This window comes from Chiroxiphia lanceolata, chromosome 26, assembly GCF_009829145.1.
Source record: "Chiroxiphia lanceolata isolate bChiLan1 chromosome 26, bChiLan1.pri, whole genome shotgun sequence".
NCBI lineage: Eukaryota > Metazoa > Chordata > Aves > Passeriformes > Pipridae > Chiroxiphia > Chiroxiphia lanceolata.
In genome coordinates, this window is record NC_045662.1 from 3,606,200 (window position 1) to 4,107,032 (window position 500,833).

The following is a 500,833-nucleotide window of genomic DNA, read 5'->3' on the forward strand; positions in this document are numbered from 1 at the left end:
TCCATTGTCTCTGTGATCAAAAAGACAGTGCAGGGAACTGTGGCTGTGAGTGACAGGTATGTCTGAGGGGTTCTGTCAGATCTCTTCCACCTGCTGCTCTACCTTTCAATCACAGTAAATGTAATTTACTGTGATACAGGCATAGTGTCACCCAGGAGGCACAGCTTTCCTGGTATGTGTGATGCAACTGGGACATCTTGTCTGTGTCTACCTCTCTGTGCTTCTCAGTACTGCAGATACAGGTGAGGAAAACACAGAACAGAGGCAGAAGGAATCTTTCCCTTGAGTTGCCAACAAACCCAGACAGATAGATTGAGTTCAGCACTTTCTGGGGATGTGCAGAACCCTGCCACGCCTGGCAGCCAGACCCTGGCCCCCAGTGGGGTCTCAGGCAGCCTTACCATGTGAGGGAAGGCTTTTGTGGGCCTGGGCCTCTGGGATTCTACACTGAGAGAGCCCTGGGAGCAGGCACAGGTAGCTGCCTTCTGACCAGCAAACCGCTGCCAGGCGGGTTTTTTTGTATCTCCTGCCTGTTCATTGTTCCAATGTCCTTGAGAGCAGAGGAGAAAGACTGCTAGAGCCCTGTGTAGAAATAAAGGGAGGTGTAACAAAGGACCAGGCAGGGGAGCTGGCACTGCTCCAGCTGTGGCACATCCTCCTCAGCCTCTCTCAGGGGATGAGGGAGGGCAGCAGGAGGCTGGAAAGAGCAGGACAGCAGCTCAGAGGAGGACTGTGGTCCTGTCGTGCAACTGGACATGAGTCTCCTCCTTGTTCCCACTGCAGCCACCCTAACACGCATAAATCTGCCACACAGCAGAGCCAGACGATGTGCAGCCTGCCCCAGGCTCTGCCCTCCTGTCTGCTTTCCTGCCTTTGTGCTCTGCTTCCTGAGCAGCCCCAGCCGCCGGCATTCCCGGAGCCAGCCCAGCCCGGAGCGCGGCCCCGCAGGGCAGTTATAAATTGTAGAAGTAACTCGGGGAGATGATGCTCCAGTAAAACCGCCCTTTCAGCGTAGTCCCCAGGAAGGACGCAAGCGCCGTGTTTGCTCGGAAGGAATCATTTAGCGGCGAAAAAAAAAAAAAAAAGTGGAAAGAATAAAAAAAAAAAGACAAAAAAGGCGGCGCGGAGGACGGGCCGGGGGCGGCCTGGGGAGCGGGGCCGGGCTCGGGGGGCGGATCGGGACAGCCCCTCCCGCCGCCGCTCCGCGCCGCCCGCCCCGCCCCGCGACCGCGCCCCGGCTCTTCCCCGCCCGTCGCCGCCGCCGCCCGCAGCTGCTGTCGCCGCTCCGCTCCGCCATGTCCGCCGAGCCGGCCCCGGCCGCCGCCGCCCCCGAGCCCGAGCAGGCCCCCGGCCCCGAGCCGCCGGCGGGCGGCGGGGAGGCGGCCGAGCACCGGGCGCTGGTGCTGACGGGCTTCGGCGGCTACGAGAAGCTGAAGGTGCAGGCGCGGCGCGGCGCCGGCCCGCGGCCCGGGGAGGTCTCCGTGAGCGTCCGCGCCTGCGGCCTCAACTTCGCCGACCTGATGGCGCGGCAGGGCCTGTACGACCGGCTGCCGCCGCCGCCCGTCTGCCCCGGCATGGAGTGCGCCGGCACCGTCCGCGCCGTCGGCGAAGGCGTCCGCGACCGACAGGTGAGGGCGGCGCGGCCCCGCCGCGCTGCGGAGTCCCGTGTGCCCCCCGGCCGCTCCACTGGGGCCCGCCCCGGGGCCGGGGCTCCCCGTCGGGGCTCCGGCACTGCTCAGCCCGGTCCAAGGCCCGTCCGATGCCGCCCGCGGAGGCTCCGGCGGCGGACAAAGGCCCCGGACAAAGGCGAGGAATCCCCCGGACGGCCCTGCCCGTCCCGCTCGCTCCGGGACGGCGGAAGCGCCGCCGCCCGCCCGACGGGCCGGGCTGAGGGGCCGGAGCCACGGGGAGGAGCTGGGAGCGGCCGTGTTCCTTAGACCCAGGAGGTTTTCCTAGGGTTGGACGTGTTTTTCCACGGTTGATGCTATTAAGCGTTACCCCAAGGCTCCTGCCTGTTGGCAGGATGATCCTTACAAGGGGCAGCAATGTTCAGCTGTGTTCAGACTCCTGCTCCCAAATTGAGTAAGGAGGGCAAGACATGAACCTCATCCCTCTTGCCTTGTTAGGGGTCTGTTTGTTTGGGCAGCTGGCAGGCAGCACCCTGGGTACAAGCCAGAGCCTGGGGTGCCTGCAGTCCCTCTGAGGGTCGAAGGTTATGCCTCACCCTGTGGTGAGAGGTGCTGTGCTGCAGTCTCCCGATGAGCAGAGTGCATGCTGTGAGCTCCTGCCTGAGCCAGGGCTGCTGCAGTCCCTGCAGACCTCTGCACAGAGAACAGCGTGCATGCACTGGCTGTGGCATACCAAGGGCAGGGCTGTGACGGCTTCTGCTAGCCTCGAGCTTGTTTTAGACCCACTTGTCCTCCAAATTTAGGTTGGCGATAAGGTAATGGTCCTGGCTCGGTCAGGGCTCTGGCAAGAAGTCGTGAATGTGCCGGCCAACCAGACTTTTCCAATGCCTGAGGGGATGAGCTTCGAGGAAGCAGCTGCTCTTCTTGTCAACTACATCACTGCCTACATGATCCTGTTTGACTTTGGAAACCTGAGACCCAACCAGAGCGTCCTCATCCACATGGCTGCAGGTAAATAGTTCTTGACAGCCTGTGTTGAGACTCTTGGCCTCACCATGCAGTTTCCAAATGGGTGGTGTGGGTAAGGAAGTGATCGTAATGGGGCCGGATTGACAAAATGTCACCTGGCAGAGGTGCAGGCTTCATGCTGGCCCCATTTCCCAGCAGCTGAGGTTGGTCTCTCCCAGTGTGTCCCAGGCATCAGCCTCACCAGGCAGAGCCTTTGTTCTGCAGGCTGTCACCAGTGCACAATCAGTGCAAACAGGGGTAATTTACCTATTCAGAGGTTTTTCTGAATAGGTTCTGAGGCTTTCTCACTGCTGGTTTTCAGGTGGTGTGGGAACTGCTGCCATCCAGCTGTGCAAGACTGTAGAAAACGTCACCATTTTTGGCACAGCATCTGCCTCCAAGCACGATTCCCTCAAGGAGAGTGGAGTTGCTCACCCCATCGACTACCGAACGATGGATTATGCAGAGGAGGTGCGGAAAATCTCTCCCAAAGGTACTACGTGGTGGAGGGTTTCTGCAACTGTCCTGCATTTCCTTCAAGTGCAAAGAAACCTCTAGTTACTCCCAGTTCTCTCTCTCTAGGTGTTGACATTGTCCTGGACCCGCTGGGAGGATCCGACACAACCAAAGCGTTTAACCTGTTGAAGCCAATGGGCAAAGTCATCACTTACGGTGCGTGTGAGCCCCGTGCCCACACCCAGTGCTTGTGCAGGGGGGCCACGTGGTGGCAGGGTGGGATCCACACAGGAATGCTTTGTGTTGCTCCGTGCCTGTGCTGTCAGGGACCATCGCTATTCCTGGCTGCTCTGTGTGTTGTAGTTCTGTTGTTTCATGAATGTCCTCAGGATGCTTCCCCTGGGTGAGGCACTGAGGGGAGTGAGATTTGTGTCTTGTCCCCAGAGCTCTGGTTACAGGCTCCAAGGCTCTTCCCTCCCAGGGCAAGATCTCTCTTTGAGTACAAGCCAGTGCCTGCAGGGGAAGCTGGAATGTCCTCATGGAGGAACAGAGGCACAGCTGCTTTGTCTGGGCTGAGTTAATGCACAGCCTTGCTTTTCTTTTAGAGGATGTGTGGGTGATGAGGTTTGAGGCTACTGAATACTTATCTCTCCATTCCCCAGCTCTGGAACACTGTGATTTTGTCCCATACACAAAGCCTTCCCACAATCCCCAGTGGTATTCCAGACACTTGCACCAGTGTGCTGCTTCTGCTGTTGCAGCCGTTGCAGCGTGTGACTCCCCTGAAGAAGCAGGGCTGTAGGAGAAGGGGAGAGCTGTCCTGCCAGCCTGGCTGGGTGGCACTCATAACCCTTTCTTGTCTCTACCAGTACTCTAGACTAGCTGCTGCTGCCTTAGGAGGGATGAAGAAAGGAATTTTACGTTTTTGTGATATATACGAGTGCTGATAATCCAGATTCTGGATTATCTTGAGGCTGAGACAGGTGCCTGTTTCACTGATGGTCAGATGGGCAGAGCCTCATGTAATCCAGTTCTCAGCTCTGTCCATCACTGGACAGTGAGTTGCTGTTCCCCTGTGCATTGTTTGAGCTGTTCCATGAGATGCCTGTTGCCTCTCATATTGTGTTCCAGCTCATCTGTAGCTTGTCTTCTTTTTAGGGGTAGCAAACCTGATCACTGGGCAAAAGAAGAACCTCGTGGCTATGGCTAAAACCTGGTGGAACCAGTTCAGCATCAATGCCTTGCAGCTCCTACAACAAAACAAGGCAGTGTGTGGCTACCACCTGGGATATATGGATGAAGAAGTTGAGCTTCTCAGAAGCGTTGTAGCCAAGCTGGTTAACCTGTACAGTCAAGGAAAAATCAAGCCTAAAATAGACTCTGTATGGCCCTTTGATCAGGTGAGTCTGAGCTAACATACAGGCTGGCTGGCAGCAGTTCAGAGTGAGCACCTTTGTTCCTGGGGCTGAACTGCTGGAAGTGTTTGATAACCATCTGTTTGCAGACGTTTGGTGCCTTTTTCCTTTTAAGATACTGTGGGTGAGTAAAGTGGCTCTGCTCTTCTGCTCCAGTGCACAGAGCTGGGCAATGCCAGACAGTGTCCCTGTGGAGTAGGGCAGGTGCTCAGCTGTGCTCCATGGGCAGCAGCAACCAGGAAGGGGCTGCATTATGCATCAGGCTGGAGTCTGCCCTGAGCCTGCACCCTGTAATTAAGCAGGCCAGATGGGAAGGTTGTTGCTGCCCTTCCAAGAGTGAAAAAGAGCTCTGGCAGTGAAGCAGAATGAGGATGTTGGAAGGGAGCAGCAGGTTTTTCAGTAGCTCTGCTCAGTGTTGTTGCATGGATGTGTCCAGGCAAAGTCAGGCTCTTCCCTTGGAAATCCTGTGCTGGGGCAGGACTTGCTGCAGGGGAGCAAAGAACTTAGTGATGATCAGTCAGTATTCGTACCTGATACCTGTCCTATGGAGAGGCTTAAGGAACACTTGGATTCCAGGCCTGGCACTTGCTTGGACTGCAGAGAAGGTGCCTCTGGGTTATCCTTTAGACTGGTCTGGGTGGACTGAGGGGCCCAGAAAGGGCATGGATGCACCGTACAGGGTGGGTGGGGATCTCACCAGATTCCTTTTGCTTCCAGGTGGCAGAGGCCATGAGGCAGATGCAAGAAAAGAAGAATGTTGGAAAAGTCATCCTGGTTCCTGAAGCACCGAAGGAAGAATCCAAAAAAGCAGAGAACTAAAGAAAAGAGATGTATGCAGATTATGAATTCATGGTTTAACTCCCTGAACTCTTTGGGACCTGAAAATGGACAGATCAGTAGCTTCCATCTTCACCAGTACAAGAACATCATGGTTATCATTCAGATGAGGTTTGCATGCTCTTGTCGTGACTGACCCTTTGCCAGATATGCCTCCTGCTCTCTCTTTTGAAGGCTGTTTATTTTGTACGGTTTTCTAATCACTTGTTTCTCTACTGAATTTCCAAACTAACCTTATTTTTCTCACAGTGCAGCTGAAGCTTCCAGGCAGTTGGTGACTAACAACTGCACAGCCTGTCACTGTAAAGTCATGGCCAAATGTACTGTAGCAACTGCCAAGTATCTCTGCAGAAACTGAGCCCTGATGAAGTGTTCTCACTGTCACCTTTGTGAAGCCTGTTCAGCAGAGAATTGGCCAAATGTAGGGTGTTTCCTCCACAGCCAAAGGAAAGCACAGCTGGCCTCGTTTAATTCAAGCAGGGGTTTCTCTTCTGTTCACACTAGCCCTGCTCTTTCCCCTCTGCTTTTGTAGGCCACTAACACAGTCAGATAGTAGCAACTCCTGTTGTCTTTGCCTTGACCATCCTGGTTAATTTGGGGTCTGTGGCATACCGTGCTTGATTTGCAGTTACTTCTCTTTGCAGTCAGCAAATACCCTGACAGGCTGAGCTGGGCTGTGTCTCAATACAGAAGAAAAGTTTCAATTGGGTAACTTGATCTTGTCCATTTTCTGTTTCCAAACTGGATAGAGAGATCTGAACTGTGTCTGATTCTTGGAGACCATAAGGACTCAACTGTGTCAAACGACTGGAACAATTGATGTTGGCTCTGTGCTTTATTATGTTGGGCTTCAAGTTGGTATTGCTAAGGCTAAACTTCACCCTCCTGTTTGTGTTTCCAAGGGCTGCAGTGTTGAATTGGACTTCATTGAGATGGGAACACTCACACCAGCTTGGGGTTCAGTGCTGCAGTAGGGCTTGACTCTTCTTCCTGTGAATCTTTGACTCATGGGACCCTTGGGCTCTCTTCCAGCACTGAGGGTTTAGGAGCTGACTGTGGTGTTCCTCCTATAGCAGAACTTTGTTTCTCTTCTGCTTTTCTTCTGTGCATTTGAAAATGGAGCTGTGCAGAGATCCAAGCCCAGTTCTGTGAGCACCTTGAGTCCTGGGTGGTGCTGTGCTTCCCACTGGACCCTGCTTGTGGTCCCAGGCAACTCTGGTGCTGTTGGTACTTGCTTTTGAGGCTTTGTCATGGATTGTAGGTGCTGTGGGCTTTTGGGCTTCATTTTGGATTTTAAAAGGTAAACCCAAGGGCACCAAGAAGAGCTGCTCATCATGGAAGAACTCAGGCTTCAGGAGCAAAACCTTGCAACCAGAAGTCCTGCTTAACCAGCCCCCAGGCAGGGCCCAGGGCCCAAGGAGGGCGGGTGCAGGGCCCCACACACAGCCCCCCTGGCCCCTGAGAGAGCCCACGCAGGGCTGGGGGTCCTGTGCAGGGGAGGAGTGTGGCTTCTTCCTCAGCCTGCTCTGTCCTCCAGCAGGGCTCCTGTCTATCAGTGCAGCTTGTAGTTCAGGTGCTTGGGCTCAGTCCAAAGTTCTTTAGAAATGCATAGGCACAGCTTGCCTGGCTAACTTTAAATATTGAAACAACCCTGTTCCCTACAACTTCAGAGGAGTGCTGGAGCCTTCTCACAGATCCTTGTCAGTTCATCTCTTGAACTTCATAAATATGGGCTGATGGAACTCGCAAGCACAACTTCTTATCTTTCTGAATCCAAAATCTTGCTGCTTCTTTCAATCTGCCCTGTCCTGCTAATTTAGATTAAATCCAACAGTGTTTAATGCTGCTTTACTAGGTCTGACAACAGGACTGTCCAAATTGCTGAAATGGAAAGTCTGGACCTGTTCCTCTGAGAAACTGGACCTTACCTTGATGACAGAGCAGCGTGCTCAAATGGCACCCAACCCTGCACATCTTCAGGTTCTACTCACTGGTGAAAAGGAAAACTATCCCAGTGTGTTTCACAGTAACATCCTCTCCCTGCTTTACTCTTGGGTCAAGCACGTGCTCAGTGCCTTACTGATGGCCTTGGGTTGGGTGTTGTGGCCCAGGAGCCTCACAGCTTCCTGTCAGACCCCCCTGACCCACAGGAAACAGCATCTCAGTGCCTTCTGCTACATGACTAGGAAGTCACTGGAGCCTTTTCCATTCAGGCCAGGTATATTGCCAAAATCCTGTTTTGACTCTTGCTAGCTCTCTTTTGTGAACACTGGTGATGTCATTGGAATTTCTGTGAACAAGCTGTACTCTTCCCAGGTGTTGTAGCCTTTCCAGGGCTGTCTTGGTGGTTCTGTGCTCCCCAGTCCAGAAGACCTGTTGTAGAGCCCTTGTCTCCCCCAGGGTGGCTGTTTGGCTCCTGGCAGTCCTCGAGTGAGGCTTTATCTGCTGCCCCGGCCTTGGCTCTCTGGGAACAATCCCTATTCCTGTATCTGCTCACGTGTCTCCTGCATACAAATTCCTGAAGCCCTTATCGGGGCAGGAAGAATGCCAAGCAGTTACTGTGTGTTAGAATTCAGCACTGGCTGTTTTGTGTCCCTTGGTAGCAACAGTGTTTTCTATAGAAAGACCAAGATTAAGTGTAACCTTGCTCTCCTCTGCCCCTGCTCGATGCTCTGCTGTGGGTGGGTGCTGTTGGTTGTTTTTTGATTTTGGTTTTTTACTCTTTTTTTTATGGGACAATAGGTATAGAATCTACATAAAACAACTTCAAGGGTCTTAATCAAGTTAACCAGCAGGTTTGTATACAAGGACCAAAGTAAAAAACCAAAAACAAACACTAGTATAAAAATCATTCCACTCAACGTTGCTTGTTTAGGGCAAAGCTGTGCTAGTGAGGAAGTGGGAGATTCCTGTCCTTAATCACGTGTGCCATTCCAGCTATCAGAAGTGCAATTTAATGTTTATTTTACTGATTGTCTGACTCTAAGGTTCTCCCATGAGGAGTACAAGTGGAAAGTGTGAGTAAGGGGTTGATGAGCAGAGGAGGGGTCCCCGGCCCTGCCTGCCACAGGGGGCTCGGCATGGGGTGCCTGTGCAAGTGCCTCTCCTGTCATTGCTGCAGTGGCCTCCCAGGCATAAAGGGCAACTCCTTTGCTTCACCAGGCAGCTGTTGCCACATTTTTGACTCTTTGGTTTCTCTGAAGCTTCCTTACATTGCATGCTGACCACAGGAGGGGAAGGGAGCAGAGGTGGCCTCCACTCGGATGGAGGAACATGGCCCTTGTCAAGTACTGTGGGAAGGAGTTTGGCTGTACATTTTGTTTCAGACACCTGTGTTAAACTAGAATTGATTGACCAGAGACAAATAAGAAGCACTGTGGGTCTTAGGCTTCAGCTGGTGCAGAATTCTGGCCCACTGACAGCTGCTATCATAGGTGTTACACCACTGGTTGCCTGAAGTCTCTGGTGTGCTGAGCCCTCATGATGGCAAAGTGTGACTGGCAAGTAGTACCATGAGCATGATGTGAAACACATTAGACTCTGAGTGAGCCTCTTACAACATATAGTCTGGTCTGTACTGTCTGAGTCATGTTGATTTGCAGATATGTGATATGAGTGATGCTCATCCTACGGACATCCTATGGAAAATCTTTGTTTAAAAATATATATTCTGCTTTGTGCGTGTAACCAAGCTGGACAGAAAGGAAGTGTGCCCCTGATGTTTACATGATTATGTGTAATGCTCCTCTCTCAAATGTTACCATATGCCTTATGTGTTTCAAATGGTAATTAAAAGCATAACAAAACCGTCCATGGTACACTGCTCAGGTTTCTGTTGGCATGAACCCTCTGCCCTCAGCTCGGCCTCTGGACAGGTTCAGTTGATAAAGTGTAACTCTCCCAGCATGAGGAGGTGCCTCTGCTCTGGAAGACAACTATTAATTGTTGCTCCTAACACGCTGTTCTGGAAGGCAGCTATGGTGATTTTTTGTTTGTGAAGCCCTTAGCTGAGCTCTGCCCTTTGTGTCTGGGGTGTCCCAGGTGGGACTGAAGGAGGGTACCTGGGCTGAGGGTAAGACAAGCCATGAACAACCACTACTGAACGTGAGAATAAATCCTTTTTATTTATGTTTCTCCACTTAGAGACTGTCCTGGGAGGCAGCTGTTGCAGGTGCTGAAAGCTGTTAATGTTCTCTCCAAGAGAGCACCAGGTCACCTGCTGGCCCCAGAGCAGGTGCTGGAGAGGGGCTGAAGCATGAGCTGTCTGCTGAGGCATGAAGAGCTGACACTAATGACAGCTTATCTCTGGCCCTGGCTCTGGCGGCAGCTGAACTGGAATCTGCCTGTAGGAGGTGGAAGGTACTTCCAGAAGCTGAGGCTGGACTAGGCACAGGCTCCTGCTAAGGTTTGGGTCATGCTGCTGGAAGCCACACAGGGCTCAGCCTGAAATCAGCTGAAATCAGGTGTGTAACTGGCTGGCAGGACACACAGCCAGGAGGAGCTGGAGTTTCTAGGAAGTGCTGATCCACGCTGAGGCCTGTGTGGGGCAGGGACGGAGGTGCTGCTGTCGCTGATGTGCAGGTTTCTGGCTACCTATGGGGACACAGGAGCTCCTTGGATAAACACCTGCTTTTTCCTGAGCTGTCTCTGTTAAGCTGCAGTTTTGTCAGCAGGAAAGGAAGGCGAAGCAAAGCCACAGGCTGTGGCCACGGGAGTCTCATGCAATGCCCAGTTTCTTCAGAACCGTGCGGACCTCCCGGAGATACTGGGCGTCCGGGTAGCCGTTCCTGTGGGGCAGAGGGGGAAGTGCTGTAAATCCTGCTGATGTGCCAAAATCACAGAGCGGGGAGCAGCAGTTTGGTTATGCCCCAGCCCTTCAGCAGGGGCTGAGGGTGGAAGTCCTGCTCCTGGGAGCTGCTTCCACCTGCAGGCACAGCTCGCACCCAGTGCTGGCTCCAGAGCCCTGTCACGGGAAAGGCTGTAAGTGAACAGGGCCTGGAATTCCTGTCAGTGAGGAATTTACAGGTGTGGGATGGGCAAGGGCTTTTGCTCTAGCTGGAGGGTGCCAGGGGTGGTCTGCCACACCATAGCTGCCCTGCAAGCTGAAGCAAAGGGAGGCACCAACTGTGGGAGCATGGAAGAGCCACCCCTGCCAGGATTTACTGAGCCCATGGTTCTCCTCTAATTGCTAAAAAACCCACAACCATACCCAAAACTTAGGATGAGCTGGGCCATACCTGGCTTTGCCTCCACCAAAGGAGGTTTTGTGTGGGATAAGGCCCCATGTCACTCTTTCCTCTCCATTGCAGGACTTGATCTGGAATGTCAGTCCATGCTCAAATGCTTTCTTCAGCAGCATTGCTGTCTTCTGCCCTTCCTTGTTGTCAGGCAGGAAGGCACAGAAATGCCCCCCTTTGTAAGACTGTCCTGGGCGAGGGTCTCCAACCTTAGAAGAGGAATAAGATGTTTTAAACAGTGGCTGGAGTGCTGTGCTTCTGAGGGGACTTCTGAGGTTTGCACCAGCTTGAAAGGTACACCAACGACCATGGTCCCCAGGGGCTGATAGTCACTGTCATCTAAAAACAGATCATACTTGCTCCTCTTCAAAAGCAGCAAGCTGCTCCCAAACCTGGTGTGAAGCTTCTTGCCTTCCCCAGGTCAATACCTCTGCTGCTTTCCACATGAGGTGGGGAGCTGCACACACACACTTGCCCCCCAGCTGCACACACACACTTGCCCTCCCCCCAACCACCCTGACAGCCCCCCTGCTTGTGCTGTGGAGGGATGGGGAAGCCCCATGGTGGGTACCTACCCCCTGCACGCCGTCAGGGATACTGTAAGCAACTTGAAGCGTCAGGTCTCGATAGTAGCCGGGCAGGCTCTGAGATAGAGAGGAGATCTTGAATGTCCCCGGGATCCTGGGACTGGGGGCAGCTGAGGAGAAGCTGCAGCACGCTGGCCTCACACTGTCTGCTGCAAAACATGTCCTGCACAAGGCATGACCGCAGGGGCCCTGGCAGGTCACCCCTGAGCCCTGGCAAGCATCACACCGGCCCAGGGGAACGGTGCTGCTTTCCTGTCCAGGGCTGGAGTCTCTTCTCTGCTGTGATGGGAGGTCAGGCTCCTCCTGCTCACTGCTCCTGCGCTTTGGGAGCTGTGTCCTTCCCTGGCCCCTGGGCTCTGCTGCAGGTGCCTGTTGGGCCACAGCTGGTGGCAGCTCAGCAGCTGTGGCCCTGTACAGCCAGGTGGGCAGGGAGTGAGGAGCCCCCTCAGCCGCAGGGACTGGGGAGCGCAGCTGTCCCATCGCTTCATTGTGGCCTCCTCTGCTCTTGCCTTTGTCTCTTGCAAACTGGAATCTATCTGGCAAAACCTGTTTTAGCCGGGCGATGTCAGTCTCCCCCAGGGACAATTTTGTCTTCAGCTGTTCCTGGGACTCCCTCAGACCAGCAGGACTTGGCTTATCCCCCGCAGCAGGGTTCAGAAGGCTGCTTCCTCCTTGCCCAGTCCCAGAATCAGCATGGCCATTGGCCTCCTCCTGCCCCCTTGCCTGCTGGAACCTCCAAGGACTGGGGGACCTCTTTTCCTCGGTTTCTGGCACCCAGGAAGCCCTGAGCTTATCACTGGGGACTGCTTGATTGCTGATGTTCAGGTGCTGCAGGCCCATCTGGAGGGACTCCAGACTGCTGGGAAGGGCTGCATCCGGCACTGTGTCCTGGCTTCTACTTGGCTGGATGACACTTGATTGCCCTGTACTCTCTGGTCCTGGAGACATAGATGAAGACTTCAGGGCACGTAGCCTCCTGGAAGAAAACATGTGGAAGGCCTCAGTCACTCCTGGCAGCATTCCCTTGGGATAAGCAAGATATAGCTTGTACTTGTCTTTGTGGAGTCCAACCTGGAGGGATTTTCCTCGCAAGAGGCTGCACAGTTCACTCAGGGCACTGTCATCTGGACCATCTACAGCAAGCTCCGAGTAGCTCAGACTCTGACACACCAGGTCAGGGCACTTCTGCACAAGAGCTTCCACCTGCCATTTAGCCTGGAAGAGCCTGCTCCTGTCCTCTGCCTGCAGTGTCAGCACTGCACAGTCCCCAGCACGGCGCTCCGAGATCTGCACCTTCCCCCCCCTGCACAGCTTGTCAATAGTGACACGGCAGGTGTCTCTCAGGTAAGACCACTGCAGAAAGTCCAGGCTCATTTCCTCACTCACCCTGCTGCTGCCACTATCTCGGGACTTGTTGCTTTCCTCTGACCTCGGCAGGGAGAAGCTGTTGGACCGGCGCAGCAGAGGCCTGGATGCAGAGGGTTTGGAGTCTAAAGCAGAAGAGGTCCTTGTCACATCAAAGGTGCTGGAGGTGCCAGAGAGGGAATGGTGCCCAATGGGACCTGAGCCTTTAGAGTCCCCAGGATGCTGTGAAGTGCTGTTTTCTTTGCCCCCAAAGGACGACAGCACCTTGTGTCCTGGAAGCCTGACACCTCCTTCGACATGGTCCCGTTCTGTGGGGTCATTCTGCTGAGGCTCTGCTGCTGACCCCAGAACCTCACCTGCTGTAGGGACAGGAGGCTGATACTGCTGGGTCAGTGCTGTTGGGTCACTCAGACCAGGAGCATCTGATGAGTGTTTCCTGGAAAGCTGCACCTGTCCCACCGGCGGAGAGTCCTGATTCAGCAAGAGGCCCTGGCCAGCCTGAGACCTGTCAGCTTTCAGGGCACTGAAGTTGGCAGCTAGCTTAAGCTCGCCTTTCAGCTCTGGCCTGCCTGAGCTGAGCTTTGTCACTGAGGAGTCCACAGGCACTTTGGGCAGACGTAGTGGAGCCTCTGTGGTGCTGGAGGCTGTGGGTTGTGGGGGCTGGTTGCTGCTCAGCACCTCAACTGCGTGTGCAGCACTTCTCCTGGTGATGGAATGCTGAAGGTACTGCTTGGCCTGGGACACATCAACGAGGTTTCCAATAAGATAAATCTGCTTCACGTCCTCGTGGCAAAGCAACTGGGGATACAGCTTCTGCAGCTCGCGTGTCAGAGCCCTGAGTGCCTGGCTGTCCAGTCCCAGCCCTCTCTTGGCGATCTTCTCCTTGCGCAGGCTCACCTCCAGCTGCTGGTAGAGCTGCTGCAGGGCCAGGCGGGCCTCTCGCAAGGCCTCCATGTCCCCAGCCAGACCTCCAGATGGCTGGAGGTACAATATGGTGATGCCATCGCTGGTAACATCCACCACATCCACGCGATGCTGGTGTAGCACACTTTGGTACTTGGCAGCACAGAACCTCTGCATGTACAAGTAGATGTCCAAGTCCATCATTAGAGAAAATTCCTCCAGCTGTTCCACAGCTTCTCCATCCACTGGGCCCCGAGGTGATGGGATTTTAGCTGTCATTTCACACTCCTGGTCCCCATTTGGCAGCTTTGCTGTCTCTTCTGCTGACTCAGTGGAGTCAGGCACTTGCTGGTGATCGTGCATTCCCATCTCTTTGGCTCCACGGCTGGAACCTGGCAGGAGGATCTCCCCAGTGGCTTTGCTCCCGAGGTTCAGGCTGCCCAGCAGGTCTCTGCTGAAGGCCTGCAGCTCAGTGAATGGGCCCTGGACTATGCAGTGTGTGTTTTTAGAATCGAAGTTGAACTGCACATTGCTGTAGCCCTTGTGCAAGTCCCTCAGGAGGGTTTTGCCAGTAGGAAGCTTGCCATAGTCAATTATCATGCACGCACGTATGAAGATCTGCAAGTAGATAGCAAGGGAGTGAGAGAGCAAGGACCAAAAATAACCCCCCTCCAAGGCACAAGAGAAGGTAAGTGCACCTGGCCCCTGTATTATTATGACAGAAGAGACGACCAGTCCTCCATCTCTCTCCCTCAGCATCCAGCTTTCAAGAGAGATGGAGCCTGACACAGGCAGGACTGAAAGACCCACACTAAGCAACTCCTCAACCTTGTGCACTTGTCAAAAGCTTTCTGCAACCAAGGAATGAGAGGGGGAAGTCACACAGAGATGTGACTGCACTTCTACACACTGGGAGCTCTCCAAACAGCCGGTACCTCATCGGGGCTCAGCTCCTCAGTGTGCAGGGTCACCTCCAGTGGGTACTGCATCCCTCCGATCGCCAGCACGTGGTCCTTCAGCTTCAGGATCCTCTGGGCCACTGGTGGGGAAAGCCACCCGAACCTGCGTCAGCCCAGCTGAGGGGCAGCTGCGGGGCCCGGGGCCGGTGGGACAGGGGCACGGCGGGGCTGGGGATGGCGGGACAGGAGACGGCGGGACAGAGCCCCCGAGGGTCCCGCGGCCGTTACCTTCCGGCGCCTCGAAGGTGATGAGGCCGCAGGGCGGGGGCCCGGGCAGCATCCGGACCTCGGCGATGTCCCCGCCGCCGTTGCGGGAGCGCAGGAAGTGGATGGTCAGTTTGTCGGCCACCCTGTCCGGAGGCAGCTCTGCAGGGAGGCCCCGCACCCGCACCGTGCGCCCCGCCATGCCCGCGGGGAGCGGCCGCGCCCGCCGGGCCCTGCGCCACCGGGGAGCCTCCCGGGAGCCCCAGCGGCGGCTCCCCCGCTCCGCCGCACCGGGGCCGAGCCCGCCCCGTCACACCCCGGCCCTGCGGCCCCTGCCCGGCCCCGGCCGCGCTGCCGCAGGGAAACGAAAGCGAAAGCGGGGCCGCCCCGCCCCGGCCGGCACCTCCCCGGGCCCCGCGGGACGGCCCGGCCCCACGGAGCGCGGCCAGGGGGCCCGGCGCCGCCGCCCCCATCCCGGGAAGGGCCCAGCCCCCCGACGGCTCTTGCATGCAGCTCCCGGCCCGACCCCAGCACGACAGACACGGTGCTCTCGCCAGATGCTTTAATTCTCGCCGTGCCGGGGGGCCCACGGAGCCCCACGATCTCGGCTTGACGGGGATGACCAGGACTAGCCCTGGGATGGCCAGGACTAGCCCGTGTCCTCCACAAACACGGCCCTCCCCGTCCACCCTGCTGGGACGTAGGCGAGGGCATCCACCTCCCCGCCGCCGAGGCTGGGCTTCTGGAAGTGGATCTCCAGGGTGTCTCTCATGGACTCATCAAACAGCACATCGGGAATGCCAGAAAGCAGGACAGTCCTGGGACAGCAGGAGGGCTGGAGCTGGACAGAGACAGGGATGAGCTGTGTGGTGGAGTAGAGAGAGGGGCTTCAGGAGCCCCCCACCTGTGCTGCCTCGGCACAGGCTGGCAGGTGCTGCTTGTACAGGGTTCGTGCCTTTACCTGCAAGTTGGTGATGTCTCCATTCATGTATGGTGATATTTTGACTTTGTATTTTTCTCCCAAAATAGGAACCTGGATGTATCCTCTCTCAATTAGCAGCTCTGCGACTGAAGATGGAGAGGAAAGCCCTGAACTGCCCAGGCCCCAGATGAGCTTCAAGGGAGGTTATGTCCCTGGCATAGGCACCAAGGCTGACACTGCCCAACTCATTGTCAAGCTCATCTACACCAGCATAGTCTCAGGGGAGGCAGGACAACCTGGGCTCACTCTGCCTTCCCTGTTCCTCAGACACAGCTACATCTGCCCTCAGGAGATGACCCATTTCCCTCCAGAACAGGCTGGGCTGCTCCACCCTTGCCAGCCGCCCAAGCTCAGCACACCCCACACACCTCCATCCTCTCTGAAGGTCAGCACCACCTGGCCAGAGTCTTCCTGGAACTCCCTCCTCTCCACCTCGCTGCCCCCATTCTTTTTCTTGCTGAAGAAGAGCTCCAGCTTGTCCAGCAGTGCATCCTCAGTGATGTCCCCGTTGGGCAGGTCAGACACAATGATGCTCCTGCTGCTCTGAGTCAGCCTCATCTGTGAGTGGCACAGGCCATTCAGTGCCAGAGCAGGACCGGCCCCAGAGCTCAGGGGAGCAGCACTGAGTGGGGCTGGTAGCAGTGCCCTGGTGGTGGCAGTGCCCTGGTGGTGGCAGTGCCCTGGTAGTGGCAGTGCCCTGGTAGTGGCAGGCTCGAGCAGGGGGGAGCATTGTGCCCAGGGCAGCTCTGTGGTGTGGGATGCAGCAGGCTCTCAGGCCCTACCTCCAGGGCAGATGGCAGCAGTATCTCCACAGGTGCTGCCTGCACTCGCATTCTGCACTGGTCAAGGTCCTCCACTTCCTCCCAGCAGCTCAGCTCCACCACGTGCTCTTTCACCTCTATGATCCTCTGGGCCACTGCAAGCAGGGAGAACCCCCAGCACAGGGCAGTGACTGCCTGCTCCCAGTAGTCTGTGGGACAGGACAGAGCAGGGAGAGGCCCCAGCACAGGGCAGTGACTGCCTGCTCCCAGTGCTCTGCAGAACAGGGCACAGTGCCAGCAATGCTTCGGGGAGGACCCCCACACAACACAGGTGGAGAGGCAGCACCGAGCCCTGGAGGGAACACAGGGCAGGCCCCAAAGTGATTGAGCAGGACACCAGGCCAGGGCCGTGCTCTTCTCACACTTACCCTCTGCCTTCTCAAAGGTGATGAGAGCTGAGCCCCCTGGCAGAGGGTAACGGATTCGTGGGGTGAGCATCAGTTTGTTCATGTCCTCCTTGTTTGCTGCAAGTCCCTTAAACACCATTTTCTTCTCTGGCAAGCCAGACTGCATCTAGGTTCAAGTACAGACAGCACCTGGAGGAGACCAGACCCTGCACAGGCATGTCTCAAGCTCATGGCTCAAAATAAACAGCTGGAGAGCCTCAGCAGAGTCTCTCGTAGGGTCTGGCTGTGCCTGGAGTCCCAAAGCCATGACTGGAGCTCCTGGCTGTGGAAAGGAGCCACCTGTCAGCAGGAGCTGTGCCAGTCACCACACAGTGCCCAGCTGCATTTGCTCGCAGCCTCTCCAGTCAGGCTTGCACTCTTGCCAGCAGACCTGAGCACCCACACACACTCTATTACCATCACAAGATCACCCTGGGGGACCCTCTTCAATTCTTCCAGTTTATTTTTCAGGACCTGCTTCTCCTTCATCAATCTGGTGTTCTCCTCCTGTGCTGCAAAAAGCTCCATCTGGAAGGAAGGAAAGAGGGGGCAGTAAGGGAACACCAGGACATGAGGGGCTGCAGCACACTTCTCATTCTGAGCACAGCACTATTCTTGGACACAGCTTCACCCACACCATTTTCCTGCTCTTGACTGCCTGCAGCCCTGCCCTGGCTCCTTGCCCTTGAGGACAGCTCCCCCTTCACCACCATGGCAGTGCCTCACTTCCCAGCACAGGCCTGTTTCCTGTGAAACCTCCACCAGACCCAGAGCAAAGCGATCTCAGAGCAGTGAGCACCGTGATGCAGCCCCTCCACCACCCACACCTTTCCAAGCCAAAGACACATCCTCTCAACACCAACCTGGTGGGCCTTCTCTTCACCTCTGTTTAAAGACATTCGATGTTCAAGAATTTTGTGCAGTACTTTTCCCTCTTTCCTCAGCTCTTGTGTCCTTTGCTCTGTAGCTTCCTTGGCCATTTGTAGCTTTACACAGTCTTGCTCCAGAAGACTGTAAAGCTCCTGTGAGAAGCACCATCAGACAGTAAGACCCTGCAGACATTGTGCCACCCAACTGGCCACCCAGCCCCAGCACAGGCTGCTCCTTTGGGAATGAGCCCAGATCCCAGGACAGGCTCTCTTCTCCATGGGATTAGCCCTCTCTGCCACCTCTGGCTCATAGTCCAAGAAAAGACACTCGATCTCATGGCCAGGGCTGGCTGGGCAGATCCAGGGGCGATCCTGGGCGTTGGGATCCAGCCGATCAATCCCCTCTCCTGGACGCACCTTGAACTCCTCGATCTCCCGCCGGAGCTGCTCGGGGCTCTGCGGGCCGTCGGGATCCAGCCGATCAATCCCCTCTCCCGGACGCACCTTGGACTGCTCGATCTCCCTACAGAGCTGCTCGGGGCTCTCCGGGCCGTCGTGCAGCCGGACGAAGGAATCCTAACCAGAGGAGGGGTCTCAGCCTCTCTGCGCCCGCCCCTCCGCCCCCCGCCCCGCAGGTCCCCGCGGCTCAGCTCCTCCTCACCTCTTCCGAGTCCATCCCCGCGGCGCTGGGACAGCACGGACCGGAGCCCAGGGGAGCCCTCCCTGCCCGGTCTCCGCTGCCGGGGAGGCCCACGCCGGCTCCCTTTCGCTTTCGCTTTCGCTTCCGCGGCACCGCCCCGCCCCGCCCCTGCCGGAGGAAGGCACGGACCGCCCGGCCCCCCCACGGCCCCAAACCCCGTCAACCAACCCCATCTCCCTCCCATGGAACCCGCCTCCCCCAAGCACCCGACTGTCCTGCCCGAAACCAGGAAATAAACACCTAAATAAATACAAACACAACCTCTTCCTGCCCTCCTCTTGGGTTTAACAACCCGAGCCAGCCCCTGCTCCCCCCTCAGGTGGCCGCAGCCAGCATCACCCCGTTCAGGAACCAAAAATCCAACACCCTCAGGTTGGTCCCCACATGAATCACCCTGCACTCAGCAGACACTTGGAATCATCCATTCACCTTCCCTCTTCCACCCCTTTTATCTCACAGGAATCATCACAGTTTTGGGAATAAGAGATTTCCAGTGCAGCAGGAATGACATCAACCTAAAGGTGCAGGAGAGAAGAGCAGCCCTGGCCCCACCCAGTGCAGGAGGTGCCCCAAGGCAGTCCCAGAGGCTACATCTGCACCCTTGGCTCAGGTGCTGACACTCACCTGGACAGCCATAGCTTTCCAGCTCTTAGAGACACAGAGCAAGCACAACCATACCACAGAGACCACTGCTTTTTTTTTTTTCTGAATAACAAAACAACATGGTTTTTAATAAACATTTATTGATGCAACCTTGTTACACCCCTAGAATCGCAGCTTCTGGAAGAACCACTTGTTCTTGCCGGTTTTGTACCTGAAAGAGAACACAAAGGTTAGAGAAGGCTCTGTACCAGCAGGTAACAGAACCAAACCTGCACCTGAGCTGTCCCAGGCAGACAGGAAGCAGCAACCAGCTTACTCAGAGACAATTCACTTGGTCTCTCCAGCCTAGGCTGCAACTAGACCTGCTTTAAATATTGAAACTCTAAGGGAAGCAAGGGCCAGCTTCCAGATCCCTCATGAAGGACACCCACCACTCCCATGGACATGAGCACAGCACATGGCTGTCCTGCTGCACACCTTGTGTGGAAGGCAGTAACCAGGAGCTGCCCTCAGAGAACAGTGCAGGGGCTGCCTGAAACACCCTGGGTCTGAGGCTACACAGCTCCTTCCTCTGAAGGAGCTTCTGAACAGAAAACCAAAAGGGTCGGTAACCCAAGCACTCCTAGGCAAACATAAGCACTACCCCAGGCCACTCAGCCCAGTGACAGAGAGGGAATGGATGAAGTGGCAGTGGGATGCCAGAGCATCCATTGGCACCTGAAAGGCCTTGCTCACACCTGCACAATGCTGCACACACACAGTGCTGCACACACGGACAAGGGAGAAGGAACATGCTCACCAAACGTGCATGCAAGGAAGCTGGGGCACAAGTGCCAAACTGGGGACTCACAGGCTGTGGCACAGCCACCCAAGTCCTTGCCCTGGGGACGAGCACCAACACTACTGAAGAGACAAGATCCCAGCTCACCTTTCCTCAAATTTCACCTTGGCTTCGCGTCTCGCTTTGCGTTTCAGAGCAGGGTCCCTGAACACATCCTTATTGACCACTGTTTTGTCCAGGGGAATATCCACAGAATACCTAGGCAAAAGAACAGCATGGTTTGAAAGGGCCACAGTACCTGGCACAGGGCTGAAAACCGAGCAGGAAGCCAAGAGCAGTCTAACTAGTGCCAGGTCAAGGAGCTAGAGCTCTTAAAGCTTCCTCAGTTCAGGAATGACTGAACCACTAAAGGATCCCCAGTTCAACCTATAAAGAAAACAGCCAACTGCTTCCTGAGGGATGCACAGCTCTGTCCAACGTGCTGCCTGGGAGCTGCTCCGAGAGCTCCAGGGCACAGGGAGAAATGGCTCTGCCAGCCCCAGACAGAGTTGTTTCAAATGCTCCTCTGCTGACACTCCCTGAACAAGGGGAAGGCTCCTGTGGCTAAATTAAGAGCCAGTTGCCTCATTCCAGAAGTTAGTATTTCCCCTCAACCTCAGACCTTCAACTCCCTGTTTTTGCAGAGCCTGAACCTCATGTTCACTCAGCCACGGCATTAACAGCCTCGGTGACTCTGGGCGTTCACTAGAGCACACGAGAACCGCGATCCCCAGATGCAGCCGAGACTCCTCCAGCCGACACTGCCGGCAGCAGCGCTGTCGGGGCCGCACTCACCGGGTGGGCATCAGATGGTTGTAGTTGTAAACCTTCACGAAAGACTTGATCTTGGACCTCTTCGCGATCTTCTTCTTGCCCATGGCAGCCGTCACCTTGCGCGGGTAGCGGTCGATGCCGGCCACCAAAGCGTGGCTGTACGGGCGGTCCGAGGTGCCATCGTCGATGTTCTGAAACACACGGGCCGCAGCGGCGGTGGCACCGCGGGGACCCCGCCCGTGCCGCCCCCCCGGCACGACCGAGCGGAGCCGCGCCCGGAGCGGCCCCGCCGGATCATCCCCGCGCTCACCTTGACGATGACGGCCTTGCGCCCCGAGTAGCGGCCGGCCAGCACCAGCACCACCTTCCCCGGCTTCATGAACTTCCCCATCTCTGCGGACACAGCAGCCGGCTGTCAGGCCGAGCCCGCGCCGCGCCCCGCCCGCCGCACTCGCGGATGGCGGCGGATCCCGCGCCCGGCCCCCACTCACCGAGGCTCCGCCGCGATGGCGCCCAGGCCGGAAGAGGAAGCTGCGGCCGCGCCCCGCCCTTTCACGGCGCGATCGCGCGTCACTTCCGCCGCGACACCGGGAGCCGCTGCCGGCACCGGGCACGGCGGGGCCGGGTGTGTCTGCGCCCCCCATCCCCGGGCACGGCGGGGGCCGCGTAACGGAGCCGGTAACGGACACAGCACACGGCACGGTGGCGGGCTCGGCCCACACGCACTACAGCGGTATTTAATACACCCCGCGAGACACCGGGCCGTGCTGGCCCTTGCACAAAAGCCTGGAACAATTTGCTCGGACCGTTGGAGAAAGCAGCCTGGCAGCCCGAGAGACGCGGGTTGCGGAGCTGCTGGAGGAGACCCTGGAGCCCCAGGGCACCTGTGTATCTGCCTCTCTCTTCTACATCCACCTTGGAGAGGGCAAGTCCCGTGCGACTGGGCAGTCCCCGAGGTGCCTCAACACCTGCCAGCCTCGCTCCTCCATGAGGGGTCTTGTGGGTACATCATGTGGAGCACAGACGGTGAGAAATAACCACACAGGAGCTTAGCTGCAGGTCCCCTCTGCCCCCCACCCCAACACTCACTGGCACCTGGGCAAGGCAGTTTTGCCCCTGAGAGCAGCAGGGCTGGGGTAAGGAGGTGCTGCCCATCTCACAGCCTCCAGCAGCTCTGCAGGGACAACCTTGGACAACACACACTTCCAGCATCACGACACTCTTAAGATTTCCCTAAAAGCAAATATCAAAGAGACAAAGTTGGGTCTTACAAAAGCCAGGCTTCTTGAGCCCAACAGCTGCCTACTTGTGGAAAATGGATGATCTACAATAAAAACACATCAAAAAGCATCTTTGATGTTTTTCAGCTGCCGAACAGCCAGATCAACCGGGAGACTGAACTTCAAGTTGCTCAGGCGGCTGAGGAGGGTGAGTGCGCTCTCAAAACCCGTGTTGGCCATGTAGCTCCAGGGCTGGTAGTGGGACTGCACTAGAGCTCCAGACTTGCAGATGAGGTTGAGCCAGGAGACCAGGCGCTGCTCGTTCAGCGCCATGCACACCAGCGCCTTCAGCTCCGAGTCCGCGCTGCGCTTGAAGGGGCCGTGCTCCGTGAGCACCGTGTGGATGGCAGCCAGCAGGCTCTGCTTGGGGGTGGTGGCCACTGCTCCTGTCACAGGCAAGGCGAAGGACTGGGAGAGCTTGCGAGCCGGGGATTCCACGAAGGCTTGTCCGTTCTTAGCATTGTAATACTTGACAAAGAGCTCCCAGGGGTGCATGGTCCGCGGCGAGGGGGTGAATGCAGGGATCAAGCACGCAATGGGTGCCAACACCAGGCTCATGCCAGGGGAAGAGGCGTAGAGCCCGTGAGCCATCAAGTCCCGCAGAGCGACCGTCAGCTCCCTGCGCACAGCCAGAGTCAGCTCGTCTCTGCCTCCCAGGGGAACATCCTGCAGCTCAGAGCAGACAACCTGCTCTGCCTGTTGGTGTTTCAAGGCGAGCTGCCTCACCCGCTCCACCGACAACTCCAGTTTCTTAATTAAGGGGGAGAAGTCCTTGTTGTCTTGGTCCTTCTGCCAGAAGGTGCGAGGGATCTGACCTGTGGCACAGCCAAACTGGCTGACAGCAAAGATCTGCAGCACAGCCAGCACACGGCGCATGAGCTGCAGGCCCGTTTCTCTCATCCTTTTGGCATCTTCTGGGTTCACTGACCAGGTGAGAAAAGAGAAAAACATACTCTCGTTAGGGAGTCAACAACGCTGCTTGTTCATACACACAAAGGGAGTGTAAATGTCTGCAAACTCCATCAGGCCAACATTCTGACTAGCAGCACATCCCTCATGCTACACTACTTAGTTCCAGTAAGTTCGTGGGATAAGTAGGGAAGTCTCAAACCCTGAAGAACACTGGATCCCCCCAGCTCACAGTACCTGCTTACAGAGTTCAGAGCTTGAAGTGCATGAATTAGAGTGCATCAGACAGGGCTGCTCGGTCTGTCTGCGTTTTGCACTATCAGCAGTCCCTTCCTGACCCCTGCTGAGTACCAATCCCACCCTCTCTGCCACACATTCAGGCCCTCTGACTGCTATGAGGATCACATAAAGGGAGGGTAAAGGAACTGGACACAGGCCCTCAGCAGTGGGACTGGGGAAGTATAGAGACCAACTGCCAGGAAAAAGCAGAGTATGACTGGTTTGTGCCTGTCAAAGCTCCAGGGAGGGACAGACAGAACTGTGCTGGCAGTGCCAAGCCCAGTGGTGCCCACCTCTGTTCCCAGAAGGCTGGGTGCTGGGTTTGTAGGAGCCCCCGCAGTCACAGTGTCCATCTTCTGCCTTACCAGAGCTTCCAACTTCATCTACAACAAGGATTTCACACCATTATTTCACATTTATGAATTTCAGCTGTGCATACAGTATTAAGGTCAACATTCCTCAGACCTCTCTGGACCTCTTTTGCCACTCTATCCTTTTCCTCACCATCAGTTTAGAGAGATTTCTACTTTCCTGTGACACAGAAGCTGTTTCCAACATCTGTGACCTCCCTCCTCATGACTGTGTCAGGGAATTACACAGCAATTCAGTCTGCTCATCCAAAAACTCATCACTGACCCTGAATGAAGTTGATGAACATTTCGAGGTCCCTTATCTGGGTCTTCAGTTGTTCCACCAGCTGCTCTTTCACCCTGGCTGGATTTACAATCTGTGCTATGGCAGCATCCACCCGCTGCCGCAGTTCCTCTGGAGAGAGCGTTGCAATATCTTCACTCAAGTCCATGTCCAGCTTCTTTATCAACTCATTTATAATCATCTGCAAAATACAAGTGAGCAGCATGATTTCACTGTGTGGCACTGCTGCCCAGGATATCCCTTTCCCAGACACTCGCTTGGAAACAGGATGCCTCTGCTGCACAGAAATAACTGCAAAAGACACAGGTTCATATGTGTAGAAAAACTCCTGACGCTATTTCAGCTGCTAGCAAGAAATACAGATTAATAACCACCTACAGTCTGTAATCCCTCACAAGGGCTAGGAAATGCAGGAGGTTTTGTGAGCCTTACCCGTTGCCTTTCCATAACCACAGACTGTGGCAAAGAGTCATAGCTGCCCTCTTGGTAAGCAAAGGTCTCCAGGTCATCCAGCTGTGTCTTGAGCTGCAGGATCAGCTCTCTGTGCTTCTCCTTCTGGACCTCAATTTGTTCCTGCTTCTCTTGCTCACCCTGAAAAAAAGTTACCAGTAAATCAAATTGAAGGCTTATTGTCTTAGTCAGGCCCCAGAGAACAAGATCATGACATGAGGAATGTTTCCTGCAGCTCATGCACTTCACTAGCGAGCACTGCAAACCAGCCTGAGAAAGAAATGTGTCTAAGCACCAAGACGAGGTGCCAGCCACATCACCTCATCTGACAGGGGAAGGAAAGTGCTTCTCCAGGCCTCCTGCACCCACACCCCATCCCACAAGGCAGGGATCCAGGAAGAAAGTGGCCAAATAACGTGTATGTAAATAACGTGTTCATATCACAGATCCTCTGACTCACCTGTGCCGTAGGTGGGAGTGGAGCGGTGACACACCACTCAGGGCTTTAGGGCACGTCCCTGCGAGCTGGCACCGAGTCAGCAGGGCCCTGAGTGTGTCTGGCACCGATCTCTGTGCAAACACCAGCACTGCGGGCAGCGCAGCTGCTGAGCCCCCGCCGGCAGCGCTAACGGGCTTCAGCCGGGACACGCGCACTTAGAGATGCCGGGGCGGGCAGCGCGGGGCCAGGAGCCACGGGACGCCGGTACCCGCGGCGCCGGTGCTCTCTGTGCCCAACCAAGGCCCCGCTCCGCCCGGCCGCGGGCACTCACCGGGGCGGCGCCGAGCCCGTGGGGCAGCGGCGCGGGGCAGCCGCGGAAAGCGAAGTCCTCGAGGTCGCGGAGCAGGCGCTGCTGCTCGGCCGGGCCGGCCCGGGCCACCTGCCGCAGCCGGAACTGCACCTGAGCGAAGTGCGAGGCGAGCGCCAGCAGCGCTCCGTGCAGCCGGCGCCGCTCGGCCCGCAGCCGCGGCACCGACTGCGGCGACCCGCCGCCTGCCACCTCGTCCTCGTCCTCTTCCTCCTCTGCCTCCTCTTCCTCCTCCGCCGACACGGCGCCCACGGGCGCCCAGCGCTCGCCGGGGCCCAGCGGGCCGCCCTCCGCCTCCATGGCCGCGGCTACCGGCGCCGTGACACCGCCGCCATCTTGCCGGCGCGGGGCGGGGCAATGGGCGGGGCCAGCGCGCCCCCTCGCGGCCCGGTGGGGCGGTCGCGGGGGCCCCGGGGCGCGCACAGCGGGCGGTGACCGGGCCGCGGGTTGTCCGCGCTGTGCCCGCCCCGGGCCGGCCCCCGCTCCCGGCCCCCGCTCCCGGGCCCCGCCGGCAGCCGCGCCCCCTACCCGAAATAGCGCGGGGCGGAGTCGGCACGGCCATGGCGAGGTGAGCGCGGTCGGACGGGACAGGCAGCGCCTGCACGGCGCCCGGTCCCAGGACCCTGCGACCCGGGACCGGCAGGGGGGAGCGGGAACAGGGTCGGCCGGGCCCCGCCGCCAGCCGGTCGAGGGGCGTGCGGGGCGGGCGAGGGGAGCGCCGCGTGCCCACCGCCCACCTCCCGGCCGGAACCCGCCCGGCTCCCGCTGCCAGCCCCGGGGCTCGACCCAGGCACGACCCGCGTCCGGGGCCCCTTCCTCGCCCCTGTCCCCCGTGCCCCGTGCGGGCCCTGCAGAGCGCTGTTGGGCACCGGGGGAATGTCCGCTGGTGACACCCTCTGGTCTGCTCTTGCCCAAGGCAACCTGCAAAGACACTGTGGTACGATCGCCCGCGGTACGTGTACCTGGAGTTTTGTGTCGAGGACAGCAGAGACGTGAAGGTCGTCATCGAGGACCAGCGGCTGGTGTTCAGGTGAGCAGCCACTGCCCTGCTGACTGGCGACATGGCCTGAACTGAGGGTCGTTTGGAGGATAGGGAGGCCTCTGAGAGAGCAGCGCACGCGTGGCCGTCTCCTAAGCCAGGCTGTTACTGTGTTTTGGCAGTTGCAAAAATGCAGACGGTGTGGAGTTCTACAATGAGATCAACCTATATGCCAGAGTCAACTCCAAGGTGAGGCTTCCCCCCAACAAACTGTTCTCCACCAGCCTCTATAAGGCTCAGAGTCAGAGCCAGCCTGTGTGGTCTTGAGCAATGCTGCTTAGCGTTGAATCCTGCCTGTGTCCCGAGAGCTTCAGTGAGGTGAGCACACACCTGAGAGCCCTGCCCCTGCCCAGGGCTGGTACTTGGGGTGCTGGCTTGAGCCAGAAACAATGTGTCTCCGTGGTTCTTTATCTCCCTCAGTCTGTGTGGGGCTGAGCTTTATAACCCTGTCCAGCTCTGCAGAGAGGAGTCTGACAGACACTGAGGTGAGGCACCCCTGATCTCTTGGCAGGACTCACGGGAGAAGCGCTCTGACCGGTCCATCACATGCTTTATGAGGAAGTGGAAGGAGAAAGTGGCCTGGCCACGCATCACCAAGGAGAACATCAAGGTGTGTGTGGTGCCTGGCAGCCAGGACCAGCCTCAGCACGTGTCCTGTCCCCATGCAGCACCTCGTGGCTCCCAGGGACCAACCTACCCCTGGGACAGACACAGAGGGCCCCACAGGGGACCTCGAGACAGAGCTCCCAAAAAACCCAACCTGACAATCACTGCTAGTCCACAAATTAGTGCAATCCAGGAAGGATGCAGCACCTCTTTTCCTGATACAGGCAGGGTCAGGACCGATGCCTGCAGGCAAAGGCACACCCCTACTTTTTACCTCTTCCCAGGCCCTGTGCAGGAGCAGCCTGTGAGTCCCTGCAGTGCTGCTCCCCCCTTCAGGGGATGCTTTCTGTGCCCACAGCCAGCTTGGCTCTCTGTGGACTTTGACAACTGGCGAGACTGGGAAGGTGATGAGGAGGTGGAGAGGGCCATGGTGGAGCAGTATGCAGAGGTGAGCTGGGCTGCTGGCTTCAGGGTCCAGGGGCACATCAGGTGGGTGCTTGGGATGAGGGGGAGCCAGCTGTTTGTTTCCCATCCAGATGCTGGAGAAGGTGACAGACAAAGCCCCCCCGCCAGCCATGGATGACCTGGATGTAAGTACCACCTGCCAGCTACTTCCCACCACCCCGCTGAGCAGAGCCCGGGCTCTGACCTCTCCCAGCTCCAGGACACCGGCAGCAGCTCCTGCTGCTCCCCTCGGGCAGCCTGTCCTGGAGCCAGTGCAAACACACTCCCTGGGCTGCCAGGGGCTGCCAGCCGGTGCAGGGCTGGCCCGGTCCCTGGCATCTCCCACTTCTCCCACAGGACGACTGAAGTCCGGGCTCCCGGGGATGCCGCGGTTGCAGGAGCCTCCCGCCGCGCCGGTAGCACGCACCGATGGACAGGCAGCGCGGAGAGGGTTTTCCGAGAGAGCAGAGCTGCCTCAGCTTGTGCCCGCTTGTGCAGCGCACCCGACGCCGGGCGGCAGAAGCAGTCCGGTCTGCCGTGCCGGGTTACCCGCGCGGGGCATGGGGCAATAAACGTGTACTGCCGCAGTTGTCTGCTGTGCCCTCGGGCCGCCGCCGCGCCAGGCGCCCGGGAGCCGTCCGTCCCCACGGGAGACCGTCCTTCCCCGCATGGGAGCCGTCCGTCCCCACGGGAGAGCCGTCCTTCCTCCGTCCGGGAGCCGTCCGTCCCCACGGGAGACCGTCCTTCCCCGCCCGGGAGCCGTCCGTCCCCACGGGAGACCGTCCTTCCCCGCCCGGGAGCCGTCCGTCCCCACGGGAGACCGTCCTTCCCCGCCCGGGAGCCGTCCGTCCCCACGGGAGAGCCGTCCTTCCTCCGTCCGGGAGCCGTCCGTCCCCACGGGAGACCGTCCTTCCCCGCCCGGGAGCCGTCCGTCCCCACGGGAGAGCCGTCCTTCCCCGCCCGGGAGCCGTCCGTCCCCACGGGAGAGCCGTCCTTCCCCGCCCGGGAGCCGTCCGTCCCCACGGGAGAGCCGTCCTTCCCCGCCCGGTTGCGGTCCCTCCACAACCGGGAGCGGTCCTTCCCCACCGGCAGCGGGCGCGCGCCGCCGCCGGGAGCGCGCCCGCGCGTCACCCCGCAGGCCCCGCCCGCTCCCGGCGCAGCCGCTGCCGCCCCTTGTGCCGTGTCGGTCCCCGGGCGGTCGCGATGGTGTTCCGGTGCCAGCGGGACAGCTGGGCCCGGCAGGTACCGGCGCGGGGCGCGGGGCAGGCCCCTCACCCTTACCCTGACCCTTACGGTGCCGCCGTGTCTGTCGCAGTTCGCCACCAGGGTGGTGTCGTGCCAGGCGGCGGAGCTGCGGCCCGAGGGCGGCGGGGAGCCGGTGCGCGGGTTCCAGGTGGTGCTGGAGGACACCATCCTCTTCCCCGAGGGCGGCGGGCAGGTACGGGCCGGGCCGGGCCGAGCCGGGCCGGGCGGGGGCCGGGCCGGGGCCGGCGGAGCTGACGCCTCGTGTCCGCAGCCGGACGATCGCGGCCTCATCGGGGACGTGCCGGTGCTGCGCGTGACCCGGCGGGGACCCGAGGCCGTGCACTTCGTGCCGGCCGCGCTGGAGCCCGGCGCCGAGGTGCTGCTGTCGCTGGACTGGGAGCGCCGCTTCGACCACATGCAGCAGCATTCAGGTCCGTGCCGGTACCGGGGGGGGTGCCCGGTAACACCCCGGTTACCGCGGTGGTGGGGGCGGTCAGTGCCCAGCGTGTCCCCGCCCCGGTCAGGGCAGGGGGATGCTCGGCAGCTCTGCGTGCACAGTTTGTCGCCGGCGCCACTTGGGACAGCAGGTGCCCCCTGCGAGCTCTCCTTGGCTTGTAAACAAACCCACCGAAAACAGGTTTGGAAGGAAAAGTTCAACCCGTGAGGGCAGGGCTGTCTCCACTGCTCCTCTGGGCGCTGGTAGGAGCCCTGCAGCGCCCAGTGCTCGCCTGTTGTGGGGAATATCAGTGGGACATACACAGTGTGACTGAAAATACCAGTGGCACTCAGAGCTGGTGCTTACATGTCTCTTCCAGGACAGCATCTCATCACTGCCATTGCAGAACAGATGTTTGGATTCAAGACAACTTCATGGTGAGCAGGATGAAGGTTCCTTTTGACCCCAGTATTACCTTGTTTGGTACGTCCCACTGTGCTGGGCTCCACGGAGCCTGAACATTAATACACCAAAAGGAGTTTGGACATTTCACTCAAGTTCAGAGGTCCTGACTGGAAGAGGTGGCTGACCTGGAGAAAAGCTGTACAAAGTGTTTGCTCTGTCTTGTCCTCCTCAAGTGTTTGGTTTGCACCTGGTGCTCTGAACATAACAGGGAGAGACGTGTGTTTTGTTTCAGTCACCACATTCCTGGCAGTGGGATGCTGGTGCTGCACAAAGGGACCTCCTGGATGGTCTGAGCTACAGCAGCAGATGTTCTTCCCCGGTGCAGGGAGCTGGGCCGTCAGCGAAGCCTCATTGAGCTGGACACCCCCTCAATGACAGCAGAGCAGGTCAAGGCCCTGGAGAGGAGCGTGAATGAGAAAATCCGGGACAGGGTCCCTGTGACAGTGAGGGAACTGGCTGCAGATGACCCTGAAATTGAAAGAGTAAGTGATGGGAGAGAACTGATGGTATTCGTGGGAGCAGAATAACTGAGCATGGATGTCACCTTGTTTGGCACTGTTCTCCTCTGCCAGGTGAGGAGCCGGGGGCTGCCTGATGACCATGTGGGGCCAGTGCGTGTTGTGGACATCGAAGGCATCGACTCCAACATGTGCTGTGGGACTCATGTCTCCAACCTGAGTGACCTGCAGGTGGGTGGTCGCAGCCGAGCTGCCTCTGGGAGCCACGCTCCACACAGAGCAATGTGTGGATTAATCAATTAAAATTGATTTTAATCAATTTATTTTCACTGGCAGAGAGTCAATATTCACCACAAGGCATAGTCTGGTAGGAAATGACCAGCTGTGTGTATAACCAAAATGCTGTTCTGACCAGCGTGATTTTCTTTTTAAGGTTATTAAACTCCTTGGCGTGGAAAAAGGGAAAAAGAACAAAACCAACTTGATTTTCTTGGTGGGAAACAGAGTGCTGAAATCAATTGAACAAAGTCACAGTACTGAGAAGGCTCTAACCTCCCTGCTCAAGTAATAACCTTTCCACTTCTGTTATTTCATCTTTACTCTTTCTTCTGACAGATACCACATAAGCTTCAGGGTACAGCTCCTGGGGCTGTTTATGATCTGCTTTTGCTCCTTTAGGAAATCCTTTCTTTGTCCTTCATGATGATCCAGTGATCTAAATTCTCCCTTTTCTTTCAGAAATGGACCAGGTGAGCATGTAGAGGCTGTGAAAAGACTGCAGAGCTCTGTGAAACTGCTCCACAAGGTACGAGAATGGCTTGGAAAAGTGAATTGTGGCTGCTTCATGCAGACCTGAGCTTTAGTTGTGGTAACTGGGAATTGAATCGTAGGCCTCAGTTTTTGTGGATATTATGAAAAGTGCTCTAACCTCTAGGAACACAACTGTATTCACACTGACTTCTCCAGCTGCAGTACAGTTCATTTGCTTTTCTTTCAGAATAACCTGAACCTGCTTAGAGACATTGCTGTTTTGATAGCTCGGGACTTCAAGAGCAAACCTGCTCCAAGGCAGCTGTTTGTGTTACACAGGTATGGGGGAGCTCAGGGAAAAGGGGCCAACAGTATCTCACATGTATTATGGCAGTTGCCTTTCTCACACCTGTTCAGGCTTGTTTTGTGAAGGAAAAGGATAAACGAGGTGAGCAAAATATTAAACTGCCTCAGCCTGCTGCAAAGTTCTGTAATTGAAGGAATCTGTTGGTAATTCAGTCACTGACTTCTGGTTTTGTAGCTGAGAAATGACTGCATCCATCTAATTTCTCTCTGCCCTTGATATTTTCAAATAAAACTAGGGAGCTCTATTTCTTAAAGATAAACACTTAAGTAATTCCTAACATGCCCACAGGAATACCCTACAAGGATTTAGATATATGGACAAAACCTAATCTCTATACTAAGTGCAAGAGGCCAAAACCCCTGATCAGGCCACTGGTTTCTAATTGAGATTTTTTACTCTAGGGGGGGGGTTTCCTTCCTTTTGAAGTGTTTTTTTACCCATCCATACAGGAAGGAGGGTGATTCTGAATTTATGAACATCATCGCTAATGAGATTGGGACAGAGGTGAGTTGGTGATGAAGACTGACCCGACACCACTGGTTTTCCACCTGAGCTATACACAGACAGGGGCTGGTCAGGCTGCTGTTCCTGCTGCAGTCATGAGCTGCAGGTCTGGTTCCTTTTGACAGTTACCTGAGGTTACCTGTCCCCAGCAGCCTCAGTCTGCAGGGAAATCCTCAACAGTGAGAATTCAGGGGACTGGGGAAGAGCCTGACCCCCAAAGCTGCACAAACCCTCATTGGAAAGGATGGGATGGGATAGGATAGTAATAGAATAGAAAGAGTAGCCTGTTTTAGTTGGAAGGAGCCTACAACACTCATCTAGTCCAACTGCCAACTGTATCCTTTTAATTGAGGATACCCCAGTACCATGTTGTCCCAACAACATGTGACAGAACCAAAGGTTCAGAAGCCACTTTCCTTTTACTTTTTTCAAGAAGTCTCTGTCTCAGTAACACACATAAACTGCTGAATTGTCAGTGTGGTGTTTTGGTCCTGTGGCCAGTGTCTGTCCTTTCCCTGAACAAGGAAGGCAGTAGTTAATCTGCAGCAGCATCCATCTCTGTCCACAGGAAACCCTGCTATTCCTGACTGTGGGGGATGAAAAAGAAGCAGGACTCTTCCTTTTAGCTGGACCTGTTGAAGCAGTTGAGAATTTAGGTCCCAGGTAACGTGGTTTGTGGTTTGTTTAAAATGAATTCTGACGTTGCAGACTGAGCAGCTGCACAGTGTAATCCGGGCACGGATCCATGTTTGCTGCCTGGAGCAGGTTGGGCTGCAGCCTGTGGTGTTGTTGCTGCAGGGTGGCAGAGCTGCTGGGAGGGAAAGGAGCTGGAAAGCGCGACCGCTTCCAGGGCAAGGCAGCCAAGATGAGCCGTCGAGGAGAAGTGGAAGCTCTGCTCCAGGAATTCATCAGCCATCGAAGCCCTGAAGTGTAAGAAATAATTCTCAAAAGTAGGGCTTCCTTCCCTGTTTTGCACAGACCCCACTAACTTCTCTCCTGGAGAATAAAGACCTGAACCCAAAAGCTGGTGTGCACATGCTCTGTGCAGGCTGGTTTGGTGCTCACAGAAATGGAGAGGGGATCTACAATCTGTGCTTTGCTGCAAGGGCTCTTTCATTTCCCCAGCCAAATGGTACAGGGGTTAAAGTAGTCCTTAGTTTACCACTTTGTAAGGTTGCTAAAACCAAGAGGGGCCTCCAGCTGGCGGTACATTGTGGCCTTTTGCTTTGCACCAGTTGCTGAGGAGCAGTTGCTTTGGCAGTAACACTCAGCAAGAGGCCACTGGTCCTCCCTGACACCTTGGCCTGTGCAGGGACAGAGAGCACCCAGAAGGGAGAGTGGGTGGTCCACGGGCAGGAGGCTGTTCCCCACCATGTACCAGTCCTTTCCCTTGTTGAAATGCAGTTGTTATTGGTCCTTTTTTGAACATTGAGAGTTTCTTGGGCTGCTGCAGCTACAAACTCCCTTGGGATCAGGCAGCCCGGTTCCCAGTGTTCCCTAAGCTTGCCTTTCTAGCCTGGGCAGGCCCTGAAGCTGCTGCAGTCTCAGCTGGAGGAACTAAGTGGTGCTGTGGAGCCACAGTGGGGCACAACAGGTAATTTGGGGGTTTTTTCCCCTCCTTTTTGATAGAAGTGGCATGACAGGTTCACTTTAAATGTTGGTAATAAACAGAGAAATAGAATAAAAGAAACCTCCATCCTAAGGAAGTTTATCTGTCATGAACAAAGGGATGGTGAACCCCAGCACACGATGTTCCCACATGTGGCTGCTGTGGCTGCTGTAGGGCCACAGGCCATGGCCCATGGCTGAGCTGTTGGGACAGTGTCAGCACACAGGGAACACTGCAGAAGCTGGAGCTGGGTGTAGGGTCAGTGCTGCAGGCACTGATTGTTTGGGGGAGATTCTGCAAGTGCACACACAGAGTCTGGCAGGAAGAAAGTATCTGCACCTCCATATCTATTTTAGACTATCTCAGGCTGAGCGAGGATGTGTAGTGAAGGAGTTAATTGCCAGGCTGTACAGCCTGCATGGCTTGAAGCTGGAGGGCGGGATCACCACAGGGGGCCAGGATGCCAAGACCAGGGGTGTTGGGATGCCAGGGCTGGGAGAGCCGAGCTGCTGTGACCCCATGCTGATGCAGCCGCTTCCTGCACCTGGGCAGAGCTGGCACTGGGGCTCGTGGTGGCTGGGGGCTGTGCCAGCACTGACCACCTCCACCCCAACCCTGCAGCACAGCCAAACACCAGCTCTGTCCCCACACCCTGGGAGTTCAGCACAGCCCCAGCCGAGTCACTCAGTCCCAAAGCTGAGCTTGTTTCCATAAGCAGCAAGGTGTCACACGTTTGTCCCTGTTCCTGCCACAACGTGCACCCAGAAGCTTTGGATAAACAGCACAGAAAGCAGCTCATCCCTTGCCCCACCTGCTGTGCTCTCAGTGTCTGACTGCAACCAGGGGCGAATGGCAGAGACCCGGGACACCTGGCAGTGCCCTTCCCAGTGATTTGAACGTGTTTTGCAGGTGTTGGTGTTTCTCATCACTCAGGACAGACGTCCTTCCTCCACCACCCACAGTCCGTGCTACAGCCCTGCACCCAGGAGCTGATCCTGCATCCCACAGCACAGGCCAGCAGAACACACGAACTCACCAGCTAAACACACCTTCAGCTTTAATAAAATACCTCCTGTGCACAGCCACACCCCCACGTCATGTGTGTATAGATACATGTAACGTATGTACACACACAGGTGTACGCTCACCCCACACTGCATCACAGCAGCGAACACCGAACGCCCCAGGGCTGAAGGGTCCCTCGTGCTGGCACTTTATCTCCATGTCACAGTGTCTGCCCGTTCCTGTCACAGAGCTGCCTCGCCAGCAGACCCCAGGCACCCAGGGGAGAGCACCCTGCTCCCCGTGGTGCTGTCCCCAGCCCTGCAGTGCGGAGCTGACGTGTCCCCATGAGCTGCAGAGGGAGTGCAGGATCTCCCCACCGCTGCTGCTGGGTCCCAGGCAGATGATCTCCACCCGTGGGTGCAGGAGGGGCAGCAGGGGAGTCCTGGGAGTGCAAGGCTCGCTGTGCCATCAGCAAGGGCACGACTGTGGGTCTCTGTGGTGGGAGCCACCCAGCAGTGCCGCCAGCCCAGCCTCCACAGTCCACTCCCAGTGCAAAATCAGCAGGAAGCACACAGTGGCTGGGGTGCACCAGGGCTAGTGGGTGCCCCTGAGACCAAGGCTAGGGTGGCCACTTGCCTGGGCACAATTACCTGCAGGGATGCCCTAGGCAGCCTTCTTGTCCTGTGTGGCCATGAGGTGGGAGAGGCAGTAGGGGATGAGGCTGACAGTAGCCAGTGGCACAGCTGCACTCTTGCAGAAGGAGAGGGCGTAGAAGAGCAGCTGCATGTGGGAGGGTGGCTTGAAAGCATCAAAGATGTGGAGGATGAGGAGGGAGGCAGTGACACAGCCCAGGCGGAAGGGCAGCTGCTGGCCCTGCTTCCCCTGGCAGCTCTTCTTGTACATGTGGGAGTTGACAGCCAGCCCCAGCCCAAAGAGGATGCCCAGGTTACGGAGGAGGCTGGCAAAGGGGGTGGTGTCGATGTGGACCCACTCAGGGCGGCTGCACCACCTCTGTGCCTTCTCCAGTGTCCAGAGCAGGTCCACGCCAAGCACCCGCAGCAGCAGGTAGAAACCAATGGTGAAGCTGAAGAGGAATAAGGTGATGCCCGTGTAGCGATGGAGGCTGGCGTGGTAGATGCAGCGGACATGCTGAAAGGTCTTGGCCACAGCCATCCCTGCCAGTAACAAAGCAGGAGCACTGGTCAGTGCTCAGGGTACTGCAGTCCAGCATGGAAGAGCTGCAGGGAAGGGCATGGGGGATCTGATGCACTTACCTGAGAAAACGCCTGTGATGACTTGGTGGGGGAAGTGAGCGGCAATGAAGACTCGGGACAGGCAGACGCAGACCTGAACTGCCCAGAATCCCGTCCAAAGCACCATCCACAGCACCCTGTGAGGGGCAGGTGGCTATGTTGGTGCCAGGGCCAACTTGCACAGCTTGTGGCACTGCCATCCCACACCTTAAACAGTGCCTGGCTCTCTGCCAAGCCCATCCTCATGCAGACCCCACCTGGGGTGCCACAGCCTGTCTATCTGTCCACAGCCTTGTGCCTTGATGGGCTTGGCTGTGCCAGTCAGTGCTGGAGCTGCCTCTGCCCAGCACTCTGCCCAGGTTGTTCTGGTGCACAGCTTACCAGTATCCAAATGTCCTTGACTGCTTCTTCCCACGAGCAGCGGAGAGGAGGGCCGCCACCATGACGTAGTACACACCTGCTGCACCCATGGCATGGCCAGACGGGCTCCCTGGGCAAAAAGAGAGCCCCAGGTCAGACCTGGTGTGGGCCAGAGCTGAGCACAGGCAGGGTTTGTGCTGAGCCACCACATCAAGGGTCAAGGTCTGCTCTGTACAGGGACTTCCCTGCCTCCCCCCACTGCAGGCACAGATGGTGTGCCTGGGAGCACAGCAGTAATGGCCCTCTCTCAAGAGCTGACCAGGACCATGTGCCACTGGTGGGCTGCCAACCATGACCCTGCCCAGGCCAGCACCCCCCTCCCTGCATGTGCAGGTCACCCTGGGCAAGTGCCCGCTGCCCCAGCTGGGGCTGGGGGACCCTACCAGGGCTGCAGGACCCTACCAGGGCTGCAGGACCCTACCAGGGCTGCAGGACCCTACCGGGGCCAGTCTCGCAGGTGAGCGGGAACTGCTGGATCTCTGGGGCAGAGGTGTTGTTGTAATAGTCCGTGTCGTGGACCCACCAGTATGGTCTCTCTCCAAAGAGGATCCTGAAAAGAAAGGAGAATGGGGTCTGAGGAGGTTTTGGGCACAGCTGCAGCTTCAGCTCTGTCCTGGGAGCTGGAAGAAGCAAAGGACCCACAAGTGGTTGAGGGCATCCTGACAGACACAGCGTACATCTGGTCGCTTGGTTCTGACAGCTGACACTGCCTGTCCATGTCCCCATCCCCAGCCCTCAAGGGGAAGAGCAAGAACTTCCTGGGTGCAAGTCAATGCAACCTCCTGTGCTGAGGGGCTCTGTGCAGCCCCTGCTCAGCACCACAGCCCCGGCTGATAAGCAGTCTATTTGTAGAAGGCTCCATCTCTCTGCCTGGCTCTGAGAAGGGGGGAGCTGTTGCTGCATAGCTTGGGAAGGAGCGACTATTGTCACTGCCCAGCTGGGAGCTGAACTCTGTCCTTTGTTCCACTCCAGCATTGGGGCTGAGAGCACCCAGCTGGCCCGTGTTAGTCCAGCTGTGCCAACACACTCGGAGGGAGCTGTGGCTCAGGGCCACTCACCACTTGAAGACAAGGTTGAGCCAGTCTCCGATCACAGCCACCCAGATGAGTCTGATGCCCACTGCCTCACTGAAGTGGAACCAGATGGGGAAGAGGACAAAAAAAGCGTTCCTGAGGTCAGCAGCGTAGGAGATGAAGAGGAACCAGTCCTGGGAGCCCTGGAAGTGCTGCTGCAGCCAGTGCGTTGTCCGGATGCCCACGTCGTGCAGGAGGTTCATGTTGGCCTCCATCCTCCTCTGCTGCCCCTGCCCTCGGCTTGGCTCCGGCTGCCCCACGCGCCGCTGTGCCGCTGGGGTTTTATAGTCTGCTGAGTCTTGTTTGCTGTGGGCAGGTCACTGTCCCAGCACTGATCTTTGGACTCAAAACCACTTTTGCCAAAGGTGCATCACCGGGGGGGTTGTTACAAACATGTTTGGAATAACTTACATAAAAGGGAAAAACAGGCTCTGAGGGCACGTGGAGCACAGGGTGCTCCAGCAACAGCGCTGTCCCCTGCCCCACACTGTCCCCTCATGCGGGGGAATCCTGCAGCCCCAGCTCCTCTGGTCAGCCAATACAACAGCTCAGCTGCTCCAGCTGAACTGCAGCCTTTGCTCCATTATCTGTGTGACAGCCCTGCAGAGTTGCTGTGCCCAGGGTTGATACTGCTCCCACCTCTCTGCCATCTCCCTGTGAATCACCACCAGACCATGCCAGGGGCGCCCAGGAGTGTGGAGTGGGTGCATGGAGCAGAGGACAGGCTGCCTACCCCCTCTTCATTTGCCAGGCTAATTTAACCAGGACTTCACATAAAGGAAAACTTTCCAAGCCATTCCTGGAGTTCCCTGCAGCCACAGACAGCCAGGCTGGGGGTGCTCCTGGCTGCCAGCCATATTCTTCTGGTCTCTGCTGTGGGGCTAAAGAACCTTTGCAAATAGGGATGGCATTCCTCCTCCCAGCACCACTCTGCTGTGTTAATCCCTCCTGCACCATCAGACCCCAGCTGAGGGGATGGAGCCAAACATGCCACTCATCCTATGGTACTGGATACCAGCCCTTGGCTGTTCCCGCAACCCCAGCCACACCCTGTCATCACTGGCAGCACTGTGGGCACCACAACTTCATCATCCACAACTGCTGTTGCATGAGCATGCAGCTTTGTGGCAGCAGCACAGGGTGCTCAGCCATCACCTGCCACACCTGAACAGGTAGCTGCCCATGATGGGAGCAGGCAGCTGCCCATGATGGGAGTAGGCAGCAAGGTGTTAGTGATCAGCAGCCAGTGGAATGCATCACTTATTTCCCTCGTGAGCAGGCAGGTCAAGAGCCTTGAACCGTTGCCATAAACTGTTTGCTGCTGTGAGAGTCATGTCCTGAGCCAAGTCCTGCCCACAAACAGCGAGGTCTACAGGCAGCATCCTGTCCCCCCTACCTACGCAGAGCCCAGGGAGCCACGGAGTCTGACAGCCCAGCAAACCTTCCTCCCTGGGATATGGGCACAAATGGCCCGTGAGAGCAGCAGTGCAAATGCTGTGGGGTCAGCCCTGCCACAGGCACATCCTTGCCCAGGGCTGGTCCTCCCCATCCCTCCCAGCCCAGCCTCGCTGCATCCAAAGGGGATAGTCTGAGCTCCTGACCTACAGAACACCCCAACAAAACAGAAGCTTGCAAAGAAATGGAGTTACTCTTGCAAAACATATTCCCTAACTGCTCATTCCAGGGTCCTCAACTGAGAGTGGCTTTGGCCAGTGTGAAGGAATGCAGCCAACTTGGCTTCTGTGTCAAAAACATTTTGAAACCATCAGCAATAAATCCTCCACGGGAGATTTCACAGCAGAAAATGGGGCAAAATGCTCTGAGGGATGGGGACTAGCACTCCAGTCCACTTGGAAAGTCACTGCAGGAAACCTGGGGCTGCAGCAGTGAGAGACCAGGAAGCAGGACAGGAGCAATCACCTCCTCCCTCCCAGCATGGAGGACAGAGTGGCACAGCCCAGTACCCCCCTGTGCAGTGCCCAGGTGCACATGCCACAGGTCAGGTCTGTGCCAGAGCTGCCAGGATGCACGCAGTGGTTTCCCAGCACTGCTCTGTGCCCTGCACTGTAGATAAATCCCTGGTCCCAAAGTCACTGTGTGGAGCAGGGCCAGCTTGGGGCAGCAGGAGCTGCTGACCCCCTGGGCACCGCACGGTTCTGCATCCTGGCCCATCTGACACCAGCTTGAGGAGCACCATGCCAGGCTCCAGCTCACCCCCTGCACCAAGCAGCCACGCTGGCAGCACTGCTGGGATGCACATTGCAAACTGGCTGGGGAGGCTTTCTCAGGGAAGGAGTGGGGCCAGGCTGGGGGAACCTGATTTCTGCCCTGGGCCTGTGCCCACTGAGCTCAGGATCAGCTGGCAGCCCAGGAGGAGTGTGCCTGCAGTGGCAGCAGCTGGATCTGGGACACAGAGCTCCCGATGGAGCTACAGCAGGTGCGGCACAAGCGGGTGCTGTAACACAGTGTGCTGCATGCGCTGCCAATGTTTGGTCCAGAACGTTCCCAGATGGCTGCAAGGTCCGGGCCAGGCAGCAGCGGGTCACTGCCAGCACGGGACTGCGTCAGCAGGCAGAGTCCAGGCAGCACCGTGCACACGTGGGCACGCGGCAGAGGGCAGGATGCCAGCCAGACCAAGACCTCAGAGGACCTCTGAGTACAGTCCCTGCTGTCACCCCAGGGCAGCCAGGGACCACTGCAGCCTCCCACAGAGGCACAGCCTCAGCTGCTCACTCTGCACAACGCCCCTGGGTGCTGCTGGGAGCTGAGGTGGTTCCCAGGGGAAAGTGCAGCTGCCATTAGGGCTTCTCAAGCCCCTTGCAGCATGGTTCTGGGCAGACCCAGCCACTACACTGAGGGGTCAGAGAGGATGGACACCCACCATGCCCCCAGGGACACCTTGGCTGGTGCTCAGCATCTGCAGCCACATGCCAGGACTGCCACCACCCTCCCCAAGCTCCTTGGTGCCCCATCCCAGCCTGGCACAGTGGGAATGGGCTCTGGAGCCTGCAGGATCCCACAGGCCAGAACTGCACAAGCAGCTAGGGGTGCAGGAGAAGTCTTCACACCGGGGTGGGGCTAAGCAGGACGGGCAGCAGCCAAGGCCAGAACTGATTAATGCTGCTCAGAACAGCTGTTACACATTAACTCCCTTGTTTGTCCCATATGCCCCAGCAGGAGCCTCCTACCAGCACCCTGGGCCCAGGAGCAGGGCTGGGGCACCCTCACACAGCCATGCCAGGCACTGTGCTGGGTGCTGTGCCAGCCCTTGGACCCCTGCAGAGCTGAGCCAGGGCCACCCCTTACAGGACACCAGTCTCTACAGCATCAGCCTTACTGGGGTCTCGCCCCAGCCTTAGGAGCCACAGCAGCACCTGTGAGCTCAGGTTTGGTCAGGGAAAGCACCCCAGTGCCTGTCTACTGGGAAGGGCAGACGTGGCAGCCCAGCTCAGGCAGTGCCCCTCTGGGGTCCCAACCATGGGCTCCTCCCATGAGCTCCCAGGGAGCCCAGCACACTGTCCCTACCTGCAGAGTTGGCACTGCAGCAGCTGCCAGAGCCTGGCAGCACCTGGGCCCTGCAGTCGGGATGCTGCAGTGGCTGTGAGGCTGGGGAGGATCTTTTGGGCGTCCTGGAGCTGCCATCTCCCTGTGGATGGGAGTGCCATCACACCGCTCGCTCCTGCCACCCTGGGCAAAACCTCGGATGGATTGTGGCTCCAAGGGCAGCTGTGGCTTTGTGTCATGTGCAGCCCTGGCTGGCACTGTCACCCTGTGTGCGCTGGTGTACCTTGGGCAGGTGGCAGGAGTGTCTGAGTGGAGAGGGGCAGCCGTGGGCACTATATGGAACACAGGATGACACCAGATGGAGATCAAAAAATCACTCCTAGGGGTCGTTTTTCAGAGGTTTTGGTTGCACTCGGATGGATTGTGGCTCCAAGGGCAGCTGTGGCTTTGTGTCATGTGCAGCCCTGGCTGGCACTGTCACCCTGTGTGCGCTGGTGTACCTTGGGCAGGTGGCAGGAGTGTCTGAGTGGAGAGGGGCAGCCGTGGGCACTATATGGAACACAGGATGACACCAGATGGAGATCAAAAAATCACTCCTAGGGGTCGTTTTTCAGAGGTTTTGGTTGCACCTTTAGCAGCACTGCAGTGCTGAAACGACAGCTGAGCACCTTCAAAAACCAACCCTGAACACATGACACCCTGGGCAGGGGGAGGGCAGGTCCTGGGGTGGTGACAGAGCCCCTCCAAGCACCTGCCCAATGCCCACATGGGTGGGGAGGGGACAGTAGGCCCTGACCCGTCACACCCCGCCGAATGGCGGTGCCAGGCTGACGTTGAGGAAGCCCCCAAAGTGGAAGGGAGGAAGGTGGGGGGCACATGCAGCAGTGGTGGGCAGGCAGGCGAGGGGGTTGGCCCCACATGCCCTGGTGTCCTGCTCACTGCTGAAGTACACACTGCCAGGTGAGTCCACTGAGGGGTCCTCGTCGAAGTAGTTGTAGGGCCTCAGGAAAAAGCCAACACTGTTCCCCACGGCCACCGTGTTGGGGACGTCTTCAGCATGGGGGACATGCAGGAACCCCACGGAGATCCAGGCGACCAGGTCCTGGGCAGGAGAGCAAAGAGGCATTTATCAGGCTGAGCAGGACTCTTCCAGCCTGGCGGCTGCTCAGTTTGGCTCCGGGACATGTGAAGCCTCCATCCAGGGCAGGAGCCAGGATAGCACCCACAGGGCTCAGCTCCTCTCCCCCCAGAGCCCCCGGCTTACCTTGTTGGTGATGGTCTCGTTGTTGATGAAGTCAGCGAAGGTGACAGTGGGCGTCCAGGGGTCATTCTGGTTGTAGATGCTGGTGCTGGTGGGCTCCTCCTCCTTCCGCTGGGTGACAGCCAGCTGGTACCTGCCAGCACAGGGAGCAAAGGGCTTTTCCATGCTGGCACAGGGCAGGGCAGCCATGGCATTGCTGGCTGGATGCACTGGTGAACTGGGGCTGGATGCACCCCTGGTGCATGCCAGGGAACCTGGTCTGTCCTGGGGCAGGGAGGGAAAGGGCTGGCAGGGATAAGCATGGCAGTAATGGGCAGCAGCCCCAGCACCTTTGGGCTTGCAGGGAATGCCTTACTGCCTGTGGCTTTTCCAGCATGCCTGAGAAACACAAATTGATCCAGGTAAAGATGCTGCTGCTCAACGCCCAACACAGTCCCTTCAGCCACAGCTACTTCTCATCCATACAGATTCCCCCAGCATGAGCTCTGTTAGTTCACCCTGGCAGCAAGACTGGTCTGTGCTTATCCCAAGCATTTTCTAGAACACATTCTGTCCTCAGGGGAAGATATCACAACCTGGGGAAGCCAGTGCTTCCCTTGGGAATTAGTCCTGCAGCTTGGTTCTCCTTAAAGGGAAAAACACGTCGTTTCTCTAAATTAGTCTGATCCGGGGTCAGATTCCTGCCTGTGACCTACCATGAGCAGACGTTATTGAGCAACTTTTCAATGGAATTTCAGAGCCAAAACCCATGCACGTTCTCTGTTTAACCCTTCCCTGCAGCTTGGCACAGGGCTGCACAGAAGTGGCGGCTCCCCCACACCAGGAGCAGGAGGAGCCAGGGCTGCAGGGGTGAGTGGGGGAATAGGGAGTGGGAGCCAAGTGCTCCCCAGCCCTGGCACCCACCTGCCCCAGCTGACAGATCGCTCCATGGAGCTGTTGATGGGCAGGTGCTTCCCAGCAAAGCTGATGATCTGGATCCGGTAGCTGCGTGGGTGCCCCCACTTGTTGGGATTGGGGCTGGCAAAGGAGAGGTAGCGGGGCATGGGGGCATTGAGCGGGAATGCTGCCTCATCCTCCCTCTCCAGCCTTTTCCTGCGGAGGTACGGACGCTCGATGGTGTTCTGCGTGCTCCAGGGATCTTTGATAATCTCATACTCCATGTCCTGGGTCTCCAGGAAGTTCAGCTGCCCTGTGAAGCAGAAGGGGAAACACTCTCGACCTCCACACCCCAGGCGGAGCTGCAGGCCACAGTGAACCACAGCCATGAGCAAAGGTGACCAGACCTACCGTCGACATCGAGGTCCACCTTGTAGTGCATGTGGTGGAAGTGCATCGTTCCCAGCGTGTGGGGCCCAACCCTGTTGCCATAGTTAGTGCCTTGGCCATGGAGGAAGGAGGTGCTAATGTAGCCAGTAGCATGTACACGGACCTCCACGGCCCCACTGCCGTGGAACATGAAGTCCCAGATGTAGTCGTAGTTGACGAGTGTGGAGATGGTACGGATGACCAGCGTGTTTTTCCGCAGCCCACCATAGTAAAAGGACTGCGAGTCAGAGAAGTGGCGCCGCAGAGGGAGGGCAGAGTCGTGCTCAAAAATGCAGAGTGAGTTCTGGTTGGTCTTGGGAGTATCTGACTCTACCAGGTAGTGCTGGTCCACATAGGTCGCTGTGTAGGGGCAGTCGACGCCCCGGACCAGCTCGTAGGCAAACCTGCCGATGCCAAAGCTCCCGTCAAGATAGCGGGTGGACATGCCCCCAGGGCAGTTGGAGCCATACAGGGCTAAGGCTTCCTGGAGACTCAGCTCATAGACAATCCTCTCCCCCCGGTACCTGATGTCAAAGAGGCGTGGGCCAGAGTTGGGGTTCATGCCAAAGGTGACGCTCCAGCCCTGGTAGGTGACGCGATTGCCCCTGACGCTGTAGCGGGGACCCTGGGGCTCAAACTGCATCGGACCCAGGGAATCAGGTGGGTACCGGGGCCTCATTGACCCCAGCACTGCATCAGCCTGGGGCTTCTTGAGCCTGACGACCTCCAGCGTGCGAGCCAGAAACTCCTGCTCCAGATCCTCTGTGCTGGCAAAGTACCGGCCGTTGTAGAAGACTTTGCGCAGCTGCCAACGGGAGGCGTGGAGGTCCCTGTGCTCCACCAGCACCTCCAGCCCCACTGGTGACAGGTAGTAGCCGGTGCCAGCCACGTTGTGGAAAAGGACAAACCAGGTTGTGCGGTCTCCGGATTTGAAGCCCCGTGGGGCCGTGGTGAGGATGGCCAGGTCGGTCCCGTCAGACTCGCAGCATGTGGTGAGGAATTGCGGCGCCTTTTTCAACTCCCTCCGGATGAGGGTGTTGATATCCATATACTCCTTGCCAGTAACAGGTCTGCGGTGGTATGGCACCTTCCCCCCGTACTTCTGCACCGTCACGTCCCGGTGGTACGCCGGCGTTGGCAGAGGACCCACCACGTACTCGGTGACATTGGGCTCTGGCTGGTTCCCAAAGTACAGCACAGCCAGTGCCTCTCGGGCGGGACGAGCCCCCCCGCCGTCCAGGAACCGCAGCACCTCTGCCTTGGCAGGGACCTGCAGATCCACAGAGGCGATGCAGTTGTCCGAGGGTTTGGCACGCGAGGCATCGACCAGCTGCACCCCGAGGTTTCCCTGCAGGTACCGCACCACTTGCGCCATCTCCTCGGGTGTCAGGTCAGCAAACACCAGGCTCTGGCCATCCTCGGTGTCCTCCTGCTCCACGGGCAGGTGCTGGCAGGTGCTGGGGGCCCTTCCTCTGGTCAGCAACACGCAGACCAAAGCGAATATCGTGGCTAATGCCAGACCGAGGAGGACGAGCACAGTTTTCACGTTCATGCCTGCTGAGGCACTGAGTGCTCCTGCAGTCTGGCAGGATGCATTTCCAGTTGCAGAATCCTCCCAGTGACCCTCGGGAACAAGGGGCTGGGTTTGTTTTCCCCCCCTGTTTTCTCAGCAGGAAACAGCCTGGAGGAACTCGCAGGAAGGACGTGCAGAGATGTTCTCACACATTGCCAGGATTTGCTGGGAACCATAAAAGGCAACTTTGCACTGCTTCGCCAGCAGTTTACAATTTTAAGTAAACTTAATGCTTGTGCATCTGTCCTTCCCTCTGGTCCCAGATCATACACTGCAGAGCTTGAAGGGGATGGATCCAGTCATTCGAGGGAAATAAATGCATATCCCTGCTCCTCCTTCTTTTAACCTTGCAGATGCTGGGCAGGCAGCAGTAGCCACAGAGACAACCCTTCCCCATGCAGAGCAGCACTGGGCACAGCACCACGGCCTCATCCTGACACAGCCCCACCACCACCACCACCAGCATCACCCACTGCTGCCAAAATCCCCACAGTCCTGCAGCCGTGACGAAGGGGACAGACACTTGTCACCCCACAAATGTGCCCCTGATCCTGAGCTACATCCTAGCACAGATGGGGCTGTGAGGAGGGGGACGAGGGCTCCAGAGCCTGACCTGCATCCTGGCAAACGGGCAGTGGCACTGGCCATGCTGCACTGCCAGCAGCCATGAGACCTTGCAAAGGTCCCCTCTGCATCCCTCCCCTGTGCTCAGCACTGAGTGCCTGAGAGCTGCAGCCCATGGGGTCCTGGCCCTGAACCCAGCCTTCCCCCAACACCCACAGGGCTTGGTGCCAGTGCCCACCTCAGTTGTGGCCCCAGAGCCCTGGGACACCCCAGCCCATCTCTCCTGCCCTCCAGCTGGATGTCCCCATGCCCTGACAGGCACCCAGAGCCACACTGCTGGGCTGGTTTGTGGGCAGAGGGAACATGGCAGAGACCAGCATCACACCCCAGGAGACACTGCTGTGAGTTGTAAGAACGAGACACTCGAGAGCACTGGACCAGCACCATTTTCATTATTTTAACCTGAGATATGCACTACATAGCACTTATTTCTACAGCAGAGGAACAGGATTTTCTCCTCACTTTCCTCCTGAAACAGACTCAAACTCAGCAATTAACAGATAACATAGACTCCCATGTGGCATCATGCCAGGAAGATCACGCTTCCTTTTTCAAGAGCACTATTTCAAAAGCAATGGTAAAATGTGAAGTCATTACACAACTGGAAATTGAGACAACTTCACTAAAATGAGAAAATCTGAGACAGAACAGTCAGCCTGGTGTCTCTGACCGCATCTCCTCACACCATCCTGTAGCACTAAAGCCTGCTCATGTTTTGAAAACCATCATAGGTGAATGGGGGAAAGTTTGGCAAACAAGAGGCAGTTTTGGGCAGGCAGGCGAGAGGGTTGATTTCACATGCCATGAAGTCCTGCTCACTGGTGAAAAACACACCATCGTGGGAGTATATAGAGGGGTCCAGGTCGTAGTAGTTGTAGGGTCTCAGGAGAAAACCAACCGAGTTTCCCACAGTCACAGTGTTGGGAATATCCTCAGAGTGTGGGATGTGAAGGAATCCAGTGGTTATCCAGGCAACCAGGTCCTAGGCAGGGAAAAGCCACAAGCCCAGGGTTAGTTTAGAGGCTGCAGCAGCAGTGACCGAAATCCACATGGGGCCATGGGGACTGACAGGAGAGAAGGAGGGGAACCCATAGGCACCAGGCAGCTGCACTCCCACACACTGAGCTCCCCCCTCCTGGGAAAGATCCCCTCCCTTCCCCCAAGGCCTGCCTGCAGCCATGGCCACAATATCCATCCAGCGGAAGGGCCCTTGCCTTGACCTCTGTGGCCTCACTCCAACCTCACTGAGATTTTCCTGATGTTTTGCCAGCATTTCTCCACAGGGAGAAACAAGTTCCTGCTCTGCATGCTCTGATCTGCACACTCTCACCAAAGTACTGAGCAGGCTTATGGGGAAGGGGATGCTCAAACCCACTTTCCTGGTTGCCCAGGGCTGCTGCTCTCCCAGCTGAGCGTGCTGTCCCATGGGCAATACCAGGGTTGCTCAGTCCCTGGGGCTCTCGTCGAGCCTGGGGGTGGCTATTACAGCTCCAGCCCAGGGGACCCCAGCCCACCTCGTTGGTGATGGTCTCGTTGTTGATGAAGTCGGCGAAGGCAACAGTGGGTGTCCAGGGGTCATTCTGGTTGTAGATGCTGGTGCTGGTGGGCTCCTCCTCCTTCCGCCGGGTGACAGCCAGCTGGTACCTGAGGACAAGAAAAGAGACAGCCCCCTGAGTCATGGCAGAGCTAAGTCAGCTCCTGAAAGAGCCTGCACAGCACAGGCTTGCTACAATGGAGCAACCTCAGCTCAGAAGAGTGTTTCCCTGTGCTTCCCCCATCAAGGGACATCCATGTGATGCCTTCCCATCTAGCAGAGCTGGGGAGTGTCTGAGAACCTGCCACCCCAGCCAGAACAGCCTGACCTTGCCCAGCTGATGGCCCTCTCCATGGAGCTGGCTTCAGGGATGTGGTCCCCTGCAAAGCTGGTGATCTGGATCCTGTAACCACGCTGGTGGCCCCACTTGTTTTTGCTGTTGGCTGCAAAGTAGATGTATCTGGGCATCTTTGACTGGAGTCGGAAGGCAGCCTGGTCCTCTGTGTCCAGGACTTTCTTGGTGAGTCGTGGCCTCTCTATCTGCTGCTCTGGGCTCCAGGGAGCCCGTGTCATCTCAAATGCCATGTCATGGGCCACCAGGGAGTTTTTCAACCCTGAAAAGCAAAAACAAAGTCACTGAGGAGAGTCCCTACAGTCCCCTGTTCCCCAAGGACATCAATGCAGTCAGAGCTCACTCTCCCTGTCCTCCCTCCCTGCATCCTGAGCTCGGGGCACCAATTCTGCCCGAGAGCAGTTGCTGCTCCACAGCTCCTTGTGCCACAAGTGTACACCATGTGTGTTGATCTATGGCTGGACACTTGTCTGAGCCAGGCAAGACCACTCTGCAGCAGACTCTGCAAAAGACAAGAGGGGACAAAGGGCGAGCCTTGTCCCAGGGCAGAAAAACAGGTTTGCTTTCTGTACAAGCACAGCCTAATTAACCAGAGCACCCGCTGGCACAGGCTGTTACTGCTCATCAGCATGTCCTGTGTGATGGAGGCACCTGGAGCAGCCCAGGCTGAACACATTTGCACATCACAGACCAGATGCTGCATCATTCAGGTCCTGCCACAAAGAAGAGACGTAGGCCGGTCTCAGGGGGGATATGGGAGCAGGAAGGGTACAGGAGCAAATCGATCTGGGGACAAGATGGCAAAGGGCTGGCTGAGAGTGCTCGATGGCCAGTGTGGGTCTGGGTGATGGGCCAGTGCTCAGCACCACCTGCCCATCCCACCAAGATGCCCTCAGAGTTCTGCTCCTTTCAGCCCCACATGAGTTCCCAGCTTGCATAAAGACCACTTCAGAGCTGAATTTCTGGCCATCCACGAAGGTCCAAACCCCACAGTAGAAGACCCGTGCAGAGCCACCACCACTGTGATAATTTTCTTTCCTTTCCTCATGTGAACTAACCCCATACCTCCCCTGCCAGTGTTAGCAGTGACAGCCTGGTTTCATTCACCTTTTGCCTGTTTCTGCAGTTTTGCCATCCCCCCATTGTAAGCACACCACCCTGCCTCACAAGTGGAAAGGAAAATCTGTATAAGCACCAAAAAACTCAAGTTTTCCAAGACTAGAAGTACTTGGGGAGGGCAAAAAAGGAGAGACAAGATGCAAACCTACCTCCTACATCCAAATCCACCTTATAGTTGAAGGAATGAGTACGTATCATACCCAGAGTGTGTTCCCAAAGCCTATTGCCATATCTCAGGCCATCCCCATGAAGAAAGGATGAGCTTGGGTACCCTGTGGCCTGGACCTTGCCTTCAATGGCCCCGTTCTGGTAGAAGATGAAGTCCCACACATAGTCATAGTTGCCCACGGTGGCAATGGAGCGAACGACCAGAGCAGAGTTGACCAGCCCCCCGTAGTAGAGCGACTGCAAGTTGGAGTAGTGGCGCCTCAGAGGGGAGCCCAGGTTCTGTTCAAAGATGCAGAGAGAAGCCTTCCTCATGCTGGGCCTCAGGGTCTCAGACAGAGAGGGTGTGTCCACGTAGGTGGCTGAATATGGGCAGTCGACCCCTCGCACCAGGGGGGAGGTGTAGCGCCCGAGGCCAAAGCTCCCGTCCATGTACCTCGTGGACATCCCTCCCGGGCAGTTGGAGCCGTACACGGACAGCGCCTCTTGCACGCTCATTTCATAGGCAACCCTCTCCCCCTTGTGTCGGATGTCAAACAGGCGCAGGCCCGTGCTCACGCTCATCCCAAAGGCAAAGCTCCACGCCTGGAAGAGGACCAGGTTCTTCCTGACGCTGTAGCGAGGACCCTGGGGCTCATACTGCAGTGGGAACAGTGCAGCTGAAGGTGCTCGGGGCTTCATGGAAGAGAAGTCCCCATCCCGTGGTGCCTTCCTCACCTTCTCCACGCTGATACGGCCCTGCACGTAGGCACTCTCCAGCTGAACCATGTCCCTGTAGTACTGCCCATTGTAGAAGACCCTGCTCACCGCCCACCGGGAGACGTCCAGGCTGCTGTGATCCACCAGCACCTCCAGCCCCACTGGGTGCAAGAAGAATCCACTCACGTTCTGAAACAGGATGAACCAGGACTTACGGTCTCCAGACTGGAACCCGTGAGGGGCTGTGGTCTGAAATGCCACACTGGTGCTGTCATACTCCAAGACTTCTTGCAGGAAGCTTGGTGCTGCAGCAAATGCCACTGTCTCCAAGAATGCTGCCACCTGCTTGTACTCACTGCCCAGCATTGGTCTGCGGTGGTATGGCACCTTCCCCCCGTACTTCTGCACCGTCACGTCCCGGTGGTACGCCGGCGTTGGCAGAGGACCCACCACGTACTCGGTGACATTGGGCTCTGGCTGGTTCCCAAAGTACAGCACAGCCAGTGCCTCTCGGGCGGGACGAGCCCCCCCGCCGTCCAGGAACCGCAGCACCTCTGCCTTGGCAGGGACCTGCAGATCCACAGAGGCGATGCAGTTGTCCGAGGGTTTGGCACGCGAGGCATCGACCAGCTGCACCCCGAGGTTTCCCTGCAGGTACCGCACCACTTGCGCCATCTCCTCGGGTGTCAGGTCAGCAAACACCAGGCTCTGGCTCACGGATCCTGTCTTCTCCACGGTGCTGGGCTGGGATTCACAGCCAGGCGGTCGCCTGCCCCTGCTCAGCAGCATGCAGGAGAGAATGAAGATTATCACTGCAGCCCCAGCTAGGAGAACATAGGGAAGTTTGGGGTTCATCGCTCCGAGTGTGGCAGCAGGGCACACGGTTTGGCTGAAGCATCCAGAGTACGTTCCTCACCTACAGACCAGGCTCTTTATTCATTTGTGACTGTGGGCGTAACGGCGACGCTTGTGAGGTGGGGAGGGAGCCTGGAGCTCGCATGGGGCTCTGGGATCACAGGTCCCAGCCAGTTTGGCTTGTTTTCTCCCCACCCCAGACACACCGAAGGACCCAGCCAGGGAGCCGGTGACTGACTCACTCATCAAGCTGTTGCTGGGTTTCTCCCGCTGCAGGGTGACACCACAAAGAGCCCCAGTCTCGTCTGCCCTAAGGGCCTTTGCTTCTTCCAGCATCTCCCAGGATGCTCCCTCCCCATCTCCTGTGGGGATGTGTCTGTGCTGGTGGGGCTGGTTCAGCTGGCCTGGTCCTTTTGTGCCCAAGTGCTCCTGGACCAGTCCCACTCCCCTGTAGGGTCAGTCTACACTGGCACAGCCCAAGACCCGCTGGCTCCCCAGCACCTCCACATGCTAGTTATTCCTGTCGCCATTCTCTGTTGTCTCCGAGTCCCTCCCAGTCCTGAGGGAAGAGACCTGGCAGCTCCAGCCTGGCTCCAGCTGCAGGAAGACCAGAGGCAGCTCCCTGGTGAGAACAGGCGGCATTGCTGAACTCCTGGCAGCAAGGGACAGGCAGCACCTGGAGTGGCTGTCATCAGCCATCCCAGCCCCACTCTAGCAGACACAGTCTTTGCACAAGGGCTGTCTCGGACAGAAATGCTGCGAGGCAGCTGCTCCTGAGTTGCCATCAGCTCCTGCAAGGCTCCCCCAGCACCCAGCCCCACACAAGGCAGCAGTGACACGACCAACAGCAAGGATGACTTTACAGAGATCAGGGTCCACATCCACTAAACACCCTCTTGGTGGGGACACCCTGAGACACAGGCAGGAGGGGCTGGAACCATCACAGCACTGGAGCAATTTACCCCATTTGCAGCCGTGTTAATTTAGGAATTATGTGTTCATTCTCACTTCCCACTAGGGATTAATTGCCCTTTTTCCCTGCGAGTCCCACACAAGCCTCAGATCAGGATCCAAGAACCTGTGTGAGGGATGGCTCACTTTAGCTGTGACACAGCTATGCCTTCCCTGTGCTGGAAGGTGGGGATCCTGCAGGCACCTCTCATGCTCCCTGCATGGCCCCGAGCCCTCTTGCCTGGAACACAGCTCCCCTCTTGCTATGGGGAACAAGTCTGGGATATTACACAACTCTTCTCAAGAGAGTTTTGCAGCAGTCAGGGCTCAGGGTCTTTAAACAGTGCGAGGCATGGATGGGCACTACAGTCACAGAAAAGGACCTTGTCACCATGCAGGAACTGTATTTTAGCACGTTGTTGAGCTTTGCTTACAAGGGACCAGTATCAGCCCCGACTTTGACCATAACAAAAGCAGCAGCACCTTTCAAGGCCACACAAACCCCTGCATCACAGGTAGGTACATGGGAGAACACATGCTGGGACCGAATGCTTGCTCTAGAGTCAGCTGCAGCTTGACTGACGTAGCTCTGAGATTACTTCCCACAATCCAGAGGCAGCTTGGATCCCTGGGGCTGTGTTTCTCCTCGGGCTGGTTCAGATGCAGCTACTGCCTCACAGCGAGCTCTTTAGTCCTGGGCAGATGTAAAACATTTTCCCCCTACCTTTTACAGGAGAAGTGTTCAATAACAGACACTGAGTGTCCACCTGTGCTCTCACTGCCCCCAGACTGCAGCTACTGGAACAGCCTTTTGGAAGCAAAGCTGCCCCTGAGGCTGAGCACCCCTGCACTCCCAGGGTGGCTGCCAGCACTTGGCTGTGAGCAAGGGACTGCTCCTGGACTCAAACAACCCTGTGCAGGGATCTGCTGCCAGACCATGACCGCACAGGGAAGCGGGGGAACTTGCTGGGTCGCTGTAGCGGCTTTGCAGCCCCAGGCTTGAGATCCGGCTCTTGAGTGTTTCCTTACGAGAGGGGTGGGATACAGCTGCAGGAGCTCAGCCCCACGGAGCACCAGGACAGCTGCCCTGCTTTACCTGGCACAGTGAGGCAATAAAGGGACTTTCCCAAGGGACAAGGAGTGCCAGGACCAGCCCCAGGTGCCGCAAGAGTGGGCCCACAACGTCCGTTCTCAGACAGGGCCGACTCCCTGTCTGCCCAGCCATGCCTATGGCAACACACGCCGTGCCAGATGTGAGGCCTCAAGGAAACACAAACATTTTTCAGCTACCACCTTTCATACTTTCCCGAAGCTGAACACAGAGCTTCCAGAAATTCTCACTGCCTTCAACTCAACGACCTTGACAGACTACTTTATAAATAGAAAAATAATTTTGCAAAGAAAGAAGAGGTTAGGAGAGTAAAGAAGTAGAGTTCTGATGTCAGTTATTAGGGACTCTACGGAGAAGGAGGCAAACCCCAAAGCACTGGGGTTTATCAGTACAACTGAAGGCATTAAAAGAAGATCCAGACCTACCTCCTACATCCAAGTCCACCTTATAGTTGATGAAATGGGTGTGTATCGTACCCAGAGTGTGTTCCCAAAGCCTATTGCCGTATCTCAGGCCATCCCCATGAAGAAAGGATGAGCTCGGGTACCCTGTGGCCTGGACCTTGCCTTCAATGGCCCCGTTCTGGTAGAAGATGAAGTCCCACACATAGTCATAGTTGCCCACGGTGGCAATGGAGCGAACGACCAGAGCAGAGTTGACCAGCCCCCCGTAGTAGAGCGACTGCAAGTTGGAGTAGTGGCGCCTCAGAGGGGAGCCCAGGTTCTGCTCAAAGATGCAGAGAGCATTTTTAGTAATTCTAGGGACCTGGGAATTAGCAAGGTAGTGCACATCCAGGTATGTTGCTAAATACGGGCAGTCGACCCCTCGCACCAGGGGGGAGGTGTAGCGCCCGAGGCCAAAGCTCCCGTCCATGTACCTCGTGGACATCCCTCCCGGGCAGTTGGAGCCGTACACGGACAGCGCCTCTTGCACGCTCATTTCATAGGCAACCCTCTCCCCCTTGTGTCGGATGTCAAACAGGCGCAGGCCCGTGCTCACGCTCATCCCAAAGGCAAAGCTCCACGCCTGGAAGAGGACCAGGTTCTTCCTGACGCTGTAGCGAGGACCCTGGGGCTCATACTGCAGTGGGAACAGTGCAGCTGAAGGTGCTCGGGGCTTCATGGAAGAGAAGTCCCCATCCCGTGGTGCCTTCCTCACCTTCTCCACGCTGATACGGCCCTGCACGTAGGCACTCTCCAGCTGAACCATGTCCCTGTAGTACTGCCCATTGTAGAAGACCCTGCTCACCGCCCACCGGGAGACGTCCAGGCTGCTGTGATCCACCAGCACCTCCAGCCCCACTGGGTGCAAGAAGAATCCACTCACGTTCTGAAACAAAACAAACCAGGTGATCCGATCTCCAGACTGGAATCCACGGGGAGCAGCTGTCACGACTGCAAGACTGGCTCCATCATAGTCCATTACTTGTCGCATGAAAGCTGGAGCTGAGGGGAACACCTGGCCCTTTAAAAACCCTCCAAGCTGCCTGTATTCAACAGCCAGCGTCGGTCTGCGGTGGTATGGCACCTTCCCCCCGTACTTCTGCACCGTCACGTCCCGGTGGTACGCCGGCGTTGGCAGAGGACCCACCACGTACTCGGTGACATTGGGCTCTGGCTGGTTCCCAAAGTACAGCACAGCCAGTGCCTCTCGGGCGGGACGAGCCCCCCCGTCGTCCAGGAACCGCAGCACCTCTGCCTTGGCAGGGACCTGCAGATCCACGGAGGCGATGCAGTTGTCCGAGGGTTTGGCACGCGAGGCATCGACCAGCTGCACCCCGAGGTTTCCCTGCAGGTACCGCACCACTTGCGCCATCTCCTCGGGTGTCAGGTCAGCAAACACCAGGCTCTGGCCATCCTCGGTGTCCTCCTGCTCCACGGGCAGGTGCTGGCAGGTGCTGGGGGCCCTTCCTCTGGTCAGCAACATGCAGACCAAAGCGAATATCGTGGCTAACGCCAGACCGAGGAGGACGAGCACGGTTTTCACGTTCATGCCTGTGGCTGGTCCGGCAGTGTTCACAGCAGCCTTCAGAGTAGGCTTTCCAGCTCCTGCCTCTCTCAGTTTATGCTGCACTGGATGGATTAGCAAAGAAAGTACAAAAGACTGGGAGAGGCTAGGGGAGGAGATCTGAAATCCGTGGTGACCAGCTCTCTCAGCTGCAGCCTCCTCTGTCTTTCTCCACAGCAGTGCCCTGAAAGAACTTGTGGAGATGCAGGGTCAGTGACTCAGACAACTTCCACATAATTCCGTTACTTTTTCAGTCCAGCCTGGCTTCCTGAGGCTGCCTGTAAAAACGGAGATCATGCAGTCAGCCTGAGGTGGCTGCGATCACTGTGAAGCTCTGACAAGCTGGGAATTGTTGTTACACTGTACAATTTCACCTCTTTGCAACTCACCCATTTTTCTTGTTTATCAGGCTCCTTCCTTGTAAACATTCTCCCTGGCAGCACCATTCCAAGCTTCGAGTTACTTTTTATTTTATTTTTTTCAGTCTTCCACATGGTAGCCTTTGCTGAAAACACATCCTTCTGTGTGGCAGAAGAAAAACTTTGGCAGGCATGGAGGTGTAGCTCAGGATGAGAATCAGGCCCCAATGCACTGTGAACAACCAGCTCTTAGTTTGCACCTCAGAACAGCTCCGAACCAATTAATCCCCAGCATTTCACTGCCACAGGATCGTGCAGCCTTTATCTCTGCCTCCAATTCACAGATAAACCAAGGTGCAGCTTCCAAGAGGTTTCCTCAAGGACAGAACCATCATGAACCTGTGCCCAGCTGCAGCTGAGGGCAGTGCCCACTGTTGGTGCTGCCAGGCCACAGTGCCCAGGCTGAGCAGCCACAGCTGCCCTCTGCCACCCTGCTGACAGTCTCTGCTGGCCTCACGGAGCTGTTCAAAGGCATTGGCAGAATGAGGCAACCAGAAGGACTCGGTGCTCCATCCTGCCACGCAGCAGATGCTCGGGGCGGACCAGACACACCACACTGGCTACAGTCCCTGAGCTGGTGCTGAGTAAGACAAGGCATCCAAGAGAACCAGGGCTGGACATTCAACCCAACATTTCCACTCCTGCTGCCAGCCTGACCTCATCTCACCCTCATCTTCTCTTCCTCCTGTCAGAGTTTCCTGGTGGGGAACAGCCCCCACCAGCCTCCGGTTCTTCCTCTGCGGCAGATCCTGCCTGGGGCTCAGCCCCTCTCTGGTCCTCCAGCCATGTTTAGGCACCACGCTGGGAGGCAGAAGGCCATGTTGCTGTAGGACACGCTCCATTATCCTCACCTCCACTCGCAGCCTCAGCCTTCTTTGGCCTGGGACATGCTTGTCCCCGCTCTGCCAGCACACAAGGCTCTGCCTCACCAGCCATCATGCCAGGAGAGGCTCAGAGCCACAGCACTCACTCCACGTGGTCGCAGTGCCAGCAAAGGAGCTCACTAGCACAGGCACAAGCAACGGGGAGAGACAGGACAGATGAGAACAGAGCCTTGGCTGCACAGGATGCAGCAGCCACAGGTTTGGGAAGTACCTGCTCTCATCGGCTCACAGCAGCGGAATTGGATGCCTCTGAATAATCCCAAACTAGGCAAAGCAGCACTGACTCCCAAGTCAGTCTGTCAGTCCACATAGTCATTGAGGCTTGGGGGATTACCTGGGGTTAGGCTTGAAAGAAAAATTCCCTTTTGGTGTAGGCCTGGGACGTGGTGGAGTGCAGAGCAGTAGCACTGCTGTCCCGGTTCAGGTTTGGAGCACAGCCAGGACATACCTCCTGCCTCTCAGGAATGGAACAAGTGTTCTGCTGCCACACACACGGGCACAGCTGGGCCGAGACTACAGCGGAACCTCCATGGCTGCATGACAGAGCTCACATGGACCTTTCCTTAAAGAAGTGTACAAAGAGCAGATCATTCAGGTTTGACTTTGCCTCTTGGATTTGCATCCCGAGTCCCTCAAAGCCACAGCACAGGCTGCAATTACAGAAGGGCCTTTTCCAAGCAGCACAGCAGTAGTTTAAGGTTATTGGATAAACTCCACAGGCCTTCCTGCCCCACAAATCACAACTCAACCCTGCAGCTGGGCCGGGAGAGATCTGAAAATAGAGTGTGGGAACACTCCCCATTCTGTGCATGTCGGAGACTTGAAAGAGAAGCCCTAATCTGTACTGACATCCCCATGACAAACCAACCACAGCACGTACCCCAGAGCTGCGGGACACGGATGGTAGCTTTCTACACTGCCCCTGCCCCGCTGCAAGGCCTGTGCCATGGAGGCCATGACTGATACCAGGTTTTTTTAGTACCATCTGTTTCTGCTGGACTTTTCAAGCTCTGGTTTATAGATCTGCTTCAGAATAAACAAAACAGCCCTAAATCCACCTCTATCTTGCAGCAGGAACTTCAGGAAGGAGAGTAATTAACTGAGCCTGTGTCGATAACTGACTGATGAAAAACAATGATGGATCTTCAGGGGCCCCCCCCCACACTGGAATTGCTTGTGTACCTTCTCTAAAAGAAGCCTGAAGCAGCCTAAAGCTAACCTAGAATTAAAGAAATTGCACATCTCCCTAACAGCAGTGTAACTTGTTTATGACCTGCTCGGCGCACGTACTGCTTCCCACATCCCAGTTCCCCAGTGCAATCAGCCTGTCACTGCCCCACATCCCATATGGAGAATTCACATCCTACCCATGTTTTATTTTGGCTACACAGTCGCTTTTAGGCACTGCCCATTAGTACACCTTATATTTGCTAAATCGCCCACATTCCCCAAACAAAGTGACGAAGGAGGGAGTTTGCTGCATTTTCACTCACACAGAAAGGTAGAGGTGGCAAAAAATAGCATGTGAAATTTATAGAAACCCAAACCAGACAGACAGCTTTTGGCCCGGGGAAACTCTGAGTTGGTGACTGTGACAGCTGGGGAAAGGGCACAGCACAGAAAAACCCCTGCCAACACTCCCAACACCAGCAAGGCTTGAGCAAACCCCACACCAGAGCTCAGACTCCAAGAAGTTCCCACTCCCAAAGCCTCACCTCATGGGGCCAGCTGGTACAAAACACAACAGTGGGACTGCCTGACCCTTCCCCATGCTGGCTGTGCTGCTGGCAGCACCTGTGGCTGCACACAATGGCTGAGCCATTATTCTCTTCCCCTGCATGTAAGCCGGGACGTCTCAAGGACCAGTGAAGCTGAGCCCTGACCCCACACTGCCACTGCTCCCAGACTCACCGACATCACGGACAACAAACCCTCTCCCAACACCCCTGCCCCCGTGGATGAACCCTGCTCCCTGCCAGCACCTGCCCAGACAACAGTCCTGGGTGCTCCACCCTTCCACAGGACTACTGGCACCAGCTTTTTCTTTTGCTGTGGTGAGGAGGAGCCCCTCGTGCTGCACCACATCAAGTCCTGCCAGCAAGTCCTTCCCTTGGGCTCTGGCTCCAGCCACCTCGACCCCAGAGATCTGTGTGCAGCTCAGTGCCCCCTCCCTGCATGAGTCGGGCACCTGCAGGGCTTTCCCACACTGCAGGAGGAACCTTCCTCCACAAGCACCTGCTCCTGTTCCTGGGCAGCTGAAGGTGCCAGCTGGGAGCCCCAGTCTGTGGCGGCCACTCCCAGGGCCAGTCAGGCCCTGCAGCCCTGCAGCTGGGGTACAGGACACTCTGGGAGTCCTCAAGTGACCTTTGAGAGGCTTCTGGGCCCCAGTCACAGTGCATCAGGCATAGAGGGAGTACAAGAACGGGATGATCCCTAGGGAAAGCAGAGGGCACTGTGGCTGGGGACAGCAGGGCAGCCACCACTCCTTGGGCATCACACACATGGAGCAGCCAGGAATAATGGACTCTGTGCCCGAGGAATAACTGTGTGCCCAATGGACACATGGCACTGCATCCAGGTGCTGCAGGACAGCCCAGAGACACCTGCCCAGCAGAGCAGCCCCGGAGCAGCTGCACACTCAGAGAAACACAATGCAAAGTCCCTGTGTCTATCTGAACTGGGATGGCCTGAGTTCCACACTGGGCTGAGACGGGACAAATTCCATCAAACCCAAGCCCACGGGCCCATGTGAAGCATGCTGGAGGAACAGGAACAACCTACACAGCAGTGCAGAGCATTTACAACACAGCCAAAAAGAGGAATGAGGAGAATGCAGGAAGGAGCAACTGAATTCGAGAAAGGCAGGACCAGAACAGGACACTAACACTGCATGGCCTGAGAGCCCAGCATCACACACAAGGGGCTGCCTTGAAAGAATTCCAAGTACCTTATTTTAATTTCTTGACATGGTAAAAGTTTACATACGTTCATCTGGCAAAGAGAGCTGAACAAATTAAAAGGAATCAATACAAAGAAACACAAGGGGAAGTGCTGCTCCCAGACAGCAGCTCAACGCAGTTGGTTTGTTACTGAATATTTATTAGCGGGAAGACTAAGAGTTGACTTACTACAAACAACAACAGAAGAGTCTATAGCAAGGGCCAGCGACCTGCCACACTTCAGGCAAATCCCTGGGAAACCAGCAAGAGCCATGGCTCTTAGATGTGGAAGCAGAAAAAAAAAAAAAAACAAAAACAAAGTAAAAAAAAAAGAAGGGGAGAAAGTTCATTCCATTTGTCACTGTTGTTACAATGAGATTAACACAACTCTTAAGGCTACTGCACAGTAAGAATATACAGATGTAACAGCGAGACCTGGGAAACAGCGAGGTTCCTGAAACAAATGATTTAACATTCCCTGATTAGGGGACTTAAGTAGAAATACTATAAATAAGAAAAATTTGAAGCCTGCAGCGTTATGGGCCCACTTGCCACACACAAAAACTGATGCAACACAACCAGTCATTTCCAAAGGGGTTTGTAATGGACCATGAAACGTTCTGGCAGCTTAGAGGAGTCACCAGGCACAGGAACGTGCCCTTTGCAGGGGAAAGACTGCAAGGTCTGCAGGGTACCAGGTGGGTATTGGCCACCCTCACCCCCGAGCACCAGCTGTGGCAGCCAGCCTGCTCTGCCCAGGCACTGGGGAGCACTGCCAGGGACAGGGGGGCTCGGTCTGACCACATGCAAAGATATTGGGACTTTAGCATCAGACCTCTGGCCCCTCCCTTCCCTCAGCCTGGGCAAAAGCATCTTGTGCTGGAGGGGCACTGGGACATACGTGAAGAAGTTTTAGCCAAGGAAGTGGCTCTAGTCAAATGGCAGAGGAGCAGAAGCCACCTGAGCTCATGACAGCCAGGACAGCACTGGCCCTAGTTCGAAGCACCACCTCGTACTCTGCACTGATCCAGACAGAACTGACAAGGCAGAGACCCATAGGGCAAGCTCTGCTGAGCCAGGAGAGACAGAAATGGAGTGCAGATTGCTCAGTGGCACTGGAGTATGGCTGCTGCCACTGGCCCCAAGGGGCAGGGTCCCTGGTCAGTGCAGAGCTGGTGGCAGAGGGGCCCAGCCACAGCTGGCAGCAGGGAGGGAGCTCCCCCCCTCTGGAGTGCCACCCTCTGCCAGGCTGTCTACCCCATTCCCAGAGACCCCAGTGCAGCCACCAGCCAAAAGGTGGGACAGGACAAGAGCTTGGTCTCTAGTGTTGTTCCCAGTCAGGTAGGAAGCAAGGCGTGAAGGAATGTCCCTGCCTGGCTGCAGCAGCCTCTGGGGTGCCCAATGCAGCACAGCCTCTACTACCAGTGACTAGAGGGAGGGAGAGCTCCTGAGACCTGAACAAAACCAATCACAAAACTAGGCAAGAATTTCTTTAGAGTTTAACTAAGAATGCAATACTATTTCCAGCCAGTTTCCCATCTCGATAGTCACGTAACAAACCAAGGCAATGACGGTCTTTAGTTGACTGAACAGTTCTCAAGTTCAAACGTTGACACTTAATAGAGGGTCTCAGCATTGCTGCTCCGAGGCCTCTTGATCTTCTCAATGTTTTTAAGGATCATGTCATGCAAAGTGACCTGCAAAAAGGGAGAAGAGGACTCAGACAGGAAGGGTGAAGCCACGTTCACCATGAGCAGTGGTTACCACAGCAGCACCACTCCCCTTGACACCACCCTCAATCCCCGTGTGCAACTACACACTCAGCTTCCTTCAGCCAAACCTTACAGAAGCCATTGCACATAATATCAAAAACATTTATTCAGAGACCTCAGGATTAGCCTGTACTGTATGAAGAGCTTAGGATCACAGACTCCCGCAGAAGGGGAAGGAATATTTTATGCTAGAGCCTTGTGAACACTTGGAAACACCTGCATGTCTAGAGAATGGTGGAGAAGCAACAAGTCAGCTCCTGTGGCTGGGGCTGAAGTGGAGCAGGTAGGCTACCTGCCAGGAGCGGGCATGCTTGCAGGGAAAGGGGAGAGGAGCAGCAGCAGCAGGATCACAAAGGCTTTCCACTGCTGGGAGCCAGTGTGAGCTCTGTGTTTTCACTTACATATTGATTCCTCAGCTCTGAAATGATCAGGCGCAGACTAATGTACTCCTTCTCGTCGATCTCCGTCACGGTGCGGCGATAGTCCTCCTGCCGAGAGAGCGCCCGAGCTCAGCCAGGCCTCCCACACTTGAGGGGGGCTCCTGCCTTCCACAAAGGAGCCTCCCCCCTTCAGCTTATTGCCCTCCATCCCTGTATGATTCCCCTCTTCCCCCAAGACCCTCAGCTCAAAAAGTCCCAAGCAGCAGCAGCATGAACATGCAGATCTCCACGTCCCCAGTGACTTACCACATGAGGGTACTTGGCTATTTTGGAAACCAACTTTGCTCTTGTGATATAGTATCTGGTAGCAAAAGGGAAAGACTAAAGATCAGATAAACAGCACCAGGATGGCTTTTTTCTGGTCCCAGCTGCCCTGTAACAGCTACGAGACCTTTACAAAACATGCTCTTTTTCCAAGGGGATCCCAAAAAGAAGTCTGTTCTTGCATGCCTACCTAGAAATCTGGTCCAGGTAGGACGCTGCCTCACTCTCCACAGTCCGAAGCTCAGCGACTGTTTCCTCCTGACAGTAAGACAAGGAAGCCATTAGCTCCAGGAGGCTGCAACTGGCCTTCAGGGCTCAGAAGGCAACATCTCAGCAGCACCACATCAAGCTCAGGTTTGGATTTTAAGACCTAACCCACTCCCAAGACTGCAGCTGCTGGACACCATGAACCGATTCAGAGGAACCTCAGAGATCCAAGTCCCTGGAGCACAGAGCAGTGCCTTACCTGAATAGAAACACCAAAGTTGTTCCCATCCTCTATCCTGGGGATGAGAAGCTGCACCCACATTTTGACCTGCAGTGGAAAGATCACAACACTGACCAATGCCAACATCTCCACAAAGACCTCTCTCAGAAATGTTATCAAAAGCCTCCCAGGACCCTGCCTTTGCCACACAGCTCACAATAAACTGCTGCAGGTCCCACATGCACCTGCAACACTCCTGAGGAGATCACTTCCCACATGGCTGGGGTGCCACTCAAGCCAGCACAGGGGATTCCCCATAGGAAGTTCTCCTGACCATAGCACAGGAGCTCTTGGCAGGGCTCCTTTGCAAAAGGAGGGCAAAGCAAAGCCTCACAAGGCCTGGTAACGGATGTTCTCCTCCTTCAGGTAAACAACAGAGCTCCCCAAGGGCTTCACCTGCCTCCCAGCCCATCAGATAGGGCAGTAGGAGCCCTGCCTTTCCCCATCTCCAGCACAGAGGGGTCTGCTCTCTCCATAGCTTTGCCTCTCCAGAAGCAAAACCAGCCCGCTGCCTCCCCTTGCCCCAGGCCCACACCCACCGTATTGCACTTCTCAATGAGCAGCCTGATTTCTGGCTTCACTTTCTCGATGATGTCCACCAGCTGCTGGTTGCTTTTCAGCATCCCATTGGGCATCACGAACACTTTGGTACCTGCAGCAGAGACAAACCCCCGGCGTCAGCGACGCGCAGGAACCTCAGGGTCACCTGAGCCTCACCTCCCACACGGGCCAAAGAGGGACTGAGCCAGGCTATGGCCAACAGTGGAGAAGGGGAAATGGGATATGGGATAACAGCAGTGACCATAGGGAAGGAAAAGAGAAAACATGGAGCAGAGATGTGGCTGAAGAGCTTGAGGCTTCTGAGGCTGAGCACAAAGGGTTTCCCTGGGAATTTCAGCCTCAGCTTAATCCAAAGCCTGGAATCTTCCTCCAGACAAAGAGCACAAAGCCACCAGAAGATCAGCTGCCTCTGTCAGCAGGCCAAGCTCAAGCAAGTACTACTTATGTCTATCAGAGAAGTACTAATTATGCTTCTAGGAGCTGGAACCTGACTCTTCCACACCAGCACATCTGTGTGTCGGGCCCCAGCCCGCACGACCAGCAGCTGCTGTCAGGGCAGGGCAAGTGGGGCGCATGTGATTCACATCCCCAAGGCATGGTGCAGTGGTTCAGGGGGCAGGCAGCAACACAGGGGACTCAAGGACTCTTACCCTGAAAGGTCTCTTCATGGTCTTCCAGCTTCCTCTTTTTCATATTTGGCTAAAACATACAAAATGTTTTACTCACAAACTAGTCGTAAGGTTATAACAGTGCTGCAAAGGAAACAAGGAAAACTTTGGAGCCTCTGCCACACTCCTGCTCTTCTAAGCATCCTTCTTTAAAGCCAAAAGGGGACTGCAAAGCACAGTGTTACCTCCAGCAGACCTCCCCAAGCAGCTCCTCTGTTTGAGAGACAAACCCCTAAAAGCCTTTGGGAGAGCCAAGGCCTGTTATTAAATAAGAATATCCTACCTCAGCACAGAGCAAGCCATGCAGTTTTAATTAACAGAAACCAGGATTACAGCCAAGAGAGTAACCTTACCCCATCCAGTCCATCATGGCTGTTGGTGAGAAGAATTGGGTCAGGCACTGGGAGGTTCATATCCGAATGGATCTGAGTAAGATCATGAATATTCAGGATGGGCTCCTGGAAAATAAAGGAGATTTGTTATTTAATTACGAACTAACAAATTCTGCCACACGAAACACAAGGAGAAGACAAAAGATTCAGATCTCCTTATCCAGCTGTAAAATAAGAATGAATTAAAAGGAACAGCCCAACAACAGCCTGTGAGCAGAGCTCCCTCAGCCCAGGAGCAGTGAGCCAAGCTGGGCTGGACTCAGCCATCGGCATCCCTGGTGCTGCCAGGGACAGCCTTAGACAGATAAAAGTAAGAGATCACACAGAGCAAACTGGGAAAGGCAGCACCTCTCCAGAGCCACCAGCATCTCAGTGCACATGAGCCACCAGCTGCTGCCCTGTGTCTCTGCAACAAGGTGATATGCAGAGAACACAACTAGGATGAGACCTGCTACGTTGCTGGAAAACGGAAAAGGATGCAAAGCACAAGGCACACCCTACCTTAAGGAACCCATCGAGTTCTAACAGCTTCTTTGGGAAAAAGTTTGCTACGAGGTCTTCAGCCTGAGAGAGAAAGAACAGACAGCAGTGTGAAACAAGGCCACGAGGCAGAAACACCAGGGAAATCATCTGTCCACAGGCAAGAAATGGGAGAGAACACGAATCCTTCCTGCTGCCAAAACCACCCTCAGCCCAGGTGAGGAGATGCAGGGAGAGCCAGGAGGCTCAGGAACCTCCCTGTAGGGGGTGACTGATGCTCTGGATGCTGCTGAGCTTCCCGGGGAGCACCGACCCGCACTCAAGTCTGTCAGGAAGGAATAACCAAACAGCCCCTTTCCTGCTTTCGGTGGGACACTCACCTCACTCGTGATCCGCTCCCTGAAAGAGTCAACCTGCAGAGGGAAACAGCGACAGGTCAGGGCCGCTCCGGAACAGCGGGGCCCGGGAAGGCCGCGCACGGCGCCCCGCAGCCTCACCCGAGACCTCCCGGGGAACGCGGGGCAACGGGAAGAGCCTGCAAACACCGAGCGAGAGCTGCCCGTGCGGGCTGGGCTCCGGGCGCTGTGGGGAGACGGAAGATCCACTGGGCCGTCCCGGGCCAGTGGCCACGCTTCACCAGGGCTCGGCTCGGGGGCGGCCGCAGCGCAGCCCCGGCCGCGTCCCCGCCCTCCCGGCGCTCCCGCGGGGCAGCGGGCGGGGCGGGCGGGCCGCGCTCGGCGGCCGGGGGAGAACGGCCGGGTGGCACCGCGGGGCGGCACCGAGCCCGCCCCGCCCTGCGCCCCGGGCCGGCGCCAGCCCAGCTCGGCGCGGGCCGCGGGGCAGAGGCGGCGGGGCGGGCCGGACCGGGCGGGCGGGGCGGGCGCACCTTGAGCTTCACCTCCGGGTCCACCTTGAGCAGCGAGGCCATGGCGGGTCCGGTCTCGGGGCCGCTCCGCTCCCCCTGGCCCACACCGGAAGTGACCTCACGCCGCGCGCCCGCCAATGCCGCGCGCGCCCGCCGCCCGCGTGACCCCCGCCCTGCGCGCGCACGCGCCGCCGGGTCCTGGCCGCTCACACACGGCCCCGCCACCACCACCGCCGCCGCCGGGGAGGGGCTACGGGAAATGGCGCGGGCGGCCCCGCGCGCACACACACTCCTGCCAGGACCGCGCCCCGCGTGCGTCACGTCCGGCGCGCGGCGATGGCGGGGCGCGCGCGGGCGGCGCGATGGAGGCAGCGCGGGCGGGCGGCGGCACCGCGCACGTCAGCTTCGTGTGCCAGCGCTGCCTCCAGCCGCTCAAGCTCGACACCTCCTTCAAGGTCCTCGACCGCCTCACCATCCAGGAGCTCACCGGTACCGCCGGCGCGGCGCGGCGGGGCGGGGCGGGGGACTGGGGCCGGGGTGAGGCCCAGGCACGGGCCCGGCTGACGCCTCCTCTCCCATAGCCCCGCTGGTGACTGCCGCCCCTGCGCGGCCCGGGGACGCGCACGAAGAGGAGAGCGCCCTGACGGAGGTACGGCGGGGTCGGGTTTGGCGGGGAGCGGCGGCGGCTCCGCCGGGCCCCCCGGTGACGGTGCCCCCTTGCCCCCAGGAAGCCTTCACGGAGAATCGGCAGGATGGCGTGTCCAGGAGGTTCATCCCGCCAGCCAGGTACGGCTGCTGTCACCGCGCTCCCGCCGGGCCCGGCCCAGCTTGGAGCCCTCCTGCTCTTTCCGCCCAGCCCGAGCCGGTGCTACGGGAAAAGGTCCCCGCCGGACCTTAGAGCCTCCCCCGCGGGAGCCCCGTGGCCCTCGGGCTGCTCGGCAGTTCAGACACACAGAACTACTCAGCACTCGGGGGGCTGCTCCTCAGCTGTGGGTCAGACCCGGCAGAGCCCCCAAAACATGGGCTGCCCCCTGTGCTCCCCCACCCTGGCCCAGCCCCAAGTCCAGGTCTGGCACTGGAGCTGCCTCTCCGTGCCCCTCAGCACTCACCTCAATAACGTTCTTTCCAAGAATGATGTCAACAGAAAGTGCCAACAGTTTCACCCTGATCGGGGAGGCGTCGGATGGCGGCACCATGGAAAACCTCAGCCGGAGACTGAAGGCAAGTGGGACTTGAGCTGGTAAACTCGGGTACTTGTGAATGCAGTACCAGTTTTGCTTGATGCCCTGCAAAACTAAACTGCAAAGTTCTGTGAAGTACTGGCCTTCCAGGGGCTTAGTTGGTGAGTAGTTCAGTAAAGCTGGATTGTATCAATCGATATTTGACCCCCAAGGAGGACTTTGCCAACTGGAGCCACTGAAAGCCAGCAGGCAGCTGGCCTGTGGCTCCACTTGCACTAAGGTGAGCTCTTTCTGCAGGTCACCGGCGACCTCTTTGACATCATGTCTGGGCAGACAGACGTGGATCACCCCCTGTGTGAGGAGTGCACAGACACCCTGCTGGACCAGCTGGACACACAGCTCAACATCACGGAGAACGAGTGCCAGAACTACAAGTGAGTGATCCAGAGGTGACCCGAGACCAAGTTGTTGTAGCTTGAAGCAGGATCAGCACGGAGAGGTCGGGGTTGGCAAGAGGTGCAGGGGCTGCCACGGAAGCGAGGACTGGCAGTGGAGCACTTCCCAGGATCCCTGTTTTGGTAATCCTGTCTGCTCTCCTTTAGGAGATGTCTGGAGATACTGGAACAGATGAACGAGGATGATAAGGAGAAGCTACAGACAGAACTGAAAGAACTGGCGCTGGAGGAAGAGCAGCTGATTCAGGAGCTGGAGGACGTGGAGAAGAACCGCAAGATTGTGGCTGAGGACTTTGAGAGAGTCAGGGCAGAGGCCGAGCGGCTGGAGCAGGAAGAGGCTCAGTGAGTGAACTGTACCTGCAGCCTGTGGTGGGGGTTGGAGGCAACAAAGAAATGAGGTTTTAATGTGAGAAACCTGTAAATGTGCCCAATGGCTTGTTCTCTGCAGAAGGGAAGGTGGCCAGACCAAACTGACCCACAGAGGCATCCTTCTGATGTAAAAGGTGGCACTTAGCACTTCTTGTCTTGCTTTTGCTCAAAGGTATCAGAAGGAATACTGTGAGTTCAAGAGGCAGCAGCTGGAGCTGGATGATGAGCTGAAAAGCGTGGACAACCAAATGCGCTACGCCCAGATGCAGCTGGATAAATTAAAGAAAACCAATGTGTTCAATGCGACCTTTCATATCTGGTAATGTAGACACTGGAGTATCGTGTCCCTCTGCCTGGAAGCTGCAGTGTGGGGCTGTTTCAGTCACGCTGCATTCAACAGGAAAGGTGCAAGCCAGGTCACAGTCACCTCCCAGCCCCAGCTCCCAGCAGCGGCAGCTGAGCAAGGTGTGCCAGGCTGTGGGACTGGTAAATGGCTCCTTCACCAACCCCAGTAACACTGGGACTCTGTGCCAGCCAGCAGTGACACTGGCATCGGAAGTCACAGAGCAGGTGGTTCAGGGGGGCTGGTTGCATTTTTTTCAGTTGTGTTTTTATGAAAAAAAAGAAGACAAGTGGCTGGTATTTACATACACTTGTTGAGCAAAGTCCCAAACCCACCGTGTGTGTGGCTGGCACTGTGTGTGCCGTGCTGTTGGGACACAGCCCCTGTTTGGTTCTTGTGCCAGGAGCTGTTCCCAGCCCAGCACACTTACTTATAATTCCTCTTATCACAGGCACAGCGGGCAGTTTGGCACAATAAACAACTTCAGGCTTGGCCGCCTCCCCAGCGTTCCTGTGGAGTGGAATGAGATCAACGCTGCCTGGGGCCAGACAGTGCTGCTGCTGCACGCCCTGGCCAACAAAATGGGCCTGAAGTTTCAGAGGTACACACAGTGCCACACACAGGTCCCTTACAGCCCAGAGAAAGGCAGGGCAGACTGAGGTGCCTCTAAATCCTGTCTCCTTTCAGATACCGTCTTGTCCCCTATGGCAACCACTCGTATTTGGAGTCCCTCACGGATAAATCCAAGGTGAGAGATCCCACACGAATCGTGGGACATTGACCTTGAGTGCCAGAGCCCTGGTCATCCTGGGAATGCAGCAAACAAACTTGGACTTTATGAATGTGGGGTCCAGGAGAGCTGGCTGCCCCAGCTCCTCCAGCATGGTAACATCTCACTCCACATCCTGTATCAAGCCACTGGTTCTGCCAGCCCGTGGTGTTAAAAGTGACAGAACTGTTGAATACACCGTAGCTGGCTGGAGGCAGATGGCATGGTTTGGGGTGATTGGCAGGTGGATGGAGTGATTTGGGATTGGTGGAGGTCAGGAATGCATGGCAGGCACTGAGACAAAACCAGTCACACTCGCTCTGTGCCACCAACTGCTTCTGAGTGTCCTGTGAGGAATTCAAGGCTCACATGAAGTTAAAGAGCTGCAGTGACTGTATTTAAAACAAGTGCTTGGGGTGCCCAATACAAACCTCTTTTCCAGGAGCTCCCCTTGTACTGCTCTGGAGGCCTGAGGTTCTTCTGGGACAATAAGTTTGACCATGCCATGGTGGCATTCCTGGACTGTGTGCAGCAGTTTAAAGAGGAAGTGGAAAAAGGTGAAACTCGGTTTTGTTTGCCTTACAGGTGAGTGTTGCCACGTAACTGTCAAATTAACCCCTGTGTGCTGTCCCCAGCACTGCTTGGTGTTTCAGTCCTGGCTTTCTGGAGTCATCTGAGATTCTTTATCATGTGCACTTACTAGTTTAATTGAAATTTAAAGCCAGCCCCCCTGAGGCTTGTTAGGTTCCCTTTAAAAACAAAGTATTTTTATGGGATGGTATGAATGTCAGATTCAAAATCTAGTGCTTGATGTCATACTGAGATTAAATGTTTCCAGGAGGAATGCACTAATAAAACCTTGTGTGTGATACAGGATGGACGTGGAGAAAGGAAAGATTGAAGACACAGGTGGCAGTGGTGGCTCTTACTCAATTAAAACACAATTTAACTCTGAGGAGCAATGGACAAAAGCACTAAAATTCATGTTAACTAACCTGAAATGGGGCCTTGCCTGGGTCTCATCCCAATTCTATAACAAGTAACCATGGTCATAATTTGACCTGGCAGCTGTGGGTGTCTGCATTAACTTTGGAGAAAGGCAAGTTAAGATGTTTCTTAATATTAACCAGTACAAAATGTTTACAATACCAAAAATCCACAAGACACTTTATTTAAAATGCCATTATTACAAGTAGTTTATAGAAAAGCAATATGCAAAGTTGTATCATTGAGTTGAACAGAATAAACTCAGCTATTAAATGGACGCTAAACTGGTACTTTTGGGGTTTATGGTCAACGTTACAAACACAGGGAATAACACGGAAAAACTCTCACAACTCTGCCTGATCATTAAAGAGTAACTACAGTTTGAAATAAAGTATTTTCCCAGTCACATCAGCACTTCTTTGTACCACTGAGCTTAAACAAGGTTTGATGCCACTTAAAACAGTTTGTAATCCCTCCTGCAGCCTCTTCCTGCACTGAGGAAACACTAAAACTATTCCTTGCTCTGAGTGGTTTCCTTCAGCTCTGCCTGGCACAGCACAAACCCTGGCACTCACAGGGCACCTGCCTGGGCACCTGCTGTCATGACAGGATTCTGTCCTTGTCACAATGCTGGTCGTTACTGGCTGTGGTAGGGCAAGAGCAAAAGTGTTCCAAGTGCTGGCAGAGGGGAAATAGTCACAGGCAGCTGGAGACAGGGATTTTAGAAAAGCAGCAGGTGGAGGCAGCACAGCACCGTTTGTAACATGGGTGTCAGAGCTGCTCTCAGCAATCCTGGTCATGGCTGAGCACCAGGCACAGCAGCACCTTTCAGACATGACTACCGTGAGGAGTCTCTTCAGTCAAAGGGAACTTTGACCCAACTTAAAAGATGCACCTCTTACAATAAACCTCTGGATCCCAAAGAGGCATTTCTAAAAACTACTGTGCTGCTGGGCCTCCCTCCAAAGTGTGACTGTGATGCCTGGCAGGACGAGCTTTGCTAATTCACACGTGACTGCTGTTCCAGAACCCCTGATGCTCAGGACCAAAGGTAATCCTGAGCTTTGCTGGGAGCCCAGGTAGTGTCACAGAGGAGGAACTGTGGGTTCAGCAGTGTGACAGTTCCAGACAAGGTGGTTCTATTTCAGGGGCAGAATCCTGCCTTTGGGAGCTCTGGTCCCACAGCTCCCATGGTGCTGCCTGGGCACGGTGCTGCCCAGGATGCGCCTCAGCACCGCGTACGAGAACTCCTTGATGCTTTGTGGAGTAATGCCAGTGATACAGTTCAAATGCTCCACAACCTGAAAACAGAAAAGATAGGGTGCCTAAAGGCCGTGAGTTTACAGCCTAACAAGAGTAACTGCTCCATGGGCACATTTCACAGGGAGTTGTCCTCCATTTGCTTCTCTACCTGCCAGCAAAACGCTGCCTGTGGGGGTTTGTCCTGGCCGTGAAGCACTGAAGGCAAGGACACACACCAGTGCCAGCACATGCTGCACCACACCATGGCCTCCTGAGGCCCAGGAACTTCCTGCTAAAACCCCTGAGATGTTCCCTCCCTCATGCCACTGCCAGCACAGCCCCACCTATCTCCTGTGCTGAAACAGATAAACCACCCTGGCGTCGTGTTCCTATAGAGCCAACACGTTCAGCAGCAACTGTACCTGCTCCCAGTGCCCAGGGCTCAGGATGAACATGCCTGTGCTGATGATTCCAACAGCCAAGAGCATGAAATCTTCCTTCACTGTCAAAAACTTGGCTCTGCAGAAGGAGAAGCGTGTTCAGGTGTAAAACGCTGCTTCACAGCTCAAAAGCACCCACTGCTGCACTTGCCACGGCCCAGGACACAACCAAGGCCTGGGACACTGGGAGCTGGAACTGATAGTGCATGGCTAGACTTTCATGACCAAGTAAAACACTCTCCTTGCCCCTGAAGCAGCTGTGGAGGAGCACGCTGCTGTGAACTGCTGTATTAAGAAACAATGCTGAAAGCCCCCCAAATCAATTTTTTTTAAAAAAGATGCCCCAAAAATGGCATAATGGGAATTATGCTACTATTCATTAGCTTTTCTTAGGGTTTTAATTTCAAAGGGTTTTTAATTCATGGTCAAGTAAGACCCTTACACCTGCAGCTTGCTGGGTGTGGAGTTTTCGATGGCGATCTTCAGCAAAGTGTCGTAGATGGTCTCTCTGGACAGGTAGCAGAAGTCCAGCAGCTGCACACACATGTGGTGCAAGGGTTTAGCAGGAAGCAAGCACCCATTGTGTCCTGGCAGAGATCACACCATCAGCCCAACATTTTGGGTCAATAAATTGAATTAGAAATGTTAGGTACTGTAAGGGAGGGATGGAGGTTTCTGAGGAAAAGTGCCCTGTCTCTGAATGCCACATGCTCCCTCAGCCTCAGTATAATTCCACTCACTCTCACATTCAGGTTGTCACACCTGGGCCAAGAAAATGGTGAGTGATTGTAGAAAATGCAGCCTTACACCAGGTTTGGGGGGTTTAAACTGGCTGTCCAGCAACATTCATCATGCTGTACAAAGGACAAAGTTCTCATCTGAAAAGTGAAGCCCTGGACAATCTGAACAGTTCCATGTGCAAAAATCTCTAATATGAGACGTTTCGGTTCAGATCAGCACCAGCTCTATTACCCTTTTAAAAAACTTCCTTCCCATTCTCTTTGACTGATATTCTCACCTAGAACCTCCAGAAGCAATTCCACGTAGGCCAATGGAGTGGACACGTTGATGTGGAAGTGCAGAGTGTTTAAAACAGCAAGCTCTGACTCCAGCAACTCCTGTTTAGTGTAAGAGTATTTTAAGGATTGCAGAAATTTTAAAGCTGTGTCACTGGTCACTCTCTGAAGAGGAAAAAAGAGAAAAGACATCTTCCAGGCAATAAGGCCCTTGGTAGGAACAAAGTGCTCCCTCACCTCCCTCCTCCCGCTGAGCGCGAGGCTGCGACTCACCTGCCTGCCCTCTGAGCTGGCATGAGAAACTCAGCTCAGACCTTTCCCAGAGTTTTCCTCAACTCCATAAACCATCCCCAGGCAGGTGTGAACCCCTGTGGCCACACAGTTTTTGACAACCACAGGCTAAGTGTTTCCTGCCCTTTTTTCCCCAGCACTGGGAACATTTCCCCGCAAATCATCATGGGACAATTTGCCTGCCCTGAAGGGAATGTCATGTCTTTTGCATTTCATTATCACTATTGTCTTTCAGAGAGGAAATCTATTTTTAAGAGAGGTGAACACAGTGCAGATTGAACCCCACTGCTAAAGCAAGGACAGGCTGAGCTGGCTTACGCTATAGTGCAGGGAGAGTTTGCTCGCGAGCTGAATGCACGACACGAGTCGCAGGACAAAGGTGTTGACTATCTGATCCCTCACAGAGCTCCAGCTGCTCCCTTGTCCTTGGGCACCACCTTTAACACTCCCGCTGGAGGACTCCCACAGCTGTTCTACCTGCTTGATCATAAACCTGCAAAACTCACAGTTGCTCAGAGCACAGTTCTCTTTGCTGAGGAAGGAAGAAAGGCAATTCCACATATATTCAGAGTATACACAGAGCTGGTAATTTGGATTAAATGGATGAAGAGACAGAGCACTCAACACACAGAGAAGTTGTGTGTGGTTTGGGTGAGGGGACAGAGCAGGACAGGGCAGGACTGAGGATGGGCAGCACAGCCAGAGAACAGGAAACAAACTAAGTGTTCTGGGCTCTTGTTACCTTTCGAGTAACTCCACTGCTTGGTACCTCGTCGATTGGTCCAAGCGCCATTTTTCAGACAAAAGGAATATAAATTCTGCAAAGAGCACAGCAGTCACTGGTTCAGTCTTCTGAAGCTCACTGTACAGCTGTGACCCGCCCTGGGGGCTGCTGTAGCCAAGTCAGTCTCACCCACGATCCGCGTGTCCTTGAAGCTCCCGGCGTGCTCCGGCAGCTCGCTCAGGTACTGCTCATTCTCTGTGGCCAAGTGGATCAGCGTGTCTTCGATGATTTCAGGAGTGACCCCGCTGAACACGGGGCCTGAGTCACGGCCCCAGGGTTCCACGGGCACCGGGGACCCCATTTAATTTAGCGGGTTGGGGTCGAAGCCATAATGACGACAATGGTTCCACCAGCCCCGCAGGGACAGGGCAGGACCCCACCAGCCCCTCCGAGCGCCCGGAGACACACTGGGAGGGCACAGCCCCTCGGTGAGACTGCGTTCGGGCAGGGGCAGGGGCAGGGGCAGGTTCAGGCAGTGGGCCCGGTGGGGCTGGGGCAGGGGCAGGTGATGGTCCCGCTTGCTGCAGGCTCAGCCCGGCGCTCTCCGGGTCTCATGACGCCTCTCCGCCAATCAGCGTGTGCCGTGGCCGGCACGCGCTGGGCTTCAGCCAACCACTCGACGCCGCGCGCCGCTCGTGCCCTCCGATTGGTCAGCGCCCGCCAACCGGATGTAACGTCACTGCGCCGCGCGGAGGCTGCGGGGGAAGATGGCGGCGCCGGAGGAACCGGGCGCGGTGGCGGCGTTCGCGAAGCGCATCGACCCGGCCCGGGAGCCGGGGCTCAGCCCCGAGCAACGCCGCCTCATGGCGCAGGTGGAGTACGCCCAGCGCCAGCGCGTCCTGCGGCGCCGGCTCCGCGGCCGCAACAGTCTACTGGCGCTCGGTATCGCCGCGGTGACGCTCGGCATCTGTATCCTCCGGGGCTGGAGCGGGGCGGGGCCATTGGGCGCCGGGGCCACGCCCGCTGCTTTTCCTTAACCCCTCCCGCAGACGGGTACACCTTCTACTCGGTGTCTCAGGAGCGGTTCCTGGACGAGCTGGAGCAGGAGGCGGAGGCGGCGCGGGCGCGGGCCCGGGCGCGGGCCGAGGGCGCGGCGAGCTGAGCGCGGAACGCCCGGCCCGGTCCGGCCCGTGACTGAGCTGCCGCCCCCGCGGGGCTGGACGGGCCTCGAGCCCGGGGCAGCCGCCCCCCGGGGGTTCGGGCCTGCCCCGTGCTCAGCGCGAGCCTGGGGAAAGCCCCGGGGGCTCCCCGCGGGCAGCCCCCACCCCGGGGCCTTTGCCGGCACCGTGCCCATGGGAAGGACAGGGGTGCCCAGGTCCCACCACTCCTTACAATAAACCCTCTCACTGGAGACCGTGTCAGTCAGTGCCCGTGGAGCAGCTGCTGGGCAGAGCCCGGCTCAGGATCTCACCCCCTCGGGGGCTGCTGGGGCGGGATTTTCTGTTCTGCTCTTTATTGTGGCACAGCAAGGCCAGCAGCCACAGATCCTGCCCAGTAGACACACACACACACTCCATTCGTATTCAATCTGTGTTTATGAAAATGTCTTCTGCACACCAGTTCTTAGCAAAGTGCTCCTGGATCCTGTGGCTCCTGGTGCTCCAGCTCCATCCTGTGACAGGGCCATGGGGAGCTCATCCCACCCTGTAGGGTGAGCGGGGGGCTCAGGCCCGTGTGGGAAGGGGGATGGAGATCAGTGTGGTGCAGGGCTGGGGCGAGCAGGGGCTCCGGGGTGGGCTCAGCTCAGTAAAGCCACAAGAGGTGGGGACACCTGGCACATGTCCTCCAGCAAAGGGGCTGGGGACAGCAGGGAGGGCCCTGGGGGCACAGGGTTGGAGGTGGGACAGACTTGCCCCTGGCCAGCTGCACTGCCCCTGCAGAGCCCTCAGGGTCCCCACCACAGCTCTGGGTTGCCCGAGGCTGACACTGCCTTCCAGGGGGTGCGGGGGCTCTGCCCTGGGGCCACAGGCACTTGGATGAGGTAGTTCATGAAGTCACTGCTGGCCAGCCGGCTACTGTAGAGAGAGTTGGCCATGAGCTGGGAGCATGCCAGGATCAGCCCCCATCCCTAACCCTAACCCCTACCCTCACCCTAACCCTCGCCCCTGCCCTTACCATGCGGCCGAGGTCGTCGGCGAAGGTCACCCCCTTGCTGAGCCGCTGCTCCTGCGAGCCCGTGCTGCTGCCACTCAGCGAGTTACGGCGCATGATGCCTGCGGGGACAGCGGCCCTGAGCGGGGGCAGTGGCCCTGCAACACCCAGCCCGGAGGGATCCCACAGACCCCGCCCAGCTCGGGGCTCTGGGGGGAGTGGGAGCGGGGCTGTCACCTGCGGGCTGTGCCAACTCCAGGCGCTGCAGGCTGTTGCGGCGGGAGGGGTTGAAGCTGCCCTTGGAGAGGCGGCGCTGGCGGCTGGACAGCATCGCGGCAGGAGAGACGATGCCCAGTGGTGGCTGCTTCCCCATCCTCAGGTACAGCTCCTCAATCTCCTTCTTCTGGGCACTCTGGAGCAACTGCACCTCGGCCAAGTGCCTGCGGAGGACATGGGGTGTGGCAGCAGGGCCTTGGGGAAGGAGCATCGCCCTCCCACCTGGGGTGGTGGGAAGACCTGTCCCCTCCTGCAGGCCCTGCGTCACCTCTTGGGTGCAGCCCACCCTCCTGCTCACTTCTGGCGCAGGTTCTGCAGCTCCTCCCAGATCTCCTCGTCCTCGCTCTCGGTGTCGTCGCTGCTCACGTAGGACAGGTTGCGGGGGTAGCTCAGCCACACCTGGCTCAGCACGGCCTGGGGGGTGCTGTCTGTGCCCTCCTCCCCAGGGCCTTCCTGGTCGCTCTCCAGCGGCGCCACTGGCATCGTGCCCTCCTTGGCCAGCGCCTCTTCAGCCTTGGCTTCCTGCTCCGCTGCCTTCAGCACTGCATCCGAGTTGTTGCTTGAGCTGTGGCCGGTGTCGGGGACCGTGGGAGGTGGGGAGCCACTCGCTGGCCCCACTTGCTGCTCTCCCTCGCTGCTGCTCCCATTTTGCACAGGGGAGGGTGCAGGCAGGTCCTTGGTTGGTATCACGTGGAACCGGCCCAGCACCTGGGGCTTGGCTTCTGCTGGGGACAGGGGCAGCTGGTGGGGTTCAGGGCTCATGGGCTGGCGGGAACATCATGTGCCCAGCACGGGCACGGCTCCAGTGCAGCCCCAGCCCTGCCCCACCTCACCTTCGTTGATGGGTGAGAGCTGGGCCGTGCGCACGGCAGGGTCCGGCAACTCCGACACGATGAGTGAATGGCTGGGCTTGGGGACACCAGATGGCACCTGTGGGACCTGAGCACAATCAGCTGCCCCTTCCCACGTCCTCCCACATCTCCTGTTCCCCCACCACTGCTCCTGGAACACACTGCCCGCTCATTCCTCCCAGTATCCAAGTGGTTTCACAAGCCATGAGGCTTCCTGTTCCCCTGCAGCTACCACCCAGCCCCCCTGGCACTGAGCTTCACCTCAAGCAGCCTTGGGGAGCCTTTGCACCCCCATACTCACCATGCTGCCCTCTGGGCTCCCTGGCGTGGATGAGCTCAGCGGTGGCAGGGGACTACCCACGGCCTCACTGTCTGTGGGGCACATTGGGGCTGGTGCTGGGGGTGGGAAGGATATGGGCCCCCTGGCAGTGGGGACATCAGCCCCTGCTGACTCCAGGATCCCACTGCCAGCTGGGACTGGCTTGACTGTGCTGGTGGGGTCGGGGTAGACAAAGCGTGGGGCCCCCAGGACAAGACTCTCTGGCCGTGGCAGCAGTGGAGGGTAGAGGTGCCCACCCGAGCTGGCGATAGGAGAGACAGTGGGCAGCAGCGTTTGGGCCACGCTCATCACTGCCAAGGAGAAGACGTTGGCCAGGGTCAGGAGGGGGGTGGTGGGGGACCAGGATGTGCTGGTCACAGGGGGGCTCAGGGGGCTGCTGAGCTCAGAGGAGACAGGGGACGTGGGGAGAGGCTGTGGGGACAGGAGTGCTTGGGGCAGGGCTGGTGGGACAGGCCCCTCTGGGGTCCTTGTGGGGGTCTGTGGGAACACCGGTGATGACGTGAGCCAGGAGGGAGCCATTGAGATGAGTGGCCAGGTCTGCACGGAGCCTGTAGAGAGAGGAGCATCAGGAGTGGCGCCTGAGTGCCCCCTCCTCCCCCCCCACCCAGGCACCCCAGAGCCTCGATCCGGCGGCCCCGGTGCGATGGACACTGGCCCTGCCAGTGCCGGTACCTGCAGGGGCCTCCAGCGGTGCCGGGGCTGCCGGTGCCTCTGCAGGGCTGGCCAGGTCAGACTCTGACGGGGAGCGGCTCAGTGATGGCAGGACGGGGGACTGCACAGAGAGTCTGGGACTGGTGCAACTCAGGTCTGCAGCACAGGGGTGACAACCAGGCTCAGCCAGGGCAGGACATGCCCCATGAGACCCCACCAGGCTTGGCTGAGGCCATCCCCTGCCCTGCATGGGGCTTGGAGGGGATGAGAAGAGCCCACGCAGGGGCACAGACATACCACTGAGGGAGGACGAGGAGGAGATGGAGCGCGAGAGCCCCTGCAGCTGCAGGTCCACCTGCAAGGAGGATGAGCTAAGCCCAACACTGGGGCAGAGGCCCCGGCCAAGCTGTGCTAAGCCCCACCCTGGCCCCACTACCTGCAGAGACAGGAGCTGGTGGCTGTACCAGGCAAGGGACCACCACCACTTGTCACAGCAGTGGGCAAATGACCACAGGAGGACCCTGTACCCCAGCCCCCTTCCCCCCGGGCTCTCTGGGACCAGGCAGCACCCCCAGTCACACTGAGCATCAGCAGCTTTGCCAGCACTGGCAGGGCCGGGCTGGCACTCACAGGGCTGCCCACGCCACCCTCAGCCTCGGGGCTCCTGGGCAGCTCAGCGCCGCTGCGCCCGTCCTTGCGGAGCAGGGTCTCCACGCGGTGGATGATGTCCCGGATGCGGTTGATGAAGCCATCCCGCTCTGACTTGAGGATGAACTCGTTGTGGACCTGGGGGCAGAGGGGCTGGTCAGCACCTGGCACAGCCAGGTAGATCCTCGCCCTCACCCTCATCCGCACTCACCATGACAGCTGCAATTTCCTCCGGGTTGTCCCCATCCAGGTCAAACTTGAAGGTCACCATTTTGTTGTTGTAGGTCTGCAGCTGGCACTCCACCACCCGGTCACTCTTGTCGGAGATCTGTGGGTGGCAGAGCTGGCTCAGCCTGGGAGCGCCTGCCTGGCGCCCGCCTGGCACCCGTGGCACTCACGTTGGTTATGCGCAGCCTGGAGCGGGCTCGGCGCCGCAGCAGCTTCCCCGAGGCTCGCTTGGGCGGCAGCTTCATGCTCTGTTCGCTGGCCGAGAGCCCCTCGCAGCCATCGCTCATGCCCGATGCCACATCTGAGGTGTAGCTGCAAGAAGCCCCAGCACTGGAGCATCAGCGTGGCCATTCCCAGGTGCCACACTCTCCATCCAGCCCTCACCCAGCCCCCCAGCCTCACCTGTCCACCGGGGAGGAGAAGCCACTAGCAGGGGGCAAGCGCTCTGTGGGCAGCTGCACCGCGATGCTCTGAGGGGAGAGGACAGGGTGAGACGGTGCCACAGCCGCCCCGACCCCCCCCACCCACGGGGCCTTACTCACCGTGGGGAAGCAGCGCACGGGCCGGGTGGGAGGAGGGCTGGCAGGGCCCCCAGCCACAAAACTGCGGTGGGCCAGGTCTGGGGAGTCCAGGAAGCCGGAGGAGCTCAGGTATCCATCTGTCTCACAGTCGGCTGTGGAGGAGCACTGGCATGAACCAGAGCAAGTCCCCTCCCCAGCTGAGTGCCTGGGAAAGGGCTGTGGGGCTGGGAGAAGGAGAGGGATCCCCCATCCACCTCCCACCTCAGGTCCCCTGCTGCCCACCCAGCTGTCGCCCACCCAGTGCCTACGCACAGGTGGCCGAGGAGTAGCTGGTGTGCTGGTAGGCAAAGTGCTGGTGCTGGTCGGCCTCGGGCTCCTCAGGCTCTGGGGGGAAGGTGCTGCTGAAGACGGAGTCCCTGGAGCCAGGGATGGCTGGGGCAGGCACTGGGGCACCGGGTGGCCGTGGGGACTTGAGCTCCTCCAGCAGCTGCAGGACACCCGGCGGCTGCTCTGGCTCTGCAGGTGATGGCACATCCTGGACACGCTTCAGCTTCTCCCGCTTGCGCTTGATGGCAGCCACACGATCCCTCACTGCCTTGGCCACCAGTTTGTAATCGGCCTCACAGATGAAGCCCAGGACCACCTGCACGGAGGGGGCTTGTCACTTTGGGGTGCAGGGACCCCACAGCACCCAGGGCTCCCTTGTTCCCATCCCCACCATCTCCTGGGCCACTTCCTCTGCTACGTCCTTGTGGAGCTCAAAGAGGAACTCGATGGCGTTGTTGTCCTTGTATTTGCCATGCAGCTTCTTTGTGTCATCCATGCGCAGCCAGAGCTTGAGCCCAGACTTGACACCATCATCCTCCTCAGCCAGCTCCACATGCACCCCCGTGTCCTCCTGGAAGAAGGAGTGCTCCAGCAGGTCCTGGATGGTGTACCTGCAGGGGACACAGCTCAGCAAGGGCTGGGGGCCAAGGGGGACCGTACCACCCAGGCCCCCGCTCTGACCCCACCTCTCATTCTTGTCCATGCGGATGCAGCCTTCAATAATCTCCTTCAGCTCTGGCACCTTCACCTTGTAGAAGCTGCTGGGTTTCAGGCCCTGCGGGTGATGAATGTCAGCACCTTCTTCTGTGCCAACTCGCCGCAATGCCGGGCTCCCAGGGCCCGGAGAAGAACCAGCCCAGGGCTCCACTGGAACTGCAGCAGCTCCCATGGCCAAGCCACGTGTGCCTGCACGGGCCAGGATACCCTGGGGCTCTGGGTTTCCACCCCAGCAGGCAGGAGCTGGCAGGAACTGGCCGTAACCGGCCAGGGCAGATGCCATGCCTGATGTAGGGGGTGGCCAAGCAGACCTGCTCCTGTTCCACCCCATTAATGTGCTGGCAGTGCCTAGTGTCGGGTGAGGGACACAGGGTCTGGCCAAGCCGTGGCCCCAACCACCACCACCCGCATCTCCATGCCCCAGCACAGCAACCCCTCGCTGACCAGACTATCTTTAACCACTTGCACAACCTTCCCAGTGACACATTTTGGGCAGCAACAAGGCCTGACAGCTTCAGCTGACTGTCCCCCCTCCCCCATCCCTTTTCCTGGCTCCTGCAGCATCAGCCAGCAGCGTCACCCACGCCCGGGGCTGGGGCCTCACCGAGGTGACCTTGCGGTAGATCTGGGCAGCATTCTGGCACTCGGAATAGGGGTACTCTGAGGTGGCCATCTCCAGCATGCACATCCCGAAGGCGTAGACGTCCACCGCCTCGTCATACTTCTCCTCGTACATCTCTGGTGCCATGAACTCGGGGGTGCCTGGAGGTGGCAGTGGAGCTCAGTACCCCCGGGGAACCCACCCCCTGCAGCCCCCCCAGCCCCCGCGAGCCCAGCCATGCTGGGACCCCACCTATGACACTCTTGGCAAAGGAGGCTCGCTTAAGTGTGGCCAGGCCCAGGTCCCCAATCTTGACCGAACCCGTGGGGCCCGTGATGAAGATGTTGTCGCACTTGAGGTCACGGTGGATGATGGGAGGGGAGCGGGTGTGCAGGAAATGCAGCCCCTTGAGGATCTGCCGGCTCCAGCGCTGCAGCACCTTCAGCTTCATCTCCTTAAACCGCTTCAGGTACCTGCCAGGGACCAACAGGGCTCAGACCCCCAGGGCTCAGACCTGTGGGGCTCGGACCATGCCCCAGCCCTGGCCCAGCCCACTCTCCTCCTGCTGCCGTGCCAAGGCTATCCAGACTCAGGTGCCCACACTGGGCAAGCAACAAAGAGCACCTCAGCAGGGACCCTGCCCCCTCCCCTGCACACCCCAATCCAGCGGTCCCTGCTCACGTTTTCAGGGTGCCAGATGTCATGAGCTCTGTGACCAGCACAATGCAGATCTGCCCTTTGATGGTTGACTTCCAGGAGTCGTAGAAGCGAACGATGTTGGGATGCTGCAGCCCCTTCAGCATCTCCACCTCCTCGCTGAACCGCTGCCGCTCTGTCTTTGACAGCTTCCGCGTCTGTGGGAGCCATCGAGGGGGTGAGGGGGGCACACGGGGTCCTGCCGAGACCTGCTGTCCCCCGGCACAGCGGTGCACACAGGGCTGGGGCCGCCCCGGAACGTGGCCTCCCTCCACCCCTCTCCCCCTGCTCTGGGTGTGTGCACAACAGATGAGGCACTGAGAAGCGCTCGTGTGCTTCCCCGCTGTCCTGTGCTGGGGCCGCCCATCCCTCCCCTCGCTCAGCCCTCAGCCGGAGCCCACCCCCTCCCCACAGGACAGGGAAGCCCACCCTGCAGCCCTCCTGCCGAGGGGACACGCGGGGGCTCTGCAGCAGCGGTTGCCATCCTGCCCTGTGCAGACCCGATGGCCACGGCCCTTCTGCCCCTGCCGGGGCACCACCGGCACCAAGCTCTGCATGGCGGGGTGCCGGGACAGCCTCAATGAAGCCTTTGTTGGGGAAAGCGGGCGGGGGAGGCTCCAGCCCAGGTTTTTCCATGTTCCTCCTGCTCTAGTTAATTAAACTGGAAACCGAAGCCGAGGGTGCTGAGTGGAGCTGGGGTCGGGGCCAGCGGAGGGGACGGAACCCTCCATCCTGGAGGGACACAGCCTAAGAGTGCAGGGAAGGGTGGAGCTGACTGAACAGAGCTAGAGGAGCTGGATCCTGCCCTGAGCGGGGCAGCTGTGAGTGCCGAGCCCTGGGCAGAAGCAGGAGCAGGAGCACCGACAACTCCACCACAGCCTGGGGTCCTGATGAGCTCGGCTGCTGGGGGCCTTCCAGCTGGGACCCCTGCCCAGCCCATGCTCGGGGGGAAGGAAACCGGAGCTGCCATGGAGCTCCCACTGCCAGCGCTGCCAGAGCTGTGCTCAGCCCCTTGGCCCGTGGCTGCCATCCCTCAGCCCCAGCAGCTTTCGTAATATTTTCATTGCATCACAGGTGGCCCCATGGCCAGACTGGAGCCGCTTCATAATCCCCCCTGCATTTAACACACGCTCAGGGACCGGCTCAGCCCAGATGAGAACCTGAGCCTGCTGCAGTGGGATGAATGGGACCTTTCATACACGAGGAGGAAAACAGCCCCCGAACCCCTGCATGGCCAGCAGCAATCACCGGCTGCCCTGCCCAGTGCCACAGCCACCATCACGCCCTTTGGCTCCCCACTGCCCACAGAGGCATCCAGAGGCTTCACTGCACCCCACAAACCTGCAAGGGCACAAGGAAGCTGCCATGGGCTGTGAACAGGGGCAGAGAGGGAGTTGTGGGTGGCCATGGCTCTCCCAGCTCAGTGAGAACAGACCCCACCTGGATCAGTTGTGCCAGCACAGCCCCCACTGTGCCACCTCCAACCCCAGGTAGGACCCCAGCACAAGGCTTCCTCTCCCACTGTGCCTGGAGCAAAGTCTGGGGGAGCTGAGTGTGTCCTTTGAGCCTGTGCCAGGTCTGCTGGGCTCACCTGGCACCGTTCCTCATGCACGACCAAAGCAGCAGCCGCTCCCAGTCCCAGGCATCCTGATGCTCTCCCCATTGATTGTGGGGATCTGTGGCCAGAGGAGCACCAGGGAGGGCAGGGCAGGCAGGGCTGCCAGCACGGACATGCTGCACGGCACGGGCACACCACGTCCTCTCCTAAGAGCACCCGCACAGGGTGGGGGAGGACACTGGGGATGGTGGTGTGGGGACGGTGAGGAGCTGGTGGCAGTAGTCCAGCCCTATCCTGTGAGCCAGGAGCTGGCTGCCAGGGAGCCCGGCACAGCCAACACTGGGAGCTGAGGCCAGCAAGGGAGGAGGGAGGGCTGGGCATGGTGGCCGAGGATGGTTCTCGCCTCTGCAGCAGGACCTGTCCCCAGCACTTGGCAGTGTTGGTACTCAGCACACTCTGCAGCACTCCCAGGGCTCTCCTGTTCCCATAGCACTCACACTCTGGAGGAGCATTCACAGCAACACCATGGTGGGGCACAGAGCGGGTGCTGGAGAGTGCCCAGCCATGGCCACAGCACCTCCAGCCACAGGGAAGTCCCAAGCCCCCTGCACAGGAGCCAACTCTACAGCAGCAGTGGGTGCCATTGCCTCACTGCCCTGCCCACAGGTCTGCCCTGCTGAGCAGGGAGCTCCTGCGTGCTCACAGGCGTGTGAGCACACACACAAGGTGCCCCACAGCCCCAGGGCCGCTGGCTGAGGTTACCAGTCCAATCTGGGTGCTGGAGCCAGGGGAGGCACGACAGCACCCACTGCCCAGGATGCTCTTGCCCACTGAGGAGCCCCAAGGGGTTCCACAGGAAAATCACTCACAGACAGGTATTTACAGCCCAACCCCAATCTGGGCCTCCGGTTTCCTCCCTGCTTCCTCCTTCCCCATTGCCCGCAGCACCTACCACAGAAATAGTCCTGGGCTAAAGCTGGAAAGCACAAACAGTGGGGCTGTGGACACAGGCAGGAGGCACAGACAGACGCTGCGTTCAGGAGTAGGGGGCAGTGGTACGAGGGGATGGGGCTGGGCAGGTCCCCAGAGGGGTCTCACAGGAAGACTGGACAGGCAAAACCAACGTACAGTTTGCCAGACTCTGAGGAGGGAAGGGCAGGGTGAGGACAGTAGGGAGAGATGGGATTTGGGACTGGGATCCATCACAGCAGCTGGACAAGGCTCGCTGGTGCAGAACAGGTCAGGCCTGAGGTTAGGTATTCATTTGGAATTGAAAGGCAATAGAAGGAGAACTGTGAAATGCACAGGACAAAGCTATTTTTAAAGTGGCAGAACCACAACCACTTTTATTTGCGGTTCCAAATCCCATATTTGTGTCACAGTGTCCAGCTCTTTGCATGATTGCTGAAAAAAACAAACTTCTAAAAGTCTGCCTCTGTGCCCTCAGCCCCTTGTGGGACATGGATCTGGGGACAAGAGACACTGGATAAAGAGTGCTCAGTGGGACGAAGCCAAATAGTGGGTGGGGAGGGGAGAGGGCTGGGGCAGAGGGGTGGGGGGGAGGTGCAGGGGCAGCACTGGGGGGGAGTGGGGCTGGGGCTGCCCACAGGGATCTGGTTGTGCTCCCCTGGCAAGGTGTAGGGCAAGGAGAGCCAGGTCTGCCAGGTCTCCCAACACCATGGGATGCTCACAGGAGGGTCCCTGCCAAGAGCTCAGCTTAGACCCTGGCCTCTCTACACCCACCCCCTGCCAGCTCCCCTGGGACCAAGCAAGTGGCTCCTGCCACTCCTGCCTGGCTGACTCGCAGGACCAGCAGTGAGGCCAGCATGTGCCTGCTGGACTGAGGCACGGGAGCATTTTGCTTCCCAGCTTCCTTTCTCCCACCTGGATGGTGCAGCCTCAACTCCCCAGCAGCCTCACACAAATGACCAGCTCTGCCCACGTGCAGCTGCAGGGATGGGCAGGAGGGCAGGGAAGGAGATGTGCTGCCAGTCCCACTGCACACACCAGGTGCCAGCGCAGGGGAGCTGGGGCACAGCTGTGACATGGGGCTGAGACCCACAGGGAGGGACACGGAGCCAGCTGAGTGGGAAGCACTGGGCACGGCTGACTCATCCAGAGAAGGTCCTGGTCTCACCAAGGAGAGCCTATCCCCGGCAGCAGCTGCCACCTGAAGGGACTCAGCAGAGGTCAGGGACATTTGGATGGAGCCGTGGAGCTGCGTGAGGGTGGGAGAACTGAGTCGTCTCCGGACTGAACTCTCAGCAATTCTGTGCAACCCATGAGGGGGGGCCAATCCTCACCTTCCTCATTAAGAGGCTACAGTCAGCCCTCCAGAAATCACCCACCTCTCTCTCAGGATCTCTTCTTGCTCTGCTGGGCTGCAGCCACCCCAAGGACCCAGCCCAGGCAGACACCTGCCACTGCAGCGAGCTTTTAGGAACAATTCAACAAACTCGCAAGACATGTTTTTCTGTGTCAACAAGGACTTGGACCTTCCCACCACAGCAGCCATCCCAGGGCCAGGAGCCTGTGGGAGACTTTGGACTTCACCAAAGCCCTTCCCCAGGGGCTTCAAGGAGAAAAGGGAGCCCCATGGCACAGCTCTCCTTGTGCACCTCCATGGGCAAGATCACCCCCATCAAAAACAATAAGTGGGCGAAGGCATTGCACAAGCAACATCTTCACCACTGCCCTCAGCATCCCATTGTCTGCATCCTGCTGTCAGGCTGTAAGGCAGCAAAGGGGATGAAGGAGTATGTCAGCAGAGAGGAACACTCCTCAGAGACCTGCAAAACCACAGGTAGCTGCTCCCAGCAGAGAGCCCCTGGCAGCATCACAGAAACCACACACAGGTGCCCACAGCCTCTACTTCAGCAAAGGTCAAGCAGGCAGAGCACATCAAGGTCGTGTTGTACCCTGCTCCCAGCTGACTCCCAGCCCCCGTCTGCTGCAGGCACGTGCTCCAGAGCAAACCAAGGGCTGTCGGAGCAAACCTCGGAGCCGTTTCCAGCACTGGCACAGACACATGGGCAGGGAGGGCACTGCTGCCCTTGCTGCCCTCCCAGGGGAAAATCTGCAAGCTGGTGGGCACCAGAAAGGCAGGGGGTTGTTCAGCCCCAGCAGCTCATCCTGGATCCACCTGTAAAGCCCCAGAACAGGGACTGGTACCAAGAGGTTGGGTCCCCTGGCATGCTCCAAAGCACAGGCGGCAAAAAGGCAAACGGAAAACAGCACGTGATGGGCAGGAGGGCCAGGAGCGGCGGTGCTAAGCAGGAGTCTGGGCCCGGGCCAGGAGCCCCGCGAGGCACCAAGGCACTGGCAGTGATCGGCACAGTGCAGGGCAGCGAGGGGAGCCCGTGCCCAGCCACAGGTCTCTACCCTGCCCGGCTGCTGTTACCCGACTGGCTGGTAGTGCCTGGCAGAAGTGGGGGCTCGAGAGTCCCTGCCATTGCCAGAACAGGCTCCAGCCCGGGAAGGTGCCCTACGGGTCCCACACAGCTTTCAGGCAGGCAGCAGGGGTATGTGGGCTCAGGCCTGGGGGCCTGCACATGCCAGGGAAACTGGATGGAGAAGGGTCCAAGTACCCCTCTCGAGCCCCTTGCCCCGGTGCAGGGGTCTGCGGGCACGGGTAGAGCGCGAGTAGGCAGGGGCGGAGGCGCTGGCAGGGGCCGTACCTGCAGCTCGCACCAAGCCACCTCCACGGTGGTCTCCGTGTCCAGCCCCTTGTAGACGGTCTTGAAGGAGCCGCGGCCGATCTCGATGTCGAACTTGAGGAACCGGCCGTCGGGGGAGGTGGCGACCGCCCGCGTCTCCACCTCCTCGCTCTCCGTCTCCTCCGGCTCCCGGAGCCCGGCGACGCCCGACGGCGGCGGCGACCCCCCGAGCACTCCGTCCGGCGCCGGGTACCCCAGAAGCTCCAGCTCGGCCGAGCTCCGCCGGTTAAAGCGGAAGGAGGCGCGCCGGGAGTCGCGACCCGAGGGCCGTCGGCTGTGGTGAGGAGCCCGTCCGGGGAGCCCCGGTCCCGACTCCGGCTCCGGCTCCGGCTCCGGTGCGGAGCCGTCACCCGTCCGCTCCGCCTCGGGCTGGGACATGGTTCCGGCAGCGGCGGGCTCGGCCGCCAGCATCGGCTCAGCCCGGCCGGGGCCGCCGCTCCCGCGCAGCTTCGCACCCGTTGCCGCCGCGACCCCGCAGCCAGGAGGGACCGCCGAGACCCGGCCCGGGCACCGGCCCCAGCCCCGCCGCTGCCCCGCCCGGCGGCACCGCCCCCGCCCCGCCCGGGCCCGCCCCTGCGCGGCCACCGCCCCCTGCCCACTCTGCGCCACCGGCCCCGCACCGGGCAGGGGCCCCGCACCGGGTACCGACAGCGCACCGGGCAGCGGCCCCGGGACGGTGCCCAGCGCTGCGGCTGCGGACACAGGCTGCGCGCAGCGGGCGAGAGCCCCGGCATCGCACCCGGTTGCCCCGCCGGGAGCGGAACGGTGGGCATCCCCCCGGGATGCGGGGTGTCCCCTCCTGGCCGGGGGTCACTGCCTGGCGCCCACCCGGGGCCGCGCTGCCGTGGCTGCCCCGAGGACTCACGCCCTCCCCTCCCCGCAGAGCAGCCCCTCGCCCGCTGCCGCCCCTGCGGGGCTCCGAGGCCGCTGTGACCGACGCAGCCGGAGCCGGGACGTTAGGAACGCGCCTGGTTTAGACGTTTCCTCGGAGTTTCTGACTCCGGTCAGGGAGCAGTGTGTCCGGGAGCAGCCGCGTCCCGCTGCCTGGTCACGGGTCCCCCCCCCCGCCGCCCCAGACAGCCCTGCTCGGGTTCACTACAGTCTGAAATCCTGAAATTAGGGTCACGCAAATAGGAAGAGTCGAAGGTGTGTGTCAGCCCCGCGGGAGCCAACAGCCGGACAAGAGCGTGTTGTCTCTCCAGGCTGAAGGAGGAGGGTTGTTCTGCCGGTGAGGCTGTTTACATAAAACACAAAGCAATTGAGGCCACCGCTAATTTCTTTTCCCTGAGGTCAGATTGTTTCTACTCAACGATACAGGAAACATTAAGGAGTGGATCCATACTGGAGCACTGCCATTTCCTCCTAAACGCACCTGGCACCCACGGTGTGACGCCGGGCAATTGGGGCTGCTGACCCGAAGTTCGGCTGTGGCCGTGTCCGACACTGCTGTTCCCCACAAATCCCTGGCGGCAGGAGGAGGGAGAAGCATTTAATGAGATGTGCTTCCTACAGAAACCATGGCCAAGCTGTGTAACACCACCGATCTCCCCTCTGCTCCCCCCACATGACCAGCTCTTCCAGCTCGGCTCTCCAGCACTGGAGGAGACGGGTACCCCCTCCCAACAAGGGGTTTGACCGACGCCTGCCTGCCAAGAGCTGCTCATGCAGCACAGGCTGTTGAGTAGGGAGCAGTGACATCCCCAGCCAGCCCTGCACTCCTTGGAGTGTCTGAGGGGCATGGTCCTGGGGGAACAACCACTGCTGGCAGAACACTGTGTCCAGCACTGGCCCCTGCAGGGCATTACCTGCTGCCGGGGCACCGGGCTACCATGGCCACGGGAGCCCAAAGGCTGGGACCAACAGGCTGTGGGTGCAGCACTCATGCTGGCCCTGCCATGGGTGACTCTTGTGTTGTCAGGTGCAACACGGTTTGACGCAGTTCTATCAAATAACGCACTTTGTTCGGGTGAACCCAGCCCTTCTCGGCACTGCCAGAAAGGGGGGCATGCTGCCCGTGGCCCTGTGGGCTAGCTCTGCAGCTGCCCCCACCCAGGGTTCCCTGACAGGGACCCTGCACTGCCCGGGCACAGGAACATGGCCCAGGCTGGCAGGGAGCCCCATCTCTCCAGTGAGACATACAGAGACAGGCAAAGATCTCGGCTTGGTTGCTGGCAGGGACATGTCCCCTTATCGAGGTTTTTCATCATGAAATGAGATGCCTTGGAAGATCCCAGAGGCGCAGGGGAGTATTCCAGTCCAGTGAGGCCCCTGCAGACAGGAGAGGAAATCAGCAGCTCCGACTGCTGCCCTCCCACACATCCCTGATGAGTGGTCTGAGAAATTCCCTAGTCACCCCTGGCCAAATGCCACCCCACACCAGAGTTTGGCAGGGGGCAGGCAGCTCAGGCAGGGGCACAGTTCCCCTCCTGACCTGGCCAGGGACACCAAGCTGGAGACAACTTGGCCTGAAAACAGAGAGCTCCTGCTCCACAATCAGGTGCCCATTGCAGCTCCCCAGCGTTATCAGGGTGACATTTCTGGGTTGTGGATGCCAGTGCCAGCCCTCGCTTTGAGGAACCGCCGCAATCAGGGAACATAACCCATTTCTCACCTGCATTTGGCTGCCAGGAAGAGAACAGGGGACTGTGTAATCACTCTCCTTAGAATCAGATCATGAATCAAAGCCCTGCTCAGCTCTGGGCTCCAGCAAGCCCTGCCAGGAATTGTCTGTTCTGATTCCAGAGCTCAGGGCAGGATCATGGAAAGGCCAGGATGGGTCCAGACAAAGGTGTGTGTCCCCCTCCAGAGATGGGGATGCACAGCTGGGGCTGCGTGGCACAAGGTGCCCACCCCAGGAAGGGTCCAGGGCTCCAGGGACACCCAGAGCTTTTTTCACAGTTGGCTTCACCACCCCGTGCCCACAGGAGCTGCCTTGCCCCTTCTTGCTCTAACCCATGTGAGTTCAGGGAGAAGGAGGTGGCACCCAAACCTCAGCTCTGGCAGTAACCCTGGGCAGATCACTGCGGAGGATTTCCTCAGCCCAGAGGTACAGATGGGATCCGCCTGCAAGTTTATCCCAACATATAAATTTATCATACTGAAACAACTCTTGTTCCTAAGCAGCCACATTAAATAAAACCCCTCTTGGCACCTTACCTCCCTGACCAGTGGGATCTGAGTGTGCCTGGCCTGATAGTGCCTTATCTCAGCACCAGAGCCCCTGAGCAGTGCCTCGCCCCAGCCAGTGAGTCCTAATCACCCTGGCCAGATGCAGCAAGGGCCTCTGAGGGGCCATGGGCCAGAGGAGGGGGCTGCATCAGCCCCCCCAGAAACGCCACCTCCACAGGGCTGGGCTGGGCAGCACCTCCACAGAGGGACACCTGCTCCCTCCAGGGCGGCAGCACCAGCCAGCAGCACATCTGCCATTCCAAGGACCCATCCCACGGCCCTGGTAGTGACACCTCACTGCAGCAGCAACACCATGGTGCCCGGCATGGGCAGCTGGTCCCACAGGGTCTACGCAGGCATGGCTGGATGTGGCCTCCAATAACGAGCCCAGAGGGTGTGGAAAAGGAATTTTACACCGTGTCCATTCCGCAGAGGGGACATACTCTTCCTCCTCCTCCTCCCACTGAATAAGCAACTAAATAGGAAGCTGAAAAAGAGAAGGGAATTGCTGCCAGGAGTGCCTCGGAACGAAAAAGCTAGTTTTAGTCTTATCTAATATCACATCAGCCATTTCCTAAGAAGGGAGCGAATTTAATTAAGAACACAGACTCCCTCAAGGACAACCAGGTTACAGACAGCACTCCCAGCTCGGAACACAGTGCTGGGAGGTCCACATCATGCACACAGACAGCAAGGACAGACACCCTGAGCCTGACTGCTGGAGGCTCGCTGTTTGGGATCCAGTGCAGACACCTTCAGGCACAGCACTGCGGCCACAGAGGCAGGCAGAGCAAACAGGGAGGGTAGGGGCAATGTGAGTGGCATGGAGAGGGATGCAGAGGCAGGTCTCGGACGTCAAAACCAGTCCAGGGCAGACATTGGTAGCAGACAGATCCTACACAGAGACTTCGGTGGTTGCAGACACAAAGGGAGGCAGTGAGTCCCGGGCTGAGCAGAGCCTGAGCCAGTTGTGGGGACAGACGTGCTGTGGGGCTCCTGGCACACACTGTGGCACAGCCTTTGCTTCTGCTGGCCTTGCTCAGTGCTGTCAGTGCACGGCAGCACCATGGCAGAGCTCACAGGGACTGGAGACCACACCTGCCCAGTGTGTCAGTGATTCACCGTGAGTGCTGCCAGTGCCTTTCTCCAGCAGAGAAGTGCTGGCACTCAGGAATTCCTCCACAGCATTGCTGTCCCTGGGCACGGACAGGAAGCCTAAGCTTCAGCTGCAGCTCCAGAGAGACGTGCCCAGACCAGGGCAGCACATCCCACCAAGTTGAGGTCAACGGGCTCCTGCTACAAAATGGAAAGTTTTAAATTTTGCAGCCCCTGGACTCCAGCATCCCACCTACACCGAGGATTCCCTGACACTGACACCGGCTGTCAGCGGCAGTGACACCAGTGTTGGGTTGTCCCCAAGGGCAGGGCAGGCTGGACATGTTGGTCAGCACTGGCCAGGGCAGGTGCCGGACCCCCAGAACAACCACACTGGTCTGACCAAAGGTCACTCCAGCCCTGCCCCCAGCCTCCACCACGGAAAGGTGAGCATGATCCTGCCCCAGCACAGCCATCTGGCTTCCCCAGGACTCACGGGGTCAGCAACTGTACCTGGGCCACGGCTTCCAACAAGTTGGGGACTTTGTTGTCAGCACCAAGAGTCTAAAGCTGAGTCATCCCTTTACCAGCCACAGTGGTACAGAGCTTACCCTGTCACCTCTGCACAAACCCAGGGGCTTCCAGCAGGCTGCAAGCGCAAAATTAAAGTAAATGTCTCTGTCCTGAGATGGGCAGTGAGGGCTCCCAGGGGCCATGGCCCTGCCAAGTGGAGAAAAGCACTTGTGCTGCTGCTTCCCACCTGGGGGAGGCCCAGCCCTCGCCAGCACCGCTGCATTCCCCCAGGGCAGCGAGGAAACATGACTGGAGGGCAGGAATCTGGTACGCTTTGTTTCTGATGGAAAAATAAAGATAGATGAAAACACCCAGGCTGCTCTATAAATACATCTCATTTTAATCACCTGAAATTAGTTCCTTGGCATCCCCCAGCCCGTTTGGCAGTAAGTGCATTTCCTTCTGCCATTGAGGGACTCCACAGCACAGCAGCCACGGTCAGTCCCCTGCTCCTGCCTCACCCCTGGGCACTGCAGTGGGAATGGGGGGCCCAGGCATGTGGCTGGCAGAGGGATGGGGGGCCCTTTGAGGACAAGCTCAACCAGCCAGCTGGGACTGCTCCGAGGCTGTCACAGGAAGAGGGACCAGCAGCAGCCCCGGTGTTTCACTACTGGGCGGTCCCTCTCAGAACTGCTTGGAGCAGCTCTAGCCTCTCAAGCACATCAAGAGGAAGAACAGACAGACAGAGGATCTCGGGATATTTCTAAGTCATGTCTTCAGAAGGGTTCGCAGACTCTCCTTGCCCCAAGAAATCCTGAGGATGCAGCTACTTGCAGTCAGGGCGTGAAGCCAAGCCCAGGGAGCGACCCTTGTCAGCGAGACCGAAGACTGCAGCTGGGGAAGGGAAGGGAGCTCCTGTCAGAAGAACTTGACGCCTCGGCCGTCATCCAGCGTGATAATTTCAGCCTTGTGCTCCTGCTGCAAGGCTTGCAGGGCACGGAGCAGCATAGCCTCATCCAAGCCATGGAACTCTAGGGAAGGACCAAGATCCCCATCAATAGGAAAAAAAAAAATCACATCAGGAAATAAACAGGCTTGCAAAGTCCAGGGACTGGGGGCAGCAGAGGGCTCTGCAGAGCACTGTAACACTACAGCAAATCGAGAGTCACACGGCTACACTGACAGGCTCATCCCTACATCACTGCTTCAGGAACAGAGCCTGAAGGACACCAGACAGCAGGGATGAGTCACAGGAGCCTCTAAGGCAGTGCAGGAGCTCGGCATGAAAACAAAACACCCCTCACCTCACCAGAGAAAGCGCTGGGCACCGGGGAAGTGAAAATGCAATTACAGAGGGACATGTTCCTGCAAAGTGTTAAAAGCCTTCGCAGCAGCACGTGCCAGTGGTGTGGGGGGCGAGCTTTGCATGTGAGATTTCAAAATATTTAATCTACAAAACTATAATCTGACAATTAACTGTTTACATGCTCCAATCCAGTGTGCTCTGAAAACCTGCTCTAGACCATGGGCCCTGACAGTACCTTCGCTCTCGGTATCATCCCCGCTGGCCAGTTCGTACAGCGTGAACACAGAGTTGGTCAGGCCATTCTTCAACACCTGGAAACAGAAAGGCAACACAGCAAATCTCATCCATGTGGCTGAACATCCTCGTACACCCCAGAGCACGGGACATAAAGCGTGCACAGCACTCGAGGAGCAGCAGCAGCAGCAGCCTGGGGCAGCAGGGTCAGAAGTGCAGCCTGAGGGGATGAAGATGGTTCCTTCCCTGCCCCTCGGTTCTTCCTGCCCACATTTTGCAGTGAGGACTCGGACCACACACAGTGACACTGTCCTGTCCTCACCAGGGAACAGCCAGTGGCACTGGGGGCAGGCAGTGGCACCCGCCACTCACACTGCAGCTCACAGCAAGCAAGAAGCTGCTGATAACCCACCCCCTCCCTGCAACAGGGAGAAATGGAAGCAGAAAGGTAAAAGCAATGAGGAAGCAAGAGGAGAACACCGCAGTGGTCTTTCCCAAATAGCAGCAGGACCCCCTGTCCTCTCAGACACTGAGCCTGGTCTGGGTGTGCAGCTCTCTCACCCACTGATAGATGAGCTTTCCCCATTCTTCTGGTCTCCTCCACATGATCAGAAAGCTGGTTTTATTCTTATCCAACCATTCCAGATTCCCTAAAAACAACAGGGAACAGAGACTGAATCAGAGCACAAGTCAGCAGTAAGGATCAAATGTGCAGATTTCAGGACACATGCCAGACACTACACCCAAGGGCAGCCTCAGGGTCCAGCCTCCTCCCAACTGCTCACGCCAACTTCCTAAATATCGCTGTGTCTACAGAAATCGATTTCTCTTTTGAGACCCCTCTTCCTCCTCAGCTAAATCTGCCTGCAACGGCAGGATTGGGTCCCGTGGAGGCACGGGCAGGGATGGCCGAAGGAACCAGCCCGGGCTGCAGCATAGCCCAAACCTACGGGATGGGCAGTCCCTGCCCCGGCACGGAGCTGTCCTGTCGGGGAGCGGATGGACGGATGGACGGATGGACGCATGAGGCACCCACCGTTCTTGCGGAGCTCCTCCAGCACCACCTGGATGGATTCCAGCGGCAGCTTCCCTGGGCGCGGGTTAAGGAGGCGCTGACGGAGGCGGGGTCGGGGGGTGGGGGCGACGGGGGCGCGGGCACCGGGCCCAAAGGATACGCTGGAGGCGGCTGTTGGCGAAGAGCGGGATGTCCTGCGCCTCCCGCACCGTCATGGCGGGCAGGCGGTGCCGCCGGCTGTACGCCAGCGCCAGCGCGCACCAGGCCGACAGCTGCTTCTGCCTCGTCTCGCCGTTGGGCTGCAGCCTGCGGGGGGTCGCGTCAGCGCGGGGCCGCAGAGGCACCGGCAGCCCCCGGGCCCGGTGCCCCCGGTGCCCCGCGTCCCCCGCCCTGATCCCCCTGGCCCTGACCCAGCCCCACGCCCAGTCCCGCGCCGTGCCCGCCCGCGCTCACGTGAAGAAGGGCGGGAAGCTGTACTGCCAGGGCCACGCGAAGCTCATCGCCTCCGCTTCCGCCATCGGAACCGCCGCCGCCGCCTTCCGCCCCGGCCCGGCCCGGCCCAGCCCGCTTCCGGCGCGGCCGCGGCGCCCCGCCCACTCCAACGAGGCTCCGCCCCTCTTCACCGAGCCCCCACCCCTCCCCACCGAGGCCCCGCCCTCCCTGCAGGGTCCCGCCCCGCAGTCCCGCCCCCTCCGAGCCTCGCCCCTCCCGGACGGGGTGGCCCCGCCCAGTTCCCGATCCCGATGTTCCCGGTGTTCCCGGTCCCGGTGTTCCCGGTCCCGGTGTTTCCGGTCCCGGTATCCCACGAGGCACGTTTCCCACGGCAAGAAGCTGCCGGCGTGCCCACGCCGGGGCGGGGTTGGCGGCGGGAGTGGGCCCGCGGCGGGCCCGCGGCGGGATCGAACGACGGAAGAACCAGAGCCAGGCGTGGGGGGAGAAGCGTTTAATCCCGGGCCGCGGCGCGGGGGAAGGCAGGAACCAGCCGCCCCAGCAGCGCGGGGCGGTGGCCCCAGGAGCCCACGGGACGGCTCGGGTGGTCGGGGGTCCGTGCCCTGCCGCGGGACGGGGTGGCAGCGCTAGGCCTGTGCCTTGCCATCCTTGCTGCGCCAGATGACCAGGGTGACGAGGAAGGGGATGAGGCAGATGGGGGCGATGATCATGGCCAGCAACACGTCCTCGGGTGGGTCGAAGTACACCGGGTGCTCCAGGGTGCAGTTGTGGAAGTAGCGGTGGTGGCTCTGAAAGATGTACTGCTCCGCCAGTGCGTTGGGGTAGCTGTAGTTCAGGCGGTCGGCCCAGAGCTCCAGGCACAACTGCAGGTCGCTGTAGGGTCTGGGGAGACAGCCGGGGCACTGGCAGGGGACAGGGCACCAGGGCACGGACCCCCGGGCCATCCCCAGCCCAGCAGCACCCCTCTGGACTGCCCAGCCCCTGTACCCTGCTGCCAGAGGGGAAGATCCCACCGCCCCATACCTCCTGATGACTTTCCACTCGCACAACTCTGATGCTGTCACATTCCTCATCAGGTAGACGAAGTAATCCCAGCACTTCTGTGTGATGTCAGAGTAATTTCCCTCTGTGGGGAAAGGTGCTGAGCATGGGCAGCACGCCCTTCCATAGCACATTCCTGCCTGCCCCTGCTGCCAGGTGACACGCAGGCCAGCAGAAGAGACACTGGCAAGATGGGGGAGAGACCCTGCAGCAGCCCTGGGGTGCTGCCCAGACTCCACAGCAGTCCCAGGGCAATGCCACGAGCACAGTGGGAGGGCAGATTGCTGCTGGCTGGCACACGCCAGCTATTTTGGGGATAGCCAGGGGAAAGGGGGAGGATAACCCTACGGTGCAGAGCCAGCCCTGGCCAGGGCACCGTTGGGCCCAGGGGTCTGCACAGCCCTTGCTGAGCCCCAGCACTCACCCATGGGCTGGGCTGTCCCGTTGGACATGGCCATGGGTGAGCTTGTCCCGGCATCCTGGCCAAAGCCCTTTGTCTCGGCGTCCGTGTGGCAGAGCCCAGTCCCCAGGAGCACTGCAGAAGGGGGGACACAGGGTGAGGAACAACACAGGGTCAAGGGGAGCAGATGCTGGTAGGGCTCCATGCACAGGAGCTGCCTCAGCAGAGACTGGGTCTGCAGCAGGGAACTGATTCTGAGTGTCCCTTGGGGGCCACTGGAGCCAGCAGCTGGGGCACAGGACGGGGAGCTGCCCCAATCCTGGCACATGCTGGGGCCACAGTGTCCAGCCCCCCAGATGGGCAGAGGCTGTGCAGAGGGGTCCAGCCAGGCTGTGGGAAGCTGCTGAAGGGCTCAGAGGAGCTCTCTGGTGGCAGTGGGCCCTGGGCACAGGGGTGAGCCATGACCACTGCCCATGGGGAGCCAGCGCGGGCACCGCCCTATTGCCCTGGGTGGCTGCACTGCAGCTGGACAGGGCTGAGGCAGGAAGAGGAAGCGCTGGACACAGTACGGCACTGCCGGAGAGCCCCTCCGCCTGCCATCAGTCCCACGCCCAGCACAGCCTGCCAAGGGCGTGGGGCATGTCTCGCCTGCCCCACGGGGCCCCATGGCCCAAGGAAACCGCCCCATCCATCTTCCACCCCTGGCTGAGGGCCCATGGTGTGGGGCAGCAATGCTGGCGGGCCCCAGGGGGCCCTGCCTAGGCCGTTCATGGGGAGCTCTGGAACAGCCAGGCACTGGCCATGGGGTGCTCCTGGGCTGGTACAGTGGCTGAGGAAAGGGCAGCCCACCCTGTCCCAATCTCTATCCCCGATGGTCCCATCCAGCCCCTCTGCCTGGGCACGTGTGGTGCTGCGGCTCCTGTTGCAGCTCGGGGCTTTGCAGGGCTCCCTGCTAGATCGGGGATGAGCGTGGTGGAGGCTGCCCCCAGCACCCACCTGCCACTGACCCCTGGCCAGGCTGTCGATGGCTGTCCCAGCCACCCTCAGGCTGGTCCCATGCCGGGATAGGCGGTGGGTCGGGCTGAGCCGAGACCCCGACCCTGGGCCCCACGAGCGGGAGGGCGGCCACATGCGGGGTGGTGCGAGGTGCGGAGCCCCCGGGGCCGCCCCCCGCGCACTTACCCCAGAGCAGCAGGAGCCCTTGGGAGAGGTGGCCGGAGCTTGTGTGTGCGAGCGGTGCCATCCTGCCAAAGCCTGCCGGCTAACGACCGGGACAAGGATTTCAATGGAAATAACAGGAAGCAACTCCTTTCCTCTGACAGGGGCAGTTTGACTACAGGAGACGTGTGAAAAATGAGATTGCTCAGCGCTGCTCTGAAGCGGCTCTGCCGGCGGGACTCCGCCGTGCCGCGCGGTGCCGGCCCCCGCGGGCATTGCTCCGGCGCCCCAGCACCCGCGACACCCGTGCCTCACCCGCTGGCCCGGAGGCTCTGCTCCCCGCACAGCACGTCCAGCCTTACGAGGCTGCGATTTGTTTACTTGTGTATTTCTCTTTAATCCTGTCTGGGCTGGGTTGTGAAATCCCTCGTCTCCTGCGTGGAGGGCAGGCAGCCCAGCAGCGGGGGGAGTGGACGGGGAAGCACAATGTCCCCGGACGGGCGCTGCCGCCCAGGGATGGGGGAGGCAGCGGGACCAATGGCCCCAACATCTGCCCCATGGGCGGCACAGCTGGGGCAGCTCCAGCCCCTGCTCAGACCCGCGGCCGAGGAGGGAAGGGTGATGACGTGACCTGCCCACAGGCACGAGGCCGAGGAGGTGGGGAGAGGGCAGAGACTTGGCCGACCCTGACAGTCCTTGGCCCCAACGCCTTCCTCCCGCACCGCCCAGCCCAGTGCCTGCCCAGCTCTGCTGGAGCCCCCTATTCCTGGAGCAGATCCCACCCAGGGGCCCATGTCCCCCAACTGAGGGTGACCCCAGCCCATGGGTCTGCAGCATTCCCTCATAGGACCAAGCTGAGGCCAGGTGAGCTCATTTCACCCCTGCCTAGGGGCAGAGTGCAGCTCAAAGCCTCCCCTTTACCAGCCATCTGTAGACGTGCAGAGTGGGGACTGGATTGCAGTGAAGCACAGTTCAGAGGGACCCTGCCTGCTGTGGAAAGATGATTACTCCGGTCTTTAGCTCCCCAGCAGAGGTTCTGGCAGAGCTCTCTGATGCTCCCCAGGCCACAGTAGCCATCACTCCAGGGCACCACGGGACCTTCTGCAGATGAGTAGTCACATCTGGAAGCTATCCCTGGCACTCCAGTGGCCATAGGGCTGGAGCCCCCCAGTTCCACTCTCCGGTGGAGTCAGCAGAGCCTCCGGCTGGGTGGCAGGAGCCTCTGCCAGGGAGACACCCAATGATCTCAGCACGGCCCCGGGGCAAGGATGGCCACCTCCCTCCTGGGGCATCCGGAGGGGATGGGCAGGGACAGGACAGGCAGGGATGGGATGGTGGCTGCTAGCCAAAGGCCTGGGCCCCCCACCCAGCCTGGCATCCCCGGTGCTCCCGGCCAAGTCCCACCCAGAGTGCCAAATAAGGAGCTTGGCTCGTGCAGGGTCAGGCTCCTGGTGCCTGGGACTCTTCTCCCAGTGCTTCCCCTGCTCAGGGCAAAGGCAGGCATCCCCTAGTGCTATGGAACAAGCTCCAACCGCAGGGACTCCCCGCCCCGCCTGACTCAGCGGAGCTCCCAGATGCGGGCGGGATGCGGGGACTGCTCGTCCCTCCCCTCGGGGTCACCCCCCAGGGTCAGCGGGGAGAGGCGCCCCGGGGCAGCCGGCGCTCCGCACCGCGGCGGGGGGATGGACGGGGCCCCTGCCGGGGCAGGAGCCAGCACCGCCCGCTCCCCACCGCCGGGGCCACCGGGTCAGGAAGGGCCGCCGCCAGCAGCCGCTTCCTGCCCGGCGCCGCCACGGGGAGCCAGAGGGGCTCGGGACTGCCGGGGCGACTCGTCGAGGCCAAGCTGTCCCGGGGCGGGACCGGCGCTGTCCCGGCAAGCGCTTCCTGCGGGACCGAACCGGGCCCGCAACAGAGGCGGGGCCGGGCGCACCGAGCATGGGCGGGCACCGGGGCGGGATGGGCAGCGGGCTCAGACCCGCCGGGCTCGGCCCGTCCCCCGCATCCCGTGGGGGTGTTCGCCGGGCTGGCACGGGCCCGCTCCGCCGGGGGAGCCCCGCACGCCCCGAGCCCGCCGGAACCGCCGGGAACAGCGGGACCAGCGGCGGCAGCGAGGCGGGGGCGTGGCCGCGATGCGGGGGCGTGACCTGCGGCGGGACAGGGGCGTGGCCACAAAGCGGGGGGCGGGGGAATACGCGAGATCGGAGGCGGGGCCTGGAGCCAGGCGGGGCGGGGCCTGAAGCTGGTCTGGGCGGGGCCTGGGGCCAGGTGGGGCGGTGCCTGAGACTGGTCTGGGCGGTGCCTGAGACTGGTCTGGGCGGGGCCTGAGACTGGTCTGGGCGGGGCCTGGGGCGGGGCGGGGCCGGCGCGCGCGCAGTGCCGTGGGGGCGCGCGGCCTCCCCGTGTCGCGATGGCCGAGCAGTGAGTGCGGGCGGGGCCGGGGGGTCCCGGGAGGGGAGCGGGGTCCCGTAGTACCGGCCAGGACCCCGGGCGGCTTCGGGGCCCGGTCCCGCTCCCCGGCCCGCCGGCTCCACCGGTCCCGGCTCGCTCCGGTGCGTATTCTCGGAGCGCACGGGCCCGGCCGGAGCGGCGCGGGAGCGGCTGGAGCTGGACCTGCGGCTCTCCGGCGTCATGTCCCGGAGGGGGATCAGGGACCCCAGCAACGCCCCGGGGTCAGGCGCTGTTCCGGGGGCTCGCGGAGCGGGAGCGGCCGGTCCCGGTCAGCGCCGCCCCTCGCTGCTGTCCCGGGCCTGTTCGTGCGCCTCGGCCGCGGGTGTTCCGCAGGCAGGAGCACTGCAGACCGACCGGGCCGTCATTTTGCCTGGTTCAAGTCTATGATGCATTTAAAATCCACGGGGATGTTTTTCTAATATCACTTGTTTCCGGGATTGAGCTCTCCGTTATTTGATGTTTGTTCTTTCTGTCCTGTTATAGAAAAATGGAAATTGCCACTCCTCCGACATCGAAGTGCATCATGTACTGGAAGAGGAAGGTCAAGTCCGAGTACATGCGTCTGCGGCAGCTCAAGAGGTTCCAGGCGAACATGGGAGCCAAGGTACAGACATGGCAAGGGCTGGGGCGTCCCTGAACCACTTCCCTTCAGCTCAGAGAGTCCAGGCAGTGCCAGGGGGTGTCAGGCCGTGGATTGATAAGCTGTTCTTGACTTGCAGGCTAGATCAGTGGGAACAGATGCTGCTTCTCCCCGTGCTCTGTCCTTGGTCTCGGGCCATGCAGGCGATGGCTCTCGCACACAGAAGGCTGTTGGATGAGCCCAAAAGGGCTTTTTTCCACTTGGTTTTTACAGTATCTCCCTGCTGAACACTCTCAGTGCTGTGGGTTTCAGATGGCTTTCTCTTGGCAGCAGGATTTCAGAGGGGGTTGGCTGGGATCAGGAGTTACCCTAAGCTCCCTGGCTGTTGGGTGGATTCTCATCAGAGTTTCGTACCAATGCTGAGTTTAATTAGAATTCATTCTAATGAGTATCACCAGTCTGAAATGCTCAGCCTTGTTTGTGTTTTGATGCTCAAAACAGAATCTCAGGAAGAATTTTAGTGTTCTCAACGGGATTTCTTAAATTTTGAGAGCTCCTTTCTCTCCTTTCAGGCTCTTTTTGTGGCCAACTTTGCGAAGGTTCATGAAAAGACTCAAATCCTGAATGAAGACTGGAAGAAGCTGCGAGTGCAGCCCGTGCAGTTGATGAAGCCAGTCAGTGGGCACCCGTTCCTGAAACAGGTGTGCAGTGGAAAAGGAGCACAGGAGCATCAAGTGGGGACTGGAACCAGGGCTCTGCAGGGAGCTGTGGGGATATGGGATGGGGTTTTGCTGTCCTAGGTCAGTGTCAGGCTGTGCCTCGCACTTTTGGGATGCAGAAATGGGCAAAAAGTACTCCAAAGTGCAGGACTCACAGAGTGGATGTGGGGCTTCCATGTGTTTGTCCTGAATTCTGTTTTCTCTCAGGCTGTGGCAGCCTCCCAGGGTGGTTCCTCACTGCCCTTCTCTGTACTTGCATTCCAGTGCACTGTTGAGAGCATTTTCCCAGGATTTTCAAGCCAGACACTGTACATGAGGACCCTGAACACGGTGGCACTAGTTCCCATTATGTACTCCTGGTCCCCTCTTCAGCAGAATTTCATGGTATGTGGGAGGCTGTGGGGCGCAGGGTCCTGGTGTGGTTGGTGTGTGATTGTTACACAGCTGGGAAGTGGTTCTTCAACCCACTTGTTTCAGGCGATGTCTGCTCGAGAGATGATGGAAAGTGTTGTTTTAGATGCTTGTTTTGTGGAATCCCATAAGCCAGCCATGTCTCACCCAGGTAGCCTTTACACATGACTCTTCGGCAGGGTCAAGGAGTTGCTTCACAGGGTTCAAGGAATAAATATGTTTTAGAGGGTCTTGCTCTGTTTGGGTTTTTTCCTAGGATTTTTATGTCCTTTTAAACAAAGAATTTTATTTCTTAGGCAGGTCCTTTCCTTTGTGACTGGGTGACAGTGGGATAGCACTGACATGTCAGGGATGAGACATCTGAATTTCTGCTGGTCCCTGTGTTGTTGGCGGGTGTGAGGGACCGGAGCAGCCTCGGCCACAGCCTCGCTGGTATCAGCAAATGCTGCTTTTCTGATTTGTGTCTGATCTCTCTTCAGGTGGAGGATGAAACAGTTCTGTGCAATATCCCTTACATGGGGGATGAGGTGAAGGAAGAAGATGAAACCTTCATTGAAGAACTTATTAATAACTATGATGGGAAAGTTCACGGAGAGGAAGGTAACCTGGGAGCAGCCAGCCCTGTCCCTTCAAGGCCAGGTTGGATGGGATGTGGAGCAACCTGATCTAGTGCCCTGTTCATGGCAAGAGGTGGAATGAGATGAGCTTAAAAGGTCCTGTCCAGCCCAACCCATCCTGTGGTTTTATGGTTCAGTCTCTTGCAAATAACATATCTAAGTAATTCAGAAGTCAAAAGGTGGCAGCAGTAACCAGGTTTTCTGTGGGAGCTCTCAGAGCAGGGAAACAGGACTGTGCCTGCTGTTCTCCTTTGCAAGGACACAGTCCTGCCTTTGGATATCCCACTCCATTCTTGGACTGAGGTGCTCTGGAGCAGATACTTCTGTGCACAAGGATTCACAGGCTCCTCTGGGATGCTGAAAATATGCAAGGGGGTGGGAGGAACTCAACAACTCTGTTCTGCTTGTGACTTTAGCCAAGAGTTTAATCAATGAAAAGCCAGTATATTCCCCTGCAGCACTGTCTGCCCCATCATAAAACTGCCTGGGGGGAGAAAGGCAGGGAAAACTCTGATGTGGCCTGTCCCCACATTGCTGAAAATGATAAAACACTCCTGACAAAACTGAGAGAAGGGCTCGGCTGGTAGCAGTGATGTGGCTGGCCTGTGGTTTGCCATGGCAAGGAGTGAGAAGGATGGTGGCAGTCCCACATCTCTGTGTTTCAGAAATGATCTCAGGGTCAGTCCTCATCAGCGATGCCGTGTTCCTGGAGCTAGTGAACGCCCTGAATCAGTACTCGGATGAGGAAGAGGAAGGACACAATGATTCTGAGGTGAAACAGGAGGATGGGAAAGAGGAGCTGCCAGTCACAAGGAAAAGAAAGCGAATTGCAGCAGAAGGTGGGTTTGGCCACAGGAATAGGCATTATGGTGGTCACGTTTCCATCCTGCTCTGGGTTGTTCTCACTGTCCACTGTGGACAGGCCAAGAAATCACCAGCTTAAAGTGTGATGAGAAGTAATTTAGATGAGTCATCTGGAAACCCATTTCCTAGTGAGATTAGCAGAGCTGGGTGTTATCTGAGGAGGCTGTGGGAGCTCTGCATGTGGAGGTTTTCAAGTGCTGGTCTGGCAAGCACCTATCAGGGAGGTGTGGGTGGATCTATTTCTGTGGGAGGCAGGGAGATGGGACATTTCAAATCCCTTCCAGACCCGCTTTCCGTGTATTAGTGTGTTTCTCTTCCCTCTCCTGTGTCACCTGGAGCTCTTGTTGCCTAGAGGAAGCTCTGGTCTGGAGGATTTTCCTGTGTCCTCGATGACCTTAGGAATGCTGACATGTAGTTTTGTCTTTGTCCTTGATCTGATTTGGGTGGCACAGGTACCAGGACCTTTGTGGATATAGAAAAGCATTGTCTGAAAGTCCTACCCTGGGACAAATAAATAGTAATAATGCTTAAGAAATGTTGATTCTTCCAGCAGTACATCATGCTGTGCTGAAAGTGATTCTGAAAATGCCTTAGCCTGGTTACAGGACTTTAGGCTTATCCATTGTGTATGGGATTACATTTCTGTCTTAAAATACAAACCTGAACATCGCTGGAATTGCTCTGTGTGAGAAGGAAAGGCCCGTTCACATCAGCTTGGCTGAGGAATTCTGTCTCCTCTTCTTTGCAGGTAGCAAGAAGTGTTCCAAGAAGCGTTTCCCCAATGACATGATATTCACTGCCATTTCTTCCATGTTTCCTGAGTACGGCTTTCCAGAGGATATGAAAGAGAGGTAGAAGATCTCTGCTTGGGTTCTGTTACCTTTCTTAGCAAGAGTCGAAATCTCTGTTTCAGAGGCCAGCTCTGGCCAGGCCACAGAGCTTGGTGCCTGCAGGCTCCGTGGGCAGAGCACGTTTTGAACCTTACAAAACCTTACAAACTGCAGTTCGACCTCGAGGTACCTGGGCCGGAGTCCGACGGGCCCAGGTAGTGACGTAGCCGTGTAAAGTGTCCCAAATGGGAGAGCGTGCACATCCCTGGGTGTTTCTGTTTGCCAACAGGTACCGGGAGCTCACGGAGGTGTCGGACCCCAACGTGCTGCCGCCACAGTGCACTCCCAACATCGACGGGCCGTGTGCCAAGTCAGTGCAGCGGGAGCAGTCCCTGCATTCCTTCCACACCCTCTTCTGCCGCCGCTGCTTCAAGTACGACTGCTTTCTGCATCGTAAGTGCCGTCTCGGCCGGACGCTTCCCTAGAGCCCTCTCTCCTCAGTTTTCCTCTGCACACCTTGCTTAGTCCGTGCTGCAGTCTCTGGAGGGTGGTGCCTCCCGAGTTTGCAGTGGGGCCTTAGGAGCTGACAGGTGCCCAGAAGCCTTTTGTACAGACGGCTCCACTCTTTGCTCCCACGGACGGCAGACCGACCTGCGTGGCCGTCCCCTCTCCGCGCTCAGCACGCCTCATCCGAGCTCCCGGCAGTTTGTGCCGTAGTCCTGCCACCACCAGACTTTGCTCTTGCTTTGCAGAAGCTCGTCAGTGAAAGGCATGAATGTTTCACTGCCAAAGTCTGGACATGCCCCTGTGTTTTGTTGCCTCACTGGAACTTACAGCTTCATCTTAGTCCTGTTCCTGCGGTTGGTCCTGCCAAAGCCTTTTGGATACTGCTTAGCTGCTGGACCTGCTGTTCTCCAGGTCTAAGGGCTTCTTTGGGAAGTCACAGGACTTTTTCCAGTGAATTATTTATTAAAAGATATAATATTAAGATCACGTGGTCTTTTTGTTTCAGTCTGAAAGCAGATCCTTTTCCTATGGCCTCTCCTTTCCAAGCTGCCGAGTCCCCGTTGTGGGTTGGAGCAGGGCTGCCCCAGGGGTTCAGCTGCTGTGGGAGCCCTTGGACACGCAGGCTCCCGCTTCCTGTCCCTTGCAGAGTGGGGGGAGACTCTTGGAGAATGCTAATAGTAAAGATAACTGTTACTTTTTCAGCTTTTCATGCTACTCCTAATGTGTACAAACGAAAGAATAGAGAGACCAAGATTGAGCCAGATCCTTGCGGCGCAGACTGTTTCCTCTGGCTGGTACGTTTCTGCGTTGCTGCTTTAGAAACCACGAGAGAAGTGCCCTGGCCAGCCCTGCTCTGCAGAGCTCTGTGGACCTTTTTCACAACTTCCATAATTAGTTCTAGTCCTTGTTGGATTCAGGACGGCGTGAATGCAAATGCAGACCTTACCAGATGCATATTTTAGCAGATGTCCAACAAAGACTAATTCCAGAGCTAGCAGATGGGAAATTGTGTGACAAATGATTTCTCTGGACTCAGTGCAGTGTTAGAGAAATTAAACCCAGGTTAAAAAGGAGCAGAGCAAGAGTCCAGGAAGATCCAGAGGAGTGGGCTGGGGGGGGGCAGGGCCAGGAAGCCTCTGCTGACCAGGCAGGGTTTGGCACTTGCTGAAGAGACCACACGTGCCCGGCCTCTTCCACCTGTTCTTGGTGGTGGCAGGACAGGGTTTGTCCCAGGGCCTGTAGAAAAGCCTTCCTGCGTTCCCTGGTGATCTGCCACTCGTCTTGTCTTCTGCTCTGCTTGCAGGAAGGAGCCAAGGAGTTTGCTGCGCTGCACAACCCCCGGTCCAAGTGCTCAGGCCGGCGCCGCCGCCGGCACCACGTGGTGGGTGCGTCCTGCTCCAACACCCCAGCAGTCACCGAGACCAGGGAGGGTGACAGTGACCGGGACACGGGCAACGAGTGGGCCTCTAGCTCCTCGGGTACGGTGCCAGCCCTGGGACACCCGCTCACCTCTGGTGTGGGCAGTGAGGGCGGGTGGGTTCTCACAGCTGGAGTTCTCCTGGGGTCCTCTCTGCTTCCAGCACAGCTGGGAAGTTTGGAGTTAGCAAACAGTCAGTGTTCCCAGAAAACCTGAGGGACACCAACCCTGCCCTTCCTGTTACTGGATTCACTGTCCTCTCCCAGAAAGAAGGAAAGTTGGCAAGAAAAGCAAGAGCTTTCCTGGGACCTGCAAAGCTCAGAGCAAGCCCTTGGCTCTGAGCACTGTTCCTGGCCAGAGGCAGGAGTGTGTGGCCAGGAGTGCAGTGCAGGGTTGTGAGGCACCATGAGGGGACCACTGGCCCCCAGAACCACAACGGCCAGGTGCCTTCTTCCAGGGTGTGTTTGGCTTAACATCTGCCTTTCCTGCCAGAGGCCAACTCCCGCTGCCAAACCCCCACCAAGCAGAAGCTGAGCCCGGCCTCCTCCCAGCTGTTTGCAGTGGAGACGCCACAGGAGCCTGTGGAGTGGACAGGAGCTGAGGAGTCACTCTTCCGTGTCTTCCACGGGACCTACTTCAACAACTTCTGCTCCATTGCCAGGCTGCTGGGGACAAAGACCTGCAAGCAGGTGGGTGCCTGGAGCAGGCGATACAGCAGCAGGAGAGGGGCCAGGGCTGGGGCCAGAGCCACTGCCTGTTGGTTTTATTTCTCTGCCACAAACCTCCCTGAGGAAGGTGTCACATCAACACGTTTGGAGTCCAGGGTGTTACTGTGCAGCAGTGCTGCTGTTGACAGAGTGAGCCCTCTGTGCCAGTGCTGTGGGTTCCCTCCTGTGTGTTGCAGCCGGGCATGCAGGCGCTCGTTTCCCAGGCAGGAGGAGCACATGGGCAGGGAAACAGGGCAAAGCTGCTGCTCGCTGGGCCTGGGCCTGGGAGCCCCTCTGTGTGTGCTTGCTCACACTCTGATTATGCTTTTGATAAAACAACTGAAGTGCACTGAACCTGTTTCGTCTTTTTGCTTCTGTTCTCTGGTAGGTCTTTCAGTTTGCCGTGAAGGAATCACTTATAACAAAACTGCCAACAAATGAATTAATGAATCCATCCCAGAAGAAGAAAAGGAAGCACAGGCAAGTGTTGGACAAGCTTGTTTTGTTCTTTAAATGCAACCAGATCTGCTCCTTTTTGTGCCAACGCATTCCTGGTAATCCCCATCTGGCTCCCATCTGTGCACACATCCTGCTGTCACACGGGACTGCTGGTGCTGCCACTGGGCACTGGCCCTGGCCCAGCTCAAGGGCTGCTACCCTCACTGGGGGCTCAGTGGTTCTGGGGTCTCAGTGGCCCTGTGGCCCTGGGCTCAGCCCAAAGACAGGGCATTGCTGGCTGAAACCTCTGCTGCCACTGCCCTAACAGCAGCCTCATCCTCAGCTCCCCAACCCGTGACCCACTTTCTGTGCTGATCCCAGTGTGTCCAGTATTATTCTGGCTCTGGTGTTTGCCTTAAAAAGCTTCTGCTGCAGCTGCATTGCTCTCATCTTTCTCCATTTTATGGCGGCTGCTGATCACTAATGCATGAAGCTGCCAAGCCTGTCCCTGCTGTGCTGGCTGCCGGTGCAGAGCAGTCCTGGCCGGCTCTCCCTGATGGCTCATGCATCCCCTCAACCCTTTCTGCTCCTTTTCCAGGCTGTGGGCTGCACACTGCAGGAAGATCCAGCTGAAGAAAGGTAGTGTTGGCTATGGCTGTGTCATGGGAGGTTTGTGACTGCCATGGTGGGACAACCACGTCCTGCTCACCATCCTGGCAGCTCTGCAGTGCAGGGGGGAGCAGCTCTGCCCAGCCAGGCTCCCTGGGGTGCCGGGGGCGTTGTGGCTGTGCCAGTGCCTACTGAGGCCACACTTGTGGTGGGGTTTACTGCAGCCAGGGGGAGGCTGAGAGCTGGTGTGCAGCCCTGCTGTACACTGGGCTGTGGTCAGTGAGCACAGCCTTGTGCCTGTGGGAGCCCTGACCAGTGCAGGCAGATGGGGAGCTTGCACCTTCTGTGCTCCAGTGCCCTGCATGTGCTGCTTTGAAAAGATTCCTGCAACGTACAGCTTCTAATCCGGGCATTTCTCATCTTGCTCTAGATAATTCACCAACCCAGGTGTACAACTACCAGCCCTGTGACCATCCAGAACATCCCTGTGACAGCTCCTGCCCTTGCATCATGACTCAGAATTTCTGTGAGAAGTTCTGCCAGTGCAACCCTGACTGTAAGGAGAGGCCGAGGACTATTGGGCAGGAAAGCAGCCAGCTCTCCTGGCACAGAGCAGAGGGAGGGTGCAGAGCTGGGGCATACCAGGGGCCTGCTTTATTCCTGCACTCACTGCTCTGTCCATCTGCAGCAGTTTGATTGCCAGCTGTTAAAATCCTAAGGGAAATAGTTCCATGCTGCCCTGCAACTTTGGCAGCTGAGAGACGCTGCTGTTAGAGAATGCTCATCATAGTATCTGTATCCCATGGGTGCTGCTGCTGGTCCCCTGTGAACAGGATGTGTGACCAGCATTTAAGATGAGCATTGGGTCAATGCTCTGCCATGTTTGTTTTTCGTGTCTGGGCTTTCATTCCCAGCTCTGCAATGGAAGCAACAGCCAGGCTTTGTTCTGTCCCTGCCCAGGGCCTGCCGGGGTGAGACCTGGCTAGGGGAGGAACATCTGGGGCAGGGACCCTGCGTGGCTCCTCTGTTCTCTGCCAAACCTCACAGTGCAAACCCTGGGCTGTGTCACTGCAGGTCAGAACCGCTTCCCAGGCTGCCGCTGTAAGACCCAGTGCAACACCAAGCAGTGCCCGTGCTACCTGGCTGTGCGGGAGTGCGACCCCGACCTCTGCCTCACCTGCGGCGCTTCGGAGCACTGGGACTGCAAGGTGGTCTCCTGCAAGAACTGCAGCATCCAGCGAGGTCTCAAAAAGGTATTGACAGCAGCATGGCAGGGGCTGCCTCAGGGCTGATACACAACTGCTGCTGCTGTGTGGGAGGGGGGCGTGAGGCCCCCGCAGCTGCCTGAGTGCTGAGGTCTGGAAGAGAAGCTGCTCTGCCCCGGGCTTCTGCAGCACTTACTCTGGAGTGGGGATTGTGGATGTGAAAATCAGGAGACGTGAGTTACGTGAGGATGGGTTTGAGAGCAAGTGAGTGTAAAAAAAGTGGCTCCAGAGAAAGGTTTGGTCTTGAATTCTGCTGGTCAGGTCAAGGGATTTTACATTAAAAAAAAAAATCAGACAAAGTTGCAAATTAGTGTGTGTCAAGTCCTGTGCAGCTCCATGTAATGGTGTAAGTCTGTGTCACCATAACAAGGGGATGCTGGATGGACGCTGACTCCCCTCTGCCCCTGTGATCTGGGTGCTGTGAGGTGCTGTACCTGCCAACCCTTCCCACTTTCTTTCACCTTGGTTCCAGCATTTGTTGCTGGCCCCGTCGGACGTGGCTGGCTGGGGCACTTTCATCAAGGAGGCTGTGCAGAAGAACGAGTTCATCTCCGAGTACTGTGGGGAGGTCAGTGCTGCTGTGCCGGGCACACAGGGGTCTGCCTGTGGGGGGAGGGCTTCCTTCAGCCATGGGGACAGCAGGGACAGCTGCTCTGCCGTGGCCATGGGCTCAGTCTGACCAGGTTTGGAGAGTGAGTCTTGTGCTATTTCAGAACACATCTCAGTACCTCTGGCCCTCCACTGTGGAGGAGCGTGTTCTATGTGCGCTGCTCCCTGGGAACCCTGCTCTGGCCTCTGCCCCATCCTTGGGAGCCCTGGCGAGCTCCTGCCTGTGAGATGGGAGGGAGGGCAGGAGCGTTTTTCCAGGAGGCAGGTGAGTGCCTGGTTCAGCCCTCAGCTGCTCAGTCTTTCAAGGTGTTCTCCCTCTACAGCTCATTTCCCAGGACGAGGCTGACCGGCGAGGAAAGGTCTATGACAAGTACATGTCCAGCTTCCTCTTCAACCTCAACAATGGTAATTCCCTGGGGCTGCCAGGGGTGGAGAGGCCGGGGCTGCTGGCCAGGCTGGCAGGCTCAGCCCAGCTCTCGCCTTGGTGACAGGCCTGGCCTTACACCACAGTTTTCTTCTTTTTTTTTTTCTTTAAATAGATTTTGTTGTTGACGCCACCCGCAAAGGAAATAAAATCCGCTTTGCTAACCACTCGGTGAACCCCAATTGCTATGCCAAAGGTGAGATCCCCCTGCCCAGTCAGACCAGGCAGGGTACAGCGCTGTGAGAGCTCTGGCCCAAGCTGGGGCTGCACGTCTCTGATATCATCTCTCTGGTTGCAGTTGTAATGGTGAACGGAGACCACCGGATTGGCATCTTCGCTAAGAGAGCCATCCAGGCAGGAGAGGAGCTCTTCTTTGACTACAGGTACCTTGGACAGCAGGGGACTGGGCTGCAGAGGTGACCCCACCTTCTGTAGAGGTTTGTGGGGACTGTGGGAGGTCACTGCTGCAGCCGTGACTTCCTGTCTTGCAGGTACAGCCAGGCAGATGCCCTGAAGTACGTTGGCATAGAGAGGGAGACAGACATCATCTAGGCCCGGGGGCAGTCCCGGCACACCTTGCTGCTGCACCTTGTAAGCAATGCCATGTTTGCTTCACGCTGACATGACTGCTGCTGTTCCCACTGCTGTGTGTGTCACAAGTGCTACTTTCCATCCAGACACCCAGAGAGACTCGGGGCAGGAGTGTGAGCAGTGCCTGTGCCCCAGCTGCTGTCCCAAGGTGGTTTCCCCTCTGCCCCAGCTGGCTGGGGCACAGGAACCACCCAGCCATGGCTGGAGTTGGCACCAAGGGATACCTGGGGATGGGAGAGCAGCACTATGCAACACGTCACTTTGAATAGGGATGCCACTGAGCTGGGTAGAGACAATGTTAAAGTCAGTGCCCATGGTGGCCCAGGGAAGGCTCCTCGGAAACCTGCCTTGGGCTTTGTGATCCTCTGGCCCTGGGGATAAAGGGGAAATATTCTCTGGTGGGGTGAGGTTTGGCCTTAGCACCCAATGCAAAAAGGAAAGAAAAAAGCACTTTAAACTAATCCCCAGCTGGTGGCTGGGCCCTGTGTTTCATGCTGGGTATGGAGGGACTGCAGGCATCCTGGGTGACCTGCATCCGTCAGCACCTTTGCAGGGACATCACTCTGGGTTTGGGACAGGGCAGGCTGATGGGGCCTGGTGTGACCTGAAGGGTGGAGCTGTCCCCTGAGAGCCACATGTGCTGCCAGCTGCCTGCCCAGCCTGGTGCTGGGTGCTGGGCCATGCTCTGCCCAGTGTCCAGGGCTGAGTTCCCAGGATGGTGCAGGGAGCCTGGCCAAGCCCTGGCCTGGCACCGAGGGGGCTGGGCCCCCCAGCCCCCTTCCAGCTGTGTGGTACATGAACACAGAGAGGTGCTGGGTCTGCCTGGGAGCCAAGCCCTCCCTGGCCCAGCCCTCACCATGCTTCCCCAGTCCCCTGCCACGGCAGGCCAGGCTGTCTGTCCATCCTTCCCACTGTCCATGATGCCCTCCTGGAGCTTGGAGGTGTTTGGGTTTGTCTGGAGCAGTGCTTGTACCCCAGCACCTGCCTGAGCCCCGCTCCCTGCTGCCTCCGTCCGCCTGGCTCCCCTCAACCCTGCTCTCAGCTCAGCGTCTTCTGCCACTTCGGCCATAGCTGCACTATGCCAGGCTTTTGTCTGTGGTTTGTTGACGGTGAATAATGGTAATAATAATGCACTTTAAATAACATGGCTTGTAGCCTTTGTCATAATAAAGTGGTAGCGAAGACCCTCCCCTGCTTGCTGGTCTCTGTTACTTTGGGAGCAGCTGGCAGCAGCCTGTTCCCTGCCTGTCCCCTGCCTGCTGGGCTCAGCCCAGCCATGGCTCCTCAGAGCCCAGGGGGAATCAGGAGTGGTCAGGAGCTGCTAGCTGCCCAAATCACACTGGCTCGGGGTGGGGAGGGGACAGAGGTGTGTGGCAGGGAAAGCAGGACACAATGTGTGTGTGCAGCAGCAGCTGAGCTGCCTCTACCCCGGCTAGTTACACCCTGCATCCCATTCCAGGAGCAGGAATTGCTGTTGTCTGTGTGGTCCCTCTCCTGGTGCAGGCTAAGCTAGGGTGAGTGGAGAGGATCTGCCTGGGCTGCCAAGGGGAAGGCTGGGGAGTGTCAAACGCCGTCATTCTGCCTTTATTTGATTATCCTCACATCTCATTCAACAGAACAGGATTTTTAAAAATAAAGTGCCCAGTGGAGCCAGGCCTTTGGGTAGATAAATGCGTTTCTGTAACATCGTCTTACCACAACACAGCGAGTGAACAGGAGCTTTCCCTGGGCTGGAGGTTATCAGCAGGACTGGCACTTCATATAGAGAAGTAGCAAACTACAGACCACGCACCATGACACGCGGAACGTCGGGCCCGTTTGGTTTTTTTATACAAACCGATAGAATAAAAAAAACCCAGAGTGTAGTAGAATATCCAGCAACAAAAATGGTAGAAAGGATCTGTACCTGATCTTAATGAAAGCAGCATCTCAGCAAGGTGCAGCGGCGGCATGCGCGGCGCCGGCGCAAGGTATTGCTCGGCACCCCGGCTGTGCGGGGCCAGTGCTCGTGGCTCTGCGTGGCGCTGGCGAAGCGAGCAAAGCAGCGGGTCATCTACGCGGGCAGCGCTAACGGGTGGCAGCAGCCGGGTGCCCCCGGCCAGAGGGAGGGTGGGGGCCGGGCCCGGGGCTCCTCACAGGAGGCCAGGCGGGATTTGGCAGCTGCGGGGGCAGCAGCCTGCCTCCGGCGAGGGGGCTGCCGCCGTGCCCAGGGCGAGTGGGGCTGGGGCTCGGCAGGTCACAGCCGTGCTCCGGGGCTGGTCGGTGGTGGCCACGGGGAGGAGATGGTGGTCGGTGCGGTCTGGACCGTCCAGAGGAGGATGTTGGCAGTTCAGGTGTGCTTGGCCCTTTGGTCCCGCGACGCTCGCTCATCCCCGGGCAGGTCTTGGGGATGTGGGGGCTGTGAGCCCGTCCCACCCCAATAGCCCCTGCTATTCCCCTCTCGCCTCCTCCAGGATCTGGGGCAAGTTCTGGTCCTTGCGTGCTGACACTGGTTTGGTAGCGCTGCTGTAGTCCTGGATGGCCTTGGGTTCGTTGGTGTGGTAGGAGCCCTTGTAGCGGTGGTGGTAGAAGTACAGCAGTGCCAGCAGCCCCCCCAACAGCAGAAGCAGGAAGATCACAACTGTGGGGGAGAGGCAGCAGTGAGGGTCTGGGAAGGAGGTGCAGGGCCAGGGCAGAATTTGGGACACCATCCAGGGGCTTCACTTACACCCAATGATGATCCCAATCCAGCCGTCGTCGTGCACATGGGGGAACTCTGCAGAGATAGAGTGGGTAGCTGAGAGTGGGCTGCAGCGAGGTCTTGTGCTGGAGCTTCCCCTCTGCAGCTGGTGCTTGTCAGGGGCTCTGTTCAAGCCAGGGTCCCACCACAGCACCTACCTATGCCCATGTACCAGGGGTCCATCTCAGGAGGGATGAGTATGGTGGTAAGGGGGAGCATTGAGGCACAGCTTGACTCCACCAGCTCCCCCCGAATGCTGTAGGGCCGCAGGGCACTGGTGGGGTGGAATATGGTTTTGAGGGGCACGAGGGTGTTGAACTTCACCCCTGAGAGGCAGCCTGAGAAGCCGGGTGTGTTGTAGCGCTGGATCTCGGGGTCAATCACACCGGTTTCTGTGGGGGGCACAGAAGGAGATAGCTCATCCCTCTTGGAGAGCAAGGGCCATGCTGGGCAGAGGAGACCCTGGAGACTCCAGCATGGGAAAGGGGTGGCCAAGGACTGGACCCAGCTCACCCATCACACGCCCCAGGTAGAGGTTTTTGGGAGAGTCCAGCTTGCTGTCCACAAACACGGAGAACTGTTGCTCCATGACGGGGAGATAGTCCACCTGGGAGGCAGGTGCCCAGTGTCAGCACCCGTGAAGCCACCCCACCTATACCCCTCTCAGCCTGACCTGCAGCCCCAAAGCCCCCAGGCCCTGAGGGGAGGGTGCCCTGGCCCGTACCTGGGTATACAATGTGCGGTGCTGGCGGGTGATGTTGACACGGTGGGGCCTCCCGTCTGTCACTGGCTTGGTGGTGAGGGCGAAAACATAGGGGCTGGTGCCCAGCTGGTAGCGTAGCTGCAGGCTCCCTGCGGGCAGTGGGGGCCATCAGCAGGGCCAGAGCTCTCAGTGGACACATCCAGCTTGTCTATAGGGCTGGGGAGTAGCATCCACAGAGAGAAGGGTCCCGTGCAGCCCCAGAACTTGGGGGGGTCCCCTCAGGCTCTGTGTGAGCTCCAGGGCAGGGAGCCCTGCCCTCACCATCATCCTTGATGAGCACGGCCATATAGTCCTTTACAAAGGTGCTGACATAGAGCAGCACGGCAGGCGCTGAGGTGGTGCTGAAGCTGAAGCTGACCTCCTCGCTGGTGAGGTTGTAGCCAGGCAGGGGCTGCCAGGGGCTGCTGATGATGCTGGCGAACTCGCGGGCAGCGTACAGAGACACGGGCAGGATGTTGTACCGCACCCAGGTGCCCTCCTCAAAGTACCCGCCGATGTCTGCGGGGGAGCCCACGGGGTGAGGGAAGCGTCGGCTCCTCAGCCCCTCTCACCCCGCGGAGCACAGCCCTCACCGTGGTTGCAGAAGGGCCCGGTGAAGGCGGAGATGCTGCAGTTGCAGCTGTAGTGGCTGTAGCGCTCAACGCAGAGCCCGCTGTTCTGGCAGGGCACCGGCGGGTCCTGGCAGTAACCGGTGCAGTTGACCCGCACACCCTCCGTCTCGTTGGCCTTGCCCTCCAGGTTGAGCGTCACCCCGTTCATCCGCAGCCCCCGCAGGCACCCCAGGAATGGACGCATCTTGTGCTCCGCCGCGCCTGCAGTGGGGCCGAGGCTCAGCACCCTGTGGCATGCAGGGACCTGGGGGTGCGGGGCCACGGCTGGGGGCTCTCACCGACATAGAGGGGCCTGTCAAACTCCAGGCGGACGAAGCTCTGTGGGGGGGCCGGCCGCACCACCCAGGGCAGCTTGTCCACCCGCAGCCGTGCCAGCTTGACGTTGAGCTCAGCCTTCACCTGGTGCCACTCATCATCGTTCCAGGGCACCACTGACCGCACCGTCAGGTTCTCATCCCCGTTCCCAATGTCGTAGATAAACACCACATCCCTGGTGGCTGCAAGGATGTGGTGTTGGGAGGAGCCCCCCCAGCCTCACCGCCCCCCACAGCCCTGCACCCCCTGCCCCCCGTACTGTTGAGCTCAATGCGGATGTAGTTTCTGGTGCCAGGGTTCTCCAGGAAGACTCCAGATAGGGCAGTAGTCTTGAAGTAGAAGGAGATGTCAAGGCTGTGATTGGCCTGGAAGGTGGGGAAGATCAGGGCTGCACCCCTGTTGAAGGAGACGGTGTTCCAGGTGTTGCCTGTGGGGAGCAGGAGGGGCAGTGAGGGATGAGCAAGGACCCTCCCTGGGTGGGGGACCTCGCAGGTGTGGGACCCCTGTGGGTGTAGGCACTCTGCAGGCAGGGGACCTTCCATGGGGCTGGTCACTCACGGTCTCCGTAGCATCGCAGGGGCCCCAGCAGGAACTGGGCTTCAGAACCAGTGCGGTTGGTGTCCCCAACCACAACCTGGGTGACAGGTAAGTGGTCCACAAAGGTCAGCAGACCTTTGTCTGTCCTCCTGCAAATGGTGTGTGCATCAGAGTGGCTGTGAGGGGCTTCTGTCCCTTTGCCAGCCTGCACCCCTATTACCCCCATCTGAGGGCCCCAGAGTCTGTGCCCCCCATGCCTGCAGCCCCTGCCCCTCAGCCTCTGTCCTGCAGACCCCACCACTCACCACAGTGCGTGGTCGGCATCGCAGTTGCAGAAGTACTGGGGGTCGGCACAGTTCTTGTCCAGCCCGCAGGCGCAGCGCTGGATGCCCGGCTGTGAGCCACCCCAGTAGTAGTGCCGTTCATCGTTCCGGCCCATCCAGAAGCTGAAGGGCAGCCCAGCTGCGAGCACAGGGGAGGGTGAAGACACTGTCCCAGAGCACAGCCCTGCAGTGCAGCCCCACGGCGCAACCCCAGTGCCCCCAGCACTCACAGGGTGTGTTGAGCAGGCGGGAGCTGTAGCAGTGGAACTCGATGCGCTGCTCACAGTACTCAGAGGCATTGGCCAGTGCTGAGACCTCAGCCCAGGAGGCGTTCCAGTACTCTACAGCCCCCAGGTAGAGCTGGTCCACACTGGAGCCCGTCACCCGTGTGGCGTAGTGGCGGTTGTGACGGATGATGGTCCATGCTCGGTCGTCTGCACTGACAGGGAGCTTTTAGGACTGGACCCCCAGGACACCCTCACTACCTCTATTCTGCTCCAGCCCCGATACACAGGCAGGGCTGGTCCCCAGGGGCACTGGACAGAGAGAGCCCCTGGCCTCCTGCTGCCCCCACCTCGGATGTCACAGTACACCATGAAGGGCTTGAGTGGCCCGCTGCCATCCGGGTCGATGGTGTAGTTGCCTGAGGTTTTCCCGCTGACCCGGTAAGCATCACATGATTCTTTGTAAAGGGCTGGAAGAGAAGAATGAGGTGGGGGTCAGTGTGAGGGGGACACTAGGCAGAGGGAGGGGCCACACGTGCCCTTACTGTCCCTGACCCACAAGTCTCCAGGCTCACATTTGTGACAGGTCTCCCCTTTGTACCCCGTCAGGTCGCAGATGCACATGAAGTCATCCCAGGACTGGATGCAGCGGCTGTCATGCTCACACAGGTTGGGGGTGCACCTGAGGGTGCAGAGGGCTCCTGTCCCAGCACCAGCACAGCCCCTCAGTGCCCCTCACTCCCAGGCAGCACCCCTGTCCCAGTCGATACCTGTCTGTGATGCCACAGACGTTGAAGAACACATTGTGGTACTCCGCCAGCCGCCGATGCACCAGCAGCTCCACATCCACGGGCTGCAAGTCCACGTTCAGCATCTGCAGGCAGCCATGGAAGGCTGTCTGGTTCGACCTGCAGCCGGTGACTGAGGCTGGCTTGGGGCAGCCTGCAAGACAGAGCAGGGTGAGCAGCCCCTAGGCACATGTCGCCCTGGCCTCTGCCCCACTGCCCACCTCCAAAGAAGTATTCGCCACCAGTACGGAGCTGGAATGGGTGTGCCACCCGAAACTCGGCACCATCTTCATTATCAATGGTCACAACAGCTGAGCCTTCCCGTGCCACCAGGTGCACTGAGTGCCAGAAGCCGTCATTCAGGCGATACCCTGTAGGGACAGGAGGGTGTGTGGGGAGGCTCCGCTGCCACACTGGCCCCACTCCCTGTACTGGCTCCCCAGCCCACCTGCGGCAAACTCCAGCTTCTTCTTGCCAGGCTGGGCAATGGAGACATTGACCTGCCCCTCACTCAGCACCATCTCGAGGGAGCCCAGGCCATCAGAGAAGTTGGTGTAGAGCAGGAGCCCAGTGGTGTCCCAGGAGCGGAAGCGGAAGCTGACGACCAGGCGGTTCCTCCGTGGGCTCCCCGGTACCCGCACGTAGTTATTGATACCGGCGAAGGTGATGGGGGTGGTCAGCTGGTCCTGGCAGTAGTGGCCCACGCTGCCCTGGGGACAACCACGGGATGAGGTGAGGAAGGGGATGTTCCCATGGCAGGGAGGCCCCTCCCATCCCCACAGTCCTGGCCCCAATCATGCCCAATCAATCCCAATGCCTGGTAGAACCAGGCAGGCACCCCAGGCCAGGGATAACCTTGGGTGGTCAATGCGGTGCCGCTTGGCTGAGCACAGCTGCTGCCCAGCCCTGCGCCACCCCACAGTGGGCAGGGAGCCTGGCCTCAGGCAAGGGGTCACCCCCCAGTGGGGCTAAGGACGTTCAGGAAAAGGATCCTCCCACAGCAGGGACAGGACCCCCAGAGAAGGGGCACCCCCCGGCCTGGACCTCGAAGCGGATGTTGGGTCTCCGGTGCCGGGCCAGGTCAGCGATGTTGACCCCATTGAAGATGATGTTCTCCATGCAGCCCCGGAAGTTTTGCCGGTAAGTGAGGTGCTGCTTGTCCTGGTCAATCACCCCCCCGAAGAAGATCTGGGAGGCAGAGGGAGAGGGTCAGTCCCCCTCTAGGGGGACACCACCAGTCAGCATCCCAGCAGTCCCCTGCCTGCTGCACCCACCTCAGTTTCGAGGTCAAGCTGGTTGAAGGTGCCACGGCAGCGGAAGCGCTTGACCTCCCCGTCCAGCGTCAGGTTGACGTAGTGGCCGAGGCGCTCAATGTGCAGTGAGTGCCAGTGCTGGTCATCCAGGAGGCTGCCCACCGCCACTGTTGTGTGGCCCTCACTGGCATGCAGTGGGCTGCTGCCTGGGGAGGGGCAGCGTCAGCCGGCAGCCCTCTGGCCCCACGTCCTCAGCCCCCTGGCCCTGGCTCACCTAAGCTGATGTGCAGGAGGAGCTGGGCCTGTTTGAGCTCCACCGTGATGTAGTCACCCTGTGAGCCCTCCCCATGCATCAGCACCCCGTCCTGCTCCAGCGTTTTGAAGTTGAAGGAGATGTCATCCTCAAAGGTGCTGACCCTCTTAGCCCGGAAACGGTAGGAGATGGCATCATCCCCATCAAAGTAGAGCACGTGGGACCCTGGGGAGAGCAGAGCAGCCCCAGCCATGTCACTGCCTGCAGCAGCAGGTGCCCTGGCACGGGGAACACTCCCTTCTGCTGTGGTCTATGCCATGGCTGCAGACCATTTGGGTGCAATCCCCTCTGAGAGTGTTTTCCACAGTGCCAGAGCCAGGGTCCTGCTGCAAAGGGCTGCTGGAGTCCCCGGCCAGGTACTCACGGTAGGGGCAGCCGTAGAGTCCCAGGCGCAGCCCGATCTTCCCACGTGGATTCCATGCCACTGGGATGATGCGGATGTAGCGTGCAAGGATGGGGTAGTGCAGGTCATGCCGCACCACCCCACTCTCGTTCACATTCCCAAAGAACGTCTGAGGATCAAGGGTTGCTGTCAAACACCTTGCTCCAGGCAAGGGGTCTCTGCCCCCCTCAGAGGACCCCCTCCCGCAGGGACCCCAGGACTCCCCCCTACCCAGTTGCTGCCCTGCTGGAAGAAGGGTTTCCAGCTGGTGGGGTGGTCTCCGTAGAGCACGATGTAGCGAGTCAGCCAGTCATAGGTGTTGAAGGTTCCCTGCGTGGCCACCGCGTTGATCCGGTGCTTTTGCATCAGGTCGATCTGGAGCCAGGGCTGCTTGTCCCGGGGATCAGGGGACCAGCCGCTGGTGCCTGTGGGGGAGCTGCTCAGCTGACCCCACAGCCCTGCACCCAGTGGCTCCCAGCTGAGCAGGGGCTGCTTGCTCAGCCCCACCCCAGCACTCGACTGGATTCCTCAGCCCTTGCCGAGGACCCCCCCGGCCCACGTGCCCCGCCCAACCTGCGTCCCGATCCTGCAGGGGGACTCACTGTGCAGCCGGGCAAAGCTGGGCGAGTAGAAGATGTTGTATCTGGAGGAGGCACCGATGGAGTAGGAGTAAAGGGGAGCGACGAGCTCATCGTAGCATGGTCCTGTGGGGAGAGTGGGGCTGGGGGCGTGCTCGGGGCACTGAGCTGGGCAGTGCCCCTATGGAAACTCTCCCGACCCAGCCCTGCAGACTCTATGGGCTCTGGGGACCCCTGCAGACTCTGTGGGCTCTGGAGACCCTGCTGCCTCTGAGGGCTTTGGGGACCCCGCGGCCCCCTCGGGCCGGCGGCGCGGCGGGCCCGCTCCGCTCTCCCCTCCCACTGCAGCGGAGCTGACACACCTCTGCGGGCCCCGGCGCCCGCACCAGCCGCCTCTGCACTGACGTGGGCGACGGGACCCCCCATCCCGCCCTGCCCCGCCCTGCCGGGTCACAGTCCCTCGTGGGAGCGCAGGGGGTCCCGTGCAAACCCTCGCGGCACCGGCAAAAGACGCTCTGACGGGGTCGGAGTCCCGAACCCCTCGCAGGGTCCCCCCGGCCGTGTCGGACGAAGCCCGGGGAGTCCACAAGCACCCCCAGCTCTCACTGCAAGGCCCGTGCTCCATCACCCCCCGGTCCACCGGCCCCCATCCCACAGCCCCCCACCTCCATCCCTTTTCTCCCCGACCCTGGGGAAAGGGGCCAAGGGTCCCGGCTCCGGGGGCCGCAGGGAACTGTCCAGTGCGGCCAGGACCTCGCCGATCCCCGTGCCCGAGCAGATGCCCCAAGCCCCGGTACCGGGCCCGGCCCGGTTCAGCCCCGCGGCGGGGTCGGCCCGGCGGGCGGCGGCGCTGGCCGATGTGCTGGCGGAGCCCGACAGGTCCGGCGGGGCGCCCCCGCTCGCCTGGGCATCCCCGGGCATCCTGGATCCTCGGGTCAACCCGGCTCCCCCGGTCCCCGGAGGCTGCGGGCGGGCGCGGTTCCGCCGGCGGTGGCGGGGCCGCTGGAGGCCGCCCCGGGCGGGGCGGGGAGGGGGAGAACCCGGACGCCCGTGTCCGGCGGTGACCTTGAGGACGATGCGGACCGGGGCAGTAGAGGAAACCGAGGGATGCCCGGGGGAGAACGGGGGATGATCGTGAGAGCGGGGTTGAGGGGGCGGCCCAGGGATGCGGGGCCGGGGTGGCAGGCGCGGTCCCGCAGTGCGGAGCGGCCGCTCCCGGGACTGCGGCTTCACTTACGTGCGAGGCAGCCGGGGCCGGGGCGCAGGAAGCCGACGCAGGCGGCGAGCAGGAGCCCGAGGAGGCGGCGGGCGCCCATGCTGAGCGCCCCGAGCGCCCTCGACGCCGCCGCTCCCGGTGCTGCAGCCGCACGGTGGAGCGGGGCCGGCGGCTCCGCCCATGGGGCGGGGGGGGAGGCCGGGACCGGGCCGGGGGGGCGCGGGGGCCGGGCTTGGCGCAGCGCAGAGCCCCGGCCCCCCTCGCCGCACCCCGGAGCAATGCTCCAGCCGGTCGCCCGATTCCCCCGGTCCTCGGCCCCGCGGGGTGCCGGCCGCCTCGGGCTGCACCGGGACACGGCTCGCGGCCTCGGTGGGCTCGCGGGGGGGGGCACGGGCATAGCGAGGCCGTGCAGGAACTCCGCTGGTATCCCCGGGAGGTTCCTCTGCAGCGCCTGGCCCTTGTCGAGCCCCGAGCCCCCCCAGCCCTTATTCTCTTGCAGCCCCGGTCCGGAAGGGGGGGTCGGAGCAGTGCCCGCAGCCCCCCCGCAGCAGATGTGGCGGCGGTTTGTAATCAAGCCACAGATTAAGGCCTTCAGGTCTCGGGGTCGCTGCTCTCTCCAGTGGTGCAGAAGAAGGGATTTAGCCCGTGTCTGCTCCCAAACAATCCCCAGATGCCCACAGAGGGGCCGGGGGGGGCTGGCGACTGCCTGGCCTACATACACCTACAAACCCTCTGTGCCCCGTGTCCCCTGGCCCCTCAGGAGCAGGAGACCCACTCTCCCAGGAGCCCTAAGCAGCTCTGAGGGATGGGGATGCCCCGACAGCCGTTGGGTCCATGCTGGCTCCGGGTGCTGGGCGGGAGCTCGGCAGGGCAGCTCCACACCACTGGCTCTCAGCAGGGCAGCACAGCCATGACCTGCGGGTACCCAGTGCTGGGGCTCCTTCCTGCCCAGGCAGAGTCGAGACCTGGGCTGGGGAGTGAAAGAGGGAACAGAAAGCCCCAGGTGTGGCAGGAATGATGTGGGACAGCCAGTGGTGCACCGAGAGTTCTGCTACCGGGAGCTGGAACCATGTGCCAGGGTCATTGGCACCTGCCCTCCTGTCCCTCAGACCCCAGCAGTGCTTTTGGGTCCATCCCCAGGAAAGGCACAGCCCACTTGACCTTATCCTGACACCCCAGGGTGCTACCTGCTCTGGCCACAGTCCCCATGTCCTCTCCTTGTGCTGGGTCAGGTCTGTGACAGCCCTAGTGGGGACATGCGGAGTCCCTGATGCGCTGTAGGGCCAGCATTGGCCCCGGGACTCTCCTCCTTCCCCTTCCCCCAGGATGCAGGGTGTAGGATGGCACCCCCTGAGCCAACACTGGGCAGAGGTCTGCAGCCACATCCCTGCACTGCAGAAAGAGCAGGGGAGGGGAAATGACCCTCCAGCAAAGAGCTCTGGGGAACCCCCAGGGACTGGAGGCCTCTGCCCAGTCGCTCTCCAGCCAGGGTACAGCAGCGCCACAGCCCCACAGCCCCATAGCTATGCCTAGGACCCCACACCCACCTGGAGGCAACAGGAGGGCCGAGGGCAGAGCTGGGATAAGCCGCAGCAAAGACTGCTGTAGCGGGGGAGAAAGGGGGATTGAGGGATTACTGTGGAAAACGGCTGGGAGCCTGTTAAAGCTGGGGATCAATTTGCTCCCCCCTGGGAAAAGGAAAGTGGGGCCTCTGCCCCACAAGAACTAATCTGCTTCTTAACGAGGAGCTGGGAATTTTGTTGTCAACAACCAGCAACATGCCTGCCCAGAGCCACAGGGGTGCAGGGGCACAGGGGCCTGGGGTTGCAGGGATGCAGAGTGCAGGGCCAGGCTGGGACCCCTGGTACCCCTGGGTGTGAGGTACAGCCTGCACCAGCAGCCACCCCAGCTCCTGGAACCACCATGTTTCCATCAGGATAAGATGATCCTGGACCAGACATAGCTCTGCTGATCCCACTTTAGCAGCATCCTTCCTATGCCCAGCTGTCAGCCCACAGCAGCATACACTTCATTTCTTGGCCCTATTCCCTCTAGCCTCCCCTCCAGACCTGCAGAGGAGCCACCAACAGCCCCAGGGTGGGCTGGGGTCTCCTGCATATGCTGTGTGCCCTTGGCCAGATGCCGTTCCCCTGCCTGGGTGCTCCCAGGCTTGGCCCACAGTCCTGCATGACAGGGACTGAGCGGAGCTGCTATTTCTGTCCCCAGCATGCAGATGTAAAAGATGCATAAAATAAAAGATTCAGGACAGGCTCCGGAGGGGAGCCACCTCACCTTCCTCCATGGGGCTGGGCCTGTGCTCTGCACTGTTTTCAGTATCAGAAGAGGCACGTGGTCAAACCACAGGTTACAGAGCACTGAGGCATCAACAGCTCCAGACCCACCGGCCACGGGAAAGGTCCTGCTGTGCAATGCAGAAACAGGTGAGAGGCTATGGGGTAAGGGGTTTGCTGGGGGCAGGAACCCCCTCACTGTCTTTTCTTATGTTTTTTAGATAGTTTTCTTGTGAACCCTGCGGGTTTGGGCTGAAAGGCAAAACCCTATGGAATCCGGGCAGCACCTGGTGTTCCGGTTCCCAGGGCCCAAAGCAGGGAAGGAGCTAGGAGAGCTGCGGGAGAGTTAACCCTCCCTGACACTGCATTCAGATCCCACCTGTGGCCCCAGAGCAGGTGGGGGGGCTCAGGCCCAACTGCCTGGACTTGCTGACATGGGCAAGGGTGAAATTGCTGTTGGGAGGCAGCTCTGAGTCAGAGTGTGTCAGATCCTGACATCCATGGCAGTGGGGTCCCGGCTCTTCAGTGCCAGGCTGCAGTGCTGTCCCACTGCCCCAGAGCAGGGTTGAGCAGCTGGGAGCTGGGAGCACTGTGCACAGCTGCCTGCAACCCGTGCGAGGCGGTGGGATGCCCTGGGACCTCCCTGTCTGGGGCCAGGGCCAGAGAATGTGGGGCTGTGTCTGCACTGGGATCCCCAGGGTGGTGCATGGGTGGGTGGGTGCTTTGGCCACCCGGGGATGCTGGTGTGGAGCCCCAAGACCTGAGTACCCAGGGCAGCCAGGGCTGTAGGCTGGGTGCTGATCCCCAGGGGATGCTGGAGCAGCTCCCCAGGCAGGTGCAAGGTTAGTCTACGGGACGTGATGCTGTGCAGGGGATGTCGTAGCCGGGGTCACGTCCCTTCACCAGCTCTGCATCGCAGGCGGCTGCTTGGGAAGTGTGCGGTTGCTCTTGCAATGACTGAGCATGGTGAACCTCCCTCTGCTGCGGGGTGGGTGTGAGACAGAAACCACCCTGCACGTGGGGCTGGGGACTGGGGGCTGTGGCACGCCCGGGCTCCCTGCGGCGGGGCTGGGTGGAGAAGGGCTGCCCTGGGCGTGGTGCTGCACCTTGTGGCCAGGCTGTCACCACCAAGCTCTCCTCATTCAGTCTCCTTCTGTGCAGGCAACCCCCAGCCCCATCTCAACGGAGCTGATGGCCACCACTGAGTTCTACTCCTGGGAGGATGAGTACTCGGGGGAGGCCGGCACGCTGCCCGAGCTCTGCGAGAAGCAGGCAGTGCAGGGCTTTGCCCGCACCTTCCAGCCTGTCGTCTACCTGCTGCTCTCACTGCTGGGCACGGTGGGGAATGGGCTGGTGCTGCTCACACACACCCGCTACCGCCGGGCACACAGCGTCACCGACGTCTGCCTCCTGCACCTCGCCCTGTCTGACCTCCTGCTGCTCCTGACTCTGCCCTTTGCCGTCACTGACACTCTGCAGGGCTGGTCCCCAGGTACGGCCGCCTGCAAGGCACTGCAGGGTCTCTACGCCCTCAACTTCTACAGCGGCTTCCTCTTCCTCACCTGCATCAGTGTGGACCGCTACGTGGTCATCGTGCAGGTCCCGGCCGCCTGCCGCCTGCGCCCAAGGGCTCGCCGCCACGGCTGGCTGACAGCGGGGCTGGCCTGGCTGCTGGCCACGCTGCTGGCACTGCCCCAGTTCATCTACAGCCAGGCAGAGCAACACCAGGACCTCCGGCTTTGCCGGGTTGTCTTCCCCCATGTGGTCTCACGGGTGGCCCGGGGGGCCACCAACCTGGTGCAGGTGGTGCTTGGCTTCGTGGTGCCCTTCCTGGTGATGGCGAGCTGCTACACGGCTGTGGCACGGACGCTGCTGGCGGCCCGTGGTGCCCAGCCCCACCGGGCACTGCGAGTGCTGCTGGCCCTCGTGCTGGTGTTCGTGGTCCTGCAGCTACCCCACAGCCTGATGGTGCTGCTGGATGCGGCCGAGCTGCTGGCCAGCTGGGAGGTGAGCTGTGCCCAAAGCCGCCGCAAGGACCTGGCGCTGCTGGTCACGGGTGGGCTGGCATACCTGCGCTGCTGCCTCAACCCACTGCTCTATGCCTTCCTGGGCCAGCGCTTCCGTCGGGAGCTGTGGCTGCTCGCCAGCGATGCCGGCTGCGTGGGGCCCCTCGAGCCGCGCTGTCCCGGCTGCCCCAGTCCCCGCCGGCGGACATCGCTCTCCACATACCTGGACGTGGTGTAGGGGCACAGTGCCTCCAGCCACGGCAGGAGCCAGCGCCCCGGGGCTCGGCCCCTCCATGACTCCCCGGGGAGAGCCCTGCCCGTACATGGGCTTGCCCCGGCGAGCAGCCTGTCGCAGGCAGTGCTAGACAATCTGCACGGTGATTGCACACTCGTGGACAGAGGGAAGAGCAGCTCCACAGCACCTGCATGTCCTGAGAGTGCCTTCAGTGACCGGTGACCCGCCGGGACAGGGTCACACGTGCTCCCGGGGAACCCTGCAATATCACGCGTGTTCTAGGGGGATCATCTAATATCACGCGTGCTACGGGGGGGCCATGCAATGTCATGCGTGCTCTGGGGGTCCGTGCGGTGCCGGTGAGCTGAGTCGGGGAGTGCAACAGCGGGGCCAGGCAGGCAGCTGGTTCTCACTCACAATAAACCTCGATCGAGTCCCGGTGGGCGAACGCCATCTCCGTCTGGGCCGGGGCTCTTGCGGGACAGGAGCTCGGGGCCGGGTGGCGGCCCTCTGGCCACCGGCGCTGGCAGGCGATGCCTGCAGGAGGCAGCAGAACCTCGCTCTTCCTGCCCGCCCGCTGCCCGCCCTCTGCCTGCTCGCTGCCCGTCCCCTGTTCACCCTCTGCCCGTCCCCAGGGCCGGAGGGGCAGAGACCCCCCGGAAAAACCCGCCCTGGGTCTGACTGGAAATCCCCTCCTGGGGCGGGGGCAGAGGGACCTACCTCTCCCCTCCTCGCTCCCCCCACGAACTCCCGTGCCCCAGCACATCTCGGCCCGGCGGCTCCCCGGGGCCAGGGTGGTGCGCTGGGGCTGGCCCGGCCAGACGCCCCCGGGCTGGCACATGACTAGCGGCTCATGGCCACGGGCCGGCAGCACCGGGGCCGTGCGGTGCCTCATGTTCCGGGCTTGGCTGAAGAAGCGCTCTGGGGTGCTGGAAGCAGCACCAGGCCTGGCTCTGGTACAGCCTCTCGTGGGATCTCCCAGCGGAGCTGGGCATGTAGGGAAACACCTTCATGGGGCTGGAAGCTGCTTCATGCTCATCCCCTGCTCTGCTTGGCATTAACCCAGCACTCGACTGGAAGAAGGCATCCCAGAACCTTCACCTACTGCTGGGCCAGAAATGCGGTTACTGCTGACTCAGCAGATGCAGAGCTGTGGTGATGGTGTTCCCCTCAGCCGGTGGGGAGCAAGGGCCAGATCGGACAGTACGCGGCCAGGCAGCACAGCTGCCCCCGCTGCCCTCCCAGGCTGTGGTCTCGAGTGGTCCCGATCCCGTTCTCTGCTGTCCCCATGGCTGGCAGGCTCTGCCCAGTGCTCGTTGCCGTCCGGCTGCGTGGCCGGCCCCACAGCGGGGCTCAGCCCCCCGCACAGCCCGGCGCAGGCTGCGTGGGAGGTGAACTGGCAGCAGGCGCTTCCTGCCTGCGCATCCCAGCACTCGGGTTCCCAGGGACGACGGTGACCCAACAGCTGTAGCAAAACCAGAGCCTTAACCCCTTCTGGGGCTCCGCGAGCAGGGCCCGGGCCCGGGCGCTGCCGCGGCACCCAAGGCTCGAGGGGCCGAAGGGCCCAAGGCTGAGCTGAGCCGCGTCGCTGTGGCACCGGGTGTGAGTCCGCCACGAGCCCCTTCTGCCAGCTCCTCTGTCGAAAGGCGCCACGAGGGCCGGCAGGTCAGGCCTGACCGGGCACGATGCCCTCCTGCCCACGGTCCGAGCACGGATCCCCGGTGCTGCCCGCTGGCACACACTTGGCAGCGCACCGGGCTGAGCCGCCATCCCGGGACGGGCGCGAGTGCTGCCGCACGCAGGAGCCAGGGCAGCACATGGTGCTGGTGCCGCGGGGCAGGGCAGGGGCCCGTGCCCAGTGCCGGTGCCCCACCAGGCGCGGGGGGTGCCCGGTGCGCCCCGCCGGTGGTGGCTCCAGGAGCCCCGGCCCCGAGCTTCTCCCGTCCGGCCGCTGACGCAGCGGCGGCCCCGCCGCTCCGGGCGCTGGCTCCGCCCCGGGCCGCGCGCAGCGATTGGCGGCGGCGGGTGACGCGCGGCCCGGCCCGCCCGGGGCGGCGGCGGGGCCGGTCCCGGCGGCGGCGGCGGCCGGTGCGCGGGGCGGGCGGGCGGCGGGCTGGTCCCGTCGCGTCCCGGTGCCGGTGCCGTCCCGTCGGTGCCGGCGGGGCGATGCCGTTCCCGGGCGGGCTGTGGTGGCTGCTGTGCTGCCGGCGGGGCTTCACGCTGCTGCGGAGGGACTACGGCGAGGCGGAGCGGGAGGCGGACGGCGAGGCCGAAGAGGAGGAGGAGGCGTCCTTCGAGCTCCGCACCCAGGGAGACCAGGTGGGGCCCGCACCAGTTTCGGGACGGCCATCGAGAGGAGCACCGGCGCCACGGCGGGACCGGTGGCGTGCGACTCTCCGGTCTCGGCCCGGTCTCCGCCGCCCGGTCCTGTCCCCGCCGGTCCCGCCTCCCGGGGTGCCCTTGGCGCGTCCCCGTCGCCGCCCGTGGGGTCCCGCGGGATGTGGGGGGAAGTCGTCCCGGCGGGTGCGGGCGGGCGCGGGAGCAGCCTCCGGGCGGGCGCGGGAGGTCCGGGGCCCACGGGGCAGGGCGGGAGGTTGCGGGGCTCGCTGCCGGCTGGGTCTCGGCGTGGGGCCAGTGCCTCGGCGGCGGGACCCGGCGCCCATCAGCTGCTGGGGTGCAGCCTGAGCCGGGCGCTGCCAGCTCCTGCTCGCTCCAGCCTGCGCTGCTCGCTCCTCGAGGCGGGGGCCGTGGGGCTGCCGTGCCATAGCCATGCCAGACCCACACCGGCCCGGTGTCGCTGGCCGGTGTGCGGAGGAGCCCCGCACTGCCCCGCCGGAGCGGGCCGGGGCTGTCCCGGGAGCACGTGCCGGGCGCGGGGAGCGGGCCTGGATCTCCCTGCTCCGGCTGCTTCCTCTCTGGAGGAAGCGGAGCGGCGGAAACCGGCGCTTCCTCCGGCCGGGCTGTGTGTTGGACGGCTGATAGCGCGGGGGAAACCTCGGCTCCCGGGGGGCCTCCTGCCCGTCCCGGCGCGGTCTCCTGCACCCAGGGCCGCGGGGCCGAATCCCAGCCCGGGAGGGACACAGTGAGTGGTGACAGCCCTGTCCCGCTTGCTGCGGCTCCTCTCCGCTGGCCGTGTCAGGGGCTGCAGCACGGCCCTGGCAGCAGGTCCCCTTCCCTAGCACTGCCAGGCCCTTGGTATGGTGGGCAGTGGGGACAGTGGCAGGGCTGGAGTGGGGCCCTCTGGGAACTGCTGGCAGTGCCAAGGGCACGACTGTGGCAGGAGCTGTCTTTGGGCTTCCCGCATCCCAAGGGCCACACTGGCTCCGGAGGGCCGGGCTGGCGTGGGCGGCTGGTGACGCCAGCTCCCTGAGGAGCCCTTTGCCGTGGCCAGGGGGTCCTTGGAAACCCACAGTGCTGGCTGCCCCTTCCTGGGAGCGTGGGAGCTGCCATGACTCCTCTCCTGTTTATTTATATCCCTGAGAAGGAGCCGACAGCCACCACCGCCTGCTCCGGACTGCCCACGAGAAACTGGGCACTGTCTCCATGCCCACAGCCCTGAGGAGCGTGTGGGGCCCTCCCCAGTCTCGGCAGTGGGACAGTGGCTTGAGGTGCTGGCCCTGTGCAGAGGCACCAGCACTATGTGACAGGTGCCCTTAATGCCACGGGTCAGTGGTGCCTGGCCCTGCCCCATGGCGCAGCCGTACCTGCGGCAGCTCCCCCCTGCCTGTCACTATTTTTAGTATCTGTCTCTTTTTCTTGGCGTTGTGTGGCGTGCTCTGGCCTGTCATGCCTCTGGCTGCCCTATTGGGCTGCAGCTGGCAGGAGCTCCTGTTCATCTCCTGGGACAGCATCGCTGTGTCCCCGCACCCTGCTCTGCCAGGGTGCCCGTCTCGACTCGGTGCCTGACAGTGCCTGGGCTCTGCCTCATGTCCCAGCACGTGTGCCAGGCTCATCACGTGAGCGGCACCGTCCATGTCAAGTTGTGCCGTGCGAGGAGGAACCGACCCTGTCCCGCTGCAGGGCCAGGGACTTCCCAGTGCCGCGTCCCACCGCCGCGGGCAGGAAGTCAGCAGCCCCATTACAATGGGACTTTGTGCCGTAAGCGTATTACTCAGCACTGACCTTGTGCAATTCTGCACGGTATTCAGCCGGCCGGGTCAGCTGAGGACACACGGACAGCACGCCTGCCGGCTGCCCCCGCATCCCCGGGGTGCCCCAGCTGCAACCCTGGCCCCTGCCAATGCCATGGGGGCACTGAAGCTCCCTGCCCCATGGCAGGAGGATGCGAGCCTGTCCCTCTGGGTCTGGAGCTGGGTTGGCAAGGAGGCACACAGTCAATGGGGGGGTGGCCGGGAGCACCAGTTGATGACCACGGGGCTGAGACGTCTTCTTCCTCCCCAGGGATCCCTGGAGGTGAGCCTGAGCCAGCCCACTCGTAGCAGCAGTGGCTCAGAGCGGTGAGTGACCCCCTGCCTCTGGTCTGCTGGGCATCCCATCACGTCCCTCGCGTGCTGCGCAGGAGCTGGGGGACTGGCATGTTGTGGGAGGTTGCCCTGGTGCTGGTGTGCACTGAGCATCAGGCTGTGTCACTCTGTCAGGCAGAGCAGAGATGGCAGAGCCGGGACTGCCGTGCTCACCCCCATCCCTGGCGCATCCTCAGGCATGTCTCCATTCCTCTGCCATGGCAGATAGCTTGACTGCCGCAAGCTTAGCCAGTGGGGCTGTGCGTGACTCTTCCTGTGCCAGGAGGCTCTTCTGGACCACGTCCATTAGCAGAGGCTGTGCCCTGGGGTGGTCTATGCTGGGGAATATGGGGGGCCGGGGCACAAGGGCCTGCTCGCTCCCTGTCTCCCTGTCCTCCCAGTACTGACGCTACTGCCAACATTCCTTCCTGGTTGTTCATTTTCCGAATTCCTTGGCAGGGCCGCGACTGCAAACAGCTTATTTTTAGCCAGGGTCATCTGCACCCAATGACTCTGCCGTGTTCCCACCGCAGGGCTGGGGTGCCCAGAGCCCCTCAGGACCCAGCTCACGCCAGCCCCTGGGCCAGCTCTTGTTCAGGGATTGTGGGAGACACACGCGGGCACCCCGAACTCAGCCCTGTGTTGTCCCCAGGTCCCTGCTTGTCGCAGAGGAGATGCGCAGCCTCATCATGGAGAAGGGCCCAGGGCCAGTGGAGGATGACCCTGATGCTCTCGTGAAAGGTGGGGTTCTGCCCCAGCTGTGGCTGGTCCCATCCCACAGGGACAGAGGTACTGGCTGGGCAGGTGCCAAGCAGACCCTGCCCTGCATTGGAAAACTGGTGGGGTGGATGGTGCTGGCCGTGGGGACTGAGGGTTCCCTTCCCAGGCTGGCTGCAGCGGGAGATGCGGGGCTGCATGAAGACTCCCTGGATTCGTCCTCGGAAGTACTGGTTCGTGCTGACGCCTGACTCCCTGGACTACTACAGCAGCAACGAGAAGGGGGCCCGGCGGCTGGGCTCCCTCGTGCTCACCAGCCTCTGCTCTGTGCTCTGGCCAGACAAGCAGCTCTACAAGGAGACGGGTGAGGTGCCTGTGCCCCTTGGCTGGGCTCTGTCTTTGTGGCCCTTTGTGCCCTGTGTCACCCTCCCAGTCCCAGGGGCCTCTGTCGCCCAGAGGAGGGGCTATGCCGAGCCCCAGGGTGCTGAGCCTGGCCGGGGGTCCTCGCAACGCTGGTGGGCAGCGGGTGAGTGGTTTGTCCCTCACAGGCTACTGGAGCGTGACGGTGTTTGGCAGGAAGCATTGCTACCGCCTGTACACGGAGCACCTGAACGAGGCCGTGCACTGGGTGTGTGCCGTGCAGAAGGTCATTGACAGCAAAGCGCCCGTGCAGACGCCCACCCAGCTGCTCATGCGTGATGTGGAGGTGAGCCTGTGGCACTGCCCACGCCTGCAGCCGCCGGCAGCACGAGGATGGGTGTTCAGGGCCTCGTGTGCCCCAGGGAGGTGGCAGGGGTCTGTGCCAGGCACTCAGCTGGGCGACCCCTCTGCAGCTGCTGTCATCACTTTGCCCCCCCAGGAGCACAGCAGCAGCCCCGAGGTTCTGGAGCAGATCTACCGCTGCAACCCCATCCTGCGCTACACCAGCGGCCCTCTCTACGCTCCCCTGCTGCCCTTCCCTTACGGCAGCCTGGACCAAAGTGGTGAGGGACGGGTGGGGTGCACGAAGCCAGATCCAGCACCCTGGGCTGGTGGCAGTGATACCCCGGCTGGGCGCTGTGCAGGGCAGGTGGGCGCTGGGCTGGGTCCTGGTTGGCCCCAGGTGCAAGGACAGTGCCCAGCTGCTGGCAGCTGTTAACCTCTGTCCTGTCCCGCAGCCCCCGGCCCCCGCAGCTACACCACACTGCGTGATGAGGCTGTGAAGCTCTTCAACTCACTGCAGCAGCTGGAGTCGGAGCGGGACCCGGTGCCGCTGATGCAGGGCGTCCTGCAGACCTGCCTGGACCTGCCGCCGCTGGTGGATGAGATCTACTGCCAGCTGGTGAAGCAGACCACGGAGCCGCCGGCGCCGGGCGGGCAGGGCGACCTGCACTACTGGCAACTCCTCACCTGCATGAGCTGCACCTTCCTGCCCTCCCCGCCTGTCCTGCGCTTCCTGCACTTCCACCTGGACAAGTGAGTGCCAGGGGTGCCTCAGCCGCAGGCAGAGAGCTTGTCAGGTTGCCAGACCCCCTCGGGTCAGTGCCATCCTGACCCTCCTGGTGTTTCTTGCAGGACTGAGAGCTGTTTCCCTGCCTCGGAGATGGCCAAGTATGCCTGCTTCATCCGGGAGGCACTGGGAAAGACAAAGGGGCGGGAGTGTGTGCCTTCCCTGGAGGAGATCCTGATGCTGATGCAGCGGCAGGAGATGATCTGCACAGTTCACTGCCCTGGGGCACCTGCCTGCAGCGTGGCCATCAGCTCCCACACCACAGCTGAGGAGGTGAGGGGTCACAGCCATGCCAGGCAGTGGGCTGGGGATGTTTTGGCATTCAGGGCTGGATGGGGCAGTGTGTCATGGGAAGTGAGCAGCTCCTGCAGGTCTCTCCCACCTGAGCCATGATGGAGAGGGACCAGGGGCTGCCTGCCTTTGCCCACCGTGACCTGTTTGTGTCCTTTTGCAGCCCTGAGTGCCGTGGCCAGGGACACGTGGTCACCGTCGGTTGCCTTTGTCTCGCCCAGGTGGCCCAGGAGCTGGTGTCGCGCCTGGGGCTGTCCCAGAGCCCCAACCTCTTCGCGCTCTACGAGCAGTCCCGGCGGCGGGAGCAGCCGGTGGGCAGTGCCACATTGCTGGCTGATGTCCTCACGAGGTTTGAAAAGTAAATGTCCCACTCTGCTGCCTATGGGGAAAGGGATCAGGGAGCCACAGGCAGGAGGGGACTGTGTGGGGTGTCTTCACAAGCTAATGGAGCTGGTCATGTCTGCTGCAGCCTGGCCGGGGAGCAGCGTGAGCAGGACCCGCCATGCCGGCTCTGCTTCAAACACTACGGCTTCCTGGACACGGACAATGTCCCACGGGACAGCCTGGAGTTCGCCCTTCTCTTCGAGCAGGTGAGTGTCACACTGGAGTGGGGTGGCTATGCCGTGGTGGCCGTGCCACGCCGGCTCACCCCGCGCTCTTGCAGGCACACGAGATGGTGCTGCGGGGCTACGTGCCCACGTCGGAGGAGACGCTGCAGACGCTGGCAGCCCTGCGCCTGCAGAGCCTCAACAGCGACTTCTCCACCCACGCGCCCTTCCCGCGCCTGGAGGAGCTCTTCCCGCCCCACGTGCTGCACGCCCGCCTGCCACCCCCACCCCACCGGCCCCCTGCCAAGTGCCGGGGGGCCCGGCTGCGTGCAGGGTTGCTGGCCGGCGGGCTCTGGGGCCAGGCACTGGCCAAGCAGCGGGCGGAGCGGGACCAGCGCCTGCGGGGCCGCCTGCGTGAGGAGGGGGCCAGCACCATGGCCGCCATCGTGGAGAAGTGGAAGCTGCTGCAGGGCATGGGCCGGCCCGAGGCCATGGCTGCCTACGTGGCCCTGGTGCGGGAGTGGCCTGGCTTTGGCTCCACGCTCTTCGATGTCGACCTGCACGTGGTGAGGCCCTGGCCAGGCAGGGTGTGGGGGCAGCCCTGGCAGTGGGTGGCCCTGACACCCCTCTCCTCACAGAGCCCAGTGGGTGCTGGCCCCCAGCGCCTGTGGCTGGGCATCGGGGCCAAGGCTGTCTCGCTCTACAAGCCGGGAGAGCCCGAGCCCTTGGACAGCTTCTGCTACGGCCGCATCTCCTCCTTTGGTGCCTCCGACAGCAGCACCTTTCGCCTCTCTGTGGAGGACCGAGACCTGCTTTTTGAGACCTCCCAGGTAAGGGGCAGCCATCCCTCCACCCTTCTCTCCTCGCCGGGGGTGTCCCAGCGTGACCCACTACGACCCCTCTGCCTGCAGGTGGACGAGATCGCCCAGCTCCTCAACACGTACCTCGCCTCTGCAGGTGCCCAGCGGCTGCCCCGGCCCCAGGAATCCCCCACCAGCCCCCCCACCTCAGAGTCCACTCTGCTGCCCCAGGGGCTCTGCCATGCAGCTGGGCCCTGGCAGCACCGGCCACCGGTGGGTTCCTCCCACAGCTAGCCCGGTGGCCGGCGTGGCCACACAGGTGCTCTGATGGCTGGTGCGGGAGGGTGGCCAGCCCAGCAGCAAGCGGCAGGTCTGTGCTGGCCTCCAGCTGTTCCGTGGAGCAGGGGGTCAGGGGCTCCTTCTCTCCCCACTGCCATTGCCTTTCTGGTTATTTCCTTAATTTATTTTGAGACGCCTGCGCGCCCCACATCTCCCAGCACTTTCCCTGGCGGGCAGCGGGGCGGCCCCACTGCGGTCCCCCGCACTGCCCTCAGGCCTGTTCCTGTCCCCTGTACCCTGGTGCCTTCGCCTCCAGCACTTGTGCTGTCTGACTGCTCTGCCTGCGCCCCGGGGGCTTCGCCTGGGGCACAGGGTGCCAGGCAGCAGTGCTGTGCCATTGTTTGTCTGTCTGTCCGTCCGCTGGACCCACCCCTCCTGGAAAGCTGCAGGCGGCTTTTGGCCGAGCCGCCCTGGGGACCTGCAGGCTCCTCCTGGCCGAGTGGCCAGGCCCTGTGGCTCTGCGGTGGCCCTGTGGCTGGGCTCGTGTCGCGGGGGTGGCCAGTGGGGTGGCAGCTGGTACAGCTGGGGCTCAGCCCCTCAGTGTTGCCTCTGTAGAGTTTGTCAGTTCTGTCCTGGGGAGGAGGGGTTGGTTGTTTGTTTTTCTAAATAAATGCACAAAGGAAAGGCTGGGCCTCCTCTCCCGGAGCTTGGGTCGACAGTGGGAGGCCAGGACAGTCAGATCCCTGGGGCAGCAAGGGCAGCGGGGCCTGGGACAGGCGGCGGGGAGTAGGAGCACAGTGTGTCCTTGGGGGCAGGGACCGCCGTCCCTCCGGTCAGCGCCGGGTGCCCTTTGGCACTTCACCAAGAGCACAGGCAGCTCCAGCTCCCCAGCAACCCCTGGCACTGGCTGCCCCGGGCGGGGGGAACTGCCCCAGCCGCGGGCACTGCTGTGAGGCTGCTGCCAAAGAAGGCGTGGGAGCCCGTGCTGCTAGGATGGCCATATTTTTAGCCTCCTGCTCTGTGCCCCACAGGGTAAGAGGAAAATGCTAATTCTCACCTTGGGCTGTCTGGGCTTGGGCCAGCGCCATCACTGCCCCACATCCCCAGCTGGCAGTCCAACTCCCACAGGACAGAACCAGAGCTGCCATGTCCATGTCCCCCGACACCATCTGGCCCCAAGCCTGTGCCCTTCCCAAGAGTGCCGGCCCCTGCCTCAGATCCCGAGTGCTGAGGGCGTCCCCAGCCCCTCACGGTCTCCTACATGGGGCGTCACCCTCATGGAACATCTGTGCGGGCACCACGTGCTCCGCAGGCAGGGCGGTGCCGGTCCCAGCCCTGGTCAGCCGTGCTGGCAGGTCCTGCCAGTATTTCTGGCTCTGCTGCAGCGGTCGCCCAGTGCCACCCGGGCTCCTCAGCACTGCTGGCTGGGGCAGAGCTGGCCCTGTGCACCCCGGGACTTGCCAATGAGCAGCAGCCATGGTGCTCCTGCCGAGCTGGGCCCCCACAGGCTGTGGCTGCACAGCAGGGCCATCCGGCCAGGCAAGGTGAGCACTGGCCTCAGTATCTGCAGCTGCTTCCCTGCTTGGCTGCTCGCTCAGAAGCTGTGCAAGCAGCATTAGTGCAGGAACAGCCTTTATTAAAGCAAAATAACCTACAAAAATATAGATACAGCCCGTGCCCCAGGCCTGATCTGGCAAAGGAGGAACAAGGCTCCTGCCCAGGGCAAGGACTAGCTCAGCCACACGGAGCCTTTGGCCATGGGGGTCGTGTGCACCCAACTCCAGGGGCCAGGCCTGTTCCCAGCCCCAGGGTCGCTCTCCTCCTCCTCCCAGTGAGCGTTGCTCCCACGGGTGGAGGTTCCCTCCCAGCACAGCGCGCAGCTGCCCCAGTCCTGTCCTGGGCCAGGGCACGTGGTAGGGCGGGGGCTGTCCCCCGCCGAGGGGCTGCAGGGGCAGTGCTGCTCCCCACAGAGCAACTTCCACGGAGGAGTGCAGCATGTGTGCAGCCGGCGCGAGGGCTCCGCCGCACCGGGCAGCGCTGAGGGGTGATAAACGTGGGCACAGCAGAGATGAGCCCTGCCGGCGCGTGTGGGGGTGGCCATGGGACCCTCCCGTCCCCTGGCAGGGCACTCACTGCTCCTGCGTGCCCCAGGAGATGTAGTCGGGGCGCGTGGCCGCGTGATACTCGTCGATGAGCTGCTGCACAATCTCCCGGGAGTTGTCCAGCTCATCGAAGTTGTCCTTGAAGATGTCCTCCTTGCGGAACTGCTCCAGGAAGGCCTCCCGCTTGCGCAGCTTGTCGTACTGCCGGCACGTCCGCTCGAACAGCTGGAGAGCAGCGCGGGGTCACAGGGGCCAGGGCTCCCTGGGGACCCTTTCCGAGAGAACGGCACAACGGCCAGTGGGACTGATGGAACCCTGGACCAGACCTGAGCCCTGCTGGGAGCCACCCACCCCACGCCCTGGCAGGGCCTGCCCTGGCTTCGTGATGGCCCCAGATTGAAGGGACACCAGTGCCGTGGGGCCCAGTGGGGCAGGGAAGGCACTCACCGAGGAGATGTTGGTATGGTTTGCCATCATGAGACCACTGACGCGGTGAGCGGACGGCAGGTAAGGGGACTTGCGGGACAAAGCCACCTGGATGCTGGCAGGGCCCCAGGGGATGAAGTTGGCCAACTTCCTCTCCCGGATCCGCTGCAGACTCTTGTGAACCTGGTGGGATGAGAACACCAAGGGGAAGCAGGGTGAAGGGCAAAAAGCCTGGTCCCAGCAGACCCACGAGCTGCTCCTCACAGGAGGCACAGCCACAGGAAGCTGGATTTCAGCAGGACTGTGGCCTTTCCAAGAGGGCAGAGCTCACACAGGAGCACCCTGGAGCCAGTTCTCAGGCACTGTCCAGTCTTGCCCCAGGATTGCTGCACAGACAGTGACCATGCCCTTCCCTGGGCCACACCATGGCCATCAGCACCTTAACGGCCGTGGGAGCTCACCTGTGTAGGATCCACCTCCCCCTGGATGATGTTGAGGATGGCAATGTAGCAGTGGTTGGTCTGCCTGTCTCGCCCCGTGGACACCATCACGTTTTTAGGCTGCAACAATCTTCTCATCACATCCAGGACTGTGGTTTTCCTCACGCTGGCCACCTGCACAGGCCAGCCGGGGATCAGAGGGAGCAAGGGTGCTGTTCCCTGCCCTCTCACTGCCCAGCACACACATACAGCAGGGGGGGCAGCTGGACAGAGATGCCCTCACCCCAGGGATGGAGCCACATGCAAAGCCACATGCAGGATGAAAATCCCAACATCACACAACAGGCACAGCCAGGCTGAACAGACTGTCAGTGAACCCTCCAGCATGGGGGCTGTCTGCCTCCCCCCAGAGCACAGAAGGGGCTGAAGATGAAGCTCAGCTGAGAACAGAGGGACAGGGACCCATTTCATATTATTGCTGTCAAAGTTGGGTCCTGTCCCACTGCTGAGGCACAGAGCAGTGGGTGTTTGACAGGAGAGGGGTTGTTCCCCACTCCATCCCCTCCCTGCCCTGCCCAGCTCCGAGCTATGGGCAGACTGGCCACTGCCATCCCTGAGTGCTGTCTGGGCTTTGCTCAGCTGCCACCAGTCAGAGGGGTCACAGCTGGGGCCAGCACCCAGAGTGCTCACAGCAGGGACAGCTGGGCGAGGTGGCAGCTCCCTCCTGCACCGTCTGAACCACTGGCTGAGCCGTGCCCACACTCCTCCCTGGGAGGACAGATCACACACTGATACCCTTTTCAGAGCCAGCAGTTTTTCATATTTGCTTCTCTGAGCAACATCCTGAGGAAATGCATGAAGGGAGAGGAGAAGAGCAGCTGTTAGCTCCTGCTGGACTGCGACGGGTCAGTGCAGGCGAGCACCTCTCGAAACAGAACTGCCCCATTCGCACTGGGGGGTGGAGGGCCCTGGCTGGGGATGAGCCAAATGCAAGCACAGTGCTTGATGTCCTGAGGGCTGGTAAGTCCCCCTCCCAGACACAGATCAATGCCTGGAGCCCAACATCAGTTTTGGAGTAACAATGATCAACAGAGATTGGACCCAAATGGCCCAAGCTGTGGCCCACAGGGGTGGCAGGGCTGGTAGGGACACTCTGCTGGCCTTGCTTGGATCATTTCTAAGGGTGGCTTTTTACCCTGTGATCTTGACAGCCGCCCTGATACATGCAGCAGGTAGCCTGGCACATGGACAACTGCCTGCTCACGTCTGATTCATTGCACACACGGCCATCATGTGGTGTGAGCACACAGGCCTGGGATTTGGGACATGCAGCGACAGCTCACACCAAGACACAGGACTGACAGATGCTACAGGGTGAGCGTGGCAGCTTCTCCTGGCCTCGGAGATGGGGAGGAGTGCCTGGGGCTGCCTTACCGACTGGTCGGTGGTGAGTGGCGTGTACCCCGTCATGAGGAAGTGCAGCCGGGGCGTGGGGATCAGCGAGGCGATCAGCCCGATGAGGTCGTTGTTCATGTACCCAGGATACCTGAGTGTGGTGGTGCTGGCAGACATGATGGTGGAGACCTGGGGGAGAGAATGGGGTCAGCACCTGTGTCACCACAGGGTCACAGGGGGTGTCACAACCTGCCTCGTGCGGCCGTGCCAAGGGAAGCTGGAGCACCCAGAAGGGCAGAGTACTCTCACTCACAGCTCCAGGCTGCCCACCCCTGAGCCCAGCCCATGGAGCAGGTTAAGACTGAGCTGAACACAGCAGGGAAGCCCCATGCTGGCTTCTTCCAAAGGAAGAGCCCTTCTCACCAGCTGGTTGATCTGTGAGAATGACGGGTTCTGAATGTGCAGCCGGTCTGTTGCGATACGATTCAAGGCTGTGTTGTCCAGAACCACCTGCAAAAGAAACCTGGCTCCATGAAGGGCCTCAGAGGCAGCTGAGAAAGAACAGTCCCAGCTACGTGTCTCAGGGCCCAGCACAGCCCTCTGTGCAGGTGGCAGACACTTGAAACCACAAGCTGACTCATCTGTGGAGTGTAACCGACACTGTCAATGGAAGCTCTTCCCTCCCACCTGGCTGTGCTCCCCAAGAGCTCTGCCCCTGGGCCAGCACCATGCACCAGCACCAGCCCCAGCCCCAGCAGCTCCAGTGAAGCTGCTCCTGCCCTGCCACACACAGGGATCAGCTGCAGGGGACAAGCAGCATTTTGGTCAGACCCAACCAAAGGCCCCAGCACAGGCTGAAGGTGCTGCCTGGCTGTGGGGGTTGTGGGTGCTAAAACCAATGCTGGGATCAAGTTCAGGCAGAGGCTGCAGCACAGCTACACAAGGGAAGTACAGACAGCCCTCGCTGCCTTGGGAAGATCTGCTGGATCCCAGAGGCAGAAATACCAGGCAGCTCTAAAGGGGTTAGTACAGAGCCAACGAGGGTCCCTGGGACCACTACATCTGCTCGGCCCTTCTGTTCGGGGCACACTTGTTGCTACATCCAGAGCTCACAAGCACATGGTGCTGCTGCAGCACGGGCCCCAGCATGGGCCATGGTTCTGGGCTGTGGAGACAGGACTGTCACCCCGGGGCTCGCTGCACCACGGGCCTCTTACCACGCAGTCAGCATTCTGAGTCAGCCTCTTCAGTGTCAGCAGAGAGTTGTATGGCTGGACTACAACATCGCTCATCTCATCCTGGTTTGGGAACACTGAGTAGGTCTCCACCAGCTTCTTGGGATACCTGGTGAGAAGTGCAGCCATCTCAAGGGTTAATGCTGCCAAGCCAGCACTCTTCCCTCCCACAAGCTGCCTTCCTAGTCTCCAGGGCTCAGGACAGGGTGAGTCACCAGAGCTGCAGCCAGACTGGCTCCCAGGGAGGGAGAGAATGTGTCCCAGCAGTGCCTACCCCAGCAGCACAGGAGCTGGCTGCCAGAGGAGCTATAGGGAGACTGAGCCATCCACAGGCTGATTAAGCAGCTGCTCACAAGCCTTTTCAAGAGGCTGCAAGCTTGAACAGGCCAGGACAGCAGCTCAGAGCCCACAGCCAGAGCCTCCCATCCTCCCCCTGCACAGTCAGGGTGTCCGCAGGCAGCTGCCTGATAAGAACAGCCAAGGGAAGGCAGAGCTTGGGCAGCTTCAGAGCCTCTGAAGTCCCCAGGCATATCAGGAGCCGTCCCTCTGCAGGCAGCTCGCCAGGGATTGCACAAGACAGTGTTTGGGTGGGGGTGGTGGCTCTGAGTCAGCGCTCTCCAGCTCTCCAGCTCTGGGCAGGGTGCCCAGGCTGGGCCAGGCTCTGTGGTGCAGGAAGGGGACAGGGCTGTGCTCACCTGTCATTCAGTCTCTCCAGGAGGTACGAGCCCAGCCCAGAGCCTGTTCCACCAGCGATGGAGTGGCAAAGCACAAACCCCTGCAAGGAACCAGAAGGCAGTGCTGAAGCTGCAGCTCAGCCCCAGCGCAGGCAAATAATGTGACATCCCCAACACCTCCAGCAGAGACCCATGGCAGCTGGGAGCACAGACACAGTGGAGTTGGCTCCAGCTCCTCTGGACTCCAACCACAGCTCCTCAGCCCACTCCTCCCCACATAGGTGGGATCCACATCTCTGCACACTCCACAATGTGCAATAGCTGCTTGGGAACCTGCAGGATCCCTCCCACCCAGAACAGGCTTCAGAATAGCTCCAGTGCCACCTCCAGGATCCAGTCTGTCACACAAAATGCAGGCACACTTTTTCAACCCTTTCCTGGGTCCTCCACACCCCTTCTTCCTTCTAGAGTGACTGAGACCAAACTCCCACTGCCTGACTCCAGGGCAGCTTCCACCTGCTCAGCTCCCACAAAAGGCTCCTGAGTCTTCTGTCTATTTGTTTTAGCTGACATTTGCCCTTCCCCTGCTGCCACATGACAGCCTAAAACGAACACCCAGCAGCCCTGTCTGCCTGTACAAAGGGAACAGGTTCACGTGGACGGTATAAAGAAAAACGCCCCATGAGCAAACAGTGAGAGGATTTCCAGGGCAGGCTGACAGGTGGAGTGGTGATGAACAAACCTCCAGTCCCTAGTTCCTCTCTCTGTGTCTTCTGCACTCAGCCCCAGAAGCATGTTGAGCAAGCCTGTGCACACCAGAGTGCTGAGCTCAACCTTACAAAGAGCAGCCTGGCTGGGAAAACACCAGGCAGGGCCACTGGATCCAAATCCCCGTTGTACTTACTTCCAAACTGTCACTCCCATCAGCCTCTCTGTCTATTATGTCAAAAATATCTTCGTGGATCTTTTCTCCCTGCAAAAGAAACCAGACCTGGTTTTATTCCTTTCCCACAGAACACGGAGAAGAGCTGCTCAAGTCCACTGTGATGCTCAGTCAGACTGGCAGTGTGACCCAGTGCCCCATGCCCAGGGTGCCACAGTCCCTGACAGTGATGAGGTGTTATTCAGAAACTGGGACTGAGCTGCACGAGGGGGTCATGAAAAACCCCTAGGCCTGCTGGGCTGCCCTGCGTCTCACCCAGCAGCACCAGAGCTGGTACCTGCGAGAAGCCACTGGCCCAGTTGTTCCCAGCTCCCCCTCCGTGCTCAGACAGGTAAATGTTTTCTGGGTTGTACAGGTTGGCATAGGGGGAGTTGAGAATGGAGTGGATGACGCGGGGCTCCAGGTCCAGCAGCACGGCCCGTGGGATGTAGTGCTCATCGTCGGCCTGCAACAGGAGCAGGAGAATCACAGCGCTGCTGCAGCTCGGGAAGGGAGAGCATGAGCCACCCCCTGGCCTCGGGCGAGCCCAGCACAGCACAGCCGGGCCTGGTGAGGGGGAGGAGGGAAGGAGGGAGGCTGGCTCTGTTCAGCCTGTGTCCCGGAGCACCCCCAGCACGGGCGGGGGGGGGTTCTGGGTGCTTACATAAGGCACCGTCTGTGGCAGTGCCTCGTGCTGCTGCTCCGCCTACACAGCGCTCCACGGCCACACCGGGAGCGCAGGCGGGAGCTGTCACTGGCTGTGAGCAGGAGGCTGGGCTGAGCCACCGCTCCAGCCAGCGGGGTCGGCACCCGCGAGGGCTGCAGAGAGGGCTGGGGCAGGCACGGACAGCCCGGAGCCCCGTGGGGCCGAGGGCAGCGCACCCCACGTGATGTGTCCGCCCCACGGCCCGGGGCCGGCGGTACCTGGTAGAAGAAGACGTCCTTGCGGTCGGTGCCCTCGGTGGCAAACTCCTCCACAATGCCCTCAGGGCTGATGCCGTGCTCGGCGCAGAGCTGTTTCCAGAACTCGAACCCGACTGCGGGGAAGGAGCGGTCAGACGGGACGGCCGGGCCGGGCTGGGCACCGGCACCGAGACCGACATCGACACTGGCACCGGGAGCGGGGCAGGGCCCGGAGCGCCCCGGTCCGCAGGCCCCGCCCCACCCCACAAGGCCCCGCCCCTCACGAGGCCCCGCCCCACCTCACGAGGCCCCGCCCCACCTCACAAGGCCCCGCCAGTTCCCCCCCCAAAGCATCCCGGCCCCGCCCGGTGCGCGCTCCCCTGGCCCCGCCGCCGCCGAGACGCACTCACTCTGGTTGCCGCACTGGCCCAGCTGCAGGGTGATGATCTCCCGTGGCATCGCGGCCGAGGCTCCGCTCCGCTCTCACCGCCCGCCTGGCCCCGGTACCGCCGCGTCTCCCGCCGGCGCCAACGGCAGTGCGCGTGCGCGCCTCGCATTTCCGGGGCAGCGCTGCACGCCCCCACCCGTGGCGGTGCCCTGGCAACGCGCGTGCGCCCCGGCAGGCGGCGCCAGCTGCGCCTGCGCCAAGATGGCGGCGCCCAGCGCGGCACTGCTGCTGCCGGCGGCGGGGGCCGCCATGCCTGGGGCAGGCGCGCGCGCGCGGCCGGCGGACGGATGTTGACGCCGTGAGGGAGCGATGGCGGCGGCGGCGGCGGCAGGGCCGGGGTTCGGGCCCGGCGAGCGGCAGCGGCGGGTGCAGGCGCTGAGCGCGGCGCTGCGCGGCCGCCTCGGACCGTACGAGCCGCTTCTGGGCGCCCTGCAGGCCGCGCTGGTGTGGGAGCGGCCGGGCCGCAGCGCGCTGTGCTGGGCGGCGGTGCACGGCCTGTTCTGGTGAGCAGCGGCGCCGGCACCGGCACCGGGCCGCGCAGGGCGGGCGGGCGGCGGAGCGGCCCGGTGCCGCGATCGTCGGGGCTGCGGGGGCCCGTCCGAGCTCCCCGCGGCGGCGGGGCTCGGGGGGCCGCGGGGGAGCCGCCCCCGGGGGACGAACGAGCCGAGAGGAGCCGCGGGTTTGGGCCGCGGCACGTTCCGGACGGGAGGGACCTGGGAGCGCTGGGTCGGCTGCAGCCCCGGCCCCCTCCGCGTGCTCCCCTTGTACCGGGGAGCATCAAACTAACCGGGAACAGCCAACCTGCGCTGTGGCGGTGCAGGGAGGGCAGCTGGCACCGCTTGCCTGGGACAGGGGGCTGTCCCGGGAGAACTGACACGAGCAGACTAGGGTCTCCTGGCAGCTGCCGCCCTCAGTGCTGACTGAGTAGCACCTGCTGAGTTTTCTAAGTGACTGGTTGGTTTTGGGTTGGTTTGTGTTACCCGTTTTTGTCTTGCACAGATCTGGCTGGTACCAACCCCTTTCATTTCTTCCCCACAGGTTCTTTGCTCTGACTTCCCTTCGTTTGCTTTTCCTGGTTGCGTTTACCCTCCTAGTAGTAGTGTGTATAGACCAGTGGAAGCATAAAATCTGGCCAGAAATTGGAGGTAAGTTGCAGCATTTGAGCTGATAGCAGCAAATCAAGCCCTGTTTCCAGCCCCACGAGTACAGGCTTTGTAGTGTCTGCAGTTAAATTGTTGAAACCTGGTTTTTTTGCTTTGAGGGTCTGGAAGCCATCAAGAATACTGCAGGCATGTTCTTCCTGGAGCTGGAAAATTCTAACCTGTGTGAACATAAGACATTTTTGTGCTTGTGATACTAGTATTTGTCTTGTAATCCTGAACCACGGGGTGTAGGTGACCTAGTGCAGGTCTCAGGCAGTGATTCACTTTCTGAGCATTAAGTACCAGAGCGAGAAATTGAAGTGTATGTGGAACTCATCTGGATTTCACCTCAGAATCCATAATAATCCAGTTTAGGATGAAGATGAGTCCCAGCCTTGCTGTTGAGCAGAGATTTCTTTGGGAGAAGAGGCATCTGAACAGCTGTTAATGAAGTTAGTCTTAAGCTTTCAGTAACCAAAGCAGTTATGTCCCTCCTTTGTGACATTAATACACTGATGAACGCCCCCATTCCAAACAGGTTGAGGTCCCTTGGCTTTGCATGGTTGGTTTGGAGCAGTGTAGGGTCTGCATGCTCCCAGGGCTGGTTCCCTGACTAACCAGCAAATTCAGCTCTCAGCTTTCTGCTTCAGCCCATGTTCTCTCTAGTTCCTGGGAAGACATTAAAGCTTTCCTCGGTTTTGGAGCTTGGCTCAGGCTCCCTCTTAAGTGGCAGTGTCTGTCCAGCTCCTTCATCTGCCTGATTTTGATCTCTCAGGATAGATGGTACAGCCTTTGGTCACTTTTCAAGTCCCAGCCTCAGTGAGAAAGTATCAAAAGCCTTAAACCCCTGATGCCTCCAGCCTGCAGGCTATTCCTGCTCCCCAGCTGGTATGGGGGAAGGGGAAGTGGTGTTTTGGCCAGAGCAGCCTCCAATGTCCAACAAATACCAAGGAGCAACAGGGAGACTCTTGCAGTCCTGTACTGCCACACGTACACACTCAAGACGTGTTATGGAGTGATGCATCTCCATCCTGTAATTACAGTTAATGTCTTTTCCAGGTGTTCCCCAGCTCATTAAAGCTTTACTTAAATCCCAAGAGCTACGCATTCCCATGGCAAATTCCTTGCAACTAATGTAGTGTCTGTTCTTAATATTTTAGTGGCGAGACCTGACGAATTAGACAATGAGAGGTAGGAAACTAATTGACTCCTCTGCTGTGATACTTTGCTGTTGATATCGTGTCGTTGCCTGCACAAGCTTGGAATATCAGCTCCTTGGGGCGAGGAGGAGGGGGAGAAGGGAGAAGGGAGGATGGAGCCTGGGATGCTGTCAGGCAGTCATGAGAAGTTTTTGACTTGCCCAAGCCTTTGTATTGTACTTCATCTTTGCCTCATACCAGCTTCCAGTGACGCTTGCTTGATCCCCTGCCCCCTGAAGTTACAGGCACTGCCTTGGAAGCAATTCCTCTTGTATGGGCCTCTACTAGCAGGAAAACAGCATTTCTGTGGGAATTAATGAAGTCTTCTGAGACTTGATAGGGAATGTTAGACAGGCTTGTTCCAGCAGTTGTTCCTGCATAGTTATGGTCTGACTGCAGTGTTAATAATGGGTTGAGAAATGCTGAGGTGTTGCCTCAGTGCTCACACCTGCCTCTCTGGGCACACCTTCCTGCCGCCACTGCCAGGCTGTGCTGGATGTCAGCGCCCAATTAAGTCACCTGAGCTGGTGCCAGAGGACAGTTGTCTTTATTCAATTTTTTAAGAGGCCCAAGCACAAAAGGAATTGCTCTTCCTGACCTTCAGGTACTTGTGACCAGCAGTTAAGAGGCACTAACAAAACTCACCAATTCAAGGCCTCCAAAGTAACTATGAAGTGAGGTGCAAGGCTGCTTCCAGACCTCGTGCTGAACTCTTGGAGGCTACAGTTGACCAAATAACTGCAGAAACAGTAAATGGATTCAGCTGATTTGCCTCTATACTGCCCACTCCCTCCAGCAGCATGGAGAAGTCCAGGCCACTGACTGAAATTCCTGCTCCTTGGCTGCTGTGGGAGCGCTGGGACACTGGTAGAGCAGCCCTAGACAAGCTGCTTTGGGCAGGGCGGTGCTTGGGGGGCAGGTGACTCTCATCTCTAGAGCTGTGTGCTGGGGAGGAAGAAGCATTGAGACAAGCGTCTGTATCAAGGGACTTCAGCACTGACACTGATGCAGTAATATCTGTTCCCAAATTCTGCCTTCACTGCAGCTGGGGATATGTCCACCCTCGGCTGCTTGGACTGCCAGAGCTCTGTCACCATTTGGCTGAAGGATGGGTGGCTGGGACCAACTTCTTAAATAATCTCTTCATTTTCAAGAGGCAAAGCCCTGGCAAGGTAAGAATGTACAGACCTCAGAAATAACCTGTTTGGTGTGGAGCCTCTGTTGACCACGAGGAGCCTCCTGTGTTGGCATCCAGTGCTGACTGAACATGTTCAGACATGGGAGGTTGCCATGGGAGGTCTCCCATAACACTGTGGCTGTTAGGTGGTGGGGAGGAATGGAAAGCACAGGCAGAATGATCAGGTTCTAGAGGAGGGAGGAGAAAGTGAGGCCACTACTTAACCTTGGGAACTCACTGTCTCCCATGTCTTCAGTTTTGCCTTCTAGTGTGTGGAGTCTTCACTTTCCTGGCTGTCCTTGGTCGGTACATCCCTGGACTCTTGCTCTCGTACTTGCTGTGTAAGTAGATCTCTGTGCCAATACAGACTTACGTGTGAAAAGAGCTGAGGGATCTTAATGTGTGAGGGATGGGGCTCCTCTGCGCAAAAGGAAAGCTTGTGTGAATGGCTTTAAAATTTAAAATTATACATTCTGCCTGGAACGTGGTGGTTCTTGACCAGGACTCGAAGTCTGATCTGGCAAGAACATGTTTGAGTGCTTAGTAATCACAGATCTGAGCACTGGTTGGCCTCTCAATTTTGTTAAATTGGCAGAGGCGATGGCACCAGTTCTCACAGCCTCCTGCAGCGCTGCCCTCAGCGCCCAGACCTGCCTCGCTCTGCGTGTTGTGCTGCATCACAAAATGGGCAGGATGTTTGCCAAGCAGCATCCTGACCAACCTTCTAACGTGCGTTCCCACTCACCCCAGTGCTCCTCGTCCTGCTGTGGCCCCTCGCCGTGTACCACCGGCTGGGGCAGCGCATGTACCTGCGGCTGGAGCCGGCTCTGCAGCGGCTGGACTTCAGCGTCCGGGGATACATGATAGCCCGGCAGCGGGAGAGGCAACGTGAGTGCTGTGCCGTTTCTGACCCCTCGGACCTTGGTCCTTGGTGCCTGAGGTGGGCTGTGAATGGAGCCCCCGGCCCTGGCAGGGGGTAGGAGTGTATGTCTGGCATGGCAAATTCTTGGGGAGCTGCCTTGGGGAGGGAGCGAGGCAGCTCTGCCTCCACAGCCACCTCCCAGGGAGCAGCTGCTGTGGGCTCTTCACGGCGCTGAGCTGCTCCAGTTCTTGGCTGCCAGAACTCTGTGTTCCATATGATGGTTGCGCAGGAAGAGGAAGGGATCAGTGCAAGGGAGTGCTAAAACATGTTCATCTCAGCAAAAAGACCTGCCGCAGCCGCAGTCAGGAATTATCACAGCTCTCCTGCAGAACAGAGCTGGCTCTACTGTCCAGCTTGGGGTGTTGTGGTTCTGCACAGAGCCCTATCCCAGCAGCAGTAACAGCTTTGGCTCTGGTTTTTGGCAGTGCGTGCCCAGGCCCTCGGTCAGGAGGCCACGGACGATGGGAGCGACAGCGAAGAGGAGCTGGCTGCATTCTGCCCCAAGGTAACGGAGTGTCTGGGAGAGGAGAGAGCTTGGCTGGACAGAACAAACAGAGTAGCTGAATGTGGTGGGAGAGCAGATGAGGACATTCTCCTTCCAGAGAGGTCTTTCCCACTCTGTCCCCACTCAAGGATGTCCAGAGCTGCTCATGCCAGCTGCAGGCTCTTAGGCTGGGCAGTACACATGAATGAGCCTTAGGTACCAGCCTCCTTTGAGGGCCGGGTTTAACTAGAGGCCACTGGATCATCTTATTTTGTCTTGAGGCACAGGAATAAGCTCTCCACTGCTGATGTTTTCAATTTTATCTCCTATTTCAAAGCTGGATGACTCTGTGGTCGCTAAGGAACTGACCATCTCTGACTCGGAGCATTCAGATGCTGAGGTTTCCTATACTGAAAATGGGATGTTTAACCTTTCGAGGGGCCAGACTCCCCTGACAGAGGGATCAGAAGGTGAGAGGAAAAGGGCAGCTTGTGGAAGGTGTGGAATGCCAAACAGGCGCCAGTGTGACGGGTTGGAGGGCGGATGTGTTGTTACCTCATGTCCTTGAGGTCTGGCTCTTTGATGTCAGCCTTGCTGCTGCAGATGAGCTGCAACTGCCTGTTTTGTTCAGAGCGTCCTCCTTCATTCCTGTGGTGCTTGAGTAGAGCGACGGCAGCTGCTCTGCAAAGGCAGATCCAGCTCTGCCAGTCTGACTGTGGGCGCAGAAGCAGAGTGGTTGGGGTGTGGGTGCTCCCCTCTGGCAGGTGGCTGGTTTGGCACCCGAATTCCTTGTGAATGAGTTGGGAGATCAGTGGGATCCGAATAGCTGGGATGGGGAGGAGGGCGAAGTTGAGGAGCGTGTGGTCTGTGAGATGCCAACAGCCTGCCCTGGGGAGGTGCTGGCCCAGCTCCTGATGGAGCCGGCGGGTGCTGGGTGAGTGCCAGCATTTAAAGCACTTTCTCCTCTTCCAGACCTGGACGGACACAGTGACCCAGAAGAATCATTTGCCAGAGATCTCCCTGACTTCCCTTCCATCAACCCAGAAGCAACTGGCATAGATGATGAAGACGACACCAGCATTGGGATCCCAAGCCTGGCATACCGCCCACAAGGGACAGAGGATCTGCATCTCCCGTACGACCAGGAGGAGTCTGGCGCGCTGCCGTCGGTGCAGAATCTCACCAACAACATCGCTGGCTTTGTCACCAGGGGGATGATCCAGCTGGCACTGTCAGGAGCCCCTCAGCCAGGCTCCTCACGCAGCACCAATCCCCAGAGAGGGGCAAAGACTCACCTCAGAGCAGTCAGCTCGGACTTGGACACTGATGCCGAAGGGGATGATTTTGAACTGCTGGATCAGTCTGAGCTGAACCAGCTGGATCCTGCTGGCTCCCGAGGCCAGTAAGCCATCCCATCACTTCCCTCTGGTTTTCTATTGCGCGTCACGGAGGGAATCCTGGAAGGAAAAGTCTTGCACAGTTCTCTCAATCGTCTCCTGTGAGTCTGAGTGACGTGACAGCCAGTCCTGGCTGGGAACATCACTGTGACTTGTGACTCTGTAGCCTCGCTTGGATTTTAAAATAAAGGACACTGGTAATCCCTAGGGAGAGACATTGATGGGATAGGTCCACAATCACCCTGTGCTGTCTGCCAGGATGCTGCCTGCTCCAAACTTCCTCATCTAAGACAATAAATGTGGTGTCTGCAGCTCTCTAGGCCGGTGAGACCGACGGCATTGCCAGGGACAATCGTGCACTGACCTCTGGGGCTGATGCACAACCAGGGGAACAGGATGAGGCCCTTCAGGCTTGGTGTCTGGGACTCAGTGCTGTTCTGTCTCAGACAGCCATTCCCTGCTCCTAAAACATTCACAAATCCAAGTCTTCTCTCCCAGCAATATCCAGCTCCAAGTGGAACCAACCCCCTTGCTCCACTGTGGACGTTGTGCAGCTGCAATGTTTTCCTTGCACTGGCCACTCCCTCGGCTCCAGCTCCTCGTGATGCTGTTTTTTAAGAGCTCAATGGCAATAAGACACCTGCTGTGACCACCAGAGTCCTGCAAGAATACCCACGTGTGGCCCCTGCTCTTGTGTTGCTTTCCTGAACTAACAGCCTTTCTTGAGAGCCAACTAACACTTTGCTAGAACGCCCTGTGCTCCTCCCCTCGTGTTCCTGTGGGCAGGGCCGAGGTTTCCAGGAGGAGGGAGGCAGTGGGACTGGGGTGCCTGTGCAGTCTTGTGTCCCCCTGGCCCTATTGTGTCCAGCCTTGTGCAGGCAGAACCCACAGACAGGGGACACCAGCCCGGGCCGCCAGTGACTGAGGAGCTCATGCCCACTGCGGTCCCGTGAACAAACCAGCAGCCCCCGGGGAGAGCCGCCCCTGCTGTGCCCGCCGAGCTCCCCCCCTTGCTTTTCCTAAGCCATAGACCCGGTTCTGATCACGTTTGTGCAGCCAAGAACGTACCTCGGCAGGGACCCCATTACCGGCTGCTGTTTGTCTGACTTCGCCTGCTCGAGCGCGTCCGCCGTGCCGGGGCCGCGGCCAGGGGGAGGTGGGGGGGGGGGCGGCAGCCTCAGACCCGGGAGTGGGGGTCGGTAACGGGTGCGGGCGTGAGGCGTCTCACGGGCCGAGTTGCGGGGCGGAGCCAGGGCGCGGGGCGGTGGGTGCCCGCCCGGAGCCCCCTCCCGCCGGTCCCGCCTCCCCGGGGCGCGGCTCCCCCGCCCATCGGCGCCGGCCCGGGCCCTGTTCCCGGTCGGACGGAGCGCGCGGCGCGCCGGAAGTGCCGCGAGCGGCGCCAACCGGGACCGGAGCGGGGCGGGAGGAGCGGGATGAGCAAAGGGCGCGAGGCCGCGGCGGGCGGTGAGTGCGGGGTGGGCCGGGGGAGCCCCGGGCGGTGGGTGCGGGAGGGGGAGCCCGGGGCGGCCGCTGCGGTGCCGGAGGAGGCCGCGGTGACCGGGGCCGGTCCCCCAGGAGGCGGCGCCGCCGCCGTCCTGCTGCGGTACCTGCGGGAGCAGAACCGTCCGTACAGCGCCCAGGACGCCTTCGGGAACCTGCAGCGGGAGCACGGGCTGGGCAAGGCGGTGAGCGGGGCCGGGGCGGGGCGGGCGCGGTCCCCGTCCCTGTCGCGGCTGACGGCGCGTCCCGCAGGCCGTGGTGAAGGCGCTGGAGCAGCTGGCGCAGCAGGGCCGCGTGCGCGAGAAGGCCTACGGGAAGCAGAAGATCTACTTCGCCGACCAGGTGAGCCCCGGCCGCGGGCGCCCTCTGCCCGCTCCAGCCCTCCCTGACCACCCCTCCCCGCAGGAGCAGCTCCCGGCCGCCAGCGATGCCGAGCTCCGCGGGCTGGACGAGGAGATCACCGCCCGCTCCGCACAGCTGCAGGCGCTGCAGCAGAGCTGCCGGCACATGGAGGCGGGTGAGTGCGCCCGGGCGGCCCCGCGGGCTCGGGGACAGGCTCAGGTCCTGGCTCTGCAGCCACCGGGAGGGCCACCAGGGCACGGGCAGCTGTGCCCCGGTGCCAGCTGGCAGCCCGGCCGGTGAGTGGTGCCGCCTCCCCAGAGCTGAAGGACCTGAACAGCTCCATGACAACCTCGGAGATGGCCAAGGAGATCGAGACGCTGAGGAAGGACTGTGCCAGTTACACGGAGAAACTGGAGAGGATTAAATCTGCCACCAACCATGTGACTCCGGAGGAAAAGGAGAAGGTAAAGAGCTGCCAGGGCTGAGCCTGGCACTGGGCTGGGCCTCCACCAGGATCCAGCGCATCCCTGACGGGCATTCCCAACGTGGTGCTGTTGGCAGGTGTGCCGGGAGCAGCAGCTGTACCGCCGGGAGTGGCGCCGGAGGAAGCGGATGGTACTCACTGGGGCTGGGGGTCGGTGCTGGCCCTGCTGGGACGGGCCCCCCACAGCCCCTCACATGCCCTGTCCTGTCAGGCCACCGAGCTTCTGGATGCCATCCTGGAGGGGTACCCCAAGAGCAAGAAGCAATTCTTTGTAAGTACCGAGGCTGGAACCTGCCCAGGGCTGCTGAGCCAGGCCCTGACCTGCCCTGACCCACCGGTGCTGTACAGGAGGAGGTCGGGATAGAGACGGATGAGGAGCATGGCGTGGTGCTGCCAGCGGCCCTGTGAGGGGCTGGGGGAGCCTTTGCCCCGGGGAGAAGCTGCTGCTGTGGAGCTGCTGCTGAAACTTGGCTGTTGGGTTGTTCTGTTTCTCTTTTTGCAGGACCTGGGCTCATCCCGTGTATTTATGTGTTTAAAATTCTTTTGCAGTTGGAAGGGTGGTGGGTGGGAGAGACTTGGCACCGGCCCTCTCCTTGCAGAGGGATGTTGTTTCTTCCTGCCCCTCAGCACAGGGAGCTGCCAAACTGGGGTCCAGTGGGGCTGAGGAGAGGTGTGGGGGCACTGGTGTTGTGTCCCTGCTCTTCTGGTAAGAAAAGGGATGTGGGGGAGGTGGGGAGCACTGGTGCTCCAGTACGAGTGAGGGACTGTCAGGGCTGCAGAGCTCTGTGTGTGATCCAGCCCCTTCTCACTGTGTGCCTGAGTGGTCACACAAGAATATGATTCATTAAACACCAGAATTTTGGTTCAGCTGTGCTTCCTTGTGGTGTTTGTCTGTTCAGAGGGTGTTGGGGCAGGGTTTAGGTCCTGAAGGGTGGCAAAGGTGGGAGCCAGGAGAGGGTAACATGAACCACAGAGGCTGGAATGGGCTTCTGGAAACTACTGGCTCTAGGGCCCGGCTTCTAGGAACACAGCAGCAGAAAAATCACTAAAACATTCAGCAATATTTAATTACTTTTCTCAATAGAAAAATACATCACTTTCATGTGTGAGGTCTGTAAAACTTCTCATCCTCCTCCCAAGGCAGGAAGCAACACTCCCTCCTCAGCTCTGGGAACAAAACAGCCTGAAATAAACACTCCCTGGCTGTGCCCCTGGAGCGGGAGCACAAACATGGTTACGGAGAACAAATCCCACTATCCCATTACTCTGGGCAATGACCAACCATCAGCTGGGCAGAGCTGTGACCCAAACTGGGCGTGAGACAGGGGCAAAGGTGTCCCTGAGAGCAGCTGCCTGCACAGCTGGCACTGGCAGCACTCCAGGACCATTTCAGTGATTTACAAAAATAAAAATCAAATCAAGGCTGGTCATGGATGTGTGTATATAAAAATTCTAAGGAGGGGCAGCGAGTGCATGTGGCCACATTGTGCTGCAGCTGCAGAACATTCTGTGCAGCACAGCCACAGCCAACCCGAGAAGGAGCTGGATACAGTCCAGCGCTTGCAGGAACTTCCTGTGTCCCTACCAGGGAACCCACAGCTGCAGGAGCACCCTGGCACTGAGGGGCTCATCCTGCTGCCAGCACTGACAGGCTCTCCCAGAACACATCTGCCTCAAAACAGCTGCTTCAGAGGGAGGGGTGAGACAGCCCAGAAGTTGGGGAGAATCTATTCCTACTGTTTCACCAGAAACCCACCGTTTTTAGCACACATTCATCACATTTCCCCAGCCGGGGTCAGCGGGGCTATTCGCTGAGGCCTGAGGGCACAGAGCGGAGCTGCTCCGGGGTCAGCTCTGCAGGGAGAGTCGGTGGCACAGGCAACCCCACAGCACTGCCTGAGCCACAGACTCTGCCCCCACTCCTCTGCTCCACATCCCCTTCGCCTCCCCTCTTGCCCAGTCCCTACCAAGACTCGGTAACACTGAGCGGAGCAGCCGTGTCTGCACGGCCGCTGTTGGGCTTCGGAGGGAACACAATAAATAATTCAGAAAAGCTCAAAAACAGCCACGAGGGAGAGGGCCCAGGAGGGTGCCTGTCCCCCAGGCCCCTGGGCAGGAGGTGCCCTGTCCCCACAAGCACAGAGGCGGCGGAGGAGGCTCAGTAGAGCTGACTCTTCACCTGGTGCAGAACCCCGATGACAACGTCCCGCAGCGTCTGCAGCAGAGAGGGGACATGGTCAGTCAGTCCGTAGGGTAACAGCTGCCCCCATGCCACTGTCTCTCCCCCTGGGCCACGGCACCAGTGCTCACCTGGGGCTTGCAGTGCTCCTCGATCCAGCTGAACACACATGCTGAGAGCTCCTGGAAACTTGTTACAGAGATGGAGGCATTGAAGGACTGGAACAGGGAATCCATGATGCCTTGGAAAACATTGAATTTCACTTCATCAGAGACCTGGTCCTTCCCCTCGTTTGGGTTGTCTTGATGAGCTTTTACAATCTGTTCATAGTTCCTGAAACAAGTATAGGGCCTCAAGGTCAGTGGTGAGGCGTCTGCACCCAGCTCCTGCTCCTGGTTCTGAGCTCCTGCTCCCAGCTCCCACACCCAGCTCCTGTGCCCAGCTCCAAGTTCCAGGCCTGTCCCCAGCCAGAGAACCTCTGGATGCCCCCTGGCAGCTCTTCCCTGCAAGGACATGGGGGAACAGCAGGAGGAGGGTATGACCCTGACAGCTCTTCCCTTACACTTTCATGATCTTCAAGGCCATCACATCTTTCCTGAGGGTAGAAACTTCCTCCTCCTGCTTCTTCTTTTCCTTGTGCAGGAACTGGATGTAGTCAATGGCTGAGCAAGAAAACACAGAGTGAGGATTTGGGAGCACACACAGGCCACTGAGACCACCACGGGAAGTGCCCAAGCAAGGGCAGCATCAGCTTCCGCTGCCCCCGTTCCCCTGGGGCAGACAGGCAGGTGCAGGTGAGCAGCACCTGAGCTCCCCAGAGCCTCATCGCACCACAAGGTCCCAAGGTGCTGAACTCTGCCCTGCACAGCTCTAGGGAGGCTTTCTGGGGGATTGACAGCAGCCCCTTCCATCTCCCCACCCCTTGGGACTCACTTTTCTGAAGGACAATGGCCTTGCTCAGCTTCTGGGAGCCGATGGAGAAATCCTGCTGCTCACAGGTGGGGACGATGGCCTGCAGGTCATCGTAGCCTTTCTGAGGGGAAGAAGAGCCACAGCACGTGGAGTTCACCCTGTGGGGCTGGGCCCACACCCAGCTCCCACCACACAGCCCATCAGGACCAGGGTAGCTCCCAGCACACAAGGAGCCTCCTGGAGAGGGCAGATCCAGCAGCTCAACAGGGGCAGCGCTGGGTGGGATATGGCTCTCCCCTCACCTTGATGGCATCACGGCGCTTCTGCTCAGCCTGGGTGTGTGCGCGGCGGCGCCGGTCCTTGTACGACTCCTTGTAGGGCTCCTGGTGGTAGTCGCTGTCCTCGTCGTCTGTGGGGACAGGGCACGGCCCGGGGTTGAGGAAGCAGAGGCACAAGGGGGCTGTGGCAGCTCCAGGCCCAGCATAGCCCCTGCCCACTCAGCTCCTGCAGGCTGGGCCAGGGACAGTGCCTCGAGAGGCCCCACCGACCTCTCCCCTCTCCCTGTGGAGCTGCAAAGGAGGTACCTGCTGTTCCCACCACCTCCCTCCTCCTCCTCAGGGTGGGAACCCTGCCCAGCCCCCTTAGTGCAGGGCAGAGCTGGAGCCCGGCAGGTGCTGGGCTCCCCCGAAAGCAGAGACACTGCGGTCCCGGGGGCCAAACCCCACCTGTGTTGGGGACAGAGGAGGCGCTGGTAGAGCCGATGCTGTTGGCCCGGGACACTATGCTGCTTTTCCGGGCGTTCTCCATGAAGAGCGCTGAAACAAGATTGTCCCGGGGTCAGTGCCCAGCGCGGGGTGTCACCGGGCGCAGGAACAGGGGGCGTCCCCGGGTGGCCGCTGCCACCCTGGCGCGGGGGTGGCACCTACCGGAGTCCAGGCCATTGTCGCCGTAGGCCGCGTCCACCTGCGCGGGGCCGGTGGAGACACGTCAGCGGGGCCGGGCTGCGACCGCGGCCCGGCCCCCGAAGCCCCCCCGGACCCGCCCGAGCAGCGCCCGCCACCCCCGGGCTGCGTCCCCGCCGGGACCTCCGGCCGCCGCCCCCCACACAGGCATCGACCCCCCGCGCGCTCCTCGCCCCGGCGCTCACCCCGCCCGCCTGCCCGCCCTCCATGGCGCCCGCCCGCCGCCCCGTGGCCCCGGCGGCGCTCCCGGCCCGGCCCCACCTTCCCCCACGGGTCCTCGCCCCCGCCCGGCGGCTCCGCCATCTTCCGCCCGCCCGGTCATGTGACCGCCGCGGGGGCCGACGGGAACCGCGCTCCGCAGCGCGCCACCAGAGGGCGCCCGCGCCTCTGTGTGGGTGTGACGTCATGGCCAGGACACCGTCGCGGTGACGTAATCTTCAGTGACGTAATCGCTGCCGTGCGTCCCCAGTGCGGCACCTCCGAGCCCCGCAGCGCCGGGGGCCACGCCCCTAATGGGAGCTGGGAGGGGCCGGGGGCAGCAGAGCCCCTGTGGAGGTGGGTGGGGAGACAGAACTGGCACAGTGACAGGGGACCAGCACACGAACATGCACAGTGGGAGCAGCCTCTTTACTGGCACCCAGCGGGGCTCAGCCCTGCAGGGTCCCCCGCACTGGGGGACGTCAGGACACCCCGGCCCCTCTGTGGAGCCGACGGGCTCGGTGGGCTCAGTCCCGCGCTGCTCCGTCCGCTGGCTCTCGCAGGGCAGTGGTGGACACGGATCCTCCCAGGGCCGTGCAGGACTGCCCCTCACAGGTGTGGGTCGTGGCCGGGCTCTGGGCGCAAGCGCTGCTGCAGCAGGTCCCAGGCCTTCTGAACCTGTCAGAGAACCACCAGGGGCAGCACCTCAGAGCCCATGGACCCCGAGAGCGGCACCTTGGCACAGGGTCACACAAGGGTCCCATGCCTCCTCTCCCTTCCCAGCTGCATCTACATCCCCAAATCCCTCCCTCGTGGCCATGTCCAGAGGCAGCCTCGATGGTGAGAGCACACCCAGGCACACAGTGCCCAGCCTGGGCACAGCACTGAGCCCTCTGGTCCCCCAGGACACCCCCAGTGCTGCGGCAGCCCCGGGCTCACCTGCTGCCGGGTGACATCTGGCTCCCAGAGGGTGCAGAGCACCACCTGCGCCCACTCCACCCGCTGCCTGTTGGTCATCTGGCTCTGCAGCCGGCAGCGAGCGGCCTCCTCGCTCAGCCCATCCCTGGCCACAATGCGCCTCACGGCCTGGCAGGGACAGAGGGGACACTCAGGGGAGGCTGAGGACCAGCTCTGGCAGCCAGCAAGGGGCCCAGGGCATGGCTCACCTCCTCCTCTGGGATGATGGCCGTCCACACCTCGTGGACCATGCCCTGCCACCCGGCCTCCAGCAGCACAGCAGCATCCAGCACACACACGGCCTTCCCTGCAGAACAAGGGCATTCCTCAGTGCCTGGCCATGGATGGAGCGATGGCTCCTCAGCTCTGGCCCAGCCTGGGCTCAGTTTCCCCTTCCAGCAGCACAGACAGTTCACTGCTGAGCTGAGGCTGCGATGGAGCTGCCCCCCAGTACCTTGAGAGTCGGCCTCCCGGATCTGCTCCCTCGCCATCCGGGCTATCTCAGGCCACACAATGTCTGTCAGGCTCTTCAGCCGCTCCTACAAAGGACCAGGGCAGGATTCGGGATTTGGTCCCTTACCCTCAGAACTCCTGGGCAGCCAACAAGGGGATGGTGGCTGTCAGCAGTCAGGGGGCACCCAGGAAGGTGGGAGGGTATTATTTTCCTTGCCCTGCCAGGCATAGCAGACCCTCAGTCTCTGCTGCCCCTCAACACAGTGAGGTCCCGGTGCAGCAGCACCCACATGAGACCCATCCACCCAGGGGACCCCTCAAGCTGCCTCCACCTGGGGCTGGGGCAGCACCAGAGCCACAGGCTGAGCATTGGCCCCCACCAGCAAGGTCAGGTGTCACTGAGCTCCCTCGGGTACAAGGGGCAGAGAGCACCAGCTCCACACACGTCAGGGCTGTTGCTCCACACTGGGTGAAGGAAAAGCATTGGATAGAGGGGACAGGGATGGGGAGACAGCAGCAGCTGCAGGGTAATAGGACTATGTCCAGCACAGCTGCTGACTCAGCTACAGAGATGAGATCTGTCCTGCCCTGTCACTGACAGGAAGTGTAGCCAGGAAGGTGTCATCAGTTCAAAGGACTGAAAACTAAAAAGCCTCAACAGAAGGGGAGAGCTCCCCTGGCTCATGGGATTAAACACTGAGTCTCCGTGCTGCTTCTACCTGGTTTCCAAACACTTTGGCCCCAAGGACTTTCCTGTTAATCGTCCCATCTTCATTCAAGATCTCTGCAAGACAGAAGCACAACAGGTTTGGCAGGAACAAACCCAACTCCCATCCCTAGGGCAAGCCTGGGTCAGGGAAACAGCTTTGGCACAAGGCTCTCAGCAGGACACAGAAAGGGCCTGTAAGACCCGACCTGGCAGCTCTTCACCTGACTCATGAAAAGGACAGGAGAGAGCTCATCCCAGGCAAACAGCAGCCCAGTTCAGCCTTCCCCACCAGCAGTTCTGACATGGGACACACGACATTTGGGGAGCCCAAAACCCATGGGACAGGAGGGGGACACAGGCCAGGGCTCCTTGGGATGTTGGGACACCTCTCCCTCCCCCTCCTCCTCCCAGTCCTTCCCACAACCTCTGGTGGCTCTACCTGACCCAAAGGCTGCCACCACCTGCTCGTAGGCCGGGCCACCAGGGACATAGACGGCGTGGCCCAGCTTGTCGGCATCGATGACAAAGGCGCCCAGGTGCCCCAGGAGTTTGGCGATGGAGGTTTTCCCACTCCCAGTGCCCCCAGTGAGCCCAATCACATACGGGCGTGATGGCAAGGCCGGGTCTCGCTAAGGGAAGAAGGAAAGCCATGGCAGCAAACGGAGGACTGGGCTTTGCTGGAGAAGGATCCCAATGCCCCAGCCTGGAGATGGGTATGAAAGGATCTGGCCTGCAGAGCAGCAGGAGCACTGCCAAACTCTGTGGATCCCAAGATTCCCACCCCTCCTCCTGGGCACACCGCTCCCATCACAGCCGTGGTTCTCCCTCACCCGTGGGGGCTGCAGCAGTGTCCCCAGCAGTCTCTGCCGGAGGCTGGAGGAGCTGATCTTCTCCTCCTCGTTCTGTTGGTGGTCAGGGTCCTTCATCAACTGGATCTCATGGAGAGCCAGCTCAGGGAGCCCCTGAGGAGAGAAGGAAGCCCCAAGGACCATCAGCCGTAGGAGTGTGGCGGGTGAAAGGGAGAACTGAAACCCGATTTGCCCCCGGGCAGTGGTGGGCAGGGGCGAGAGGGGGGCAGGGGCAGCCCTGGGTTCCGGCGTGGGAATTACATTTTCAAGCCTCTTCCTATTCACAGCCTCCCCTCCCCGGCGGGTCTCCTCGCTGACCACCAGGCACTGCAGGTCGGGGTCTGTGACTGAGGGGCCGAAGGGGTCGGCCAGAGGCACGATGTCGTAGCTCAGCGAGGGCTTCACGTCCTCCAGGAACTCACGGAGCTTTGCTGCCCGCAGCTCGTAGGGCTCGATCAGCTCCGGCAGAACCTTGTCTACCAGGTGCCGGGAGGGTGGGGAAGCACAAGAGCCACAGAAAAACAAGACCAGGAGAAGGGAGACAAAACTCGTCCGTGACTTTGAGTGGCTGCTCCCTCCTGCCCTTGCTCCCGCTGCACCCACACACCTTGCTAGCTGTGGACAGGACACCAGGTCCCCACCGGGTACCCAGTGTCACCTTGCCTGGGTGGCACCGCTTTGGGTGGGTGGCTGCCAGGACCCCCCGTGTCAGTGGTCCCCCAGACCACCGCCCTGCCCCGGCCAGCACCGGGCTGACCCCTCGGCCACCCCGGACTCACGGCGGAGCAGGTCTCCGTCGGCCACCCCAGCCAGGAGCCGCCGCCGGGCCAGGAGGCAGCAGGCGCTGAGCAGGAGCCGGTGGGCGCCGTGGAGCCGGTCGAAGGTGCCGCCGACCGCCACGTCCAAGAATTCGGGGAGCGTCGCGTCGGGATCCTGCTCGGGGTCCCCCTCGCGGTCCCCGCCGCCGGTGTCCTCGCCCAGCAGCAGCGCGGGCAGGCTCGGCGGGCAGCCGTACACGGCCGCGGCCAGGCGCTGCAGCCCGAGCTGCACCGGCTCCGGCGGCCCCGGCGCCTCGGCGGCGGCCGCCAGCAGGACACGGGGCGGCCGTGCCAGGCGGCGGCCGGGGCCGAGCAGGACGCGCAGGTCCAGCCCCCGCCGCGCCGCCGCCGCCTCGTACAGCGCGGCCAGAGCCCGCAGCAGCGCGGGGCCCGCGGGCGGCGCGGCGGGGCCGGGGCCGGCGGGGCCGCCCAGCCGCAGCCCCGGCTGCAGGTGCACGTACAGCGGCCCCGCCACCAGCCCCGCCGCCGCCGCCACCAGCCCCGCCGCCCGCCGGGGCAGCGCGGGCAGCGGCGCCGTCAGCACCAGCAGCCCCGAGGGGAAGGGCGGCATCGCCCCGCCGGATGCGCCGCCGACCGGAACGGGGACGGGACCGGCACCGGAACGGCACCGCCTCCCGGGCAGTCCCGGCGCGGCTCCGCCCGCGGGAGGAGGAGACCGGCAGGCCCGGCCCCAGTGCGGCCCCGCCCGGGCGGGACTGAGCGACAGGGACGGAGCCGGAGCTGTGCGGCTGCAAAGGGCTTTATTTGGGACACGGCAGGACCGATCCCCCACGGCAGGACCGATCCCCCACGGCAGCGGGTCCCCGTGTCCCGGCGGCTCCGCTCAGGGCTGGTCCCCGCTGACTTCGCTGCCGCCGAACACGAAGTCGTGCATGGCGCGGACGTACGCGGAGCCGTCGGGGCTGCCGAGCCGCAGGCGCCAAAGCGGGGCGAGGAGCTGGGTGCTGGCGCAGCGCAGGGGCGGGCAGAGGCTGACGATGGCCTCCAGGAACACCTGGCACCGCAGAGGGGTCAGAGCCGTCCCCAGCGCGGCTCCACGGCCACCCCCGTCCCGCGCGGACTGACCGGCAGGACCTCCTCCACCTCCTGGGCCGCGTCGCGGAAGAGGCTTTGGCAGTGCCGCAGGTATCGGCGGTACAGCCCTCGCGTCTCAGCATCCAGGCCCTCCAGCTCGCTGCCCTCGGGGTCCGGGCACTGTAGGTTGGCCAGGAAGCTGGTGTGGACGGGCCCGCACTCCACCAGTGTCACGCTGCGGGAAGGAGCGCGTGAGACGACACCGTATCCCTGCCCTGGCATCTCCCCGTCCCGGTGGGCGGTCGGCGGCAGGATCCAGCCCCCGCGGCACCGCCGGCACTCACTGGATGTTGAAGGGGCGCAGGACGATGGCCAGGCTCTCGCACAGCCCCTCCACCGCAAACTTGCTGGCGCAGTACACGGCATTGAAGGGTAGCCCTGGGGCAGAGCCGCACCCTGAGCACCGGGACTCTTCCCCGTGGCTCCCCATGCCCCAGGGTGCCGGGTGTCCCACCTTGCAGCCCCCCGATGCTGCTGGAAACAATGATCCGCCCGGCCCTGCGGCGCTTCATGGCAGGCAGGAATGCCTGGATGGTGCGGACGGCCCCAAAGAAGTTCACATCGAAGAGGGTTTTCATGGCCTGATCGGAGCAGGTCTCCAGAGGTCCCATCAGTCCCACCCCGGCGTTGCAGACTGCTGGGCAAGGTGCAGTCAACCAGGCACTGAAGCCTCCACACACCACCGAGTGCCAGAAGGCAGGAATGGGGGGGCCTTTCCATGCTGATGGGCCCTCGGCACCCCCAAACCCATCTCCTGCACGCCTGTCCTGCTGAACATGTCCCATCCCAGCCTCAGGACTACTGGCATCTCCCATGATTTGGCATCTACATTCTGGGAGGCTTGTGACCCTGGAGATGTCCCCCCAGCCACCCAAGGGACAGCGGGGGCAACGGGAAGAGTCATACCCAACACATCCAGGCGCTGCTCCTGCACCCGCTGCACGGCGGCTGCCAGTGAGTGTGGGTCAGTGACATCGAGCTGCAGGACCTCCAGCGTGTCAGGGCAGTGGCTGCCCAAGTGCTCCAGCAGCCGCTCACCCTTGGCCAGGTCACGCATGGTGGCGTAAACTGGGGAGGGAGTGCGGCCGTGGGCAGCGAGGCTACAGAGCCCACCCCCCAGCCCACCCCCAGGCACTGTCTGTCCTTGTTGAGGTGTTGCCTGGCCCAGCCTGGAGACCCCCAGGGGTGCTGGACCCCCGGGGGCAGCACTGTCCCTTTACCTTTGAAGCGGCGAGTGCTGTCGGCCGCCAGGCGTGCGGCCAGTCCCAGCCCAATGCCCGAGGAGCAGCCCGTGATCAGCACCGTGGTTCTCTCCATGGCGAGCGGTGCTGGCCGAGGGGGCCGTGCTGCTTAAGAGGGCTGGGAGGGGGGTCCCCCCACCCCACGCCACATTGTTGTGTCTGCTGCCTTATCTCAAGGCCCCTCCACCGACCTCCCTGAATGTGCCTGGGGCTCCCTGGGCCTTGATACTCTCGCAGGTGCTGCGATAATGACCCGCAGGGGGAGGCTCTGGGGCACAAGGGGAGCCGCAGCCCCGGGGAATCTGCACCAGTCACCAGTCACGCTGTGCTGTGCCAGGCGCTCCAGCTCCCAGGACTTGCCTGGCAGTGCATTGTTCCTGCTATGTGGGCTTAGAGCCAAGCTGCTCCTCTACCCCTTGTGTTCCAAACAGTCCTGCACTGGGGAGACGAGTTGGACACGCATAGGAGAAAAAAGTCTTTATTTGCTCCACAGCCGGGCTCTACCTGAGCTCCAGCTGGAGAAAAGGCCTCAAAAACCCCATCCCGATGAAGCACGGCCCCAGCAATGCTGCAGGAAATGCCACTAAGTCTTTTATGATACAGAAGGCACCAAACATGGGCAGGGCCGTGCAATACTGGGTCCCCGCAGGCACTGGGGTCCAGGGCTGCTCTGTCCCCACACCACTGCCACCTGCCTGTCTGCTTCTCCACCATCACTGCCCCTGCAAGCCAGCCAGGGCCCCACAGCAGGGACACATCTGTCCTGACCCTCTGCAGAATCCCCCCAAGCTTCCAACTGGGAGCACTGGGGCAGCCCAGCTTTCCAGGGGATAGGCTCAGGGCAGACAGGCAGGGCTGGGCACAGAGCACAGTGCAGGATGTGTCCCTGGGGCACAGCCTGCCCCTCATCCATCTGCTAGCCCCCCTCAGGGCACATCCTGCCTACAGAGGAGAAACAAGGGGTCCAGGCTGGCTGGGTGCCACTGGAGCTTTGTGCCCCCCTTCCAGTACAGCCAGGACGCAGCCATCAGGTCAGGAGTTGCAGGAGCCTTGACCAGGAGGGCACGAGGGCTCTGCCCTCCCTTTCTGTAGGAGGCCCCGGAGGCACAGTCCAAAGTCATGCCAGCCCAGCCCGGCTGCGCCACAGGGCACTGGGGTAGTATTTGAGGAACAGCTTCCTGGAGATCTCCAGTGTGTCCCCAGCTGGCACAGCCGGGTAGCGCTTCTTGTTGTAGACGAAGCCTCTCTCGACTTGGAAGACAGCCTGGTTGAACTCGTCCTGGTGGAAGGGGCGGCCCGAGTTGAGGCTTTCCACCAGCACAGAGACGAAGAGGCTCCAGCGCACTCCATAGTAGTCCAGCACCAGCCCCCCCAGCTGCTTGTTGGCATAGTCCAGGATGTTCCCACTGGGCCCCCAGAGTGTCACCTGGTTCCGGGCGTTCAGCTCGTACTGCTCTGCCTCCCGGTCACTGGTGGCCATGGCACGGGCACCCTCCAGCCAGCGGCCGAGCAGGAAGAGGCTGTGGCTGGAGAGGAGGCTGTCCAGCTCGGGCAGCAGGTCGTACACCAGCACGCCACCGGCCGTCAGCAGCTCTGGCAGCGCGTGCCTCTGGAAGGCGCTGCGGATGTCCAGGTAGTAGTTGCTCACCAGCTGCTGGGCCGCCTGCCGTGTCACATCCACCAGGTCATAGCGGAAGAGGGGGCTGGAGCCCAGCTCGGCGCTGGCGCTCAGCAGCAGGCGCCAGGCCTCGTACACATCGCTGGCGTTGTACCAGAGCTCTGTGTCCATGTGCAGCGAGGGCCGGCGCACCAGCGGGCTGCGGTTGTGGTTGACGCAGACGCCGGTGCAGTTGTACACGCTGCGGAGGAGCAGGCGCCAGGCGCCGGCTGCAGCAGCGTTCGGGGAGCCATAGCGGCGCTCAGCATAGCGGGACACCCAGCTGGGGAGGTCGAGGGGCTCCTGCCGCCAGCCCAGCTCATTCATCAGCTCGTACACCATGTCGTTCTGCTCGATACCCTCAGGCACCAGCCCTGTGCCCACCATGGTGGAGTTGGGGAAGCGCCGAGCCATGAAGGGGCCATGGTTGATGGCCTCCACGGTGCCAAAGAGGCCGTGGTTGCCCCCGAAGTTGTGCAGCATGCACCAGATGAAGGGTTGCCCGTAGAAGGACTCTGTCCACTGGTAGACAGGTTTGGACTCAGCAAAGAGGTCAAGAACAATCATCTTGCCGAGGGGCACACCGTGCAGGAGGGCCCGCACCTGTGCCGGGTGCCAGAAGTCTGGCTGGTGCTGGAAGAGCCAGCCCTGCATCAGCCACAGCGCCTCGGGGTCAGCTGGGGATGGAGGAGTACAGGGTGAGGTCCCCTCCAGGCAGGGCCCACAGGTGTCCCAGGAGGCCCTGGGGCCACCAACCACCCCTCGTGGAAGGGGCTTTGAGGGTCTGGCACCAACGGGGTCTGTCGAGCGCAGGCAGCTCAGCGCTTGCATGGGGCCCACAGCCTCCTTCCCCAGCCCCAGTTATCCCACCTGGAGCCTCACAGCCAGGCCAGCACTGCACACTGACCCACCTCCTGTCATCGACCTGAAGACAGCATTGCTGACCCTCGAGAGATAGGCAGGGTCAGAGGAGAGGGGGGTCATCTCATTGAAGGTGTCGGCACTATAGACGTGGTCTGTGCCAAATTCCTTGATCAGCTCCTTCAGGAAGAGGGTCCCGATCACCTGGAACATGGGGTCCTCCGGGTCCAGCAGGTAGATACATGAGTAGGTGCAGTCGAAGTGGCTCCAGCCCCCCAGGCGAGTGGCATTCACACGTGGGAAGACCCTGTGCCAGAGGGCAGAGATGGGGATCAGGAGCAGGGCAGGACAGGAGCACTGTGCCCCTGCAGGGACAGTGCACCCTCTCGGGGAAGCTGCAGGTGGGAGGTGCCATAGGTGCCATTAATCCAAAGGTGTGACCCTGGAAAGGGCCCAGGGCAGAGCGAGGGCAGCACCTACCGAAGGATCCCCTGCGGCACATGGCCTGCGAAGGCTGGCAGCACTGTGGTCATCCCCAGCGAGCGCATCCGCTCCACGATCCGGTACTGGGAGAGAGAAGGAGGGAGAGAGCAGGGAGAGAGGAGCCCACACCTGCCCGCGAGGGGCTCCGAGAGCTGCTGGAGCTCGGGGAGGGACGTGGGGGTCCCTGAGGCTCCATGAGTGCAGCCAGGGCAGGGGGTGGCAGGGGTCTGCCCCGGACGGGCATGGCTGCCCCGGTACCTGCAGGTAGAGCTGCTTGAGGTGCCAGGCGGGCGGCAGCGGTCCAGCCCAGCGGCGGAGGTTCCCCATCCTGTTCCAGGCCAGGAACGCGGGGCCTGTGAAGTACTTGTCGATCTCCGACTGGTTCAGCCCGAGGTTGCGGTAAACCTGCGCCGGGCGCCGGGCGTCAGCCGGTCCCGGTGTCTCCCGGTCCCCGCCGCCCTCCCTGCCCCGCTCCTCACCCGCTGCCACACCGCCTCCTGCCCAGCGAAGGCCGGCGCCAGGTTGATGCCGCTCAGCGCCATCCAATCGATCTCCCGCTCCCAGCGCGCCCAGTCCCACCAGGCGAAGGAGTAGCTCTGGGCGCACACGTTCTGGTAGTAGCGGTACCTGCGGGAGCGGCGGAGGCTGCGCCCGGGCCGCCCCGCGCCCCCGGGGCCCCCGTTACATAACGGCGCCTTGTCCCGCGCTAACGAGGCGTGAGCGGCGCCGCGCGGCCCCGCGGCCCCGTTACCTGCCGTTACCTGCCGGGGGCGGCGGCGCGGATCTCGGCCCGCAGCCGCGGCAGCGGGTCGGGCAGGCGGAGCTGCGCCCCGGACCAGGACAGGTGGCAGCCGCAGAAGTCGCGCAGGTAGCGGTAGAGGCCGGCGGCCGCCGCCACGCCGCTGGAGCCCGTCACGGCCACGGCCACGGCGGCGCCGGGCGGCGACCACAGCCGGTACGCGTCGGGCCCGCCCGCCGCCAGCGCCGGCTCCACCGACAGCGACACGGCGGCGGCCCGCGGGCCGAGCAGGCGCCGCGCCAGCGCCCGCACCGCCGCCTCCTGCCGCGCGTCCCCCGCCCGCGCCACCGCCGCCGTCAGCAGGAGCAGAAACGGCAACGCCAGCCCCTGTCCCGGTCCGGGTCCCGGTCCTCGCCGCGCTTCCATCGCCGCTTCCTGCCCCTGCGCCAGGCCCCGCCTCTCCCGGTACCGTCCCGCCTCTCCCGGCCCCGCGGCGCTGGGCGGTCCTGGCGGCGGGGCCGGGCCTGAGCGGGTACCGGGCACAGGGCGGAGCAGGGTTGGTTCAGTGGGCGGGCTCCGGCCCCTCGGAGCGGGCACATACCGGGCCAGGGGTGGGGACAGGCGCTGCTTGTGCCCCGGGGCCACCGCGGCCCCTTCCCCGCCCGCTCAGGGTGCCCGGGCAGGGGGACCCCCGCGGGACGGGACCCCCGCCGGGTCTGCCCGGCCGGGGCGAGTCTGGCACCGGCAGCTCCGGAGATTTCGCGTTTCCCACCCGTGACGGCTCCCCGCCCCTGGGGCAAACCGGGCCGGGGCGGTCCCGCAGCATCCGCCAGCCCGGGCCCCGCTCCTGCCGGGCGGGGGCGCTGCGAGACCGGGCAGCGGGGCCGCCGCCGGTGCCCCGGGGCCGGGAAACGCCCCGGCTGCCCCAGCACCGCGCGGAGCGGCCCCGGGCCCGGCCTCCCCCTCCGCCCCGAGGGAACCCCCCCAGGGAGCGGGGCGGGGGCGGGCTCGGGCTGCCGGGGTCTGTCTCAGCTCCGGGGCCATTCGTGGGCACTGCCAGGACAGAGCCCGGCTGCGGGGCGGCCCGGGGCACGGGCGGGGGAGATCGGGGCTCCCCGAACGTCCCCAGCTCAGCCCACGGGAGCCCCCAGGGCTGCCCTGTGGCCCCGGAGCCATGGAAACGGGCAGAAATATTGTGATTGCGCTCGGGAGTGGTGCAAGAGCGCAGGGGAGCGGGTGAAAGAGGAGAGCATCCCCCGGGACTGCTGGTACCCATAGCGGTGGGAGAGCATCCCTCGGGACGGCGGGAAGCCGGCCCCTCGTCCGAGGGGTGCGGGACGCTGGTGGTGGGGGGCAGCGCAGCGCAGCTCCTGCCCTGCCGGGACATCAGGAGACGGGAAACACATCGACTTCAGCAACACAATCGCCAAAACCCCGCAGAACTCTCCCTTCCGCTGCTCCCGCACATGTGGAAGAAGCCCTGCGGCAGGAAGGGCCTGAGTAAACACGCCACCCCCCGGGGGAAGCAGGGGGTCCCTGCGGCTGGGGGGGCCGGGAGCAGGGCACAGCCCCGGGCATGCAGACCGTGTTGCCCCACTCCCCCTCAAGAGCACACACAGCACCCGGGTTAATCAAGCCGGAGCTTGTCCTCCTGCACAACTCCTCGTTCCACCGTTATGGGGTTTATCGGGGTGGGCAGGAGGTCCTGGGACAAACGGCCCCAGCCTGGTCTTCACTCAGGATGTCCCCAAGGCTTGATAAGTGCAGAGACACTGCAGCCCGGGCAGGGTCACTCTGGTCTCACTGTACAAACCAGCCCTGCCCACCCCCTGGTTGTGACCATGGGGGTAACAAGGATCCTAGGCAGGAGCAGTGAAGGTCCCAGATGCCCCCAGCAGCTTTTGAGGCTCTGCCCAGTGTCAGTCAGGGATGAGGGGCTGCCCAGGAACCCCCTCAGTGAATGCAGAGAAAGCAGAAAACAGACCAAGCACTTGTTGTGCAGTTCATTTAATTTATACAGTGACTGTCAGCAACTGTCAAGCATTTCATCCAGACAGCAGGACACACCAGGACTCGTGTCAGTGCTCTACCTGCAGCTCTGCTTTGATTTCACCCTTCAGTCTGCAAATATGTCTGTAAACACACCCCAGTGAGCACCCAGGGGCTGCCCAGGTGCAGCATGAAGGTCCCTGTGCCCTGCACACGTTGCAGCATGCAGTGCACACATACCTTTCTCACCTAATTTTAGGCAGCTCAGTACCTTGAGGCATATCCTCCTCACTTCCAGGTTAATGATTCTCGTTTTTGTTCTAATCTGTTCATATACAAATATTCAGCTCCACTGTGAGAATTAAACACGATGGTTGCACACAGCACTAACACCCCACTGCTGCTACAGCTACATCGAGTTGAGGAGGGCAAGGAATTACTGACAGCTCAGGCAGGAGAGAAAGCAACAAGTACTGCAGGGACACACCACCGAGACCTCCCCGGGCCACTGCTCCCCCTTAAAGTGCTCCTCAGACCGGGAGTGCACAGGACAGTTTAAGCCACTGGTCCCTCCACCTGTGCTAGAGCTGCCTCCACCAATGCCAAGTCCATACAGGCACTACCCAATGTGCCTCGAGGGCTTTGCAACCTCGGGCTTTAAACCAGAAACCCCAGAAGTTCCACTGCCAGTGGCAGTACCTGTGGTGAGAGATGACAGTCAACACCACAGCTCATCCCTCCCCATCCAGCCCCAGGCCACAGCCAGGCCTGAGCTCCCTCCCCACCACAGCCTCCAGCAACATGAGGGGGAGCAGCCCTCGCTCTTCTGGAGCTGAGGTTCTTAGGTCTTTTCTCCATATACTGGTTTGCCCCCTCAGCACAGCTACATTTCTCTTCTGCCCTGATCAGCTGCCAGGGAATGCACGACACAGGGAGCACACAACTGCACACCAAACAGACACATCATGCACTTGGTATTTTCAGGAGTAAACATAAGGAACAAAAAAGTTTCTGTGATCCAGTGTCACCCGTTACCCCAGAACATCAAAGCTCATGGCTTTGGGATGCCATGGTAACGCTCAAGAGTGCTGCAATAAGTTACTGTCACTATGGGGGGTTACACACAACTCAGACACACAGGGAGGGGAGGGTCAGTCACACATGGTGTTGGGGGGGTCAGTCATACACACACACACACGGTGTTTAACACTGCTGGAGTGTGTGGGGGGGCTCAGTCATCAAACCTCCCCTCACGGATGGTGTCAAAGGAGAAAGGGAGAAACTTGAACCCAGTACCAGTGTAGAACTTGTTCTGGAACTCGATCCTGCAAGAGAGGGAAGAGCAATCGCTCATTAAAAAGGCAGCTCTCAATAAAAGCAGTTAGCAAGAACTGTTAAAAGTATGATTACTGGCTATAAAAAAATAAAGCTTTAAAGAGAAAAAGAGGTGTTATAACATAATGTACCTTTTGGGATGAACCTCCCATCTGTGTGTGATGTTTCTGTGTGGGGCAGAGAACTGTCCACGGACTTAAATCCCACTCCCAGGGGCAACAAAAGGGCAAGAGAACCAGGAAGCCCACCCTGACTGTGGTGTCCCAGGAAGCACAGGGAGCACACAGCATTTTCTACACCAGCTCGTTGCTAAAGTTCCCTTTCCTGTGTGAGCACAAGCCTCGGCCGCGTGACGCTGAGCTCAGACTCCCCCACCAGCCACTGCTGTTTATTCCCTGTGGCACATTTGGTTCATCCCCCCCACAGGCACTCGTGCTGGGATGTGCCTTCTGGCTCCAGCCCAGCGTTAGCAAAGCCCCATTTGCTGCTGCTGCCCCTAATGAACTCGGGTAAAAAAAAAAAGAATTATTCTAGAGAACTGCCCAATGGTCAGCGACAGCCAAATAGGGTCAGGGAAACTAATCCCCTGATTCCCAGCAAAAACAAGCCTGGGCTTCACAGACACTTTACATTGCATGATCCACTGGAAAACAAAGTCTCTGCAGGCAGTAAGCAAGAGCAAACTGGAGAGCATTTAACACAGCAGGGGAGAAGGATTTTTATGCAGCAAAAAAAAAATCAAACTTGAATTATTTTTCCCCATGGCAAACTCCAGAGCTGCTGGCTTTAGCTAGCAGAAAGTGACTTCCCCATAGAGGTCAGGAGAGAAATGCTCAGAAAAAAACCAGCTTTATCTTGTATCTGCTGCTGCCTTGCAGGCCAAGGGATCCCCAGGATGAGCAGGATTTTCCGTGTGGGAGGAAGGGCTCCTCGCCAACCTGCTCCAGTTTTTCAGGAACCCTGATAATCTCCATAAATATCCTGTGACTAAATAACTGTTCTGTAAGCAAAGGGAAATGAGAGGCAGAGGGTTGGGTATCTGAGTCACCCAAACCCACTGTAACTGAAATTTTAACCCTGATGATTCACAGTTCCAGCTGGCCCTGACATCCAAACACTCCCTTTGGACACTGTTACAACTGGAGACCCGATGATGGAGAAGAGGCTGCTCTTAGGTTAGAGAACCAGTGAGAAAAGCGTATTTAACCAAATAATCGCAGCATAAACAGTCACTTGGGTTTTCTGCAGTTGTCTCCAGGAATGTCCAGAACCCAGTATGAGGTACTACTGTTCCCAGGCTCTGCCTGTCACATGTCCCAGTCTATTGCTAAACTCTCTGTGTGTCTCCCATTGGTGCCCAAGGTCTGCAGAGGATTTAGAGACAGTGAGCACTGTCAGCAAACAGATCAGGAGCTCTCTGGCAGCAGTGCTACAGCAAACCCACTCTGCAGCTTTTTGCATTAATCATTAGTGTCAGTGTTTGCTGGACTGCAATCCACTTCTGTGGATTTTCCAACTGCACAGAGTCAGGGTACCCACACTGGAAAACCAGGCAGCTCCAGTCCTATGAGCAGGAGCAGCTGCAGAGGCAGCTGTAGAACAGGAACCCCGACTGTCACTTGGTACAACTGCAAATTCCCACTTGGTGTTTGTGTTCCTAAAGGCAGGTGCCAGAGCCTGGGATCAGGTGTTACCCAGGCACACTTTGAGAGGGGTGACCTCCAGCACACCCGACAGTCAGAACCCACTGAGGTGTCTGTGCAGAGACTGTTGCAATTACTCCTTCCTGAAAAGGCACTGTGGGAGATTCCATCGTGCCTGACAGGAGGCTGCACTGCCCCTTGGAGCAGCAGATCCTGCAGCCACGCTGCAGGCAAGCACTGGCTTGTGACTTTTACAAAGGAAAATCAAATCCTGGCAGGTGAGTGGAGAGCTGGACTCTACCACTCCCACTCACTGGACTGAGAGCAGGATGCAGCTCCAGCATGCCCACACCTCTAGGGAAGCAGCACTCAGAATACAGTTTTAAACTTCTCCTTTTGGGCACAGTCTGTGTTGGCTCACATTAGAAGAGCTGACTAGCTTAAAAGGGGGGAAGTTGCTTTAATCTGAACGTTCACGTCAAACTGCATCACTGAAAAGCAAATGGAAAGGTAAACTACTTCAGGAGAGTTACAGTAAAAGGAGCTGACAGCACGACAGCTCAGACCGGTACCGAGCTGCAGCGGAGCCCCGATGCACACCCAGCACTCTGGGTGCTGCCTCCACCCCAGAATGCCCTGAAAAACCCAGCCTGCTCGAAGAATGCACACTCAAAAAGCACAGAGTAAACCTCCCTCATTTGGGACTGCCAGGCACAGCACATGGAACAACCTGGCACTCCCTCACCAGTAAAACACATGCTCAATTCCTCCTCCTTTCCAGGACGGCTGAGCCACCCACACCTCGAATTCCTGATAGGTGACTCTTCTCCCACAGCCAGAAAATCCCATCTGCTCTTCCCAGGACAGCTGTATTTGACCCTCACCCCCCTTTCCTCCTCCTAAAAAGGGAACACCTGCCATTGGAACACCCTGTTTTTGCTTCAAGAGCAAAAAGGAATGTGAACAGTGTGTTCTTTGGAACAACTGAAGGTGCCTCCCTGTGATAAGCACCACAGCAAACACAAAATCATTTCAGCAGATCACTTGCAGTCTGAAATAGAGCCTTAAACTTGGTGTTTGGGCTCTGAGCCTGAACAGACTTTTCTCTCAGAGCATGTACATGATAGGTTTGCAAGTCTGAAAAACACATTTAGGGAAAACAGGACTTTGAGAAGCACTGCAGTTCTGCAGCCAGGCCGTGCCCTGCACTGGGCTGCAGGGCTGGAGTGATTTGTGTGCCCACTGCTGCTGCACCTGGGTTTCCCTGTTTGCCATTTCACTGACTTATGTCTTCTCTTGACACATTTACAGATGATTTTTTAATGTCCCTTTAGAAACAGCCTGGCAATGGGAGCAGCCACCTCCTGCCTGAACCACGAGCTCCAGCTCACACCTGTTCCAGGTATCTGTGAACCGTATCCATAGGTGCAGATTGTGGTTATTAACACAAGACAGGTACCTCCCCAAAAACATACTTTCTGCTCCGAGCCCATCCCTGTGGGTGCCAAAGGAGCCAAGGAGCCTGCCCAGAGCACCTGCTCAGAGCTGTTCCCCAGCTGCTGCTCAGAAACAGCCGTGCAGCTCCACAGCCCAGAGAGGCCAGACCCTGGAAATCCTCTAATCCGCAAGGAATTGCAGAGCAAACCCATCACATCTGGAGTTACAGCACTGCTGCTCTCTGCTCCCCTTGGACTGCTCTCAGTGCCTGGCAGGGTCGGCAGGGCTCCTGCTGTCCTGCTGCAATGGCCACGCGGTGACAGCAGGGAGAGGGTGAGGGCCCTCCGTCCAGCCAGAGAGGAGCTCTCGAGTGACTGCTAGGGAGGGTTCAGGCTGGATGCCAGGAAAAACAGAGGCACCATCCAGCAGCCATTTCCAGCAGTACCCCCCCTGCTCCCTCGGCACAAGATGGCTTCACCCCGGGGTGAGCTCAGCTCACTCGGCTACAGAGACACAGGTGGGCCAGGCCCCCCCAGCTGCCAATGGAGAGGGCAAAAGGCCAAAGTTTTCCTTCCACACAAGCAGGGGAAAAGTCCAAAAAGGCTGATTTTCTTTCCCTTTTTTTTTTTTTAAAGGCATTGCACCTTTTGCACTTACAGAACTACTTTCAGAGAGTGCTCCCAACCTTTTCTTCCCATTTAAGCAAGACAGAATATTCCTCGTGATCTGCATGGGACTTCCCTTTGCACTTCTGACCCCCCAGGAAATCAGCAGCCTGAGGAGGTGGCAGATGCCTGAACCCCACAGAGGCACAGACTCTCCTACGCTTCAGGCTGAGCAAACCCCACTCCCAGTTGCTCCTTTGATCCCACCAGTCCACTAACCAGGCAATCTGAAGTGGAACAATAAGTGGTCTTAAACATGGATTAGAGAAAGCTCTTGAACACTTTCCACACTTGGGAGCAGAGGAATTCCTTCTGCTTTGCTGGCTGCATACACAGGAGCTCAGTGATCATGGGAAAAGAGCTGCAAAAACATCTGCAAAAAGCAAGATCAGCAAAAACTCGCTGCCATCCCACAGCACCCCGAGGGCAGAGGGCAAAGCCACTCCTGTCCAAGGCAAGGTCTTATGATGATGAATAAGAGTATGAGAAGGAAATTGCAATCAGTGAAGTGCACATGAAAGACAATAAACCCAGGAACCAGGGAAAAGAACAAAAGACAGAACGAGAAAGTCCTGCCCAAAGCCACAGGTACACTCATCTGCCCAGATCTGCCCAGAGCCTCCCTACTCCCCAGTCCCAAAGCTTTGGTCTTAAAGCCTTAGCCTTTTAGGGCTTATTTTTAAGCAGAGCTCAGTTACTCTCCACAATTTCTATGCAACAATCAAGAGACAGGTGCTGCTCTACCAACAGGATTGAAATCTGACCCTTTTAAAGACTTTCTGCCTTCTAGAATATGGCCTTTCTGCACAGTCCAGGTGACATCTATTTTCTTGCTATGAAGAGCTCCCCAAGTTTCTGGATGTCCCAGTAACTCACCAGTGCAAACGCAGAGCGTGGAGGAAGGCTGAGAGCCCCTCCATGACCAGCAGAATGGCCACTGTCAGGGTGGCAAAAGCAGCAAAGATGAAGAAGAGGCCGAGGCCTCCCCCCAGGCTCCTCACGTTGAGGCCAATGTGGATCACCATGGTCCAGAGCACCTCCGAGAGCTCTGCCAGGAGAAAGGGGAGGAGAGGGCTTGTGTCAGTGGGAACTAAAGTCAACCAAAAACTAAAGTCAACCAAACTTCCACTACAATGAGATGGGAAACTGAAGAGGGGCCAGAGCTTTTGCAGCTGAATGTGTCAGAACATTGCCTCCAGCTGTCACACAGGGCAGGGCAGAGTGCTTGCTCAGCAGCTCTTTGCTTATTCCGTGTCTTCAGCTCCCTCCCTCCCATTCAGCAGAGCTGTGGGAGCAGACCCTGTGTGCAGCTCACTGCTCCCAGCTCACACACACACAGCTCTGTCCCGTGCCAGCTGAGCCCCGAGAGGCCCCCTGTGTCCCTGCCTCCCCCTGTGTGGGGGGAGCAGGCACAGGGACCCACAGCTCAGCCCCAGGAGGGACACTCACGTGCGTGGGCCAAGCTGAGGGCCCAGAGCCGCAGGTAGGACGCGGTGTTGGAGATGCAGCCCAGGCAGTACTCGATGGTGTGGATGGCCTGGTACACCACGGTGTCCCCAAAGTCAAACTGCAAAGGGAACACAGGGTGAGGGGAGCTGGGAGCCCGGCACGGGCCAGCCAGGCAGGGACACGGGCAGGGGACCTGCTGCTATCGCCAGGGACACCATGTGTGACGCTGCACACTGACACTGTCTGCTCCTGGCTCAGCACATCAGTTTTATAAATGCAAAAATGGATCTTGTCTCGCCAGGTTTTGCGGAATGACAAACGCTGTGACTTGAATATTGTTTTCACATTCTAGCATGTGAAAGTCAGATATTCCAAATCCATCCCCGGGCTCAGCCAGGAAAAGACTGTTCAGCAGAAGATGGCGTTGGTGTGCATTCCCCAGTACCTCAGAGGTGCCTCTACAGGAAGGAGACAGTGCTCCAAGCTGTACAGTGTGTGCCTTTGCTAAAGGAGCAACAGGAGCATTTTGCAAGATACGAACTCGCCCTTTTTGAAAGCAAAAATAATGCATGAAGCTATCCTGAAAAAGTCACATCTGTGCACCATTCACTGGCAAAGTCTCTGTGTCTTGGTAATTTTCTGCAATAATAAAAGAAGAACTTACAAGGAAGTCTGCCATGTAGTGCAGTTTCTTATTCTGCAGTTTGGGAAAGCATTCCCTGCATTTTGGATTTAATCTATGCTCCAGAAACTGCTCAGATTTAAGTGAACACGATGTTTTAAATACATCCAGTGACTAATGCTCTAGGCATGAACACAAAGCTATTTATATTCTTATTTCTCCTCCAGTATATCCAAGGCAATAAATATTTCAAACAATTCAGTTAAATTAGCTGTCAAAAGCCTAATTCTTTCTGCACAGAACGTGAGCTGTGAAGTTCTTCAGCTCCAGCTCCTGAACACACGAGCCGGGCGGCAGCTCCAGGAATGTGGGAAATGTGAAATGTTTAAACAATTCACAGCCCAAGTGCAACTGCCTGAGAGAGTGACCACTGTGCCAGGAGTGGGAGCACTGGGATTGCTGTGGCACAGTCCTTGTGGGTTTACCCATTTTCCCCAGGTTCAGGGAGATATCAGGTACACCAGCACGCTGCCCCATGCCCCCCATTCCACATGGGCCTGTGCACAGCAGAGCTCTGAGCAAACCACTGTCAGCACAATTTCCAGCAGCAGTGCCCTGGTCAAGCTGCTCTGATTTCCATGGCATTTGCAATTTTTGTAATAAAATTGTTTATCTGATAGTGCTGAAACCTACACTCAATCCTGCATGAGTACTGCTAAACCCGTTTTTAAAATAATTGCTACAAGTGCTTATGGAAGAGCAGTTTCTCATAATGGAGCTTCTCTTTTACACAAAGCCTCTGCCCAGTTCAGCTGTTGAACTACATGAAACTGGACTGGTTGTGCTGTATTTGCTCACTTGAGTCAACCAGTGCCATCCTTAACCTGGCAGAGAGTTTGGGGAAAAAAGCTCTTTAAACAGTTTACTGCAGCACAGAATTACCAAAGACACAACATAAGGCAACTGAGACTTCTCCAGAGGCTCAAAAAGTGAAAATTTTTCAGTTTCAGACCTCCAGCTGAGCAGCTTCCCAGGTAACTGGGAATGACCTGCAGACAGGGGATCAGACAGACAAGCTGTACAGATAAAGTAATTAAAAGTCTGTTAATGTATGCATGTATGAATTAAAAACGGCCTGTAACATGTAAACAGGAAGATCTTTTTGAAAACAAGATGCTGTGACATAACATGTTCAATTCAGCACGTTTTACACCAATGGGAAATGGCCCAGGTACACATGAAGGCAAAGCTGCTGTGCTCTTACCACCTCGTCCTCTGTAGGCTTGAAAACATAAATTTACATTTAGTTCAGTGTCTCGATCACATTAATCATGAACACATTCAGCAATTCCCTCCTAAACACGCCACGGAAAGCAGTAACACATCCCATGCACTACAGAGGCAGGATCTGCTGCAGTCGTTCAGAGGCATCAGAAAACTCCCCAACTACGTGAGATGACTGCTTTTCTCCTCTCCCAGAGGAAAGGGAAGGAATTAATATTACCCCCAGCAGTCAAAATGAATATATAAACAAGATTTCAGTGCTTCAGAAATAAAGTCCCTGGATTTCCAAGGGCATGGGAGAAGCAGGTAACATGTACCACCTGGGAGTGCTGTGCACCCCTGAGATGGTGGCTCCTTGTCATGGGGACAAACAGAGCCACATCTCCCATGATATGCAAATTATGCTGCTTTTTCTGGAGTCCCAGGAGTGACTAAGAGACAGTCAGTGAGAAAACTGCTATGAAAACACTTCACTGGGAATGTTGCTGTTTAAACAGCCTGGAAAGGAGTAACTTCAGTCCCAGCGAGCTCATCCTGCTGCCGAGTGCAGTGCCCTGAGAGCGAGGATGCTCAGGTGCTTACCTCTTCCCCCTCCTCAGAATGGGTAGATAACTGGTCATGTTGAATGATCTCAGCATCCTCCTCCGTTGGGCCATTGCCCACCCGGATCCCACCAAAGTTGTGCGTGCCCTGACACATGCAGAAAAGAAAGAGCAAAGTGTTGTTTGGGTTTTAGTGCAAAACTGCAGGTTTCTCATGACTTCATGTGCAGCAGCAGCTCACAGAGGAAAACAAAATATTAAATATTAAGGCCCAGGTTAAGGCAGGTATTTCCCAGCTCGGATGGGAAAGGTGCTGATTCCTGCTGGGGCTGGGGAAAAAAAAAAAAAAGTCTGTCTGAATGAATCTTTGGCACATTTCTACAGTGTTACTGCGACCCTGAGGAAAATAAAGGCAAATCTCTCAGAGATCATTTGCTGGCTCTGACAGCCCATGTCCTCCCCAGCATGGCTGGCCAAGCACTGACACCACTGCTGGGTCCTGGAGCAGGTCACAGAGCAGAACACGCTGACACAAACACACACACACTCGCTCCCACCAGCCCCAGGCACACCAACATCACACGGGAAACCAGACCTTCCCTGCTTGGAAACTACCTTGTGCAAGCAGCTTTTTTTACAGACATTTGTTCTGACATTCAGCATCTGACCCTCAGCTGCACCTCCAGAACTCAAAGGGAAAAGAACAACCCACAGACTGAGCTGAAACGTTGAAACCAGGAGGAGTTCCCACCTGACCCCTGTGAGTCTGACCCCCAGAGAGGGGAAAACTCCAACACCACAAATAGAAACAAACCCTGTGTCCAGCTTCAGCACTGTCCTGGGTCACCTGTGACATGGGATGTGACCAAGCTGACCCACCACGCCCAGACTGCAGAAGCTCAGGGATGCCCATGCAGACCAAGGAGGCTGAAGGTCCTGTGACCTGACACTTGCACAGACCTGCAGAACAGCTGCTCAGAGTTCTTTTACCTCATTTGTTCTTATAAGCCTGCTTTCATTTTAGGCTGAACTATAAATTTGTCCAAAATGCCAGACGTGAATTACAGATTTTGTCAGGTTTCTAAAAACAAATTAGGTAGGTGTTTATACTGTGAATAGAAATAAATTAAAAGAAACCCCCACATTTACAACTAAGACAATGCTTTTATTAGGATTTTCAGCATCTCTGAAACACCAGAAGTCACTGATGACTCATGTCAATATTCTATTTATGTACTTCTAGCCTGTGTGAATTTGCACTTCTGCAGCTTTTCCCTCACACCTGACTCGTATCCACTCCCTGTAAACCATCCAACCTAAACACAGCTCCAACAACTCCAGTTATTTACTCGATCCTTCTAAGCACACCTCACGCAAGACCTCCCCTTGCAGTTTCCTGATGGAGATGCACTTCATACGCTGGATGGATCATGCACAAAAGATCCATTTTCATGCCTGACATTTCCGTGAGGAAACTAAAATGTCACGAGAGAAACAGCTAAACCGTCCCTTCCGGCACCTCTGGCACGTGGAGAGCCTGATGTGCTTCACACAGTCAGTGAGATTCACACTTTCTAGTCAGCCAGGCAGCATTCACAACTAAAACCAAGCTGAAACAGGCAGCACTGGGGACCAAGTTCTGGGGGCTGCCACAATCCTCACCAGAAAGCTCCGGCAGGAAAGGGCCGTCTCTAGGCTTAGACAGATAAGTCGAAACAACTGCCACTGAGAGGCTTGTTTGTACACAACCATTTCATAACAGTTTCAGGTCAAAGTGTGTACAAGGCAGAGGTGTCACAAATCCAGTGATTACTGACAGGGAGTTGCTGGAGGCCATCACAGCACTGTGTGTTTGGGAACATGTAATGCAAACAGAAATGCTGCACTGAGAAGAATCCTAATCTATCTTAAACAAATATGCAAGAAAAGGAAAAAAAGGGGAACTTAACCTGGGGGGATGCGGTAGCAGGAATTCCCGTGCTGCTCTGCATGTTGGATTCAAGCAGCACTCCTGCAAGGAAGTGTTTCTGTGCACACACAACTATCATCCTCCAGCCTGGGTGTTCATCCAGAATGTATCAATTTGGCTGAACTTTGCTCTTTCCAAGAGAAAGTGTTTTTCACCCTAAAGGTGCACTTGTCATTCCCTTACGATACTCAGATACATTCCATGCTCCCTTGATAACCAGACAGAAAGCCAACTCCCATCTGTAATGCATCAGGCGAGTTTGAAGAGCACTCACTGTTGCAGCCGCTGCTGCCTCGAGCGCCTGCGCGTTCGTGCTGCCCTGGGCCTCCTCGGGCTGCCCTTCCTGGGGGTGGATGGAAGAAGAGAGAGGGAGGAGGAAGAAAACAAAAAGAGAAAGGGAGACGAATGGAGGGGACATGGGAGGATGAAAGATGGTCAGAGAAGGGAGAGGGAGTGTCCGTAACTGAACTGATCTTTGACTCGCTGCACATCCTCACAGCTCGGCACGACATGCAGGGAGAACTCACACGAGCGCCACACTCCTGCACCTCACACACAGGTACTTCACAGTGCAGCTGGAAACCTACAGAGCACGCCAGCAGACCACCTCTCACGTGACTGTGGAAGTTTGTTTTTCCTTTTAATTGTTATTTTTTTACCATCCAAACTGCTTTAACAAAGATAGCTGAGAAGTCTGCGAACCAAGCCCATCTCTGTTTCTCATCAATGGGAAACTGCCAGCCTAGCCCAGGCACAGAAGGGCATCCAGCAGCCAATGAGATTGTTCCTAAACCAGCTGCTGAAGCCCAAGCCAGAGACACTGTTCTGATCACTACCAACATAGAGGGGTTTTAAAAGCAGGTTTGATGCTGGATCCAGATCTGGGAAGCAGGCAGGCAACACTCTGTCTCCACTAACACCTACCTCCCTGTATGCCCAGGAATATGCAAAAACACTTTAAAAGTCTCAATGCAGTGTGAACCCATGTATCCAAGCTCGAGATGGAAAACACAGCTTTTCAACCAAAATTAGTTTTCATGTGGAAAATATAAGGGGGAGTCACCCACCAAGTGTTTTCTCCTTAAATACTGCTGGCGAAGGACCAGGGGTTTGGCTACCAGCATCCACGGCACACACAGCAATGCCACGACCACGAGGAAGCACTGGAGCCCCTTCTGCAAAAGAAGCAAGTCTCAGGTGATTCAATGGCAGCCACTGCTCAAACACACACAGAGCCCAGCAAGCACAGCTGAATTCCCAGCATGTGGACGTTGCACTACGTCTCTCTTCTGGGAACAGCAAGACGAGCTGTACTTAATGCCTGCAGCTGCCCCCACTGACTGAATACAGCATTCAATGCTGAGACTGGGTTAGATTAGGGAAAAATCCAAAAGATCCTGCAGTGAATGAGAATCTGACAGATGTCTGATAGTGCTAGAAGGAAACGGTGTTTGTGTCTGAGCTAAGCTGAGGCACTACATTGCAGAGACTGGGCAATACTCCTAATTGCATTCCACTATTAATCAGGATCCAAATGTTCTGGAGCCACAGCTGACATGCTCAGACTGATCTAAATTCCTGGTATAGGGATTATTCCTTCCTTCTTCAACTTCACATATTATCAGCCTTCAGAAACCCTCTGTCACAGAGGAAAAATGTTTCACACTTCATTTCACAGTTATCAGGAGGTCAATGAAATGCTCCAATATCACAAAGCATCTCTGATCCTGTTTTAGCAAGAGCACGCACCTGCCCACTATAAAGCATCTTATTACTGGTATCCTCATAGGAGAACAGAAACATGTTGATAAAGTGTATTAAGAGGCTCGGTGCTTCCTTCGATGTGTGAGCATCATAGGCTGTCCACTTGTAAAAGATGAGAATAACAAGGTATCCAAAGAGGGAGGACATGAAAATCATTTCTGGGATAAATCCAAGGTATATGTTCAGTGGCTTCTTAAAATAGCTACAGGGAAAAAAAAAAAAGAGAGAGTTTAATATTACATTTTGTTAGAACTGGGGCAAAAGCTTTTAGTGAGAGCACGAAGAGTGTCTTTGGAACGACAATGCAGGGACTCAGCAGCTCAACAACAGCTGGGCCAGAGCACAGGAACTGCCTCACACACACACAGTTCCACACACAGCCAGAAACAACTGCACTGCACCTTCCACCAGGAGGTGAGGGCTGACAGGCTCCAGCATCTTAAACCAACACACACATGACACCCAAAGACGTTCCCCTCACCACGAGAAAAACAGAGCAAAGCACTTACATGTGGTTGAGGAGACTCAATGCGACACCAAAGAGCATCTGGAAAATGCCAAGAATCACAGACATCTTCATCTTAAAGGAATTGAGGAAGGCCAGCTTATTGCTGGCAATATTCCAGATCTGTGAAAAACAACATCCAGTCAGGCAAACACTGGGGAAAGGAAAACAGGAGAAGAAAAATGCTCCCTTTAAGCTAAACAGTATGAATCAGCCAGGAAATGTCAGGCTGAAAGAGCAGGTTTTTAAAGCTGTGTTTGTCCCACAGATATCTTTTGGGGAAATGAGCAGACAAGGTTTTCTGCTGGCAAAAGTCTCACGGTGACTGAGCCCACCATTGAGCAGGAATCAAACCTGTTTTGATGGTAGCTCAAAGCTGCAGGAAAGAGGTGGCTGTAGAGGAAGGATGAGCTCTTACCGGGTCAATGCCAAAGGGGTAGGGCCCACCAAACACTCCCTGGATAGCAGGATCCAGCTGCAGCAGGGGGGTGGTCTCCAGCAAGGCATCTCTGTTTGGGAATAACATTACACAAACATTAACACAAGCAATGCCATCCTCTTTGTGTAAAAACTAACAACACTCTTCCATTGTGAGAGCAAGGACTAGCTCAAATTGAGAGAACTTTAAGGTTCCTATGTGGTCCTAGAGATTTTCCCAAATGAATAAAAAACCTGTTTCTCCACCTTTTACTCAGTATCACTAAGAAGACAGGTGCAGGGGACAGGAATCTTGCAATGTCTATGAGGAGGAAGGTGAGAAACTGCATCTTTACAAATTTGCTGGGGAAAAAAAAAAACCCTGTTTTGAAACTTGATAGATATCATCCCATTTACACCCTTCTTCCAATTCTACATGAGACCGAGTTCAGAAGTTTTTGTTTTCCTGAAGTGGGAGGACCATGGGGAAGGACAAGTCACCTGCTTCTCACTGTCTGTCTTTATGTAGTTTCCAAGGGTTTACTCACGACCAGTTGCCTTTAGTGAACATTGGCCGGACGCTCCACGAGGAACCGAACATGTTGAGGGACTTGGAGAAGCAGTCGTTGTAGATGAGGCCTGTGTATGTGGAGAACAGCCCCATCAGCAGGATGATGTACCGCCCACTGAACACCATGTTGAACATCTAGTGTAAAAACACAAAAGGAACAAAGAAGGTCCATGAGAACAGAGAAGGTCCCTCCTAAAGACAAACCAGGGAACTCAGTCTGTTGTAGGACAAACATCAGCTGTATGGACTGAGAGCCCAAAGTCTCTATTTCCCCTTGGCAGGGATTAAAGGGAGCAAGAGTGAGCACAGCAGCACAGAATCTGATAACCAGGATAAGCAGGTGGTGTGGCTGTCCACAGGGAACCTGGGATTAGCTGGAGAGGATAAACTGCACTGCACAGCCTGATGCAACCCCCAGCTGGCAGCGTGAGTTTGCAGCCAGGCAGCACAGACCCTGTCAGCCTCCTCCATGCTCTGCCAGTGTATCTCAACTCTGGCTCAGCTCATGTCAGCCCTGAGCAAGCAAAACCCACCTTGAGCAGCAAATAGGAACAATCTGGGAGATAGGATATATACATAGAGAAATTGGGAGTTTTGCAGTGACTGAACACCATTATGATCCAACTAAATTTGGGGTGATTTGTTTACACCAGCTTATCTACTACACTTGATAATTTCCTGCAGACAACAGAAAGGAATAATTTCCTATAAATATCTGAAAGAAAAAACAAGGAATTCAATACTATTATGAAACTACACTACTCAAGTCCGTGCTCCTCAGGCTTCCCAGCCTGTTCATGTGTTTCACAAATTCCAAAGGAGGAATAATGCACATTGTCAACTCCAGGGGAAATGGATGGGAGTAAATCAAGCAGCAACTCTTTGTTTGAAATGCAAATCTCAGCATGATCTGCCACTTCACCTCATTGTCACTCTTCTGGGAGAGAATCCGGCTTTCCCTCAGCACCATCCAGACAGCAATTAGAGTCATCAGGATTCCGTGGCCAAAATCCCCGAACATCACAGCAAACAGGAATGGGAAGGTGATGATGGTATAGGGTGCTGTAAGGGAAGAGAGATGACAGTCCCAGGGCACCGTGTGTGAGTCAGCCCAGATTCACCATGGTACAATTCAGGCAATTTAGCAATAAAATTCCACAGCTTCCCCTCTGCTTCTGAAAGCTGTTGAGTATTAGAAATTTCCACACAGGTCAGACAATACAGAGAAACACTATTACTAAAAAATTGAGCTGGATGTCTTGGACTGCTCCAAGTCTGAATTTACCTGGATTTATTTCCCGATATGTCCCAATGCCGTAAGCATCAACAATGTTTTGAAAGCCAGAAGTAAACTTATTTGTTTTGTTGTAGGTGGGTGGGGTCTGGTTAGTTTGCATCCTGTTTAAAATAGATGGGACGGTGGATCCGCTGTGCTCCTGTTTGAAAGAAAGCAAAGGGAAGATCAGTAAACCCACCCCTGGAGCACTGGAAGACAGTCTGACACGGCTCTCCCGCTGGCATTTGGAAAACTGCAAGCTTGCACGCTTGCAGTGTGCTTGCACAATGAGACACTGGAGCAGCTGAGGAAGGCTGCCAGGATTCCACTGCTCTCCACTTTGTGTGGCAGGAGGAGAAGCACTTGGAGTAAGGGTGAACATTCTCTGCGTAGGACAGACAAGAAAACTCGTGAAAGAGTTCGCTTGTTTTTTTAAAACAGCAAGTGAAAGGACTTCAAGACACCCAAGTCTCTTGTCTATCTGAGCAGAGGGTGAGCTTGCCAACATCCTGGAGAGCTCCTGTATCCAGACATCAAGCACAGCCACGATAACTAAATGTACCAAAGGACTCACACACTGGAAAGTCCTCACCAGTCCAGCATTCTCCTGAACTTAAACCTTTACACAACATATTTGTTACAACATTTATGTATAAATCATGATTCCTGCATGTTAAATAACCTGTCCTCTGGGAGGGCTGATTCCAACAGCCCAAGGGGATGGTTTTCAGAGGCTCACAGTTTGGAAAAACCAATGAATCCATGCAATGCTGCCACAGCTGACAGGCACAGCAGCTACTCACAGTGCCCCTCCTGAGAGCAAACTGGATGGAATCGAGGTCAGCAACAGGACACCAGACTTCAGCAATCAAGCACTTCTGTGTCACGTCGATGTTGCACAGGTTCAGGGTGTGGTAAATCGCCTTCATCTTCCGCACTTTGATGAACCAGACACGGATGTTTTTAGCAGCTGCCTGCAAAACCCTCTGGCGATGATCCTCTGTTTGGTTCAGCACCTTTCAGAGATGCAGGAAAAAGGTGAGGCCAGGTGCACAAACTAGACAAGCCTTACCCACAGAGGATGAACCACGAGCCCGCTCCTCTACCCCACACACAGGCTGCCCCATGCCTGAAGTCCATGCTGTAATCCCCATGTTAATTAGTTCTGCTAAAGGGCCTAAACACTTTTTCCAGGGATGCTTTCTGATTACTTTCCTCCTCCAGCCCCAAGGTCAGTGGTTGTTTCAAACAATGAACTATGCCAAGGTCACAGGGAAAAATTACACCTCCACCCAGGTTAAAAGAGCAGAGAAGAGCTCTGCAAGTGAGGGGTTTGCTGCTTTGTGAAAACACACAAACTACCCTGAAAAACTTGTTTACTGAAGGGAAAAGGAGAAAGTGCTTCCTACTGAGGCTGTTTTCCAACTGGAACATATCGAACTCAGGCCAAGTCAGATTTCCAGAGTGGAAAGTCTTAGACTGCAGGGAAAGTGAGGACACAGAGCACATGCAGCTTTGAATCCTCCCAGTTACATTGATTCTGAGTTCTTGTCTACTTTCAAATTGCTGAACAGCCACGCTACACAACTCCCACCTTGAGACAGTTTCTGTATCAAATAAGCAGGCCAAATTCAAATCTTTTTCCTTTCAATTTCTAACATAGTCTTAATTTTTGCCTCAAATCCCTTAAATCCTTCTGCATTATTACATACTGCCTTTCTTCCTTGAAGCAAGCACCAGGTATTTCAGAACTGGCACCCAGGAGATCTGGGTGCTGATTACTTTTTACCAACACTCAGGCTGCTGCACAAGAGATTAGCTGTAAAGTAGAAGCTCTTCAGGACAGCACAACGTGAAAATATGAAGACAGGCAGAAAAAAGAAGAGCTAAGTTAATGTTAGCATTGTTATCTCAGCTTGGAAAAACGTTTAAATGTTTTCAAAGTACTTGCAGATGAAACAGACAATTACACAACATGCTCTCAGAGCCTTAGCACACAGGATCTCCTCACACACACATGTTCCTCTTTGCTCCCTGGTATGGAGTTCCCTGTACTTACTTGTATAGCATGAACTGCTCAGCCCTCCAGGAAGATCAAACCACCCCCTTCCAAACCCTGACACAGAAACAACTGAGCAGTCTCCAAACATCTCTCTTGCACTGCTGAGCTGCTGCTCTCAAGCTACCTGGAGCTGAAAACAAGGTCGTCTAATAGGGCCAAAATTCCTCCTGTTTTAATAGGATCCAGAGAAGTTTTCAACTGTATCACTAAATAAAAGAAGAAAGAAAGGGCATTGATCCCAGTTATTTTACCATCTGAAGATCATCAATTCTGGTGTTGACACCAGAAGCCATTTCCTTCCGCTCCTGGGGTGTTTCTGGGCATGGGTAGAGAGAGGCCCGAAACCTGGAAGACAGGGAAGCACTTCAGTGACAGAGATGGAAAGAAGATCAATTGGTCAGGGCTGAGCCTGAGCTCAGACATAAAGCCAGAAGCACCTTAAGAGAAGTTTCTGATCAGCAGAGACTGCCAAGCAGAGCTCCAGGCTCTAAATCACTGGAGTGCATAAGTTTGCTTTAGGTCAAAACAGAAGCTGTGCTAAAGAAAACAGAAGTGAGAGAGAATCCTCTGTTCCCTGTGCTCCCAGTGTCTCAGGGCACTGTCACGAGGCTGGCCAGCCAGTGCAGGGGAATGCTGTCTAGCAGCAGCTGCTGCAAGAAGCACTCACTGTTGTCTCCCATGTGAGAACATCCCACTGATATCCCACCAGGTCTGTCCCAGAGTTCAATACTCCCTTTGTTTTGGCATTCCCGAGCACAGCAGTTGTATACTTTGAGCATTACAGGCTGTGGAATGGCAAGTTTGACTATAAAATGTGTTTCAGCTACTTATGGCACATTTCATTTGCTGTCAAAATATGTGCTCCTGCAGCCACTGTGAAATAAGGAGTTGAGAAATATTAAGTCATGTCAATGTTAAAATAATTGAGAGTTGCCCAGTTGTCAGACTTTCATACCCTTCACAGATCTTCTTGACTCTGTTCTTCAGCTGGTCACCTTGGAAGAAGATGATAAACACAGACTTGTGCACATAATCCCCCTAGAACAGAGGAAAGAATTGTAGAAATTAGCATGATAGCTAATTGCCAGAGCTCTCCTTTTCCTTCCACTGAGTCTGTACATCAGAGCTCAGATGTGCACAGTGGGTCAAGAATGTACCTGAGTAACACTGAAACAGTCACAAGGAGAGTGATTTTCTCACCCTCAGTACAGAATACCTGCATTGTATCTGTGTTTACTGAAGCAAAATGTCCCAGATAATCCATTATCGATTCTATGCAATACAATAAAAGGGAAAACCTGGGAAGATCTCCAAAAATAATGGAGATGCAATGAAATATTTATCAGTACTTAGTGCAGTCAGCTCATCTACAGAATCAAGCCAAAAGCTACAGAGTGAATGAAGATAAGATGAAGGGGAGTTTAACCACTCCCTTCCCAGGGAGGCCGGCAGCACATTCCTTGCACAGCTGTGTCCGTGGGGGCAGCCAGGGCCCCTTTCCTGCATTTGTTGACAAGTTATTGTTCTACCTTACTTAGGAAATTTTAACATAATGTTTCAGGAATAATTACATTAGGTGTAACCTCAATTTAAGGAAGTTCTGCACAATAAGAACAAAGTCTCTCCGAGCAGACAGATGATTCCACAGGTCAGCTACCAGTGGTTGGAGGGACAAGGGAACACATCAGCCTTTTGTGAGAAAGAGAGGTGTTACTGAACTTCACCTCCTGGGTCTGTGTTCCAGGGCAGCCCCCATGCAGACCCCACACAACCTTTATTGGGTAAGAGCAAGGGTTCCCCAAGTCTGGGAAGTGCCCACTGGTTTGAGTGGAGAGGACACTGGATGTAAACCTGGCCCAATCACAATGTTTATCTTTCTATCTTTATTAAATTTATATATATAAATTTTATAATTATATAATGTATAATTTTATATCATTTACTAAATTATTTCCATTTTTACTAAAGCCAACAGTTCTCAGGTGGATGTTTAAATTATCGAGCAGCAAATTAGGAAAAAAGGAAAAGTCCAAGTTCAGAGTAAATGAGCTGCCTGTGTCCCAAAGAGCCTCTTCCAAGGAGGATCACCAGTCATACAGAACTGTGTACATACAGGAGCTGCACTTGTAGTTTGGGCTAGAGAAGTCACTAGGGCCTGCTGCAGTCCATGTTTTGAGTTGCTTTCCCCTTTTCAACAGCACTGCCCATCCAGCCTGCTATTTTTGTTTCACTAAAAAGGGAAAACATTTGTCGCTGAAGCTCAGAGGCTGCAGTAGGTGCCGGGAAGGGACGTGACCCAAACGTTCGCTGCAGGGAGCTCAGAGGGACACAGGTTTCCATCTACAGACCCACAGCTGTTACACATCTGAGGCTTCTGCTGCTGCACCCGACAGTCCCTGTTACCGTGACGGGATCCTCCAGCGGGTTCTCGATCTCGGCCTGGCGCAGGAACACGTTCCCGCGGCACACGCGCCACAACATGCGCTCGAACGTGGGGATGCGCTCGCGGTTGATCACGCCAGCCACGAACCTGCCAGGGGACAGCACAGACGTGAGGGCTGCACCCAAACCACCCCAGAGCCTCACACACACCACACCGTGGCAACGGGGGGGGGGTCAGCATCGCATTTGAGAGCTACAAAAAGCTTGTTTTAACATTAGTTCTTTAAGCGAAACGGAAGGTCCTCTAAAAATACGGAGGTAACACACACCAAACCAACTGCACGGGCTTGGTTTTTAACACAATGAAATAATTTTTTTTTATAAATAAACCACTGCTTATAGAAGAAACAAATGCATTTAGATATACAGTTTCTAGGCTCCATTTCCCAGGGGTTCTGGTACATTGGCTGCAAGGGTCAGAGCAGCCACGGCTGCCAGTGATTGTGCCCTGGGCTCATGCTTCAGACCTCACCAGCCCAAACACCCACATCCAGATAAAGAATTACATACACACAAGGAAGCCTGGAAGCAGCTGATAAAGAGGATATAGAACTATGCACTTATTTCAGAGCATTATGTGCTCGTGGTAGTTACAACTTCCAACAAAGCTGTGAGAGTTCAGAAGGTCTCAAAAACAACCAGACAGATTTACATGGAACAAACTGGGATAATTCACTGGTGCAGAGAAACATGTGAAGCACAATCATGAACTGGGAAGTTAATGTAGGCAGGACAAGAGCAGAGAGCAACAGCCGGTTTTAGATCAGTTTTCATCTGCTTGGGGTGGAAAGTTCCACAGCTGTGATCAAATCATTGCTGATTCCACAGGCTCATAATCCCTATTCCAACAACCCCAGTGCCAGGTCATAGCCCAAATTGCCATTACCCAAGTCGGAGTGGGGCACCTCTTCCCATCTCACTCGGCTCCAGCAGTGAAGAGGATTCTTCCAACAGGTCTGGATCCGCCATCTGCTGATGATGCAATTCAGCCTGAATTCACAAATCAATTAATATCTAATGAAACCAGTTAGTGGCATGCAGGGAATGAGGAGCCAGGAGACAGTTGGGGGAGACAAAGAAAGAAAAGAAGGAAGAAAAGAGAGAACAAACATAAGACCGCAAAAAGAGGAACGAGGTGACAGAAAAGACAGCAAGAATTACACATGGAAGGAGAAAAACAAGAGGAAAAGTGAAATGGCTCAGCAGGGCTTCCATACAAGAAAGGTTTGAGGATTGTTGCAACAAAGGGGTTGGGGGATATATAAGTCTGAAGAAAGGCAGAATTAAAAAAAAATTTCAAGTCTTAAGTACAAGTGATGTTCCCAAGAACCATTTTTAATGGCACAAACCAGAGAAACACACTTGACTTTCCTATTTCCCCAGATATTAAATTAATTTCTCCTTATTTCACCGTATGTCTCACAACCAGACACACCAGATGGGTTGCTTAGGGCAGGCTGGTGATGTGGCTCTTGGACAGCCAGGCATTAAAACAGGACAGTTTTACACTGTCCCTCATTGCAACTCATTTGCATGCTAAAATTCTTTAGGAATACAGCTTGTAAGTGTCAGCAATTCAGGTCAAGGATGCTCAAATCACATCACTCTTAATGCACCGTCCTCACACTTGTTCAACCCTGCCTCACACTTAGTTTTACCTCTGCAGCTTATATAATGAAATGCCAAAAATTACAGTTCCTGAGCACGACCAGAGGGCCCAAGTCTACCCTCTGTGGTACACAGGAGGTCTTCCCCATAGAGCCATCGAGGGAAGTTGCTGAAACACAGTGGAAGACCCAAGGCCACGCCAGATGCACACACACAGTGCAGCCTTGCAAAAGTGCAGTGACTCAGCCCCAGCTTCTCTATTTGGGTCACAGTTGCGTCACAGCTTTAGTGAAAACGTCTCCAACACTTTACTTGTTTGGTAAATAAAAGTGTTTGCCATATACAAGAGTTTTTGCAAGGCTGACACCCGATGCAGCTCAATTGCCTGTACAAACACTAGCTGCAGCCTACCCACGTCACACAAGGGAGGGAGCCCTTCATTCAGCTTGGAAAGGCAACACGAGGAACTCCTGGTCCTTTCAACTTTAAGGCAACTTGTTGCAACATCAGAAACTGAATGAAAATTTTGCTTCATAGAGGACACAACCAAAATAAGAAAGTTTGGTACCCCAAAAAGAAACACACAGACCAAACATCCTGGTGATTGTTTGACATTTCAATTTCAGGACACTGAAGAACACTAAGTTACAATTTTAAGAGGCTTGTATTGTATTTACAGTCATCAAGACACTGCCTGATAATTTTTTGTGAAGTGTACCATGTTTTAGCAGATGAAACATGAAAAAGGAAGGACAGTACACATGACAACTTTGGGTCCACCCCACCTGAGAGAATTTGTTATAAATTTTTAACATTACCTTGGTCCCTTTGGGCTATGTGTCCTTTATTCAGGACAAGTCCTGCTTAGATGGGATGGAATTACAAAACAAACCAGTTTAGAATAAATGTAGGTTAGACCAGCTTTACTAAAATATTGAGACTTATGTGCAAATGGAGGAACTATCCAGCTCCAATGCAGGAAAACAGGGTTCTGGGAAATTTACTTTGAATATGAGTTTTTGCCAGCACCAAATAAAATGTCAGAGTTATTGTGGAGTGTTTTTACTACATCAGGTCATTCAGGATTGGAACTCCCCTACACTTCCATGCCAGTAATCAAGAAGCAGAGCTTTCCCTATTGAACATTTTTAAATTGCTTATTGTTTCCCTGATCAGTACCCAGATCAGCACCCTGAATCTCAAAAGTGGTTCATTTTCCCCATTTCTTGATTCCAGTCCTGCCCTGTAACAGCTCTGGATGCCCAACACAACCCAATACAATTCAAGCCCCTTCCAGGTCACAAAGAGAACAAAAATCAGTGTTCACAAGAACTTAAAAGGAGTCATGTCACCATCTAACAATTAACCCAGAGCCAGACAGAAGTGACAGATGCAAAGCAGATAGAGAAAAGCAGATGGCAGAGGAGTTAGAGGGAGGAGGAGGGGACTGCATGCCATTAACCGTTACTTTTCCAGTCTTCTTTTACGCTCACACTCAAGGAAAAGCTCTCAGAGAAATCTCTCCAGCTCATACTGTTCTTCATAAGCAAAGACAAGAAGACTGAGAAAAGGAGCATAATCATCAACATGGTGTGTTGGAACAAGAAATGGCTTCTTGGGCTGGAATGGTCACAGGAAGAACAGGGGAACATTTTGCCACCCACCCTCCCCCCGTGCTCGAACTTCGGAGAGGGAACACCAAGCATGAAGGAATTTGGAGAGCCAGCCATTTCTTGTGCAACTCATTACTATGAATAACACAGTCTTAATTACCACTCATTGAAGTCTTCAAGTGTTGAAGGTGCTGAGCAATGGCAGTCTGGGGAAAGGGAGCATTGGCCACTCTGGGATGGTGAGCAGAAGCACCAGGCACATGCCCTGGGCTGCTCAGGGCTCTCACTTGCCTGTTTGCTGAGCACAGTGTGAACCGAGACAGGTTTAAACTGTCCACACTTATGTTCTACTGAACATCACCCATGAGCTGTTCAGCTTGCTTTTACATAGAGCAGCACATGTTATTTGGTATATTTTATTACTAGAGAAAACCTTATCAAAGAGGAGCAGAACATATCTAAGCTCTCTGTGGCTGGTTCATGTAAGGCTGCCATGAGCTCCCTTCCGTGGGTGACCTGACATGGACTGTTTAGAAAATTGATATTTATCTTTAAACTTAGTATGATCAAACTGCACTTGAAGAAAAGCAGTGGGCAGCTCTCACCAGAGAGGACAGTAAGTAACAAGGCCAGGCTGGATGGGGCTTGGAGCAACCTGGTCTAGTGGAAGGTGTCCCTGCCCATGGCAGAGGGTGGAAGGGGAGGAGCTCTAAGGTCCCTCCCAAACTAGTTTGGGATTCATTCTTGATATAAAAGTGCTCAGCACCAGCTGTACCTGATTTTACTTAATACTCAGAACAGGCACCTTAACACAGCAAAGTAATAGATTATCAGGATAATACAAGAGTCCCTTGGACAAACAGGAAGTGAACATTCAACACTCGAAGACGACGGTTTTTTTGTACTGAAATCAACTCCACGACCCACCAACCCTCACACCAGCAGCAGTATCTGTGTCAGCAGTGACTATGACTGGTGGTGGCACAGGACCAACATTGGTGCCTGAATAGGCAGCATCTTGTGCCAAAACACCAAAAAACAAACTGTTAGATCAATGGCCTGAAGTGTGCAGGAGCCCAGCTCCGCTCAACGACAGCCCTCGTAAACACCAGGAGCCACTTCTGTCAAGAACTCTTTGATCAAATCCTGGAATCAGAGGAAACAGGACAACTACTCGGCAAAAATATGTCCTGAAAAACACACAGGAGCCCTCTGGGAAGACTGCCTAGACAAGGAAGGGTTGTGTCTTCTCCCAAGCAGGATTTATGTCAGTGCCATGAATGACATCAGAGAAGATCCTCTCAGATCCAGTGAAAGCTGCCAGTTCCTGGCCCAGCTGATAATTAACAAAATGTCAAAGACTTTATATGGCAGCTTTGCTCCAGAACTGACCTCTGAAACCTTCAGGGTTTGATCAAAGGCTCAATCAATTAATTCATCTGTTACTTCAGAGGACTTTATATTATGACCCTGATTAGTCTTCACATAACAGTTCAAAGGCTGAAGACAAATTCAGCTTGATTGTAACTCCTCTGCATGTGCACCAAAGAGACTCCAACCCACTTGGGACAGTATGCACAGTAGCACCACATTTTGGGGCTGTTGATGTGCTTTAAAAAAATGTTCATGTCTTAACTATTTTACACAATTTTTAAACAAACCATTGCTTAACTAGAACAAACCCAAACCAGCATTGTAGGAGGTAAATCATGGGTAGCTGTGTGTTCTGCATGAAAAATGGAAAACAATTTGAGAAGCTTTCTTAAACAAAGCATAAAATGATGCTGCTACCCAAAACAGCAACTGAAATATATCTGAGAATAAAAATGGTAATTTCTAGGAGAAGAACCAGTTCCCCAAGTGTTAACCCCCCCCCGGTATTCTGACCTCATCAAAAAACTGCTGAGTTTTACGCAGTATAAATTTTAATTCTGTCAGCTCCAAGAAGTTTTTCTTCAGAGCCTCCTGGTTGGTGTTGATTTCTTTAAGCTCGTTTTCAATTTTCTCAAAGTTTGCCTGCAAGACGTGAAAAAGAGAAGGAAAAGGGACTTAAAGCAATTTGATAAATAAGTGCTGTTCAGTCTAGCAACACACGGAAGCAGATGAGATACTTCACATCCCCACCTAATTTCTATGGAATTACAGGTGTGTCTCCACAGTGCTGTGGCACAGATCCAGATTTGCCACATTCTTTTCAGGCAACTGCAGACTTCTCACCCTCAGCCCAGTCCTTTATGGACTGGATTGATGCAGTTTCTTCAAATCATTAAAACCCTCATAAACTTTATGACCCACCACCATAAATCATGTAGTTCCAGCAGGTTTTGGCTCATTTCGACAGTGAAATTCTTATTAAGTGCTTTCACTTCTGCTTGGATAAATACAGAAGCAGCACAGTGTTGTGAGTCACACCCAGCCCGTGCGAGGTGGCAGAGCCACATCCAGGGCCAGCTGGGGACTGAGCCAATGCCCCTCTGCTGCTGAGCTCTGCAGGCATCGACCCACAAGGACAATTTTCCCTGTTTCCATCCTGAGTGAAACACTAGTTGAGTCTTAACACATCATTACCTCCAGGTCAATCATGTCACGTGGAAAAGGCACCTCTGGGTTTTCACCAGTGTCCATGATAGGAATATTAGCTTTTTTAATCTCCTTCTCCACAAACCCTGGGGAGACAGCATTGACAGTGTTAACCACAGACAGTCCAGTGTCACCCCAACCTGTACCTGGCCCCATCAGCAGCTGAGAGTCCTTTCACCTCCTATTCCAAGACTATCTGACTTGGTCAGAGTTACCTTTCCAAGAGGTGAATCCCATGCCCTCACCCCTCTCTGCTCTGTTCCTAACGCTGCTCTGCAGCTTCTGCGTGCCTTGACTGGCTTATCAGCAAAAACTGCAGACTCAGAGCCCCATCAGCCCCGGGAGAACGTACGGAGCTTGCGGTCCATCTCCTCACACCTCCGGACCTCATTGACGAATTTTCGGTGGAACACGTTCACATCGGGGTTCAGCTGCGGGGAGAGATGCGGGGTCAGCGTCCCCCCCGCCGCCCGGGGGGGTTCGGCGCTGCGGAGACGGGGGCGGGGGCGGGTGGAGCTCCCGATCCCGCGGGGCTCCCGGGGGGTCCCGATCCCCCCCCGTCCGCCCGGGTCCGCGGGGACACTCACGTCGCGGAACTGGACTTTGCCCAGCTCGCCCAGCTCGCTGACACAGCAGTACGCGGCCTCGGACTGCAGGAACAGCTGGGCCAGGGTCATCTCCTCGCTGCGGAACAGCTCCCCCATGGCGGCACCGCTCCCGCCGCGGCCTCTGCGGACAACGGCCGTGAAAACCGGTTCGGGGGCAGCGACCGGGGCCTCCCCGCCGACCCGTCACGGCCCGGCGGTCCCCAAACCGTCCCGTCCCGTCCCGTTCCCCGTTCCCGTTCCCCGTTCCCGTTCCCCGTTCCCGGTACCCGCCGCCGCCGCCGCTCCCGCTGCCCCGCGCCGGGACCGCCCGTGACGTCACCGCCTGCGCGCCGCGGCGTCACGCGCACGTCTCCTGGCGACGACGCGCGGGGGGAACCCGCCCCGGAAGTGACGAAGGAAGAGGCGGGAGGGGGCGGGTTCGGGCCACAAGAGCGATTACGTCAGTATCTTATTATGTGACGTCATATGTGATATAGTGGCGTCGCGTGTATCTCGATGACGCCACGGGGAGCGCGCATAAGGCTGTGACCTGGCCTCTCCTCTCTCCCTCCGTGAGGCCCCGGGAGAGGCCCCCGGCAGGGACAGCGAGGGCAAGGAGCAGCCCCAGGGCCCTCCGGGGTACACGGGGAGCAGCTGGGGCTGCTCTGCTGGAACAGATTGACCCCAAGCAGAGGCTCCAGAGCTCAGGCTGCAGATTCCCACCCATTGGCTGCTCCTGGCATGTCCCTGTGGCTGAAGTGGGGTTAATCCAAACATAAGAAATGACTGCCAGTGTCCCAGCCTGGGGTGATCACTGTGGGCACGGGGGGCACTGTGAGGGGCACTTCTCGCTGAGCCCCAGGGACAGAGGTAAATCCTTGCCCTGTCACTTTATCTAGTTCTATCCAGACTGACCTATTCAGGCAGATTTTTAATTATTCCCAAATGAAGACCCAAAGGCATAGAGATGTGCTGGAATCACATGTGGATGGCAGGCCCAGGAGGAGCTCTGCTCCAGGGGCATCCTGTCCTGTACCTGAAACCCCATGCAGGTGCCTGTGGAAGCCCACCCTGGAGCACACCCAGGGACAAACAGCCGCTGGCTGCCAGCACTGAGGGTGTTCTCATGGAGCTGACTCATAAGCAGCAAACACTGGAAATAAATGCTCTGGAAAAAGGTCCCTTCAGGAAAGAACAGGGCATAAAAAGTAGCCTATTTTCCCTAGGTGGCATAATGGCTATTGTGGGGGCACAGGACACAATTCCCTGATTCCAGAGCCGCCAGGCCCAGGCCAGTGGAGAGGGTGAGCAGTCACAGGGCAGGGAAAGTGCTGACTGCCATAAGCATTCATGGTGAACAATGTCCCTCTGTGGGATGCCCTGGGTTTCCCAGCCTGTGTGTCAGGATGGGTCATTTGTCCCAGGCTGCCTTGGGCATTCCTGGTATTTGCCAGCTGATCTGGGAGGAGCCTGGGGCTCTTGGGCATTCCTGGTATTTGCCAGCTGGTGGCAAAGGGCAAGGGCGGCCTTGGCCCCTCGAGAGGCAGGAGGTTCGGAGGATGAATTACTGTTGTCAAGGCTACAGGATGAGGGAAACTGCCACCTTCCCAGTGTGCCCACAGCCCTTTCCAGTGAGCCTCCAGCCCAGCAGCAGAGTGCAAGCCAGTGGAGGCTCTATGGAACCACTATACATGGGAGCTGGGTTCCCTCTGGTTGAGCCTACTCCAGGGACAGTGAAGGATTTGTCCCAGAGTCACTCCCAGAATCTGAATTTTCCTTCTCCGCATTCTTGGCATGTTCCTGCTGGGTTGTTGCACAGCCTGGGGTGGCACCTACCATGTGTCTCCCTGTTCTGAATCAGTTAGGGTTTTTACCACTAAAGCCACAAGTAACCCACTGTATTTGGGCTTTGCTTTCAAGCACAGCTTTGCATGGCGTGCGCTGCAAGAGGTCCCACATTTAAAGTCCAGTGACTGTATCTGTCAATGGCTCGAGGACTGCAGAGCTGAGAGAGTTCCTCTGAGGAGAATGCCCAGCTGCCTCCCTTCTGGACTGCATTATCCTTCTCCTGTGTTAAACCTGTGTGGAGACATGGTGCACTTTGCACACACTGTGTACACCCATCGTACATTCACAGTTGGGGGGGTATTGTTATGATCCAGATGTTTTTGTGCCAGAACTACTGAATCCAAATTGTAGCATTTCTTTAAAATATTGAAAATCATGCTTTCATAGTCCTGGGGAAAAAAACCCCAAGCCTTACTATTGGCAACAGGTCTGCATTTTCCAGCTGAACTTCAGCGCATGCAGTTGTTTAAATCAGCCTTCAATGCACACAGCTGTGCCCAGATGGGGCTGCTCGCTTCCCACTCTTCCCAGCAGCTTCCCGAGCCATTTACTTGAGGATTTTGTTTTTTCCTCTTGTTAGTTACAGCGCCTTTAGACTGAGGGGCGGCAGCAGTTCCAGAGCTTTGCATTCCTGGCTGAGCTGTGCCTGTGTTTGCATGCAGAGCCATCGCCTCCCCTCCAACTATTTTAATCATTTCAAAAGGGTGGGTCAGCAGGCATTTGGCAGCGGCTTCTTTTCTATAGCTGAGGTGGAGTCAGCCAATGACCTGCAAGCCTGGAAAATTTTGCAGGGCAGTTCCACTGGACGGCTGTGCGGAGCTGTGCCATTTGAATTTCAGCACAGACACTCACTCACTGCGCTCCCCATTCCTGGCGCGTCTCCCAGCGCGGAGTTTAGCTGAGGCTCGGGCTCAGTTTTCCCTGCTCTCTCCCTGCAGTGACAGCTTCTCCGGGCTCCGTGAGCCAGGACTCCCGAGCGACCATGGAGGACACCACCTTGCAAATCATCGAGCCACCCACTGTCTCCGAGACCTCGGAGGAGCAGGCGCCCGAGGAGCCCATCAAATCAGACCAGATCAACGGCGTGATGGTGCTGACCCTGCTGGACAAGATCATTGGAGCGGTGGATCAGATCCAGCTGACCCAAACACAGCTGGAGGAGAGACAGCAAGAGATGGATAGCGCAGTGACCAGCATCCAGGGAGAGCTGACCAAGCTGACCAAGGCCCACACCACCACCAGCAACACCGTCAACAAGATGCTGGAGAAGGTGCGCAAGGTGAGCGTCAACGTGAAGACGGTGCGGCAGAACCTGGAGAAGCAAGCCGGGCAGATCAAGAAGCTGGAGGCCAATGAAGCGGAGCTCCTGAAACGCAGGAACTTCAAAGTCATGATCTACCAGGTAAGGAACTGTTTCACAACGTCTTTGCATCCTGTTAGCGGCTGTTTTCTTTGCTGAGGGTCCTGTCATGCTGCATGGCCGGTCCAGTCCTCTCCCAAACTCCCTGCACTGTCTGGCAGTCCAGGCTGAGGCGGGTCCCCCCGTAGCTTTCTCATTTGTGGTTTAACATTTTCTGTGTGTCCTAAGACAAAGCTTGACAGAGTTGTCCCACTTAACAAGAATTTTAATGCAGATAGGAAGCAAGGCCCTAAGCACTCGCTGCAATGGGCCAGAAGGATCAAAATAACCCGATTTTACTGCTTAGCTCAACAAAGTACAAGTGTGTTCTGGGATCTGGAAGGGGGTTTTGTAAATCCATCTGCAACGTCTCTTCTACCAAGAGACACCATGTGCATGGCTACGTGGAGAGCGATAGCGTTTCAGATTTGTGACATGCATCTGATAACAAGTGACAGTAACCCTGGCTCAGGGTTAATCCCACCCGCCAGGGCAGATAGAGCTGTCAGAGAAAATCCAGACCGGTCCCCTGAGCTCGGAAGCACTCAGGGTGGACTTTGCCATGGGTTTGTACAATTCCCACCTTCTTCCTGCTGCATCCTGCAAGCCTTGATCCTTCTCGTTGTCTGGTTTCAGTAACAGCTTTGGTTTGCTTGATGTTCTCCCCCCCATGCTAAGCGTTGGAGTTTTCCTTTTATATTAAACAAGGAGAGAGAGAGGAGCACGGTTCTGTCAGGTTTCCTGCCTGCAGTTAGTTTTCCGTGTCAGAGCAAACTCTTCTATTGGGCCACAGGAGAAAAGTGAGTGAAACAGTTAATGATTCAGTTGGAAGCCTCTGAGTTAATAATAGCCAGCGCCAGGGACAAATAGAGAAGCATCGAATGCTGATCATGGGAAGAGAGAGAGAAAAAAAGCAAAATAAAAGGGAGAATGGTCCTTGCAATGGGGTTTGAGGGAGAGCAGCTCATGACAGACTCAGTGACTGGAGATATACAGGGCTTGTGGGACTCCCTGGTTCAGAGCTTGAGCATTTGTAGTTTTATTGTGGCTGAAAGGCTGAAATACTCAAGCCTGTTTAGATCATATGGGAAACCTGACCAGTTATAGACAGATATACATGTATGTATTTATTACAAGCTCTTTGTATCAATCTATCTATGGAAAAATAAGATAGAACTTTAAATGTACTGCAGAAGCAAAACCATTGCAAAATGAGAGGAGGGAAGGGAATTGTTTAACATTCCGTGTGGGTTATGGAGATAGGTGGGAAGTTAGCAGAGTTCAAGGTCCTTGGGAAGCATTGCGAACATCGACAGGTTGGCTTTTGGTGAACTGCTTGTGTTGGTTTACACTGGCTTATGGATATTGAGCAGAGTTTCTCTTTGAATATGAAAAAACAATCCTGCTTCTGAGGGCTCAGGGCCTGCCCTTGCTGCTGTGCTGAGGACAGAGCAGCCTTGGAGCGGGTCGGTTGGCAAGGGACTGCGGCAGGGACTTGGTAATCATGGAGATTGTAGTGAAAAAAGTTATTTGTAATTTGGAACAACTTCCCAGAATGGAATGTAGCGTGATTCGAATGTGAGGTCGCAGAGCACGAGTAAGGAATTCTCCAGGTTTGCTCCATGTGAAATGGAGCCGTTTGTGCCCTCGTGAACATCCCGGCACTTCTGCAGGAGCAGACTCGGCCCCAGCGGGAAAGGACCCGGCACTGGGATCCACCCTGGGAGGTTAAATGAGGAATTCACTGTGCTTTCCTAATGGCGTCTATGGCTAAAAACAAATAATTACAACATAATTCTCTTCTAATTCAGTGTTTCACTTCTCAGACCCCCCACTCACCCATCAAAGTGACTGTTGGGTACGTTACTGGTCATGTAATTAATTCTGCGGTGCTGAGCACATTATTGCTCCTCTCTGACTCAGGGAAAGCTGCTGCGCCACGCTGGGAGTGACTCCTATGTGTTTTCCATTGCTGTAGCTAAAAGTGCAAGGACTTATTAGCCTTTTCTTTTGGAGAAGAAGAGAGAAAGTCATTTTAAGAGAAGTAAAATATTCCAGAATCCCAGTGGTGGCTGTTTTCAGGCAACAGAGCTGAGCAGAGCAGGAGTCGTGCTCTGTAGGAATTCGATATCGCACAGTTCTGTGGTCAAAGAGATAAAGGAGGTAAAGATAAATTAGTTCTTTGCTGGTTAATGATGTTTGACTATTCTCTCAGCACTATGTCCTGAAGCTCCAGCAGTTGTGGAGGGACTATTTCAGGAGTGCAAATCAGACCTTTTGCACCCTGGGAGGGGAGGTCAGACTGCCTGTGAGAGCTGTGCTTTCCTCGTTGTAGATTAGGAGGAAATTGAAGTAAAATTTTATTCAGGGAAAGCCTGACCTGTGGGATGATCCTGAGCATAACTGTCAGGGTAGTTTCAGACTTTGGGGGAGAAAATGCTGAGCTGGAAATCAGTCCCATGTCCTGGCTAAGCTGAGGTGTTGAGCAGAATGTTTATGGGTGTCACTCGCAGTCTTGTCCGTGTGCACATTTTCTCACTTGCTCACCCTCTCAGGAACACTTCCAGCTGATTTTGCCAGAAGCTGGTCTGATTTCTACCGAGTTGAAAGAGTTTTTGTATCGACTTAATGTAGGGAATTAGATCGATTCTTGAGAATAAAATTTGAAAAAAACAACCCCCCTCCAAATTGCCCCATCTTTCTGTTTTGAAAACTTGCAGACCCAAAGCAAGTGGCCGAGCTTTGATGGTCCACTGTGTATGCAGACATTCAGTGCAGAACATGCCTTCCTAAAAAGTCTGATAGTGAGTGTCTGCACTGCTCAGCAGCCCCTGGGAACAGAGCTCAGAGCTCCTCAGAGCTTCCTTTGTGCCTCTGGCCCGGGTTCCCATCTTTCAGAGAAACCAGGACGCCAACAAATTTGGTGAGAATGGCTGCTAATAAAAACAAATTGAAGTGACTTCATCCCAAATCTCCTGTTTTTAGGATCCTGAATCTGAGTCTGGTTACTGCAGTTCATGGTTAAATAATGGATGTCCTGTGCAGCTACTGCCCTGAAACCAGACTTAGGGCTGCGTTCAGTCTGAGAGCGGCACGTGGCAGCTTACGTAAGCCCAGCATTTTCCTCCAAACAGTTTTTGACAATCAAACTTATTCCTGTGAATGTCAGAGGCTGACTTTCTTACAGCTGGGCAAACCCTTGCAGCACTCAGTGTATACATGGAGTATTGAATTTCTAAAGTGTGCCGGTCCTTTATTTTGAGCCTTGTGTGGGCGCCGAGCTCTGGTTGCTCTGGCTCAGGATGTGCAGTGTTTTTTGTTGGGAAGAGCAGCCTTTGTCCGAGGGGTGCTCCCCACACTGTCTGATTTGGGGGCTCCTGTGGGGCTCCTTTGTGCCTCAGAGGGCTCTGACAGCCGCTCTGAGCTGTGTGAGATGTGGATTTCCATGGGAAGGGCCAGGCAGTCAGGAGAGCAGGGTGGGACCCACATCCCAGCCGTGCAGTGTGTGGGGTGGGTATGGCTGGGCGAGGGAATATAAATAGCCCAGCCTGGCTTTGTGCTCTGCGTGGGCCTTATACGGATGGGAGCAGCAACACTGCACATTTTGGGCAGGGGAGATGGATTTCAAACCCACACATTAATGTGACAGGTTAGGAGGTCAGGCCTGAATTGCCTCATTTTTGGGACTGTGCTCCTCAAAAGAGAGTGTGGGAAAGGACACGGGCTCAAGGGGCTTAGGAGGAGTAGAGGGCAGGAAGCCCAGGGTGTACAAACCCACTGCCCAGGGCTGCAGCCTTTTTCCACTGCCTAAACAGAAGAGCAGCTGCCCCGAGCTATGGTTTTGTTTGAAAGTAATCATTCAGAAACAAAACCAGGGTGAGAGCCAGCAAGGCCTGCAGGCCTGAGGGGCAGCCTGGGTCAGTGACGTGCCTGGGGTTCAGTGGAGCTTGCCCAGCTACCAGTGTTACAGAGTAAATAGGAACTTGCAGAACAATTTGGATGACAGCACTGGGATAGGCACGGGCACCAGGCACCCACAGGGCACTTTTCCTGCAAGAGCAGCTGGCTCTGTGTGCTCGAGAGTTCTCTGTGCTGGAACGTCTGTCCCTCTTCCCAGTGGGGCACTGCAGGGATTTGCATTGCAGCAGCCAGTGGGTTTTGTAATTATTTTCTGATAATACTTTAAAATAAAAAGCTGGTTTCACTTTGCTGTGAATCCAATCCAAAGCAGCTCCTTTCAGTGCAGGTTCCCCCTCCATTGCAGGAGCACCACGTGAACATCCTGATGTGCCAAAAATCCTGCATATTCTCTGCATATTACTGAGTTATTAGAGTCTCAAGATAATAATTCACAGGAGCCTTAAAAGAAGTCAGGATGTTAATACCTCCGACTTCCAGGATTTTTCTTAGTGCAGATTACCAGTCTTTCTACCAAAAGACAACTCTAGAGCATGGATTTCTCTGTTGCAGCCTGGTATCAACTGCATTAATATTTCCTTGCTCAGCTATTATTTATAAGCAGTTGGTGCCAGGCCTGTTTGCTTTGCTGAAATCCTTTCACCATTACAGACTGAGCTGTGCAGCCATGAATTGTCTTGGAGCAAAGGGCCAGAGGCTGCCCAGCCATTGGGATGGGGTTAGATTGGATGAGTAGTGGCTCATGAAAACAAATCCCAAGGTAATATACCTCCTGATCACATATTCCTCCCTCAGGCCTCTCTTGTGCACAGCCTGGAAAGCACAGCAATGACTCATAAACTATTCAGCAACAGGCTTAGCCCTCTTTTAGCCTGTTTGGGATTGTCCTCTCTATTCTGCAGGATCTCCTACAACTTACAGAGCACCTGAAGAATCATGGGTCCACTGTCTAGCTGCAAGATAAGACAAAGACCAGAAACAAAATGCTCAGTGTCCGTGAGGGAAAATCAAATATTTAGAATAAAAAGTCTCAGGATGTTTAGTCTTCAGCTTTATGTGAGGATGCAAATGTCAGTGTCTGCAAATCATCTGTAATGAAAACCCATCTTTGCTGCTTTGCTGTTCAGAAGCAGCTCTGGAGTCATCAATCAGCTCAGACAGGTTTATCCGGGAGGAGCAGATCTGAGAGCAAAGCCAGTGGTACAAATAGACTGATAATGGCATCAAAACTTTTCAATGCTGTCAGAGGAGGAAAAAAAAGAGTCTTTTCACTTTCAATCTATTTACTTCTCTATTTCCTACAGCCCTGCCTCTCTTCTGACTCACTGTAGGCAAAAGCATTTTTCCAAGCACAGCCTCCTCCTCTCCCTGCCATCCCTGCCTTCCTTTGCACCAGCTCTGGTGCCAGTACCAGGCTGCTGCTTCTCACAGCTGATGAAGCAGATCCAGATTTTCGGGCATGTCTTCCAGGACACAGAGTAACCGGACACGCCTGATAGAAAGAAGTGCCAGGCAGATTGCACAACACCTGGAATTACGGAGGATGGGAGGACTCTGCTAGTCAGGGAGATGCCACTTGAGAATGCACTACCTATTCCTCTAACATTTACCCAATCCCAACCTGGTTTGCTTCCCCCCCCCCATATTTTGGATATTTCCCTTTCTCTCAGTAGTATTCCTTGGTGACTTAGTGCAGGACTCAGAAGCCTCCTCTCTAAGGCTCGAGGTTTCTCTTTTCATGAACCTCTTGGCACTGCTGGAGACAAAATCTGTCCAACCCTTGGAACCCAGAGTCAAGGCCATGCCTGACTGCTGTGTCACTGGGTATGGACGTCTGGGAGTTGCTGGGAATTGTCCAGCGCTGGTTTAGGGTAAGGTCAGTACGTGACAAAACCAGCCTGTGGAGTTGCAACCGGCTGTTTTGATCTCCACAGCCTCTGCACTTGAATTAGTAAACACAGTAAACACCATCTTTTTTTTCATGATCTTATACATACAAGCAAACTCTGCATTCAGCTATGCCACAGCAATGGGAGACGTCCCCAACAGCCAACACTGAATCCCTGTGACTGTGAACAGTCTGGCTCTGTGGCAGCGTTTAGTGTGAACGTGCCTGAACCCACAGAAGGGATCCTATATCTCCTGGGACCTGCTATGAAGCAGAGATGGACACTCCTCCTTCTCAAAGATCTTTGCTGACTGTGTTTTCTGTCAAATTTTGTTTCCTGGCTTCTCCTTTTACTAAAACGTACCCCTGTGCCTTTTCTCTCTGCCTGTTCTCATGCTAACCCGGATCACTGTTGGCGTGTTCAGATTCCCGTCGGGAGCAGGTAAGTGTTTCCATTGTGCTTCCTTTCCCCGGCCATTGAAACACAGTTTTCCTCGTCTTAGCCCGAGAAGATCCCGCGCGTGTGCCTTGAGCCTTCGCCAGGGACTGCCCTCTGAGCCCTCCCCGCGCAGCGCCAGGCCCAGGGCAGCAGAAGACACACCAGGAGGCGGCAGTTTAGGGCCTCGGCAGCGGCACCCCCCGAAGATCTCTCTGAACCTCTTCCGAAGCTCTGGGAGCTGCTGATTCTGAGCCTCTGCCTCTTGCCTGCTCGGGGCTGCCCCGGGCCCTCAGACCTACCGGGCTGATCCTGCTGCTGGCAGGACGCCTCCTGTGACTAATGCGCTTGCTGCATGCGCTGCCCTGGTTGGCGTGGGTGTGAGGAGCTGGGATTTTCCCTCCGGCATTGCGCTCCCTCTTCCATCTGGGAGGGAGGAGCTGCTCTGTGGCTTGCATGAAGGGCGAGTGGCCAGAGGCAGTTGGCTCTGCTGGCGTCTGCTGTGACTGGGCAAATCCCACCTGTTCTCAGAGGCGCTGGAAACACAGCCCTGGAACACCCACCTCCTCAGGCTTCTTGTGAGCGTTAGTTTGTGTTTGTGAAATGGTTTGAAGTTGTTTTAGATAGGTAAAAGTCAGGCAGAGAGCACAAACTGTGATGTAAACTCCTGGTGCCTCGGGTAGGCCCTGCAGCACCTCTCGTGTCTGTCCAGCCACAGCCCCTGGCACTGCTGGCTCCAAGCTGGGCCCTGCACACACTGGAGTGGTGAATTTAAGTGCTACTCATTTAACACTTATCTCATTCCACAGGGGCCACGGTGCCCTGTTGCCTTCCTGTCATTGTGCAGCTACTGGAGAAAATGTCCCAAGCTCCAGCTGCCCTTTGGGGGTCATCCAGTGCTGTCCAGTGGGAACGGCTGCCTGGGTGGACAGGAGTATTCCAGGAGCCAGGTGATGGTGAACCCAGCCCAGGAGTCAGGGTCTCTGGGGGAAGCTGCCAGGGAAACTTCTCCTTTTCAAGGAGAATGACAAGACTCAAAAAAGGGATTTTTTTTTTGTGATCTAGCAGGAGACTCTGATAGCAATTTTAGCCTCCACAGGAAAAGTCTGTTCCACCAAGGCACTGGAGAGGAAAGCATAGCCCCTTCTATGCAGGGCATCTGGACACCCCTGAGCTCTGCTAGGCTCTGGGTACTTCTCAGGCTTGCTGCTCTTACTCAGGAATAGCTGAATCCTCCTTCCCATGACACTGCTGGAAGGTCAGCACAGAACAGCCTCCTCTGAGGCCTGGCAGAGCAGAGCAGTTATCATGGCAACGGGAGAGCAGAACGTGCTCTCCTCTGGCAGGGCTCGACCTGACCTGGAGGGTTCTTTGCTGCCCAAGCTTCTGATCCTCCCCCAGCCTCCCCCAGGCCAGGGCCAGGCTGGGCAGAGAGAGGGCTGGGGCACAGGAGGGGCTGTGGGCCCCAGCTCACCCAGTGTCGGGATCAGCCTGATTTGGTCACAGTGGAGCCCGGGAATGTGAGCTGGTCATGTTCTGCACGTTATGGCTGCAAATGTCAACCAAACTCACTGTTTGTGCTGTTGCAATTGTGTAAAAATAACGGAGTGAAATGAACTGCAGATGTGATTTGCATGTGCATGTGAGATGAGAACCTTCCATTAAACCTTCCAACCAGAGACTGGAGTGGCTGGGAGTGCTGGGACTCTGTTTTTCACATGCTGACAGTAAGACCCTCTACAAGAGCAATCCAGGAGCCCTTCTCTTATTTTGGGAGTGTTCTCCAGATTTATTGGTGGCTCTGCAGCGCTAGAGGAGCCCTTTGAGGCTGGGAATGCAGCTCAGCTCTGTGTCTGCTTGGCCTTTTATACACCAGGGGAAGTGTTTACATGTGTTGTAGCAACCAGGCTGGTGTCCATGGCCGTGGGCTGTGGGTGACTCACTGCCAGGGAACTCGAAAACAATGTCAGATAAAAGCCCACTCAGGGGAGCCGGGAAGAGGCTGCAATGGGTCCAAGAGCTCTGAACTGTTTGAAGTAGAGGGACTCAGAGCAGCCCAGCACCCATCGGCTGGCAGCCAGCTGCCCTTGGGGCTGGCTGTGGGCACTGGGGGCCCTCCAGGTGCCCACAAAGTCTGCAGATAGACAGGCTGCCAGTCCCATCAGCTCTGCCAATGGCAGGGAGCTTCCTGAAGCACACCACTTCCCAGGAGGTCTGTGCTGCAGGGGCAACACACACTCCCTGTCCCCTGTCCCCATCCTGCTGCTGGGTGCAGCTCTGTGCCGTGGACAGAGTGGGACCAGAGTTTGCTGCTGCTGCTACCAAAATCTTCTGAGAAATGTTGTTTACTCATTGTCCTTGTGCCAGCTGGATCTGAGCTATCTGAGAGGACAGAACTAGTTTGCCTCTGCTGATCGGGAGCCAGGCTTTGAACACCCCAACAGGCAGGGATGCCAAGACTCAGGCTTTTGGACTCGCCCACTTCAGGGTCAGTGTTTTCCCAGTAAAAATAGAGTGGTTGGAATGCCTGGTGTTAAAAATGTGGCTCATCTGGATGAGTCATGAGCAAAATGAAGTGCAGAGAGCGTAGTGCCTTGCCCAGAGCGGAGCAGGGATTTGTGCAGCAGCCATCCATAAACCCGGGACAGTTCTTGATTGTTCCAGACAGGTCCCATTGTCCTCCACAGCTGTGTCTGCAGGCACATCCTGCCCACACTGGGCAGCTCTGCTTCTCTGCAGGAGAAACCTCCCAGGCCAGGAGGAGGAGACCCTGCCTGAATGCAGGGGGGATATGTGGTACATGCAAGGGATGCTCAGCAAAAGGTTCTCATCCCCATTAAGACATGCCAAAGCTGTGGTTGTTCTCACACCAGCTGTGCTGTGCCCAGGCCTGCAGAAATGGTCCCTGGATACAGCCGGGCACAGAGCCTGGGGAGTTACCCGTGGCACACAGTGCTGAAAATCCTCCAGCTGTCCCCCAGCTGGTTCTCTGCTGCTTGGGTCAGCAACCAGAGTGAGGAAGAGTCAGAGGGGAAAATGCACGAATTATATCAGACTTAGGAGAGAGAGAAGCACCATCTGAGAGCCCTGTGTGGGCTGCCCTGGCACCCAGCCCTGCGGGAGAGGGGCTGGGAGCTGGACCTGAAGGGTTTCCCAAGCACAGCTGGAGAAAAGCTCTTGGAAACAGTCCCGCACAAGAAGGCTGGGAAGGCTGGGATCTTTATGTATGAGAAGAGCTGTGGTCCCTCTGTGCTTCTGGGCCCGAGCCATGAGGTGCCTCCTGACAGAGGCAGAGCAGAGGCTCAGGTCTGTGGGTGCCACTGGGCTGGGGCTGGGCTGTGGGGACGGAGCAGGGCCGGCAGAAGGGCAGGTGAAGTGCCTGAGTGCAGCCTGTGGGATCTCAGAGCTGGGCAGCTGCTGCTCTCTGGGTGAAACACAGAATTAGGAAGAGCTGCAGGCACCCCGACAGGGGTTGCTCCCACTGTCCCACATACTGGGAGCTGCTGCTGGCCACGTCCTCACGGCTGTGAGAGAAGAGCTGCAGGATGCTGCCGAGGCTGGATGGGAGCATTCCTGGCACAGCCCATCTCACCACATCAGAAAATTCAGTCGGGAGCTGGATTTGCTGGTGTGACAGGAGGAAAGGTGGCTATTTATGTGGAAGATGCGGAATTTTTTCTTTCTGCAGACACATGTTCTGGAGCTCACAAGGGGCTGATAGGATCAGAATTTTCAGGATATGGCCCATTTCCAGGGACAGCTGTGCCAGGCAAGAGGGGGATGCCTTTGTTCTGGCTTATTGTGTTGCCTCAGAGGGAAGGAAATGGCTGGAGTTCCTGATGTTCTGCTGGTGGGGCAGGGTCCCTGGGAGTCTCTGGGATTGCTCCAGCAGGTGTTGTTGTGAACAGGCTCCCTGCCTTCCCAGTGATGTGGGTTTGTTCTGGACTGACCTCACCCTCTGGAGAGCATGTCTATTGTTTTCTGCTGAAGTGGCTCATCAAATGAAGAAAACACATGTTCGTCACTTCACCTTATATCTCCATAAAGTGTTTGGGACCTGAGCTGTGATCCAGAGGGTGAAGAGATTTGCCCAGAACAGTTCTCTGCCCTGAACAAAACCCAGAGCCTGCAAAACCCACAAAAAAACACAGTTCCAGCAGGCTCTGTGTTTTCACCATGGACACTGTGGCCTGCGCCACCCTCACCGAGCCCAGTGCTCACAAAGGTTTCCCCAGATGCCTTTGTGCTTCCAGAAAGGAACAGCACCCTCCTGTGCTTGGAGAAAAATGAGAAAGCAGATGAAAGCATCTGGATGTCACCCAGGTGAAGCTGTGCTAGAGTCACGTATTCAATGAGTTGTGTTGGTTTTCCAGGGATGCAAGGGAAGGCAGGGCTGGGGACAGTGCAGTGGGCCAGGCCCAGTACTTGTGTCTGCAGGGGGATTATCCCCTCCTGCCTCCATCCAGGGGCTCAGGCCGGAGCCACAGCATGGCAGTGACTTTAGTCAGCTGAGGCAGTGGCATCGTGGTGACCTTGGTCAGCCAGGGCAGTGGCGTGGCAGTGACCTTGGTCAGCAGAGGAGCAGCGGGGGCGGTGGGAGAGCACTCAGGGCACGGATGTGTGAACGTGCCGTCCCTTCCAGCACTGCAGGAACCGGGATGTCCTGTCCTGCAGCAGTGCCAGGGATGCTCCTCCTTGGGCTGGGCCTGGCAGAATGACCATTCCCAGTGTCCTGGTTCTTGGTATCTGTGCAGTTCGTTCATGCGTGGCCACAGTGGCACGGTAGCAGCGGCGGCTGCTGTGCCACTGTGACATGAAGAGCACAGGAGGTGCCACAGCAAAGTCACCCTCCTGTGGCTCAGGGCAGCTCCCCAGGCTGGGGGCAGGCGAGTCACGGCCGGTGTTCCAGTGTTTGCCACACACTTCGAGCACTTGGGTTATGCCAGGGCCTATTCCTTGATTTCCCTGGGCCCTGCTCCCACCAGTGCTGTGGATCCCCGTCCTTGCTCCGTTCCTCTTCTGCCTGCCCCAGGGCAGGAAATGGCGCCCGGCCATCCTGCTGCCCAGGCTCTTCTCCAAGCCTCAGCCCAGCAGCTCCATGTGCTGTGTGCCCATTCCACACACTGCCCTTCGGCTGCTGCTGAATTTTCTGGCAGCTCCCACCTGTCCCACCCAGCTCCATAGATCAAAACCTCTCGGGCAATAAATTTCTGAGCGTGGGCTGCAGCCCCGCTGCTGTGACGCTCCGTGCAGTGATGGGCTATTTCCAGCCTGTCCTGGGATGGGAGAGGTGATTCACTGCAGCAGGGATGCATGCTATGTGCTGCTTAGATGAAAACCAATCCTGCTCCAGACCTGTGCCCCTCTCCCAGGCACATGCTTGTCCTCTGCCACTGGGATCAGAAACTTGGCTGGCCTGGGCACGTGGAGAAGCTGAATGAATCCAGCCCTGTCCCGAGCAGAGCAGTGTAACCTGGCAGACCGGGTCAGGGCCACTGTCTCCACCATCTCCAGATATGGGCTTGGGCAAATTCCTTAACTTACTTCCCAGAGGAGAAGTGGGAAGAATAGGGTGGCCTGCTGCATCCCAAGAGATGTCCCAGCCCCACACCTGGATTCTGCAGGCATTGGGAAAGTCTGAGTGCAGACTGGGATCAGCCAGGCCAGCGTGTGCGTACCAGCAGTGTGGCCAGGATCCCAGCTCCAGCCATGCCTCTGCTTGAGGGGCTGTGATGGCCAGGTCCTGGGATAAAGATGAAACTGGAGGGGACGGGACTGTGACAGGGCACAGCAGGACAGAGAAAGACTCCAGTTTCAGTGCTGGGCTGCCTTTCCCGTGCTGCTGGAGTCATGGATGGGTTTGGAACCAGCCCAGAGTGTGCAGAGCTGATGCCTGAGCACAAACACAGGAGAGCCCTAAGCACATCCTCATTACAATAACTTAGCAGGTGCACTAAGGGAGGGTGAGCCCAGGCCTGAGGCACTGGGTTTGTTTAGCCAGGTGGAGGCCAAGCGGCCCTGTGGGAGGGAGGCAGGGCTGGCTCCAAGGCTGTGGGGTGCGTGTGTCTCACTGGCTTGGCTCTGTGTCTTGCAGGATGAAGTGAAGCTCCCGTCTAAACTGAGCATCAGTAAGTCTCTAAAGGAGGGTGAAAAGCTAGAGAAGGAAGGCGAAGGTGAGGAGGCACCTGTGGGTGAGGACCATGCAGAGGAGGACCACATCCAGCTCTCGTCAGATGAGGAGGTAGAGATTGAGGAGATTATTGAAGAGTCACGGGCAGAGCGCATCAAAAGGAGCGGCATGAAAAGGGTGGATGACTTTAAGAAGGCATTCTCAAAGGAGAAGATGGAGAAGACTAAGCTAAAGACCAAGGAAAACCTGGAGAAGACCCGCCACAACTTGGAGAAGACCCGCCATAACCTGGAGAAGAGGATGAACAAACTGGGCACCAAGATTGTGACTAATGAAAGAAGAGAGAAGATGAAGACCTCTCGGGACAAGCTGAGGAAGTCTTTCACCCCCGACCACACCATTTATGCCAGATCTAAGACAGCTGTCTACAAAGTGCCACCCTTCACTTTCCATGTCAAGAAAATAAGAGAGGGTGAGGTGGAGGTGAAAGCCACCGAGCTTGTGGAGGTTGGTGGAGAGGAGGGAGAAAACTCAGATCTGATGCGAGGGGAGAGCCCCGAGATGCACACGCTGCTGGAGATCACGGAGGAGACCGACGCGGTACTGGTGGACAAGAGCGACAGCGAGTAGGACAGGCTGCAGCATGGAAGGGTTGTGGACGACAACTGAATACGTTATCACTCACATTTTGAGCTCTCCCTGCCCTGGAGCCCCAGGGAAGTGTACACGATGCATCCTTCCTACCCTGCAGAGCCGATGCTGATCCCCTACCTGCTTGGACAAGGTGTATTTTATATTTTAGTTTTAGCACACAAACATTAGGAACACAGGATTGTTTTTCTTACACTGTTAAGTCACCCTCGGAGACCATTCCTGCTGCAGCCTTCTCACCCCACACCTGAAGATGGACTTTGAGTGACAGGACCCTGGCCCAGCTGGAGAATGCTGAACCCAAGATAATGACTGTACAGCTGGAAAGCTCAAGTCCTCCATAAGCAAAACCTGGTGTCATGAAAGCTTCCTGCAAGCAGCCCACCAACTCATGGACCCCCGTGCCAGCTGTGTGTCTGCCTTGCAGGCAGGAAGAACCCCAACACCCACACTGGCCGCTCCTTCAGGGAGCAGAGGAACTGGGATGCAGCCAGAGCACGGGAGGGAAGAGCTGAGCTAGTCCTGTTGATGGGCAGAGCACGGTGGGGCAGTGGGTGCTGCTCCTCTCTGTGCTCCCAAGCACCGGGTGACCCAGCAGCACCTGGGATGGCTTCCAAGGAAGCCGCCCTGCAGCTGGGGCTGCCCTGGGTGCCCACAGGGCATCACACAGCCAGGCCCTCTGCTGCTCCCTGCTGTGCTGAGGCTGCTGCTGCTCAGCCCTGCGCTGCGGCAGGAGGAGTGTGGGCTGCAGGCTCCCCTGCCCGGGTTACAGATCCAGCTGCCAGGGGCCCAGGGACTGGGTGAGTCCTCACCAGGGCAGGGAGCAGCACAGAGGTGGGGTGCTGGATCTGCTCCCTCCACACCCACAGCAGAGGGGGCAGCGGGCAGGAGGTCCATGCTCACTGCTCAAGGAGGGGGAACACACAGGGAGCGATGCCAGAGCAGTCACCACTGCCTGCAAGTTGTTTCCAGAGGGAAATGTGATGTGCTGCTGCCATGTGAGGCTCTTGACCATCAGAGAGTGGCCTTGACGCCTGTCCAGCACCAGACCTTGAGCATTTCTGAGTGTCTGCTCTCTCCAGGGGTCCCGGCACAGCTCGGGCTCATGCCCAAGTCCTTCGCTTTCCTCCCTGTTTCCTGCTTTCTGCAGCTTTGCTCCGTGCCCTGAGCGAGGGCAGCACACGGTGGCTCCAGGGCCCTCCTGGCTCGGCCCCCTTGGCTCTCACATACACAGCCCCCACCCCACCTTCCCCATCCTGCTCCCCCCGGCACGAGGCAGCTGCTGCTCACATAACCCAGTATATAAACTTGCTTTTCCTGTAAGAATTACTTTCCTTCATATTGTCCAGTGCACCCAGCCTGTCCTGGCCCAAGGGCCCTGCCACAGCCGCCCTTCCCAGAGCAGGCATGAGGCCGGTCCAGTGTGCCAGCTGCAGGCAGCCGTGGGACACCAGAGGCTCCCAGTGTGGGGGGCACCAGCTCTGGGCTGCCCGTGGGGCGGGGGGGCAGTGGTTCCCAGTGCTGTGTGAGTCCCCTGCCCTTACAGAGCCTCCTGCGGGCCCATGGGCGGTTTTCTGGCAGGTTTTCTCTGGACAGTGGGGCTGGGGTGGTAGGAGCCCCAGTGACCCCTGGCCGTCCCTGGCTGTGCCCGGGCAGCAGCACAGCAATAAAGTCTCTTTTGTAAACCACCAGCGTGAGGCCTGTGTGTGGCGTTGGGGAGGGGCTGCCACTGGGGACTGACCCCCACTGCCCCACATGGGTTTGATCCCCATGGCCCCAACTGGGATTGATCCCTATGGCCCCTCCTGGGATTGATCTCCACGGCCCCACCTGGGATCAATCCCTACAGCCCCACATGGGATTGACCCCCACTGCCCCACATGGGATCAATCCCTACAGCCCCACATGGGATTGACCCCCACTGCCCCACATGGGATCAATCCCTACAGCCCCACATGGGATTGACCCCCACTGCCCCATATGGGATCAATCCCTACAGCCCCACATGGATTCCTCTGCTCTGCCCCCAGGGCCACTCCTCGGTTCCCCACGCGGGGGCGCTGCTCTGGGCGCGGCCCCTTTAAGAGGCGGTGGCGGCGGCGGCGGCCGCGTGACGTCACGGCGCTGCCCGGAACCCGGCCGGGTTTCCCGCACGGCTGTTCCCGGCAGTCGCTTCTCCCCCCCTCGCACCGCCCCTGCCCAGCACTGCCCTGCGGTGGGAGGCGGTGCCTTCCGGGAACAGCTGCGGTGGCAGCCCCCCCGCCGCACACCGTGACGCACCGCGCAGCGACCGCGCTGATTGGCCACCGGGGCGGGGCCGGGGCGGGGCCGCGGCAGTGCCGCGTTCCCATTGGCCACTGAGCTGTGACGTCACACGGGGCGGAGCCCGGCAGCAGCAGCTCCGGTCCGTCAGCGCAGCCGGACGCGATCGCCGCCGGCACCGGGAGCACCGGAAGCACCGGGAGCCGCCACCCCGCCCGCCCTCCGGGACCGCCGGTGAGCGCGGGGGGGCGAGCGGGCAGACGCTGCTCGGTCCCGGGAGCCGGTGTCTCCGGAGCCGGCTCGGGGACGGGGCCGCCCCGCGCGGGGGGGGCGGGCCGGGGCTCAGCGGAGCGGGGCGGGGGCGGAGCGGGCACCGCAGGGTAACGAGGGGGGGCCCATCCCGGCTGCCCCGTCGCCGGAAGCCCGAGCCCTGGTGCGGAGCTGGATGGGTCCCTGTGGTTCCTCGGAGAGAGAAAAGCGGCGGAGCCGGAGAAGCTGCCGCCCACCCGGGTCCGCTGGAGCCGGGCGGGGGTGACACGGCCCCGGGGCTTCGGGGTTGCGCTGCGGGACGTTCCCGTGTGCGGCGGGAGCAGCAGGGGGTCTCAGCGGTGAGGGTGAGCTGCCCTGGGTCTGCTCCAGAGCGCTCCCTTTGCATCTACAGGGGCTGGGAATGGCCCTGGCCCTGTCTGTGCGTGACTCCTTTTCCACCCTGAAAATGATCTCTGTCATCGTCGCTCCCCAGTGGAGCCTCTTCTGCTGTTTCCTGTGGATCTGTTGGAGCTGCTGGAGCGGTGGTGGCAGAGGACAGGAGGGATGTGGGCTGGGTGTCCCGCGCCCCGGGGCCGATGGTGACAGCGTCACTCACAGCTCCTGCAGTGGGAGTTCCACTGGGATGGGCCCTGGAGAGCTGTGATGAGGACAGCCGTGTGGGATGGTCGGGGAACTCGGCACCGTGGCTGTGAGGTCTCCCAGAGCCGTCTCCTTCCCTGTGTCACAAATCTCTCCATCACTGTGTTCCACCTCTAAGACTGGCTTTGAAATCGCTCCAGAGGAGTGGAGCCAAGTTCTCACAGCCTTTCCAAACTGGCTCTTGTGCTGCGGGAGCAATTGGCTGCTGTGTCAAACAGTTTTCCATCAGGCTGTTGATTGTGTGGAAGCAGGGGCAGCGAGGGGCTCCGAAGTGTTATTGATGGCATCCGTTGTGACCCTGTGATGCTCCCGCTGTTGATGATGTGACCTTTGCAACGCTGTCAGTGACTGAGCTTCATCCTGTTTGTGTTACTGCAGGGGACACAGAGTCCGTGGTCCTTCCAAGGCCTTTCCAGTGACTCCCCTGTATGCGTTGCCCCACGGGTCATTCCTCGTTGTGGGGGCACAGGTGAAGGGTGTTCCCAGGTGTGTCCCAGAAATAAGAAAGCAGATGGAATGGGCAGTGGCAGCGTTGCTTCCAGGGCAGCCCTGTTGTGAGTGAAGCTGTCGGAGCACGCAGAGCTGTCCCAGGTTGCTGGTGGCACCGCAGAGCTCTTGTGCTCTGCCCTTGCAGTGAGATAAAGAAAGGTGAACTTTAGCTCTTGAACTACTTTTAGCAGCTCCACTCTGAGCTCTGGATAGCGTGTTTACCCCTGGGCTTGCATCATGCCATGCTTGGCCCTGGCCATGTCGGCTGTTCCCTGGCTCCATTCCAAAGGTGGAGGAGAGGCAAACCGCAGGGATGGGCAAGCCCAGTGGAATCGGAAAGGTTCAACCCTCAGGTCTTTACCCCAGGCAAGGGAGGTTTCCTGGCGGTGGGGCTGGCCAGGGAGAGGCTCCTGTGTGGGCTTCCAGGGCTGACAAGGTCAGAGCTTCCCTGACACTGGTGACTGCTGCAGCGAGGAACATCGCAGGGACCCCTTCCCTCCGGGAATGTCGGTCCTGCCTTCTGTGGATGCTGGGGGGAGCTGGAGCTTGGTGCTGTGAGGTGGCTCCTCCTGCAGCTGTTTGTGGCAGTGGGAAGTGTCTGGTTTCTGTCCAAGTGCCGCTGCCGCACGGCAGCCTGGGAGCTTTGCTCTTGACCCCTTGGTGCTCTGCAGATTGTGGCTCCAGCACTGCCCTGAAATACTGGGATTGTGGCTTTCTTGTGGAACATCTGCTTGGATTAAGGGTCCGGATGTGGCATCTGGTTTGGTTGCTGCAACCTGACAGGGGAAAGTCTGTCTGCAAACTGTTTGGCACCAGGCATGGCAGGGGCCGCCCGGGTGTCTGCCTCCTATGCCGTGGTGCTGTGGCACCATCCTCAGCTCAGGGCTGGCAGGAGCTGGGCTGGGGCAGCAGCTGCTGCCATTTCCGGAGGGGCTGGTGCAGCCCCCCCTGCGCGGGGGTGCCTGCGTGTGGTGCAATAGGAAGTGAGGTGGCTGAGCTCCCTGGACAGGCAGGGCACTCCCCGTGGGGATGGTGGGTTTTCACTCTTGCCTGGCCTGTACATTTGTTGGGTTTTCCCTTCAGCAGCAGCTCCGTTACAGGAGTGGCCTCTGGGACTGAGTGAAAGGGCTGGAGCCTCGGAGCTGCCAGGGTGGAGGGAGCACTCCCCAAGCTACAGCAGCTGAGAACCGACCCCAGAGAGCTGAACCCTCTGCAGAATGGGGGCTCTGCTGTGCTGCCCCACGCACAGCCTGGCCTGTGGCTCACAGCCCAGATGGTCCCAAAAGCTGCATCACATCAGCCAGGTCTGACTCCAGGACTGAAGGAGTGTTTGTTGTTTACTGAATCTTGCATGGCTAGTGTCTCTCATCCTGTTCACTCATTGCTCCATTGAAAGCAAGTTTGGCTCACATGGACTTCCCTGAGGATTGTACCAGAGGGTTGTGGTTCAAGGTTAATGTCCAGTGGAGGCTGCTCCTGCCTTTGAGGCTGTTCAGTGCTATGAAGTTCTAAAAACCTCTTTAACTCGATGTCAGGTGCCAGTGTCTGTCCCCTCTCTGTGCCTCAGCCTACAGAGGATGTTCCCCCTTTCTCTCCTCACACCCAGACAAACGCGGAAAGAGTCCCTGTAGCAAACCACAGGAGAGCAGGGCACGCTGCGATGCTGCGTCACTTGCTGCAGCGACCTTTGGGAAAAGCAAACCCTTTTCTGCAGGGAAGTGACTCTGCCTTCACTTCCTGGGCACAGCTGGAGTCCCCTCGTTAGTGTTGATTTTTATTGATACGAGTCATGAACTCGAAAATTGCTCCTTCCTTGTTTCTGTAGTTTCCTGGCAGTCTCCGCCTTCCGCACTTACTGTAAGCTCCACAGCTGTTTCCCTGCCTCTTGGCAGGGCTGGCCAGGAGTGCCTGCGAGACCAGATTACAGCTTCATTCCTACCTGTTGCCAGTGACCTACCTGCCCGCACCAGCCCTCCTGGAGCCCTGTGCCCCAGACTTGTGCCCTGCCTGTCTCTGGTTCTGGCCCACTCAGTCCTCCCCAGAGGGATCACAGCTGGGTCCTGGCAGGAGGGAGCCGGGAGCCAGCTCTGAGCCACGTGTGTGCCCATCCCAGCAGGTCTCCAGAGCTGGCCAGGATGGCGCAGTGGAACCAGCTACAGCAGCTCGACACACGGTACCTGGAGCAGCTCCACCAGCTCTACAGCGACAGCTTCCCCATGGAGCTCCGGCAGTTCCTGGCCCCATGGATTGAGAGCCAGGACTGGTAAGGCCTTGTGAAATACCGATGAGGGGATGTTTCTTGGGACACCTGCCCGCAGTGGCAGCAGGGGCCTGGGCAGGCTGGAAGAGTTCTGCCACTTTCCCTGGGCACCTGATGAGGCAGGACTGGCCTCCCTCCCTGTGATGCCAAGAGGAGTGGGACTGTGCATGGAGTGGGACTCTGCATCGTGTCAGACCCCAGACCAGAAACAATGGAGTGCTCTGGTCTAGTTGACAAGGTGGTGATTGGTCAAAGGTTGGACTCAATGATCCTGGAGGAGTTTTATGACCTAAATGATTCTGTGATTCTGTAAACTGCACAGGGGACGGCAGGCATGAGCAGAGCCCCCCTGCCCTCTGCTGGGCACCCAGGGCTCTCCCTCCCTCGTGCAGGGCATATGCAGCCAGCAAGGAGTCGCACGCCACGCTGGTGTTCCACAACCTGCTGGGGGAGATCGACCAGCAGTACAGCCGCTTCCTACAGGAGTCCAACGTCCTCTACCAGCACAACCTGCGCCGGATCAAGCAGTTCCTGCAGGTGAGGTGGGAAGTGCCAGTTGGGCAGTGGAAGGTGCAGGGGGGAACTGGTGGGAGTCCAGTGATTTCCTTGGCACAGCTCACCACCCGCAGCTCTAAAGGTTGTGGAGATCCCAGGGGTTGCCTCGTGCCTGCTAACCGTGAGGGTTTGAACCTTTATAGAGCAGGTACTTGGAGAAGCCAATGGAAATCGCTCGCATCGTGGCTCGCTGCCTGTGGGAAGAGTCCCGACTGCTCCAGACTGCTGCCACTGCAGCCCAGGTCAGTGGCAAGGTACCCCAGGGCTGCCACCCAGATTCCCGACAGCCAGGATGCAGCCTGGGTACTCTGGGTGGGTGCTGTGAGGTGGATGCCCCCATCTTTCCTCTCACCCTCACGTGAGGAGTGCCCTGACCCCTGGGTCACTGCAGGGCTGACACTGAAGTGAGCAGCCAGCTCTCTGGCACATGTTAGGGATGGGGTGAAGACCCTGCAGAACCTCCTCAGGGTGGGAGGGAGCATCCCTGTGTCACAGCCCTGTCCTAATGCCCTCTTTGTCCCCTCTGCAGCAAGGGGGACAGGCAACACATCCAACAGCAGCTGTGGTGACGGAGAAGCAGCAGATGCTGGAGCAGCACCTGCAGGATGTCAGGAAGAGGGTGCAGGTACGTGTCTGCCTGGACTCCTTCTGCTTTCCCCACCATAGTGCTTTAGTGCATTGAATGAATCCACATCTTTTGCCTTGCAGGATCTGGAGCAGAAGATGAAAGTGGTGGAGAATCTCCAGGATGACTTTGATTTTAACTACAAGACTTTGAAAAGCCAAGGAGGTAATGGCAGCTCATTAGCGGCTGCAAACCACAGTGTGTTCCTGCGAGGAAACTTGCTGGAGGGCGTGTTCCAGCCTCAGCTCTCAGCAGGAAGGTGCTCAGGCTCAGGGCATTTGCATGGCAATTGGAGAAACCTGGTTTTTTGTTTCTGCCACTCATGCTGCCCCTGGGAGAGCTGAACCAGAGTTCTGCTGTGAGCACAGCAGTGGCATGGGGAGGGAATGGTCCTTGTAGGTATGGGAGAGCCACCGAGGTGCTTGGAGGCTGTGTCACATTCCTCCTTGGCTGTCGGGGGGCTTTCAGGGTGCCTGCACTTTGCCGTGGGAGTGTTGTGTCACTTGGGAGGGTGGGAAAAGTCCCGTGTGTGTGGCTGAAGCTTCTCCCCTCTGCACAGACATGCAGGACCTGAATGGGAACAACCAGTCGGTGACCCGTCAGAAGATGCAGCAGCTGGAGCAGATGCTGACGGCACTGGACCAGATGCGCAGGGTACGTGGGGCATCCAGCCCTCCAGATCCCCTCAGGTGCAGATCCTCCTTCTTCAGGGTTGGAGTTTGGTGTTCCTGCATGGCCAGAACCAGAGCAGTGCTGGAAACACGGCCCTGGGCGACTTCTTCCTTGTCTGTGAATGTGAAACTCACAGTCCCAGGGTGCTGAAGGTTCTGCTTTCTCTCTTGGCAGGGCATAGTGAGCGAGCTGGCCGGGCTGCTGTCGGCCATGGAGTATGTGCAGAAGATGCTGGCAGATGAGGAACTGGCAGACTGGAAGAGGCGGCAGCAGATCGCCTGCATTGGTGGCCCACCCAATATCTGCCTGGACCGCCTCGAGAACTGGTGAGAGCTGGCTGGGGCTGTGTCTGCCTCAGAGCAGTGGCACTCACACACCTGCCATGGAAACAAGCTCTTTGCCTCTGGAAATATCCTTGCAAAATGGCTTCCAGTGCCTGCATGTGTCAACGTAACCCACTGGTCAGACTGAGCCTTGATCCTAGGCACCAGTGCTGGAATGGTGTCCTGGTGTCCCCAGCCACAGGCCTGGGGGATTCTGAGGCTGCTGAAAAGACCCTGGTGTCTCTGCAGAACTTGGGCATGTGCAGGTTTTGTTTGCGTGGCCTAGAAAAACACACTGGGCTGGGAGCCACAGACACTCTCACTTCTCAGCTGGTTTGGTGTTTGGCACAGAGAGCATCCCCTTGCTTGGGAAGAAAAGGGCTCTGCAGGCTGGGACTGTGCAGGCTCGGCAGCCAGAGTGAGCCTAGGTTCTCTCTTCTCCCCTAGGATAACCTCTCTTGCTGAATCACAGCTACAGACCCGGCAGCAGATCAAGAAGTTGGAAGAACTCCAGCAGAAAGTATCCTACAAGGGTGACCCGATTGTCCAGCACCGGCCCATGCTGGAGGAACGGATTGTGGAGCTGTTCAGGAACCTGATGAAAAGGTGCCAAGGGCAGGCAGGGGCCGTGGGCAGTCCCAGTCACGGCTGTGGGTGGAGGGTGGGCAGTGAGGTCTGACTGCTGTCCCTGTGCTGTTCCCCCAGCGCTTTTGTCGTGGAGAGGCAGCCCTGCATGCCCATGCACCCCGACCGGCCCCTTGTCATCAAGACAGGTGTGCAGTTCACCACCAAAGTCAGGTGGGTCACTGCCCCTGCAGGTGAGGGAGGGGAGCTGTGCAGGGAGGGTGGAGCAGGAGATCTGAAGGAGATGCTGGTGCGATGCAGCCGCCAGCTTACCTGGGGAGCGCAGGTGCTGGGAGGGGATGGATGGCAGAGGGATGGATCCCAGCAGGCTGGAGTGCTGCCCATGTGACTCAGTGTAGGGCTGGCTGGGGCTCTACCGTGTTCCTGGAACCAGCTGGGTTCTGGTAAATCCCACTGGGGAGGTGGGCGGTGGAAATGTCAGTGCATCCCTGGCCAGCTGCTGCTTAGGTGGGCTGTGTTCCCTGCCAGCCTTCATGGAGAGAGGCTGTTCTGACACTGGGCTCTGCTTAGAGCTTCCTCACCCTCTCCCAGCTGTGCCCCCGTTGCCCCCTTGGCATATGGCAGCCCCTGGTGCAGAACAGTGTGGAAGGTGTTTGTTCAGAGCCTGGTGTAGGCAGTCAGCAGCCCAAACGAGATCCTCAGGGTGCTCAGTGGAGTATCAGCACCTCCCCTGTTCTGGGAACAGGTCTCAGGGCTGATGTGTCCCAGGCCTGTGTGCACATGGGCCCAGGGACACTGGAAGAACTGGTCCATGCTGCTGGCTGCCAGCTGTGCCTGGTGCACAGAGGGTGTTTGCATGAACAGGATGTTCACACTCCCTGTCTGCTGACTCTTGCAGGTTGTTGGTCAAGTTTCCAGAGCTGAACTATCAGCTGAAAATCAAAGTCTGCATTGACAAGTGAGTCCTGTGCTCCCCTCCCAATGGCACTGGGTGGAATTACTGGAGTGGGACTTGTTTCTGCTGTCCTTGGGTCGGGCTCCATCTCCACACCAGGGGCCAGTGTGACTCCCAGTCAAAGGGGAGGGTGCAGAGTGGCAGTGGGTCCTGAGGGTTTGTCCCCATGTTGGGGGACAGCCTGGGGGGCTCATGGGACTCATGCTGGGATGCAGCCAGTGCTGCACACTGGCTTGTCTGCTTGGAGTGGGAAGGCCACAGCCATGACCTGATGTGTCTCTCCCCTTTCCTAGGGACTCTGGGGATGTTGCAGCACTTCGGGGGTAAGTGCAATGTTTGTTTTGGTCATTTTTTCTCATTTCTGCTCTTATTCCTGGCAGACAGCCTACTGCACATTCACTCTGAGAGGGCCCTGTCAGCCACAGCCTGTCTTTCCTCTTCCCAGGTCCCGGAAGTTTAACATCCTGGGGACCAACACCAAAGTCATGAACATGGAGGAGTCGAACAACGGCAGCCTCTCTGCAGAGTTCAAGCACCTGGTGGGTACTGTGGGCTCCTGGGCTGCCCCTGTTGGGCCGTGTGCTGTCGGTGCAGCTGCAGCCTGTGCCTCTCTCCACAGACCCTGCGGGAGCAGCGCTGCGGGAACGGAGGCAGAGCCAACTGCGACGTGAGTGTGGGGGGGCCTCTGGTAGGGGTAGCTGAGCCCTGCCCTGAGGTTGGGGGTCTGCAGGCACCAACTGGCACGTTGGCAGCTGCCAGGCCAGCCCCAAGCAGCAGCACTGGGCCTGTTGGCCATGCATCAGGCCAGGGCTGGGTGTCTCCTGGTGCTCCATGGTGTCCCCTTCTGCCCCAGGCCTCACTGATAGTCACTGAGGAGCTGCACCTCATCACCTTCGAGACAGAGGTGTATCACCAGGGGTTGAAGATCGACCTGGAGGTGAGACATGGGTCATGCCTGTTGCTGCTGTGGGCCTGGGTGCAGAAGAGCTCTGGGACATGTCCAAGCCTGTGCTCACATCCTCTCTTTGCAGACCCACTCGCTGCCTGTGGTGGTCATCTCCAACATTTGCCAGATGCCCAATGCCTGGGCGTCTATCCTGTGGTACAACATGCTGACCAACAACCCCAAGGTAGGGCTGGTGTGGGGAGGCAGCAGGCAGGTGTTGACATAGGTGTGTCCCAGGGACAGAGGGAAGTTGTGAATGGGGAACGGGGCTGGGGCAGGGCCCGGCCCTGCTTCTGTCTCGTGTCCCACTTAGGGCCATGTGTTCCCTGGTGCAGAATGTGAACTTCTTCACCAAGCCGCCCATTGGGACCTGGGACCAGGTGGCAGAGGTGCTGAGCTGGCAGTTCTCCTCCACCACAAAGCGTGGCCTTAGCATTGAGCAGCTGACCACGCTGGCAGAAAAACTGCTGGGTAAGTGCTGGGTGAGCTGGCTTGGTGTCCTGCCCATCCCTGCTGTCCCTCGGGGTGACTCCCCACCTGTACATGCCATCCAGGAGTGAGGTCCCATGTTTAGCAGAGGAGCTGTAATTTTCAGTTACTTGCTTTTCTCCCAAACAACACAAACCTCAAGTTGCTCCCTGGAAAGGGTGTCTTTGGAAGAACAGCTCTATTTAAATGTTCATGTTCCTGTTCTCTGCCAGGACCAGGTGTGAATTACTCCGGCTGTCAGATCACCTGGGCCAAGTTCTGCAAGGTAGAATTCCTTCTGTTCCCTGAGCACCTTCCCTTGGCTGTTCCCTTCCTCTGAGCTGTGCTCACAGCCTCTCTGCCTTTTCCTCAGGAGAACATGGCTGGTAAAGGCTTCTCTTTCTGGGTCTGGCTGGATAACATCATTGACTTGGTGAAGAAGTACATCCTGGCACTGTGGAACGAAGGGTGAGTGCCAGCCCAGAGTCCTTGGCTGGGCTGAGTGTTGGGAGGGTCCCACAGGTCCCATTCTGATGGTGTAGGTTGCCTTGTCCAAGTGCAGGTGGGCTCTCCTGGGGTGCTTTTTGCTTGTTCAGAATGAAACCCCACTAGGAATCCTTAAAATGCCAATAGCCAGGCCAGGTCCTGCTGCTGCGCAGAGCTGGCAGGGCTCACATCCTGAAGGAGCTGCGCCTGTGCCCTGACACACCTTCGCTCTGCTCGCTTCCTGCTGCCCAGGTACATCATGGGGTTCATCAGCAAGGAGCGGGAGAGAGCCATCCTGAGCACCAAGCCCCCAGGGACCTTCCTGCTGCGCTTCAGCGAGAGCAGCAAGGAAGGTGGCATCACCTTCACGTGGGTGGAGAAGGACATCAGCGGTATGAACTCTCCCCTCGGTGCTCTGGGTGCCTGGCTGAGCGTTCCAGGCTCTAAAGGAGGCTTGGGACCCCCTGATAAGACACTTGTCCTTTGTTCTTGTCACAACAAGCTCTCTGCCTGGGTTAACCCAGGCGGCCCTTTCCTGGTCTCTGCCTTTTGGGTGTCCCTGCCCACATGCTGCCACTGGGTACGGTTGTCTGTGGCACTGAACCCAGCTGGCAGGTCCCAGTTCCCCACCCAGTTCAGGGTGCCTGGTAAGGCTGATCACAGCTTCAGGCCCATTTTGTCCTTGCTGCTCTGGGGGTGTCTGAGGGAGGCTCTGCCTTTGCCCTCTGCCAAAATTCTCCTTCCGTGCGCAGGGAAGACACAGATCCAGTCGGTGGAACCTTACACCAAGCAGCAGCTCAACAACATGTCGTTTGCGGAGATCATCATGGGCTACAAAATCATGGATGCCACCAACATCCTGGTGTCCCCACTGGTGTACCTGTACCCAGACATCCCCAAGGAGGAGGCATTTGGGAAGTACTGCCGCTCTGAGAGCCAGGAGCACTCGGAAGCGACAGACTCAGGTAGTCGTTGACTTTCCGTGGCTCCTGTGTCACAGGGACAGCACTGGAAGGGCTGTCACCAGCCAGGACCCTGTGCCATCCCTGGAGGGCACAGCCACAGTGTGGAACCAGCTGTGGGGTCCCATGGAGTGGGGGCAGAGGGTGGGCAGTGCCTGTGCTCCGGGAGGAGGAGAGTGGGGTTCATCCTTGAGTGGCTGCTGATGAGGCTTCTTCCTCCTTGCAGGCGCTGCTCCGTACCTGAAGACCAAGTTCATCTGTGTAACCCCGTGAGTATTCCTGTGAGGTGTCTGTCAGTGCTTGGGGGATGTTTGTGTGCTCAGCCTCCCTGGAGGAGGGGGTTGCCTTTCTTCCCTCCTCTGCCTGGGCTCTGCCCATGTGCTGTGGGCCTCCCAGCCTGGGGTGATGGCAGAGGCTGAGCCAGGCTCCGGCTGCTGCCCAAACCACAGCCCAGTTCTTCCCCTCTGGGGCCCCTTTCCTCTGGAGAGCTCTTTCCTCTGGAGGCCTCTGGCATGGCCCAGCGGCCCCTCAGCGGGGAGCGGGGGTATCGGAGAGCTCTGGCCAGGCCCTGACTCGGGAGGTTTCTGTGCTTTTCCTCCCTTTGACAGCACCTCCTTCAGCAACACCATCGACCTGCCCATGTCCCCGCGCACCCTGGACTCACTCATGCAGTTCGGCAACAGCAGCGAGGGCGCGGAGGGCAACTCGGGAGGGCAGTTTGGTGAGTCTGGGGGGGCTCCAGGGGGGCCTGGCTGTGGCCACGCGCGGGCCCCGTAACCCCAGCTGTGTCTGCCCGCAGAGTCGCTGACCTTCGACATGGAGCTGACCCCGGAGTGTGCGTCCTCACCCATGTGAGGGGCTGTGCTGGCGCGCGGGGCCTCCCCGGGCTCGGCCTTCCCACCTCCAGAGAGGTCTCCTGGATTTGTCCCACTCGGCCGTGGCTGCTCTGAGCCTGTCCTTGAGAGCACCTGGGGGCCGGGTCTGTGCCCCCAGTTCCTTGCCTGCCCCAACAGAGCAGCCCCTCTTTGGGGTGGTGCCAGTTGTCTCTGGGGCAGGGGGATGAACCTTTTTCTATTTCCTTCCATAACAGTTTTTTATTATTTTTGCTCATTCAAGTGCCTATTTTCCTCCAGTTGCAGCTGCAGTTCCTACAAATGTTTCCGCAGCCCAGGGCTGGAAGCTGCTGCCCTGACTGCCAGAACCCCAAACCCTCAAGACTTGATGAGCCCGGGTTTGGACAGGGGATCAGCTGTGCAGTGGGGCCTGCCCTCCTGCTGCCCAGCACCTCCCAGAGCTTGCAGGGTGCAGGGTGGTCTCCCCTGTGCCTCCCCCTGCCCTGGTTTTGGCCAGCAGGACCAGCACAGGGCTCAGAGCTGAAGGTGGATGTACCTGGGCGCTCCTGCCCTGCTAGGACACCGCTCCTGCTGGACTCAGCCTGGGCTTTACTGGGAGCAGGGAGGTTCAGGAGCTGCTTGTGCTTGTCACCAGATTTCTGCTGTGGGCACAGGGCACTGGCCAGTGCCAGCAGCCCTGGGCTCCTGCTGGAATGGCTGGTGTCCCTGTGGGGCAGAGGCTGCCTGGGGCATGGTAGTGCTGCCTCCCAGCACTGGTGCCTGCATGTGAGCAGTGTTTGCATCTGGGGCTTGTTTTGGGACCTGGGTGTAACCACAGAGGCTGCCCTGGCCATGGCTGTCCTGTGGCCAGGTTGGGGCTGGGAGTGTGGCCACACTGCTCATACTGTGTGAGTTAGACCTGTTGGACTCTGGGGAACTGCTGGAGCCAGGGTGGTCAGCAGTGGGGTACCTGGCTTGTCCCTTTCCCTCTAGCTTGTGAGGGGCCAGGCAGGGGATCTGCAGCTTCTCGGGGGTTTCATGTGGCATTTCTGTTGGAGGTTGGCCCTCACATAAGGTGGCAGGGGGCAAGAGTTGAAGGGAGCAGCTGGATGTGGGGAGAGGAACTTGCCACAGGGCAGCGCATAATGGAGAGGTGGATGTTGTGAAAAGGAGGTGTCCTGGGTTTTGGGGGGTCAGTGCTTGTGATCCTGCATTTACCACAATGAGGGGAGCCCTCCTGCCCTTTCCATGCAGTGGGCATACAGACACAGATGAGCAGTGGAGGGGAAGGGGAGGCCTCCCCCAATTGCATCGCAGCCAGCAGGCAGGAAGCCAGAGGGGAGAACTCCTGGGGCTGTGGGGTCTAGGCCAGTCCCTCAAACTGTATAGGAGCAGGATGGAGGGTCCATGGTTGGCCCTAGGGATGCTCAGAGGGCAGGAGGGCCCTTTGCCCCTGTGCTCACAGTAGCTGCCTCCAGCCGCAGTCCCTGGAGCCCAGGGCAGCATCTGATACTGTAAAAAAATTTTATTTTTTTGTATATTTTATTGCTGTATCTACAGGCTTTAACTTTCCCCGAAATAAAGGCCCTGAAGCTACGTGCTCTGGGGTGTGAGCTCAGCTCTGCCTGCAGCACCCACCTGACCCCGCTCCGGGAACTGGGGCCTCAGTCAGCGAAACGCGGGGCTGGTGCCGCAGCTGCGGTTTGCCCCTGGCGTGAACCAGCTGCGGTGCTGCCGGCACCTGCCCGGCAGGCGTGGGCAGCTGCCCCTCATCGGGGCCCACAGGGGGCTATGGCCGCGCCTCAGCCCCCGTGGCTGCTTTCTCTGCCCCAGAGCTGTGCCCGGGTCTCCTCCGCTTGCGTAAAGGAAACGCCGGTGGCAGCGTGGGAGGACGTGGCTGCGCTGGGGGTTTCTCTGGCTGCTGCCAGCCCAGATTGCCTGGGGCTGTTGTGATACCTCTGCCAGTGCCTCTGCCCAGGGGGCTCTGGGTGGAAGTGCCTGGGCTGGAGTTGGGGACAGCAGGTCTCAGGCTCTGCTGGGCAAGGAGTGGGTGGGTGTGCGGGGCTGGGAGCAGGGGCGGTGCCACTGCCATGTTACCCACAGAGCACCAACATCACCGCTGTGGATCCTACCATAGCACTTGCACCTGTGGCCCTCCGCAACACAACAGAGCACAGGATGGTTCCAGGGTTTGTGTTCTGGTGAGGCCAAGAGGGAGAGATTATTGCTCTGTCAGAGCAGGATTAGGGGGATTGTTCCACATGCGGGTCATGTGGAACCGGCTGTGCTGGGTTGTTCCGGTCGTTGGAGGTGCCCTGGAGCCTCCTCTGCCCTTTGTGTACCCTGGAGCATCCTGCTTGGGTCTGAGCTGAGCACTGAGGCCATCACATGTCCCTGCTCCAGGAACCAGCCCCTTCAAGACCATTAATTTCACTGTCAAACCAAACCAGGGCTCTGCACAAACCCCACAAACCTGTTCCTGCTCCCAAGGCAGCTGCATGGCATCTTTGCCTGCTCCAAGTGGCACAGCCCAGGGGGTGTGTGGGGGGGGGGGGGCAATTCACAGGGGAACAAGGCCCAGCCCATCCTCAGGGCCCCCATTCTCCTGCTCTAGCAGGTCCCAGCCCCCTTCTGCCAGCTGCGGGATGTGTTTGAAGACCCTGGAGTGAAGAATTTTCTTACCCATCTGTAAACCCTGGGGTTGCCATAACCGTTTGGTGTCAGGAACATGGTGTTCCATCCCACACTCCTGCAGATCAGGGATTTCTTATCTCCCTGTGCCCACTGCATCCCTCTTGGAACCTGCCCTGCTCAGCTGGGGCCAGCCCTAAGTATGAGGATTAATGGGCTGGTGCTCCCATCTCGCGGTTCCTTCTGTCAGTGCTCCAGCTGGCAGCAGGCTGGGAACTGCTGGAGCCTGATGTGCAGCAGGAGAAAGTGCCCAGGGAAGGTCTCTGTGCTGGGCTGGCGAGACCCCTGCAACATCTGGGGCAAGGGGACATTTGCCAACACCCTGTCCCCCTCCTGCTGCTCCAGCCACCCCTGGGGGGCTACAGCCCCCACTTTCTGCCTGTGCCAGAGTTGTTTGTGGCTCTGAAAGGAGGTCACGGAGTGGCTTTGCTCCTTGCCCAGGACTGCAGCACAGCAGGGAGGAGCAGGAATGGTGTCAGAGCCAAACATGCAAACGGATTAGGGGTTTCCGTATGCAGATAATCGGCTTGGGATGCGGACACTTGCGTGACGGGCACGGGGCAACCCCGTGGGGATGGGTGGCCACCTGGCAGGGCAGCCTTATGCCACGGGCAGTCTGGAGTGGGCTCGTATGGGGCCCCACAGGCCTGTCCAGGCTGTTGGAATATTGGCAGTTCCTTGGGAGTAAACCGGCAGACAGGCATTAGGGAGGCCACAGCTCAGCTGTGGCTCCAGTTCCAGCCCTGTTCCTGGGCCAAGCAACTGAATGAGCAGTGCTTGCAGTGTGGGGTGGGAGGCAAAGACCCCCAGGACCTGCTGGGGACCTGCCTGAGGGTCTCCTCTGCCCTCCCAGGTGCTGGGCAGGGTTTTCCCGCAGGGACACGTGCTGAGCTGCGGAGCACATGCCACCACTTCCCGAGCCAAGAGTCATCCCAGTCCCTGCTTCCAGCACTCGTAACACAACAGTCAAACATTGCATCACGCTCAGACTTTAATATGCAGCAGAGCAGAGCCAAGCAGTGGCAGTTCCTGCTGCCAGGTGTGGCAGAGGTTGAACTCAGAGCTCCAGCACAGCGTAGTTCCCCAAAGTGGACCACCTGTGAGCCCCACTGGTGGCCATGCTGGAGGGACACAACCTGCCTGTTTCCCTACAGGCATCCCATCCTGGCTCAGAGTGCAGCATTGGGCTGTGGCAGCACCAGTGCTGAGGGCTCAGCTCACCCCAGTGCGCAGTGAAGGGTCCTGGCCCTGGTGCAGCCACTGGACTGGGCTGACCCGTGGCAGCGTGTTTATGGCAAGAGCAGCTAGGACAGAGCGGTTACTGTGGCAACCTGAGCTCTGCAAGGGAGAGCAGGGAAGCAGGGGGAGCGCAAGGATGCACAGGGGTTGCATGGGGATGTGGGGATGCATCAGTGCAGGGTGGCAGGGCAAAGTCCTGCCCCAGTGTGCACGCTCTGGATGCCCCCAGCCGGGCTTGGCACTGGGGGTGCTATGAGACGCTTGTATCCTCAGTCCCAGCTGGGCTGTGGGTGCTGCTGGGTCCCCCGTGCCCCCCCTGGGTGCAGCTGGACTGATGTGGGGTTCTGGTGCCCACCCCAGACCCATCTGGGCTGTCACTGCCCCGGGTGTTCCAGTAGCAGAAACTGGATGTTTTTTCCAAACTGGAGGAACTATGGAGGGAACAAAGAGCCTTTGCCCAGGCAATAGCGTTGCTTGGCTGCCAAGGCCGAGCTTTTGCTGGGTTGTTCCCAGCTGTATCTGAGTGGCTGGAAGCAGAAAGTTTCCTGTGGAAATTCCTCCTTGCATAAAATGCCATTTACCAGGTCTTTGCTGGAGCAGATCCTCCCCTCCTGCTGGCATGAGGCACCATGGGGCCGAGCCTGTGCCAGTGACAAGCTTCCTGGGTGCCCGTGGGCTGGCTGAGCCCTGTCAGGGTCTGTGCTGCTGCCCTGTCCCTTCAACCACTGACCCCACTCTCCACAGGCTGCCCCTCTCACCAGCACCAGGGTTGGAACCCCATGGGGCCCATCTGGGCTGGTTCTCCAGTGAGACCTTTGTGGGAAAGCACGAAGCTGTGACTAATTTTGGGATTCATCTGTTTTGCATTAGCCGGGCTGGATTATCACAAAAGGGTTTTGTGGCCTCACCACAAACCTGGGAGTGTGAGGGACCCAAAGCAAGGACAGGGTGGGGCTGGGGTCCTCCATAAGAACTCCTGCTTCCCAATAAACTCAAGGGGATGGAGCTGAGGCTGTGTCCTGCCTGCAGGTGATGTGGTTGGGTGCTTGTGCCTTGTCTGAGCACTGAGCACTGCGCCCTGCACATCCCAGGAGCAGCAGGGAGGGTTGTGGAAGAGCTTTGCATATCGGATGTGCCAGGAGGGCTTTGGGGCAGCAGCCAGAAGCCTCGGGACCTCTCCAGAGCTGCCTAAATAAATTCTTCCACTCCTGAGAAATAATTAAGACCCTCGAAATGCCACTTAGAGAGGAAGGCTACTCTCCCTGCACTCCTTTCGCTCCTGCTCCAAACACAGGGGCAATTTTCTAGGAAATCACTTACGAAGCTCCAGGATCCCTCTGTCCTTGGAATGCACAGCGTCACTCAGCATCCTGCTGAGCTCATGCGAGGTGATCATGCATCTGGCCACGGCTCAGCCTGGACACTGCTCACCTTCCCAGAGACTGTTTGAGACTTTCTGAGGACCAAAGAGAGCTGAGGCAGAGCTGGGGCTAAGTTGGGGCAGTGCTGGGGCAGAGCCAGGGACAGCCTCTCCATCGGATTGCTGCAGTTGCTGCTCCCCTGTTCTCTTCCTCCAGAAAGAAAGAATTTCTCTTGGGTAACATCCCCACCAGCCAGCTCAGACTTTTCCTTGGGACCTGTTTGAAACAAAACTGTGATTTGATTGTATTGGATTTTATTGGATTCCATTTGCTCTCTCAGCATGGAGCCCTCTCCACTTTCTCTCCCATCACTGATTTCTTTCTCCTTTTTTTCCTCCTTCCTACCAAAAAGGGGAGGGAGAAGGGAGGGAAGGGAGAGGGAACGGAGGGTGTTTTGTGTACATCTTCCAGCTCTCCCAAGCACATGTGGCTGTGTGGGTCTCTGGCACAGGGAGTGCCGCGTCCCAGACCCTCTGGATTTCCCTGGATCTGGGTGCCCAGATGGAGCCCCAGCAGCTACAGACATTGTGTGTGACCTTGATTCTCTGGCCTGAGCAGCCGGTGCCCGGCTGACTGTGCCGATGGGTTATGTGGGCCAGGGATTGTGAAAGCTGTGTCTGCGTGATGCAACTCACTGGACTGAGAATGTCCCAGCTGAGCAGGGCGGGCAGGGACCAGGGCCCTGCACTACGCTCCCCAGACAAAGGGAGCGTGGGAGCTGCTGGCCCCGTGCTGGGCACCCGTCCCTATCTCTCTGGGGTCCCAGCTCACCTCCCTGAGAGGTCCAGAGCACCTCAGGAGCACTGGGAACTGCAGCCAGGGCTCTGCTGGCAGTGTCTCAGCAGCGATGGGTCAGACCCTGTGCATGAAACACTACAGAGCAGGTGAGCGTAGGCAGCAAAACATTTGGTGGGAGATGGGCACTGCTTGGGCTGGAGTCACTCGTACCCTTGGGCTGTCCCGTTCACTGCAGCTGCTCCAGGCACAGAGCAAGGCTGGCGGGGAGGAGGTGAGTCAGAAAGCACTGGTTTGTGGCTGCCGTTTGTATGGAGCTGTGCTGGTGCCTGCCCATCCCACAGGTGTTTATCTCTTGGACATGTGGAGCTGGACAAGGCAGTGAGGAGCTGGAGCTGGAGGACTTTAGTACAAAAGCAATGGAGAGGTGGGAACTTGGGACTGTGCTCTGACGCGGTGGCCAAGCGATTTGCAATTGCCAGTGCATCAACTGTCTGAGAGCAATTCTGTTCCAGTGCTGGCACAAGGAGAGATGAGCCCATCCCTCCCAGATTCCCAAGGCTGGAGCTGGGTGCTCACCACCCCAGGCAGGGTCACCTGTTCTTCTACCAGCCCAGAATGGGATGGGGCCCTGGGCTGGCTGAATTTCCCTCCGGAGTTTTTTCAGGCCACAGAAGATGAACTGGTAATGAAAGTGAAAGCCCGGGAGATCCCATGTGGTGGGTGCGAGCGCTGGGGCAGAACGAGCACACCCAGTATTGCTTCCTGCCACCACCCCTGCCCATCACCGTGCAGCAACTCCCCGCCCGGGGTGTCTGTCACCCGGGATGCCCCTGGGGTGCCAGTGCTGCCGGGAGGGGTCTGCTGTGGGTGGCACCTATGCAAGAGCCCCTCAGGATGGTTTTCTCATGGCCACTGCCACCTTTCTGTGTTTGGGCAACCCCAGAGGAGCCAGCAGCGCCTTGGGTCTCCTCAAAGCTTGCAGGGGATGTGGCAGCTCGGGAGAGGTGGATGCAGCATCCTGTCCCCTCAGGTGCCCGAGGCTGTGGCAGCGCTGGGGATCGTGGCCACGAGACATCAGCCGGAGTCTGTGGCAGGAGTGGGCACCAGGCAGCCACGGTCGCTTCACACGGAGGGCCCAGTGTCAGCACGAGGCAGCCCCACAGCCATGTCTGCAGCCACCTGGTACTGGCTTGGTCACTCCTACTCCCAGCACTGAGGCCCGGTGCTGCTTTGGGCTTCCCTGGTACTTAGTGCTAAACTCCGGTGCTAGTTTGTGCCTTGCCAGAGTCGGTGCTGAAGCCTGTAGCTGTTCTGGGCTCTGCCCGTGCCCGGTGCTGGTGCCCGGTGCTGCTGCTGTTACCCAGTGCCAGTGCCGTTACCCACTTCTGGCACCCTATGCCAAGACCCGGTGCTGGTGCCGGTGTTGGTGTCATTAACCCAGTGCCATTACCTGGCGCCGTTACTCAGTGCCCGGCACCAGTCCCGTTACCCGGCGCCGTTCCCGGTGCCCGGTGCCGGCGGGGGCGGGCGGGGGCGGAGCCGCGGGTGGGGCGGGGCGGCGCGGGCTGTGCCGGGGCCCTGGGGGGGGGCGGCGGAGCCGAGTGCCGGGAGCCGCCGGAGCAGCGGAGCCGCAGCCGCCGCCGCGGCCGCAGGTGGGCGCGGAGCCGCCATCGCCGTCGGGGCCGGGCTGGGGCCGGGCCGGGGCCCCGTTCTCCTTCCGCGGCGGGGCCGGGCGGGGTGCGGCGGGGCCGGGGCTCGGGGCGGTCCAGTCCGCGCTGCGGGTGTTTCGTAACCCCGGGCGGGCGCAGCTCCCGGCGGGGTCGGGCCGAGCGCGGGGCGCTGCGGGGGCCCGGCCGGGCCCGCGGCCCCGGGGCGGGCAGAGGCGGCGAGCGGGGCCCCTCCTGGGGCGGCGGGCCCGTCCCGGTGCCGCGGCGCATCCCGGAACGGGGGCGCTCCTCTCCCGGCGGAGCGGGGCCAGTTCCCGCCTCCGGGCTCCTCCGGAGCGGCGGCCGCGGGGAGCGGCTCCGAGCCCTGTTCTTGGGCCGAGGGGAGGGTTCGGGACAGCGGGAGGGGTCCCATGCAGCGACGGAGGGGGGTCCGCCGCAGGCAGCACACCGAACCGGGTCGGCGGTAATCCCGCGAGCCCCGCCGCTGGCGGTGGGACACGCGGTTCCGCGCCGCGGGGCGGGTGGGATCGGTCCCCGGCGGGAGGCGGGAGCGGTGACACCGCGGGGACCGCAGCTCCCGGTGGCCTTTCACCCAGCTCGGGCGCGGCCGGTGACTGGGAGCCCGAGGGAGCCGCGGCCACCTGTCCAGCGGGATACGGAGCTGTCAGGGCTCCGTGCCCGGCCGGCCCCGGGCAGCTCCCGCCGAGGCGCCGCGCGGCTCCGGGGGTCCCGTGCCCGGCTCGCACCGGCACTACTGAGCGCACCCTGTGGCGCCGTGACACTTCCAATGGCAGTTGTGGCCCGGGGCCGGGGCCGTTGGCTCGTTCGAGTCTCCGTGTGCCGTGCTGGGCGCCCCGTGGCACAGGGCCGGGGACAGGCAGTGACCAGCAGCAGTTTATTCGTGGGGTCTGGGGCACGTTGCAGTGGGGAGGCAGGGCTGGGCACAGGGCAGGGTCGCATGGCTCGCCCGTGGCAGGGACATGTCCCTGGCTTGTGGGTCACCTGGTTAGAGCAGGACATTTCTGGTCCTGGGCTGTCTCAGTCACCTTGTTTCCCCATAGTGCTTGTGCCTGTCCCCCCGGAACAGCCGGAGCCCCAGCAGCAGCATATGTGAGGGCAGTTGGTGTGGGCACCATGGGGTATTCTAGAGAGCCTGTTCACCACCATGGGCACTGGGAAGCAGCCCTGCACTGCAAGAGCTCTCCGCTCCGGGTCCTGACTCCAGGAGGACAGCCCCAGGCCCATGGTGGGGAGCATGGCCCTGAGCTGGCTGCAGCTGCCGTGCTCCCTTGGAGTGATTTTGAGCCAAGGTTTGCTGTCCTGCTTCAGAGGTTTGCACCTGCACTGTGACCATGCTCGAGGAAGGTTTGCTTGGGTCCAGTGCTGAACCTGGCTGTGCCCTGTGCGTGTGGCTCTGGGTGAGGGGAGGCACTGGATGTGTCAGGGTCACTTGCCCCAGCCCTGGTGCTCCTGAAGCCTTCGGGATCACAGCCTGACCTGATGTGCTTCCAAGGTCCTGGATGTGAGGATGGAGACTGTCTCCCTGGGTTTTATAACCTTTCCTGGGGAGTGGCTCATCCCTTGGGCTGGGGAGGGCTGGGCTGGGACAGGCTGTGTGGTGGGTGCAGCACGAGGAGGAGGAGCTCTGGTTCAGGTTGAGAGATGCCAACAGCCTGTTCCCCGGGGACAGAGGAGAACTGGGCTGGGAGAGGGGTGTGACGGGTGGCTGTCACCCACTCTGCATTTCGTGGCACCTTGACAGTGTCCTCCCTCAGGGGTATTTGGCCCCTGCAGTTGTCACTAGAGCCACCTTGCTGGCTGTGCTGTGCCTGCCTAGTGCTGAGGCTGATGTTTGGAGCAGGACAAGGGATGCTGGCACTGGACAGGGAGCTGCAGTTGTGGATGCTTGGCGCAGGGCACCCGGAGCCTCTGGAGGGACCTTCCCCTCTCACTGCAGGGGAAGTGCTGACTCCAAAGTATCTGCAAAGGCTTTGCCATGGGGTTTCCCAGCTCTCTCTCGAGTGATAGCAAAACCCAGATACTCTGCTTGCAAAAAATCCCTGCTCCCTGCACTCGTCCATGGCGTGGGTGGAGAGCGGTGACTGTGCTGGGCCGAGTACAGTGAAGCAGCCCCGTCGGCTGGGAAATGACTTTCTGGTTTGCAAGGAATGACTGTGAACTGGGCTGTGCTCAAAGGGCTTCACGGCAGCAGTAGGGAGCCCGTGGGGAGCCTGTGGGAACCCTGGCACGGCAGGGCAGTGTGTGGGGCGAGTGAGACCTCTGTCCCATCAGCATCCCCTGGATACCTGCGCTGAGGGCCACGTCCCTCTGGCCATGCAGCTGTGGCGGCTCCTGGTGTCCCACACACTGTGGGTGCTGCTGTCAGAGCACCCTCCGTGGGGCAGCCAGGGCAGGGGGGACGAGGGCAGGGGTTCTCCAGTCCCTGTCTCACCGGGACAGGCCAGGACTCAGCTCTGAGGCTGCACAGGCAGCTCCAGCCTGGGAGGCTGTGCCGGCTGCTGGCTCCGGGGCTCCGGCATGCTCGGGGAGAAGTATCCTCGACAGCTGTAATGTTTCTGTGGCATGCCTTTCCTTTCATGGGGTGTCTATTTTGCAACCCCCAAGTGTTTTGATCCCAGGAGGAAGGGGGCGGGGGTGTTTACCCTGGCACCGCGTGGCTGGTGCAGGGATCCAAGTGGCGCTGGGCATGCCTGAATTTTACATGCAGCAACAGTTCTAGCAACATCTGCTGGCTGATAAAAGGTAGGCTGCTGCACGCCGCTTCTCCCGCTGTGTTGGGAAACATCGAGGGGGAGGCACTGTGAACACGGCTTCCTGGCTGATAGGGCTGAGCTGACTTGCTGATAAAGCAGAATCCACCCATCTGGCTGCACCAGAGGGGCTGGGAGCACTGGCTGCTCACAGGCACTTTGTGCCCGGTGCTTCCTTGAGTGCCAGCTCCCGCTTCCCACCGCACTGGGATGGGCTGCCAGGCAGCTGCTCACTGGGCTGGGGCAGCCACAGCGGTGTAGCCGAACCCCCAGCATGGTCACAACCCACTCCTGGTTCAAAGAGTCACTGGTGAGTTTTGCAATCTCCATTTTCCCTGTAACTTCGTGTTATGAGCTGTAATTTCTGGTTTATAGCACAGTTCTGCTGGGGAGGGAACTGGGGAAAAGGTTGGTGCTGGAGAGCTGCTGCCTTGAAGAGCCAGTGGCATCAGCTCAGCCCTGCCCACCGTGTGTGGGGTGCTTGCTCTGTCTGGCCTCTTGTCCCTCTCGTTTACTGGCCCCACAAAGCTTTTAGAAGAGAAAGAGGTAGCTCTTGCTGGCAGCTGTGAGCCCTCTCACCAGCTGAAACTGCTATAAAATGATCTTTGTCCTGTCTGGTGTGAACACCTGGCCCTGGCTGCAGCCCCGGGGACGCAGCTGCCTTGGCCCCACTCACGCTGATGCTGTGGTGGGGCTCGAGGTGCAGCCCAAAGGCAGGGGCTCTGCCCTGGCACTGCCAGTGGCTGCTGTTGCTCCAGGGGCTGCAGAACCCATCCCAGGGCCAGGAAACCTGAAACCCAGCTCTCCCACCTAGACATGTTTCTGTGCGTGTGGATGCATGCTGTGCTTCACCCTTGCCTGGGTTTGACTGAAAATTTTGTTGCACAAACTATTGGTGTTTTGGTTGTTTTATTCTCTCTCTGACTAGTTTCCCTCCTGCCAACATCCCTGGGTGTCTCTATATCCCCTCTTCCAAAGGCAAGGCTTTACCCCTCTCCATCCTGCTCTGCAGAGCTGGTGTGAGAGCATCTCCATATGCAGAGCTGCTGCAGCTGCTGGGAATGAACCCTGGGAGTTGAAGGGGGGGGGGATGCAGAGGCTGCTCTGGTGTCCCTTTGCCTGTCTCTGCTCACCAGCTATCCCAAAAGCCCATCCCATGCCACGCTGGCTGGGCTGGCCCTGCAGGATGGCTGTGCCAGTGGTAAAGAATCTCCTGCCCCATGTCCCCAGGCCCGCGGGGAGCAGGAGCGTGGTATCAATCAGATGTGGCTGGAGCAGCACTTGGTGCCTGCACTGCCCACATCACCCCCAACCCACTTGGGTCCTGCACAGAAAATCCAGCCTGGCTGTGGCTGGATTAGTGCCATTGTGTGCGCTCACTGAAGCATGGCAGAGAAAATGAAATTGTGTCTCCAGACCCCAATCAGGACTAATTCGATGCTGAAATGAGCTTAATCCTCAGGTCCTTCTCCCAGCCCATCCCTCCTGGGCTGCTGCAGGTCTGAGCAGGGATTATCACTGAGCCAGGGGCTGTGCTGGATGTGGCCTCAATGCTGGGGGCTGGTGCAGGACCCATGGGACCCTGGGGCTGTGCCCTCAGTGCGGTGTTACAGGGGCTTGAGGTGGGTCATTATTAGTGTGGAAGGGAAAATCCCTTCTTTCAGTTCCCTGGCATGTCCCCTCCCAGGCAAGGGCCAGAGCCTGCCTGAGCAGGGATGCTGCAGGTGGGCAGTGGCTGCGTGCCTGCCCCAGGATTCCTCCACCAAGCCGGGGGGAAGCCCCAAGACGTCAGACCCAGCTGTGCCAGCCCTGCTGTGCCAGCCCAGAAGTGCCGCACCCGGTTAATTCGGCTGCTTGGCCCCAGGGAGCCAGGAATACCTAAAGCTCTGCCCGGCCTCTCTAATCCTGTCTGGGTGTTTATGGCAGAGGCAGCACCGATGCTGGCAGGGACTGGGCTCCCCATGGCGAATGCCCTGCAGGCTCCATGCAGCTCATGGGGCTGGTTGGGTGCTGGGCTCTGCCATTGTGGCTGCACGGTGTGTCCTGCCCACCAGTGCTGGTCCTCAGTGTCTGGGGGAATCCCACCACTGCCAGGACAGCACCTGTATCTGGCTGTGGCTGCCCCGGGGCGGCTCTTGGCACACCACGTGGTTTTCTTTCACAGTCCCAGCCCTTGCATTCAAAGGATTTTGCTGGGATTTTGTTTGGTATTTTAGTGGTTTTGGTTTGACCAGGTTTCTAGGCCTCTGTGGTTGGAAGAGGAAATCTGAAGAGAGGAGAAAAACCTTTCCCAAGGATGGCAAGTGCTGGTAGGCAGGTATAGCCCCTGGCCTGTGGCGTGAGCAGAACTGTTGGCAGCCCCTGTCCCTGATCCCTGAGATGCCTGTCCCTAGCTGGGGCACTTCTGCCTGTGAGGGGCTGGTGTCCCCCCTGGGCAGCATCAGGTCACATGTGAGGTTTCCTTGTTCCTGTAACAGTTCAAATTCTCCATTTTTGGTTCCCAGAGTTGCTGGGACACCCAGCTGGTCCTGGTGCTACTAATCCTGGCTCTGCCCACTGGCTGTGGAACCCATTGCCTCTGCCCTAGGGTGGCACATTTTGTTAACAGTCAGCATTACCTCCTTCACGAGCCCCACAGTGCCTGGCCCCAGATGTTTCCAGCGTGGGCTGGGGCACTCAGCTGCCTCCTCCCCGATGGCGCCAGGGTGAAGCCGTCGGCTGCTACCACTTTCTGTGGGAGAAAAACAAACCCCATCAAAGCACAGAGCTTCTAGAAGGAGCTCGCTCCTGTGCCGGCTGCTGCCTCCCAGCCAGAGCTGGAAACCACAGGCCGGTGTAAAACATGTGAGCAGCCCTGGGCCCTCCGTGCTGACTGTGCTGTGCCCCGGTGACCCCAGCCCTGGCTGCAGCTGTGAGCAGGGCCTGGGTCTGGGGGCTGCTCACCAGCACCTGGGTGTTCCCCGTGCAGGCTCTACCCCGATGCCATGTGCTGTGGGGGTGTGAGCAGAGCTGGGGGGTGCAGATGAGTGGGTCCTGTCTCCCCCTATGCTGAGTTCTTGCACTGGTCCCTGGCGTCCCATCCCTGGCTGCTGGCCAGTCATGGGGGCTCATGGGGGTCAGCACTGCCAGTCTGCTGGGGACAGAGACTGTGCTCACTCTGGCACCAGGGAGGTGTGTGGGGCCGAGCAGGAGGGTGTGCTGGCCCCGCTCCCCAGCCGGCACCCTACAGGCAGCCGAAGCAGAGGTGGCTGCCAGCAGCCCAGGGCAGGCTGCCCTGCGCAGGCAGCTGACATTTTGGAAGGAAATAGCTGCTCTCTGCTCCTTCCTGTAGTGCGCAGCCAGCGAAACGGCCGCCTGGGAGCCCGGCTGTGCCGGCAGCACCAGCCTGGAGCCGCGGCCGGGCTGCCCCGGGTGCGGACAGCGGAGAGGCGCGTGGGGCAGAGCGGGGCCTGACCGCGGGTGAGTGCGGCTGCAGGACGGGGCACCCCGCACCAGGCTCCAGGGGGTCCCTGGAGCGAGCCGGGGTGGGTAGGGGCCGGGGTGGGTGGAGGGGTGGGTGTCTGTGTTGGTAGAATCAGAGCTCTTGCGTGTGCAGAGCGGCCGCTCTCGAGTGCCGTCCCCACCGTCCGCCGGGCCTGGCCGGGGGCTGGATCCTGCCCTGGAGGGACCTTGCTTGTGGCTGCCCACCTTGGGGGCTGCAGGAGAGCCTCCCGCCGGGCCTGCCGCGGGCAGGGGCAGCGCTGGCTGGGGCAGCCCCGGAGCCCCCCGGCGGCACCACCGCGGGGCTGCGGGTCCGGCCCTGCGGCCGCGAGCGGAGCCGGCTCTGACCTGGAAGCGATCGCGGGCTCCCGGAGGTGCCGAGAAACCACGTGTCCGTGTTTACTGCGGCGGGAGGCGCAGCGGGCGCAGGGCCGCCGCCGCCGGAGCCCAGCGCCGGGCCCCTGCCAGGGCAGGACACCGCTCCGGAGACCCCCGGGCCGGGAGATCGACGGGCGAAGGGCAGTGCGGGAGCCGCCGCGGCAGAGGGGCTGCGTGTGTCCGGCGCGGGATTGGGGTGGGGGGGTTACAGCCAGAGCCTTTTGCTGTGGTCCCCCCAGGGTTTTGCGTGGCCCTGGGCCCCTGCCTGGTCCTGCAGGGCATGGGACTGGGCAAGGGGCTGCTGTCGAGGGCTGTGCCAGCACCATGGCAGGGCTGTCCTGCCCTCGGAAAGGTCCTCGGGATGGCTGTGTGCAGGGAGCATCCCGTGGCTGATTGCAAGGAGCATCCCGTGTGGAGCATGCCCCAGCCCCAGGGTGACTGCTGCCCGTGTTTGGGTTTTGCCGTGCCCATGGCACGTGAGAAAGTGCCACTGCCGGCCTCACCCTGTGAGGCATTTCCCTCCTTTTGTCTGCCCACGGATGTACTCCGGCTCTCCTGCAGCCTGGGACCTGTTGCTGGTGCCAGCCTGCTGCCACTGTGGTTGCAACCCTTCTCTGCTGTAGTCACATCAGTCCCTTGGCTGTCCCCAGCCTCAGCGGTGCTGCCAGCCTCCCCCACCATCCTCTTCCCCAGTGCTGTCTCCGGCCCTCTGAGAGCCCCTTTTGGCTGGGTTTCATGGATTTTACATCGGGTTTGGCAGTGCCTCCCTATTGGCAGCAGGGAGTGGGTCTGTCAGAGGCAGAAGCAATGACTGCTGGCGTCTTCCTTCCTCTGCACGGTCCCTGAGGTCCCTCCCCATGGCACTTGGGTCCCTCTCCTCAGCCCTGGTCCTGCCCCGGGAAGCTGCTGCCTGTGCCTCTTTGCAGGCGATAAGTCTCCGGTGAGCGCGTTGCTGTGGCTTGTCGAGTGCTGCTGGTTAACCGAGCTGCAGTGACGGGTGGGTTCCAGCTCGCTGCCGGCGAGTAAATGCAAAGTAGCCTAAACCACTACAATTATCTGCCTATTGCAGTTGTTGGAGTGCGCGCGGGGCTGGCGGCTGCAGCACAGCTGACCCGTGGCAGCGCTTGAGGCTGCAGTGGCCCTGCTGCGGTGCCAGAGCCACGGAGAGCACCGAGGCTGATGGGCTGAGTGGTGGCACTGAGGTGGTTGAATACCAGTCTCTGGGCACAGGGGTGAATCCATCCTCTGCTTCCCACCCCTTGGGCAGCCAGTGGTGCCACTGGAGAATGTGGTGCTGGAGAGTGGTGCTCGGCATGGTCCAAGGCAAGGCAGTGGCTGCGAGCAGCAGCTGGGCACAGAAGGCAGGGCTGCCTGGAAAAGCTGGCAGTGGTGGCTCTGGCTGCACAGTGGGACTATGGTGCTGCAGCTCATGCCAAAACTGAGCTGCTGCCTCAGCCTTGCTGGGTCTCGGGGCCAAAAGCCTCATCTGCTCATGGCAGGGAGCACCGGTGGCTTGTGCTGGGGCACTCAGGGCGCCCTGCAGCCCACGGGGAGGTTTGGTTTGTCAGTCCGCAGGTGAGACATAGGAAACCAAAATGAGGTGCCTGCAGAAATGTCCACTGCTGCATTGACAATGCCCATGGAGGTTGTGCCCAAGCCTGGCACGAGTGGTGTTTTGGGGCATGCACCAGGTGAGCGGTGCCACCATAGGTGGCTGCATGCTCCCTTGTAGAGGCAGATGCGATGCTGGTGCTCCTGCTCCCAGGCTGGTGCCGGCCGAGCACAGTGCCTGCTGGCTCACCACAGACCAGCTGGAGACTCGTTGCTTAACAACACACTGGAGTGGAGTAGGAAGTGTTTTGTCACCACAAAATGGGAAGAGATCACCATTTTCTCGACAGGCAGGGCAGCATCTGTTTGCTCTGTGTCCATGCAGATGTCCTTGCAGTGCTGGGGACTTCATTTTTTTGTGTTGTGATGGCACCATCATGGCCATGGCTGTTCCTGGCCCTGCCACCGCTGCCCCTTATCAAGCGTCCTCAATTTCCAGCAACAGCTTGTCCTGTTATTGGCCATCCCACCTTTCCTTTCCTCCTTGCTGGCGTTCTTATGCCTCTCCAGGCTCCTCCTTGCCAGCAGCATTTCCAGCTTGGTGATTTCTGTGAATGTGGAAATGTTCCTCCCATTTTATAGGGGAAAAATTCATTTTTAGCCAGCTCTGGGTTATTGTTCCTCTTCCTGCTCAGGGGCGGGTGTGCCGAGCTCAGGGGCTCCAGCCGTGGCTGCTCCTCTCGGACCCGCTGCCTCTGTCCCGCAGCGTGTGCCCCTGACTGGGGGACCGCACCGGCTCTTCTGGAGCCACGTGGGCCATGGGGTATTTCTGAGGCTGAACAAAGTGCTTTGGGGAGCTGGGGAGGCACAGCCCCCACTGGCTCAGCCCTTCTGCTTGTCACCAGCCAGTGCAGTGACCAGGTCCTGTGATGATCACTCAGCCTTGGGACATGGCGTGAGGCCTCACACCTCTGCCCAGCCCCTCCGTGTGGTGCCAGATCCCAGGCGGTTTGGGTGTGAGTGTATCTAAATGCTATTTACTGCTGCCTCCTCGTCTGGGGGGCCTTGAGCACCATTGCATTACCCTCAAACACTCAGCCACAGGTGTGACTGCCCAGGGGATGCACTAGGTTTTAGTAGAGGTGCTGTCTCCACTGTCCCATCCCTGGCTGCCCCATGGGAGCCGAGGCTGAGTGGCGGGTGGAATCTGGCAGTGCTCCTGCATGGAGCCAGAGCCGCCCCAAAACTGCTTTGAGAAGCTTTGTGCGTGTCCACCAGGACATAGGTCATACAGTGGCCCTGGGACCAGGGACCTGTCAGGGTCTGTGGTGCCACGTGGTCCCTTGGGGCCGGGACTGCTTCTGCCCATCAGCACTGCCAGGGTGTGGGCAGGAGCAGGGCGAGTGCAGGGGGGGCCTCTGCTCTGCGTCACCCTGGATTTCTGGCCAGCCCTCCCTCCCCTCAGCCCCGTTTCCTCATTTGCGTGGCCAGCGATGGCTGCGATCCCGTGGCACAGTGAGGGGAAATGAGAACCATGTGGAGAGGCCGCGCAGAGGCACGTCCCTGGCCCCGGGCACCCCCAGGGTTCTTCCTAGAAAAGAGGGGGTGACTCAGAGCCAGGGTCCCCTGCCCCCACACACCCCTTATTTCAGCACTGGAGACGGCGCTGGCAGCACCAGAGACTCCAGAGGCTCCTGCAAAGGAGAACGTGGAAGCCCCTGCAAAGGGTGTGGGGACAGCTGGGGCTGGACTCGGCACAGCACAGCGCCTGCCTGTCTGCCACGGGTGCCCTGACAGCCCATCTCCTGCAGGTGCTGAGCCATGGCGGTGTGGATCCAGGCCCAGCAGCTCCAGGGCGAAGCCCTGCGGCAGATGCAGGCACTCTATGGGCAGCACTTCCCGATTGAGGTGCGGCACTACCTGTCACAGTGGATCGAGAGCCAGGCATGGTAGGTTGGGGGGCCTGTCCCCAGGGGGGTGCTGGGCTTGGCAGCAGCTGCCCCAGGGGTGCCAGTAGGTGCCCCCCACCAATGGGCTGCCCTGATGCTCTCTGCTCCATGCGTAGGGACTCCATCGACCTCGACAACCCCCAGGAGAATGTGAAGGCAACACAGCTGCTGGAAGGGCTGATCCAGGAGTTGCAGAAGAAGGCAGACCACCAAGTGGGCGAGGATGGCTTCCTGCTGAAGATCAAGCTGGGGCACTACGCCACGCAGCTGCAGGCAAGTGGGGGGCCGTGGATGGGGGTGTGAGGCTGGAGGGTCCCTGCCCTGTGCCTGGCTGAGGCTGTGCTCTCCTACAGAACACGTATGACCGGTGCCCCATGGAGCTGGTGCGCTGCATCCGGCACATTCTCTACCACGAGCAGCGGCTGGTGCGGGAGGCCAACAATGTGAGTGGGAGCTGGGAGGGGTGAGGGAGAGGGTCCCACAGAGTTGGGGGAATGCTCAGGGGCTCCAGCATGATGAGGGGAGCAGCCCCAAGGCAGGGGGTGTTCTGGGTGCCCCCAGCACCCAAGGAAACAGGGAGGGTCCCCTTGCAGTGCTAAGCATGCCCCGTGCCCTGCACAGAGCCCCTCGCCTGCTGGCTCCCTGGTGGATGCCATGTCCCAGAAGCACCTGCAGATCAACCAGACCTTCGAGGAGCTGCGGCTCATCACACAGGACTCGGAGAACGAGCTCAAAAAGCTGCAGCAGACACAGGAGTACTTCATCATCCAGTACCAGGAGAACATGCGCCTTCAAGGTGGGTGGGGGGCTGAGGGGTGTGGGGCCGGGGCACTGGCAGGGCTGGCCCTAATGCTGTGACCTGTCCCCCAGCCCAGTTCTCCCAGCTTTCTCAGCTGGGCCCCCAGGAGCGCATGTCACGGGAGACGACACTGCAACAGAAGAAGGCGTCGCTGGAGGCCTGGCTGCACCGGGAGGCCCAGACACTACAGCAGTACCGTGTGGTGAGTGATGCCACCCGGTCCCCCGTGATGCTGTCCTCTGCTTCCTGTGATGCCGTCCCTGTGCCCCATGACACCATCCCGCCTTGCAGGACCTGGCTGAGAAGCACCAGAAGACGCTGCAGCTGCTGCGCAAGCAGCAAACAACCATCCTGGATGATGAGCTGATCCAGTGGAAGCGTCGGCAGCAGCTGGCAGGGAACGGGGGCCCACCCGAGGGCACCCTGGACGTGCTGCAGACCTGGTGGGTGCCTGGTGGGGCAGGGCAGGAGGGGGTGCTGAGCTGCAGCGCGCGCTGAGCCCTGCTCCCCTCAGGTGTGAGAAGCTGGCGGAGATCATCTGGCAGAACCGGCAGCAGATCCGCCGGGCTGAGCACCTGTGCCAGCAGCTGCCAATCCCAGGCCCAGTGGAGGAGATGCTGTCAGAGCTGAACGGCACCATCACCGACATCATCTCTGCCCTGGTCACCAGGTACTGGTGGGGTCTGGGTGGACTGCGGTAGTGGGTGGGGTTAGCCCTGCTCTGCCCACCCCCCCTGATCCTCCTGCCCCCCCAGCACCTTCATCATCGAGAAGCAGCCCCCCCAGGTGTTGAAGACACAGACCAAGTTCGCAGCCACCGTGCGGCTCCTGGTGGGGGGGAAGCTGAACGTGCACATGAACCCCCCCCAGGTAAAGGCCACCATCATCAGTGAGCAGCAAGCCAAGGCCCTGCTGAAGAACGAGAGCACCCGCAAGTAATGCCGGGGGCTGGGGGGGTGTAGTGGGGGGCTGGGGCTGCCAAAGCAGTGGGGAGCATGGCGTGGGGGGGCCTGCACCTCAGATGGCTCCCAGCCCTGGTGGTCCCCTGACCCCTGAATTCTGGTGGCAGCGAGAGCAGTGGGGAGATCCTTAACAACTGCTGCGTGATGGAGTATCACCAGGCCACTGGAACGCTCAGTGCCCACTTTCGCAACATGGTGAGTGCCCCTGCCTCCCCTCGTGTGCCCTCATGTCCCCCTGTGTTCACCCTGGTGTCCCCATCTGTTCCCCTGTGCTCACCCCTCATGTCCCTGCAGTCCCTGAAGCGAATCAAGCGCTCGGATCGCCGTGGGGCCGAGTCAGTGACGGAAGAGAAGTTCACCATCCTCTTCGAGTCACAATTCAGTGTTGGTGGCAATGAGCTGGTCTTCCAGGTGAAGGTAAAGCCACCAGCCATGTCCCCTCTGTAGGCCCTTGGTGAACCATGGACACCATGCCCACAGTGTGGGGCTGGGCTGGGGCCAAAGGGTGCCCACGGGCGATGCTCCTGTGGTGCCCTACAACCTATTCTGGTCTCCTTCCTCCTGGCAGACGCTGTCCCTGCCTGTGGTAGTGATCGTGCACGGGAGCCAGGACAACAATGCCACGGCCACTGTGCTCTGGGACAATGCCTTTGCCGAGCCTGTGAGTGCCAGTGCCATGGGGGGCAGGACAGGCCCTGTTTGCCCCAGGGGGCTGTGGGAGTTGGGCTCAGCCTCCTGGGGGGCCCCAGGAGTTGGGCCCAGGGATGTGCCATGGGGCAGCAGGCAGAGCTTGGTGCTGACCTCTCTCTCTGCCCCCAGGGCCGTGTGCCCTTCGCCGTGCCCGACAAGGTGCAGTGGCCGCAGCTCTGCGAGGCGCTCAACATGAAGTTCAAGGCAGAGGTGCAGAGCAGCCGTGGGCTGACCAAGGAGAACCTGGTGTTCCTGGCACAGAAGCTGTTCAACAGCACCAGCTCCCACCTGGAGGACTACAGCAGCACCACGGTGTCCTGGTCCCAGTTCAACCGGGTGAGCAGCCTGGAGTCTGTGTGGGAGAGCTGTGGAGTGCCCCCAGTGCTTGTGCTGGGGGGCTGTATGGGGCATGTCCACCTGGGAGTCCCATAGTCCAGGTCCCTGAGTCTTTGCTGCTGCATCCAATGGCTGTATTGTGTAACAGCGGCTCCGAGGCTGGTGGCAGGAGTGCTCATTTTCTGGGGATTTCAACAGGAAAACCTGCCTGGGAGGAATTACACCTTCTGGCAGTGGTTTGACGGGGTCATGGAGGTGCTGAAGAAGCATCTGAAGCCGCACTGGAATGACGGGTAAGAGCCGCCCTGTCCTGTGCTGCCTGGCCCAAGCCCCCTGCCCTGACGCCCTGCTCTGCCTAGGGCCATCCTGGGCTTCGTCAACAAGCAGCAAGCACACGACCTGCTCATCAACAAGCCCGACGGGACTTTCCTCCTGCGCTTCAGCGACTCGGAGATTGGTGGCATCACCATCGCCTGGAAGTTCGATTCCTGTGAGTGTGTGCCGGGTGCTGGCACCCCCAGACAGTGTCCCTGGCCCCCACCTTGGGCTTGGCTGTCTCATGCTCATGGGGTACTGGCAGTGCCATGACAGGCACACTAGAGCCTTCTTAGGAAAGGGCCAAGTGCAAGAGCCCACGGGATGCCTCAGCTGCCCTGTGGGGAGCAGCGCTGCCCTCACTCACTGCACCCATGGCAACACTGGGCCCGAGCACTGGCGAGAGCAGGGAGTGACTGGGCTGAACCCTCTGACCCAGCCCTGGGGACTGATGTGGGCTGTATGAAATGCAGTGACTCTGTGGTGCTCCCTGGTGCAGGGGTTTGAAGGGGTGGCCTGACCCCGTGCAGGAGTCTGCTTGTTGCTGTTCTCCATGAGAACATCCTGCGGAGGGTCGTGTGGCTGAGGAGCACCGCAGAACCCCACAGAGCCCCTGTGGCCAGGGAACACAAACTCACCCCCTGTGTGTCTGGATGAGGCCAGACCTGCCTTGGGTTCACCGTGCCTCCTGCCTTATCCCATTTTCTGGTGACACGTGCTTTGTCCTCAGCTGTCACCAGGGGAGGGATGCAGCGTGGGACATGCTGTTTGCTGCTCGATGTGACCTCACTGCCTGTGTCCAGAACAGGGCCAGGAGCCACCACTGGCTCTGGACATCACCATGGTCCTCATTCTTGTCTTGCAGCTGAGAGGATGTTCTGGAACCTGATGCCTTTCACCACCAGGGACTTCTCCATCCGCTCCCTGGCCGACCGCCTTGGGGACCTCAGTTACCTTATTTACGTGTTCCCCGACCGGCCCAAGGATGAGGTGTTCTCCAAGTACTACACGCCGGTTCTCTGTGAGTCCACGCCAGGTAGCGCTGTCCCTTCACCCCATGTGTGTCCCCTCCTTTGTGCATCCAGCTGGCATGGAGCTGGGGCTCACAGCATCCCCCACCCCGGGGCTTGCACTGGCCCCACAGGGGCTCTGCAGCTGAAGCCCCCAGCACTGCCACAGGCTCGCAGCATGAGCAGGATCCTGGGGCCTCAGCGCTGTCTCCTTCCCTCTAGCTAAAGCCGTGGATGGGTACGTGAAGCCACAGATCAAGCAAGTGGTGCCAGAGTAAGTGTGACCCCAAAGGCAAACCCTGGGCAGTGGGTCCCATGGGATTTCCCCTGAGGAGCTGGCAGAGGTGACCAGCAGCCCAGGGCACTGTGGAGCTCAGCTGCCAATGGCCACATCGGTGCTGAGCCTTGGGAGACGCTGTTCAGAGGGGGTGAAAGTTTCCAGAGTGTGACTTCACCCCCGGGGTGCCCATCCTGTCCTGTGCCAGCACTCATGAGACCTGTCCCCACAGGTTTGTCAATCCATCAAGTGATTCTGCCCCTGGAGGGGCCACCTACATGGACCAGGCGCCCTCACCTGCCGTCTGCTCCCAGCCCCATTACAACATGTACACCCAGAAGTAGGTATCACATCCCCTGCCCCCATCCTGCTGCAGCCAGTCCCCTCCTCACCCCTTGCCTCTTGCAGCCCCGACCCTGTGCTGGACCCTGAGGGCGATTTCGACCTGGATGACACGATGGATGTGGCGAGGCACGTGGAGGAGCTGCTGCGGCGCCCCGTGGACAGTCAGTGGATCCCTCACGCCCAGTCGTGACGGGCAGGCACCTGGTCCCTCGCCACTGGCCCTGGCGCTGTGGGGACTGTGCTGTGTTTGTGTCTCTGTGCTGGGGGGGCGGCGGGTGGGCTCTGCCCCCAGGATTTGCTCCGTGCTGCCCTGAAACACAGGCTGGCGTCCGGCTCTTTGGTGTTTATGCCCTTGTATAAACGGCAGCGGATTTGTCGCATGGTTTTCCTGTATGTTCCTTTTAAGAGGCCCAGCTTCGGCTTTCCGCTTCTGCCAGCACCAGCCCCGCAGCCCCCTGCTCCCCCCGCGGGGCTGCTGGGGCAGGGGCTGGGAGCCCGGCCTCAGGTTTGCTTTCGCAGTCGTCACTAAGAATGTACGTGTCGCCTTCTTGTTCTCCCCCGCGGCTCTGTTCCCAGGGGTGTGTTGGGGGCATGGAGTGGAGCGGGGGTTTGGCTGGGGCTCCCCCTGGCCAGTGCTGCACTCTGCTCCACAGTGGCGGGGTCCCCTCCCCAACCTCATCTCCTCCTCTGGCCCCCAGGGATGCAGGAGCCTCTCCGGCCTCAGTGTCCCCTCCAGAGCCGCTGCAGCACGAGGGTGGCAGGGTGCAAGGGCACCCAGCGAGGGCAGTCGGGTGGGCAGGGGGTTTGGAGGAGCAGAGCCCTCTGCCCCCCACCTCTCCCCTTGCCGGGGCGGGAAGCTCTGGGGTCCTGGCCATGTTATTTTTCTACCACAGAGTAAATAAAGCACGGAATATTTTTATAACACAAAAGCTCTGGGTTCCAAGTGTGTCTTCGGGCAGAGGCAGGTCCCTCCAGGGGGCTGCGTGCTCTCCATTTCCAGCTGGTGTACCGGGTGGATGCTGGGGCCGGGCCCAGCGTTTGAGGTCCCCGTCTCCGAGGGCAGGGGGATCGGGTCTCCCCTGGCACATGCAGGACGAATCCAGAGGGCTCCGCGCGGGCCGGGGGGCTGCCCTGGAGAGCAGCGGATGGGATGGGGCTGGGGCTGGAGCCATTTTTCCAGGCAAAAAGTGAAGCAAACCGGACCAATTGCCCGGTTTTTCCAAAGAAGGAACTTCCTCTTGATGGGGGAGCAGAGGGTGCTTGTTCAGCCAGCCGGGCGGGGGGCTCCGGGGGTGCTGTGGAAAGTTGAAAATGAAAATAAAAGTAGATCGGGAGGGGCGGGGGGGGCGGTGCCGGGCGCGGTAATTCTCCGTCATTCCTGCCGGAGGCGGAATAGCCGGGGGGGCGAAGAAAGTCCGGGGCCGGGTCCCTGCTCGGGGGCGGCGGTCGCTCCCCGGGATGCTGCCGGCGCTGGCGGTGGCGGTCGCGGCGGCGGTGGCCGTGGCTGTGGCTGTGGCTGTCCCCGCGCTGCGGCACCGCCTGGTTCGCTCCGCGCTGCGCTGCGCCGGGGGCCGGTACCGGCGGCGGCTGGAGGCGCTGAGCACCGACGTGCGGCTGAGCCAGGAGCGGCGGCTGCGGCGGTTGCTGGGCACCGGCACCGGCACCGGCCCCGGCCCGGCCGGCGGTGAGCGCGGGGCGGCGGCGCGGGGGGCTGGATGGGGGGAGGTCCCGGGATTGCTCCCCTCACCTCGTGTCTCTCCCGGCAGGCTCCGAGGAGTTACGGGAGCGGCATCCCCTGGGGCAGCGCTGCCGGGACGGAGCGCCGACGGATCCGGTTTCCCCGCCGCTCCCCTGGGCTCTGCTCCGCAGCTGCTGGGACACCGACCCCGCGCTGCAGGTACGGGGGGCAGCGAAGGGGGGGGGGGCGCGGACCCTCGTGGGGTCTGACCTCCACAGGATCTGCCCTCTTGACCCCATTCTCCCCTGCAGGGGTCCCTGCTCTACCTGGATGCCCTCGGTGCAGCTTTCCCGCGGGCGCTGACCCGCCGGGGCACGGCCCTGCTGCACTGGACCCCCGGCTGCCCCCGCGCCCCGGCGGGGTGGCCGCTGCCCACCCTGTACTGCACCCCTGCCCCGGCGAGCGCCCTGCCCTCGCGAGCCACTGCCCTGCGAGCGCAGCTGCTTTTTGCCCTGCGGCAGCGGGGGCTGCACGTGCTGGAGGCCGGGCTGGCAGCCGAGCTGCGCGATGCGCTGGCGGCCCTGCGCGATGAGTGGCCCCGGCTGGCCCAGGAGCTGGCGCTGGGCAGGCTGAGCCGCCAGCCCGGGCTGCCTGAGGAGGTGCGGAGCCAGCTGCAGGCACTGCTGACCCCCGACCCTGCCCGGGCGGCTGAGCTCCGCGCTGAGTGTGCCCGTGGCTTCGAGGGCATCGTGCGGCGCCTGTGGCCACAGCTGGAGGTGGTGGTGGTGGGGTCAGCACACAGCACAGAGCGACTCTACTGCGATGCCCTCCTCCAGGCTGACTGCCAGGGGCTGCCCATCTACTGCCCCTTCTACCAGGCAATGGGAGGTGAGTGTCCCCCACACCAGGGTGTCCCCACAGTCCGCCCTGGGTGCATGCAGGGAACCGCTGCTGTATGGCAGCACAGATCCCCCTGCCCCAGCAGACAGCGGTGCATCTCTGTGCTACATCCCCTTCCTGCTCCCCAAAACCAGCGCTGTGCTGGCACCAGCAAAAAATTCCCCCTTGGACTGGGTGATGCTGTGTGGGCAAGGACAGAGGGTCTGAGGGCTCACACTGACACACACTGACTCTGCCCAGCCCTGCTTGGTGTGAACCTGTGGCCAGAAGAGCCAATGCCCCAATTCCTGCTGTGCCCTGACTGGGCTTTCTTCGAGTTCCTGCCCTGCCCTGCAGAGGAGGAGCCACGGACGATGCTGTTGGATGAGCTCTGGGAGGGACGAGAGTATGGGCTGGTTGTGACAGCCCAGCCAGGAGAGTACAGGTGCTTCCTCCCTGCTGCGTGGTCCTGGGGGACCACTCGCTCCAGCCCCACACACCCAGCTCTCTCTCACACTCCTCTGCCCACACAGGTGCTGTGCTGGGGAGGTGCTGAGGGTGGCTGGCTTCCACAAGCAGTGTCCCGTGGTGGAACCTGTGCGGAGGTGAGGATACCCCAACCCCTGCCCCTCACCTCGGGGAGCTGTGAGGGGGCCCTGTAGCAGGCAGGGTCTGGGCAGGAGGGTGGCAGTGACTCACCCCAGCCCCGTGTGCCGCAGGGAGAGCCAGACACTGAGTGTGCGGGGTGAGAGCATACCTGAGGAGCGGTTCTACCAGACCCTGTGCCGCGCCTTGGGCATGTGGCCGGGTGCTCGCCTGATTGACTATGTCTGTGTGGAGAGTAGCCTGCTGGGTGAGTCCCCCTGAGCTGCTCGAGTCCCCCTAAAAGCATGGCTGGTACTGCCCGGGGCTCTGCCGACCCTCCAAGGCCCAGCTGGGCTGGGAGTTGCGGGCAGCTCTAAATGTACTCATGGTACTGCTCCAGGTGACTCTTCAGGGCCCTGCGCCCCCCACTACGAGGTGTTCGTGGAGCTGCAGGGCCTGCGGGACCTGTCGGAGGGGCAGCGCTACAAGGTGAGGGGAACGTGGGCTCTGCTCTGGGGTGACCTGGCAGCCTCTGGGAGGGGTAGCTGAGGGGCACCAGGACAATGGTGTGGGACCAGCACAGGCAGCTGCCCTCTCTTTGCAGCTGGACCAGTGTCTCCAAGAGGATTTCCTTGTCTACAAGTCCTTCCGCTTCAAGGGCAGCATTGGGCCCCTGCGCCTGCACCTGGTGAGGGCTGGAGCCTTCACCCGGCTGCGGGAGGCACTGGGCTCCCCTGTGCCCATGCCCAGGGTCCTGCGGGAGGAGCGGCTGCTGCAGCTCATTCAGGGCTCTGTCATCTCCTAGGGCAGCCCAGGGGTCCCGCAGCCCACCCACCCTGGGGTTCACTTGGTGTGCACTCTCCAGGAGGGAGTGGGGCCATGTTCCTGGTGCGGGAGGTGTGGGGACGAGGGTGCCCAGCTCCAGGGGTTTGGCTGAGTGGAGTGGATGGAGACAGTGAGCTTGACCAAGCCTCTCTCTGCTCCCTGCTCAGTGCTGCTGCGGGGATGGAGTGGACACTTGGGAGTGTCATGGGGCAGTGGGGTTCTGCAGCCACCAGATATGCTCACTCAGTGCCTTGGAGTGCCCACAGCCACAGTGAAATGGGTGCCTGTGCCTTTCCTGAGGGACACCTCAGCTGTCACAGCCCATGTCTGAGGCAGAGGGCACAACGGAAACCTCTGCAGGACCAGGAGGAGAAGCAGAGCCTTGGCTCATCACCACACTGAGCGCTGGGGCCCTGTGGCATTTTGTCCCCTGGCAGGGACACTGGGCAAGGCACAGGTGGCTGGTGGTGGCAGGTGCCATGGAGCAGCCCCAGCCAGGCTCTAGTGCACATCCACTGGTTTAGGAAAGAATAAGCTCCAACGAGGAGCTTTTAATGTTTTAAAAACAGAGGCAAAGTAAAAGAGGATTATCTCTTAAAAAATAAATAAAGGGCCGTGCTCTGGGATTGATTTTTTATACTATTATTTTTAATCCTCATTAAAGAGATTGCTTGAGCAATCTGACTGCTCTGGGGACTGAGTCGTCACTGCCATTCTTGGGGGTCCTGGGGAAGGGGCAGCCATGAATATTTAACCGGCTCAGCGGCTGGCTGGGCTCTGGAGGCACCGGTTTCTTTGTGCCTTTGAGGCACACGTGTATCATCGGGAGGGACTGGTCCTTTCCCCACCCGTTTGTTATGGGTTATTTTAAGGGCTGACGAGGGCATGTGGGGCACCTGCTGTGCTGCAGCTGCTGCCGGGTGACTGCTGGGCCGCGGGCAGGGAGTGATGTCTTGGACAAGGTTTACACAAAGCAAAGCATCCCCCGGCACAGCCAAGACCCCCGCCAGGGATAACGGGGTTGGGGCCCCTTACACCCTCCCTGCTGGAAAAAATTGGAGCAAAATTTCTTCTGCAAGTCGAGGAGAAGCATTGTCTTGGGCTGGGGGTGGCTCCCTGCAGCAAAAGCCTGGAGACCCCTGCCTGGGAGAGCCGTGTGGCCAGGGCTGCACTGGCTGGCTCTGCTTGCACTGCCCTGCCTGGACACCGACGCTAGTGGGGGTGCAGGCTGGTGGGAGGGATCGCGCTGGGCAGGGCCAGGCTGTAGGGTGCTCACCTGGGTGTGGGTGCCAGGCTGCAGGGTGCAAGGTCGGCTTCAGTGCCCGGCTGCACGGTACAGCTTGTTTTGGGTGCAGGTTTGTTTGGGCTGCTGGTACCAAGGCTGCAGGGTGCAGGTGCATAGCTGCAGGGTGCCAGGCTGGGTTTGGGTGCCCGGCTGCAGGTTGCAGGTGCATAGCTGCCCGGCTGCCCGGGCTCAGCCGGAGTCCCCTCGAGATGGGGCGGCTACTGGGCCGGGGCGCTGCGGGGCTGGGCGGAGGCCGGGGATGCCCCGGCGGTGGGAGGTTCCGCTGCCTGTCCCCGAGCCCCGCCGCTGCAGCCCGGGGCGGGGGGGCCGCGCCGTCCCCGTCCCCATCCTCGTCGCGTCCCCGCCCCCGGCCCGGCCCGTCCCCTCCTCCCGGCCGCACCGCCTCCCGCCCGCTCCGCCACTGAGCCCGCAGCGGCGGCGGCGGCGGGCGCAGGCTCCGGGCGCCCCGGGCCCCGCGGCGGCCGCTGCCCTGAGGCCGCGGGGGATGGCAGAGGAGCCCCGGGGCGCCCAGCCGCCGGGCTCGCCCCGCCCCGCCGCGCCGCTGCCCAACGGGCCCCGCGGCGGCGGCGGCGGCGGCGGCGGCGGCGGCAGCCCCGGCTCGGGCTCGGGCAGCAGCAGCCGCGAGGACTCGGCGGAGCGAAGCCCCGCGCCCACCGCGCCCCGGACCAGCATCATGAAGGTGAGAGCCACGCACCGGCCCGGACCCCCCGCGCCCTGGGACCGGCACCTGCGCAGCGCTGGGAGGGCAGAGCCGTGTCCCCCTGCCGAGCCCTGCGTCCCCCCGCACCGGCCCTGCCCGCTGCCCCCCGCTCTCCCTGGGCCCGTGGGGCGGCTCCGCGGAGCCGCGGAGCAGCCGTACCCTCGATCGGTGCCCGGGGTTCGCCACCTGCCCGCGGCGCCGGTCACTCCGGGACTGGCACGACGTCCCCTCGCCCTGCCCGGCCCCGTGGTCCCCAAGGGCACAGCCTGTTCCGGCCCGGCTCTGTGGAGTGTCCCTGGGTCGCCCCGTCCAGTGCCGCGGGTCCCCTGCACGATCCCGCTGCGGCATCACCCGGTCCTTGCTCAGGGCACCATTAGGTGCCAGTGAGAAAGGGCCCGCTCCTGCCCCTCAAACAGCTTCTGCTCTCCCGTACTCTCTACTGCCAAACGCTGAGCCTTCGGCCCGGCCTGGCCAGCTCCCAGCCTGCTCCTGTCACCTCCCGGAGCCGGGCCGTGGTGGGGCAGGGAGTCAGGCAGTGTCTCGGGGGTCTCCCACTTGGGTGGGCAGTGGATCACACATGTGCTTTCCTAAATGAACTCCCCTGATTGTGCTGATGCTGGAGGTACTAGCTGACACAATGGGTCACGTCCGCCCGGGACTTGCCTCCCCGCTCCCGGCAGCCTATTTTAAGCTGGGATTGCTCCGATGCTATTAATACCCCATGTGGGGGCTGTTCCCGTGGTGCCCCAGCCTCGCTCTTCTGCCCCCGGGACCCGGTTCTCTGGGCAACGGCGTCGGGACACTGAGCCCTGCCCGCGCCCTCCCGCTACAAACTGTTGCGGGGGCGGCCGGGCTGTGCCCACGCGGTGACGGCACGGAGACCTCCCGTGCACCCAGAGGCTGGTGCCGGTGCGCTGTCAGTGCCCGGTTTCCTTGGGGACCTCGCCGGGGTCTCCTGCTGCTCCCGGGCGGGCCAGCATCCCTCCCTGCCCGGGGGACCGGCCGCGGGCAGGCGCTGCGGGCTGGGGGGTGGTGAACCTCTCACTTGCCCCCGTGCTGGGCACATCCCCGTCACCACCTGCGTCACCGCGGGATTTGGCCTCACGTGAAGGTCGGGTGGCCCAGGGCCAGCGCAGGCGGGGGAGGGAGCTGACCCGGGAGGGGGTCAGACCTGGACAGTGTCCCTATCTTGTGCTGATCCGTCGTGCATCCCCGAGTCCATCCGGGGCCTGAGTGGCAGTGGAGGCACGTGTGGGAAGAGCTGCCAGCTCTGTTATTTTTTGGGATTTCCAGAAAAGGATGGAGTGAATCTGAAAGAGCGACTCACTGGCTGTGTGGAGCTGGGGAGGACTGGAGCAGCGGGATCCAGAGCTGGCCCCTGGAGTGTTCCTGTGCCCTGGCTACAAGATCTCCTCCCTTCTCTCTTCTCAGGCTAGAAGCAGAGGGGTCGGGAGGTCTGGTGGGCTAGGAGGATGCTGGAGAGGGACTTGGTGGTACTGGATCTATTCTTTCCTGCTGCAGGAGGTGGCCTTACCCGAGCGGCTCACTGTCCTATCTCTTGTGTCCCCTCCCCATCCCATGCCAGCCCCAGGAGCTGCGTGGTGCCTCCACTGGGATCTGGCTCCATGGCCCCTCGCTGGGGAGCGGCAGCTGGTGCTGCGGGGAGTGGATGTGTCAGTCGCTCTCTTCTTGGCAGGGAACAAATGATGGTAGAAAAGCCTTGATGGTGTCTCCTACTGCCTCCGCTCTGGGGTTGCTGCCTGCTTGCACCCCTGCCTGCATCCCTGCCAGTGCTGCCCAGCCCGGGGGGTAGTGTGGAGACCCAGAACCTGGGGAAACCGGCTGCAGATGAGTCCTGTCATGGCCAGGCTGGGGGATATGGGGAAGGGAGGGACAAATGATGGGCCCTTCTTCATCCTGTGCTTGGTTGTGTGGCCAGTAGTGGTGGCCGTCACGTGGAGGCTGAGATTAGGGCAGCGGCACTCTCCAGGGCACTAATACAGGAGATAATTGGCTGAAGAGGTGCTTAGCACATGCTGCAGGGCTGAACAGGGCATGAGCAACTGGGACGTGCCCTCCATGCCCACCAGTGGCATCCTGGGTGGCATCAGCATCATGGTCAGTGCTTCCCTCTACAGAGCCCTGCCTGCTCTCTGCCAGCTTGGTGGCACAGTGACCAGGATCACTGCTCTGGCCAGAGCACTGCCCTCTGTCTGGGGGTGCCCTGTGCTCCCGTGGCCATGGGTGTGATATCCTCCTGGCTCTTATGCTGCCCCACTTGTCACCTGCCTCTGCTGCTCCTGCCTGTGCCTTGTCCAGCTCCTTGTGGGGTGTCTCCAGGGTTGAAGATCACCTGGAACAGCCTATGAAGGGGCTACCAGGGAGCAGTGGGTCTTCCCTGCTGGTCTCCAGGAGTGAGGAGCTTCAGGCAAGGGACCCCTTGCACCCACTGCCCACCACTTGCTGCTGGCCCATGTGCTGCAGGGCACTCTTGGGTCTGTGCCACGTATCTGCACCCCAAAGTGCTGCAAAGGGGACTTTCTCCCCTTCCCAAACCTGGGGGGATGGGGGGCTGCAGGGAAGGCATTCGGGCTTTTGTGCTGAGCCAGGGTGGCCGGGGTACCGGCAGGGCTGGTGAGGTCGGGTGTGTCTGGCTGCCTGCAGTGGGCACAGCTGGAAGCAGGTCCCTGGCGCTGGGTGCACGCAGGCCCCCCGCCCGTGTTTCCTTTCCGGATGGATTTCCTGTTTTCGGCTGTGGGGCCCGGTGCGGAGCCGCACTGGGTGGGTGCGCCGGGCGGGGAGCGGGTCCGCAGAGGTGCGGGCATCCTGCTCGGGGCAGGAGGTGCTGCCCTCGGTGCCCATCGCCCCCCGGCAGGGCGAGGGCTGGGTCTGCTCGTCAGTGGAGCGCTCAGATTGCAGCTTGCAGGAGGCATCCGGTGGCGAGTCCTTCGCCGCAGGGCTGTCCGATGGCGTGACCTGCCGCTGAGCCCTTGCCGACCCAGGCTGCCTGGCACGGAGAAGGGGTCTTGGAGCTCGGCCAGCTCCTTGGAGCAATCTGGCAGTGAGAGGATGCAAACAGCTCACACATCTGAGCTCTGGGACAGCAGAATCTGACTGGCTCTAACAGGGGGATGAGGGCTGGGGCTGGGTCCCCCATCCCTGGGTCACTGTGTCACAGTGGGCTCCCTGGGGGAGCCGTCCACCCGTTTCTGTGACCTGTCCAGACTGCCCTTGGCTGGGGCTGCCTGGCCCCAAGGGGCAAATCCCAGCCCCCCCTGGGTCAGGCACAGGGACACACTTGTCCAGGCACAGCCCCATGCAGGAGGTGAGGAAGGTCTCAGGATGCTGGAGGGGAACACCTCCTCACCCCCAACCTGGGCAGCTGGGCAGGACCTGCCTCTGACAGAGACACCATCAGATTAGAGGTGACTCAACCATAATCTTGAAGAAGTGGATTAAATCTCCTCCTACTGCGCTACTTAATGAAATCCATCCCATAATACGCTCCTGGCCCTGCTGTTCCCCCTCATCTCCTGCCCCTCCCAGCCCCGTGACAGCAGGGTCCCCCTTCCTCACTGTGGGGCAGGATAGAGTGCAGGCATGGGGTGCTGGCAGCAAACAGCCCATACCCCCGTGACCCCTGACTCTGCAGGACGGGGCCACGGCCATGCTCATCCGTAGCACGTGGCACTGGCAGGGGCTGTCCTGCCCCCCTCCTAGCAGAAGGCTGGAGGGTCTGGCTGGGGTTCCCCAGGAGCATCTCTGCTCATGCATCACATGCCAGGCATCGGTTTTAATTCTGGTGTCCCCAGCCAGTGTCCTCAGCCCCATGCCGGGCTGCCAGTGAGTGGCCATACCTCCGAGGGTGAACGAGCAGTGGGGAAGGATCTGTCTCAGGGCCGGGAGCAGGAAGGAAGGAAGGAAAGCAGAGTTAAATTAAGCCAGGCAGCGAGCCGTGGGGGAGGCCAGGGCTGGAGCCAGCTCCCAGCCCCCAGGAGAGGGGTGGACCGGGTTGGACTGGGCTTCATGTGGCACCGGGACACCCTGGGGCACCCTGGGGTGCTGTACTTCACTTTGGGCTGGGGCGGGGGGACCCTGAGGCAGGACCTGGAGGGGCACATGCTGCCTGCTCGTCCCTGACAGCTCTGTCCCTTTCCCTTCCTGGTAGGATGGCTCCCGGCAGCGGCTGCCACACAAGAAGAAGACGGTGTCCTTCAGCTCCATGCCCAACGACCGCAAGATCAACAGCACGGCCGCCTGCATCTCCCTCATGCTGGAGGGCTGTGAGCTGAAGAAGGTGCGCTCCAACTCCCGCATGTACAGCCGCTTCTTCGTGCTGGACGCCGACATGCGCTCCGTGCGCTGGGAGCCCTCCAAGAAGGACTCAGAGAAGGCCAAGATTGAGATCAAGTCTGTCAAAGAGGTGCGTGTGGGCAAGAAGACACCTGTCCTGCGCAGCAACGGCCTGTCTGACCAGTTCCCGGATGAGTGTGCCTTCTCCATCATCTATGGAGACAACTACGAGTCCCTGGACCTGGTGGCCAGTTCGGCCGACGTGGTGAGTGCCTGGGTGATGGGGCTGCGGTACCTGGTGTCCTATGGGAAGCACAGCCCTGAGGCACCTGGGACCGGCCACCCCAGCCTCCGGACCTCCTGGATATCCTCTGTCTTTGACCTCGCTGACCTGGATAAGTCTGGTCGCATCCCTGTGTCCCGGGCTGTGCAGCTGATAAAAGCACTCAACCCTGGCATGAAGACCTCCACCATTGAGCTGAAATTCAAGGAGCTGCAGAAGGCCAGTGAGCGTCCTGGTGCAGAGGTGGCCTGCGACCTCTTCGTGGAGGCGTACTGTGAACTCTGCACCCGCCCCGAGATTTTCTTCCTGCTGGTCCAGTTCTCCAGCAACAAGGAATACCTGGGTGTGAAGGACCTGCTGATGTTCCTGGAGGTGGAGCAGGGCATGGAGGGGGTCACAGAAGAGAAGTGCTTGGAGATCGTCGGCAAGTATGAGCCCTCCAAGGAGGGCCGGGAGAAGGGTTACCTGGCCATCGATGGCTTCACGCGCTACCTGCTCTCTGCTGACTGCTCCATCTTCGACCCGCAGCACCGCAAGGTCTGCCAGGACATGGCACAGCCCCTCTCCCACTACTACATCAGCTCTGCCCACAGCGCCTGCCTGCTGGAGGACAACTTCTGGGGCCGCTCGGACATCAGCGGCTACATCAGTGCCCTGGGCCTGGGCTGCCGCAGCATCGAACTGGTGCTGTGGGATGGCCCCGAGGGCGAGCCTGTGGTCTACACCAGCCCCTCAGCTGCCTCCTGCGTGCCCTTCCGTGCCGTGGTGGGGCTGATCGACCAACACGCCTTCACCGCCTCCGCCTACCCCCTCATCCTCTGCCTGGTGGTGCGCTGCTCGGCCCCCCAGCAGCGCCTCGCTGCCCAGTGCCTGCGCAAGACACTGGGGGACAAGCTGTATCTGGAGCCCCCCAACCCAGTGGCGTCCTACCTGCCCTCCCCAGAGCAGCTCAAGGGCCGCATCCTCATCAAGGGCAAGAAGCTGCCACCCAGCTGTGAGGACAGCGAGGGGGAGGTGTCGGATGAGGAGGAAGGCTGGGAGCTGGCACGGCGGCTGGGCCAGGAGGACCGGGAGGCACCGGAGGGAGGTGGCCCGCGGCGGGTGCGCCTCAGCCGGGAGCTCTCAGAGCTGGTGAGCCTCTGCCAGGCTGTCCCCTTCCAGGACTTCGAGAGCTCACGGCGTGGGCAGCGCTACTGGGAGATGTGCTCCTTCAGTGAGGTGGAAGCAGGACGCTTTGCCAACGAGTGCCCGGCTGAGCTGGTCAGCTACAACAAGCGGTTCCTCTCCCGCGTCTACCCCAGCCCCATGCGCATCGACGCCAGCAACATGAACCCCCAGGACTTCTGGAAGTGTGGCTGCCAGATGGTGGCCATGAACTACCAGACACCGGGGCTCATGATGGACCTGAACGCGGGCTGGTTCCAGCAGAATGGGGCCTGTGGCTATGTCCTCCGCCCAGCCATCATGCGGGAGGAGGTCTCCTACTTCAGTGCCAATGCCAAGGACTCCCTGCCCGGGGTGCCCGCCCAGCTCCTGCACCTCAAGGTCATCAGCGGGCAGAACCTGCCCAAGCCCAAGGGCTCGGGGGCCAAAGGGGAAGTGGTGGAGCCCTACGTCTGTGCCGAAATCCACGGCATCCCAGCTGACTGTGCTGAGCACCGCACCAAGACAGCCCTGCAGAGCGGGGACAACCCCATCTTTGATGAGAGCCTGGAGTTCCAGATCAACCTGCCCGAGCTGGCCGTCCTGCGCTTTGTCGTGCTGGACGATGACTACATTGGGGATGAGTTCATTGCCCAGTACACCATTCCCTTTGAGTGCCTGCAGCCTGGCTACCGCCACGTCCCCCTCCAGTCGCTGGCTGGGGAGCCCCTGCCCCACGCCACCCTCTTTGTGCATGTGGCCATCACTGACCGCCGTGGTGGGGGCAAGGGGCACCGCCGGGGGCTGGCGGGGCGCCGGGGCCGCCGAGTGCGGGAGTACACCTCCACCAAGGCCACCGGCATCAAAGCCATCGACGAGGTCTTCCGGACGGCCACGCAGCCGCTGAGGGAGGCCACCGACCTGCGGGAGAATGTGCAGGTACAGACCCTGCAGAGGCACTGGGGGACCTGGTTTCTGTGGGGGAGGATGGGGCCTGGGTGTCCTCCTCTTCCAGGAGGACGTGAGCAAGGAGCAGAGCGCCAGGGGAAACAGGGATGTTCCTGGGTGGGGAGCCACTGACGCCAGTCTCTGCCCGCAGAATGCACTGGTGTCCTTCAAGGAGCTGTGTGGGCTGACACCCGCCGCCAACATGAAGCAGTGCATCCTGACAGTGTCCACGTGGCTGCTGCACAGTGACAGCACACCCAGCGTCACCCTCAACCTGGCAGAGCAGTACCCCCCCATGGAGGCCCAGGGCCCCATCCCTGACCTGCTGCGCAAGGTCCTCACTGCCTACGAGACAGTAAGTGCCATTCTGCCAGGACTCGGCTCTGTGGGGTCGGTGGCACCGGGACCTGCCCAGGACAGGGGATCCTGAACTCGCTGCACTCATCTTGCAGCGGGGAGAGGTGGGCGGGGGGCTGTGTAGGGGCTGCCCAGGGAGGAGTCTTACTGAGGCACAGGCTTGCCCAGGTCAGTACGACCCTGGGACCCCACAGCCCCTGTCCCTCTGCCTGCACTGCCTGCCCCTTGCCCTCGTCCTGCCAGGTGGGAGAAATCCCATTAATAGCTGCAGCCAGAGCTGCTTCCTTCCTTTGTGTTGGAGAGAACCTGGCCACCAGCCAGATGCTGACAAGCCCCCTGACAAGCCCCATCTCCCCATCCACTCAACTGGGGGGTGCAGGGCCGGGGCAGCCCAGCTCCTCATGCTGCCCCTCTCCCCAGATGATCCAGACCAGCCGGACGCTGATCGAGTCTGCTGACGTGGTGTACGGGAAGCTCATCCAGGCACAGCAGGCAGGTGGGTCCCTGAGGGCAGCCCCAGCCCCGGTGTGGCTCTGGCCACAAACCTGGGCACGTCCTGGGGTGTGGGCCCTCCTGTGCTGGGACAGGGTGTGGGTGGGTGGGCTGCAGGGCTGTGTGGGAGGGAACGAGCAGAGCAGGGGAGGCTGATGAGGAAACGGGGAAGAGTCATTAGCTGCCAAATGCCAGAACATAATTAGTGCCAGAAATAACAGGCTGGGGCTGACGGTAGAAGTGGTAACTGAGTGTTACGACTTCCCAGACACATGGCAGAACCCACACAGGCAGGTGCTGCTGCTGCCTGCCCCAGTCCTCCCCCCGGCTGCCCCCACCACAGCAGCTGGCTGGGACCCCCAGCTTCGCTCCAGGCCCTGATGGCTGCGTGGCCCCTCTGTGGGCTGGGACCTGCAGGAATAGCTCCACCAGCCCCAAGTACCTAGGGGGGTGCTGGCCCAGGGGCTCATGTGGGCTCCCCATGGGGCTGGGAGAGCCTCAGGAGCTGGAGGGACAGGGGAGGAAGGAGGGAGCCCCACTCTGCCATCCCCTCATGCCAGCCATGCTGCCAGCAGCCCTGTTTGTTCCCTGCCTACGCGGCAGACGGAAACCTCCCCGAGCTCTTGGCTTTCGGCTCCAGTGCCGCTGCCAGCGCTGAGGGAGTGGAGCAGTGGGGCATGGGCTGCGGAGCACAGGCTCTGTGCCCTCCTCTACTGCTCCAGTTGCTGTGCTGGGGTGTTGCAGGGCAGAGGGTCCTGGGGTGTGTGGCCTCTCAGGGTGGTGGCAAGCAGCGGTTTTGGGGCTGCAGCCCCCACCCCCATGCCCTGGTGCTGTCTGTCCCTGCTTTCGCCTAGGCTGGGCTGTGGACAAGCCATTGTGGTGCTGGCATGGCCAGTACCCAGACAGTGGGTGTTGGGGGGTCTGGGGAGGTGCGGCTGCGGTGGGGGTGCGGGGCTGGGGGCGTCTGATTGGCAGCATGTGGGCGAGCAGGCTGCGTGGGAGCCCTCGAGTGGGCCCGGAGCCGGTGCTGCGTCAGGAAGGGTAAATATAGCACCTGCTCACGAGGACGTCACGTGGGGCACAGTGCCGGGGCTGCACTCCGATGGGGGGGCCTGGTGGGCCTGCTCTGAGCCCCCCTGGGTGAGCCATGGGGTGCAAGAGCTGTGCCTCTCCCCAGGGCCCAAAACTGCCACGGGCTGGGGCCAAGCAGGGTGCCAGTGTGCTCGGGGCTCTGCTGGCTCATCGTACCTGGCACAGAAGGGTTTTGCGGCTGCTGGGGCAGTGGGGAACCCACCCAGCCTGCACCCCCATGGTGGGCAAAGGGCATCCCTCTGGCTTGGTCCCCACTGGTGGTGGCCATCCCCATGCCAGCATCCCTGCACTTACTGAGCACCACTCCCACCTGTGCAGGGATGGATTTCCACAAGGAGCTGCACCGCATCGAGACCAAGGAGGGGCTGCGGGGCCGCAAACTGCAGAAGGCGCTGGAGAGTTTTGCCTGGAACATCACTGTCCTCAAGGTGAGGGCTGAGAGCTGCACGGACACACCTGTCCTGCCCTGACACCTCACCCTGATGCCTTCACTCTAACACCCCCCCCGATATCCTCTCCCCACAGGGCCAGGCTGACCTCCTCAAGCACGCCAAGGCGGAGGCACTGGACAACCTGTGGCAGATCCACAATGCAGGACAGTCCTGTGGCATCGGCAGGAACGGCTCGGCCTCACCAGAGCTCTCCCGGCTGCGTGCCCCACTGGAGCCCATCCCCGAGACCGACGGAGGCGGCGACGCAGCGTCCTGCTGACCCCGGCCTGGGGCTCAGGGGCCCAGACTGAGCATCCCCAGCCACAGGAGCAGGAGTCCCAGCCTGCCCATGGACAGGCAGCTGCCTGCAGGCTCAGGCTGCCTGGGGGGACACATCTGGAGCCTGTGCTCTGCCGTGTTAAGAGGCTGCATCAGGGCTCAGTGGAGAGGTTGAAGAGGGGTGATCCTACTCCTGCTTGCCCCCCCTGAGCTCCTAAGGGACTCATCCATCCCTCCCATCTGCTTCCAGAGCCTGCACTCCGCTGCAGGGCTTGTGGGGATGCTGGTACTCTGGTGCCCGTGTGCGTGTAGCCTGCTGTGCCAGATTCTGCTTGGAAAAGCAGCCCCAGGTTTGGGTTCCTGCCCTCCCTCCCCAGGGCTGCAGGTTTGGCTGTTGCCAGCTTTGGGGAAAAATCTGGCTGGCAGGAAGAATCCTGGCTAGTCCTGTCACCTCTGTAGCACCCCTGGGGCAGCACCCCACTGTGCAGAGGGGCTGGGAGGCTATGTGGTGCAGCAGCTGTGGGGCCAGAGTGCCAGTGGACAGCAGATGTGGGTTCTGGCATCAGGGAAATGTTGGGATTTGTCCCCCAGGGCAAGGGGGTCCCAGCACAAACAGAGGAGGGTGGTCTGGGGTTGGACTGGGGCTGTGGAGCATTATAAAGAGTGGAAGAACCTTCCTGGTGCCCTGTGGCTCCCTCTGTACCTGGCACAGGGGCAGGGCAGGATGGAGTCACCAAAGGGGATGGAGGGTAGCACAAGGTATGGGACCCCGATGGCACCATCCCTCCCTGGCACCATGGGGAGCAGAGAATGACGACTCCCCACGTCAGGGAGCTGTGCTGCTGCCAGCACCCCTTTGTTCGGGGGGATAATTAGCCTAATGGGGCTCCGAGCATCAGCCTGGAGCACCGTGCTGCCGGTGCCGGTCAGTATTGACCTCCAGCCCCTTTGTGCCAGCCTGGCCACAGGGTCTGTGGGCAATTAGGGCCTCATTAGTGCCTGGCACCCCAGCCACTGAGCACCTACACAATGAGGAACTGCAAATGAGGGGAAAGGCCTGGATGGTCTCCGAGCTACCAGCCCCAGCGCCGCCTGTGTCTCCCAGAGACCGTCTGCTCCCGCTGCCCCAGCGGTATTTTTGGCAGCACTATTGTGCTGGGCCCTATAAAGCAGCAGCAGCAGCACAGGGCACTGTGCTCTCAGCTGCCCAGTGGGACATGCCCCAGAGCCACTCGGCTGCCTGAAGACCCCAGGAAGGATGGAGGTGCCAAACACCAAGGTGGGGCTGGGGCACTGCAGCCCCGGGGGTAGAGGAGGGCAGTGATGGGAGGGAGTTCAGGATGTGGGACTGGGGGTGCAGGAGGGCCTGACCAATTCCTTGGGAAGCTCCAAGTGTGTGGCAAATCCCCAGGGCTCCCCAGCTGCGGCCAGCAGCTGATCAAGGGGCTTCTTATGAGGGATCTGAGTGCGCAGTGCCTGTGATGTTGAGCTTGGGTACTCTCACTGCTCATCCCGTGGCACTGGGCAGCAAGGGGAGGGTGTTTGCCATGGCTGCCATGTGCCAGAGCAGGGAAGGGGTGTGGTGAGGGCACCCACATCTGGCTGCTGGTCAGAACACAGCTGGAGGTGCTGGCCATGCCCCAGGGCACCAAAGGGTGACATTCTGAGTGCACCTTGGGTGTAGGGCTGGGCCCCTGTGGCAGCAACTGGGCAGGGGACAGTTGAGACACCAGTGGGCAAGGCAGAACAGGGGGGCAGCCCTGGGGCTGTGCACTCTCCCCCTCTCTGCACTGTCACTGCCCTGTACTAATGCTGCCCATTGCTTTGGCAGCTCCAGCGAGCTTCCTGCCTCCTGCTCCTGCTCCTTCTCTGCTCCCTGGCCACTCCCCGGCAGAGCCTGCCTGACTGCTGCCGGCAGAAGACCTGCTCCTGCCGTGTCTACGACCTCCTGCACGGCATGGGCAACCACGCTGCTGGTATCCTCACTCTGGGCAAGAGGAAGAGTGTCCCCCTGGCCTTCCAGAGCCGGCTCTACCGCCTGCTCCATGGCTCTGGCAACCACGCCGCGGGCATCCTCACCATGGGCAAGCGCGGGGAGCACCCTGGCACCGCCTGCCATGACACATCGAGCTGCCCTGCAGGCGTGGACACCCAGCCAACGCCAGCACTGCGGGGTGCTGATACCAGCCCTGCCAGCCCCAGGGAGTGCCAGGGACACTCAGGGAAGGACCTGAGCTCGAGCCAGGCCCAGGGAGCAGCAAGGAGCTTTTACTGAGCAGGGCAGGGGCAGTGGGGGCAGAGAGAGGATCCCTGGGGGGGATGGAATCCTGGGACACGCACCTGGAGCTCGGTGTAAATAGCACTTTTAGATACCTCCTCCCTGGCTCAGCCTGCCCAGGGCACCGCGGGCACCGCGGCCTTTTACAATAAACGGTAGCCTGATGTCACCCGGCTCTGTCGTCTCTCTGGGGAGGGGTCAGGAGAGCAGGGCTCAGCGCCGGGTCAGCTGCCGAGGCAAGTGCCTTCCTCCGCGGTGCCCGGACTGGGCTCACCTGTGGCACCTGCACTGAGGCGCCAGTGGGTGCAGGACCAGGACTGGGGTGAACGGAGGCGCGACCGGTCCTGCCCCCTTCCTGTGGGCCCAGGAGGGCGGGGGCCGAGCGGGTCCTGGGGCCAGGGGAGTCCCAGTGCTTCCCGGTCCGGCGAGTCCGGTGTCGAGCAGGTCCCGGCGCCACCAACTCTGTGCGCCCCCGGGACCGAGCGCCCTGCCCGCGGGCGGCGGCCGGTGCCCGCTGGTGCCGAGGCCCCTCCCGGTGCCGGGGCGGGGCGGGGGCGGGGCGGGAGCCCCGGGCGGGCCGGGATCAGCCCGCGGCGCTGCGGAGGGGCCGGGGGCGGCGGAGGCAGCCCCGCCGCCGCAGCCCCGCGGCGGGCGGCCGGGCGGGACGATGCCGGTGATGAAGGGGCTCCTGGCGCCGCAGAACACCTTCCTGGACACCATCGCCACCCGCTTCGATGGCACACGTAAGGCCGGGACCGGGCCGGGGAGGGGCCGCGGGGGCGGGGGGGAGACAGGGCGGGGGGAGGCGCTGCCCCGCAGGAAACGGCGAGGGGGACGGGACTCGGCCCGGCCCCGCAGCCCCCGCGGCTCGGCCGGACGCGGCCACCCACGCGCTGTTCGAGGACCCTTCCGTGTCCTTGTGTGGCCTCGGTACACCGGGACTCCCCCTGTCCGTGTCCCGGGCCGCCCCCACGATGCTCTCCCCGCGCCCACCGCCGGTGCCGCTCGGTGTCGCCGCAGCCGCGCTCAGCACCAGGGACAGATCCCGGTGGCGGCGGTAGGCTCCGCGCGGGGCCCCGGAGGAGCGGGGGAGCCCCGGAGGGGGCACGGCCGGTCTTACGCTGCCGGAGCTGACCTGGGATCCCCGGGGCCCCGCGTTACCCCGTCCCGTGCCCGAGCGGTCCCCGGGCGCTGATCTCCCTCCCCTCCGTGTCCGTGTGCCGGGACCGGGATGGATTGAAGCCGGGATGGATCATTCTCGGGTGCCACGAGTCAGCTCCAGCACCGCTGGCATCATGCAGCCACCTGGGGTCGGGCCGTGTTCGGGACTGACCTCAGCTCCCTCCAGGATCACCTGGAGTAGGGGTCTCCCGGGCCAGCTGCCTGCGGGGCTGGGTTTCTCCTCCCTTGCTGGGAGGGACTGGCATGAAGATGGCACTTTTAGTCTGCGACCGCTTCCCAGGACACCGTCGAGGAACCTGGAGCACCCTGGGGCATGTGCTGGATGCGATGCTGGGCTGGCTCCTGGCCTGGAGTGACAAGGAGCCCCCCTGGTGGCTCAGGGGTCGTTTGCCCAGAGGAACCTGGACGTGGGATGTTACATTTGGGGTGTAATGCGTGAGGAGGCAGCTAGCCTCTGAGCTTTCCCAGGCTCCGACCGAGCTGTGCCTGGAGGTGCTGGGGCAGAGCCACATGTGCCTTGCGCTGGTGATCCCACTCCCTCCGCAGAGGCAGAGCGCCTGTATCTGGCTCTCCAAGGGAAGGGTCCCCGGGGGAGCTGTCTGCAACACCTCGAAGCAAAGCCCTGGGAATTTGCCCCGGGGGAACCGGGCTGCCCGACCGCCTCTGGGCACTTTTAAACAGTGTGGGGCTTTGCAGGTTTGATGTGCCTCTTATCGGCTTTATCTGCCATAGAGAGGGGTTTAGCGCAGTGATACTCGGAGTGAGTTAACCCTGCCTCTCCCGGGCAGCTGCAGCGCTGTGCCCCGGGGCTCCTGGACAGGCACTCTGGCCACCATGGCTGGGGGCTGCCAAGCTCCCCAAGGCTGCATCCTCCAGCTCGGTGGAGCCACTCCACAGTGCAAACCCTTGTTTTCTTTTCTAATAACACATCCTGGACATCACCATAATCCCGGCTCCCCAGAGCCAAAATCTGGCCTTAGTCACAGCTTCAGGCTATTTTTGCTTCTCCAAGCTAATCCCGGGCTGAGCTGTGCTGTGGTGGCCCCCCTGCACCCCCTTCGGCCAAGGCTGCCCGTGGCCACCATCCCCTCCCTCCTGCAGCCTCTGCTACCCTTGGCCTGCCCTGGCACCGCTCTGCCTGCTCAGTGCGGGCACTGGCATTGCTGTGGGCTCCTCTCTGTTGTGAGGGGGGGCAGAGCATGTTTTCTTGCTCCTGGCTGTGTGGTGCAGGAGTCCTGGGCTGGGGCCCCACCACTGGAGACCGTGGTGGGGCTGGGGACAGCCCAGTCTGCCCATGCTGGGTGCAGTCACAGCCCATGCCAGCCGCACACCCACTTCCTTGGCACCCTGCTAGCATGAGCCCATCTGTCCCACTGGCACAGGGCCTGCAGCAGGAGCTGCTGTGGTCCTGGGACAGAGCCCACGGCTGGGGACTGCAGGGCAGAGCTGCCATTCTGTAGCTGGGCAGGGCATGGGGCTTGCGAGGGCTTTACTGTGCCTGCTGCCATCTCCCTGCTAGGGCAGGGTGATGCTGGGGAGGCTCCATGGTGCTGACAGACTGAGGATGCTGTAGTTCACCTCTGGCTCGTGTCACCTGGGCACAAACCCTTGACTTCGCCCAGGCCTGTGGCTGTTCTACCACCCTCTCAGCTGGTGCTCCAGCATCCCAGACCTCTGGGGATCTCATCACCACAGCTGGGCACCCCTGGGCTGGCAGTGCCCAGCTGTGTTTGCTGCTGCTCTCGCTAAGCTGCCTGAGCCCGGGCGGAGCTGGAGTGGCAGATGGTGAGAGGGAGGCGTGAGTCGCCTCGCGTGGGCAATGGGGGCCGGCACATGGATCAGGGCTACTTCCCCTTCCAGTGCATGGGGCCAGGGTCCTGCCTGGGTGACGGCCACGGGGGACAGTGGGGCAGGGGATGAGTGAGCTCTAGGAGCAGTTAGGGGCAGCCAGCAGCCAGATGGAGACCTGGTTCTGCTTCCCAGGGGGACCCGTGTGGGGCTGGGAGTGCTGGGCAGGCTGGGCTGCCCTTTGTGCCCTGTGAGGTGGCCCTGAGCCCTCAGGGGCAGCTGCGTCTCCTTTCAGACAGCAACTTCATCCTGGCCAACGCGCAGGGCCGCTGTGGCTTCCCCATCGTCTACTGCTCCGACGGCTTCTGCGACCTCACCGGCTTCGCCCGCACCGAGGTCATGCAGAAGAACTGCAGCTGCCGTTTCCTCTGCGGGGCTGAGACCAGCGAGCCCATCCTGCAGTGCATTGAGAAGGCGCTGGATGACAGGCAGGAGTACCAGTCTGAGGTCTGCTTCTACAAGAAGGGTGGTGAGTGGCACTGGGGCTGGGTCCCTGCCTGCAGCTCTGGCTGGCCCTGGGAGAAGCCACCAAGCAGGTGGTGCTGCCCTGCCTTCACCACCCTCTTCCTCCACGCAGGAGATGCCTTCTGGTGCTTGCTGGACATCATGCCCATCAAGAATGAGAAGGGGGAGGTTGTTCTCTTCCTCTTCTCCTTCAAGGACCTCACAGAGAGCCGGGGCAGGAGCCAACCGGGGGACAAGAAGGAGGGTGAGCCATGGCTGTGGGATGGGGATGGAATTTGGGGAGCAGTGTGTGTGGTGAGCACGTGGCAAAGAGACTCCTTGTTCTCTGGTGGGTCCTGCCTGCCATGTACACCCATGGCACAGCGCTCCCACTAACTCAATGTGTCCTGTCTGCTGCAGAGAAGCAGAGGAACAAGAAGCCTGGGAGTTCCCACCTGCGGGCCGCACGCAGGCAGAGCCGGACTGTGCTGCACCGACTCAACAGCCAGTTTGTCCGGAGGGACCGCAGCGAGGTGAAAATCAACCGTGTAAGAACCTGGGGAACCCTCAGCTTCACCCAGTGCCTCTTGGGCTGGGGCTGCGATGGACTGGCAATGCAGCAGCTCTCCCAGAGAGCAGCTTCCAGCAGAGCCTATACTCCTGGGGATGCTGTTCCCATGCATGCCCATCCCTGGCCTCCTCAGCATTGAAGTGCCCCCCATCCCTGGCAGCTGCACTGTAGCCAGGCTGCACATGTGTTTGGCTGGAAGCAGAAGAGACCAGTGGGTGCCCAGAGCTTGCCATGGGAGCAGCAGACCTGGCAGATCTGGCAGGGCTGTGCCTCTCCTCACATGCTCGCTGTCAGGAAACCCCAGTGCTGGCTCTGAGCACAACCATGCTGGCCCCAGGGAGTGCTGTTACCAGGCTGCCAGAGCTGTGGGGCTGCCAGAGCCGTGGGGCTGCCAGCCAGGGCAGGGACCAGAGTCAGTCCTGTGCCAGGCCCTTTGCATGGCTGCAGTGCCCAACACAGGGTCCCCAGGCACCACCTGCAGCCATGGGGCCAGAGAGAGGGGCTGAGAGCCACTGGGGCCCAGAGCTGGTGAGCAAGTAAAGGGTGTCACTGCATCAATCTTGAATTTTGGGGATTTGGGGCGGGATGGCCCTGGCTCTGCCCTCACCCAGCTGGTGTCACATTGCCTCTTGTCAGTGCTGTGTCCCTGCAGGGGGGGTCTCTGCCCCAGCACATGAATTGGCCCCTGAGATGGTTCTGGGCAGCAGCTGGCAGTGCCAGGGGATTACTGTGATTAGCATTGACATCGTGTTAATTGATGTGCCGTAATCAGGCATTCTGTACCCACCTCTGAGGGTGACGTCAGTGCATCCATCACCCTGGCATCAGGGAATGGCAGCCAGACTGGCAGGACTCAGGAGGAGCGGGGCCTGTGGTGGCCCTCACCCTCTTTCAGGCCTTGCACCATCCTTGTACCACCCCATGCTTGCTCCCCCAGAACGTGTTTGAGGGCAAGCCGTCCATCCCCGAGTACAAGGTGGCCTCGGTGCAGAAGTCCCGCTTCATCCTGCTCCACTACAGCATCTTTAAGGCGCTCTGGGACTGGCTGATCCTGATGGCCACCTTCTATGTAGCCATCACCGTCCCCTACAATGTGTGCTTCATGGGCATGGAGGACAGTCTCTCGGCTGCCCGCAGCACCATCATCAGTGACATCGCTGTGGAGATGCTCTTCATCCTGGGTAGGTCCATGTGTGGAGCCAAGCATCCATCCGGGACGGGGGACACGGTGGGACAGGGATGAGGGGTGGGGGAGAGGGGACCTGGCATTGCAGTGCCCCTGCTGCTGCCCCTGAGCACTCTGGGAGAGAGACCCATGTTCGCTGTGGGCTCTGGCTCAGCTCCACAAGCCACAGCAGGGGTGATGAGGGCTGGTCCTGCTCTCCTGGGGCAGACATCATCCTGAACTTCCGGACAACATACGTGAGCCAGTCAGGCCAGGTGGTGTACGACCCCCGCTCCATCTGCATCCATTATGTGGCCACCTGGTTCTTTGTGGATCTGATTGCTGCTCTGCCTTTCGATCTGCTCTACATCTTCAATGTGACCGTGGTGAGTGTTGCTGGCACAAATGCAGCCTCCTATAGCAAAGCTGTGGCTGCCCGCTGCTCCTCCCACTGCCCACCTCCCTGCCCCTCTCCAGCACCCATGTATCCCCAGGGGATTCTGTGCCCTGACAAGCCATGACTCCGGCTGCCTGCTGGGTGCTGGGCATGGGGGTGGAAGGCTGCTTGGGGAGGAGCTCTCCCCAGCAGGCCCCACAGCCCACAACCCTCCTGCCATCTGTGGGAGTGGCAAAGGGTCCCTGTCCCGGGGAGGGGTGTTGGGGTCTGTTTCTGCCCCTGCCTGTAGCTCCACCAGGTTTACCTGCCTGCCTGCCCCCCAGACCTCGCTGGTTCACCTGCTGAAGACGGTGAGGCTGCTGCGGCTGCTGCGGCTGCTGCAGAAGCTGGACCGGTACTCGCAGTACAGCGCCATGGTGCTCACGCTGCTCATGTCCATGTTCGCGCTGCTGGCGCACTGGCTGGCCTGTATCTGGTACGTCATCGGCCGCAAGGAGCTGGAGAGCAACGACCCCCGCACCTGGGAAATCGGTGAGCAGGTTTGGGGCGCTGGGGTCCCCCCGTGCCGCGGGTAGAGAGCACTCCTGTGGGGCAGTGGTGCAGGGGGTGCAGCCCTCACCATTGGCTCCTGCCCACAAAGGGAGGCTGGGGCAGGGACAGCCCCGGGGAGGGGGGCACTGGCCCCTGAGTGAGGGCTAACCCCGGGCTGTGCTTGGCAGGCTGGCTGCACGAGCTGGGCAAGAGGCTGGAGGCTCCGTACTTCAACAACTCGATGGGGGGCCCCTCCATCCGCAGCACCTACATCGCCTCCCTCTACTTCACCCTCAGCAGTCTGACCAGTGTGGGCTTTGGCAACGTCTGTGCCAACACCGACGCCGAGAAGATCTTCTCCATCTGCACCATGCTCATCGGGGGTGAGGCGGGGAGCAGGGCTGGGTGGGGGACTCACCTCTGGGTGCCAGAGCAACGGGCCCTGAGCAGGGTGCTGGGGGAGGTGGTGGACACGTGTGCCACGTGAAACAGCCCTGGTCTGGGGTCTGGGGAGCAGCCTCCTGTGCTGCCCCTCACCGGGCCTGACGCTGCCCTGCCGCCCCCAGCGCTGATGCACGCCGTGGTCTTTGGCAACGTCACGGCCATCATCCAGCGCATGTACTCCCGCCGCTCGCTCTACCACACCCGCATGAAGGACCTCAAGGACTTCATCCGCGTCCACCGCCTGCCCCAGCAGCTCAAGCAGAGGATGCTGGAGTACTTCCAGACCACCTGGTCGGTGAACAATGGCATCGACGCAAACGAGGTAGGAGGTGTTGGTGAGGCTGGGCCAGCCCCCTCTGGCCGAGTCCTACACCCAGCACAGGGGTGATGGGGCTGGCAGGGCCAGCTGTGAGTGTGGCACTGGAGGGACAAGGTCTGGGGCCGATTCCTGCCAGCACAGGGAGCGGGACATGCACACGGAGCAGAGGCAGCCCACCACCACACCCAGGGCCCTTCTCTGCCAGCTGGGACTGCTGGGTTCTGCTGAGGCACCAGGGCAGCCAAGCAGAGACATTCCCTGATCCAGAGGGGCACCTGTCCCCTGGGGCTGCAGGGCTGTGGGAAGGCTTCTCCCTGCTCCCTCCCTGCCTGCTATGCCCAGCACCCTGGCTCCTCTCCCCAGCTGCTGCACGACTTCCCTGATGAGCTGCGTGCGGACGTGGCCATGCACCTCAACAAGGACATCCTGCAGCTGCCCATCTTCGAGACAGCCAGCCGGGGCTGCCTCCGCTCCCTCTCACTCCACATCAAGACCTCGTTCTGCGCCCCGGGGGAGTACCTGCTGCGCCAGGGCGACGCACTGCAGGCCAACTACTTCGTCTGCTCCGGCTCCCTCGAGGTGCTGAAGGACAACGTGGTCCAGGCCATCCTGGGTGAGGGCAGGCAGCGTGGGCTCTGCCCCAGCCCCTCCTGCTGCCCAGCAGGGTGAGGGCCCCAGGGCTCACACCGCTAGCCCACGCTGGTCCTCTCCTGCAGGCAAAGGGGATTTGATCGGTGCCGACCTGTGCAGCACGGACCAGGTGATCAAGACCAACGCGGATGTGAAGGCACTGACCTACTGCGACCTGCAGCACATCGGGCTGCGGGGGCTCTGCGAGGTGCTGCAGCTCTACCCTGAGTATGCCAGCAAATTCACAGCTGACATCCACCAGGACCTGACCTTCAACCTGCGGGAGGGCAGCGAGATGGAGGTGGGTGCATGCCCTGTCTCTCAGGCCCCTTCCCATTCTTGTGACCCCGGGGACCAGAGCAGGGCTGGGACTGTGGCATGGCCATGGAAGGGGGGTCTCTGCACCCCCTGCTCATGGTCCCCAGGCTCCAAGGCTGGGGTGGGGGCTGCGGCTCTGCCACCCTCGTGTGCAGGTACATACTGTCTTAGCTCCGTGCAACCCAGGGAATTGGCAGAAAGAGCATTTGCAATGCAGAAGGCTGAGGCAGAGGGAACTGAGGGGGCACTGCAGGATAAGCAGCTGGGGCACAGCCCCCAAGTGCAGGAGACAGCCGGGGGCTGCAGGTTTAGTCATGCTGATGGCTTCAGCAGCTGGGGGGATGTTGTGCGGCAGAAATGGCTCTGTAGCACTTTTCCTCCCCCGGCTCTGCTGTGAGAGGCTGGGGGCTCCTCCAGAGCATCTCTCCCAGTACCCACTGCCCACAGGCCCGGTGGAGGTGGGGTGGGAGGTTGCTCTCTAGGTCCCAAACAGCCCTACCAAGACCCATCGTGTCCATTGCACAGGAGAGGTGTAAACAAATCAGGGGCAGAGGATGCCAGGAGTGTGCACCAGGTCCTGCAGAAGCCCAGTCACCCTCCTCATCTGGCTGCACCCTCCAGGCAGAGATGGTGCTCTGATGGCTGAGCCTGGGATGGGATTTAGGACAAAGTCTTAGCTCTGGCTCAGGCAGTTCACCATTGTCACAGCAGCAGCAGAGAAAGGAGAGTGGGCAAGGGGCTGCCGAAGGCTGGGGCTGATGTGTGCGGCTGGAGGAGGTTTGGCTGTCCAGGGGGGCACCTAGAGACCGGGGGTCTGCGGCCTGTAGCCGGTCCCGGTGCAGCCGTGCGGGGGTCCCACCTGCTGCTGAGCCGGTGCCGTCTGCTCTCTCCGCAGGGGCTCTGCCGCTACTCCCGGTCCCCGCGGCTGCCGCAGGTTTGTACCGTGCCAGGGCGATGGGGGAGGACGGGGTGGGGGTGGTCATGCCCGGGACCAGCCCTGATTTCCTGCCCAACCGCAGCCTCGTCCGGAGAGCGGTGCTAGCCCGGAGAAGCCCCTTCCCTCTATTCTGGAGGATGAGGAGGAACTCGACGAGGTCTTCCAGCAGTCGCCCGCCAGCCCCCCCCGCCGCAAGCTGCTGCTGCCCCAGCTGAGCAGCCCGGCGCGCCGGGGCTCCCTGAGCAGCCTCCTGGGCGATGAGCTGTGCCAGGTCTCAGCCCTGCGGCGCAACTGCCGCTCCCCGGCCCGCGGCAGCCGCGGCCGCAGCCCCTCTCCGCAGTGCCGGCGGGACGCCCGGCTCCCGGAGCGGGATGGCCGGAGGCCGGCCAAGCTCCTCATCCCGTCCCTGCACGCCAACGGCCCCCCGGACCTCAGCCCCAGGTACGACTGCGACGTGCTGGTGGCTCACCCCACTGCTGCGGGTTTGTGCCCGCCAGGCTGCGAAGGGTCCCGGGGGGCTGCTGGAGGTGGTGACAGAGGGAGGAGGGGGTGGTGCGGGGCAGCTCTCACCCCCTCCCACTCTAGAGTCGTGGATGGGATTGAAGACAACGGGGGGACATCAGAGCCACAAACCTTCTGCTTCAACATGGACCCGCCGCTGCCGAGCGCGACGAGGGACTCCCCCACCTCAGGTACCGCCAGCAATACCGGCCAATGCCAGGGCTCTGGCCCCGGGGCGGGGGGCTCGGGGAGCCCTCTGCCACCAGCCGTGTCTACCCCATCAGGGACCGACGTGGGCGGCCCAGCCCTGGCGATGGAGGCAGAGCAGATAAAGCAGAACATCAGTAGGCTCAACCAGGAGGTGCGGTGGCGACCAGGGGTGGGCACGCGTCCCCGGGAGCCCCGGGGACACCGCCCGGTGCTCACTGCTCTTCATCCCTTCCAGATCAACCACCTCAACCAGGAGGTCTCGCACCTCAGCCGGGAGCTGCAGGACATGATGGAGCTGCTCAAGGGTCACCTGGGTGCCCTGCAGCCCCCCGCCTGCCCCTGCCGCCTGCCCGCGGCAGTCCCGACGCCTCCCCGGCCCCCGCCGCCCGCTACCTCGGTGCCGTCCTCGCCTCCCGTGCCCCCCTCGCCCCCGGTGCCCCCCAGCTCCCGCAGCTCCCCCTCCGCCAGCCCCCGGGCGAAGCGCTGTCCGGTCCGCAGCCTCTCTGCCCACGCCACCGCCCTGCGGCACCCCTGGGTCGGAGCCGAGGGGCCGAGCCCGCCGCGGGGGAATCCCCCCGGCCCCGACCCCCGCCGGGGCTCGGATTCGCAGCCTCCCCCGCTGCCGCCCCGCTCCGCCCTCTCCTTCCCCGGCTGCTCGGCCGGGGCTTGGCCCCGCGCCCGCCCGGAGCCGCGGTCCGGCTCCACTAGCTCCCACTGACCCCGCGGGCACCGGGGGCCGGGATCGGGGGAGCCGGGACGGGGGAGATCCCGCCGGGGGGACCCTGCCCGGGGTGACCCCGCCGGGGGGACCCTGCCCAGGCTGACCGTGCTCCCCGCCCCCGGAGCTCCCCGGTACGTCGCGCTCCGAACTCTTGCAGGGATTTTGATACGGTTTTATACTCTTCGCCCACGGGGCCTTTCTCACAGCCCAGCCGGGCTCGGGAGGGGCGGGCGGCGGGGACTCGGGGGGGACCTGGAGGCTGAAATCCCTCGTGGATCCGGGAGATCCCCGGGAGGGTCTCCAGGGGTCACGGACGCTGCCGCCCCTCCGCCGCTGTAGTTCCCGTGGTTCTGCCCCGCCCCTCCCGCGTCCCCCGCCACATCGAGAAATAAAGGCTCTATTTTTCCAGCCTCGGCTCCAGTGAGTCTCCGCCCTGCCCGGGGCCGCCCCGGGTCCCCCCCGCTCCCGGTCCACCCGAACACTCTGGACTACAACTCCCAGCAGCCTTCGCGGACGCGCAATGACGTCACACCCTGCTAACGTGGGGGCGGGGCGCTCTAGAGGAGGCGGGGTTCCCCTAGGCGGGGCCAGAATGATTGGCAGTTCTCGCCGCCTGTAGGCGCAGGGAGGGGGCGGAAGGGGTGGGCGGATCCGGAAGCGGAACGGGTAAAGGCGGAAGTGAGGGCCGGGGCCTGCGAGACGCACCGGCGGCGGCGGGAGCGGCGCTGCGGGCGGTGAGCGGGGCCGGGGCCGGGGCCGGGGCCGGGGCCGGGGCCGGGGCCGGGGCCGGGGCCGGGGCCGGGGCCGGGGCCGCTCGTTCTGCCCTGACGCGGCGGGGCCGGCGCAGAGTCTCTCCCCTGCATCTCCCCTGGCCGGGGGCGGCGGCTGGGCCCCGGCGCTCCGGAGGCTCCGTGGTAGGAGCGGAGCGGGGCCTGGCGGCGCCGCTGTGCCGGGCGGGGCGATGCCGTCGGGCTCCGTGAGCCGGGGCCGGACCGGGCGGGCGCCGCCGGGGCGGGGCGGGGGCTCGGGGCGGCCGCGATCGCTCCCTTCGCCCGGTGCTGCCGAACCGGGTCCTGCGCGCCCTGCGAGGCGGGGGAGCGGCGCTGCCGCGGGGCACCGGTGTGCGGGGGCGGTCCCGGGAACGGCACGGCCTGGGGGACGGGCCCCGACGCGGGGCGAGCTCCCGGCGGCGCTGAAGGGTCTCGGGTCAGGCCCCTCCGCGCCGGCTGTGAGCAGGGAAGGCTCGCGGGGGGCAGCGGGAGTGGCACCTGCAGCCCTTACCCTGTGCCTGCCTGGGAGCGGCGTCCCGGCTCCCGTCCCTCACGGCCGGGACCGGGAGCTCAAGGGAATCGGGGAAGGTGGGGTGCCTGCTGGGGCAGGAGTGTTGTGGGGGGATCATGTCTTGTTGTAGCTGTTCAATCTCTGAGGTGGAAATAGAGACTCCAGGAACTAGTTCTCAGGGTTCCCAGGAACTGCTGGGGTAGGGGATGTGCCTTGATCTGCTGGAATTGGGCTCCAGTGAAGACTGTCCTGATCACTGCTGTGCCGAGCACAGTCCTGTGCCCCCCAAGGGTCCTGGTGGAAGGGAATGTGTGGTGCTGCAGGGCCCTGAGCAAGGGCTGCAAGGACATTCTGTGGCTTGTCTGGAGAGGAACCCTTGCCAAGGCCATCCCTGGATCACGGAATCACGATGGGAGAGGCTCCAGCACATGAGCTGGGAGCACAGCAGGAGGGCACCTGGGAGTGTGAGCAACAGGTTTGTGCTGCTAAATCCCGGGAAAGCTGCTCAAATGCTATTCCTGGTGATGCTCAAGGTGCTGACGGAGCCTCTGGGGCTGGGCAGGAGCCATGAGTGGGGCTGTGGCCCTGCAGGGAGCCCAGCCCAGCTGCCCCCAGAGCTTTGGGTGCTGCCCTGAGAGCTCTGACCTTGGCTGTTCCCAAGCCTGTAGGGAAGCCAGGGAGGAGAATATGCCCAGGGACTATTTTAAGTCTGGTGTGGAACAACTTGCAGTCTACTATTCTTAGCTTTTTTTGTGTGGAGGGTCAGCACACTTGAGCTGCCCTGTTTACAGCGTGACATCAGTCCTGCACTGTGCTGGATCAGGGCTCCTGAGCTGTCTCTGAGCTTGGCTGGGGCCAAAAAGACAGACTCAGTCCATGTTGGCTTGACATGCCATGCTGTCTGTGTGAGCTTCCTTGGAATATCTTAATATCCACTACTGCCTTGACTCTAAAAGTCTATTACATTTCCTTTCGGCTCACCAGGATAGTAAGGTGAAAGAAATGTGGCTGAAAAGGGTGAAGAATTCAGGACAGTGTCTATAGGCAGCTGTTCTTTGTGTGTTCTTGGAGTGAGGAGAGCAGGTAAAGCAGGAGTCTGGCTGGACCTGGGAGGTCAAGGACGGCAACACTTGGAGTCATAACTGGGTCTCAGTGCTGAAGTTGCCTCAGACTCCTCTTGAGTCACAACAGTGTGCTGGAACTTCAGAGCAAAAGTCTGTTTCTGAAGTGACCTTCCCCTCTAAGATGCCCTGGTTGATTTAGGTGACGTTTGGTTTAAGGTTGTGCCAGGCAGTGTGAGTCCCTCGAGGCTCTGTAAGTAGGTGCTGATGCCCCTTCAGGTGAGAGAACAACCCAGGCAAGCTGAGATGGACTCATGGAGAAGAGTTTGAGTTACTGGAGAGCATGAGGGGAAGGCTGGCTTGGCATGGGGATATGAATATAGTAAAATAAAACACTGGTCTAGTTTTGCATGAACAGAGTTGGGTTTGGGTTCATTTGCTTTCCTGTGAAACCAGTGATGGGTTGGGCAGCGCCTGAAAGGAACTGTGTGTGTGCTTGGCTAAACCTACTAATTGTGATGAGATGTGGGACTATCTCCCTCACAGCAAAGCTCTTCTGCACCTGGAGAGGGATCAGCTCTGGAGTTGCTCTAGGCCCTGCCAATCACCAGCTCTGGGTCCAAACTCCCTCAGCTGCTGCCTGGTTAGTGGATGGTGATCATGGCATCTCCCTGAACAGGGAGGGGGAAGGAATGCCAAGTGCTTTCAGACACAGGAAATGAAATGGGAACACTTCTAATGAAGTGGGTGTAGCCCAAAGTATTCCTGTCAGCAGACTTAAAAGAGGGTAGAATGTAGAAATGTTGGAGTCAGCTGTTTTCTTCCCTTGGGGTATGAAGTTTGCAGCCTCTTATGCAAGTCCTGAGAAGTCGTCAGAGTAACACTGAAAACACTCCAGACTCCGGCCAGGAACAGGGAGCCTTCCTGGCTGTGACAATACTGGGGAGGGATAAAGCTTCATCTGAGTCCCAGAGGGAACACTGTCCTCCCCTGGAGCACAGGAATGAGCTGCCGGAGCAGTTCTACATAAACAGATAAGAAAACACTGGTTTTCATGTTTGCTTTGGTTTGGTAGAGCTCCAAATAAGGAGCTGCTTGAGGCAGGAGATCTTTGTGCCGTCTGGGAAAGATACTGTGAAGGTCACGGATTCTTTGCAGTGCAGGTGGCTGTTTGTTGCCTTGCATTGCTGATGTTGCCTTCTTGCTCACAGAATGGTGAGTGCTGTCTGAGGCATGTGTTGCTGGGTGTCTGGTCAAAGTGAAGCTGTGTCTGTTGAGGGCATCTGAGCAGGGGACAGTGTCAGGAACAGGAGTTAAAGAACCTTGGCTGTGGAATTAAAACCTTGATGCTTTTGTTCCGTTTGAGTAGGTCCAGGCTGCACCCATGAGTTGCTCCTCCAGCCTTGCTGTGCCCTGTGTTCTCTGGAACTGGACCAGCTTTTTGCAGTGCCAAGGATAACTGAAAGTGGGTGAGGGCTCCGAGGGGGAGCTGCTGTGGGACAGGGAACGTGGAGACTTTGCTCCCTACAGCAAGAGAGCAGCTAATGTGAGGTGAAGGTGATGCATGGGAGGAAGATGATGCCTCTTCTACAGAAGTCTGTGCCGAAGGGATGGTAACAGCAGGGTGGTGGCCTTGAAATCTCTGAGGATAAAGTTGTTTTGGAAAAGCTACTTTGAAAAACAGCCGGCTGCAGGGGCTGCTCTGCAGGCCACGGCTGTGCAGATGTCAGGAAACAGATGTGTGTATCAACAGCATGAGAAGGAGCTGGTGCTGCAGAAACAACTAGACTTGTTCAGGGCTGTAGCTACCAACAATGAGTAATTTAACTTTGGAATGGAAATCCCATTTACCTGTAAACTAAGATGAGTGTGTCCGTGTCTTCAGGAGTCTAGCATGTGGGACTGCACAGAGAAGTTGTTACACTGTTCTAAGTTAGTTACAACTGTAGAAGGGCTGCTGAAATTGCTGTCTGAGCTGATTTGGGTCTGTGAGTCTGCACTTTGGGGCTGTAGTGCAGCTGCAGTGACCAGTTTCCCAGCTAGAGCAGTTACTGAACTCCAGGCTATGGCCTCGCTGATCAGAACACTGAGGGTTTGTTCTTTAGGGAGGGAATTGTGTGTTGTCTGTAGAAAGGTGAAGTATTAAAATTGATCAGACTTTATGGGACTGAGATCTGTAGGTCAGGTATGTTTCCCAGTTCATCTCTTCTGTAGCAGCTGAGTCTGTTCCTCTTTCCTTCACAGCCTGGACTCTCCTGCACTCAGGCTCTGGAAATCTGTTCTTATTAATCACACTGATGAGTTGGAATATCAGGCTGACACTCCATGCTGTGCTAACCTGGACTAATGGGGTCCGTGTGTGGTTCTGGTGGGACTCACACTGGCTGCTGCTCCTGCTCACAGAAGTTGCTCCTGACTCCACATCCTGCAGCCTGGGAGTGGGGCAGTGCAGCTCAGTTGCCTGTGCAGTGAGAGGTGAAGCAAAACCACTGGGTAACTTCAGGGCTTCCTTTGCCAAGGAATTCATGTAACGCTGTCAGCTATTTAACAAGATAAATACTTCACTGGGGCTTTTGTCTTGAGTATTTTGGTTCTAAGCCAACAAATCCATAGCGAAGCAGCTCCTTGCATAGCTGAGAGCAGCAGCAGTCCTTTGGGTAACTAGATTCTTCAGGATTTGGTTTCTAAACGTCTTCAGCTTTCAGTCCTTGCTACTGGGTGAACACAGGGCAAAAATATTAGATTCTTTAACTTCTGACACTTTAAATGAGCAGCTTCCCTGTGGTGGGGTTTCCTGCAGGGATTAATGTGGGGATCTGACAGTAATTCCCCTGTGGAGATTGCGATTCCCATCCTTGACTGGTTTGTTTGAAATGAGCTCTGGTGCTATCCCCCAGCATCCTGACAGCTCTGGAGAACCACCTTGTGCTTGGACAGGCTGGGAATGCAGCAGTCCTGGCATGTGCTTTCTCATTTAGGGCACTCAGATTCTTGAATTTAATACTCCTATCTGTGTACAGGCCTCTCCAGCAAATCCTGGCAGGCAGGTGAGGTGTGGGAGGAGCACAAACTGCAGAGGGGATAGACCTGGAGCTCTCACTTGTGGGACAGCATCAGGCATTGAAACTTGTCTTTGATCTCAAAGCAAACAAGAGACTGTTTTAAGAGTTTACAATAAAAAATTGGTGCTTTTGCTGTGGGATGCAGAGCTCCTGCACACGCTTCAGTGAGCAGGAGGTGGGTAGGGCAGGTAAGCAAACCAGCACAAGCCTTTTTGTGGGTCTTGTGACCTCCCAAGTGCTGGGTTTCGCTAGTTACGAGAAACTATTAGGAAAAGTAATGCCTGTTAATCTTGATGACATGAGTACCCCACCATGCCCTTCCTTCTCATGGTCTCAACTGCTTGAATTAGCACTGCAAACTGGGACTTCAGCTGCTTTCCCTCGTCTGCCCAGTATCACTGTGGTTATTTTGGTCTGCCTGACCCACAGCTCAAGTGTCAGGGTTCCTGTGGGGAGCAGAGAGGGGTGCATGCCCAATTCTCTGCTGGAAGAGGGGGAATGAACAGCCCTTCCCAGCATTAGAAATGGCTTTGTACAGCAGGAAGCCCTCCCTGTTTCTCAAGCCAATGTCCACTGGTGGGTGTGGGCTGACCTAGCCCAGGTCCAGGCTGTGTAATTCAGCTGTTCCCTCTGCAGGGCCAAGTTCTGTCTGACAGGAATCCTAGAAGACATTGGCAGAAAGTGCCAAAGTGCCCGTCCTGCCACGGAGCATGCTTGCTGTCTGAGGCTTTGGTGGGCACTTCCTTCAGTTATTTGGTTCTTTCTGTGACCAGCTCACCTCATTCTGTTGGAGTTCATGTAGCACAAACAGATGGCAAAATGCATCGAGATCTGTGAAATATAGGTCAGGCTAAGACTTGAGGATGTCAACAGGCTCATTTCCTTGTTTTGCTCTGGGAATCACCCGTATCAGATTGCAGGAGGCCATAACTCAGAGACATGATTCACACAGCATTTAGTGTGCAGAACGTTGGTCTGAAGCAGTGGCAGAGCTGATGGACTGCCTGGGAACAAATACAAGGTTAAACAAGGCAAAGCTGTTCCCTTGCAAGCTCTGGTTAGAGGGGAAGCTCTAAAAGGTGGAGGCTTCTTCAGGCTCTAGAGATGCAGAGCTGCTGCTGAGCTTCTCAGACCTCGTGGTGACCGAGCTGCTTCTGGCCAGAGCTGCAAATGCTGTTCCCTCACTACCCAGCAAAGCCAGTTGCTGATTTGCTTCCTATCAAGCTTTCTCATCCTGTCAAACAGTGTTTGTCCTTCCTTGGAAGAGGGAGGGGGGGTCCTGACAGTGCAACTTTTTTGCTGATCCAAGACTGGACAGGCCACTCAGAGCAACAGCTTTGCAGCTCTGGCTCCTGAAACATCTCATGGCACTCTGAAGTTACTCCTTGGGGTTTCTGTCCTACCTGCCAACTCCAGTGACTGGTACCAGCTTAACAGCAGGTGTCTGACTGCCTCTTGGTCAGAGCAGTTTGAAGTGGAATGTCTTTAGGTCAGAGCATGCTCAAGTGTTTTGTGTTTTGAAAGCTGCTGAGGTTCTCCAGCTGCTGGTGCTCATGGACTGTCCCTCCAGAGGAGCTCTGAAATGGCTGGAGGTTCCCTATCAAACTGTGGGATTATTTAAACTTGAGGCATGGTTAAAGTAGCCTCAAGCAATCACAGCTGGACAGGCATTGCCCTGGAAAGCAACTGTTTGAAACTCTCCTCTGTGCTGAGCAGGCCTGAGTGTCCTGTTCAGGGGACACTCTGCTCCAGTTCAACCTGCTTTAAACTTCTTATTCATGGAAATCTGATATTTGCTGGGTAAATGCAGGATGTGCCCAGAGTTTCTTCATGGATACTCCCAGAACAAGGAGAAATTGGCTTTTGGGGCATTTTCTTGCAGCTGTCTCTCATCAAGCAGCCTGGGTTAGGAGAGCAGAGTGGAAAGTGGTGATCCAGAGCGGATGTGATCAGCTGTAGCATTTATCATCCACGGGAAGTGGGAGTCGTGATGGGTACAGGAAGTACGCCTAAATCTGTAACTGTGCACTTGGAAAGCATTCCTGTTCTCTGCAGGCAGCAGAGCTCAGTGCTTAGGGAGGCCCTGGGACTCACTCGTGGGTGCAAACCAGCTTGTCCTGCTGTTCCTGCCATGGCTCTGTGCCTCTGCACCACTCCAGAGGTTGGTGCTGGGGAGTGGATGGCAGTGCCAATCCCAGGGGATGCTGCCTGTTTGTGCTGGATTTGAACAGTTCTTGTGAAGAACGTGGCCAGTAGCCTGACGACCTGGAATGCTGTGGGATGAGGGCGTTGAGGCAGCGGGATGGGTGTGGGAAGCATTAGGTGCTGCCTCTGTGTTTGGATCAGGTTGGGTGGTGATTCCTGGTGTGGGGAGGGGCTGCTGACAGCCTCTGAGGGGACAGTCCCTGCTGCCAGGTGCCCTCCCTCCCTGTGCAGACCCACCTGCCTGGCTCCAGGGCCATCCTCGGGCCTGCTGGGAGGTGCAGAATGTTGTGGTGCAAGTGCTGTGGGCTGAACAGATGACTCTAGAAACTCCCTTTGTCCAAATGTCTCGTGACCTGCAGAACTGCCTCCTGCCAGTGTGACACTGGGATGGTTCTGTATGCCATTGATAGTCTGAAGTTGTTTCCTTGTGAACTCAGGAGGGGAGGAAGGAACTAAAGGTCAACCTCAGTTACCTCCATGAGCTGAGTAATTGTTGTTTGAATAGACGAAGGTCTAATAACACCCATTGTGTGCTGGCTGCTCCTTACCCAGCAAGGTGTGTGTAACATCCACATGTGGTGGAAGTGCTGGAGGGCCCAGTGGTGGGGAGCAGAGCTTGTGTTACCTCTCCAGGGATGCTCAGCAGGCTGAGATCTTGCTGCAGGAGCTGCTGCCTGGCAGGAACTGCCCTGTGGTGCTTGCAGCTGATAACTTTCCATCATGGGAAGGAGCCACCACTGGCTTGTGCTGATGGTGGCTGCAGATCAAACCACCCTCTAGAACTGGTACAGCTGGTCCCTGAGCGTGTCACTAACTCTGACCTCCTCTTCCAGTTGCAACCTGCCTCCAGGTGGATCCCAGTGCAGAACCTGCAGCATCCTTAACTCTCAGCACTCCTGCACTTAAGCCACAATGGCAGGTCGAGGTGGGGCTGCCCGACCGAATGGACCAGCTGCTGGGAACAAAATCTGCCAGTTTAAACTTGTTCTCTTGGGCGAGTCGGCGGTGGGGAAGTCCAGCCTGGTCCTGCGCTTCGTGAAGGGGCAGTTCCACGAGTACCAGGAGAGCACGATCGGAGGTGAGTGCCAGCTCCACATGCCTGTGGCTGGGAGGTGCTGACCTTGCTGGGGCAGGCCGGGGTGTCAGAAGCAAGAGTGACTATTTCAGTCTGGTCTGGGATTTTTGCTATAAATAGAACCAAACAGTTAATGCTTTAACTCTTGGTTTGCAGTTTGTTGGTATGAGGTTCAGCACAGCAGAGAATAATGCTATGGCAACCTTGCACTCTGCCTCTGAGGCTTTGCTTCCAGTGCCTCAATTCCTGCTTCTAATTAGAACTGAAGCCTTCAGCTTGGTTTTATAGCCCTTAATTATCTTTTCAGACCATGACCTGGGATTTCAGGGCTCTTTGTAGCATGATACTGTTAACTACTTCCACAGTGCTTTCAGGTCTAGTAGTTCTTTAGCTTGAAATCATTAGCACAGTGTCACCAATCAAAGGCTGGTTGGCACCCAGATCTGTGAGCAGCAATACTGGGAGGGGTGTCCTGAGGAAAGGCTTGAGTTTTCCCTCTGACCCATGCAGGGAGTAAGCACAGCTCTAAGTGTGGCTTATGGGTAAGCAGGGCTTAATGCTCCACTGTGGAGGGTTGTGTGGACGCTGCTGCTCTGCCTCAGTCTGTATCCGAGGCTGGTGCATTTGCCCTGGGTGTAACGCGTGGTGTTAGACTTGCTGGAACAAGAAAACAACCAGTTGCTAAACTGGGGGAGTGTGGTATAACTGGGCTGAGTTTGGTGCTGTCACTGGTGCTCCCCAGCTCTGATTGTGGTGGTGCCACAGCCGGGCTGTGTGATCCCTGTGAGGGGCTGCTGGGAGGGTCTGGCCCTGCGGCTGCTCTGGGAGCCAGCTGCTGTCTGGGCTCTCTGGGCCACCTTCCTGTCACTGTGTGGGGGCCCTTGGGTTCCTGTGAGCAGGAAGTGTCACACAGCAGAGCTACAGCTGCCACAGCGAATGGCACTGGCCTCTCCAGGGCTCTGCTCGCTCCCACGCAGCAGCAGAGCTGCTCTGAGCTCCCGGCGCTGGCTCTGGGGCCTGTCCTGCTGGAGCTGAGGCAAAAGCCCCCACCTTCTCTTGCAGCTGCCTTCCTAACACAGACAGTGTGTCTGGATGACACAACAGTGAAGTTTGAGATCTGGGACACGGCAGGGCAGGAGCGGTACCACAGCCTGGCCCCCATGTACTACCGAGGGGCCCAGGCAGCCATCGTGGTCTACGACATCACAAACACAGTGAGTGTGGGCAGGGCTGGGGGCCTGGGCTGGGGGGAGACTCCTGGAGCTCTGGGAGTGTTTGAGCCAGAGCCCTGCAGGTTCCTGCCTGCAGGTGCTGAGTTCTTGAAAACTGCTCATGGCCTCTTCCTCAGCTCTGGCCAAGGCTGTGTGAGCTGATAAAGGATCCTGCTGCCAAGTGCTGCAGAGGCAGAACACTTCTCACAGGAAAGCCTTGTTCTAATCATATCTGCCCTGTGGATTCCTACATGGCTGCCCTTCCTGACTGCTGCCTCCTGTTTGCTTCCAGGACACATTTGTACGAGCCAAGAATTGGGTGAAAGAGTTGCAGAGGCAGGCTAGCCCCAATATTGTAATTGCACTAGCAGGAAACAAGGCAGACCTTGCTACCAAGAGAGCTGTGGACTTCCAGGTGAGTGGGAATCCATAGCACTTGTTACCTGAGTAGGTCACAAAAGCAGCTTTTTGCTTAAGTGGGGGAGATGTTGGCTCTGTGTGAAATGCTTTGAGGGAGAGTGGAGGTGAAGATCTGTGCTCAGGACCCCAGGATGCCCCTGAGTGGGGGCTGTGCCCTGCCCTTCCCACACTTCTGTCACAGCACGTGTGGCTCTGGCTGGTGACAGTTCTGGTGAATGTGGAGGAGGAGGCAGCCCACAGAGCACAAGTTCCTGTCCTTGGTGTCCTTTGCTGCCTTACTCATCTGGGGCTGTCTGCAGGGTGTGAAACATCATCATCTGGGTACAAGACACATGAGGAATCATTCCCAGCTTGTTCTCTGCTCTTCACAGCTCTTACCTCGTCTAAGCCAAGTGTTCAGGAGAGGCTCTTCTCAGCCCTCTTACAGGATTGCTTGTGTCCTTGCAGTGGGTGACATCCTCCCAGCTGAGTGAACACCAGGCACTGTGTCTGTGTGTGGCTCAGTCAGGCTGTGCCCCAGCTTGGCTGTGCAGGGCTGCCAGCAGAGCCTGTCCCTGAGCTGTCCTGGCCAGACAGGGACTGGGGTGGCAGTCTCTGGCCCAGGGTGGGACAGTGTTAATCTGGCTGTTAGTTTGCTGACAACTGAAGTGCATGAAGCCTGCTTGTGTTTCCTGGCAGGGTGCCTTTAGCACTCTGATGTGATTGTTTGTAGGATGCACAGACGTATGCAGATGACAACAGCTTGCTGTTCATGGAGACGTCGGCAAAGACAGCGATGAATGTGAATGAAATCTTCATGGCAATAGGTAATGGCCTGTGTGCAGGGCTGGGATAGCTCTGAGTGCCAGCAGTGCAGCTCGGGGGGGGTCCTGTGTCACCCAGGGGCTGGTGCCTCTTACTGGGGAAGATGTCCAGTTTGCCACACTGGTGTCTGAGTGTGTGGAGTCTTTGCCTTGCAAAACTGGGTCCCTCTCTCTGGGTCTGGGCTGGTGAGAGAGGAGGGAGCAGAGCTAATGCCAGCCAGAATCAGGAGTGGGCTGGTTTGCCGTGCAGTGCTGCTGGCAGTGTCATGTCCCAGACTCCTTTGGAGGTGGGGACTTGGGATGGAACAGGCAGAGCCCAGCATGGGGGGTGCAGTGGGAGGCGGTTGGCCTCTGTAGAGGACCCTACTAATGTCCTGCTTCCTTCCAGCCAAGAAACTGCCAAAAAATGAACCCCAGAATGCTCCTGGTGGCCCAGGCAGGAATCGGGTGGTGGACCTTCAGGAGAGCAGCCAGCCGAGCAGGAGCCAGTGCTGCAGCAACTGAGCAGCTGCTCCGGCCCGTGAGCCCTCAGAGGACGTGACTGGAACCCACGCTAACGATCGCACTTACCGTAGGGCGGCCGCTGCCGGCGCCGCTGTGATTCTCCATCCCTTTCTGATCATAGGCTGGAGGGAGTTCTTCCACCTGCACCTTTCTGTACAAATACTAATTCAATTCTAAGTCTTAAGTCACTTTTTTAATATATGAACTTCTGCTCTTCCCTCTTCCTGGTGGTGGTGGATGCAGGACCCGGTGTCTGCCCAGCCAGCGCGGCCGTCCCGCGGGTGAGGCCAGCAGCACCCAGGTCCCACAGCACTGTAGTTCACTATGGGAAACAAAGGGATATTGGGACACGTGTTTAAAGTTCCCTGTCTGTAAGAGCTGAGGCTGATCCCGTACGATGTGCCCAGAACAACCACTAAACTGTAGCATTAGAGACAAACTCCGGCTCTTGGGCCACTTATTGACCAAATCAGTGATGAGTATTCGGGGTGGGGCAGAGGGAAGCAAAACTGGTTTCTTCTGTATTTTGTATTGTATGTTTCTCCATGTAACCAATCAGTATCTTGTCAATATAGTACATCCAACGAGCTGCCTGTTGTCTTTCTTTGTGTTGGACTCCAGCATGCCAACTCTTCTTTTCTCTCTGTTCTGTCGTAATGCACTAATCCTGTTGCAATTTTTGCAAAAGATCTTGTATAGAAAATTGTCCTTTTCTTGATGGTTGTGATGCCACTAATGTTGTTAACCCTGCTCTGGTGGGAATACACAAGGTTTACTGATGTACAGAGGTGGGGTGGGGGAAACCTCGGGTAACCTGTCAGTGGGAACGACGTGTATTGCAAAAGCCTGTAATTCCACAAAGAATGAAGGGAGGTATTAAATGGCTTCTGTTGCCAGACTCTAACTGATGTTGGCTGCTGCCTAGTGCCTAATGCAGTGTCTTATGCATCCTGGTATTTAAGAGGAACTGTCAACTTAGTCTTCACCACAAACTTCAGTTTTGTGTGATTAAAACAAAATTTTTATAAACCTACCATAACAACAATGTTCATGTTTCTTAATGCAGCAGGGACTGGACCTGAGCACAACAGTTCTGCTGGAGGCTGAGGTGTGCTGGGCTGCTCCTGGTACATCCCACATCTTGGTAGGGAAATGGGGACTTTCCTTCCTGGGGAGGGAGAAATGGAGCTCCTGAGCTGGGGCTGTGCTGCTGCTCCTGCTCACAGTGATGCTGCTGGTGTTCACTCAGCTTCAGTGTGCTCAAGGAAGCTTAAGGCAAATAGTGGGAATTATTCTTTGCCTGATAGTTCTGGGGAAACTCTGCAGTGCAAGCTGTGAAGAGGTAGGGGGAGCAGTGTGTGGGGGAGCTCAGCTCCATGGTGGGACAGGCTTGGGAATGCTGCTCCAGAATTAATGAACACAATGCCTCTGTCCCTGGAGCGTTATGGCCTTGGAAGATGCTGCTCTGCTGTTGCTGCTGCATGGACTGTGAGACCCTGACACCCACTGACCTGGAGTCAATATGGAAGATGGAGCAGCCCCTTGCAGCTCCACCCCTACCACGTGTGCTGCACCATTCCTGCTGGGAGAGGCTGAGGATGGAGATGTGCTGCACCTGGGACCTGCTGCCCCCCCCTTTCTCAGCTGTGGGTTTGCTGCTGCTCAGCTGCAGGAGAGCTGTGAATAGAGTTGTGTGAACAGCCCTGGCTCATGTGAGCTTCATCCTCTATCCAAGGTCTCGGTGCCTCTTCCTCATGCTGCATTTCTTTAAAATCCTGGAAGCAGAAAGGGTCTGGAATGACTTGGTGATTGAGTTCCCAGCATCATGCTGGAGTCTGGCTCGGAGATGGGAGCTCTGGTGGCCCCCCCAGTGGGGTTCACTCACCTGGTGCTGCTTGTGCCTGGGCTGCTCAGCTGCTGGAGGAGCTCACAAACTCTGGGGGATCCCTGAGCTCTTGCTGCTTACAGATTGAGTGGGGACTAGTGCTGCTGGTTTCCCCAGGCAGCCACAGTTGGACCTGTAGGAGAATGGCTTCCCTGATCCCACTTGGAACAATCCTACAGACACTGCAGTGCTGTTGCCATCTGCTGGCTCCTCTTCCTGGCTCCTTCCAGGACTTGGGGTCTAGTCTCTGTGAAGATGCTGGCAGTGCCCTAAGGAGGGTCTCACTGCCGCAGGAGCAGGGGCTCAGTGTTGGGGCTGGGGACCCACTGCTGTTCCTGGTGTGTCTCTGGAATGGGCTGTCTGATGTGGGAGCAGCTTTAGCATAAACAGGTGTGCCTGCCCCACATACCTGCTGCCTGCCCGGGCCTGAGCACAGGCATTTGTGGTGCTTACGCACCGTGCCTGGGGTTGGGCTTTTCCCTCCCTGCTGCTGAGAGCTCAGGAGGGCTCCAGCAGCCCCTCACCAAGCTGTGGGGGGAAAGTGTGGGTACAGTAGCTGTACCCACACCCAGCCGGGCCATCCAGAGTGGTTCTCTCACCATTCTGTGGCACTGGCCAGGGCTGTGGAGCTGGAGCGGATGCTGACAGCAGTGTAAGGAAGGGGTGAGTGTGGTACAGGTGAGTGGGGCTGCCTCCCTGCCTGGGACCTTCCTGCCTACCCCTCTCCCCAAGCAGCACAGAGTTCCCAGATCCCTTCCCTCCCTCTGGGTCTGCTGTCAATCCCATTTTGTGCTGCCCTGAGAAGCAAGAGAGGTTTTTCCTTCTCTGTGCATCCAGAGGCAAGAGCAGGGTGCAGCCTCCCTGTCAATCAACACCCAGAGACAACATGAAGGTTCTATGCAAAAGTATTTTTATTGGATACAAAAACATTCCAGTATAGTGAAAAAAATGACATCATTGCTGATGGAGCTTGTCTGGGCTTAAACCCAAGACTTGCTCCTGTCTGCTCCGGTCCTGCCGTGGCCATGGGGTCCCATCCAGTTACACCTGGGCTTTGTTGGCAGCTCCATCCTCAGAGGCTGGTCCAGGCTGTGGGGCTGCAGGGCTGACCTGGATGGGCACGTTCCTCTCCGGAGCAGCCGGCAGGGCCAGCTTGGGGGCCTCGATGCGGAGCTGCCCGTCCTTCGACAGGGAGCAGGTCAGCGCCTCGGCGTCCACCTCCTCGGGCACGTCCCACTCCCGCTTCAGCACCTCGTACTTGTAGGAGAAGGAGCCCTTCTCGTCGACGTTCTGCGTCTCCTTCTGCCCCACCAGCACCACCTTCCTGCCCACCACCTTCACCGACAGCTGCTCGGGAGCGAAGTTCTTCACGTCCTGGCAGACGGAGAAGCCGTCCCCGGAGCACTGGGCCAGGGTCGTGCTGGTGCTCGGGGCTCGCTCTGCTGCGATGGCTCCGTGGTTGCTCAGAAGCTGCTCGAAGCTGCTCATGAACTCCCGAGCTTTCTCCATCTCCTGCTGCAGCTCAGTGAAGATGGTCTCTGCGTGTGGCCAGAGGGTCCTCACCGTGCCCAGACGGCTGGCCAGGGAGCTGGAGGCGAATGGTGCGAGGTGCATCCGGCAAAGCATCGCTGCTGCTGCTGCTGTTGCTGTTGTTGCTGCTGTTGCTGCTGCTTCTTTCCCCTCTCCAGTGGGCTGGAAGCGTTCTGCCCCGCTGCTGCCGGCGGAGCCTTTTATTCCCGTTCGCTGGAGGCGTGGCCTCGTCCCGAAAATTACGTCACCCTCGGGAGAAGAGCTCAGCTCTTTCCAGCCCGTTCCAGCTCATTCTTGTTACTCATCCGTGAGGAGAGGCGCTGCTGACGTCGTGCCCGGCATACCTTCGCCCTGACTCTTGCACCTCTGCTCTCCTGGCTTATAATTAGCAGCATCACCTCAGCCTCTGTGTGGGATGCCTGAGCCACCCCTGCCAAAAATCTGTGCCCTTTCCATTTCCCAGGCAGGGAGCAGGGCTGGGCTTGTTTCCTCCCACCCTTACCTGGGGCCCATTTCCCCCATCTGCAGCCAGGAGAGCCCCTCTGCCCCCTTCCCCATTTGCAGGACCCTCAGTGCTCAGGGAGGTCCCCCCAGGTGAGACCAGGAGCCAGGGTGCACAGTGGGGTGCTGAGGGGTTGTGACAGGACAGGACAGGGAGTTCTAGAAAGTGTGAGAGATGTCTGGCAGAGGGTGACAAGGGACACGTTGTTTTAGAGGTGGGATTGTCCCTGTACTGGCCAAAGGGATGTGCTCCTGATACTGCAAAGCCTGGCCCCACCAAGCCCCCAGCATGGGGGCCAGGGAAGGGCTCTGGGGGCCCATGGGTGCTGCTGCATCACGGTGGCTCTGCAGAAACCCGAGCTCCCAGTGGTGATTGCAGCTCCCTATTTGTGGCGTGTGACTCGTCCCCAGAAACAGGCACAGCTATTTTGGCTGGTGGATAATCAGCCTCTCAAAAATAGGCGATGGCTCCAGGAGGGTGCGTGGGGAGAGAGCATTCTGGAAGGGGCACACCCCTGGGCCGAGGAGCATAAAACCCGCTGCTCACTGGCCCCAACCCAGCACCGCTCCAGCCGCTGCACCGAGCAGAGCCACAGCACAGCCGGAGCACTTGCCAGGAGCAGAGATGCTTTGCCGCCTGCACTTCATGCCGCCCATGTCCAGCTCGCTGTTCCCGTGGCTGGGACCCGTCCGCACCCTCTGGCCTCATCCAGGCACCCTCTTCGCCGAGCTGGAGCGGGAGATGCGGCTGGAGATGGAAAGGGCTCGGGAGTTCATGAGCAGCGTCGAGCAGTACCTGAGCACTGGGAGCAGCCCCGGGCGGGTCGGCATCGCCCCGAGCACCAGCGCAGCCCTGACCCAGGGCTCCGGGGACGGCTTCTCCGTCTGCCAGGACGTGAAGGACTTTGCGCCCGAGCAGCTGTCGGTGAAGGTGGTGGGCAGGAAGGTGGTGCTGGTGGGGCAGAAGGAGACGCAGAGCACGGATGAGAAGGGCTCCTTCTCCTACAAGTACGAGGTGCTGAAGCGGGAGTGGGACGTGCCCGAGGAGGTGGACGCCGAGGCGCTGACCTGCTCCCTGTCGAAGGACGGGCAGCTCCGCATCGAGGCCCCCAAGCTGGCCCTGCCGGCTGCTCCGGAGAGGAACGTGCCCATCCAGATGGGGCCGGCGGTGGCACAGGTAGCAGCCAGCACTGATGATGGAGCCGAACGGGCCAAGGCGTGACGGGGAGCAGCAGGGGCCGGGCTGAGCCTGGCAGATGGGGCAGCTACTGGCCACAGAGTGGGACCGTGCTGGGACTGCACGATGCCCCAGGGGGTGGTGTCTGCCCAGAACACGCAGCTTTTTTATATGTAATAAATATTCCTGACTTTTATTTGCGTGATTTCTGTGTTTCTGGTCTTGCCCAGCCCTGTGCTTTGCAATGCTCCTACCTCTGCTCACGCAGCGGGATGGTAGGGTGGGAAGTGGGGCTGGGCTGGCACAGGGCATGTCCCTGGCACCTCTCCCCAGCCCCGCCCTGGCAGAGGAGGTTGGGCAAGGGGCTTCTAGCCCGTGCGCAGTGCTGAGAATGCCCGGGAGGTCCTGAGCATCCCCCTGGGCAGCCTTCGGACACCTGACCCGCGTCTTCGGGAACACTCTCGTGCGGTGCCTGCTTGGCCACGTGCCGTGCGGTGCCCGCACCCCCGGGCCGCCCCCCCCGTTGCTGGCACCTTCCAGGCGCTGCCCGCGGCTCGGCCCGGCGCCAGACCCCGCCCCTCCAGGCTACGCCCCTCCTGGGAGTGGGCGTGACCTCCCAAAAAGGACCGCGGGGCGGGGCCACAACCATACTGGGCGTTTGGCCACTCCCCGCGTGGCCGCGAGGGGCAGGGGGCGTGACCACATCCATATTTGGAGACTAGAGCGGGGTCATATAGCACATTTAGAGAGGGCGTGGCCACACTCCATATTTGGAGGAGAGGGGTGATATAGCATATTCAGAGGGGGCGTGAGCACACTCCATATTTGGAGGGGTCCGCGGGGTCGTGCGCCGCCGGACCGGGATCGGTACCGGTTACCGGAGGGACCGGGGCGCTTCTCTGAGCACCGATGGCTCGGCACCGCCCCGGCACAGGCTGTCGCCGTGGTTCGTCGCGGCGGGACCTTGATCCTCCTTGGCCGGTTAACGCCGTCCGCAAACCCGGGCAGGAGCTCTGCTCTGCTCCCTCCCGGGGCTGCAGGTGATGTGAAGCGGCCCCGGGAGGCCCGGCCCGGGAGCCCCGGCCCCACCTCCGCCGCCTCAGCGGACTACGGCTCCCGGCGTGCCCGGCGCGCAGGCGCAGTGGGCGCGGGGCGCACGCCGGGCCCGGCATGGCGGAGCCGGAGGCCGCGCAGCCCGGGCGGCCCCCGCCGGGTCCGGGCACGGGAACGGCGGCAGCGGCGGGGGGAAGCGGCGTAGCGGCGGGAGGAGCGGGGTCCAGCGACCCGGCCCGGCCCGGGCTGAGCCAGCAGCAGCGGGCGAGCCAGCGCAAGGCGCAGGTGCGGGGGTTCCCCCGCGGGAAGAAGCTGGAGAAACTGGGGGTCTTCTCGGCTTGCAAGGTGGGGGACACCGGGACCGGGGGGGCAGGGGGTGCGGGAGGTGGGGTTCAAGGCTGTGCGTGGGTGGAGGATGCAGGAGAGGGGCGCAGGGGGCGCGGGAGGGGGGATGCAAGGACAGGCATGGGCGGGCGGTGCAGGGGATGTAGGAATGGGGGGTTCAAGGTTGGGCATGGGTGAAGGATGCAGGAGGAGGGTGCTGACCTGGGTGGGGGATGCAGGCGGGGGTGCAGGGACGTCTATGGGTATAGGATGCAGGAGGGGGGCTTAGGGGTGCAGGAGGGTGGGTGCAAGGCGTGCAGGAGCGGGTGCTGGGCCGCACATGGGGTACGGGAGGGAGTACTGGGCTGTGCATGGGCAGAGGTTGCAGGAGGAGGGCACTCAGTTGTCTGAGGGAGGTGCAGGGACATCCCTGGGCAGGCACTGCAGGGTCCTGGGGCTGCACACAGGGAAGTGTCGGAGTGGTGGGGGATGCCGAGTGAGGGCTGAGAAAAGCTGATGTGGGTCAACAGGGCTAAGTGGGAACCAGGGAAATCATTTGGCCCGAGAAGGCGGCTGCCTGGGCACGTGGCAGCCACTGTGACGGCCACTCCTGTCCCTCGTCCCAGGCCAACGACGCCTGCAAGTGCAATGGCTGGAAGAACCCCAACCCCCCCACAGCCCCCCGCATGGACCTGCAGCAGCCGGTGACCAACCTGAGCGAGCCCTGCCGGAGCTGCGGCCACACACTGGGTAACCACCGTGGGACCCCGGGCGGGGCAGAGGTGCTGACCCCCCTGGTCTCACCACAGCTTTCTCTCCGGCACAGCGGACCACGTGTCCCACCTGGAGAATGTCTCAGAGGAGGAGATCAACCGTCTGCTGGGCATGGTGGTGGATGTGGAGAACCTCTTCATGTCAGTGCACAAGGAAGAGGACACGGACACCAAGCAGGTGTATTTCTACCTGTTCAAGGTGCGTCTGGGACTGGGCACGTCTCACTGCCCCACCCCCAGGGGGGCTTGTGCAGGGTCCCTGGGTATTGCAGGGGAGCTGGGGCTGCTGTCACACTGCTCGTGCTCTGCTGGGCCTGGAGCTGTGGCTGTGAGCTGTCCCACAGCCCAGCCAGAGACCTGGGATGCTGACCATGTCCTGGAGCGACTGCTCTCCTGGCCTGGAATTTCCTGGGAGGGGGGTTTCTAGGGGATGAACAAGCATGCTCCAAGGAGGACCCTGGTGCCTTCCTGGCTGTGAAAATCAAAGCAGCCCTTTGGCAGTGTTTGGCCACCTCTACCACTGCTGGAGCAGCCGGTTCCTGGGCCTGTGGTGACCATGTGGTGTCTTTGTAGCTGCTTCGAAAGTGCATCCTGCAGATGAGCCAGCCTGTGGTCGAGGGGTCCCTGGGGAGCCCTCCCTTTGAGAAACCAAACATTGAGCAGGTGAGTCTGCTGTCAGGCTTGTGCACTGCTCTGATAGCTTGTACTGTGTTCTGCTGCTCTTGCATGGTCCTCTCGCTTTTCGGGAGGCAGCACAGAAGGGCCTGGAGCAGTCCCTGGCACCCTCCCACCACCCCATCCCCTCCCCAGGGAGTCCTGAACTTTGTGCAGTACAAGTTCAGCCACTTGCCGCCCAAGGAGCGCCAGACCATGTACGAGCTCTCCAAGATGTTCCTCCTCTGCCTCAACTACTGGAAGCTGGAAACGCCGTCCCAGTTCCGGCAACGCTCCCAGAATGACGACGTGGCCACCTACAAAGTCAACTACACCAGGTGAGGACAGGGAGGGTGCTGAGCCAGCCACCCTTGGGGTCTGACTCTGGGGCTCTCCCCAGCTCTCCCAGATTGTTGGTCCCTTAGGAGAGCCGGCATCCGGTGGGGACACCACTTCGAAATGTCAGCCATGCTCTCCATCCCCGTGCTCCCCTCCTGGCAGCTTTGTCCTAGGAGGGATACGGATGGTTTGGAGTCTCCGGTCACTGGAGCCCCTTCTTGTCCCGTTAGGTGGCTGTGCTACTGCCACGTGCCACAGAGCTGTGACAGCCTGCCCCGCTACGAGACCACCCACGTCTTCGGGCGCAGCCTCCTTAAGTCCATCTTCACGGTCACCCGCCGGCAGCTGCTGGAGAAGTTCCGTGTGGAGAAGGACAAGCTGGTGCCAGAGAAGCGGACGCTGATCCTCACCCACTTCCCCAAGTAGGTATCCCATGTGGGGATGGCTGCTGGAGTACTGAGGGGGCTCCTCCCTTGGGACCCCTGCACACCAACATGCTACTCCCTGCCAGGTTCCTCTCCATGCTGGAGGAGGAGATCTATGGCGAGAACTCTCCGATCTGGGAGGCTGATTTCACGGTGCCAGCCACGGAGGGTGCCCAGCTGGTGTCTCGCCCAGGTATTTTGGGGAGCAACCTCTCTGTTTGGTGTCTGTGGGCTAAAGGACTGAGATGTGGGTGAGCCATGGTGGTGGTAGTGGCTGGGCTGCCATGGTGTGACGAGGTGCTTTCTGGCTGTCACGGGCACCATGGGTCTATTCCAGCTGCGGTCAGCACTGTTGCCGTGCCCACCACTCCGCTCTTCAGCAAGAAGCTCAGCAGCAGCAGCTCAGCTGCCAGCCTGGATGCCAGTGCACCGGAGCCCCTGCCAGGTAGGACCAGTGTGAGCCTGTGTCACAGAGCTGGAACGGTCCCTGGTCCCTCCTGGTGCTGGATGTGCTGCTCTGCTCTGCTTCCAGGGGAGAAGCGGAAGCTGCCCGAGAGCCTGACACTGGAGGATGCCAAGCGGATCCGTGTCATGGGAGACATCCCCATGGAGCTGGTGAACGAGGTCATGCTGACCATCACGGACCCCGCTGCCATGCTGGGCCCCGAGGTACAGGCTGGGGATGCTGAGGTGGCTCCGGTGCTCTCTGTGGCCCACAGAGCTGTTTTCTCAGTGTGCCAGGGTGGAGTGGGGCTCCCCCCACAGCGGCTGTGCAGGGCCAGTGACCCCCACCCCGCCCCCCCAGACCAGCCTGCTGTCGGCCAACGCGGCGCGGGACGAGACGGCGCGGCTGGAGGAGCGGCGCGGCATCATCGAGTTCCACGTCATCGGCAACTCCCTCTCACAGAAGTCCAACAAGAAGATCCTGATGTGGCTGGTGGGGCTGCAGAACGTCTTCTCGCACCAGCTGCCCCGCATGCCCAAGGAGTACATCACTCGCCTCGTCTTTGACCCGTGCGTGGCTGAGGGGCGCGGGGGGGCTGGTGTGGGGGGCTCTCCTCACCCTCGGCCGTGCTGCCCGCAGGAAGCACAAGACCCTGGCACTGATCAAGGACGGCCGAGTGATCGGGGGGATCTGCTTCCGCATGTTCCCCACCCAGGGCTTCACGGAGATTGTCTTCTGTGCTGTCACCTCCAACGAGCAAGTGAAGGTGAGAGCGGGGAGAAGAGGGGTGGGTGCATGTGAGGGTCCGCAGCAGCCCAGCATGAACAGGTTGGTCTTGCTGTAGACGGAGTAGGGGTGCCCCAGCCCCTTGGGCAGCCAGACCTGCTCACCACTGTCCAGCCCCAAATGGTGGTAGTTGCTCCAGGACCTCTTCCAGCTGCCATGTCCATGCTGGTGGGGGGGCTGTGCATCCCAGCTCGGGCTGCCTGGGGGGTCCCTGTCTCACGGCGGCTCCCCCAGGGCTATGGGACGCACCTGATGAACCACCTGAAGGAGTACCACATCAAGCACAACATCCTCTACTTCCTCACCTACGCAGACGAGTACGCCATCGGCTACTTCAAAAAGCAGGTGAGCTCCTTCTCCTGGCCAAGCCCCCACCAGCCCTGCTGCCCCACTGTCCCCTCCCATCTGTCCCCTCCCTCCTAGGGCTTTTCCAAGGACATCAAGGTCCCCAAGAGCCGCTACCTGGGCTACATCAAGGACTATGAGGGGGCGACCCTGATGGAGTGTGAGCTGAACCCCCGGATCCCCTACACTGAGCTCTCCCACATCATCAAGAAGCAGAAGGAGGTACAGCCCAGGGCTGGGCAGGAGGGCAGGTGGGCGCTGCCAGCCACCTCCCAAAGGCAGGGAAGAGATGTGGGGCTGTGCTAGCCCTGGGAGCAGGCTTGCAGGGCAGAGAAGGAACACTGGTGGTGTTGACAGTGGCTGGAGTTGGCTCTGGCCCTGGGCGGTGGGTCTGTGGGGTTCCACATCCCGGTATAGCTCCCTGCAGCCCCTGCTCATCTCCCCCCTTCCAACGCCCCTTCCCTGCAGATCATCAAGAAGCTGATAGAGAGGAAACAGGCACAGATCCGCAAGGTCTACCCGGGCCTCACCTGCTTCAAGGAAGGTGTGCGGCAGATCCCCATCGAGAGCGTCCCCGGCATCCGTGAGTCCTGGTGGGGGGGTCTCACAGGAGGGCTCCGTCCTCCCTGCCCATGGCTGCAGGGCAGACATAGTGACACTAACACTTGTATTCCAGGAGAAACAGGATGGAAACCACTGGGGAAGGAGAAAGGGTGAGTGCTGCATGAGGGGGTGGGCGTCCTGCAGCAGCTGGGCTGGGGGCTGAGCTTGGACTGCCCCTTGCTCCCGGCACTGCCTGGCCCTGCAGTGGAGAGAGGCTGACAGGTGCTGGCTTTGTCCTGCAGGAAGGAGCTGAAGGACCCGGACCAACTCTACAACACCCTGAAGAACCTCCTGGCCCAGATCAAGGTGCAGGCAGGATGAGACCCTCACTCCGGGGTGCACGACTCCTCATAGCCCTCAGAGCTGCCTCCCTGGGATGGGCTGTGCAGGGCTCTGCCCTCAGGGGCTGCTGGGGTGACCCAGGTGCAGGGGGAGCAGGACCCCTGTGTGCTGGAGTCGGCAGGGGCTGTGTATGCTCGCTGCTCTAACTGCCCCCTGCCTCTCCCCAGACCCACCCCAGCGCATGGCCCTTCATGGAACCAGTGAAGAAGTCAGAGGCACCAGACTACTATGAAATCATCCGCTTCCCCATCGGTAGGTGGCTGTGTCAGGTCCCCTGGGGCAGGATGGTGGGGGGGCTGGATATCTCCCCTTCGTTGTGGGGTCTGAGCTGGACATTTGGGGTGGTGGGAGCCCCGGGACAGCCCAGCAGACGAAAGGATGAGTTGGGATCCGTGCTTGGTGCCCAGCTCTGTGGCTGGGGATGCAGAGGCCTGGGGCGGGGTCCTGACCCTTCCCCACCCCCAGACCTGAAGACCATGACCGAGCGCCTGAAGAACCGCTACTACGTCACCAAGAAGCTGTTCATCGCTGACCTGCAGCGCATCATCACCAACTGCCGCGAGTACAACCCGCCCGACAGCGACTACTGCAAGTGTGCCAACACCCTGGAGAAGTTCTTCTACTTCAAGCTCAAGGAGGGGGGGCTCATCGACAAGTAGGGGGGCTGGCCTGGACCTGCCATGGCCACCAGCCACCCAATGGGAGGGACAGGGCTCCTGTGGGACCCACCCCACTCCATGGGCAAGAGCTGCTGGAGGAACTGGTGCTGCTGAGCAGCCTGGGGAGCTGGACCTTCCTTTCTGGGGGGTGAGGAGGCCAGTGGGGCTGGTGCTTTTAACTTTGAGATGCTCTGGCTGCCTCTTGTAGGGAGCAGGGTTGAGGCTGGAGCTACCTCATCAGGATCTTCCTGGAGCAGGGGCAGCACTGAGTTCCTGCCTCAGCCTGGGGTGTAGGACCCCCCTGACCCTGGTGTGTCCCCCCTCCCTGGGGTCGTGCCTTCTGCCCTGGCTCCCTGTGACAGGGCAGGGGCACACAAGTGCTTTGGTTTCCGCTCCGTCCACGCACAGGCAGCCCCTGCCCTTGTGTTGAATGTACGGCGGGGTCAGCCCTGTGCCTGGGCTGCCCGCAGCGGTGCTGCTCCTGGGCCAGGCTCCTGCTGGGAGGGGGGCTCTGCCCTGCACCCCCAGCTCCTGCTGCCTCTCAGCTATTCCCTCCCCCGGGGCAGGTCTGCCCTCCCTGCCTGTACTTCCTCCTTGCCTGTACATCCATTGTCCCTGCCTGTACATCCTCCCTGCCCTTTCTGCCAGCCAGGGGGTAGGGGGTGCTTCCAGTCCCAGTCCTGCCCCTCCGAGTGCCAGGGCAGGGGGCTGCCTGGTGCTGTGCTGGCCTCTGCTCCCCCTGCTCTGCCCAGGCTGGCAGCCACCTCTGCTCGCCTCCCTCCTTGTGCCCCTTCCACCCCCTTCCCTGCCCCCCACTCACCCCCATTCCACTTGACTGGTGTTTTGTTGGGTTTTCGGTTTTTTTTGGTTTTGTTTTTTTTTTTAATAATAAATGTCCTTGTGCAGCCCCAGCTCCCTCCTTGGGGCTCACCCCAGCGCGGTGGGTGGGGGGACAGCGTGGGGTGTTCTGGGGGTGTTTGTGCTGGGGAGGGAAACAGGAACAGCTCGGGATGGGGAGAGTGTGAAGAGCCCCGCGGCTGGGCTGGGATACCCTGGGCAGAGCTGCGGTGCAGGGGCTGGTTGGGGTGCACGATGCTGCCCCGGGGTCGCGGAGAGGCGAGGGAGCAGGGGCCGTCGGGGTGCGGGGGGGCTGTGGGAGCCGCGCCCCGTTTCGGTTTCGGTTCGCAGCCGGGGTTCGCTGGGGGGTTCCCGGGCTGGGCGGGCGGCTCGGCTGGGTTGGCCCCAGCGCGGCCGGCGAGGACACCCCTGGCTGAGCCCCGCCCCGCCGGGACGCACCGCCTTCAGTTTCGTTTCCCGGCTGGTCCCGGCTGCGGGGCGCGGACGGCGGGGCCCGGAGCGGCACGGCTCGGACCGGCGGGGGATGGAGCTCCGGGGGTACCAGCGGGAGGCGGCGGCCCCGGCCCTGCGTGGCCGCAACAGCATCGTCTGGCTGCCCACGGGCGCCGGGAAGACCCGCGTTGCCGTCCACGTCTGCCGGCGGCACCTGGAGAGCCGGCGGGGCGGCAAGGTGGCCGTGCTGGTCAACAAGGTGCTGCCCTGCCCCGGGACAGCGGGAGCTGCGGGTGCCGGTCCCGGCCGGCGCTGAGCGGGGTCCTGTGGTCGCAGGTGCACCTGGTGGACCAGCACGTCGAGAAGGAGTTCCACACACTGCAGGACACCTTCAAGGTAACGTCCATCAGCGGGGACACCAGCCACAAGGTCTTCTTTGCCTACCTGGTGAAGAAGAGTGATGTTGTCATCTGCACAGCCCAGATCCTGCAGAATGCACTGGTCAGCACTGAAGAGGACATGCAGGTGGACCTGAAAGGTGAGTGTTGGATCTTGCATCCTGCTGGTCCCAAGACCCTGGCTGAGCCCCCAGCTGAGCCCCTCTCTCACCCCACTCCCCTCCCTGGTCTGGCACAGATTTCTCACTGCTGGTGATAGACGAGTGCCATCACACACACAAGGACTCTGTCTACAACAAGATCATGCTGAGATATCTCCAGGGCAAGCTCAGTGGGCAGCAGGACCTGCCACAAGTTCTGGGGCTGACGGCATCCCCTGGTACTGGGGGGGCAACCTCCTTTGAGGGGGCTGTAGAGCACATCCTGCAGGTGGGTCCTGTGCTCCCCATCCTATGTTGGCACAGCTTCCCCAGGGATACAGCAGGATATTCCTTGTGATGGGGGTTGATGCTCAGGTGCTGGGCAGACCAGGGGAACATTGCTAAACTTGCCAGAGTGTCAGCAAGCACCACATGCTGCATTGTCCTGGGCTGCTGGGCTTATGGCTGGAAGTGGGGTCTTTGCCTCTCAGATCTGTGCCAACTTGGACACTGAGAAGATCACATCGGCACAGGAGGAGGTGCAGCAGCTGCAGAGCCACATCCCACAACCCAGGAAGCAGTATGACCTGTGCCAGGAGAGAGCACAGGTGAGGCACAGCTGCTCAGAGCCATGGGGCTGCTTGCTAGGTGGAAGATGAGACCCCCCCAAGCTCTGCTGAGTGGGGGGGCTGCATCCCTCCCTCCGCTTCGCTCAGGCCAGTGAGAGGAATCAGTTGACCCAGAGCTTTGGTGCCGGGCGATCCTGCAACTGTCCAGGTCCCGCTATGCAAACAGCTACGGTTTCTGGGTCCTGAGCCCCTCCCTGCTCCCAGGACCCCTTTGGCGACCGGCTGAAGAAGGTGATGGAGCAGATCCATCAGTACATGGAGATGCTGCACTCATCACAGGACTTCGGCACGCAGATTTACGAGCAGCGCATTGTGGAGCTGGAGAAGAGAGGTGAGGGGGCGGCAGTGTGGTTGTGGTGGGGCTGAACCACAGGGACAGGCTGTGACCATGGTGCCCCCCGGCCCTGCCAGCCTCAGAGATGTTTTGCCGCAAGACTCGGGCGTGTGCCCTGCACCTGCGCAAGTACAACGATGCTCTGCTGATCAACGACACCGTGAGGATGGTCGACGCCTTCCAGTGCCTCCAACAGTTCTACAGCACTGAGAGGGATGCAAAGGACCCCACCGAACAGTTCCTCACCACCATGTTTGAGGGTAACAGAGGGGCCTGCAGGGGAGTGGTGCTGGCTGCATTTGGGGGACGGGGAGTCCCCTTGACACCCCTCTTGCCTGCACAGAGAACAGGGAGATCCTGCAGGCGCTTGCCGGGGACCAGCGCTATGAGAACCCCATGCTGGGCAAGCTGGAGGAGATCCTGCGGGATCACTTCCAGCCCCTGGGTGCTTCTCGTGGCATCGTCTTCACCAAGACACGGCAGAGTGCTCACAGTCTGCTCAGCTGGCTGCAGGGCACGGCCACGCTCTGCGGGCAACACATCAGGGCCGCTGTCCTCACCGGCGCTGGCTACAGCAACCAGACAAGGCACATGACACAGGTGAGCAGAGGGTGGGCAGGACCCCACTCTTCATGTTTTGGGGATGCTGTGCGTGCTGTGAGGGCCTCAGAGCCCTGCACAGTTGCTGAAGCATCACCCCTGTCCCCTCAGAATGAACAGCAAGATGTGATCAAGCAGTTCCGTGAGGGAGCCCTCAACCTGCTCTTCTCCACCAGTGTGGCCGAGGAGGGCCTGGACATCCCTGAGTGCAACATTGTGGTCCGCTATGGGCTGATGACTAACGAGATTGCCATGATGCAGGTGCTGCCTGGGCTTCCTCTGGCCCTTGCTGGGATGCCCTAAAGCCATGGGGGTGGGACATGGGGGTTCTTTCATTCCTCGCCGCTGACAGAGCCCTGGGGGTGAGCTCAGCCCCTGGTAGAACACCTGCTTGGCAAGGCACAGGGGAGGGCAGAGGTGGCTCCATCCTCACAGGGTGGTACGGAGGGGCCGGTCATGTCCCTCCTCTGCTGACTGAAGCATTTGGCCCCTTGCACTTCAGGCCCGGGGCCGTGCCCGTGCTGAGAACAGTGTCTATTCCATCCTCGCCAAAGCCAACAGCAAAGAAGTGTCCCGAGAGCTGCTCAACGAGGACCTGGTGAAGCTCATGGAGAGGGCAATCCAGGCGGTGCAAGCCATGCCCGAGCAGGAGTACCGCCAAAAGGTGGGTGTTGGGCTCTGCCCTGGGCACTGCCTGCCTCTACACCCTGAGTTTGGCTGCCTGCTCTGCCCCAGGGCAGCACCAGCTCCTAGGATGGGGTTGTGTGGGGTTGTGTGTTGTGTCTGTCCCATCCTGCCCTGTAGCTTGTGCTCCTGGGATGTTGCATCGCTCCATGGCTCTGGATCTTGTCATCTCTGCCATCTGTCCTTGCCTGCAGCCCTGCACTGACCCCTGTCCCCCCTGCCCTCTGCAGATCCAGGAGCTGCAGCAGGTGGCCGTAGCCACCTGGCTGATGAAGGAGGCCAGGATCAGCGAGCGGCGGCAGCTGCACGACCCGGACGCTGTTTACCTGCACTGTGTCGGCTGTGGCACGGCCGTGTGCCGCGGCAGCGACATCCGCACCGTGGAGGGCATACACCACGTCAACGTCAACCCCAACTTCAGGTAGGAGCCTGGCATGGGCAGGGGTGAGCAGGCAGATGGGCAGGAGTGGCACCAGCCTGCTGTCGGCTCTTTCTTGGGGACCTCGGTCAAGGGAGCTCACGGGGACTTTGACTGTGTGACTACAGTAGTGCCTGTGCTGCCCTGTCTGTGTCCCCTGGACCATTGTCCTTAGTGTCTGTCGGGCCCTTCCTTGCAGGTTGTATTACAGAGTTTCCTCTGGGAAAATACAGTTCCAGCGGACTTTTAAGGACTGGGAGCCCGGCTGCCGTATCTCCTGCAGTGAGTGCAGCCAGGTGAGCACCACAATTCCCCTGGGGCTGCAGCCCAGTCAGAGCTGGAGGGGCAGGAAGGGCTGTGCCTTGTGCCCCAGCTCCCAGCTGAGGAATGGAGCTGTTTCCCCCCTGCACGCGCTCGTGTCATGTGTGCTGGGGGACATGGACACAGACTGTCTCCAAAGGGGGATGTGCCCTGGGAGCAAGGAGCTGCCCCACCCCTGCATGTGTGGCCCTGCAGCCTGGGGATGCTGCATGTGGGCTGTGTGACTGTCCCCTCCCTGCCCACACAGGACTGGGGGATGGAGATGCTGTACCGCCAGGTGAAGCTGCCCATCCTCTCCATCAAAAACTTCGTGGTGAAGACACCGGCAGAGAAGAGGAGGTACAAGAAGTGGAGCACAGTGACATTCCCCATCAAGGAGTTCGACTACCTGGAGTACTGCTCTGACACCCAGGGCCTGTCCTTCTAGCAAAGGCTCTGTCCAGAAGAGGACTATTCACAGGGCACCTTCAGGGACGGTGGAACCCTTGGACAGAGAGCCACGGCTCATTCCTCTCTTCCTTACTGGACTAAGCTGCTGCAGCACATGCCTCACTGGAGCCTGTGCCTACCTAAGGAGCTTTGCTGCACCCACACAGAAATGATGAGACACTGGGATGGAAAACCACCTGAACCCTTCGCTGTTCCCCATGCCCCTGCCTTCCCCTCCTGCCCCCCGCACTGCAGACTCAGGGGGATCTCTGCAACCCTGCCAGGATTACCAGCCCTTTCCTCTGGACCCAGGACATGGCTCAGTGCTTCTCTGCTCTGATTTGTGAATTTGGTGGGTCTCCATTAAAAACACTGGACTAAAGTGGCGCATTGGCAGCGTCACTCATGGTGAGAGCTGGCTGGGCACAGGTGGGTTTGAGGGGGAGGACATTGCACCAGAGCCAGATCCCTCATTGCTGGAGAGTCAGACCCCACTACACCCCATGCCAGCAGCACAGGGTCCCCAGGGAACACTGGTATCTGTGGGGCTGTCCCGATACTACCCCACCCACCCAAAACTGAAACTTCTCGCGGCCCAGAACGAGCCTAAACCCCTCCGGGACAGCCCTAGGGGTTCCCGCGGGGCTCCAGGGGTCCCCTCTGTCCCAGCTGGGCCGCTCTGGGAAGCCTTTTGCATCCCACCCGAGGGCTGGGTGAGCCGCAGGACTTGCGGCAGGACTCGGGACCGGGACCGGGACGGGGCCGGCCTCGAGGGGGGGTTCGGTACCGGGTTGCGCAGCCCCGAACCCCGCGCCCGCACGTGCTGTCCCGCCGCCGGCCGCAAGAGGGAGCCCCGGGCCGGGCCGAGGGATGCGCGGGGACCGGGGGGCGATCGGGGAGTCGGGGGATGATCCGGGGAGGACTGGGGGATGCCCGGGGAACCGGGAGATATTGCGGTGGGGGCCGGGGGATGCTCCGGCGGGTCCCGGGGGGGGCTGCGGCGGTCGCACCTGCCGCTCCACCCCTGTCCTTCCCCTCGGGATCCGGCCACAGGTATTAGCGCCGGCCCGGGGACGCCCCCACGCCGGTGAACAGCGCGGATGCTCGGCGGGTCACGGCTGGCTCCGGGGGCGGCGGGGAGCGGCAGAAGGGCAAGGACACGTGCAGGGACCAGTGTCCTGCTCCTGCCTGACTTTGGTGCCAGAGGCTCCCGCGGTGTCAGGCACTCGTAGCCCGTTTTCAGGTGGAACTAGCCCCGGGGGAACCACGAAACCGAACTCCTGTTCACCAGAAACTGGGTAATGAGGGCATTTGAGTTATTTGTAGCTCTCTGTGGGATGGGATGGCCTCTCCTCCCGCTCCCCAGGCAAGATCCCTCCCTCAGGGACCTCAGATCGTTTTGCTCAGCTCAAATTGCCCTGATTTGTGCTTGGAGAATCCAGGCTGTGAGTTACCCCAGCGTGTACCTGCAGCAGTGGGTGGTGCAACCTCTCCCCAGCCTTGATGGATCTGGCTGTCCACCTGGGTGCCCCAAAACAGAGTTTCTGCAACATTGATCCAAACTTGCCCCTTTTTGAGGGGGTGCAGCTGACCCCATAAAATACAGGGCCAGGACAGCACCTCTCTGTGGAACTCTGTGGGTTTTGAGAGTGGGCCTGTATCCACTCTCTGCTAGTTCTTCCCTCTGTGTCCCTGCTTTAATTCCAGCCCCATCTGGCTTCTCCTTCCCAGGGGCTCAGTCACCTTGGGCCCGGCAGCAGGGAGCAGCCGAGCTGCAGCGATCGGTGCTGCGACCTTGGCCAGTGTCCTTCAGGGCTGGCATCCTTCAGAGCCTGCATCCTTCTGAGCCAGCATCCTTCAAGGCCAGCATCCTTCAGAGCCTGCCTCCCCAGGCTGGAAGAAGTCTGTGGCTTGTAGCACCTTGGCTTATCTCAAGCTGCCCGAAGCACTTACGTTACGGCCGTCATAACTCACTGCCCGTGAGCAGAGATGGGCACCATTAGCCCCGCGGCAAACAGCTGCTGCAGCAAGTTCTGCTGGCAGAAGCACTGTGAAGGGGTTCTCCCCTGGTCTGCAGGCTGCCAGGATGGGCACAGCCCCGGGAGCCCCCCTGGCCTTCTGCCCCCCAGCACCTCCCTGTGCCCCCAGCGGCCAGATGTGCTCACAGAGTCAGGGCAATGCAGCGATTTATTTTTTCACAGCTCATTTCATTTGTCATCAGTGCGTCAGAAAGCACCAATTCCCCTCTCAAGGCACCAGCTTGGAAACCTCAGGCTCCTCTGCCTGGCAGTGCCTCTGGTTGGTTCTTTCCCGAGGCTGGTATTTAGCAAGACTCAGAGCTCAGCCTGTTTGACTTATCGGGAAGGAGCCTGAGATGTGACTTGATTACAGCGTGCAAGTACCTTCCTGGGCAGAAAACCGCTGGGTATTAAAGGACTCTTTAACTTGGCAGAGAGAGGAATAATGAGAACTGAGGCTGGAAGATAAAGTCAGACAAATTGAAACTCGAAATCCAGGGCAGGTCTGCATCAAGGAGGGCGCAGAGCAGCCAGAGCAGGATCCCAGGCACATTTATCAAAGCAGTGCCCGGGGCTGGGAGCCCTGCCCTGGAGGAGGCTCCATCCTGCTCCATGGCTCTGGCCTAGGCAGCAGCGGGATGAGCCTGGTCGCATGATGGGTGAGGGGGATGGGGACTGAATTTTGCTTCCCAGGCACATCTGAAAATCTGACTATCACACAATATCTGTGCCTGAGCTTGGGAGCACATCAGCCCCTGAGGTGACCTTTCCCAGGACAGCTGGAGCCTCCCTCTCTGTACCAGGATAAATTCCAGTCTGGTGAAAAGTGCTTGTGGTGGAGGAATTTGATCCTGAAAACCAGAAGCCCTCTCCCTACACTGTTCCTGCATCCCCTGTCCTCTGCTGCCAGGAGCACATCGGAGCCTGTGTGGGGACACCCCTGTCCTGATCCAACGGTTGCACTTCGAACGATTCCCGCCAGGAGTTAATCCTGACTGTTCGCATGTCAGGATGCTGGTGGATTAAACAAGGGGATTAGCATCAAACAATTTCCCTCGTGCCCCGAGAGGGAGGCAGGAAATACAACCACTGCAGGTTTATTCTGCTTAGGTTAAAACAGCTCCCTGGCATGTGGCGGGTGATGCCAGATGAACTGATGGCACAGCGAGGCACGTGCCCGGGGCACTGCGGGGGCACAGGGATGAGGATGCCGAGACCAGGGGCTGCTTGGTCCAGGGGGCTTGGGGAGGTTTCCCTGCTGCATGACACTCAGGTACCCACTGCAGCCTGTGCCTGGGGGGATCCCACCTGCCCACTGCCCAACTGTGAGGTGCCAGGGCACAGGGGCCATCTGGGCTTGGGGTTGGGGGCTGCAGCCATTCATTGGGTGCCCACAGGAGGGCACAAAAGCTGGGACTGGGGATAATCTCAGCCCCCCCCAGCCACTGAGCCACCCCAGCACTGTCCTCCTGGCTGCTCCTGCCAGTCTGGGCTCAGCTGCAGATGGTAGAGGATGGAACAGCCTCAAGGGTGTAAAAGCAAATCTGTTTTCCCAACAGCTCCCAGGTTCCCAAGCCAGGGGCCAGTGATGCATCTCTGATCTGATGGTGGTGGAGGTGCAGGCTGCCAGCGTTCATCCCAAGCTTCCTGCCCATCTGCAACCCCAAGGTCCCCTGTCAGCACTGGGGCACAGCACTGCGCTCTCAGCCACCTAAAGAAAATAAAACAAACCCCCTAATCCAGGGGGTTTGATGGAATGAGCTTTTACAGCTCTGGCTGGGGCAGGGCAGCCCTGTGCCTGACACAGAGACTCAATGTCTCTTTGGACCAAAGCGCCGTGGGAGCTCTGGACTCACATCCCTGTGTTCTCACTGGCTCAGGTCTCTTGGTCCCTGGAGGTTTCTTGGCCACTTTCCTCCGAGGAGCATTCCCAGGGCAGCCAAGTCCCTGGTCAGCCAAGGACAGGACCACCACGTGTGCCCACCTCGTTTTTCTAGGAAAGGGCTAAAAATAACGTCCTGAGGACTGTGCGGAAAGGACTGGGCAGATCCTCAGCTACTGGGAGGTGAGTGATTTATAGCCTGTAGCCTGTGCATGGTCCAAGTGGCTGTGCAAGGACAGGGTAAATCCCAGGGCCAGGGCACCTCTCTGTGGGGCAGAAGAGCGGGGGACTGCAGGTCCTCCCTTCCTCAGCATTACTGGGAGCAGCCACTCTCCTTCTTGCCATTTTTAGGTGACTCTATTCGGGCTGGGCACTGGCAGGATGCAGCAGGGAGGGGATTCAGCAGGGTGGGGATGAGACCCAGGGGTAGCTGGCAGGTGCTGGCACAGTCTGGGGCCTGTGGGGACCCGCGGCACAAGCTGCAATATCCGAAAATTCCCAAACAAAATTTCATGCACTAGATCTCAGGGCTGCAATTCTGCTGAGACCTGGCTTTATAATTGGATCTGTCAGAAACCCGTCACACTTAATGTGCAGCTGCCAGAGCGCGTGCGGCTCCTCGGCGGCTGCGCTGGCTCTGCCGGGCACCGGGAAATCTGGTCCTGGGATTTTCCAGCTTGAGGAAAGATACAGCTACCTAAACCCCCAACCCTGGGAGGAGGGCAGTGTGGGCCAGCTGCAGTTTTGCCTTGAGGTGCCTCAGTTTCCCTCTGTGCCAGGGAAGGCAGTTGGATGGGGATGGTGCTGGTGAGGCGTGGGAGCCCAGAAGCCCGCGGTCACTGAGGAGGACTGTGCGTGTGTGTTCTTCACCTGAGCAATCAAACCCTTTATCCAGTGTTTGATTAAAGGCCACAAAACATATTATCTTTGATTCTTCCACTTTATTTTTGTTCCCTTCATTTGTCCCTTGGAGAAGAGGGTTGCTCTGGTACTTATTAGTCACAAAGCCCTAACCTCGCGCTGCGTTCTTGCTATCTGAGAAATGAATTATTAATGGTGCATTAAACAGAGACTGGAAAGGGGCCCTGGGACACTGATAATCAGGAGCTAATTGAGGAAGAAATGAGATACTGCTCCTGTTGCAGAATGAGGACTGTGCAGCACTGCGATACCAAAGGTGACCCTGCTGCAACTTCTGGGCCAACTGCGCCCAGCTCTGCCTGCCCGGCCTCGCTGGTGGGTCATGTGTGCACCTGGCCAGGATGCTCTCCCTGGTAGGGATGCTCTGCCCTGGCCAGGATGCCCTGCCCTGGCTGGGATGTTGTCCCACCTTGGCAGTGGCTGCTCAGGATGCTGGATCCTCTCTGGACTTTGGCTGAGCTCCCGCACAGGTGACTGGGGCTGAACAATTTCAATCAATTTTATTTACTCTCTTGTTGTTTTTCCACACAGCTTTGAGCTGGGGCCTGTCAGATTTCTCCTCTTCGACCCTGGCTGCATCAAAGACCTTGCTGCCCTGGCTCCAGCCCTGCCTGTCTCAGGGGTCCCGTGGCACAGGGCCACAGAGTCTTGGAGGCTGGAGAAAGACACAGGAGTGTGGGACAGCCCCTGTCACTGGCCACCCTGGCCACAGGCAGTGAGTGCTGCTGCTCTGCACATGGCAGATGTCAGGCTGATAATGGGTCCCATCACCTCCCCTCTCTAAACAGCAGTGATGTGTCAGGTCTGGGACCCGACTGTCCCACTCCCCTCCCGGCTCTGGTGGGCTCAGTGCTGCTCCCCCGGGCACCCAGCTGGGGCTCCCCACTCTGACTCTGCTCCCACGTCACGCCGAAGCAGCCGCAGTTCACCCAGACTCCTTGCATAAATATTTATGCACTGATGCAACGCTTTTCTAAATATAAAGCTTTATCTGGAATTTCATTTAAACATTAAGTGTAGATAATTTATTTATAATTAATGTAGACATCAAGCCCCATCTCTGGAATGCCTGTGAGCTTTCATTTATAATTGGGAGGTAAGTCAGCAGCTAGAGGCTGGGCCTCTTATCAGTTTCATTTTAATTTTCCTCCTACAGCAAACGAAGTCAGTGCAATTCATCTCTCATTAGGAGGAAGCACAAAACTCCCCTAAAATAACAGTTTTATGGGGAACACGTAATAAACCCATCTTTGTTCCTCTTCTCGCCTTTGATAACGTTACCAGGGCTCACAGATCCCTTCAAAGTGTTGCTCTTACTTAAAAATAAATCTATTAAAAATTAAAACCTCTTTTCTATATAATAAAATTTACTCCCTGCAATTATGCAGAGGGAGCAGTTATTTGCCTCCCATAGATTTTAATTAAAAGTTACAATAGGAAGGAAATAACGACGGCCATAAAATAACAGCAGCCTCTCCCCTAACGATGAGTTATTGGTGCCTGTGTCACTCAGGTGCCTCTCGAAGAGATACCCAACACCAGTGAGCGGTGCCAGGGCTGGCGGGTTCCAGGAGCTGGTGCTGGGGGTCCCTCTTCACCCACGGGGGGGTTTCCTGTGCTGGTAGGTGACCAGATGGATGCTCAGCCCAGCTCTGACCTGTTCATGCTCTCATTCCTGTGCCCCAATTAAAGAAAGGGGCCCATCATGCCAGTGGCACCCATGGCTGCAGGGTGCTGGTGTCGGGGGTGTGGCTGTGCAGATCCTGGGGTGCAAACCACAGTTCGGGTCTGTCAGGGCTGCTCCCCATTTAATCCCCCAAGGCACGTGGGTCCCTGCCGCCGCAGAGGCTGGATTCCTCCAGTGTTCCTGAGCTCTTCCCAGGGAAGCGCGTTCCGGAGGAATGGGGGTGTGGAGGCTGCGTGTGCCTGGCCCGGATATTTCACAGAGCTCAGAGAGGGACGATCAAAGGTGGCTCCACGTTCACACTAAAAATAGCAGGTGCCTGGGACGGCGCGGGGGCTGCCGGCGGGAGCGCAGTGCCTCCGTCACCTGCAGACACCTGCTCGTGTGGAAAGGACTGCATCGGTGGGAAAGCTCATTCCACGTCTACAACAACTCTTACAGAGTGCAAACCTCTGCCCCTGAGGACACCGTGGACTCCTCTGAACCCAAACGTGGGTGTTTGCAGGGCTGTTGCCCCTCGCCTGTGCTGGGCCAATCTTCACAGTGGTCAGAGCAGGGTCACCTGCTAATTGAGCTGACGAGGCACAGGTGAGAGCCAAGGCTCTGCTATTACAGGGGCTGGTGCAGCTGCGTTTGCCCTGTGTCAGCTTTTTGCTCTCCTGGAGTCTGGAGGAGCTGCTGTGCTACATCCCAGCGTCCCACAACCTGCATCAGCAGCATGTCATGGGAATCAAGGTGAACAACCTGTAGCTGACCAGGGCACTTGCACCCAGGCTATGGACTGGGGACCAGTCTTGCCCATGCTGGGTGTGGGCAGGGGGAGTGAAGCCTCACTCTGCTCCCCAGGGGCTGGTGCTGTTGTTCCTTTAACCGTTTATGGCTTCTGCTGCTGGTCTCCCCATTGCCTGCCCTGGCTCCTGGCTGTGAAGGCGCTAAACCCCCCCGATCTGGCTCTGAAACGTTTATGAAATCTTTATGGGCTTTTGAAAAGATTTTAATTCCCTGACAGTGCTGCTTTCACTGGGGAAAAAAAAAAAAATTATGACTCAATGAGCAATTACAACTCAACAGCTGCTGAACGGCCACGGCAGCTGCTGGAGCAGCTTGGCATAGCTCAGCACGGTGGCCGAGGAGCCAGTGAGCCTTCCTGGAAAGTGATGCCAGGCCTGAGCCACCCCACACTGGCCTTCCCTGGCTGTGGGGCCCTGGCCCTGCAGCTGGAGACCGCCTTCTCTTTGTTTAGAAATTTGTCTTCGGCTTCAGAGATATCTGCAGCAAACCAAAAAGTTCGAGGGCGACACATCTCTGTGGTCTTGGCCCAAACAATATCTTGGGGAGAAGTGATGTGAAGGGCTGCCTTTGGGAGGGAGAAGACAGAGTTCCCTTGAAGGAGAAGCAGTACATCCCTGCTCCCTCATGCTGGAATGTTAGGAGATATGGGCCAGGCAAGAGGCCTCATCCCTGCACTTCCTGATCCCTGTGCCTGGAAAGGGAGTACACTCTCTTCCCTGGCCTGCAGTGGAGACAGGATGAGGCTGTAAGGGTTAAAGTAAATGAAAAAGTGTGAAGGAGCTGCAGCCCTGCCTCTGCTCCTTGGAGAAGAAGGCTACACCGTCATCATCAGGCTCCTGACAGCCAAGGTACTGCAAGGTTTGAAATCCATTAGAGTGCCTGTAATTATTTATAGAGAGGAAAAAAAAATCCTACATTGTAAAATTCAGATGGCACAGCAAACAAATGCACCAAGCTTTAGAGAAAGTGTTCTGAAAACCCAAAGTGATTTATGATGAACCAGGCTGAGGCTCAGTGGTGCCCCACTGCTGTTCCTAGGAACCCGACCCTGGCTCCAGCAGCAGCAGGAAAAGGTGCTCCTGGTGTGGATGGGTGAGATCTGCTGCTTCTGGGCCACCTGCTCGTGTTCCAGGACCTACAGACCCAGAAGCATCTCAGACTGGGACTCCCTGCTCCTGGCTTCCACCTCCCTGGCAGCTGGAGTCCCTGGAGCCTCCTGAACCTGTGGTCCTTCACAGGCCTGGGGGTGCTGGGAGCAGCACATGCTCTACCCCCACTTCTGCAGCCTCCACCCTCTGCCAGTGACAGTGCAGGTCTGATCACATCTCTTCCTCTTGGCACCAATTCCACGTTTTAGTGGAGGCAAAGCAATGCAAGCAGGCAAATGCTCTGGGAGATGGGAGCCCCTGGGCACCTGCTCTGGAAGAGAGGGCTCTTGGCCAGAGCAGTTCCCTCCCAGCTGGACTCCAAAGCTCAATTAGCAGTTTTGGGAAGTGCTTCGAGATCCTCTGTGAAGTGTCCTGGCGGAGGGCAAAATGTGATTATATAACGTGTCTAGACAGCGGATTCCTTGGGGCGGGCAGCAGGACGCTTTTATATCTCTTCTCCCGTGTCAGCATTGTGTGGCCCCGCTGAAAGGTTCTGGGAGATGCTAAAATATTAATACTGATGACAGCGACAGGCCAGCGCAGGCTTTTGCACTTGAAATTGTTGATCTTAGCACAAGGCGGGCGCATGGCAGCAGAGGAGCCTTTGCCTGGCGGCGCCTTGTGCTCCAGCTGCGACGACTGAGGAGCAGAGAGCGGCTCTCTGCAGCCTCCCTCCCTCCGTCCCGCCCCCGGCTCCCGTTCACCCTCCTGGAGCAGCTGGGCTGCCTGGGCATGGCCAAGGCGTTATCCCACCCTGCTGGCCGCTGGGTCTGGGTCAGACCAGGGACTCTGCCATCGGCGAAGCCCTGCAGCCCCCGCTGTGCCACCTCCCCGGTCCCCGCAGGGAGCTCCTGGAGAGCCGGGCTGTCTGCAGCTGCTCGGGGTGAGGGACTGGAGACCCTCGTTCTGGCAGGTCTGAGACCTGACCCGTCATTCTCCACGGTGCTGGTGACACTGGGAACCTCAATACCCTGAAATCCAGGTGCCCTTCCCACAGCCCCGCTTGTGTCACCCTCCTCTGCGTGCCCAGCCACACACCTTACCGACCCCCCAAATCCCCCGGAAAGAGCCTGGGGAGCCCCTGTGTCCCCACCGTCCCAGCCCGGGGCACCCGGGACCGCGGGGTGCGCGGCGAGAGGACCGCCCCGGGCGCCGCTGCGGGATGCAGCTGCGGGATGCAGCACCGGGATGCGCCGCCGCGGTTCCCCCCTCCCACCCCGTGCGGGCGCGCGGCGCCGAGGGGGGGTTGGACCGCGGCGGCGCGCGCGCTGCCTTCATCCCCCCCTTTCCTCCTCCTCCTCTTCCTCCTTCTCCTCCTCCTCCTCCTCCTCCGGGAGCGCGCTCGCCCGGCCGGCAGCGAGAAGCCGGCGGGAGGATGCTGCAGACGGCGGCGGAGCCGGGCGGCTGGGCAGGTAGGGCGGGCGGGGGCGGCCGGGCTGCCGGTACCAGCGGGCCCGGGGCCGGGCTGCGGGCACGGAGTTGCAGCCGTAGCAAAGTTGTGGGAGCCGGGGGGACGCGCTGGAGGGACCCCGGTAGCGGGGAGCGGGGCCGGATGTTCGCCGGGGGCACTCGCCGCTCCCCGCGCTCCATCCCGGCGGCGCCCGGCAGCGGGAGCGGCTGCAACGGGCCGGGGGCGGCGGAACCCCGGCCCCGCTGACCTCCCCGGAGGGGTCAGGGCAGGAGGGAAACTTCTTCAGCGGAACTTTACCGAGGCCCCGGCGCAGCCCCTCTCCAGCGCGGGGTTGCGGTTCCCACGCCGAGCGGGACCCGCGTGGGTGCCGGTGACCCCGGTTCGTCCCCGGGGCACCTGTGGGGTACCCGGCGTGGGACCCCCACGGCTGTGTGCTGGGCTGGGGTCTGCGGCAGCACCTGGGCACGGGCGATGTTGGCCCAGGTGCTGGGGTGTGTGGCAAGGCCAGGGCAGTGGTGGTGGAGTGGTCCTTGGGCCCCCCCTGAGCCCTGCTGTGCTGGTCAGGGTGCACAGCACACCCTGTGTGTCCCTTGGCTTTGTCCACAAGGTGCCCAGAGCTGTGGGTGCCCATGCTGGGCTCGGGACACGGAGAGGTCTGTGTTGGGGATGGAGCAGAAGCTCTGGCTGCCTCCACGAGGATACTGCTCTTACGGAAAGGACCTTTACTGAGCTGTACAAAAGCGCATTCTGTTGGCAATGTGGGCAGTGGGTGCTGTGTCTTGGGGTGGGGGCATCGGGGGTCCCCTGGTCCAGGCACGTGGAGGCAGCAGCAGGATCCTCACCCAGTGGATTGCCCGCTCTCCCCGGCCATTATCAATAGACTTTGCTGTTAACTCGGAGCAGCAGTGAGTTATGGTGGAGGCTTTTGAGGAGTTTGCATGGGGGTTGGCAGGGCTGGGGCTCTGCTCTGCCCCAGAGCGAACCTCATGGATCCCGGCACAGGGACGTGCCTGTGCCTGCCCTCGGCAGTGCTGCAGCAGGGCGGTGAGCGCCGATCCCGCTGGAGGGGCGTGTGGGAAAATAACATCTTGGCACAAGTGGCTACAATTTGTTTTCAGAGCAAAGCTTGAAAGTGTTGCTTAAATAGAGGAGATGATTCTGTGTGAAGGTGGGGGTCTAGGGCCCGGCGCTGTGCTCCCGGAGGTTCTAAGTGGCTTCCAGGTTGATCCACCAATGTGGAGGGGTGGCATCTTGCTGCTGGAGCTGCCCCTGTGAGGGCTGGACGTGTCTGTGGGTCACACACAGGCTGGCAGCACCTCTGCCCTGTGGGGAGCAGTTTTGGGTGAAAATACGAGGCAGGAGCTGGCCCTGCACTGTTCAGCACTGCTCATACATCAGCTTCACCCCCTGCTTGTCTGGGGGGTCTGAGTGGGGATCAGAGAGGTTTGTGTGAGCTGCTGTGTCTGCATGTGGGGCACAGAGCCTGAAAATAGCATCAATGGGCAGTGCCGCCGTGTGTGACAGCCCGCGGATAAATGAGGCTCTGTCCCGGCTGCCAGCCTGACTGGGAGTTTCTGCAGCCAAAATGCCAGCCAAATCCACCACCACCGATTTTTTTTTTTTCTTTAAGTGCCTGCAGGTGTTTTCCGATGGAGCATCCAGCCCAGCGGCCTCACTGAGTGATGTTTGTCACTCAGCTGGAATGGCTCCATGGGGTGGAGGAACTGCACCGGTCCCTCACTAGCTGCTGGTGTGATTCTGCCGATCAGAAACTCTCCTGCCATATGCAGAGTTCAGAGCGGGGTGACGATACCCTGTGCTGTGAGTTTCATGCTTGTTCTATAATCTGCCACGTGCATTGGAAAAAAAGGCTGGTGTGACCCTGGATGTGGCTCCATCTGTGAAAGCACAGAGCCAGGCTCAGCGTTAGCAGGGCCATGACGTCACGCCAGGCTGTGACTTCCCACTGTGTGTCTTGTTCATGAGCATCCCTGAGCTCACATCGCGCTCAGCTGGGGCTCGGGAGCGGCTGCTCTCTGCCCCAGTGCTGTTTGGCTCTGATGGAGCAGTAGCCTCTGTATGGATAAAGCAGGAGCTTGGTTTAATGGTCCTGAGAATGAGAAATAGTTGTTGGGGATGGTGGCTTGCTGGCCTCAGAGCCTCATCCCTGTTGCTGGACCATGCAGGGCCACATGTCCTGGCTGTGGTAGGTGAGGGTTGGGGACCAGGCTGCTTGGGCGAGGAGGTGCCATCCTGCTGGAGCATGTGCTACTGGTGGGCCCAGAGCAGCCAACCCATCCCATCCCGTCCCTCCCCTCTCCTCTGTGCTGTTTAGGGAGGGCTGGTGCTCTCTGCCTGGCATTCCCAGCTGTCCTGGGACCAAGATCCTGTCAATGTGCCAGTGGGGACATGGAGAGGGATGGGGCAGAGCTGCCCCAGTCTGTCCCACCTGCACCTTCCTGCCATTCATCCCCGTGGGCTGGCAGGGATGAGGGGAGCCTGGCAGGGCAGCACCAGCAGCTTGCCTGGCTGTGGCCATCCGCAGCCATTCCAACCCAAAAATACTCCTCGAGCATTGCCCCGGCATCCTCAGACATTGGCTGGTGGATGGTAAAGGAACCCTGGTCTTGGGGCTGTTATTTGCTGGGTTTCTGGAGATCTTCATCTTGTTTGGCTTTCATCTAGTGTTTCTGGGGAGATCAATGTATTTCTACAAGTGCATAACACAAGTCTGCTATTGATTGAACAAGGACCTTCGCACGGATGCTCCCAATCCAGTACTGGACATGTCAGTCACGTTGCTTTACACTGGTGAATTTCCAGGGCTGGAAGAAAACCTGTCCTGGAAGCACAGGGCAGTTCCCAAAGCGTGCTGGACTCACACATCGTAGGAACAGAGATTCACTCTCTGAGCCCTGTAGCCCATCCAGCTGCTTCTGTTCCTCAACTCGATCAGGGCTGGAGTTTGAATTTTCCAAAGCCAGATCCCTCGGTTCTGCAGCCCTTTAATCATTTCTAGGGAAAATAAAAATGCAAAAATGTGCACCCAGAGCAGAATAATGAAGCCCATGAGGGTCTATTTGTCAATTTAGCAACAATATTGTGATGTACAAAGGCTGTTTCTTAGTCTGATGTTCTGAGATTGCCTCCAAAATAGTGCCATAATTTCTGTGTCAGGAAGCCCCTGTCAGGAATTATGTCTGTGCTCTCAAGGAAACCCAGGCTGCGGCTGCACGGTAACAACTGCTCTGTTTCTGTAAGAACCACAACAGTTTATTTGCCAGTCGTCAAAGGGAACCTGTGGATTTAAGGAGCCATGAGCTGCTCTGTGGGCACGGGATGCCCCAGGTCCTGTGGGAGCTCACCTGGTGCTCCCCTGAACGCAGGGGTTGGTCTTTTGAAGGCGTTATGGTGTTTGTCCGTGGGCACTCTGCCAGTGTGCCCAGCCTGGCTATGGTGGCAGGGCTGGGTGGGCACTGTCACCCCCAGACCATGGCAGGGGTGCTGGCACAGGCACCCTGGGGCTGTGGGCACTAAGGGGGATGTGGGGCAGAGCAGGTGCCCCCCCCAAAGCACCCCTGACTTCACAGGGTCTGAAGGCATGGAGGGTCCCCTGCTGTCAGAGAGCCCTTTATGGTTATTTTTTTATAAGACTCACCACTTTTCCCCGTGCAATGTAAATAGCCTTTTCCCCAGAATGACTTCCCAGCAGAGTGCCAAGGCTTGGGGCTGCGGGACCCTGGGGGTGTGAGCCCAGGCTGAGTCCCAGCTCTAGTGAGGGCTCTGAGCCCTTGATGCCAATCAGATCCGTGCCACTTTGAAATGGGAACGTTCCTGAGTCGTGATTTTCCCTGGCCTAATTATGGAAATTTTTTAATTAGCTGATAAGAAAGATCACTGGAAAATTGTAAAGGAAACATTTTGAGGTGAAGCCCTAATCTGTGTCTGCCTGGAGTCAGGAGCTGCTTGGTCAGGCAGCAGTGACTGAGTTCAGGGTGCTGTGGGGGCTGGGCAATCCTGCTGCTTCCCAGAGGTGCTGGGTTCCTTTGGCCAAGTTTGATCCTGGCAGCTTTGTGCCAGCTCTACCCACTCCTCTGCCTCATGCCTACCAGTCAGGGGACGAGCTGGGGCCTTTCTGGGGCGATCCAGGCTTATGCCACTGGCTGTGCCCAGTGCTTTGTCTCCTGTTTGGGTATTTCTTCCTCTGACATCTGGCCACTGGCTCTTGCTCTGCATCAGGGGGATGAAGAAGCTGGTGAATGCGGGATAGGTTTTGTCTGTGTAAGATCAGAGATGGCTTCTCATCTTCCTGTCACCTCCCAGTTCTGCTGACTTGGAACTGGGAGAATTCTGCAGCCGCTGCCCTGGAAGCAGCAGGTCACATCCTTGTAAAACCATGTGGCAAAGGGCCAGGAGCTTTTTAGGAGTATTTTTCCCTTTATCTGTTGGAGCGGGAGAGATGTGGGACCCGTGACCTAGCCCTTGCAGGTGCCACAGCAATGCTGCCCTGGACGCTCTCTGGACCCCACTGAGACCAGGACCAGTGTGGCAGAGATGCCAGTGGCCGCCAGTGGTGGTGACTGGAAACCAGCAGAGTGGAACCCCATCCTGGGTTTTGTGGATGCAAGTAATGCCTGGCACGTTTTGGGGGGTTCGTTTTTTTCCCCCTGTTGCTGTGTCTGATTTGCTCCCCTCTCCCTCCCCAGCCACGTGCCCGTGGGACGTGGTGTCGCCGCTGTTTGTCTTGGTCGGGAGCGTCGCTGCTTTGCATTCGTTTGAAGGGCTGAAGGCACAGAGCCCGTCTTGTGTGCGAGGCTGGAGACTCTTCAGAGGAGCTTGAAATGCTTGTAGGAAAAAAAAACATAAAAAGCCCAAACAAGGGAAGCTTGTTACCCAGCTGGCAGGAGACTGGGAGCAGCACAGGGAGGCTGCTGGCTGGGCTGGGGGGTGAGAGCTGAGGCCTGGCTGTGGGTCCCCCCACCTCAGAGCCCTCCCGCCCAGCGCTGGGTGCGCTTCGTCGCACGCGAGGCCAGAGCCTATAAATATCCCAACTCCAAATTTTCAAGAAGTATTAGGAACTCTCCAGGCTTATTTTTGAGGGCTGTTACGAAAGGGCTTTAGCGGATTAAAGCTCTCCCAGATTAATCTGTGCTCAGGAAGGCGGAGGGTGCGGGAAGGGCAGCACTGGTGCCCTGAGTTTGTGGTGCAGGGGGTTCACCGGGGCTGCTGGGCTCCCCACTCCCCATCCCACCAGGGTGTGGGGCAGCAGAAGTGGTCCTCTGTGGGGCCACAACTGGGGGGGTAGGGAGGGACACTTCCACAGTGCCGTGTTCCCAGTCCCCCAGCTGGCATCCATAGGGCTTCAGGTTTGCACATTCAATGTCAAATTTCTGTCCTCTCTGGTTTCCAGGGGAGGTAATTAGCCAACAGGTGTAATAGCAATTTAGTAAGTGTGTCAAATCAGCGAGCCAGTAGTGGCGTGGAGCACGCTGTGCCTTTGGAGGAGCCTTCCAAGGACTGGGGATATGTCAAAGAGGAGCACAGCCTTGTCCAGGGTGGAATCTGTCTGTCCATCCTGGGTCTGTGCAGGAGCTCACTCCTGGCCAGGAGCTGCTGCAGAGCTCGGGGAGGGACCTGGACTGGTGTTCCCATCTGTGCTCTGTTACCATTGGAAGGCACAAGGCGTGGCTGGAAGCTCGGGGCAGGATGAGTGCCGACTGATGCCGACTGATGCCGACTTAGGCAGTGGATGATTCGAAGGGATTTAAAGACACCCGGCAACCTCCTGCACCTTCGGGTGTTGGCCTGCTGCTGGCTCTGCTGCAGTGCCAGTGCTGCTCCCACAGGCACAGGGAAGTGTCAGGGTGGGCTCTGGCAGCAGAAAATTAGCTCCAGCATTTGCTTGGCTTCTGCTTGGCACTGGGAAAGCTTTTCAGTTTGTCCTTGGGAACGTTTCTCCTCCTAAGGACTCGGGCAAACCCTCTCTGGTGAGGGCACAGTCATGTGTGACAGTGAGATGCTGGTGGGTGGCAGGATCCTCCCTGAGTGCCCCTGGGGCAGCTTTCCACTGCCCACTCACCCCTGGCTGGCCAGGGAGCTTTTCCTTCTCCTGCCAGTGGTGGGGACCATGACCCGTCTGTGGCCCCAGCCAAGGGACCTCTGGCTGTGGAGTGACAGATAATACAGGCAGGGCAGGATGCAGGACCCTTGGAGGGTCAGGGCTGGTGTGATGTCACGATCCCGAGCAGGGTCCCTGCTCAGTGTGTCACCCCATGGGGATGGTGATGGGAAGAGGCGCTGGTTGGTGGTGGAGTGCCAGCTGCATCACAGATAAACAGCCTCCCCTTTGAATCCTAATTAGCACCCGGCTCATGAAGCCCGTTTGGCTGTTGATGGAGTGAAGCGCGGCTGGTCTCGGGGGGCTCACACAGATTGGGGTGACAGGGCTGCAGGAAAGTGGTCACTGGTCCTGGGGGGCTGGAGAGGGTCATGCGTGGGGCCAGACAGTGGCTGTGCTGACATGGAGACTCTGCCCCAGCACGGGGACCCTCATGAGGGCAGGGCAGGCAGGGTCACAAAGACGCCTCTGTGGAGGATTTGGCCTCTCCCTGCCTGCCCTGGCCTCAGCAGCACTTTGATGGGTGTAAATCAGTAATGGAGAGCAGGAAACCCTGTAAAACCCAGACTCGGTGGGGGGGGGGTCTCACTGGCTACACCCGGAGCCCTCCACCCATTGCCAATGCAAGTGCCAAAAATCCTGCCTTTCTTCACCTGCTGACAAGGCATTGGAAAAGAGTAGATTCTTTAAAACATAAAACAAATAAAATTAGGTCTTCTGGTAAGGGATTAAATTGGGGCCCTCAGCTGTATTTATAGAAGGTTCAAAAGTAAATCTGTTCCCAGACTGAATAAATATTTTGCTCAGGCAGGCACGATCTTCAGTTCATCTGTCTTGGAAAGACTTGAGTGAGAGGGGAATTGATTTTCTCCAGCCTGAACAAGGCAAGCGCCTCTCAGACCCAGATAGAGAGTGAAGTCCCATTATCAGCCGAAATGGGGAAGCAGCTGGGAAATCATTAAAGAGAAAGCAAAGACGAAGCTGCTTTAGGGAGGTGGTGGTTCCCTGTCCCCTCATGGTGCCTGGGGCTGCCACCCCTGGAACTGCTTTGGGGCCATGTCACTCTGGCCCCATGGGAGGGTTTGGTGACACTGAGTGACCGTCTGACAGCACTGGCAGTTGCTTCCCATGGTAGACAGGAGTGGCTGGCACTGGTTGCACTGGTCACACTGGTCGTGCTTGTTGCACAGATGCAGGGACAAGGGATATGACCTGGGGGACTTTGGGGTGGCTCAGATGGGATGGAGAGGGATCTGTGAAGGTGCAGTGACAGTGCCAAGGATGTGGACCTCAGTCTCTGCTCCTACATGGATCACCTGGAGGTGCAGACATGCCACTGGCCCGGTTGGCACTGCCAGACACAGAGCCACCCAGGGCTGGACCTGCTCTCTCATGATGGGTTTCTGCACTCAGATGGTTGCTGTGCTGTGGCTGCCCTGTCTGTAAGGATGAGAACAAGCTGAGGACATGTCCCTGTCACTGTCCCCAGCCCGTGGGATGCAGCCGTTCGTGTGGTCTTTGGGCTGCTGCAGGTGGCCCGGGCAGAGGTTCCCCCAGCAGCATTCGCCACAGCGTTTGTAGCACAGTTCCAGCTCAAAGAGCTTGTTAATTCAAGCCGGCACCTGGTGTTTGCAGACATCAGTTACGGCCAAGACGAGAGCTCAGTGCTTTGCTCTTGACAAAGGTGGCTGCCGGGTCAGCGCCAGCGCAGCGCGAACTGCGCAGCCAGGGCTGCCCGGCTCCCCACGGCTGCAGCGCTCCCCTTGCCTTTCCCCAGGTCAGAAAGGAAACAATACAGGGAGAATGAAGAACAAGCCAAAGCCCTTGGCAGCATTTTTCCAGCTTCTTCTCCCTGTTTTCCATGGCAGAACCACATCAAAAAGCTGCTTGTGTGCAGAAGGTCCCCAGCCCCAGGTGGGTGCCCAGCGCTGGGACGCCGTGGGGGGAGCGGTGGCGGTGCCAGGCGAGTGTTTGCTGTGCAAGCTCTGTCCGCCCCGTGCTAAAAAAAGCCACAAAATGAGCAAAATTATGCGCTGAGTCACTAATCGTTCACCCGCTGCTTTAGTCACCAGTGTTCCCACACCGGGGGACGTTTGCTGAGGGGGCACAAACCGAGCTGTCATTGTGTTAAATGGATGTGGCCGAAAGCAGCAAAGAGCTGCTGCTGCACGCGTGGGTTCTGACACCAGGCAGGCCGTTGGGCTCCACGGCCACCGGAGCTGCTCAATTACTGACAACTCCGTGATGAATCCATTGATTAATTGTGGCCGTGTGCTGCGGCGCCGCGGAGGTGGTGGCAGTGGAGCAGCTGCTGCCCATGTCCCATGACAGTCACTGTCCTGGTCCCTGTCCTCCCATGGGCATCGCAGCTCCTGCAGAGGGACACGAGCCACTGTTCCACAGGTGCTGGTGTGGGGGAGCACCCTCTGCTCGTAGGGTGGTGGGGCTGAACTGCAGTGTCAGCATCCTGTCTGCCGGTGCCCCCCACTTCCCCCCACCTGACAGGAGGCTGTTTTAACCGAGTAACCCGCCACGCCGGAGCCAAGCGCATGTGAAAGGGTCTGTCTCAGTGCAGGGAAGAGCCATAAAGGGCCTATTTATGGAGCTGGCTCCTCGCAATGTTTTCAGACACAGCCCTCGCATGTTTTCATAACAGCAACGCCTCCACCTCTCGCCAGCTGCCAGCAGAGCTGAGGCTCTCGCCGCTGTCCCCCGCACACCCCGGGGAGTCGGGAGCCCCGGCGATGGGCTGGCGCCTGCGGGGCTCACTGTTGGGATCCCGTTGGGATCCCGGCCCCAGTACACGCCCCGAGGCAGCCCGTGGGGCTGTTCCTTGGCTGCCTCCCCCGTCCCGGCTGGGAGCTGGCACTGTGCCCATGCAGGGACACGCTCGGACCCTTGGCATGGATGGGCTGCCTTGTCTGGCAGGAGATGGACCTGCCAGCAGCCCCTCTGCCCGGTCCACCTTGCCACCATGTTTCCCATCACCTGGAATTTGCTGGTGGGCAGCACTGAGCACAGGGCAGTGGCTGGTGCCCAGGTGGAGGAGCAGCAGCTACCAGGCTTCAGCCTGGGAATTCACTGCGGAGGGACCAGCCTCTGCTCTGGTCATGGCTCTGTTGCCCTGTGCAGGGTCAATGTGAACTGCCCTCTCTGTGCCAGGCTGTCACCTTTGGTGACAGCGTGGCAGCCCCTGCAGTGACAGCAGCAGGGATGGCAGTGTCACACACGTGTGGGAGGCAGGTGAGCACAGAGCAAGGAGATCTCTCCTGCTCAGCGCCGATGCGCGGGAGGAAGCAGGCGTGGGGCTGCCTCCTTGGCAGGGAGACAAGTAACTTTTCATGAGTCCATTTAGGAATTCCTTTCAAACAGGAATGCTGACCCACCCGAGCTCATTAAATAACATTAATGGTGCTGCCCAAATAAATAGTCCAGCTGCCACCTGCGCCACCAGCCAGTACTCGCTGCCCTCTGCCCTTCTGGGAGCAGAGGTTTTCCAGTTTAATTGGGTACACGTGCTTCTCTCCTGACACTGATGACCTCCAGTACGGCAAAGGATTCTCAATGCTGTGGTGACTGGGTTCCTGCAGCTTCATTCCAGCACTGCAGGAGCAGAGCAGTGAGTCCAGGGGCTGGCAGGACCCGGGAGCTGGGAGAGGAGCAGAGACACCAAACTGTGGTGAGAGGAGGGGACAAATCCTGGCCACGCTTGTCACTGAACTGATTAAACCCAAGTTCTGAAACTCTTCTTCTGTCCTCCATCCAGTGAGCAATGTGCATTACTCTGTATCCAGGAGACACTGAGGGATGTGGGCAATTCATTATTGTCTGTCCTGTTTAGTTTCCTTGCCTGTCAGTGCTGGTGTCGTGGTGTTCACAGACAACTCAGGGTTTCAGGGTGTGAGCTGACGCTGCAGCCAGTGCTCCTGCAGCATAGTTCTGACAGGACCCTCACACTCCCATCACTTTGGGAACCCCAAGGGGCTTGGGGATTCACCAACAAGCTCAAGGCTTTAGGGGCTTGACTTGAGAGCTGCCACTGTCAGCAGGGACCCCAGGTGCTGGGAGTGCAGCATCGTGCAGGGGAGCTCTGACCCCTGACCAGGGAGGATGCAGAAGTGAGGGATGGTTTTGGATGCCAGTTTCTGGCTCCTCTCCTTCCTGTGGCTCTGGTGCCATCGTGCTGTCCCTTCTCAGACCCGTCTTTTCCACTGGCACTGTCAGCTGTGTCCCCCTGAGGGAGGACACATGGCTGGTGGGACCCCCAGGCTGTATCTCCTGAGCCCCAGGGCAGCAGCATCAGGTCCCGCTGGGTGCTCGTCTCAGATCCTGGTGACGAATTGCTCTGCAAAGAGCATTTCTCACAAGTTTCTTTCATAAGAAATGGTAACAAGGCTTTGATTTTGCTCTCCTTTTCCTTTCTTCCTGTCTTTTTTTTCTCCCTTCCTACCCCAAATGCAGAAGCCTCTTTGATCGTGCGGGTTCAGGCTCCGTAACAAGCATCTCTGTTTGTGTCGGGGGGTTGTCAGCGCAGTAACATGACAGCATGTCTCCTCGTCGCCTCACACACAATGAATTATTCCTTCCACTCTTTCTTTGTAATATCTCTGGGATAAATTACTGCTCCCAGATGGGCTTGTCACCCAGCAAAGCACCCTTAACATCTGGGATGATCCCTGTCCAGCATGGACCTTCGGCCACTGCAGCTCACCCAAGGCTGCAGCAAACTGTTGGAGCAGGGAATTGTCAGCCTGGCTTGAAAGCAAATTGCTTTGCCAATTTATTTTCTTCCTTGTGTATGAACATATTTTTCTTAAAGGGATGCTGTCACATTAAATATGGAGCTGCCAACTGCAGGCATTAAAAAATCATGGGTCGTCCCATTTTCCTTCCTCCCACTCTAAATTCTGAGAAAACAATAAATTTGGGGTTCTTTTTACTTGTCATCTGCCTTACAGCTCAAAACGCTTTTTCAAACTCTTCCCAGCAGCCAGGAGGTTTGGGAGCTTTAGTACCGTGACAAGAACTGTGGGTCTGGGGCAGACCGGGGGGGCAGGGGGTGGCCCCTCAGCCACGTCATTGGGGTGTCCAGCTGTCCCTGGTCCCATATTCCCAGAGCTCTGGGCTGAGAGCAGCCCTGGGACAGTGCTCAGGAGCCTTCCCTCCCACCACAGCTGATGGGACTGAGCCATGTGCTGGTAAGGAAATCTTCCCCAAATCTGTCCTTGAAGGGTGATCACTGTCATCAAGCTGCCTGAACTCTGTGTCACTCTGTCATATCTGCGGTGATGGATGCAGAAAATACCTTCCAGTCTTTAACTTTCCAAGCTCTTTTTTAGGGAAGGTAATGAAAGTAGTTTTGTTATACTTTGATAAAGTGTGTTTCCATGCATTGAGCACGTCGTGGAGCTGGGGAAGGAAATCAGGCATTTGTCAGACTGAACAACTTCGTGACAGTTTCTGGAACATGTTTCTGAGGGATGTGGGATGGGATCGTGTCTGATCTGGTGTCAGGTATCAGAAATCCCTCATATCCGAGAGATCTGATTGAAAACAGGTTCCATCTGGGGCTGGGTCGTGCTTACCCTTCTCTCTGCTGCAGTGAATCTCCCTCACACAGCTGCAAGTGGGGATAAGTCTCTTACTACTCTTAAATTTTAAAGGAAAATCTCTTTCAAAGCTGTGCTGTGCTGGCAGCCTCGTGGCTCAGCAGAGCTCAGCTGCTCCCTGGCCCCACTGCATGGGCTCCAGAGCCTCCCCCAGCAGATCGGGTGTTTGATAACGTTTATTTTAATAAAGCTTTGGTCCTGTTTTGATGGACAGACCCAAAGCACTACATAGATTTAAACAGATCCCGTTGCAAATATCTCTATCCGATACCCCTGCCATGACCGGACTGCAAATGTCACTTGCTTAGCACTATCAGATATTTAATTTGCGTTGTAACACAGGAGCCTGTGAGAGCTCCAGCTTAAATTGGAGGTCTCCTGTGAGCCAGCAGCTCTCCACAAGCTCACTTAAAGGCCAGTTTCTGCCCCGAAAAGGCCCTGATCCAGACGCAGAAGTGAGGGGAGCTGGGAGAGAAGACTCTGCCCACCTCTGCTGTGCGTCTTGCTGGGACCCCACTCGTCACTGTAAGTGCTCGTGGTGGGTGTCCCCACCTTTGCCCTCCAGGGAACACGTGGGTGGGGGAATGTGACCGTCACTGCCACCACCGCAGTGCTCATGGCGATGCTTCTGGCCTCGTACCTTCAGTGGCACCACTGCTGGCCCAGCTGTCAGTGTCTGTGGTGCGGGTGGCAGCTCCCCAGGAGCTGGCCTGGATCTCATTCTGGATCCTGCACTTGTGGAAAATCATCTTCTCTGGGAACTTCCCCATGGCAGCTTCAGCAAGCCGTGAGGGAGGCACGAGGCGCTGCCGGGGCTCGGAGCCTCCCTGTGCATCACCCAGTTCTCTGTATTTTATTTTCCCGTCTCTGTAAGACGTGGCTCTGTGCTGGCCACAAGAATCCTGAAGGATGCTGTGATCTTGCCAGCCCTGTGCCAGGTTCTCCTCCGCTGGCAGAACGCGGAGTGGCTGGGGGAGCAGCATCCGATCAGGGTGATGAATCATGGAGCCTCCGTCCTTCCTTTCCCACTGCTCCTGCACTGTGCTCACACCTACAGCCGAACCCTGGGATGGAATGCCACACTCCCTACCTCTGTTTGCTTTGCTGTTTTCTCTGCTGGTGTGAGAGCTGGTGGCACTGTCCAGGTTTTGCTTCCCAGAGAGGATGGGCACTTTCCCTGCCCCGCTGCAGAGAAGCAACCTTGTTCCCTCCACGGCATCTCCTTCAGCTGGGTTTCAGCTGTCCTCACTGCCCGGGAACAGGGCTGGGATCTGCTGATTCAGGGGACACTCAGCCCTGCGGCATTAATGATCTTGATGTGCAAAGGAGAGGACAGACGCAGCGGCACCGTGCTCCGTGTGATGCTCCCTGCCCTCCCGGGTTGCTGCACAATGTCCCACTGCCCTTCAGCGCGTGGGAGCAGCGCTGAGGGGAACCCCGGGGAGCATCTGAAGGTAAGAGCTAACCGGGGCATTTGGGGTGCGGCTCGTCTGAGTTCCCTGTGTGCCCTGGTCCCTGTGCCAGGAGCCAGCCTGCAGCCTGAAGCCTTGGGGGAGAGATGGCTCCCACTACTTCTTGCTCTGACATCGGATGGTTTATGGACTTATCCTAAAATGTGCCTTGCTCCAGCTCTGGGCCCAACCTTCGAGGCAGCCTGGGAAGCTGCCCCATTCCCCTGTCTCTCCCATCACCGAGAGCTGCTGTCAGGTGCATCCTCCTGCTCTTGGCTCAAGCTGGCTCCTCCAGTGCCACCTCCTGCCAGCTGGCGCCCACCGCCCCGCGTGACGCTCCAGGCTCTTTGGGAACTTGCTGAGCCTCAGGCACCAGCTCGGACGTGCCCGGCTCTCGTCCGGAGGCTGCTGATGAGGGCTGATTTAGTGGCGATCGAACCGCGTTTGAAGTGCTCCTTGAAACATGAGACAAGTGTCGGGAACTCTCCGGGCGTAGGGGCGGCTGCGGTGCCCTGACGGCTGTGGCGCACGGGCAGGAGCCGGCTCGGCTCAGCAGTGCCAAGGGCAGGGCTCGGTGCTCCCTTCACAGGCACCAGGTAGGAGCCTCCCGTGCCGGGCTGGGGCACCAGGTGCTGCCTCTTGAGCGTCGCTGTGTCCTGAGCCCAAATGGGTGAGTGGGCTAGAAATCACCTCTGCCAGCAGACAGGAGTCTGTGCGGAGGTAGGATGATGGAGCTGCCCCCCCGGGGGGTCTGGGGCTCCCCAGGGGCTCAGGAGGGGGGGCACAGCCAGGGTCTCTGGTGCAAACAGGGATGGGGTCACGGAGCTGCTCAATGGTGCAAACCTGAGGTGGTGGGACCATGAAATCGGTCCTACTTGGGGGGATTGAGGGAATTTTGTGACAGTTGTTGGTGGCCACTTTCACACCAATTTCTACTTCCACTGCCTTTATTTACTGTTGTGTGCGCTCGGCCGGGAACAAGGAAGGTGGATTCAATGGTGCGGAATCGTGTGAACTCGAATCAGATTTTTTTTCAGACTTCTTGCTCTCTTAGCAAGTTCATGCAGACTTTCTCTTCGGGTGGTGTTTTCCCTGCTCCTACACTGCTGAATAGACTGATCTCCTGATCAGCTGTTGTGATATCCCCTCAGCTCCGTGGTGAAGGCAGTTGGACTCAGAGGGAGGTTCTGGTCCCATGTGTTGGCTTCACTGAGTTCAGGCCCAACAAAAGTCCTATGGGACACAAACTGGTGCTGATGGCAGGAGGGAGTCTGAGGGTCCCTACCAGGGGGGTGTAAGCGGGATGGTGTCACTTAACCTTCACTGTTGTTTAGTTTCCCTCCTGTGAAAGGTAACAGTCCCCCAGAAAGATCCTCAATGCTTTGCTGAAAAGGGGAAATCTGCCCCAAGTAATCATCAGTCAGGACACCACCGGCACATGTGCCATGACCTGTCCCGTGACCCATCCCAGCCACGAGCAACCCGGTTTGTGGCCCTGACACCTGAGAAGCAGGACAGGCACAGCAGAAATTAAGTGAATGAGACAACAAGCGTGTGTGTAATTAGGACAGACCTTAGAACGCTGCCCCGGGAGCCGGGACAGAAGTCACTGGCTAATCAGAGCAACAACAGTGCCTGTTTTAAAGACGAGGCAGACTTTAAGGATACTTTGTCCACATAATGTTCCAATTTTAGCTCTGCGTCCCGGGATGTGATTGCATTAAAAATACCCGGGGAGGGGGAGGATGCCAAGGGCACCCAGCGACCTGCCTCCTCTGGCGTGTCCCCACCAGTGCGCCGTTCCCGCTGCATTCCGAAGCCCTGTCTCACATTCCTGGCGCTGATCATCATCCAGATCTGCTTTCCGGCTGTTCTACTAATGGTTATCCTGGGAAAGGCCTCCGGCTCCGTTAAAAGCTCGTGGGAAGACCTCCCGCTCCTTTTGCCGAAACAGGACTATTGATGGAGACACCCGTGGCCACCTCCGGGGTGCGGGAAGGCGCAGGATGGGACCGAGACCCGCCGAGGACTGGGGTGCTCACCCCAAGGGTGGGTGGGTGGCAGCGCACCCCCGCTCCGCGAGGGGGTGACCCGCTGCCTCCTGTCGCCGCTGTCCCCGGTCCCCGCCGTGCCCGGTCCCCGCCGTGCCCGGTCCCGGCTCCCGCCGCCGCGGGACCCACGCGGGAGCGGAGCGGCGGCGCCACCGCGGGGCCGCGGCCGGGGCTGCAGCGCCCCGAGACCCACCCCCGACCCCGCCGGTGGGCCCGAGGGCCGAGTCCCCCTCTCCTGATGGGTGCTGTGTAGGTGGGGAACCCCACCCCGAACCCACCCACGCCAGCACGACACAGCAGCTTTTGGGCTGCCTGAGCCAAAGTCCCCGGTCTGGTCCCTGCTCCACTCCCATGGAGTACACGGGTGGCTGAGCCCTGCACTGTCCCCCTGCAGCCCTGCCCGAGGATGCCAGGGACGTCTCTGCAGGGCCCTTGGGTCCTGCCTGGCCACCCACAGACACCCTAGCCCCTGCTTTGGCCCCTCGGGGGTGTCTCGGCACAGCGTGCCTGTGGGTATTTGTAACCAGCAGCTGCCAGCTCCAAGGTGGTAACTGGATCACGGGGCTCGGGTGACTTTCACACCTCCGAGGCTGTTCTGGATTTCCCACCAGCTCCCAGCTCTGGGTTGGGCAGCAGAGACAGTGTCCCTGCAAGGCAAAGGTCACTGGAGGGCTGTCCCCAGCCCCTCCCTGGGCAGCTTTCCCTTATGGTGTCCCTGTATGGGTCTGGGGCTTTAGCTTCCCACAGAAGGTGGTCCCACAGAGCCCCGCGTTCAGGACAGGCACCTGCTGGTGGCTGGCAGTCCTGGTGCCAGTCGTCCTCCTGCCGTGGTGGGGATGGGCTGTGGAATCCCTGCACCGCACACGAGTCCTGCCAGCTGAGTCTCTTGCCTGCAGAGAGTTGGTTCCATCCCAACTCTGCCTTGGGCCAACCCATGGTGCTGTCCGGGAGTGAACAGAAACTTGAACTGACACAAGGAGTGTCTTCTGGAGCTGGAAACTTGGAAGAAGTGGGTTATTCCCCTCTGGGAATGCTGCTGCTCATGTCATCTTGCCCAAACGCTGTTGCTCTTGCTCAGGCATCCCCCCTGGATCCAGACACCCCAGAGGAGTGGGACCTGTGCTGGGCTGTCCAGCCTCACATGGCACCCTGTTCCTGTCCCTCTGTCCTCATGGCGGGTCTGTCCTTCCTCCCGCAGGCATGAAGCGACCCCTGAGCCCATCCCACAGCCCCGACAGCGCGGTGCGGCTGGCAGAGGTGGCCAGCTGCCCCCCCAGCCAGCCCGAGCAGCGCATGAAGCGGGAGAAGAAGCACCAGTCGTTCACACTCTGCGAGGTCTGCAACATCCAGCTCAACTCGGCCGCGCAGGCTCAGATCCACTACAACGGCAAGTCCCACCAGAAGCGCCTCAAGCAGCTCAACAAGGGGAAGATGCCAGCAGCCCAAGGTAGGAGCCCACCCAGCAGGTCGAGCTTGCCCAAAGGCTGCCCTTGCTCTGGCACAGCTGCTCCACTGGGCTCATGGAAAGTTCGGGAACGCTGTGTTCTGTCCTTGGCATCTCACTTGCTGGTCTGCCTGAGAACTGCAGGGCTTCCCCCAACTGTCACTGCCAGCCCTCAGGTGGTTTTGGGGCCTGAGAGCCCATGCTGTGGCACTAGAGGGATGGACACGTGTGGATCTGTCCATGTGTAAGTGTGGCTGCTGCTGCTCTGTGTCTTTGTGAGCGTATTTTCGGGTTCCGTAGAAGGTTTGTGCAGCGGGGACGGGCGTGTCCAAGGGTGGAGTGGCTGTCGGTTGCTGGGCTACTGGATGCTGCTTCCCAGGTGCTGCCCTGACCCTGTTCCTCCAGGCTCCTGCTGTGCATATCTCCTGTATCTGTGCTGAGTTTGATTCAAAATGCTGCTTAGATGTTGGTGCTGAGGCCCCTTCAGCTGTAGCAGGGACACTGGCCCATGGCAGGGATGCCGGCACACGCAGGTGCCGCGCCGCTGGGCAGGAGCTCGTGCAAGGGCAAGGACTCACTTGCCCTCTGTACCATCTGCCAGCGTTCACCTGGCTGGGCCCAGCTGGCTCTGCAGATTTTCTGCATAAAAGCAGGGAAATGTGCCCAGAAATGTCACCCTGTCACCATGGCTGACCTGCTCTGCCTGAGCTGTGAGGGTTTGTCTGGCGCTAGGAGCAAACCATGAGAATTTCATAGAATCACGGAATGCCCTGAGTGGAAGGAACCTTAAAGATTATCTGGTTCTCTGCTCCTGCTCTTCCTAGAGACTGGGCAGACTGGAGCCATAAATTCCCAGCAGGGCAATGGTCATCTCTGTGCCAAATCCCGTCCTGACTGGTGTTGGTTTTGTTTGGGCAAGGCCTGGGATATGCAGAGGAGTAGGTCTGTTCATCATTGTTACTGACAGATGGAAATATCGCCGGCTATTTTAATGGGGACAGGGCTCATAAATTCCAGCCTGCAGCTTCCAGATTTTACCCTGGATCTGGCTGTGGCTCGATGGGAGGCTGTCCAAGGATGTGTTTCCTACCGAGCCAAAGAATCTCAGAGCGTGCCAGTCTGCTCTTTGTGCTTCTGCACCGTCCCTGACCTCTGCCAGCGTCGGGGTGCGCAGACGCCGCAGCCCCAGGGCCCCGCACGCTCTGCTCGGCCGGGCAGGGCACAGTGGCTCCTGCATGTGCAGGGCTGGGATCTGCTCACTGGGGGATTGCAGGCAGCAGCTGCTCCCTGCGCCTCCCTCTCCCTCTTGCTCCTGCCACAGCTACTCTGTGCGGCTGGAGCCGACCTTTTCTTGTGCTTTTGGTTAAAAATCTCATTTCCAGCATCGTCCCAAGAGGGGACCATCCCTGTCTGCCTTGCCCCAGTGAGCTGAGGACAAGCGCAGGACAAGCTCCTGCCCGTGCTCCTGCCTGGACTGTGGTGTGTGGGCAGGAGGGTGCAGGCAGGGCTGGCAGGGTGGTGGTGCTGAGGGAGCCCTGCCCTGCCCCATTACAGTTATCTGGGAGCACTTCACTGGCCAAACTAGCACCTTTGGGTGCTGAGGAAATGCACCTGCCGTGGTCATGGGAGCAGTCACCCCTTCTCGGGCAGGTGCCTGCTCTGCTGCTGGGCTCAGCCTGGCACAGCCCACGGAGAGGAACAGCTAAGAAATGTCTCCAGTGGCATGTCAGCACTGGGGGAGCTTTGGGAGGTTAAAGACAATGGATTAAATGAAATAATTGTGTTAGACAAAGATGGGATGTTCCTCTGGGCTGGAATCTCTGTCTCATGCTGACATCTACAGCTACATCAAAGGCAGCTTCCCAGCTGCTGCTCAGTCTCCCTGTTCCCCTCTGGCTCCTCGGATCCGTTCTTCCTGCATAAGCTGTGAACACTGGCATCTTATGGAGCAAAGCTGCAGAGGAGCATTGCTGGCAAACGTGCTAATCAGCGTCATTACAATTCATTAGCTCTGTGCCAGAAAGACCCCAACTTATAAACAAACCATTGCTCATTAGGCATTTCCTTGCAAGGCAGATCCCCGATCCCTGTTGTCCCATACAGAATCACAGTGCAGGTGGTGATTAGATGTGGGGTGCCCACAGATAAAAGATGTTTTCATGTCACAGATGCCAGTTCTAATCCAACTGGGTCACGAGTGATTTAATTATTGCCTGTGATTTCCAAGGGAGCCTCAGTGAGCTCAGTTAGCTCTTGGAGTCCTCAGGAGCTGAACCCCCGTCTGGTGCAGAATGAGCAGGAAGAGCTGATACACCCCAAAATGGGGAGTGGTGGCTGCAGGGTGAGGGCAGGGACAGGGATGAGGGGGTTCTGCCCCCCCCTGTCATCCTGGATGATTGCTGGGGCTCCTGTCACAGGACAGGCTGAGCTGGAGCATTTCAGGAATTTACAGCCTTATCCACTGCTCCCCAAAAGGCCTTTCCACCAGTGTCTCAAAAAAATCATGGGATGTAAAGAGGAGCTTGAGCTTGCCACTGCTGGAGCAGCATCCCTGGGCCCTGCCTCACATCTCCCTGAGAGGCAGTGGGAAGCAGTCTCCTTCGGAGCAGCAGGCTCCTGGCCCTGGGGGCTACTGGGCTGCTCCCCCAAACCAAGTGCCAAGGCAGGGTTGGGCTAAAACACCCAGAGCCAGCTGTGCCCCGGGGCTGATCCATGTCACAAGCTCTTCCTCATTTCCACGTGCCCCATGGCTACGTACCCTGACCCTCCCTAGGGCTGCCTGGTGCCACCTTCCCCCTCACACTGGGGCTGCCTGGTGCCGTTCCCCCCTTTGGCAACACAGCCCTGGAACAGCAGCTTCGTGCGAAGGGAAAGGTCCTGGTTTCCCCAGTTATCTGCTGAAATGTCTGTCCATGCGTGTTTGAGAGCAGAAAAGCTTGAGATGAGCAGAGAAATCACTGTGACAGCTTCAGCATTGCTGGGTCTGCAGCGCAGAGTGGGGGCCTCAGGAGGGGATTTGGGGACCCCGGGGGACCTGGGCTGCTCCGGGAGCTGGGGGGGGCTGGCAGCTGCTGGTGGGTTTCACAGGGGGTGCCAGCTGAACTCCCTGATTTTGGCAGCTTGGGGGAGCCCACTCCCCTCGACTGGCTCCTGTGGGACAGAGTCTGGGTCACAGTGCCCAAGGCTGGGTTATCACCTGTTGCACTGACCAGGGAGTCCATGGCCAAGCTCTCCACCGGGCCAGGATAGCCCTGCTGGGAAACAAATCCTGAAAACCACCCAGAGCAGTGTCTGGGAAAGCCATGCCCTGGCATGGGGAGCAGAGGAGGGAGGGGAGCTGGTGGATCTGACCATGGACAGTCTGGTGGGTGCGTGATCCCACTCCACAATTCTGCTCCGTGAGCCTATTTCATGATCCCAGTCCACGATCCTGCATGTAGTCCTGGTCCATGATCCTTTTCCATGACCCTGCTCTGTGTGCTCTGGCATCTCATTGCTCAGCTGCAGCATGTTCCCTCCTCCTTCCCTCGGCTGCTCTCTGCTGTTGCAGCCCTTCAGCTGTTCATTACCAAGCAAACTGGTGCCAATCCCATTTTGTTCCATTTCATGTTCCACACGGAATCCTTTAATTGTTGTTAATAAACAGGGCGATGCTCAGTGGGGCTTTGTCTGCAATAAACCCAACGTATTGATTTAAATAATCTGCAAACATGTGGGATTAGGGTCTAATTGGGACTAATCAGGGTGCAGCGGCCGTGTCACCACTGGGTCGGGGCTGGGATGTCCTCGTGTCTGCCAGAGCTCCTGGCCCTGCCCAGCCTCGGGCGCCTGCCAGGACCTGCTCCGGCAATGCCAGAGGGAACGTTGTTCTTTCTGGCTCCCTCCTTAACTCCTGCAGCAGTTTGCTGCTCTCCTGCTTTTGGGACCTTTTGGAGAAATTCGGCAGGGAAAGGCCAGGGTCTGTCTGGCAGGGGAGCCACCTCGCAGCGTCCCTCGCCAGGGACTTTGGCAGCACGTCGGGCTCTCCCGAACTCCCCAGCAACAGATCCGTGCCCAGCCTGAGTGTTAAAGGGGCTTTAACATTCAGCTGGGGCAGACCCTGCATCTGCTGGGTGCTGATTGACACCTAGTGCCCAGGCAGCACCAGGGGTCAGATTTTAAGCTTCTGTGAATTTAAGAAGGACAAACATACGGAGTGCTCCTGCTCCATTGGCCTCGGCTGCTCCCTTCAGCTGTGAGCAAAGATGAGCAAAAATAGCTTTTCAGATCAGATTTGAATAACCTGGAATCTCAGTGGGGAAAATACAATGGTTTTTTCATGTCTTAAAGATGTTGGCTGGGATCAGGCATCATTTGCAGAAGCTCAGTTGGGTAATTTTAAGTTTTCCTTCCCTCTGCTTACTCACAGCCTTTTCCCTTCCCATTTGGGTGTAGGGATGGGTGCAGGGATGTCCCTTGGGGCTTCTGGGGGCAGAGCTGGGAGGGCTGAGAAGGGGAGGGGTTTACCCCTGCCACTGGGAAGCGGCAGACAAGCTCTGTTTCACTAAATGCTCTTGTTCTACTGAAAAAGCCATTTTCCGTGGTGGAAAGGGCCTGCGGGCTCCGTGTGAGAGGCGCCACATGAGCCCAGACCCTGCTCCAGGCACATCAGCCTCGTGCCAGCCCACGAATCCAGAGAAAACTGCTCCCTTTCTAAATCCTCGGAAAATACCCCATTAACTTGCTGTCCCTCTGAAAAGCCCAGCTATTCAGCTTTCCGTGGATTAATAACTCTAGCATAACTAATCTCTGATTTTATTGAGTCAGTAACTTCAAATAGAAAATTAATCGATCAGTGGTCAGCTTTGGCTGGAAGGGTTTCATGGTGTGGAGCCTTCCCCACTGGGACTCTGCCCTCCCGCTCTGCACCCCGAGTTCTGGCCAGAGCTTCAGGGGTATTTTTCCCTGACACACTTATTCCAAAAATATCCTAAAAATTTAAACTCCTAGCCATAAAATGACACAGAGAAGATGCTGGGCTTTGTTTGTGCTGCTGGAGCACGGAGGAGGTAGGAGACCCCACGGCAGGAGCTTGAGGGGCTGGGATGCATGCTCCAGCTGCATGTGTGGAAGGACTTTCCCTTAAAAATATAGAGATCAAGCCAAAAGATATCAAGGTCAGATAATATATATCAAGTATCATCTTTGGGTGGGCTGGCAGGGGCTGCCTGAGCTGTCGGGGTGCCCTGGTGCCGCTGGGTGCAGCGTAGGCAGAGACTGTGCTGTGCTGCTGGCAGTGGTGATTTTTCCCAAAATCAGTAGGAAATTGCCTCATGTTATTTTTAAGCCCTGCAGTTGTGAGCCAGTTCTTCCTAATCGTGGATTTTGCTGTCACTTTCTTCCAGTCGGTTTGCTGTCAAGTTGCCTCAATAGTGTTTCACAGCCACTCAGCTCAGGGCTGCAGCACACGTGACATTAATTAGAAGTGGATTAAGAGCAAGGAGGAACACGTAGCCATGCAATATTTCACAATTTCCCATGTAACATCAGCTCAGCAGATTTGGAAGAGGAAAACCTGAGATTTATTTTAACCGGGGAAAAAATGGTCAAAGCAGCAGCTAAACTGTGAGCGTGTCCCAGCTCGTTAGCACCTGCTGGTCCCTGTCCTGAGAGAGCTCTGAGCCTGAAGGGGCCTTTTCCAGGGCTCCATCAGCAGCTCCGAGGAGGGGTGAGGTCCCTGGGAGGGGGGGTGATGTCCCCCTAGGAAGGGGGCACGGTGTTTGAGAAGCTCTAGGTTAGGCAGCTCCTGGCTCTCATGGCCACCCCAGGTGTTGGATCCAAATGCATCCTGCTGGGGGAGCTCAGCTGTGCCCCTCAACCACCTGGGGTCTCCTGTGTCTTAAACGTCCGCAGGGAGGGGTGAGGACACAGAGGACCTCGGCATCCCCGGGTGGCTCTGCTGTTCTCAGGGACAGAGGCAGCCGCTGTTCTGACATGGGAGAGAGATGAGCATCCCGCAGCACCCGGCTGCATCCCGGAGCATCCCGCTCCCACCCCAGCTGTCACTGGGGATTAGAGGTGCTGGATAGAGCAGGTCGTGCCCGGTTGTGCGTGCGAGGGCTGTGCGGCCTCCCCGTGCCCAGGCGCCGTCCCAAAGAGCACCGGGGCTGACTGGGGGCACCAGGGAGGGGTGACAGCCACGGGGAGGTGACTTGTCCGGGGTCTCCATGATAGAAATGCAGCTCATCCCCCCCAGCCTCCAGCCCCGGTCCCTCTCTATACCCACTGTGTCTCTGTGTTGTGCACACGCGTGTGCTGCTCGCCCGGGGACACGGGAGGAGTGAGCGTTTGGAACCGGGCGAATGGGGAGCGGAGGCAGCTCGGGGGGAGCTGGGGGAGGGCGAGCGAGGGGTTGTGGGTAGTGTAGAGCTGTCACTGTGATTTAGGGTCGACTGCTTAAACTGTTTTATGTTCCCAGACAGTAAGTCGTAAGCAATATAAAATTTTCTCTGAAGAGATGATCTCCCCTCGTCATGCTTCTGCCTCTTTCCCGGAGTGAGCTCTCCTTTCTATAACCCCATGGTGTCAGCACGGGTGTGCAGAGGGAGAAAATGGAATTCTGACCTTTGGAGCCATGGGGACAGCCTGAGGTTGGGAACAGGGATCCAGGGGCTGGGGACCTCCCCTCTCGCTGGTCCCGGTGCTGCTGGGAGCAGAGCTGGGAGCAGAGCTGGGAGCAGAGCTGGGAGCAGGGCAGTGGGGAGCCGGGTGTGCCGGTGGAGTTGGCTGTGAGGGACCAGTGTGTGCAGCCGTGTGTCCCTTCAGCACAAAGACTGTGGCCTTTCTTTGCAGCCCCCCCAGGCTGCCCTCACCTCTCTGCTTTTGCAGCGTGCGAGTTGAATTGGGGCCCTGGAGTTGTCGGAGCTGTCAGAGCTGTTGGAGCTGTCAGAGCAGGGCTGCCTCTGCCTGCAGGCACTGCCTGTTCACCTCAAATTCAATTCCCTTCTTTTTTCTTGCCCCTGAGTTATTGCTGCTTTTGAAAAGCTCACCCACAACACTGCTCCAGCTCACCTTTGGTATTTTCTACAGTTACAGATTTATGAGGAATAGTTCAATTTATTTGGCCGTTGCCATGCCAGAGGGAGTGTCTTAGTGTGCTCTGTGCCATGGCACCCGAGTATGTGCCCAGGAAAGCTCCCTGGCCCTGGCAACTCCTGATGGGCCAGAGCTGAGCAGGGACCTGGCGGGTGAGACTGGAGCTGGGTCACCCCTGGCTAAATAAGCATCCAGAAGTTTTTGGGTAGCTGGTTTACATGCCAACCCCCAGCTGAATCCATATGGGGGCTCATGAGCCCTGTGGCACCCCAGAAAATCTGCACAGGGCTGGTGGGAACCAAAGTGTGGTGGCAGGTGGAACCCTCTACTCTGTGCCTTACAGGAAGGCTCTCCTAGATTAGAGGGAAAATATTACATTCTCTCTCTGAAACTGTTTCCAGGTGTAATTTCTTCCCCTTTTCCTGATAATTAAATATTTTTAGGTCATCCACCCTACTTGCAGACCTGTCCTGGATGCCTTTGTAATTAGCCATCTCTCTGGAAAAGATGATTAAGATGGGAGGCACAATGCCCCTGCTCTGCTCCCACAGCCCTGCCCGCACCATCAGCTCATCCTTGGGGGGCACAGCTGGGGGGTGTGTCCCTCAGGACTGCCAGACCCCTCCACAGACACATGGCACCCCAGTTTGCTCCTTTTAGATGCATAAAAGCAGAAACCTTCAGGAAGGAGTCATAAAAAACCCTGGGGATTAATTAAAAAACAGGATCTGGGTGGGCACTGTGGATTCGGCGGTTTAACGAGTTCCTGTTTATCAGGCGAATGACAGGGGGACCCAAGCTGCAAACCCCATCCTCTTTGTGTGGGAACCCCTCGAGGGGAGGATTCAGCCCTTAAAATATGTTACCTTAATCCTGAGCAAACTCAGGAGCAGGAAAGGTCAGCACCCGCCTTCCTGGCCCAGCAGGGATGAAGTGCCGGCGGCTGCTCCAGCCGGAGCCTTCTGCTCCTGACAGGGCTCAGGTTACAGAGCAGAAGAAAACTGATACATGTCCTCCAGGTGTATCGGTCTTGATCCTATCTGGCATCTTTCACCCCCAAATTATACCCTAAATCCTCGGTGAACAAAGTCAGCCAGAAAGGCTCTGGAGGGCTTGGCAGACCTGGGCGGGGGGTGGGGGTGGGGGTGGGAGTGCTTCTTCCTGGGTTTTTATCCCTCTGTCTCCCTTCTCCTTTACTGAAGTGTTCATTGCCCAATTCCAGTCGCTGTTTGCCAGACTGGAGTCTAAGGCTGGGGAGAGCCTTTCCTGGATGTCTCTCAGCTAGTGAAGAGTCTAACACTGCTCTCAGTAGGGTTCAGATTAATCTCTCTGTTGTAGTTCCTGGAGCCTCTCCTCACAAAGAGCCCAGTGAATTGGTGACATTAGGGACAGTCTGTGCCCAAACCGAGCCTGAGCACCCTAGCTGTCTCCCTGCCCTCCCTCTTCTCCCTTTAAGCCACAAGCACAGCTCGAGCAGACCTGCCCAAGCAAGTCCAGCTCTATGGTGGCTGTTGGCAAACGCTCTCCTCTGACTGCATGTTTGGGATTTGCCTCTTCCAGGACATGTGTGATGAGCTGCACGCTGAGGGCTGGGGGCTGGAGCCTTTCCACAAGGAACCCTCTGGTTCTGTCCCTGTGCTCTCAGGACACTTGGCCATCAGGGCCTTGTGTGGGGATATCAACCTGTGTCGGAAAGTGGTGACCACGGGGGCTTGTGGCATGTGACCCACTGTTGGCTCTGGGTTTTTTTAGGGCCTCACACAGCATTATGCAGGGACGGTGGAGCTGGTTGTCACGGCCCCAGGCGCCCTTCAGAGCTGCTCTGGGGAAGGTGCTCCAGCAGCTCCGTCCCACAGCGCAGGTTGTGGGGAGCAGCAGCCACAGGCTTTGCTCCCAGGGGGATGGAGCAGCTGACAGCACCACCAGGAGGATGATGCGGGTCTGGGTCCTGTGGGAGGGTTTGTGCTGCTGCCCCGTGTGCCAGCACCAGGGTCCATGGACAAATATAGCAAATTATGCACCCGCCGGACCCACGCTGCAGCGCCGGGAAATTCCAGTGATCTGCTGGGCTGGGCAGGGAGGGCCGGAGGCGTTAATTGCAGGGGCTGTAATCAGCACCTGCAATTAGCCCCTGCTCCAGATGGCCTCAAAGGCTTGGCCACAAAGGAGCACAGCGTCCCACACCACCATTCCTTGTTCCCACCCCTCCGTGTCCCACCAGCTCGAGCCCTTTCAGCCACAGCAGTGCCAGCCAGGACCTGCCCGCCCAGCTGGGATGAGCACGGCACCAGATGGAGCTGGGAGAGGATTTATTGATGGAATTGATGGGTAGACCTCAAGGGGCTGGTCAGGGATGGGGGCAAGGGTGGATGGAGGATAGAAGGGGGGGGTCAAGGCTGTACATTGGTCCAGCTGGTCTTTGCCAAGAGATGCCAAACTTGCTCATGGCTTGTGGTCATCCCAGGGGAAAGGAGAACAGCCACTGTATGGTTGTTAGCCCCACTCTCCTCCCAGTCTTTACACTTCCGTGCTCCCTCTGCTCGACACTCCTTGCAGTAACACCAAACTGCTGATGACATTAAACAAATTAATATTGGGTTTAAATAGCCTGCGGGAGGCCAGGGCCAGGCACACAGGGCCAGCTGTCAATCCCAGATTAGTGACTGCCCTGGCTAAACTTACTGCTGCCGCTAACGACCCCGACAGCAACACCCTGCCCAGGGCTCTGCCAGGGCTGCCCCAGTGCCAGCCTAGCCTGGGTGGGTTTTGGGAGAAGGACCCCTGGGGTGCCCTGGTCTGGCAGCATCCTGATGGCTTTAGATGCTTTTCAGTGCACCAAAATTCTGTAATTTACCCCAAAAGTGCCTGGTCTGGCTGTGGCACATGGGAAAGGACTTCAGCATCTTGTGGTTTAACATCTTCATTTTCACGCTGCTTGTGGCCCAGCAGTTTCTGCCCAACTCCTTGAATTGTTTGACTTGAGGGAAGTATTCAATTCCCTCCTTGTTGTTGTCTGCCTTTCAAGGAGTGGGGGGAGATGATTGTTTCCTCTTTTCACAAGCAGGTTTTTCATCATTTCCCTGTTTAAAGGGCACTAATGTAAGCAAGCCCTGAGCCTCCCCTACAGAGAAGAGGCCAAAAATCAGCACAGAGAAGGTGCTGCCATGGGGAGCCCAACTGCCACAGCCTCTGCTAACGAACCAATGGGGCGGGCAGCAGGCTCTGGGCTCATGAAAACCCCAATCATGGGGGGCTCACCCGAGCCCCCCAGGCGGATCAGGCTTCCCGAGTCCACTCGTGTCACCCCATGAGCTGATGCCATGTTTGGGTCGGCCCCGAGTGTTTCCAGTGTTTGGGGTCAGTGTTGAGCTGGACAGGGACCCGCAAGCACCAGGCAAGGACATGTGGCCACCAGGCCGAGGAGCCTTTCCCGGGGGTCGGGGTGGGTGGCTGCCTCTGTCTTCCCTCCCTGAGCAAACCCCGCGGTGGAGACCCACGGGGGCACCTTGGCAGGTGTCACCCCAAAGCAGCCCCTTTGGAGGACGCTCGGACAGAGCCCCGGGGGCGCAGCGGAGCAGCTGAGAGCTCCCTCCTCCCGCCCCAGGTTTCGGTGCTTGGGCAGCCCCGGCGCGGGGGCGGCTGTGCGGGGCGGGGGCCGCCCGCTCCCCCCGCCCATTTCCACGCTGATACCCGGCACCTCCGGCAGCTTCTCCCCCCGCGTTCCGGCGGGGCCGAGGCGGGGCCGGACGCGGGGCGAGGGGCGGCAGCGCTGGGCGGCGGAGCGGGGTTTGCGCCCGCCCGGCCCTGCCCGCAGCTCTGCCCGGCGAGCGGGAGGCACCGGCAGCGCGGAGGCGACGCAGCCGCATCCAAAATGCTTCTAGGTGGGTGAAACGCAACTTTCCCGCAGCCCCATCTCTCCCCGTTGCCCCCCTTCTCTCTCCTCCCATCGCCTCCTCACCCCCGTCTCGCCGCTGGCGGAGCCGCTGCCCGGGGCAGCGGGAGCCCGATGGTGCAGCGGGACCGGGTCAGCCGCGGGACTCCGGGGCCGGGCGGGGGTCGGAGGGACGGTGGGGTTGGCGCGGCGGGGATCGGGGTATAGCCCCGCCACTGTCCCGGGGCTGCTCCGGCCGTGATTCGAGCGCTCCCGGCTTCTGCCGACTTCCTTCAGCTGGGGAAAAGGGCACTAAATCAGGGTCCAGGCTCTTCTTTATGGGCAGAAACACACCGAATCGGTTCTTATTTTGCTGGTAGCTATGTTCAGGCTGTGTGTGTCCATGTCTCTTCTCCACTTTGAGATTTTGGCCACAAACTTAACTCTGAACAGTGAAACATTGAGGTGGGTTAATTACCGCCGGGAAAAAGCCCCAGGAATACACGGTGCTTGAAGAGTCTGGGCTTGTAGCGAGGGGCTAGGAATGGGCTCGGCATCAAACTCAAATATTGATTCACCTGTGGGGTCCCCATCTTGCTCCCAGCAGGGCTTGGCATCCCACGTTACCCTCATGAGATTTTCTTGTTTCTAAGCAAATCATGTCATTCCTATTCCCTGTTGCCGTCCTGCCTAAAACACCCGTTCTTGTTATTTGCCTCAGCTGAGGCTGTACCCTACACCCACAAAATGGTCCCTCCCTGCCCAGCACACAGGCAGCCTGTTCCCTCAGCTCCCAGCCTGCTAATCCTAATTACTTACGGGATTCAAGCTGAGTTTGACTCACTGCATCTTATTGATTTTTCCCAGGGCTGCAAAAAGAGGAGGGAAAAGGTTGTGTGCTGACGGGGCTGGATTTTGCCCTTGCTCTTTATCTGGGTGTCAGCTCCAACTTGTGTTTCTGCTGCGACTGTGATGCAAATGTTTTGGTGCTTTTTGTGTGAAATGAGGCTGTGGGGAGCGGCCAGCAGTGTCCTGGTGAGGGTGGCCAGGTGGCTGGTGGTGGAGCTCCGTGGCCAGGCTTGGCCATCACGGGCTTGGGGAGCGGAGCAGCGGCAGCAAACAGAGCATGACGCTGCTCTTGGACCCGTTTCACGTGGATTCAGGGCTGGTAATTTTAGTGGTTTTGGTATTATCAGCATTAACTTTGTGGCAGGCGCTGGGGAGGGAGCATGGCCCTGGCCTCTGGCAGCAACGGGTCCGGCACATCCCTGCGGGCAGCGGCGCCGCTTCTCTCCATGTGTGTCCATACGTGTGTGGTGTGCACATCCCTGTGAGTGTGGGCACGTCTGCAGGCTGCCGTGCACTCGCTTTCCTCTGGTAACATGTCACTGGCGTGTGCTTGTGGGTGCCTCTGGCTGCTGGAGCCGGGAACACGGATGTCGTTGGTCTGGCGCATCGGTCAGGGCCGCGCTGAAGTGCCCACATTGGGGTGGCTGCAGCCCCAGCTGTCTCCCATGGATCACTTTAATTTTTCTAATAGTTTGAAACACAATCTTTTCTCCAAGCTGTTCTTTCCTTGTGTCTCTGGAACGTGTAACACTACTCGGGATATTTATCTGGAATACTTGTCAGGCAAAGCAGGTTTAAAAGACAAACAAAAACCAACAGCAGAGCTTGCTTTTCACCTTGTGGTCTCAAATGTGGAGGAAATCTTGAATAGACACTAAGGCTTCAATTTTGAACCCGCAGTGCTCTGGGCTTGCTGGCAGTCCTGTGCTGGGACCATGTAACTCTGGGTGGAGGAACGTGATGGTTGTATAGGGCTTGCATGGTGATTCCAGCCCTCTGGAAGCTGTGGGGGGTAATGGTGAGGGGAGCTTGGCCCCACTCAGCTGTGGGATTTGGCTTTGGTGCTCCTTTGGCAGATGGTGGGATGGAGTTCTCTCTGCGGTTGTTTTGGGTGAATTTTCCCTGTAAATGCAGCGGTTGTTTTTATTACTGGGGCTTGCTCCAAGCAATGTCCTGGGGGAAACATCTGTCCCCTGGTTTCAACCCTGAGTGAAACCTGGTGGGGGGGCCCAGGGGGCTCCGACCTCCTCCAACAGCCTCAGCCTACCCTTCAGAGTATTTTTAGACCAAGCTGTCATCTAATCTTGACCTCCAGGATGATGTGGGCTAGAAAATATCACTGCATCTCCAGCATCAAGCCGAGGGTATAATTCACAAATCTCTTTAGCCCATTTTTAATTATGCCTCACCTGCAATAATGAATTGCTAACAAGTATTTTGAGCAAACATGGACTTTTTTTATGAAGTTTCTCGGTGCTGATGCTCCCGGCAGGTGCTGCCAGCACCGATGCTTTGATGGTCTGTTCCAGCACCCACCTGATGTCCTCGAGCTTGTAATGACTGCAGGTGCTGGCGATTTAGCAAATGGTTTTTTTTTCCTTTCCTGAGCGGGATGTTGGAACAAGTGGGCTGACTGCTCCCACTCTCCGCCGGAGTGATTATATTAGCGTGGCCTGGGTAGGAGTGGCGGAAATTACAATGAAATACTAGAGGTAGGAAATAAAAATCTAATTAAAAAATAATGACGGATGTGTGTCATCTTCCAAACCCTGATCATGACCAGCCTGGCTGGGGGGCAGCCGTGGTGGGGGCTTACACACTTCAGCCCATCAGCACAACCTCAGTAGAGCTGTGCTCGGGGAATAACGCTGGGAGGAGGGAGCAGGTGGGGAGAGGCAAAGGGCTGTGAAACTTAAGAGGGGGAATATGTGAGTGGATTGGGGTTTAAAAGCCCTCTTGGCCCCTCAGGACTTGCTCCCCTGAAGTGTGAGTTGGTGGGCTCCCCTGAAAATGGGGCAATTCCCCTTTTCTCCCTTCCTCAGCAAAGCTGGGACTGGCTGGAGCCCACGTAGTTTCACTGCTTGGGGGGGGTTGCTGAGGGCAGCTGTGGCACAGTCACGTGCAGTGGTTTGGCCGTCGCTGTGGTGGTCTGTGTGCATCGCTGTGGCACATCTGGGATGGCACCACTGAGAGGGGATGGCCACTGGCCTGGAGCCTGGCTCTGCCACCGACCTGCTGGGTGGCCCTGGCCATGTCCCTTATCCTCTCTGAACCTGTCTGTCTCCTCAAGGCTCTTCTTGGCTCTCTGGGGGCTCGGTGCCAGCCCAGCCCCAGCTGTGCGAGGGAGGTACCTGCCTTCAGGTGCTTCGATAATAGAAATCATTAATTTTCACTGCTAATGGAAGAAATGCTGCTCTGTGAAAAATGTGCGTTGGCTTGGAGGCAATTCAAAAGGCTGGTGGAGACGGGAGCCCCTAATTTGTTCCAAATTGGTTATTTCACTGGAATGGTGAGAAAGCATCAATCTGAGGAGCTTTTCTCCCTTTTCATTTCTGTCAGCCGCTCCTTGGCTGTAATGAATTGGACTTGGCTGTAATTTGTACGATTTATACAGTGCCCAGAATAAAGACTAAACTGATCCGTGGCTCTGGTGCCCCCCTGAGCTCTCAGTCTCTTGAGAAGACCCTGACCTCTTCCAAACTACCCGGGGAGGGATGGGCAGGGCTCTGGGCAGTGGATGCTAGATCAGGGTTCAGTGTTTGCTACCTCCTTTTCACTGCCCCTGGGTCAGGATGAGCCCAGATCCCTCCCGAGCCCCTTGGTACCTGTGGCAGAGGTGGTTGAAGTCTCTGCTGGGGGAGGCATCACTAAATGCTGATTTTTCAGATCATTACCTGGCAGATAGGGAAAGCTGGGAATTAAAATCCAAAGGCAGTTGGACTCAATGTTTGTGGACAGGGGGAGGAAAAGAGGCTTGATAGAGCAAGACCCACTTCCAGTTTTGCTCCTCAGTAGCTGTTTTTGACATTGGTGGTGTGGGGTGATTCTTCCTGTGGCTCTCGGGGAGCAGGATACAGCTGAGTTGCCTCCCAAGGACCAGGTGCATGGACTGGAGGGAGCCCAGAGAGGGAGATCACCCTGTCCCTGCTTCTGCTCCTCGACAAAAGGGCTTTGCCCTTCTCAGCTGCTGCTCTGAGGAGCCTCAGCCCAGAGCTGGGGTCACCTGCGGGGAGAGATGAGCATGACCCCCCCTCCCCAGCCCAGTAATCCTGTTGTGGCCATGTCCAGAGTTTGCAGGGATGTCATTCGAGTTTATTTCAAGGCTTGTTCCCTGCCAGCTGCAGTCACGCAGCTGAAGGTTGTGACAAGGCTGTGCAGGGGAAGGAGGCACGAGGCAGCATCCTGCAAGCTGACGGTGGCTGGGAGATGTGTGGGGGTTCCCATGTCAGCAGTTCAGGGGGCTTCTTCTCCAGCAACACCCATGGCCCACTACCCACCCAGGCTCCTCCACAAGGACCTGAGTGTGCTGGAGCCAGGCCTTCTGTGCCCACAGCAGTGCTGGAAGGGCCCCCCCTGCAGAGGAGGAACAGCCCTCCCCAAGCACCCCGAGTTGTGTGGGAGAGCTGCTGGGACACAGCAGGGAAATACTGGGGTCCTCCAGCATGTGCCCTATCCCCTTCCCTGCGTGGGAGCACCTTCTCTTTCCCGTGTCCCTCCAGTCTCTGCAGATCCCATAGGAGCTGTCCTTGTCAGATCCGCCCGTCCAGGCACCAGCCCGGGGGCTGCAGGAGTATTTTTAATTTGGCTGAGCTGACACGGTGCCGGGTGCTCTCTCCCACACGAGACAACGGCTCCTCTCTGCCTCCCCCCTCCGCCACACACGGCAGAGATTGAACTGAGCTGTCACCACCTTCGGGTGTGAGGGATGCGGCCGGGCAGCTCCCGTGAGTCCTCCCTCCCATGCATCCTCCCAGTTCATTTTTGGGGCTGTCACAGCCAGGGTTTTGGGTGCAGAGGGGGAGCAGGGACCTGCAGGGTGCTGCCCCATCCTCTGTGATGGCTGGGGATGGGGGCTGGTGGAGCCAGGCACCACGGGGTGGGTGGGCAGGAGAACCGGGGGCTGTGCGGGGATGGGGCTCCCTGGGGTCAGCAGCTTCGGGAACACCAGAACCTCTGCTTCCCTGCGGGAAGAGTGTGCGTCATCCCCCAGAGCCTGACTGGCTTAGAGCAGGAATGGAAACAAAATCTCATAAATATCTTTGGACTCAGGGATTTAAAATCTTTTGGGGTAATATGGCAGCATTTGGTCTCTTCTGTTCAGCTCCTTACAGATATAATGAGAAACCCTTGGGAAACCCAGCCATGGATGTGGGGCTGGAGTGCTGGCAGGAGTGTCAGGGACTGGCCTGGAGCATCCCAGTGGGAGCCATGTGCTTGGGGTCTGCTCCAGCCACCAGACGGGTGAGACTCCAATAGAAAACGGGGCTTAGATGGAAACTGTGGCTCATGGCCGTGGCCGCCCTCGTGTTGTGCAGATGATGGATGTGCTGGTGCAACGGGGCACCTGCCTGCCCAGCTCCTGGGCACGGAACAGCAGGGAAAAATAGCAATGATTGGCTTGGGCCAAGGCGGCTGCTGCTGCACGGGGGTAAACAGGAGTATCTGCACTTCAGTTCCTTTAGGAAGGACATTTGATATCTGGCAGGGATGCAAGGGCAGGGTGCTCGGCAGGGTCAGGGACATCCTGCAAACGCTGCTCAAAACCCACGTTAAAGCTGGATGCTTCCAGCAGAAATGGGCTGGGCAGAAGGGATCAGTGAGTTCAGCCATGCTGCTGGCACAGAGCAGGCAGAGGGTGTTCCTGACTGGAATCCACCAGTCCTGCTGGTGGATCCCAGTGCAGGGGCTTGATGGGGTCCCCATGGGAAGCAGGGTTGGCCTCAGCCACTGTTCACTTGGGACTGCTGACCTTTGCAGTCTTGCTCCAATGCTGGGAACCAGGGGATGCAGTAGGCTCCTGCCTAAAAACTCATTAAAAAGGCTCAATCCTCTTTTCTCGAGGCATTAGCACAAGAATAAATCGGGCATGTTTTCACCCTGAGAGCCAGCTTTGGTTTCACTAGCTCCTGCTCTCATTAACCCTGGGCTAAGGTGGCCAGGCAGGAATGTCCCCAGAGCAGGAAGAGCCCCTTGCCCGGGGATATGTGGAGGAGCCTGAAGAGAGGAATTCACCAGAGGCTGCCAGACCCCCCTGCTGTGGAGCCAGCCGGAGCCAGGTACAATGCAGCCCCTAATCCAGGCACATTCCGGTGGGCCACATCCCTCCTCATACCCTGACTCTGCAGGGGGAGTCGGGGTGGGAGCATCCTTCAGCTCCCAGGCACAGGGGCTGTGCTGGGGAACAAGGAGCGGAGTTCCTGTCAGGGGTCCTGCAGGACACTGGTGTCCTTTGGGATCGTTTGGGGGAAAGCAAAGGTGGCACAAAACCCTGTTTCTGGAAGAAGCTGAGGGGCTCTAAACCTCACCTGCATTTAGTTCTAAAAGAAAGTTTTTGGGGGATGAGAGGAGCCCCTGTGCTCACTGGGGAGCCCCGAGATGAGGGGGTGGGTTTCAGACCCAGCCCTGCAGCTATGGACCAGGAGCACGGGTAAACAGGAACACGTTGTGCTGTTGGACCCGCATCCTGCCGAATCTCCGTGGCTGGGGGTCGCTCTGCCCGTGCGCGGGGCACTCGCATCCTGCCTCTGCCCAAACCCGGGGACACCGCTCCTGGCTGGACGCAAATGTGGGGATCCCTGGGGGGGTTCCTGGGCGCTCAGTGCCCACCTCTCCTCGCACCTTGGGCAAAAAGGCGTCCCGGCAGGTGAGCCCGCGGCGGGCACCGGGCGCAGCTCCGTGCGCTCCCCATCCCCAGGGGGGGCCAGAGCCCGTGGCGCGGCTGCTCCGTCCGCTGTCCCCGCGGCCCAGCCACGGCCACGCGGCCTTCCCGGTGCTGGCCACCGCTAGTGGCCACTGCCGCCGTGGGCTGCCGGGAGCATCCGCGAGCCCGGCGGTCCTCGCAGCAAGATGGCTGCTCCCGTGCTCCCGTGAGCCGGCGCCCGCCGCAGGCTTTGTTCCCGCAGCTCCGGGGTGCGGGATGCGGGGTGATGCTGCTGCCGCTGCCTCCTGTGCCTCCTGAGCACCTCGCTTCGTTTCGTTTTATTTTTGGCTTGGCGTTGCTGCTTGGCTGGGTTTGGGTTTGTGTTTTTTTTTTTTTTTAAGTAGGGTTGTTTTTTTTTTTTAAGTAGATTTTTTTTTTCCCTATTTAAAAAACAAAATCTGGGAAGTTTGCAAGCGCCCCCCTCCCCCCCCGCCGCCCCAACGCCCCAAAGCTTATGGCGGCCTTTCCATGGTACGTATATGTAGGGGTGGGTGAGCGGGGTGGGCACGCTGGGCTGGGTTGGGCGCTGGGGCTGCCCCGCTCGCCCGCACGGGATGAGGGCAGCCGGGGATGATGCACCGGGGACGGGGCTCGGGGCAGCAACTTGTCCTCTCACAAGTGAATCCTGATCCTGCCCAAACTTCCCGACCGGGGGAGAAGCAGGCTGGTGTGGGGACTGGAGTGTCACCCCCATCTCGAGCTGCTGCCGAGTCGCCCAGGATGTGCTGCTCTTCCCCGTGGGCAGCAGCAGTGAGGGGTGCTGGGCTGGTGCCAGGACCGGTTCTGGAGCACCACGGGTCATGCGGGAAGGTGTGCTGCGGTGCTCTGCTCCATCCCGAGTTCCCCCTGACCCCATGCACCCCACGCACTAATTGCTGCTTTTTTTTTTTTTCTTTCCAAGGCAGCAGTTTTTGCTGGAGCGAGTGCTGGAGGACGGGCTGTGCTGGTTGGGGTGGGAGTGAATGGGGTCAGTGACAGGGAGAGAGCAGAGGAATCCACTCCCTGGGGCTGTGCACTGTCCCATTGCAGCTGGAGGAGCTCGGTGCCCCACTGGCACTGGGATGGGGGCTGCTGTGCCAGGCATCTGCAGTGCTGGTCACTCCAGGACCACCTGCCAGCATTGCCCAGGGCACCCCATGGGAAGCCCAGCATCTATGGGAGTGGGCACTCACAGCACTGGAAGTTTGGGGTGTTACTCTAATGCCTAAATTGTGAGGGTTCCCCCTGCTCCCCAAGGGCTGTGGTAATGGCTTCGGTTTGGGACGTTTGTTCTTCAGAAAAACCCCCAAGTTCCTCTTGGTTTTCTCAGCAAGTCACATGGACTGATGGTATTTCCCGGCTTCGCTGCTGCTGAGTGTCCATATTCTTTCCATTTTCCTCTGCATTTTGGTTCTATCCCTTCCTCACCATGTGCTACATTCTTGCTCTTCCTCTTCCCACCACCTTTATCAAGGCTCAGTTTGAGTTTTCAATCCAGTTCATGGAGGAATGTGAGAATTGCACTGAGTGGGGTTGAAATGTGGGTAAGGGGTCAAGTGAATGCTTAAACCCTGCAGCTCCTGGTTTGATTATGTGGGTAAGTGCTTTGCAGCCTGGAGCTCAGTAGATATTCCGGAGCCTGGGCTGGAGCAGGTTGAGTGTGTCACCCCCTGGGAGGGATGTTGGGCTGGCATTGACTGTGTGGAGCACAGCCCTGCTACCATGGGACCTGCCATGGCTTCAAGCAATTCCCTGGGATAGAGATAAGCCAGGCAGGACTGAGAGCACACACGTGTGCTCACAGGCACTTGTGTCTGAGCTGTCTCCCAGTCACCCTCGTGCAGCTCCGGAGCCCTGGCACTCACCGCCACTGGCAGGTGCTGCTCCTCTGGGCATGAATGCTCCTTTTTGGGTGTTTCATCCAGCTCTGAGCCTTCCTCACCTTCCCAGTGTCAGCACAGTGGGAAGGGCTGCTCTGGAGGGAAGTGTGTGGGTGTCCCTGTGGCAATGGGACTGTGTGTGTGTGCACCAGTCCCACCAGTGACACCGAGAGCTGCCAGTGATGCTGGCACTCAGTGGGATGCCCCTGCATGGTGCTGGGGCTGTCACATAGCCTGGCCTGCCCTGAGCACCACTGTCACCACTGCTGTCACCACACCACCATCGCCATGGCCACCACAGCCCTTCGCTGAGCCCTGGCTGAGGTTTGCAGGGCCCTAATCCGTTTCCCTTGTGTCTCTTTCATCTCCAGTCGGACCAGGAGAGTGGTAATAGACCTTCTTACTAAATTAAATGTGCAGGCTGCTCCTCAAGGCACGGCGCGGTTCAACCATAGTGTTTGATTTCCCAGCCACAGCAGTATGGTGCCTCCAGGGAAAAAGCCAGCTGGGGAAACTTCCAATTCCAATAAAAAGTGTAAACGCTATTTCAATGAGCACTGGAAGGAAGAATTTACCTGGCTGGAGTTTGACTATGAGAGGAAACTCATGTTTTGCGTAGAGTGTCGGCAGGCGCTGGTGAAGAACAAGCACGGTAAAGCGGAGAACGCCTTTACCGTGGGCACGGACAACTTCCAGCGCCACGCGCTGCTGCGGCACGTCACCTCCGGCGCGCACCGCCAGGCGCTGGCCGTGAACCGCGAGCAGCTGGCCTTTGAGACCCGGGTCCACGGCCACCCCGAACTGCGCTCGGTCATCAAGGTGGAGGTGAACCCGGCGAAGGTGGCTGTCCTCACCACCGTCTACTGGATGGCCAAGGAGGAGATCCCGGATGAGAAGTGCTCCTCCCTGCTCAACTTCCAGAAGTTCAACCTGTGCCAGGCGCTGCTGGCCTCGGAGCACAGCGAGTACTACCACCCCGGCAGCGTCAGGGAGATGCAGGTGGGTGTGTGGGGCTGGGGGTCTGTGCCTGTGTGACGGCTGCCAGGGCTGGATGGTGCTGTGCAGCCGCTGCCTTTGGCAGAGCCAGCAGGGTGTCTGTGCCCACCGGCTACGCGGGAGCTCCCTGAGCCTCCCATGCTGCTTGCAGGATGAGAGCTCCAGAGTTCAATTAGCACATGGGCACTGTGGGTTTTTCCTCTTTTGCCCTAAACTGAGTGCTCAGGCAGATCAAGTAGCCAGAGAGTTTAGAAAGGATTTTCTGAGTTTTACAAATGCTTTGTGCCTGCTAAAATCAAATTAAATTTTTAGTGACTCTTGGCCATTTGCCAGGCTCTTCAGCTCTCTGCAGAGCCTTATTTTGCTGCAGATAGACTAAACCCACTAATTAGGTTTCCCAGCCTGTGGTGATCCTTACAGCACTCGCACACACACAGGAAGTTTCCCCTCCAAACTGGGGCATGTGCCTGAAATGGGGGAAAATGAGTAAAGAAGGAAAAGACGCTGTAGAGTTTTGCTGTTGCTCCTGCCCATGCTGGGCCAGTGAAGCACTGATGGAACTGCTGGAGTTGAACTGAGCAGACAGGTTCCCGGTGTCCTGCCTTGTGGCCAGCACAGGCAGCGGCTCAGGAATGGGGTGTTGGGGGCTTGTGTCTTGGTGCTGCTGGTGGTGTTGGGTCTTGCTGTAGCTTGTGGGGCTCTGACCCCCAGCTCAGGGCAGGGCCTTCCAAGCTCTCAGCAGCTTCACGTGGTGCTCAGGCTGCCAGACAGGGGTGGGAGGAGGTAGTTTATTATAGGGAAAAGGAAAGTGATTTCCAGCCTGTGTGTGCAGCTTGCATAAGGGCTTTTCCCTGGCTTGGGCCCTCGTGCTGCTGCAGGAGCCCACGGGTGGGAGCCCAGCCGCTTGCTGTGTGCTGGGGGCTGCACGTCTCCTGCTGTCTCTGAACCTCGTTTGTGTTTCTCTCTCCCTCCCTGTGCCCCTCCTTCAACTGGCTCAGGCAGCCATCGCCAAAGTCCTGCACAACGAGGACAGGCACAGGATCAAAGCCTCGCCGTTTGTGGGGCTGGTGGTGGACGAGACGGTGGATGTCCTGGAGCACCGCAGCCTCGCCATGTTCACCACGACTGTCTCCCCCTGCAATGGGCAGACCTCCACCGCCTTCTTGGGCAGCTTTGAGCTGCCCGCCGGGGAGGCCTCCACCGTGGCAGGCAAGGTGGGTGAGGTGATGCGCTCCTTTGGCATCCCCACCATGAAGCTCGCCTGGCTCAGTGCCGACAGCACCTCGCTGGTGGCCGAGCGGCTGAGTGGGGTGGGGTCCACGCTAACCTCGCTCTGCCCGCTCCTCACCGAGATGCACTGCCTGTCCCACGGCAGCTCCCTGCTGCCAGCTGAGACCATTGGCACCACTGAGTACCTCCAGAAGTATGAGACCACTGTGGATGCTGTGTACAGGCTCTACTCCAGCTTCCGGGGGGAAAGCAATGGCCTGCGGGAGCTGCGGAGTGTCCTGGACCTTTGTGAGATAGACCTTGGGAGCCCCAAAGCCATCCACTGGACTTCTATCTTCCCAGCTGTGGAAGCCATTGACTCCTCGTGGCCCACACTGGTGCTGCTGCTGGAGAGCGAGGCGGAGCAGTCGCCTGTGGCCCGTGGCCTCTGCGAAGAGCTCAAGAAGTTCCAGTTTGTGGCCTTCACCAAGATCCTCCTGGACGTCCTCCCCATCTTCCAGAAGCTCAGTCGCTTCTTCCAGATCGAGGACTTTGACCTTTCCATCCTGAAGCCCATCGTCTCGGCCACAGCCGCCACGCTGCAGGCCCAGCAGAGCACCAGCGGCCAGAACCTCCAGGAGTTCCTCAGCGAGATGAACAAGCACCTGCGGGACGGCCAGGAGGGTGAGAGTCGCCTCTACTACAAGGGTATCGAGCTGGCCAACTGCTCCCAGGTGCACCTGAAGCACTTTGAGCACTTGAAGGAGACCTACCTGGAGAGTGTGCGGGGCAACCTGCTGGACAGGTTCCCCACAAGCGTTCTGGAGGCCATCAGCTCCTTCTCAGCCATTTTCAACCCCAAGTGCTATCCCCAGTCTCTGGAGGACATTGGCAGCTACGGGGTCAGCGAGCTGAATTTCCTGCTGCAGGCGTACTCGCGGGTGGTGGTGAGTGAGAGGGCCCTGAGCGACTTTCCCCTCTTCAAGCGCATCGTCTTCAGCCTCAGCCAGCTCTCCTTCAAGGACCTCTGTGTCAAGCTGGTCTACAGCAGCTCTGAGATGCACGAGCTCTTCCCAGACTTCGCTGTCCTGGCGGCCATCGCCCTGGCCTTGCCCTTGGGCTCGGTCCTCGCCGAGAAGATCAGCCGGGGCCGGGAGCTGCTGAAGCGCAGCCGGTCGCGCCGGACGAAGGACGAGGGGCTCTCTGACCTCATGAAGATCGCCATCGACGGGCCGGCCATCAGTGAGTTTGACTTTGCATTGGCCATCGAGTACTACGAAAGCATGAGGGAGTCTGGGTTCATCATGACGCAGGTGAAGTGAGCGTGGCCAGTGAGGGCTGAGCCCTCGGGCAGGAGCCGGGGCCTGCAGGCAGCGCCCAGCACCAGCTCAATGCTGCCTTTCCACATCGCTGGTCACTGCGGGCCGGGCGGCCACGGTGGATGGTGACCTGCTCCGTGCTGGGAAGAGGAAACAGGATCCTTCACAAAGCCATGCTGGTCCTATGACCACCCCTCCCTCATCCACCAAGCATCTGGCTGAATCGCCCAGAATTCAAAATCCTGGGGCCACCTGAGATCCCAAATTGCAATGATTTTTCTCCAAGGGTTTGTCATTATTTTGTTTTAGGGATAGGAAGGCAAATCTTCTCTTGAGCTCAAATGTCATGTTGCCTTTGCACAAAGATACCCAGCAGCTTCTGCTTAATACTCTGCAAAAATAATAGATTTCTGTTGTTCTGGAGCCTCGAGAGCGAATGCAGAAAAGGCAGAACATCCTCCCAGCCCGGAGTCGACCCCGACATGCCTGGCGGTGTCGTGTTGGTGTTCCTTGTGCACAGCACAGAGTATTTTTAGCAGTGGCATCAAGTCATGATCATTTCAAGAGCAAGAGATTTAGGGAATGATATTGTAATGGCCGAGGAAATATAACTTTAAATGCGTCATTGTGTACATATGTGTATGTGTGTATATATATATATAAATATATATATATAAATATATGTATTAAAAAGGTCTAACTTAATTTTCCTAGTGCTTAAAGTATAAATATATATAAAGGGACTTTTTTTGCAAGGACAGAATAAATTATGATCGGCGTCCAGAAATAATCAGTAGTGTATTTCTGGTCTTTCCAAAACGTCCACACGTCCCGGCTTTCCCTTTGTACCCTGAGCTCTCAGCAACCTGCTGCCCAAGAGAATGTCCTTCAACACCTGCTTTTGAGACCATCCAGAGGTGTTCAGCTTGTATTCCTCCTCTGAAGTGTTACTCTCTTTATCCTGAGGTGAGCAGAGCTGTTGGTGCCCATGGTGGGTGGGGGTTTGGGCACCTCTGACCTCGGGTCTGGGGGTGCTGGCACGGTGGCTGAGTGGGGCTGGGGTGCTGCATGCTGTGTTCCAGCATGACAGGGCTCTGCTGGTTTTGACTTGGAGGGCTGTTTCCTTCAGATCTGACTGATTCTAATCAGCAATAAACCCAATGCAGCAGCCTGAAGCATCACCTCAGTTGAATCCTGAGGGCTGAGTTCTCTCCTGGGGTTGTCAAAAACTGCCCCACCTGCTGCCCCATGATCTGGTTGCTCTGGGAGTCCAGTGTGTTGCAATCTGTTTGTTACTGGTCTGGATCCCAGAGGTGCCTGGGCTGCACTGGTGCTGCTGTTGTGGTCCAGTGTTGTGACTGGGTGTTTCTCCTCTTCTCCATCCCTCAGCCTTTGGCATTGAGGAGCACATGTGCCTCCCAGGAAGCCTCCTGGAAAGAGCTGGAGTGAGTTCAGCCCATGCTTGGTCAGAGGCAAAGTTTTAAAGCCCTGGGTAAGGATTTGGAGACACCACCAAAATTTGCTGAGAACACCTCCCTAGCGGGAGGGAGCCAGGCTGCCTCTGTGTGAATAAACAGCTCCGTCTCCATCTGGCCTGGGCAGACTCTGCACCAGATGCTCTCTGAGGCAGCAGCGTCTGCAGAGATGGGTCCTTGGCAGACTTGTGTTTGTATGAGAACCTGCAGCGTTGGCCCTGCTGCCTTCAGAGGCAGCTCTGGGAGGTTCACACGCAGGGGGTGTGAGAGCACAACAGTTGCTCTGCTCTGCCTTGCAGGGACCAGGAGAAAACCTGCTGCAGGTGTGTGTTCAGTGGCTGTGTGGAGTGAAGGGTTGGGGGAACAGGCTGGGGACCGTGTCCATGCACGGTCTGGGGGGCTTGGTTAAATGTAAGGCTGAAATACACCTTTAAATTCCGAGGGACCCCTCTGAGAGTCACTTGTCTGCAGGAGAGGAACTGGGCTGAGCTCCAGACAGAGGATGTGCAGGATCTGATGGCTCTGGCTGAGCCCCGGGCAGAGGATGTGCAGCACCATAGCAGTGACACTGTGGGCTTTGGCATCTCTTGGTCAGACCTTGATGCTACCTGTGGAACTGGGGGTGAAACAGAGACCCCCTCCACAGGCTGCAGCAGGTGTTTGTGCTGGGAACACAGGGTTCCCACACTCCTCTCCTTGCATCAGCCCCTTGGAATGCTCCACAGGACCTGGAGCACATCCCATCCTGGCAGGACCTGTGGTGCTGAAGCAGTAGCGTTTGCTGTGGCCGTGGGGGCTCCTCTGCTAAAACAGGGGGAGACACAGAGCCGGTGCTGTGGCAGAGGACACCCCACTCCGGAGCTGCAGACTGAGCGTCTGGGGATGCCATTCACCAGCACAGCCCAGCCCACCACTGGCCGTGCTCGTCACCTTGGGTAAGGTCGTGTCATTCTATACAGACCTGGGGCCCTGCCACTCTCCTCAAAGCAAATCCCTGTAATTGAGTGTCTAATTAATACCTAAAAATACTGCCCTCAGCTGCTGCCGGAATCTGCCCTGCAGCAAAGGTAAGGCAGGACCGGCAGTGCCATGGCCCTGTAACCTTGGGAAGGTGCCCCAGGAGCATCACGTGGGTGCCCCAGTGGAGTGCTGTGGCATTCTGGGCAGCTTTGATGGCACTGGGGTGGCTTCAGCCCTTTTCCTGCTCCCAAGGGTCTTGTCAGGGGCAAAACCGGGGGGAAAAGGTCCTGACCCTCCAAAGGGTCTTACTGGGATTTCTGGGCTCTCTCCAACCACCTGGTTTATCCCAGCCCAGAAATATGTTTAATCCACAAATCTGAGCTCAAGGATGTGCCAAAGAGGTTGGTGTATCTTGTCTGTACTGTTGTGGGCAGCAGCTGCTGTGGGTGGTGGCTGTCCCTGGGACTCTGTGTCCCCTCAGCGTCCCCCCTGTGCCTGCGCAGTGCAGGAGCTGCTCCCTAGGGAGTGAACCCCTCAACTGAGCTGCAACATCCCTTTATGTGGTTACTGATGTTGGAGGAGGAGACAATTGCCTGCCCTCTTGTTCTTCCCAGATATATATATTTACATGTACATATATTTTATGTTTTTAAGGCCGGTGCAGTCGGTGCAAACTGCACTGACAGTGGTGATCAGCACCCCTCGTGATCCAGCCCCAACTGCCTTCACTGCTGCTCTCTCATGGGGCCGCTTGTGCTGGGGGGTCCTCGGGCAGCTCCCACGGCGCTGGCTGGGCTGTCTCAGATGATTTGATGCAGAAACACTGTTTCACGCCTCAGAAGGTTAATTATGCACTGCTCACCCAGTCCTGCTCGCTGCTGCTCCCTCCTCATTGCTGCTGCTGCTGTAATGTTATTTATTTATTTTTAAGCAGTTTCACAGATTTCCCTTCTGGGCGACTCTGGAATTAACTCGATCAGTGCACGCCTGATGAAGCAAACTGTAATTCCTCCCTGGAGTCAGGCCTGGCTCGGGGATGGCTCCGGCGCCGTGGCAGAGCCGCCGCGTGCGCTCGCCCAGAAAGAGGTCGTTGGTGCCCGTGGGGCCGGCGGCGAGTGCTCGCTGCTCAAATCCAGGGGATCTCTTGAACTTTGAATTTCAGATTCATGTCTCGGCTCCTGCACCAGCTGGGATTGGCACAGGGTGGGTGCAGAGCAGAGTAAGGAGCAGCACCAGCCTGGGGTCCTTGTCCTGCACAACCAGTGTAGGGTGTAGGGGGCTGGAGGAGGGCTCAGGCTCAGCACTGTCACGAAGAGGTGCTGGTGGTGATGGCTCCCAGTCAGTGTTCCTGCTGTGGGAGCAGCAGATCCCCCCGACACCCTCCCACAAGGAGTGTTCTCTCCTCTGCTGGGACGGTGGGATAGGGTCACGCTGTGCTGTGGCAGGGGGTCCACGATGCCTTTGAGGTGAAGAACCCAAAAATCAAAAAAACAAAGGATGTTGGCCTTGTCCTTGCTGCAGGTGGAGGGACAGGGCTGTGAATGGGCTGGAGGAAGCTTGAAGCCGTGTGGGATGCGAATGGGCTCCTCTAGCTCAGCATTCTGAAACCATTTCTGACTTATTATGTTTGATTAATTCATTTTTTTTGTTTTAGCTTTTCCCTCTCCTCTCTCTCAGAGCTGGGCAGGGACCCCCTCTGCCACTCAGAGGATGCTTTCCTGTGCTCATCATCTGTGATGAGCCTGACTGGAAACCTGGGATGGGGAGCAGGCTGGAGACAGATCCCTCTGCTTGGCCTTCCTTCCTTCCCTCCCTCCCTCCTTTCCTCCGTCCCACGAGTGTTTTCTTTTTAGACAGAACATTATTAATAACCCCAGGCTATTTTTAAGTCGCACACCAGAGCGCGTGGTTCGTTTGCGGGTGACGGGGAGCGGCGGCTGCAGTGCGGGAGCAGGGGCAGCTCAGCCTCTGCCCCTGGTCCTTCATCCACTGCTGGCAGCCAAAACCTCACTGTCCAGGTGAGGAACCCCCATGGTGCTGTCGTGGGGGAGCCCAGGGAAGGGGCTGCTTCCCTGGGGGAGGTTTTGACACCTTTTGGAGGGTTCAGAGCGAGCTCCTGCACGTGTCCACGCTCTGACGTGGAGGCAGCTGCATTCAGCTTCAAACTGGGCTGCTGGTTTTGAACCTGAAAGACAAAGGGGTGCCCAGGGCCACCCTGGGCTGTGACCTTTCACTGAGGAGTGTCCATCCACAGCAGATGTCCCTGCGTGCCATGTCTCAGGTGCCTGGTCTCCCCACTGTGAGCAGGGACCACCAGTGCTAATGCTGCTCTTTCCCTTTGCCTACCCAGGTCCCTCCGGACACAGCAGCCCCCTCTTAGCATCATTGCCCATCCCTGGACGGCCCCTTCACCCCCCCTTGGACATCAAGCACTTTCTGACCTTCAGGCTCAACGGGACATCACCGCTCAACCTGTTCCCCAACTTCAACACGGTGAGTCCCTGGAGGTGGGTGGGCATTTGGCTGTTGGACCCATCTTCCCCTGCAGCAGTCCCTCCTTTACATGGCACTGCTCCTTGAATCCCACCAGGTAGTTTCTGGTTTAATTCCCAGGGTCTTTGGCTGCTGGACACCAGTTCAACACGCCTGCCCTGCCCTTAGCTCAGAGCAATTCCTGCCCAGCCAGCGCCTGTCGGTACCAGAATTAAAAACGTGGTTCATTTTAACCAAGATCAATTGGATTTTGCCCCTGGAATCAATAGTAATAAAGTAGCTCTGGAGAGCAGTTCATTAGTTGAAAAATAAATAAGGAAAAGGAAAGAAAGAGAGAGAAGGTGTTACAGATATGAGGAGTGTGGCTGGTGCTGTGGGTGTTGGGGAGTCGGGGTGATAGGGGAACTGCTCCCACCCAAATGTTCTATTAGACAGATAAACCAACAGTGTGTTGGGTGTGCAATGGTGTTTTCCCCATGCCATGCTGCTTCCCCAGGCTGGTCCCAGCCCTGTGGGGGTCTCCACCCCCTGAGTGCTGCCCAGCATTGCTGTGGGGCAGATTCTGCCTCAGGAAGGGCAGTGGGCCCCAGGGCTGCTCCCCCTCTCCCCTCCTGAGACAGGGCTGGCGTTTCAGGGTTCAGAAAATGCCCGTGATTTTCTCTCATGATCCTGGAAACGGTACTTTCCTGAGCCCCCTCCATGCTCGCCAGCCTTTTGTGAGTGGCATTGAGCTTAAACCTGCTCGGAAGGTGCAAATTATCGCCGAGATCTTCAAAGACGGCGCAGGAATTAAGCACAGGATTCCTGTTGCTGTTGAATGGGATTCAGGCGTCTGAGTCCCTTAAGCTCTTTTGAAGCCCCAGCCCAGCCTCTCCCTGGCTAATGAGCAGGAACACAAACACAGGACAGGAGGGGTTTTGATGCCATTACGGTTCCTGCTCTTTGTCTGGGCTCTTTTTTTAGTCACTGGAGTCAGGAGTGAACTTGACCCAGCGCCTGTTGTTCACTCCCCTCAGCTCCCGCCTGCCGCTGCCTCGGCGCGTGTTCACCCTGGTTTAGTGCTTTAAAAAAATCAGTAGTTTGGAATATGAATCTGGTACTTGCTGGGGCCGCACAGTGTCGCACGGCTGCTGTGCTCCATGGGGGCTCCTGCCGTGGAGGATGGGTTGGACATGGATGGAGATGCCAGGGGAGGCTGTCACGGCTGTTCAGGCACCTGGAGTGAAGTGCTCTGAGCTCAGACCTGAGCCTGGCGTGTGCTGTTGGCTGAGCAGTGCCAGGGCTGATGGTCTGGAACACTTTGCACTTGGAGCAGGTCATGGGGCTCCCATGAACCCAGCAGTTGTTTTACTCTGAAGCGAGCAAAACCCTTCCAAGCTGCCTGCTGCCACTCAGAGCAACAACCAGGAATAAAAACCCCTAACATAGCACAGGAGGCACGTTCTGTGCTCCAAAGGCCCTTCCCTGCTCTTGAGATGTTGCAAATCCCCAGGACCTAGCAGCGCCTCGTAAAACTCCGTCAGGAGACACGGTCTGAACGGATGCTGCATCCCTGTGAATTCCCAATCCTGACCTCAGGGGCCACAGGGAGCTCAGCACAGGGATTGCTATTTATATCGACAGGAACATCCAGGGATAAATCAAGTAATGTGAGTCAATACAAATTGACTATACAGCTGGGATTTTTATTCCCCAAGAGTGTGGTGTCCAGAGCCAGCCTCTGTTGCCGGCTCCGTTCTGCTGGAAACCACTGGGAAGCTCCTCAGCCTCCGGCTGTGGGTGCCGGTACGTACGGCGGTGGCACAGCCCCCACTGGCCCCGTGGGAGCTGTGGGGGCTTTTCTGTATCCAAGATAGCTGTGAGGGTGTGGTTGAGACCAGGACAGTCTCTGTCTGCATTTGTGTTCTCGTGCCAGCATCTTTCCTCTGCATCCTCCTTTGATCCCTGCTCTGCTCCTGCTGCGGTGCTTGGGGCATGGATGAGCCCACGGGAGCCGGTGGTGCTCCGTGGGAGCCAGTGGTGATTGATGAGATCTGGTGATGCTCAGTGGGAGCAACCAGTTGGAACCTGGTAGCTGACATTGCTGGGAAGGTTGGAGCCATTTTTCTTTTCTGAAAGAAGAGGTGGGTGTTTCTCTGGAAAACAAGCGCCAGCCCCACAGCCCATCAGCGTGGGGATGCTGCCAGCAGCACGTTGCAATGTTTGTCGTCAGGCATGGAGCAGCATCTTGGCCATCTGTAGCTTCCTCCGGGTCTCTGCCGAACCCCAAATGCCTCTTCATTTATATGCCAGATAAGTGAGTAAAATTTCATAGCAAACAGGCACTTCATTAATCACCTGCTTTTACCATTCTGCTCACTCCTGGAAAGGAATTTGGGGTCTTGATAATGGCACTGTTGTCCAGGCATGTGCCTCGAAGACTGATGCACCTGTCTCGGCAGCGAAATAGCTTTGCAGAGAAATACGATCGCTGAAAACCCCGGGCTCTCCTGACAGCAGGACTCAGATAAGATAATCTCCCTGTGCCACAGGGTAGGGAACAATAGTTGCATTATAGATTAGAGCCACGCTCAGACAAAGAAGTTATTCTTATGTTTTCTCCCTTAATAAATGCATTTTGTTTAAAACAATTATGGCTTTTGGAACCACTTTGGTGCCTGGGCTGCGGAATGAGGCCGAGCCCTGGGGTGAGACAGAAGGGCCGGGGGCTGGCAGTGGCCACATGGTCAGCCCCATTGTGGCCCCAGGCAGGCTGGATGATGGACAGTGCTCCTGGCAGGTCACTGAAGCAGGTCTGTGTGTACCCAGCCCAGGGAGTGAGTTGTCATCATTGGGTTTGAGCAGGTGCAGTGCCCCAGAGCAGTGGGGCAGCCCAGAGGGGCTTTCATGGGCACTGTGCCTCAGGCGAGCTGTGTCCATGGCTGTGGGCACTGGTGTCAAACAGTAATTTGCCAGCTGTGACACCAGTGACTGAGGTGGGGAGGGACAGGGGACATGGAGACACACTGGGACAGACAGGGTCTCATCACCTCTGCCAGACCACAGCTGACCATCAGACCCTACAAGTTTGGTGGATATAAGGATGGTTTAAGCAGGACAGGAGTCGGTGTTGACACACTGCCTCAGCAGCCACAGCCCCTCGCTCCCAGTGTGAGATCTGTGGTGTTGGCAGCGGCTCCTCAGGAGCGTGGCAGGCGTGGGGGTCACCGGGTCGTGGTGCCACGCCAGGGCAGCCATCAGGATGTGGCACCAAGCCACCCTCTGCCCTCCCTCCCCTTCCAGATGGACCCGGTGCAGAAGGCAGTGATCAGCCACACCTTTGGAGTGCCGGCCCCACTCAAGAAGAAGCAGTTCATATCCTGCAACATCTGCCACCTACGCTTCAACTCTGCGGTAAGCAGGGCCAGAGGTGGGGCTGGGGTGAGTGGGGCACATGGGGCCAGCACTGGAGCAGGGGCATCCCAAGATGATGGGCCATACTACTCATCCACCAAAGCTGCCAGTGCTTGGTGTCAGGCAGCGTGGGGGCTGTGGGAGCTGCTCTTGCCTCCCCAAGCCCTGTGCCCTTGCCAGTCTCTGCCACCCGTGGAGGAGCTGTCCCAGCCTGGCCATGCTGCATCCACAGCACCTGGGGCTGGTGCTGCTCTGCTACCGAAACTTAGCAGTTCTGGGCTTCACAATTCCTCTCTGCAGCCAGGGGGCTTGGGGAAAAGCATTGCTTCCCTGTTCCAGGCTTCATCCCTGCTGGTAGTGCTGTGCCAGGAGAGTTGGTCCCACCACATGCTCCCAGTGCTCCCATGAGCACCCCGTGTCCCTGTCCCCGCTCTGCCCATCCCTGCCCGTGTCCCCCCCAGGTTCCCCCACGGGAGTGTGTGCTGGCACAGACCCTCACAGCCCGCGGGTGTTCTGGCACAGCGGTGGTGACCTACTTTGGCTGCACCCAGTCCCATTCCAGCCCTGATATCCAGGGGGAGTTTATTGTCTTTGCTAATGAGGCACCACGCTCCGACGGGCCCTTTGCTTTCCCACGTACTGGCCGTCGGCCCTGACCACTGTTCCCAGCCCTTGGAAAGCCACGGGGGGAGGGAAGGGAAGGGATGGGATGCTTCCCCCTGCCAAGCCCTGGAAGCCTCAGCTGGCCCCCAGGATCATTGTGCAAATTAATCTGTGCTGCTCAGGGGTACAGTGTCTAATTCATACTGGGGTTCCTTTCCATAAATTGCCAAGCTGGAGTTGTTTTGGGGGACAATACAGCATTGTCCCCACTGGGAGGACACCAATGCTTGGAGGATTTTCTTTTGTGGCTGTTTTTATCAGTTCGGTGCAGACATGAACCCGTCAGAGTCGCGCTTCATTATCCAGTGTTTGCTGGGAGAGAGGAGCCGGGGGACGTGAACCGAGTGTTGGACAACCCTTAGGATACAGTGGGAGACATGTCGTCCCCACTGATGAACCTCTTTATTTCATTTTTACAGCAACAATTCATTCTACATATCTGGAGTCATAAATTTTGCCTGAAAGCTGCTTTTAGGAGTGACTTGATGCATTTAATCAGAGCAGGGTCCTTATCTCAGCCGTGCAACATGGTGATGTCTTAGAGAGTGACACCTCGGCCCCAATATGTCGCTGTCAGAGCAGGCTGGGGGGAGGAGAGATGTGGCTCTGTGTTACACCCCATTGCCAACACCCTCTCTGTGTTACAGTCCATTGCCAACACCCCCTCTGTATTACACCCCCCTACCAGCATCCCCCCGTGTTACACCCTGCTCCCAACAGCCCCTCTGCAGTAGTCGTGGCCCTGGGGGTGGATGTCACCGAGGATGGGCTGTACTGGAAATGTGCCTGAGCAGCCACATCCCAGGGCTGGCCTCGTAACGTGCCCTCTCTGTGCCCATCCTTCTGTCTGGCGGCTGCATCAACATGGTCATCCCGGTCTTTTGCCCCCAGAACCAGGCAGAAGCCCACTACAAAGGGCACAAGCACGCGCGGAGGCTGAAGGCCATCGAGGCCATGAAGAACAAGCAGAAGGTGGTGGGGGCTGCAGCGGGGACCCCCGGCCAGGACAGTGCAGCCGACCTGTCCCCCATCCCTGAGGGCAGTGGGGAGCCCGGCAGCACAGGTATAGGAAGGGGGGGACGGGGCTGGGGAGGCTGCAATTAGCACGGTAGAGATGCCACTGCCAGCGTTCATAAATGAGCTTCTGTGCTCTGCCCGTGTGACAGGCTGAGCACAGGAACCTGAGCTGTGTCCTGGGGGGAGCCTGGCCCTGGGCATCCCTGTGGCTGTGGGGGGATGGCCGGTGTTTTCCCTGTGGTTTGGTGTCTCTGGGAGGTGTTTCGTATGGATGTGGGAGAGGAAGCGATCTCTACCTCACACATCCCCAGGGCTCTGCCACATGCAGGGACAGCCCTGGTGGGAGCGTGGACACATGCAGACAGTGCCGGAGATGGTCTCGGGGAGAATGGCAGGTGCTCCCTGAAATCCAGAAAACCTGTTCAGGCACAGAGAACTTTCTGCCCATTTCTTTCTCTTTCCCGTTTCCCCCTTTCCTTCCCTACCCTGCAGCTGACGCCAGCAGCCCGCAGGAGCCAGAGGGTGAGGGCAGCAGCCTGGGGCTGGCGCCCAGCACTGAGGAATCACCCACGGATCTGCAGGGCAGCATCGCCCCTCTGGGCTCCCCACCGGCCTCTGAGCTCTCGGAGGGCACCTCTGATGCCACCAGCGTGGCCTCCTCGTCCGCCCAGGCAGCCGAGGCACAGGCTGCTGAGTCGGGCAGCAGCGTCAGCTCAGCCCCTGAGAGCGAGAAGGAGGGGAAGAAGAGCAAACAGCACCTGTACTGTCCCACCTGCAAAGTGACTGTCAACTCCCTGTCCCAGCTGGAGGCTCACAACACCGGTAAGGGCATCACTGCAGGGACAGGGGGATGGGCTGCTCCGTTGTTGGGGTTTCAAGCAAAATCATGCCCCATCACCAAATGGCCTCGTGGGGAAGCAGCGAGCTTTAATGAGTGTTGCTGTAATTAAAAAGGGTTCGTTAAGGTGGCCTTCACAGATAAGCTGTGGGGCTTTACCTGGGCTGCAGCTTCTGTGGTGAATTTTCTCGAGGTCGAATGCTCTTATTGTTCATGTCTCAATTAAGGACATTTCCAGCTACATTTAATCAAGTGATTGAGGCAACTTTATATTCCATTTGGCTTGAAGCTGATAGCCAGGGCCTCTTCCAGACCCAGGATAATCCTTCCCAAAGCAGCTTGGTGGTCTGGGCTCATCGTAGAGAAGTGCCTTGGGAATCCAACAAGCTTTGGAGCCCCACAGTCAGTGAAGGCTCCTGGGCTGTACAGGGCAGCCCCTCAGGGAGGTCACAGGTGGGGGGTGCTGAGGGTCCCCCTGAAACCTGGGGGTGGCCAGACACCCACCCCTGGGGCGGTGGTGGGTGTGGCAGCCACAGTACAGGGGCACCCAGCAGGGTCTGTGGGCCCTGCAGCATCAGATCCTGACTCGCCCCTTTCTCTGGAGGATGCTAAAACGGAATGGGCATCTCAGTTTTAAATGGAAGGTCCTTCTCTCCCCCAGTTCAGCAAGAACTGGGAACCAGTTCTCCCATCCCAGCTGCCCACTGGGGTGGCAGCAGCCGCTGTGTGCAGGGTTGGCTCAGGACACCGCTGCGGCTTAGCTGCAGACATGTCCTTTTGCTTTTGTCAGCTCCAGTTACGAATTTAGGAGCTGATTTGGGGAAAAAGAACAAACAAACAAACGTTTGCAGGCTGGCGCTGCTCTGCGGCCGTCACACGGCTCCTTGCTTCACGCCTTAAAAAATAGAATGAATTAGCAGGGGCTTAAATTACTTGCCCCCCATGCGCCCCCGCCGTCCTGGCGCTGGCAGGGGTAGGACAGAGCGCCCTGTCCCCAGGTGTGCGGGGATTTCGGGTTCCTCCTTCCTCGCCTGCTGTGACCCAGCTGAGCTATTCCTGGCTCCGCAGCGGCTCCGCTCTGACCTTGGGCACGGCTCAGATGCTGCAGCACGGCGGGCGACGAGTGCCCGGCCCTGCAGACTGTGCTAACGCCCGGGGACAGGCGACAGGCTCCAGCACACGCTCAAAATAGTAGCTTCTGTGAAGGTCTGGCACATGTTGGGGGGGGGTCTCTGGAAAGCTGAGCATCTCTGGTCTGCCTGTGACATGAGGCTTGGCAGGGTTTGGGAATGGGCTGCACAGTGCCGGCAAGAGTCCGGGCTCCCAGGCAGCTCCCTGTCCCCCTCTGCCTGCAAGTGCTGCCAGGCACAGGCTGGTGTGGGTTTCCTGGTGCTGTCGGAGGGCACCGTCCCTGCTGCCACAGCACAGGGCTGGGATGGGTTTGCTGAGTGTCCCCTCTCACCAGGCGCCAAGCACAAGTCAATGCTGGAAGGTCACGGCACCCAGCTGCGGCGAGGCCGGGGCAAGCTGCTCTCCCGGGCAGGGCACAAGTCCAAGCGGATCGGGAACAAGGGCAGCATCAACATCCAGAACAAGGCGTTTCACTGCCAAGTGTGCGAGATCTACGTGAACTCGGAGACTCAGCTCAAGCAGGTGATGATGGCCTGGGAGTGCAGGGGGACAGGGTGTGGGTGGGCAGGGGCTTGGGGCAGGTACCTGATGGTCCCTGAAGGGTGAGGAGCATCTCCTGTGGACCCAAACTGCGCAGTGCCGTGGGTCTCCCCTCACTGTCCTGGCTCCCAATGATCCAGTTGTTTTCCTCCCCAGCACATGAGCAGCCGGCGACACAAAGACAGGCTGGCGGGGAAGCCGCCCAAGCCTAAGTACAGCCCCTACAACAAGCTGCAGAAGAACGCTGCCCTCGCAGTGAGTATTCTCAAGGTACCTGTCTCCCTGCACAGCACCCTCGCTCGCCATCAGCCATCCCTGCAGTGAGTCACAGGAGCTGCTTCTCTTAAATCTCAGTTCACATCACCACACCTCAGCTGCTCCCCTCACAGAAGGTGGCCTGTGGGGGGGGGGGTGGATTCAAGTCTTTATTCTTGGGAAGGCCAGAATAGGGATAACTTGGGAGTGCTTTGGCAGCAGCATTCACAATGGCAGCACTTGTGATTCCTCCACCTTTTCCACGATCTCATGGAGTCTCCTCCTCCCTCCCTGCAGTCCAAGCTGGCTTTGCAGAAGCACCTCACCAAAACCCTGGCGACCCGCTTCCTGCCGAGCCCGCTCACCGCCGCTGCCGTCTGCGCCATGCCCGGCCCCCTCGCCCTGCGACCGGCCACTGCCACCACCCTCTTCCAAGCCCCGATCCTCGGACCAGCCCTTTTCCGAACGCCGCCGGCCCACGTCCGCACCACGCCGGGCCCCATCGTCTTCGCACCCTACTAGAGCTGCTGGCCCGCCGAGGGTCCTGTGCTGCGGGGGCTGCGCGGGGCAGGGCAGCGCTCCCACTACCTGCTCTCCTGGCTGGTGGGAAACCGTAGTCATAGACATCAAACCCAGATTCTCCTTTGCTTGGAGCGGGCTCCTGCTGGAGCGAGGTGCCCCGGCAGAGCCTGGCCAGCCCTGCCACGCATCCCCACCGCTCCCCCGGCCTGCGCCGGCCCCGCTTGGCAGAGCAGCCCGTCACGGCTGGGCAGTGCACAGGAGAGGACGGTGCCTGAGTCAGCAGGACCGTCTCATGGCCATGGCCTGCCTGTCCTTGGCCTGCTGGCTGCTTCTTCATCACCCTCTCAGTTACCAGACTGGAAGGAGAGGAGCTGGCTGGTCCCTGGAAGAAGGAGTATCCTTCTGGTCCCTGCCAGCCCAATGGGAAGGGAACTGTGAGGGAAGTCTCAGCCCAGCTCTTACTGGGAGAGTAGGAGCACAGGTGGGAAGCTGGCAGTTCCCCTCTCAGCCTCGGCTGGCTGTGCCCTCACCAGCCCCACACTTGCCTGTGCTGGCTGGAGGTTTCTGTGCCACCCACCAGCCCCTCAGTTCCCACATCTCCCTACATCCCACCAGCCAAAGAGCCCCAGCGGCAGCAGGCACCAGCCACACTGACCATATCCTCACTCCAAGAGCAATAGCTGACCCCAGGGCCAGTGCCTCCCCCCTCCAAAGCACACGGGCCCTGCCCTGGCCCCAGAAGCACACAACGGGCATATGGCTGAGCCAGGCTCCCTCCCGCCCAGCGAGGCTGGGAGCGCCAGGCTGCCCGGTGCTGGGTCTCCGAGGAGGTGACCCTGTGCTTGGCACCTCTCCTTGCCTCTGTCCCACCACGAGGACAGCCCTGCCCCTACCTCCCGGGAGATGCTGTGAGGCTGAGTGAATGTCCCTAAAGCACTTTCGGTTCTCCAGTGAAAGGCAACGCTGCTGCTCACCCGCCGTGCCCGGCCCTCCAACCCCATACCCATTAGGAGCTTCCAGGGAGTTACTGATGATTCCCAAAAACAAAGGTGTCCCCAGCAGCCCGGACAATCAGGTACAAAGGAGCAGGTGGCACCTGTAGCCTGCAGAACGCTGGGCTCCAGAGGGACCCCGAGGCTGTAGCTCTGCATTTCACTGTGCTCAGACAGCCCAGCCGTGACCTGGTCTGGGACTGTGCCCGCGGCACTCCGGGTGCCCAGTGCGCTGCTGTACATGGAGACACGCAGGAGAGCTGCATCCCGAGCGGACCTTTCGCTGGAGGAACACCCCACCCCGATCTATGCAATCCAGGGGGGCAGCTCGCCCGCCGCGTTAGCCACCTGCGTTTCCCTTTGGTGCTGATGTGTCCGTACAGTCGGGAGCAGCGGTGGGAGCAGAAGAACCGATGTAACACTGAGCTCTGTCCCGTCCTCAGCCCAAGATGCTGGCTCAGACCTCTGCCGTGGCCCACGTTCCCTCCCAGCCCTCGGGAAGAGGCAGGTTGGTGTGTGCACCTGGGAATCCACACGCACAAGCACACATATCCGACGTCTTGGCCATAGGCAGCACCTGGATTTGAGGAGGATTTTGCCCAGCGTGCTCTGCTGATGCTCAGGGGGGTCCTGGCATGGGGAGCTGAACAGGAACCGGCCAATGAGCCACTCTGGTGGCTGAAACACTTCTGCTTCCCAGGGCTGGAGCCTCAGCGAGGGCAAGGAAAGCTGCCCAGAGGGAGCAGGGCACAGGGAGCTGCACACCCTGCAGGGCCTGTGGGCAGCACTGACCGTGGAGCCACCACTGTGCTGCCCCAGAGACAGGAGAGTGATGGAGCCCCTGGGAACGGATTCACCTGCCCAGGGCATCTCTGCCTCAGGGAAGGAGAAGAGTGGAGACAGGACACTGGGAGAAGAGTAAGTGGCCGTGAGTAGAGACAATGGAAAGGTCTTGCAGTGGTGATGGGAGACATGGCTCGGAGCACAGCTGAGGGAAGGGAGGCTCTGCCAGGGACAGGGAGATGGTCCCACAGCCCAGGGCACACGTGGGGATCCTGAGTCCCAGGGGACAGGAGCCTGCGCTGGTGGGGCCCCCAGCGGCAGGAGGGACGTGACCCCGGTCCCCTGTGCCACAGTGCCAACCAGCCCATGGCCAGCACGGCTCCAACCACCCCTGCCCAGCTCACTGTGCCCTTCCCAGGCCCTCAGGGTCACCCCCAGCCCAGCGGTGGCAGAAGAACAGGTCCTGTCCTGCTCCGTGTCCCTCCTGGGCCGTGCCCAGCGCCTCAGGAGCACGGGGACCCAGGAGCAGCCAGGCTCCAGCCTCCAGAGCCCCGTGGCACCGCTGGGCCTGTTCCCCTCCAGTTTGTTCCAAAAAGCCTGTGCTGGAGCTGCGGCTGCTCCGTCACCCCTCACCAGTGGAGTCCTGAGACACTCCTGTACTTGGCACTTTAACCCTGAGAAAGCCATTCCTTCTAGTAACAATAATACTGCAATGAGCTGCGTAAGAACCCCCCATTACAGCATCCCCCCTGCCAAATCCCCCTCCTGCTCTCCAAAGCATTTACTGCCTTTGACTTAGCACATGCTGTACTAGGAGTAGGGATAGTCCATAGCGCTCAGTAACATGTGCCCCTCTGTAAATAACCTTGGAGTGATGTGAAGTTTGATTTAAAAAAAAAAAACCAACAACAAAAAAAAAACAAACCCCAAATGGAATCTCCAGACTCTAGGGACTTGGCCAGTACCCTCCTGTAATGTTCATTGTATATTTTTTTGATGTACTATAACTGTTGGGAAAAAAAAAAAAGGAAAATATTTTGATAATCGAATCTCATCGCTTTATTGTGTTACTCAGTAAATAAAAGGAACAAATATAAACAGGCCAGGTCTTTTTGTCATCTCTTTTCCTACATCCAGACTACCTGAAGGGAACTGGTGTTGCTGGACAGGACTGGGACACCTGTGCCTTGGTTTTATGGTAGTTCTGAGAGGAGGCAGCACCGTGATAGGTGGGCAGGGAGAGCTGCCACAGCCTGAAGCATCCGGGTGTGCAGGGTAAGCAGAGTCCCAGCCCCTCCAGGGATCCAGGTGTGCAGGGTAAGCACAGTCCCAGTTGCTCCAAGGTCATGGCTGAGTCTGCACTCAGGAAGAGCAGGGCTGGATTGGTGGATTTGGGCATCCTGAACTCAGGAACAGCACCTGCCCTACCCTAGGCATTCCCTGGGGCAGGATGCCTGAATATTCCTGTGCATAAAGGAGCAGTGGGCACTGCCAGCTAAGGAGCTGCAGCGCAGAGCCAGCTGGGGCAGGTCCGGGAGAGCTGCTTGTCTGGAGGCAGGGCCAGCAAAAGGGCTCTTCCCACATGGTATCAGGAAATAGAAAAGAGAGAGGGAGTTCTTCCCTCCAGCCCAGCTGCAGAGCTGGCCAGCCTGTGCCTCTGCTGCCCCCTCCCAGCCTGCACCCGAGAGCAGAGGGGTCACTGGGTGAACACCGGCCTTCCTGCAGCACCTCTGACAGTGCAGAGGCCAGGCAGGGAGAAGGGTGGTCCCTGGCCCACTGCCTCTCTCATCCTCAAGGACCATTCCCAGCCCTGGGATGACTGTTCCTCCTGCCACCTGCTTCCCACAGGCTCCGTGACACCAGACAGGCTCAGCAGGAGGGGTGTGTGCAAGGGAAGCAGGGAGGTGAGGAAGAGGAGGTGGCAATGGAAGGGAAGGGGAAGAAGGCTCAGCCATCCATGGATCCGCTGCCCTTGTTCTTGCGGCTCAGGGGGAACGCAGACTTGCTCTGTGGCTGCGTCATCTTGCTGGCCAGGTAGATGAAGGGCTCGATCAGCGAGCGCCGGTCGGCCACCGAAACCTCCCACAGCTTCACCTTCTCGCCCTTGGCCCAGTGCTGGGCTGCCTCATGGTCCACCCGGCGCTGCTCCTGCAGGTCACACTTGTTGCCCAAAACCACGATGGTGACCTGTTCCAAAAGGGTGAGAAGGGCCCCTGAAGGTAACAATGGCAGCACTGCAGGGCTGCCTGGCTCTGCCCGGACACCCTTGGGGCTGGATCCAGCTCTGCCACCAATCTCCCCTCCATGTCGAGACCTTTTGAAACCCCACGGTCCCAGTGCTCCCTTGCCCTCCTCTTGTGGTCTGTGTGTCTCAAAGCAGCTCCAAAGTGGTACGGGCTGTCAAGCACCTGTAGGCTCAGAGAGCATCCCAGGACAGAGCCCATGACAGCTGAGTCTCACAGACCAGGGACCCATCACCGTCTTGCGACAAGCTGAAGCAAAGGTGAGAACCTGCCAAGGGGAGCAGACCCCACTCTGCAGCCCCTGCCCCCGGGGGACTCACCTCCTTCTTGTCCTTGGACTTGTCGATCTCCTTCTTGAGCAGCTCCACGCGCTTGAAGGACTCCTTGCTGTCGGTGCTGTAGACCAGCACGTAGCCGTCGGTGCAGGAGAAGCAGTGCTTGGGCAGCTCCAGCCCGTCCCGCAGCCCCCGCGTGTCGTAGAAGCGAACCTGCTCCCGCACCCCGCGGTCCGTCTCGATGGAGCCCACGTAAATGTCCTCCTGGGTCTCGATCATCTCCGAGCCTGGCGGGGGTGGGCAGGGGACACGTGGGGACCCTGCCGGGGGTCTGGCCCCGGCACAGCCCGGGGAGATGCCCCGCCGGGCGGGCTGTGCCCTCCCGCACCTCCCGTGTTTAGGGGTGAGCAGGGACAGCCCTGCCCAGCGCCGGCCCCGCCCGCGGCACACGGGGCCGCCGCCTCGCCGGGGAGCAGCGAGGCAGCCCCGCACTCACCGACCACATGGTTGCCGTAGAGCAGCTGCTCGAGGATGGAGGTTTTGCCGACCGAGGCCTGCCCGCACACCACCACCTTGCAGCTCTTGCCCATCCCGCCTCACCGGCCCCGCGGGCGGGCGCGGCCGGGGCTCAGGGGCGGCGGCGCAGCGCCCCCCAGCGGGCGGGCGGACCGCAGGGCCCTGCTGCAGGGAGGGGCGTGGCGCCAACAAGACCCGCCCCCATGCCAGTGGCCCCCGCGGGCCCGCGTGCGGGCGCCCCCTGGCGGGCGAGTCGCCTCCGCCCCGCCCCCGGCGTAGCCCCGCCCGTTCCGGCGCTGGCCCCGCCCAGCCCCGCGCGGTAAGATGGCGGCGGCGGCGGCCGAGCCCGAGTGCGATGTGGTCATGGCGGCGCCCGACGGGCCCGGCGAGGCCGACAGCGACGAGGAGACGCGCAGGTACAGCGGCGGCCTCGGAGCCGGCCGGGCGGGGATCGGGCGGCCGGTGATGCTCCCGGCGGGCGGGCCGCGGCTGGGAGCGCCGCAGGGCCCGGGGGCCGCGGCGCGGGGCGGCCGCAGGTGCTCGGCCGGGATGGGGGCGCTCCCTGGGGCTCCGGTACCGTCGTGACAACCGTGGGCCGCACGCGGCGGGGCCCGGGAGCCGCTGGGGCTGGGACGCGGTGCCCGTGTGTTGCCGGTGAGCTCCCGCGGCCTCCGTGTGCACCGGCATTCGAGCATCCAGCCGGCCCCGGCCCGTGTGTCCCGGCAGGACAGCTCACACCCTCTGCCCCGAGCCCGCACACCGGTGCCGGCGGAGCGCGGCCTCCCTTCGCGGAGGAGGAAGAAGAGGAGGAGGAGGATTGAACAGCTGCCGAAGGGGGGGCTTCAGACTCCTACATTTGACGCCCTTTGCTGCTTCATCACTCCAGTCCCCCGGTCCCTGGTCCGTTTGAAGCCTGCCCGTCGTGGGTTTTGCCCCGGCCTGCCTTGCTGTGGATAACGGGAGAAACGCCCTGGGCAGGGCCCTCCCCCGGGAACGCTCCATCCCCGGGAGCTCCTGCGAGCTCCTGCACCGTGTCCCTGCAGTTCTCCGGTGCACCGTGCCCCCGAGGCTGGGGCGGTGGGATCCTGACCCTTCCTGCAGGTTTGCCTCCCAGCAGTGAGCAAGCTGGAGCGCTGAGGGCAGGAGGTGGAAAGATCCATGTCCAGGAAACTCCACTGGTTACACAGAGGTGGACGCTGGGCTCATCTCCCAGGGAGTTCCTGTGGGAGGGAATGGCTCCTGAGAATTATCCAATGGAATGAAAAAGAGGAAACAAAACCAAAAGTGACCTCTGAGGAACAGTGGTTTCAGGCTCCCATGGGTGGCCTGAGGGGTTCTGTGCAATTGAGGCCTGAGGAGCAGCTCCCTGGGGAGGTCCTGCTGAGCAGGAAAGGAAGAGTTGCTGAAGAGGCACCTGGCTGAGGCTCATAGAGCACCGGGACAGCCCTGCGTAGGCACGTCATTCCTGCCCCTGGGCGAGGGAAATGTGGTGTTTGAAATGGTAAAAATTCCCAGAGGTAAAAGCCTGGCTGAAGGCACAGGTGTCTGCTGGCAGCGACCTCCAGCACTCTTCCTTCCTTCTCTCCCTGGCTGTACCGTGCCATGCACCTCCTTAGGTCCAGCAGACAGGAGTTACAGAGTATTCCAAGTTGCCTTCACAATGTTTCCTTTTCATGTTTTTGGGATAATGAGATCTCCGTTTCAGGGTGGTTGTAACTAAAGTCCTGCAGCAGCTGCAGACGTGCCAGAGGGCTCCCAGGGTGTCCAGGGCACAGGAATGAGTGTGGTCACAGGATAATTATTGTCTTGCTGCTGCCTCATGGATTGTTGGGGTCCTGGCGGAAGGGGTTGATGTAATTGTGTTAATTTTATCCATTAGTGCATCAGTGCAGAGCAGCTGATGAGCAGGGCTGGGCCACCCCCAAAAGCTCACTTGTTTCTTCATTAATTTTAAAAGGTTTCTCACCCATGGGAACAGTTTTTCCCTGCTCCCAGCTGCTCTGCGAGCTTGGGTCCCTGGAGCTTTGCCAGGGAGAATTTCCTTGTCATCTTCCTGGCAGCTCTGGGTTCTGGCTCCCGTGCGTGCTCCAGGCTGGCTCTTTCTCCTCCTTCTCCAGCTCTGGAGGATGTAGGAGCCTCTTGAAAAGAAACACCTCAGATGGTTGGGAAAATCCCGTGGTGAGGTTGTAATGCCCTTGCTGCAGACCTGGGGAGTGTTGGTGCCTCCGTGGGGAATCATTCCCGCAGTGATGCGACGAGTGTGGAACAGCCCCCATGGAGTCCTGGAGGCTCCAGGCATGGCCTGGCTGGGGGTCACTTCAGCAGGTCAGTTCAGCAGGTGTTGATGAGCAGCAAGAGGCTTTTCCAGTGCAGTTCCCATGAAGTGAGGTGAATCCTGGTGAGGCTTCTCCAGAACACACGTAATTTCTCACCAGCTCTCAGGGCAACACTGGCAGGAGGGAGGGGAGTGGGATGAGGGGCACCACGTCATTCTAGGATAGCCTGGAGAGGCTCCACTACTCCAGTTCTGCCTATAAATGGGCACTTGGGTTTCCCAGGTGATAAATCCAGCCCATTTTACTTGTGTGGAATGATGATCTTATGATCATACCAGGAGCAGAAGCTGCTCCTGTAGTTGTTTGGTCCCCTGTGCATCTATAGAGTATTTGAATGTCTGACTTAGGCAGTTGCTTTATCCATGAGGAAAAAGTGATCTGTACCTACAGTTCCAGCCTTTTTCTTTGCTTTTCTAGGGTGAATCATGATGTAAGTGCAGTTGTTTTCCCATGGTATTCTTACAGCTGGCTAGCTTCCTTCATTCAAAAGAAATTGCTTCCTTCAAAAAAGCAATCTCTGGCTGATTCTAGACCTTTCCATGGGTTGTCATCTCACAAAAGTTATGCTGTGGGCCTGCCAGGAGTGATGGAGCCATTGCTGGGAATTAGGTTAATTCCGAGCTCCGGGAATTACATAACGGCACAATTAAAGTTGGGGCTCAGCTGCTGTTCTCCCTCATGGCTGCAGGGGAAGTTTGGGTCAGTTCTTGGATTTCTTGTGGTGCATTTTGGTTCTTGTGGCTCTTTTGGTCTTCTCTGAGTTTGCCCTCAGGTACAGGGAATGTTCAGGGTTTGTACACCTTGTGGGCTCGGGTTCAGTTCTGACCTTTGCCGACACGTTCCCGTGGGTGATTCCTCAGCCCATCTGTGCAGGTACTTGCGTGTCCAGGCTCAGGTTTCCGGGCTCGGGGCCGCTGTGAGTCTCTGTGGTGGTGCCTGTGCTGCTGCACAGAGCGAACCTGGCGCGTTGGGGGAGCTGATGTGCCAGGAACGGGCTCTGCTCTGCCTCGGAGGGTCAGCGCTGCCCAGCCGGGGATCACGTGTGTTACACAGCAGTGTGTGTGACTGCTGCCCTGGGGAGCCTGTTCAGTGCCCCACCACCCTCTGGGGGAAGAACCTTTTCCTAATATCCAGTCTAACCTGCCCCTGACACAGCTACAGCCGTTCCCTCAGCTCCTGTCACTGGTCACCAAGAGAGGAGATTGGCGCTGCCCCTCTACTCCTCTCATGAGGAAGTCGTAAATATATGTTCTTTTATCTCTCTAAATCCTCACTCACTGTCAAACCTCACCTGAGGAAGGGTCTCTAAAGTACGCCCTGTGTATCTCTCTGGCACACAGAGTGTTTAGCTTCTCTTCCAAGTCCTGGAAGAAGGGAGGGGAGAGTATTGTATGTCCAGTGGCAAACAGGATGGCTAATTTTAAACTCTAGACATCTGCCTGCTGTAAACTGAATTGAGATCACCAAACTTATTTTACTCCAGCAGCTGAGTAACATCTGACAGCTGAGAATCTGGGTGGGATTTCACCCCAGAAATGCTGGATAAACATACCATATCCCATTAAAGAAAAAGTCTCTGCGAGAATTGCTCAGAAAAGGCAGGTGTGTTCCTTTTGTCAGAGCCTCACAGGAAAGATTGCTTGGCCAGGACAGGATTTTGGACCCTTCCTTAAATCCTGGCTATTTTAGGATTTTGTCACTGTTTCATAACAGAGGCAGGCGGTGGAGTGGGAGTGAGGGTCAGGAGAGCTGTGAGAGAGCGACTCTGCCACCTGCTTAGGTGCTGGATTTCTGTCAGTGGTGGTATTGCCTTGGCACGTCCCTGCCCAGGGGCTGTACCAGCACACCTGGACCGGGAGCTGCGGGGTTACACATCCCCAGAGGTTCCCCTGACAGAAAATGAGGTACCTGAGAGGTGGGTCTGCGGGAATCTCGTTGGGAGCTGAGTGGGGGGGTGGAAGCCACGATCGGCACTCGAGTGGGGGCAGTGTGTGGAAGCTCTGAGGAGGAGGCAGGAGTTGTTAGGCAAGCGTGGGATTCTGTCACTGTGCGCAGGACAGATTCTCTGAGCGCTGCTGTGCTGGGAAGGAGCAGGGGCTGAGCTTTCAGCAGGGCATGGGGAGGAGAAGGAGCCTTGTGCTGGTTCCTCACTGATGCCTCAGAGGTTTTTTTTTATCATCCCCAGCAGCCAGGCAGCGAGCTCCGTCCTGGGGCCTGGGCGTGCGAGGGAGCATCGGCACACACAGCTGCTGTTTGTCTTGGTGTGTCTCAAGCTGTGCCAAGGGAGATCTGGGTTGGACATCAAGGAAGAATTCTGTCACAGGAAGGGTGGTCAGGCATTGGAAGGGGCTGCCCTGGGAGCAGGGGAGCCCCTGGCGGTGTCCAACTGGTCGTGGCACTCGGTGCACTGGTCTAGTTGACAAGATGGTGATCAGTCACAGGTGGGACTTGATGATCTTGGACGTATTTTCCAACTGAAATTATTATAAAAGAGAATAAAAGAGTTGCCTCGCTCGCAGGGAGAGTCACTCCCACCAACCCCTCCTGTGCCCATGGTGCACGTGAGCCATGAAAGACAAGCTTCTTCCCCAGCTCCTTGGAGCAGTTCTTCCCGTGTCTGCGTCCAGCGTGGAGCAGCCCCGCGAAGACACCGACCCTGTCACAAAGCCACCCATTGAGCCGGGGGCGTATTTTTAGCAAAGCACGATTCTTCTTCGGTGTCAAAAGTAGCAAGTGGGGAGCGCAGGGCCCAGCGGCGCGGGAGGCAGAATGAGCTCATTCAGGCCGCAGCATCTGTTTGGGGTGAAACAATCCCCAGTGAGATCAGGGGCTGCAGTTCTCCTTGTTGGAGCCGGAGCCGTGGTAAACAAGGGCTGTGTGCTCTGTGTGCTCCTATGTCAGCGGGGCACAGCGGGGCAGAGCTGCTTCTGTCCTGGGGCTGGGAGCTCGAGCCCAGCCTGGCAGCTCCAGCAGCTCCTTTCCCTTCGTGCTCTTGGGGTGATTTGCTGCTGCTTTCACAATTTTCATCATTAAACTTTAGGCCGTGTGAGCAGGAGATAGCTGTGCTCTCCTTTCCGCCAGTGTCACACGAGGCACTGTGACTTGCTGATACATCGATCTGTGTTAAAATGCTTAAAAGGAAAATGGGCCAATAAAAAAGAGGAGAAAACGGTAATCCTTGTGTGGGGGTGTTTCTCTGGCATCTCAGAGTACCAGAGCTTTGTGAAAGTTGGTTTTGCATGGATATGTTTTCTTTCTCCCATTTTCCCAGCTCTTCCCAGCAGTTTGTTGCAGATGGGATGCTCTGGCACCCAGCCTTTAGCTGTGTCTATAAGGCAGTGATTCCTCATGACATGACAAGTAAAATTGCTAAAAGACTTGTGACTTGGGGCCTGCTGTGCTGGGCTGCAGTGGTGGCTCAGGTGAGTTCTGCCATTAAGACTGTTCACACTTTAAATTGTGTAACAGACACCTTCTGAGGAACTTTCATAGGATCTGTGATTTTCTTTTCCATTTGCCATTACAGAAACAAGAGAGCGGTGAAACTTCTTACTGCCCAGGTTCCAGAAGTGCAGAATTGCTCAGTAGTATTTCCACTGTATTTGGATGTTTGATCTGTAATATTCAAAGGAGATGGTTGTGTTTGGAAGCATTTTAATCAGGCAAACCCTGTGATATGGATCCATCCTGCAGGCAATCCTTGTTGTAGATGGTGTAGCCAGGAGGGTGCTGTGCTGTGCTGGGGCTGTGATGGGTGCTGGCTCCTGAGGAGGAGCCAGGCTGCAGCACCTGCCTCAGGTGTGATGCTGGGAGGGCTGAGGCAATGGAGGGATGGCAGTGTCCCATCTCCCATGGGTGAGTTAATCTGTTGCTGGAGCGGGAGCTGGAGGAGCTGCCTCAGGAGCCCGAGGCAGTGGGTGAGGGCACTGCTCTTTTGCTCTGCTGCAGTTGTTACCATCCCATTTCAGCTGAGCACAGCGTGTGGCTCTGGGCTCTCCCAGGGTGTGACTCCTACAGGGCCATGGCATGGCCAGGCCAGGGTGTAGCCTGGAGCAAAAGTTAAAACTGAAAGTGAAGAGCACACTTCCCTGTGTCCATTGTTCTGCCAGCTGGGAAATCTGCGATGGCTCACTGAAAACAACCCCTGCATGAGGGGGTTGTGTGGGAACGGCCAATGGCAGCCTGAGCGAGGCTGAAAACATGGGAACTTGTTCCAACACAATTCCCATTGTTCTCTCCCTGGTTGGCCTGCAGAGCATTGCTCGTGTTCCCAGCTCCAGCACCGTGGTGTGCACTCCCTCTCGGACTCCGTGTCTGGAAGGGTGAAGGGAGATGAGGGAAGAGAGAGAGAAAGGTTTCATTTCCTTCAGGGAAAGCTTTGCTTTCAGGAGTTTAAGGGAAGCTGCTTTAAACCATATGTTGTGTGTTTTTAAATGTCCCAAACTGTCTCTGCAAACGCTTGTTCTTGAGTGTGAGGACTATTTCTGGACCTGTTGCCAAGGCAGTGCCAAGCTTCTGCTGAAGGCTTGCACCCATATTTCTTTTTTGATTTAGCTGTCTTTTGAATGTGGAAACTGTTCTTCTTGGCCTTTGTTCGTAAGTACATGGGACTTCTGAGAGAGGCAGTGCTGTCTCTTGTGCTCTGCCTATTGGAGGGGGCTACTGGATAAACCCCATACCAAGGAGTTCTGCTGGACTCTCTGAGGAGACTCAAGGGTAGTTTTAGGCTGCTATTGCATCCCTGTAATATTTGGCTAGGAAATATCCCTTTTATCCCTGTTCATGACCTGGCTAAAGGGCTGGAGTATCTGAGAGCCAGCAGGACACAAGGTGTGCTGCTTTCCCCTGAGCAGTGTGTGCTGAGATCTCACAGCAACCAGCTACAAGCGCTTGGGCCATTGAAGAGTTATACTGAGGTTACTTGGGGATCAAATGGTCAACATGGTCAGAATCTGGTGCTCAATCCCTCTGAAAATGTGGTGTTTTGCTTCCTTTCAGAGAAGCAGAAGCATTCAAGGAGCAAGGAAACGCGTACTATGCCAAGAAGGATTACAACGAAGCGTACAACTACTACACGAAAGCCATAGGTGAGAAGAGCTGATGGTCATATCAGTCTTTGCTGAATACCACATCTAGAAATCAGAGCTGATTGCTGATGTCAAACACACCAGCAGGGTTTCTGACAGTACATGCTGAATGGAAACTTCTTGCCTGCTTTTAATTACCTTGGGAAATGTCGCCAGATCGATAATGCCAGTCAGGGCCAATGTTCTTAATGAGTGCCACAAGCTGTGTAGCTGCTGCATTACACTGACAGTGAGTCTTGCATTGTCCCCAGATACCTGTCCCAATAATGCCAGTTATTATGGGAACAGAGCTGCCACGCTCATGATGCTGGGGAGGTTCCGAGAAGCACTGGAGGATGCTCAGCAGTCGGTCAGGTTGGACGACAGCTTTGTGCGGGTACGTGGAGAACTTCGGGCTCTTCGTTCAATACCTTCTCTGCACCTGTTGCAGCTCTTGCAACTCCCTTTTATCTGTGTTCCCAGGGCCATCTGCGGGAAGGGAAGTGCCACCTTTCCCTAGGGAATGCCATGGCTGCCAGTCGCTGCTTTCAACGAGTTTTAGAACTGGATCATAAGAATACCCAGGCACAGCAGGAGGTAAGAGGGTCTTCAGATTTAACTGGCCCCAGTAGATGCTGAGGAGGCTGAGCTGGTCTTTCCTCCAGCTCTCCAGAGGAGAAATGGAGAGTGGTGTAAGGCAGCTGCCACTGTTGTGTCCCTTTCACGGGGTACATTTTCCTGGGCTACCAGTTTGGTCAATTGTTTTCAAACTGATTTTAATGCTAGAAAAGTATTCATGTCATCTGCATTATCAGTCCATGGTCTGCAGTAGATTTGGCTCTGACACTTCAGGGGTTGGCTTGGTGGCATTGCAGAGCAGAGACTGTCCTGCAGCACTTGTGTGTTCTGTCTTTCAGCTGAAGAACGCCACGACTGTGCTTGAGTATGAAAAAATAGCTGAAGTGGATTTTGAGAAACGGGATTTCAGGAAGGTGAGATGAACTTGTTTGCTGTGGCCTTCTGTAAGAACTGACCTGGCCTGTGCAGCCAGGTGTGTGGCTGATTTCCCTGCCAGGTGTCTGGGAGGTGCTGTGCCACATCTGTTGAAGCAGGGCTGGCTGGTGAACTGTGTCAGCTGTGAAAGGGGCAGAGTTTGTGCTCCCTGAGCACCGACTGAATGACAAGTGAGGAGGTGACTGGCTCAGGCTGAGTGTCCTCTGTCACCATTTGCTTTGCAAGATGAGTGGAGCCATGAACGAGCTGTTTGAGACAGATTTTGTCAGCAGCAGCATTTAATCATGCTTTGCTCCTAAAATGCATGTCCAGAATTCTTCTTTCTCAGCTCTTTAAAAAAAAACAAACAAACAAAAAACCCTGAGGCAGACCATGTGCCTGTGAGGGTCACACAGGGAGCAGTGCAGATCTCCGTGGGGCACTCATCTTACTGCTTCCAAATCTTTCTTTCCAAGGGCTGTAAGAGGATGCAGCTGGTACTAGCCTGATAGAACAAGAAACGACAGCACAAAATCTGAAAGGCACCAAACACTTCTCATGCAACTGTTTCTGTGCAGTGGATGCATGTAAGGCTCAGATTTGGCCCAGAAAGGAGATTGTCTGGCACACTGAGCTTGCTGTTCAGGTCACTGACTCTTAGGCCAAGCTCAAGATTTTGGAAGCATAAATCCCATCATTGTACCCCTTGTTTCTGAGGAGCAAATGGGATGTGTGGTCAATCTGAATTTCATGTGTAGGAATTGCCATTCCTGTACTGGATGTCCTGTGTCTGTCCCTCACTTCCCTGGTCCCACTCCACAGGGGAGGCTCACATGAAACGTGATCTTTGTTTCTGGAGAGCTGCTCCTGCTCCTGCCTCTCCCAGGAGCCCTTGGCTCTGGAGCACAGTGCTTCCCACAGCAGGGCCCCGTGATGTCACGGGCTGGGGAGCAGATGAACCTTGGGGAACAATGCCCCGTTCTCGTGCAGATGTCCCCGCCGAGAGCAGGGATGGAAAAGACCCATTAGCTCACCCTGCCCATGGCTGGCAGGCCAGTAGAAGATCAGCCCCTGTACTGTACTTTTTTGTGTTTTCTCCAGTCCAAACTGTCTCAATCTATTGAATTGCTGTCTCTTCCAAGTGTCTTTATACTGCAGGAAACAGGGGCAGGATTGTCCTCTTTGGCTCTTTCTTTAGGGCTTACAGTTTAGAAGAGTTAAAGGGGTGGACCTCCTACAGGTGTCCCTTGAGTCTTGTGTAGTGCTCTGTCACAGTAACACAGCAGGTGCCTCTGATATTGGCACACAAAGCCCTTTAAAAGACAAAAAAACCTGCACATGAGGAAAGTTTTCCAATGAATGTGTCTCCAGCAGCCACACTCACCTTCTTGGTCAAACACAAATCCCAGACGTGGTGCAGCTGTTTGGACTAGGCCGTTGGTCTTTGCTGTGCTCACGCCTGTGGCTTTTCCCACCCCAGGTTGTGTTTTGCATGGATCGTGCTCTGGAGTTTGCTCCCGCATGTCACCGGTTCAAAATCCTCAAGGCCGAGTGTTTGGCGCTGCTGGGCCGGTACCCCGAGGCTCAGTCTGTGGCCAGGTGAGTGTCCGAGGGCTAGGGGGTGTCCTGTGCTCCACACCCGGAGTAAATGAGGGAATATAAAAAAGATGTCACAGTGTCCTTAATGCACACTGTGAGGAGGAGGAGGAGTGTGTGAGTTTATCCCTGTTAATCTTCCCGGGAAGCTGCATCCAGACCCTGTTCCCAGCCAGCCGTCCTGCTCGAGCAGGTTCACGTCCTTTTGGCTCATCTGTACCATGGACTTGATAAAATAACTGGATAGCTGAGCAGAGGAAGGTGCTTGTGGAGGTCAGAAGGAGGCAGGAACGGGGAACATTTCCTTCCTTGCTGTTGCTGCAGTGATATCCTGCGGATGGACTCGACGAACGCCGACGCGCTGTACGTGCGCGGGCTGTGCCTGTACTACGAGGACTGCATCGAGAAGGCCGTGCAGTTCTTCGTGCAGGCCCTCAGGATGGCCCCGGACCACGAGAAGGCCTGTCTTGCCTGCAGGGTAAGTGGTGGAGAAGGGACTGCAAAATTACCAGGATCTGGGTTTTTTTAAAGCAAACACCTGACTTGATTTGACTGGATCGATCCCTTCTCCCTCTCTCAGCATTATCCTTCCCAGACTTCCAGGAGCAGGCGGTGTATCCAGCCCTTCCCAAAGACAACCCGATAAACCCAAGTTACTAGAAGCTGTTTCTCAGGAGATTGTGATACTTTGAAGCTGCTTCCCCTTCACTCTTCTTTGTTCCCAGATACATCATTTCTAAAGGAACTCCTGACTTTTGTATCCAATATCCACCCACAGCCTGACTTGCATTTAACACTGTTCCTTCATGTTGCTCCTTTCCTGGTGTAGTTCTTCAACTGACTTTTCTAATGTGTTCACATGTATAAGCCCTCAAAAAGTGAGCTCTCAGTCCTTTTATTTTAATCCATAAATTTACTGCACTGTCATGTTCTCATCTTAAAAATTAGGCAACCTTTTTGCTGTGGAGAATGCCTGGAACTGGCACTGGCTCTTCCTTAGTGCTTCTCCTGGGGGAAAGTCAAAGAAAGTGCTTCCAGCTCATTTCAGCTGCTGGAGCAAGGCTGTGACTTGTGTCCTGCAGCAGTGTCTGAAACCAAATTAGAACTGTTATGTTTGAGGGCCCTTGTCCAGCAGAACAAGGTGCTTGGTCCCCTTGAACCCTGACCTTGTGTCCTGACCCAGGTGTGTTTCCTTTCAGAATGCCAAAGCACTTAAAGCGAAGAAGGAAGATGGGAATAAAGCATTCAAGAAAGGCAACTACAAACTAGCATATGAACTGTACACAGAGGCACTAGGAATAGACCCAAATAATATCAAAACAAATGCCAAACTCTACTGTAACAGGGGGACGGTTAATTCAAAGGTAAGAGACGGTCACCTGGCAGGTGTCTGTTGTCATATCCCTCACCATGTCAGTGATAAACCACAAATCAGTTGTTCTGGGAAGCACAGGCTCCTCTGGCTGCTGGGCAGCTGCATCTCTCTGGAGCCATGGGCAGTGTGTCAGGGATTTGTGCTTGCACAACACTCGGGTCAGTTCCCATCAGCCAGCAGTTGACTCCTGCAGAAACAAAACTCAAATACTTGGGCTGCACAGAGTGGGAGGGAGAGGAGGGACGTGCTGTAGCTTTATCTCAGTCAGCAAAAGGCATCCATGTCCCTGTTTTTCCTTCCTGGGAATGAGCAGCTTTATTTTCTTAATTCTTCTTGTAAGTCATGTCTTGGTTTGGTTTTTGATCTTAAAAAAAAGACCTACTTTAAAGCCCCTGGACACTTATTCCAGCTTTGCTGTTGAATTTTAGTCCTGCACTATCCAGAGAAGCAGTCAGTCATGTGTCAGTGCTCCCAGTTCCCACCCTGTGTCTTCTGGGCATGTTTCCTCCTCAGCTGTCCCTCTGTTGATGCTGCTCCCCAGAATCAGCACTCGGTCAAGAGAACACAGGCTGTTCCCGAAACCTGGGAAGTGGGACGAGCTGGAGACAACATAATGGATGTTTTACATGGCTGTTTGTGTCTGAAAACAAACAATTCTTTTTCTAAAAAAGATTTCTTTTAAATATTTTTAAGTTTATCTTGCTGTCTGGGAATTAGCTTGGATACAGAATTGGGATTGTTTTCAGGAAAACCCTTGTTTTTGAGTGCATTTCTTACACAGAAGCACCACGAAGCTCTGCCATGTCACTGGCCAAGCTTCTCGTTTTTTCCAAGGGAGCAAAAGCTCAGTGTTTTGGGGGAATTAAAAAAAAAATTCCTAGACATAGAAACCAGTGAGATTTTCCCAGATTCTTCACACCTTTCCTTTGCCTAGAAGCGCGATGCAGAATTTGTTCTCTGTCTGGGGTTTGCTCACTTGTGTCTGCCGTTGTAGCTTAGGAAACTTGAAGAAGCAATCGACGACTGCACGAACGCGGTGAAGCTGGACGACACGTACATCAAGGCGTACCTGAGGAGGGCACAGTGGTGAGTGCACCTGGGCACGGGCACCTGAGCAGGTGTGTGGGCAGGAGCGCCCTCCCGGCAGCTCTGAGGGACAGGGTCACAAATCTGGAGTTTAACTGAATGGAAGGTTCTGCACTGAGGGATCCTCAGTTTATCCCTCTTCCCTACGCTGCTGAGGAGATGAGGGAAGCTCCCACAAGTAGTGGGTGTCTGGGCTCCCTGGCAGTGGCCCTGTGTGGGCCCCTCTGATGACTCTGCTGCAGTCCAGACCACTTCTCTTCCTTAATCAACATCCACCCAGACAGCTGTACTGAGCCCTTTTTGATGTTCCTGTGAAGGACACCTTGACCACCAGTGTTTCTTTCCACAGTTACATGGACACAGAACAATATGAAGATGCTGTAAGAGACTATGAGAAGGTTTATCAGACAGAGAAAACAAAAGGTGAGCACATGGGCACACTGTGTGTGTTCACACTTTTCCCTTACCTGCCAATTTTTTTTGTTGTGGCTTTTTTCCCTACAATATGCTCTGATTTGCAACCTTTTACCCCAGCAGGACAATATGGAGAAGTCCTTGAAAGCACTGGAAATGCCTGTCTCAGGTCTAGTTTCTCTCCCAGCATTGAATGCTGAGATGATAATTGAGCTTGTGGCTGAGACAGTGCACTGAGTTCAGAATATCTGGGTTTGGTTCTCATTTTAACTGTCCCCTTGCTTTTTGAGTGGCCTGAAGTGGGTAGGACAAAGTAACCCCTCTCCTCTGGCCTTGTGCTCTTTTCCAGAACACAAACAGCTCCTAAAGAACGCACAGGTGGAACTGAAAAAGAGCAAACGGAAAGACTACTACAAAATCCTGGGGGTGGACAAAAATGCCTCTGAAGATGAGATCAAGAAGGCTTACAGGAAACGAGCACTAATGCACCATCCAGGTACCCACAGCAGTCCCTACGTGCCTGCACAGCCATCACTGAGGCAGGAATGCATATGGGAGTGGGAATTTCTGGACAAATAGCAGCTCGGACCCCACAGATCTAGAGCATGTGCTGGGACAGGAGCTTGGGAATGTTTAATGTTTTCCATTTGCGCTAGAAATTAATAACTTCTTCCTGCTTGTTTGTGTATCTGCAGATCGACACAGTGGGGCAAGTGCAGAAGTACAGAAAGAAGAGGAGAAGAAATTTAAGGAGGTTGGTGAAGCCTTTACAATCCTGTCAGATCCCAAGAAGAAGGCCCGCTACGACAGCGGGCAGGATCTGGAAGAGGATGGATTGAACATGGGAGGTGAGTGTTCCTTAAGATACTCTGGCATGGCAGCCTTTAACAGGATCAGACCCTTAAGAGTCTGCCTTAGACCCTAAAGCAAGCCTCCCGTTGGGAATAATTCCATGAATTGATTCAGTTTGGTTGCTGAAAGCATTGGGATGACAGAGCTGCACTGAGTGTTTCCAGTTGGGAAATGGCTGGGACACTGGTAGGTGTTGTCTTTGGCTGAGTTGGTGGGCAGTAGCTGCCATTAGGCAGAAATCTATCACAGGACATGTAAAGTAGTGTAACTATGGATCCCTAAATGCTGCTTATCCAAACCCTTAGGCTACCTCCTGACAGGTTCTCCCTGTGACAGCTGCTTTTACCTGTTTGCTGCTGCTGTGCCAGGGCTCGGAGCCAGCCCTGTGACCCTGCTCACCCCCTTTGAAACCCTCTCAGTGAACTGACAGTTCCTGAACTGTGGGAGTGTAACTGGCTGCTTCCCTGCAGCTCATGAATTCCTTCTCTTCCCTCTAGACTTTGATGCAAATAACATCTTCAAGGCCTTCTTCAGCGGGCCGGGAGGCTTCAGCTTCGAAGGTAGGTGAGGTGTGCTCCTGCCAGCCTTGGAGTCGTAAGTACATGGAATCCCTGACAGGGCAGCTGGGGCTCCCAGTGGATGTGCTGCTTGAGGAGAGCATGGAAAGTTCTGCCTGTACAGCCTCGGCTGGTGGCTGGTTCTGGTTGTTTTGGGTTCAGAAGCCACAAGGGCCGGGTGTTCCCTGTTCTGGAGGTGTGTGTGGGCGTGGCCATCCATGCGCTGCTTCGGATTGCACTGAACTGTTTTGCCTTTGAGTTTGGAAAGTCCTGATGTCTCCCATTTTCTTTTTCAGCTTCTGGTCCTGGAAATTTCTTTTTCCAGTTTGGCTAAGAAGCAAACAAACACAAATAAAACCACACATACCTGATCTGCTTCTTTTAACCTCGAATACGGACAGCCCCAGACTCCTCCTCCATCACGTCTCGTTGTCCTTAGAGCAGTTTCATTTCTGGGTTGGAGCCTCTGTTTGTGTGTTGTGTGCGTGAAGAGGAAACCAGCTCGGGAGGGGAAGGCTTGTGAATTTTGTTTTACTGTTAACTTTATTAAAAAAAAAAAAATAAAAATAAAGCTTTGAATCTTTTGGTCCCTCCATGCTGGCCCATGCTTTCAGCTGCTCCTGCCCCTCAGCACAGAGGATTTCCTGGAATTTTCCCAGAATCTCCATGTGTGAGAGGGTGAAGGAATCTCCTGGATTATTTTGGTTGGCTCTGAAGCAGCATGTCCAGGGTTTTGAGTAACTTGTAAGTTATCTTAATTTTTTGGAAATATTGCCAACACTCAATCCAGTTTTATACAATCCTGTTTCACCTGCCAGCTGGATTTTTGGCTCTTTTATTTCTTTTTTTCCCATGGTTCTCCCAAGGTCCACTCGGGCATTAACTTCAGTGATAATGTGTGAGCTTACAATTCTGTATCAGAGAAATGCTGCTTTGAGTTTAAAGAGCAGCTTATGTGAGAATTCCCTGTGATGCAGCTGGAATTAAGGGCTTTGTGTTCCCAGGATTGTCCTGTTTAAGGGAATATTGAATTTGCTCTGGGCTGAATTCCTTCACTGTACTTTTTTTAATTAATCCACTTGAATATTTCATATTTGTGCTAAACTTGATTTTGTTGAGCTTGATGTGTGATTTCCTGTTACTGATCCATGATGTGGGTGAGTCTTTCATTGCCAAGTGAAGTCCAGGCAGGGATTGTGGGTGGTTTGAGATGTGCAGTGCCGAGCTCCTGGTGTGCAGCAGCTGGGCTGGTTGGTTAACCTGGCCAAGTGGTTTTCTCCTGGCAGTGATTTACTCATCCAAAGCAGCAAGGAAATGCAAAGCCCAGCTCTGAACTGACAGTCTGTACTCGCTTCTCTCGTGCAGTGTCAGGATGGGAGCTGGAGGGATGGATGAGCTTCTGGCCCAGAGCCATGTCCAGATGGGTTTGGTTTTCACCTAAAAGGTGGTGTTGCAGCAGGATCTTACCTGGGAGAGGGCTCTGCTCCTGGAATTCTCCCCTGTTCTCTAGAGAGTGGAGAACCTTTTTGCTCGGGTGCTCTGTGAGTTCAGTCTGTCTGTGGAGGGTTCATGCTCAGCATGGGGTGTGAGGGGAGCAAGAGACAGCAGGGCTGTGGCTGGGGATCCTGGGCTGGTGCTCAGTGAGGGGCAGTGGGGCCATGGCTGGGTCCTGGGCTGACCTGGCAGTGGGGCCATGGCTGGGTCCTGGGCTGACCTGGCAGTGGGGCCATGGCTGGGTCCTGGGCTGACCTGGCAGTGCGGGGCCATTGGAGGCCAGAGTTTGCTCAGAGAAGGGGTGTTGGTGCTCACAGGCCGGGCTGTGCAGAGAGAGAACCTGACACTGACTCTGTGTGACACCTGACTTACCTTCCTTCTGCAGGAACAAACACTGCAGTGAGTTACTGCACGAGGTGATGGCTCTGAATGCCATGTCTTTGTCTTCCTCCCTCCCGAGGGCTGTGCGTGTCCTTCCAGCGGGACAGGGACCAGCGTGGGGCTGCAAGGTCCCAGTGGTTCCAGCAGAGACAGTGCTGTCGTGGTCCTGCTGTGGTGTTTGGTCAGGATTCTTGACAATCTGCTTTCGTAGAGGGAAAATTTAAGGGCTTAAATTTTAGCACTGCAGAATAGAGTATTTTACAACTCACTTGAAACTCAGCTTTCCAAGTGAGCCAGTGCTGAGTAATACTTTCAAAACCCGACTCTACCATGTTTATTCCAAGGTCCTTCACACCAGTGTGAGGGACTGAACCCACCCAGGTGCACCAAGAGCATTTGGGTCCTGGCACCTTTTAGGCTCCAAAACGGTGAATCCCTGGGGAACCGAAACCCTGGTCTATGCACATCAATCCTCCCCCAGCTCTCCTGGCACTGTAAATCAGTTTACAGGGCTTGTTTAGTGGTGTTCCAGATCCATGATGTCTCGTTCTCTGTGTGTTGTTGTCACTGTACAGTCTGGGCTGTTCTCAGTCTCCCATTGCTGAGTGCAGCCGTGTCCTGTGTCTGTCAGTGGGTTTGTTCTCATTTCCTCCTGCCCCAGGGAAGTGCAATCTGCTTCCTTCCTCCCTTCCTTCTCTCCAAGCTATGAGTGAGCCCATTCCTTTGAGCACAGGAGTGGGATGGCTGTGCTTCTGGGAGAGAAAACGTATACAGCAGCTATTTATAACCTGTACATGAATGCATGATTTAATGTAGTTAAATATTCATATGGTGAGTGCCAAGACTTTTTACGGAGCGTTATTATGTGAATCAAAGTGAAGGCACAGAACCACGGAACAGTTTGGGCTGGAAGGGGCCTTTAAAGGCCATCGAGTCCAACCTCCTGCCATAGGCAGGGGCACCCTCCACTAGGATGCCCTGAGCTCTGTCCCTGTTCCCCTCTGCACAGAGCGGGGCTGAGCAGGTTTTGGTGGCATCCAGCACCTCAGGGCAGCAGCAGCACAGGTGGCATTGTGACCTCCACTGTGTCCCAGCACGGCCTGGGGGCATGGGACTACTTCTTTCCAAAAAATGTGCTCAGATGAGTGTTGCTTGGAGCGTTGCCTCCACACACGGAGGTTATTATCTGTGGGTTGTGGTTGTGTGTAGCCATAGGAAACAGGAGTGCCACTGCTCCAGCTGCTCACAGCCCCCCTGCATGTCCTCTGGCTCCACAGGAGCCACTGGATGTAGGGATTTGCCACAGACACTGTGACTGTAGTCTTCAAGGGATGTTGTCCCTGAGCTGTTTCTAGAAGGACAAAGAGCTGATGGAGGTGCAGGAGGCAGGTGCTTCAGGTGCTGCCCCTGAGGCACAGGCATGGTGGGATGGACATGATCAGGTGTGGTCAGACACTTCCTGCTCTTTGGTGTCACTCCTGGCCAGCTCTGGCCTGGCAGCTCCTGCCCAGGGTCCCCCAGGGGGAATGGCTGGTGCAGTGAGAGGAAAGACCTGGAGAGAGCAGAGCTGCCATGGCTGAGGGCAGACCAGGCTGGTGTGTTGGGGGATCTTCCACCAGTCATGCTGGGAGTAGTTGTTCTGAACAGCTCAAGAAGGAGCTGTCAGCTTCTCCAGGAAAGTTGTCAACTACAGGAAGAGTGTGTGGGGAGTGTGGCTGTGGGCAGAGCTGGCCTGTGTGGGCTCTGCTGTGGGACTGCAGTGTTTGCAGGGAGATAGGAGTCGTTTGGCTGTTAGACTTTCCCTTGGATGTGGTTTTGCATGATCATGCTCATGGAATCATGGAGTAGTTTGGGTTGGAAAGCTGTGAAGACCATTCAGGGGGTTCTGGTCACCCTCTTTGACTGGCTCCTTGTTGCTTTGGCTGCACAGAAGGTACCAGATTTGTTGTTTGAACACTCCTGGGAGTGTTCAGTGAGCGGGATCCCCAGTGCTGACAGCTGTTGTAAATACAGGAATGCAAGTTGGAAAACAGGAGAAAGAAAAAAAAAAAATGTTCCGGGACAACAGTATTATCCATTATCCATGGAATAGTGGGTCCCACTCTGTATCTGCCAGGATACAGAGTGGAAGCTGCTGTGCTGTCGTGGTGTTTCTGGCACAGAGGCTGGTCCAGCTCCGGTGCCAGTCCCTGTCCAGCCGCGCCGGTCCCGGTTTGGCAGCCACCAAACAGGGTCGGGCCACGCGCTGCTTTGCCACTTCCAAATGACTTCCTCAGTTTCAGTAATAACTCTACATCTTCCCTTATCTCCAGTGGATGGTTTTCATCCTGTTTAAATTCGTGCCTTGTCCCTAGGGAACAGGACGCCCCTGTGCTGCACCCACCCCCTCCCTGGAGCGGTGCCGGTCCCCAGGCAGCTGTGGCAGGGCTGTGACAGGGACAGGTGGCAGCAGCTGGAGGGGCCATTCCTGGGTGTCCCTGTGCCCCAGGCCCTGTGTGACTGTAGGAGCCGGTGTGTAACTCTTTGGCTTTCCTACCAGGCCCGGCTCTCCCGCTGCTGCTGTCAGGGATGGGGTTATCCCTTCTTAGAGCAGCGTTGGGTGTTTTCCCTTGCCCAGACCTGAGCTCAGAGGGACAGCTCTGGTCTGTTGCTGAGAGTGGGAAGCTGGGACACTGCGCCTGAGCTGGAGCATGGAGGATGGCCTGGGAGGGCAGGATCCGTGGAGAGCCTGGCTGCCATCCCAGCCTGTCCCACTGCCCCGTCCCCATCCCTGCTGTCCTTAATGGCTCGTGTGGACAGAGTGTGGTGTGAGGTAGTCAGAGGGGCTGCGTGTGGAGCACCCCGAGCCCCTCAGTGCATGTGAGTCGTGGTGGTCACGACGTTACGGAATAGTCAGGACAAATCCAGGCGCCGATGCGAAGCCACTTGGAGAGGAGCTTGTCCCTGCGCTGCCGTATTTATCTGAATTGGAATTCGGAATGTTTACCTCAGTGTACATAGCTCAACCTTTCCCTGGGAGGAAAGGGGAATTGCATGGAGCAATCGCTGTCCCATCGCTTTGCCAAACTCCTCATCCTCTCCCAGCCAGGCTCCGTGTCGGTACTGACTGTCCTGTTCCTCTTGGACCTTTCTAGGATGTGAATGGTAAAAATGTGAATATTTGTTGTTTACTTCCTTAGCAGAACTCCTGATGCTGTGTTTGTATGGGGAATCAGCCTGAGCAGACCCATATGCAATCGGTTTTACTTTATTATAAACTGTATATGATGTACAAACTAATAAAAACTCAAACGACGACAGTGTCACTGTTGTTCTTGAACAGGCAGATGAAGGAGGTGTTCCAGCCTTGCATTCCAGTGCTGGAGTGATCTGGATGCTGGGAGTGTGGGCTCAGTTGGCCCCTGAGCAGGTGCTGCCAAAGGGCCTTTTTGAGCTTTGTTGGAGCAAACCCTTGAGGTTCTGTCAGGAGAGGCCCTGGCTGAGCATTGGGCACTCGGCTGCCGCTGGTGTGGGAGCTGGAAGGATTTCTCCATGGAGGGCAGGGAGGGTCACAGGTGATCTAGGTGGGTTTATAGCTCACTTTTTTTATGTTATAATGGGAACTTATTATCATTCTTCATTTTGGAACAGCAGGAACTATTTTGCTTTCCTAGCAGAGTGTTTGGTTCCAGACAAGCCCCAGAGCTCTCCCTGCTTTTGGCCTCAGCGTTTGGAGGAGAAACACTCCTTACCCCGGCAAGTGTTGGGCTCGGGCGAGCTGTGCCCAGTGACAGCCCCAGCCCAGCCCACGCCTCAAACACGGTCAGTATTTACAGTGTTAGTGTGGGTTAATGTCACTCTGCAGCTCCCCAGGCCCTGAGCCAGAGCCGGAGGCCGAGCTGGGACCTGACCTGGGACCATCAGTGGAGCTTCATATTAAATAGTGCCCAGGAGCCACCGCCCTGCTGGACCGGGGCCTGGTGGAGCACAAACACAGGTTTCAGTCAAACATTTAATGACAGAAGTGCTGGGTCAGTAACTTCCAGCCAGGGTTTAGGTTTGAGCAGACTTGAGTTATGCGGTTACGGTGCCTCCGCTTCCTACACTACGGGGTTACTCCAGCCTAACTCTTAACATTCAGGTGCATTAGAGGAAGGGAGTAAAATCTTGCATGAAGTGCAGTTCTGTACTTCAGACATGATTTTAGTTTCTATCAAATAAGATGGAAAAGATGTTAGTTCATCTCTTCCACTCCCTGCCAAGGCAGGATTGTTCCCTACAGGACAAGGACACGGGACAGTGCTTGGTCCAGCCCAGGTAGGGGGAAGTGGCCGGAACTGGCTGCCTGTCCTGGTGTTTCACTTGTTTCCCCCTAAGTCTGTGGTCGGTGTCTTTAAGACATCACTTGGCACTGTGCCCTCCTCCAGGAGGAGCTGGGCTGGAGCTGGGCAGCTGCGGGACCAGCCTGAGGTTGGGGCTGCCGGGACCTGCTGCCCTCAACAAGGTCTGTCCTTAGGGGCCAAACCCTTGGTAAGGGACCACCCTTGACAGGAGTGAGCCACGCCCTGGTTCTGACCCCGTAATCGGCTGCAGCCGATGTCAGTCCCTGGGTGTGGGAGGGGAGGGACATCCTGCAGTTCCCTTGGCTTCAGAGGGGTGACCAACAGGCTTTGGTCAGTGCCGACAGGTAAAGATCGAACGATTGTGGTTCAGAGGGAAGCGATAAAAGCCCAGAGTTGATCTTCCTCCAAGGAAGAAAACAAGCAGGACACCCTGGCTGGTTCCCTCCAAAACTCTCCCATTAAAATCCATGGCAGTTTCAGTCAGGAGTTGCTTGTTTTCTTCCTTGTCCTGAGGCTGATAACTCCCCAGAGGCTTCACACTGGGGTGGGCAGAAGGGTTGACTTTAGTAAAGGTACAATTATTTCTCTTTACACTTTAAGGTTACAGGAGTTACTTGCCTTTTAAAAACAAACCGAGGAGCTGCCCTGCCCGTGCTCCTAGATGATGGTGCAGGAGCTAAAGGCAGATCCCCGTTTGTTGGTGCTCTGCGTTGGCACGAGTTTTCCCTTCCCGTAGTATCCCGAGAATATCGCCCTCACATCGATCTTTTTAGAGAGGTTGAGCATCCACATACCGTTATCAAAATACAGCAGTTTCCCTCCTCCAATTTCCCCCACTTGCTCCCCTTTGTTCCCCGCCTTTTCCAGCTTCACGAACTCCAGCAGGTCGAGCCCGGTCTGGACGGCCTCGACGCCGTTGGCGCAGCCGAGGGTGATGTGGGCCCGGCTGCCCCGCGGGAGGTTGTCCGTGGGCAGGATCTTGTCGGCATCCCCAGGCCAGAGCAGCAGCTGCTGCTCGTTCAGCTCGATGCGAGCCCCGACAGTCTTTGTGGTGATGAACAGCGCCGAGATGGAGAGGGTGAAGCCTTTGCCGTAGGAAGCCTTGACGGCCTGGAGGAGAGGGAGACACACGTGGAACAGTGTCAGTGCCGGGGGGGGGGGGATTCACGGTGCTGTCACTGTCCCCAGGCTCAGGGGAAGGTGGCTGCTCACAGCAGCTCTTGCTGTGATGTAGTTACAATATCGAGTGCAAGGAGAAGGTCAGGGCCTGACACTCCAGCTCTGTGGATTTGGAGCTGGGTACGTCTTTATCCTTCACAAATTCCAATATTTAACTTGGGCTTATCTGCTCTGAAATAATCTGTCTGGGAGCGTAAATACCTCAGTTCATCATCATTCAGCTCACACTGTCGGAAATGATGCTGGAGGGAGGGTGGGAGTATTTTGTTTGGGAATAGGAAACAGTCACCATCTCCACAACTCTGAGTTTTCTCCTGCACGGGCCACGTGGACATAGTTCCTGTCTCTACCTTTGGCCTCTGGCTCAGAGCAAAGCCCGTCCCCAGCCCACCCTGAGGCCTGGGGACCCCCTGCTGGGGAGGGAGGGACACTGGGGATGTGGAGAGGAGTTGGGACTCCAGCACTCACTTCCTGCTGCGCGTATTCCTCAGCTCCAGCTGCTTTTCCGAACTCGGTGTATTTCGTGGTGCAGTGCAGGACCCCGGGTGGCCTCTTCACGAAGTAGCTGGTGAGATCTATTTTTATTTTGGGATCATCGATAGCAGAAGCAACTGCAAATACAGGTAAAGAACATCACTGTCACAAAGTGATCCCCCCCATGTCACTCCACGAGCCCAAGTCCCATCTCAGGTCCCTTTCCCACCCTGTCCTTCACCTCATCTTTCTGGCTGCTGGAGAGCACTGGATGGGTAACTGAGCCCCTCCCTGCCCCCAGGCTCACCACAGATGGAGCCAGAGAACAGAAGCCTCTGCGTGTCATTGTGGCTTGTCTTAACCCTGATGATGTGAGTCCCTTAAGGGAGGGGATTGTTCAGCCTTTCCTGTTTCTCTCTGACTCTTTGCCTTTGTCCCACCCAACCCTTCAGAACCACAGGACACCCAGGACCCCACATCCCACTGCTGCCACCCGAGCCCAGTGGGGTCAGAACTGAAAAGACTCCTTGGGAACAACCCTTTAATTTATTTTTACTTAAAAAGCAACTTTGGCAGCGATGGGGACCAGGTTAGTAGCTTTAAAAACTTTAAAAAGCTTTTCTTGTTGACACCTTTAACTAGAAATTGGCTTGAGGAGCTGATCAGACTTGTTAACATCAACAGGTAAAAACACGGTAAGGCCATGTCTATACATACAGTATTTACTCTCCTTTTTGAAGGCTTTGAGACTCCCGAGCTCATCCAAGAAGGCCTGGCCAGCCTTTCTCAGGATCTCCGAACTTCTTTTGCTCAAAAACCACCCAAAATACATGGGGAGGAATTCCTTCTCCAAGCTTGGCTTCATCTTCTTCAGCTCTTCCACAGACAGTTTCCACTGATTCTTGTCCTTCAGCTGGGGACAATCCAAGCGCCAGGGGGTTTTGGGCTCGGCGAAGATGACTTTGTACCGGTACTTGTCGGCAATGTCAAAGAGCTGCTCCAGCCGTTCCCGCTCGTGGTGAGTGTCATCCAAAACGATGACGCTGATCTCCCGTTTGCAATAGTCAACTAGATCCTCGTCCACCTTGGAGTACTCTTCAGGAATGGAGCTTCTTATTACCGGTGTGATTTTATAGTGATCGACAGAGATGACCTTGCAGGCGTCTTTGTACCGATCGTGGATGGCCTGGGCCAGGGTGGACTTCCCGCTGCCAGGCAGGCCCCGGAGAATGAAAAAGGTTTTGGATTCCTTGAGTGTGGAGATGGTGTCTTCGTCGTCCAGGAATGGGAACTGCAAACTCTCGGGTCTCTCTTTCGCTGATTGAGTAGACATTTTTCTAAATATTTTAGGCAGGAAGGTGTGACTCTTCTTGGAGAAACCTCTGTTCTGAAATGGAAGGAGAAAACACTTTGCAGGGCAGGAACCCCGGAGACCACGTGTCCCCACTGGGACCGTTATTGGGAGAGATGGGGTGCAGGGAGCACCTCTCCCCCCCCGTCCTCACTTGGGTGCCCTGCTGGGCTGACACCCCCTCCCACAGCTGCCCTGGCTGGTCCCACGGCAGGGACCTGCGCCCTGTCCCACCCAAGGGCTGAAGGTGCAGCCCCGCTCCCCTCCCTGGCCTCAGCAGCTGCGGTCCTGCCCCACCAGGAAGGGGAAGTTTTACCCATCACGTGGCAGCAGCGTGGGCAGAGCTCCTCCTGTGACAAATATACTCTGAACAGTTGAACAAACCCCTGTGGCTGCAAGACCTGGGGAAGCCCAAGGGGAACTGAAAGTCCCAGCAGGTGCTCAGAGCTGCCACATTCTCATCCCTTCACCTGAATTGCACACTCTGTCCTCAGGGAAGTGGCTGTTTCCTAGAGCAGCCCACGAGGATGATGCCGTCTCTCTCTCAGCTGCACTGGGGATCGGCACCCGAGCACCAAGGAGGAGGGAATTAGGGCTCCTCTTGGGAAAAGAAACTTAGATTGCTTCCAGGAAAACCCAACCCCCCCCCCTGCAGCTGCCAGGTAGGGCAGAACTCGAAAGTGAAACCTCGAGTGCCGAAGGAAACGAAACACTTTTGTTTGGCAGCAGTGAGCGGGAAACACTGCTGGGAGCTGGCGCGGGCTCTCCCTCCCCTCCTGCCAGCAGCTCCTATAACTGGAATCCCAGATTAATTCCCAGCAGGGCCTGGGAAAACACAGGACTGCAAGGAAACGAGGGATTTCTCCAGCTGTGTAAGTTCACTATAGCATCAATGGGGCAGTCACTGTTTTTTGGGTCATTACATGAACTCTCCACCTCCCCAGCTGCCTCAGGGCCAGCCCAGCCCAGGACCTGCTGGAGCCAAAGGCCATGGGAGTGATGCCCAAGGAGTGAGTTTTGCTTTTAATGCAAAAATAGAGAGGTTTTTCATAAAACATAACTGCTCTGCCTGGGGCAGAAAACTGCTTTTCCTCTTTGTGGATTTATGCTGTTGTTTAAAAAACCCCCACTTTTTAGGTGATGAATTTCCCCATCTCTTTATTCCAGAACGTGGAGGTGGGTTTGGTTCCAAATGCCTGGGGAGCAGGAGCAGGACCCCACAGCTCCCACAGGCACTGCCTGCCCCGGGGTCAGCTGCAGGACGGGGACTCCGACTGCTCTGGGGCTTGTGTGGAAAGAAATGGGCCTGCCAGGGCAGCGGGGACCCCCAGGCTCCACAGAGACCCCCGGGCTCTCCAGGGATCTCCACTGCCTTCCCCGTGGACTCGGGGCTCCCGGGTCCCCACAGAGGAGAAAGCAGGTGAGTCACCTGGAGCTCTGTTCCTGCTCACAGCGCAGGTGCCCCGTTTGCCCGGGGGTCGCAGGGCCGGAGCCGGTGCCGCGCTGTCCCCGCACCGCGCTGTCCCCGCACCGCGCTGTCCCGCGGGCGGGGGCCGGGGCCGCTGTTCTGCCGCGGCAGCTGCTCAGGGGACTGAGGCGCTTTTCAGCCCCGCGAACAAAGGAACAATCACGGCCCCCCCCGGGCCATTGTTCGCCGCCGGCTCGGGGACAACGGGCGCCTTCACGGCCCGGGCCGGGTGGACAAAGGCCCCGCAGAGCGCGGGGTGCGGGGTCCCTCCGGACAATCCCCCATTGAGCCCGGCCCGGCCCCCCCCGCCGCCCCCACAAAGCTCCCGCTTGTCTCCGGCTCCCCGCGGGACAGGGGCTCGCGTGGAAGGAGCGATCGCTCCGGGCCCTGGGCTGCCCCTGCCCCGGCGGCCCCCAGGGTGTGCCGGGACCCCCAGAACGGAGCCACGGGGACCCTGGGGCCGTTCTCGGGGCCCGGCTGCCCCCGCGTCCCCCCACACCCCGCGCCCACGTGTCGGCGACGCCGCGGGCTCCTCCTCCCGCCGGGAATCGGAACCATCGCCCGGGTGGAGCGGCGGCCCCGATCCCGGTCCCTGTCCCGGTGGCCCCGCTTACCATGGTGAGGGCAGCGGCTCCGGGGCGGCCGCCGGTGGGGAGCGGCGCGGCGTGGAAGCGGCTCTGGGGGGGGGGGGCGCGGCCGCGGCCCCTTTCATAGCCCCGGGGCCCGCCCGCCCCGCGGGGCCGGGCCGAGCCCTCCCACGGGGGTCAGTCCCCGCCCGGGGCTCAGTCCCCGCCCTGCCCGCCCGGTAGGTCCGGCCGCGGAGGAGCCGGTCCCGGGGATGCTGCCGGGACAGCCCTAGGCCGGGAGAGGAGATGCGGGGAGAGAGGAGGCTCTGAGAGCGGCGGTGGCTCAGCCCAGCTTCTTCCCTGCTCAGGACACACCACTCCACTGCTGGGTATGTCTCTTATTCAACATTTATTATTTAGTCTTCCCGCCTCTGCTCTACTTTTCCCCGTTGCTTTCTTTTATTTCCTTGTCCGTTTCCCCATCACTGGCATCTTCACGTGCTTCTGTATCACTCCCGGCTTCCTCTTTTGGCTTTTCATCTTGATTTCCTGTGTCTTGTTCCCCTTCCTCCCTCTCTCTGTCCTTCTCAGACTCGTTTTTTGTGTTTCCTGTATCGTTCCCGGTTTCTTCTTTTGGCCTTTCATCTTGATTTCCCATGTCTTGTTCCTCTTTCTCCCTCTCTTTGTCCTTCTTAAGCTTGTTGTTTTTTGTGGTTTTTCCATCATTCTTGGCTTCTTCTTTTGTCTTCTCATCTTGATTTCCCATGCGTTGTTCCCCTTCCTCCCTCTCTCTGTCCTTCTCCAACTTGTTTTTTGTGTCACGATCTGGGGAGGAATAAGCAAACTTAAGCCAAGTCCCAGCACTCAGCACTCGAGTTCAAGAAAGGTGCCCCCCGCTCCCTCACCCCCACCAGGAATCTCTCGCTCCCCGTTTGCTGGGACAGGAGGTGCTGGGAAGCAGCACTGAGGGGAGCAGCCCTGGGGGCTGCAGGCACAGCACCCTGCCAGGACCCCTCACCAGGCCCAGGGAGGGCTGGTGTGTTGGTGACACCGGGCCCGGGGTGCAGGGGACACTCAGGGAGCGCTGCTGTCTGGACTTGCACCAAGATTCTAATTCACTGCTTGGAAGGAAATGGGCGCTGTGGAAATTCTAAGGTGCAGCTGCTGTGCTCCAGAAGAGGAAAATGGGGAGTTTTTCCATTTCTAGGTGCAGAGGTGGGAATGACAAGTACCTTTCCGTGAGGGAACTGTCGCTTCTTTGCCGCCTTTGCTCAGCTGCTTGATGTAGCTTTTGCTCACTTTATCCAAGGCCTGAAAGGGATGTGGCTCTTAATAAAAGCCCTGGAGATGCAGTTACATACCCAAGTTTTTCCTGTTTTCTTTTGCCCTCTGCTGTCGTTAGCTGGTCCTTTCCTACCACAAAACTCTTCATTTCTCCAGCATTACTGCCTGGAGTATCCCAGCTGGGATAACAGCTGCTCATGGATGCTGCCCTGAGCTCCTCCTCCCTGCAGCAGCCCCCTTACCACAATGATGGTGTTTTGAGCAGCTTGGTCGGGCACAAGCTTCGCCTTCTCCAGGGCCTTTTCAAAGTTCAGGATCGCAGACCGGTAATCCTTTAATTTCACTGGAACAGACAAGGATATCAGCTGGTTTAACCCAGGATCAGGAGAACAACCAGTCTTGACCTGAGGGGTTGCTTTGGCTGTTAAATCCCAGAGATGTTTTCAGAATGACTTCTCCACCCTGAGAGCAAAACCTGTGCCCACCCCTTTACCTTGTGCCTGTGCCACCAGCACAGTGGCGTGGAGCTGCCACTCCTCATCTCCCTCTTCATCCGCTGACTCCAGAGACTTCTGTCCACAGTCTTGGGCTGTTTCAGCTTCACCCAGCTCGAGGTAACACCGACCGATGTCATGGAACAGACAGGCCTTCTCCAGGCTGGATTTTGCCATTGGAATCCTCTTCTCCCAGCTTCAAGCAGAGTAAGACAGGCAGTTATCGACTGTCGCTGGGTGCAGTTATGATTCAACCACTGATTTGATAACTGAGGGTTCAGGTATGAAAACTTCCCCATCCCCTGCTGCAGTGGGAACACACAACTGCACAGCCATGGCCCAGGTCACTCCAGGCCCCCACTGCCCTTCCTGCTGGGCTGTACTCACGTGTTGATGGCCTGCTGGAACCTGCTGGTCCGGGCGTACACGCGGCCGATGTTGTCCAGGGCCCGGGACACGGAGTCGGGCAGAGCACTGTGACAGGGAGACAGAGGGATTGTGGCACTGGCATCGTCCTGCTCCTGACTCACTCTGAGTCCCTCTGGTGCTCCCCATGGCCTCAGGGAAGTGTTGGGGAGTAAAGGGCCCAGGTCAGACTGAAAGCCATGAAATTAAGGTCAATTTTTGATTGACTGACCCCATGGGACACAGGGGAAATGGTTTAGCTTTATCTTTGATTATTGTTATTTTTTTGTGCAAATCTGGCATTCCTTGTAAAAGTCTTTCCACTTTTCTTTGTCTCAGTTTCCATTTGGGTCCCCAACATTCATGGATGATCTCTGTCTTCCAAAGGGGAAGACCCAAAAATGTGTCTGCAGGCTCCTGGCACCAGCCCTGCTCCCTGTGCTTGGACTGAGCTTTGCTCCATGCCACAGGCGGCTCCTGTAACAACGGAGCCTGTGGGCTTTAACTTTTTTCCTTAATTATCCTCATTCCCATCTTTGGAAGTGGCTTTGCCTACCCTTACCTTAGAGAGGGGAAAACCCATGAGTGGAGCAGCCAAATGAGACGGGAATCATGGAATAACCGACTGGTTTGGGTGGGAAGGGTCCCTAAGGATCATCCAGTTCCAGCCCCCCCGCCACGCGGTCATTAACGGGAATCATTACCGAGTCATTAAGAGTCATTAACGGCGTTTCCAGCTGCAGCCGCCAGAGGGCGCGGCCCGCCCGTCACAGCGGCCTTTGGGTCCTTAAAGGAACTTTAAAAGGGTCCTAAAACCAGGTATCTCCTCCTGCTTCTCTCCTGCTAATTCCTGCCTTTATCTGGCGTACCCGGGGAGTGGGATCACCAGGAGAAAGGCAGCCATTTCCTAAAACAACACTCATTTCCAAAGGGATTTTTGAAAATGAGAAACAGCCCGTCAGTGCCATTTTGAAAGCCTGGTGCAGCATTGGCAAAAATAACCTCCAAAACACTTCAATTCAAGCCACTATTCCGTGTTTTCTCATGTGCTTTGCAAACTGTTACTAAGACTACATTTTGCTCCGCTGTGGTTCAGCTGGAAGAGCTGCAGGATGTGTCCAGTGTGGGCAGGTAAGTGCACCTCGGAGAGACATTTATTTCAAGTTGCTCTCATGGTCTGAATGAAAAGGGTTTTAAGACAAAATGTAGCAGAAAACTGGTGCAATTTCAAGGCTGAGCTTCCTGAGAAGGAGGTGCCTCCTCGAGGCTCAAGCACTGAGACTGGGACTTGTGTTCTTTCACTTTGTTTCAGCACAGGTTTCAATGTGCCCCGTGCTCTAGGTCCTTAAAAATCCACTTCAGGCTCCTTATTTTTGAAATAGTAAAGATAAAAAGTCACCAGAGACCCTGATACACAGGCAGAGCTGAATGTGTGGCCCTGTTAAACCTCCAGGTGAGAATAACAGCATTACCTAATGCTAAAACACCTCCACGAGGTACTTTCCCCTTTCCCCACCCACCTGAACCTCCCAGCACTTACTTCTGCCTGGCACAATCCAGATCCCTCCTATAGCTGCGCAGAGCTGCCTCCATCTGTCCCATCTCCACCTGTGCATTCCCAATGCAGCTGTGGAGGGTCCCAATCAGTTCACTCTTGTTGGGAAGTTCATTCTCTGCCCGCCCTTGTATCTTTTTCAGGAGACGCTCAGCTTTCCTGCAGCTTTCCTCAGCAGAGCCTCTGGCCAGCACTGGGGACAGGGAGCAGAGTTTGACACTGGGGTGTGACACAGAGATGCTGAGATGTTGTGAATTCCCCATCCCTGGGAGTGTTCCAGGCCAGGCTGGACGGGGCTTGGAGCAACCTGGGCTAGTGGAAGGTGTCCCTGCTTATGGAAGGGGGTGGAGCTGGATGAGATTTATGGTCCCTTCCAACCCAAACCATCCTGGGATTCTGCGGTACTGGGGAAGGGAGACCTAGTGCAGCGGTAACCCTCAGGCAAAGGTTGGGAATGGTTAGAGCTCCCCACAGCAGTGGGAGGCACTCAGCTTCCAGCCAGGAACCTACTCAGCTCAATATCCTCCATGTCCTTGGCGATGGCTCTGGCAACTTCAGCCGGTTTCCGTTTCCTGTCCCCGATCCCCCTCTGCTGCAGGAGCCGGCGCTCGTACAGCCGGGCGTAGATCGGCTTCTGCTGCTGCCAGAAGTCCCGGCGCTGGTTCAGGTAGGAGATGCCATCCAAAACCAGGTCTTCGACTTTCCCCCCCTGCCTCAGGTTGATCTGCATCAAGTCTGGAAATCAGATAAGGTAGAATCCGGGTGAGTATCAATGGACCTGAGCTGCAGTGAAGTGGGAATTGCTTGGGAATGTTCTTCTGGTCTGACAGAGACAGTCCTGGAAACTAAATTGTCCTGTGCTCCTCAGAGCTGAGGTAATGGGGGAGTTACCAGCATTTAGAACAAACCCACAGAGGAGTCACAGCCCCGTGAGCAGCGCTCGGCACTGAGTGTGTCAGCGGGTTTGTCGTTGTGACAGAAGTTCAGTCACTTGCAATGAAGCTGTTTCTCTTTCTCATTTCATCAGCACAGGTTGCTCTGAGTTGATTTATCGATGGGGAAGGAAATAAGCCCATAGTTATAAATGTTGGACCTGGCTCCAAACCTGCCCGTGTCCAGCACCACGTGCTCTGGTACGAGTCAGGAAGAGTCACAGGGACAAAAACGAAGAAGAGAAATAAAAAAAGGATAAGAGGAAAAGAAAAACAGAACCTGCTTGGAAGGAACATTTAGGTAAACACAATGGAGAAACACCTTCATCCTTGAGCAACTTCTCCAGGAAGGTCTTGTCATCGTAAAGCTGTCCCAGAAGCTCTCGTTCTGTTTTTGGATTCTTCACACGCTGCTTCTTTTTTGTCCCTTTTTGATCCTTTGTTGGTATGTTTTGCAGTTTCTGGTTGTTTTTTCTGCTCTATGGTGAGAAAAAAAGCAAAGGAAGTTGGGGGAGATCAGTGGGGAACACTGGAATGATCAGAAGTCTGTCATGCTCCATATAAGGCAGCTTATTTTTTAATTAAAAGGAAAAAGTCAGTGTCTCACCAGCTGCTTTGGTCATGAGCAAGTGAAATTCTGCAGCCAGTCGTGCTCCCTAAGGACCAAGAGGGTGTTACAGGAAAAGCAAGAACTAGTTCTGGCCTCTTGGAGGAACAAGACCCTACTGCCATGGAGCACCCCGAAGTGAAGCAATTGAGAAAGTGTCCATTATCAAACCTGTGACCTTAAACATCAGGTAAACCCAAAGTCAATACTGGAGCTCATGGCACCCTGCTGACCTCAGGGCTGTTACTCATTAGCCTCAGATGGGCGACCAGTAACACCCCCAGGAAGGGGCTGGGGAGGAATTCCACACTGGGCTTTGTTTCTCCCCATGGCTCTTCCCTGCCCTTCTGCATTCTCCTCTAAGTTCTGGGTGGTTTGAGCCAGACCTGCACTAGAAGCAGGTGATAAACACTCATGATGGGTCAGTCTGTTTCAGCAGACCTGCTGTACAGGACCTGTGTCCCTGCAGGGACTGTCTCCCTTCCCGTGCCCATTTCAGGCAGTTTTAGCATTGCAACCACTCTAGAAGCTTCTCCAGCAAGAGCTCTGTGCTGTACCTCTGCCTGCCTGCTCACGAAGCCCAGCTCCTCCTTGTTCTCCAGCTTCACCGAGGCTGGATCTGCAGACACAGAGGAAACCCCTGTTAGTGCCCACAACAGCCATGCGGGCTCTTGTCAGTAAAATGCCCATAAAGGTGCCAAGCCCAAAATGTTCAGTTTGAACCGAAGATGTTCTAATTCTTTCCCATGGAACAGGAGGTGTTGGTGTGTCCTGGGTGCAGGGAACGCAGCTCATCCACCAGCTCCTCTCGGGATTTTAATTCCTATTTTACACAGCACCGAGGGCTCTCATTGCAGCATTCCTACAGACAGGCTACATCCTGCATGGAAACTGGGGAAGGAGAAGGATGCAGGTTCTTCTGGGGAATCACAGCTGGAGTGTAAAATGGCAGGAAAGCTCCGAGCACAGGGAGCTCCTGCAATCCAGAGAATTATTCTAAAGGTTTGTGCACCGACATTAGGGCAAAACTCCCATTGTGTTTTCATCTGCACCTGGGGAGGGGAGTGTCCAAGGGAAGGACAGAGCTTCCCAGGCCAGTGCAGGAGGATTCCCTTTGGCACAGCCATGGGGCCCAGACCAGCAGCGTGGGCACAGGCAGATCACAGGGGCAGCAGTTCCCAATCCTGCCACATGAAGCTCAGGCAGGGAAGCACTTTGGGAATGTGCCCTGTTAATGTGTGTGCACTTCCCACCTATTCAAACATCCAGATCCATGCTGGTGTGTTTCCTTGCTTCCCTGCATCTTGGAGCTATTGACTGATGTATAAAAAAGTTTTCTAGTTTTTCACTCTGCAGCCATACCTGCAGCCCAGGGGCTCGAGGGAAGTTAGAGACCTTGCCTTGAGCCCAGGAAGATTCCAGCTGGGAGCTGTGGCAATACCTGATCATTGTGCTAAGCTCAGGAAGCAGCAGGAATGGAGGAAAACAAGCCAGAGGTGAAAACTTTCCCTGTTTTTTTTAAATAACAATTCCATATGAAAGTGCCACAGGCTCTGGCACCACTGGCACGTGAGTTAATCCCTGGCACTGGGGGAGGGCTGAAGTTTGGAAATTTCAGGGGAGGGAGGCCTGGCCTATCTGGGGATCTGTGCAGGGTGTGAGTGGGGTGTGCCAGGTGCTGAGCAGGGATAGGCTCCGGGATGCACCGGAGCAGTTCCAACCCGCCGGGCAGGTTTGGCAGCCCTGGGGGAGGGCTGAGCACGGGGCTCCCTGCACACGTGTTGTGTCGGGGGTGGCAGCCCCAGGTGAGGGGTGTGTGTGTGCCCCGGACTGGCACAGACTGACTGCCCCCGCCAGCGTGGCTGAGAGAAAAACCAAGGGACAAGGGACAAGTTCTCCGTTTGCTTTGAACCCCACGAGGTCCTTGGCCTCTCCTGTCTCTGCAGGACCCGCTGGTGATCTGAGCCAGAAGTGATGAAAGCAGAGCTCATTGCAAGAGTCAACAGTTTCACTGCTCTTGTGCAATGGAAATTGGAGGAGAGTCAGGATTTTGGGAGGCCAGTCTCAGGTAGCATGGCACATTTCATTCCAAACTTTGAATATTGGGCTAAAGATCTCAAAATGGATTCTGGAATTAAATGGATTCTGAAATTAGTGCTGGAGGTAGATCATAGAATCGCAGAATCCCAGTACGGTTTGGGTTGGAAGGGACCTTAAAGCTCATCCAGTTCCACCCCCTGCCATGGGCAGGGACACCTTCCACTAGACATGGTTGCTCCAAGCCCCGTCCAATCTGGACTTGGACACTTCCAGGGATAGGGCAGCCACAGCTTCTCTGGGCAACCTGTGCCAGGGCCTCCCCACCCTCACAGGGAAAAATTTCTCCCCAATACCCCAATTAACCCTGTCCTTTCTCAGCGTGAAGCCATTTCCCCGTGTCCTGGCACTTCAGACCCTTGTAAATAGTCTCTGTCCACCTTTCTTCTCGGCTCCCCTCACACGCTGGGAGGCCACTGGTGAGATGAGCTGCTCTGATCTGTATTCCCTGGAACATTTCCATGGTGACTTTGGAAATTTTAGTATCAGGAGTTACCTCCAGAACTGAAGGGATCAGGCACTTTGTGTGAATGGGCACTCAGGGGGAAAAGGAGGAAAAAAAAGAGCAAGGCTGGGCTCTTTGTGGTGCTTCCTGGTGCTTCTGGATTCACCTGCCACTGAGCACGTGGACCCAGGAGCAGCAGGACTGTGGTGTGGGACCCTTGGGTCACTGGCAGAGCTGATCTGCCATCGGCTGTGCCCTGAACAGTGTCAGCCAGGCTCGTGGGGGCCAGGAAGTGGCACTTCTTACTGCCAATGCAGTTCATAATTGCCTCCTCTGCCTTGTTGATGCCCAGCTGGAATTTGTGCTGGTCCGGGCGGAGCCTCCGGCCTCGATGGTAAAACACCAGCGCGAACTCGAAGTCCCCCATGGTGTAGAGGGTCTCTGCCTTTTGGTAAAGCCCCTGAAATGACATTTGGGAAAAGAAACTATTAAAAAGAGGGAAAATAGTTTCATGGATCTCAAGTAACTCCTGACAGGCAGAAGGGAGAACCCAGGGGTGTCACGACCTGAGTGCAACAAACCCCAGTCCTGGAGCTGACTGAGCACCTCCACTGCTTCAAGAGCAGCAGAAACCTCAGGAGTGTTTGGTGTGAGCTGTTCCCTCCCAGCTCTGCCTCAGACCCTGCAGGGTCTCACAGACCCAGGTCAGCCCTGGCTCCCCTGCTCTCACCACTTCCTCTGGTTACCTCGGTGAACGCTTTGTCTCTTTGGAGCGAGGCTTCAGCATCCTTCAAGGAGTTTTCTGTGTCCCCAAGTTTCAGGAAGCATTTGGAGCGGGTGATAAGGCACTGCTTGTCCCCTGCCCTCAGCTTCAGTGCCTGGAACCGCAGACACGGACACGTCACCAGTGCTGGCTCAACACCACAAATACACAAGTGCAGGTATTTGGTGCCACCTGCACAGTCCCCACATGGATCTTGATGACAGATGATGATAAAACCGCAGGATTTTTATTGAAAAGAGCCTTCCCTTGCAGTTCACAGCTTCCCTGTACTGTAGGGGCTGCCCTGCCTGGGTCACCCCCTGGTGCCGAGACCTCCTGGGGACACGTCCCTCCGAGCCACCTCCCCTCGCCGCGGGTGCCACGTTCCGTCCGCTGCCTCTTCCCCCTCCTGAATCGAGTCGTGGCCGCCCCCGTCCCGCCCCGCCCCGGGCCGCTGGGCGTCCCCGGGCCGCGCCCCCGCCGCGGCGCCCTCACATTGTTGAAGCAGCCCAGCGCCTTGTGGTGCTGCCCGCGCCGGCTCAGCGTCGTCCCCTCGGTGATGAGGCTGCCGAAGGTGACGATGGGCCCGGGGTCCGGGTCCGCCATGGCTGCGCCACGCCGCCGTTGCCGGGCAACGGCCCCGCTTCCGGTGGAGGCCCCGCCCCCAGAGTGACGTCAGGCGCGCCCGGTCAGTGCCCACGTGGGTCCCGGTGCCCCGGGAGCGGCCCCGGTACCGACCCCGCACCCCGGCCCGGCCAGGCACGCCGGCCCTCGCTGCTGGGCAGCCGCGTCCGCAGGCCGTGCCCGGGGCTGCCGGCGGGTGCTCGCGGTGTCTCTGTCCCGTCCCGACCCGGTGCCCGTGCGGTTCTCTTCTTCCACCCGCGTTCCTGGAGTCCTGCGCGGCCCCGGTGCAGCCGCGGTGCCGAACGCCGGACAGAGCCGGTTCCTCTGCTCCGCCGGCTCACGGCCGGTGCCTCCTGCAGCGGCAGCACGAGGGGCAGCCACCACCCCCTGCCATCGGTTGTTCGGGACCGTTTGGCGCTCGTGGGTGGCCCCGGTACCGGTTTCGCCGCTGCAGTGACCAGTCCTGGCCAAATAAATGACTAAGGGGAGATGCTGCTGGTTCCCTCCCGTCCGTGCTTCAGTCCCGACTTTATTTTGGCGCTGGGTGAGACCCCGCGCCAAGATTCGTGTTGCAGACACTTTGTTCCTGCCAAGTGACTCACGGGGGGGGGGAGGAGGAGGTGTCTGTCCCGCTCGGGGCTGGTGACATTTAACGTCACCATGAGGCAGATCCACGGTGCCGGGGCTGTGCTTACCCGGCCCCGGCAGCGGGGGCGGGAGGCGGGGTGGGGGTCACGCCAGGGTGGGGAGACACAGGCGGCCGAGCCCCGGAGTGGGAGGCGGGAGTGACACACCCCGTCCCCGGGGAGCCGCGCAGGAAATTTCAGGCAGTTGAAGCGTTCGGGAACAGTTTTCCAGGGATACTTTCCCCACTGGCAGCGCCGGGCGTGACACGCTGTGCCCAGCGGGGTGGGCAGGAGCATCGTGTCCGCGAGGCTGTCGCGGGGCTGTGCCCGGTCTGGTGACACCGTCACGGGGGCACAGCAGCCCCGGCCGCCGGGGCAGAGACCGCGCCGGGTGCCCCCCTCAGCGCTGCTGATGAGCGCGTTAGTCACAGTCTGGAAATACCAGGGAAAAAGTGAACGTGGGATGGGTGTTTCTGGGAAGCAGCAGAGCCGTGACGGCCTCCGTGAGAGGCTGGTGAAGAAATGGCGCAACGAGGAGGCAGGACGGCCTTGCCCCCAGCGTTCCCGGTGCCTCGGGAAGCTCCGTGAGCCTCCCGTTGGCCGCTTCCCCAGGGATTGCGCTCCCAGCAGCGGTGCCGCCCGCGCTGGGACCGGAGAACCGGCTCCGGCGGCGCCGCCACTCCCCCGCGGGCACCGCCCGCCCGCCCAGTTGCAGCACAGCCCACGGGAGGCTCCTCGGCCCGTCCCGGCGCCGGGGAACGAGCCCCGCTCCCGGTGCCGGTGACGTCATCTGGGCCCCCGGTGACGTTAGAGGCGGGGGGTCACGGCCGCGAGCGCCGCCGGGGGCGGGGCAGAGGGTGGGCGGGACTACAACTCCCACAAGGCCTCGCGGCCGCGCCCCACCAGCGGCGACCAATGGGCGCGCGGCCGGCGCTCAGGCAACGTGCACGTGGCGGCCGCGGCGGCCAATGGGCGGCGGCGGGTGCCGTGACCCGATGGGCCGAGGGGGCCGCGCTCGGCGAACAAAAGGCGGCGGCGGCGGCGGCGGGAGCGCGGCCGGGCGGGAGCGGAGCGGGGTAACGCAGCCGAGCGGCGCCCGGGTGAGTGCGGGGGGGTCGGGCCCCGCCGCCGCGGAGGGGGGGTCCACTCACCCCGGAGAGCGACTGCTGCTCTGCCCGGCACGTGGCGGGGCCTCGCGGGGCCGCTCCCTGGGGCGGCAGTGGAAGGGGCTGCGGGTCGGGAGCCGCCGTGGTTCCGGCCGGCCCCGGCCCCACCGGCTCGCTGGAGGGCGGGCGGGCCCCGGGAGCGCCGTGGTCTCGCTCAAGCGGCGCGGGTGTGCGGCCGCGAGCGGGGGGCGGCCGGAGCGGAGCCCCGCGCTCCCGCCGGCATGGCCGCCCTGACCTTGCCGGGGTGTCCCCGGAGCGGTGCCGGTGACCGGGGCGCGCTGGGGCGCGGGCGATGTGCGGGGCCACAGCGCAGGCATCAGCGAGGGGCTGGGAAGTTGCTGTGGGCTGTGCCCGCGGCAGCTCCGCGCTCCGGCTTTGGGCGTCTGATCCCTTCCCAGCCAGGTCCAGGAGAGCCTTGGCCGAAGTACCTGCACCCTCTGCCAGAAGGAAAATCCCTTCGTGGCCATCCTGGAGGAGCAGCCTCGTGTCGGGATCTCCCTGTTCCCGTACGAGCAGGAGGGTGCACAGCGCGTGTCGCTCCCTTCCCGGGACAGGTGGCTGTGTTCCAGCTCTCCTGTTTGCTGCCTGCAAACACCTCCTGTTTGTCTTGCTGCTTTCGAAATTCTCATCCTGCTGTACAGACTCTCCCATCCCTCTGTTGAACTGTTTGTTTTCTGCAGCAGCGTCTAAAAGCTGAAGGCTGAGGTGCATCCTGAATATCCTGTTTGTAGGTGTCTGTACTAGTTCTTATCCCTAGCTGGGTTTGGAGCTCAGAGCATCAGCTCTGCTGCCCAGTGCTGTGATCCAAACCCTGTTGAGTTTCCTGCATGTGAGGCTCTGCAGCACTCTCCAGGTAGCAGGGCTTTTCCCACTGTTCCAGTACTGCCTGAAGTGATTCCCAACAGCCACATTGGGAATTCTGCCAGGGAACTCGCCACTGCCTCCACTGTGCAAGCAACATGGGAAGGATCTAAGGAATGAACATGTTAAGGACCTTCCTAAGGCTGCAGAATAAGATGACCTTTAACAACAGGGTCCCAAATTCCCCACTTGTGGCACTGGGCGCTCACCAGGTGTGTGGAGCCCATCCACTGCTCTCTGTTGGCCGCACGTAACCCGGTCCCTGGTCCCTTCCCCTCCCTGGCTGCTCTGTTGCTCTCAGGGGTTCCACATGTTCAGGGAGCCTCCCCCAGAGCTGGGCAAGCAGCACCTACTTGCATCACCCCACACGGCATTTCCCAACTGCAGCTGTGGGACCATGACCCGGTGCTGGCCCTCGCTGTGCTCTGCTGAAACATGGGCACTGCCAGGTGGGAGCTGATGTAACTCTTCGTGCTGCCGTGGGCTGAAAATACTGGCTGAGCTTGAACTGTGTTAATAAGTGACCCGAGATGGAGTGGGAAGGCTGCTTTACCATATGAGTTTGTTGACATAATTCTTGGGAGAGCGGGTGAGAAATCTTCACTGGGGAGGGAGTCCTTTCCTCCTGGCAGAAGCACCGTTCAGGTGGGATTGGAGCATGGTACTGATCCAGATCTAAGAGAATTCCATACCCGAGCACCATGTTCTGTCTGAACACAGACTGGTGAAGTGGAGCTACACCTCTGCAACCAGAAAGGGTTTGCAGAAAAACCAACCAAATCAGTGTCTTTAATGCCTTTTTCTCCCCTTGCAGAGCAGACTGTGTTGTGCTGAGTTAATGCCACATCGTTGATCTCTTGGGAGTCAGGGAGACTTTACCTGGATTCTGTGTCAGGAATGCTTCCCTGTTTCTCAATTTGTGTTTCCTTTGGATCTGCTGCAAGTTCCCTTCAGCTGGTATTGGGGCAGGTGTATCCGTTGTGTCACAGCAAACACAACATCCAGCTCTAGGATCCTTGCCTGCCTCTTGTCATCCCGCTGTTTTTCTCTGTCAGTACATTTGGGGAACATTTCCCAAATATAAACCTCTTAGCATATTTGACAGGTAATGTTTTGAGGGAATAAGTACTGTTGAGCTCCAGAAAATGTGCTCTAATCCATGTCTCTTACTTGCTCTGGACTCGCCAGTAAAGGCTGGAATCCAGCACTTCTTGAATTGGTGGGTATGGATGATGAGAGGTCTCTGAGGTGTTGCAGGGAAGCTGTTTGTGTTGGAGCCTCAGTAAATGAACACAAATCTGTGGCACTTCCAGAAAGAACTTATTCTTAAAGCAGTCAAACCACTTGCACTTGTCAAACCAAGACAAAGTGTGTGACATCCACTGGAGAGAGCTCTGCTTCAAACACAGGAATGGCCCCGGTGACCTGGGCTGGCCCCAGAGCTGACCCTGCTTTGAGCCTGAGGTTGTGCTGGGTATCCTCCTGAGTCCCCTCTAATCTCAACTATTCTGTGATCAGATGATCTGTCACATTTTAACTGAAAACTTCACGGCATATGCTGTGGGAAACGCTTCATAGTGGCAGTAGATCATCCTTTGCTCGGCAGAATTGGCCAGCAATCAGCTATGCTTCCATCATAGACCCTTCAAGGGAAAGGCAAGGCAATTTGTAACTGGCTCTGAAGGGCTGTGATAATGCAGGTACAGTGTCCAGGGAATCATCACAGGCAGCTGGAGAGGCAGCACAAGTTAGAAACTGAATTCCATCTGCCCCTATCCAAAACCTCGTGCAGCGGAGGTTGCACAGTGGGAGCAGGTTGGAAAAGGCTTTTTGTGCTGCTGACATGAATCTGCCCTTGTGTGTGGTGGGTGCAAGGTCTGGGACCTGAAGTGGTGAGAAAATTGCAGGTCAGTCTTGGCTAATGAATGATGAACAGAGCAGTGTCTGGGTGTGAAGCGGTGAAAGAGAACGTTGTTACCCCACAGCTTGTGTTTGGGACAGATAGAGGGACTTTTCTTTCCTCTCTTTCTTCAGAGGTGCAGCCATTGCTCTCTCCAGCACTGGTTGGCCCTGCAGGTGCTAAGCATGACTGAAAACAAGATTATCCCTGGCAGATGAGAGTCTGAAACTGCCCCATTCCTGGGAAACTGCAGAGACTGTGTTGTGATGACTTGAGTCCGTGCCCCTGCTTGGTGTTTGCAGAACAGATGCAGGAAGTTAATGGAGGTGCTCTGATCAGATCTCCCTGGTTGTCAAGGGACTTGCACGAGCACACACAACCAGGAATTGCTGATGCCCTATGTATTTTTTTTCCTGCTGATCTCTTAGCTTAGCAGTTCAGCAGACTGAAGCAATTGTTTTGTGCTGTGTGTCCCAACAGAAAGGCGGGGTCGGAGCAGCGAAAAACGGGGAAAACGGAGTGAGGGGCGTGATTAAAGACTTGCCAGTGTTTAGGAAATCTGAACCTCGGGCAGATAAGGTCAGAACAGCCTCATTCCTGCTGTTCTGTTGCCATGACATGAGGATGTTGTTATTTTTCATCTACTGCTATTGTAATAGTCCTCTAGTTTCCTTTCTTTGCCCCGGTAGTGTTACTGCAAAAATGGGGTGATGACCAGGAATGGTTCTGAGAGGAGCAGCTCCACAGGGCCACTCTCCTGGGAGTGCCCCATGCTTTGTGTCCCTCGGGTTTAAGGAATCCCATTTCTGTCACTTTTTCCCACTGATGGTTTTTATAGGACTCTTCTTGATAAGACCTGAGGGGTATCCTGGGTCCAGTTTCTTGCAATTGCAGGTGATTCGTTGACATAACTGGCCTCAGCTTGAGTGGTTTGATTTGTAAACGTGGACTGAAGTTCTGCAGTGCTGTTCAGGGGCTCTGTGACTACCCTGGAGAAATGGCAAAATACTTGGGGTTTTTTTGAAGAAATATCTTTGCCACTTTCTTTTACCCATTTGCTGGTGCTGCAGTGAAATGTGATGCTGTTTCTCTGGGACTGGGACTGGCCCTGAGCAGATTGTGGAGTTGATGGAATTTGAAGGGATATGAATCAGGAGTATTCCAGCTTCCTCCCAGGCAGAACAAATGGCTGCAGGCACCATGGGAGCAGGGTTTGCTCTCAGAAATACCTCTGTTTTAAAGCAAAAATCCTAATGGAAAGTTTTCAGCACTCTGGTACAGGGGGAGTGTGCAGCTGTGAGGCAGGGCAGCGGTGTGGGGTCTGTGGGAGCTGAGTGTGTCTGTGTGTGCCTGCAGGACAGGGCTGGGATGTTGGTTTGGGGTTTGGTGGTTGGTCTCCTCTGGCTGCTCACAAGAACTCCCCTCTCCTGGGGCCACGCTTTGGCACTGGGCTAAAGCAACAACAGGGCTGTTTCAGCAGGCAGTGTTAGGGGCAAGTGTTTCTTGCCCCAGAAACATTGCCCGATGCTGTTTTGAAACAGGATTAAATTGGAAGCTGTGCTGCAACTTTTTAGGGTTTTACATCATAACTCCCTGAGAGCAGCCCTGCTGGTCTTTAGTCTTTTGCCCCTTCAGTAGCTTCGCCTTTGTGATTTTTAACCCTGGAGCTGCATTTGAAGAGATGTCAGTGGCAGATCTGACTGCTGGTCCTTAAGCTTAGTTATCAGCTTTCAGTAACAGCACTTAGTCCAATCTGGTTTGTTCTGGAGGCTCAGGGAATGTAACCTCCCTCCTACTAATGTTGGGATGGACCAAACCTCCTCCTTTCTGCTCTAGGGAAAAGTTCTTTATTTCTAATGATGGCTAATTATTCCCTGGGTGAGTAACCCAGCTGATTACTAATGATTGTTTCCCAGAGGGCAGCACAAGAAATAACTGGAATTTTTAAACTGTTTGCCTCTGTGGGGCTCTGTTTTGTGAGGACAGGTAGTGAGTCTTACTGAGCCATTCCAGTACTTCACTGTCCAGGTGCTTAGATGGAATCTGAGCTCCTCCTTTCTGCTTTGCAGCTCTCCCAGAATCCATCCCAAGTGTGCTTTTGTTTCCTTCCACATTGGCTGTGCTTGGGGAACAGGAACATGACCCCAGTCACTCAGAATGCAGCAGGAGCCACTGCTCAAGCCTCCCTGTCAGCAGTCTGACCCCTCAGACATACCACACACTGGCTGATCACAGGACTCAGTTCTGATGTGTGACAGATGCAGACAGGGTCACTGGAATGAAATATTCTTTAAAATAAATGTTTATGGCAGCTAAAAAGAAATGCATCTTTGACACCTATGACTTTGTTGCTGCCTATTTGAAAGAAAAGTTACAGCCTTGAGGTCAGAAGTCATTTACTTACATCAGTTTGAAAGACTCAAAAAGAGAATAAAGCCATCCCCCATCCTAATTCCATGGAATTAGGAATTTTTTCTTAAAAGAAACCCAAACAAACAAAAAAAACCCCAACCTGTCTAACCTTAATCTTCGTTGTCTTGAGCATCTTATTCTGTCGGGTGTGGAGCTTCTTCCAAGACATCTGGTTCAGAAACAAGAAAAAACAATGATGTAAACATGTTCTGGTTTTGGTAATCCTGGCAGCGTTTTCCTCTCCCTTTAGGAAAGGGATGGAGGTTGCTGATGTGCCTGCAGTCAGGGTCACTCTGGGAACATGGGAGGCTGTAGGGAAGTGGGTGGGAGGCAGGGGTTCCCTCCCTGGAGCAGCACCAGAAGTGTTAGATGTGTTACACAGACCCCCCAGGAGCAAACCTGGGGTGCTGCGAGGTTTGAGAGCAGCTGCCAGAACTGGGCACCCCCTGGATGCTCCAAGCAGAGGGTTTGGGAAAGGCTCTCGTGGCTGGGACAGACTCCTGGGATTCTGCCTGTCCCTGCAGGCAAGGCTGGACCAAAACAGTGTTCAGGGCAGGGGAATGGGGTAGAAGTTTTAAGCAACATGAATAGTTCTTGCTTGTCGGGTGAGTTTTTTGATGTTATGTTTAACAGGGAGACAGAACCCAGCTCTGGGTTTGTGTTGAGCTGGGTGATGGGGAGTTCTCAGCCACAACAGGGCTCTGTTCCTGATGGATTTTTGTGGTTTTCCCCATCCAGACTTAGGTAGCCATGTCAGCCAAAGCCATCTCCGAGCAGACGGGGAAGGAGTTCTTGTACAAGTACATCTGCACGTCCTCTGCCATCCAGAACCGCTTCAAGTATGCCCGGGTCACCCCGGCCACGGACTGGGCACGGCTCACCCAGGACCACCCCTGGCTCCTGAGCGAGGTAAGGACAGCAGGACCTGCCTTCCTGGAGTGCCTGAGCCCTGCTCCGGATCCTTCCCGAAGGACCGGTCACTGCTGCTGCTCTGCCACGGTCACTCCCAACCCTGGTGAAGAAACAAGCCTTGCTTCAAGGCTCAGTATCACCTCGTGGGGGGCTGATTATGCAATTCCTTGAAGGACTGAAACACAGGAGCAGAGAGAGCTGCGAACAAGCCGCTCATAACTGCACAGGAGGTAGAGGAGGCTGATTCAGGCAGAGATGTCAGTCCCTGTTCTCAAAGCCTTGCTGTCTGAAATTAGGGAGTGCTCTCTCCATGGCTGGCTTTATCCAGTGTCCAGTTAGGACACTGCTTAGTTTTGCTGTATCCAGGCAAAATGTCAAGGAAAACTTTTTTTTTTTCCCTTCTTTTTCAGTGCAAGATCTTTTATATCTCTGTGTGTCATAGCCACGCACTTTCTGTGGAGTAAATATATCCAGAGCTCTTTTTATTAGCTGTCCAAGCTGGCTTCTTCCCAGTGGTTAATTATATTAAGTCGTTGGCTGGAGAACATGAATGTCTCACAGTCCTTGACTGACTGACTGACTGATGGAAGCCCTGCACTAATTAAATGTTCTATGCTCAAGTGCCTGAGTGAACTGCAGGAAGAGATCAGCACTGCTTCTAAAAGCCTTGCAGGAAGCCAGAAGGGAGCAAGGATGCTCTGGAGTCTTAAGGCAGGTTCTGTAAGGCTAGAAAGGGCTGCAGGGTCCAGCAGCAAGACCATGCTCAGTGTCCTGTACCTCAACACAGTGTGTTCTGACTCCTGCTGCTGAAGTTCCAGGACACATCAGCAGTACAGGAGAATGGCACCCAGTTCTGCTTTGTTTTTAATCAGATATTTGCAAGCTAGAGATAAGTGTGTAACCCAGGAGCAGCCTTCCATGGGTATCTTACAGAAAACTACTGTCAGTTGACTAAAATATGCATGACCCCTGACCCTGGCCAGTCTCATAAGCAACGTGTAGTGACAGCAGGAGTTGTTGGTTTGGGGTTTTTTTTGTGAGCAACTGACTGTGCCTGCCATGACACTCACATTTTTTTTCATCAAAAAAACCCAGAACAAACTGTCACCTCAGTCTCCGATGTCTGCTCACGGCTGAGTAGAAACAAAGCAGCTTTTCTTGAAGTATAATGTAAAAAAACCTTGCAGGCATGTTGTACGAGGAGCTGGATTTGCCAAGATTAAAGACATTCTGCAAAGATCTGTGCTGTACAGAGCTGATTTAGGTTTTTGCTTTACTATCTGCAGAGAACTGCTTGACCAAAGTCAGTTTCTAATGCTTCTTCCTTTGAACCTCTTGCCCAACCTTGTAGCGTTTAGTGGTGAAGCCAGATCAGCTCATCAAGAGACGTGGGAAGCTTGGACTGGTTGGGATTAACCTCACTCTGGATCAGGTGAAGGCTTGGCTCAAGCAGCGCCTGGGCCAGGAAACCACGGTGAGTGTCACCTCAGCAGCAAGGACAAGGCTGCTTTTTCCTGTCTCTCCTGGCCCTGCTGACGTGTGGGTGTTTCTCTTGCTTCTGGAGGTTTCAAACACATGTGATGGTGGCGGAAAAAGCAAGTGAGAAACTGTCCCATGTGTGAACTTGCTGCTGGTAAATGAGCCCTGAGAACTGACACACCGTGACAGGGTGCAGAGCCCGGTGCTCCCTGTGACTCTGCTGTCTGTGCAGGGCCAGTGGGAACTCAGCAGGAATTAGCACCACTTTGAAATTCCCTTCCCCTGGGAGTCAGCTGCTGGTAGCTGGATGCTGTGTCAAGCTGGCTCTGCTGCTTCCCCGTAACACCCAAGACAGTGTAAAGGCTGTCATAAAAGCATCCCCTACTGCAGCCAGCTCGTGTGTTTTGGCTGATGACTGAGTGTTACTTCAGGTCCTTGTTTTAACTCAGTGCTGCCTAATATATTTATTTTCCTGGGAACGGCACTGCAATGCTAATGATAACAAAGTGCCTGCCATCCCTGCTGCCTTGTGTTGGGAGCTGATGGAGTTCTGCTGCCTCAAGGAATTGATGCCTTTGGCCCTGCTGGGATTGATTTGCTGCTGGCTCCAGCTCTGGTGCAGCTGCCTGGAGAATTGGGAAACAGCAGGAACTGCATCTTGTGTGCTGCCCATCAGGAAAACGATGGGTGTGGAAATCACTCCTTTAGCACAATACAACAACCACATTGAAAGCAAGGACTGGGCCACGGGCTTGGGACCACTGGTGTCCTCAGGAGCAGGGAGTATCCCCCATGTGTGGGAGCATCCCTTGAGCCAGGCTAGGGTTTGAATAGCAGGAAAGTGCCTACACAGGGCAATTCCCGGACCTTGCTCTAGTTGTGTGCCCCTGTAGGAAGAGGTTAAAGGATTGTCTTGCTCTTCCATGCTCCCTGACACCACTTCAGGGCAAGGACTGCTCTGAGGCCTCTGCTCCTGCTACTCAGGAATTCCCTCACTTCTGATTTTTTCCAGTGCTCCAAGAGCAGCTCAAGTAGTCACCCTGTGCTGAGCAGGGCTCTGTGATGGTGCTGTCTCTGGAACAGGAGATGAGAGCAGCTGTCCCAGTGTAATTGTGATACCCCTCTGTCCTGTCAGGAATGGGGAAAGTGACTGACTCCTGTAACCAGATATCCTTGGTGACAGTGCTGGATGTTGTGCTGGAGAGGGAGGAGTGGTTCTCCAGGAGGCCTGGTGGAGAGGTGCTTGGATAAGAGCAATCTTGGAGCAGTGCTGATTAATTCTCAAAGCTTGCCTTGTGCTGTCACAAATGTGGAGACTGGACAAGTGGTTATGGGTGTTTGTCTTGTTTTCTGCCCCCAGATTGCTAATGCGAAGGGAATCCTAAAGAATTTTCTGATCGAACCCTTCGTCCCTCACAAACAGGTTAGTACCCCAAATAAAGCGTTAAAAAGGGCTTTTAAATCTCTTTGGACTTGCACCCTTAGCTGGATTGGTACAGTGGAGAAGGCAGAAGTTTGGGGGTGTGCTGTTGAGCTCGCAGGGTCAGTGCACAGCCTGCATGACCCCAGGCAGTGTCGGGACCACTCCAGCACTGCTGCTCCTGGGGAAGCTCGACGGTGGCCCTGGGTGCCCCATCCCTGGCATTGGCACAAGATCCTCTTCAGGGTCTTCTCTGGGTGTCAGTGGCTAATTTTTGTGCCTGCTCTGTGGCGCAGGAGGAAGAGTTCTATGTGTGCATATACGCTGCCCGTGAGGGAGACTATGTACTCTTCCACCACGAAGGGGGTGTGGATGTGGGAGATGTGGATGCCAAAGCTCAGAAGCTGCTCGTGGCAGTGGATGAGAAGCTCAGTGAATCAGATGTGAAGAAGCACCTCCTGCAGCACGCACCAGCAGACAAGAAGGAGTAAGTACAGCTGCCAGTTCTGGGCAGGACCAGCCATGCAGCAGCTGCTCTCCTTTATCTCAGTGTCACATCCCTCAGTTCTGCTCACCTTGAACTTCATGCTTCTGCCCTTCTTGCTGCTCTCCAGAACATGCCATGTATCCTGAATCCAAGTTCTCTGACTTATCTGAGCCGCCTGTGAAACCCAAAATAAGGTTTAGTGCTGAGCCTTCACTTGGCAGCAGCACTTCTCAGCCTGCTCAGGTCTCGACCTCTGAGACTCGAGACATGTACTGAATTCTGATCCTTTGTGCCAGCTTAGAAGTTTCTTTTGTTTAGTGGAAATAGTGATAAGGTGTGGATCTGACTGCTAAGTCAGAACTGCCCTGTCCCTTGCTCTGGCCCAGTCTCCAAAGTTATTCCTGCAGCGCCTCTGTAGATCTCAAGGCTTCTGCATCTCCCTCAATTAGCTGCCCATACCTCATTATCTTAATGTGATTTTTCCAAACACAACGTAATCCCTGCTGGCATCGTGCAGCACTGAAGGGCTGAAGGAGCCTGTCACTCTATCAGTTCACTGCAGCCTCCTCCCCATCACAGATGAGGAAGCTCAGATCTGACAAAGATGGGTATCAGCAGGAAGACAACCAAGTGCGTCTGTCTCCTGGGGAGATAAATCAGACTGCACAGCTCTGACAGTTGTGAGCAACTGTGTCCTCGAAGAGTTTGGTGGAGGGTAATTAGGATGAGTCATCAAGGTCTTCCTTCCCTTGAGTCATCACCCAGGCTCCTTCCAGAGAAGATGAATGAGAATCAGAGAAATTGATGCTGAGTAAATTTGCCACAAATACCAATGAACAGAGCAGGCTGTGCTTAGGTTTGGCTGCTTTCATTAACTTGTGTCACCTTTTTTTTTTTATTATTTTTTTAACAGCATCTTGGCCAGCTTCATCTGTGGCCTGTTCAACCTGTATGAAGATCTATATTTCACATACCTCGAGATCAATCCATTAGGTAATGGATATTTTTGGGAACAGAACTTCCTGTTCTTAACTACTGGAATGTGTTCTTGATCCTTCTCTGGGTTCTGTAGTTCACAACAGCACCAGGTGCCATGTGCAGAAGCACAGAGGTGGCTGTGATGTGTCTTGGAGCTGCTTGTTGAGTGACTTAAAATGAGCGAATGAAAAATTCCATTGAAAGGGATCTTAAGGCAGAACTGAAGAATGTAGAAGTTGCTCTGTTAGAACAGAACATCCCCTGAGGCAGAGCCTGGGCCATGGCCACAGTCACTGGTTAATTCCTCAGGGAACCTGCTGGGGCTGGTAAATGCCACCCAGTGCTGGGGGGGAGCAGCAGTGACCCAGCTTTAGCAATGATCTCTGTGGTATCAGATGTTGAAGTAAACCTGTTACATGTCCTTGTACAAACCACCAGAGTTAATTGTGATGTTTTTCACTGCAGTAGTGACTAAAGATGGTGTTTATATCCTTGATCTGGCTGCGAAGATTGACGCGACGGCTGACTACATCTGCAAAGTGAAGTGGGGGGATGTGGAGTTCCCCCCTCCCTTTGGCAGGGAAGCTTATCCCGAGGCAAGTGACAGCCCTTCCCTGTGGCCTGCAATTCCTCAATGCTTATATGCCCAGCTTCCAGTGGTGTTGCTGTGTTTGCAGTGCTGCCCATGCTAACCTGTGTACAGGTAGCTGTAGTCCTGGGACTGCTCATAATCACATTCTGAACTGCAATCACTTCCCAGCTCTCCTTGGATGTTCTTTCAGCTCTTTAATTCAGAACTGACTTCTTTAAATGGAGACTGATATTTAACTTCCCTCAGCTGTGTGCCAGAGCTCTGTACCTGTACAGAGCTTGCTTCTGTGGTTCCCACCTGTGTTGCTCCCCTCAGCATCACTTTTTTGTGAAGCAGTGGTTACTGGCAGCCTCGTGGGAGCTGTTGTTCCCTCAGTGTCAGTGGCAGTTCTGAGAGCAGAGCAGCAGCTGTGTGCAAATGCTGCATCCCAAGTGTGAATTCAGAGAAAATAATTACCATCTCTCAGGCTTTCAAGTCAGAAGTTAAGATGTTAATGCACCTGTTTTCCCAAGAAGTGAGGACAAGATGAGACCTGCAGGCAGCCCTTTGTAAAGCCAGCAATGTCTGCTTCCTCTCCGAATTCCCTGGGTCTGTGCTGCTGGATGCACAAGCACTGCTCCAGAGAGCTCCCAGCAGCTTCAGAAGCTATTGGAAATAGAGCTTTCTCCTTAGTTATTCTGTTACTTATTTCAGGTGACTGTTCTGCTCTCTCCAAAAGGATTTCTGTCCTGATTTTTTCATTTCAATAATTATAATTATGCTTCAGTTGGAAGGTTTTTTGTACCATGGCCAGGAAATCCATTTAGCTGTTCCTCTCCATGTAACTTGCTGGATGCCAACACTCAACTCAATTTGCTCTTAAAAGGATTAGTTCAGGTTTTGTCTCTGAATCATCCCTCTGCGAGTGCCTGGGAAGGTTGTTATGGCACAGTCTTTGCTGGGAATGTTAATGAACTCCAATGAAGTGCTGCTCAGCAGCCTGGCACACTGGGCTGCAGGAGCCCCATGGTGAGCCAAATGGCAGCTCTCAGTGATTACATTCCTGGCTGCAGCACAGCCAGAGTGGTCACCATGGGTGTGATGATTTTTAGATTTTGTCTGGCCTCAGTCTCAGACAAGGTCAGAACAGACTCTTCAGTTCTGTTCAGATTTTGTGACTGGATGGAGAGATGGCACTGGGCCTCTGTCCCTTACAAACACAGTATCTTTAGCTCTGCTGTCCCTCAGCTGTAGCTGACACCCAGCACTGACCCTCAGGATGGAAAAGGCAGATGCAGAAGGAAGTTGAGGTTGTGCTGCTCTCCCTGCAGGAAGCCTACATTGCTGACCTGGATGCCAAGAGTGGGGCCAGCCTGAAGCTTACGATCCTGAATCCCAAAGGCAGGATCTGGACCATGGTGGCTGGTGGTGGTGCCTCAGTGGTGTACAGGTAACAGGAACAAGGTTTCCAGAGAAGGAGGTGAATTTACAGTGCAGGAAGAACATAACATAATTCTGCAGCCTGTGGCAAGCAGACTGTTTTAAAGCTGTTTTTCTCATACTGACATTCGGGATCCCTTTAGAATGAAGGTGCTGTGCAGATTTCTCACCAATGAAACATAGTGTTCCCCAGGGAATTTAGTTCTGGGAGGCTGAGATACAGTTTCTTTTTGACTTGGAAAGAATTGAGCTGGCTGGAGGGTGTTGAGGTCAATATTGCTGCTGTAGTGGTCACTGAGTTCCCATCATATCTAGGGAGTATGACAAGACTAAGACTGGAACCAAGGGGAGAGCAGCTTTGTTTTCAGCAGACAGCACAGTCCCTCTGTTCTGAGTGCCACTTTCCCAGGGCTTTGGAATACTTTAAGACCTTTATAGTGACTCAAATTATAACTAACCTCTTAAATAACTCTTACAGTGACACCATTTGTGACCTGGGGGGTGTGAATGAACTGGCAAACTACGGGGAGTACTCGGGAGCCCCCAGTGAGCAGCAGACCTACGACTACGCCAAGACCATCCTCTCCCTCATGACCCGAGAGAAGCACCCCGAAGGTGAGGGAGATGCTGCAATTCCAAAGCTATGAAGCTGCAGGAAGTTCATATGAAGTTCAGGAAAAACCTGAACAAATGGGGGCTGTTACTCTGCTTAGCCCTCCCTGGCAGAGCTCTCAATGTACTGCTGCCTTCAGAGGGAAGCAGGAATGGATTTTTCTCAGCGCTTCCTTCAGAGGCAGGATTTGTGGTTTTCTGTGGAGCCTGAAAGATTCTTATCAAATGTTCTTGCTTGTTACAAAGCTCTTATCTTCCAGGCTCTATTAAACACAACTATGAACGACTAGCTAGTCTGCACTGCAGCTTTGTTTCACTTTGTCCTAAATTGCTTCATGATCTTGGAGTATGCTGCTCTTAAAACAGTTCTATTTACACGTGTTTTTCTTCCCTCAGGGAAGATCCTGATCATTGGAGGCAGCATTGCAAACTTCACCAATGTAGCAGCCACCTTTAAAGTAAGTGACCAGTCAGAAGCACCAGCAAACACCCAGTTGTCAGCCCCAGGCCTTTCTTCCCAGTTCCCTGTTGGGCTGAGGCTGATAGTCCAACTCTTCCAGGACTTTCTGAGATGATGGGACAGGGTAAAGGTCAGGCTGCCCAGGTCACCTGTCCTGTGTATTTCTTCTAGGGCATTGTGAGAGCGATTAAGGATTACCAAGGCCCTCTGAAGGAGCATGAGGTGAAGATCTTTGTACGAAGAGGAGGCCCGAACTACCAGGAAGGATTACGTGTCATGGGAGAAGTTGGTAAGGACCAAGCTTTTCCTTAAGTTTTGTTCTTGCATCTTATTTCTTCCACCTGCTTTCTGCTGAGCCTTCTCAAGGTTAAATATTTCTCCTTGGCAGAAGCTCACCTTGTTCCTTCCCCCCCCACCAAGGCTGACTACTGCTGTGTATGTCTCCACAGGGAAGACCACTGGGATCCCCATCCATGTCTTTGGCACGGAGACTCACATGACTGCGATCGTGGGCATGGCGCTGGGCCACCGCCCGATCCCCAACCAGCCGCCCACCGCTGCCCACACCGCCAACTTCCTCCTCAACGCCAGCGGCAGCCCCTCGGTGAGTTCCCCCTGTGCCGTGAAAGGGGACAGGCTGGAAAAGGGTCTTAGCCATCACTGTATTTGTAGGAAGCTTTACAAAAGCAAACGTGGCTCTGCCCGCACGGTTTGAGGAAGGGCCACCCCAATGCCCACCTCGCTCATGGCAGAAAATGTGACCTCTCAAATCCAAAATGTGACTCTTGTACCTACTCGGTCATTAAGGAGTTTTCCCTTGCCTGACTGAAACAGCCTTATCTTAAAATCAATTTTCTTTGGTTTTCTTTGTAGCAGACCAGCGTGGCCAAAGTGGCCATTTCCTCCTGGTGCTGTCCCTCACTAACTCGGTTTCTGAATCTTTCAGACTCCTGCACCGAGCAGAACCGCCTCCTTCTCCGAGTCCAAAACAGATGGTATTGCTCCAGCCAAGAAGGCAAAACCAACAGCACCTCTTGGTAAGTCCAGCCCTGGCAGTGCTCTGCTGCTCCCAAAGGCAGGATGGGCACAAGACAAATGCTTTTTTTTTTTTTCTGGACATAAAAGGAAGCAATTTCGTGGTACCTGCTTATCTTTGTCTTGAGTGTAGTTAGGTGGTTTTAGCTGTCACTTGTTTTTTAACAAAAGCAAAACCCAAAAGCCCTGAGTGCTGTGGGGAGGAGGGCAGCTCAGCACCTGCCCATGTGCCCAGCCCTTGGGCTGGCAGCAGCCAGCTCTGTCATGCTGTTGCCTGAGTGATTCTCTCTTTAACAGATTCAATCCCAGCCTCGACACCTGGTTCAGGTAGGACCCGTGTGACCAGCTGAATGTGCCTGGCCTTGCTGGCAGCTGACTTTTAGTTCTTAGTTTTGTGGCTGTCTTTTCTCTCCAAAAGTTTGCCGTGTTGTCTGGTCTTCCCGCCTGCCCAGCATATTTAGCTGTCACCATGTGACCTTCTCATCTGGTTTTTCAAGTGTAGATCACATATGCCTTTGCACAAACACTTCATTTCCGGGGGAGAGAGAGACTAGTCTCAAACTTCAGTTTTTCTTCCCTCCCCACAACCATTACAGAGAAGAACAGCCCCAGACACATTGTGAAAAGCTGTTACCTTGATTTCCAAAAGAAGGAGTCACTAACTGTGCCCAGTAACTGGCATCTTGTTTCAAAGGGAAGCAAAGTAGTGCAGGGGCCCTGCTTATCAGGCTTGGAAAGTACCTTTGAGATTCTCTTGAGCTCTGTGCTGGGTGAGAATAACCTGCTGAATCAGGGGCAAAGTAGAGCTTCAAGTTACCTCCCTTGTCATGAAGAGGGACAGTAGAAGGGGAATTCTCAGATTATTGCTTGTGTGATCTCAGACAAACAGCATCACCTCTCTGGGCCTGCATTTTACTGTTCCTGGGAACACTCATGCTGCCTCCTTACAGGCACCTACAAGATAAACAGAATTTTCATGGTAAGCAAATCCCTAATAACAAGTCAAGTTGCAGTTGAATCTGAACTGTGAGTGTGTAGGTCTGGAGAGCAGGGATTGATTCCTTGTTGAAGCCAAACAGTGTCCTGTTTAATCCCCAAGACTGTTTACCTTTGATTCAAAGCCAGAAGGAACTCAGCAATAGCTTGAGTTGGCATCAGCAGGTGGACCAGCTCTGAGTTTTTACAAGTTTTAAAATGAATTCTGCTTGGAGTCAAAGGGAGGGACCCAACGTTGTGCTGTGACAAGTGGTGTAAATAGACTTTAGGCAACAGTCCATCCTCACTGGCTGAACTGTTGCCTTTCCTGTGACTCTGTCCACTGAAGCCAAGTTTTGTGCTATATGTAAGTTCTTGGAGCCGTCAAGTTTGTATTGGATTCTGGTCATTAAAAAAAAAAAATACTGAAAAGAAAAGCTGAGTGCGTTGAGCTCCTTTACTTTTTGTTCCCTCCATTTCCTGCTTTTCTTTTTATTTCCTATTGTTCTTCTGTGGTGCCCTGACAAATCTCCTGTGGACCACATGCAAATAAATAAATAAAATTCAAAGTTCTCTTCAGCTTTGCAGAAGAAAACTGGGAGGAAGATGAATGGCCCATGAGAGGAAGAGGCAGTTTTCTCTCCTCTCCTATGCCAGCTCCACCCTGCAATTCACTTGCCTATTTAGTGAATCCCAAAACCTGGCTGTTGTGTTCAGAATCCAGGGAAAGGGTTGCTGTGCTTCGTTTACAGTTTCTTCCTTAAGTTGGACAGTGTGGCTATTCCATCCTGCAGTTCACATCTCAGTTCAGTTTGGAGGGAGGGGAATGTGCTCACTCAGGAGCCTTTCAGCAGCCGTTTGGCAAAGCTGCAGTTCGGGTCTTGCTCAGATGTACAGTTTGAACATGGTTTGTTTCTTTGCCCTCTCTGAGCAGGTAAAGCCACGACGCTGTTCAGCCGCCACACCAAAGCGATCGTGTGGGGGATGCAGACCCGGGCTGTCCAAGGAATGCTGGACTTTGATTATGTTTGCTCTCGGGATGAGCCATCAGTGGCTGCCATGGTTTATCCGTTCACGTAAGTAGCCTGTGACTGCATCACTTTTGACTGCTTCCCTCCAGCTCTTCTGTGAGCTTCCTTCTCTCCCAGTCTCTGTGGTTCTTTAGTGGAGCTCTGCCCTGGATTCCATCGCTGCTGGAACACCTTCTCCTCCACTCCCTTCCACCCCCAGCTTGGCTTTGCAGGCTGCTCAGTTTCCCTCAACCACTGATTTTGGGCTGTGCTGTTGAAACAGCTGAATGTTCACCACAGAACTGAAGTTTCACTTCATGTGCCTGTCAAAAGGCGTCCAAGTTGTGTTCTTCACTCAGTGAGTAAGGCAAGTGTGACTACCTGGGCTTTCTGTACAGCCCCAGGCTCAGCAGAGGCAGGCAGGCAGGCTGTGTAAGGCTCCTTCCCCACATCTGTTCTTTGACATGTGCTTGTCTGAGACACCTTGACTTGGGCCTGCAGCAGCAGGAATTTCCCCTCCAAATATTAGCCAGAATCGTAGTAGCTCTGCTAAAGCAGTCTGGCTGGCATGTAGCCAAACAAAATTTAAAAAAAACCTAAAATCTTGTTCATGCTCTTTCCAATAGCAGCAGTGATTCCTTCGCAGGCAGGAAAGCCCATGGATCCTTCAGTGGGATAGAGAGTTCCCTTGTGGTGTTCACCCTGTTGTACTCATCCCTATGGGGATGCGAGGGACTGTTGAGTGTTTCAAGTCAGCCTCAGGAGGAACTTCCAGAGCATGGCTGTGTGTGAGCTGTTTCATTGTACCCCCTGAGTGTGGGGTGTGGGGGTCTCGCTGTGGAACAGGACAGGTAGGGAGAAGGGAAGCAGTGGCTGTCACTTCCAGTACAGTGAGGTGGGAGCACAGAGCCAGGCGGGAGCCTTGGTTCATTCCTGTGGTATTTACAGACATCCTGGAGAGCTGATGTCTAATCAACCTCTATCCTGCAGAGAATTTCTCCTCTTGACAATTAAGACCTTGCACTGTTACTCTGCAACTCTGATGGTAATTGCAGCTCTGTAATAACTTCTCAGCAAGTGCAAACCTCGGGGTGCTGAGTGCAGGCACAGCCACGGGTGAGTGACAGCCCCTGGCAGAGCTGCAGTTGATTACGGAAGAAAAAGCAATAGGGATTAAATTTTAAGGCTACCTGTAATTATCTGATTCTGCTTGACCTTTTGGTGGAAGCCAGGCTGGCAAAACCTGGAATGTTCTGTCATAAATGTGCCAGTATGGGAACACAGCCAGTATCTCTACACTCTTAAATGACTGCACAGTCAGAGTTACTGCAGTCCTGGTTGGAGCATCTGCTGTGTACAAAATACCTACAGTGAAACCTTCCCAGGTGCTTCACTTCCAGTGCCTATGGGGTGGGCAGTGTCTCACTGTAGCAGGATTGGGAAACTGGCCCTCCTGTTGCTGTCCTGGCTGTTCCCCACAGATGCTGATTTCCCGTTCCCCCAGCCTGGTGTTTGCTCCAGCCCAGTGACACAGCTTTGCACACCTCTCATTCATTACTCTTTCTGTGCCTCATTCTGTCTTCCAGCTTGGAGTAGAGTTAAGGCTCTGGTAACTTCACTGTGGGAGAGCTTATTCATCATGCTGGATGCCTCTGTCCCCATTAGCCCGTCTCCTTCCATACGCTGCTCTGTCCTATACTCTGAAGAACCTTCTGCTGTCATATGGTCCCTCCCCACACATGCTCACGTGCTCGTGAATGTCTCAGTCAGTCTCGAGGGCTGAGCACGGGGTTTGTAAACTCCTCTGTCTGCATGCACTGTGTCTCTTTGCCTTTCCAGCAGCCTAAAGGTCAGGGCTTTTCCATCTTCTCCTCCACAGAGGTGACCACAGGCAGAAGTTCTACTGGGGCCACAAAGAAATCCTGATCCCAGTCTACAAGAATATGTCAGATGCCATGAAGAAGCATCCAGAGGTGGATGTTCTCATCAACTTTGCGTCTCTGCGCTCTGCCTACGACAGCACTGTGGAAACCATGAATTATCCCCAGGTGAGTGTGGGGTCCAGAAGAAGCCCAAGAGAAGACCCTTTCAGCAGGGTACCAGTGTCTCTTAAACTGTGATGGCATTAGTGAATTGTCTTGATCTTCCAGCTTGGCAGATAAACACCCCAATTCTAAGCCCTTATAGACTGTAAGGAAGGTACTGGGGTTCCATCACAATCCTGATGCTGGGCTTGCAATTAGTGTAAGAGGAACTCAGTACCTCAGTTAGGAGTAACTACTTCAGGCTGATTAAAATACAGTGCTGCTCTGATGTGCAAGGCGGAGAAAATTCCCTGACCAGAGCATTGAGACTGCTGGGAAGATGCTGACAGACTGTGGATCTGTGCACTGGGCCTTCCTGGATGAGAGTGCATGGAGTGACCTCCCAGGGGCCTGACAAGGGGCAACTTCTGTGGGTACCAATGGTTTTCTTTCTCTTGCTGCAGATCCGCACCATTGCCATTATTGCCGAGGGCATTCCAGAGGCCCTGACACGCAAACTGATCAAGGCAGCTGATAAAAAAGGAGTCACCATCATTGGGCCTGCAACTGTAAGTACTGATGGCTGCCTTCCCCTGTCTTTTTTAACCTTCAGATCAGCTTTCTCCAGTGGACGAAGTGTGTCCTACAATTCACTTTGTTTTTAGTCACAGGAAGTGTGTGTTAGTCTCTCATTTTAAGGTCCTTGCCATCCTCCCTTGTCTGCACAAATGCTGACAAGGCTGCCTTACCGAAACATTCCTCTGTTTTGTGGTGTTTTAAAGGGCTTTACATCTTTCTTGTAGGTTGGTGGGATCAAGCCCGGTTGCTTTAAAATAGGCAACACAGGAGGCATGCTGGATAACATCCTGGCATCGAAGCTGTACCGCCCTGGCAGCGTGGCCTACGTGTCCCGGTCTGGAGGAATGTCCAATGAGCTCAACAACATCATCTCCCGAACCACCGACGGGGTCTATGAGGGGGTGGCCATCGGAGGAGACAGGTACGAGTCGGCATCTTCAGCAGACTCTGGTTTTCAAGTCAGTCAACAGAATTGGTAATTTGGAGGAAGAAGGGCAGGTTGGCTGTTGATTTTTTTTTTTTTTTTTTTTTTTCTTTCAGAAAAGTTTATGAAATTAATTTCTACCGTTTTCCCCTGTATTGCACACAGATATCCTGGCTCAACTTTTATGGATCATGTCTTGCGTTATCAGGATACTCCAGGAGTGAAGATGATTGTAGTACTGGGGGAGGTGAGTGAGACCACTTCACTCCTACCTGAGAAATACCCGTGTGTGATTTCGTTTTGGGAGCATCTGACCTGCTAAATAGCAGCTACTTACACTGTTCTTGAATATCCCAATTTTTATTTCTTGCTGCTTTTATCAAAAAAAATTGCATGCATTCCACAGGCAAGTTTAGTCTTCACTACTTCAAAAAAAACCCAAAATTCAGTAAACTTTGTTCTGAGATTTCAACTGTTACTTGGTGAAAAAGAAGGGAGAATCTCAGCAATGCCTCCGTGTGTGTCTTGGAGCTGGTTTCCACAAAAGTGCAGTTTGGAACCATATCTCTCTCCCTGCAGATCGGAGGCACAGAGGAGTACAAGATCTGCAGGGGCATTAAAGAAGGCCGGATCACCAAGCCAATGGTGTGCTGGTGTATTGGTACCTGTGCCACCATGTTCTCCTCAGAGGTACGTGCAAAAAGGGGAAAACCACATGGAATAAGGATAAATCCACAACAGGAAGAGAAACCCAATTCTCTCACTGTGCCTAAACCTTCCAGAATTGCCAGTGGCAACTTTAATGTGCAGAAGTTCATAAATGTAAATGATAAAAGCTTTTTGTGCTTCTGTGGTGTGTCACAGGAGATTTCCAGGGGATTCTGCTTACTTGTGAAGGGAGCCCAAAGATCCCAGGGAATGCAACAAATTCCAATAGCACCTGCTTCTGGAGTGGGAATGGGAGCCTGTAGTCCTTACTGTTCTCCCTTCTCCTATTTGTAGGTGCAGTTTGGCCATGCAGGAGCTTGTGCCAACCAGGCTTCTGAAACTGCTGTGGCAAAGAACAAGGCCTTGAAGGAAGCTGGGGTGTTTGTTCCCCGGAGTTTCGATGAGCTGGGAGAGCTCATTCAGTAAGTCACACTCACAGAGCACCTTCAGCAGAGACAAAAGCAGTCAGGGCACTGATTCTGGCCTCATGGGGAATATATTCCTGCTTAAGGAAAGCAACTGTTACTCATTGTGGGGTTTTAAGGTCTGGGTTAGGACCACCTCGCTTGGATCCCTTAAAAGGACCAAATGGATTCTCTCCCTAGGTCTGTGTACCAGGATCTTGTGGCCAGAAAAGTGATCGAACCAGCTGAGGAAGTGCCTCCTCCAACTGTGCCAATGGATTACTCCTGGGCAAGGGTGAGCTCTTGGGTTCCTTGGAACCAGACAAGGCATTTGCTGGGATTCTGGATGCCGTGTTGGGGTTATACCTTGTGCTTTATAGCGTTACTTGTGAGCTCCCTGGCTGCACTGATTCTGAGCTGTGGAAGCTGCTCTGAGGGCAAGCCTCAGGCATTGCTGTTTGCCTGCTCTGCCCAGTACTGCCCTTGCTGCCCATGTGGGTGTTTAACATCCCATTTTTACGTTGCAATTCCAGGAGCTGGGACTGATTCGCAAACCAGCTTCCTTCATGACCAGCATCTGTGACGAGCGAGGGCAGGAGCTGATCTATGCTGGGATGCCCATCACTGAGGTCTTCAAAGAGGAGATGGGAATTGGAGGGGTTCTGGGCCTGCTGTGGTTTCAGAGGAGGTGAGGCAGCTCTTGTGAAAGATCACAAATTCTTCGGTTTGGAGTTTTCCTTGTTTATTAGTGGAGTTCTGAGCAAAAAAGTAACTCCAGGATCCCTTTGTGAAGGTAGATTCACTGGAATGCCATCTCTGTAATCCCTCCTTTAGACCATGTCAACATTTCAGGCTACATACAATATGTTTTAGTCTTAGGATGGAGTTTTCCACAAGTTTTGTGGTGCATTGAGGATATTTCTTTGTTCTAGGCCTGATTCACACTCTCTGACTACTTGTTTATTGTGTCACCTCAGCTCTGGAGAGACTGGAGACTTGACAAGCATTTTCACTTGTGTTTTATCCCCTGACTGACCTGGTGTCTGTGCCCAGGTTGCCCAGGTATGCCTGCCAGTTCATCGAGATGTGCCTGATGGTGACAGCAGACCATGGGCCGGCCGTGTCTGGGGCTCACAACACCATTGTCTGCGCCAGGGCTGGCAAAGATCTCGTCTCGAGCCTCACTTCAGGCCTTCTCACTATTGTGAGTACCTGAGATCCAGGAGGTTTAGCTTTTGTTATTAATTACTCTTCTAGGTTCCATTACTATTAATTTAAGATTTGGACTGGCTGCAGGGCCATGGGCTGGTGATGTCTATTCATTCACACCTTGAATTTCAACTCTAATAGTCCAGTGCTCTCTGTTTCAAACTGTGTCCATTTTTCCAGTAAGCCAGAACTACTTTGTCTCATCTGAGTCTAAAAGTATTTTGTAGCAACCAAATTGTTGTCAGTGTTGCCTTTGTTCGGTTGCCTGGTTTCTTCCAAGACTGACAAGTAAAAATGTGACTAAAACAGACTTTGGGTTTGCATTTTCCCCCACATCTGTAGCAGAGACGTGGTGACTCCATATTGGCACTTGTCTGAGTTAAAAACAGATGTTTTCTCTCATGTGCCCGCCCAACTTTAATGTCATGGGTGTCACAGAGACCAGCAGGGTGGATGGGGGAGATAATCTTGTGTTTGTTTTGTACCTGAACTGTGGAGTCCTTTGCTGCAATGCCCTTTGTGTCCTACACCCAGGGTGACCGGTTTGGGGGAGCACTGGATGCTGCAGCCAGAATGTTCAGCAAAGCCTTTGACAGCGGGATTATCCCCATGGAGTTTGTGAATAAGATGAAGAAGGAAGGGAAGCTGATCATGGGCATTGGACACCGAGTCAAATCGGTAAGAAAACTGTGTTAGGACAAACAGGAGGGATTTTTACTGAAGGTGAGGAAGAGCAAAAACAAAGGAAAGCAAGTTGGCAAGTTTGAGGCAGCTATTGACCGAGTTGTCCCAGCCCTACAATAAGTAAACCTGATATCAGGTACCTGTGTAAGAGGCAACGTCAGTGACTGTAACATGCTCTGAACCTGCAGATAAACAACCCTGACATGAGAGTTCAGATTCTCAAGGACTATGTGAAGCAGCACTTCCCGGCCACTCCACTGCTGGACTACGCACTTGAAGTAGAGAAAATCACAACTTCCAAGGTGAAAGACGCCAGCACTGAACCGCTCTGAGGACTGGTTCTCTTGGGAGGGAAAGTGACTGGGGTTCACAATGTATTTTAAGTGCAATGCTTCAGAAGTTATTCCTGGGGGTTGTGTTTCTGTGGTAGAGTTGAGGCCATTTACCGCTGCAGTTTGGAAAGGCTTTAAGGCATTTGGATACCAAGAAAATGCTGAACAAGCCAAACCATCATCTCTGTGGCCACTGTCCACACTGGCACTGATGGATGTAAATCCAAGGCCATTGGCACGCGTGTTGGGCCATGGCAGAGAATCTCTGTGGCTTGATCCAACAGGCCCCTTCTTTGAGGCTGGTTTTCCAGCATTCCCATTTAAGAGCCTGTGGCTCTTGCTCAGGCTGCTGAGCTGCCTCTCCATCGCTGGGCTGGTGTGTCCCCAATTACAGACAACCGTAAAGTCACCCTTGGTGTGGAAGGTGCCAGGTGAACACCATTTGCACTGTTAACATCTTCACTGGGGTGTTTTCATTTCCTGCAGAAACCAAACCTTATCCTGAATGTAGATGGCATTATTGGAGTGGCCTTTGTTGATGTACTCAGGAATTGTGGCTCTTTCACACGGTGAGTAGGGAGGGGGCTGTACTTGGGTCATGGTCCTATAAAGTGATGGGAACTGCCCTGCCAGCTCCTGGGGGGCAGGATTCCAGGACACTGTGAAGGAAAGGTAGCCTAGCCTTGGGGGCAGAAAGCTGTCACATGAATTCTTGTGGCTTCTGGCACTAGAGCAGGTTCTCAGCCTATCTGACATTGATTCCTTAAATAGATCACTACCAGGAGCTATTTAATTTCCTTCCTTTTGCAGAGAAGAAGCAGATGAGTATATTGAAATAGGAGCTCTCAATGGCATCTTTGTACTGGGCAGGAGTATGGGATTCATTGGTGAGTTTGCCACATCCCCACCCCTTCCCATCTCCTGGGGCTGCCCTGCCCCAGGAACACCAGACAAACCTGAACCCTGGGGAGACTTGGTGTACTCCAGAACTCCCAAGTTGTTCCAAGGCAAAGACAAGGAGGAGGGACGGGAATTCTGTAACAGAAACTATTGTCATTTCAGGACACTACCTGGACCAGAAGAGATTGAAGCAGGGTCTGTACCGTCACCCGTGGGATGACATATCCTATGTCCTACCAGAGCACATGACCATGTGAGAAACTGGTGTTGCCCTGGAATGTCACTGCACGAGGACAGAAGCCTGTCCAGGGGACAGCCACGGTGGGACTGTGACGTATAAAGCCCATTGGGACAGAGGCGTCGAGCTGCCTGGTCAAACTGTGCAAAGCGACTGTTTTATAAGAATAGAAACTTACTCTAATAAAACCAAAACTTGTGCTATTCCCTCTGTTACCTGCTGTATTTAATACTGTCTCTCACCGGTTTAGTTTTTCTACTCTCTCATTTCATTTTGTTTCCAGAAGAGATTAAGGGTTTTTGGGGAGAAAGTTTGGCTCATGGGCACAGTCTTATGGAACATTACTCTGCTAATATGAAGGGGAATGTGCCCATCATTCCCATAAGCCATGACTTAGGCTTTTTTTTTTTTTTAACTGTATTCTCATCCTTGGTCTGATTGTACCTGAATATTGGGACCACTGCTGATGTATAACCAATGTTACTCAAGCGCTGGTGTAGTAATTTAAACTGTAAAGTTGTAACATACTGCTGTGAAAACTGTGAAATCCCTGTAGTCTGGTGTCTGTATTTATGCAAACAACTTCTTTCCTCTGCTGCTCTGTGCACTGTCACTCATGTTACCTGCAGCTGCAAAAAATATCTCAGTAATAAGTTCAGCGTCCTCCTTGTTCTGTGTATTGTAACCGAACTCAAATAAATACACGCTACTAATTTATTCTTTTCCATTTGTGGCTTCTGAAAGTTGGTCCTAGACACTGTCTGAGGGGTGTGACAAGCTGGGAACCAGTCACTTTACAAAACACCACGCCTCAAAGCAGTTACTCCTTAGAGTCTGTATTTCAGGTGATTTAAAAGGGGGGAAAAAACAAACTCAAAATGCATGCATGTACCCTTGTGTGTTTCAGTGTAGGTCAAAAAGATGAAATTTAGCAAAGTAGAAAAGAAACAGGAGGAAAGAGACTAGTTATAATTGACATGGCATTATACAAGAGTTAGGGAACTGCACTGTGTGAAAAGCAAACATGAAATAATCAACTGCAGCTCACTTCATTCTTATTAACAAAAAACCCTGTGTACCTTAGTTGGAAGGTAAAATCCTTGTTCCTCAGGTGAAGTCTCTTCTCCGGAGCCTGCTGGGGAGAGCAAGAGTAAGGAGGAAAAAATGATCAGAAAGATGCCTGAGGCTCTGCGTGGAACCAGGTGTGTGTCTGATCTGTGGTACCTGAGTGGAACGAGGTGTGTGTCTGGCTTGGGTACCTGAGCAAAACCAGGTGTGTGTCTGATCTGTTGTACCTGAGTGGAACCAGGTGTGTGTCTGGTCCGAGTAGCTGAGTGCCCAGAGGGAGGGCGGTGCCCGCGGGCCGAGGCTCCGACAGCACGGGGGTGCTCCATGGCGGAGAAGCACCGGGGGCAGGTTCGGGGCGGAGGGACGGGGGTCCCGGGCGGCCCCGGGCGGTCCCGGGGGCTGCCCTACTCCCGCCCCCCTCACGGCGCCGCCGCCATTTCCCTGCAGCGGCGCCCCCTCCCCGCCAGGGGGCAGCGCCGCGCCCCGCCCGCCGGCTCTGACAAGATGGCGGCGGCCGCCGCAGCCCCACAGCCGCATCCCGGCCCCGGCCCGGGCCCGCCGGCGGCCGAGGCGGAGCGCGGGGGTCCGCGCGGCGGCGGGGCGGACGGGGAGGCCGAGGCGGAGGAGTTCGGGTGCCCGGCGCACTGCTCTGACCTGGCCTGGCGGCAGAACGAGCAGCGCCGCCAGGGCCTGTACTGCGACATCACGCTGGCGTTCGGCGGCGCGGGCACGGCCCGAGAGTACCGGGCACACCGGTCCGTCCTGGCCGCCGCCACCGAGTACTTCACGCCGCTGCTCTCGGGGGGCTTCGCGGAGTCGCGCTCGGGCCGCGTGGAGCTGCAGAAGTGGAGCTCGGAGGGCGGCCCCGACCCCGAGACGGTGGAGGCCGTTGTCGGTTTCATGTACACGGGCACCATCCGCGTGAGCCCCGGCAACGTCCACGAGGTGCTGGAGATGGCAGACAGGTGAGGGGGCCGGGGGCTGGGGCGGGGGATCGACAGGGGAGGGGGGCTGGGGGTGCCGAGTCACAGCATCAGTGGGTCACAGACCGGTTTGGGTTGGAAGGGACCTTAAAGCCTATGCAGTCCCACTCCCAGGGCCACCTTCCACTAGACCAGGTTGCTCCAAGCCCCGTCCAGCCTGGCCTTGAACACTTAACACACAGGGGTGTTCCTGTTCGTTTGTCCTGCAGGTTTCTGCTGACACGCTTAAAGGACTTCTGTGGAGAGTTTCTGAAGAAGAAACTGAACCTCTCCAATTGCGTGGCAGTTCACAGCTTGGCCCACATGTATTCCCTGAACCAGCTGGCCCTCAAAGCACAGGATATGATCAGGAGAAACTTCCACAAAGTCATCCAAGATGAGGAGTTCTACACTTTGCCGTTTCACCTCGTCCGGGACTGGTTCTCGGACTCAGAAATCACAGTGGACTCTGAAGAGATCCTCTTTGAGACTGTTTTAAAGTGGGTTCAGAAAAATCCTGAGGAAAGAGAGAGGTACTTTGAAGATCTCTTTAAGCTGCTGAGGTTGTCTCAGATGAAACCCACGTACCTGACTCGCCACGTCAAATCTGAGCGGCTGGTGTCGAGCAATGAGGCCTGTGTGAAGTTGGTGTCCGAGGCCGTGGAGAGCCATGCCCTGCGCTCTGAGAACCTGCAGTCTGGGAACCTGCAGCACTCCGCCTGTCCCGCCGCGCTGCTGCCGCGCTTCGGGCAGAACATGGACGTCATCATCGTCATCGGCGGCGTGTCTGAGGGCGGCGACTACCTGAGCGAGTGCGTGGGCTACTTCATCGACGAGGACAGGTGGGTCAACCTGCCACACATCCACAACCACCTGGACGGGCACGCCGTGGCCGTGACTGAGTCCTACGTGTATGTGGCTGGCTCCATGGAGCCGGGGTTTGCCAAGACTGTGGAAAGGTACAATCCAAACAGAAACATTTGGGAGCAGGTCTCGAATCTAATCACCAGAAAGCATTCCTTTGGCCTGACTGAAGTGAAGGGCAACTTGTACAGTATTGGTGGACACGGCAACTTCAGTCCAGGCTTTAAAGATGTGGCCATTTATAATCCTGAGCAGGACAAGTGGCAGAACCTGGAGTCGGCACCCAAGATCCTGCGGGATGTCAAAGCTGTCTCTGTGGAGGACCGGTTTGTGTACGTGGCTGCCCGCACCCCGGTCGACAGTGACAGCGAGGACGGGCTGAGGGCCGTTATTACCAGATATGACACTGAAACCAGGCAGTGGCAGGATGTGGAGTCCCTGCCCCTCATCGACAACTACTGCTCCTTCCAGATGTCCGTTGCCAACACCAACTTCTACCACACGGCCTCGTGCTGCCCTAAGAGTTACCCCATCGACAACGAGGAGGCCAAGGGAAAGATCTCTGGCAGGGCCTCGGATGAAATCCTGGAATCCTTGCCCCCCGAGGTCCTGAGCATTGAAGGAGCAGCCATTTGTTACTACAAGGATGACGTGTTTATCATCGGGGGGTGGAAGAACAGCGATGACATTGACAAGCAGTACAGGAAGGAGGCCTATCGCTACTGCGCCGAGCGCAAGCGCTGGATGCTCCTGCCCCCGATGCCACAGCCCCGCTGCAGAGCCACCGCCTGCCACGTGAGGATCCCCTTCAGGTGCCTGCAGGGAACACAGAGGTACCCCATGCCACAAAACCTGATGTGGCAAAAGGATAGAATAAGGCAAATGCAGGAAAGGCAGATGCAGGAGATCCACCGACACTCCTTAACCTTACGGAGAATGCCACGCTCCCAGATTGAGTGCTAGTGTCTGGAATACCACTCCTGATGGGCCTAGGAAATAAACCCTTTTGTTAGGCTTGATATGTCTTTATAAGACATGAGTGTGCGGATTGGATTTGATGCATAAAACCAGCATCTTTTGTGTACTGAAAAGTCAGAAGCTCAGAAGTTGAGGATGGGTGGGAATTGAGATGCTCTGTGAATCCAGCAGTATTCCTTAATGGTGCCTAGGGAGAAGCTGTAGCCTGTATCGGGCTGTGAAATGTCTCCGGGTGCATTAAGCCTGTTACTTCTCGGATCTTTGGTTCCAAGGGTTTCTGTAGAGTTAGTCTCTAACAGTTCTCCTTTGAAAATCAAAGATCTCTCTCTTAATAATTTAGTGGTTACATTTGTGTGTGCTTGAAAGCACCTTTTTATTTGCACTTATCTCTTGACATTCCTTTGATTCTCTCCTCAGTGACTAAACTTCACAGGATTGGTGTTGGTGTACTTGGCTTTCCCAAGCTGGAGGCAAGTACAATAGTTCTGTATGAAACAAAAGCACAATCTTCCTTTATGAAATTGCTTCAGGATGTTTCTATGTGTATTAAATATTTTGTATCTGTGAGTTGTAGAGAGGCTGCAGAGTTTGTTTATAAATGGATGATTGGTAGGACAGAAGACGCCGGAAGAGAGAACTAGAGGCAGTGGATTTTATTTCAGGTGTATCTGCAGGTTTGAGTCTGTGTTTGACAGCTTTGTTAGAAACTCGAGTCTAACAGCAGCCTGAGACAAGGAGTGACAACCAGTGTTGAACCACCCACCCACACTGGCTGTTCATTTCTGTCAGAGTGGAGCAGTGAGAATGGGATTATTCCATGGGAATAGGGTGAAACCTGAGCTACGCGTAGATCCTTTCTCAAATGTTGCACATGTTTTAATTCTAGTGAAAAGTGATGGAAGAGCCCCTGCTGTTCCCAGCGTGTCTCTGACAATCAGAACCCTTTGCCTTCCATGTGCTGTCCTGAGGAATTCCCAGCAGCCATACTGCAGCTCCATAATGAGCCCACACGTGTGCTCCTCTGGCAGGGAGAGATGAGTTTTCAAAGTCTTCAAATATCTGAATTTCACCACTTGCTGTGGGGGTGAGATTTAAGCTCATTTAAACACCTTTTGGCATTCTGAGGTGATTTTACATCCATCTGCCCTGGTTGACTGTGGGTTTCTTCCCACTGTACTCCCAGGGAATAGAATGTGGAGTATTCCCTTAGAGCTGTCCCACTGAGCACTCCTTCTGCCCAATCCGAGTTGCTCCAGGACCCTGTGGTTTACCAGCGGTTTCAGTGCATCCTTCCTACCTCCTTTTCTCTCCATCCTTCCCTTCTTTTGAATGTTCCAGGTTTTCCCAGCAGTGTAACTCAGGATCTTAGGGAAGGGAATGGGAGGAGTAATCTCGGTGTTCTGAAATCTGTGTAAAAAAACCTTGTTGGAGAATGTGTTACTGTTCTTGGTTCCTTGATATTTGCTGGTGGTTTTGATGTGGGCATCTTCACTGCAAAGAACTTGTAACCAGTTTGGGGTTTGTTTTGTTTTTAGTTGGTTTGCTTTCTGAGCTGCTCCTCCTCCTTTTCCAGTTCATCAGGCAGCCCAGATCGTATCTGAAACTTGGGGTAAGTCCTTGCACCACTGTGTGTAAAGGTTTCTCTGATGTGTATGTTCCTTAACGCACTACTTTGCAGTTCACGGGCCACTTTGGTATCCATAACTTGCCTGTTCATGAGAGAGTCTCCAGCCTTGGTTTGAAAAACCCACCAAACTTGAAAAACTCTGAACGGTTTGTCCCAGTTGACCCCTCTGTGGTAACCATGTTGTATTTTCTTTGCCTGTTGGGTTGTTGGGGCAGGTGAAGTTTATGCTGCTGGCCTCATGCAAGTGGAAATAGGTGAGTTTGAGATGATGTTTGCAAGTGACTGTTCCCAAACAGCTCCTGTAGGCCTGTAAACCAGGAGTTGATCCATGGAGTTTGGCCCACAGATTCCTTCAGGTCTGGCTGGAGTAGGTTCAGAATTGCTGCCCCTGCAGGAGGTCTGTGATACAGTGTGCAAATGCCTCTCAGCTCTAGTGCTCAGTCCATCAATGTAACAGCAATTCGTTGGAGCTGGTTTTAAGATACTTTCCCATACTTTGCACCAAAGCAACTGAGAGGAGTTCATATCCTTCACCCCGCCGCCCTGGCTGGAGGGATTTAACAAGCAGTTGGAGGGTAGTAGTAGGTCACACCACCACGGCTCTATCCAAGCCCTCTTGTAGTCTGTCATGGAATACAGACAATTTGTAGGGAGAAACACAGAGATGATATTTCAGTTGGAATAGCAACTAAATATTTAATGCATGGCAGCGTGCAACAAAGAGGCAAGAACAGACCTTGCAGTCTTGCTTTTTCTAAGCAAAATTGATATTGCACTTTCCCAGGAGGACTTTGGGCTGACAGACAAGCTGTGTTATTTACTAAAAGCACTCCCCTCAGAGCCAGTGTCAGCCCAGCCCATCCCTGGACAGGTAACCTGTGTGTCCCAGCAGCATGCCGTGTGTGCTCCATGTGCATGGCACTGGGGGTCCCTGGCAGCAGCATGGGCTGCTCTAACCTTTGCTCTGCCAATTCTGGGGTAGTTTTAAGCTTTTTGGCCTTGACTTTCAGTGGATTAATGGCATTGATGTGGTTTGTGACTGACGGGTTGAACAATCCACTGCATCACACAAGGTGTTGGGAGAATTGCATTCACAGCTCGGGCTCTAATTTAGTCCATGAACCTGTGAATCCATAACAGTTCCTTGCAGCCCTTGAGTGTCATAGCTTGCTGGGTGTTTTTCAGATGATCCCATAAACAAAAGCCCGGGGGTTGTTTCTGTGTGTTTGTAGTAGCTGGTCAGCTGTCAGCAGGGTCCCAGTGTGTGTGAACAGGGAGGCTGACTGCTGGCCTCGCTGTACTGGTGGTCACCGCAGTGACTCCCAGGGGCCATATGTGTACAGAATGTTTTATAACTACCTGGATACTCCATTGGTAGCCTGGGGGTGTCTGTGTTTTGAGTGCCTCTCTTGCACATAGTAGAGACCACTGCAGAGCTGAAGCAAACAGCCCAGTGTTGCACGTGCTGTGAACGGCTGTGCCGAGCATTCCACTCCACTATTGCAATGGCGTTTTTCCCCATTACAGTAAATGTCAAAATCCAGACTCTTGGCTCAGCTTATGTGTTGTGGAATAGCCTGGTGGCTGCTGACAAACCAAGTCCTCAGGAATTACAACTGTTTAGGTTGTTCTTAACACAGCCTTGTAAGAGGGTGTTGTAACATCCAACGGGTTTTGAAAAGCAAGTGTAAAAAGGTGGTTTGTGGCTTGGATTCATTTTCAGCTCTGTCCACCCTAGGTTGGGGTACAAACCATCTCTCCTGTTTGACAGTCCTGGGTGGAGTCTAATAAAACAGGTGCTCCTGAGGATCTAACTCTGTTACTAAAATGAATGTATACTGTGGAACTAACAAGCTCTTTGAAGACCATTGATAGTCAGATCTTCCTCCTGGGTCCATGTCACTGTTGGTCACGGCAGCTCTGCTCTCCTGGGACATGAACGGAGGGGCAAGAGATTTCTGAGGAGCAGCACTCCTGTCCTTACCTGTGAGGTAAAGTAGTGTGTGTGATAGGCCCTTTGAAACAAATCCTGCTGTCATGTTCTTGACCTTAAATACACTGTACTAAAGTTTATTGTAAGAGGTGAATTAATGAAAATAAACCTTTTATTTCTCTAGCATCCCATTGTACTTTTGATTTTTTAACTTGCTGTACAGGCTGTGGCTGATAACACGTTCTGTGGTGCCACAGAGTGAAAGCTTCAAATCCTAATGATTCTTTTGGCCTGTAGCTATTGTTTCTGTTTTAGAACAAAAGAACATGCTCCCCTTCCTGCTCTAGAGACTTTATTAGCTAAAGAGAACTATTTTCACAGGCATCCAATGGTGGGATGCTCAGAAGATTTTCTTAGCTCAGCAGGACTATTTACAGGAGCATCCAGTGATGGCTGATCACAAGGCTTAGCTAAGGGGGAACTATTTACAACGGCGAGCTCCGAGTTGAAGTGCTGAACAAGATGTCCATGGAGGTGTTGTGCCGGTAGTAGTGTTGCCTGGCGATGTAGTCCATGACGTTGGAGAGCCCTGGCACCACGCAGCAGCTGACGGCGCTGCGGGTGATGCCCATGCTGTGGGCGTCGTACCACTCGTTGGTGTCTTCCTCGTAGCACTCGGCAGCCACGGTGGTGCTGAACCCGTTAAAGCCCCCGACCACGAACAACAGGCCGTCCATCACCTCGATGCCAAAGTTGCTGCGTGGGTTTAGCATGGGGGGCACGGCGTGCCAGGCGTTGGTGACGGGGTTATACGCTTCCACGGTCTGGAGCCGGCTGTTTCCATCGAACCCTCCGACCTGCAAATGCCAAAGGGACAGAGCTGAAAGGGGCCTTCCCTCAGTCAGATCCTGTCACGCACCAGTGAGATGGGAGCTGCTCCTGCCTCCCTGGCGGTGGTCTGAGCATGGTGGAGAGCACAGGATTTCAGAACACGGCGCTTGCTTATCACAGTCTGCTCCCTCGGGAGCTTCCCAAGGCACCGTGTGCAGCTGTCAGATTTGACAGTTCTCCAGGGGTTGGATGCAGTCCATGGAGAAGAGAAACAATGAATGAACAGGCCCAAGCCCTGCTGTGTGCTGCTGATGCTGTTGGTAGTGGCAGAAGATAAGTTGTTTGCTGCAGCTGCTTAAACATTGCCCACATCTTTTTCTTACCAAAAAGCGTGTGATGGGTGATAACATTCTTGGTAAGTCCATCAACTGTTCTGGTTCTGACTTCCCTAAACCTCACATAAACACACGGCCAACCTAGTGTTGTGGGAACTGCAGCCATGCAAAGGCCTGCAGTGCGGGGTGGTGGTGGCCCTTACCGCATACACCTGGTTCCCGTACGCCATCACTCCAACCCCGCTCCTTCTGCTGCTCATCGGGGCGATCAGGGACCACTGGTTTGTGGCAGGGTCAAATACTTCAGCTGAGCTGAGGCACTGATCACCATCAAACCCTCCACAGATGTACACCTGGGGACAGGAGAGAGAGGAAAGTGCAAGGGGAGCAGTTAGACCATTGGTGAGACAGTCTGTTGGAGAGAAAATGATTGGTGTGGCTGGATTTTTGGGGTGTCTTGTTTTGTTTTAGGAGGGGAATGAGAATGTCATCCTGGGTTTGAAGTAGCAGCACTACAGGGAGTTGAAGCCAGCAGGATTTAGACCCTTAATTTCCCAAGCTGCATGAAGCAGACAGGCCTGGTATTGCACCTTTGGCCAGGAAAAGGGCTGGCGGGCACCAGGTGGGCTGTTGGGGGGCAGCAGCTCCAGAAGAGTTTTCACACTCCTGGTCACATCTCTGCCACACCAGGTAGGTGCCGTTTTATATCTGTATGTCCAGGATTTAATGAATTGTTACAAATTCAGTGAAGATTTATATGAACTTCCTTCATGTTGCAGCTCTCCATCCTCTCCCCATCCATTTACCATTCCATTCAGAGTGGTCGCATTGGCGTCACTCCTCTGCTCGTGCATGGGGGTGATCAGGGTCCATTGGTTGGTGTCCGGGTCATAGCGCTCTGCTGTGTTGAGCCGTATATAGCCGTCAAACCCTCCCATGGCATAGATGAAGTTGTCCACAACGGTGACACTGACGTAGCAGCGCCGTGAGTGCATGGGTGCCACCTGCTGCCACGTCTTCTGGAGGGGGTCGAACCGCTTGACGATGTTGAAGTAATCCGTCCCGTCAAATCCCCCGATGACATAGACGTGGCCTTTCAAGTACGCCGAGCCGTGGTAGGCAACAGGGCTCTCTTGCTCCCACGGGATGTTCAACCATTTATCGGTGCGGCCGTCATAAGTCTCGATGGCACTGGTGGCACCGCCCCCGCTCCAGCCCCCGATGGCAAAGAGGATGGCGTAGGGCAGGCGCGGCCGGGTGAGTGGGTTGGCGTTGGCTGAGGAGCTCTGGCCGTACGAGTTCAGATCATAGATCTCTGACAGGGCACTGATGACGAGATCCTTGCACTCGGCATTGTCTTTCACGTACTCGTTAGCTTTGACGTTGTTCATAAAGTAGTCGGATTGTAGGAGTGCCAGTCGAACCTGGAACATGCAAGGAGGAGGTTAGAATACTAATGCTGATGGTTTCCCCCTCGGCAGCCTTTGGGGACAGCTTCAAAGCTGTGCTGCACCCACCTTGCCCAGCAAGCAGGCGATGTACTGCCTCCTGTTCTGCGGGTCGTGAGCGATCCACCTCAGCACAGCCTCGAACACGGCTTCTTCTCGCCTCACGTTGAGCTCGTCCTTCTCGATGATGTGTGCCAGCTCCTCAGCAGAGAGGTCTAGGAACTCCTCGGACACCTGGGACACCTCCTCGAAGTGGTGCAGGATGTACACACAGGCGGCTGCGCGCAGGTCGGGGCAGTGGTAATAGTCAGTGAGTCTGCAGATGCCAATGCAGTTCTCAAAACACAGCCTGGAACGGAGGAACTCGCAGCACAGGTTGACGATGCCCATGACATTGAACTGGTCTGCTGCAGCCAGCAAGCTCTCAACGTTGTCCTCTGTGATCGGTACTGAACCAGTGTAGGCATAATTGATGATAAGACCCATCATTTCAGCTGATACACCGGGGATTTGATAGACCATCTTGTCTGCACTGCCCCAGTTGGTAAACAGAGTCCTGAAAACATGGCATTGCTGCATTAAATCCTGTCCTTGGGTCCCCTGTGTTTCCCGAACTCCCAGGGCAACAGTTTAGGCACTGGCAGGAGCCCTGCTGGGAGGCCCCGTCGTTTATTAATTAATGTTTTACTTGCTGGTTGTTTGAAAAAGGAGATGTCCCCCCTCTGGCTGGGGACAGGGAGCACCAGGGCGAACAGCCCCCATGGAATTCCCCACAGGAATCATAAAATCACAAAATGGCCTGGGTTGGAGGGGACCTTAAGGATTATCCCATTCCAACTCCTGCCATGGGCAGGGACACCTTCCACTAGACCAGGTTGCTCCAAGCCCTGTCCAACCTGGCCTTGGACACTTCCAGGGATGGGGCAGCCACAGCTTCTCTGGGCAACCTGTGCCAGGGCCTCACCTGGCTCCACAGGGAGGAATTTTTTCCAAATATCTAATAGAAACCTCTGTCAGTGTGACGCCATTCCCCCTTGTCCTGTCACTCCAGGCCCTTGTAAATAAATCCTTGTGTTTCCACTACTGACCTGAAGTAGATACTGCAACAAGAGAGGATGAGCTTGTGAGCCTTGAATTCCACCCCATCCACGCTTATGATCACATCACAGAATCTCCCTTCCAGGCGGAGCTCGTTGGAGATGCTGCCTTCGCTCATCTTCCTCTCCCTGTTGGAGGATGACTGTCTGGTGGGTGCTGAGCTATCCCTCACGCTGGAGTCAGAGGCAGAGTGGACCTCGCTGACGTGCGTGGAGCACTCTGGCGTTGCCTGCAAACATCCAGCGCTGAACCCACTCACTGGCTCTGGATTGTGCCTCGTTATGACATCACAACCACAGGGGTGACCCAGGCCCAACATTCCCTGGTTGCCTGCAGCCTTCACTTCCCCTCAGCCCAGGTTATGCTGAACCCTGGGCCTGCACCATGTTGATGGTTGCTTGGAGCAAAATCGTCTGTGTGATCCCCCAGCATAATAATAATTAATAAATAATAATAAATAATCCTCAATATTATTTTGCCAGAGTCTAAAAGTCCCCAAAGGTGGGCGCTGACTGCTGCTGAAGTGCCTTGTGCCACCTCACCCAGGAGGAAGCTGAGGCACAGCGCAGCTCCTGTCAGTGCTGAAGTCACACACACTGCCCCTGATTTGTCATTCAAGGTGTGCCAGGGGAGTTTTAGGTTGGATATTGGGAAACTTTTTTCCCCCAAAGGGTTGTCCAGCCCTGGCACAGCTGCCCAGGGCAGCAGCGGTGGCATCCTCATCCCTGTACAGGTTTAAAAGCCGTGTGGCTCTTGGGGACGTGGGTTCGTGGTGGCCTTGGCAGTGCTGGGGGACGGTTCTCTGCGGGCATTTCCCGCACAGGGTTCCGCGACTCCGCGTCCCCGGCGCTGCGGGGCGGTTCAGTGCCGGGCGCCCTTGCGGGCCCGAACGGCGGCTTCTTTATTGGAATCTTTCCTTTCTGTTTCGCCCTCCCGGCTCGTTGCGGCAGAAACGAAACCGCCGGTCCCTCCCCGCGCTGCTGCCCCGAGCACGCCCCGAGTCCCCCCCGGCCCCGCGGCCGCGTTCCGGTCCCGCCCCCCGGCCCCGCCCCGCGGCTGCGCGGCCCGGCGGGAGCGGAGCGGGAGCGGAGCGGGAGCGATGGTGAGCGGGGACGGCGGGCCGGGAGCCCGGGCTGGGGCAGCGGCGGCCCCGGGGCTGGGCGGGGGAGCGCGGCCAGGAGGGCGCTGGAGGGTCCTCGGTCCCACCAGGGCGGCACCGAGCGGGGTCTCTGCTCCGCCCGCAGGTGCCCGAGCTGGAGAAAGCCACGGTCCGGATCCGGCAGCCCGAGCGCGTGCGGGGCATCATCCGGACCCTCCGGGAGCAGGGGGTGGCCAAGCTGCAGGTACCGGCCCCGGCGGGGCGGGAGGTGCATCGCTCACGCTCCCTCCTTGTCTCAGCTGGCCCTTCCTCACCCCCCCGGCTGCGGCGCGGTGTGCAGGCGGAGGGGGAGAAGCCCCAGAGGAGACGGAGGACGGGGCTGGTGGCTCTCCCCGTTCTTTTGGTTCTTTTGGCTCCCCGTTATGAAGCCCTAACCGTGCCCCAGTCCCCAAACCTCTCCTCCGCCCAAACAGGATGGAGCCATTCGGTGCTGATAATAGCTCCGGGGTGGGAGGGTGAGGACACCGTCTGCCGCTGTCGCTGCCACTGTGCGCCCTGGCAGCACCTTAGCTTGCTCTGGCTGTGGCAGAGTGCGCTGGGGCACACACAGATGTTGTTTTCTCCCCTCTTCCAGGTCATTTCTGACTTTGACATGACACTGAGCAGGTTTGGGTGCAACGGCAGGCGCTGCCCCACATCTCACAGTGAGTGGAAGCTGCTGTTTTTACTGTCGCTAATTCTGTTTGGTTTCTGCGTTTGTGTTTTTCATCACTGTGGTTCCTGTCATCCTCTGTCCCCTCCTCTGCCAAACCTGACTGCTCCTCATGCAGCTCTGGGCCTCACTGCCTGGTCCTGGCCACCCACCACCCACCATCTCCATCCCACTCTCCCGGCAGAGCCAGGCCCTGTGCTCGGCGCCTGTTGGGACTCCACAGCTGTGCCACCGCAGCTTCTTTTGGGAGGAGCTGGCACTGAGATGCAGGAGAGCTGCTGTTAGAAAGGCTTTTAATGTCTCTGTGCCATTGTCATTGTATTGTCCTTGCAGATATCCTCGATACCAGCCGTGTTGTCAGTGAGGACGGCAGGAAGAAGGTGGGTGCTGTGTGTAGGACACCCTGTCACTCGTCACCATAAGGTCGCACTGGCTGGCGTGGCAACTCTCCTGGCTGTGCTGGCTGCCAGGCTGGAGGGGGAAGTGTCCAGGCTGCATTTCAGCCAGCAGTGACAGAGAAGTGAAAAAAGGAAATTGAATTTGCATGCACAGCTGTGGGTGTTTCAGCTCGATAAGAGGAGGAAGGGGAGGGGTGTTTGTACCTACAGTGTCTGGAGCAAGGTGCGGGTCAGCCAGGCTGCCAAGAGCTCCAGGTGTGCTCAGAGGGAAGCTGCTCAGTGACACAGTTGGGTTGTGTTTAGGAAGTGTGATGCTTTGGAAGACTTCAGAAATGCTGGTTTTGTTGTTTATAGTCTGTTTAGACCTGAGGTTCACTCTGTTCTTTTTCCCTCTGTACGACGCTCCAGCTGAAGGACCTGCTGCACTATTACTATCCCATTGAAATTGATCCCAACCGGACCCTGGAAGAGAAATGTCCCCTCATGGTGGAGTGGTGAGTGCTGTGCGTGATGATCTTAACCTTACCCTGACAACCTCTTGTCCCTGAGGACTGCAGGACACAAGGCTTGAGCTGTCCCTGGGCTTTGTGGTGATCCTGGGGGATTTAGTTGTTATGCTGACCACCGAGGGCCTCTGCCCCAGAGCTCACTGCTGCCTTTCCCCAGGTGGACCAGGGCCCACGAGCTGCTGGTGCAGCAGAAGATCCGCAAAGATGACATAGCCCAGATTGTTGGAGAGTCAGAAGTGATGCTGAGGTATGGACATGGGGCTGTGGTGCTGAGTTATGGACATGGGGCTGTGGTGCTGAGTTATGGACATGGGGCTGTGGTGCTGAAGTACAGGCACAGGAGCAGCCGAGGGGCCAGCACTGGGCACAGCTCTCCATGTGCAGGGTGGCATGCGGGGGCTCCTTGCTTCCAGCAGAGATTTGTTCTCTGCATTGGAGCTGCTGGGCCTTATCCAGGCCCTTGACTCAGCAGCAGATTTCACCCACAGCACAAAAACTTTGCTCTAAAACTTGCTGCTACAGCTGCCCTGGCAGCGATGGCCCTAAGGCTGGCTCAGGGAGCTGGGCTTTGACTGAGCTCCCAGGCTCAGGGAGGAGATGGTACCGTATGTCTGGGTTTTCATGAGCCCAAGTTCCCCTTCTGCATGGAATTGTGTCCTGGCAGACTGAGGCTGTCACAGGTTGGCCTGATCATCCTCCCAACCAGTCTGACCTGTTGCACATTTCCCACGTGGTTCCTGGCAGTGCCCTGTGCCCCCGCTGAGCAGGGGGTGTGATCAGCAGGTGCCAGGCAAAGGGCTGGAGTGCTCCATGTTCCCGTGAGCACCCGCCCAACCACTACGCCCAGAGCTCTCCGGGGTTCTGCACAGGGAAGGCCACAGGAATGCTGGTGCCACAGAGAGCTCGTGCTGTTTGCAGAGCTCACCTGTGTGTTTCTGTTTGGGAAGTGCTGGACAGAAACGGGAGCTGGGCTGGGCACGCTGCCAGCCCAGAACACCGGGCACCGTGCTGGGAGCTGGTAACACAACCCCATGCAATGGACACTCCTGCTCTAGGGATGGCTTCAAGGAATTCTTTGATCAGCTGCACAAGAACAATGTCCCCTTGTTCATCTTCTCTGCTGGTGTCGGTGACGTCCTCGAGGAGATTATCCGCCAGGCCAGCGTCTTCTACTCCAACGTCAACGTGGTGTCCAACTACATGGACTTTGATGATGAGGTGAGTTTCTGCACCACACTGGTGTGGTGAGGGGAAAGGTGTGGGCTGGGACCAAGGGCTGGGACACGATTAACAGCGCCACCACCAGGTTAAGAGCTGTCTGTCTGTCTGTCCTGTGTGCTCAGGGAGTCCTCACGCACTTCAAGGCACCTCTCATCCACACCTACAACAAGAACAACACCGTGCTGCAGGGCACAGATTACTTCCAGCAGCTGAGCATGAGGACAAACATCATCCTGCTCGGGGACTCCATGGGTGACCTGACGATGGCAGATGGCATTCCCAGCGTGGAGAATATCCTCAAAATTGGCTTTCTCAATGACAAGGTGGGTGTGAGGGAGCAGTGTTGTGTTTCCCTGCCAGCCTTCCCCAGCTGCCAAGCTTTGGGGCAGCAGGGAGGGGCAGTGATGTGGAGGGGTGTACTGAGCTCCTGCTGTGTCTGGGGCATTGTCAGGGTGGTTATTGATCCCCTTTCCAGTAGCGAGGGCTGTGGGTGCAGTATCTCCACCCTCAGCTGTTGGTGTTCAGAGTCTTCCCCCCCTCCCCACCCTGTCCTGACGGCCGTGCTGTAGGTGGAAGAGCGGAGGGGGAAGTACCTGGAAGCCTATGACATCGTGCTGGAGAGCGACGAGACGCTGGACGTGGTCAATGGGATTCTCCGGTACATCCTTACTGAGACATGAGCTGGGAAGAGGCATCCCAGCTCCGACCCAGCAGCAGGCACTGGGCAGGGAACATCCTCCCCGGGACAGAGCTGGAGGGGATCTGCTGGTACTGGCTGGGCTCCGTCCTGACCTCACTAATGCCCTCGGCCCTGGAGTGGGAGAGAAGAGATGGAGGAACCTTCTCCATTCCCTTTACCCCAACTGCCTGGCTCTGCTGCTTCCCTCTTGGACTGGCTTCATCCAACTTGGACTTCATCCCACTTGGAATTCATGCCCTCTACCTCCCAAGGCCACAACAAACCATTCCATGTTTCAGAAAGAGACATTCTGCACCTGCTTCAGCAGCTGAGTGTGGAATGGAGATGGTTTGCTGTGGGACAGACCCGGTTTAGATGAAGTTTTAGAGTCACTGTGTTCCTCACTAAGAAAACAAATCTCTCTCATCCTGTTTTCCTGTTTCTGAGCCCTGGTGCCACCACTGGGCTGGTGTGGCCCTACCAGGCATTGCATTGCCCAGCCCTACATCCCCCAAGGAAACCTGCAGGTCCCTGGCCTTGGGTCCCACCCCCTCCCTCTTGCACCAATACAATTCTTACTGTGAACAAAAAGCTTTTCCAGCCGTCCCTGAAGGCCCCAGAACTCGGCTGCTGCTGCTGCCTAAACCCAGAAGTAAGTTTGTCTGCCAGGGTTGGGGCTGGGGTTTGGGTGGGGTGGGAGAGGAGAGGCCAGTGGCAGCATTTTGGGTTTTAAGGAATGTTTTAGCTGTCTGTGTTTCTGTCCTAAACTTCTGGGCTGATCCTAGGCTGATCCCAGGGTCTCGGAGCAGCAATAGGAAAAACCCTTGTTGTTTCTGTCTCCCCTCTGGTTATGTGGGACTTCAGGAAGTGCCGACTCTGTTCTCCATGTTGGAATAAAGACATTATTGGTTAAAGCTGGGCCACAGGTGGTTTGTACCTGGTGCCGAGGGGCTGGAGCTGCTCTGCTCCCAGGGCTGGTGCTGGCAGCTGCCTCTGCTCTCCAGCTCCGGGTCCCTCCATCCTCCATCAGAGCCCCCCAGCCCTCACTGGGCACTGGAGCTGAAGCTCCAGCAGCTTCACTGGAGGATCCCAGGAAAGGATTTTGGTTTCTCCTACTGGACCCAGCAGGTGCTGGAGCCTGGAATCCCCCTGGGCACTGCCAAGGCTGGTCCCTGTACCACTGCCCCAACATGCAGGAATGTTTCATGGCAAAATAACCTGACACAGGCAAACTCCTTGGGAACCAGGAGGAATTATTTATTTGGTGCAAGGTAGATTCACCATTTGAGGGGGTGGCTCTGCCCTCTGCACTGGTGGGTTCCTGCATTTCTTCTATTCCTGTCTGCAGGACAGAATGTGCAGAGGTTTTGGGAGCCCTGCTGGTCCCAGCTGGAGAACCTGAGCACCCCGAGGTCATGACCTGCATTTAGGCATTGAAACAAAATTGGGCTGATTTGTCTCAGTCACTGAGAGCTAGGGGGTGGAGAGGATGTGGAGGGGGATGATGATGCTCCCTGAGGGCCTGGAGGAAGAGGGGATCTGTTCCCCTTCTCCCAGCTCGTGAGGGGTTTGCCAGGTCTCATCCCTGCAGTTTTGGGGGCCAGACTTTTGGATTGGCAGGTGCCTGTGGGGTATTGGGGTTTATGCTGGGAACCTGAGCCCCTTGCAGCTTCTTGTCCCAGGAGGAGGCAGTGAGGACAGAGCAGGGACTGGGACAAAAGTCTTCTCTAATTCTCTCTACAGAATTTTAAGTGTGTGTATAAAAAAACCCCACCCCCAACCCTAAACCACAAAATGCTGGGGTGGAGGTGAGGGGAAGCCTCCCCCACATCCCTCCTGCCCCCCAAGGCAGCACTTGTGGGCAAGGGGGCTTGAGCAGGACCTGCAGTCACTGGTGGAGGACAAAGGGGTTTGGGGAGGGGACACCTTCTTGCCTGGATTTATTAGCTGGGGGTTGAGTTTTCCTGCCCAGGAGGAACACATCAAAATACCCTCAGTTAAATAGAAAGGGGGGAAAATCAAAATCTGCCCCCCTGCAGGGCTGGGGAGGGGCAGGGGCAGATTCCCTGGGCAGCTGGGATGGGAGACCAGCCATGGCACGGCCAGGACGAGTCCTGTCTCCAGGAACAGCAGGGTCTGCTCCTCAGAGCTCCTCGTGAATCTTCTCCTGGTCCTCGTCTGACTTCAGCTTCAGCTCCTCTGGTGTGATCTTCCCGTCCTGGTTGCGGTCCTGGTTCTGGAACATGTCAGCGATGACTTTTTCTGGGTCAGAGCTGGGCATGAGGCGGCCTTTCCCCTCTGCCACCTGGGTCTTGATGAAGGTGGAGAACTGGAGAGGGGAGAGGGGAGAGATGCTGCTTGGCTCTGCATAGCCAGCACCGGGCAGGGCAGGGAGACCACAGCCCGTGCCAAGGACAGCAGGGACCAGAGCACCAGCCTGGGGTTCCTCGGTGCCCTGGGCCCACTCACCTCGTCAGCAGGGATCTCCCCGTCCTTGTTGAGGTCCATCTGCTCGTAGAGGTTGGCCGGCGGCTCCCCGTGCCAGATGAAGAGGTAACCCTCGGGAACCCCCTCCTCCATGGAGATCAGCTCCACCTCGAAGCGCAGCACGGCACTGCCGGGCACCCCCCGGGCTGGAAGCACAGCCAAGGCTCCAGCACCACAGGGAGCACGGCAAAGCCCCGGCCCTGACCCCTCCAGCCCCAGCCCGGGGCCCTGAGGGGGCTCAGCAAGGCTGAACCCCTCAGTTTGTGTCACCCACATCAGTCACCACTCCCCTACCTCCGCTCTCCCCGTGGCCCAGGTGGGGGGGGATGATGAGCACCCGCCTCTCCCCCACACACATGTCCAGGAGGCCACTGTTCAGCCCCTCGATCACCTTGTTGGCCCCCAGGGTTACCTCCTGGGGCTTCTCGTAGTCATGGCTGCGGGAGGCACAGAGAAGACAGTGCAGGTGAGAAAGCCCCTTGGATCCAGTAGGGAACCCTGAAATCCCAACCCCTCCATCCCACCATGCCCTAAAATCCCACATCCTCCATCCTGGCATGCCATAAAGTTCCCCACTCTCCATGTCACTCCCACGTCCACCCCACTGTGCCCCCAAACCTTGCACCCTCCTCCCTGTTGCCCCGTGGCTGATGCCCCTTGCAGAGCAGATGCTCCCGGTGCTGCCCGGTGCCCGCCCGCCCCAGCTCAGCACCGGCCAGGATTGAGCCCCGGGAAGGACAGGTGAGCTCGGGGCACGCACGAGGAGAAGAGCCGGGTGCCGTCCAGCAGGGAGCAGTTGTAGTGGTAGCGCACGAAGTCCCGGTCGCGGGTGGTGACGTTGCAGCCCTCGGGCCGGAACACGGTCTCGATCTCCACGGGGTCTGCGGGGTTGTGGAAATCGATGACGTGGACATCAAAGATGAGCACGGCTGAGCCGGGAATTTTGTCCCCTGGAAGAGGAGGATGAGGAGAGCTGCTGAGAGAGCTGCTGGAGTGCTGTAAGGCTGGTAAAACCTTTCCCTGCTTCTTCCCATGACCTGTGATGTGCCTGTCCCTCGGAGCCCGGGCTCTGCACATTTACCTGCGCCGTTCTCCCCGTAGGCCAGGTGTGGGGGGACGACCACCCGCCGCTGCTCTCCCACGCAGACCCCCTGCAGGCCCTGATCCATGCCGGGGATGATGTAGCCCTTCCCGATGTAGGTGTTGTAGGTTTGATTGCGGGAGTAGCTGCAGCAAGAGAGGCCCCTGGTGCCATCAATCCCCCCCCAACCCCTGCACCCCAACCTGCATCCCTTCCCCCAGCCTCTCCTGCTCCTGCAGGAGCAAACCTTCTTCCTAGGGATGCAGCAAACAGGTGTTATCGTTTTTAGCCTATTTCATGCCCGTTACCACCCTCTCCTCCCCACCAGTTCTCCAGGCTTTCCCTGCAGCTGTGGGGCAGGAGGGGACATTAGGGGCTCTCCCCACACCTGGAGTCAAAGAGTGTTCCATCCATGAGTGTCCCGTTGTAGTGGTACCGCACAAAGTCCCCGGTCACAGCCCGGCGCTTGCAGGGCTGCGGCACCTCCAGGTGCTCCAGGAAGACACCGTCCTTGGGGTTGTGGAAGTCCACTAGCAGCACGCTGAACACCAGTGATGCCTGTGGTGGGATCACAGTCCCTGGGGAGGGGACATGGCTCAGCCTAGATGAGGATCCTGCTGCACCACAGGGCCTCTGGGCAGAGCTGGGAGGGAAAGGGCCGGTAGGAAGGGGTGGGATCTAGCTCACCATAGCCCTTCTCCCCATAGGCAAGGAACGGGGGGATGATGATGCTCCTCTTCTCCCCGGCGCACATGCCCAGCAGCCCCTGGTCCATTCCCTTGATCAGCCACCCAGTGCCCACATAGGTGTCGTAGGTGCTGCCCTTGCTATAGCTGGTGGGGAAAAATGAGGGTGGGGATGGCTCCAGGGCCACACCAGCACCACCAGCCAGAGCTGTGCCGTGCCAGAGGCTGGTCTGGGGGCTGTGGAGCTGCACCAGCAGAACAGGGAGTGCCCCATTCCCCAAGGCCAGGGGCATCGCAGCGCCCCATACCTGGAGTCGAAGGGGGTCCCATCCAGCAGGGTGCCATTGTAGTGGTACCGCACGAAGTCCGAGTTCTCTACTGTGCGGTTGCAGCGCTCGGGTTTGGACACGGTGGTGACCTGCAGCTTGTCGTTCTTGTTCCAGATGTCCAGCATGACCACGTCGAAGTACAGGGTGGCATCTGGGGGGATCAGCCCCGCTAAAGAGGTGGCAGTGAGGACAGAACACCTTAGGTGAGACCAGCACCAAGCCCAGGCTCTGTCCCCTGAAACCCTCCTGAGCCCACCATGGCTCAGGGCTGCTGGAGACCCGTGCCAGCCCCTGGGAAAGCAGCAGAGCCCAGGCTGGGGGCAGGACCCCTCATTCCCAGGGAAGCCCTGCTTCAGCACCGCTTGCCCTGGCCTTGGAGCTGCCAGGTGGGCTCTGGAGCCCTGTCCCTGCTGACACCAGCCCCAGGGGAGTTGCCCCTTCCATCCCCCCGTGCCGTGGCCCCTTACCCACGCCGATGCTGCCGTAGCCCAGGTGGGGCGGCACGATGAGGTGACGCCGCTCGTTCACGCACATGCCCTGCAGCCCCCGGTCCATGCCGGTGATCAGCCGCCCGACGCCCACCACGCCGGCCACTGTGGCCCCTCGGTCATAGCTGGGGCGAAGGGACAGGCCCATCAGAGGTGCAAAAAAGGATGAAGCTCCCAAAGCTGCTGGGAGGGGGCAGAGTGGGGGGACAGGGCTGCCCCCTCCCCGAGGTGCAGGTAGCCCACCACAGCCCGTGAGTCCCTGTGCTGCAGGCAGAACCCACAGCTCAAAACCACAGATCCTGATGGGCTCGATCCTGCACTACTGGGGGGCAGCTGCCCCCTGCAGCACTGGTCAGGGCTCCAGCCTGACCCTGCACCCCCAGAACCCATCAGCTGCCTCCTCAGGTCTCACCCACAGAGCTGGGCTGGAGGCCAGCAGCTCCCAGGCTTCCTGCTGCTTCCAATTCACTTTGCATATGGCACATTGGAGCTTTATGCAGCAAAGGAGGAAAGACAACGTCCCGGCCTCATTTTTAAACTGCAGATTTGTTTTTATTTTATATCTCGAAAAACTCCAAGAAGTAAGTGGAGACATCTCAGGTAAATCAAAATCCTTAATCCCCTTGTTTCTGTGTCCCCAGTTCTCCCCCTGCTCACGGTGCTGCAAACCAGGGGCTGCCCCAGGCTCAGGTCCCAGCCAGTGTGGGCAGAGCAGGAGCAATCCAGGGCCGAGGGACAGAGAGGAGCGAAGCCTCTGGGGTAATGAAGGGTTCCACCACTGCCACGTCTCAAAGTGCTTTAAGTGTTTTCCTGCCTGTGCAGCACAAGCAGATACATGTTCCTGAGTGCAGAATGTCCCACTTAGGGCCAAATCCTGCCTGTGCCCGGGACAGGCTCCCACACAGCACTGTGGAGCTGAGGGCATGCAAGGCTCCCCGAGGGGCTGGGGGGAGCTGGGGGAGCCAGCAGGGCAGCCAGGGTAGGGGCTGGGGGAAGGGGCTGCAGCCTGGGTTGAGGCTTTGCTTGAGGCCGGGCCGGGCCCCCCAGGCTGACACGTGTACAGGGCTCCCCGGGTCCATGTGCTCACCCCAGCACCCAAAAAAAGCCCTTCTTGGGATCAAAGCTGGGGGATCTGGGCACTGTACGGAGCCGGCAGCTGCCTGCCCTGGCCTGGCTGCCCCTGTCCCGGGGCTGGGGGATGCCTGCCCGCCCCGGGATGCGGGCTGGGGGCTGGGGGAGACATGCAGGGTCCCGCCGCAGCTGCCCCCCGCATGCAGCCGGCACAGAGCCGCGGGCGATACCTGGAGTCAAACTTTTTGCCATCTTTAAAGGTCCCATTGTAGTGGTAGCGAATGAAATCCCCCATCTGCGCCTCCCGCAGGCAGATTTTGGGGATATAGTATCTGTCTATCACCACGTCTTCCAGGGGGCCGGGGTTGCCCAGCGCCGGGGCCCCCAGGATGCCCAGGAGGAGGAGGAGGAGGAGGAAGAGGCAGCGGCTGCCCGGGGCCATGGCCATGGCGCTGGGGCTGCGGCGGCGGAAGGGCCCGGCGGGGGGAAGGCGGAGAAGGGGGGTCCGGGACGCCCCTTCCCTGCCCGGGACGCCCCTTCCCTTCGCTTTCCCTCCCTTCCCTTCCCCTGCGCCCGCCCAGCCCGGCCCTTTTGGAATTTCTGTAGACGTGTCCGGGCCCCGTCGCGCTCCCCCCGCGCTCCCCCCTCAGTGCCGGGAACAGACACCGCGGGAGAGAAAGATCCACGGCGGGAGGGGTTATTTTTATGCCCTCTTTTGTTTTTCCTCTTTTTTTTTTCCTTTTTTTTTTTTTTGGCCCCCCTCCCCAGTATTTTTACCCATTCTCCCTCCTCCCCGTCTTTTTTTTCTCTCTTTTTTAACTTTCTCTCTTTCCTTTTTTTTTTTTTGCCTGGGCAGTTCCTCCTCCGAAGGAAAAGCTGATGGAGCCTTTGGGGAGCGGCTGCGCGGCTGCAGGGCCCGGCCCCAGGTCCGAGCGCTGCCGCGCCTCCTTCTCTTTCTCCTCCTCTTCTTCCTCTTCCTTCTCCTGCCACCGCCAGCTCATCACACCCAGCCCAGGATGCTGCTGCTCAGTCCCAGCAGCTTGGGAGAGTAAATGGAAGGAATTAAATATTTTAATAATGTGTCTGCTGCCGGCGGACTGAATGGCAATAATTAGAAATGTGAAAATCTTCTAACAGTCCTTCCCAGGCAAGCGCAGCCTCCAACACACACAGAGGTGTTGCCCACACATCCCTGTTCCCCCAAAAGCATTGGCAAGAGCCCTCAGCAAATGCCAGGTGGGAGATGCAACAGGCTGTGAGCCCAAACCCAGCTCCTCTGAGGCTCAGCACTGCCGATGAAAGCAAAAGCTCCAGCAAAGCACCATTGTCTTCCTCACCCTGGACCTGGGGTGCTCTGAAGCCCCCCAACACACCACACCGGGGCTGAGTAACCTCAGCACTGCTCGGAGCAGCTCAGGAGGACTCAGGGCTCTGCCCATGGCCTGACAGGGGGCCGGGCCTGGCTCTGACAGTGAGTGCTGGCAGGGATGGTGGCACCCCAGCCACGTGCGGTGCTGGGCACTGCCAACAGCCTCTGCTCCACGGGAGAAACCTCAGCAGCGTCCTGGCTCCTGCCCTGCGCTGTGACATCCCTCAGCACCACTGTCCAGCTGGCGAGAAGGCACTGGGCTTGGGCCGGGGCCAGTGTGGCCATGCCGAGGCCTGGCGTGGGACAGCCCTGGGGCCAGGATCTGGCACAGAGCGGGGTGTGTGGCCTCAGGCTTGGCATCGGCCACAGCGTGGCCACCTCCGGGCACCGCGGGCCTGGAGGGTCCCGCGCAGCGTGTTACCGAGCTCATCTCGCTCCGTGGTGCGCAGCGCTGGTCACTCCCCTTCCCGAGCGCTGCGCGCATCCCCTGCGCGCATCCCCTGCGCGCCCCTCCCCTGCGCGCCCCGCGCAGCCCCTGCGCGCAACCCCCGGCGCCGGCGGAGCCGCACTAAGACCCTGCGCGCCGGCCACGCACCGCCCACCCCCGCCGCCCGCCCCCTGCGCGGGTCCCGGCGTGCAGCGCTGCGCGGGGCGGTGCGCGGACGCTGCGCGGGCAGCGAGCGGCGGCGGCGGGGATGGGCGGCGCGGTGCCGGTGCCGGGTCCGGTGCGGGCGCTGCTGCTGCCGGTGCTGGCGGCGGGGCTGTGCGCGGCGCAGTACGAGCAGTACAGCGTGCGCGGGTTCCCCGCGGCCGCGCTGGAGCCGCTGCAAGGCGCCTACGCGCGGGCGCTGGCTCAGTACGCGGACGCGCAGTGGGCGGAGAGCGCGCGGGGGCTGGAGGCGAGTCTGCGGCTGCACCGGCTGCTGCGGGACAGCGAGGCGCATTGCCACCGCCGCTGCGCCGGAGAGGCCCCCGCGGGGTGGGGGGACCCCGCCGAGGAGCCCCGCGCGAAGCGGGACCCCGCGTGGGAGTGGGAGCGGGAGATGCGGCTCTTCGGGCGGCTGCTGCTCCGCGCCGGCTGCCTGCGCGCCTGCAAGCGCGAGCTGCCCGTGTTCCAGCTGCGCTACCCCCCCGCGCAGACCCTGCGCGACTTCCAGCGCCGCCAGCCCTACCAGTACCTGCACTACGCGCTCTTCAAGGTGAGGTGGCGCAAGTGGCGGGGGGCGAGCGTGGGGGGGGGTCCTGTGCCTCCATCCTGCCCCACTCTGATCTAGCCCCTCCATCCTGCACTCTCTGCTCTGCCCCCGGTTGGGCACACCCCTTCTCGTGTCACCCCTTCCCGAGTCTCAACCTGTGCCCCTCATCCTGTACCTCCTCTTCGACACCCCCATCCTGCATCCCCATCCCGTGCCCCCATCCTACGCTGTCAGCCTGCACGCCCTGATCTGCACGCCCTGCACCCCTCCCCGCCCCATCCTGCACCCCCTGAACCCTGCTCCCCTCTATCCTGCACCCTGCTCTCAGGTGCTTTCCCATCCTGCACTCCCCCTTCCTTCACTCCCCATCTGGCATCCCACCCTCCCCTGGCTCCTCCATCCTGCTCCTGCACCGTGGCACGTCAGCATCATCTGGGACGTATCAGGCAGGACGTGAGGGGTGCACCCAGCATTGGGGGCCCCTGTGATTGTGTCTCCCCATCCCACCTTGTGCTGCCCTGGTTCCCCAGGGTCCCTCTGGCCACGCAGAGCATTGCCTGGGGAGGGGGCACAGGGGCTGCCCCAGCCGAGGGGCCCAAGCTGGTGGTTCAGTGCCACTGTGATTGTGGTGGGACACGTGTCTGGATGCTCCCTCAGGGAGAAGGACTTGCTTGGCCCCACAGTGCAGACGTGGAGGGAGGTTACGTGGACGGAGGTTTTGTGGAGGGAGGTTTCATAAGGAATCGCCCCGGGGTGACCCTGTGCTGGCCAGAGTGGCTCTGGCAGGGGGCAGTCCCCTGGTCAGGGTCCCATCCCTGGCCGCCTGCCCCTGTGGGTGCTGTTTTAATGCTCACCTGGCAGTGCTGAGGGACAGCCTGTCCCAACCCTTAATGCCTTTTCCTCTTGCTGCTCTGGCCCAAACCCACTTCATGGTCAGATTGTTCACCCACCTCCCCCCCCCCCAACTTCCTCCCCTGAAGCTGCAACCTGAGAGCCCACAAAGCAGCAGAGGCCAGCCTGGGCTGGTGGCAGTGCTGGAGAAGAGCGGATGTGTGGATCAAACCCACACCACGTGGATCCATCCTGCACCACGTGGATCGCTCCCAGCTGGATGTGGGGGCCCATGAGGGGCTGAGCTGTCCCCGTGCCCACCACAAGTTGGTGTGGCTGGAGTGACCTCTGATGTCCATGTTCCCAGATCCTGTCTGTCCATCGTCACTGCCAGTGGACTGTTGGGCTCGGGGCTGGCACCATGGGTGTGGGACTGTTCCCTGCAAGGACTGTCCCTGTGCCCTGCACCCTGTCTGGGTGCTCAGCCCACCTTGGCTGCAGTGTCAGCTCTGGCTGCCCTGCAGCGGGTCTCTGCACCAGCTCTTCCTCCCTCCCTAGTCAAATAAGATCGAGAAAGCGGTGTCTGCTGCCCACACCTTCCTGCAGAAGAACCCCAAGCATGAGATGACCTTGAGGTACCTGAACTACTACAAGACGATGCTGGATGTGGATGAATACCTGGTTGACCTGGAGGCTCAGCCCTACGAGGTGAGGAGTGGATGGGGCTGGGACGGAGAGGGGCTCCCAAGGGCTCAGTGCATGCCTGGTCCTGCCAAACCCAGAGGGAAGCGGCTTTCCCTCGCTAAGCAGTGCCTGCTTGGCCCCTGGCAGCCGATATTCGTGCGCTCGGTGAAGCTGTACAACAACGGGGATTTCCGGAGCAGCGCGGCCGACATGGAGCAGGCGCTGGCCGAGTACTACAAGGCGTACGAGGACTGCCTGGCCGGCTGCGAGGGCGCCTACGAGCTGCAGGAGTTCAAGGACTTCTACCCTGCCATCGCAGGTACTGGGGCGCTGTGGGATGGCAGACCCCGGGGGGATGCTCAGGGGTGCAGCACCTGACATCTCCCCCCAGACCACTTCGTGAGCGTGCTGCAGTGCAAGGTGGACTGCGAGACTGAGCTCACCCCCAACGTGGGCGGCTACTTCGTGGAGAAGTTTGTGGCCACCATGTACCACTACCTGCAGTTTGCCTACTACAAGTGTGAGTTCCTGAGGGAGTCGGGGGCTGCCCCGGGGACACCTCGGGGTGCTGCAGGCCCCGGGCAGGGTGTCACCCCCGTGTCACCCGCAGTGAACGACGTGCAGGACGCGGTGCGCAGCGTCTCCAGCTACATGCTCTTCGACCCGGGCGACACCGTGATGCAGCAGAACCTGGTCTACTACCGCTTCCACCGCGAGCGCTGGCGCCTGCGGGAGGAGGACTTCGAGCCGCGGCCGGTGAGGACCCCCCAGCCCCCTGTCCCGTGGCTCTGTGCCAGCGGGGGGGCTGACACAGCCCCTCTCCCCCCGCCGTGCCCAGGAAGCCGTGCGGTACCACAACCAGACGGCCGCCCAGAAGAAGATGCTGGAATTCGCTCGGCAGTTCCTGCAGGCCGACGATGAGGTACCCGATGGTGGGGTGCAGACAGATGCTTTTGGGGGTGCTGGGTGGCGTGGGGGGTGCTGTGGGTACCCCGGGGCAGGGCCCTTTCTTGGGCGGAGTGTCTGACCCCCCAAACCAGCCCTGGAGCAGAGGCTACAGATGAGGCCACCGAGCCCCTCTGCCTCCTCCTGCCCTCCCCTGTTGCAGATGGAGGTGGATGGTGGTGAGGGGCCGGAGGCTCTGGACCTGCCCTCCGACAGCGAGTTCGAGGGTGAAGGAGACTACGAGGAGGGTTTCTTCGCAGAGTGGTGGCAGGAGCCCAAGACCAAGGGGGACAAAGATGACCAAGGTTCCTGATACAAGGGCTGGGGACCGTGCTGGAGGGTAGGGGGGCTGCTGCCTGTGTCCCAGTGCCACTGAACCCTCCTTGTTTGCAGAGGTCCTGTGATGAGCCAGGTGAAAGGGCGCCTGGCCCTGACAGAGCTGGACAGTGGTGGCTCTGTGATGCCATCTCGGGGACATTGGACTTCAGGCTCCTGTCAGTCACTGCATGGACACTCAGGCTTGTGGAGGAGGGCTCATCCTGCCCAGGGTCCTGCAGCGGGGCTGCCTTTGCTGTCTGGATGTCTGCTGCCCTGGCACAGCCCAGTTCCTGTCAGTGGAGCACCCTTGAACCTCCCTGCCTGCCCACGAGCTCCCCCAGGCTGCCTCTGTCCCCAGTGTCCCCAGGAGCCCTGGCCAACAGCGGTGCCCCACAGCACGGGGATTTGCTGTATCCCTCAGCTCCTTCCCTGGATCTGTGGATGGTGCACAGGCATTGATCCCTGTGTTGTCTTGAGGGGTTTGGGGGCTGCCCCTTGCTCCAGGAGCAACGCACGATGCTGCTGGAGCCAGTCCTGCCCCTCTCTAGAACTCCTGCTCCTGTCCCTCCAGCCTCCCAGGCAATTTGCCAGTCCCTTGAGCCCGGGTCCCCTTGGACCCCGGCCTGGTGCTACAGGGGGCTCCTGGTGTGGCACGTCCCTGTGGCACCATGGGGGCTGTGGTGCCCATGCCCTGCTGTGCCTTGAATTTTTGCCACACCAGCCCTCTGTAGCCTTAAGCTCTGTTAATTTAATATTTCCCCACTTGCACAGTTGCTCTTTTTTTAAATATTTACTGGTGCTGAACTTTTAATAAAATCCGTACCAGTCTTTCCACAAGTGCCTCCACCACAGGCTCCCGGGCTGGGGTGTGCTGCCGGAGGGGGAGGGACAGGCCTGTGTGCCCCAATGTAGGTGGGGGGTGGCAGGTTGGAATGACCTCCCTCCTGCCGGCATCAGGGTGTTTTGGGGGCCCATGGGGGGCTGCTGTTGGTGCTGACAGACCTCTGCCCACCCTGGGCTCACTCCTCCCTCCGCATTCCCGCTGCACTTGGAAATTGGCTACGAGGACTGAAACCGAGAGGCTGAATCACAGCATTGGCCCCGGGGGAGGGAAGGGACGGGAATGGAAGGAAGGTGGTGGCAGGAGGCTGCCAGCACCCCACCCTGCCCTGCCCAGAGCCCCCATTTACCAGGGCTTCCCCAGCTCTGCAGGGCACCGGGCTGGGGGCAGGGCTGAGCCCCCAGACCCACAGGTAGGGCTCGAGGAGGCAGCGAGTGCTGAGGGGAGCACCTGCAGCACCCCTGCACCTGGCAGGGCTGTCCTGTCCCTCGGGAGGACGGGGGTTTGTCACCCATGGGTCACAGCCACTTTGGGAGGGGAGCGCCAGCCTGGCGGGTGCGGTCGGCAGCACCCGCGCCCGGATCAGTGGGAAGCGCTCAGCCCAGGGGACAAAGGCTCGTGGATCTTCCCAACAGCTGCGCGAGGGTGGCACTGGGCCCACGGGGCCTCCACCCTGCTCTGACACGCACCTGGGCACTGTGTCCCCTTTGCCAGCCCCAAACTCACGTGGGAGAACACGGCTCCTTGATCCCTCTTACCTACTGGCACCGGGCAAAGCCCCCTGCAGCCCCAAGCTGGGGTTCCAGGGGTCCCTTCCCTGCTCCCACCTGCAGCCAGTGGACGTGCAGGTGCCAGGTGGGACCAGTGCTCCTGGGAATGCTGGGCAGGAGCTGCACTGTGGGACAGTGCCAGAGGTGTAGAGATGGGATGCAGGGGCATGAGCAGGGACACGGAGGTGGGATGCAGCAGGATGCAGGGGACAAGGCCACAGGACATGGTGGGTTACACGGTGAGGGCAGCACTGCACTCCCCTGACCCCTCTGACCTTGACCAAGGGGTAACATAAATGAGATTTCTGGCTGTCATCTCAGCTGTGCTGTGCCCCGCTGTGCCCTGCCCCGTCGTGCTGTGCCATGTGCCCCTTTCCTTGTGCCGGGAGGACTCTGCCGTGCTCTGGATTCCCCCATCAGCGCACAGCGATGAATTCCCGCTTTCTTGCAGCGGCGTTGGAAGCTGTCTCTCATCTCCCTGCGGAGCGGAGATTCCCCGCCCGGCAGCGCCCGCAGCCAGACGTGGCAGGGGCCGTGCGGGGGTGCAGGATGTGCCCCCTGACCCCCACCCGGGGCAGAGCTCACCACACCTGGGGGTCCTGAGGACGCCCCCACTCTGCGGGCCGGGACGCGCCCCGGGGGTGACTCGGGCGCTGGGTGACGGCGGCTTCGCCCGGGCCGCGGCGGCAGCGCCCGGCTGGACCGGTCCGGCGGCCCCGGCGTGACGCAGCACCGGCAGCCCCGAGCCCCTCCCGAGCGCCGTTTCCCGCCGCCCCCGCGCTCTTGCCCGGGGGTCCCGCCCGTCCCGCGGTCCCCGCGGGGGTCCCCGAACCCCCCGGCCCTGCCCAGGTGCGCCCCGGCCCCGCCCGGCCCCGCCCACTGACGTCACCCAGGTGGTCCCCTCGTGGTCGCGCCCTTCCCCTCGCGCCGCCGCGCCCCGTCGCCCCGCCCACCCCGCCCCGCTGTCCAATCACCTGCGGGTGAGGGGCGGGGCGGCCGCGCCCCCACCAATGGGCAGCGCATAAACACGTCCGGTGGGGGCGGGGCCCGGCGCGCCGGAGGCTTGACGGGCGTGCCAGGCAGCCAATGGCGACGCGGCGGGGCGGGGGCGGGGCTTGCGGTGGGGCGGGGCCGGGCGCGGGGCGCTGCTCGCCTTTTGTTCGGGCAGGAGCGGGGAGAGACGGTGAGAGACGGGAACACCGGGAACGGGGAGGGGAGAGACGGTGAGAGACCGGGACACCGGGAACGGGGAGGGGAGAAGACAGACGGTGAGAGACGGGAACACCGGGAACGGGGTTGAGCCACGGTGAGCGAGGACATCGGGCACGGGGGTACCGGGCGGGTACCGGAGTCGCCGGGCATGGGAGAGGGACGGTGAGCGGCACCGGGGCACTGGGCGAGGAACGACAGTGAGCGGCGATCGGCCGGGGGGACCGAGCAGGGAGCGCTCCGGTGAGCGGGGCCAGGACCGGACAGCACCGGGCTCCCCGACTCGTCCCCGCCGCCGCCAGCCGGGGCAGGGCTCCCCGTGTGCTGCCCGTGATCGCGGCCGGTCCCGCGCAGGGTAGGGCGGGCGGGTCCCCGGGGCTCCTCCCGCGGGCGGCTGCGCCGTCCCGGCCCCTTCCCGGCGCTGCGGGAGCCTGTTTGGAAGTCGCGGCCCCGCGCCCCGGTGCGAGCCGGCTGCTCCGGGCCCATCCCCGGCCCCGCCCGGAGCCGCCGCTGGGCGGGCGAGGCCCTGGCACGGGGCTCTTACGCAAACTGGGCTGCTCCGTGCCCCGACTCACACCTGGGGACACCGCGTGCTGCTCTCGAGGCCGCACCGGAGCCCTTCGACACCGCCGTGCCCACCCGCGGGGCCGGGGCTGCCCCTCGCCCACGGCCGGGCATGTGGGGTCGCGGGGCTGAGGGGACCGAGGGGGATCCGGGTGACCTGGCATCACCCAGGCGGTCCCCTGCGGGTGAGGAGTGCTGGGCACAACGCGGCGGGAGGGTCCCAGCTGAGCCCCTGACAGCGGATATCCTCACCGGGAAACATGGGGGGAGCGAAACTTGGCTGGCTGGCTGATGTTTGGAGAGGAGAGAGCACTCTAATTGCGTTAGCTGAGTGATTAGCTTAATTAATCAGGTTTACAGCACAGATGAAAGGATAATGCTGAAATGTTGCTGGGAGTTGCCCGGAGAAGGCAAACGTGGGCTGTCATACGAACAACGCGGAGAGAGGAGCGTGAGCGCTCACCGAGGGCACAGCGGCTGCCGGGGATGGGCCCGGGGGACCCGTCGTGCCCGCAGGGGTATGAAGGCATCAGCCTGCACCCACTCTGGCCAGGCTGCAGGTACCCTGCACTGTTGGGGTGCCTGAGTTGACCCCCGTGTCTGGGGTGATGCTCCCTGTCACATTCTCCCTGCCGGAAGGGTGGTGGGTGTTGGGGGCGCCCCGGGACCCAGCTGGGTCTGGCTCCCGCAGTTGCTGCGCGTCCTGCTCCAGCCCACGTCGTGCTGGTTTTGGTGCTGGTGCCAGCCCCGACGCCCGCGGGCCTGGTGTCCGTCTGCCGTCGGCTGGCGGGGAGCCGGGGGCGCAGCGACTCCCGCCAGCTGCCGCGGGGACGGGGCTGGAGCGGTGCCGAGGTCTGGAGCGGTGCCGGGAGCGTTTGCTCCGGGCCCTTAACTCAGCCTCATCCAGGGCAGGTGCGGTGCCCGCGGGGGCTGCTCCAGGCCCCACTCTCGGGGTGTCCGGCCCAGCTGGAACCGGGGCTGGGAAGGTTTCAAGGTCCCTTTCTGTGTCCTTGTCGGTGTCGGAGCTGCTTGGAAGGGTGCAGGGCACCCAGCGGAACCGTCTTTGTGCATCTGAAGCCTGTGTGGTTGCTCACTGCTTTGGAGGATTTCCCTGAAGTGTCATGAAAAACCCATTTTGCTGCTAGTTTGGCTTAAACAAGTTGGCCATCAGGATGGGGACTGGCGCCCGTGGCTGAGGGTTGTTCTCCCTCCCAGGCCTGGCCGCTGTGCGGGCGCTGGGGCAGACGTGGGTCCCCAGTGCTCAGGGCGCTGGGGGAAGGTGTGGCGGCCGCGCGGGGCCCTCCCTCAGACAATGGCGTTACAGTCTATTGTCTGGGAGATGTGCCGTGTCCTTGCCGGCTCCAGGAAGCGCGTTCATCCCCGGCGGGGCGAGCCGGGCTGCTGAGGGGGGTCTCCTGGGGCTGGGTGTGCGAGTGGTTTGTGCATCGTGCCCGGAGCCCCGACCTCCGCGGCAGCGTGGGCGGCTCATGGCCGGGCTGCAGCCGGGGACCTTGGGGAGTGTCCCCTCTGGTCCCGGTGCCGTATTTCAGTGTATCATTCGGCGCTGCCCTAATCCCATTAACTCTCCCCTTTGTTTCCCCCACCTGAAGCCCTTACTCAGCCCTCGCAGCCGGGCAGGCACTGCGGTGCAGCTGCACAGCTCCTTCAGCTCAGCCTGTTCCTGGGAGGACGGTTTCCCTTCAAGGCTGTGGTTTGGTGTGGGAGCGCTTGATGGGATTTGGCTTTTTATCACACTTCCAGATCTCCGGGATTTAAGACGGCGCTTCTGCCGGGCGCGCTGCCGCTCGCAGATGGCAGAGCCTGGGAGCAGAGCTGCCCTTGGCCCCGCTCTGCAGGCTGGGGGAGCAGAGCCTCTGCACAGAGAACTTGTAGAACTTTAATTGCAGCATCTGTACCGAGGCTTGTGCTGGTCTTGAAGGTTTAAATTAGACTGGCTTCTAATTAGAAGAAGTTACAAAGAAATGTAATGTCTATTAAAGAAGTACAAGCCTACCTTGGACTTCAGCTGGTGTTTTCCCACCTAGACAGGGTGTGTGGGCACCAGCATCACCCAGAGCTGGGTGTGGGTGGTGGCTCTCAGTACCATGGTGTGTCAGGGTGGGTCTGTGCGAATGAAAGCAGCTCAGGAGGACACCAGGGCTGCACTGGTCCCTTGAATCACACTCTCTGTTTTGGGAAGGATGGTTTTACCCACCCTTTTGCCATGGACACTATTTGGTGAAGTAGTGGGGGTGGGAAGGTGCAGGTGCTCCCTCTTTTTAAAAAAAGGCCTAAACACCACGTCTGTGCTTAAACAGGGGTGGCCTTGGAGCCACACAGGTCCTTCGCCGTGCAGAGCTCCTCACCCCCTCCCCACCTCTGGCGTGGGAATGCTGCCCGGCTCGTTGATGGCTGTGGGGGGAGGTGAAGATGTTTCTATTTAGGCAGAGGTTTCAAATACCCTTCTAAATACGCCAGCCCCGATGAGTTCTGCTGCGGCTGCTGACAGGCCCGGAGGCATCTTGACACGCCTCGGCCGCTCGGCTGCGGAATCGCTTTGGAAACAGGGCAGGAGCCTCGTGCCGCGGGTGCCGGGGCTCGTCGGGCAGCCCGCGACATCTGCGCCGTCTGATCCCAGCGAGTCCTCGGGCTCCTTCCCAGACCCGGAGCTGGCAGCGGGGTGGAGGCGGAATGCTCGGTGTTTTCCCAATATCCCACGCCTGGCTGATCAGACCTGGGAGGGGGTGACGGCGGCAGTGCCCTCCCGGGGGGGCTGCCCGGTGCTGGCGGGGTCACGGACCCCGTGGGGTGGATGCGCTGGGGTCCCGCGTGGATTTGGGGGTGGGTGGGTGGATGAGGCACGTGTGTGTCCGCGGAGGGGGAGAGACCCTTGGCTGCTGGCAGGAACCTGCCGTAATCGCGGTGACGCGCGGGCAGAGCCCTGGTGACAAATCATTAACTTGCTCCGACAGGCCGGGTGCTGACGGCTGTTGGTGATAATTTCATGTGAAGCGTCTGAACTTTGCAGCTGTAATGCAACTGGATGGAGAAATTAAGCCGGGGCTCAGCACCTCCACCTCCCTCCCCGCTGCAGTGGCTCTTCCAGCAGGGCCAGGTGGCAAACCCCATGTTTTGGACACTGGCTGGAGCTGGGAACAGCCTCCAAGCCCCAGAGCCTGCAATTATCGTGTTCTTAAAGAACAACTAGTTCTTTGTGCTCTTCAAAACAAAATAATGATTTTTTTTATCCAGATGGAGTTATTGTGATTAATTGCACCGTGCCAGTTCTCCTTTCCATGGGCAAGTGGCAAATTCCCATCTTTTCCAACCGTGATTCTAGTGAGATCAGCAAACTTTATCTGAGGAGGGGATGTGCCCGTGTGGGTCCTTCCAATCCTCTGCGGTGCCTCTGCGGATGGTGGTGTCTGTGCCAGCAACTGGGGATACGGGAGGGGAGATGCACTGCCAGAGACCCTGCCACGGGTCTTTGATCCCTGGAAAAACCTTCCTGCCATGGGGCTGGTGTTCTGCCGTGGGCCTTGCCCGTGCACAGGAGCATCATGCCTGGCGCTGTGCGTGTGCTCGCAGCGGGAGAGCACTTGACGGATAATACCGTGTTGTTTTGTGATGTGAAGTGCCAAAACATCACAGCCTGGGCCCGGCGTGTGCTGGAGCTGTCAGGAGCTTTTAATTCAGGTGCAGGCGAGGCATTTCAGGACGTGCTCTGGGTTGATGGAGGGCATCAGCTGAGCGCGGCGGGTTGTGGTGGAGCTGCCATGTGCTGGGGCTGCTCTGCTGCCAGAGCCTCAGAGCCTGGTCTTGTGCTCAGGGGGGACGCAGCACTCCTGTAACAGGAGAGGGGGCTTTGCGTGGGATATTTGGCAGCTCAAACTTAACCTCATCAGGAGCAGCTGAAAAACAAAAAAGGGTTTAGAACCCCCTCCAGTGAGGGAGCTCAGGTTTGAAGCTCCTGCAGCCTCCTGCCCTTCCTGAGTGCCCTGAAGTTGTTGGAGCTGGTGGGGCAGCCGGGAGCTGCTCCGGACCTGGGAGCATCTGTGAACAAAGGCCATGGGCTCCTTTGTGTGCAGGACCAGGCCAGTGCTGTTTCGCCTGCTCTAACGAGAGGCCGATCCCCTGCTGCCGTCTCCTCCTCATTAAACTTCAAGCTGCTCTCCTTCCCCTTTGAATTCTTCCACTCATCTTCCCTATAAAGCCCCATTGAAAGGGCTCCTGGTGCCGGGATCTGACTCGAACGCTTCCCATTGATGCTGGTGAGGTCTTGACAAGCTCCTTTCTCTGCCTGCTCCTGCTGCGTGTTCCTGAGGATCCTCTTCAAAACTGCTGAAGCTTTTGTACAGTGTCTGCGGGGGCTTCGTTAGTGGCTGCCCCGGCTTCGTCAGCCCTTGGTGTCACTGCTGGGCAGCTCTGGGCAGGGGGTGCCTGTGGTGGGGGACCTCGGGGTACAGTTCTCTGGGCTGCACTGGGCCCTGGGTGCCCTTGTCTGTGGGAAGACTCTGTGCTGTGGCTGCTGAGGCCGGGGCTGTCTGAGCGGGCGGCCGCTAATCCCCGGCTGCTCCAGGAAGGGGGGGACCGGAGATCGCTTGTGTGTAGCGTAAGTGCTTCTAAAATAGAGTCTTTTCTTGTGCTGCATTTATTGAATTGCTTTAACTGCCTCTTCCCCTTCCTTAAAAGCCTCAGCGACTGTAATTGCAGCTGCTTGCACGTTCCCACCACCGAGCTCAGCCCCTCACACGCTGCGGCTGTGTGATGGGGCCCCCAGTGCTGCTACCCTCGGCTTCTGGGGTGTGTGTACAAGGACAGGGCTCTGGGAGGGGCTCTGGTAGCCCCTATGGCACCCACACTGCTCTGTGCCAGGAGCTGCTGGAGCTGTACATGATGAGCTTGGGCTGCCCCTCACAGCCACTGACCCCAGGACCTGGTGCCTGCTCCTGTGCAGCCCCTGTCTGAGGCTTGGGCTGTGGGGGTGCTCTGTGCCCCCCAGCTTCTCACTTTGGGGTGACTCCACATTGGGGGTCACAGCTGCTCTCCCCAGGAACCTCCACTCCCCAAGAAGCTCCTGGGCTGTAGATATTTTTGTGTGAAGCACCACTCAAGGCTTCTCAGCTGCTGTTCTGGGCAGCTCAGCTCTACATCTGCTGGTTGTGTCCTGCCTGGTGAGGCCGAAGGCCTCTCCAGCAGCCGGAGGGAAGGGTTGGTCAGGCCTGGGGCTGCATGTTTGCAAGATACTTCCTCTGCAGACAGTGTCCCGGGGGGACAGTGCTGCCTGGACTCTGATCAAATGGCTCCGGGGGCGGATGAGCCACTGGCCAGTGCCTGAGAGCTGCAGGAGCTTCCTCTGCCTTCCCCAGCATTCCTGGCTTCAGGAAGTGGTGGGAGAGGGATTAACCTTCTCCTGGCTGTGACCTGTGTGGGTGACTAAAGCCCCTGACTGCCCCACATCCCATGGCTGAAGCCCCCTATGTGTCTTAGCCCCTTCCCCATCGTGGTGCTGGGGGCAGGCTGGAGGTTCTCCCCAAGCGTTCTGTCCCCTCTGAGGGCTCCCCACTACCTGCCTCACTGTTTCCCAGGGGATTTCTCACTGTTCCCAGGAGCAAGTCCCGTTTCTCTGGGGTCCTGGCTTTGTGCAGGGAGGGGCTCAGATGGGGCTTGTTGGTACCGCTCTACCCTCGCTCTTCTACCCTTCCCTCTCTGGGTAATGCCAGCCTGGTAGGGGGATATAAGGACTGGGCTCAGCAGCAATTGTCCTGCCCACAGGCCTGATGTAGGGGGCTGAAGTGCACCCAAACATTCCCCTTACTTATGGCTGACCCTTCCAGGGTGGATACTTTCACATGTTCCCCAAATTCTCCCTCCTGCATGAGCTGCTGCCCTCCCTTTCAGTGCTGACAGAGTTCCTGCCCCCCCTGCAGCCCTGCCCAGAAAGCATCGCCAGGGAATGGCTCCTGCTGAAGGTGAACCCCGGTGTAACCAGCATCCCAGCACCCCTCTCTCATCCCACCAAGGAGGAGGGAGGACACCTGAGGACAGAGCTGGAGGACGGGGAGAAGCTCATGTCAGCGTCTGCTCCTCACTGAGCGATGAGCAGGAGACGCTTGACACAGGGTTCAGAAAATGTCACTGCTCACTGCAGGAGCGTCTGGCATTTGCTCCACTGGCCCTGTCACCTCGGGTGCCGCTGACCTTGCTGGCCCCTGTGGTGATGAGCAAACCCTGCTGGGGGGATGCTCAGGGGAAGGACAGATGCTGTGTTTAGCAGAGTGCCTGTGGTCCCTTCTGGGTGGCCCCTGGACCCATTCTCCCACTTGGAGCTTGTCTGGGGCCGGTTGCCTGAGCTCGGTTGCCTGAGCTCGTGTCTGGGCTCGAGGAGCTGTGCTGGCTTTTGATGTCCCTGGGTGCCTCGGTGCAGACAGAGGGGGTGGCTCATGCATAATGCAGGGCTCTGTACGGTGTCTGAGCCCAGTTCCTGGAGGTTTGGAAAATTAAGTGCCTGTCAGGTGCCTGTAAATTGCAGAGCCGATGTTACCCCTCAACGATGGTGCAGCAGCACCAGCCCCTGCCTGCTCTGGCTCACTGCTGCCCGGGGTCCCTGCCCTGGCTGCAGTGGGTGTTTGGGGTCCCTACACCCCATTTGGTGGAGGGAGCTTTTTCTTCCTCAGCCTTGCTCTCCCTGTGCCTGTCTTGTCCAGGGCAGCTTTCCAGTGTCATCCTGGGGGTTCTGGGGCCCCGCATGCCAGCTGGGATGGGTGATGGCTCACTCAGCTCCTGGACCATGGCGCTGTGCCCTGCCCACCACAGTTCCTCAGATGTGACTATTGCTTCTCCCGGGCTTCCTGACACAATTTGGAGGATCTGCCACCGCGGCTGGGATGACCCATCTGGAGGACTTGCCCTTCCAAATACCTGTGCAGCAGCTCACAAGTGCGGGTGTGGGGCACCGCGGCACTCCCAGCGCGGCGCTGGAGTTCTCCCAGCCGATCCCTGCTCCGGCGCAGGGTGGGGAGCGGAGCTGGCTCTCCCCTTGCCCCTGGCGCCATGTGTCACACCCCGTCCTGCCCCGCTGATCGGACCGCCCAGCTCCCACCCGCCGTGGGAAGGCTCTGCCCCCGCCGCCCTCCATTAGCGGGTCCCTCCACTGCCTGACCACCGTGCATTATGCACAGCCCATTACAGCCTCTCTGAGCCTGCTAGTGCTGCTTGACAGCACAAAAAATATTGGATTGGCAGGAGGAGCAGCGCCCTGCCGCGGCTCTGGGAAGGCGGCTGGGGCTGGCGATGGACGCGGGGGGATGCGGGATGCTCCCAGCCGGGGGGACAAGCGTGGCGGGGCTCCTGTTTCCCATCTGTCCGCTGCTCCCGGGAATGAGGGCTGGGGATTTCTCCCTGCGAGCGCCGGCCCGTGCGGCTGGCGAGGGCTCGGCCGCTCCTTGGGAACAGCCGGCAGCGCTGGGACGAGCCGCGCCAAGCCCGTGCGCGCCGGGCCCCGCCGGGACGCCCCACGGAGCCGCGTCCTCGGCCACCACCCGACGCCCTGAGTCAGCCACCGGGGGCTGGAGGGGCTCAGCCCCGTCCCCTCGCTCCCCAGGAGGGTGCTGGGGTCCGAGGCTGCCACCCCAGCCCGGCTGGTCCCTGCGACCCTCCCGCTGTGCCGGCGGCTGGAGCGGAAGCCAGGGCCAGCGCGGCTGCCCCGGTCCAGCCCGGCGCAGGAATCGGGGCCGGTGCAGGTGGTAATTAGGTTGTTTGGAAGTGGGTGCTGCTGCGCCCAGGTATGCCGGGCGGCAGCTGCTCCCTTCGCCGCTTATCGCCTCTGAAACTCTGACTCATCCCACTCCTGCGTGGCCGGGAAGGGGCAGGAATCCCGATGGATGCCTGGGTGATGGGTCAGCGGCGGCAGGGCTGGGCGGGCGCTGTCTCCATCCCTCCCTCCCTCCCTGCCTGCTTCCATCCCTCCATCCTTGCCTGCCTCCATCCCTCCTGGCCGTACCAGGGGCCTGGATGCAGGGCTGGTGACTCACAGCCCTGCGGCCTCTGCCTGCACCCTGCTGAGCTCAGGCATTAATCCGTGAGCCATCCTCCCTCCCCCTGCGTCCCCAAATTAAAGGCAAGGAAAGCCCAGCCCTGCTCCCAGCAACCTTGGCTGGTTTGTCCTGAGTGTTGGGATGTGCCGGGTTGCCCTGTCCCGGCACCGCGTGGGGAGTGCCCAGCCCCGGACCACGCCGTGGGCGCCTGTGGTGCTGAGCACCCGCAGGAGAGCCGAGCTGGTGGCTTTGCCTGCTTATTTTTAGGTGCTTTGGGAACATCCCAGAGAGCTTCTAAAAAGGTTCATTTTATTCTTGGAGCTGTAGCCATGTGGAGCTTGGAGCTCCTGGCATGTCCCCAGCTCTTTGCAGGTCCTGTCTCTGGAAAGGGTCTTTAAAAAGCTCGTGGGCAGCTAGGGGACCCTGGAGTGGGGGATCTGACTGAGAGGCCCCTCTGTGCTGGGCAGAGCCTGCCCAAAGCTTGGCTGTGGTGGTGGTGAGACACGGCCTTGTGAGACGCAGCCGTGGTTCATGTCTGAACACGAGCAGCAAAGTGCTGAGCTGTGGGTTCGTCATCCCGGTGCTGCCTTTCATCTGCCGTGGGGGAGGAGGGCAGATAGGGATCGGCTCCATCTCCTCGTGGGCCGTGCAGGGGCCAGCTGCTGCATTGTTTGGGGCAGGAGAGGGGCAGGAGGGTGCTGTGGTGACCTGGGCTCTCCCAGAGGTGTAACCTGTCCCCTTCCTGCCCTACAGAACAGCCATGGAGGTGATGAACATGATGGAGCAGCCAATCAAGGTGACGGAGTGGCAACAGACCTACACCTATGACTCCGGAATCCACTCCGGCGTCAACACCCAGGTGCCCTCTGTCAGCAGCAAGTGCCTCGGGGACGATGATGAGGTGTATGGGAAGCAGTACACCATCAAGAAGACGACCACCACAAGTTACTGCCAGGGAGGAAGCCAGGGCCAGAGCCAAGCGCAAGGTAAGGGGCTGCGGGGCCAAGCACATCTGCGGGCTCAGCTGCTCAGCTCCTGCTTTCCTCCCCCGTAGCCGTGCTGCTTCTGGGCACTCCTCCATGCTGCCTTCCACACCCCTGGAGTTGTTGCTGCCTAAAATATGCTCCCTCCCATCCTCCTCCCCAGCGCCAAGAGGCTCTCGTGTGGGGGCGGCGTGGCCGGCCCGCGCTGGTGCTGAGCTGCACACACATCCGAGCGTGCCAGCAGGTTGGCTTGAGATGGGAACAGCTGATCCCAGCCCACGGATCTGCCACCTGCTCTGCTGCCTGTCTGCCTGCTGGGAAACCTGTCCCGGCGTGGCTGCCAGAACTGCCAGCATGTGCTGTAACACCACGGCACCGGCCCGGCTTCCCCCACTGAGGCGAGAGCGACGCGGAGCTGCGGCCCCACAGTGAAGGAGATGCTTCCCCCAGTTTTATCCCCTCAAAGTGGGATGGTTTGCTCCACTCGCCTCTGTGGTTTCCTGTCAGCATTAGGCCCTGAAAGGTTTATTTTCCATCTCCCCCAGGAGTCAGAGCCCCCCTGAGCCCCGTGCGGTCCATGTGCCGTAGAGATGGGGACCGCGGGTGGTGCCGCAGCATCTCGCTTATCTCAGCATCCTTGACAGGGAAGGCCTCGGTGTCCTTTTTCCCACTGCCAGCTGCTCCCAAGTTGCAAATATCCTTAATTTTTTAATTAATGGGCCTTGTGTGACAACTGCTTCATCATGCTGCCTAATTGACTGTTGTCTTATCTCTGTGCTGCTGTATCTGTGTATGCTTTGAAGCTCCGGCTCCATGCAGAGTGTGCCGGGACTGCTGACGTGGCCCGTGTCGCTGCACTAAGCTCTTGCTCATCTAGTTGGGATTGGGAAGCAGGGCTGGGAGTGCTCCTTGGAGAGAGCCCGAGCCTTATGCTGCCTCCCTGTCCACCCCTGCAGCGGACATGGAGGCTCAGCTGGCCATGACCCGCGCCCAGCGTGTCCGAGCTGCCATGTACCCCGAGACAGTGGAGGACCGCTCGCTCCTCATCACCACCCAGCTGGAGGGGCAGCAGACCAACGTGCAGCGCCTGGCAGAGCCCTCCCAGATGCTGAAGTCGGCCATCGTGCACCTCATCAACTACCAGGACGATGCCGAGCTGGCCACACGCGCCATCCCGGAGCTCACCAAGCTGCTCAACGACGAGGACCCGGTAAGGAACTGGGGTTTGCTGCATGTGTCTGTCTCTGTGCATGCAGCTGCTGCGCTGGCAGGTTGCACTTCCCTGACACAGCTGGGCTCTCATCCTCACGGGGCTCCGAGGCCATGTCTGGCTCCTTCCTCTTGGCAAAACTCTGGTTGCCTCTGCCCTGTACCAGGACTGAGCCCACCTTTGCTCACCCATATCCCCTCACAGCCTGTCCTTGCTGTGGGACCCCCCTCTCACGGCCAGCTCCTCTCGCCCCAGGTGGTTGTCAGCAAGGCAGCCATGATTGTGAACCAGCTGTCCAAGAAGGAGGCGTCGCGCCGCGCGCTGATGCAGTCGCCGCAGATCGTGGCGGCCGTGGTGCGCACCATGCAGAGCACCAGCGACCTGGACACGGCCCGCTGCACCACCAGCATCCTGCACAACCTCTCGCACCACCGCGAGGGCCTGCTCTCCATCTTCAAGTCTGGTGGCATCCCAGCCCTCGTCAGGATGCTGAGGTACGTGGTGGGGGTGAGGGCTCCAGGGGGGGATGGTGGAGCCAGGTGGTCCCTCCTGGGCTGGGGGCAGGGGAGGGGAGGGCTCATGCTGCCCCTCGGTGTGGATCTTCCTGCTCACCGAAACAAGGGACTGGGAGACTGGGAGCCTGTGAAGGTCCCTGGGCTTTGCTGCATTTGGAGCCTGGAGGGGAGCGGTCCCCTACACTGCCCTGGCCATGGAGATGGGGCTCAGGCTCTGCTCTGCCCTGAGGAGGGAGTGTCCCTTCCCTGGGACCACGCAGCATGGTGGGCTTTCACTGGGTCCTGCTGAAGGGTGCTGGTGGGAGCTGGGCTTGGGGCAGCCCTGTGGGCTCCCCTTCATCCCGGTGAGCCCGTGGAGCTCCCACACTGATGTGGTCCTGCCACCTGCCCACAGCTCACCTGTGGAGTCGGTCCTTTTCTACGCCATCACCACCCTGCACAACCTGCTGCTGTACCAGGAGGGGGCCAAGATGGCTGTGCGCTTGGCTGACGGGCTGCAGAAGATGGTTCCCCTGCTGAACAAGAACAACCCCAAGTTCCTGGCCATCACCACTGACTGCCTCCAGCTTCTGGCCTACGGGAACCAGGAGAGCAAGGTGGGACAGGGACCCAGCCTGCCTGTGGTGTAGGGTCCTGCCAGAGGGAGGGCAGGGGGGGCTGTTGCCCAACCTTGCACCTCAGAGATGGAAGCCTGGGAGGGAGCGGTGGAGATCCCACCATGTTGTGTGCCCCTGGCGAGGTGACCAGAGCACTCCTGCATGCCAAGGGGTGCCTGGTTTGTGTCCTGGCACGAGCTGGGGAAACCTGAGGGGGGGTCCCAGGAGCCCAAAGCTGCGGCATGCCCCAAGCCTCCATTCTCGATGCCTCATCCCTGGAAGTGTTCAAGGCCAGGTTGGACAAGGCTTGGAGCAACTTCGTTTAGTGGAAGGTGTCCCTGCCCACAGCAGAGCCTGGAACTGGATGGCCTTTAATGTCCCTTCCAACCCAAACCATGCTGCGATTCTGTCTTGCAGCTGATTATTTTGGCCAATGGAGGACCCCAGGCCCTGGTGCAGATCATGCGCAGCTACAACTATGAGAAGCTGCTCTGGACCACAAGCCGGGTGCTCAAGGTGCTGTCGGTGTGTCCCAGCAACAAGCCTGCCATTGTCGAGGCTGGTAAGAGGGGCTGGGGGCTGTGGCAGAGCTGCCAGAGGAGGAGGATGGTGGTGTCAGGGTGATGCTGCTGTGGGTGTGTGGGATGGGCAGTGTTTGGCACAGCCAACCTGTGCTGGCCTGGATTCCTGCTCTGAGGGCTGCTGAGGTGTGTTCCTGTCACTGTGTGTGGGCAGATCCATCCCAGCTGTCCAGAGGAGCTCTTTCCACACCCTATTTGGCCTCTGCTGAGCCATGAGGCTGCCCTCTGTGTGGGAGCATTGGCCGGTGGTGTCCAGCCATGCAAACTGCTGCCTCTCACTCCCTCCTTGTTGGGACAGCTGAGGGTACTCAGAGGTGGGCTGTTCCCTTCCCTGCAGGTGGCATGCAGGCATTGGGCAAGCACCTGACCAGCTCCAGCCCCAGGCTGGTCCAGAACTGCCTCTGGACCCTGCGGAACCTCTCTGACGTGGCAACCAAACAGGTGAGTCTGCGGGACCCCAGGTCGTGTTTTGGTGCAGCATTTTGGAGGCATGTCCGTGCTGGGTCCAAAGCCACATGAGCTGCAGCAGTGTCTGTGCCTGGCAGGGTGAGGGGATGCCCCGCTGTGCCCAAGTTCCCCTGCAGCATCACGGGGGCTGATCACTGCCCATGGCCCTGCCCGTGCCAGCCGGCTGCCCGCGCTCCTGTGAGTCCCCGGCATGGGGCCGAGGCCACCGCGGTCACTCAGTGGGTGTTGCTGGGGTTTGCTCTGGCCCTGCAGCCCTGGCAGCTTGCCCTGGGCTGGCTGCCTGCCCGGCTCCCGTGGGAGCTGCCAGTGGAGCCTCTGCCGAGGTGGTTGTGCCCCACAGCTGGTTCAGGGGTGACCCCAGCCCTGCTCTGGGACTGCTCTCCCAGCCCTTTGCTGCCTCCTGATGCGTTCCCCATCTGCTGGGGCCACTTCACACGGATTAGAGTCTGATGCAGCCTGGAAACTATTTTGGCTGTCCATGGAACATCCCTGGCTCTGCTGATTGAGGGGGGAACAGTGGTCGTGGCGCTTTAACCCTTCCTGCCCTGCCGCTGGCTGTCGGCCAAGCACAGCCGGGACTGGGGTTACTCCAGCAACCGCGCAGGGAGCGCTGACAAGGCATCGGAAAGCGCGATCCCAGCACAGGGAAACTGCTGGAGACATTAAACTCTGAGTGAAGCTGCACATGTCAGAGCGGCTGTGGCTCATGCTGTGCCAGCACCGCGGAGGAGCAGCTCCAGCTGTGGGGGAACAGGAAAGGAGCTGTGTGGGAGTCAGGAACGCTGCAGCCCCTCCATTGCTGCCTGCTGGGGGCACGCGGGGCCGGATGTGGGGCTGCAGCCCCGCCACTGGCTGAGCCCAGGTCTGGCTGTGGGTGCTGCTCCCACCTCCCATTCCCACTCCCGCAGGAGGGCCTGGACGGCGTCCTCAAGATCCTGGTGAACCAGCTGAGCTCCGACGACGTGAACGTGCTGACCTGTGCCACTGGCACCCTCTCCAACCTGACCTGCAACAACAGCAAGAACAAGACGCTGGTGACCGCAGGTCGAACGGGGTGGAGGCCCTGATCCACACCATCCTGCGGGCGGGCGACAAGGAGGACATCACCGAGCCGGCCGTCTGCGCCCTGCGGCACCTCACCAGCCGGCACCCCGAGGCCGAGATGGCACAGAACTCTGTGCGGCTCAACTACGGCATCCCCGCCATCGTCAAGCTCCTCAACCAGCCCAACCAGTGGCCACTGGTCAAGGTGAGGGGCCGGAGGGGTGTTGAGGGCCAGTGGAAGCCAGTGCCACAGTCAAGACGAATCTCTCCTTCCCCCTCCTCTCTTCCAGGCTACCATAGGCCTGATCCGCAACCTGGCCCTGTGCCCGGCCAACCATGCCCCGCTGCAGGAGGCCGCCGTCATCCCCCGCCTGGTCCAGCTGCTGGTCAAGGCTCACCAGGACGCCCAGCGACACGTAGCCGCCGGCACACAGCAGCCCTACACAGTGAGTGCCCACCCCTCTGCCCTGCACAGCCTGGCACCCCAAAACCCAGCCTGTCTCTGAGGGTACCCTGTGCCCACGCTCTGGGTGGCCATGCCCCGGCGTGGGGGGCCCTGGCTGAGCGCTTGTCCCTCGGCAGGATGGAGTGAAGATGGAAGAGATCGTGGAGGGGTGCACGGGGGCCCTGCACATCCTGGCCCGGGACCCCATGAACCGCATGGAGATCTTCCGCCTCAACACCATCCCTCTCTTTGTGCAGGTCAGGGCTGGGGACATGTGGGGACTGTGCTGGGCCACCCCCCTCCCAGCGGGCAGAGGGAGCCACAGCCCTGGGCCAGTGGCTCTGTGCATCAGGCTCCTCACCAGCTGCTTCACGTGGTGCTGATCTCTCCCCACAGCTCCTGTACTCGCCCGTGGAGAACATCCAGCGCGTGGCAGCGGGTGTGCTGTGTGAGCTGGCCCAGGACAAGGAGGCGGCGGATGCCATCGATGCCGAGGGGGCCTCGGCTCCCCTGATGGAGCTGCTGCACTCCCGGAATGAGGGAACAGGTAAGTGCCACCGTGCCAGGGGCTGTGCAGGGGGCTCTCTGCCTCCTGGCACTATCCCAGCTGGGGCCCTTGGGGCTCCAGTGCTATGTGGCACCAGGAGCTGAGGCTGCTGCCCGTCCCTGCAGCCACCTACGCAGCCGCTGTGCTCTTCCGCATCTCGGAGGACAAGAACCCCGACTACAGGAAGCGCGTCTCCGTGGAGCTCACCAACTCCCTCTTCAAGCACGACCCGGCAGCCTGGGAGGCGGTGAGCATCCCTTTTCCCTGGGAAAAAGAGCCTCTGGGAATGGCCCTGTCCTGTTTCCGAAAGCTCCTGCCAGCACCTCTGACCAGAGCTCGGACGGGAGCGATGGGCAAATGTGGAGAGGCGGGGGGTGGATGGGCTGTGGCCTCAGCTCCTGCGTCACAGCCTGGGACAGATCTGGGCACCATGTGACCCCTGAGCACGAATCCCTTCAATTGTGCCACCTTCTTCCATAGGCTCAGAGCATGATCCCCATCAATGAGCCCTACTCAGACGGTGAGTACAGTGCCAGCCCTCCCCGGGGTCCCCGTGGGCTGTACTCTGGGTGGGCAGTTGTTTCATCTCACCAAACCAGGCTGCTTTTAAAACCTTTCTCTGGAGGCTGCCAGTCAAGTGCCAGCACAGCCTGCTGGGGAAGCTCTGTGGGATGCTCAGCTCCTCAGGAGCACAAACAGCTGCTGCCCTGGGTGCCTGGGCTGCTCCCCAAGCTGGGGACTGTGGTGGCGGGTGGCTGTCACGTCCTTTGCAGCACCATGTGCCACACGCTGCCCCGGGTGAGGGTGGCTGAGGTCTGGAGGTGTTTCTGGCTGGCGGGAGCTGAGGTTGCCACGTCCCTTCCCTGCAGAACTGGACCCCGGCTACCGCCCCATGTACTCGGGTGACATCCCCCTGGACCCCATCGACATGCACATGGACATGGACGGGGACTACCCCATGGACGCCTACAGCGACGGCGTCCGGGCGCCCTTCGCTGACCACATGCTCGCCTAACCCGCCCAGCCCCCCACCAGGTACCTGCCAGGGTGGGGCTCAGCCCTGGGGGCTGGGGGAGGCAGGGCTGACTGGTAGCACTTGGCGTGCCCGGGGCCCCTGGTGCCACTGCAGGGTCCCTGTTGCTGCCGTGGGTTGATGTCCCCATCACCTATGGGCTCGGGGGCTCTGGTTTCGTCCCAAATCCCGCCTCGGTGGGTGACGGGAGCTCCCTGCCGCTGCAGGTGTTCTCTCCATGCAGAAGAGGGTGGCCCCAGAACTGAGCATTCGTGAGAAGGACTTGGGAGACAGAAGTGCCTGAGAAGACAAAACTTTTCCATTCCCACAAGAGGTTTTGTTTTTCGATTTGTTTTCTTCGCTGTGGGTCTGTGGAGAAGGTCCTTCCTCCTGGGACTGCTTCGAGCACCTACTGCCGCATCCAGCATCCAAGATACTGTTTCTGAAGCTTTAAAACACAAACCCTGCACCGTTAGCGACCTTTCATTGGCAAAATAGTCTTTTCTATGAATATATATTTCTTTTTTATTTTTAATATGGTGCCAACGGCTTTTGCCGTCTTTAAGTTTGTGCTTTCTAACTTCCCCCCGATTTGTTCTGCGTGTTAGTGTTCTAGGAGAGGAATCTAACACGGGAAAACCCTTTGCTTCCTGCGAACTCCAGCTGAATGAGGCCAATCCAGAGTTTGCTGAAAGCAAAGGGTCCGTGTCCCAGTACCTTCGGTTTGGCCGTTGGGGTGTCTGAGGTTTAATTCTTTCCCATCAGCCGTTGGGAGCTGACTTTGTGTCCCTGCCTGTCCTGCCAGTCCCCATAGAGGAGTGACTCCAGCATTAGGAACCGTGTCCTTGTACCGATCTCTGTTGCACATTTTAACCCATTTCCCTTCTCTTTGGTGAGTGGTGTGTTTCCGTCCCCTCCTCCCTTATCTAACGCATTTTTTAAAGAGGCTCTAGATCTGATGGTGGTTTAACACTCCAGCTGGAAAGGGATGGACAGTTACTGGAGTGTGGGTCAGGAATGGAAAGTTTTATTATTTCTGTAAGTTGTTTTTGTATAGACCAAAGCAAAGAATAAAATAACCCCTGCAGCCCTGTGCTGCCCTGAGCCTGTTCTTCTGTTGGCTGGGGACGGTCGGTGAGACCCTCAGGGCAGCGGGGGGAAGGTGGCCATCGCCCTCCATGGGCCTGTGGGGGGTCCCTCTGTGGGGCAGGATGACCTTGGTGAGCTCGTTCCCACGCTCAGCACCCGCTTTGCCTGGCCCAGGGCCCGGCTGCCACAGAGCTCGGCAGGACACGGAGCCTCACGTGCCGTGCTCAGCACAGGAGTGAGCTGGGGACGAGGCAGCAGGAGCCGGTCTGGGAAGTGGGGAACATCCTGCCTGAGCTCAGCGCTGTGACTGCAGCCAACCCCGCTGCTCAGGGATATGGATCTGCTTCCTGCCACGGCCCGTGCCAGGACCAGCAAGGAGCAAAACAACAGCTGCTTTCCGGGCAGCCCCGACAGAGCCCAGTGCACTTCCCAAGGGCAGCAGGACCGGGGCGACTCATGGGATGAGGCTGGGGGCCAGGCAGCCCTCAGCCTGCTGCATGCACTGCTGGAGCAGGACACGGTCAGTGACAGACCATGGCTCCAGCCCCTGTGCCTGGGATGGGAGTTTGCCTGTGCCGAGCCTGGAGCCGCTCTCATGGTTCCCAGCCAGCCCTGCTGCAGGTCGCAGGAATGTTCCTGGTGTCAGATCTGGCTGTCCCCCAGGTGCCAGCGGGCCTGGAGATGCCCCAGAGCTTGTGCCCTAGGAGAGACTAGGTCCTGCGACCATCCCGGGGCCATAGGCTGGGGCGTGCCCCCTGCACACCCTGGGGTGCCCTCACTGGGGCAGGACTGCACGTTCTGAGACCCTCAGTCCCACTGTGGCAGAGCTGCCAGGGGGCATGTCCGGGATTTTGGGGGAAAGCAGAGCCAGAGGATAGCTGGACCAGAGCAGCCGGAGCTGTTTGCGGGGTTCCCAGGGAGCGGCATCCCTGGGGAGGCTCCTGGAGCCGCGGGACGGACTACAGGTCCCAGCATGCCCGGTCGCGCTCCACACCTGCCGGGGAGCGGCTTCGTTACTGGCGGGGCCCGGCAGCGATGTCCGAGGGCCCCGCAGCCGCCGCCACGCCGGGAGCAGCGCCCAGCGGTGAGTGAGCCCCGGGACCCCTCGGGGTACCCGCACCTCCCGCCCTGGCACCACCGCTGCACCCAGACCCGCGTCCCCGCATCCCCCGGTGCACCGAGCCCGCGGCTCTCCCGGTGTCCCGCGTTCTCTCAGGCTGCCCTCGGGCACCCCAAGACCGTAGGTGGCCCCCGTGGGCGAGCCCCAGGCTGAGGCCCTGGAGAATTTGCCTCGTCTCGTCCCTTGCTGGTGCTCGGCTTCCCCTCGGGAGGTGCCCGGGCAGGAGCGGCAGGGCAGGGCAGGGCGCAGCGGGCGCGGGTCTGCACTGGCACCCGGGGCGGGCTGAGCCGGGACCTCGCTCCGCTCCCACCGGGACCACCGGGACCACCGTCCTGCTCTCGCCCAGCTCCCGTGGGGCAGGTCCCCAGGTCGTCGGGACCCGAATGCTGTTAGCGGGGGGACAGTGGGGTCCGGGGGGCGATGGGAACGGGGGTCGAAGGGAGCTGCTCGCACGTGTCTGAACAAGGTTCCCCTGGGGAGAGTGAATGTACGTGCAGGAGCTGGGCCAAAATCAGACGCAGGGCTCTGGCAATCCCGGCTGAGCTGACTCACCGGCCGGGCTCCCTCCCCGGAGCCAGCGCAGCGCGGCACCTCGGCACGGTGGGTCCTTGTCCTTCCCTGGGGAGAAGAGGGTCTGGGGGGCTGGGGCTGGGAGCTGTTCTCTGGGCAGCACGGTGCAACGTGGGGCCCCGAGGTCTGCTGGTCCCGGTGCCATGGGGCAGAGGGCTGTGGGGGCTGTGGGTGTGCTTCGGAGTGTGCATGTTGCCTCTTGCCCGTCCCGTGTGCCAGGGGGGTGCAGGGTGGCCTGGCCTGGGTGCTGTGGATGTGGCAGCGAACCTGAGCATGAGCTGGGAGGGAGGGCAGCAATGCCCTGACATGAGCCTGTAGATGAGGATGAGGGGCTGCTGGTGTCGCAGCCCCCACCGTGGTGGAAGTGGGAGCAGGGGTGGAGATGGGGCAGGGGGCTTGCAGAAGGGGCTCCTGCCCCCCACGGCTCAGGGGTGGCAGTGCCAGTACAGCCCAAATCAGGACTACTGGAGGTAGCAGGAAAGCAAGAATATGCTGGTTTTATGGCCTGTCTCATGATGTGTTTATGGTTGGGATGGGGCAGACACAGATTCTGCCCAACCCTGCCCTGGGTGGCACAGCAGGTCCCCGCGCCGACAGAGGATAACAGACGGACTTTGCTCTCTAAGGTGGAGCTCCCAAGGGCTCTTACTGGCACTGCAGCTGTGTTTGCCCACTGCAGGAAGCTCGAGGGCTCCTTCCTTGCTCACTCCATAGGCAGGGACCCAGCCGGGACCTCGAGGGGAGCAGGGTCCTGCCCCGTCCCTTCAGAGCATCCTCTGCCCCGTCTGGCCCTGGCACTGATCCAGAAATCACCAAGTCTCTGCTTTGGTGCTGAGCCCCCCACGTCACAGCAGCCGCCACATAGCAGGTACACTGACCCCTCACCACCCCCAAACCTGCCCCATATTTGGGGTGGCTGCTGAGCTGGGGTCCATTCCCACAGCCCCCCTGTCCCAATGGTAGGGAGGAGGGACACCTGAGCCCTGGCTATGCCATCCAGGTCCTCACCAGCCCCCAGTCTGGCAGGTGTTTCCCCTGGGAGGGTGTTTGTCCCGTGGCAGGATGCTGGGGGATATGGGGGTGCAGGGTATGTCCCTGGTCCCTAGAGCATCACCTGAACAGCTCCTTCTCCCCAGGCAGGGCCCGGAGAAGGGAATCTGCTGCCCAGCAGCGCCGCTCCAGGGAGGTAGGGTGGACAGTGCCCCTCCCCATGGCGGCTGGGCCCCCACGTAACACCAGCCAAACTGGACACCGTGGTCCCACGAGAGAATCCCCCCGACCAGAGCCCACCCGCCTGCCACCTCTGGCCCAGCCCAGACTCATCTGTCACTGCCTGTCCCCACACTGACCCGGCGTCCTGTGGGTCGGACACGGGCACGCACTGCGATGCCGCAACCATCACCGGTGGGTAGGGATGGGCAGTGCCAGTGGGTGGCCCAGGGGAACTGGGAAAAGGGGGGGGAAGAGCTGGGGCAACTCTGGGCTGGTCCTGCATCCTGCCCCCATCCTGTTGCTGGGGCTGAGCCACTGTCCTGGCGTCCTTCACCCCACACCGTGCTCTGTCCCCGGCACCGCTCGGCCGGGCAGAGCGTGGCCAGGAGAGGGCAGTAGGACCCTGCCCGCAGGCAGCAGGGGGGCGAGGGGGAGCAGGGTAGAGCTGGGGGGGGGGTGTGTCCCTGTGTGCCACACTGCAGGGGATCCCCCAGCCCCCACAAGAGTGGCTTTGGGGGCAGACCCGTCTGGTGGCACCAGCCCCAAACCCTGAGGGGATAGAGGGGGCTGAGGGATGCAGGAAGTGCTCCCCTGCCGAGGCCCCCATGCATCCCATTCCCCTCATGTGCCCCCAACCCTGGGCTGACACCGTGCCCCTCTGTCCCCAGAGCTGTGCAGCGGGGATGTCCCTGAGGTGGAGATCATCAGCCTGCTGGGTGAGCAGCTGCCCCGCTACACTCTGCGGGCTGACACCGTCTTTGGCTACGACCACGGTGACTGGCTGCGAGCCCCCCTCGGCCCCCCACAGCCAGCGGCCCCCCTCGCCCCCCAACAGATCGAGGAGACCCTGCAGTATTTCCGTGAGTGCCCGTGGGCTGGTGAGGGTGGTGGGGCTGGCAAGGGCAGCGGGGCACAGGCTGCAGCAGCTGTGCGGGGTCGGGACGGCGAGGGCAGCCCCGGAGCTAATCACTGCTAACGGGATTGATGGGCTGGATTTCCTCACCCAGAACATCCCCGGCTAATTCTGAGAGCAGCTTCTGCTGAGCCGAGCCGGATGCTGGGAGAGAGCCTTTGTCTTCTCCCGGGACCCCCTGCACGTCCCTGCTCCCCTGCACTGTGCCGTGGCTTGCAGGGGTGGCACACTGGTGGGGTTGGCAGAGGGTGTGCCAGTGAATCCCAGTGCTGCTGTCCCCCCAAACATGACAGCCTGACAGGCATTGTGGGGGTGCTGGTGCAAAGTCCCCAGAGCCATGGGGTGTGGATGCCTGGGGGGAGACCCCACAGCCCCCATGGCTAGGCAGGGGCGATGCCCACAGTGCTGTGATGGGGCCTGTTCCTGGTGTGGGGTTGGGGTTCAGTGGGGGTTCAGCACAGACGGATTATCTCTGCTTTGTTTCTGCCTCTGGCCTGCGTGTGGCGAGGACAGGATTAGAGCGAGGGGCTGGGGCAGATGGATGTGGGGCAGCAGGAGACAGATGGGGCTGAGGCTCCCAACCCCCTGCCCACGCCAGGCTGGGGTGGGGGCGAGCCCTCTCCATGCCCTGCCGGTGCTTGCAGCCTTCCCCATCTGGCTGCTCCCCTCTCTGTTCAGCAGGCAGTGGGGTGCAGCCCCCCAGCCATCAGCACCCCTGACCCTGCAGTGACAGTAGAAGGGATTGAGCCCCAAGCCCTGTCCCTGTGCCACAGGGCAGGGAACACCCGGCTCTGCAGGACCCTGGCACCCCCATCCATGGGGCCAGCTGTTCTCAGTGCCAGACCCCTGCAGGTCACAGTTCCCCCAGTGCCGATGGCATGTGTGGGTGTGGAGGGGGCCCATGGCGTCATCCCTTTACCCAAACCTTTAAGCTGCCGTCAGAAATAGCCCCCTGTAATCTGCTTGAGCAGACACGGGGAACCTGCCCAGAGGAGCAAATCCTGGAGCAGGGGATTAGGAAGAAGCAGCTCTTGCCTGTCCACGCGGAGACGTGTGCTCAAGTCCTTGGGGTCCCTGGGGGGTGGGTACCCAGTGCTGGCTGTGTCCCTCACCTCACCGAGGGAAACACCAGTGCCAGGAGGAGGGAGAGGCTGGGACTGAGGGCACCCACTCTGGCCCCTCCTCTGGGAGGGGTCCAGTGGTTATGGCAAGACATGGTCGGTGTCAGGATTCCAGTGGGTGGGAGTCCAGCAGGCGAGGGAAGGCATCCGTGAGGGGCAACTCCAGCCACGTCCATTCATCCATTATTTGGGTGCTAACGAGGAAGGGCATTGGGGCAGGTGGTGGGGACAGGCAGAGCATGCGTTGGCATTACCAGCGTCACACCCACGCAGCTTGTGCTACGTGCCAGCCAGCTCCTCCATAATTCAGCACACCATGATTTATTCACCTTTCCTGCTTCCGTGCTGCCTCTGCACCAGAATGGTTGTGGGGAGCTGAGGGTGCCAGCCAGGGAGCACAGGGAGCCTCGATGGGGCATGGAGGGGGCCAGGCTCGTGCCAACCCATGCTCAGAGCCAAGGGGTGCTGAGTGGGAGGGAAAAGCCCTTTCCCAGCTCACAAACCGGGCGGGTCCCAGCACCGTACTGGGCACTGCATGTGCAGGGTGTGTGGTGGCTGTGTGGGTGATGATGAGGGGACCAGGCCTGGGGTGGCAGAGCAGGGCTGGCTGGAAGAAGCAGACCCTGATCCTCACAGGGCCCAAAACCATTCCCTGTCCCTCCCAAGGGGCAGAAGCCACTGTCTGTGCATAACCCTTGGGGTCAGCCCTGTGGAGCTGCTCTTGAGGACCCTCAGTGTCCCCTCCGCATTCATCATCACCCTTGGGGACCCATGTGTCCAGAACCCCCATTTCCGTGAGCTGGGACCAGAGGTGGGACACCGAGCCCAACTGCACCAGCCCCCCGGGGCTGAGCAGGGTTGTTGCTGTGGGTGCCCCAACGGGGAGCCCGGTCCTGGGATGTCCGAGAGAGACCGTCTGCCCGAGGTGGCTCGTGTGAGTGCGGGAGTGGGCACTCCCGAGCAGCCTCTGACACCCCCGTCGCCCCCGCCCCGCTCCCGCCCGGCCCCGCCCCCGCCCGGTCCCGGCCCCAGCCCCAGCCCCGGCCCCGCCGCCGGGGGACGCGCCGGGCAGGTGCGAGCGGACGGAGCGACCCTATAAATAGGGGAGGGAGAGGCTGCAGCGGCTCCGTTCGGCGCGGCTGGGTGGGCTCGGCACGATGGAGATCTGGAGCAGCCCCGCCGCCTACGACGAGTTAAACGGGAACGCGGAGCGCGGCGGCGGCGCCGACCCCATCGCCCGGGAGCTGGAGGAAGGTGAGGGCGACCCGGGCGGTCCCGCCCCGGCGATGGGGATGGGGATGGGGATGCGGCTGCAGCGGGGCCGGGCTCCCCTGGGGCTGGTCCGGAGCGGCGGGGCCGAGGTCTCTCCGGGACCGGGGCAGGTCCGGAGCGGTGAGCCCGGCTGGGGTCTCCCCCCGGCAGTGCCGTCCCCTCCCCACCCGTGTGTTTCCGCAGCCCGCTCCCACTCGCTGCGTTCCGGGGCAGCCGCCACCCAGTCCCTTAGGGACCTCCAGGCTCACCCCGATCCTAAGGAGACCTGTTCCCTCGCCGAGGGAGGCGGGGAGCGGGTGGAGGGACAGGGTGAGAGCCCCCGCCAGGTCTGCGTGTGCCCGTGGGGATGGGGGTCCCTCCTCCCCCCCCCTCCCGCATCCCGCCGGATCGGGCCTGCAGATGGGTGTTTACATGTTTGCCAGCGCTGCAGCCCCCGTCTCCCAGGGCCAGCCGCTCGCTCCAACCGTAACGATGCTCATGCTCTAATTATTTCCAATTAATGGCTCAGGGGCCTGACGAGGTGCAGTTGGGGACCCCCGCGGGGAGCAGGCACTGTTGGGGTGTGTAGAGGGGGTTGAGGCTGGAGCTGGGGTTGGCTCCTCTTCCCGTGGATGTGTTTGGGGTACGTGCCCACTGGGGCGTGGGGCAGCACCCAAGGCAGTGGGGACTGGACGGGACCGGGGTGGCGAGTGGGGGCATTGCCATGACAACACACTCACCATTACACAACCCCAGCTGGGGCAGCCTAATGGGATTTGTGTGGCTGAGCCTCCTCCGTTAACCCACTTCGTCTGCAGGACTGGGGAGTGGCTGTGACTGGGGACGTGGGTGGAGGCCCTGAGTGCAGCCAGCGCTGCTCGGCCAGGGGAAACTGAGGCACGGACCCTTGGGGCAGCAGAGCATCGGCAAGAACATCGGGAGTGCTGTGTGGTGTGGGCAGGGTGCGGGGTACAGGCAGGTCTCGGGGTGTAAGCAGGGTCTGGGGCGCAGGCTCTCGGCTCCCTCTCACCACACAGCTCCGGTGCTGCCATCTGGGTGTGTGCCCGGCACTGTCTGGCAGTGCCTGCGGGCACAGTTGGCAGGATCAGTACTGGGGAGACAGACATCTCCATCCTTGTGGCTCCTCTCCCATCCAGAGAGCCAGACAGTGGCATGGGGAGGCAGGGGCATAGTTGGGACCCATTCCATTGTGGTGGTATTGGCGTTGGGGGCAGCTGCCTGTTCCCACAGTGTGCTGCCCACAGCTGCCTCTGCCCCTGTTGCTGAGTGGATCATTGTGTTGTGCAGCTGGAGGGGCATCGGGTGGGTGCGGGCTGCAGCATCCCCTCCCCCAGAGAGAAACTAGGGCAGGACTGGCTTCTCGGGGCGGGGGGGGAACTGGGGGAGGGGGCTGGGGACAGATTGGAGGGGACGCTGCCTGTGAGCCCGGCTCAGCGTGGTGCCACCCACAGCTATTTACACTGGAGCTCCAGCCTGCTTTCTGCTGGAAATGTCACCTCCAATCCCATCTCCACTGCTGGCCTTTCCCCGTCCTTCCTTGCCATCCGTGCGTCCAGTGGTGGGGCTGGCACTGTGCCCGTGCTGGGGGCTTGGCACTTTCCCTGCCACCCCGAGGTGCAGGCAGGGTTGGGGGTGAGGTGTGAGCCCCCCGTTTCCCATGATGGTGGCACGGCTGTGGGGATCCCCACCCACCTCTGCCTGGCACCACGCCAGGTGCTGCCCAGCAGATAAAAGGTCCTTTTTGGTGACCAACCTGGAGCAGCCTTGTGCTGCCTCCCTCCCGTTCCCTTCATTGTGCAGCTCCAGAGAGAGCAGTGACATGGACTGGGAGGCAGTGGGGTGACAGTGCTGAGCCCCTGGGCCAGTGCTCCCTCAGTGTGGGGGTTCACCTTTCGACCTCTCCCCCAGTCCTGTGTGCTGAGCGGGTGGTCAGGATCACCAAGACCTACCACGACATCGACGCCGTCACCAACCTGCTGGATGAGGTATGTTGGAACCCCCCACCTGTGTGAGGGCTGAGGGCTGTTGGGATCCTGGGGACACAGGGGTGGATGAGGACTGGGGAAGGGATGAGTCCTGGCTGAGGCAGACCTGCTCCTTGCAGAAGGAGCGGGACCTGGAGCTGGCGGCGCGCATCGGGCAGTCCCTGCTGAAGCAGAATCGGAGCCTGACCGAGCGCAATGAGCTGCTGGAGGAGCAGCTGGAGTTGGCCAAGGAGGAGGTAACAGCTCCTGGGCACAGGTCCAGGCCTTGGCCTCCTATGTGCCCCCCTGGGGTGACTGTGGTCCCCTCGGCCGTGTCCTGAAGCCCTTTGTCTCTCCAGATTGCGCAGCTGCGCCATGAGGTCTCCATGCGGGATGACCTTCTCCACTTCTACACCACCACGACAGAGGAGAGCGAGCCCACCACCACCACCTCCACACCGTGAGTGGGAGTCCCTCACTGCTGCTCCTGCAGGTTGGGCAGGAACTGTCACCACCACCAGGGTAACCCTGGACGTGCTCCCTTCCCTCCCTTCCCTCGGCTGTGGCTCCAGCAGCACAGAGCTGAGTTGTTGCAGTTTCCTGCCTGGGTGGGCAGCCCCATCCTGCCCGCACTGCAGGTGCTCAGTGCCATCCCTGCTGTCCCCAGGCTGCGCCGGCACGAGTCCTCACTGTCCCTGCAGCAGTACTTCCAGTACGACACCTTGCAGCAGAAGCTGAAGTGCCTGGAGGAGGAGAACCAGAAGCTTCGCATGGAGGTGAGCAGAGCCAGCTGGTGGATGCCCTGCGGTGCCCACCTCTGCCCCACTCACTGCAGGGGGACCCGAGCTGCCTCCCAGGGAGGTGGGAGGTCCTGCCCATCACACTCAGCCCCTCCAACCGTCTCCTCCAGGCCACCAGCATCGCCACTGAGACCTGTCAGTACGAGGACCAGGAGCAGCAGCTGATGATCGACTGCGTGGAGCAGTTCTGTATGTGGGGCTGGGGGGTCTGCAGGCAGTGCCCAGCGTCGCTGCATGGGCTGGGGCTGGGGGGCTGTGCCCCGGCGGTGACGGACCCCGGCCCTCCCGCAGCCGAGGCGAGCCAGCAGGTCGTTCACCTGTCGGAGGAGCTGGCGCACCGGGCGGAGGACGCGGCGCGGCAGCAGGAGGAGATCACGCAGCTCCTGGCGCAGGTCGCGGACCTGCAGCAGAAGTGCCGCACGGTGAGGGTCCCTGCCCGTGCCGGGGGTGGGGAGGGGATGGGCACAGCGCCCTGACGTGCCCGCTCCTGCCCGCAGTACGGCTCCGAGGTGGAGGAGCTCCAGCAGCACCTGACTGCGGCGAAGGAGGTGCAGCAGCAGCTCCGAATGGAGGTGAGGGCCGTGGGCGTCCCGGCCGGTGGGGGGTCCTGTCAGCTGCCCCCGGGGCCGTGCCCGAGCTGTGCCCGTGTCCCCGCAGCTGCGGGACCTGCAGGAGAAGTACGCGGAGTGCGGGGGGATGCTGCAGGAAGCGCAGGAGGAGGTGAAGAGCCTGCGGAGCCGCAGCCTGCCCAACAGCACCGTGAGCCGCTACAGCGCGGCCAGTCTGCTGCCCGTGGTGAGCGCCCGGGGGTGAGGGATGGTGGGGGTGGGTGTTGCTGCTCTCCCCTCTACTGACACTGTGTCCCCCCTGTCTCCAGGACTCGCTGGCCGCTGAGATCAAGGGCATGATGAGGAAGAGGACTGACAGCTCCTCCTCGGACTACAAGTGAGCGCGGGCACCGGTGGCTCATGCTGTGCCATGGGACGGGGGTCTCGGGGGGTGCCTGGCTCACCCCCACCCGCTTCCTGCAGGAGTTACCTGCATGTCTTCGAGACGGTGAAGGCAGTGAACCAGGCAGCCAAAGCCAAGTCTTGCTCCGAGTCTCCCCACCACATGCCAGGCTCCAAGCAGTTGTCAGCCGCCCACTCTGGGGGGGCCAGCACCCCCCACATCAGCTGCTCCGGCTCGGAGGGTGCCCGGTGAGTGCCGGGGGGGTTAACTGGGGCCAGGTGGGACAGCAGCTGCCCCTGCACTGGAGCCGAGGTGCTGGTGACCTGCTGGTCACACCGGAGCAGGAATCATCCTGGGGCAGGGAGGGCAGGATCCAGCACAGCCCGGACCCACTGCCCTGGGCACCCCAACACTGTGCCTGCCAGCAGGGCCGGGGGGTCCGGCGGGGCCCGCTGGGCAGCCCCGGGCCGGCAGGACCTGGAGGCGGCGGTGCAGCGGCTGTCGGCGCGGCAGCAGAGCCACTCCTCCGAGGAGCGCTCCTTCTTCGAGGCCGAGCGGGAGCGCAAGCTCTGGCGCCTGAGGGACGGGGTGAACTCCAGCGGCTTCCTCACCCCCAACGAGAGCATCGTCTCCACGGGGACCAGCTACTCGGGGGGCTCGGAGCTCACCGCCGGCTCCACCTTTTCCCTCGGCTCCCTCACATACCTGCCCGACAAGCTGCAGATCGTGAAGCCACTGGAAGGTGAGGGGCAGAGGGGGTGCAGAGCTGGGGGTGCCATGAGGGTCCAACGACACCAGCTGAGCCCCCCCGGCTGTGTTCTGTCCCCAGGCTCTGTGACACTCCACCACTGGCAGCAGCTGGCACAACCCAACCTGGGCGGGATCCTGGTGCCCCGTCCCGGGGTGCTCACCAAAGACTTCAGGCAGCTGGACATCGACCTGGAGGAGGTGTACAGCCTCAATGACCTGGAGGAGGATGATGTGGACACTGGCTCCTTCCAGCTGCTCCCTACCTCAACACCCGCCAAAGCCAAGGAGCGCCCCAGGGGTGAGCGCGGGGCGAGGGGACAGAGGGGATGTGGCCCCCAGGGCGCCCCTGTCCTCCTGCCCAGGCTTCCCGTCGCTCCCCCCTGCGCTCTCCCCTCTTGCAGCAGCCTGTCCCTGCCACCCCCCTGTCCCCACGGGGACTCTCCGTCTGCAGCTGTACGAGAGCCCTTCTCCGTCACCCACCCCGGCGGGGTGAGCCCTCTCCGTCACCCCGGTGTGCCCCTGCTGGCCCCCGGCCGTGTGGAGGGGGCAGGTCTGGGACAGACGGCATCTCCCGGTCCCACCTGTGCTCACAGCCCCCTCTGAGCAGGCACCGGACCCCAGCGCTGCTGGAGCTCTGCCCCGTGCACGGAGCTTCCAGCCCGGCTTCGGCTCTCCCGCCTGCCCCCAGCCCGCTCCCTGCCTGTGTCCTGTCCCCTCTCCCCGTTGACCCCTTGTCTCCTGTCCCTTCCAGTGTTCCTCTCTGTTAACAACCTCCCCCAGACCCCGTCTACCTTCACCATCACCACCTGCCACATCCTCCACCCCACCACTGCGATCACCACGGTGACACCCAGGTAAGGCGCATGGCCCCTCCCGCCACCTGCGCTGCCTGCACCCGCCCCGCTGTGCCCCCCGGCTCTAAATGTGCCCCCTGCCTCTCACTGTGCCCCCCGGCTCTCCCTGTGCCCCCTGCCTCTCGATGTGCACCCTGGCTCTCGCCACCTCCCCCCCTGCCTGGCTCCCTGCAGCTCGAGGAAGCCGCAGGCTGAGGGCCACCTGCAGCCCCTGATGCTCTGAGAGATGCCGGCACTTGAAGTATCCCCAGATCTGGCTGCTGGGCTCTCTGTGTGCCCGTGGGAAGCTGGGACCAGCCTTTCTGCCCCCCCCCCCCCCCGCAGCACCCTGAGGGGATGGAGAGCCTTCCTGGGGGGGCTCACCCTGGGGAGCAGCGCCCTGGGCACGGAGCATCGTGTGCTCCCGGCATGCCAGGGAAAGGACGTGGCTGGGCAGCAACCAGGACATTCCCCCAGCTGGGTTCTGGGCTGACCCTTCATTAATGAGTACCGGTGATTAGCCCTAATGAGCCCCCCCAGGCTCCTTGGGGTTCGGTGTGAGCTGGAGTTCACTGTTAGACACAACCCTGCACGTCTGGAAATTGCTTGTGGAGCAGGGACTGTGTTCCAATCCTTCCTGGCTGCTGCACGGCCACAGCCCCCCAGCACCCGCCCCTGAGCTTTGGGGTACTGGGCAGTTTGCAGCACGGGGGTGTCCCATAGCCCAAGGCTCATTAGGTGAAGGAGGAAAGGGGGTCCTGCTCTGCCCAAGGCCCCTCCCGGCCCCTGCAGCAGCATCCCCTGGGCCAGGGTCCCCCACTGACCCCTCCTTTCTGCTCTCTCTTCCCCTCCAGTCTGTATCATGCCGTCGTGCCTTCTTGTGGGCCCTTTGAGGGGCTGAGCCTCAGCAGCCCCTCGCCAGAACAGTCTCCCCCCACGCTGGTGCTTGGCCCTGGACCCCCGAGCACCCCCGTGGGACTCTTCAGACTCTTGCTGGGGCGAGATTCCCACGCGGCACCAGGGACTGGATTGTGGCGGGCCCCCTCACTCTGCTCCCAGGACTCCCAGCACGCTGAGCCCCAGCCCTCCCCTGTGCCCCGGGGGCAGGATGGATCCCCACCCAGGAGCAGCATCTTCAGCTGGAACCTGGTGGAGAAGCTGCGGCGCCTGGGGCTGGACAAGGTGGTGGCCAGAGGGGAGATGTCCCGTGCCCAGGGAGGGCACAGGGGGGCCCGGGGCACCCTGACGTGACACTGCTGCAGAGTCCCCAGGCTCATGGTGAGACACATCCTCTTCCTTGCCCATCCACGGGGAAATGGAGACAGCACAAGCTTCAGCCTCCTCTCCAGGTGCTGCCCAGGACCAGCAGCACTCCTGGCACTTGAGGAGAGCTTTGCCCTGGCTGCAAGGACAGAACCCGGCACTGCTCCCCATGTGTGGGGGGGTGCAGGGGGTGTCCCTGACCCTGTCCCTGCTGGGGGTAATGGACCCTTCACAGGAGCCAGTTTGTGGCAATAAGAACTGTTCCTGCTTCTGCTGAGCCTGTTCAAGGAGCGAGGGGCAGCTCGGCCCTTCGGGGCTCTCCAGAGCTGCAGCAAAGGGCGATGCTCAGGTGGGTCCTGGGGGAACCTGCGTGTGCTGGGGGAGACCTCCCCAGCCCAGGCTGGGCCCCTGGCCAGCACCTGGACTGGCTTTTAAAAGGAATGGTGGTTTAAACTCTTTCCCACTCACTGAGTAGCAATAGTAGCAGCACCCACAGCTCGGGGTGTTTCTTGGGGTGCTGCTGTTGCTCCCACCGGCCACATCCCTCACCCTGGGCTGTGCCCTGTCCCCTGGCAAATAAATGTGAAGTCACAGAGCAGTCTGTGTGTGCTGTGTCCGCTGCCGTGGGCAGTTGGGTCTCTGCCCTGTGCTTCCCTGTGGGGCTGGGGGCAAATTCCCCCTGCCCACCCTTCCCAAGCTCTCCCCAGCACAGCCCTGGGTGCAGCAGCCGTAGTGCCAGAGTTTTATTGCAGGAAGGGACACACACCGAGCGTGTGGGTGCCGTGCATGGTCAGCCCAGCCCCGTGGCTACGCGGCATCGGCCCCGTCCTCGGCGCTGCGGCGGCCGAAGTCCATCCAGTCGGGGTAGTAGTGCTCGTGCAGGGCCTCCATCCCCTCGTCCTCATGCACGAAGCCCTTGTGGTTGTTCAGCTCTGCCAGGGCAAGGGTGGCAGTTAGAGCTGGCACAGGGGGGCCGGGCTGTGCCCCCCGAGGGCTGCCTACCCTGAGCTCCTGGTACCTGTGAGGGCGTGGGGCAGGAACCGGGACAGGAGGTGCTGCTGCTCCTGGGACAGGTACTCGGGCCAGTCGCGCCGCACCAGGTTGGGGGGGTGCTGGTGGGGGTCCCCCACAGCGCCCGGTGCCACGGGCCAGCACAGGCAGGAGGTCACAGCGATGGTGAGGATGAGGCCGAAGCACAGGGTCACCTTCATGGCTGTGGAGAGACTGAGCAGGGAGGGGAGCAGAGCGGCTGCAGCCCCCCAACCAGACGTGCTCAGCCTGCAGGGAGGGGTGACCTGGGTGCTCCTCCTGGGGTCTGGTCAGTTCACAGTCACTGTCCCTCCCTGTGGGTTCCCAGCCCCCTCCATCCCTCCCATCTGCTCCTCAAGTCTTCTCCATCCCTGACTCCCAGCTGGTCCCCAAGATGCCTCCGGACAGCGGCAGAGCCCTGTGGGACTCACCTGCAGGCTCTGGGGCTCGGTGGGTGTCCTGGCGGGGTGTCCTGGCGGAGTGTCTGGGTGGGTGTCTTGGTGGGTGCCTCTCTCAGGGTATCTGTGGCTCAGTCCTGCTTTTAAAGGCACTGCCACGGCTGCCCCACCCCAGGGCGGCTCCACACCCCTATGGGGGGGCCCCACAGGCTCCTGTGTGTGCTCACAGACACACAGACACACAGAGACACACAGACAGACACACAGACAGACATACAGACACACACACACACAGACACACTGATACACAAACACACACACACAGAGTCCTTGCACACACAGACACACACACAGAGACACACACTGAGAGCTCACACACACAGACAAACACACATATATATACATACATATTTTTATATATATATAAAAAGATATATTCATATGTAGGCGGATATATGTATGTACATATATATATATATATACACACACATATGTGTGTGTGTATATACATACATACATATATATATATATACACATGCACACACATATATGTGGGACTCGATGATTTTGGTGGTCTTTTCCAATCTAAATGATTCTGGGATTTTATATATATGTATATATGTGTATATATATGTCTGTGTCTGTGTGTATATATATATATATATATATATATATACACACATTTGTGTGTAGATATATATGTGTACATACATATATGTATATATGTGTATTATGCATGCACAAAGGTACATATGCACATATACATATATGTGTATATACATATACACATACATGTATATGTGTGTATACAAACATATACACTTACATGTCCAGATATAGCTGTGTGTCTGCACACACACACACACACACACACACAAACACATATGTATCGACCTCCATACCTGTGTCTGTGTATGTGTTTATACACACGTGTGGCATGTCTAGGGTCCCAGTTGGGGCTGCACACAGCCAGGGGGTGGGGTGTGGGGGGGTGTGTGTTTGTGTGTGGGGGGGTGTGTGAGGCTCTTCACACAGGCCCCATTCTGCAGCCCTGGCTCTCTCCCTGCACCCCAAACAGCTCTGGGGTGTCACAGGAGGGGTGGGCACCACTCGCTGCCAGAGCTCCCCAAAATTCCCTGTCTGCTCCTCGTTCGATATTGACGTTCCCTCCTGCCCGTATTGACCCTCCTGCCCGGTGTGTTTTAGAGACCATTTGTCTCCCTCCTTCAATAAACCCCTGAGTGACATCCTGGGCTGGGCCGTGTCCCTGTCCTGTGTCCTCCCGCTCGCCGTGTTCCCAACGATCCGTGTCGGAGCTCCTCAAACACCCCAAAACAAATGGCCTTTGGATGGTGGGGAGGCAGCGGCGCCCTCCGCCCTCACGGCCATCGATCGCTCGCTCCACCGAGCGCCTCTCACAAGGAACAAACAAATTGTTTTCCAATTTGTGGCTTTTAATGGTTCAATCTGGACCAAATGAGCCGTCAGGGTGACGGGAATGGCGGCTGCTCCCTTTGGGGGTCACGGGCTTTGGCAGCACCTTGACGCAGGTTTGTGGCCAGACCCGTGGGCACTCGGCTGGGCCCTTCTCCCTTCTCTGGCTGGGGTGGTCCCAGCCCCCCTCATCCCTGCCCAGCCGGGTCTGGCTGTCCTGGCAGCAGACGAGGTGGTGCCTCCCTCCTGCGTTCAAGGGCAGAGTCAGCAGGGAAGAATCCAGGCTGGATGTACTCCGACAGCCCCTGCTCAGGCAGGGGCTCAGGAATTTTTGGAGCAGCATCAAAGAGACTGGGTTGTGTCAGGTTGTGAGCAGGAACACACCCCCGGTGTGAGCACCAGCCTTGGAGCTGGCCCCTGCTCTCAGTGTGCAGGGCTGATCACCCTGAGGTACAGGCAGAACTAGAGGTCACCCCAAGGTACAGGCAGGCCTGGAGGTCACCTCCCTCCTGGGTGCACTCAGTGTGTTGCACAGTTGCAGTAATTTGGTTTCCAAGAGCAAAGTCTCCCGCGGAAGCGACAGTGAACGAACCCAGCGTTCCCCTGGGAGATGGGGGCCATTGTGGCAGTGGGTGAACAGCCGTGACCTGCTGTGGGAGCTGCCAGGAGCAGGTGCCCAGGGTGGCAGAGCCTCCCCCTCCTCCCCACAGCAGTTTTTGGGAAGCACAAGTGCTGGTCCTGCCCACAGGACTCACGGGAACACAAGCAGCCCAAGAGCTGGTTTGAGGGTTGCTGTGCCCAGGCAGGGGATGACTCAGCACCCACCCACTCCTGGGCTTTTCCCTCTGCTCAGGCAGGAGCAGCAGGGACAGCATCAGTGGAGCTCAGGTTCCCCTTCCTGCAGTGAGTCAGAACGGGGGGACACCCCCAGACCCCCCCAGTTACACCAACCAGGCCCCTGAGCCCGTGCCCCTGCTGGGAGAAGGGAAGGTGCTTTGGCTCCAAGGAGTGATGGAACCCACCACGCACGGGCTTTTGAAAACCAGTTTTATTTAAATAAGACTTTAAATACATTACATAAAACATTAGAAATGAAACCAAAGCTGTTGTTACTGCACAGGGCCTGAGGCAGCAGCTCTATGGACACAAAGCTCTGCAGCTCCAGCCACAAGGCTGCTCCTCATGTTAGTCCAGAACTGATCCCTTGTCACAAGTTTAACCCACCTTGGGGCTTGCGGGGACCCGAGCTGCAGCCATCCAGCCTCCACGCCATCCTTCTGCCACTCTTGTTCCAAGCCAAGCTTCCCCAGATCCCTGTGCCAGTGGGAGCCAGCACTGCCCTAAGGGACAGTGCCATGTCCCCGTGCCCCACCTGAGCTCAGGGCCCGGGCTGGGCAGGACACGATTCCCATCATCCGGGCTGGAAGCGCAGCTGGACTGAGGAGCCATCCGGGCAGGCCGAGTCCCTGGGCTGAGCTGGGAACAGCTGGGTACCTTTGGCTCCAGGCTGGAGCTCTGGGAAATGAGGGACAGGCAGACAGGATAGCATGGGCTCGTGTCAGTTTATTACATCACCAGTTACACCAGTCCAGACTCAACAGTGGACCCAAGATCGTTACATTACACAAACCGGCTGCTTTTAAACTTATGACAAGGGACAGGTGGGAATTTCATGGTAAGGAAATCTTCTTGCATAAAGCTCCAGAGGCCCACGGGCACTTAAAACCCGTGGACTTTCAGCTGGTCGTCTTTAGCCAGTCCAATCTGCAAGACAGAAAACCCACTTACAGCCCAGAGCAAGGCTTTTGTGCTCCCCCACACCACCCGTGCCCAGAACTGCCCCATTCACAGGGAGGGAAGGTGAGACTCCTCTGCAAACCCTGCTAGGGGGGAATTTGCCTCGAGCAAGGATTAAAGCAGAAGAGAAAGAACCATCACAGAGAGGGCTAGGCTGGAAGAGACGGTGAGGTTCCAACCCCCCTGCCCGGGGCAGGGACAGAGCTCCTCCCCCTCCCACCCTGCTGTGTGCTTATTATTTAATGTCGTGTTTAATTTCACGAGCAGCAGTCCAGGGGTGTCCTACCTCCACGAGGAACTGGCAGATGTTCTTGCGCTGGTCACCCTGCAACTGAATCACTTCTCCATACTCGGGGTGCTCAATTACAGTTCCATTGCAGGCAAATTTCTGCAGCAAGAAGACAAGAAACCTCCTTAGCACCTCATAAACCTCCTCCCGCCATGCGTGGCCGACCCCCAGCCCCTCCACACCCACCTTCTTGAAGGCCTTCACCAGTTTCTTTTTATCGTAGTCATCCGCGATGCCCTGGACTGTGGTGAGGGTCTTCCTGCCGTTGCGCTGCTGGATCCTTATATGGATGTAGTCCTCAGTGCCGGCCGGGAGCAGGTCATCACCCTTACTTGCATCCGCAAAGGGGTCTGCGGGGCCAGACCCCAACGCGCCGTCAGGCTCCGCCCCGCCGCGCCCCATTGGCCGCCGCGCCCGTCCGTCACAGGAGAAGCGCACCCCATTGGCGGCCCCACCCGTCCATCACGCGCTGGGGCCGCCCCTGCCCCGCCCCACAATGCCTGTCAATCACGAATGGTCCCAGCCCCTGCCCCCACCCCATTGGCCGCCGCGCCTGCCCGTCACGCTGGGGCCCCGCCCCCTCCCTCCTTCCCCCGCGGCTGACGCAACCGGGCCCGGAATAGCAACTGCGCCACGGGGCGGGGCCGGGGCGGGGCCCGCGCGCTCCCCCGGCCCCGCCGCACAAAGGGGCCTCACCGAAGGGCTGGAGGTTCTGGATAGCGGACATACGATACGCTTCCCTTCCCTCGGCGGAGGCGGCGGCGGCGGCGGCGGCTGGGGGGCGGCTGTGGCGGCGGGAGCGGCTCTGGGCGGAGGATGCTCTCGCGGCGGCGGCTCGAGGCGCTGTCAGGGGGGCGGGACCGCCGTCTCCCGCTTATATACGGCCGCTGCGTGACGTCAGCGCGCACGGCGGGCGAGGACGGTGATTGGCCGACACGCGGGGGCGTCAGCACGCACGGGGCGCACGACGCCGCGCCCCGGCCGGCGCGGGGAGGGCCAAGTGCATGCGCGGGAGGGGGGCCGGCGGCGCGCGGAGCGGCGCGTGCGCAGTGCGAGCACCAGGCCGCGATCGGGCCCCTCGGGACCCCCCCGACCCCCCGGGCCAACCCCGGGACCCCCCCTCCGCACCCCAAACCCCCTTGGGAACCCCCAGAATACCCCTGGGGCACCCAACTCCCCATCCGGGATCCTCAACCCCCCACATGAACCACAAAATCCCTCCCACGACCCCCAAAATCCCTCCAAATCCCCATGTTAGCCCCACCAAGACCCTCTCAGGACACCCCAAAAGCCCCCTGGGAACGTAAAAACCCTTCCAAACCCCCTTTGCGCCTCCCAAATCTCCTTGGGACCCTCGAACCCCCCCAAAATCTCCTTGGGACCCCCCCCAGCCCAGACCCGCTTCCTGCCAGTCCTGCACTGGCCTCGGGGCTCCTGCGGCCGCTCCGGGTGTTTGCTCGGCTGCCCTCGCAGCCCTCAGTGCGCGCTGGGACCCCCAGCCCGTGGTGACAGAGCTCTGCCATGCCCGGTGCCCGGTGTGACACCCAGTTTGGGGTTTGTCACCGGCTGTGTCCCACGTGCAGGCAGCCCAGGATGCTGCTCCCAGGCCGCTGGCAGGGAGATGCTCCGAGGACACGCGGTCCTGGAGCAGGGCTGGGGCTCTGCTGCCAAGGGGGAGACGCTGAAGGTGTCCCTGGAATCTGCCAGCAGAGGAAGGGGTTTGTGTTTATATGTGTGACACTGGTCCCCCTGGCACTTGAGTCCTAATTTGAGGACCCAGAGCCTGGCTCTTGGTGTTGGGATTGAGCTGCTGAACAGGGACATTCCGTGGACAGACCCCCAGCCCGGTGGGTGTGTCCCCAATGGCTCAGCCCATCGTGGGGGCTGCTGGCACAGGGACACCACATCCTGCTCGGAACAGGTGCTAAAAATACCTCGAGACTCCAGATATGAAGGACAGTAAATCCCCTGCGCAGTTACAGGAATCCAAAGCCATCCAGATCCAGACAGAGCCTGAACTCTCCTCTGGGAGCGGGTTAGAGCTGCACACAGAGTGGGGATGTCATCCCTGGGGACTGTGGGCCTGCAGGGCTGGGGACCATTTGTCTGGAGCTCCTCAGCTCCATTTGGATCCTGGCTGTGTAGGTGTCCCTGCTCCCCTCGGATCCATCTCTGGAGCACGACGTGGGCTCGGCAGGTTACTGGCAGCTGGGTGTGCTGCCATCTGCGGCTCTGGCAGCCCTCGCTCGCTCGGGCATTGCATCATTCTTGGGGGTTTTATTTAAGATAAAGGCAAATGGTGTCTCTTGCACCAGGCAGAGGGAACCGTTTGCGTTGCCGTGTTCCAGGGTCTCTCTGGTGTCTCTGGAGCATTTGTCACTTCTGTACGTGACAGATCAGCTGCAGAGCTGGCTGAAATTGTCATGAAAATGTGAATTTGCTCCACGACCACCTTGAACAAGCAGATGGCTCTCCTCTCTCCTCTGTTTCTGATCAGGTTCTCCTTTCTCCCAGAGGAGCCATCTCTCACAGCCGCATGGTGGAGTACCCAGACAGGGGAGGCAATTAGAGGTTTGCACTGCATCTTTCTGCTGGAGGCATTTCCAAGTCCTCGCTGCAGCCAAAGGGCTGCTTTTCATATTCCACACCAAACACTGGCAGAGCCATTGGTACCTCCAGTCTGGTGTCAGCTCTGGGCACACCGGCCAGGATGTCCAGGACACCCCAGCTGATTGATCAGCATCACTTCAGGTCCACAGAGTCCATGTGGCACACCCCTGCTGTGTCCTGGCTGGGCCCCCAGAGCCTTTGGCCCAAGACAAAAAGAGGGGAGTGTGTTTGGGACACCAGGGCTGAGCACTGTCAGGGAAGTATTGCATCAGATTTTGTCCTTCAGAGCTGGCACCTGCAGTCACGAGTGGCGTTGGCTGGGCCCCGGGGCCGAGCCCCCTGCACCTCTGGGTGCTGGTCCTGCCCTGTCCTGCCCGATGAGGTGCCGCTCCCGGCTCCCCACGAGGTGGCAATGCCGGTCTCCTACAGGAGCATCTCCGGAGGCAGCACCGAGCCGCTGCCGTGTCCTTGTGCCCGGCGCGTGGCAGACAATCGACCCCTGTCCCCCCGCGCTGTGCGGGGGCTCCGTGCACAGCAAACCCCGTGCGGGGGCCGTGGCAGTGCCAGGTGACCTGCCAGGGTCGGCTCAGGGGCAGCAGGAGGAGCAAGGGGGCCCAGAGCCACCCGAGTCCTGTGACACTGTCACTGCTCACTCGAAGGCACCGCAGTGGTGCTGGGGGCCGGGGTGGCTCCTGGGCACCCTCGTGTCCCTTGGCAGCAAGTGGAACAGGCGGCCCTGAGATAAGGAAATGTGCTGGTGGTGAGGGCAGGGCCTGCCCAGCACCAGTGCCCCTGACAGTGCCAGGGATCCTGGGGAGACGCTCCCGTGTGCCCCTGTGTGCCTGTGGCCTGGGGAGCCCGGGGTGATGCAGCTCCACCCTGCCTGTGGGGGTCCTGCAGCAGTGGCCCTGGGGACTTCCAGGGGCTCTTGGTGGGCAACCAGCCCGGGGTTACTGCAGATCTCTCCCCATTGTGTTCTGCAAGGCTATTTCACCCTGTGCTCTAAGGCGGGGGGTCTTGGTGCCCCCCAGAACACCCGGGAAGTGCAGCAGAAAGGAAGGAATCACCCCGGCATTCTCCTGCAGCTCAGCAATGCCCTCCGGGCTGGGACATTCCTAGAAACCAGCTTTTCTCCTCCAACATCCTTCCTGCAGCCTCTGTGCGACTGCTCAGACGGGATTCAGGATGAGCTGGATGTCTGATGTACAGTATTTGATCCCATTAATCAGCACAGGCAGCACTGACAGGCGTCAGCCTGGTGATTAACCTGCTCCTGGAAAGAGCTGTGGCATGGCCGGGTGAGCCCGGCTGTCACGGGGCCAGCGGCAGCTCAGGGAATCCCTGCTCGAGTCCCACATTCCCTTTCTTTCACAGCTATTCCTGGCATTCACATCCCAAAGCCTGCAGACCCTGGGCTGTTGTGTGAACTGGCTGCTGCCCACCCACGGTTGGGGCCTGTGGGATGCTCGCTGTGGTCCCAGCTGTCGGATGCTCTGGGATGGAGGCACTGGACACGGTGTGACAGAGGTTCAAAGGGTCCCACACGCCTCCCCCTCACAGCCCCTCAGCCCTGTGTGCTCACCAAGGGCCGGCACATCCCGATTCCTGTCACCCAGTGACCCCCGGGGCACCGCTGTGGCTCCGGGTGTGTCACAATCACTCGTTTAAGGCTGTTTATTCACCCTCCCTCGAACTGCTCAGCTCCCGCTTCCCCCGGCGGGGCCCCCTCCCTGCACTGCTGTGACTCCGCTGCTCTCCGCGAGGTGCCAGGAGAGCTCCAAGCACGGGCTGAGCCTGGCCGTGCTGCCGGGGCAGGTGAGCGGGCACGGCCCCGGCTCGGCCCCCCTGCCGGTACCTGTGCGCAAGCGATGGAACAAGGCAGCTCTGTCCCTCCCGGCCTGGGGACAGAGGTGCTGGGGGGTTCTCCCAGGGAGGGTTCTCCAGGATCCTGGGGATCCCATGGTTTTCCTGCAGAGAAGAGATGCTGTGCTGCCCACTGCATCCCTGGCCAGTTCCCATGTGGTTCCCATGAGCTCTGTCCTGCACCCACAGGGATTCCCCTGGCAGAGATCGATGCCCTGTGTAGATGTCACTCCACGCTCACATCGCAGGGGATACATCAAATAATTGTCCACCTTGTCAGGGCTGTCCCTTGGCTGGGGACTCGGCATCAGCCTGGAGCAAACCTGACATGGGAACAGGGATCATGGGCACTGAGAGGGATGGGAGCAGCTCGGGGCAGCAGCTCTGCTCTCCATCAGACACCCACAGAGCCCTGGGAGCCTGGGAAGCGCTGGCCCCTGCCTAGTGATGGGGAGCAGGGCTGGAGGGTTTCCTGCACTGGAGGGGCCCAGCCCAGGCATCAAGGAACGCTCGAGCAGCTGGGACAGGCACCCATGGCAGGATTTTCATTCCATCTCTCCTGGAGTCAGGAGCTGTCGGCACCAGGCGCAGCCAGCGCGGGGCTGACTCAGAGCCTCGGCATCGGGCAGGAGGACGGGTCGTTCACACACCCCAGTGAACCTGCTCCTGCCAGACACGTCCTGCTTTGCTGTCAGACCTGGGCCATGGGACACAGAGCTGCTCCAGTGCCATGGGAAGGGGCAAAGGTGGCAGGCTCAGCTCCCACTGGCTCCCTCACTGCAGCATGGCCGGGCTGGCCAGCAGGAGCAGCCAGGGACACAGGATCCAGCTGGGGACATAACTCATCCCCCACTGCTGCCCTGCACAGCTCCGGCCCTGCTCCAACCATTCTCACTGTCCCATCCCTGAAAGTGTCCAAGGCTGGGTTGGACAGGGCTTGGAGCAATCTGGTCTAGTGGAAGGTCTCCCTGCCCATGGCAGGGGATTGGAAATGGCTGATCTTTAAGGTGCCTTCCAACCCAAACCCTTCTGAGATTCCATGATTCTGTGGTCCTGCCCTGAAGTCCCCTGCTTTCATCTTCCCCTTCCACTCTGCCTGAGCCAGGCAGTGCCACCCCATTCTGAAGGGAGCTCCCTGCTCCACACCAGGGAGAGAACTTGGGCCAGGGAGAGACCCTGGGATGAGCCTTTGCTGGAATCTTGCCAAGCTGGGCTCCTGGCATGTGCCAGCTCACAACCAGCACCAGCACTGGTGATATCTGTGGACACGGGACGGGCCCATCTGGGCCCTTTCCAGCCGTGCACCTGAATGCACTGGGAAGTGCAGTGAGACCCTCCTCCCAGGTGCCTCACACCCGCCCTGTGCTGCCACTGGCACCGCTGGGATCTCGGCAGAGTCGTGGCACAAAAGGGGCAGAGGGGGATAAGCCTTGCTGAGCAGCTCTCTGTGTGTGGGGGCTCCAAGGCCCATGAGAGGAGCAGCCCCTGCCCTCCCTGGAGCATTGGTGCCCACTTTGCACTGCCATGTGCCCTTCAGCCCAGGCTGGGCTTACCCCACTGCTCCCTCCTGCCGGGGGAGGTTCCAGCCCAGCTGCCAAACAGCTCAGGCATCCGACCCTTCCCTGGTGTGACAGGGAGTGGACATTGGGCTGAATCCACTTCTCGCTGAGTGAGGGGTAAAGGACAGGAGATTTCTGGGGTAACAGCAGTAGAAATGGCAAGCACGGGGCAGAGCTGTCCCCGCTCTGCTGACTCGAGCACAGGGAAGGGGCAGGTGAGGCCGAACACCTCGGTCAGCACCTGCCTCGCTCCGGTTCGTATTTCACTGACGAGGCAAAAGCCGCGCGGGGTGCGAGCCCGTCCCCACGCAGCTCCAGCTGCAGCCCGGCCCCTCCCCTGCCCCGCAGCCCGGCACACTCATCGCTGCCCACGCCAACTCCCCGAGGGCCAAACACTGGCCATGGGCCAGTGCTCCTTCCTGCACGCTGGCAGTGCCAAGCCCGGCCGCCCGTCCCGGCACGACGCTGGCGCTGCAGGGATTTGCCTCTTACAAAACACTTGGCCGTGGAACCCACTCTGCCAGGCTGGGAGCTGGAGCAGGGATCCAGGAGCTGGGATGGCCACGCTCTGGGGTCTCAGTGCCCCCGCTCCCAGAAAGGCATGGAGAAAGGCTGGCCTGGGGAAGGGCACAGGTTGCAGGGGCAGAGGGACACTTGTGGGGACAGCAGCCCATAGAGTGCCTGAGGTCCTTCGCAGCCACAGCTCACGTTTGGTGCCACGTTGTGCAGCTGCCCAGCCCTTCTGTGCCTGCTCTCGCTCCCAGGACTCCCCTGGCACCTCAAGGGTGCAGGAGCAGTGTGTTCAGCTTATCCTGGAGCTGCCTGGACCCCTTACCCTTATTCACTTCATCCAGTGTGTGCTGGCCTGGCAGGGGGATAGGGAAACCTCAGCAGGTGCTGCCTTGGGGGTCCAGTCCATTAAAAACAGCTCAGCCACAGCCCCTTCTTTTGGTTATGAGCTGTCAGGGACCCCCAAGCACAGGCATTGCCAAAACGACCCTGTTCAGCCACCGTGTGCTTGGCCTTCCCAGCAGCCCCCACGCTCACTCCCTGGCATGGGGCTTCTGGGAAAACCAGGTCAAGATGGAGCTGTTGCCTTTCAGAATGCAGCTCCACCGCAGGTTCTGTGCTCATACCACAGGCTCAGCCCTGCACTTGCCAGAGGCAGAGCCATGGCAGCTGGTCCGGCTCGAGGCAGGAAGGGCTGGTGGATTCAGTGGGATTGGGAGCACCAGGGAAGCCCAGGGTTGGGGTGCCAGGCCCTGAGGCCGCAGTCCCCCAGCCCCACAGCAGGTAATCACCATGCTGGGACTGGGTTTGGTTGAAATCCCATGGGGCTGAGGTTGGAGGTGGAGACACTGCCTGGCTCCAGGGTCCCCAGTCACCCCCCTGCTCCAGGGCAGGCTCCAGCTGAATTTCTCTTTTTTCCTTTGCTCCTGAAAAGGAGCAGGAATAAACCTCCCACCGCAGCCTTTCCTCCCAGGGGGCTTTTTCTGAGCCTGTCGGCCTTGCTGGGAGGAAACACGCCACAGGGGACAGGGGCTGCCCAGCGGCCCCCAGGGCAGGAGACCCCTGAGACTGGGCTGCAGGTGTGTCACCAGCGTTGTTTTGGCTGACAGGGCCGCGTCCCTGCCCCGGCTTGTCCCCACGCCCAGCGCCGGGCTGTGATTAGCGAGGCGGGTCCTGCCCGCGTTCCCATCTCCGCGTCAGCACCGCCGCCCTCGCGGGCGCTGCCAGCCAGGCGTGCCCAGCCAGGTGTGCCCAGCCAGGCGTGCC

General features: G+C 58.4%; 57 protein-coding genes and 1 long non-coding RNA gene across 98 annotated transcripts; 31 read left to right on the forward strand and 27 right to left on the reverse strand.

Moving 5' to 3' along the window:
* Positions 1-1,295: 1,295 nt before the first annotated feature.
* Positions 1,296-9,155, forward strand: VAT1 (vesicle amine transport 1). The gene is made up of 6 exons (XM_032711288.1): positions 1,296-1,628; positions 2,432-2,639; positions 2,959-3,129; positions 3,219-3,308; positions 4,251-4,492; positions 5,225-9,155. The coding sequence occupies exons 1-6, from the start codon at positions 1,296-1,298 to the stop codon at positions 5,324-5,326; spliced, it is 1,146 nt and encodes a 381-aa protein (XP_032567179.1). The 3' UTR covers positions 5,327-9,155.
* Positions 9,156-9,443: 288 nt separating this feature from the next.
* On the reverse strand, positions 9,444-14,803 carry LOC116798696. Its single transcript, XM_032711287.1, has 5 exons — positions 14,624-14,803; positions 14,372-14,475; positions 11,157-14,054; positions 10,582-10,790; positions 9,444-10,131 (listed from the first exon to the last, which is right to left on the reverse strand). The coding sequence occupies exons 1-5, from the start codon at positions 14,799-14,801 to the stop codon at positions 10,062-10,064; spliced, it is 3,459 nt and encodes a 1,152-aa protein (XP_032567178.1). The 5' UTR covers positions 14,802-14,803; the 3' UTR covers positions 9,444-10,061.
* A 344-nt stretch (positions 14,804-15,147) lies between these two features.
* On the reverse strand, positions 15,148-18,455 carry IFI35 (interferon induced protein 35). 2 transcript variants are annotated; one of them, XM_032711254.1, is made up of 9 exons: positions 18,319-18,455; positions 18,075-18,233; positions 17,652-17,810; positions 17,206-17,316; positions 16,771-16,915; positions 16,364-16,497; positions 15,950-16,139; positions 15,561-15,667; positions 15,148-15,440 (listed from the first exon to the last, which is right to left on the reverse strand). In XM_032711254.1, the coding sequence occupies exons 1-9, from the start codon at positions 18,331-18,333 to the stop codon at positions 15,249-15,251; spliced, it is 1,212 nt and encodes a 403-aa protein (XP_032567145.1). In that variant the 5' UTR covers positions 18,334-18,455; the 3' UTR covers positions 15,148-15,248. The 2 variants fall into 2 exon arrangements, with proteins under 2 accessions (XP_032567145.1, XP_032567146.1); XM_032711255.1 differs by having other exon boundaries at positions 18,162-18,233; positions 18,319-18,439.
* A 625-nt stretch (positions 18,456-19,080) lies between these two features.
* RPL27 (ribosomal protein L27) lies at positions 19,081-21,103 on the reverse strand. Its single transcript, XM_032711103.1, has 5 exons — positions 21,046-21,103; positions 20,865-20,947; positions 20,576-20,745; positions 19,889-19,999; positions 19,081-19,171 (listed from the first exon to the last, which is right to left on the reverse strand). The coding sequence occupies exons 2-5, from the start codon at positions 20,943-20,945 to the stop codon at positions 19,123-19,125; spliced, it is 411 nt and encodes a 136-aa protein (XP_032566994.1). The 5' UTR covers positions 20,946-20,947; positions 21,046-21,103; the 3' UTR covers positions 19,081-19,122.
* Positions 21,104-21,265: 162 nt separating this feature from the next.
* RUNDC1 (RUN domain containing 1) lies at positions 21,266-25,267 on the reverse strand. Its single transcript, XM_032711097.1, has 5 exons — positions 24,897-25,267; positions 24,109-24,267; positions 23,659-23,857; positions 23,316-23,405; positions 21,266-22,757 (listed from the first exon to the last, which is right to left on the reverse strand). The coding sequence occupies exons 1-5, from the start codon at positions 25,230-25,232 to the stop codon at positions 21,895-21,897; spliced, it is 1,647 nt and encodes a 548-aa protein (XP_032566988.1). The 5' UTR covers positions 25,233-25,267; the 3' UTR covers positions 21,266-21,894.
* Positions 25,268-25,378: 111 nt separating this feature from the next.
* PTGES3L (prostaglandin E synthase 3 like) lies at positions 25,379-27,608 on the forward strand. Its single transcript, XM_032711102.1, has 7 exons — positions 25,379-25,500; positions 25,849-25,962; positions 26,094-26,160; positions 26,483-26,581; positions 26,936-27,025; positions 27,114-27,167; positions 27,379-27,608. Exons 1-7 carry the CDS (start codon positions 25,493-25,495, stop codon positions 27,385-27,387), a joined length of 441 nt encoding a protein of 146 aa, XP_032566993.1. The 5' UTR covers positions 25,379-25,492; the 3' UTR covers positions 27,388-27,608.
* Positions 27,609-28,169: 561 nt separating this feature from the next.
* LOC116798588 (alanyl-tRNA editing protein Aarsd1-like) lies at positions 28,170-33,948 on the forward strand. Of its 2 annotated transcripts, XM_032711098.1 has the most exons (14): positions 28,183-28,263; positions 28,337-28,459; positions 28,538-28,697; positions 29,082-29,139; positions 29,493-29,649; positions 29,740-29,856; positions 30,059-30,189; positions 30,364-30,430; positions 30,623-30,714; positions 31,192-31,246; positions 31,815-31,909; positions 32,045-32,176; positions 32,762-32,840; positions 33,765-33,948. In XM_032711098.1, the coding sequence occupies exons 1-13, from the start codon at positions 28,225-28,227 to the stop codon at positions 32,775-32,777; spliced, it is 1,242 nt and encodes a 413-aa protein (XP_032566989.1). In that variant the 5' UTR covers positions 28,183-28,224; the 3' UTR covers positions 32,778-32,840; positions 33,765-33,948. The 2 variants fall into 2 exon arrangements, with proteins under 2 accessions (XP_032566991.1, XP_032566989.1); XM_032711100.1 differs by lacking the exons at positions 32,762-32,840; positions 33,765-33,948 and having other exon boundaries at positions 28,170-28,263; positions 32,045-32,269.
* On the reverse strand, positions 33,888-36,882 carry G6PC (glucose-6-phosphatase catalytic subunit). Its single transcript, XM_032711101.1, has 5 exons — positions 36,592-36,882; positions 35,974-36,083; positions 35,495-35,603; positions 35,135-35,250; positions 33,888-35,035 (listed from the first exon to the last, which is right to left on the reverse strand). Exons 1-5 carry the CDS (start codon positions 36,819-36,821, stop codon positions 34,524-34,526), a joined length of 1,077 nt encoding a protein of 358 aa, XP_032566992.1. The 5' UTR covers positions 36,822-36,882; the 3' UTR covers positions 33,888-34,523.
* A 3,833-nt stretch (positions 36,883-40,715) lies between these two features.
* LOC116798860 (membrane primary amine oxidase-like) lies at positions 40,716-44,286 on the reverse strand. Of its 2 annotated transcripts, XM_032711529.1 has the most exons (5): positions 42,659-44,268; positions 42,275-42,560; positions 41,375-41,504; positions 40,862-41,212; positions 40,716-40,831 (listed from the first exon to the last, which is right to left on the reverse strand). In XM_032711529.1, the coding sequence occupies exons 1-4, from the start codon at positions 44,226-44,228 to the stop codon at positions 40,910-40,912; spliced, it is 2,289 nt and encodes a 762-aa protein (XP_032567420.1). In that variant the 5' UTR covers positions 44,229-44,268; the 3' UTR covers positions 40,716-40,831; positions 40,862-40,909. The 2 variants fall into 2 exon arrangements, with proteins under 2 accessions (XP_032567420.1, XP_032567419.1); XM_032711528.1 differs by having other exon boundaries at positions 40,716-41,212; positions 42,659-44,286.
* Positions 44,287-45,183: 897 nt separating this feature from the next.
* LOC116798861 (membrane primary amine oxidase-like) lies at positions 45,184-53,754 on the reverse strand. Of its 2 annotated transcripts, none has more exons than XM_032711531.1 (4): positions 52,085-53,754; positions 46,736-47,021; positions 46,388-46,517; positions 45,184-45,855 (listed from the first exon to the last, which is right to left on the reverse strand). In XM_032711531.1, the coding sequence occupies exons 1-4, from the start codon at positions 53,649-53,651 to the stop codon at positions 45,571-45,573; spliced, it is 2,268 nt and encodes a 755-aa protein (XP_032567422.1). In that variant the 5' UTR covers positions 53,652-53,754; the 3' UTR covers positions 45,184-45,570. The 2 variants fall into 2 exon arrangements, with proteins under 2 accessions (XP_032567422.1, XP_032567421.1); XM_032711530.1 differs by lacking the exon at positions 52,085-53,754 and adding an exon at positions 48,028-49,597.
* Positions 53,755-57,897: 4,143 nt separating this feature from the next.
* On the reverse strand, positions 57,898-63,983 carry PSME3 (proteasome activator subunit 3). The gene is made up of 11 exons (XM_032711128.1): positions 63,859-63,983; positions 63,353-63,385; positions 62,994-63,056; positions 62,454-62,558; positions 62,083-62,131; positions 61,411-61,523; positions 60,851-60,919; positions 60,575-60,642; positions 60,367-60,421; positions 60,082-60,168; positions 57,898-59,605 (listed from the first exon to the last, which is right to left on the reverse strand). The coding sequence occupies exons 1-11, from the start codon at positions 63,898-63,900 to the stop codon at positions 59,525-59,527; spliced, it is 765 nt and encodes a 254-aa protein (XP_032567019.1). The 5' UTR covers positions 63,901-63,983; the 3' UTR covers positions 57,898-59,524.
* A 176-nt stretch (positions 63,984-64,159) lies between these two features.
* On the forward strand, positions 64,160-68,231 carry BECN1 (beclin 1). 2 transcript variants are annotated; one of them, XM_032711122.1, is made up of 11 exons: positions 64,160-64,326; positions 64,419-64,486; positions 64,565-64,623; positions 64,968-65,058; positions 65,316-65,452; positions 65,621-65,815; positions 66,015-66,161; positions 66,637-66,786; positions 66,873-66,933; positions 67,397-67,539; positions 67,829-68,231. In XM_032711122.1, the coding sequence occupies exons 1-11, from the start codon at positions 64,200-64,202 to the stop codon at positions 67,995-67,997; spliced, it is 1,347 nt and encodes a 448-aa protein (XP_032567013.1). In that variant the 5' UTR covers positions 64,160-64,199; the 3' UTR covers positions 67,998-68,231. The 2 variants fall into 2 exon arrangements, with proteins under 2 accessions (XP_032567013.1, XP_032567012.1); XM_032711121.1 differs by having other exon boundaries at positions 64,188-64,326; positions 64,419-64,623.
* On the reverse strand, positions 68,094-72,239 carry CNTD1 (cyclin N-terminal domain containing 1). 4 transcript variants are annotated; one of them, XM_032711123.1, is made up of 7 exons: positions 71,844-72,239; positions 71,673-71,748; positions 71,249-71,423; positions 70,642-70,804; positions 70,066-70,210; positions 69,606-69,702; positions 68,094-69,242 (listed from the first exon to the last, which is right to left on the reverse strand). In XM_032711123.1, exons 1-7 carry the CDS (start codon positions 72,013-72,015, stop codon positions 69,081-69,083), a joined length of 990 nt encoding a protein of 329 aa, XP_032567014.1. In that variant the 5' UTR covers positions 72,016-72,239; the 3' UTR covers positions 68,094-69,080. The 4 variants fall into 4 exon arrangements, with proteins under 4 accessions (XP_032567014.1, XP_032567015.1, XP_032567018.1 ...); XM_032711124.1 differs by having other exon boundaries at positions 70,068-70,210; positions 70,642-70,741; positions 71,844-72,169; XM_032711127.1 differs by having other exon boundaries at positions 70,068-70,210; positions 71,249-71,748; positions 71,844-71,889.
* Positions 72,240-72,382: 143 nt separating this feature from the next.
* Positions 72,383-73,065, forward strand: LOC116798605 (cytochrome c oxidase assembly factor 3 homolog, mitochondrial). The gene is given in 2 exon segments (XM_032711129.1): positions 72,383-72,623; positions 72,704-73,065. Coding segments are annotated over 2 exon segments (354 nt in total). The 3' UTR covers positions 72,817-73,065.
* Positions 73,066-73,150: 85 nt separating this feature from the next.
* On the reverse strand, positions 73,151-85,361 carry WNK4 (WNK lysine deficient protein kinase 4). The gene is made up of 20 exons (XM_032711119.1): positions 84,897-85,361; positions 79,647-79,819; positions 79,218-79,438; positions 78,969-79,126; positions 78,334-78,422; positions 78,039-78,258; positions 77,633-77,963; positions 77,342-77,472; positions 77,202-77,269; positions 76,970-77,111; positions 76,783-76,899; positions 76,554-76,709; positions 76,221-76,278; positions 75,945-76,079; positions 75,234-75,820; positions 74,915-75,011; positions 74,380-74,803; positions 74,043-74,245; positions 73,830-73,927; positions 73,151-73,729 (listed from the first exon to the last, which is right to left on the reverse strand). The coding sequence occupies exons 1-20, from the start codon at positions 85,344-85,346 to the stop codon at positions 73,727-73,729; spliced, it is 3,861 nt and encodes a 1,286-aa protein (XP_032567010.1). The 5' UTR covers positions 85,347-85,361; the 3' UTR covers positions 73,151-73,726.
* A 4,727-nt stretch (positions 85,362-90,088) lies between these two features.
* VPS25 (vacuolar protein sorting 25 homolog) lies at positions 90,089-92,860 on the reverse strand. The gene is made up of 6 exons (XM_032711518.1): positions 92,720-92,860; positions 92,427-92,572; positions 92,288-92,341; positions 91,813-91,901; positions 91,253-91,328; positions 90,089-90,742 (listed from the first exon to the last, which is right to left on the reverse strand). The coding sequence occupies exons 1-6, from the start codon at positions 92,782-92,784 to the stop codon at positions 90,630-90,632; spliced, it is 543 nt and encodes a 180-aa protein (XP_032567409.1). The 5' UTR covers positions 92,785-92,860; the 3' UTR covers positions 90,089-90,629.
* Positions 92,861-93,194: 334 nt separating this feature from the next.
* RAMP2 (receptor activity modifying protein 2) lies at positions 93,195-95,750 on the reverse strand. Of its 2 annotated transcripts, XM_032711298.1 has the most exons (5): positions 95,631-95,750; positions 95,340-95,490; positions 94,182-94,292; positions 93,740-93,842; positions 93,195-93,598 (listed from the first exon to the last, which is right to left on the reverse strand). In XM_032711298.1, the coding sequence occupies exons 2-5, from the start codon at positions 95,398-95,400 to the stop codon at positions 93,343-93,345; spliced, it is 531 nt and encodes a 176-aa protein (XP_032567189.1). In that variant the 5' UTR covers positions 95,401-95,490; positions 95,631-95,750; the 3' UTR covers positions 93,195-93,342. The 2 variants fall into 2 exon arrangements, with proteins under 2 accessions (XP_032567189.1, XP_032567190.1); XM_032711299.1 differs by lacking the exon at positions 95,631-95,750 and having other exon boundaries at positions 95,340-95,531.
* Positions 95,751-97,667: 1,917 nt separating this feature from the next.
* Positions 97,668-109,984, forward strand: EZH1 (enhancer of zeste 1 polycomb repressive complex 2 subunit). Of its 3 annotated transcripts, XM_032711292.1 has the most exons (21): positions 97,668-97,733; positions 98,247-98,367; positions 98,916-99,044; positions 99,327-99,446; positions 99,953-100,073; positions 100,756-100,929; positions 101,703-101,805; positions 102,074-102,237; positions 102,994-103,085; positions 103,595-103,769; positions 104,201-104,397; positions 104,804-104,895; positions 105,452-105,492; positions 105,893-106,018; positions 106,537-106,715; positions 107,200-107,295; positions 107,660-107,741; positions 107,876-107,956; positions 108,059-108,143; positions 108,252-108,351; positions 109,968-109,984. In XM_032711292.1, exons 1-20 carry the CDS (start codon positions 97,723-97,725, stop codon positions 108,310-108,312), a joined length of 2,250 nt encoding a protein of 749 aa, XP_032567183.1. In that variant the 5' UTR covers positions 97,668-97,722; the 3' UTR covers positions 108,313-108,351; positions 109,968-109,984. The 3 variants fall into 3 exon arrangements, with proteins under 3 accessions (XP_032567183.1, XP_032567182.1, XP_032567184.1); XM_032711291.1 differs by lacking the exon at positions 109,968-109,984 and having other exon boundaries at positions 108,252-109,540; XM_032711293.1 differs by lacking the exon at positions 109,968-109,984 and having other exon boundaries at positions 97,694-97,737; positions 108,252-109,540.
* On the reverse strand, positions 109,913-118,500 carry CNTNAP1 (contactin associated protein 1). Its single transcript, XM_032711290.1, has 24 exons — positions 118,395-118,500; positions 117,182-117,283; positions 116,811-117,004; positions 116,562-116,709; positions 116,159-116,362; positions 115,906-116,090; positions 115,676-115,819; positions 115,080-115,341; positions 114,853-115,002; positions 114,614-114,785; positions 114,419-114,525; positions 114,194-114,313; positions 113,850-114,053; positions 113,602-113,758; positions 113,318-113,445; positions 113,019-113,186; positions 112,723-112,941; positions 112,406-112,645; positions 112,095-112,331; positions 111,795-111,922; positions 111,584-111,677; positions 111,229-111,462; positions 111,059-111,106; positions 109,913-110,971 (listed from the first exon to the last, which is right to left on the reverse strand). The coding sequence occupies exons 1-24, from the start codon at positions 118,471-118,473 to the stop codon at positions 110,781-110,783; spliced, it is 3,915 nt and encodes a 1,304-aa protein (XP_032567181.1). The 5' UTR covers positions 118,474-118,500; the 3' UTR covers positions 109,913-110,780.
* A 3,127-nt stretch (positions 118,501-121,627) lies between these two features.
* CCR10 (C-C motif chemokine receptor 10) lies at positions 121,628-122,908 on the forward strand. The gene has a single exon (XM_032711039.1). The coding sequence runs from the start codon at positions 121,628-121,630 to the stop codon at positions 122,906-122,908; it is 1,281 nt and encodes a 426-aa protein (XP_032566930.1).
* Positions 122,909-125,036: 2,128 nt separating this feature from the next.
* PLEKHH3 (pleckstrin homology, MyTH4 and FERM domain containing H3) lies at positions 125,037-132,176 on the forward strand. 2 transcript variants are annotated; one of them, XM_032711427.1, is made up of 13 exons: positions 125,037-125,224; positions 127,307-127,362; positions 128,021-128,109; positions 128,255-128,449; positions 128,634-128,791; positions 128,945-129,068; positions 129,243-129,540; positions 129,640-129,847; positions 130,087-130,223; positions 130,335-130,455; positions 130,530-130,979; positions 131,052-131,243; positions 131,325-132,176. In XM_032711427.1, exons 1-13 carry the CDS (start codon positions 125,072-125,074, stop codon positions 131,505-131,507), a joined length of 2,364 nt encoding a protein of 787 aa, XP_032567318.1. In that variant the 5' UTR covers positions 125,037-125,071; the 3' UTR covers positions 131,508-132,176. The 2 variants fall into 2 exon arrangements, with proteins under 2 accessions (XP_032567318.1, XP_032567317.1); XM_032711426.1 differs by having other exon boundaries at positions 130,530-131,243.
* A 931-nt stretch (positions 132,177-133,107) lies between these two features.
* Positions 133,108-140,155, reverse strand: TUBG1 (tubulin gamma 1). The gene is made up of 11 exons (XM_032711428.1): positions 140,000-140,155; positions 139,611-139,723; positions 138,985-139,152; positions 138,669-138,737; positions 137,786-137,865; positions 137,073-137,199; positions 136,279-136,365; positions 135,895-136,044; positions 134,482-134,634; positions 134,042-134,203; positions 133,108-133,819 (listed from the first exon to the last, which is right to left on the reverse strand). Exons 1-11 carry the CDS (start codon positions 140,046-140,048, stop codon positions 133,622-133,624), a joined length of 1,356 nt encoding a protein of 451 aa, XP_032567319.1. The 5' UTR covers positions 140,049-140,155; the 3' UTR covers positions 133,108-133,621.
* Positions 140,156-140,331: 176 nt separating this feature from the next.
* RETREG3 (reticulophagy regulator family member 3) lies at positions 140,332-146,669 on the forward strand. Its single transcript, XM_032711381.1, has 9 exons — positions 140,332-140,540; positions 141,076-141,182; positions 142,340-142,370; positions 143,424-143,550; positions 143,812-143,896; positions 144,306-144,443; positions 144,903-144,982; positions 145,299-145,431; positions 145,934-146,669. Exons 1-9 carry the CDS (start codon positions 140,347-140,349, stop codon positions 146,365-146,367), a joined length of 1,329 nt encoding a protein of 442 aa, XP_032567272.1. The 5' UTR covers positions 140,332-140,346; the 3' UTR covers positions 146,368-146,669.
* Positions 146,670-147,683: 1,014 nt separating this feature from the next.
* PSMC3IP (PSMC3 interacting protein) lies at positions 147,684-149,551 on the forward strand. Its single transcript, XM_032711386.1, has 8 exons — positions 147,684-147,822; positions 147,934-148,043; positions 148,111-148,200; positions 148,264-148,375; positions 148,519-148,664; positions 148,762-148,815; positions 148,896-148,955; positions 149,033-149,551. The coding sequence occupies exons 1-8, from the start codon at positions 147,792-147,794 to the stop codon at positions 149,090-149,092; spliced, it is 663 nt and encodes a 220-aa protein (XP_032567277.1). The 5' UTR covers positions 147,684-147,791; the 3' UTR covers positions 149,093-149,551.
* Positions 149,552-149,726: 175 nt separating this feature from the next.
* MLX (MAX dimerization protein MLX) lies at positions 149,727-153,224 on the reverse strand. 2 transcript variants are annotated; one of them, XM_032711384.1, is made up of 8 exons: positions 152,999-153,120; positions 152,702-152,738; positions 152,501-152,590; positions 152,078-152,184; positions 151,797-151,896; positions 151,426-151,525; positions 150,995-151,196; positions 149,727-150,899 (listed from the first exon to the last, which is right to left on the reverse strand). In XM_032711384.1, the coding sequence occupies exons 1-8, from the start codon at positions 153,038-153,040 to the stop codon at positions 150,843-150,845; spliced, it is 735 nt and encodes a 244-aa protein (XP_032567275.1). In that variant the 5' UTR covers positions 153,041-153,120; the 3' UTR covers positions 149,727-150,842. The 2 variants fall into 2 exon arrangements, with proteins under 2 accessions (XP_032567275.1, XP_032567276.1); XM_032711385.1 differs by lacking the exon at positions 152,702-152,738 and having other exon boundaries at positions 152,999-153,224.
* A 121-nt stretch (positions 153,225-153,345) lies between these two features.
* Positions 153,346-157,291, reverse strand: COASY (Coenzyme A synthase). The gene is made up of 9 exons (XM_032711040.1): positions 156,682-157,291; positions 156,164-156,378; positions 155,885-156,016; positions 155,494-155,683; positions 155,065-155,129; positions 154,347-154,431; positions 154,102-154,199; positions 153,875-154,021; positions 153,346-153,613 (listed from the first exon to the last, which is right to left on the reverse strand). The coding sequence occupies exons 1-9, from the start codon at positions 157,289-157,291 to the stop codon at positions 153,545-153,547; spliced, it is 1,611 nt and encodes a 536-aa protein (XP_032566931.1). The 3' UTR covers positions 153,346-153,544.
* A 273-nt stretch (positions 157,292-157,564) lies between these two features.
* HSD17B1 (hydroxysteroid 17-beta dehydrogenase 1) lies at positions 157,565-159,421 on the reverse strand. The gene is made up of 6 exons (XM_032711383.1): positions 159,036-159,421; positions 158,722-158,883; positions 158,270-158,449; positions 158,100-158,193; positions 157,807-157,990; positions 157,565-157,735 (listed from the first exon to the last, which is right to left on the reverse strand). Exons 1-6 carry the CDS (start codon positions 159,130-159,132, stop codon positions 157,565-157,567), a joined length of 888 nt encoding a protein of 295 aa, XP_032567274.1. The 5' UTR covers positions 159,133-159,421.
* A 97-nt stretch (positions 159,422-159,518) lies between these two features.
* NAGLU (N-acetyl-alpha-glucosaminidase) lies at positions 159,519-163,222 on the reverse strand. The gene is made up of 6 exons (XM_032711041.1): positions 162,819-163,222; positions 162,537-162,684; positions 162,316-162,462; positions 162,055-162,140; positions 161,625-161,881; positions 159,519-161,390 (listed from the first exon to the last, which is right to left on the reverse strand). The coding sequence occupies exons 1-6, from the start codon at positions 163,220-163,222 to the stop codon at positions 160,174-160,176; spliced, it is 2,259 nt and encodes a 752-aa protein (XP_032566932.1). The 3' UTR covers positions 159,519-160,173.
* A 1,565-nt stretch (positions 163,223-164,787) lies between these two features.
* Positions 164,788-191,519, reverse strand: ATP6V0A1 (ATPase H+ transporting V0 subunit a1). Of its 9 annotated transcripts, none has more exons than XM_032711372.1 (22): positions 191,448-191,488; positions 191,157-191,299; positions 190,922-191,000; positions 190,558-190,655; positions 189,877-190,005; positions 185,655-185,758; positions 184,730-184,856; positions 183,282-183,364; positions 182,578-182,671; positions 181,068-181,280; positions 180,274-180,424; positions 179,911-180,050; positions 178,966-179,123; positions 178,419-178,509; positions 178,005-178,123; positions 177,481-177,697; positions 176,799-176,906; positions 173,803-173,910; positions 173,201-173,218; positions 171,315-171,432; positions 170,742-170,913; positions 164,788-166,110 (listed from the first exon to the last, which is right to left on the reverse strand). In XM_032711372.1, exons 2-22 carry the CDS (start codon positions 191,271-191,273, stop codon positions 166,017-166,019), a joined length of 2,538 nt encoding a protein of 845 aa, XP_032567263.1. In that variant the 5' UTR covers positions 191,274-191,299; positions 191,448-191,488; the 3' UTR covers positions 164,788-166,016. The 9 variants fall into 9 exon arrangements, with proteins under 9 accessions (XP_032567263.1, XP_032567270.1, XP_032567271.1 ...); XM_032711379.1 differs by lacking the exon at positions 173,803-173,910 and adding an exon at positions 176,006-176,074; XM_032711380.1 differs by lacking the exon at positions 191,448-191,488 and adding an exon at positions 176,006-176,074 and having other exon boundaries at positions 191,157-191,388.
* A 2,196-nt stretch (positions 191,520-193,715) lies between these two features.
* On the forward strand, positions 193,716-208,772 carry CAVIN1 (caveolae associated protein 1). Its single transcript, XM_032711118.1, has 2 exons — positions 193,716-194,406; positions 206,740-208,772. Exons 1-2 carry the CDS (start codon positions 193,987-193,989, stop codon positions 207,403-207,405), a joined length of 1,086 nt encoding a protein of 361 aa, XP_032567009.1. The 5' UTR covers positions 193,716-193,986; the 3' UTR covers positions 207,406-208,772.
* A 1,047-nt stretch (positions 208,773-209,819) lies between these two features.
* STAT3 (signal transducer and activator of transcription 3) lies at positions 209,820-222,296 on the forward strand. 3 transcript variants are annotated; one of them, XM_032711116.1, is made up of 24 exons: positions 209,820-209,922; positions 213,203-213,349; positions 213,739-213,883; positions 214,045-214,143; positions 214,431-214,526; positions 214,610-214,691; positions 215,086-215,180; positions 215,373-215,524; positions 215,969-216,127; positions 216,227-216,319; positions 217,005-217,064; positions 217,355-217,384; positions 217,507-217,600; positions 217,681-217,728; positions 217,915-217,998; positions 218,093-218,191; positions 218,343-218,478; positions 218,709-218,761; positions 218,849-218,943; positions 219,214-219,353; positions 219,714-219,929; positions 220,150-220,192; positions 220,532-220,644; positions 220,723-222,296. In XM_032711116.1, the coding sequence occupies exons 2-24, from the start codon at positions 213,222-213,224 to the stop codon at positions 220,776-220,778; spliced, it is 2,316 nt and encodes a 771-aa protein (XP_032567007.1). In that variant the 5' UTR covers positions 209,820-209,922; positions 213,203-213,221; the 3' UTR covers positions 220,779-222,296. The 3 variants fall into 3 exon arrangements, with proteins under 3 accessions (XP_032567007.1, XP_032567006.1, XP_032567008.1); XM_032711115.1 differs by having other exon boundaries at positions 209,822-209,922; positions 213,200-213,349; XM_032711117.1 differs by lacking the exon at positions 209,820-209,922 and having other exon boundaries at positions 213,222-213,349; positions 219,714-219,926; positions 220,723-220,778.
* A 6,126-nt stretch (positions 222,297-228,422) lies between these two features.
* LOC116798655 (signal transducer and activator of transcription 5B) lies at positions 228,423-244,304 on the forward strand. 5 transcript variants are annotated; one of them, XM_032711221.1, is made up of 19 exons: positions 228,423-228,497; positions 238,504-238,641; positions 238,758-238,914; positions 238,995-239,084; positions 239,263-239,437; positions 239,512-239,642; positions 239,732-239,883; positions 239,955-240,110; positions 240,196-240,375; positions 240,510-240,597; positions 240,697-240,819; positions 240,971-241,063; positions 241,222-241,428; positions 241,627-241,721; positions 241,788-241,918; positions 242,609-242,764; positions 242,976-243,027; positions 243,263-243,370; positions 243,439-244,304. In XM_032711221.1, the coding sequence occupies exons 2-19, from the start codon at positions 238,514-238,516 to the stop codon at positions 243,563-243,565; spliced, it is 2,349 nt and encodes a 782-aa protein (XP_032567112.1). In that variant the 5' UTR covers positions 228,423-228,497; positions 238,504-238,513; the 3' UTR covers positions 243,566-244,304. The 5 variants fall into 5 exon arrangements, with proteins under 5 accessions (XP_032567112.1, XP_032567108.1, XP_032567111.1 ...); XM_032711217.1 differs by having other exon boundaries at positions 228,426-228,497; positions 242,609-242,779; XM_032711220.1 differs by lacking the exon at positions 228,423-228,497 and adding an exon at positions 235,203-235,282 and having other exon boundaries at positions 242,609-242,779.
* Positions 244,305-244,827: 523 nt separating this feature from the next.
* GHDC (GH3 domain containing) lies at positions 244,828-248,032 on the forward strand. Its single transcript, XM_032711222.1, has 8 exons — positions 244,828-245,059; positions 245,142-245,272; positions 245,365-245,941; positions 246,194-246,377; positions 246,466-246,537; positions 246,652-246,785; positions 246,918-247,006; positions 247,122-248,032. Exons 1-8 carry the CDS (start codon positions 244,834-244,836, stop codon positions 247,320-247,322), a joined length of 1,614 nt encoding a protein of 537 aa, XP_032567113.1. The 5' UTR covers positions 244,828-244,833; the 3' UTR covers positions 247,323-248,032.
* A 1,100-nt stretch (positions 248,033-249,132) lies between these two features.
* LOC116798843 (inactive phospholipase C-like protein 2) lies at positions 249,133-258,706 on the forward strand. The gene is made up of 6 exons (XM_032711499.1): positions 249,133-249,327; positions 253,517-256,006; positions 256,167-256,370; positions 256,793-256,868; positions 258,275-258,384; positions 258,482-258,706. Exons 1-6 carry the CDS (start codon positions 249,133-249,135, stop codon positions 258,665-258,667), a joined length of 3,261 nt encoding a protein of 1,086 aa, XP_032567390.1. The 3' UTR covers positions 258,668-258,706.
* A 9-nt stretch (positions 258,707-258,715) lies between these two features.
* On the forward strand, positions 258,716-261,113 carry HCRT (hypocretin neuropeptide precursor). The gene is made up of 2 exons (XM_032711500.1): positions 258,716-259,945; positions 260,498-261,113. Exons 1-2 carry the CDS (start codon positions 259,925-259,927, stop codon positions 260,939-260,941), a joined length of 465 nt encoding a protein of 154 aa, XP_032567391.1. The 5' UTR covers positions 258,716-259,924; the 3' UTR covers positions 260,942-261,113.
* Positions 261,114-261,587: 474 nt separating this feature from the next.
* KCNH4 (potassium voltage-gated channel subfamily H member 4) lies at positions 261,588-271,159 on the forward strand. The gene is made up of 16 exons (XM_032711042.1): positions 261,588-261,687; positions 264,210-264,443; positions 264,552-264,683; positions 264,839-264,966; positions 265,927-266,170; positions 266,383-266,540; positions 266,875-267,082; positions 267,271-267,465; positions 267,649-267,848; positions 268,209-268,458; positions 268,562-268,776; positions 269,689-269,727; positions 269,813-270,171; positions 270,316-270,422; positions 270,516-270,592; positions 270,677-271,159. The coding sequence occupies exons 1-16, from the start codon at positions 261,612-261,614 to the stop codon at positions 271,157-271,159; spliced, it is 3,105 nt and encodes a 1,034-aa protein (XP_032566933.1). The 5' UTR covers positions 261,588-261,611.
* A 595-nt stretch (positions 271,160-271,754) lies between these two features.
* Positions 271,755-283,817, forward strand: RAB5C (RAB5C, member RAS oncogene family). The gene is made up of 6 exons (XM_032711620.1): positions 271,755-271,896; positions 279,605-279,849; positions 280,909-281,060; positions 281,350-281,472; positions 282,190-282,283; positions 282,669-283,817. Exons 2-6 carry the CDS (start codon positions 279,684-279,686, stop codon positions 282,782-282,784), a joined length of 651 nt encoding a protein of 216 aa, XP_032567511.1. The 5' UTR covers positions 271,755-271,896; positions 279,605-279,683; the 3' UTR covers positions 282,785-283,817.
* DHX58 (DExH-box helicase 58) lies at positions 275,097-300,250 on the forward strand. 3 transcript variants are annotated; one of them, XM_032711619.1, is made up of 13 exons: positions 275,097-275,229; positions 279,230-279,239; positions 296,345-296,453; positions 296,552-296,742; positions 296,945-297,061; positions 297,287-297,413; positions 297,494-297,676; positions 297,760-298,016; positions 298,128-298,277; positions 298,519-298,680; positions 298,931-299,121; positions 299,318-299,414; positions 299,687-300,250. In XM_032711619.1, coding segments are annotated over exons 1-13 (1,776 nt in total). In that variant the 5' UTR covers positions 275,097-275,227; the 3' UTR covers positions 299,867-300,250. The 3 variants fall into 3 exon arrangements, with proteins under 3 accessions (XP_032567510.1, XP_032567509.1, XP_032567508.1); XM_032711618.1 differs by lacking the exons at positions 275,097-275,229; positions 279,230-279,239 and adding exons at positions 295,974-296,174; positions 296,252-296,311 and having other exon boundaries at positions 296,399-296,453; XM_032711617.1 differs by lacking the exons at positions 275,097-275,229; positions 279,230-279,239 and adding an exon at positions 295,974-296,174 and having other exon boundaries at positions 296,252-296,453.
* LOC116798917 (heat shock protein beta-11-like) lies at positions 285,557-286,486 on the reverse strand. Its single transcript, XM_032711622.1, has one exon. It carries the CDS (start codon positions 286,293-286,295, stop codon positions 285,711-285,713), a length of 585 nt encoding a protein of 194 aa, XP_032567513.1. The 5' UTR covers positions 286,296-286,486; the 3' UTR covers positions 285,557-285,710.
* Positions 287,173-288,073, forward strand: LOC116798915 (heat shock protein 30C-like). The gene has a single exon (XM_032711621.1). It carries the CDS (start codon positions 287,326-287,328, stop codon positions 287,920-287,922), a length of 597 nt encoding a protein of 198 aa, XP_032567512.1. The 5' UTR covers positions 287,173-287,325; the 3' UTR covers positions 287,923-288,073.
* On the forward strand, positions 289,048-295,113 carry KAT2A (lysine acetyltransferase 2A). Its single transcript, XM_032711616.1, has 18 exons — positions 289,048-289,275; positions 289,881-290,004; positions 290,081-290,226; positions 290,601-290,690; positions 290,838-291,019; positions 291,251-291,442; positions 291,532-291,638; positions 291,783-291,890; positions 291,978-292,114; positions 292,251-292,459; positions 292,530-292,656; positions 292,911-293,021; positions 293,100-293,243; positions 293,490-293,604; positions 293,698-293,734; positions 293,867-293,930; positions 294,134-294,218; positions 294,432-295,113. Exons 1-18 carry the CDS (start codon positions 289,048-289,050, stop codon positions 294,623-294,625), a joined length of 2,400 nt encoding a protein of 799 aa, XP_032567507.1. The 3' UTR covers positions 294,626-295,113.
* A 9,403-nt stretch (positions 300,251-309,653) lies between the features above and the next one.
* On the forward strand, positions 309,654-365,583 carry ZNF385C (zinc finger protein 385C). 4 transcript variants are annotated; one of them, XM_032711624.1, is made up of 8 exons: positions 309,654-309,725; positions 354,280-354,422; positions 357,705-357,815; positions 359,370-359,541; positions 359,988-360,317; positions 361,799-361,986; positions 362,161-362,274; positions 362,557-365,583. In XM_032711624.1, the coding sequence occupies exons 1-8, from the start codon at positions 309,689-309,691 to the stop codon at positions 362,779-362,781; spliced, it is 1,320 nt and encodes a 439-aa protein (XP_032567515.1). In that variant the 5' UTR covers positions 309,654-309,688; the 3' UTR covers positions 362,782-365,583. The 4 variants fall into 4 exon arrangements, with proteins under 4 accessions (XP_032567515.1, XP_032567517.1, XP_032567518.1 ...); XM_032711626.1 differs by lacking the exon at positions 309,654-309,725 and adding an exon at positions 337,276-337,352; XM_032711627.1 differs by lacking the exon at positions 309,654-309,725 and adding an exon at positions 344,522-344,582.
* C26H17orf113 (chromosome 26 C17orf113 homolog) lies at positions 326,319-350,281 on the forward strand. Its single transcript, XM_032711623.1, has 3 exons — positions 326,319-326,400; positions 346,342-346,969; positions 347,965-350,281. Exons 2-3 carry the CDS (start codon positions 346,451-346,453, stop codon positions 349,495-349,497), a joined length of 2,052 nt encoding a protein of 683 aa, XP_032567514.1. The 5' UTR covers positions 326,319-326,400; positions 346,342-346,450; the 3' UTR covers positions 349,498-350,281.
* An 8-nt stretch (positions 365,584-365,591) lies between the features above and the next one.
* On the reverse strand, positions 365,592-367,734 carry NKIRAS2 (NFKB inhibitor interacting Ras like 2). Of its 2 annotated transcripts, XM_032711630.1 has the most exons (4): positions 367,571-367,708; positions 367,284-367,361; positions 367,120-367,186; positions 366,533-366,743 (listed from the first exon to the last, which is right to left on the reverse strand). In XM_032711630.1, exons 1-4 carry the CDS (start codon positions 367,662-367,664, stop codon positions 366,647-366,649), a joined length of 336 nt encoding a protein of 111 aa, XP_032567521.1. In that variant the 5' UTR covers positions 367,665-367,708; the 3' UTR covers positions 366,533-366,646. The 2 variants fall into 2 exon arrangements, with proteins under 2 accessions (XP_032567520.1, XP_032567521.1); XM_032711629.1 differs by having other exon boundaries at positions 365,592-366,743; positions 367,120-367,361; positions 367,571-367,734.
* Positions 367,735-367,880: 146 nt separating this feature from the next.
* On the forward strand, positions 367,881-382,956 carry DNAJC7 (DnaJ heat shock protein family (Hsp40) member C7). The gene is made up of 14 exons (XM_032711185.1): positions 367,881-368,006; positions 374,925-375,013; positions 375,265-375,389; positions 375,476-375,589; positions 375,910-375,984; positions 377,466-377,584; positions 377,906-378,059; positions 378,781-378,945; positions 379,951-380,042; positions 380,392-380,465; positions 380,806-380,952; positions 381,152-381,304; positions 381,806-381,868; positions 382,162-382,956. The coding sequence occupies exons 1-14, from the start codon at positions 367,915-367,917 to the stop codon at positions 382,197-382,199; spliced, it is 1,500 nt and encodes a 499-aa protein (XP_032567076.1). The 5' UTR covers positions 367,881-367,914; the 3' UTR covers positions 382,200-382,956.
* Positions 382,957-386,971: 4,015 nt separating this feature from the next.
* Positions 386,972-393,281, reverse strand: CNP (2',3'-cyclic nucleotide 3' phosphodiesterase). Its single transcript, XM_032711186.1, has 4 exons — positions 393,149-393,281; positions 390,433-391,102; positions 389,710-389,852; positions 386,972-389,172 (listed from the first exon to the last, which is right to left on the reverse strand). Exons 1-4 carry the CDS (start codon positions 393,149-393,151, stop codon positions 388,720-388,722), a joined length of 1,269 nt encoding a protein of 422 aa, XP_032567077.1. The 5' UTR covers positions 393,152-393,281; the 3' UTR covers positions 386,972-388,719.
* A 205-nt stretch (positions 393,282-393,486) lies between these two features.
* TTC25 (tetratricopeptide repeat domain 25) lies at positions 393,487-402,449 on the reverse strand. 2 transcript variants are annotated; one of them, XM_032711497.1, is made up of 13 exons: positions 402,178-402,449; positions 401,666-401,797; positions 401,226-401,379; positions 398,935-398,996; positions 398,093-398,249; positions 397,349-397,573; positions 396,824-397,031; positions 395,266-395,352; positions 394,878-395,074; positions 394,627-394,727; positions 394,333-394,411; positions 393,869-393,925; positions 393,487-393,760 (listed from the first exon to the last, which is right to left on the reverse strand). In XM_032711497.1, exons 1-13 carry the CDS (start codon positions 402,286-402,288, stop codon positions 393,537-393,539), a joined length of 1,794 nt encoding a protein of 597 aa, XP_032567388.1. In that variant the 5' UTR covers positions 402,289-402,449; the 3' UTR covers positions 393,487-393,536. The 2 variants fall into 2 exon arrangements, with proteins under 2 accessions (XP_032567388.1, XP_032567387.1); XM_032711496.1 differs by having other exon boundaries at positions 393,487-393,925.
* Positions 396,845-402,109, forward strand: LOC116798842. 5 transcript variants are annotated; one of them, XR_004360958.1, is made up of 5 exons: positions 396,845-398,567; positions 399,133-399,379; positions 399,746-399,946; positions 400,324-400,445; positions 401,456-402,109. It is a non-coding gene; the product is annotated as an uncharacterized LOC116798842 (long non-coding RNA). The 5 variants fall into 5 exon arrangements; XR_004360955.1 differs by having other exon boundaries at positions 396,845-397,600; positions 397,866-399,379; XR_004360956.1 differs by having other exon boundaries at positions 396,845-397,600; positions 397,871-399,379.
* Positions 402,450-403,929: 1,480 nt separating the features above from the next.
* Positions 403,930-428,873, forward strand: ACLY (ATP citrate lyase). Of its 2 annotated transcripts, none has more exons than XM_032711199.1 (28): positions 403,930-404,032; positions 410,010-410,180; positions 411,535-411,657; positions 413,023-413,085; positions 413,379-413,569; positions 414,483-414,562; positions 415,013-415,143; positions 416,450-416,568; positions 417,037-417,173; positions 417,567-417,628; positions 417,802-417,919; positions 418,080-418,234; positions 418,577-418,667; positions 420,575-420,716; positions 422,530-422,698; positions 423,139-423,243; positions 423,478-423,674; positions 423,843-423,924; positions 424,257-424,367; positions 424,680-424,807; positions 424,991-425,084; positions 425,323-425,477; positions 425,843-425,993; positions 426,533-426,676; positions 426,871-426,984; positions 427,501-427,583; positions 427,825-427,901; positions 428,077-428,873. In XM_032711199.1, exons 2-28 carry the CDS (start codon positions 410,022-410,024, stop codon positions 428,169-428,171), a joined length of 3,276 nt encoding a protein of 1,091 aa, XP_032567090.1. In that variant the 5' UTR covers positions 403,930-404,032; positions 410,010-410,021; the 3' UTR covers positions 428,172-428,873. The 2 variants fall into 2 exon arrangements, with proteins under 2 accessions (XP_032567090.1, XP_032567091.1); XM_032711200.1 differs by having other exon boundaries at positions 403,957-404,032; positions 415,016-415,143; positions 428,077-428,805.
* A 671-nt stretch (positions 428,874-429,544) lies between these two features.
* KLHL11 (kelch like family member 11) lies at positions 429,545-435,770 on the forward strand. The gene is made up of 2 exons (XM_032711043.1): positions 429,545-430,185; positions 430,413-435,770. Exons 1-2 carry the CDS (start codon positions 429,545-429,547, stop codon positions 432,007-432,009), a joined length of 2,238 nt encoding a protein of 745 aa, XP_032566934.1. The 3' UTR covers positions 432,010-435,770.
* Positions 435,771-435,976: 206 nt separating this feature from the next.
* Positions 435,977-439,554, reverse strand: KLHL10 (kelch like family member 10). Its single transcript, XM_032711211.1, has 5 exons — positions 439,287-439,554; positions 438,268-438,754; positions 437,557-438,174; positions 436,954-437,103; positions 435,977-436,441 (listed from the first exon to the last, which is right to left on the reverse strand). Exons 1-5 carry the CDS (start codon positions 439,412-439,414, stop codon positions 436,070-436,072), a joined length of 1,755 nt encoding a protein of 584 aa, XP_032567102.1. The 5' UTR covers positions 439,415-439,554; the 3' UTR covers positions 435,977-436,069.
* Positions 439,555-440,381: 827 nt separating this feature from the next.
* Positions 440,382-444,823, forward strand: NT5C3B (5'-nucleotidase, cytosolic IIIB). Its single transcript, XM_032711207.1, has 9 exons — positions 440,382-440,398; positions 440,541-440,639; positions 441,030-441,099; positions 441,441-441,487; positions 441,914-441,999; positions 442,172-442,261; positions 443,070-443,232; positions 443,358-443,558; positions 443,805-444,823. Exons 1-9 carry the CDS (start codon positions 440,396-440,398, stop codon positions 443,913-443,915), a joined length of 870 nt encoding a protein of 289 aa, XP_032567098.1. The 5' UTR covers positions 440,382-440,395; the 3' UTR covers positions 443,916-444,823.
* Positions 444,824-445,149: 326 nt separating this feature from the next.
* FKBP10 (FKBP prolyl isomerase 10) lies at positions 445,150-450,520 on the reverse strand. The gene is made up of 10 exons (XM_032711205.1): positions 450,287-450,520; positions 448,965-449,110; positions 448,477-448,666; positions 448,170-448,315; positions 447,871-448,060; positions 447,483-447,628; positions 447,162-447,351; positions 446,696-446,838; positions 446,384-446,547; positions 445,150-446,243 (listed from the first exon to the last, which is right to left on the reverse strand). The coding sequence occupies exons 1-10, from the start codon at positions 450,502-450,504 to the stop codon at positions 446,058-446,060; spliced, it is 1,719 nt and encodes a 572-aa protein (XP_032567096.1). The 5' UTR covers positions 450,505-450,520; the 3' UTR covers positions 445,150-446,057.
* Positions 450,521-452,120: 1,600 nt separating this feature from the next.
* P3H4 (prolyl 3-hydroxylase family member 4 (inactive)) lies at positions 452,121-456,233 on the forward strand. The gene is made up of 8 exons (XM_032711206.1): positions 452,121-452,624; positions 454,011-454,160; positions 454,284-454,455; positions 454,528-454,656; positions 454,747-454,892; positions 454,975-455,058; positions 455,245-455,386; positions 455,475-456,233. The coding sequence occupies exons 1-8, from the start codon at positions 452,121-452,123 to the stop codon at positions 455,483-455,485; spliced, it is 1,338 nt and encodes a 445-aa protein (XP_032567097.1). The 3' UTR covers positions 455,486-456,233.
* Positions 456,234-458,240: 2,007 nt separating this feature from the next.
* JUP (junction plakoglobin) lies at positions 458,241-475,313 on the forward strand. The gene is given in 16 exon segments (XM_032711201.1): positions 458,241-458,316; positions 467,573-467,805; positions 468,759-469,012; positions 469,268-469,506; positions 469,922-470,123; positions 470,541-470,685; positions 471,042-471,145; positions 472,081-472,212; positions 472,215-472,421; positions 472,507-472,662; positions 472,799-472,918; positions 473,058-473,208; positions 473,334-473,455; positions 473,689-473,728; positions 474,078-474,243; positions 474,448-475,313. Coding segments are annotated over 14 exon segments (2,244 nt in total). The 5' UTR covers positions 458,241-458,316; positions 467,573-467,579; the 3' UTR covers positions 474,224-474,243; positions 474,448-475,313.
* Positions 475,314-481,360: 6,047 nt separating this feature from the next.
* On the forward strand, positions 481,361-488,668 carry HAP1 (huntingtin associated protein 1). 2 transcript variants are annotated; one of them, XM_032711202.1, is made up of 15 exons: positions 481,361-481,499; positions 483,426-483,502; positions 483,622-483,738; positions 483,841-483,941; positions 484,149-484,257; positions 484,392-484,470; positions 484,573-484,703; positions 484,779-484,853; positions 484,939-485,076; positions 485,159-485,226; positions 485,313-485,480; positions 485,661-485,974; positions 486,062-486,280; positions 486,734-486,836; positions 487,670-488,668. In XM_032711202.1, the coding sequence occupies exons 1-15, from the start codon at positions 481,403-481,405 to the stop codon at positions 488,064-488,066; spliced, it is 2,193 nt and encodes a 730-aa protein (XP_032567093.1). In that variant the 5' UTR covers positions 481,361-481,402; the 3' UTR covers positions 488,067-488,668. The 2 variants fall into 2 exon arrangements, with proteins under 2 accessions (XP_032567093.1, XP_032567094.1); XM_032711203.1 differs by lacking the exon at positions 486,734-486,836 and having other exon boundaries at positions 487,670-487,833.
* A 217-nt stretch (positions 488,669-488,885) lies between these two features.
* Positions 488,886-489,289, reverse strand: LOC116798649 (gastrin/cholecystokinin-like peptide). The gene is made up of 2 exons (XM_032711210.1): positions 489,097-489,289; positions 488,886-489,010 (listed from the first exon to the last, which is right to left on the reverse strand). Exons 1-2 carry the CDS (start codon positions 489,287-489,289, stop codon positions 488,886-488,888), a joined length of 318 nt encoding a protein of 105 aa, XP_032567101.1.
* Positions 489,290-492,482: 3,193 nt separating this feature from the next.
* EIF1 (eukaryotic translation initiation factor 1) lies at positions 492,483-493,900 on the reverse strand. Its single transcript, XM_032711208.1, has 4 exons — positions 493,722-493,900; positions 493,212-493,375; positions 493,023-493,124; positions 492,483-492,703 (listed from the first exon to the last, which is right to left on the reverse strand). Exons 1-4 carry the CDS (start codon positions 493,750-493,752, stop codon positions 492,659-492,661), a joined length of 342 nt encoding a protein of 113 aa, XP_032567099.1. The 5' UTR covers positions 493,753-493,900; the 3' UTR covers positions 492,483-492,658.
* Positions 493,901-500,833: the final 6,933 nt, after the last annotated feature.

Bases quoted from the DNA above. Each gene is read 5' to 3' on its own strand.
- VAT1 (XM_032711288.1), top strand. From the start codon at position 1,296: ATGTCCGCCGAGCCGGCCCCGGCCGCCGCCGCCCCCGAGCCCGAGCAG. The intron at 1,629-2,431 runs GTGAGGGCGGCG...CTCCAAATTTAG, and splicing joins AAGGCGTCCGCGACCGACAG to GTTGGCGATAAGGTAATGGT. The intron at 2,640-2,958 runs GTAAATAGTTCT...GCTGGTTTTCAG, and splicing joins CCTCATCCACATGGCTGCAG to GTGGTGTGGGAACTGCTGCC.
- LOC116798696 (XM_032711287.1), bottom strand. From the start codon at position 14,801: ATGGCGGGGCGCACGGTGCGGGTGCGGGGCCTCCCTGCAGAGCTGCCT. The intron at 14,055-14,371 runs GTACCGGCTGTT...ATCTACTTGCAG, and splicing joins AGGAGCTGAGCCCCGATGAG to ATCTTCATACGTGCGTGCAT. The intron at 10,132-10,581 runs GTATGGCCCAGC...TCTGCCCCACAG, and splicing joins TTTGGTGGAGGCAAAGCCAG to GAACGGCTACCCGGACGCCC.
- IFI35 (XM_032711254.1), bottom strand. The intron at 17,317-17,651 runs GTTGGTGTTGAG...CCTTCCTTCCAG, and splicing joins GTGAAGAGAAGGCCCACCAG to ATGGAGCTTTTTGCAGCACA. The intron at 16,140-16,363 runs GTAGGGCCTGAG...TGCCACTCACAG, and splicing joins TGCTGCCATCTGCCCTGGAG to ATGAGGCTGACTCAGAGCAG.
- RPL27 (XM_032711103.1), bottom strand. From the start codon at position 20,945: ATGGGGAAGTTCATGAAGCCGGGGAAGGTGGTGCTGGTGCTGGCCGGC. The intron at 20,000-20,575 runs GTGAGTGCGGCC...TCTTTTGCCTAG, and splicing joins AACCATCTGATGCCCACCCG to GTATTCTGTGGATATTCCCC. The intron at 19,172-19,888 runs GTGAGCTGGGAT...GTTCTCTTTCAG, and splicing joins AAGGTGAAATTTGAGGAAAG to GTACAAAACCGGCAAGAACA.
- RUNDC1 (XM_032711097.1), bottom strand. From the start codon at position 25,232: ATGGAGGCGGAGGGCGGCCCGCTGGGCCCCGGCGAGCGCTGGGCGCCC. The intron at 24,268-24,896 runs GTGAGTGCCCGC...ACTTTTTTTCAG, and splicing joins ACGGGCTCGGCGCCGCCCCG to GGTGAGCAAGAGAAGCAGGA. The intron at 22,758-23,315 runs GTGGGCACCACT...TCACCTGGTCAG, and splicing joins CCAGCCTTCTGGGAACAGAG to TGAACCCAGAAGATGCCAAA.
- PTGES3L (XM_032711102.1), top strand. The intron at 25,963-26,093 runs GTGAGCAGCCAC...GTGTTTTGGCAG, and splicing joins GACCAGCGGCTGGTGTTCAG to TTGCAAAAATGCAGACGGTG. The intron at 26,582-26,935 runs GTGTGTGTGGTG...CTGTGCCCACAG, and splicing joins TCACCAAGGAGAACATCAAG to CCAGCTTGGCTCTCTGTGGA.
- LOC116798588 (XM_032711098.1), top strand. From the start codon at position 28,225: ATGGTGTTCCGGTGCCAGCGGGACAGCTGGGCCCGGCAG. The intron at 29,650-29,739 runs GTAAGTGATGGG...CTCCTCTGCCAG, and splicing joins ATGACCCTGAAATTGAAAGA to GTGAGGAGCCGGGGGCTGCC. The intron at 30,190-30,363 runs GTAATAACCTTT...CTTTTCTTTCAG, and splicing joins GCTCTAACCTCCCTGCTCAA to AAATGGACCAGGTGAGCATG.
- G6PC (XM_032711101.1), bottom strand. From the start codon at position 36,821: ATGGAGGCCAACATGAACCTCCTGCACGACGTGGGCATCCGGACAACG. The intron at 36,084-36,591 runs GTGAGTGGCCCT...CTTTCTTTTCAG, and splicing joins CTCAACCTTGTCTTCAAGTG to GATCCTCTTTGGAGAGAGAC. The intron at 35,251-35,494 runs GTAAGCTGTGCA...TGCCCCTCACAG, and splicing joins TCAAGGACATTTGGATACTG to GGTGCTGTGGATGGTGCTTT.
- LOC116798860 (XM_032711528.1), bottom strand. From the start codon at position 44,228: ATGAACGTGAAAACTGTGCTCGTCCTCCTCGGTCTGGCATTAGCCACG. The intron at 42,561-42,658 runs GTAGGTCTGGTC...TCTGCTTCACAG, and splicing joins GGTGGACCTCGATGTCGACG to GGCAGCTGAACTTCCTGGAG. The intron at 41,213-41,374 runs GTAAGCCGGGGG...TCTCCTGCCCAG, and splicing joins ACGAGACCATCACCAACAAG to GACCTGGTCGCCTGGATCTC.
- LOC116798861 (XM_032711530.1), bottom strand. From the start codon at position 49,597: ATGAACCCCAAACTTCCCTATGTTCTCCTAGCTGGGGCTGCAGTGATA. The intron at 47,022-48,027 runs GTAGGTTTGCAT...TTTGCTTTTCAG, and splicing joins GGTGGATTTGGATGTAGGAG to GGTTGAAAAACTCCCTGGTG. The intron at 46,518-46,735 runs GTCAGGCTGTTC...TCTTGTCCTCAG, and splicing joins AGGGCCATCAGCTGGGCAAG to GTACCAGCTGGCTGTCACCC.
- PSME3 (XM_032711128.1), bottom strand. From the start codon at position 63,900: ATGGCCTCGCTGCTCAAGGTGGACCCGGAGGTGAAGCTCAAG. The intron at 62,132-62,453 runs GTAAGGTTACTC...TGTATGTTTTAG, and splicing joins GCCATGATGGACTGGATGGG to CCAAATATGAAAAAGAGGAA. The intron at 60,920-61,410 runs GTGGGTGTGGGC...TTTCCACTGCAG, and splicing joins TCATTGAGAAGTGCAATACG to GTCAAAATGTGGGTGCAGCT.
- BECN1 (XM_032711121.1), top strand. From the start codon at position 64,200: ATGGAGGCAGCGCGGGCGGGCGGCGGCACCGCGCACGTCAGCTTCGTG. The intron at 64,624-64,967 runs GTACGGCTGCTG...GTTCTTTCCAAG, and splicing joins AGGTTCATCCCGCCAGCCAG to AATGATGTCAACAGAAAGTG. The intron at 66,787-66,872 runs GTACACACAGTG...GTCTCCTTTCAG, and splicing joins ATGGGCCTGAAGTTTCAGAG to ATACCGTCTTGTCCCCTATG.
- CNTD1 (XM_032711123.1), bottom strand. From the start codon at position 72,015: ATGGGGTCCCCGGTGCCCGTGGAACCCTGGGGCCGTGACTCAGGCCCC. The intron at 71,424-71,672 runs GTAACAAGAGCC...TGAGTTTTGCAG, and splicing joins GCAGTGGAGTTACTCGAAAG to GTTTATGATCAAGCAGGTAG. The intron at 70,805-71,248 runs GTAAGCCAGCTC...TTTCCTCTTCAG, and splicing joins AACTCTCCCTGCACTATAGC to AGAGTGACCAGTGACACAGC.
- WNK4 (XM_032711119.1), bottom strand. From the start codon at position 85,346: ATGCTGGCGGCCGAGCCCGCCGCTGCCGGAACCATGTCCCAGCCCGAG. The intron at 78,423-78,968 runs GTGAGGCCCCAG...CATCACCCGCAG, and splicing joins TCTACCGCAAGGTCACCTCG to GGCCTGAAACCCAGCAGCTT. The intron at 77,112-77,201 runs GTGAGGCTGGGG...GGCTTCTTGCAG, and splicing joins TTCTCCTCCCCGGTGGACAG to CTACACCTCAGATGTGGCAT.
- VPS25 (XM_032711518.1), bottom strand. From the start codon at position 92,784: ATGGCGGAAGCGGAGGCGATGAGCTTCGCGTGGCCCTGGCAGTACAGC. The intron at 92,573-92,719 runs GTGAGCGCGGGC...GACCCCCCGCAG, and splicing joins AGCTTCCCGCCCTTCTTCAC to GCTGCAGCCCAACGGCGAGA. The intron at 90,743-91,252 runs GTACTGTCAGGG...GTCCTTCCCTAG, and splicing joins GGATGATACCGAGAGCGAAG to AGTTCCATGGCTTGGATGAG.
- RAMP2 (XM_032711298.1), bottom strand. From the start codon at position 95,400: ATGGCACCGCTCGCACACACAAGCTCCGGCCACCTCTCCCAAGGGCTC. The intron at 93,843-94,181 runs GTGAGTGCTGGG...CTTTCCCCACAG, and splicing joins CGGGACAGCCCAGCCCATGG to AGGGAAATTACTCTGACATC. The intron at 93,599-93,739 runs GTATGGGGCGGT...CTGTCTCCCCAG, and splicing joins GAGTGGAAAGTCATCAGGAG to ACCCTACAGCGACCTGCAGT.
- EZH1 (XM_032711292.1), top strand. The intron at 98,368-98,915 runs GTACAGACATGG...CTCTCCTTTCAG, and splicing joins AGGCGAACATGGGAGCCAAG to GCTCTTTTTGTGGCCAACTT. The intron at 100,074-100,755 runs GTAACCTGGGAG...TCTGTGTTTCAG, and splicing joins GAAAGTTCACGGAGAGGAAG to AAATGATCTCAGGGTCAGTC.
- CNTNAP1 (XM_032711290.1), bottom strand. From the start codon at position 118,473: ATGGGCGCCCGCCGCCTCCTCGGGCTCCTGCTCGCCGCCTGCGTCGGC. The intron at 117,005-117,181 runs GTGAGTCCCCCT...GCTCCCCCACAG, and splicing joins CAGCTTTGCCCGGCTGCACA to GCACCAGCGGCTGGTCCCCT. The intron at 113,446-113,601 runs GTGAGTGGTGGG...CACCATTTGCAG, and splicing joins GATGCCGACCACGCACTGTG to GAGGACAGACAAAGGTCTGC.
- CCR10 (XM_032711039.1), top strand. From the start codon at position 121,628: ATGGTGAACCTCCCTCTGCTGCGGGGTGGGTGTGAGACAGAAACCACC.
- PLEKHH3 (XM_032711426.1), top strand. From the start codon at position 125,072: ATGCCGTTCCCGGGCGGGCTGTGGTGGCTGCTGTGCTGCCGGCGGGGC. The intron at 128,792-128,944 runs GTGAGCCTGTGG...TTGCCCCCCCAG, and splicing joins TGCTCATGCGTGATGTGGAG to GAGCACAGCAGCAGCCCCGA. The intron at 131,244-131,324 runs GTAAGGGGCAGC...CTCTGCCTGCAG, and splicing joins TGCTTTTTGAGACCTCCCAG to GTGGACGAGATCGCCCAGCT.
- TUBG1 (XM_032711428.1), bottom strand. From the start codon at position 140,048: ATGCCACGGGAGATCATCACCCTGCAGCTGGGCCAGTGCGGCAACCAG. The intron at 138,738-138,984 runs GTACCAGCTCTG...TTTCTTTTGCAG, and splicing joins GGGCCAGTGGCTTCTCGCAG to GGAGAAAAGATCCACGAAGA. The intron at 134,635-135,894 runs GTAAGGCAGCCC...TGGCCTGTGCAG, and splicing joins CACTCACCACCGACCAGTCG to GTGGCCAGCGTGAGGAAAAC.
- RETREG3 (XM_032711381.1), top strand. From the start codon at position 140,347: ATGGCGGCGGCGGCGGCGGCAGGGCCGGGGTTCGGGCCCGGCGAGCGG. The intron at 141,183-142,339 runs GTAAGTTGCAGC...TTAATATTTTAG, and splicing joins AATCTGGCCAGAAATTGGAG to TGGCGAGACCTGACGAATTA. The intron at 143,897-144,305 runs GTAAGTAGATCT...CACTCACCCCAG, and splicing joins CTTGCTCTCGTACTTGCTGT to TGCTCCTCGTCCTGCTGTGG.
- PSMC3IP (XM_032711386.1), top strand. From the start codon at position 147,792: ATGAGCAAAGGGCGCGAGGCCGCGGCGGGCG. The intron at 147,823-147,933 runs GTGAGTGCGGGG...CCGGTCCCCCAG, and splicing joins GCGCGAGGCCGCGGCGGGCG to GAGGCGGCGCCGCCGCCGTC. The intron at 148,044-148,110 runs GTGAGCGGGGCC...CGCGTCCCGCAG, and splicing joins AGCACGGGCTGGGCAAGGCG to GCCGTGGTGAAGGCGCTGGA.
- MLX (XM_032711384.1), bottom strand. From the start codon at position 153,040: ATGGCGGAGCCGCCGGGCGGGGGCGAGGACCCGTGGGGGAAG. The intron at 152,739-152,998 runs GTGGGGCCGGGC...GGCCCCGCGCAG, and splicing joins GCGAGGACCCGTGGGGGAAG to GTGGACGCGGCCTACGGCGA. The intron at 152,185-152,500 runs GTGGGGTTTGGC...CTGTCCCCACAG, and splicing joins CTCCTCTGTCCCCAACACAG to ACGACGAGGACAGCGACTAC.
- COASY (XM_032711040.1), bottom strand. From the start codon at position 157,291: ATGCCGCCCTTCCCCTCGGGGCTGCTGGTGCTGACGGCGCCGCTGCCC. The intron at 156,379-156,681 runs GTGAGTCCGGGG...GGCACCTGGTAG, and splicing joins CGACGGAGACCTGCTCCGCC to ACAAGGTTCTGCCGGAGCTG. The intron at 153,614-153,874 runs GTGAGCCCGGGG...GTTCTCTGACAG, and splicing joins CAGATGTCACCCGGCAGCAG to GTTCAGAAGGCCTGGGACCT.
- HSD17B1 (XM_032711383.1), bottom strand. From the start codon at position 159,132: ATGGAGAGAACCACGGTGCTGATCACGGGCTGCTCCTCGGGCATTGGG. The intron at 158,194-158,269 runs GTGGGACACCCG...GCTCTGCCCCAG, and splicing joins CAGCATCGGGGGGCTGCAAG to GGCTACCCTTCAATGCCGTG. The intron at 157,991-158,099 runs GTGAGTGCCGGC...TCCTTCCCGCAG, and splicing joins CTGCGCCCCTTCAACATCCA to CGTGACACTGGTGGAGTGCG.
- NAGLU (XM_032711041.1), bottom strand. From the start codon at position 163,222: ATGGAAGCGCGGCGAGGACCGGGACCCGGACCGGGACAGGGGCTGGCG. The intron at 162,141-162,315 runs GTACCGGGGCAG...TCTCTCTCCCAG, and splicing joins TCAAGCAGCTCTACCTGCAG to TACCGGATCGTGGAGCGGAT. The intron at 161,391-161,624 runs GTGGGTCAGTGT...CTCCATCCCCAG, and splicing joins CTTCAGGTCGATGACAGGAG to CTGACCCCGAGGCGCTGTGG.
- ATP6V0A1 (XM_032711380.1), bottom strand. From the start codon at position 191,273: ATGGGGGAGCTGTTCCGCAGCGAGGAGATGACCCTGGCCCAGCTGTTC. The intron at 178,510-178,965 runs GTGAGTAAACCC...ATTCCCAAACAG, and splicing joins TTCACTAAAGGCAACTGGTC to AGATGCCTTGCTGGAGACCA. The intron at 170,914-171,314 runs GTGAGTGTCCCT...TTCTCCTGGCAG, and splicing joins CCTCAGCTTGGCCCACGCAC to AGCTCTCGGAGGTGCTCTGG.
- CAVIN1 (XM_032711118.1), top strand. From the start codon at position 193,987: ATGGAGGACACCACCTTGCAAATCATCGAGCCACCCACTGTCTCCGAG. The intron at 194,407-206,739 runs GTAAGGAACTGT...TGTGTCTTGCAG, and splicing joins TCAAAGTCATGATCTACCAG to GATGAAGTGAAGCTCCCGTC.
- STAT3 (XM_032711116.1), top strand. From the start codon at position 213,222: ATGGCGCAGTGGAACCAGCTACAGCAGCTCGACACACGGTACCTGGAG. The intron at 217,999-218,092 runs GTGAGACATGGG...CTCTCTTTGCAG, and splicing joins GGTTGAAGATCGACCTGGAG to ACCCACTCGCTGCCTGTGGT. The intron at 218,944-219,213 runs GTGAGTGCCAGC...CCTGCTGCCCAG, and splicing joins CTGGCACTGTGGAACGAAGG to GTACATCATGGGGTTCATCA.
- LOC116798655 (XM_032711217.1), top strand. From the start codon at position 238,514: ATGGCGGTGTGGATCCAGGCCCAGCAGCTCCAGGGCGAAGCCCTGCGG. The intron at 240,598-240,696 runs GTGAGTGCCCCT...ATGTCCCTGCAG, and splicing joins GTGCCCACTTTCGCAACATG to TCCCTGAAGCGAATCAAGCG. The intron at 243,028-243,262 runs GTAAGTGTGACC...CTGTCCCCACAG, and splicing joins ATCAAGCAAGTGGTGCCAGA to GTTTGTCAATCCATCAAGTG.
- GHDC (XM_032711222.1), top strand. From the start codon at position 244,834: ATGCTGCCGGCGCTGGCGGTGGCGGTCGCGGCGGCGGTGGCCGTGGCT. The intron at 245,060-245,141 runs GTGAGCGCGGGG...CTCTCCCGGCAG, and splicing joins CGGCCCCGGCCCGGCCGGCG to GCTCCGAGGAGTTACGGGAG. The intron at 247,007-247,121 runs GTGAGGGGAACG...CTCTCTTTGCAG, and splicing joins CGGAGGGGCAGCGCTACAAG to CTGGACCAGTGTCTCCAAGA.
- LOC116798843 (XM_032711499.1), top strand. From the start codon at position 249,133: ATGGCAGAGGAGCCCCGGGGCGCCCAGCCGCCGGGCTCGCCCCGCCCC. The intron at 256,371-256,792 runs GTAAGTGCCATT...CCCTCTCCCCAG, and splicing joins TCCTCACTGCCTACGAGACA to ATGATCCAGACCAGCCGGAC. The intron at 258,385-258,481 runs GTGAGGGCTGAG...CTCTCCCCACAG, and splicing joins GGAACATCACTGTCCTCAAG to GGCCAGGCTGACCTCCTCAA.
- HCRT (XM_032711500.1), top strand. From the start codon at position 259,925: ATGGAGGTGCCAAACACCAAG. The intron at 259,946-260,497 runs GTGGGGCTGGGG...TTGCTTTGGCAG, and splicing joins TGGAGGTGCCAAACACCAAG to CTCCAGCGAGCTTCCTGCCT.
- KCNH4 (XM_032711042.1), top strand. From the start codon at position 261,612: ATGCCGGTGATGAAGGGGCTCCTGGCGCCGCAGAACACCTTCCTGGAC. The intron at 268,459-268,561 runs GTGAGGGCAGGC...CCTCTCCTGCAG, and splicing joins CGTGGTCCAGGCCATCCTGG to GCAAAGGGGATTTGATCGGT. The intron at 269,728-269,812 runs GTTTGTACCGTG...GCCCAACCGCAG, and splicing joins GGTCCCCGCGGCTGCCGCAG to CCTCGTCCGGAGAGCGGTGC.
- RAB5C (XM_032711620.1), top strand. From the start codon at position 279,684: ATGGCAGGTCGAGGTGGGGCTGCCCGACCGAATGGACCAGCTGCTGGG. The intron at 279,850-280,908 runs GTGAGTGCCAGC...CTTCTCTTGCAG, and splicing joins CCAGGAGAGCACGATCGGAG to CTGCCTTCCTAACACAGACA. The intron at 282,284-282,668 runs GTAATGGCCTGT...GCTTCCTTCCAG, and splicing joins TGAAATCTTCATGGCAATAG to CCAAGAAACTGCCAAAAAAT.
- LOC116798917 (XM_032711622.1), bottom strand. From the start codon at position 286,295: ATGCTTTGCCGGATGCACCTCGCACCATTCGCCTCCAGCTCCCTGGCC.
- LOC116798915 (XM_032711621.1), top strand. From the start codon at position 287,326: ATGCTTTGCCGCCTGCACTTCATGCCGCCCATGTCCAGCTCGCTGTTC.
- KAT2A (XM_032711616.1), top strand. From the start codon at position 289,048: ATGGCGGAGCCGGAGGCCGCGCAGCCCGGGCGGCCCCCGCCGGGTCCG. The intron at 290,005-290,080 runs GTAACCACCGTG...TCTCCGGCACAG, and splicing joins GAGCTGCGGCCACACACTGG to CGGACCACGTGTCCCACCTG. The intron at 294,219-294,431 runs GTAGGTGGCTGT...CCCCACCCCCAG, and splicing joins AATCATCCGCTTCCCCATCG to ACCTGAAGACCATGACCGAG.
- DHX58 (XM_032711617.1), top strand. From the start codon at position 296,007: ATGGAGCTCCGGGGGTACCAGCGGGAGGCGGCGGCCCCGGCCCTGCGT. The intron at 296,743-296,944 runs GTGGGTCCTGTG...TTTGCCTCTCAG, and splicing joins CTGTAGAGCACATCCTGCAG to ATCTGTGCCAACTTGGACAC. The intron at 298,278-298,518 runs GTGCTGCCTGGG...CTTGCACTTCAG, and splicing joins ACGAGATTGCCATGATGCAG to GCCCGGGGCCGTGCCCGTGC.
- ZNF385C (XM_032711624.1), top strand. From the start codon at position 309,689: ATGCTGCAGACGGCGGCGGAGCCGGGCGGCTGGGCAG. The intron at 357,816-359,369 runs GTAAGCAGGGCC...TTTTGCCCCCAG, and splicing joins ACCTACGCTTCAACTCTGCG to AACCAGGCAGAAGCCCACTA. The intron at 362,275-362,556 runs GTACCTGTCTCC...CCCTCCCTGCAG, and splicing joins TCGCAGTGAGTATTCTCAAG to TCCAAGCTGGCTTTGCAGAA.
- C26H17orf113 (XM_032711623.1), top strand. From the start codon at position 346,451: ATGGTGCCTCCAGGGAAAAAGCCAGCTGGGGAAACTTCCAATTCCAAT. The intron at 346,970-347,964 runs GTGGGTGTGTGG...CAACTGGCTCAG, and splicing joins GCAGCGTCAGGGAGATGCAG to GCAGCCATCGCCAAAGTCCT.
- NKIRAS2 (XM_032711629.1), bottom strand. From the start codon at position 367,664: ATGGGCAAGAGCTGCAAGGTGGTGGTGTGCGGGCAGGCCTCGGTCGGC. The intron at 367,362-367,570 runs GTGAGTGCGGGG...CACCCCCGCCAG, and splicing joins CTACGGCAACCATGTGGTCG to GCTCGGAGATGATCGAGACC. The intron at 366,744-367,119 runs GTGAGTCCCCCG...CTTTTGGAACAG, and splicing joins AGTCCAAGGACAAGAAGGAG to GTCACCATCGTGGTTTTGGG.
- DNAJC7 (XM_032711185.1), top strand. From the start codon at position 367,915: ATGGCGGCGGCGGCGGCCGAGCCCGAGTGCGATGTGGTCATGGCGGCG. The intron at 375,390-375,475 runs GTACGTGGAGAA...CTGTGTTCCCAG, and splicing joins TGGACGACAGCTTTGTGCGG to GGCCATCTGCGGGAAGGGAA. The intron at 380,466-380,805 runs GTGAGCACATGG...GCTCTTTTCCAG, and splicing joins TCAGACAGAGAAAACAAAAG to AACACAAACAGCTCCTAAAG.
- CNP (XM_032711186.1), bottom strand. The intron at 389,853-390,432 runs GTATGTATAGAC...CTGTATTTGCAG, and splicing joins CAAAAAGGAGAGTAAATACT to TTGCTTCTGCTATCGATGAT. The intron at 389,173-389,709 runs GTGAGTGCTGGA...CCTCTCCTCCAG, and splicing joins AGGAATACGCGCAGCAGGAA to GCCGTCAAGGCTTCCTACGG.
- TTC25 (XM_032711496.1), bottom strand. From the start codon at position 402,288: ATGGCGGACCCGGACCCCGGGCCCATCGTCACCTTCGGCAGCCTCATC. The intron at 398,250-398,934 runs GTACAGCACAGA...TTCTCACCATAG, and splicing joins TCGTGAGCAGGCAGGCAGAG to AGCAGAAAAAACAACCAGAA. The intron at 394,412-394,626 runs GTAAGGGGGCTG...CATCCCTTTCAG, and splicing joins CTCAAAACACCATCATTGTG to GCCTTGGATAAAGTGAGCAA.
- ACLY (XM_032711199.1), top strand. From the start codon at position 410,022: ATGTCAGCCAAAGCCATCTCCGAGCAGACGGGGAAGGAGTTCTTGTAC. The intron at 411,658-413,022 runs GTGAGTGTCACC...TTCTGCCCCCAG, and splicing joins GCCTGGGCCAGGAAACCACG to ATTGCTAATGCGAAGGGAAT. The intron at 418,668-420,574 runs GTAAGTCCAGCC...CTCTCTGAGCAG, and splicing joins AAAACCAACAGCACCTCTTG to GTAAAGCCACGACGCTGTTC.
- KLHL11 (XM_032711043.1), top strand. From the start codon at position 429,545: ATGGCGGAGAAGCACCGGGGGCAGGTTCGGGGCGGAGGGACGGGGGTC. The intron at 430,186-430,412 runs GTGAGGGGGCCG...TTTGTCCTGCAG, and splicing joins GTGCTGGAGATGGCAGACAG to GTTTCTGCTGACACGCTTAA.
- KLHL10 (XM_032711211.1), bottom strand. From the start codon at position 439,414: ATGAGCGAAGGCAGCATCTCCAACGAGCTCCGCCTGGAAGGGAGATTC. The intron at 437,104-437,556 runs GTAAATGGATGG...TCCTGTCCCCAG, and splicing joins CGACCACTCTGAATGGAATG to GTGTACATCTGTGGAGGGTT. The intron at 436,442-436,953 runs GTAAGGGCCACC...TGGCATTTGCAG, and splicing joins ACGGGAACCAGGTGTATGCG to GTCGGAGGGTTCGATGGAAA.
- NT5C3B (XM_032711207.1), top strand. The intron at 440,640-441,029 runs GTACCGGCCCCG...CCCCTCTTCCAG, and splicing joins AGGGGGTGGCCAAGCTGCAG to GTCATTTCTGACTTTGACAT. The intron at 441,100-441,440 runs GTGAGTGGAAGC...TTGTCCTTGCAG, and splicing joins GCGCTGCCCCACATCTCACA to ATATCCTCGATACCAGCCGT.
- FKBP10 (XM_032711205.1), bottom strand. From the start codon at position 450,504: ATGGCCATGGCCCCGGGCAGCCGCTGCCTCTTCCTCCTCCTCCTCCTC. The intron at 446,548-446,695 runs GTAGGGGAGTGG...CTGTGCTTCCAG, and splicing joins GGGCCACGGGGAGAGCGGAG to CCCGGGGGGTGCCCGGCAGT. The intron at 446,244-446,383 runs GTGAGTGGGCCC...TCCCCTCTCCAG, and splicing joins GGGAGATCCCTGCTGACGAG to TTCTCCACCTTCATCAAGAC.
- P3H4 (XM_032711206.1), top strand. From the start codon at position 452,121: ATGGGCGGCGCGGTGCCGGTGCCGGGTCCGGTGCGGGCGCTGCTGCTG. The intron at 454,456-454,527 runs GTACTGGGGCGC...ATCTCCCCCCAG, and splicing joins CTTCTACCCTGCCATCGCAG to ACCACTTCGTGAGCGTGCTG. The intron at 454,893-454,974 runs GTGAGGACCCCC...CGCCGTGCCCAG, and splicing joins AGGACTTCGAGCCGCGGCCG to GAAGCCGTGCGGTACCACAA.
- HAP1 (XM_032711202.1), top strand. From the start codon at position 481,403: ATGGAGATCTGGAGCAGCCCCGCCGCCTACGACGAGTTAAACGGGAAC. The intron at 481,500-483,425 runs GTGAGGGCGACC...CCTCTCCCCCAG, and splicing joins CGCCCGGGAGCTGGAGGAAG to TCCTGTGTGCTGAGCGGGTG. The intron at 484,471-484,572 runs GTATGTGGGGCT...GCCCTCCCGCAG, and splicing joins CGACTGCGTGGAGCAGTTCT to CCGAGGCGAGCCAGCAGGTC.
- LOC116798649 (XM_032711210.1), bottom strand. From the start codon at position 489,289: ATGAAGGTGACCCTGTGCTTCGGCCTCATCCTCACCATCGCTGTGACC. The intron at 489,011-489,096 runs GTACCAGGAGCT...TTGCCCTGGCAG, and splicing joins CCTGCCCCACGCCCTCACAG to AGCTGAACAACCACAAGGGC.
- EIF1 (XM_032711208.1), bottom strand. From the start codon at position 493,752: ATGTCCGCTATCCAGAACCTCCAGCCCTTCG. The intron at 493,376-493,721 runs GTGAGGCCCCTT...CTGGCCCCGCAG, and splicing joins CCAGAACCTCCAGCCCTTCG to ACCCCTTTGCGGATGCAAGT. The intron at 493,125-493,211 runs GTGGGTGTGGAG...TTCTTGCTGCAG, and splicing joins TGGTGAAGGCCTTCAAGAAG to AAATTTGCCTGCAATGGAAC.